Raw genomic sequence first — 576,716 nt, forward strand, 5'->3', positions numbered from 1 at the left:
TCAAACCTCAATCCCCATCCCAGTGGAAGAAATAAATGAAAACATTGCTGATTAACCTTTTATGGCCCCAAAGGAAAGCGCATACATCTACAAAATAACAAACAAGGTTTTAAAAAGACAATAAGAAAAGGTTAAGAAGTGAAAAATGTCCTCGGGTCCATTAAAAATGACATCTGTGGTTAAGCGCAGCAGTTCGAGCCCGTCTATTGAATTACAGGAAAGAATGGATGAAGTAGGAGGCTTAGAAAGCCTTTCTCTGGAGGCCTAATTTATGAGCATGCTGATCAATGGTTAATTAGGCAGAGAGACTGAGAGGCGTGAACATGGGAAGAGAGGTGAAAGAGCAAAGAAAAGCTGCAAAAATGAGGGTGGTCATGGGAAATGTAGTCTTCTGTAATTACAATGTTGTTTACATTGGCGATGTACTAGCATTGAAATTAATATTAAAACTGCTGACATTTCATTTGATGGGCTTCAGGAAAGGCTTACAAATGATTCATTATGTCTGTAAGCTCTGGAGATTGCTGCCTCTGTACTTCCTTTTTGATGCATGAACCTACTCTGTTTGATTAACTAACAAGGAATTTATAAGGCAAGGTTTCAATAATTCAAATCAACATAAAGCTGTGTGGGAGAGAAAGAAAATCTTCCTCCAAAAACAGAGATCAATACAAAGACGTTTCCATCATGATGTTATAAACCTTTCCATCTTCACCTTTAACTTGCCACAATCATCTCTGACACTTCTAACTCAATTAAAAGAGTTCCAAATTGATTTTATTCATAAGTAGTTCCAGTAAATGAGGTCAAAACTCTACAATGTAACTTTGGCACCACTATGATTTAAAATAATTTAAGGAGCCAATTAAAATGGGCTGACTTTTTGTGGCAGGAGGTAGACTATCAAGAGCTCATGATTCCACTTTTCACATATGAGAGGCATGATTTTGAAATAATCAGCCTGTTCCTGAAAACATGTTAAGTTCCCTCAAAAAAAAAGAAAATTCTGCTGACTGTATTTATTTTCACCCTCCCCGGCTCAAACCTAATTTCTCTTCCCACTTCCAAAATCTCCTACCCATCTTGTATCTTCCCCCTGTCTCTGGTGTTTTAGCCAGCAGTGGGTTTGCATAAGTGACATCCAACTTCATTGGGTTAAGCCATTTCATGTGCTGTGAACAAAAAAAGCTGCAACATATTATGTGCCATTCCCAAGAGTCTGTCAGTGAGTGACATTAACATCCTTCGCTGTCCAGCAGAGTGTTAACGTGTCTGTGTCTCTGATGCTGCACACTTTGTCCCAAATGACTGTCGCTCTGAAATTGGTGGTGCTGGCAGAACAAACTGCAATATCTGATGCACCACAACCAACTGCCAGGTGCCCATTATTCTTAGTGCAGGTAAATGGCTTTTTTGGGGAGGAAAGGCTTTTTTGCCCTTTTTAAGAGTGGTTCTTCCTAATGATAATGTGCTTTTATTTTGTAAGCAATCACCTCACCTGGCAGACAATAACATTGTTGAAAAAATCCATCCACCTACGCAACACAGCTTTGTGTGTCCACGCAAATGCACAAACAGCGAAAGAGACAAATATTTTCTGAATTCAGTAACCAGCCTATTGATATTGCAATTAACACACTATACTTACAACTGAACAACTGGGAGTGAAGTGACTTTGGACCTCTAACATGATGCCAAGTCATCTGCACTAACCGTATACGCCTATATTTTTCCACTTTCTTTTCTTTTACTGAATTGATTTGGCCTTAAAGGAAAAAAAAGAGCCTCCTGATTAATGAATCTTGAAAAAGCCACTGTTTCACGTGAAAAATGGCAGAGCACCAAACACAACGCCCAGCGCTTAAAGAGAAGGAAGAGACGAACAACTCAACAAGCTGAATCGGCCAAGAAAACCGTGTCATGCTTTTTTATTGGAGACTTGAGCTCACTTAATTTCCTCCTCCTATTTTCTCTCTGAATCCTTCCCTCGGTCTCTTTTGCTCAGTCTTGGCTCAGTGTGGATTTTTTTCACCCCTGATTGTGACAGTAACAAGGATGAACAAAAACACAAAACAAACTGGCAAACCTTCACCATTCTTAGCTCTCATTTCTATGTCCAGGAAATACAACAACCCTAAATCAATAGAAAAAAGTAATTTCTTTCTAAAATATATTCACAATTGTTAGTAATATTATAATCATATTTAAGTTATTTTATATTAAGTCTAAATAGTAATTTTACAGTAAGTACTTTTTAAAACTTACAAATGTTTCACAGTATTCAGTGTGCAATGCGCAATGAAATCCTTGTTTTGTCAATTTAAATGCTTTGTGTATTTATTACTATACTGCACATACTAACTTCTAATCTTAAACCTTGTTTTTGCAATTGCAAAAATTCTTAATAGCAGAAAAAGCCCTTTGCATTATGCAAAATGTATTTTCTTTTCTCTTTGAAGTTAGGGTGAAATATGACAGATTATGTTTTTGACAAGACTTTCATCTGTAAAGAATAGCTGCATACTGTACTAGAGTCTGAAACAGAGAACTAAAGTAAGATAGACACAGAGAGAAAGAGAGACAGAGAGAGAGAGAGAGAGAGAGAGAGAGAGAGAGAGAGAGAGAGAGAGAGAGAGAGGAGGGAGAGGAGAGGGAGGAGAAAGAGAGAGACAGAGAAGGAAAAAGAAATGGGGGTTAAAAGTGTACTTTCAGAAAGAGTACATAGTGCATCAGGGAGTGAGTGCTGATCCTAGATTAGCTGCTCCATTCTCCAGCCTCTCTTCTTTCACTTCAGGTTCAACCAATGCACCTGCTGCACTGATCTAGGACCAGCTGCTGTGCTCTAATATTGACACAGGTCAAGTGGCCAACCCTGCACTGCAGAGGAGTATTTGGTCCAGCAGGGCTCTAAGGAAGAAAAAAAGAAAGAGAGAGCGAGAGAGACAAAGAATAAGAGAGAGAGGCTCTAGCCATCACATCATCCTCCCAAAGAGCAGCACTGCAGCGCTCAGTCCTCAGTGCCTCCGTCACCCTCCTTAACCTACATAACCAGCCAGCCAGAGACACACAGTCATGTCCTCAGCGTGGAAATGCCTCTAGACACAGAGGAAGAGTGGGGGTAAAGACAGCGGGTGAAAGAAGCTAAAAGAAAGAAGCAGAGTCTGAGAAAGTACATCGCCAATTACCTCAAGATACAATACACATCATAATACTATACTTAAGCAACATGCAGTTATTTAGACAAACTGTTTGCTAAATAACTAAACTATTGAATATTAGTGGTTAAACAATAAAAAATGTTTGATAGCTGATGCTAATATTTTAGAGAGCCGATATGTATCACTATATTTAAAATAAGATTCTCCTTTTTTTTTTTTTTATTAAAATTCTAAATAAAAAATAAATCAATAAAAATTGATAAATTAAACAATAATTTGAACTGAATAAAAGAGAAAAAGGAAATTTTTGGTTCTTATAAAGCTATTATAGTATTTTTAATAGAGAAACTGTTACAAACATTAACATAACAGAAATAACAGTAACCATTCCTTTTGTGTTTTGTTTATTTATTTATTTCAAAAACACAGTGTAGTGTTATTTCCTCATAATTAAATTAAATATTTATTAGGAGTTAACAGACATATTGGACTTTATAAAGACCACCTTCTAACACATCCTCCAAGCAGGATTATTGGCCAAAGATGATAAACTAAAAGGTTGAGGTGGGTTGACCACTATTGAGAATGAGACTATATAATCAAAGTAAGTGTAAAATTCAATTAAATAAATTATCTGAAATGTAAAATTTGCTTTTTGTGTCATATAACCTTTTTTAATCCTTGCCCTCCAGATTGTTTTCACAATCCAATCAGGTCCTTGACTGCATCTAATTTTTTTTCCTTTTTCTTAATCCTTTTTGACTCAGAAATGTGCCACATTATGGTAGTAAAGTGCAAATGCCATTTCATGTTGACTTTAGGAAGAGAGAGAAAAAGCTGGGGAAAGAGGCAATAGAAAATGTTCAGTGCTTCGTTATTGTCCTCGCAACCTGCCTGTGACAGTCGGTTGTCATATCACTGCCCGTTATGATGGTGGCACTTACTGTGTGCTGTCTAACGCCTATTATACATTAACATTCAGACAAGGGCACAGACAGACCCAGGCATCCACAGCAGACAGTCAAAATACACACACACACTCGCATATCTAAACAAACACCCTGATCAGACAGAGAAGCAAAGACAGAAATATCAAGAAAAGTGCTTGTCGGATCAATTAAATGGTTAGATCTTCATCTTATTGTGTCTATCAGACCAGATTAACATCAATCTTCAAACTATATCTGTTTCCCAGAATTCACAGTGTTGAGTAGCCAGGGCCCACTTGTCACAAGAGAAACCATTTGGCTTAATAGTCCCATTCTGTGTGTGTTAGTGTGTGTGTGTGCATATGTTAACAGAACAGGAAGGAAATGGGGTAATAGCCCACTGATGCATTTCAACCCACCGCTCTGATGGTGAATGCATTGCTTCAATTCCATTTGAGGACAGACTAGCAACTAATGCTTCTATTTATATCCGCCCGAAATTTGACGGAATATGATTACAGATATAAGTGCAAGTGTCTGTGTGTGTATGCGCGTGTCTTACATAATAAATATACTAATCTAGCTGAGCGTCATCGTGCAATGCGGATTTACTCAAATCCCCTCAACAGCAGGAAGAGGAAATCAGGCCATAGACGAGCAGTGACCTTGCTGCGTTGGTCACGTGACGCGCGGGCAGTGACTAAACTGAATATCAATGCGGATCGATGCAATCAAGGCATGTCCCTATTGATGCTTCAGCGACACCTGTTTTTTCAACCTGCACCGATTTCCATTTGATAGACAGACAGAACGAACGAAGAGCAGATGATGAATTAAACACTGCATTTTAAACAGATTTCTAAACACAAACAAGAAAAAAAGTCACCTAACACCATCCCCACCTGAGTGTTTTTATTTTTAGACGGCTCTTATTAGCACTGAATGAATTTCACAGCGTCCATGCTCCTGGAAACTCGCGCGCTGCTTCGTATTGTAATGTGGGTTTATTCGTCCCGTCAAACACACTCTGGGAGCTGACAAATCTGCCATAATAAACTTTGTGTTAAAAGTGAAGTGTGTATTTTTTTTTCGATGTTAAAATTTTTCTATCCCAATGCAGAGACAGCTAAAGGTAAGCAGTTTCTGAGACAATGTGGGAGGTAGAACTGCCTGGGAAACCTATTATACATATATATATATATATATATATATATATATATATATATATATATATATATATATATATATATATATATATATATATATGTTAGGGGTGGAGATGATTAACAGGTAAAATTTGTCAACTGATTGAGATTTTGGACTATTTTCTTTATCTTATTTGTCACGGAAACCTGACATTTGCATGCATTTCATCATTGCTGTTTAAAACAAGTGATTTTAAGCCAGTGAGACACAGCGAATCAATCAAATATCTCAGCCAATCAGAAGCGTGTGTGGATAGGCACTCTCTAATACTCTCACAAAAAAAGTATGTTTATAAATCAAATTTTACATATTAAAAAGCTTTTTAACATTAACATACAAACCGAGTGACTGACAACATCTCTGTTATACACTTCTTGGTTCACAAGGAGTTTACAGTTATAACGGATATCTTTGCTATAATTTATCTGAGGTAATTTGCCTGTTGTTGCTTTCAGTATATCTATAAAATAGAAAGTTATTTTTAATTGTAATAATATTTCACAATGTTACTGGTTTTACTTTTTTATCAGACAAATGCAGCCTTGGGGAGAGATTTCAAAAACATAAAAATTCTTACCAACCCAAACCTTTGCAGCATATGGAATACATATAACAAAATTCTGTTTAGGAACATCGAATTTCTGCAGAGCTGCTACACTTCACACATCACCTTTAAGTCTTACAACCCAACAGGTGCCTCACACACTAAGGGGTTTCAATGCAAGTGAGTGTGAGGTATGTGTGTGTCCAGTGGTTTCATTCATGTCTTTAATCCACTTGGTCCTCTTCACTGGTCGGTTTTATAACACCGATGTGTGAGTATACTTCACACACTATGGTAGCCTGTGTGTGTAAAAAGTTTTTTTTAAGCATTTGACCTTCCTCTAACCTTAAAATGATAGCCTATGAGAAAAAGATAAGTGAGGTGCTGTGAACAAAAAGAATAGAACAATCTATCGAAGGGGAAGGGAGGGAAACACAAACCAGAGGAGACAGGAGGACCATCACACCCTAGTGAGAACACAGATCTCATTAAAATGGCTGCCGAGTGGTGACATGATGGCCAGCATTGACTTAAAGCTCTGGGATGCATGACCAGAGAGAATCCAGGATGTGTATGTGTGTACAATCCTGCTTTTATCTCGTTCACCTTCCCCCTCAATCTATCCCTTACATCTGAACATCACACAGGCTCTGATCCAAGACCACTAAACACCTGGATAGGTTCTGTAGACGAAAGCCCCCACACATACAACAAAAGCGGATAGAAATGACATAAACCAGGAGAAACCATCAAATCTGACCTTTTGACAGCACCACCTTTTATCCCCCGGCTTAATTCATCCATGACAATACCACACACACATATCTCACAGCCCCATCTGAGCATAAATGAATCCGATGAGCTGTTCTGAATGAACAGTTTCCGGGCAAAGTGAAGGAACAGTAAGGTAAATATGGCGTGCACAGTCCTAGTATTAGACCACAGAGAAATCAGTAACTATCAGATGAACACATGGAGATTCAAGAGCCTGGTGTCCAACTCCCTATCTGGCTCAGTTCAGCCCATCTGTTACAGGGTACGAGACTAGCACACACACACACTCACTCACTGTGTGCATCTACACCCATATGTTTGGGCTCTCCATCTTGTGAGATCACAGAGTCTATACTCCAGCAAGGCATCAAACACATAAAACACATGCACACATGCTCATATATCCTCCAACGATGTGGCCTCCTGCCTTCCTGTCTTTAATCAGTTCATTGAAATCAATTAGAGCTCATTGATCCGATGCTTCTGCATGAATAAACAAGACATGCTGTCTGGTGCTGCTGCTAACACGGAAGCAAACACACACACACACAGCAAAAAGCTGAAATGACACATCCACATATTGCACTACTGTACACAAATATGCTCTTGAAGATGGCCAAAAGCATGTTGAAACTGCATAAAGTGAAGATGAAACTTATTGTTGTAGAATACAATGCTTTCCAAGAACATTTATGTTTCAGATTGACAATGAAGCTCATAAATGAATATGGTCAAAGGCCCAATATGTGTCACTCGTATAGTTTTGAATGGTGAAAAATGCAACACTTAAAATGGTCGATCAATCACACGGCTTCCCCGCCTTCTAAATAAAATAGCCAATGTGAAGTCAGCGCATCACCGCATCTGTCGTTAGAAGTTCTGGTTGCTATAGAAACAGTCAGCTTTCTGAGATGTGCGCCTAGGACTGTGTATGCACACTAGCTGATCTCACCTGAGAAATAAGCTTTTATAATGCTATTTCAGCAAAAGAAACACTTATTGCACAGTTGTGCACAGATTTCATTGGTGATTTCAAATACGAAATTTAATTGTAAGCTTTGTGAACAGTTTATGAGAATTTGATGTTTCCCAAATACAAAGAGATAGGAACGTTTTAAAGGTGGCTGCAAAGTGGCATGACTTGTCTTTAAGAAACTTTGATATGGTTCACTGAGTCTGGCATGACTGGCCTGATGTATTCATAATCAGCAAAACCTATGTTAAAATTGACAGAAGTTAAAAAAAGAGGAAAAATACTACTTTAAAAAAACAATATATGTGATAAAGTTATAATGCAGATTGTCCACAAATCTCCACAAAATGGCGCAAAAGTACAAATACAATACAGATAAGTGTCACATTGTGTCAGTTTGTTAAAAACACTCTAAATACTGCTGTTAAATATTAATATCTCAAATATGGTCAAATTAATATAGAATTTTTAATTAATTGATTTTATTTTCAACATTAACAAAGGAAAGAAAGTAAATGTGCATGACAATAATTAAAACATACAATTGACAAAATATGACAAAAAAGAAAACAATAATTTATATCTTGCACTCTTTGTTAAGCTAAATGTTACTTTTGTTGACTTAAAATATTGACTAGCAATATTGTACTAAAATATAAACATTTTTTTCGTAACATCAAAAAAAAAAAAAAATGCAGTAAATAAATAAATAACATCGCTGGCCTTCACAGTTACCAAATCTGAAACTCTACTGAAGACCTGCTCAACAACAGCACCTTGCTGAGCCTGAATGGGAGAAAATCCCACAGCCCTGTTATAACACCTAGCAGAAAGCCTTACGAAAAGAGTGGAACATGTTATAGCAGCAACCAGCAGTAAAGGGATTGCATTGAAACATTCAGTAAGCAAATACGAGTGGTGTCTGTGTACAGTCTATAAGCTACAGTCCAAAACACACACACATGCACACGCAATTTAAAGTCTACAGTTTTGCAGAGAGTAGAAAAATGAACATCTACAGTAACAAATCAGTCCAACACAAGGACAGTCACACAGTTGCTTTCATCCATTACCCTGCTCCCAAATGACACAGTGAGCTCCATATCTGCTATTTGGGCCAGAGAGAAAGAGGGAGAGAAAGAGAGAGAGAGAGAGAGAGAGAGAGAGAGAGAGAGAGAGAGAGAGAGAGAGAGAGTGCGCTCAGCATTCCCTGCTCTCAGAACAGAGCGCTTCTGTGTCTTCTCAATTCTGCTATCCACTAGGTTTGGAATGGCCATACTAGGATAGCATATAAATGTGGCCCATTCTTTCAGACTGTGTGTGTGTGTGTGTGTGTGTGCATGTGTGTAACTGCTGCTCTTGCTTCGACCTCTCCTCCCATCAGATGTTCGGCACATCAGTGAACCAGCGATTACTTGTCTTTGATATACGGTGATAGGTTTATGTTCCACTGTGTGTGTAAGTGTGTGTGTTGCGGGAGGACAGAGAGGGATGCTGGGGACCGGAGTGATTCTTTGATAATCTAATTTCCGTGCTTTGTGACGTCAAAGCATTTTCAAATACACCAAGAAAAAAAGGGGGAAGACAGAGCAGTGTTGTAACGCCAGTTTAACAAATTGTACATTGTCTGCATGGGGGTGAAATCACTACCATACATGAAGAAACATGTAACAGAAAGGATGTATGCTTTTTTGTGCAAATATAAAGGATTTATAAGGGGACAAAAAATTATTTCTGGATTATGAAATGTGATCATTCTAATGAATAATAGATAGTATATGTGATATGATACATAGCATAGGGTATCCATACATATAGTATCCATATTTAGCCTACATTAACAAAAAAACATATGAGATTGATCAGTTTATGCATTTCGGTCCAATTCTATTTGCTGTTTTGTATTTGAATTAAAATGTTGGGGTGGGTGATGGGATGGCATGTACAATAATTCAATCAGAAAGAGTGTATTCAACCACAATACATTCCTGGAAAGAATTTAAAAGTCCACGTTTCCAACTGGTGTTACAACTCAGTGACGGTACTTTGCACAGGACATTCATTTACACAGTTTACTTTGTTGAGTAGTCTAAGTAGTCAAAGTTCATTGAAATAAATAAAGGTTTGTCCGTAACATCAGTTGACAAAATGTGTGAAAACGGTGCTTTGGAATCGGACAGAATCTGTATAGACACATATATGAATCTGTCCTGGCCAAAAAGGAAAGACAAAGACAAAGTATTTTTATGCTTAGTATTAAAATGGGTCAATATGCACGTTTAATATCCCGACACACACAATCATGCACGCTACAGCACCATCCGCGCGTGCCCGTTATGCCCCAATTGAAACGCGCGCGGATGAAGCGCCTGTCGCTCTGCATTTCGGAAAAGGCTCCTGAACAGGTTGCAGCACCACACAGTTTAAACGGCAAAAAGCGCTCTTATTTCCTCTTATCCCAACATCGTTGTACGTACTTTCCAAACGGAAACTCTGCTTACTATACAACAGCCTAGCAAACAGTCGGAGCAGAAAGAGTTGCATCTATAATACATATTCCACAGAAGTGCCTTTACCTGGGAATGAGCCGCAGGCAGAAATCAGAGGTCTGTAAACTGGAGCTCTGTGGGTATTTCCTCGTTTTCTCAAGCGTTGCTCAGCGCAATTCCATCAGCCTTAGCTCGGAATAAACCAAAGGACTCTCCGTTGTCCGAGATCTGCGGGAAATGTTTCACGGTTTCTCCCGACAACACCCAGACATTGGACCGGTTCAGAGGAAACGAAAAGTGCAGAATTGTTCACGCGCGCAGCTCGACGAACACAACGTCTAAATGAGTCTAGTTGGACGTGTCCGTTGAAAAGCTTGTTTGGAAACGACCGCCGGCTTCTCCCATTATAGCGCATACGGGGAAAACGGAACAACACACGGATTCACTTCTATGACCCGTTTTTCACCCTCTGAGAGTCTAATCGACACCCTCTTTCCGTTCAAACGTGTTTGAGTTGATTTATTTCGGTTTTCCGGAAACAAACGCCGACGTAACGCGCTGACTTTAGCAGTGAAGTCTCGTGTTTAATCTATCGGCATCTCGAGCGTACTGAAGGCGGTTGAGGTGCTCACCGGCTTCGCTGTCGTTTCCCCGTGATTCCGGGAGCCTTTGCGATGGGAGAGATGCTGTGAGGTTTTTGATTGCCCATCTCGCTCTCTCTCTCTCTCAAGCGCGTTCACGCGTTCTGTGACGTTCTGTATCCAAGCTGCTCTGTCGCTGTGACAACGCGCGCATTCCACGCGCCGGCCTCTCAGCATCCCTGCATTCCTGTGTAATACGGCTCTGCCGGACACGCCACTAACAGACCCCGGCGTATAACGGCGTGCTGACGGCCCTACTGCCAGAAACGCCAAGGCTGAATTTTATACGATATGATACGTTTGATTTCTCTCCCTCCTCGCGCGCACGAGGTCATCCTCACTCCTGCATCAGAATGACGTCAAGGCATATTAAAGTGGCAGAAGCCCCTTCTTGTTCACCATCACACGATCTCGAGCGCGCTGGATGATGGGGAATCTTCTTTACATCCATGCTGTGCGAAGGTCTTTGGTGCCCAAAACACCGCACTCGTCATTCTCAGGAAATCGGTCCCTAAAAAGTCAGGAATTCAGAATATCCATAAGTAAACATAAAATATTCTATAAGGCTATAATAGCATACTATATTAATGAATAAGATTAGGCTAGGCTATACATTTTATAAAATAAAATACAATGTGCAGTTTCAAGTATAATAAATAATAATAATAATAATAATAATAATAATAATAATATATATATATATATATATATATATATATATATATATATATATATATATATATATATATATATATACATTTTATATAAATACATTTTCAGTGATGTTTTTCCATTTTTGTAAACAAAACATTTTCTCAGAATATACACTGAAAGAAAACTGAAAATAATAATTTTCACTTAGACATTATACGTCACAACTAATTACAAAGAAACAGCAAGCAACATTGAATTAATGGTGAAAATATGAAGTTGGAAGACTGAGAAGTATATTCTTGTAAAAAGTACTCTCATAGTATTTGTTTTATTTTACAATAGTGTTTGTCTTTTTTTACAGTAGACTATACATGCCTATAAAGGATTTCAATAAAAGCAATCCGTGGGCACATGCAAACTGGCTGATATTATGATTAAGAATAAACCATTGAAGTAAAGCACATTTTCTTAAAAGAAAAAAACACATCAGTCAAGTAATGTCAGTAAACTCAGTGATAATTATATCAGGTATCATGGCTCATGGGGACGCAAATGGCACCTGACAAAGACCTGACTGTCAGATGTTTGGTTACATAAAACAGAAAGGAAACACAATCCATTATTACTTAATCATTAAATTTATGCAGAACTAAAATTAACACAGTAGACTCTAATTGTAAACTACATGACATGCAATTATTTCACAATCCACCATTACTTAACATCAGTCTATTATAATGAGAAAGAAGCAGTTTGATAAATAATGATCTAATAACTATAATCTTTGATTTTGCTCAAGTTGCACAAACCGTAGTGCTATTATCTCTACACTCATGAAACAAGGAAATTTAGACACGGCACTAAGCAAAACCTCAGCACTCTTATGGGAATATCTATTTTCTAATTCTGCTCTACAGAATGATGTGATGAGCGTCACCATGGGCGTCAGTGAGACCCAGCTGAAACCCATCCAGTTAGATACACAGAAATAGATCACCTTCTAACTAGTCTCCAGACAACATGGAGGAACTTCAGGAGATCTTAAACTCACGCAGGCCGCTCTCACCTTAATTTGAACTGAAAGCTGAAGGCAGCAGGTGTGTTTAAATCTGTTAAAGCAGCGAAAACATCTGCTCTGGGCAGAAGAGGGATTCATTTCTCCTGCCTTTCACAGCAGGAGGGAGACACTTACTGGCCTGCCTTGCCACAGTATCCCACCTTACAAGACCATACACACTAGAAAACAACAGAGGCACTTTCCCAAATGTTCCACAGACAATTATTTATCTACAGTGTGGGGAGCCAGAGTCAGCATGCACTGTAAGAAAAAGGTGCTGTTGTTCTTTAAAAAAAACTAAACCGACAGCTCTGGTTCAAAGAATCATTGTGTAAAAATACAGTGCAAATGTTAACAACTTTAAAAGAGCAACCTGTACATTTTATAGTATAAAACTGTAAAAAAATAAAATTCACAATTTGCATAAGAATTTCGGCTGTTTTGTACCTTGATGTCCAACATAATAACACTGGTGGTAAAAAGAAAAACACAATGAATCAAAATTCCTTACAAGCAGTAAGGTAAAATGACACTAAAATAATAAGGTAAACAATATAAGATGTAACATGAAGACCTAAAAATGATCAAAGGCAAAGAGGCAACTCTGGGAATGCCTTTTCATCATATATAGCAAGACACTTACAATTAACCAATTCACTGTTTTTTTATAGCATTTTTGTGGTCATAATTAAAATTACAATCATGTTTCATAATGTGGCTTTACTGAAATTACTTATATAAAAGTATAATACTGACAAGGTATTTAAAGCATTTAAAGCGCTAGCGTGGAAAAGTTGATTGGAATAACAACAAAAACATTTAAATAATTAAACAATTTTTTTCCCTAAAATTTCCAGTTTAAACAACACACATTTTAATACTGTCTTCCGACAAAGTTATGAGCTCTACATTTCTGCTTTTAGATCCTCAAAAGATCATTCCCATTTACCTGCAATTGTAAATTTTCACTAATCTCCAGCCTCAATTTTTTTTTAAAGAATGAAAAAAGAATGTACAAAAAACAAAACCTGAACATTAACGTCCAAAGCCCTTTCATCCAAAAATGACTATATTTGGAGAAATAATTTTTCAGGAGCTTGATATGTTCCAGAATAACTTGGAGAAATGGCATTTTAACAGAGCTAAAAAAAAACCCATCAGTCTCTTGCATTCCCTTTTTCGGTCACATTTTTATAATGACTGATATGGCTTTTTGCCAAAGTATCTTTTAACAGTTATGCTGGCAGATTATCAGTGATGAAGAAAAACATGGAAGACAATGGATGAGAAAAAGGGAGGACGGTGTAAGATGGATGTTTGGGGGTGAACAGAAAGGAGCAATTAGGTTGGGGAGGGGGAGGAGGACTATGATTGACGACACCACTCAAGATCGTGACAAGCAAGATACTGTCCAAGACAGAAACAACGCTGCCTGATGTCCCTGAGACATATTACCTTTATTTCACATGTCCACTGCACTGAACCAAAGACTGAGAGTTCAGAGCGGAGGACACATGGCAATTCTCAATGGATAAGAATCAGTCATCAAAGGTAATGGACCACACCAGAAAGACTAACATATGTGCAGAGCTAGAGCTGATGTAGCCACATGACCTCTTTGATATTGGCAACACACACATTTCGCGCACACATACACAGTGTTTGCCCGACGGGGGTCATCTACAACAGGAGAGAAAACCCCTGGGGATTTGCACATAGCTACTATAAAGAAATATTCTGTCATGCTCTCTCTCTCTCGTTCTCATTACGTTTGATCTGTCTCATTCTCAGTAAGTGACCAGTGAGAAGAATCTTTGAAGTGTCTTAAAAGATCCTCTCTGCTGTCAACCCTCCAGAGGCTGAGGGGGCTTTGTTTCACAAAGATGCTTCAAGCATGCACGCATTCTTACAGATTGTACTCTCTCAACAATTCATCCACCCTCATGCTCGCATTGTAATCTAATAGCATTTTTTGTATACAATCATCATTGCTCTTACACTATGGTAATGTAATAAGCTAAACTGAATTCATAGACTCGGCAGAGGTTGGATGCTTTAAGTCATCACAATGTTCCATCTGTGTTTTGACAGATGTCATTTTGCAACCTGCAGAGGCAGTTACCAAACTTACTGACAGCAAAAAGACAAAAAGTATATACATTGTTTACCACATACAGGAAATCTTCACATACAAATTATCCTTGCCATCTTTTATCCCAAAACCAAAAGAAATTGTGCCATTAAGATTCTTATGTTGTTGTTGCCATTTTGGCATAATTTCCTTTCAATGCAAATAAAATGCAACACACAAAAAAAATCAAGAAGAAGAAGAAAGAAGAAAGAAAAGAATGCCAACTATTATTATAATTATAGTTTAATTATGTAATATATTATTATATATATATATTTTTATGATTAGTAATAGTATAGTAGTAGAAGTATTAATAAACAGTTTAATTATCAAAAGGAAATTTTGTATAGTAACCATAATAACAATTATATAATCCTAAAAATATTAGTACAAAAATGTAAATATTTTAGCATCATTATTAGCAGTATTAAGATATAACAGTATAATCATGAAATTAAAGTTTTGATATATATATATATATATATATATATATATATATATATATATATATATATATATATATATATATATATATATATATTTGAAATAAAAATATCATTCTAGTAATTTTTGTAAATATCATATTTACGTACAGATAAATTAACTTCACTGAAATGAAAATCATGTAAAATAATAAATGGAAAATGTTTACATTTTAACTGCAAAGTGAATTACTGTATGCATGTATTTATTTTGTTTGTAAAATTCACCCAATTTTTTAATTTTTTGCACTTTTTTTAAAGAATAAAATACCATTTCCATTCAGATCAGACAACATTCTCAACAGTATAAATCACTGATGTTATTATCATGCTGCTGGGGGACAGAGTACAGGGTCAGCTACAGTTCAGCGACCCTTGGAGATGAGGTCAAGAAGCATCAATTGCAAAATGAGTTCAGAGTTTAAGAAGATTAAATGCTAGCCCCATTCGGGACCAGTCTGGGACCAGTCTTCCAACGACATAATCACCGCCTTCAACCTTCAACGTTATCTACCATCCGACATATTTACCAAAACCAAAATATGTACCGGTGAAATGGTGAGATCCTGTGAAAGCAGTCTGTTCTCCTACACACGGGGGAATTGTTGTTCTTTCTTTCAGTTTCAACAAGCAATGGCTCCTGGAACAACACTCTCACCCCGTGTCTATGTTCAGCAGTCACGCTTCGAATGCCTCACAAATGCGATTGAGTCAAAGCGTATGCAAGGAGGTGCTGCGTTATCACACACACACACACACACAAACACTCTGGCAAAAGAACATGAACAGGCATATAAAGATCACACACCCAGGCCTGCATGTGTTCGAATGTGTGAGCCTCACACTTTCCCATCAACACGTGGGACTAAATTCCTCTTTACACCCGTTGGTGATGACGCATCACAGAAAGGTGGCAGTGGAAAATGTAATCTATCTTTAAACATTAACTTCATGAGGCTTTCATTACCTTGCTGATGGAAAATTTGTTTTAGACAGACAATCTGACAGGTCTCTTCTCACACAGGTTTCTTTGAACGGTGAGGTGACACCTGTCAAAACTCAGAGCATCTGATAAGTATAGCAGCATCTGTCAAGAAGCATTTGGAGCTGCTTGTGACGTACTCAATGGAATTGCGTGCTTAATGAATGTAAATTGTCCAGCTACTGATAAAATTAGGAAGATGGCATGGCGTTAATATGACATAAATAAGGTAGCTTCTGTCAGAGCACTTTAATGAAGACTCATACTGAGAGTAAGACTGTGTGTGATGAAATGCTATAATTAACCACAATGTTAAACAAATGTAGCACCTTTGTCAATGTTTAATTGTGTCTGAAACCGTGATGCTCCTATGATTTAATTGGGGGTGTAGTAATTACATTACAGGTATGTTCGTATTACTTGAGCTAGATTTTAAATAAGGCTTGCCTTTGAATGCATCATTCCTTTTGTAAATCTGCTTATACACGTTTACATGTACCTAAAGGTCAATTTTTGTACCTTAAAGGTACATATTGGTACTTAAAGTGTACATATTTGAATCTAATAGGTACAAAAGCGGACCTTTTGAAAAGGTGCCTGTCTCCATAGTTAAGTTTGCATAACTGATTCTGATGTTGTTTAAAAGGAAACTTAAATTTATTGATTTAAAAGTAGTTCACCTAAAAAGTCAAATTCTGTCATCACTTACTCAGTCTCAAGTTGTTCCAAACCTGTACACTCTTAAAATTAATAGTGCTTAAAAGGTTCTTAACCGCAACGCCATAGAAGAACCATTTTGATTCCACAAAGCATTTAGTCAAAGAAAGGTTTTTCAGGGGTTAGACGTTCTTTATGGAAGCATTTATACAAAATGTTCTTCCATGGTATCCGGAAGCACCTATATTTTTAGGGGGGAATGAATTTCTATCTTCTGTTGAATGCAACAGAACATATTTTGAAGAATGTTGGCAACCAAACAGTTTGTCATATCCATTAACTTTCGTAGTATGTTTTATCCTGTATGTTTGGTTAGCATTCTACAAAATATCTATGTCAATTTGAACCTTGTTTTGTCAACAAAAATAGCACCATCAAAAAAGTTCAGTAAAATTGTTACTCCCACTCGTCAACTGCAGCCGTCACAGTTCCCAAGTGACAAGCAATTCTCAATCGGTTAGACATCAATAACATTTGAACTTCACATAAAGGATGCAGCCCCTGAATTGGCACACAGCTATTTCAGCTAACTATAGCATCCACACTAAGCCTTGTTAATGCTCTGTTTATTATAAGCATGTGTGCGGTTATGGCATAGCTCCCACTTTAAATGTTTGCTCTTATATCAGAATGGATTCTGACTGGCTGATTTTTTGAACATTAATCAGCTGGAAAAACATTGTTCTGAAAGTGATTCCATGTGGGCTACACTATTCCCATAAAATTAGAACCATATATATTGTTATCGTTATAGTTATTGCCCTTAGTGCAAATGTGCCTTTATTCATGACTCTAGATTGCAAAATGGTAAAAGCGGTATCGGTTTAAGCAGAGATAAAAACTTACAATAAAGTTTGCAGTAGCCTTCAAGGCAGTTGGATGGGTTTCTCTTCAAGAGCCTGGATGAATTAGCACTCAATTTTTTATTGCTGGAAATACACAACTTTCATTACATTTGAGGCCAGTTGGATTGACAAAACTAGAGTGGAGACACTTTACTGTGGGATCTTGATGTGATTCTGCCGAGTATAGGACATGTTCCTTGACCAGTATCCTTGATTTTTGTATCAACTGGAATGAGTTTAGGACCTACAGTATCATTTTCTTGTGATTTTGAGTGCTTGTTGATGGGCAACACTGGGTTAGTTTCGCTGCTAAGATTTCTGGACAGACAAAATGTCCAGGAACACATTGTTCTTGGCAACACTGTGGTCTTCAATCTCTAGCCGCGTGACCACATGTCTCCTCTCTGTCCTTCTTAAATCTTAGTTACTACTTGTCTGAGTTCTGCCAGTCTGAGGCCAGTTCCACTAGCTTCAAACAAGCAGCCATCAGGTGTCCATGAGTCAGTACCACCTGGCAGGGTCACAGGGCAGTCACCACAGGCAAGAAAACTGGCATCCCACTGTACCCCTCTCTCTCCTGCCATTGTCTCTTTGTTCCTCTTTCTCAGCTTGCATGACAAGAAACAGATTAATATAGCAGCTCTAACAGGACGAGGTGGGACACGCTTCTACAGCGCATGTGTGCATGTGTCTCACACTTTCCTGGCATCTGTTCATAATTGAAGCCCATATGAGATCTGGCATGAGGAAAATAGACTGAGTTAGTTGAGGAGAAATGGATACCAGATATATCCACCTGCCCTCAATATACACTCACAGGGAAAACGTAGGGGATGGAATGGGAATGAGAAGAGAAGGGGATACAGAGAAAATGAAGAAGTGTAGAGAGCCACAGAAGAGAGAAGAGAGGAAAAACAAATAGAACGGAATCCTTTTTCATGGTCATTTTTCATACCAAATATGCATTTATGCGAAACAGCAGGGTATACAGCAGTAGTGACTTGTGTATGCATTGTACATACAGTATGAGCAATACTTTGGTTTCTTTATGGGTTCTTGTGGGGGTTCTGAATAAACCGTTTTAAGAAAATGAGACTCTTACTATAAGTGTCTTAACTATGGAAGCTATTCCACCTCAAGTAAAAATAAATACAGCAGGTAATTGTAAGATTAAAAAAGGAAAAAGTAAATAGCATACCAGGCAACATTCTGTTACAAAAACATGGCAGCTTGTCATAAAACTAACCTAAATGCTAATGGGCAGGGCTCGAATTAAGGTGGGATACGGGTGATGGCATCCCCTGGTCAAAAAAATGACAAAAGCATGCCCTCTGTAAAACCACCATCCCCCTTACCATTCCCTTTGGATTATAAATTGTGTGCATAACGTAAAACTTATCATGCGCATGAAATTTTAAAATTGTCTAGTTATGCTAATTCACAAATTAAACAGCAGCGATTGGCCAATCAGAACATCAGATCATTTTTCGTGCAAAATGGTTTTGAAGTTCTTTAAAAGACAGAAGGTATTTTGTATGATTTTCTCAATACTGATATCACATATGTAACCCTATAGAAAATAAATCATTTCACTGATAGGGTTTAAGTAGGTATTTTATTCAGTTTGTTTTAATTTGTATTTGTAATGTTTACTCTTTCCTTTTCTTTTTTAAAGTTACCTTTTTGCATATTACGTTATGTAGCGTAAAGTTAGGTAGAAATGCACAGGGGAAAACGTGGTGCATACAATCTAACTTGTTTGGTTTTTATTGATTGGATATCCTGTAATTTAAACCCGCCCAAAGTAGGGGAGAGGAATCCGATTGGTTAATAGAAGAGAAGGAAAAAGGAGAGTCGTGAGTCGAACGAACTTGCGAGAGATTAGGGAAAATTGGGCTTTTCGTTCAATTGTCGTTACCCGTGTTTTTTTCCTTTCGTATTGATTATTAACATACAGTTAATATTAACGCCGAGTTTATCAGCGTTTTCTCAAGAACGTTTACGGACATCGCGCTGCGACCATCAGCTGTACTATAGTGTTCGTGTGTCAAAACGTTCACACGATCGCTGTCGTCGTGTACCGTGGATAGACGTTTCTTTGTTGGATTTCAAGATCGCAGGACTTTTTCTTTTATTCCTCCGGATAGCGCACTCCAGCTACCGGAAACGTTGGTGTTCCTCCGCATCGTGGGGCGATCAACGATTCGGTGGAATATTTAGAGATCGCGATCCGGGAACGGGAAGAAGCGGTACTTTGTGTTTGTTTGTTCGTTTGCTCATTCGGAGTGAAGCGCCAGTTTCAGTTTCAAGGCCTCAACGCACACTAGCCACGACACAGGCCTGCAACGGGAGGTGTGTGTGTGTGTGTGTGTGTGTTTTGTGGGCCCACTGTTGTTGCTGTTTGTTACGTTGATTTGATTTATTTATTCATTACATTGTCTGTTTTCCTATAACCTAAAGAGGGAGGGAGATACGTGGTTTTGAGAAAATTAGGAGTTAGGAAGTATTTTTCTTAATTGAAGTATCTTGCTTTTCTTTTCTATTTCATTAAATTATATTTTTTCTATCCGTGAGACATCTTGTTTGTTTTCAAGGGTATCGTCACAGGAAATAACGTATATAAAAGGTAAGATCAGGAGAGAGGGCCTTAATCCAACAACACAAGGCATTTATTTATGAACCAAGAGCAATCCCTTATAAATTTCTACATCAGAAAGAGAGGGGTGCTACACAAAGTGGGGCTCGTCCGGGATCACTCCTCTCTCATAAGTCAAACCTTTAAGGAAAAAAAGAGCACCGTTAAGCACAAACTAACAGGCCTTCTAAGTGACAGTGGTTAAATACACCTCAACATGGCTTTGGGAAAACATCCTTCTTTAAAAGCAGAGTTAACCAGTTGGTGTGAAGAAGTGGGCATCTGCGAGACACATGCTGTGATGTTGTTGAATGTACCCACACGCACAGAAGTGGCAGTTATTGAAGATGTAATGCAAGGGGTAAAATCACTAGGAAGAGTTCGTGTAAGAGACACCAGAGAAGGACCTACCTCACATTCTATGCTAGTATTGTGTGAATGCAAACAAACTGTTGATGTCACGCGTATACCACCAGAATTGACGCCTGATGAAACAGGTGAACCCTGGACAGTTGTAGTAGTCTCTACAAAAGACACCTTACCTGACACTCCATCAGATGGATTTACTGAAAAGCTTACAAAGTTTCTGACGGGAGAAGGAAAGTCATTAGCGGATGTACAAGCTTTGTTTTCTCCCCGCAGTTCAGCCGATGGGTCCCCAGAATCCATCATACGGGCCGTGGGTGAGATTTTGGAAAAGACTGTGAAACCCTCTGGAGAAAGCAGTGCTTACAGACGTCTACGTACCTTTTCTGCCATAATGCCAACACCCATGGGAGAGGAAAGTATGGAGAACTGGATGGAACAGGCCCGCTTAATGATAACAGAGTGTGAATGCACCGAAAAAGAAAAACGACGAAGAATTATTGAAAGTGTTAAAGGACCGGCATTGGAAATAATAAGAGCAGTTCGTTTCTCCAATCCTGAGGCAAGTGCATTGCAGTATTTGGAGGCATTAGAGAGCACATTTGGGTCATCTGAGTCTGGGGAGGACTTGTACTTTAAGTTTCGTTTGATGCGTCAAAATTCAGGTGAGGCTCTGTCTGAGTTTCTAAGACGTATTGATAAAACCCTGCACAAAGTAGTGGAACGTGATGGACTGTCTCCTAGATTGGTGGATAAGGTTCGTGTGGAACAGCTGATAAGAGGTGCTGTGCATTCCGACATGATGTTACTTCAGTTAGGACTTCGTGAACGAAGGGAACGCCCGCCCTCATTTCTAAGTCTGTTGAAAGAGATATACGAGAGGCTGAGGAAAATGAAGCAGCCCGACACAGGATGACTGCTAAAGCCAAAGCGATACGCCTTCATGACGATGGGGGAATTAGCCCTCAGTCATTCATGAACTCAAGTCAGAGATTCAGGAGCTGAGAACACACATATGTGGAAGTGAGTTTAAAGCCGTGACCACGTCTTCCATGGCGCTGAAAGGAAGAGAAGAAACATGCAAGCGTACTGATAAGACTGACGATTCCGAAGTGCGGGAGCTGAAAAGGCAAGTTCAACAGCTGCAACACGAATTGGCAGTTATGAGTGTTCGCAACAATCAGCAGACGCCCTCAGTCCCTGAACTGCAACCAAATCCTTCCAGTCCCCGACCGTTTCTGCCTCATCTAGATTCAAGACAAGTAGGAACAAAGATGATTATTTCTGCTACCGCTGTGGCGAAGATGGCCATATTGCCACCAAGTGTCAAGCTCCGCCAAATGCTGATCAGGTGATTCAGAAGCTGGTTCGCTCTCTCGAAGGGCCAAGAGTGGAAAGCATGATGAAGTATTCAATCAGAAAAAGATTTTAATCAAGTATGTTTCTAAAAGAGGCCAAACAGAGGTGCGCTGGTCAGGTGATTTGCCTAAAGGATTGGTTGGTCCAGCATCAACTGTAGAAGTGAAGCTCAATGGCTGTTTATGTCGCGCTCTTTTAGACAGTGGGTCACAAGTAACCATAGTATTTGAAAGCTGGTATTCCAAGAACCTGAGTGATGTGCCTATTCACCCTTTAACTAGCCTATCCATATGGGGCCTCAGTTCTTCTAGCTATCCTTACAGAGGTTACATTGTAGTAGATGTCACTTTCCTGCCTCTGTCACTGGGATTGAAGAGCCACTGTCCATCTTGGCACTGGTATGCCCAGACCCTCAAGGTCCCTCACAGCTGCCTGTCCTAATTGGTACCAACGCAAGTTTCTTTAAACGTCTTGCTACCCTGAGTCGAGAGCTAGAAGGATCCAGTGTGGCACATTCCCTGAGAATCCAGACTCAGCCCTTAGAGACCCACCTTCCTCGAATGTCCGAGACTGATCACCTCGCTGACAAACCTGAAGGAAATCTTAAGTGGATGGGGCCTGGACACTGTATTGTTCCATCTAAGGGAAAGATATGCACGGTGTGTAAAATGGAGACTGACCAACCAATGAAGAGAGAGATCTTTGTTGTGGACGGACCGGTGCAGGATAGTTTGCCATCTGGACTGTTCATAACTCCAGTGATTCTGCCTCCTTCTGTTGCTGAAGATATGAATGTCAAGGTACTGGTACACAATGAAACCTCCAAAGATATCTCCATTCCAGCTGGAACTGTGATTGCCAATGTTTATTCCACCGACACAATCACTACCACCTCAAAGAGCCAGAGCTCAACGGTAATTGACCCTCAGCTGTTTGACTTCGGTGAGTCAGCACTACCTAAGGCCTGGGAACAGAGATTGAGACAGAAGCTGTCGGCCAGGGGAGAGGTGTTTTCCAAACAAGAATGGGATGTAGGATTAGCTCAGGGGGTTGAACATCGTATTCGTTTACAGGACGCCAGACCATTTAGAGAACGCTCCAGACGAATCGCTCCTGCGGATATCGATGATGTGAGGCGCCACATCAAAGAACTGCCGGCTGCTGGAATCATAAAAGAGTCAAGGAGTCCATATGCTTCGCCCATTGTAATTGTAACGGAAGAAGAGTGGGGCCATCAGAATGTGCATTGACTACCGAACTCTTAATGCAAGGACTACCCCAGATCAGTACACCACACCCAGAATCGAGGATGCCTTGGACTGTTTAGCAGGTAGTAGGTGGTTTACAGTATTGGATCTTCGTAGTGGGTATTATCAAATACCCATGGCTGAGGAAGATAAAGAGAAGACAGCCTTCATCTGCCCTCTGGGTTTTACCAATTTGAACGGATGCCACAAGGTGTTACTGGAGCTCCAGCCACGTTTCAGCGGCTGATGGAGAAAGCTGTTGGCGATATGCACCTTTTTGCAAGTCATAGTTTACCTTGATGACATCATAGTGTTTGGACGTACACTTGAAGAACATGAGGAGAGATTGATGAAAGTGTTGGATCGTCTCAAAGAATGTGGTCTCAAAGTGTCGATTGACAAATGTCAGTTCTGTCAGCCTAAAGTGCAGTACGTAGGTCACATAGTGTCTGCGGCTGGAGTGTCCCCTGATCCCAAAAAGATTGAAGCTGTAACGAGTTGGAAAATGCCAACTGATCTAAAGTCTTTGAGATCTTTCCTCGGATTCTGTGGATTTTACAGACGTTTCATAAAGGGTTACTCTGCCATAGTGAGGCCTTTGACGGAACTTACGAAAGGTTACCCTCCAACATCTGGAAGAACTAAGGAACTTGGAAATGGCCGGTGCTATTTTAAAGAATCAGAACCCTTTGGAGAGCGTTGAGGTGACACCTGTACAACAGCTTTTAATCAAGTCATTCACTGCCTCACAAATGCTCCTGTGCTTGCTTTTGCAGACCCCACGAAGCCATACGTACTACACGTGGATGCCAGCATGAATGGTCTAGGCGCTGTCCTGAGTCAGGGACATCCTGAAGGGCTCAGGCCAGTAGCCTATGCAAGCAGGAAGCTGAGCGACTCAGAGGGCGTTACCCAGTTCATCAGCTGGAGTTTTTGGCGCTGAAGTGGGCGGTGGTGGACAAGTTCCATGACTACCTATATGGTGCCCAGTTCACAGTAATGACAGACAACAACCCACTTACGTATGTGTTGTCCAGTGCCAAGCTGAACGCCACAGGTCATCGTTGGTTAGCTGCATTGGCTACTTATAATTTTAATGTAAAGTATAAACCTGGGCGTCATAACATTGATGCAGACATCCTTTCTCGTTATCCCTGGGAACCCAACAAGTCCTCAGATTGGAAGGAAATACCCAATTCAGGTGTAAGAGCTATCTGTCAGTTAGCTGTCGCTTCTGAGACTGAGGAGTCATCAAGACTGGCAGATCAACTGGGTCTTCCTCCCCAGAGTATTCCTGAGGCCTATGCTTGTCCAACCACGCTGAGTCTAAGTCTAATGGAACAGCTGACTAGTTCAGAGCTAAAGACTGCACAAGAGGAGGATCTTATAATTGGTGACATCAAGCGAGTGTTAGAGTCAGGAAAATAATTACCTCTCTATTAAGAGTTCCAACCCTTATGTTACACTGTTACAGAGACAGGGTTCTAAGCTAAAAATTCAGAATGGACTTTTGTACAGAGTTACCCAGAGTTCCTCTGGAAAAGAAAAGTTGCAGCTTGTCCTTCCCGAAAGTACTGGACTCAGGTACTGCGGTCTTTGCAACGACGAATCAGGACATTTGGGAGTGGAGAAAACAGCTGAACTCCTAAAAGATCGTTTCTATTGGCCACGGATGTTTCAGCATGTGGAGCAGTATATCAAGAACTGTGGACGTTGCATTGCAAGAAAGACTTTGTCAAAGAAGGTTGCTCCATTGAACCACATAACCAGCAGTGGGCCACTTGACCTTGTGTGCATAGATTTTCTGTCACTTGAGCCTGACTCCAAAGGATTTGGTAACATTCTTGTGGTAACAGACCATTTTACCCGTTATGCACAAGCATTCACCTGTAAAGATCAAAAGCTCTGACTGTCGCCAAAACCCTGTGTGACAAGTTCTTCATTCATTATGGTTTACCCTCTCGTATACATTCTGACCAGGGTCGAGATTTTGAGAGTGGTCTTATAAAGGAGCTATTGAAGATGCTTGGAATTCGAAAATCCAGAACATCACCGTATCATCCACAAGGGGACCCACAGCCAGAAAGATTTAACAGAACTCTCTTATCTATGCTTGGGACACTGCATCCAGCAGAGAAAAGCCGATGGAGTCAACACATCAATTGCTTGGTACATGCTTATAATTGTACTAAAATGAAGCAACCGGTTACTCACCATACTATCTTCTTTTTGGAAGAGAGGCTCGTTTGCCAGTGGATGTATGTTTTGGAACAGTACCAGATGGAAAGGAGTCAACAACCATCATCAGTATGTGCAAAGGATGAAAGTGGACTTGCAAAGAGCCTATCAGCTAGCAACGGAAACTGCCCAAAAGTCTCAACAAAGAAATAAGCGGTTGTATGACAGGAAAGTGAAACACCAGATCTTGGCTGTCGGAGACCGAGTGTTGATTAGGAACCTTGCTATGGTGGGGAGGAATAAGCTTGGTGACAAGTGGAGTTCCATTCCTTACCTGGTAGTTGAACAGCTCACAAATTTACCAGTGTATCGTCTGAAACCTGAAAGTGGTATGGGAAGTGTACGAACTTTGCATCGAGATCATATCTTACCAATTGGGGATGATGTGAGACTGACTGCTCCTCCAGCATCAGTGGATCGTCTGGCACAACCTGAAACAAGAGCACGATCTGTAAAGAGAAAACAGGGAACTGGATCAGGAGGGACCAATGTGACCCTGGAAGTAAACAACCAGGAGAGTGACTCGGGAAGTGAAGAGGAGTTGTGCTACTTTTACCCAGACCGGGTGGAAAACCAGCCACAAACAAAGAGCAGTGACCCTTTTACGCCTTCTGTGGAAAAGGACGCTACCTACGGTGAAAATTACTTACCTGAACCTTCTACTGATGATACTGTACCTTTGCTCCAAGACGAATTCCTAGAAGAATCAAACCTAGCTGAAGCAGGGGAACCAAATCTAGAAGGGGAGTGAGTCGGAATAGGAGTGTCCAAAGAGATCCAGTAGAGCCAGTCCAGTTACGCCCCAGAAGAGAAATAAGGCCTGTGATCAAACTGAGCTACGACAGATTAGGCCAGCCCACTAACCGTTCTCTAAATTCGGTTCAAAGAGGGATGGTAATAACTTGTGGGGGTAATATAGGGCTGAGGAAACCATTCTGTAATACAGTTTGGTGTCACCCATTAGCTCAGTGTTCTTCGTGTGCTCTATTAAATAATTCCCTAATACCCAGAGTAGTAGTCCCAGTTTAGAGAATAATCTCATGGGGGCATGAGATGTTTTAGAAGGGGGAGAGTGTAACCCTATAGAAAATAAATCATTTCACTGATAGGGTTTAAGTAGGTATTTTATTCAGTTTGTTTTAATTTGTATTTGTAATGTTTACTCTTTCCTTTTTCTTTTTTAAAGTTACCTTTTTGCATATTACGTTATGTAGCGTAAAGTTAGGTAGAAATGCACAGGGGAAAACGTGGTGCATACAATCTAACTTGTTTGGTTTTTATTGATTGGATATCCTGTAATTTAAACCCGCCCAAAGTAGGGAGGAATCCGATTGGTTAATAGAAGAGAAGGAAAAAAGGAGAGTCGTGAGTCGAACGAACTTGCGAGAGATTAGGGGAAAATTGGGCTTTTCGTTCAATTGTCGTTACCCGTGTGTTTTTTTTCCTTTTGTATTGATTATTAACATACAGTTAATATTAACGTCGAGTTTATCAGCGTTTTCTCAAGAACGTTTACGGACATCGCCGCTGCGACCATCAGCTGTACTATAGTGTTCGTGTGTGTCAAAACGTTCACACGATCGCTGTCGCCGTGTACCGTGGATAGACGTTTCTTTGTTGGATCTCAAGATCGCAGGACTTTTTTTCTTTTATTCCTCCGGATAGCGCACCCAGCTACCGGAAACGTTGGGTGTTCCTCCGGCATCGTGGGACGATCGACGCTTCGGTGGAATATTTAGAGATCGCGATCCGGGAACGGGAAGAAGCGGTACTTTGTGTTTGTTTGTTCGTTTGCTCATTCGAGTGAAGCGGCCAGTTTCAGTTTCAAGGCCTCAACGCACACTAGCCACGACACAGGCCTGCAACGGGGAGGTGTGTGTGTGTGTGTGTGTGTGTTTTGTGGGCCCACTGTTGTTGCTGTTTGTTACGTTGATTTGATTTATTTATTCATTACATTGTCTGTTTTCCTATAACCTAAAGAGGGAGGGAGATACGTGGTTTTGAGAAAATTAGGAGTTAGGAAGTATTTTTCTTAATTGAAGTATCTTGCTTTTCTTTTCTATTTCATTAAATTATATTTTTCTATCCGTGAGACATCTTGTTTGTTTTCAAGGGTATCGTCACAGGAAATAACGTATATAAAAGGTAAGATCAGGGAGAGGGGGGCCTTAATCCAACAACACAAGGCATTTATTTATGAACCAAGAGCAATCCCTTATAAATTTCTACATCAGAAAGAGAGGGGGTGCTACACATAGAATTTAAGATGGCTAGTATGCACATTGGGACGCGGGCACTTGTTTAATTTCATATTGAATCAACAGTTTTAAATGAAAAAAATTATAATTCGCCAATACCTATGGGGGGTTAACACATATCTTTGGAATCAGATTGATGGGTTTTTGTAACAAAAAATGTTATTTTTTAAAAAATGATAACAAATCAGTGAGTTCCAACAACAGCTGTATGAGCGTGAGTTCTGGTTTCTTGCCTGACCTCTGAATGGACGTATGTCGTAAGCTACATTCGTTCTTATAGTGAAATCCTCTGTGACTTTTAATTCTTTACGGGCATTTAGGATTGCTTTATCCTCATTCATCTATTCTCTTCTGAGCTTACGTTACAAATGTGGCTTATGTCAAACATCGAGAGAATAGTTGTAAGAAATAGAAATAGGTCACCCAAAATTTTTAATTACCTATAATTTACTAACCTCCAAGCCATTCTAGGTGTATATGGCTTTCTTCTTTCAGATGAACACTGTCAGAGTTTCTTTTTAAATGTATCCTGGTACATAGTGATTTTGATATAAATGTAGAATTATGAGATATGAAGTTTCAGATGTGCGATATATTTTGTCTTGTTTTGCAGATGGTAACATGTTTCCTAAAAACCACAACAAAAATATACTACTAAAGATGAAATCCGATTGTTTGCAGGGTGTTGTACAGTGCGCATTCCCATGTACTGTACATTCACCTTCTGCATGAACGAAAACCCGCGTGTGTGTTTGTACATGTGGGTGTGAATATTGCGCGTCTATGTGTGTGTACAAGCACCTATGTTAGCGCATGTTCACACTCTCATGCGTACTCTCCCCTTCTGGGGAAGAATCCCTGGGTTTATGAATTATTCATCATACATATCTTGTTAAAGAAAAAAAAATCAAGGCAGGAGGGGATGTGGTTGTTTGATATTTCCATGAAGGGAATTCTATCCATACCAGTCCTCTGAAGAAACAGGAAGCAAGAGTTTGAACGCACCAGCAGTTTGAATGTAGGCCACCGTGATGTTCTAACATACTGACTGATGCTAATCATTATGACTGGTCTCGTCTCCTGCTTTCGTTCCAATTTATGACGGAGTAAACGGATGCTGTACATTGTTTTAGCATTTCTGGCTTTGGGTGTATGCGTTTGTTCGCGCAGCTCCACTTTAAATAGAGCACAATTTCACAGGTTATTAAGTCAGCTCATCCTGCTCTTTACATAGTGCTGATTCCCATAATTAACCATAATCATTTATTTATTTGTTTATATAGTTAGTTATTTCATCCAGTGCATTTGTAAGTCAGAAGCATTCAGGAATAGTAAAGAGGCAAATGAGAATTTAGAGTAGGCTAAATAATGAAGCAATGGCCTAAAATGGATCACGACAAACTCTGATGATTTCAACGCTGCGTTCATTTAAATAGACAAAAAAGCAGAGGGATCCGTGCATAAATGGATGAAAGGAAATGAGGATGATCTAAGAGAAAGGGAGATAAAAATATACAGGACAAACTAAAGACAGATGAGGTAAGATTAGTTCAAACTGAGATATCATTGGGCGCAATAAACAATAATCTGCCATAAGCACTTGGAGAAGTCTTTACCATCACGCTTATCGCTGTGTCCTCTAAGATGTCAATATTTCTTTAGACGGAGCCTCAATCCCTCTGACTTTGCCCAGCAGTTTCAGATAGGCTATTTATCTATCTGCAGATATTACGGTTATCTCTGAATGTAGTCTGCTGTGAATACCAAATAGGAAAACCTGCATGTTGCATGACAGGATAATGTTATCACACATTGCAATATGTAATGTTATTTAAAGATAGAAACGTTAAACTCGTTGAAACGTGTATTGAGTCACTATAAGCAGTAAATACAACTCTCCATTACCCAAACTTAAGCCAGAACTGTACACTATAGCCTTCTCAAACCAACGGGTAAATCATCCTACAGTAAAAGTCTTTTTTAATAACCACAATCTTTCAGTATAAATGGTGTTATCTGTGCTGGTATAGCACTACGGCAAGCATCGTCATTCTTTTAGCTCATATTCTTTCTATGTAAATTACGCTCATTATAGATTAATTAATAAAAACTCTCATTAATAAAAGTCAGCACTATATCTGTCTGGTGCAATTAACATTATTAGTATTTATAAAGGCAATGGGACTTCTTTATAAGAGATTAATATTTTCTATTGACCATGACAGCTTTTATTTATCAAAAATGATCAGATGACATACTTCCAACTTTATTTAGTTAATCATTTGATTAATAAATTAGAATTATGATTTTATGTATATACACACACCCACACACACACACACATATGTGTGTGTGTATAAATGTTTGACACTCTCAAAATCTATAAAATTGCTCTGAGCTATTTTAACTTTTCAATACATTCCACAAATTACAAAGAAACTGATGCTTATTAATAGGTAATGGGTAGCTGATCACTTTAGGTCTGGGATTGGATTAAGGAATCTAGAATAAAACAATGGTAAGGTATTATATATGTGCTTTATAAGTACTAATACACAGATAATATGGTGGTAATATGCATGCTACTAAGCAGCTAGTAATAAATGTATCCAAATCCAACACAATTTCATGTCAGTTTTTTACACCTTGGTGAACTGGTGGTTTTTGCACAATTCATATTTTAGGAATTCATACAAAATTGCCACCTTGTAAAATTGTTACATTTTCCTGTAAAACTGGATTATCAGAATCATGATTCTAGATTATTAGCCAAATTGTACTTACAAGAAAAATATGACTACAGGGTTTGCTCCAAAGGGCCAAAGGTGCCTTACCAAAGGATGGCTTAACCACACATAAAATATACAATATAAATTCAGAACGCACAAAAATAAAATATATGATATGCAATACAACGTTCTGTACTGCACACCTCCAGGGTGAAGAATGCAACTCATGTGAACAGAATAAATAAAGCAGATAGAGTCTAGCAGCGGGATCCAGTGCAACAAAACAAGCATCAGTGATGCTGAAGGTGCAAAATATGCTCTCAAATATCATTTTTTGAGGATGTGAATGTATCCAGATGGATGTTTTTACTGAAGCAGAAGTTCTGTTTGAGTTTTGTGGTGTACTCATGGTTCCAGCTTAACAAGGCAGGGATGAACAGCAGTGGGAATCTGCCCTGAAGGGGGCTCAGTGAAAATCAGCGGAACTTGTTCTTCTCCCTTTTTCGTCTTTTTTTATCAGAATAAACAAGGTGTTGATTGTTGCCCAGCAGTGCTGCTAAAGTCTGTCTCCAAATCCATGACTGCCTCTTTGGGTGTTTGTGTGTTTTGATACTGTATAGCAGGATGTATGTTGTCCACGAAATGCCTACATTCATATACATGTACATTCATATATATATATATATATATATATATATATATATATATATATATATATATATATATATATATATATATATATATATATATATATGCATGTATGGATGTGCATTTGTGTGAATGTAGACATTTCATGAACAACATACATCCTCATGACCAAAATCTGCCCACTGCCCCAGGAAACAATACAGCCTCTTTCTTCTCCTTTAATTAACCTTGTTAATGGGAGTCACTACTTGGATGAAAGGGATTGAGAGGCGCCTCTCATTTTTATTATTTTTTCTAAACGATGATAACGTCTTACTTAAGAGGCTGCGTCTGAACTTGAAGAGGTTCTCTTAAGACCCTCGTAGCCCATCAATCATCTCAGAAAAATCAATTCAGATTCTGCTGGAATTTATCTTAGAGATGGTGAGAACTCAACAGGGACGTCATTATTTCTGTGTGCAGCACGGGCGGAGGCTGGTCAGATGATGTAAATGACGGCCTCCTGCAAACAGCCTCTTAAAAATAAGATGAATCGGTCAGTTTTTCTGAGTCCAGCCCTGAGATGTGTCACTCAGTACGAGGAGAAAGTCACCTGGAAACCTTCCAGATATCCTTAGATGCACAAGAAGGTTTGCATAGCAATATGAATTTGTCACTACAGAGACAACAGCTGGCTGACTGCTGTATCACCAACCTAATAAAAAGGCGCCCTTGAAGTGTGTCTATATATTTTTTTTTTCACGCTTATTCACAAAGAGTGGTGTCATGCGACCAAAAGACATATATTTTTAGACTTAAAAAAGCTTTCTATTTCAAATAAATGCTTTTCTTTTGAACTTGCTATTCATCAAACTATCTGAAAAAAGTAGCATGGTTTGCATGAAATTGTTAAGCAGGGCAAATTTTTTAAAACCCTGATCATTTGTGATGTTGCTTAAGCACAGAAGTAGCATATTTGATTTTTTAAAGGGATACAACATCCTAAAATAAAAATGTCTTCGCTCCTTCTTCTCTGTCTTCTCTGCGTCTCGCTGCCTCACTGTAGCACCATTTTGGAGAATATCCACAGGATGCAAACTACGTATACTCTTCTGTCAGCGAAAACAGAGCATCCTTGAGGCCGGGCTGACACAGAATAGCGTATGTAGTGCGTTCAGTGGATATTCTCCAAAATGGAACTACAGTGATTGCAGAGAGACACAAAGGACACAAAATATTAAATAAAGCCATTATAAAGTCGTTTCATAACATTCAGATTGAACCATGGATGGCAGATAGACTATTCTGACAATGTTTTTTAGTGGACCCTTGACAGTGTAATTTACGGTATTCATCTTAAATAGCTTAAATTGTGTTCCGGAAACAAACAAAGCTTTTACTGGTTTGGAACGACATTGGGGTAGTCGATTAATGACAACATTTTCATTTTGGGTTGGAGTATGCATTTTTGTGTATCACTTAGTAATTGTTACTGAAAATTCAGCTTTCTCATCATGGCAACAATAATGCATAGTAAGTATAAGAGAATTCTTTCAATAACATAAAAAAAAAATCAGCTCAATCAGCTCAAAGAAGATTGAGCAAAATGTTTAATTACAAACATTCCTACGGCATTCTAAGCAGGTAAGCGCCACAGGTCTCTTCACCACTGAACTTTTCAAAATGGAGCTGGTGGTTAAATCCTGTCAATTTGCATGAGTTGCCTTTGAAGCAGGATGGAGATGAGACTAATGAGCTTTGCTAATTACTGTTCTGATCACTGTCCCTATCTTTTTCTTGCTGTCTCTAACATCTTCCTATTTCACACTTTGACTACTGCTAGCATATAGGCACTTTGTGCAAACGGTGCATTTCAGTACTTAGATCAGAGTGCATTACCGGAATCTCCAATGCACTCAGTGCGCGTGCCTTAATCTCCAGCATAATTTAAATGCTTGTGAAGGCCAAATTTTACAGGGAAGGCTCTGAAGATTTAAATTTTTAAAAACAAATTTCCATAAACCGTCTAAATCTTCATAACCCATCTTTGTACAAAGCCTCGGAGCAAAGGTTAAGGTTGCTCTCATCCGTAATAAGATATCAAGTTTATAAGGCTTCCATAATTACATTACTGTAAACATGATTTTCCTTTGTTTCTACAGGATGAAGGACAAGTCAAAATGATTTTCTGTAGTAATCAAGCGGTCAAGGTTCGGCTGGTGCACATAGCCCAATTATTCCCTGCTGGTAAACAATTTATGTCTTCACACATCCAAGAAAAGTAGCACATTGTTTTTGCAAAGATGTACGTTTTACAATGTCAGCATGAACACTGATCCTGATTTAATGTAATGTTTAATGTTTGATGCAATGTTTTTATTTTGCGCCAGTATATACACACATTACAATCAGATGACACACAACAGAATAGTTTGTATTTATCCATTATCATTGCAAAGCCATCACACAATTATATGGATTTATGCTGATACCGTTCAAAACAGTTGCAGCATCATGAAATCAATGCAGCTCCAGATTGAAAAATCACATGACATTTAAAAACTGGGATGGATTGGCTCAAAAACTTCTACCATCTATGCTCATGGGAAACACAGATTTCAAATCCTGTACCATCTAAGCAATTGTCATTAAAACGAATGGGAATGACAATGGATTGGTCTCCTGGGATTTTGGTAAATTGACAGCATGACACAATTGATCTTACTTCACCCAAAATGAAAACTGTCACACAAAAGTGAAGCACAAAAGAAGAAATTTTGCAATTACATTTATGCATTTACTGTCTCCCAAATTGATTTACCATAGAGAAATAATGGCAAATCTCCACAGAGCTAACTATATTTATAATTTGTTGCTGTTTTGAACCCCATTATTTTTACGTAAAAAACGAAATTTAAGACCTTTTAAGAGCTATTTTTGTTGTATGTACAACATTAAATATTTTTCTAAATATCTTTCTTGAGGTCATTGCACACTGATTTCGAAATTCTCGTCAATCAGACCAGGTTCGATTTTCTCAGTTTTCGCATCTGAAGCAAGCATTTTGATAGAAAAAAATGAGGAAAAAACATTTTGGACTTTTACAGTTTTGAAAAAACACAAGGATAAACTATAACCAAAAAAGTCATTCTGGTGTGACCCTTTGAGGTGCAAATGTTAGCGCTGAGGACATTAAACCACTATAACCAAAGAGGCTACTTCGGATTAATCAACTTTCGTTTCCCACCGCTAAAGTTTCAAGAGACAGACGTTTGTGTGGTATTAAGCTCAAAGCCCTGAGTCAGAAAGACAGCCAAGTATCTATCAACAACCTGATCCCTGCTGATAACCGGTATCTTCTCTTGCTCTGACACTCTCTGACTTGGCAAAAGTAAGAGTTAGAGAAACTTACAGTGTATCTTCAAGCCCTCAATTTCCACATAACAGTAAACCAAGAAAGCTGTTCTCAGACCAAAGCTATGCCAATCACACACCATGTGCTAAAACAATCCACTGATTCGGAATCAGCTATTGGCACCATGTTGTTTCTGCTGCAGAACTCATGTGGTTCTCTCTCTCAAACCTGCTGTTACTGGAGGTCAGGGTTGTCTCCTGAACTCTCACGAGGGCTCTTTATAATTTAACGGCATACAGGGGGCTGCATCCACACACCTGCCGCACTCGCACACAAAGAGAGAGTGAGCAAGAGAACCTCATTTTTGATCTATTATTGAAGCTCTGTATTTGAGAAAGCTGTCTGTGTTGAAGGATGAAGATTTATGCATGCATCGTGGAATTCACAATGCTGAGGATGTCTTTCAAAGGATGAATATACATTGAACATGTTGCACAATACAATAACCACTTGTTAAAATGGAATGCATGAGTGTGGTCGAACAATCAAAGCAGAAGAATAACATAGAATAGAATAGAATAGAATAGAATAGAATAGAATAGAATAGAATAGAATAGAATAGAATGCTGTAAAATATGTTTACTTTCACAGCATGAAAAAACGTCTTCTTTTGTATTCCACTTAAGGTTTAGAATAAGATGACAAATGTGGCCAGGAACCACAGTCATAAGGGTACATTTTCTGAAATTGAGATTTATACATAATCTCAATAAACAGACTTTCAGTTTATGTGTTTTTTTATGATGTAGGACAATATTGGCTGATGTACAACTGAAACAACTCAGAATATTGAGAAAATCACCTTTAAAGTCATCCATTTTAAGATATTTAAAATGTACTAAATATCTTAATTGAACATAATCTTCACATAATATCCTAATGACTTTTGGCTTGAAAGTATAATAATTTTATATAATATAACTATAATAGTTTATACTTTTGACCCAAACAAATACAGCCGTGCTACTTATGACAGATGTTAACACAGATGTTATTAAAGCATCTTGCCTTTTGATTAGAAGAGAGATTATTCACAGAACTGCATGACAAGCAAATGGACATCTTGTGGTTAGATCATTCATTTGGATTCGGATGGTTTGATTGCATTGGTCTTTTTTTGTGAGCATCCGAATAAGTTTTTAACAAACAGAAATGACCTTGACAGATAAGGATTCTGATGAAACTTGGCAAATTTGTGGGCAGGCAGCAGAGGGAACCGCTTTTATGTAAACTAGTGTTTGGTTTAGAAAGCCCTGACAGAGACAGCCCCAGTGCATCAAGTGCGTGTGGTTTAATGTTTCGTGGTTGTGCTGTTCTGCTTGTCATTTTGTCTTCTGTTAGTGGCTAAATAGCGCTAGTGAGAAAACAAAGCCATTTCGCTGGAACAGACTGTCAGGTGTAGTCTCTTTATGTACTCAGAAACACATACTGTACAGCTCTCTGTATCCGCCTGACTTCCACGCTCCCACACGCACAAAGAACATTATGCAGGCTATTAAGAGAACTGTACTTGACATTACAGAATTTGCTAAACAAGAGTATGCAAACTAGCAGACAGATAACGCAGAAACAAGCACACAAACATTATTTTACACACTACTACTGTCAAAAAGGTTCATCTACAAATGGGTCAGGCTTTTACTACATTTTGAGGACCATATCTCACCACTTGGACAGTAAAATATGAATGCCACCACATGGAAAGCGAGTGTAAACACAAAGGTCAGAGGAAAGAAAAATGGCATTTAGGCTACTGTAGGCTATTATAGGCCTAATAGACATATTTACAAACCTAAATCTAACCTTTGCTCAAAACTCCTGTGTACACTTGTATAAACAGAGTTATGGAAAGTACAGAAGGCATGGAAATGTTTTCATTGACTGGAGAATGTTTACATCCTACATTACATCAGCACTGTTGCGCTGATGCAAATGTAGGGCCAAAAACCTTTGATTTGTTTTGCAGGTTATTTTAACAGGTTAATTATTTTGTGTGCATCGCAAATTTGGACCAAAACCTTGTGTTTACTCAAGGACAGGATTTCTAAAAATGTAATTTTCTAGATATTAAGGGCTTATTTTGTACACCCACAGACGTTTCAGACAGCTTAGTCTTAGCAACAGTCAAAGTAAAACAGCGCCCCTCACTGGACGCTGAAAGCCCATGCCTGCTTTAGTATACTGAAAGAAATAGTAAACAAGCTCCAAAATGGCTTTATTCCCCCAACAGTTGAATAGAGAAATTAAATGCGTACATACTCTAAAAATACAGCAAATATTCATAAGAAAATGTTATTGGTTTCATATAATTTTTCTGAGTTTAGAATGTGCATTAATAAGTCTGCGTTTTGTCTAAAACTTATGAGATATGCACGAATCTATGAACCACGAGAATTAGACTTAATAACTTTTTTTTTAGTGAAATGGCGGATTATTAATAATTCATACGCACTACATTATGCGTGCTGCGGCTTTCGGTGGCCAAGGTAGAGAGCTTGTTTGATGAAATAGCGAATGAGGGTCACGGCAGTCGCATGTCGGGGTTTCAAAAGATAGGGCTGCAAGAGGGAAAATTATACATATAAAAATACTGTTAAGGCCTAAGTGTTTTTATGACCTTGAACGAAAAATCACCTTCGCGCAAAGTGTACTATTTTAAACAAATAACTCATTATAGGTCTATTTTATTAGTTTCAATTACTATATTGTGTAATTTGGTTGCTCTTAACTAGTAACATTTTCGCTTCACTGAAATGATTTATCTGAACGCTCACGTGATGTGAAACTGCGCCCTTGGACGCCATCTTGGCTCAGCGCTCGTAATTACAAGTAGATTGTGTCACTCTTCCTGTTAGATCCGTAATGACGTCAGTTTCCTGCATGTACTTACGGCTGTACTCTGGTTACTTCAGGAGTCATGAACGCCGCTTTGCTGGTCCAGAGGGTAGCAGGGATTTCTGGGGCTCTTGCTGTCGCAGCAGGTGCATATGGAGCTCACGGTAGGTATCCTTTCTGATCGATTGTGTTTTATTTGGGTCTCGTCAGGCAATTGCTGCGTCAAGACGTTAAGATTATTACCACTGGGCACTTGACAGATCGAACGTGACCGAACTCACGGGACTGAGCGTTTTCTGAAAGTTTTGTATGGCTTTTCTGCAACTCTTATTTTCTCTCCTGGGCAGGATTCAGGCACAGTGAAGCGAGTGAGTACCAGAGAGAGGTGAGGATACTTGGCTATCATGCTTTGCTGCTTTGTCACTCTTTTCATCTTACCTAAAATAGTAAATGAAAACTGCTTTGCTTTGTACGCAGGACCTTGTGGTGGAAGTCAGTTTTAGTCGAATTAGAAAAAAAATACTCTTTTATAAATAATAATATTGACATTAACTTTTAAAAGAATGCCTGTCATAATTGTGGCAACGCATTTTTAGATGACTACATATAGCCCCTTTATCTCCGTTATGACTTATTATTTTGATGTTTATGTAACAATTTAGACTTTGCATTTGGTAACACTTTACAATAAGGTTAATTAGTAAACTTTAGTTAACAACATTAGTTAATGTGAACTAAGAATGAACAATATTTCTACAGCATTTATTAATCTTAGTTAAGACTAATTTCAGCTTTTGCTAATGCATTATTGAAATCACAATTTAAAGCAAACATGAACTAACACTGAATAATTGTATTTTTTATTAACTAACGTTAACAAAGATACTGTAATACTGTAAATACTGTAATAAATGCATTGTTCATGTTTGTGTTAGTTAATACATTAACAAATGTTAATAAACGACACCTTATTTTAAAGTGTTATCTTGTATTTCATGATTATGACTTAATTTCTATCATAATTATGACTTGTTATCTCAGAAAGTCAACCTTTTATGTAATAATGATTTAGCAAAGCTTTTTTTTTTTTTTTGGTGGAAATAAGCTTTAGTAGTATTGGGGCATTTTTATTATTTTTATCCCAAAATATTGGCCCATGTTTTTCCTGTTCTTTTTGTTTCTTCAGTTGTATGATACAGCAAACAAGTACCACATCTACCACAGCCTGGCATTATTAGGAGCTGCTCGCTGTAGAAAACCTGCTCTGGTAATCACCTTTTATCATCGTTTTTACTTCAACATGAACATGTTTAGTGCTAAACTGACATTGGCGTAATGATAACTACAGTAGTAAGTGAAATCATTAAATATAAGCTGATTTCAATGACCTCACTGTCACAAAGTGTCCAAAATTTATCTGAATAAATTTTTTTACGTTATAGCTTTTATGTCTATACCTTTCAAATATATGGTTGTTCTGGATATTTTATTGTAGATGGTCAGTTGCAGTATTCTGTGACCGTAATATCGTCTTAATTATTTTAAATTGTACAAAGTGGCAGTTGTCCCAGGCAACCAATTTCCTAATAGCAGAGCTTTGGCTGTATTCTATCCCTCTGTGGTCTTTTGTTTCACATTATTAAATAGTAGATAACGTAGATCAATATATCAATTTGTATTACTTTATTTGTTAAGTAGCCTTTTACAAAAGAAGGATAATGTGCAGTCAGCTGCTCATTGTTATAAAATAAATCATATGATTATGACTGATTCATAAGTTTCTACTGATTGAACATCGCTGGTATCAAGCCTGATATCTGGCTCCCATTTGATTTGTTACCATGTCTGCATGTATCTTCGCTGTTTAAACGATATTCATTTCATGTTTAATAGGGTCATATGATATGTTGACATGCTTGAATGTTCAAAAAAACATTATTATAAAAACAATACGAAACATTATTTAAGTCCCTCTATCCCCGCCTCTCAAACTCCGCTGTGTCCATGTTTCTCTCACACACACACACACACGTGATTCTCTACACTGCTTAAAACAACGCAATTGAAATCAATAGCAAATACTTTTTAAATATTAACAAAACATAATACAGTAGCTGATGGAGAAGTGCCAGATTGTCAGAGCAAAGTCAAAATTGAACACATTTCTTTTTTAGAAATAGCCTTTGCACAGCCAGCCTTGTACTCTGCTAGGTTCACGAAACTGTCGTCCATAAAATGTTTTGCACCAATTCGATCATTTGGGTTGTGCTGCTCTGTTGTGTTGGGTAAGTTACTTAAAAAAAGTGATCTACTACAAATTATTAATTACCATCAGGAAAAGTAATTATAACGCTTTATATAATAGAAGTATGATGCTTATCATGCTGTACTTTGCTTGATGACAAAAAGTATGTTAGTTGAATTGAATAAAGCACCAAAGCTTGAGCAGAGTTTATATTGAGAACTGAATGACTTTGACAAGGAACAAACCAGTAGCAATCACATAAATTAACACACACTTCTGTTTTTTTTTTTCTTTCAAGGCGGGGGCGATCCTTCTTGCTGGCATGGGCTGCTTCTGTGGCCCACTCTACCACCAGGCCTTAACCAATGACCCCAGCTTCAGCAAGCTGGCGCCAATTGGAGGCTCATTGCTCATCGTTGGATGGGCTGCGATGGCTCTTTGAACTTTGACTCCATTTGGCAGACCTTAACCGTGTTGTTTTAACATTCTCAGTGATTCTGTTCTGTTTTGTCATTTGAACATGAAAAGAGGAGCTATAGGGTGACTGAAGAAGAAAGGGGTGGAGAATTTCACATCTTATCTAACCCCTTTTCAGTCATGTCTGGAAAGCGATGATAAGGCCTTGGGATCAAACATATTTCTTTTTTTTTCTCCACACTGTCACAGGAATTTTTATTTTGTCAGCATGGGGAACAAAAAACTTTTGAAAAGCTTTCCTTTGTGGCTTATTACAGAGAGCGAATGAGTCACACTATGGGTTTGTTCATGTCTTGAAAGTGTATGTACATACTTTTGCTTTGTTTGAAAAAATAAAGCGGTCTGCAAAGCTGATTGCCGGTTTGACCTTCTGATATTGGAGGAAATGTTTCTCTGAATGTTTCTCCCAGGTCAAGATCTCAATAGCCTTCGGGCTTTGATCCTGTAAGTATGACAGTACAAAGCAGTTCATTATCTGCGACCTTACTTTTAGCGCTTCTAGTGTCCAAACTTGTCTTTATTCAAATGAAAAGTGAAATCCAATGAGGTTCTAATTCTAGGGCCTGTGACTGTCGGCACATAGCTGGGTTGGGGACCTTTGAAAATTGCTTTATAAATCCTCAGGTCAATTTGCAAGGGCAGCCTCATAAGCCAACTCTATTGAGGCGAAAGGCTTCTATTGATGCCGCACGTCCCAATAAAGTGATCACACCACTCGTAAAACCCTCATTAACTTAGGCTATTAGCAGAGCCCTGCAAATCAGGGCAAGGCAATCAAACCACTTTAGTCTCCTCTTCACTATCCTGATGGAAGAATAAGAAATGTCTCTGTGCTTGTAAAAAGATAGACATGCTTGAAGGACGGAACAATATAAAGGCATTTTTTTGGTTATGTATAATTAGATCTGATTTTGGTGCCTCCAAGCTGGAGCCTATTTTGAAAAGTTTCTTCCTTGTTTCCTCTTCCTCCTAACTGACATTTCAATAGCGCTGGGAATTCCACCAGTCGCTCATTACTGAAGTCAGATCAGGGTCTCCTCGTTAAAATCCATAAAGGCGTATCGCGCTTTGCTTCATGAGGCTGTGTTAAGTGTCTCCTCCCTGGCTCTGTCTGGATAGATGCAGCCAGTAAAAATCGATGTTTAAAGCAACCAATACATTGCAGTGGCCCTGTGGTCATTCGGTCGTTAAATTCTCATCGTGCTTGAATGATCTTTCTGTGTTTGAACCAGCATCTAAGGGGCAGTGCTGTGGGCAAGCAACTTTTAACTCGGTTCGCTTCAATTGGGTAAGAAGCGGTCAGTGGCAGCGAGGTAGGTACTGTTAATTGCGACTCATGGGAGTTGAAGGCTCTCTTTGTCGGTATTCATGTGGCTTAACTTCCTCCCCTGAACACCAACTGACATTTCGCATTTACCCTCGCTTGTGTGGGCAGTGCCAATTCATTTCCCAGTGTGATGTAGTGCGACCCCCGGTTGTCGAACGCGTCGTTCTCTAAAGGTGTGGGAAGTTCGCTTTGAATGAAATGGCCACACGTGCTGATATGATTACCTAAACTCTCTCTTTCCCGCTCCTTTTTTTTTTTGAGACGTCAATCATAACGGCACATCCTGCAGAAGATTGCTAATACATTTTCAACATGTCAGTCTCCTTTTAACCCTGCACCAAAAAGATCGTCATTCTTTCAGATGCGCTCCTTCAAAAGCTGTCACTAAACATTCTTCTCTATTAAAACCTCACTTGAACTGCCGTCCAGCTTTTTTGTGCCATGAATATGGCCATGCGGTTTTGTGCGAGAGGCAAGTGGATTGCATTCGAACAAAAGCTTGATTAAAGAAACTGAATACAGAAGAGTTTTGTATTATAAATGAAGATATAATTATATGCGCATTAGATTACAGGGTTCAGTCGTTAATTAGAAGGTGTAAGGCTGTTGGGGATGGTGCAGAGAGAATGATGCTGCAGAAGCGAAGAATTAAAAAGCTCCTCGCTGTCTTTGGCCTCCTCCGTTTCTTGCACGGCATCAATTATCTGCGCTGTCAGCCTCTTAGATGCTGCTTCAAAGGGGAGGTATTTCAAGGTGACACCACAGCAGAGGGGGTCGGAACGGGACGGGGAGAGCTGGCGAGGGTTTTTGAAAATCTTTTGATCACTCTTCACCTCCTGGAAAAAAGTATTAGAGCCGAGGAGAGGAGGAGTTTAAAAGCTGTCAGGGGAGCATTTGACTGGAGTCCACGGTGTCTGTCTTTTAAAAGCTTGTTCCCTCACTCTAAAGGGCAGAGTTGCAGTTCTCAAACTTTTTCAGGTTGCACCTTGATCGCCAAAACAAACGTTTTAGTTCACCCAAAACCTCACATTTGGGGAAAGCGTTCAACCATTTCAGAGCAATCACATGGGCTACATTAGTGCAGAAGTTACACTTAGTTTATAGCCTTTTAATTTAATAATTACAGTTAATATCATGGTTTCTAAATGTTTGTGTATCTTTCTAGGGAGTATTTATTTATACATTTTTTTAAATTATTTTTGGTTGTACTTTATTTTACAGTATGTGAACTTACATGTAGTTACATGTACATTTACTTACTGTGTACCTACCTGAGAAATACCAGGAATATAAGGTTAGGTTTAGGGGTAGGTTCAAGGGTTAGTACCTAGCTATTAATTCTTACTATATTTTTTTAAGATTACCAACTATTAAAAAAAAAATACTGTAACAACATTGTGATTTTTTTATTTTTTTATTTTACAATTATTTATAGGAAAACAATGCAGAATTCTGAGTCTTCAGTCTCACATAGACCTAGTGCTGAAACTATTATTGTTATAATTAAAGTAAACAGCCTTTTTCCCAAAGGTTTTTGAAGAATAGAAAGCTCATTATAATTTATTTGATCCTTCCTAAGGTAAATGTCTTTCAAAAAAACTTTACATTTTCATGTAACTTAAATAATAAAATAAAATAAATGAATATATAAATTAAATAAAATATACAGCTGCTTTTTAGAGTATTTCCTTTTTTCTTTTGATCATTGATCAATTATCATTTCTATCCTTGCTTTAAAATTTAAACCATAATTTAATCTGATCTAATGTAATTTAAAGATATATAATATAATATAATATAATATAATATAATATAATATAATATAATATAATATTACTTCTAATAAAGTTATAATAGAAGAAGTTTTAACAGAAAATAATTTACCAAAAGCTTCAACTGAATGATTGTTGCGAGACATAATCAGTGCACATAGCTGACTCTTTTGTATAAAAGTTGCACCTGACGCTGATGGCCTGGATACATTTGCGTCCCGTTAAAACAGTACTACTAATCCCAAGATCCTCGGTAGAGGTCCGCGATTTCCGGGAGTAGTATCGCCAGTGGGAAGGTGCGCGCAGGGGGACCTGTTGGAAATGACGCGAGCTGAAATCCTGTTTGAGAAAAGAACTCACAACAAACAACCCGGGGTCTAAGGCAGAGCGCACCGAGCCAGCGGTAAACAGGGTGTGTGTAAACTACAAACAACATAGTCATTGGCGAATCTAGAGGTGTTTAGCTGGTTAGCACGTTAGCTCGCTCCACACCTGCTAGGCGGCTCATTTGGGCTGCTTGATTTTCACGCAGCTTATGCTCGTTTATTAAACGGAAACAATCTATTCCCTCTCAAACAGCACACGCCATAAGGAATTATTGTTTAGATGACATGTTTCAGAGTTGTCGCTATGTGTATAATAACGACCTGTCAAGTGGATCAGTAGTTTCGCTGGAGAGACATTAGCTGGCTAATTAGCTGATTAATCTGCCCACTGACCCACATTCTCTTCAGCCGCTATGAATAACTAACCCGCGTTTAACTATTTAGGCGGTATTAAATATTAATCTGAGTTTAAGTTGGGTAATTAGTAGTCCTGAGTAAATAGTGTCTTGTTCATGCATTAGCCGTTTAGTGTGTTTATCGTTTAGTGCCGAGAAGTGTTTAATAAACGGCAATTAAAATAACTTGATTGTCTATTATTCGCTTGAAATTGTAACTGCCATTATTAATTATGATTAATACAATTTGCGTAAATGTTTATGCCATTGTTTGAAGCAACGTCGTGTCATATTTTTATATGAGAATAAATAAGATGAAAAGCTGTCAACTTTTCATTGGACTGGTTTCTTCTTTAAATTACATGAAAAAGGGAAAACGTATGCTAAACTAAAACTTTAATTAAAACAATGGAAAAACCATTAGGATAACCTTTAGGGAAAAAAAAAAAAAAACACCTTAAGCATTCAGAATAACATGAGTGGACTTTGAATGATTACGTAATTGTGGCATCCATAATTGTAATTGTGATTTTGAAATTAGATTAATTGCACAGCCCTAATTAAAATGTAAAAAAAGAAAACTGGATCCTATTGCAAAATGGAAAAAAATCGCATATAGTACATCTTGTATAGTTAAAGTAAAAAGCCTTTATATTCGAAGACGTATAAGTATATTTAAGATTCTAAGAGTTGTTGATATACATAATTGTAAGTGAGATGATTTTGCTGATAGTTTGTTAATATTGATGTGGTTTCTCTCAGGTAATGCTCAATGGAGACGCTCATGAGTGCCGTGGCCCCACGTGCACCGGCTGCGACGGTGAAGCGGGTGTCCGAGGTAGACTTCCGCTCGGGCACGACTCTGGAGCAGCTGTCCGCTCAGGTGCAGGAGCTGGTGCAGCTGGAACAGGGAGAGTTCGGAGACCAGACCGCACTCGAGGTGCACACGGCCAAAGACTTCATCTTTAATATGCTGGGTGAGGATTACATGGTGAACACATAAACATACACATAAACCCGGAGTGTTTACCACTTTTTTTTGTTTATTCCGTCCTCTAAATCACTGCTGTAGCTGTCTGGTTAAAATCAGCTAAATAAAACCACCATGTTATACATTTAAGCATAGTGTACTTCAGGACAAGGGTATTTTTCAGACATTTTCAAATATTTATACAGATTGTGTCAAAGCAACGAAGCCCCACTGACACCAAGAAGATAACTATAAAGATGACAATATTAGCTTTCACACCAGTAAACAATATTGTCGGTTTATTTTCAATGCATACTCGCTTATTGCTTTAAATCCCAGAGATTTTTATAAAAGGACGGATTCTGATTGGGTGTCAGTGTTTTAGAGAACCAAAAAAAAACGTTCTGAAAGTGATTCCAGCGATATTATTTCTCTGTGCCTTTATTGTTCTAGCTGTGGTGTGGTCTTTGCTTTAATATAGAAAATTATTTTATTGTGTATATATTGTATATTTATTGTCTTTGGTGTGAATGAGTCTTAAAACTGGAAAATAGTGTGTAGATAATGCCAGAAATACTTAATTTTTCAATGAAAGTCAATGAATCATTGATTCATCTTTTTATCTATCTATCTATCTATCTATCTATCTATCTATCTATCTATCTATCTATCTGTATATAATGTTAATAGTGTTTGTTTTCTTAGATCGTTACTTTCAGGATGTTAGGATGTTCATAAGTATGAAGTGTATAAAACAAATGTGAAAGACTGAATATGTAATTTGGGGGAAGCTGTAAAAAAAAAAATTATCTTTTAAAAGACGTTTTGATTATAATGATGAGCTTTGTTTATCCAGGCCTCTGACTCAAGTGAAGCTGTTTGTCCAGCAGATGTCTCTAGTTCCCCTTATTTTTAATTTCCCCTTACATATCCCACCAGATCTCCCCCAACATCCTTTTCTAATCACTTGCTCTGCCCTGTCACAGTGCAAACACACGAAATGTCTTATTTTTTGGCCCTTTTTGTGTGACGCAAGTGAGGGAGAGGCAGATTTGTAGAACGGCATTGTTCGTTAAAAACATCACTGGAGCTGCTTCACATAATCCTGTCAAATGCTGGATTAGGTGACAGTTTCTCTTTTTCTCTATTATTCTGTTTTTTTTTTTTACCTTCCACTCTCCTCTGTAGAAAAAGTTTCAGCCTCTAGCTGTCTTCTGGTATTCTTTCGCATGTTGTATTGTTACTCGTGAATCTTCCAGCATCTGGGTTTACTTTTGGACCTTTGTTTACTGACGTGGTTGGATGATTTTTTTCCACCACCCTGCCATTGTAACTTTTATATTTCTTTTTGTCTGCCTCTTGTTGCTTTCATTTCCCTTTTTCACTTGGCTTTAACCCCTTGATGTTCAGCCGAAAGCCTACTTATTTTTCTTGCTCGTTGTTTCCGTCTCTCGCTCTCTAAAAATATTCAGACATTTTCAAAGCAACATCCATCACAGACCTACTGAGAGTGATGGGTAGACAGCTTTTTATTTTTATGCTAGGCAGCGTGCTCCTTAGCATTCATTTGGAATATTCTGTCTTGTTATATATGAATAAAAAAAAAAAGATTATCTACTTTTGATGACCCTTGCCTGTCCATCAGGATTTAGGTGTTAATTCATTTCAGAAGACCCGAATAGATTTATGTAAAACAAGTGCCTTGATTTAAATTGCCATTGATGTTTGCTTCCTTCAGCAATCATCGTGATTTCTGTTTTTCACACAAACATTAACATACCATCTGCATGCCTGCCTCCAGACTCACTCTAAACCTGCAACATATTTCTCCCAGAGGAACTAATTAAATTGGAACTGTGTTAAAAATGTGAAGGGCAAAAGGGATCATTGTTATTGTGGAAAAACAAAAAGCACTCAACTTGGTTGTCCTGAAGTGAAGGTCACTGTGACCCCGCTACATACACCAATTTTCAAATTGCGAAGACATGCGTTTTTTTTATATTTATTTTGTTTCTTTTTGTGTAGTCATGTTGGCTTTCACTAACTTTAAAAAAAAATATATATATCTTAAAGGTATCCCTTTTTAATGTTAATCCCTTTTAAAGGGATAGCTCTTTATTTACTAACATTTCACTTTTTTCCATTTAGCCATAGAGTATAGAGGGGTCCAATTAATCAAAAAATATATGCATCTATGTCCTGTATGCTTTAGACAGACAGATTATGTTGCGTTATTATAACTGCATCATGTCATTTAAATCATATCATTGTACTTATTTCACTTCAGTGTCTCAAACGTCCTGTAGAGGTGAATGAGTTTAAAGTCATGTAGGCCTATGTGTAAATCAGGCTTTGACAGCGGTGCATGTCGGCCACTGATATATGACTTGTAAGCGTGTATGCTAACCAGCTACCCATTGGCATCTGTCATGGAGAGTGATGTTTCTTATTGAAGGCATTATTTTGTTTTGTTTTTGTTTTCAAGTGGTCAATAATGGTGACCATATGAGGGAGTGATGAGTGAAATGCACCTGATGCTAATGGCTTTTGCCTTAGGGACCAATAAACATAATGAATTAATTTGCATAAACTGGTAATTAGTGAAGACATTGCTGCTTGTATTAGACAACGTGATTTTTAACACTCCCAGCAAGACAACAGTTCTTTTACTTATTTCCCTAGTGAATCATTGTCTTGCGATTATGGGTCATAAAAAGCACTATTAAGTATGGCAGCTTATGCTTACTGTATTCTGTAATTGTCAAAGGATTCTTTTAATTACAGTGGATTGAAATGAAATAAAATGTGGTAAATAATTCTAAAGATATTGGTTGTGTTGACCAATTTCTGCCTTCATAAAATATTGAAAGGCAAGACATTCATTTTCATTAAAAATGAATTAAGAATTTAAAGATCTGGGTTACATCTGAAAAAGAGCAACAGCTTCAATTGCAAAACAGAATTGAGTGAGACTATTAATTTATATCTTTTACTTTGAATCAGCTGCAATTATCTGACTTGGTCTGAGAAGAGGTTTAGGGAGATGTCGGTCGTCTTAGGAGAAGCTTTCTCTTTCTCTCCCTTCTTTTTATCTGATTTTATTCCGTACTCACTTCAGGAAAAAAATATAAAATATATATATATATATATATATATATATATATATATATATATATATATATATATATATATATATATATATATATATATATATGCAAAATGATCTCCCATGTTTGCTCTGAAGGCTTATATTCTTATAGATTTAAAAGTATTCTAGACAGCAGTAATTTTCTTTAAATTTAGTTCTGCATTCCAATCAGTTGTGTGCCATAGGGCTGCACATTATAATGTTTCTGCCCTTCGTCTGACCTCCGGCCATTTAGCAAGACTCAAACAGGAAGTTTGACCAGGTGATGCCTTTCCTCATTAGTGGGGTAAAGATTATTCTTAGTGCACTTTACTTGGGAGCAAAACTGTAAGGAAGCATTTCTTTATATTTTTTGCAGTTGGTATCAAAAAGAACCTACTAGACATAAACCAAAAATCAAATGGACTGTTTTATTTTTCAGAATTTCCCAGCATTTTGAGCTTTTAAAGGATTGTATACTAAAAAAATTACTCTCCCTCAAGTTGTTCCAAGCATTAATGAGATTCTTCTGTAAAAGATGCTTTGAAGAATGTTGATAGTAATTTCCTTCCATGAAAGTTGGAGGCAACTGTCAACTCTTTGGAAAGCAGCATTCTTCAAAATATCTTTTTCTTATTCGACAGAAGTTATAAAAAGTCATACAGGTTTGGAACAACATGAGGGTGAGTAATTGGTGACAACATGTTTGGGTTAACTATCCCTTTAAATTGTTTAGAATAGTGATGATGGATTCTCAGTCCTTCCCAGTCAATGTCTACCTGCCCTTCCATTTGTTATTGTAAAGTATGGTGAAATTACTTCTTTTTGTCATAAATATTCTTCATCTCCACAGGCCTGGTGCAGAAGGTAGACAAGCGATTGCCAGTTGCCAATGAATACCTGCTGCTATCAGGTGGAGCCAGGGAAGGAGTTCTTGACCTGAACCCAGAGGACCTAGGTGACTATGCCAAAGGTGTTGACTTTGATTTGGACTTTACTCTGCTGGTACCCGCTCTTAAACTGCATGACCGAAATCAGCCTGTAACTTTGGACATGCGGCACTCCCCACCATGTCATTCATGGTTGAGCCTGCGCCTCTGTGACCCTACAATGCTGACACGTTGGAGTATCTGCTGTCAAGATGAGAAAAATAGAGAAAATAAAGATCTGGAAGACGAGGATGAAGAAACTGAAGCAGTACGAGGCTCAATTCCATCCCTGCAGCCTCCTCAGTCATTAGATGGATGTTATTTCTCTCCATTGCTGGTCGCCGATTGGTTCTGGAGTGTAGTTGGGACGGCGGTAGAAGAGTTGCGGAGAAATCCTCAAAGAGGGATTCCTGTTCCTGATCGTGTGGAGCGGAATGGTCCCCTAACAACACTAATTCTGACTGCAGGAACTAGTCGTATCCTTTACGACTTGCTTCCAGTAGTGTCGTTTCGTGGCTGGCCAGCCGTCGCACAGGGCTGGCTCACGACCAATCATTTCTGGGATGGCAAAATAACAGAGGAGGAGGCCATCAGCGGGTTCTACTTGCTTCCTTGCTGTTCTCCATCTGCCAGCCCTTCAACCAGACCTGACCGTGAATGGAGACTCGCCTTCTCCCGCAGTGAGGTCCAGCTAAAGAAATGCGTGCCCTACCCAATGGCACAAGCCTTCCAAGCAGCTAAAGCTGTACTGTCAAGAATATTAGCTCGCCCTCGCACCGGCCTTAGCTTATACCACCTACGTACCTTGATGTTTTGGGCTTGTGATCGCTTGCCTACAACCTACTTAAGCTGTCCAGATCATGAGACTCCTGCACGGCTGTTCCTTGGTCTACTTGATGATTTGGCTCACTGTATTCTGGGCAAACATTGTCCTAATTACTTCCTCCCCCAATGCAACATGCTTGAGCACCTTACGGACAGCGCCGCCCTGTTAGTGGCACGAAAACTTGCACATTTACGCTCCGATCCCGCAGAGCACTTAAGAGCTGCTTTGGAGCAGGCACAACAGGCATGCCAGCTCAAACGTGAGGCCGCGGTAGCTGCGAGCAATGGCCATGGGTTATCATCACCTACCCATGGATATGGTGCGGGATCCCCACAGGACGACCGGCTAGCACAGCGACTACAACAGCTGGTGACAGAAAACCCTGGCAAGTCTATTTCAGTCTTCCTCAACCCTGATGATGTTACACGCCCGCATTTCCGCATTGACGACAAGTTCTACTGAATGGACTGAGCTGGTTTACACACTGCCCAGGGTACAGAAACCCTATATGACAGAACTTCTAGAAGACCTAGTCAAGTCACTGTGCTACTGTATTACCAAATAGTAAAAATGAGTCTTCACAGAGGGTTCTCTGTTTGGCTCAACAAGGCTGACTACAATCAAAGTTGCTTGACACTCTTAAGGGATTGTATGAGTTTCACAGGTGTCACTATGTCAGGGAGAACAAAAGTAACAGGAAGGATAAATTTTAACTATGCGACTCGTATAAAATCGAAATTCAGTCCCATCTTAAGGAAATCCCCATCGACAGACTGCACATCAAGTAGACTTGATTCAAAGATGCTATTCTGTTCGAAGAGTTTTTTTTTTTTAAAACTTGCTACTCAATACTACTGAGAAAGGAAACTAGTATTTTTCTGCTGTGTTCCACAGTAAATCCCGAGGGCAGTAGAACTGGAAAACTAACTAAGCCAAGGTACATTATGATGAAATCGAATGTAATTTTTTTTTTTTCCTTTTTTTTTTTTTTTCTTTTTTTTTCAGTGTATGTGTGGAGAAGTTTGTGACTATTGATCACATAATCTTCTCTTTCTTTAGTCTGTCAGTTACCCTGCTTGCTCCCTTTCTCAGGTACTTTTTTTCTTTTTAACTGGTGAGTCTTGAGCTGTTCTACAGTCAAAAACAACAAAAGCAGAAAGTGAGAAAAAGATGAGGAATAACTTGTAAATCTAGGCCTTGTCCTTTATGTATAAGAAGCTGTTGTACAGCCTGTAGAAACAGTCTTTTTGAAACAAATGTTGTTCGAAGCTATTTTCTGTTTACTTTTTTTTTTTTATATATATAGATTCTTATGTTAGATGCGGGTGATGGTCCATCAAGTTTCAGAGACCGTTTTAGATTAGTTAGTCTGACAACACTAATTGATTCAGATTTTGTATCGTTTTTGTTTCTGATTGGATTCTAATCTGCACATGAATAAGCAGTATATGTTAGTGCTATTCTAAGGGCTTTTCTTTGTCAATCATTGTTTCATATGTCGGGAGGAAACAAAATATGGAAGATACTTTGGAAAGTGGGATTTTGCAGTGATAAAGGTTAGCTGCCAGAACTATGTACCGAAACAATGAAAAGACAGATCCAGAGTGGGCAAAAGAGGTTTAGAGAAAGGATAGAAGGAATGTGTAAAGAGACAGAGCAATGCATCCTAGTGTTTTTTGTGTTTGTGAAAGGGTCCTACAGTATCTCGCTCTTGCAGATTTGCATTGGTAGCTGTGGGAGGCAGAGATGGATGAAGAAAGTCAAACACAACGTCCACTGGATAGATTAGGCTGAACCAATGGGACTCCTGGGACTGTAGACATCTGCTCTCCCTCACTCATTTTTGCTTTCTGTCGTCTTCCTAAATCCTTCCCTCTTCATCGGCCTCCATCTCTGGCTGTTCTTGATCCATCTCTACCTCTTTGACTGTGCTCAAGGATTAAAGAACAATGTTACACGTGTATTCAGCATAAATCGTATTAGCGCCCTGTGGGAGTTGGCAGACCATTCGTGTGTGCTGCTGACATGGCTGCTGCGCAAATACAGAGCAATCAGTAACACTGTTGCCTTTGAATGACAGCAAAATGGTGGGGAATAGGCTTTTTCTAGTGGATTTCTTATTTCAATATGTGAGACGGGAGACATGCTACTGAAAAGAGTTTGTGTAGTGTTGCACATGGGACAGGTGGGTACATAATGTCTGCTGTATGCCAAGGAAAAGACACCAAAGAAAGTTTAAAGGACTGATTGCTGAGATTAAATGTCATGAAGAAAAGCGGATGTATTTCTGTTGTATATTGTCAGGGTTTGACACTGTATACCTTAAAAGGCCTCTTTAGTGGGTTTAAATATCGTAAAATGCTTGAATCAATATTTGTAATGCTGATTTAAATGTTTGTAATGCTGATTTAAATGCATATATTGACCGTTGTTTAGCACAATGCCTGATATCAAATGAACAGTGGTACTATGCAAGATTTCAGAATCACCTTTATGAATGAGATATTAAGGCCTACCATGTCTGTGATCATTACAGAGAGTATTTTATACAATGAATTCATTGGGGAAAAAATTAATGTTCCTGCCTCAGGGCATAATAAAATGTTCCGGACGCATTTCAGGTGATATATCTGAAGGAAGCCAAAGCACAATTTTCCTTCCCAACTTTTTAATGATGTGGTCCCAGTGTTTCATTATCTGACAGCATAGTCCCTTGTGTCATGCTGTTGTGTACAAAAGGTTTTTTTTGCCCTCAAGCAGAAAAGAAAATGCGAATGTAAACAACTTATTGTACCTCTTGAATTAATCTTGTCATCAACTCAAATTCTCAGAACGGAAATGGAACAATGCGTATTTAAATGGTACCAAATATTTATATATTTAATATCAATTCTCTATCGTGCCTCAGAAGGCTTCTTTTTTTTTTTTTTTTGTGCTGGGGTGGGGAATTACCCTCTATGTAATCATGTGTGATGATGCTGGTCGTAGCATGAAATAAAACATTACATCTATGAGAAATTGTGGTTTTTATATTTAATATAAATGTGTGCTGGACTAAAACATGCTAGGAGCTCAAGTTGCAGGTATCGCACTTAAAATCAAAGCGAATTTAAAGACTTACTAAATACAATACGTTTTAAAGGTAGAATAATCCTCCAAAAAAGCCTTGACGTTTTGGTGCCCTCTGGATGTGAAATACAATGTTGGTCCAACAGAGGATGCTGTTTGATTACAAAGTGTTAGCTTGAACCTCAAGTGTTCTTATTCTAGATGTCACTGGAACTACCATGTTTCTGCTCAGTCTCATAACACATAATTTTGTATTTGAGCATAAATATATGCAAAGTGGAATCCAAAAGAGTCCACACTGAAGATCTGTTATTTTCATTTAAGCTTGAAAGATAAAGTTTTAGGATTTAACCATGTTAGGATTTGATATAAAATGCAGAAGAAAGATTCTGTCCAATTTTTACATCAGCAATCAAATGTGGTTTGGTGGTGTTTGCCATGTTAAGTCTGGAATAAAGCTAGGATAACATGGGTTTTTTTAGGATTTGCACAAACACATGAAGTTTGACCACTTTCAAGCAAAAGGCATTCAAACCTCCCCTTAAATTTCCCCACTAATATTATTTTTTGTAATATAAAATGAGAGAGAAGGCCATATATAAGTATTAATTTGTGTGATTACTAGACTGACCCTAACTATAATTATCTTGTTTCAACATTTTAGATGAATTAAGTATTTGTAATATAGTTTGGTCATATGTTGCTATCCTACTGGTTTTGTTTTGACGTTTTATACCCTCAAGATGGCAAAATCTCCTCACACTTTGTCTCATGTCAGTTGACTCGCACATTACCGTGATTGTTTTGTGAGGTTGACTAATAATTGCACATCATACTGAGATACACATTTATTTAGCGTAAATTAATTTGTTATTCTTATTACTTATATATCCTGTTTAATTTTTTACGGCCGTGTAGCTCGTAAGCACAGCAGCAGCTGAAGGGCACTTTGGCTGTGGTTGATGGATGGATGGATGCATGAATGAATGATGTTAAGCCGATGCTGAAGAGCTTCAGACACTTCTGAGAAAGATGATGAAGTTGCAGCCTCATATTTTCCCACATACTGGACACGCACACACACATAGTCTCACTGATACCTCAGCAGTCTGTCCTGTTTCATAAAGAGGATTACACATCAGGCACGAGGGGATTTCCTGGAATGGGACACTCGCATCCTGTCTGTTGCCTGTCTGTCAGTCATTCAGCTGTTGTCATGGTAACATTGCTATTGCCGGACATTTCTTCACTGTGACCGCCAACTTGACTCATCCCCCTCAAGGTCGAGCAGGGGACAGATTTCAGATGTGATCCCCCAGGGTCACTAAGAGGAGGGACGTCTTTCTGTTTTTGTCATCCAGCTAGTGTAATTTGTTTCAGTGTTCTCGGCGTGATGTGTTACTAGAGTGATCCTAATGGAATTAATATAAATGACAGTGATCTCTCTCCCCTCCTTCCCTTGATGTAGTGGAGTCATTAAACAGAAATTGAAGGCCCAGGAGCCAAATCAGTTCTAATTCCGATGATGAAAAAAATATGAACCTGACAAAAAATATTACTACTTTTTTTGGGGTTTTTTTGTATGATGAAAATGGTTGTGATGAATGTTCTGGGGTTTGCAATTCCCAAAAGCGTGAGATTATAGAGACCCCCCTAATTCGCTTTCAATGCGCTTGGAAAATGCTGCCAAGGGTTGTTTTGAACTGGTGAAACCACCTTCCAAACTCAACCAGAACCACTCTCAAATCCTTTAAAAAACAAAATACTGAAACTGAACCATTTCTCAGTTGCTTTGTAGTTGGATCTTCTTGTACCCTTCTTGCCAGTTTTGAATTGCAGCACTGCTTATGTTCCGTTTGATGAATAGTTTGTGTTTTATTATTCCTCAATTTGGAGAGAAGCATCTGCTAAATGAATAAATGCAAACTGAAATCGGAGTATTTAAAATCCAGGTCTTCAGATTCTTCGTTCTTAGAGATGGAGCATTACAGTACTTTTTTAAAAGCTTAACAAAAATCTCTAGATCAAATTCACAGTATTGAGTAAAATTGCTTTATTGGTTATTTAATTCAACATCACACACAATCTTTGATGGTTTATTTTGTCCATATACATTCACGTGTTGGCAGACGGTTTTATAATGCGTTCAAGGTATGCATTGTATCAGTTCATGCATTCATTGGGGATCAAACTAATGAAGAAACATCCACATGTACTGCCAATCAGGTAAACTTCATTCATTTGCAAATGTGTATAAAGTGCCCCTTTTTGAAAATTACCCTTTTTGCGGTATGTAACACAGCTGTAAGTGAAAGTGAACCATGTATAAATGTCTCTCAAATTCTGAATCATTTAAACAAGACATTTTTATAAAACAAATCCGAAGACGTTTCATGTCAACATGAAACATTAGCATATTGCCTATTAATGGGAAAACCGGATTTCCGCATTGGTCTGAAAAAAAAGTTTTTTTTTTTTTAGGTGCTGCTTTTGGAGTATTAAAAGCTCACAAACACTGCTTGAGTTGATGAGCAAATAAGGTCAAAATAAATGCATATTATAAAAGCTTCTTGGCTGACCTATGACTCGACATGTGAACACAGTTATCAGTCAGTTATTTACGTTATAGAAGTCTACAGAAGAGTCAAGTTTTAAAAAGGAAAAAATTTTAAACTATTTGGTCATTTTTGAGTGTGATGCAAATGGTCTATTAAGATTCAATGACCCAGAAATCGGCTGAATGGATAAAAAGAATGGTAAAACTCAAGCGTAGTTAGAAAATCAGCCTAAGTTTTTTTTTTTAATCTTTAATGTTCAGTAACTTCAAATATTGTTTCAAAACTACTAGCATTCAACAGCTGGGATATAAGTACAGATCTTGCAACATTATGAAAATATATTTTTTGTCTTTTGAGATATCACTCGCATTTAAGTATTTCACGTAGTTGCTAAAGTTATTTGTAACTAAAACTTTTGTTTGGTGTAATGCTACTCACAGATAAATGGCATTTCTTTTAATCAGCAATGTTTTCTTGTAACGCAGTGCAGAAATTTCTTGCCAACCTCATCCTAAACAGATTTCTTGGACTACATGCCTTATAACTCTGCAGCAAATTTCCAATCTTGCAATGCAGGTGCGTTGTTTAGGCTAGTCTTTACAACAGGCCATTAGCACGATCTGTTTTTTCTCAGCCAGAGAGTGTCAGCTTACCTGTTCCAGGTAAAAGGGACTGGCCCAGAACTGAGCCCTGGGCGTTCTGAGTAATTAGGCCACTGTGTAATTTCAACTCAAAATCAGTCAATCAAATTACTTGGCCAATAGTAATGTAGTTGATTTTATTTGTGCTCTATTTATATGTGAATAATTTGCCTCTATTACTGTACTGTACTGTACTGTATGTTTTTATTAAAACAGGAGGGACACAAAAGCGAAAATGAAACAAATGTTTCCCTAGGGATGTAATTAAAGGCGCAGTAGACACATGTAAGAGCTAGTGGCTGAAATGGGTACTACAAAAATATTTTAGAGTAGACTTACTGGCTATAGCATTATTTTTCTAAAAACAGCTATTTAAACATAGCATACCTATATCAACATAATAAAAAGGTGCCAGGGTTGTTTTAGGGCCACTCAGTGGAAATTTCTCCAACCAGCATGGATTACATTTAAATTTAAATTAGTTTTAAATACAATTTTAATAATGTCGTCATTTATTATCTATAATCTAGTATATTTATTGACCATAAGCTAGTGAATCAAAGTAAACTGATCAGGTCAAGAGTCACAGTTGTTGAAGAGCACATCTATTTCACATGCTGTTTTGTCATTTTTTTTCATCATGTTAGAGAGATATACTTGTGTTTTTCCACCTACACAGCGATGTTTCTCTCTTTCACTCCCTCAACAACTAATTCACTCCATCCATCTTTCATCCTTTTCTATTTCCACCCAGCCCCCCTTCATCTGTCTCTCTTCCCACTTGCTCTCTCTGTTTTACCCCCCTGCACTTTTACTGGTTTACATTTATCTCCATTAGAGATGCACATGTATTAATAGTGAGGGTCTGAGGGGAAGGGAAGATCGTTCATCGCTTTCCTTTTACTTTCTTCCACTCTGTTTAGTATGAAAACAAAAAGACACAACAAGGAATGGAGGCTTTCTTCCATGAGACTTGAACTTGTACTGTAATCTTGTCTTATTTTCCCCTTGTAACCTTATTTAGCTCTGACTTGCCTCTGTTACTCGGTGGTTCTCTGCTTTAGTTTTGGTATTATTTCACAGGTTTTCATTAGATTTTGTGGGATAGGTGGTTTAGTTTTTTCCTTTAAAGAAAGTTTGTAGGTGATATGAATCACTGTCCTTCAGCCTTTTTTGCTTGTATTACATTTAATGCATGCGTGTCTTGTTTCTAGATCTTCACATTTCTTACAATCAGACTTTTGCTTCAGAAGGAAGGCATCTTAATTACACTGCCTTCTAAAACTCAGCCAAAATCTATGGCTGTGTCATATGTATCTTTTATGGAGGAGACAATCCCATAATGCAGTCTGATGAGTTTGCCATTTATTCAAAGTCATTTGCATTTGTTTTGAGAAATACAGTACAATGTGATATATTTTAAAATGTATAAAATAATAATCTATAAACTATAGCATCCATAGGATGTAATAATGGAAAATCTTTAGTGCCACCTATGATGATCAGTTTAGTGCATTCTTGCTGAATATAAGCATAATTTAATTTTACAAAAATTGATACTATTTACAGTAGTCAACATTTGAAGTTAATTAAAAGTTTCCTAAAATAAGTTTATAGGTAAACTTTGATAAAAGTTTTGATCCACGCAAAAATCTTTTCATATAAGAATGTATTTCTTGTAAGGATACATGGAGTGACAGCCTATGTTAAGAGTTTTAACATTTATAAAATAGTAATTTATAAATAAAAAAATAATAAAAAAAATGTGTATTTGTGTGTACAATCAGAAAAACACTTGCCTATCTTGTATTATCCAGTTACATTTACCCAGCTGCTGTGGGCCCTGATTGGTGGTCAGGGGTCATGTGATTGAGATAAGATAAGAAAAGGATAGAAGGCATTAGTGATGAGCATAGTGATGTGGATCATTTCTTCCACTGAATGCAATTAAAGTTTATTGATCACAATGTTGCCCATTTCTCCCTGTCCTGAGATGTGATTCTGTAGGTTACTCTCACACAGTCTTAGTCTCTCTCTCTCTCTCTCTCTCTCTCTCTCTCTCTCTCTCTCTCTCTCTCTCTCTCTCTCTCTGTGATTGCTTGCTTTTGGCAGTCTCATCTCTCCCCATTGTTTTCCTAGGGGACAAAATGGGACTTATTTGAATTACATTTCCTCTGTTTTTCTACTGCCTGGCCATTTCGATCATTATCACTGTCAGCCCATCTGTAGTTGCTAAGTTCATTTACTCAGTTGCTGGATAAACTCATACCTTGTCTTATCTGTATCTCGCCAGCACTGACTGATGCAACTCTCTAGCATTTCCTCCAGGACTTTTCATGATAGTCAATGTGCGAGTCACCATTAATATAGCTTTGTCATTTCATAGGGCTTCATTTATTCAGGCTATTCCTATAATAATTAAATGTACTCCGAGTTATTTTTGTTTAAGCTGGGTTTATTTTGCCAGTAAAGTGGAACTACCCACTTTTTGACGTGTTCGCAACTTAGTAACTTCTACTTAAATTGACTTCTACAGAGTAGGGTCTAAAAAAGTACTAGGAACTGTCAGTCATGTAAGTGTACACTGATAAGGCCAAAAAGGTATGAAAACGCCCTCACCTGCCGTGATTTAAAACGCAGTGTAAACATATACTGTGTATCAACTTATTTCTTTTATAAACACAGTTTACTTGAATACTTTATCTACAGCATTTTCTGCTTCTATCATCCTCAATGACATTTAGCACTGCCAGTTGACATGACATTTTTTTTTTTCAGTCATCCTTTCTGTTCTTTCAATTGTTTGACCTGTCCATTATTGACCTGTGAAACCTGTGAGACACAACTAAAACAGCATGATAAAATGATTTCTGAAGGATTACATGAGACAGAGTAATTGCTGCTGATAGTTCAGCTTTGCATCACAGGAATAAATGACATTTTAAAATAAATTAAAATAGAAAATAAATATTTTAAACTGTAACAACGTCAATAATATTACATATAGCAAAACATAGCAATACACCCTAGCATAGTGGCACGAATAAGCAAGCTGCCTTTCTGAAGATTTTCTTCAGAAAGTGAAAAAAATAAATAAAAAATTACAACGTGATGGAAAATAGCTGTTTTTATTCAACATAACATGAATTATGCTAATAAAATTATGAATTGCAGGGTTTTGTTAAGATATTTTGTGCGCAAAACGAGTTTAACCAAGGCTTCTGATCATCAGAGGATCTTCTCATTTATTTACAGATGTTCTGGTGAGATTTGGGTAGTGTGGTATGAATGTAAAGTTTGAAGCTGAGGAGCCCTGTGTGTCTGTACTGCTCATTAGTTCCTGCTTGCTTGGGTGTGAGTTTAAAACTTCATTATCCTCCCGAGGAGAGGGTGCTGAGACATGAAGCGTCAGCCTCTGCCTTCTGTTGCTCCCATCGCCTGAGTCACAGCAGACGTACCGCAGAGAATACTCTCGCACACGCACCATTTGCCTTCTGCTGTCGAGATGAAGGCGAGGGAATGCGACCTAAACACATGCACGCATTCACACCTTTTACTTTTATTAAGTTCTGAGAAACTCCGGTGAATATTCTGACAGACACTTCAGTGATTACGGCCTCATCTTGTCTCTATTGGTGTTAATTAAGTTGAAGTTTTAATTACTGATTCTGAGACTACAAGATCTTTAATGCAAAATTGCTTGTGAAGCGTATGAGCTGTGGACTGATTGAGCTGCGGCACTCATGCGGGTGACAGGGTTGAGTCTGTGCTGTCAGTATGTGTGTTCATTGATAACCTCCAGAACTTCTTTAATCTTTCGTTTACATTCTTTTACATTTAACCTCATTTCTTTATTGCGGCTTATCTATTTCCAGAATTGCGTACACTGACGTGTTCATATAGCCATGGCTAATCAGATGCTTGAAAGGGTTAAAGTTTTAAATAGGAAAAATATCTGAAACTCATTTCGGTCATTTTTAAACCAGATGTTTCTGGTCTAATCGGATTCAATGATCTATGCATAAGTGCAACCTGGAGATTGTAACTTTTATGGTTATTATCAACTATGAAAACAGTTGTGCTGCTCAATATTTAACAGTATGTATTTTTTCAGAAGCCATTTTTTTAAAGTAAAAAAATACATAAAAGTATTTACTGTTGCTAATGCATCCCTGCTGAATAAACATTAAAGGCAGTTTATCAGCAAGTTCCAGAGAGAATTGAAAAGTGTTTTATTGTATTATTATGCCTTTTGTACTGTAATGTTTTTTCACTGGTGAATGATAAACACTAGAAAATTTGACACCGTTGCATTCAATCCTCCACCGGTGCAGTCTCTCATCGTGACACAAGTTAGTCTCCTGAGCACGTTCATGTGTTTAAGGAAGTGTGGCTTTGCAAAGTAATTATGCAAGGAGGGTGTGGATCTAGCTTTCAAAGTTAGCTTGCCTTACCAAAACCACCCACTCTACCTTTAAATGATTCAAATTATTATCCATACTGCATTTATGTTCATTTATACAACATGAATTGTAAAAATAAATCTGTACTGTATGTAGAAATTAACTTTAAACTAGGTTAATAAAATATATTGATCATTATAGTTCATAATACTAAATGTTAACTAATGTTTGCAAATTGAACCTTACAGTAAAAAGTTACCACTGCCAATCATAAGTCTTTTCCAATTAAATAGTTTTTATTTTTGGAGGCATGTGAAATAAAGGAGCATTTGGCAGAGGGGTAAACCCAGCCGTCTTTCCTTACCTGTGAGTGAACACAACTTGTCTGTTACTGTTAAAATGACTTGTTTGATAAACCCTGACACGCTTTCTGGCCCCCTTTCTCCTTCCTTTCATTTTCTGTAGGGTGAGCAGATTTTCATTTCTTTCCTGTCAACATGACTTGCTCTCCTTGTGAACTCTTGTCTGTTCAGTTACAGAATGCACAGCGAAGCAGAGGATCAGCCTTTTTTTTTTTCTTTTAGTTCGTAATTGGAGAAAATGAAAAGCCCACCTGCACTACATACATAATGGTATTTGTGGTAATATATTTTTTTTTTATTGTGACATAAAACACATACGCCTAATATCATATCATTAATCCTACTGTAACTGTTGTGGATCTCTATAGCACGGTTCCCACTACTCTTTTGTTTCGCTAAGGTCCTATGTTTGTGTGCTTGTCATATACATGCCCATGGGCTGATGAGCCCAATCTTTCTGAGCGCTCGTGCACACTGGTTAATGCCCTGTGAGACCGGCCAAGTCCAGCCGCACCAGCAGTGGCTAATGGACTAAATGTGATAATGTTACAATCAATACGCTTACGTTAATGCTAACCACACTAGCTCCCTACGGGCATCAAATACACTTGCTGTGTTTACAAATAAGAGCTTCATGCTGCATTAGCTGGTAAACCACAGCGCTGCATTTTCCCAACATTCAATCTTAGATTGTTAGAGACCTCAGACCGCGTTGGTTGACTGTGCGGAGAAGCAGACACGGGTATCTAAATGAATTTTACTTAGTATTCACAAAACATTCAGCTGCTTTGATCCATACGACTTTCTCTACTCTCTAAGATATGCACCAGTTTGTTGTTTATAGAAGACGTATAGTTCAACACTTTTAATAGCGTAATGGTATGTTTATTTACAAATATGTCCCAGATACCTGTCTGTGAACTGGTCAGCGTGCTGATTATTCACCGTTATCGGTGTGGGAGTAATTATCATTGCTGCCATTATTGATTGCAGTGATTAGCCTGCAGGCAAACAGGCAGTTTTACAAGCTTCAGACCTTTCAGATGTGAAAAAATACTTATCTGCAATAATTGCAATTATACCTGAAGAAGCTGTTTGGCTGGCAGATTGAGCATATTGTTTTTTTATTATTGATACAAGAATTTAATTCAGATATTTGAATAGTTTTGTTTGACAGGTAATCCCATAAAATGGTTTGAAGCCTTACAGTTAGATCGGCCATTTTTATATTCGAAAAATATAAATATTCGATAAATATTTTTATATTTTACATGGTATTTTTATTTGCAGTATGTTTCAGGTGATCTGTGAATGGAGGTACTTTTTTTTTTTTTTTAAGTATAAAAGTGTTCTATGTGTGATGTACTGGTGAAAAGTCAAAGAAATGTTTGGGTTCTTTTGCTCTAGTGATGGGGTTCTGTGTTTAGTACAGGAATGCTCAGTGTTGCTACAATGCTATAAATAACCCACCACCACAATCCAGCCTTTTTTACAATGTAGCTGCTGCTTCTGTGTCTGTAATATATAAGGTATTTTCACATTTCAACTGTAAACATTTCATTTGACAGCAAAATTACATCACATGTAATAATGAATTTCCTTCATTTTGTAATTTTCAACTGCTGAATCCAGACCAGCATCCTTGACTTTACTCATACTTTGAACTCATACTGTATTAGTTTTTCTTGAATATTCTGTTCTTATTGCATGTTAAATGAACATAATTGAGAGGTAAACATGGTTTTTACATTTTATTAAAGACTGATTAGCACTATTGATATTATTATTTTTTTGTAATAAATCCCAAAATTCAAATCAAGCATATAAAACAGCTCTTAAACGTTGATATTTTTCCTTGTTTATTGACAGACAAATGTTTTAGACACTGACTGAAAAGGAACTAGACGTATTAACACTACGTTTATGTTTTTTATTGATGTAACATGCCATCTTCTTTATTTTTGGACTCCACTGGCATTGTTTGCGCTTTCACTCTTCCTCTTTTTTCTGTCCTTTAGGCTTTTTGTTGGGTTTTTTTTGCACTCTCTTTGTTCTCTCTCTGTGAGGTTGGAAGGGAACATGACTAATTCTGGATCATTGCTGTATTTATTATTGCACTTAGGATAATGGGGCTGCGTTTCAGAGCCAGAGAAAGAGAGTGAGAGAGATGATGGGATATTACTTATTTTAGTCCAACCCTCCTTCCTGTTTTCGATCCCTCTTGTCTAAACGAGTGAGCATGCTCCGCCCACCAATCGCATTGCTTTCCCTCCCACCTCACTCCTACTGGAAGAATTGATTCTGCAGAGGGAAAGTCATTGAGAAGAAATGAAATAGCACTAAATTTATGTGCATACGTACACATGCACACGAAATGGATACGCATTATTTTGTGCCACACATTTGTGCACAAAAACACACACAACGGTTCATTAGGGCACACAAAAACACTGTGTGCACTCGCATGCACCAAAACAAACGTGTGCTGAAATTGAAATGAGATTCTTGTCTGTAGAAAATGGATTCTGTAATGGGGCGGCCAAACCCTGTGCCATGTTACGGAAGACAGAGCCATCACCGGTGGACCTGCCGTCACTGACATTGAACAGGGGAGAGAGGACAAGGAGAGAGGGATAGAAAGAAAGAAGGAAGGAGGAATGGTGATGTGGAATTTTATTCTATTGGAATTTTAACGACATACCGGAAAAAAGACCTGAGGAAAAACACACAGAAATATCTATCTATCTATCTATCTATCTATCTATCTATCTATCTATCTATCTATCTATCTATCTATCTATCTATCTATCTATCTATCTATCTATCTATCTATCTATCTATCTATCTATCTATCTATCTATCTATCTATCTATCTATCTTTCTATCTATCGTTCTATCTATCGTTCTATCTATCTATCTATCTATCTATCTATCTATCTATCTATCTATCTATCTATCTATCTATCGTTCTATCGTTCTATCTATCGTCTATCTATTTATCTATCTATCTATCTATCTATCTATCTATCTATCTATCTATCTATCTATCTATCTATCTATCTATCTATCGTTCTATCTATCTATCTATCTATCTATCTATCTATCTATCTATCTATCGTTCTATCGTTCTATCGTTCTATCTATCGTTCTATTGTTCTGTCATTCTACCTCTTTGTCAGTCTCTCTATTTATAGTCTGTTTATCTATCGTTAGTTTGTCTCTATCTGTTGTTCGTTATGATTAGTTTATGTTCATATAGTTCATATGCTCTGATATTCTTTCTATTATATTGTTTATTTTGTTATATCCAGTGTTTGTTCTATTGTTATATTTCTCATATAATTCAGTTGTTTGCTCTGTTGTTTGCTCCATTGTTAGGAAATTCATTCTGTCGTTAAAATTGATTGTTCTAACATTCTCTTATATTTTTTGTTTCTTCTATAGTTTGTTATATTGTTCTGGTGAACGTGTCACTTGCATTGATGGAGGGTCATAGACTCAAATTTTTGTGAAATTGTACAAAGAGAGCGAAAGATGAAAGAATGTAGTTTCTGCTACTCTGTCCACTACTGTAATCACAACAGAGAATGCATATCATATGTGTTTGTGAAAACAGTACATAAACTTACACTTTCAATCTGTAGACACGCATGAGTGCACAAATATTTTAAGATGTTAACATGTCAGCTAAAAGTAATAGAAAACACACATGACTGACAGGCACAAGTCACAGTCAAAGATCGTGCTTATTTAACATCGTACCAGAGCAGATATTGCAGGCTGCATGCTGGTTTGCAAGAGACAGAAGGAGAGGGAGGAGGGGATGTACAAGCTGCTGTTTGTTGTATTTCTCGTATTTTGCACGGTACAATGACTCATCTTACTCATTACTACAAAGAGAGTGGTTGGTGGGGGAGCCCAGGGACAGGTCTGTGAAATCAGGGAGCTCTAGCTGCTTGAAACAGTAGTTAAAGTTATAGAGTATGTGTGTGGGCACCAGCAGGAGAGAGCGCACCAGTTCTGCCTGTCATCCCCATTCTGATATACATACATCTCGCACTGTATTCAAGGCCGGAGCAGGCACTTCAAACACACACACACACACACACACACACAGGCTCTACAGAGCGTAGTCGCACCTTAAATGCCACAGAGGCAGAAACAGCAGACCCCCGCCCTTCCTGGACATGGCGTGCTAATATATGGAAGAGGACACAGACACACATACGCATACACGCATACACATACACATGTCCGTAGAGCCCAGTGGCTAAAATCACTTTAGCACTCAGGCGTTCAAACAATCAATAGGTCCTTCAAACAGATGTGTCCATAAAAGCTCTTGTTTCGGTGATTAAGGACACAACAAAATAACATATCTATTTATCTATCAAGCGTTCTATCTAATGTTCTGTCATTCTACCTTTCTGTTGTTATATCAGTTGTTCTAACATTCTATCTACCTTTCTATCATTCTATCTATTTATCTGAGTCTATTTATCTATCACCTGTTTGTCTTTGTCATTGTCATTATATGTAGCATTTTATCTTTTATATCAGTCTATCATATCTGTTGTTTGTTCTATATGTCTAGTATTCATTCTATTTTTAAATTGTTTTTATAATTTTTATCTATCTATCTATCTATCTATCTATCTATCTATCTATCTATCTATCTATCTATCTATCTATCTATCTATCTATCTATCTATCTATCGTTCTGTTCTTCTATCTCTATCATTCTAGCTAACTTTCTATCATTCTATTTTTACTTCTATCTATTGTTCTATCTATCATTCTGTCCTTCTATCTATCTTTCTAGCTACCTTTCTATCATTATCTACCTATTCTTCCCTTTATTTCTTCTATGTTCTGTCATTTGTTTGTACTTTGTATCGTTCTACGTGTTTTGCAGTCTTTATGTCTATTTGTCTTATATCAATCATTTTATATCAGTCATTTGCCTGAAACTCTTCTCTTTAATTGATCTGTAAGAGATCTAATGATTCTCTATACAAAATTGAAAAGTACAGTTTGCCACGCAGTCGTATGCACTTGTTCCATGGTAAAATCCAATATAAAATTTGACTGCACGTTTTGCCAGAATAGACTATCATTCTAAATAAAAATAAAAAATCAACAACAACTTTCTTTTAGGGGAAGGTTTCAATATAGTGCTTTAGTAATTATAATTTAGCAATAGGCACATATTCTATGTATTTTGTTCTTCCTTGTATACATTTATTTTTCTGTGTCCAGGTAGTTCGACTATATGGTGAAGTTAGTTGAACTGATGAAGATTTAACAGCTATACAGCTGTGTTAGTGAGTGTGTGTGTGTGTGTGTGTGTGTGTGTGTGTGTGTGTGTGTGTGTGTGTGTGTGTGTGTGTGTAAGTGAGTGTGAATTGGGGTGTGGGGGTGGAAGATGTCAGAATCACAACTTATGAAGTTATCTGCTGCTGTAGGGTGCTACTAGGGTGACCTTGAGAAGTGGTGTGTATGTGGGTCAGGTTTTACTATGTTGTGAGGACAATACATCCTCACAAGGATATTAAAACCTTGTTTTATTATCCTTGTACCACCTTGGTACCTTGTTGTTTTATCCTTGTTGTGGTAACAAGCTAAGGGGGCATCCTAAATACTTCATAAAATGGCAAAACAGTTAGTGTGAGGGTTTCTATTGGAGGCAGGTGATAGAAAACGCCTTTATTTCTAATATAAAAAAATAGAACTGAAAAATAATAAAATGCATTGACAGAATACAAATTTGCGAGTGGAGGCAGGGGAGTAAATATTGAATATTTTAGAGTATCCTGTAGTATTGATATATCTAAAAAGAAAGTGCCTTGTAAGCTGTTGTCGTCCAGTCTTTGTTTGTGTACCAAAAAAAACCCTAAAACTGAGTGTGATATACTGTATACACACATGAATCACCTAAGGAGAAACCTAGACAGAAGGAAGGAGAGTCTCTTTAAAGGTCACTTGAACACTGTCCTCTACTAAAGCTACATAAATCACTTCAGAACACACACTTACACTTAAATAAAACAAACTAGATATATCACTTGAAACCAGTAAAGAGTGTGGCATACTCTTGCACTACCAGTAAAGAGTATGACATACTCTTATCATATTTCCTTGCTTGCTTGCTGTGCATGTATGTGTTTGATCGTTTTTATTAGTTCTTACCTCAGAGAAGGAGGGGTTACCCCTGAGTTTTATCGTTAGTGGAAAATAATGAGAATCATTTTTCACTATCAAGGCTTCCCTTTCTCCCCTACACAACACACACATACTCTCCAGTGGCCAGATGCTTGCAATTTCAAGTCTGTCGACTTATTTACATCTCTGCAATCACAGAGTTATATGAATATTCATATAATCAAATCAGCACAAAAAGGCACCTCCATTGGCTGGTATGTGTGTGTGTGTGTGTGTGTGTGTGTTTGTGTTTGTGTGTGTGTGTGTGTGTGTGTTAAGTGACATAATCATGCAATAATAAAAGAAAGAGCTTAGTGGGTGTAACAACATTTGTTAGCAAACATGTATACAGTAAGGGCATCTATCTATGTGTGTGTGTGTGTGTGTGTCTGAAGCATGTGTTGGTACAAGATCTGTAGTCTCAGCTCCACTTGGCATGCCCATGAACCATTTACTAATAGTCTGATGCATATTGCTTTCGAAAGTTTTCCCAAAAGGCATGTTCCATTCGTATTGGCTGTCTTTATGTAATTCCACAAGTCAGGGTGTACTGCTTTGATCGATCTGCTATGATACAAAGCCCTGGTTATAAGTTCCCAGGCTGCTACAATGAGCATTTCCAAGGTGAAATTAATCACTAGAGTGTCCAGTTTTAGTGGGTTGCTATGCAGTTTCTATGGTGTTCTAGTTGTGTTCCTTTCTCCATAGAAATGCTTCTGTTGAAGCCATCAGTTAGATGACATAGTATCAAACAGCCTGAATCCCAGTCTGTACACATTTTACGAGGTAACTAATTGGTACAAATTCGTATGTCCTCACTCATACAAATTCATGATTTTTACCTAAACCTACCCATCACTGGTTTAGATAAATCATACAAAATTTGTACGAAACAGACACCTCATAAAATATGCACAAATTGGCCATGAGACTGTTTAATTAAATTATTATATATTTGTATACAATGTAATATAAATATCATTCAGTACATTTAAAATATATTGCTTTTATACTACAAATGAATACAAATTGATTTGGCTTATGATATGAGGCATTTATTTCCTCATGAAAGCTGCCTTCTGTTTTTATCAACTTTTAACTTCAATTTTTGGTATGTCAATCGTTTGCAGCAATTACGTCTTTCTAGCACGGTGTCAGTATATTTCCTAAGAAATTCAACCTCAATGGTATCCCATGCCTTCTGCAACACAAGCAAAAGGCTTTCTTTTGAATATACAATAGATCTATCCAGTTTATTTTCCAACTCGCCACAAATCTGTTCGATGGGACTGAGGTCCGGACTTTGAGGGGGGCGGTCCATCATTTTCAATGTTCCAGCAGATTCCTTCCATCCCAGGTAGTTCTGGGAGTAGTTTGTTTTATGGTTATTTTAATGGCCAATTCAACAACTGAAACCTCTTAAATATGCCAAGTGTTCTAATCATTTTGGCCACCAGGGTACTTTTCATTCTGTTCAAGGTTTGTAATCTTGCTCATGTCATAACTGCCTGGTTTGGTCATGAATAAGAATTCCTTATTGAGAAATTTTGAAGTCTCCATGAAGACTATAATTATAGAACCAGCATGACAGTGTGGAATAAATACCCTCTTGCTACTTCAATTTTATAGCAACTTAAATGCCCAGATAATATTTTGCTTTATTTTGTGAATCTTTGATTTTACCTTACTTCCTTCAGACACTGACACTTGACTGTTTGTTGGTTTTGGACTTTTGCACACCTAAAGTTGCATTAAAGTACAAAATGTATAATACTTTAGCCAATCAGAAACTTGTGGAGTCTGAGCATTGGTGACATTTGCCTTTACATAGAGTGTAAGTGAATCAGGCTCCTGGTGTCATGTTATATTATTCAAAGCAAGATGGATAACTACACAAACCTATCAGCAGTGACATTGATGACAAAAGCACTCAAGAGAGACCCTGAGCGCTCTCATACATCTGCTTATGCTAAGCATGCCCGCCCACACTCAGACACAAACTCGTCCAGAGATGACAACAGGGATTGGATGATGGAAGATAAAAGTCTGACCTCTCTGATCAGTCCCCGTCAGTCTAAGATGTGCCGATTGCTTTTTACATGAAAGCCAGCATGCTCTGATGCGCCGATGGTAAACCCAAGTGCAGGGCCTTGTCAATATTACACCTGACAACACAAACTCTGTGACCTTCACACAAATCGGATCCACTTAAACCCTCTCAGCATCAACCCATGTCATGATTATTTTAATTCTGTGACTTAACGTGACACGTACTGTCTGCAAACACGATAGTCACACTTTTCTGTGTGCATTCAACATTGTCTGTTGACTTGATTTTCTCATCATCAAGCTGATTTTGTTTGGCCTTCCATTAGGAGAGTATTTGAGCCTTTGCTTTCAGAGTGATTGCAGCAGTTGGTCATTAAACCGTTTCCGATGTTTGTTGAAGTGGTCATTGACAGTGAACATGAGTGTGCATAATAAGCATGTTGGCTAGCTCTGTCAAAACTTGTCAAGTCACACCATCTGTTATGAGATAGTCTTGTCTCAGCCATGAGAAAACACATACTGTTTACTAGCTTGCATAACAAAGAGCTGCTGATTATGTGTGGCTTTATTTGAAATAATTGCATGTGATACTTTTGTATCATGGACTGTATTAAAATTCTCAGTTCAATCAGATTCTCCAGACTGATTAAAAGAGGTAACTTGTGATTTCTTGATTCATTTAAAGAGCTAGTATCATAAATATAGTAGTGACATGAAAACTGAGGATACACAAAAAAATGTATGTAGATACTTTTGTGGGGGTTTTTTATATAAAAAGTTTATTAATCTATAATTGGCTGAAAAAGCAACAATGGCAATAAGTGAAGTAATCTTTTAAAAAAGTAGTAAATATTTTTTATCTGTACATCAGTGAAATAAATGATGGAAATACACTTTTTTTTACTGCTAAAATTGACTGCAAAGCGCCTGTAGTTAACATTAGTTCATATTTTATTTAGTTATTTACAATATTTTATTTTAAAAATTCACAAAAACTTACCATCAAGTCATCCTAGATGTCTATGGCTTTCGTCTTTCAGACAAATCCAATCAGAGTTATATTTATAATGGCAGTGAATGGGTGTTGAGATTTCAAGGTCCAGTAAACTGCATCTATCCATCATAAAAAGTACTCCACATGACTCCAGTGAGTCTGGGTGGTTAATAAAGGCTTTCTGAAGTGAATCAATGCATTTGTGTTAGAAAAATATCTATATCTTAAACTTTATAAACCATAGCTTCTAGCTTTTGCTGGCTGAACGGCTTGAGGGCATATGGCAACTTTGATTTTTTGATTGAACTGCCCCTCATTATATTTTTATTTAGTTAATACCTTATATATTATGCATTTGTTTTTTGCTGGTGGTGTTGTTTTTATATGATATTTTATCTTAATTGCACATCTCATTTGTACACTACATTTAGAATTGCAGTTAAAGTGTCACTAAACTGCAAAAATACCATTTTGCTTCTGTGACTGACAGAAAACGAAGCTTCTGGGTCTGTTTTCAGCGTTAGACTGCTGTCGACCTGATTGACTGAAAAAAGGATATTAGAGAGAAAGACTCGGATGAGGTCTGGAAAAGAGTCGCTGGCACCATATCTGTGAACAGCTCTCAGTGGGACCAGGCTCTCCGTCTTCATTGAAGTCTGTACCAATAGTAAATCCTTCTATAAAAAAAAAAAAAAATTGGCAGGATGCCTCTCTCCCTGTCTCTCTCCTTTTGCCTCACTTTCTGGAGCATAAGCAACTAATCTCTATCTGTTTCGCTGTGATATGACAAGCGAGCTATTGTCGCTGTAAAGCCATCTGATTGGCTGAGCAGCTATGTCTCATTCAGCACGTCTCTATGTCCTGGGTCTCTTAATTGCTTTAGGGGTTTTCACCCCTCCAAAGCTTTCCCTCAGTTTGACTCTGATCTGCTTTCTGTTTCCTCCCCACATTCTCATTCTCTATTCTTTGCTTTTATCTACATCTCACCCTTTTTTTATGCTCTCACTCATCTCGGTCTCAATCTTTCCAGCTTTTCTCTTCTCACTTCATGAAGCACGATGATGCTAGAACCAAGAGGATGTACTTTCGTCTCAGAAGTCAGTGTGAAGTCTGAAATGCTGTACTGATGTGTACTTTGTGTTTTTCTAATAGCTAATAACTCTAAACTGAAACTTCATGCAAACCTTTCTACATGTTTACATTTTCTAATAAAGGGGGTGGTAACACTTGTTCAGCTTGAATGCCTGAAAAATTTATATTACGATGTTACAAAAAATGTCCCTTTCAAATAAATTCTGTTCTTTTGAACTTTCAATTCATCAAAGAATCCTCGAAAAACAGATATATTACCAAACCAAACAAAATAAAATAAATCAAATATGAATTGTCTGTGATCATTTTCACACCTAAATAACAATGCAAACATCTATGTCTTTATCTTTCCTTAAGAACTCCAAAGAAGCTTTTTTGAAGCAACACACAATGGAATATTGTCTATATTAAAATGGACATTTTGAAGAACCCAATACAATGAATTTTTGTCTATACAATGAAAGTCAGTTGGGTCTAAATTAACTTTAGACATCGATTTTTTTTTAAAAAAAGAAGAGCATACATTTAGTATGCTTCTTAAGCCATTTTCCTTGAGGACCATTGGTTGCTTCCCACAAAGTAGGTGATTTCATGTTTTACTGTCCATGCGAGAACATTTGGTCCCTAAAATACCTGAGCCACACATGCACACACAGCTGAGCTGGCTGCTTTTTTATGCAATAACAAGACATGATTTGCTCCTCAGTGGACTGGAAGAGGCAATTACATTATCGGACCTTAGATGGATTTTAGAAATCGCCTGAATAACACTTCTGCTAAGCCTTTAATCCAAATCGTGATAATGGGATGGTCGACTCCCTCAGCATGTACTTTTATGAGACTTGACCTTCCTGTAACAGGGCTGGACTGCAAGAAACTTCTGGTCAGCCATGACTGAAGCCGCATAGATGCGCATAGATACACAAATTAGCTTGTTCAATTGGCAAAGTTCAACTAGGGTTATCCTTGGGTCACTATGTTCTCCATTTCTGTCATATTATCCATCTCTCCCACCTCCCTCTCCAACATTTCTGTCTCCTTCTATGTAATCTATTTATGTCTGCACTCCTCATCACGATCCTTTCATCTCATGGTTAGAAAATGTTTCAATAACAGCAGGCCTTTTTAATCATACAAAAAATAGCCTCTGCTTGTTAATCCTCTGACCAAATTAAGCATTTATGTAACTCTCTCAAACACTTCAATTAAAAATAAAGAAATAAATCAAAATTTTAAACGGCTCTTATTGAGGCTGGAAATTTGGCAACGGGATGAAAAATGCTCAAAGCGAACAAGGGAGAGAAAAACAATCTCTCTCTCTCTCTCTCTCTCTCTCTCTCTCTCTCTCTCTCTCTCTCTCTCTCTCTTTCTGTCCCTCATTCACATTGCAGAGAAGGACAACTTTCATAAGCGCTTTGATCTACTGGGAAAAAACTAGTCAAAACTAATTCGCAGACCAACTGTGGTTCTCTCCATTTTAGTGGCACAAATCATGTACACAAACAGATGAGGGAGAAAACCCCATCTGAACCTCACTCTGTGCTGATTGCACACACACATACACACATTGTTTGGCTAAAATGAAACTTCACACACACACACACACACACACACACACTGTGGCTAATAGGCCTGGCATGACACATGTATCCATACCGAACCGTCACCGTACGAACATCTCGGTTCGGTGCATACAGCCTTACAATGTAAACAGGAAATCAACTACCAAATGTGCTTTCTCAAGTTATCAATGCTAGAACTGATATGTTTCTGTTTGTGTATAACAGCAGAATCAACTTTAAACACTTATTGTTTTAATAATAATGCATACATGTATAAAGATTTTTTTTGATACATTGATACATTGTACTTTTTATAAAACAAAGAATACAGATAGGATGTCGCTTTCTGCCATTTGAGTTTCCTTTCTGTAAACAAATTAAGCATATCACAAAACTGAACAGAACTGAAACTCAGAATATATAGGCTACATTACCTGTCACACCATTTCCCCCTGGTTTATCTGTTAACTAAAAGAAATATATTTTAAAAATGCATTCCTTGTATGTATATGTACTGCAGATTATATATAACATAATGTAACGTCTTGTGCTAAATGTGGCATTTATTGGATCAAAAATGCAATAAAAACAATTGTATTATAATTATAAAATTGTATTATAATTTTCAATCATTTATTTCTATTATATAATGATCTTCTTTTTTTGCTGCTTATATATGATGCAATCTGGAATTTGTAAAAGTTCAAAAGAACAGAATTTATTTGAAATGTTGTTTTGTAAAAATTACAATTCTGTATTGTCTCTTTAAATCTAATGCATTCAAGCTGAATAAAAATATTAAATTTGTCTCTCTCAAAAAAGCAAGAAAACAATTTTTTGAAATAATAATATTTACAGTATCAAAATGCATTAAAGCCGTTTTTTAATACTTTGACCAGAACAAACAGAATACATATAATATATTTTCATACTTTTAATATAGGCAATTGTCACTGTAATTTATTTGCAATCTTACCACTTAAAAACTTTGTGGTATGTAATGAAGATATACACTTTTATGCCATCCTCATTTTATTTTCTTATTTCTTATTTTCTTATCTATAACGAAACATTTCTATCAGCATCCTCCTGTCTTGTTTCCTCTCTTTGATCACCCATATCTTCTCTCTGTCTGTCTTAACAGAGCTCTGTTTAGCCCTTATACTTAAATCAGTGTTCTTTTGATTGACAGCTCAACAGATGGGCCCTGTATTATCCCATTAAGTAGATACTGAAACAGCTGGAGTCATCTCTTTAAAACACACAAACACGCACGCAGCTGGACACAGGGAGAGGACGGTACTCTATGATCCACTTATGATCCCCCTGCCGTTTGTCATCAGGCTGCAAAGGCGGACATTTCTCTTCTTTCCACCCCACGGCTGAGTGCCGGATTGAGCGATGTACTGCTCACAGAGCTGTAATACATTGCACAATGACTCTCATCAGTTCATTTACTGGGTGAACAGAGATTGAGATGTTATATTATGTAGCAGCGCTGCTATCTGCCAGCTAATAACTAGCCGCGGGCTAGACAGACTGGACACACAAAAAATAATAGAATTACACACTTGCTCATGGTCACATTCAATGACTTCTTTTCTAAATGTATTTATTTTGTTTTTGTTTTGTTTGAGTCCAATTTGAGACGCGCAATATTGATATGTGTGGCACGTGTGTTTTTGGTAGATATGGAATTTGGTAGATATTGGTTAGAGCTTATTTATTATTATATTTAATATATATATATATATATATATATATATATATATATATATATATATATATATATATATATATATATTGTTTTTATTGGTTTGGGGTTTGATTCTACCACTTACAGCAGGAACATGGGTAGAGAAATCACTCAACCTGGGCAAAAGTGTGGAGTAGTGGACTGATGATTGCTCGCTTTGAGTCTCGTGAGGAACACACCATGAACTACTGCCACTGTGCCCTTGACCAAAGCACTTAACCCCAAAATCACTCTTGCAATAAATGTACTGTAAAAGGCTTGGGATATAAGCATCTGCTAAAATGGGGGTAAAAATATTAATAATAATATATATAATTGTATATATATATATATATATATATATATATATATATATTGCATGTGTGTGTGTGTGTGTGTGTGTGTGTGTGTGTATGTATATATATATATATATATATATATATATATATATATATATATATATATATATATATATATATATATATATATAACAATGGAACAATTTTTTGCACTTTTATACAGAATAAGAAAAGAAAATCTATATTGAGGTTTGAATGTGTGTTTTTGTTGAGCTCTAGTCTTTTATGGCTTATATGGTGTGGGAATATGAAGCACGCATTCAAGGAGTAAAAATGTGCTATTTGTTGCAATTGCATTTTATATATTTACATGAACAAAAATCAAGATGACAATTTAATAGGTTATGATATAATACAAAATTCTTATAATACACTCTTTGACCAATCCGTCTAGCGTTTAGCGCAATTTAGTGTATTGTACCAGTTCTGCTTTATTTTGAACAGGGTATAGCTTTAAGATCTGGGCAAAGTTTGACTTTACAATACACAACTCTAAATGATTCTCTATAATAAAACAAAAGTTTATTTGAGCTATTCTATACTAAATACATGACTAATTTACCAAATGCACACACACATGGTTCTGAGGGTGAGAGGCATTTGGTTTTCAAGTTCGCAACCTCAGTGAATCCTCCAAAGCAGAGATTTAGCTTATCGTTAACTTCTTATGCTTTGTGTAGCGCAACGCAACGAGTTCTTTTTGTCACTCGCTTTTAGCAGCAAACTTGGGTGCGTCCCACGAGATGAGCTTCCATTCGCACGGTGCTGCAGGGTGGGTCCACGCCCAGCACAGATCCTCTTTTGTGCATAAATTAGCCTACAATCACACGGGGGTCCAGCAACCCATGAGGGAAAAACATCTCTGCAAGTTTATAAACTTTTATAAAGTTTCCTACCATGCATATAATACCAAATAACACTCATTCATACCATGAAATGTCAAATGTCACAAGCTTTCATTCGACACCAAACTCAAATGTCTTGCACACATTTCAAACACTATCTAATATTGAAATAATACCATTTCATAAACACATCAAACATATAGGAGGCCTATAGAAAATTATTTGTAAACCTATATATTTTTCAGGTCAGAAAGTTTAGCCCTGTGGAGGTCTGGGGACCCTCCCAGTGTCCAACTGAGTTTGTAAATCAAACGCTTGTGTTTATTTGATTATCGATTTATACTGGCTAGGTTAAAGTTGCACTGCACATCTACTCCGTTAATGGTCTCAGACAAAAGTTGTGTTTGGTGTTGGTGAAGTTATTTTTATTTAGCAGACAAGGACCAGACCCCCGGCAGGAGGCCATCCAGACACTTCAAAGGACTCACAAACAGTTCAGGAGGAGGAAACTTGAGATTCCTCTGGAATGTGATTCTTTTGCAGCTTGTCTGTTCACCGAGGTCCCACACTAATTAACTCCTATTTAGAAGCTGGAGCTCTTTAAGCATGACTTTTAGAGGTAATCATAAGCGGCTGGCGTGTATGGCTTGATGAAAGGATATAATGTGGATGAGGCCATTTGCAGGTGTTAAACCGATTTCCAGCAGGGACCAGCAGCCAGTGAAGCCATCTCAGCACAACTCTTGAGTAGCAGGCAGAGAGCTAAAAGCAAAAGGAGGCAAGCACGTGGCAGTGAGCATGGATCTTCCTCTAGTTAGTCCGTGCTGTACTGACATGCATGACACAGGTTCAGCAAAAACACACCGGAGATTCAGCAGAACACGCATGTGAATTTGCGTCTAAAAACCACACGCATAGACATTCACATCTCATCCCGACCCTGAGCACAAACATATAAACATGCAGCACCTCCAGTGTGCCTGCAGCGCTTTGAGACTGTGTTCCTGTGGAGTGCTGAAGTTGCTCTCTTTTCGTCTGTGTGTGTGCAGATACCTCAGTCAGGAACTGAACGGAAATTGAGGACTAGCACATCCTTGTGAATCTTTAATGCAGTTTTCGTCTTTGTTCAGCGAATTCAGTGTTTTGTAGTGTGAAACAATGAGAGAGAAATAGAAGCTTCTGTACCGGCTGAGATAACTTCACAAAATAAAAGTCACTCCTAGACTTGTTCCCCCCGGTGCAATTTAATATGTGAAACAGAAGAAGGGTTAGAAACTAGATACTATATTGTTGTGTATGTACTGAAGCTCTCATATGAACTCTAAATGACAGTGCTATGCTGCTTATTTTGAAGTCTTTTTCAGCTTGACACAGTTTCCTGTAGATTCTGTGTAATGAGAAAAGATGTTTCTTGTATCTGTGTTGGGGAGATACATTATAAGTAAGTAAAAGTTGTACATTTATAGTAGTTCAGCTTTCTGAACACATTTATTTACATCGCCTGATTGAACCAGTTCACTAAAATGAATCTTTCAAGCGCTATGTATGAGTCAGTGATTTGTTTTTTGAACAGCTTAAATTCATTACGTGTTTTTGCTTTGGAAATGGAAGTGGAAGCCTTTAAACGATTCGTTCAGACGGCTGATTCATTCAGGAATAAAGCAAGTGGCTATCCTTATGAATGAACCACTGAATCGTTGACTCAAATGATTCTAACTTCAAAAACTTCATCATTTATTAACAAAACACTGCTGCTCTGTGTTTCATCTGCGTGACTTTTCTGCTGTGATCAAAAACTGAGCTAAAATGTATATTAACTAGTCTACTCATTTTAACTCTAGTAGCCAATATAATGTGAAATTTGCAATCGTGTTTTTCAGCAAACTTCCCTCTCATGGTCGTGTCATGTTGCTTAGGCTGCATGCTATAAATATGAAAATGCACTTACATTATTTTTCTTCTGTGTGCAGCTGCGTTCATTTGTTTTGATTTCTTTGCGAGATTCTCTCACATAAGCTGCGTGAGCTTCAATGGACTTATCTTATAAATCGCCGTTTATATGAACCGAATGTAATAAAATCAGAACCATTCAAAATTTCGGTGCAGTTAAATGTTTTCATCAGATTAGTTGTCCGGTCAGATTGGCAGATTTTAATGTAAAGCCCTTACTGGCAACAGTTGTGCTGCCAAACATATTTTTTTGGAAACTGCGATATTTTTTTCAAGATTCACTGATGAATAAAAAGTTTAAAAGAACAGCATATCTTCAAATTCTAAACTTTTCTAACAATATAAATCTTTGCTGTCGATTTTCTTTCAATTTAACACATCCTTGCTAAACATGAAGTTTTAATTAGTTTATTAAAAAAAAAAAAGAATCAAAATTTACTGACCCCAAATCTTTCAATGGTGCTGTATATTGTTAGAATTTGATTTGAAAATAAATGTTCTCTTTTTATAAATCAAAGAATCCTGAAAAAAGTAGCACAGGTTCCAAAAAATAAGCAGCACATCAGTTTATTTAGTGTATGTATCAATGTTTTTGTGGTAATATTTCTAAAAACCACATAACTTTGCACAGACATTCTGTTAACATTAGTGCAAAAACCATTCTTCGGAAAATTGAAAGAAAATCGCCAGAACACTGGCCAAAGTTCTGAGAACATTCCCTGCTGAGTAGCTACTTCCCAACACTGCTGTCTGTGTGCCTACTGTATAGTTTAGTGTCTTTTTGCCTGTAGCTCATTGCTCGTGTAGGAAAACGTATTGCGTTTTATGAGTTTTTCTTTCTCAGAAGCTGCTGCTGAGCCATCACTCCATCTGAAATATAACTCACCAGGGCTCCTTCCTCCTACAGAACAATCAGAGCAGTGTTCCCACTGAGTTATACCATTATCTACAATTTGCTGTATCTCCTCTTTATACCGGAAGGATTGTGACTAGAGTGAGGTAACCAGCTGCTTCTGGTTTTGTGATTTAGATGAACATCTCTCTTTCAGACATTCATTTAGAACTGCATACATATTTATGCAATTCATGCAAAACAAACACTCTAAAATGTCACAAGCAAAGTTTACAGACTTCAGTATCTACACTGCCATTTAAAGTCTTATAACACCTGTATTTATTTGACAAATAAGTTACTTTAAAAAGTAGAAACTGTATATTATTTAAAATAAGTTATTTAAAATGTAATTTATTTTTGGTATGGCAGAGCCGTATTTTCAGCAGCTATATATACTCCAGCACTACATTGTACGCTGATGTGATGCTCAAGAATGTTGAAAGCAGTTACTGCTAAATATTTTTTCATTGACTAGTTTCAGGATTCTTCAGTTCAAATAAACAGCATTGACTTGTAAAAGTTAAGATCAGTTTAATGCATCCTTTGCTAAATAAAAGCATGCATTTTTATTGACCCCCAAACTTTTTAAATGTTGTATATTCATCTTAAGGCCTTCTTGCTTCCTTTTCTCTTTCTTTCTCTCACCTTTCCCCTCAATTTTCTCCACCTTCCTAATGTGTGTCATCCATTTAGAATAAACTGCAGACTTCAGTGGCTCAGCACTTTCTCGCTCCTTCTCATTCTACCTTGCTCTCTGTCTTTCTACACTCCATAGATGTTTACAGATTAAGCATTATGCTAATTACCTCTACCCGGCACTGTCTTCCTTCTTCTTCTTTCAACGTTTCCGTTCAGTGTTTTTTTTTCTCCTCCAATCTTTCCTTCCCTAAGTCCCTAAGGAGCAGATTACAGTTGATGCTCTTCCCATAGAGAGCAGCCTAGTGATGTCTGGAATGGATTTGGACGCGGCAGTTAGTAAAAGTATTTGGACTTTCCTGAACGAAATTTCTGCCTTAATACCATCTTCTTGAAGCTACATTTAGTCAGGGAAGATAGTGTGAGTGTGTTTCTCTGTGTATATATGTGTGGTTTGTGACCTGTTCGGAAGTGTCCCTGAGCTAAGGACACACTTATAAAGTCTTAATCAGAAGAGTCTCTCCCTAGGCGCAATGATCGCCGTCTCAAGGGAGTGTGTGCTCAGTGAACACATTTGAGGAGAAATTAACCTGGATGCGGTCTTTGGCGTGTTCCACCGAGACGTCCCAGAGAAGTATTCACTCCCTAATCTCTCTGACAGACACAGTCTGCGTCTAAAGTAGATCTTTAAACCTTTAAATCTGTTCCAGTCGTTACATGAAATACAGATTACTTTTAGTGTGTTTGAGCAAGCAAGAAAGAGGAGAGACTTTCTTCGTAACATACGTATGCTGCGTAATTTATTTTGTTCGGTTTACGTTTTATTTTATTTCTGTGCAATTTTAGTACTTATTCATAATTAAAGTTCCAGCACACATTTGATTAAATATTTTTAACAACGTGTATTATTTAGAATGCAAGTGAAGTAATCTCGGTGTTCACATTTTTGAAAAGTTCATTTGTACAACTTACTATAGGTAAAAAAAGCCCTCGCAATCAATTTGTTTATTACAAACACATAGCTTTTTGCTTTACAGGACTTAGTTTGATTGACTGGAGTTATGTGAATTACTTTTATTATGAGGATTTTTTTTTATTTATGTTTGAACATTCTGACCTCACCCATTCACTGCCAAGCATCCATTGATGAACAACTGATGTAATGCTAATTTGTTAAATCTGTTCCAAACTGTATATCTTGGATGCAAGTCATGTAAGAGTAAGTGAATTTTCAGAAAGTATTCCTTTAAAATGTATTGGTATATTTCATGAGAAAGGAATGGAATTGCGATAGGAGCTCATAAAATTTGAAATAAAGATTATTTTGTTTCCAAAGCTACATGAATACCTTTAAGTTTTAGATTCTGTCAATATGCTGAAATGCGTAAACATTATACATACAAATACTAATTAGATCATTCTAATTTCATACCAGCACTATTTCATGCTAAATATTAAAAATATGTATTTGAATGCAGTATTTCTAGTTTGACATCTTGATAGGAAATTATTACTTGTCACAGTGCACTGTGAAAGATACATGCAAAGCTGAAGTTTCATGCATATTATCTCTAAAATTGCTCTCTATATAGGAATGTCTGTTTTGACACAGAAAATGATCTGTTTAAATGATCTGATTATGACTGAATTAGAGGCTTGAAAAAATGTGTACGAATGTTTGTGCGTTACTGCTTTATAATGCCTTTTGCAATCTATATATTGTAGTCATGAAGTGAAGTCCATATAACAGCAGGGGTTTAGTGCTGTGTTTTAACAGACTGATTAAAATGGAAGAGGTCTGTCCTCTCTGCCAGTGCAGTCTCCATCCTTCACTGGACATGCACTATTAAAATTAAAGCATTCACATTTGCCAAAAAAACGAAATACGCTTGGTTATGTCCTACCCTTGAGTAAGACCCAAGATTTCCTCAAAGACATCACAAAGACTGCAGCAGTAACTTTTTGGTGTACAGACCCACACATACACAAAAACACTTTTGCTTTGCTTTCTATTGATTTCTATTGTTTTTGTACAGAACCTTTCTCTCCCTAAACTTAATCCCTCGCATAAACTTTTATGTAATTTCTAATTTAATGTAATTAATTTTTGTTCTAAGGATATTATACAATCACAAATCTGGCTGAGATATTTAATTCTATTATGGTAATGATACAAAGTAAAAACTCACCTCAGGTTCTCTGGGGTCTCAGTTGAGTATAATCTACTCTGTCAGATTGGACAACCTGGTACATCACGTTAGTGGTTTTGACAATGAAGAAATGGCTACGTGTAAGTGTTTACGTCACGGTCATCTCTCAGTCCTCTGTGTATCTTTGTCCTTTCCCAGATGTTTTGCTTGTCTTAGTCGACTCGTGTCTGTTCAGGATCACCAGTGGATGTCATAGTCATAACTCTGCTGATTAAAATGGCTTTGACTCTGTGCCTAGAAAGAAAATCCTCCACTGCATCAATAAGTGTGCTGGCGGCAGAGCAACACGCAAATAGAGGCGTCACAGGCCATGACTAATTCAAACTTGCTGTGGGTTATAAAACCTTATTATAACACTCATTTGAATTAGGCTGCTGGTGAAGGGATCAGAGCCCCATTCAACCTGTGTGCATACTGCTGCTGCTCAGCCAGCTAAATGTTTCCCCACTGAACTGAGGCACAGAAAGAGAAAAGGAAGAGAGGTATTAAAATCAGTATTCACAGCGTGTGTTTTAAAGGGTGTTTTTAGAGCATTCCTGTCCTTTAAAAGCGGTAAAAAGCTGCTGACGCAAGTCAATTTCCCGGTTTTCTGTCTAAGTTGAATGAAATTTGTTTTTATCAGCTCAGACATGAATATGAGGGGAAATGTGATGAATTGAGTGTGAAAAAGGGAGAGTAATAGAGGTGGGGCGTAAAATAAAGTGAGTAATTTATTTTGTATTCCAGGTAACATTTGAGAGACAGATGTGGGACGGTTTAAGACTGATAGGGGCAAGCAGAATTTCTTTTTAATATACATTTCCCTTGCTTAATGCTATTCATCCAAAAAGCATCTATCTATCTATCTATCTATCTATCTATCTATCTATCTATCTATCTATCTATCTATCTATCTATCTATCTATCTATCTATCTATCTATCTATCTATCTGTCTGTCTTTCTGTCTGTCTGTCTAATAGTCATTCTATTATTCTTTTTTGCTTTTCTAGGAACATTTAAAGTACAGTTCTGCATCCAGTTTGCTTCCTCAATTCAAATTCAAGAACTGAATTGGCATTTTCAATTAAAATTTGGCACCAACCCCTGCTGTAGAAATGTATAAAAATCGATTCATATTATCTTATGAACTGTGAGACTTTTCGGTTGTGCCATATGTAAGTCCACAATACTGTAATCAGTATTTTATTGTGTTCATATCTGTTACTTTAAGTGGCAAGTGTTTATGTTTGGGGTATAGAGTGTAAATAAGGACTTTCTCACCCTGCCTCTGTGTCTCTCTTTCTCTTTCTCTCTCTCTCTCTCTCTCTCTCTCTCTCTCTCTCTCTCTCTCTCCTCGCTCTCTCTCTGTCTCATCTGTCGCTTTAAGGAAGCATGAGGCAGGTTTAATTTTTTAACGCTCCAGACCACAACAGCAGCCAGCGAGAAAGAGAGAGAGAGAGAACAGAAGAGGGGGAGGGAATAGAGGAATGAGAGGGGTGTGTGTGAGGACATGAAGAGAAGGAGGGATTTTGAGTGATCGGAAAGAAGGAGGGTTCTGAGTGACAGAGAGGGAGGGCAGAAAAAAGGTAAGGGGAGGGTTTACAAAGAGATGGAAAGAGAGAACGAGGGAGTAAAGCAAAGCATGTTGCCAGTGTTGGCTCCGTAACTCACTGTGAGCGGGGACGGGAGGGAGAGCAAAAAAGAGAGACGGAGAGTCACACATTCACACACTCTCTCAATCACTCTCATACACACACACACATACACACACACACATAAACTCTCACATTCTCGCACAGATTCAGAGGTGCCTTGCTGAAGAGACCTTGTTACGCATGCCTGCAGGGGTGAGAACACTTTAAGCAGTGAAAACTGGGATAAAACTGAAGACAGGAGCGCTGGGACAGACCCGACAGCTCCTGAGGACCTTCTTCACACAGGACCTTTACAGCACGTGAAGCCGGACAGACAGATATGTGCACCATCCATCCTTAACATTCCTTCGTTTCATCCCTCCATCCGTGCCTCCCTCCCACCTCTCCTCTCCTCTCAAGTGGTGTGAAGGACACGGAGCTACGAGTTCCTCAGTGCTCTGCCTGGTTGCCTTACGGAGTCTGGGGAGGCTTGGAGCTCCCCTCCGCTCTCCTGCGCTCTCACTCGTTCATGAATGTCACCTCTATCTGCGGAAGCCCTTGGAATTTACAAACACTCTCTCGGGAGCTTGGGGAGAGAGAGCAAAGGGGAATGTCAGAAGGGCTGAGAAGGGAAAGAACTTCCGATACCTTACATCCTCATCCATCTGATCATCCACAGACATGAAGTCCAGGGTTGACGACACCACTTCTTGACTTTTTGTGTCTGTCTTTGTTTTCGGTGTTTTTTGCAGTCCCAGTGTCATGGATGCGATACTTCGGAATCAGGTAACAGAGTTTCTCTAAGATTGTCTCAGGATATTGTTCCTTTTCTCAGTAGGATCTGTATTTCAGTTAGTTTTATGCATCCCTCGATCTTCTTCGTTTTACAAGGATCTCACTGATATGTGGAGCCGTACGGATAAAGCGTTTGGACAATTTAGGCTTATTTTTCTGAACTTGTAGAATGATTTCTGATCCGATTTCTGAAGATCGATCCAACACTAAACCTTGGAAGGGAAGTGAGAGACCAGGGCTTTTGGGAGCTCAGAGCTTCGGGGATAGATAGAGAGGTAATGGTGGTGCCGTGATGGTTCACTTCTCTTCCAGTATTCCAGTACGGCTCCATGGATCATCAGCTGCCACTTTTCCAGTCCGTATGCTGTGCAACGAGACCTAATATACAACAGACAATTCCAACAACGACAGCTGCCGTTCATCAAAATCCCACCACCAGGAATTCTGCATTCCAGGGACTATTTTATAACCAAAGAAACAAATAAAGTTTATTGTGAACTTCGCAACTGTTTTGCCCCACCCCCTTTACCCTTCTAAAACCAAGCCCCTTCTTGTTCCCTACCAAGTTGTGACGCATTCTCCCCTTGGTTATTGTGGGAGACCCTGCTGTTCTTCAAACATCTGCTGTCTCCTGCTCCTGTCCTCCGTGGCCCTGGGTGATCGGACAGGTGGGCGGCCCACTGACGCCCTGACGGTGAGCGGGGCACAGCAAAATGGCTGCCCTCGCCAGCTCGCTGATCCGGCAGCGCAGGGAAGTCAAGGACCCCCAAGCCAACCGCCAGATCTCCACCAAACGCAAACCTTGCCCCAAGAGCAACAAGTCGCTCTGCCAGAAACAGATCCTCATCCTCATCTCCAAAGTCCGGCTTTGTGGCAGTCGAGGAAGAAAACTAGAAAAAAGACCCGGTGAGTTGCCCAAAACACTTTCAAACCAAACTTCAAACCTTCTATCTTGCTTCAAGTATGTTGAGTTCTGCTGTAATCTACATCTGTCGACTTCCGTTGAGTTCAAATAGTGAGGGTGGCATTAGCAAATAGGACTGACATGGACATAGCAAGTAATCTCTTTGAGGTATGATGTTTGCTGATGAAAGGTTGGTTTTGGAAGACTTCTGGGATCATGAGTTCAAAAATAAGGCTGTTTAGGTAACATTTAAAATATAGTATCATGACAAACAACAAATCCTTAACTCAACCTCATGTCATTTCCAAATCTTGCTTTCTTCTGTGGAAAACAATAGAAGGTATTTTTCAAGTTATTTTGACATTTCATATTCTTCCTTTTTTCATCCATACAGTAAAAGTCAGTTCAAGTTCAGCTTACACTGTATGGATAAAAACCATTGAAAAATTGTTCAAAATATCTCCCTTTCCCGTCAGAGGAAGAAATAAAGTAAAGATAAAGATTTGGAAAAAACATGACTATGAGCAAACCATTATTTCTGGGGTGAACTATTTCATTAAGAATGGACATTTCCACTGTTTATCACAGTGTATATGAGTGAATGTGATCCTTGAGACTTTGAAGGTTGTCTATCGTCTAGTCTGTACTGAAGAGCGTGTGTCGATATAGTGAGTTTATGTTGTCTGGGACCCAGAGCTGCCCGTCGCTTTGTAATCGTCCCGATCATTTCGCTGCATGTCTCTGTACCGCTTTTGACAACACCTGTTAATTTACGATCACCAACGAACATGATACACCGTGATCCTTCACACACACATAAAAATGTCACAGTCTCATTTACGATGAGCGGTTCCAGTCTTTCCCTCCCTTCTGTCCCCCCACCCAACACTAGAAACCATGTGTTTGTGCGGGGGTCATATATTTACATAATTAACCCCAATGAGACATTTACCCTGTCTGAATAAATCATTCAACCGAAGAGGCAGGTAACATGTTGGATTTCTTGATTATAATTTGACATATCATGGTATAACAAAATCAACACTTCAAACTGTTTTTATGTCTTAGTCTTTCCCGTGGGATCATTATGCATTTGGGGATTTTTTTTCTTTGAGCAGAGTCGAGCTAGAAAAACTGGATTTCATATAAATGTGTTTTTATACATGAAACAAAAGCTAAATTTTGCCTCCCATATTAACATTTTGGAAATTTTGCATGGAAACCGTTTTTGTCCTTGACAGCACAAAGGACTGAAGAGTTTGATAAAGTGACAAATTACTACATTTATGTTTACATTTTCTATTTATCTGATGCTTGCTTTTGCCTATACAATGCATTTTATCCTTATGAGTCACAATATTAAATATAAGCTACATGAGTGTGCAATCTAAAGTAAAAGTGATATCCAAAAAGAGGAGAAAAAGTCAGGGAGTAAAGTCATTATGATATTTATGTACTTTTGTTTGTGGTTGTATAAATGTGATTTTGCAGTTCTTGCATTTGACTTGGGAGACCCCTCTGGCTTTCTGGTTAAAAGATGGAAAGGGATTACCCAGTAAATGGGTAATTAAAAAAAAAAAGAAGAAACTCTATTTTTTAATGCAAAGTACAATACTTTGCATGGCCTGAAGGAACACTGAATGCAAATTTTTAAAATAGAACAGTGAGCTCCCCATGGCACATTTCAAACAGAGATAATAACGGTCTGAAGAACTGCATGTGAATATTTGCATTTGTGCTTATGTTGCTTATGTAGAAGTACAGGTGAGACCTGGGTTTTTCCCACTAGGACCAGATTATTGACCACTTAGTGCCCTATATAAGAGTTATTTTAGATACTTAAGTGGGTTGGGGGAAATACTTAGGAAATAGCAGGATTTCTTGTAGTTGTTAAAATCTTTAGAATATATGCTGGAAATTTTTAATTCATATTTATACATTTTATGATACGATTTTTATATAGTGGTTTTTAATAATATGAATGATGATCCTGATGTAGGGGTTGATAAGCCTTTCTGATGGTACTAACCTAAGAAAAGAAAGGTTGTGAAATACTGAACTACATCCAGTCATTCACAAATCCACTCTCCTGAGGGTCCCATCCTTTCTTAGGGCCCAGCTGTGCACGTGTCACTAGGGCGGGATATTTATGACATGTGCATCCCAAGTAAATCACAGTAATCACCATGGAAACCATAGTCCCGTAACGTGGCATCTGCTGCCGCAAAGTGCCTCACGCCAAGTGGTAATTAGGTCTACGAAAAATGGTGTCGGTTGGTGGTATTTGGCGCAGTAAAGTAAGAAATGTTTTCTGTCAGTTTGGGGTGTATGTATAGTTTGGGCTGCTGCAGTAAAGCTCACATCCTGTGCTTTTGTTATGCTAACGTTGACTGGATGATTTTGCTTACCTTTTGATGGAGAGGATCAGAGAGAGAGCACTTATATAGTGTTGGCTCCTCAAAAGCACACTTTTGCCTGTCAGCACAAAACTAGAGAGAGAGCTGCTTAGTACGTACTTCGTGGAGTTCTGTAGTTCCCTTTCCTTCTCTGATTCTGAATGAGAGTATGTTACAAACCCTTCTAATTATTGTACATTTTATTTCTACTGTCTATTTCTGTCCTATTCAGTCTTATGTGAATACATGTTGCTAATTAATATTATTAAGTACTTAAATGTATAATTAACTATAACAAGGAACCTGAAAATTAAGTGTAACTTCATGTAATATATAATACTTAGTAATAATTATATTATACAAAACAGCACAGATATAATAACATAATATTACTACTGAGTATTAAATCTTTATTTTAGGGTCTCTTAGCTGGTTGCTTATTTAGCATCCATATTAGAATATTAGCCATTTATTAGTAGTAATTAAGCACATATTAATGCCTTATACTACATGACCTTATTCTACGTCCCTTATCTCACCCAATACCTAAATTTAACCTGACTGACTATTAGCAAGCAGCAAATTAGGAACTTATTGAGGGAAAGCAGTGAATAAGTGTTCCCTATTCTAAAGTGTTACCACATTTTGAGTAGCTCTTTGTGGGATCTGCCAGCCTGAATATCTTTTTTAAATGCCATCAACACAGAAAAGTGGTAACATTTTAGCACACTCCATGATCTTTTCACTTAGGCCTTTTCAATTTGAGTGGCACATTTCAACCTGGATTGCATTGTGATTCAGTCACAAAGTAATACAGGCTTGCAAAAGAGGTTGTTAATTTAAAATGAATGGGGTGAAACCTTTTTATATTATATTATATTATATTATATTATATTATATTATATTATATTATATTATATTATATTATATTATATTATATTTAATTACATTGCACATTTTTGAGATGCACATCTTGACTAAAGTCACATGATGTTGACTGTATGACAGATTAAATCAGCATCAATGCTCCTGAAGTGTTGTGTCAGGTGAGATTAACAGACATTAATGACCACCGATCACCAATCACAAAAGCCTGCTCAGCATTTAACAAGGTCATCCGCATCCCCAGCACAACGCTGCACCAAAAACACACACACACACACACACACATAGCCTGAGGTATGAGTTAATTTGTCACTTTTAAATAGCGGATGGGATTTTAATCAGGAAACTTGAAGCAAACTGTAGTGATTTGTGAAAAGTGTTCTAACCAGAGACTGAACACACATATATACATTCTTCACCCATTGGACAAGCTAAACATGATGTTTGTGCAAAGGTTATCCTTTCAGCTCAAGAATGTGTGTGTGCGTGTTAGGTGACAAGGGGACAACTAGCAATTGATAACGGATATTTGTATGCGTTGCGGTGTTTGCAGATCGTTGGAGCACTTCATTGTTACCGGGTGATTCATTCGTCCATACAGTCTGCCTCTTATTAACACCCTCTGATTCATCAATAACACTCTCCTGTCCTGTTCTCCTCTTTTCATTCATCTCTTTTTCCAACACTCTCCATTACGATTCCTAATCTCACTCAGAACCGTCCCCACACTGTCCCTCTGTCTCATTATCTTAGAGCCTAGCATCTCTTCTTATTGTGTGAGCCTGTCCTCTTGTTCATGCTCTCCTGTGTTTTCTCTCTCCGCTTTCTTTCTTTAAGTCTAAAGTTGTAATGATGTCGGCTGGGTAAGGCCGTTTGTCTCGTGTTGACAGTGGCATGGACAGTCATTGTGAGTGTATAATGGGGAAGTTGCCTGCACTGTTTCTGGGCTATTGTCCTGCTGTTATGGGGCAACTGTAGACTACTGCCTTCAAGCTCATTAAACTGTGTTTGTATGTGGATATAATTCTTTCTCCTTGGCTGTTAGTAGCCCAGGTGACAACATGCATTCACCTATTGTCTTTCTCTTTTCTGTACTCAATTGTGCGCTCGCAGATTAACAGCTTTACTATAATGAAGTGTTTCGTTTAACTGTGTTTGGCTAAAGAAGCACTTAAGACCTCTTCACACCAAGAACTGCAGGATAATTATAACGGTAACTATATAAACGTCCCCGCGATGTGTAGCTTTAAATGCCATTGTTTTTATCATTCATCAGCTCTGAAAGTAATTCCAAGAATGTAACGGGGAATGTAATGATTCTGAAAACCATATCTTCATCTTTAATGTTGTAGTTATCCTTAGTGTGAATGGGCCTTCATTCGTCACATTTTTTACCTGGTTTATATTAATAATACATTGAGTTCTGTGCATTTACAGAGTGTCACAAATCTAAAATCTCCCATGAGGTATGTGAAAGAAGAATATTAAATGACAGTCCTTCGTAAAAGGACTCTAATATTCCATAATGTGGAGCCTATAGTGTAAGTTTATGGGATTCTGTGGTGTTTTATTGAATAGTGCTGTTAAATCTGTTATTGGAGCATGTATAAATGTTAATGCTGGCCTGAAACTCTACAGCATCCATCATAAGCTCTGCTGTTTGATAGATAGTGCTTCCTCCTCCTCTTTATTTCTTTCTGTCACTGTTTTCTCCATCCCAGGATAGTGGTAGGTCACTGCCTCACGCTTTATTTTATATTGATTGAGTGCTGGATGTTTTATTTTTATTTTTTTATCAGGCACGTGTAAATTATACTGGGAAATCAGTCTGGGTGCCTCTTATCGTTGGAGAGCTTCTCATAAAAATGTGTGTGCTGTGGTTATTTGTTGTTGTAAATTTAGTTTATTACAAATCAAATTAGCTCATAAGAAAGAGCATCCAAAATATAAACTTTAAAGAAGTTTAATAAGTAGGCAGGTGCGCATATTAGACATTTATCTATTATATCCACAATTTTTCCTTTTCTTATTACACAATTGTGTTAATAAAAAGTATGATTCAAACTAATTCTGTCATCATTTACTCACCTGTGTCCCTTGTATTTTGAAAAATGTTTAAACTCTTTAACTGCATAACAATGAGTGTCAACGAGGTACAATAATCATTGTACTCCAGCTCGCTGACTTTCATTATGTATAGAACAAAGAGAGAGATATAGTTCTCATTATATCTTAAGGTATTTCATGTTCTGCTGAAGAAAGTAAGTCATAAAAGGTTTGTAACTAAATAAGAATAAATGACAGAATTGAAAATTTTGGAAACAATATCCTTTTTCCATAATAATAATAATAAATTATTTTTAGACATAGATCAGCTAGCTAGACAAATGCAAACTGGTCAACGACAGCAACCAAGAGCCTCATCAATTAAAAAGTGACAAATGCTGGAAATATTACAATGTGCAATCACTAAAGTCAGCATAGCAGCTCTGCACCATATGGTGTGTATAATTTCTTTATACTGTATAGAAAAAAAATGTATAATAGAGAATTTAAAAACAGTGATGTCATTATGTCAACCAAAATATTTTAGATCAATTATTAAAAGCAATTTTTTACTATTAATATAATAGCAGATTTAATTGATAAATGTATGTTTTGGTAAATTTATGCTTGAAAACCAATGTACCCGGTGATGTAGTTTGTCAGTTAATCTAGAATTCTAAATGTTGTTCATTTATCATTTACCAGTTGCAGATTGATAGTCTATATGCCACAAAACACATGAATAACATTCTGATGCAAATGTTTCTATTTTCCATGTAAGGGAGGGTAAAGATTACGGTGGTTTTTATAGCTGTTATGAGAGTGGGTTAAATGTATGCCTTGAGATCTCTGGCTGGGTAAAAGCATTATTGTGCTGGCGATAACCACATAATGTATGCAGCCAATGAGAGATGTATATTCCTGCAGCTCTGAGAAAGCCTCTCATGTACCGCAAGCATTATATTCCTGTGGGTTAAAACGAAACGGCCCTTTTGGCTGAATTATGTTGGCATTTGTGTCAGTTTTTTTTATGTTTTTAGAAGCAGTAGACATGCAGAGATTAACAACAATGGAGACTGATCTGAATGACTGAGGTGGGAGCAGGGTTTTGTGGTTGTAAACATGATCCAGTGTTCTTTCCCTTGTTTCTGGGACAGAGACATGCTGGTAGAATACTGCTGTTGTTACGTATGTGTGTTTTATTTGGATCGGTTCTTCCGCTCTTAATGTGACCTCGACGCTTTCCTGCCAAACTCGCAGAGAGACCTTAGCAGAGGTCACACTCGCAAACGGAAACACACTCAGAGCTTCCTCTTTCTTTGGTAGTGTAACCCAACACAAGATGACCAACTTAACAAGAGAAGAGGCATCAACAATTTAAACGCTTCGAGTAGTCTTCTTTTTAAGGTGAGGTAACCCAACATACTGTAAGACAAAACAAGGCTTAAGTGTCGTGTATATATAATATAAGAATTAAGTATGGAATGGTGGGGGGTGATTGGGGGGCCCGAGTGGACAGGCTTCCAAGGTACCCAGAAACCATAGCGGCGACCCTGCTAGCTACTGTCAATTAATTGCAGGACATTTTGATTAAAGTTTTGGTAACACTATTAACTTGTTGCTTATTAGCATGCCAATTATTAACATATTGGCTTTTTATTAGTACTTGTAAAGCTTATATTGCATTTATTGAGGCAAAAGTCATAGTTCATGGTTTGTTAATAGACAGAATTAAAATAAAATGATTGCATTTATATTTGCATTTAATATTAGAAAAACTTATCTTTTTGTGGACTCGATAAGTAGCTCACATTCATATTAGTTTTTAAAGTTAAATGGTTTAAGGCTATCAGTTTCCTCAAAGTGCAACATTTTAATTCAAGCTTGAATTTAAGAAAGTAAAATAATAAAAAAGTAAACTAAATAAAGCCTTGGACGGATAAACAAAAGGAGGCATAAGTAAATTTTAATTTTAGTTTATGTAGTTGCTCATATTCAGTTAATATATCTTTGTGTACTAGTAAACTCCTCTCTTTTTTAAATACTACAATTGGATATACATGCATACTAAGATATGTAACATATGCAGCACCTGCCATCAGTGGCACTGTGTGCATGCTTATGTTTATCCACTGTTATTCTACTGAAGTCTCGCTAAGCAACCATACATTTTCGCAGCTGATGGCGTTCAGCTGGAATTTTAGTTCAGTAAGTGTTGGGTAACCGGAATGTTTTTTGAAGGCGAGCATATAAGTGTAATTGCCAAATTCGAATTTCTATCTTAAAGTATAAAATTCTGTCATCATATGCTCCTTATGTCTCGCAAACATCGTAAGCGATTTCTTACACTGAACAGAAAGGTGTTATCAAGAAAATATCAAAGCTGCTCTTTTCATGTCAAGTTCAGGTATAGGTTCACTTGTTTTACCAAGAAAAAACATTTGAATCATGCTAAATTGAAATCTAGACTAACACTTTATCGTACATGATATAAAGTAGTCTCTTGTAGTTGTATGTGTTGTATTGACAGGCTTTAACACAAATCATTCCCCATTTAACACACACATACACACACACATCACTACATAGCCACACAGACACTTTGATGCATTTAGAGCACAGTGTCCTAAAACAGAAATGTCATTGTGTTCCAGAGAGGTGTTAGGTTGTTTGGATTTGAGTCTCAGGTTAAAGCCCTCTGAGGATCAAAATACAAGCGTAGACAGAAAGACACGCACAAGCGCATACAAACACTCCCAGCACCTCATACAAGGAAACTAGCATGTAGTACATTTCAGAGAAGTTCACACCTGCTGGAGCGATTAATCCCTGCGCCTTTGTGCGTGAGCACTTATTTGCATGTGTGTGTTTACCTCTGCACACGTCTCAAGCTTGAGGCAGGTTTGATAACAGGTGTGTTGGAGAGGGGGGAAAGAATTCTCTTGATCTTATGTAACGCGCACACACTGCTTTTAACACACTCATAGCTAGCATACATGTGTATGAGTCAGTCGCTCAACAGTCCGTGACTTTGCTAAGGTCTTCGCTCTTCACTGCGACCACAGTGTACTCTTGTGTCTCTCAGATCAAAAATAAATAAGCAGATCACCATAACATCGGCTTTCTATTATCCTTTATGGTGTGTTAAGGCCTGGGTGTAATTCTTTTTTTCATGCTCAAACTCAGCCGGTTGTATGAGGACTCTGTTGATGTCGAAGTACCTCTTTTTGGGTGAACTATCCCTTTAACCTCAGCTGATTTTCTTTAAATGTCTTGTTCTTCATATGGCTTTGCTGTCTTTATATGGGATATATTGTTTTTTTTATTTCATTTTAAATATATAAGTGGAAGCAATGCTATAATTACTAATAGTTTGTCTTAAACTATATATAAAAGATCTAACTATAGAATAAATTAGATTTGAAAGAAAGAAAGAAGAAAAGGATATTATAGCTGTACTTTCTATTTGAGTGCTGTCTGTCAGTAAAACATGTTCTGTTGAAAGTGTTTATATTTATAGAGATACAGAGACCGTAATGGGGAGCATGGGACTGTCTGTACACCAGTATGGTAGTTATGCCCACTGTGTGGACTGATTCAGGCATGTTAGAGTTTGGGCTTGAGCATGCATGTATGTGTCTCATGGGTGATGTATGTGCGTGCAAAGCCGTGAGTACAGTTGCATGTAGATGCTGATTGTTGTGTGTATGTTTGTTGATTGCATGGATGCATTCTGTGGAGTCTAAAAGTATAAGACAACATATTTCAATTATACAGAAGTCTTATATCTTTATAGCGATATAAAATGAATAAGAAATATTTAAACACCCTACAAGCTCTCGCGCACAAACAGGTTCCCTTCATGCACATAAAACTGTCACAGTTGAACATATTTATACTGACAGATTGCCCATGGGGTTTCCATTCTTTCTGCAGGAAAACATTTATCGATATCTATCCTGAAAAAATAAGGGATGAGTGGAGAATGGCAAAATATGAACTGCCCATCCACGCACAAAAAGAAATAAAGATGCGTGTATTGATCGCAGGGAAATGAGCAGCTCTTGGCATAACAGTAGATAGTGTGCAATAAACAGCTTTTAGATTTTATGGATACAGGCGGATATGTTCCATGTGAAGACAAGTGACAGTGAGATTTTACTGAGATTACAAATTGCTAAAAACTGAAATGATGATATTTATTGAGGACTTAAATTTGAGACTATTTATTTATTTCATTTTGTAAGTTTGTCATGTGGGATAAATGGGCCATTTTGCTGTTGTTCCTTTATGATTTTTACATATGTCAAAATATACTAAACAATGTTGTCATGTCTAGTATCCAGTTATCACTATTTTTCAATAACAGATTTGTTGCAGAGCCTACATTACATTGTGGTGAGATCACAAAGGAATCTGTGCTGAAATGTTCCATGGAGTCTTTCAAGGTTGGACTGACGTGATTAGGGACCTCATTAAAAAATTAGCATCCCCACTTCCAGAAACAGCACATCATTTGGAAGCAATCTACAAATGTTTAATTATAAAACTGCTAATAAGTTTTTACTTTAAAATCACAATGCCTTTACTTAGAGTAATACATCAGACGCATTTATTTAAAAAAAGCATTATTTAAAATTTTCTTGATATGTTCGTTTTAAATGATATCTGACCAAGCACAGTTTAGCCTTAGAGGCAGGGTAGATGTAGTTCCAGTTCATTACAGCTAGTCTTAATTAATTCAGGAGCTCCAAATGACGTCTGAAAATTCAATTAAAGGTTGATCTAAACACTAGTTTACCCTTTGGGTAAATCTATAGAAGCTAAAGGGTCGACAGGTACATGTTTCTGTCCCTAATAGAAGGGCTCACTATATAGAGAAATGGTAGAGTTGAAGAAGGAGAGTGTTCTGGAAGGAAAAGATGACTGTTTAAATGCATTTAGCATTGTAATGTATTCGCTAGATGTATGTTGGACTCCATTAAAAGTTTAAGTGGCGTAACTTTACTTGCCTCAGTAGTCTAAAAGATAGCTAGCTATCAATCACATGGCCATTAAATGAAACATTAACAAAAGTTTCCAAACAATAACCTAAACTTCTAACCAGTGTGTTAAAGCAGTCTGTGTGTTTGTAAAAGCTGCATTAATGGCTATTTTCTCTTCAAACGCTCTCTTGAAGAATTCAACCTCATTTCGATTCACATCCTGCCAAAAGTTAACATGGTCATTAGCGTTCTGTCATTCAGCTTATCCTCTGTCCCTGCCTGTATTATTCCCATCAATTCATCTCAATGTCTCGAGGTGTTAGCTAGCAGATTGCAGCTCCATTAACTTGAATCTCTCTCTTTCTCTATTTCTCTTCGTCCCCTTCCAGATTTCATCTATTCGCGCTCGCTCGTCATTAATCCATTTTCCCATCTTCATATTTGGTTTGATGGAGGAGTGAGAAAGTGTGCGTGGACCCCCTGAGTTCTGTTTGTGCTGACTCAACACACATTCACTTATAATTCCGAACTCCTGTCACAGACTGATTCGCAGAGGTTGGGATTTCGTCTAATTGCATTGTGGGGCCCCCTGCGACGGTTCTGCGGATGGGCAGGGCCGATCTGTGCTTTCAGGGACTCCCTCGTCAGCAGAAAAAGTGATGGGCGGTACGAGGGGAAGGGAGGGGGAGGCGTGGTGCGGTCGGGACCGAAGTGTCTCTGTGGGAGAACAAAGTGTAATTAAAAGACTCTTAATGGATCTATTAATGAATGAAACATCCAGGAGCCCGTCTGATTGCGTCTGTGTGTGTGCACTCAGCATCTGCTAACACCACTTCAATTTCATATGGTTTCTGCATGGATGAATACGCAAGAGTACATTTTCCAACACTATTACAGCTTCCTTCATTTTTGCTTTACGCTAACAGTTAAAATCCAATTAAAGCATAGCACGCCTCACTATTCAGGAACAAGATTTGTGAAGCTTTGTGGGAGTTTAAAAATCTTAAGTCACCCCTTTTCACATCTGTTTGGTTTTATCTTACAGACGTAAAGAGTGTTGCGGTAAGCAATATAGTTTCAGATGTCTATGTCAGTTTTCTGATCCTTCTAATTATAATTAAGTTACTGGTCACACTTTAGTTTGGAAACCAATTCTCACTGTTGACTACACCTTTTACCTCAATAAACCACTAATGAATTGTTAGTAAGGTAGTTGTTAGGTATAGGTATGGGGTAGGATTAAGGGATCTAAAATATAGTCATGCCGAATAAGCCATTGATATGTGCTTTATAAGTATTAATAAACAGCCAGCATGCTAGTAATATGCAAGCCACTAGTTAATTGCTCCATAAAACTGAAGTGTTACCAAAAAACTGACATTAAATGCTGCTAAATAGCATCAAACAGCATTGGCATACTTCTTTATGTACTTACAGTGAGTCTAGTCATCCTCTTTAGCCATGATTATTTACACTTATACATATTCATGTGCTTGTTTATATTCAGGCCCTGCTGAACTCTAGAATAGCTTAGAGTTTGTCAGCTTTGAATGGGAACCCTATCCCAGCCTCCACTTGTCCTCTCATTCACCATTAGCTCTTTTCAAGGTCACTGGCTGTATGGTAAACACAGCGTCTGAAATATAAATGACTTTTTTACTGCAGGTCACACTGCCATTGTTCCTAATATGTTCTTAAGCTTTGATTTGCCATATAAATGTTAAATGGCAGTCAAGGGAGGAAGCGGAAGATGTATTAGTGTGTGCTTGTGGAAGGGTTAGCATAGCGTGTCACTGCCCTGTGTAGGGCAACAATGTTGGTGTTGGCAGTCAAGTGGAAAAATGAAAGAATGAAGCTTTGGGTCAAATAAATGGTGATGGGGAGAGAAAAGTGTCCTTTACATTCTTAGATGTTTAAACCACTTAATTGTATTTGGTTAAATTGAGAAGAAAATGTAATTTAGATTATATCTCGAAATATTTGTTTGTATTATCCCTTTGGCAAGTAGTTTTATGAAAGGAAGTGGAAATTAAATTAAATAGAAAGCTGTTTAATGCATCCTTGCTAAACCAAATAAATTTAAATTAAAAATGTAAAAGACAATTTTAAAAATCACACTTTTATTTTGGATTTCATTGGACAGGGAGCATTTAGAGTTATTGAAAAATGTTCAGGACACCATCACAAGTAAAATACAGAATATTGATTAGTAGAAATAATTCTTAATCTATTTTAATGACTTTGTATAGGAAGGTTTACAGTGAATAACAGAGATGAACAACAAGGGTCTGTTTATTCCTATGCTACCAGCTGAAAAATACTTTATGAACTAAAGCTACATAAAATTCTCCACTCCTAAATTATCTTGAAGAGCTAGGGCATGTTGTTAATAATATTGAAAATCTACCTTTTTCTTTCACTGAAAAAGCACTTTTTTTGCCCACTCTAACTAAATCCTCTGGGATAGAGTCAGGCAATTAGTTGTGTTTTGTCCAGAATTCCAAGACTGTAATTATTTCATTGATAAGCCTCATTATCATTACATACAGTCAGGAGCCAGCCTTTAAGAAGCTGCCAGGCATTTTCTAAGGGGGTTTCAGATCCCTCAAGGATACACTTAAGGAAAGCCCTTCCCCGTGTAGTCTGGAGAGATTTGTGTGTGGAATACCTGGCAACCCAGATTCCGATTACCGCAGTGAATCAATGCAAACGTGGCAGCAATGAATGAATCACCTTTGAGGAGAGTGTGAATGAGAGCGAGAGAGATAGAGGATGGTGGTCACAGGGGGAAGCCTCTGTAAGTGTGTGTGTGTGTGTTTGTGTGTCTGCAGTCTCTGCAGGGTGTGTTCTCATCATGTCTAAATGAGAACAAGTAGTGTACATAAAAGCAATGCCGACGCATCACAATGTTAAACATGAATCACATCTTCATGTGATAACAGATTCATCAAGAGTGATCCAATTAAGTAATGATGTCCTTACCTTCTCACACATCACACATACATATATTACTGTATGTCATCTATAGCAATGCAGCTTGTCCTGAAGATTGATTTTATTCAGAGATAGATTTGAGTGTGTCAGTTTTTGTTGATTTCCCTCCATTGCATCAGCATGTTAATTTTTATAAGACTTAATTGATAACTTTGTCTACATTTTATGTATTAAATTATGTAATATGTCATATCAATGACTTGTTTGCGTTGTTGTACATCACAATTGCGGTAATTGCAATAAATTAACTTGTGGCTGAACAAACGAGTGAAAGGAGGATAACGTGTGTTGTATTCAGGCCGGGACCAAGGAGAAGAATAAGGAACAGATTAGATTAATTAAGGACTATTGACTCGTGAGATTAGGCTGAGGGAGTATGGTGTGTAAGATATGATTACAGACTGACCTGCAGTGAGAAAGCAAAGGTCAAGATGAGCAGATGACCTCAGGGGAAAAAGGACAAGGAGTGTGAAGGGTAAAAGATATTAAAGGTCAGGAGACTGGTTTTGTTGTGTTTTTTGTTATAATTTCCTTTAAAAATATATAAAATTTCTTGTATAAAAAAATTGTACATTTCTAAAGAAAAAAGTTAAAAAAAGTGACACAACTTTTCTATTTTACTACATTTTAAAATATTATTACATTTAATTTACTGTAATATACTGTAAAGTCTTTACTTTCACTTTTCATCAATTTAATGCATTTTAGTAGCGCAAGTAATAAAATATGCTGACTCTAAACCTGTGAATGGTACACTATAGAATGTCATAATATCTTTTTTTTAAGGATATAAACAACAGCACATAAACCTCTACCCTGACTTATATTCAATACATAGTCTTTTATATCATTATTTTTTCTTCCTAAATGTTTAAGGATAATTAAAAAGGCTACCTTATGGTGGTGTGGTAAATCCCTGGCATACTTTCTTGTACAAACTTTACGAACCGCTGCATGTATTTTTTGAGGTTTGTGAGTTGTGATTGAGTGTATGTGCTGAGGTTCTTCTTCAGTGATGGTTGTCCAGTGCCGGTGAAGTAGCAGAAGGGGGCCAGACCGCTTTGGGTCTCCTGTCGACGTGGTGATGCTGGCTGCTTGGGATGATGTCGTCGCATTCTGACATCTCCGGCTGCCTGCCCAGCATGTCGTGAGCAAGTCCTAATTTGGAGCGTCAGAATTAATCCATACGCAAAATCATTAGAGCGGAACATTTTGCACAACTAAACTCTAAAGCAACAACACGCATGCACATTTCCTGCTGAGCACACCTGAAGAATACGTCAAATTGTGCCGCTTATTAAAACGAATCTGTTTAACTTAAATTGTAGCTGGAGGGTTTGAGATGTGCTTTCCCGTGCTTTACCATGGCTCAGGAAACAACCACCCTAGAAACTCCCCCAGAACTCCAAAATCATGCACAAAACACAAAATCACATTGTGGCGGGACATTTTGCACAGGCAGGTTCTTTAGATTTTTAAATCGATCTTTACACTAAAAAAAGGATCGATTCTTTTAAGAATTGATCAAGATAGATCGAAAGCTTCTTTGTAACCTTTATTTTTAAGAGTGTTGTAACTCTAACAGTGTTCAGAATACATTTAAAAGTGATATTTTTATAATCTTTGCAAATGTGTATAATGGAATGCTCCCTTAAAGGGTTACTTCACCACAAAATTCAAATTTGGTAACACTTTTTATAATAGATAACACTTTAAACTACAACTTTCCCCTCGATAATTTTTTAATTTGCTGCTTATTAATAATTAGTAAAGTAGTTGTTAACTTTATGTATTTGGTAGGATTAGGGATGTAGAATAAGGTCATTAATATGTGCTTAATTAGCACTAATAAATGGCTAATATTGACTGATATATGACTGTCCCATTGACTGCCAAGTAAATACCACCGTCAAGTGAAATGTATGAAAGTCTTGATCAGAATAGTCCATCTGCCATCACTGGTTGTCAAGCCCCCCTAAATATCTTATATTGTTTTCCAAAGACAAACAAAGTGATTAATGACAAAATATGAATTTTAGAGTGGAGTAAACTTTAACACACAACAATTAAAATGAACGCTATTTAACAGTTCAGTATAACGTCAGGGTATATACAGAAATATATGAACACTAGTAAACATTATTAAAACGTACTTTTGTTAACTGGGTGCGAACATTCAGAAAATGTGAAATCTAGTCTAAAAACTGGCGTTTTTAAGTGTTTATCCCTGGATTACAGGCAAGACATGTTAGTCAACCTGAAATAGTATTGCTGCATGTGAATGAAGGCCTGAGTAAATGAAAGTGAAGGGAGGAACAAATACGCAGGCTGGCTGTTTTCTTGCTTTTATGACTTCTGACATCACCGACAGCGAGAGAGAGAGAGAGAGAGAGAGAGAGAGAGAGAGAGAGAGAGAGAGAGCGAGAGCGGGAGTGGCAGAGACGAAGAAGAACACCTGATTAGCATTGTGTTCATGTCCCACTGCCGTGACTCTGAATGGCTGCGTGAGAGCAAAAGAACATGGGCGAGAAGGGAGGAGAAGGACAGAGCGAGGGAAAGAGCAAGCTCAGCACTTTCCAGAGGCCAGGGCAGAGGAAAGAAGAGAGGCTGGTGGACCTGGGCAGAGAAAGAAAGCAGACACAGGGACACATACACACACTTCTCACAGGCTAATTGCTTCCTTCTCTTTTCATCTCTCTCTCTGTTTTCCGACTCTTTGGGTGAGGTTAATACAGTAGGATGGTAGTGTCAGGAACAACTGTCCTTCTATAGGTAAACTCGGTCTCGGTCTCTATGTCTGTGTCTCAGAGGTTAACAATAGAACAATACCTCATGACAGAATAGAGCAAGACTCCTTACAACACACTCTCTGGGGCACACTATTTTTTAAAGGGTAAAACAAGTGATATATGATGTGTGTGTGTGTGTGTGTGTGTGTGTGTGTGTGTGTGTGTGTGTGTGTGTGTGTGTGTGTGTGTGTGTGTGTATATATATATATATATATATATATATATATAATCCTGTGGTAATTAAATTTAATTTGTACAAAGCATTTACATTATTTATGTTTAATATCTATTCATCTTTCTATATCTATTAATAAATGTAGAATTTTAGTCTAGGTCATTGATAATTATTAATTAAGAAATACTTAATATAGGTCATATATCATTCCAAAATAATGTTTATAAACTGTAGTAGGGTTCAGTGTCAGTAATCATTTTAATTAGCAAGCACGTTAAATTGACCTTTTGATCAAAAGTGAAGATTGTTACAAAAGATTTAAGCTTTACCAACTGAATACGTTTCAAATCATTTTATTTGGAAGCTACATTCAAGCTAAAAAACTGAGGGCATTTGAAATGCCCTTTTCCGTCTAAATTATCTAACATTAGAGGAAAAAGTGGAAAGTAATGCACATGCACACACAGCAGACTGTCTCAGACGTGAGATGTGTGTGCATGCAGCGGTAATGGTCATTAACTAATGCATGGTGGGAGTGTGTAAGGCAAAGAGAGCTCTGGGTCAGAAGGCACTGACGCAAATACTCACACCAGACCAGCCCTCTATCATCACATCATCTGTCTCTGTCACGCTGCGTGCCAGCATGACCACACACACATACACAAAAAGCCATTGCAGTTACACAAGCAACAGAGTGCTGGTTTGGAAACCTTCCGTAGCATCTACAGTAATGTATAAAGCACAAGTGGCGCAAGGAAACATGGAGATATCTGGGTTGTTGTGTCCTGAGGTGAATGTTCAGCCTTTTGCCTAAGGATATAGCGAAAGAGAGATGAAAAGATTCCTGGATTAGTTTTGTTATGCCCGGTTCACACTGGCAGTGATTTTATCGTTGGAGGTCGCCAAGTCGCTGTTGGTCACTAGTTTGTTTTTGTAGATTTGGATGGATGCCCAAACATGATTGGTGGGCTGTGTAACGAAAGTGTTGAGAATCCGATGGCTAAGAAGCACAAAGTTGTATTTTGGAATAGCTAAAAATGCGATCGAGGCATATATAAATACAGAATTGCATAATGCATGAATATAACTAGAATATCAACAATCTCTGACACAGTTTTCCACACATTTTTAAATCTACTGCTCTGTATAGACAGAGGCAAATCATTAAGAATGAAATCATGAAGTAAATGTTAGTTTTAAAACGGCAACATTTGTTTTCCTGCTTAAAATATTAACAGTATCATTCATCATCTTTTTTCTTTCATTCTTTTTTAGTGATGTCTTCTCTTTTTCTCTCATCTCCTTCTTGTGTTATTCTCACTTTGTTCTCTGGTGGCAACTGTTCTTCTTCTCCGTCTCTCCCTCTTCCCTGCATTCTCCCCCCCCCGCTATCAGCAGGCCTCAGACATGTCCCAGCTCATTTAGACACAAATCATTAAGCTTTACAGAGGAAAAAAGGCCCATTAGTCTGACTTTAATTAATCCCAAACTGCATATTCCTGTCTGTTGTGACCTCTGTGTGTGTATGAAAGTGTGTGGCTGTTTTTCTTGACATTGCCCTGCGTTGACATCTATTGACAGAAAGACTGATAGATAGAATGAATGAACAATTAAATCTCACAATGAATGGAAGGATATATGGAGATGGATATGGATGAATGATGGATAGAGATGGATGAATGGGGGGAAAAAAACAGTACAATGGTCAGTGATGGATGGATAGATAGTTGACAGATAGGTTTTAATAAATAGATAGATAGATAGATAGATAGATAGATAGATAGATAGATAGATAGATAGATAGATAGATAGATAGATAGATAGATAGATAGATAGATAGGTAGGTAGGTAGGTAGGTAGGTCTGTGTTTAGGTCAGTTGTTTGGTGAGAAATGTAAGAGTTGTCCCAGGGCAAGTGATTGATTGTCCAGCTAAATATTGTCATTACAGCCTTGGCTAGCACTGCCCCGCCCCTCTTCATTACTCACAGTCACATTAGGCCGCAGGGAGCGTCCACTGTAATTTTATGCACTTTAGCCCAATACGTCCTCTGAATATGAAGCATGCACTTGTACACTTTCACTCATGTTAGCTCGGCACAGACAATATTGTGCTTGACAAGTATGTTTTCGTAATATTATGCAAAACAAGAAGTAGTCTGTAGGTTGTTAATATGAAGAGGCAGTTCAGAGGAATCAGAATTATGTTTATATGATGATCTGATTTATGTGCTTTCAGTTTTGTTGAGTGGGACTGTTTTGTTGAATTTGAACTGTTTGTTGTATATAGATTCTGACCATTATACAGTGGAGTTGTTCATCTATTAGTAGTTCTGCTTTGCACATTTTTACTTTTAACAGTGCGCAACTTATTTGGTTGTTCCTGTCCTCATTGGTCATTATTAGTTAACTAGTTCCCACTTGTGTCAGTTCACCTGTTTTAATTTTCGCATGTCTTTATATGCATTCAGTTTTCCCTTATTCTGGGCAGAGGGTTAATGTTATGTAATGGTACATGTGTGTTGATGCTGTGTAATTTGGAATTAAAGGATATTTATGTTTGCTCATGCGTCGAGCACTCTTACTACAACCAGACCCCATGACTCAATGGACATTTGAACTCTTAATAGGATTTCTTACATTATTCTTCTTCCAGCTTTGCAATAACTACCATTCAGAAGTTTTTGGAAAGAGGTCTCTTGCTCACCAAGGCTGCATTTATTTGCTAAAAATACATATTGTGAAATATTGTTACACTGCAAAATGTTTTCTATTTCAGTTTATTTTAAAATATTGCTTATTTCTGTGATTGGTAGTATTCCTATGAATTTTCAGCATTTACTTACAGACTTCAGACACATTATCCTAAACCATTCTAATATGCTGATTTGGTGCTCAAGAAATATGGTTTATTTTTATTAGTCTTGAAAAACTGTGATAATTGTGTGTGTGTGTGTGTGTGTGTATCCATGCATGTGTGTGAGTTTACTTTACTTTTAATCCTTACTGATATTATTTGATTTTTTAAATAGTAACTTCAAAATGAAACTGTACTGATGAAATGGCATTTCTTTAAAAAAACAAAACAGACCTTTTATTTCTAAGGAACAGAGAAAGTAAATGACCATCAAAAACTATAAAACATGTGGCATTGAGTGGATTTCAAGAAAAGCAATTTTTAAAAACCCATGTTATGACCCCTTAAATGCGCTCACATGCTGGATAATAAATGCAGTTTTATTTTTCTTTGTATCTCTCTTCGTCTCTCTCCTCCCCCCTCTCCCTTTCTTTCCCAGAATGAAATATGGCAGTGCAAGAGCCAGACTTTTGTTAGGATCTGTTGTGCCTGAAAGCTTTATCGATGCTTTGCGTGAAGTATGAGAGTCTTCCTCTTTTATTTAGCGCGTGAATGTCTTCCAATAAAATAACCGTGTCATAACTTCTGCCCACTCTCTTGTTCCCCCCCCGTAACACTCGTTCACTTTCCTCTCCCCCTCGGGAAGGCGACGACTCCATCTTCAGCTGATTGGTTGATGTATGGTGTTATTCAGAGAGATGCAAAACCACATAACTCACCCTGACGGGGCTTATAGGAGAGATAGCGAGGCATAGGGGGGGGAAGGAGATCTCTAACCAGGTGATGTCCCCGGTGGGCCAAATGTGTCCGTGTAACTTGTGTTGAAGCCTGGGCTCTTGGCAGCCTGGCATCCCTGAGCGCACGCACTCAAACGCACATCAATATCACCCATCAGGAGTGCCCTTCACACCCTCTGTCCCCGGAGATGGGTTTTATGGTTATGCAGTGCAGACTGAAGACAGAGAGGGCTTGTGTATCAGCGCCGCTCTGTGTGTGGCTTTCAAAGCGTGTCACGGCAGCGCTACTAAAGAGGCTGACAAAGACGGATCTGCAGGGAATTTCCTACACAACCCGAATCAACCGAGTCAGAGGAGATGAAGGAAATGTGCCTTATCGCGTAGAATATGTGGGTTTAATCTGTGAATATCGTTACTTGCCTCTTTGCTTTGTGTGGAGCCTTTAATGCGAAAAGCGCACATATTTTCTTTCTCGGCTTCTGTGAGCAGTGATTTGTCTGTGGACTGTGGCGGTGGCAGCCAGACGCTGTGCCATGTAGCTGAATGTTAAAACTGTAGTTTGGCCCCTCAGGGCCTCACCTTCAGAACTGATCAATGGACACTAGCAAATAGAGGCCTGCGGAGAGAAAGACCAAACTATTTCTGCAGTGTTTTACATAGAGGGAGCGTTGAGAGGAAATGGGACAGTAAGTGAGCATTTAGGAAAAAGAGTGACAAAAAGAAAAAGATATCAATACGATATTGGGGTCGGTAAGATTTTTCTTAAATTAATAGTTCGCCCAAAAAATGAAAATTCTGTCATCATTTACTCACGTTCGATTAGTTCCAAATCTGTATGAATTTATTTGTTCTGGTGAACATTTTTTGGAAGAAAGTTTTGTAACCCGGCAGTTTTGGGTCACCGACTTCTGTAGTATTTTTCAGTGGTGACCCATAACAGCCTGGTTACAAACTTTTACTTTAAGCTCACTATAAGGCTGTGTTTATTTTATCAAAAATACAGTAAAAAGGGTAATATTTTTTCTATTTGAATACATTCTAAAATGTAATAAGTTTTTATTTTATTATATCTATTTTTGTGAATAGTTTTCTATCATATTGTCATTTAGAATATATATTATTTATAATTTTACTTTCTGTAGACTCTAGGCTGCTGCAACAATAGACATGTTACCTGTCATCTGTGCTTTTAATAGGGTTGCTTAATATTTAAAGAGCAGCCTGTGTTTACGCTTAAAATCCACCGCAAAAAGCTGTGTGTTATTTTTGTAGAAGTTTTGTTGAAGGTAGTTAGATAACACCATTTGCTCACATTTAAAATGCCTTTGCTTTTTACTTTATTCACATCAGATTTTCCGACACAGTGCGCTTTAAAGTTAATATTATTAATAATATTACAAATAAGATTTCTGTGCAAGTTTAGTTAGTCATTAAAGCAACTGTATGCACACCCATAGTGGTTGGTTTCCTATTGTAAAGCATGCGATTTTAATAAACATGCTTTAGCACAGTGACACCTCCTAATCTTCCATTAACAGTGTCCCACTTGTGTTGTTTTACACAGATCTCTAGCAGACTGCTTGGCACATCCCTTACCAGCTGTTATAGTTCATTTGATTATCTATCACCTCCCTTCTCCTTCAAAAACCCATAAAACCAGAATATATTTTATTTGTTCTTTTTAATTTGTCGTAACCTTTTTAAAGTGGAGCAGAGAGCACTCTATTAGCTGATGGCCCAAAATGTCCCTTAAAAAATAACTAGGGAAGTATCATGATACAGTGGTATCAGGTAGGCTACTCTTTGATATATAGTGCACCGTGCTACTGAATGATTATAACTATATTGTAATATAACATTTAAAAGGATAGTTCACGCACACAAATTTACTTTTTTGGACTTCCCTGCTTCTGCAGAAAACAAAGTATGTTCATTTGATTTGCTCCGACTTTGATGTATATTGTCAAAAAATATAATGTAAGTCGATGGAAATCTAAACAGCTTTTCTTCGAAATATCTTCTTTTGTGAACAATGATAAAAAAAATCATTTATTTTGGTGTGAACTATCACTTTAAGGTACTTCTCAATTGTATGCAGTTTTATGCAGTACATTTAAACAATTTTTCTGTTGTGCATCTCTTTCTACAATAAGTTTAGATAATGTTACGGCAGCTCACTGAACTCTTTTGTGTAGTTTGTTTTTTTGTTGCTGTAAAAAGGAGATAAAAGACAGAAGCCCTGAATGTTTTGTTCACTGCAGTCCATTGTCCAGTATAGACAGAAACAACGTCTTATCTTCCTTTTATTTGCTTTGTAAACATGGATACTTGTATTTGAGTTTGTTACAGTACAAGTCTTTTGAGGTAAACTGTAAAATTAAAAATATATTGACTGGTTTGTGCTTGTTAGTGTGTGTGTGTGTGTCTTCAGTCGTGCTGATATAACCTACACTGCTGTACCACCAGCATGTCTTCATGAAGCGCTGAGATTTTCTTTTCTAGCATAGGTACATGTCTGATGAAATGTTATCTCTCTTTTTCTCAGAGCCTCAGCTGAAAGGTATCGTCACACGTCTCTATTGTCGGCATGGCTTCTACCTGCAAATGTTACCCGATGGCACCTTGGACGGCACAAAGGACGAAAACAGCTCCTTCTGTAAGTGTGTTCTCAGAGATGTGTGTGTGCCTGTGCATGCGCTCAAATCTTTTTTGAACACGTTTTAAGAGCTTTAAAAAATCCTGTTAACCTTACCTGAACTCGCTATCACATTACAACCCACAGATTATAATGGGAAACAAACATCAAAGTGTGGCAGGTCTCTCTCTCTGCCTGTGTCTGTTCCTGTGGTGTATAATGCCTTGCCCTCCTCACAGCAGTATAAAGCAGCATCCGCCAGATATGTGCAATGTCCTTTTCACAGCATGTTCAGGAGATGTTTTTGTTCTGAGGTTGTTCTATCATACAGGAGAACATGGCTTGGGCTATCTATCTATCTATCTATCTATCTATCTATCTATCTATCTATCTATCTTACCTTCAAATATGAATTTAAGTTGTAGATTTAAAATCATTTAGGAACATCACTGACATTTGATTGCAGTTTTGGCATTTCGAAAATCTGAGCATAGTTAAAGATATTTTTGAGATGTCTTCTGAAACTCCAAAAGAAGCACATGTGAGATGACTCGGCTCTTTTTCTCCTAAGAAAACGCGTGAAGTGAGGGGCATCAGCAAAAGGTCTCAGTTTGCTCTTTGTTTAATTTCATTGCTGCAGAAGAGAATAATATATTAATGATATCTCATCTGCTGCTTTTCATTTTCTAATGTACCTAATGTTCCGGTCCTAATGTACAGTATGGGCTCTCCTAAAATACGCAGCACTCTCCTCATAAATTACATGTTCCCCTTGTGAGACGCATTTCTGAGCACAGCCAAACAGATGCCCTGTAATGTCTTTTTAATATGTGAACATAATAAACAAAACAAAACAGTCAAATCCCACAAGGTTTTTCCACTTTTTACTGCAGACGTCTTGAAATCCTTCCAGAGGCAAAACTGTTATGTCAGTGGATAAAAGGATTTTCGTAAGTGTTTCTATCCATAAATCTTGCATAAAAGTCATTTAACAGTGCCTTGTCGGCTAATTCAGTGCAGGTGAGGTGTGTGTCAGATATTGCGACTTTAACTGAGCAACGCACTTAAGTACATTTTCCTTCATTCTCTTACACATCTTCACTTCCTCTTTCTACCTCTATCATGTGTCTCCAACTCATTCCGGTTGTCTCTCGTCCTCGCCCTAACAACACACGCAGACGACAATGCACTCCTACTAACCTACGCTCTGTCCCTACATCCTCTACTACACCCCTATCTTTCTCTGTTGGTCTGTGGAATTGCCAGTCAGCGGTCAACAAAGCTGACTTCATTTCTGCTTTTTCTTTACATTCTTCACTCCACATTCTGGGATTGACGGAGACCTGGATTCGTCCAGAAGACTCAGCAACCCCAGCAGCTCTAGCCAACAATCACTCTTTCTCACACACCTCGTCAGGTTGGCCGGGTGGTGGCACTGGTCTGCTCATCCCAAACAATTGGAAATATTCAACCAACTCACTTGTATGTCATTACATCTCTTTTGAATTTCATGCTATCACAGTTACTACTCCGACAAAATTCCACATAGTGGTAATCTACCGCCCCTGGACATATTCTAGACACCTTCCTAGAGGAGCTGGATGGATTATTGTCATCTTTTACAGACGAAGGCACTCCACTCCTACTCTTCGGGGACTTCAACATTCATCTTGACAAACCTTACGCTACGCACTTCCATTCCCTTCTAGCTTCATTTGAGCTCAAACGCTCATCACGACAAGCACCCACAAATCAGGCAACCAGCTTGATTTAATTTACACACGCAGTTGTACTGCAGACACCATTTCAGTACAACCGCTTCACGTCTCTGACCATTTCCTTCTTACATTTCAACTGCATTTTCCTATCTCTGTGCAACCAACCCCTATACCGGTTACTTTCCGACGTAACCTTCGTTCCTTTCTCCCTCCCATCTCTCCTCTGCTGTGTCCTCCTCCCTTCCCTCACCTACCCATTTCTCTTCTTTGGATGTGAATACAGCTACAGATACCTTGTTCAGTGCTCTAACCTCCTGTCTAGACGACATCTGCCCTCTCTCCTCCAGGCCAGCACGGACTGCCACCTCTAGCCCCTGGTTGTCTGATGTTCTCCGTGAGCATCGGGTCAAACTCAGGGCAGCGGAGAGAAAGTGGCGCAAATCTAAAGATCTGACAGACCTGAGCAGGTATCAGACTTTGCTTTCTTCCTTCTCTGCCAAATCCGCACTGCCAAATCATCATATTTCCAAAACAAGATCAACAACACTTCAGACACACGTAAGCTCTTCAGATCATTTAACTCCCTGCTCTATCCCCTCCACCACCTCCCACCACCTCAATATCACCTGACGATTTTGCCACATTTTTACAAACAAAACAAAAGCGATCAGCAGCCAGTTCTCAGCCCCCAACGCACAACCCTCAACCAACCGCATCGACTACCGATTCCTCCACTTTCTCCTTCTGCTCCCTCACTGAGACAGAAGTATCCAAACTTCTCCTCTCCAGCCATCCAACAACATGTCCGCTAGACCCCATACCCTCTCATCTCCTGCAAGCAATCTCCCCCACTGTCTTGCCGGCACTCACGCACATCATCAACACATCTCTCCTCACAGGTACCTTCCCACAGCATTTAAGCAGGCTCGGGTAACCCCACTGCTCAAAAAGCCCACTTTAAACACTTCTCTTATTGATAACTACAGGCCAGTCTCTCTTCTTCCATTCATAGCGAAAACACTTGAAAGAGTGGTTTTCAACCAGGTATCACTGTTTCTTTTGAAAAACAACAAACTGGACCATAACCAATCAGGTTTCAGGTGCGGCCATTCAACTGAGACTGCGCTGCTCTCAGTCACGGAAGCCCTGCGGACTGCAAGAGCTCAATCCAAATCATCAGTTCTCATTCTGCTGGATCTATCCGCTGCTTTTGACACTGTGAATCATCAGATCCTGCTGTCTACCCTCTCATCACTGGGCATCTCTGGGATCCCACTTCGTTGGTTCGAATCCTATCTCACTGGTAGGTTTTTAGGGTGGCCTGGGGAGGAGATGTATCCACAGCACATCAACTGGTCACTGGGGTTCCTCAGGATCGGTTCTTGGTCCCCTCCTCTTCTCCATTTACACTACATCACTAGGCCCCATCATACAGGCTCACGGCTTCTCCTACCACTGCTACGCCCGATGACACACAGCTCTACCTCTCTTTTCATCCAGACGATCCAACGGTAGCTACTCGGATCTCGGGTTGCCTGGCGGACATCTCGACATGGATGCAAGAGTACCATCTACAGCTCAACCTGACAAAGACTGAGCTGCTTGTATTCCCTGCCACTCCAACTACACAGCATGACTTCACCATCCAGCTAGGTTCTTCGTCAATTACCCCATCATCCTCAGTCAGAAATCTTGGTGTAATCCTCGATGACCAACTTACCTTCAAAGATCACATTGCAAAGACTGCTCGATCCTGCAGGTTTGCACTACACAACATCAGAAAGATCAGGCCCTTTCTAACAGAGAAAGCTGCACAGCTACTTGTCCAGGCCCTTGTCATTTCTAGACTGGACTACTGCAATGCTCTTCTGGCTGGACTTCCATCGAACACAATAAAACCTCTACAAATGATTCAGAATGCAGCGGCACGGCTGGTATTCAATGAGCCCAAGAGAACCCATGTTACACCTCTCTTTATCTCCTTACATTGGCTACCGATTGCAGCTCGCATCAAGTTCAAGGCACTGATGCTTGCATATAGAACAACCACAGACTCGGCACCGGTCTACTTCCACTCACTATTACAAATCTACACACCCTCTAGAAGTCTGAGATCTGCTAGCGAGCGACGCCCTCATGGTACCATCTCAAAGAGGCTCAAAATCACTCTCCAGAACTTTCTCGTTCTCTGTTCCTGGCTGGTGGAACGATCTTCCGTACATATCCGGAATGCTGGATCTCTGTCAATCTTTAAGAAACTGCTGAAAACTCACATCTTTCAGCAATACCTGACCTCATCATAAAAAAAAAAAAAAAAAAAAAAAAAAAAATACTCTCACTCTCACTGTCTCTGTCTCTCTTCTTATCCCCTTGTTTATTCCTTCCCTTCTGGCATGTACTAATTTTGAACACTCCCTGTGACTGGGTGTTATAAGCACTTACACTGTCTGTTTGTCTCTCTAAAAAAATGAATCGCTGTTGTACTCTCAATTGTAAGTCGCTTTGGATAAAAGCGTCTGCAAAATGACTAAATGTAAATGTAAATGTAAATGTTGTGTAGGTGTGTGTTCGCTGTAGTGGGTTTGACAGAAGGGGACCATCTGGGAACAGCTGTGTGGTTTGTGTTGGAGACAGTACGAAAGTTAAAGAACTTTTTTATAGAGCTACTTAAAAGGTGAAAGAAAAAGAAAGCAAGTGGCAGAGCTGTATGATTGCTGTCTGGACTTTATGGTTGTTATATACGGATTGTGCACTGAGGTGAAAGAAAGGTGAAATTGCTGTTAACTGACGTACAGCTTGCTTTGCCTTCTGAAATTAGGACTGACCCCGTTGTGGAGAAAGGCTGTGCGTGGGTCAGGGTCTGTCAACATTAAGTCATCGCTAGACCTTATTTAGAGAGGCTACATCCCTGCTCTTTATATTCATACCTAAGAGATTCACAAATTACATTTCTGTCATCATTTACCTCACGTCGTTTCCTGTATGACTTTATCTATGTAAAAATAAAGGAAGATATGTTTCAGCATTTTTTTGGTCCACTGAGTAAAAGTTACTGGGTGCAAATTACTGTTTGACATTATTGTATGGAAAAAAATTTAAACATTCTTTACTGTTTTACAAATGCTAAGACGCATTCCTCAATACTCACTTTAATTTAGTTACTTTTTGTTTTTTTACTTTTGTGTTATAGAGGAATGACTTGATTTGAAACATGTAGAAGTATTTTAGTACAGTGTTCATTTTTGAAATTTCGAACCAAGCAGAGTTTTGATATTGAGAAATGTGGGGTTTTATGTTCAATTTCAATTTCCACAGAAGTATGAGTGTGAGTAAACAATGACAAAATTTCTTCAAAGTATAATGTATCATCTTGGTTATTAGTTGTTATTAAAGTTTTTTTTTTTTTTTTTTTTTTATAGAACACTCATAAATAAAGGTTCCAAAAGGGGATTGTATCAGCGGTGCCTTAGAAGAGCAATTCTGGGTTCTCTAAATAACTTTTTCATGAACTTTTATAAACCCTTTTTCTTAGTGTGAAGAACATTTTAATAATCTAAAGAACATTCAAGCAATTGAAAGTTTTAATGTTGTTTTTAAAAGTTAAACATTTAATTGTTCATGGTCATATTTTGCAGTGGGCAATCACAATTGCTGTGTAACAGGATCAAGAAAGAGTAGAGAATATTGCACACATCCATCTCTCTCTCTCTCTCTCTCTCTCTCTGTCTTTCTTTTTTTCTCTGTCTGTCTCTTTGACTGAGGTCAGATGTTAGAGGTGTGCCCTCTCATTAGCAGTGAGGGGGTCTTGGTGAAGCTGCTCTTTATGCACCACACTGCGGCGTATGCTAATTAGTCCCAAAAACTGCCAAATCAGCACGGAGAGAGAATAAATAATTAACATGCTCTGATTCATATCTGGAACCCCTCTGTTATAATGATATACAACTCCATCGTTAAACAGACAAACAACTTTCACGCTCTGATCCACCCTGATAGACTCCTTTGGAAACGTCCACGGTTGGTTATCATGTACAGCAACAGTCTACTAAGTTACAATACGGTGCAGGAAATCTCTAGTTATGTCTTGCACATTCCCATCATTCACCTCTCTGATCTTTATACTGACCTGACTGAAAGCCTTAGTAAAAGCTTCCGCAAACGTGCTCAGTAATTGCGAACAAGGTGAGCAAAGTTTGTAATCTCTGTGATCCTTACTCTCTTTGGGATAGGGGTTCACTTTCATGGTCTCCAATTCACCTGCTTTGAAATACAGCATTTTTCTTTAATTTATTCAAGCCAACTTTTAGTTCTACACAGATTAGCACCAGGTCCCCAGATGGCACAGTGCTTGTACCGGCAGTTCCCAGCAAAGCCAAAAGAACAGCTGCTATGGCAGTGATAGGTGTTCCATCACAGAGCGTCTGCCCCCTCGGAGGGAAGGGTACGCAGCCTGATGGACTGGCACTCCTGCTTTCATTTCCATCTTCACTTGAACCACAAGTTGATTATGTAATGTCTTAATGAGCAGAATGGGAGAGGAACGATGAGACGCTTGATGTATGTGTGTGTGTGTCTGTGTGTGTGTGCGCGCTCTCCTCACCTTCAGCCAATGAACATCTTGAGCTGATCATGCATTTCACCCCTGCTCAAGTACTTACACTTTAAAAGATAAGAGAGAGAGTCAGGTGGAGTTGGTTTCTTTGCAACCATATTTGATTCCTTCCTTATAACAGCATTTTTCTACTTTTTGCCTCACCTTCTCCTGGCCTCAGAGGCCACATAGACATTTTTAAGTATTAGGAGGAATAACAGCATTGGAATATAGGAGTGATGCCTCTACATTATTGTTTTTTGTGTAGGCGGAATGCTATGAAAAACGGTTTCCATCTCAAAGTGAGTAAAATAAAAGAAGGTAATTGTGACTGCCTATGTACCCAACTTTATTTCTTGGAATTGTAAAGGCCCTTTCACACCAAGCATGATAACTTTAAAGATAATGATAAAGATATAGCTCTAAAAATAGTTCTCAGTATTAAAGAATAGCAGAGTCCAGACCACAGCTATGACGATGAAGGCAGAGAGAAACAATATCGTTGGAATCATTTTCAGAATGATATATCCATAGTTATTGTTCTTGGTGCTCTGAGGCGGAAAAATACTTCTTAGACCAGTTTGACGATAACAAATATGGATGGCATCTAAATGTATACATTTGTACATCTTTTGTTTGTTTGTTTTGTTTTTAAAGAAAAGAGTACCTTTATCTAGCAAAGATGCATTAGACCGACAAAATAATTTTGTATGTATTAAATATATATACATACAGCGCCTAGTGAAAGTATTCACACCCCTCATTTATTTATTTATTTTATCCCACGTTTTGTGTTGTTGCTGCCTTATGTTAAACTGCTTTAAATTACTTTTCTCCACATCAATCTACAGCCCATACATCATAACTGTACAGCAAAAACAGGTTCTTAACATCTTTGCAAATGTATTAAAAATAAAAAAAACTAACATGATTTCATTGCACAAGTATTCATATCCTTATCTGGGACAGTTGAAATTTAGCTCAGGAGCTTTCATATTGCTTGTAAATGTTTCTACACTGGCAAATTTAATTGAATGGGTATGATTTGGAAAGGCCTCCTAATAAAAGGTCTAACAGCTGATCATTTTATATCAGAGCAAAAACTATGCATTGAGGTTAAAAGAAACTTCCTGAAGAGCTGAGAAACAGGTTTGTGTCAAGCCACACATCTGTAGAAGATTTGTGATGGGTCACAGAAGCAAGTAGTTAAACTTAATGGAAGAAGTCTGAAACAACTAGAATCTAAATATGAATCTATAGTCTGAAACTAGATCTAGCCTCTCGGCCAAAGTGAGCAACTGATGGAGAAAGTCTTTGGTTAGTGTTGTGACCAAGATCCTCGTGGTCACTCTAGTTGAGCTTCCTGATCATATGTTGAAATAGAAGAAATCCACAGAAGGACAAACATCACTGCAACACTTCATCAATTCGGGCTTTTTGATGGTGTGGCAAGACTCGATCCTCTTCTCAGTTAAGACACATGAAAACACTTGGAATTTGCAAAAAAAGCACCTAAAGGACTATTGGACTCAGAAAAACAAGATTCTTTGGTCTGATGAATCTCAATTCTAAGCATCATGTTTGAAGGAAACCAGCTCTGCTCATCCCAAAAGTAAAGTGTGCTGGTGTCAGCCTCATGCTGTGGGGCTGTTTTTCAGCAGCAGGGACTGAGGGACTCATCAGAGTAGAAGGAACACTCAGTGCAGCAAAATATAGAGATAGCCTTAAAGAAAACACAGTCCAGAGCATTCAGAAACTCAGACTGGGCAGAAGGTTCACATTCCAACAGGACATTGACCCTAAGCACACAGCAAGAATGGCCACAGCCTGGGATTGAACCCAATCATACTTTTCTGGAGAAACCTGAACATGTGCATCTGGCCCCATCCTGACTTAAAGAGGTGAGGAGAAGAATGGCAGATAATTGACAAATTTCTGATGAGCAAAGCTTGTGGCATCAAAAAAAAAAAAAAAAAAAAAAAAAAGGGTTAAGGGTATTTGCAATAGAATGATTAAAGTTGTTTATTTGTAATAAATTTGCAAAGATGTTTAAAACCCATTTTAGCTGTATAGTTATGGTGTATAGAGTGTATATTGATATGGGGAAAAAAGTCATTTAAAGCAGTTACAAAATACTACATTGGATATGCAATAATATTTCCCAATTTTTCTGCATTTGACCAAATAAAAGTATAAAGTATAATACAAATATATTTAAATTATATGTGCTTTTATATACTATATTTAAATGGAATATACTTTACAATTTAGTATTATAATCATATGGAGCATATAGATCTCAGAACAGGACTGACAACTGTATTTATGTGCGGTGTGTATATGGCCAGAGGGAGATAAAGAGAGCGCGATTCGAAAAGAGCAAGATTCTGCATCTTTTTTGGCACAGAGAAAAGGTTAACCAAAGAGAACAAGACAGCAGTGAGAAAGAAAAGATGGTGTGAGGCCAGTGTCTAGACATAACTGAAAGAAAAGTTAAACAAAGACAAAGGACAAACCTGTTAGTGAGGTAATGCAACTGTGGAATTGGTTTTATCCTGTAAATGTCCATCTGGTGATAGGCATTTTTCAGAAGCATCTGGCAGATACGGTCAACTAGAGATGAAACATACAGCAGATATCATTTCCTCAGCATAGCACCCTCAAGAACACTTAAACAGCCAGAAAGTTTTGCTAATGTCGTACTAAGATTTAATGACGTCCCTTAACCCGCCAGGAAGGGAGGGAGAAGAATGGAGTACAAAGAAAAAAGGGAGAAACTCTGAAGGTCTTTAACAGACAGCGAGATGTCAGAGCTGTTGACAGTGTACTAACACAATGTGCTGAGGCATATTGGGAAAAAAAAGAAAGAAAAGATTCTACATAATACAGAGAGAGGATAAACGACAGGCAAGTTTTATGCCCTGACCCTTATCCCGTAATGCCAAGCACAGATGGACTTTGACAGAGGCAGACCTAAGGTTGTCATGCATTTCTTTGTGTCTCCCAAAGTCGCCAAGGCAGTAAATAAAGATTGACAGTCAGTCTTTGCAGTGATGCTTCAGGGTGACAAGACACAACATGTAAACACACAGCCACTCATACACACTGAGGCAAGCATAACTTGATTGAAAGTTGTTGTTTTTTATTTTATTTCTAACTTATTTCATTTTGGTGACAAACAAATGCGGTTTAATGGTTTAAGGGGTTTAATTATCTTTGGATGATCGTTAATTGATACCGAGAGCCACAGTTAAAAGCTTGGTAAAGTTAGTTCTGCTGTCACATTTGAGACTAATTTAAAAGATCCCATCTAATCAAAATTAGTTTTACTACTTGTGATCTGATTTGTAATTTGATGCTAGCAAATAAAATAGTTATTTTATTTTATTGTCTCATTTTTATTTTATTTTATTTGATTTTATTTTAGCATGATCGCAATGTGAGGTGTTTTAATTGTATTATATTTTACTTTATTTCATTTTATGTTATTGCTGATTTTATTGCTTTATTTTATTGTTATTTAAAAATATAATAAGTATATTAAGTATAAGTATTACATTGTCTTGTCTGAATTGCTGCATGGCAGTGGAATAATATATGTATTTTATTTTATTATGCTGCAAGTCATTTTTATTTTATTTTAGCATTAATGTGATGCAAGTGCAGAATGCGAATTTTGCTAAATATTATAAATATTACATTGTCTTGTGCGGCTTGCTTCAATACAGTGGAATAATATATGCATTCTATTTTATTTTATCATTACATTATTAATTTTTATTTTATTTAAGCACTAATATGATGCAAGTTATTTTCATTTACATGCTTTGCTATTTTGCCAAATATTGTAAGTATTACAATATATTACTAATAGCTTCGCAGCAATTTTATTTATCACAGCCAGAAAGTTCATTAAAACTTCATGAAAAGAATATGTGAAAGAATATTTCATCTTCAAAGTACTATGTTTCCAAGTTTTCTGTCTTTGTCACATCAGCTCTAGACTTCATTTTTAACTACTTATGCAGTCATTAATCTGCTCTCCAGTGATCTTTATTTTATTGATGCTTTTCTTGGAGGCTGTAAGGTTTGGGGTTCAGATGAGGTCTGCGTTATCATGCCCGCGGTTGTCACGACACTAGGAGGGTGCAACTCAAATCTGCATCGCTCCTGTGGAGACACTTTGCCACGAGGCATTTGTCAATACTGCTAAAGTCAACATGTCGCTCAAGACGTTTCTCACCAAAGGTCTCGTCGGTCAACACTCCACACCAAAATAGACACACTCTCATCTGCAGCTCAAAAGGCTTATGAATGAGCACACACAAGCGTCCCGGTGTCGCACAGAACGCACACGCCTCGAGCGAACATCCCAGTTTTGGAAACAGTGGAAATCCTGTTGGCTACGGCTGGCAGAAGCGATGGCAGAACAAAGAGCGAGGTGTAAGGAGATTTCTCTGTTTCTCTTTAATGTGCCTCACCGAATCTGAAAGCTCATTTCACTGGGGTCTGTAATTTCTGGAGGTTTCTGCTGAAACTGTCAGTTTTGGGGGTGTGTGTCACCTTAGGTGCGCCGGAGAGAAATTCTCATCCTTCATAACACGCTGAAAAAAGCAGTATTGAGAATCGTTCATCATTTATTTCATATCGAGCAAAATTCTCCACGCCGATGTTTAAGATCTCTCTCTCTCTCTCTTGCATTGCAGTGCTGTTCAACTTGATTCCTGTGGGTCTGAGGATAGTGGCCATCCAGAGCACCAAGACAGGACTCTACATAGGCATGAACAGCGAGGGCTACCTTTACACATCAGTAAGTCTACAGCACTCGTCACACTCATCAATAGGTTACAAAAATTCCCAGACCTGTCCTGACACATCTTATCGTGTTAAAAAATATCAGCGACATGCACGCAGTGGAGGAAAAATATCTGAGACCGCCAGTAAAATTTTATTAAAATTTTTATATAAAAATTGTTGACATGAAAGTTGATTTAATGACAGCAGAATTACATGTTCAGCAATGTTGCATTTTATCATATTCTCTATTAACTAATTTATTAGAAACTTGCATACAGCGGTCAAAAGTTTGAAATTAATTGTTTTTGTTAGTTTTTTTTTTTTTTTTGTCTTATTATGCTCTCCTTAATCGCATCCGACATAAAAGTTTTTGTTTACATAATATATGCGTGTGGACTGTGTATGTTTATGTATATAGAAATACTAACACATGCATGTATATTTTTAGGAAATTAAATGAAATAATTCATTTAAATATAATTATGTGTAATATAAAATATTATAATATGAATATATAAATGTAAAACTTTAAATATTTAAAGAAAATATACTGTATGTGTGTGTTTATATATACATAATATATACATATATAATGTAAACGAACAAAAACTTTTATTTTGGATGCAACTGATTTAAAAATACAATATTATAATTAAAATATTATTACTGTCACGTCTCTGGACTCTTTGTTTATTGTTTTTGTCTCATGCCATGTGCTCTCTGTGCCCTACCTTCCCTTCATGTTAATTGTATTATTGTCTTCAGCTGTGTCTTGTTAATTTAGTCAATTACCTTGTGTATTTAAGTCCTGTGTGTTTTTACTCCGTTTGTCCGAACGTCAAGGTTACATACGTGGTTTATGTTCTGCTCCTTTCTCACGAAACCATGCACGTGACATTTTAAATTTAATTAACATTTTAATTAACAGTTTTTTCCTGAGATGGCATAGTTTCAGTTACTTTTTGTTATCATGCATTATTCGAAATAATTCAAACATGCTGATTTGTTTTTCAAGAACAATTTCCTATTGTTAGCATACTTTTTACTGCTTAATATTTTGTGGACACATTGATAAACTACTACTCAAAAGTTTGGGGTAGATAAAATAAAAAAAATAAAAATAACATTTAAATCACTACTTTTATTCAACAAGGATGCCTTAAATTGATCAAAAGTTACAGTAAACACATTTATTACAAATGATTCCAATTTCAACTAAGAACCTTAAAACATATTCACATTTTGAAGTTTCATGTGATAAATTCTTGTCATGCTGATGAAAATTCAGCTTTGCCATCACAGGAATACATTCAATACACAAAAATATTTAGTTTTGTTTTACAGTTTAAATTTGTAATAATATTTCTGTATTTTTATCAAATAAATGCAGCTTTTGTGAGTATGAGACCTTTTTCAAATACATTAAAAAACCTAATTCCACTTTTGATTGGTATGGTATGTATATAAACATTATAAATCTTATTTTTTATTTAACTAGAGACTTGGAAATAGCCCTAAATATAAAAAATCATTTTATTTATTATTATTTGTTTTATTTAAGAATATGCCTTCGTATAAACGTTTTTAAATCCTAAAAGTGAAGATTTTAAATCTCAGATTTTAATGACGTCTCAGACACCTTACGCATTATTTCACGCTCTTTGATTATGTATCAGGTGCTGCTAATGAAGTTAACTGTTGTGTGTGCGTTCGTCCTCAGACAGTGAGTGTGTGAGTGTGAGTACTGTTGGCCTCAGTTCCCTGTGACACACTCCATTAGTCTGGCCTATTTCTCTCTACCAGTTAAACTTATGTGAGTAAGACATGCTTCTGCCAAGAGATGCATTGCCTTGCAGTGTAGAACAGCCTTTCTTCTCTCTTCTCTCTCTATTGTCTGATCCACTCTCTCTTATTTTGGGAAGAAAAGAGTATTCTTTCATTCATAACACTCTTTAAAGTAAAGCGATGAGTCTAAGAGAGATGTATAGGACTACATGATGTACTGTGCCCCATAGAGCGGACTTAAAATGCATGAATCGTTACACTGCATGGATATCAGAATATCAAACCAAATTCTATATGCACACAAATACAATAGTGCTGGAGTTTAAAAGAGACCTCCGCTTTTCTTAGCTATACGTCCTCTAGACTATTGGTCCCAAAGTTATTTTTTATGATCTACAAAGTCTTGCAGCCAGAAAGTGTTCAAATATTTTTCATGTTTAAATTACGAACTGTATATCAGTTCTTTTGTGCTTTAAATCTAATAGCATTTGTATATTTAAAATGCTAGGGTATCCTTAAAAGGTGTGACAGAAACAAAAAAATGTATTTATATCAGTCATAACACAAATTACAACTGTCCCTATGTTGTGAACTTAATAAACTCGTTTACTTCTCTTTCGTGTATCCACCTCTCACACAAAAGAGCACAAATGCTTTTTCCATCTCTCTTTTTCTCTGCTCTTGTAAGGAGAGCATCTGTAGAGAATGTGTTCTCCTCCTCATGGGAAGAAAGTCGACCCATTTTCCACAGAGGGAAATGACCATACCTGAAAAAAGAGAGAAAATCCCTATCCTAGAAAACCTCATGCAGAGCGACCTCTTTTTCTCTCTTTTCTCTCTTCTCTGTCTGAAGCGCTGAAACCGCTCTACCTGTGTCCTAACTTTCATTCCTAACTTTCATCTTTTTTTAGCACGATATTTTAAACCAAAGAGACTAGTGTGAAGCCAGTGAAGCATGCCACAAAACGCAGTGCAAACACAAACCAGGAGACAGCTTGCTCCTGAGCTTTAAAATATTCTGAAACAATAGAACCAAAACACACATTGTTGACTTTTGAAACGTTACGTGAGGAATGACTCATTGCTTGCTGTATACTATGCCATGAAAAGAATCCACAAAGCTAAACAAGTTATTTTCCCTGAATTTAATCAAAGTGCATCTGAAATTGTCTTCCATTACAAAAGTATGTTTTATTCTGTATAGTATGAATGTGTGTAGTGCGAATGGAATCCATAATACATCCACCATGTTACGTGACCTTTCGCAACTCCTCTCCCGTGGCCTCATGGGAGTCTATCTCGTGCACACTGCAGAATCTCTGTGGAAGCAGTCGATTTTCTGCCTACTTTCTTCCTATGTTTTATGAAGGCTACAAACAGTACAGTTCATGTATTGTTTTACCCTATAGGGAAGTAAAGATATTTGAACACATGTTTAGTCTTCATAATCACTTTAAGAATATGGTGGCAAATCTACAAAACAAAAGACAAAAGACATCCATCTCTTATGAAAATGATCTGTAGTTTTATTACAGTATAAGTTTAATTATGTTGTACTGTGTATTTACACAAATCTGTATAACGCCAGATTTATTACAGTACAAATACCATGGTTAAACTATGGTTAGTGTAGTAAAACCATGGTTCATCAGGGTTTAACTATACTAACCATGGTTTTTTGTTAATAAAAGTGAAAATTTCCAAATCTGTATGAATATACACTCTCAGAAATAAAGGTACAAAAGCTGTCACTGGGGCAGTACCTTTTCAACCTAAATGGACCATTTTTGTACCTTTAAATGTACATATTAGTACATACAGTGTACATATTTACAGTTAATAGGTACGAAAGTGTACCTTTTGAAAAATAGCTGCCCCAGTGACAGCTTTTGTACCTTTATTTCTGAGAGTGTATGGAAGTAAAATTTACATGCTTTTCCAAGTTGAAGTAATGGCAAAAGAAGTTTATTTGGGTGAACTAATGCTTTGAAATTGAGTTTTAAAGTGCAGGCTTTGACAGATCTCTCAGATTTTTCTCTCACACAGCAGTTAATGGTCTTGTAGACACTTAAGTGAGTAAGTGAGTGTTACCTTATTTTCCACTAAAGCCCTCAGAGCCGGAATAAGAAGGTGCAAGTCTTTCTGTATGTGTTGCATAACGGGATTCGTTCACACTATGCCACAAACACACCTCCGTGCATGTGTGTTGTAGAATCAGATGGCCCTGAACACATGGCCTCTCTCTGTCACACATACCTGCCCTAAACTCTGAGCCTATCAATAATTCATGTTTTCCAGTGGCTGACACACTCGGACACGGCCCTCCACAGGGACTAAATCATTCACACACACCTACAGCCTCTTCTTCATACTCGCTCAACTTCTACTACCTCAGTCATGCTCTCGCCCCGTATTCCTGCAAGTCTTCTCTTCTTACCATCTTTATTTACTGCCACACAACTATGTTGATGCCAAGCTGATTTTAGCGATGTTGTAAACGATTTTGTTCTACTGTTGCTATGTGGTTCTTAAACTAGTGGTTCCTATCCTTTTTGATTCACCCCCATTGTCCACAACAATATAAAGGCCCAGCTGTTTATAATTTACTCAGTTTTTATTCACAATTTCTGCCTGATACAATATTTTAGAGTCTATGAATCTTTATCCATAATGCAATTCCCAAGATTTTTTTTTTTTTCTTTTTAGAATGTTGTGCATAATTTTTTTCAGAATTTTAGTTTGAGCTTCATTTATATTTTAGTTTACGGTTTAGATCATTGATAGGGCCATCTTGTTTGTTCCAGCACTCTACCAGTGTTCACACTTTTGGTTTTTTTGCAAATGGCACTTTTCAACCCCTGATAAAGCCTCGAAATGAAACAACCAATCTCACCTGTTTAAACGTGTTGAATCTGTCTCATTAATGTGCCCCTCAGAGGTCTTTCCCATGATCCTCTGCACAGCTGTCTCGTAAGCGTGCTTTTGGTGAAGAATGATGATATACTGTAGTAATCTGGCCGTCATCTCCTCGCCTGACAGAACGATGACGTTTAAGATGAATATGAAGAAGCTGAAGGGTTCATGAGGGATAGGGATGGAGGAGTACGTGCAGACCAGCAGGGTGTCTCACAGCAGGAACAAAGGGCTCTATCATCCATAGAAAGGAATATAGTGAGAGATAGATTGACAAGAAAAGGCATGCAGAGCACAGCCCACGGGGTTGCGTTCATCATTCGATTTCATTTTCATTTTAGCATTTATCGCGATCATTTGTTCTTTCTTTTTCGCCTTTGTCTCATGTCTGTTCTGTCATTGTCCTGTGAGTCCCTGTTTACTTGTCTCTCTTTGTTCATTCCTGTCTGAGGTTAGATCTTGCGAGAGTTGTATGTAAAGGTTAAGGTGTTTGGAAAACTCTGTGTCATTGCTGTGTGCTGTGTTACCTGTAGGGGACCACTGGAAATTGCTTTCCGATAAAAATAGTGCTTTGTCTCTATAACCTGACCCATTTTTTAAACTCAACACTCAGTGGAAGCCCTCCTGGGCCAGGAACACAAAAAGAGAGGGAGAAAGAAGGTGGGAATAAAACAGCATGCATGCGCACACACAGAGAGATGCATATTTGCACTGATAGAGGTGACCTGACAGAATTGGGGCAGATTTTGTTGAACTGACCAGCTTTTTATGACAAAGTTTTAAAAGGTACTTGGTTTAAGCCATTTAATACGGTAGCCATGACATAACACACGTTCGAGCCATACATTCTCTTTTCAGTTTCCCTTCCTTTTCTTTTCCTTCTCTTATCCCTTTTAACATTTTATTTCCTGTTTTCCCATTGCACTGCAAATAGGACAGGTCACTTTAGGTCACATGAAAAGCCCAGACAAAGGACGGAGAGACGAATTCTAGAATTAAGTATTCTTTATTTAGCTCAGATGTAAAACACTGCAAATCAAGATGAGTTCAGACTTCAGCTAGTTTTATCATGCCTCTTATTCCTGTATTTAAAAGGGTTAGTTCACCCAAAAATAAATATTCTGTAATTAATTTACTCTCCCTCAATGTCATTCCAAATCAGTAAGATCTTCGTTCATCTTCAGAAAAGAAATGTATATTTTTTTGATGAAATCCGAGAGCTTTCTGAGTCTCCAGAAATGTAGCAAGGAATAATAGTAAAATAGTCCATGTGACATCAGGGTTCGACTGTGATTTTCTGAATATACAAGAATACTTTTGTGTCAACCTGTCCTCCAACCAATACTCCTGTATAGGTCGTTTATACAAATACCTGAAATACAACCTATCAGAGATATACTACAATTGCGCCTCAGTATCGGCAACAGAACATTTTACACCGCTAGAGGTCGCTTAACTTAAAAAGTAAATATAGGTTGTAATAAGGTAAGATACTTAGGCATAAATGACCTATAGGGTCATTGGAATAATGTAACTTATTTAACAATTATTCTCCCAAAGTTATCGCTGTCAACCATTTTAGAGTGTACCCCAACTGTTAACTTAAACAATGATGATTATGTTTATTACATTCTGGGGTACTCTCAGGTTGACCACCTGGTGTCACATGGACTATTTTAAAGATGTCCTTGTTACATTTCTGTGCATTGATCATGGTAATATCCTTGCTGTATATGGAGGGTCAGAGAGCTCTCAGATTCCATCAAAAATATCTTATGGATTTGGAACAACATGAGATTGAGTAATTAAGGACATAATTTTTGGGTGAACTATCCCTTTAACGTGTAACATTTTCTGCTGAATTCAAATAAGCTGTATATATAATGGTAATAATGGTTTTAAGTTCCACAGTGTATTGGTGCTGTTATGTGCACACTGTTCTGACAAGCTTTGTATAAGGATAATAGTGTTCTCTTCTGTATAATTGTGTGGATCTTTGATGCATCAACTGCTGCGCCACACGCATGCAGTTGGAAATGGTTTCGTAAGCATGACTGGACACCAATAATAAGCCTAAGACTTGGAGTGGATGAGCTGCAGACTCAAGGAGCATATGTCAGGATGTGTGTGTGTGTGTGCGTAAGTGTTTTGCTGTGCCCTGTAGTTCTGGCAGGATTATTACTCATTTCAAGTAGAGGGTGTTTCTGCTTCTGGCCCTCAGCACCCTGGCGTTGACACTCACACACCTTGATCCAAGCCCCAGGTCCCCACATACCCACACTGATGAAATAATTAGTCTAACTGCTGATCCCGAATGATTCTAGCTGACCTTAGACCACCTAGTCCACACAATCATGTCCACACACACACACACACACTTCTTTTTCTTTTTCCTTTTTGTACACACCTGCACCCTCTCCATCTCTTCACGCACACACTTGTGACCTTGCCCTCCCTGTTTAAAATGGGCTTGATTGGTCCTCACTGAGTCAGCGGTCTTTTCAAGTCAAACAACTTAAAGGAATAGATCACCTAAAAATGTTAATTTGCCGAAGATTTACTCTTAAGCCTTTTTCGATGTAAATGAGTTTGAGAAAATGCATTAAGCATAACATCACTTGCTCACCAATGGATCCTCTGCAGTGAATGGGTGCCGTTAGAATGAGTCCACACAACTGAAAATAACATCGCGATAATTCACACGACTCCAGTCTATCAATTAATAACTTGTGAAGTAAAATGCGAGTGTTTGTAATAAAGAGATTCATCATTAAAATATTTTCATCTTCGAACTATTGCTTCCAGCTGTCCATGATATTGCTTTTTCCAAGTCATCCCGTTTAAATCAGAAGAAAAATATACACAAATTCAGCACTGTTTGCGACCAAAAACAGTCTAAAATAGCTTTAAACAAATATGTCAGTGCATTTTAATGTGAGAGGACAAACAACGATGGACATTTTCACTGGAGGAAGCGTTATTATGGATTATAGACTCAGACATTGGCCAGAAGCAACAGTTTGAATTTAAAAATGTTTGACAACACCAATTCACTGCAGACAATCCATTGATGATGTGACACAAAATTTCTCCAAATGAACAAGTTCATCTACATCTTGGATGGATTGAGGGCAAGTAACTCTCAGCAGATTTTCATTACAGAGTGAACTGTCCCTGTAACATCTGTGTGTGTTTACCACCGGTAATGTGGCGAAGGAGAAAAGAGCGAGGGAGTGTGTCTTGAAGGGGCTTGTTGTGTTATTTTGTCTTGGAAATTCCCCAAACGCTCAGCTGGGTCTAGCCAAGGAGAGAGGCAAAGGACGAGCGCGCCGCTACAGCTGTTGTGAGGTCAGCAGTGCGGGACGAGCAGGTGTTCTGCCAAGAAACCCACCTCTCGTGCTGACCCGGGGTCAGTCTGCTGTCAGTCTGGTAATGGCCTCCGTGAGAACAGTAGTCTGCGGGGCTGTTCTCAGACCTGCGCTTGAGGACGTTTCGTGAAGTGTCTCAAGTCTGTTTAAAGGAAGAAAGCACGGCTGCTTGCTTTATTTTTAGCGCTGTCAAATACAAGGTGTTATTGCTGGCCTCTGCAATTACAATCTCATTAGATCTCATTACAACACAACAGCATGTTTTTGCTCTTTGAAATGAATCGCAATTCATTTGACTAATCATTATGCAGTGAAATACTGCAAGAAAACGTTCTGTTTATTTATCCCCTATTTATTAGTTACCAAATCACTCGTTTCATTTTCTCCCACCTTGAACTTCATCGGATGTCTTCCTTGTGCCCCCAACATTCTGCAAGCTTGTCAGTGCTCACCGGTGTGTTAAACTCCACTCTTAGTAAGCACTTTTTGGATTGCTTCATACCTGTGCACACATCTATCCAGCTACATCAAAGTCTTATACTGGCTTTTTAGAGGAAATTCTCATTGACGCTTTTGCTGCGGTCTTACGTGAAATCAATTCACCCCTACCAGTTACAGATTTTACAGCCACAGCAGTGTAAAGTTAATGTGAAAGCAAGCACTTTTCACCGTATGTGTGTCTGAGTGTGTATGTGTGGTGCTCTGAAGAGGATTTTATGGTTCTGACATGATTGCCACAGTCTCAGTCTTTCTTCTTAGCCCTCTATTGTTTCTTCTCTCATCCATTTTTTTTTTTTTTTTTTTTTCATCTTTCTTTACACTCAAGTTCCAAAATGAACACTCAATCCCCTGTTTCACAGACAAGGATTAACCCAAGACTAGATTAAAATGTAAATCTAAGCTGTTTCAACTGAAAGAAACTTGCACTGACTGATCTTAATACATGTCAGTGCTTTTGTTTTGTCTTAAAATGCTTTTTTGTTCATAAATGCATGTTTATAAAATGACTAAATGTCCTAAGTGAACTATGGCCTAGTTCTGGTTTAGGCTAAATCCTAAATGCCAAAATAGTGAGTAAATATTGGCTGTAGTGAATAAATGTTAATAAACTGTCACCATTTATATAATTTGCAACATAATACATTGCTGAAATTGTTTTATTTGAATTTTGAAAATAATGGCCTGGCCTTTAATGATGCAAATTATAGTATGGGAAAATATACTATGAATAGAGTAAATGCAAAATGCAGTAAGGTCACATAGATAGATAGTTAAAAGTAAGAATAATAGTCTTTCCTTTACTGGTGAAAGCTAAAAAAAAATAGGAACAAAATTTCTATATTTTGCATACATTTCATTCCAAAAAAGTTTAAGTATAATATTTGTATATGACATTTATTTGTTTGTTCTGTTGTCTATTACACTCACTCATTCATTCATTCCTTTCAATTTGATTTTAATTAATCCTTTAAATTTTAAAATAAATCCTTTAAAACTCTGTTCTCATTCCGTGTTTTAAATTATTACAGAATTTTCTGAAATCTTCTGTCAATATTTAGTGTGTTGTTTTAAACCCATATGCTGTTATGAAACACAAGAGCAGATTTTTTTTTAAGGATCTTTATGTAGATGGTTTCTATTCAACCATAGTTCATAGCGTTCTCATCCGTCATGCTCCAAAAGGGACAACAAAAGAGCAGTCCATATGTCACTGTATTCAAAGTCTGAAGAAGCATTCTCTGTGTTCCCCTGAAAAGCAAAGGTGTGCAGCTTTGGAATGACATGACTAAGTAAATAACGAGGAGAGATATATTTGTGAGTGAGCTATCCCTTTAAATGTTGGTGGAAATGTTGTGCTGAAACTAAGAGGCTGATGAGGCAGCTCTCCTGTCAAAATGCCAGTCCTCCCTCCTGATTGCTAGGGGATTCAGAGGATTCAGCAGACTCTCAAGCATCCGGCATCTTCATTAACTTCATGCAACAGAACATGTCAAAAATCCTTCTGTAATAATCAGATTTCCTAAATCGCAAAATGCTAGATTAAAAAGGCTGGGGAGAGGGGAAAAAAGAAAGCGGGAGAGGCTGCGCTATGATGTGTAAAACTTGTGGGGGTTTTTAAGCCAGTGAAAGTGGCTGATCAGTGAAGCAATGAAGAATGAAGACAAGTTCTGGGCGCACTCGCTGAGCCTTGTGTGCTGCTCTGACACCTGCTGGAGCTTCAGAGCACTGCAGGATGGGGATCAAAAACACAGCAGAGGTGGAATACAGACTGCTGGAGGTCAACCTAATCCCTCTTCTCCTTTGTGGAGAACAGATTTTGCTTGCTGTTCAATAAGAAATAGTTATTTTTATGGTTTAATGCCACGCCCAAAGGGCCCTGGATAACAGCGTCCCCGTCCTGAAGATGGCTCTGCTTATGCAGGGGCTCCTAATTATTGTCGAATTGAGAGGAAGTCAGCAGGTATTACGCAGGACTGTTTCTCATGTGTTTTAGAAATTCCCAGCATCTAATTGTATTGCACAGGCACACATGCACACTCCATCATCTTCTGTCAGCTGGAAACACCAGTTCAATTAAATCTGACAATTAATTAATTAAAGTCGGCAGAGCTCTTTACACTGAATGGTGTTTAATGTCCAGTGTAAGCCTAGATGAAAGTTGGGGGGAAAAAACGTGTCTACTAAAAATGATTATAATCCTTATTATTCTTAATTACATCTATTATATTAATGCATTTAATTCATTATTTAAAGTTAGTATTTAAAAACATCCCTATATTATATGAATAATTATGTAATTGTTATAATTAAAGATGATGATGATAAAAAAATATTAGATGATTTATTTCACGCTTTAAGAAATATCAGAAACATCTTAAAGATCAAAAGCATAAATTACAAAGATTTAATCTGAGATACCATATAAAATTATGAAAATCGTGTTTTATGAAGAAGACTTAATTTTAACTGAGCTCTTTTAAGGACACAGAAAAGGCACAACTAAAATAAATATTATTTTGTTATTATAATAACACATTTATTTATAGATTTAAAACATTTTAAAAATGTATTATTATTATTATTATTATTATTATTATTCATGACATGCTTATCTTTACTAAGTGGCTTTTTAAGATAGGAGCAAGATTACCAAAAGCATCAAGAAGTTCAAATGCCCAAATGGCCACAGTTTAATTACAGATATGCAATTAAACCAGGTAAATTATGAATCTGTTTTATGAAGAAGGCTTAATTTTTCTTTGGTGACAGAGGGGAGTGTTTCAAAACAAACACATTAGAGCAAGAGAGAGAGGAAGAGGAGTAAACCCTTTATTCAGCTCCTCTGCTCACCAGTCACACCAAGGATCCCAATCAATCCTGAAATTGGTTTGTTCCTGACAAGGTTAGGAAATGACAGGGTGGTAGAGAGAGAAAAAGAGAGAGAGACAGATGGGATGGGAGGAGAGGAGAGGAGAGGAGAGGAGAGGAGAGGAGAGGAGAGGAGAGGAGAGGAGAGGAGAGAAGAGAGAGAGAGAGAGAGAGAGAGAGAGAGAGAGAGAGAGAAAGAATAAAAGAGAGATTTTGGTGTTTGCTTACTGACAGGCTGCTATCTCCAGCAGGGAGTTTAGCGGTGTTTGGGCTTATGAAGAGATTACTCTGCAACACTTATGTTCACCTGAACAGAACACATGTGTTCCTTAAATATGTAATTAGAAAGTGTAACGTAATGGGATTTCCTTTCCTCATCGCCGGTACACTACTCCTGTAATTGCAATAGGAGGCCCATTTTCCTCCCGTCGCAGCTGAACTCAGTATACGGATACATATAAACCTACAATAACAGCCAGTGGCTGCAGTCTGTTATTTAGGTTAACTCATCGTCTGGGTATATGTGTGTATCTCTGTTACAGGAACATTTCACACCGGAGTGCAAGTTTAAGGAGTGTGTGTTTGAGAACTATTATGTCACATACTCCTCGATCCTGTACCACAAACGCAGTCGGGTCGGGCCTGGTACATTGGCATCAACCGAGACGGACAGGTTATGAAAGGAAATCGGGTCAAAAAGACTAAAGGAGCAGCCCACTTCCTTCCCAAGCTTATAGAGGGTATGTTTTTATTCATAATAATAGTATTTTTTTTGTCTTATGTTGAAAGTACAATGCAAAAGTTATATATATATATATATATATATATATATATATATATATATATATATATATATATATATATATATATATATGTGTGTGTGTGTGTGTGTGTGTGTGTGTGTGTACAGCAGAAACAGTAATAATTGTTAAATATGATTACAAATAAAAATTATTGTTTTTTTGTTAATATAATTAAAGCAAGTCAAAATTGTAATGAAATCTCTAGTACGTTATATTGATGTATGAAAAAAATTCATATTTAATATTTTTGTGGAAAACATGATACATTTAATTTACATAATATTTTAAACTCTCTAGTCATTAGTCAACATACATTTTAAAATAATAGCATGTATATGCAGTTTAAATGTTTTGTAACATTAAAAAAATGTCATTACTGTCACTTTTGATTAATTTAATGTATCCCTTCTGAATGAATGTATTAATTTCTGGCCAAAAAAAGAGAGGTTTTATCACCATTGATCATGTTGTGCCAGACCTGTATGATTTTCATTCCTCTGTGTTACATGAAGATAGTAGTTAAGATCCAAGTAGTTAAGTTCCAAAGTTTTGTCCATACGGTGAAAGACAAAGACAAAAAGAATGCAGAGACACTTTCAAAAATCTTGTGACGGTAATTGTGACAGAATTGTCTTTTTGGGGGTGAGCTGTGCCTTTAAGCCTCTTTCTTTTTCTCTCGTCCCTCCAGTTGCCATGTACAGGGAACCATCGCTACATGATGTTGCCGAGCAAAGCCCGCCTAGGAAAACGGCCAAAACATCAGACTCCCCCGTCCATAAAAACGGCAAGAAAGACCAAGTGCTTCCCGCCCCACAGCCTCCTAGCGGCAGTAGAAGAAAGTCTTCGTTTGCACGGACTTGCCATGAACGCCAGCAGTGGCACAGGAGGTCTGGTACAAACAATGTTTGTAGTCCCTCCAACCGACCCTCAGAACTTTGACATTTCCAACAACGAATCAGGGCTCAAAAGACCCTTGCCGACCGGTCTAATGCCCACCGCACTTCCTTTTGGTCTCTCCTGCTCCTTAATCAAGGAATACCGAGCAATAATAACCGCACTGGTCTGGGGTCAGAATGTGACGGCGTCGCTTTTGTGAGAACAGCAACTCCTAAAAGAAAGGATCTTTGTCTTCCTCTTCTTTTTAGTATTTCAAGAAGAAACACTTCCTTGTTGAAGCGATTCGTGCTTGACATTTAAACCCTCCGGTTCCTTTGTTCAAGCATTGATAGATTCCCCAAAATCTGTTCTATTTTTTTAACAGAGATCCCCTTCATCTCTAAGCCTTGTTTGTAATCTCCTCTCCCTTCTCTACCTCTTCTGCACTTTGATTAGCTTGACACACAGAGGCCATTTTCCACTTCACAACACAGGAAAAGCCCCCGCACACTCTCCTGGGGACCATTAAGGATGCCATACACGCGCACACACACACACACACACACACACACCAAATAACTAAATAAATAAAACTTCCCCTCCTCTTAGGATGAGGATGTTTAGAGTCATTCGACCTTAGGCAGTGCAAACCTTTCTCTGCTCATCGGCTCCTGCTCTGATGAGTCTGCGGGAGGCTGGACGTGAGAGTGTGTGTGTGTGTGTGTGTGTGTGTGTGTGTGTGTGTGTGTGTGCATGCAGTGAACAGTAATACAATATCATTTGTAAGATGACTCATAACAGAGGCAGTAGGGCGGCATTATTGTTTCTTTTTGTTATGATAAGTCGTTGTTTTTTCTCATTGCAATATGCCCAGAGAGCAATATCGGTACAGCTGCACTCTTTCTCCTCTCTTTTTAGCATGTGTGCTGCTTTAGAGCAGGGTTTCTCAAAGTAGATATGCTGACTACTGAGGCTGCAAGTTTCCCAAAGTTCATGTCCCTACATTCAATTTTATTCTATTACATTTGCCTGAGAGCAAAGGCACTTCACCCAGCCAAATGAAACAACACAGGTGCTGAAAAGGTCCAATTGGGCTTCATTTTCTTTGATAAAATTGAGGAATTAGACCCGGAGGAGCTCAAAGAGAATCGTTTTTTTGGAAACCTTGCACGGAGAGTCCAAACAGACCTGTAACTTCTCACCTCCAGAGGTGTTGAGAATATCAGTATGTAAATGTAAATGTACCTACCAGGTACCTGATGACACATCACACTTATGCCTTTGCAGTAATATTTCTGATAATGTTTTCATGCATATCACCTACATTATGGAAATATGATTTAATACTACACTACCAGTCAAAAGTTTAGGTTGGTAAGAATTTTTAAATGTTTTTGAAAGAGTCTCTTACTCTTACCAATGCATTTATCTTGTGAAATATGCAGTGTTTCTTAATATTTTGCTGCTTATTATCATGTTACATTGCTTCAGAAGGCTTTGATCTGATCAGTGGAAAATTCTGATTTTTTTTTTTTCGAGATTTTTCTTTTCTCACTTAGGATTAATTTAATGCATACATTTTTTTTTTTGCATAAATACATATATTACTGATATTACTGACCCCAAATAATATATCTAATATTATTTTGGAAGTAGAAAAAGTAGAAAATGCTCCATATTTAAATACTTAATTATTAGGTTCCCTTATAGTATATTATAGTATTTTGCTAGCTTTTGATTTTTATTCTAATGGTTTTTTCCAGTATTATATCAGAGTATATTCCCTTGCTGGTTATATTTTCACTGTGATATGAAGTGCAAAGCTTAAACAAAGTGCTAAAAATCAAACTTTTCTCCTGCTGAGTTGAATCATTTCTCATACTGCACCTGGTGCTGAGGAAATTATATCTGTGATAATTATAGATTCAGTCCCCTGCAGCAATACATTATTAGGGGAAACAAAGTTATTAAGACCAAAGCGGAAATAGCTAAAGAAATTTTAGACTTTTTGAATATTTACTAAATTCTTCCACATTTAGATCAGGATGTCAATCTTTCCATAGTTTCCTTACCGCAAATCACAGCAGCACCCGCAGGTAATTCAATCCTCCATTACAGGAGTTGGTGTTTGCAGTTAACGCCCCGAGCAGATTGTTTTTCAGAGGGGCTGAATCAAAATGCTCTGCATCTCATAGCTTCTGGGTACACATCAATAAGACTACATCTTGATTTTCTTCATAAACCATAATTTGTTTTGCGAGCAGCGATGCTCGTCTCAGACTCTGATAGCTTTTCTTAAGTCTTGCATTGTCCACATCATTTAAGTTTGAGCTTCTATATTATCTGAAGGGCTATTTACGTAACGTTTTGCAGGTCCACAATGCTGTAATGCTGAAAAAAAGTTACCAGAGGTTCTATAAGACAAAGACTTTCGAATTTGCGACTGGATGCCATGCTGACAAAAAAATCCGCAGGCCAGACCACAAAGGTTAAATAAATGATAAAGGCAATGCCGTATGAAGCCAAAACTGTGCTTTGATTAGAATCCCATGGTTTATTCATTCAGTTTAATCACAATTAGACCATGAAATTGATAGTTACTCACTTCTGGCCTTTCAAACTTCTAAATGTCATGGAAAGACTTGTGCTAGCTTACTCAATAAAAAGGCTCTTGTATTTGTAAGGGCTTTCTAATTCAATATAAAAGGAGAAATCTCTAGTGCTCATTACTTCAAATATGTCTAACTTCATCCTAGGCTTGTTGGGATTACGTGACTCTATACATTTCTGCAAAACTGTGGATGTACCTGTACATACAAATCGCTGCAGTTTCCAGTTGAAATGAACACTAGAGGCAGTAAAACTCTTAAAACTCTTTAAAAGTAAAACTTTTATTCCTTTTCACGCAAAAAGTATGCTTAACAGGTCCGTTTTTGATTAACGATGTCGTCACACGTACAGCTTCATATCCATGAGTGTCCTGTTTAGTAGGTTTACGTGGTAGCTCACGTGATACGGAGTTGCACTCACACGGCGAAAAGCTGTGTAAAACTGTTCAAATCAGCGTAAGGAGCTTAAAAAGCGTGGCTGCATCAGCGAATGCCTTACTTTACTTTTGCATTACTTTCGCATTTGTTAACACTATCGGGTAGGCTTAGGTTTTAGTTTGGTGTAAGGATATTCCCAACATGATAGAGCATTAATCTTTAGCTACACTCACCGTTAAACGTACTTCAAGCAGCATTCTAAACACGCGCAGTACGCATTACCCAACAAACGCGTCAGCGTTAACGCATTGAACGTGTGTTTGAAACCGCGGCGAAACGTGCAGTAAGATACGTAATTACTGGGTTGCAGAAATGTATGCAGAGGCAATTATTTCCAATTAGCCTGGGTTGTCTAATTGACGTTTAACTTTCTAATGGTTTGCTGTGGGTCAGTTTGAAATGATTGCAGAATGTGTTTGTAAAACATAGTGTTAGAGAAAAGAAAAGAAAATTGGTCACTTTCTTTGCTTTGATATATTTGGCATGCACATAAGGGCCAGATCGGGTGATTTAACAATTATTTTAATGAAACCACTCTCTGCGCAGCTAAGTGCTTCTCTCTCAATTTCACTGCTATTTTTCAGCCATAAACACGGAGGCCAGAAGATGAAAGCTAAGGGCTAATGCTTCAGAAGAGCCAAGCCATTTAAACACTATACATGTATACGTAGATAGAGATGACCTTGTAAACAGCAGTTTTCTAAATTTAAACTTACATTTTTGTGCATCATATTTCTTGTTTTCTTATTCTTTTTCTTTTAAAAGTCCTGCTCTTGTTGTCCTTGTTTGTGTTGGCCATCAGTCTCACCGTCTGTCGCTGAATTGCATTGATGAATCTATTTGCTTATTGTAGTTTGCATATTTACCAGTCTCTCTCGAATCATATAGTCAGCTGATGAGCATTTGGGGTGCAAGGCCATAAAGGCGTTAAATGATGTAGTTATGTTGAGTTATGGGATGGGGATAGTCTAATTATAATCAGCTTTTAGTTTTACAGACAATTAACAGACTGGTCTTTCTTTACACTGATATTGGCTGGCAACTTCAGTGTTTATGTTACACATATTACACATTAAATTAATTACTAAAGCAGTAATATTAACAATGCGCAATTAGAAAGCTTTCTGCGAGTGATAGTATGCACTGCTCATCGGTATTAGTGCTTAATTAAATAATTTAATGTAACAGCAACACAATGAGGTCCTCCCACTTTCACCTCCAATAAAAGTGAGTCATCCATGTTCCATCTTCACTCCTTTTATTGACCCATTGTCGATAAATGCTTTAAAAACAGATGTTACTTACTTTCCCTCTGGTTTATTCCAGATTGATTAAACAATACAGACTTATTGGTTTTGTTCAGACAAGCAGCAAAAAATTTGCTTTGTTCTGTTGTTTTGATTGTTGTTTATTAGTTTTTGCCATTTCTGAACCGAATTTAGTCTCAATAGCGAAAATGTAAACAAACACGCGCTTTGAATTTAGACTAGATGTCTGGAGCTTTGTGTTTAGATTTATTCCCACTCACTCTGTCCTCTTATAGCAAACCACGTGACATTCACATTGTACGGAATAGTGAATGAGTCAGCATTTCTGACAAGCCATATGCATAAAGATCTGCTTATGTTCTCTCACATGCTCACGAGTTGAGCGCTGTGATGTAATGTCATGAGAAACGTGAGCTGAGACTCAATTCCCAGTTTCCATCCTCCTTCCACAATGACAGTGACTCAGTGACACTTCCCTCACCGATGTTAAATTTACTGGATAGTCACCAAACTGTCTGAACAAATGAATCAGACTGCATCATTTTCAACTGAATAATCTTAAAAATCAGATTCGAAAACCAAATTAGATTTGTAAAAGTGTGTGAACAAAGACACTATCATTTTTGTGAGCTGCTTATATAATCATTGTTTTTGTATGTGTGCGTCAGTCATTTTTTTATTAGTATCTAAGCCTCTAAGTTTGCATTGTTTGCTGTTAGTGGTGTTTTAAAATCAGACTTTTTTAATAACAATCTTACACAAGATAAATAAAAACCATTAAATAAAAATAAATAAGGTAATTGTAATTTTTTATTGGACAATCCCGACTTTTTACTTGCAATTGCGAGTTTATATTTCACAATTCTTTTTCTCGGAATTTCGAGATGTAAACTTATGTGAGAATTGCATGAATAATATCCTTCCAATTCTGAATTCCACAATAAATATCACAAAATTCTGCGAAACGTCAATGACGCAACCCCGCAAAGTTAAAAATCTGAATTTAGAATTTAAATGAAAAGTCTCAATTAACCTTTTTTTATTTTTTATTAATGGAAATGGGTTTTCATAGAGTCTATAATGCAGCACATTTTAGAAAATGTTTACATTTTAGGTTTGTATTGTTTTTCAGAGTGTTTTTTTGTGGTTTTTGTCATACATGCATATTTTATGTTGCTATCCGGGCTTTTAAAAGACAATCAGACTTCAGCCCAACAGCGTCTGAACCAGCAGTGCAAGTAAACAACACCATTTTTCCAGACTTTAAAAGTACATACATACCTGTTTAGTGTAATTTCCTGCCAGTAATAGGAGGATTCTGAAGGGTCAATCTCTGTAAACTGAGAACAGAAATATTTTCTAGATCAGTGGTGTGATTATATTACATAAGAGAATTGTTAAGCTGCAGAAACCTTGTATTTACCGATCGTCAGTGTCTGTAATTGCTTTGTGTGTGTGTGTGTGTGATTTCATGTGTGCGTGACTTTGAGGAGTAGCCCCAACCCGGTATCTGCAATGCAGCAGAAAAGACAAAACTCAACCCTCCTCCCATGTTTCGACCAAAGTCTCGTCCCCAGGATACGCTCTCTTAGCCCTCACAACAGCACTGTGCAAATGTACCACGCTTTTCCTCAGCTGAATGTCATTGCCTCTGTATGTGTGTGTGACCACGAGAGAGAGAAACTCTGCTGCATTTTAAACACAGAGACTCTCGCCACATCTGCATTGCATACACAGCAGTGGGGTATTAGTCTCTCAGCAGATGTGTGTTGAGAGGGTGACCTTTAAAAATCTGAGTTCCTCAGCTCCATCCCAGCTTTAGGATAATCACAGTGTTCTCCCATGCTCCCTAGGAGGTAACCTTTAGTTTAGAGTTTAACCGCTGTTTATGTGGCTGTGTAGAGATGATGTTTGTAGAGAATGTGTCTCCCCTGGGTCAGTTTTATGAAATGATCTGAGCGCAGTCACAAATGCAGTTTTTGTTTTGTTTTGTTTGTTTGTTTGTTTTTAAATAAACTTAGTGTATTCACTTATTTTATTATTTTAAATCGAACATTAACTATTTGAATACAATTATAATAATACAAAAGTAAAGTTATTATTTCGAATGGCCATAGTTTAAAGAGAAATGATTCCAGTCACTCCTTATTCATGTGACATGAACCAGCTTTAATTAGTTTTACTCTCAATAGAACCCTACATTTTTATCTTCCCAGAGAATTAAGGCTTTTTTTGTTTTATAAAATGAGTATTATTGGTTATTATCATATGAAACATGAACAAATTGTAGCTATTTTTTTAACCAGTTTTACAGTCTAAAATGTAAAACTCAACAGAATCACTCAAACTTTGGCTTCCCCATCTCACAGGATATAACATAACACTTTTTTCCTTTTTTTCTAAAATCGAAGTTTAAATAGAAGTGAGTCTCTCTTTGTTCCATCTTTTCAGATGTTCGTGCTCATAATCACGTGACACTTTTGAACCAGTGTAAATCTTTGTCTAAAATGTTTGTGGCTTCAGTTTTTGTGTCCCTTAAAAAAGGTCATATGTCTGTCGTTGTTCAATTCTTTGCTTTTTTGGTGTAAAATGGTAAAACAGTGTGGATATGAGTTGCCATTTAACGTTGCTGGGCAAACAGTCACAGTTTTGCTTACATTGGGAAGATCAAAACTCAACTAGTAACCAAGAGTAATAAACCAGAACTTGGTCCGCATCATGAACATTGATCCCTGCTCTACCAGACTACAGAGGTCATGATCTTTTATCCATAGTGGACACTGGTTGGAATCCACTGCAGCAAAACTGACTGCTGGTTTGAAGCAACACACAAAAGTACACACTAAACTGTGTGCATACTAAGACGCTCACATCTTATATCAGTACAAAGTGGGCAATTTGTTTATGGACAATGAGAGTCTGCTTTATATCAGAGGAATCCCATAATTTTTGTAAGTTCTGCATGGATTATCCAAGTTATTGTAATTGAGTCTTCCAAAAGAAAGGAAACTAAACCATATTACGTTTTTCTTGTCTTCCAATCCAAGACAAAGCAAAAGTCTTCCAGTCAAAGCCACGATGACACTATTTTTAATTTTTATAGCTACAGAAACCAATAACCACCGGGACAGTCTCAACAGTATCGCTCAAGCTTCGCTTCCCCATGTCAAAGGATGAAAAGACGTAAAAGGTGGACAGCTTGGATGGAAATGGCACATCTGTGGTGTTTTGCAACATTGGAAGGAACAACCCAATACAGTCATGCATGAACCAATATTTACTGGACACATTAAAACTTAAAATGAAAAAAAAAAAAATGACGAGGAGGATGATTCCTGTTTAGTATTTATTAACTCACTGTTACTCTTAATACTCTATTCTGCATACACTCTCAGCCCTGCATTTGCAATAGAATCTATATCTATTTCTATAAGTCTATGGGAGACATATTATTGAACATTATTGAATAAAACTAATATATTTGTATGATTGTAAAACCAAAGTGTGATTTGTTTTATTGTCTGCCGTAAGTCTGTGACCAAAGCCATTCACATGTATCATTCAATGCACTTATTTAAAGTAAAGCATTTTAATTGGCACCTAGGTAAGTGCCAGAGTTTGCCGTCTCAATAGAATTTTACAGGCGAGTCAGCATTAGTTATGGGTTGTTAAGTTGACTTCTATAATGATTAAATTGGCAGAGGACCAAACAGTGAACGTGGTGGGCCAGCGCCATTACTTAAATACAGCACGGCTCGACAGGAGTGCTCAAGTGAGGATGAACAGAGACAGATGGCATGTGTTCCAAGTGTCTTTCGCTTTGTTCCCACGCAAAAGCAAGCTTTGCTAAAAAGCGATTTCCATCTTTTATCCTGCTAACTGTGTAGAAAAAAACTTCAGCAATTCCCTGACCTCTGATTTCAAAAGGCCCATCAAAGTGTCAACACTCTAGAGCAGCAGAATAAATCTCATCCTTTAATCTAATTGGTGGGATAAAGCTGCATAATTCATTTTAACAGCTCTGATGAATTACATAAAAGTACAGCGCATTAATACTACTCCTCTTGAGCCAAAAGCACCCCAGAACTGTATAAATATGCTGGAATGGATTCAAACACATCAAAACACTTTGCCTTATTTAAAAAGCACATTGGGGGAAGACTCTCAGTGACAAGCTCAATGTGGGTCGACACGAGCGCTCTGCCTCTTTTGTGGGATGCAGGAAATCATTTGAAATGTTCATGATTTTTAATGTGTCAGTGGGTGCTTTTGGAAAGTCAAATGTCATATGGGATCACATTTACATTTAAATGTACCATGCATGTGCTTTTTTTAATCTCTTGAAAGGGATTTGTGTTAGAAAAACTAACTCCATTCGTGAATCCAGGCCCTTTGTTTCCTTATGTCACGTTTACGCTGCACAAACATCACAGTAGCTGCATTTTAAGCGGTTATTATACTAAAAAGATGCGTTTAAAGTCTGTAATTACACACATTCTGCATCAAAATTGACATAAATGCATTTACATTTTCAGAAATCCCATGCAGCTGCAGAAATAATGTAGAGCCTTGATAATGTTTTTGACAGAAAAGTATGGAGTGGATAAAAAAAAGAGAAATTAAGTTGCAAATATAGACTGCAAGTATAACTTTTTATAATGTTGATAAAATAAGTCTCACCAAGGCTGCATTTATTTGATAAAAAGTAATATGGTTAAGTATTATAGCATTTTTGTTGTTTTTATATTGAAATTAATATATTAATGTAATGTATTACTGCGGTGGCAAACTGCATCTTGCGTTTAATAAATGCATCCATAATTATTTCAAAAACATGAAACACGAAACAACTTATTAAGAAATGTGATGGAATAATTATCATATTGTCATTCCCTTATTTTTATAACAGATATTTTTTCTTCTCTGAAGTAGGCTACTATTTTGTTGGGTAATGCTGAGTGTGGGCGCACAAGCGCGTGCGGCGTGTCTGTAACCCGAGCTCGGTGACAGAGCTCCGTCTTCTCGACAACTGTGTGTGTGTGTGTGTGTGTTACTGGAAAATACACGGATGGACCCGCACGATAACTTTCTATGAAGTACCATCGTGATTTCATTTGGTGAATCGCCATGAAGGCCCAGGACTGGTTTATTGTCACCTGTTGCCTCTGTGGCCTAAGCTCGACGGCAGGTACGTTGAAGTTTCCGACGCGAATTTTTGGGTAGCGCGCACATGTGAACGCCAAGTAAACGTTAAAGTAACGTCACGCGTGATATGATTACCTGAGAGAAAAACCTGCTTCTGACGTCCTACGACACGAACGGGGATTAACTTTACTTTCTTGTAGTCACCTTTGTTTGTTGAAATGTTGACATGGGTACTGTTTTACATGTCAAAGGTCCGTTTTATGTATAGCTTTCCAAACAATGCATCGAAAATGTTCTTTTAAGCATTGTTCCACCACATTTCAAAGAGTAATGCATGAAGCCTGTGATTTTCATATCTTTAATATATAATCCCAATGCTTAATTTTCCAGTGTAATAAACAGAGTTCTTACCATGACAAAGGCCGAGTTACTGTAACTCACCACAGTGTGATAAGGTCATTTGCGGTATCATGTCAGTCATACTTTGAAAATATTTAGTCATGAATGTGGGCTGTAGTGAACAGTAAATTACATAACTGTTCTGCTTTGAAAATAATAATAATACAAATGAAAAAAATATTACTTGATCACAGGTTCGGATAGTTATTACTGTCATTAAAGTAAGTGTACTTATTATGATGTCTGTTTTTAATTCGGAAACCCCAACAGTGATTCAAAACGCGTGTCTGCCATCGTTTTATATTTGGCTGACTGATACATAAATGAGAGTTTTGGTGTGTAAAGCAAATATTCCCGTGGTATGTCACATTAAAGGTGTGTTTTAAAACAATGACTGTGTGAAATAAAGCATAAAACAGAAAGTATGATCGAATGATATTTTTCCACCAGTAAAAATGGTACCAAAGCGATTTAACATAAAAGGGACATTTTCTAAAGTGTAGTTTTTACGGATACCCGTGGGAAAACTGTAAATTAACCTCAAGTCAGACTGTCATCAGGAACTATTTATATTAAAAAGTTGATTTAAAGGTGCTCGGAGAGGTTAATTGTTGTAATTATTTTAGGAAGCTTTCAGTGGGACTGTAGAGCAGCAGATGGCATATTCTTTCGTTAGGCCTCATTTATTTTATACGTAATATAAATGCTCACACAGAAAAAATAACAGTTCTCATGTATGTAATACAAGACTGGATTTTCTTTTCTCAATTAAAACCACTTAAAGTTACTGCTCACAAGAAAAGTCGGTCAAAACAGTGAAAGTGCTGTAAATGTGTACATATGCTGAAAGCAGCAGCCGTTGGTAGTGGCGGTTGGTAATGAAGGTGGCGCGCGGGACGCGCGTGTCGCTTTGTAACTGTCAGTTTGTATTCTGGAGGGCTCGAGCTGGCGAGACTTGATGAATGTGGCGCCCTAGAAGGCCCGCTTATAGATGCGGCTAACCTTCAAAGCTGTGGAAAAAAGCGGCAGACGTGATGCATAAAAACATCAGCGCAGTAAACAGTCGCCCTCAAATCTGTGCATGATGCAGGTCTGAGAACACCCAAGGCTGTGCGCTTGGCTGAGCCTCTTATCTGTTCAGCTTTATGTTCAGATTTTTAGATCTATCCATCCATCCATCCATCATTACACACAGCTGTATTCAGCGATTAGGCAGTAAACTGCCCCGTACGCAAGACATTCTGAGCTTTAACTCAGACTCCTAAGTTTAAGTGCTAAAGGTGGGAGAGAGTGGTGCTGCTACATTTATCTGCTTTCTAACACAAAAAACATCTTTTCCAGATGCAACAGAAGCAGAAGACCGGCTGATGAAGAAACTGTTTTCTTCGTACAATGTTAAAGCAGATGCCCTCGCGAGGAGCCCAGAGGAAAGGGTCGTTGTGAGGATAGGCATGACTCTCTCGTCATTCGTCAGCCTGGTATGAAGAAACATACATAGTTATGTAGTTTAATAGGCACGTAGCATTAATATCAAAGTGCCCATATGGATTTTTGAAACACAATTTTTAGAACGAGTCCCGAGCCGTTTCATGTTGACATTGTTTTCTGCCTACTTGTTGATCTTTAAGCGCTGGTCTGAATGAAAATGCAAATTCGTTCATTGCCACTAGGTGTCGCTTTTGGAGTGTTAAAAGCTCACATAGACCGCTTTAAATGAAATTGACCATCACAGCTCAAAGGAGGGGTTTGGAAAATGAATCGTTTGAGAGTCGCTGAACAAATAAGGTGAAATAAATGGATATTATGAGGAAATTAAAGTGTTTTTTGACGTTGTAGGCATGTCATCCTGTTGTGTGGTACTCCCAAAATATGAACCTTACATAGCCCATAATAGGGACATTTTAATATAAAATTATTAGTAATGTTTGATATATTAAATATGGTATTTGTTATTAGTACATTACTTTAAAAAGAATATTAATATTGCTATTATTATTTTTATTTTTATGAAGCAAAATGCTACAATGGCCTGACTGCCAAAAGCCGATCATTTATTAGATTACATTTATTACAAGATGTGTTTAGTTACTTGTTTATTTAAACAGATACTATGCTGCATATTGTTACTCATTGTGTCAGAGTGTGTAAAGCTGTGATTTTCAGAGAGGGAGTCAAGAAACCTGGGAGTCATTTTATGATGAATTTTATTTTCCTTGGTATTCCTCAAGAGTTTTTGCTCATGTCATATGCCATGGAGTATGGGGCGGAATACTAAAATATGACTGGTTATGATCCTTGTAAAAAATGAAATCATATAAAATACAGTATAAGTTATGGTAATTTGCTAAAGAAAACTGCATCAGTTTTTATAGGCCTATAATAGTTTGAACCAAGTCTGACGTTGACGTTCAGCTGTTCAGTTTGTGTGAATCAGGTCGTGGCTCCTAAAAGAAGGATTTAATAACCAGGTCTCGGGTAACAGTCCACATTTCTGCATTTTTGCAGATGTCTGAGAGTTAAAGTTTATAATCAAGGTATTTTCATTGCTCTGAACATAAAGGAACAGGACCTTCTCTACAGGCTTGAACAGTGGTTTCACATGAATCCTGCTTATGCAGCAAAATGTGTGTCCAAAACAAGATACATATTGAGATAGCATTAATGTATCATTCCAAATATATGTATTCAGCCTGGAGCCATCTACGCACTGAAGTCATTACATGTATATTAATAATATAAAGTGTATATACAATGTCTATATGAGCGGTACTGTGTGTGTTGTCCCATCCCCCAACTGTTTGTGCTCTGTAATGAGACTAGGACAGCTGGCATTCCTGCACTAGTTTTAAATAGCATTCAGGACTGTGTAGTGATCTGACCATTGAGTCTCAGGTCTTTCCCTTGTCTTCTAACCACATCCCATCACCCCCTTCTCCCATTGCAGCCAGGGTTCCCATTATTTGTCTCTAAACAAATATCAGAGGCAGAAAATCCTTCTTTATAGATATGCTCTTGTTTTTCTTCCTAATCTTCCATTTATTTTAGAAATAATAAGATACAATGCTAGTATAATATAGTGTTTGGTGGTTACAGTGTTGTTTACATTCATTACGGCTTATTAATATTACACAGATTCCTTTAAAATATTGAATATGATCAAACTTTATATGATACAAAAAAAAGATTTTGCATCCTAAAGTTAATTTTATAGTACTGTAAGTTCTAGATTGCTGATATTTCTTTGAAACAGTTCTTATTGGTTGAGTAAATATAAACTATATATGTATCCATACTGTCTAATATATATATATATAGCATAATATATATATAATATATAACTTTTTGTTTATTGAACTTTATAAAATCAACGTCAAATTTGCAATCATGCTGTTAATACTATATAAATATGTAATAATTAATAGTAAAACAGCTGAGTGCTGTCTAAAGACATGTGCATGCACTAGTTGAATTAATGGATTATTTTTATTTGTTTTACTCCATGTTTTTGTGTTTTAGAACATGAAAGATGAGGAGATGAACACTATAGTTATTATGAACTTGGTAAGTCAGCACAATTTCTTGTGGCTCCCGTGTGTCATTTTGAGAAATAACATCTTGAGTGCAATTCAAATGTATAAAGCTTTATTTGCATTGAGGAAAAGTTATCTGTCATCTATCTTCATAATTTTCTGCACTAAAATTACCACACAAGACAATCTCTGACAATAAGAACTAGATTCAATATACAGTAACTTTAAATGCAAAATGAAAAATTATGCAAATGCTGTTGATAATATGTACAGACAATGTGTGCGGAGATATTGCATTTGGTATAATTAATGACACAAGCAGATCATTTAAAAGCATTTGATTAAATGATGAACCAGTTGTAGTTATAATTTCTACGATGACCCTTATTTATCTGCACATGAACACACACACACACACACACACCTTTTGTGCTCTTGCAGGAGTGGAATGATTATCAGCTCTCCTGGAACCCGAAAGATTATGGGGAATTGATGTGTTGCGTATCCCGGCTGGAAAAGTGTGGCTTCCTGATATTGTTCTCATCAATAAGTAAGTTGTGTGTGTGTGTTGTGCTTCGCATATTATCTCAAAGAACCTCTGAGTGTGGGGCACATTATCTTAGAGAGCCTTTGCTGAGTTTCTGCTAGAACAGCAGAAATAACAGAAATTATCAAAGCTTTTGTGAAGCGTGTCAAGAGAAGTGTACTTTCTCTATCTGTTTCTTTCTCACACACTCACTGTAATGTCCAGGTAGACCCCCATCACTGCTGGTGTAAATATCCTCCCTCCTTCATTTATCTCTGCTTTATAGCCAATTAAACAACACTGCTGTCCGCTAGCAGCCTTGCTGGTACTGCATTCACTCTTACACACACACACACACAGACTGCATCCCACACACTGTTCAATGTGGGACATCTTCAAGTCCCACAGCACCATTAACGTAATAGATGGGAAGTTTTAAAGGCCTGGTTTGTGTCCTATGAGGATTATATACCAGTTCTCTATAGTTTGGGGCTCAATTGGTCAATTTATCTGAATTGTAGGTATTACTCTGACCTATTATGAAACAACCATACAAAATGTGAAAAAATAACATAATTTGACAGTGTCATGTCAGTAACAGTAAGTTTACAATGATCAAAGGCTGTCAAAGGACATAATAAAGTAGTAGTCCATACACTTTTTGTACACTGTGTCCCGAGTCATATTATAGCTTTGTGTCAGAAACGGGTGGAAAATTAGGCCATTATTCATTGTAAATCATACACTTAGGGTTACAAGATAATACAGAGCCAGTGGCATTTTCCAGCACCTGGCACAAAGTGTTCTGCGTATAAATATGTGCATGGACGATGACATATTTATTTTTGGTAAGCTATCCTTTTAAGTACTCTGGTCCGCTCAAAAATGTTAAAATTTAAGGCAAGTACAGCAGAGAAACCTCCAATGCATTCGGCACATTACAAGCTTCTTCTAAGTATTCTTAGCATCAGTGTGTTTAACTAGAGCCAGATGACCCATGCTGATGTGTGTTCAATATCTAATAATGGTTCAGCGATGATGATGCAGCTAAAATCTGTGTTTCCAAGCGATTTGACTTTCAGGGGGAAAAAGCAATAGTCTAACCATCTAAATTGCCTTAATTTATTGTTTAAAGTTTATCTGCATTAAAAAAATGATTTTGTGTGTGCAGCAATGATGGCGTGTTTGGTGTAGCTCTACAGGTCCATGTGCAGGCCTACAGTAACGGTCGGGTGACGTGGACGCCACCAGCTCTTTACAAGAGTTCCTGTGGGGTAAAGGTAAATTCTGCAATGCAATTGCAAATTACTTGGTATTACGTTAAGAAATGTGTAGATCATGATGCAGTAATAAAAATCAAGTGCTCCATAACGTTTTAATTTCTTAAATCAGTGCTGCGAAAAATTAACAACATGCCATAAATAAATCTAGATGTGTATTAATATCATAGGTTCCACTATCATCAGTTCTGTAATGTTATCTTTTGAGCACTAATTTTTCCGGTATTGTTCTTGATGATGAATGTTCAGCACCTTTCGGTAAATACTGTAGTAATAAAGGGTAAGTTATGGATGGGACCTTTAAGCACTGTAATGAAGTGGAAAATCATAAGAAGTTTAATGACGATTAAATCAGTAGTGTTTATAGCACAACTGCACTATATATATATATATATATATATATATATATATATATATATATATATATATATATATATATATATATATATATATATATTACAGTAGGACACTGCTGGGAAGAAGAACTTGTTGAAAAAGCACTGCTTTACCTCGTATAAGTGAGGATCTCTTTCGTTCCATGTGATTCTTTTGTACTTGTTTTGTGAACTTTTTTTCTCCTCCTCATTTGTATTGCTGCTTTTGTTTGGCCTCGCTCTAGTTTGGCTGCGTTTGATGTTCCGTCTGGTCTCTGCATGTGTGAAAAGTAGAAAGAGAGATGATTAAAGGAAGATCTGAGAGGGAAGATGCTCATCAGGCAAGCACACACACTAACATGCACAAACTCTTTGTCTGTACCTTTTTCTCCATCTGCAGGTGACATACTTTCCCTTCGACTGGCAAAATTGCACCATGGTTTTCCGCTCGTACACGTATGATTCCTCAGAAGTGGATCTGCAGCATGGCCTTGATAAGAGAGGAAATGAAATCCAAGAGATCGTCTACGATACAGGCTTTAGTGGTAATGGCACCCTTACCCTACCCCTTGACATTCATGAACATTAAGGTCATTCAAAGAGTACAACATCAGACACCCTAGAAATGCACTATAAACTTTCCTTGACACCTTAACAACAGCTTAAAAATGCTTAAATTAATCTATTATGCTTAAAAATATATAATGGCATCCATCCTTAAAACAATCTTGCAATTATTAAGAAACAGGGATCTACAGGGATGTCCAAGCTGTCCTGCAGAGGTCAAATTAAACACACCTAAATCAGCTAATCAAGATCTTCAGACTAAAAGCTGCCAGGCAAGCTAATTTCTGCATGATATTTGACCCTTGATGCCCTGACCTAGGATGACCTAGCAACACCCTAGACACCATCCAGCAATGCTCAGCAATCTTTTAAATGTCCAGACAAAGTGTTGTAAAGCATTTGTACATTATTTCTGCCTCACACACACACACACACACATATATATATATATATATATATATATATATATGTAATATTTTACAATAAACTTTTACATTTCAAAAATTGCCTGCTTAAATTCACTCAAAATGATAAGGTATGATGTCATAGTAATGTTTTCCCAATTATTCAACTATACATGAAAACAGCAAAAGTTTTGTTTTTTCTAATCTCTCATCCCAGAGAGTGGAGAATGGCACATTCGTCACAAGGTTTCTAGGAAGAATGTGCGAGAGGACCTGTATGAAGACATCACCTTTTACCTGATCATCGAGAGAAAGCCCATGTATTATGTGTTTAACATCATCCTGCCCTGTATCCTCATCACCATCATTGCCATTTTTAACTTCTACTTGCCACCTGACGCAGGTAAAAACCGATGCCAGGATTTGTTGCAAATGGTAAAATCAATCAAATCCACTTACCTGTATGCACAGAAAATGAAAGAACGTCAATGCAAATGGCCTTTTTATTAGATTCAAATTTTATTGACCTTAAACTAATGAATGTGCTGTTATTGTCCATTAAAAGTAGAGTTTATACCTGCACAGTTAAACAGTCTTTCAGTCTTGAAATTCTACCAGCAACAAATCATGAAGGGATCATTAGTATAATCTAATTCCACAGCTTATACAGTCTGGTCTATTAATTCTGTTATATACTGTACAATTAACCTAATCACAAAAAAAACATTCTGACTCTGTGTAAGTGTATGCATGAGTAGATCAAGAGGAGCTCTCTTTTCTTTTCAGGGGAGAAGATGGGCCTTTCCATCAATGTACTGCTGACTTTAACTGTCTTCCTGCTTCTGCTCGCCAACAAAGTCCCAGAAACATCTCTGGGTGTTCCCATTATCGTCAACTACTTGATGTTCACCATGATCCTGGTCACCTGTTCTGTCATCCTCAGTGTTGTGGTGCTCAACCTTCACCATCGCTCGCCCAACACACACCAAATGCCCCTATGGGTGCGCAAGGTCAGTACAGAAGAGTCCAGTCAAAGTGTCAGAGAAGATACAGCACACGTACTTGCTTCCTACAAACTGGAATATTGCTTGATAAAGTTACAGTAATTCTTTATTGTCTGAATATTTTTGCATTTTTTGCTTGAGAACGAATTAGCATTAGGAAAACACAAAGTCACTGTGCTTTTTGTGAGGAGATACACGTCCTTTTGTGAAAATTATGCGGAGTCAGCTGCTTTCAACAAATTGACAGCTGCATTGTTAAAATGACAGATGCAGAACATGTTTCCATTTTGCATCTTCTTTTATTCCCGGACACTCCAAATAAACCCAATGTGCCAATTACAAATGTATGAAAAACAGACAAAAATACCTAATGGTTCAAAATGGACAACAATTTTGCTCAGCAAAGAGAGCACACAGTTATATCACACAGTACTATTAAGCTTTATCAATGGATATGGGCTCTGCATTATTTAAACTTATTAGAGCTGCGGCCTCTTCATCGCACCAAAGTGACCCATGTATGCCTTCTATTAACACCCGTTTCAAGCTACCCAATCACAAGTGGACAACATTTCTAAAGATTATAATAAAAAAGCAGCATTGCTTTATTCACGTTTGGTACAGTTTTGCAGGACATTCACCAATGACAGCAAGGCCATGTGAAAATAGACATGTGATGCAAGGCTGAAAGATTATTTGCTGGCCAAGTGCAATCTGTCTCTTTCTTTTAGAGCCTTTGTGAAGTCATGCAGATGAAGCGAGGACTCAGCCATCTCTAGGGCGGCTGTTGTTCCACAACACTCAGTTTTAAGATGCGCTGTAGTGCTATTAATAACGTACACTAGAAATGATAATTTTGCTTACATAGGTATTATTTTGCTGTGAATAGAGCAAGGGCAAATGACAAACATGTACAGTTTGAAAAATCAACACTCATTCTGAGTTAATCAGCATTGGTTATTACAGTATGTGAATATTAATATAGGAACTGTTGAAATTGTAATTCTTCTAGATCTTCATCCACATGTTGCCTCCTTACCTGGGCATGCTGCGACCGAAAGAGGAGACCCCTCTTTTTCTTGAGAAAACTGCCAAAAAGGAGAACACTCAAGCCATCCGCAGAGTGGCCGATGAGTACTTCATCCGCAAACCCAATAACACCAACTTCCTCTTTCCCAAACCCCACAGGTGAGTTCCTGAGGTTATCAGAATCAAAATCAACTTTACTGCCAGGTATGTTTACACATACGAGGAATTTGTTTTAGTGACAGAAGCTCTACAGTACAACCTGATGACAAGACAGATAATAAAAAGAGTAATATACAAAATATGAAATGCAAAAAATAGCAAAACTACAATATATACTATAGACATCCAAGTAGATTATCTGAAGGTCACAGATCAGTAGGGTCAGAGAAAACGAAGAGAACTGATTTCTTAAGATAATAGTGTTGCCACTTGAGCTTGTGTACAAAATAAGAAGTATTGGTAACGTTATTATGATAACTTTGGAGACATATTCAAAGACCTCAGTCATGTCAGAGACCACACTGAAAATCTGGGATTCAAAATCTAAACTTTAGAGAACTTTGTAAAAAGGATTGTTGGATGTAACACTTAACTGTTTTTAGGTTGCTAATCACATAACTAATTATGTATCATCGATCATGTGACATACTGTTTTTGTACGAAGGGTAGGCTAAAATGTTTTATTTCATTTTAGTTCTGCTGCTTTAAAGCAAAAGGGGGACAAACCGAATATAAAGATATTCTGAAATTCATGTTAATTTTTTAATTAAAATTTTAACTGGAATTGTTTTGCTGATAATATATTTTGTAATGAAAAACTGTAGCCTGTTTAATTAGAAAAATGCAAAATAGAGACATTTTCACTGCTGGTCTCAAATTCGTGGTCCCCACTGTATGTGTGTGAGCACAGTTAAACGCCTTAGGGTTTGATTAATCCTTACTCTCTCTTTTATACACTTTAAATCTCCTCTACCAGGGAATTTCACTCCTGGCGAGCTGTGTGCGTCTGGGGGTATATATGCGTGTATGTGTGTGTGGGGAGTGAGAAAAAAAGAAGAAATCATCACTAAAATAAAAACAATCAGCACAAATCGGCTCTGACACATTAGACCTGCCCTGCATCAGGCTCGAGAGAGACGTGAGGAGATGTAGAGACAGGAGAGGGTGTGAGAGAGAAAGGGAAGATGAGAAAGAAATTCGATGAGGCAGCAGTATCTTGCTTTTTAATTGGTTTTATAGTGTGTTTTGGCACCATTGCCACCATGTTTTAGTCAAATTAGTCTTTCCTGTTTAGTCATCTGTGTCTGCTGACTTACAGAGTTAGGAGGGAGAGGGAAGGAAAAAGCGAAGGGATGGAGAAAAAAAAAAACCTTGACCTTTTCTTTCATTCATTTAAATCATGGCTAGTCTTGTCTTGACTATTGCCATCTAACTTATTTTGCCCAAGATAAGTAAAACATAACTTGCAACATAACCGAGTTTGCTTTTTAAATGTGATTATTTACCAACCCCACACCTTTCAAGGAAGACAGCTCCTATGCTTGTCGAGGCTGCATTTATTTAAAGACTGCATTGTGAAATATCACTACAATTTAAAACTCTTTTCCATTTTAATGTTTGAAAATTTATTCCTGATGGCAAAATTTTTATTTCAGCATCATTATTCCAGTCTTTAGTGTCACATGATCCTTCAGAAATCACTCTTGATATGCTGATTCGGTGCCCAAGAAATAGGTATTATTAATATAATAATTAATATATAAGTGTTGAAAAAGCAAAAAAAAAATCTGAATTCTTTGATGAATAGAAAATTCAAACAAACACCATTTATTTGAAATTGAACCCATTAAGGGTTTCTATAATGTTAATAATTTTAACATTATAAATATATTAGCCGTCACTTTTAATCAGTTTAGTGCAAATTCATCAAAAATGTATGTAGACGTTGTCCATAAGTTTTCAAATTATTCCAGAGACAAACTCTGGGAAACAAATGATTTATGCAGGATTGCCTGAACCTTTGAATACCGTAAACTCTGGATATCTTTGAACCTTGCTTCACTTTGTAAAATCCAGTGTTTATTTCTTCCTTGGAAGTTCTCGTTTTAGCAGCCTCTGATGTTTTTCCCTGGAGGACTGATAAAATACTGTGTTCACTGACTCCAGAAACCTGTAAAACAGATTGGAGCTTTGCCATTCTGAATATGCATCTAATTGTAAATTATGGCTCTAATTGTGGAAAAGAACTTATAATGAGTGCTTAAATGAATTTTGAACAGTATGTTTGACAGTTTGATTTGATCTATCATCTGCTGTGATGATGTTAGCGCTATTTCAAATCCTAGATGTAGGCGCCTGTTTTAACACGCACTCCTCAGCTGGGCTAAAGCTTGCCTCTGCCCTGTTCTCCCAATCCGCTGTGCTTTCAGCCCGGCATTAACGTATGTCTCAGTCTAATGGGGTTCCACTCAGGTCACCGAAGCTCACTGGGGAACCACAGACTACCTGCAATGAGCTCCTGTACCCGCACCTGAATACATAAGTAGACGCGAGAGCCGTGAGGAGTGAAGAGTCGCACTGACCCCTTGTGGTAGGATATGGAGGCGTCGCATCTGGAAAATGGAAGGAGAGAAAGAGAGGGGGCAATAGGAGAGTAAGAAAGAGAGGGGACTCATAATGAAACAGATGTTAGCGAACAGATTCACAAAAGAGGAATGCAACACATCAGCGGTGATAAGCATTTCATCAGCACATTGGAAGGATTTCATGGGTGGGTGGTGATACCATCAGCATAAAACAGGGATTTTAGAAAAAAGAGAAAGAGAGAGAGAGAGAGAATGACAGTGAGTGGGTGACTGACTGATTGAGTGAGTGAGGGAGGGAGGGAGGTAGTTAATGAAAGAGTGAATGATAAAATAAGTGAGTGAGTGAGTGAATATGATCTGCAGTACACATTAGCATGGGTCACCTTGACACAGGAGTTTTGGGAAGCTGTCTTTTTTCTGATTTGGGATTATGTGGGTGCACACACACACACACACACACACACACGCGCACAGCAGGAAGGACGCACAGCCCAATGCATTCTAAGGCTTTAAACACTTGCACCCTTTTCTCAAGGACAAAGTAATGTGATCCTCCACGGATTTAGACTTGCTGTTTGAGGTTTCGGCCTGTGTTCATGACTTCCTGATAAAGTCCATGAAATTTATTGAGGTTAACTCTTAAACTGTTTGTATGGATTAATGCAGTGGTTATTATAAAGAAATTGTTTGTGCACACCATTAATTAATGAGCCCTCATAATCTTTATCCTTTTAACAATCGCTGCAAAAATAGCCGGCGGCCTCAAATTATTGTTTCACTTTCACAGCATATTGAAACATCACACTCTTACATGAAATGAACAAACTGTGCATCATTAGAAATATTAAAGGATCTAGCTTTAATGTTTGACTACTGTTTTGATAAAACTCTGTTGTAGTGATAGAAAGCTATTCATTTATGTGAAATCTTGGTCATTCCCAATGGACCAAATTGAATCCCACCATTTTGGTTCGTTCATTGTTTATTTTTATTTTTTTTTTTTTTTTTTTTGTCTGTTCATATAATAAAAATCACTAAGAACTCAGAATTAAACACAACAGTTAAACTCATACTGGTTTGAAAATACATGAAGGTGAGTAAATAATGAGAGAATTTTTATATATATATATATATATATATATATATATATATATATATATATATATATATATATATATATATATATATATATAATATAAAATTTATTTATTTATGTTACACTTATAAGCATTGTTTTATTTGCAACGTCCAAAACAAAATGTGTACTAGTATGAGGACATGGAGTTTTACTACAAATAATAATGTTATATTTTCTGTATTTGGCCGATGCTTTATCCAAAGCAGCCTTCATTGCATTCAAGGTTTATGTTTATTCAATTGATGCATTTCTAGGGAATCAAACCCAATACCTTGGTGTTTCTAATGACATAAGAATATGTTTCATATGCAACAGAGCATTTCTGGTTTATTTGTACAAATATTTGAAGGTAACTAACACTACCATTATAGGTATAGTTCTCAATCAATTGATGCGTAATGCGGACCAGTAACTGAATGTGAACTAATGCCAAGCATGTTCTGAATTTAATAAAGGTGTTGTAATGTACAGTGATATTCCTCCTCTATTCCCTGTGGTGCAGGTACCAGTCTGATGGTCCATGCACCGACTTGAGGAAGTTCATTGATGGCCCCAGTCATTACCTCACCCTTCCTCCAGATCTCAAGGCAGCTGTGGAAGCCATCACTTACATCGCAGAGCAGCTGCAGGCAGAGAAAGATTACGAGGCTGTAAGTGATTTATAAAGATAACTATAGCCAGTTGTACCAGAATTATAGGTGACTTTTCGTGCTTCTGTCTGTGTGTCAGAGCTCTGTAAATCTTTATTTTCCCAAGATTGCCATCACCTTCACTTTTTCATTTTCTCTTTTTTTCTTTCTCTACTTTCTTTACTTGGGTTTCCTCTTTCTATCTTCCTCAGTTAAAGGAGGACTGGCAGTATGTTGCCATGGTGGTTGATCGACTCTTCCTCTGGATCTTTGTGATTTTTACCACCCTTGGGACACTGGGCATTTTTGCTGATGCCAGCTTCAATGCCACGCCTACTGACCCCTTTCCCTAAATCTGACGCTCTTTCTCTCTAGGCCTGAACTTTTCACCTCAGAAACACTGGCATGAGATGTGTTAGACACTGCTATGTATTTAATGCACAATAATGGTCTTTTACTTTAACACAAAGAGTTTATTTATGTTGGATAGATGCGTAAAGTTCAATGGGATTTGTTATTATAACACATTTTTAATTTGCTGAAATTTACTTTTGCCATTTTGAACTTATGCAGTTCCTCTTTTAAAGAAAGAAATGTTTTCATTATCAGTCCAACCATGACTTTTTTATTACTTTGTGTTTTACTCATTAGTAATTGAATTATTGTGTGTGTATAGACGTATCACCTAATATTAATGTAATATATTACATACTGTATTTAATGTGCTGGTAAATCAATTTTTGCACATACGCTTTAGTTTTATAAATGTATAACTCAGTTTGGCTCACTTGGACGCTGATTTAAACCACCGTTCGAAAGATTGGGGTTAGTAGTGTTCTATTAAATAAACTAATTAAAGAATCCTTAATAAAAGGTTTCATGATTTTAAGGTGTGAGAAATGTTTCTTGAGCACCAAATCAGCATATTAGAATAATTCCTGAATGATCATGTGACACTAAGACTGGAGAGTTTTTTTTTTTATTATAATGATACTACTTAGCATGTTTGTGCTGCATTTTTAATCAAATAAATGTAGCCTTGGTAAGTATAAGTGACGTCTTAAAAAAAGAAAATTGGTAACGCTTTAGAATAGGTAGCACTTGTTCGATATTAACTACGACTTTCCCCTCTATAAATTCTTAATTTATTGTTAATTAATAGTTAGTAAGGTATTGTTAAATTTAGGTATTGGGTGGGATTAGGGATGTAGAATATGTTCATGTAGAATAAGGCATTAATATATGCTTAATTACTACTTATGGCTAATATTCTATTAATATGCATACTTATATGCAGCTATGTGTAACCGTAAAATAAAGTGTTACTAAACAAAGGCTGTTCTATTCACTACCTAATGAATATTTTAAGGTAACTTTGGTGTACTGAATAAAGAGCTAAGGATGTGTTCTGAAAATTGATTTTTTTTTTTTTTTTTTTGGAGAGTGAGAGAGGCAGGTGGAAAACATATTGGGGAGGTCACTTTTGACAGACCAGCTGACCTGCTGCACTTTCTTCTCATTACTCCACATATCTTCATAGGACACCAATGTCCTCTTACTTATATTGGCTCTATCAGAGAGAACAATTGATTAGATGCAGGACAACACATTTGTTGAGTTTTTTTTTCTGTTTTTACAACAGAGAGGTATGGCTTATTATTATTCTACAAAAGAACTGAAATTAGAAACTTTCCAGCCTGAAGTCTGATCAGTGATCAATGCCACCCTGCCCTTTAAAATAAAAACACTTTGAGTTTGCTGTTGATAATTGACTAATGTGAACTGTGCCCTATACAAAAGAGATCTCAGAAGATCCAGAATGACTTACACAAGGCTTAAAAGATTTACAAAAGTATCTCTCTGACAACCTTGAGATTTATCGACCCACTTTAAAACTAACTGTGTATAAATTACACGGCGAGCAAGCTGAATAAACTCAGCTAGCACAGTAGTTACTCTGCGCTCTAACTCTGTGGGGCTTTGTGTTTGGGGATGTTTTGAATGGGATTCTGACCAGAGGAGACTTGTGTGGGGCTTGCGTTGCGCTCGTTTGAGGCTTATTTACAGCCTGCTTTTGCTTACCGTCAGCGTCTTGGCTTGCTTGCATCTAAAGCATGTTGAATGGGGCGTAAATCAATAAACAGCAGTTACTGCAATGATCGTTATTACAAATATCACGCTGCTCTCTACAGTTACTTATGGAAAGAACATTGCGTATTATAGAGTGTAACAATGCCCACCCCCTTATCCAGCAGCGCTGGCTCCTGAATTATTTTTTTTTTTTTACAAGGTACAAGAGTGAGAATTTAAAGGAATAGTTTTAATAAATTAATAGAATAAATGTAAATTCTGTCATCATTTACTCACCCTCAAGTATTTCAAACCTGTATCTGTTTTGGTCACTATTGACTTTCATAGTAGGAAAAAAAAAATACTATAGAAGCCAATGGTGACCCAAAACAGCCTGGTTACAAACTTTCATGACATGGATATGACATAGGCTTTACAAGGAGAAGGTGACTTATCAGGACATTACTTCATGTCCCCACTTTTCAAAACGAGAAGGCCTTTTGAAAAACTAAAAATAGTTTAGCGTTAAAGATCAATTTCCCTATAAAAAAAAATAAATGGCATTTTTACTTCCAGAGTCTGACTCTATTATTCTTCGTAATATTCAGTTGGAATGGTTGATAATTTCTGAGCTAGACTATGCAATGCTAAGACTGTGTGTGGATATTTAAGAGAGCCCTTGCTGCAAAAGCAAATACCTTTACCACAAGACAGACAGAACAAATTGAACAGAGACAGAGAGACGGGTATGTTGAGAGAGTGAAATCTTCACACCTTCACGTTAGCCACTTTGTTGCGTGCGTGTGTGTGTGTGTGTGTGCGCGTATGAGGACACCATTACCGACAATGTTCTCGGTTGAATGGCAGTAAGCCAATTCAGATGGATCGGATGAATACCACAAGGCAAAAAAGTACACTTGAATTCAAATCTAATAATGGCAAGATTAGCATTTCAAGCTGGTCTATATTAATTATAATTGGGTTATATTAAGAACAAGTGTGAAAGGGAAGTCCCCACACTGATTGTGTGTGTGTGTATGTGAGTATGTTCACTCCTGTCCTTTCTCACCGTCCGGAAAGGAACAGTCGTGCCCACCTCTTCCCTTTGTTCTCTCACAAAAATATCCAAACACACACACACACACTTACACAAACCATCAACAGGTGCCTGCCAGGGCTGCCACAGAGTCCATGCATTCCTTTCTCCCTCCCATAATTCTCTTTCCTCCCAACCAATCACAGACCTGCTTTTCACAAGTCAGGTTGCAGGGAGGAGAAAAGTGATGAGCTGACCATGTCAGGGTTTGGTAGGAAAGGTTTGGCACAATCACTCTGGGCTGTTGGTTAGAGAGAGGACACAGTCTGTGGGATATGCGAGTTAGTTTGAGTGCATGTGAGAGCTTGTTAAGGTGTGTTTTTACGTGGTGCCGGCTGGTGCCAAACTCTGGATATACAGACCGTGCTTAAAATGAAGACTCTGTTTGGGGTACTGTGGTGCTGCTGGCTTGTAACTTTCACAGGTAATGCAGATCTGGAAGTTTAGTCTTGAAAAGAGTGTTTGGGTTTGACATATTTGACAAAAAGCATTCAAACGTTTGGGGTTGGTAGGATTATTTGATTTTCAAATGCGGTAGAAAAAATAAATTTTTATTAAATTAAATAAATGTAATTAATTTTTTTAATTTAAAATTAAAGTTTTCTATTTTAAAATATAATTAATAAAGCTGAATGTTCAGCAGCCATTACTCCACATGATTCTTCAGAAATCATTCAAATATGCTGATCCGTTGCTCAAGAAACATTTCTTATTGTTATCAATGTTGTGCTGTTTAATATTTTTGTGGAAAACGTGATCATTTTTGTCAGGATTCGATTGATTGAATAAAATATATATTGTTTGGTTTAGCAGATGAATACATTTTTTTAAGGACAACTTAAAAGGAAATATTTAACTGTAACTTTTGATGGCTTTACTGCATATTTGCTAAAAAAAAATTACAGTGATGAACAGACAGAACACATGGGGAATGCAAACAAACACAAAACAGCTCAGGGCGTGACAGTTATATATATAAGCACATTTATCATATAAAATTTTACATTTATACATTTTGTTTATGGATTGCAAAAGTTCTGTATATATGAATGGATATATTTATATACATATATGAACAACCAGTTAGTTGTCTGTGTTTGTGTGTTATACTATATAGCTATTAATTATGATATATATGAGATATATATATTGCAATATTAAAAATATATATATTATTTTGGAATTTGGTATATGGTAAGGTTTATCTGAACAGACTTGATCGCAGATAGTAGCAGGTGTATATGTCACCAGTGTGTCAGTTATGTGCTTTCATGAACTGCATGTGACAGACTGCATCTCTTTGACATACAATCCATATAATGTTTAGAATGCTACAGCGTATTTGACCTTGTAATAAGGAGACAAAGAAAGCACCGCTGAGGTCATTAACTCCTCTACATGTTGATCTGGGTCAGCCCATTCTTAGAAAACCCTTTTTATGACTTCAAGCCAGAAGAAACACAGAGAGAGGGAGACAGACAACTCTGTGCTGGAACCATTATGATTAAGAAACGATGAGAGGAAAGGAGTTCATAAAACTGCTGAAACAAAACAAGAATTTGCGCGTGTGTTTTTCAGTGGCATCCGAGGCTGAACGCAGGCTACTGGAGGATTTGTTTCAGGATTACAACCTGAAGGTGCGTCCAGCGCGTACCTGGAATGAGCGAGTGATGGTCCGAGTGGGAATGACTTTAGTGCAGCTCATCAGCTTGGTATGATACACTCGCGCATAAACACATCCACACGCACATTTTCCTATGCGGAATTGCTTACTGATCCCCTTTTTATTTATTGTTTATTTCCGAAGCATTTCTCTCTCTGTGATCACTCACACAGTTTGTGTTCGTGACATTCCCAGCAGGCTGTTGGAGATCAGAGGCCCAGCTGCCTCTATTGTAACCCGCTAGACCAGCGCTTCAGCAACATTTTCCTAACATTAGAGAAACATTAGCGGTTCCCTATCAATGCGTAGAACATTAGCTTTAATACAGAAGGACCGACTGTGACAGCATGCCACACTCGATACGCGTTAGTGCCACACTAATGTCACTACCTCTTTTCTCTTACAGAATGAGAAGAATGGAGAGATGACAACAAACGTGTTCATGAATATGGTGAGAGGCTGCTCATTTATCTCAGCCTTACTAAACGCTGTTTATTTTCTACTTAAATTGACTTGTCACTTTTTATAACTGTAAGTCATTTTTGGCTTTTCTTATTTAAAATTGTATTATGCAAGCAAACGAGTGTGCTCAGTAGGATAATGCTGTGTGTGTGTGTGTGTGTGTGTTTCAGAGAAAGAACTGGCTTGCTTAGCTAAGGAGAATAAGGTTAGGGGATACATTAGATTTAAATAGATTTTAAAGAAAAGCACTAAATCAGCATTTTAGAATAATTTCTGAAGTATCATGTGACACTGATGTCTGTAATAACTGCTGATCGTGCCATCATAATTATTTTTAAAATAAATATTTCAAAATTGTACTAATGTATCACAATATTACTGTTTTTACTGTATTTAATAAATACAAGTAGCACTGGTGCTTAATGTATATATTAATGCTTTCAAATGATTAATCACATCTAAAATAAGTTTTTTGTTTACATAATAAATATACACAGTACATATATTATGTGTATATTTAAATACACACATACAGTATTTTTTATATTTACATGTATATACATTTATATATTCTTGTTTTATATTATATCTAAATATGTTTTATAAACATTTTTCTTAATACATGTAATACATGTACATGTAGTATACACTTTATTTTTGGATAATCATTTGAAAGCACTACTTTTTTACATATATATTTCACAGTACTTATAATAATAATAATTTCTAAAGGAATATGTGAGACTGAAAGTCTTTTAATAATCGCTGAAAGTTCAGCTTTGTCCTGACAGGAATAAAGTACATTTTAAAAGGTCATTTAAATTGTACTAATGTATCACAATATTACTGTTTTTACTGTATGTTTTAAAAACATCATGTAGCATGGGTGTTTGTAATCTCGGTAGGTGACAGGGTTAGTTGTTATTAAATTACGACGACCAGCCAAAGGTTCAAAAATAGCTTAATAAACAGAAGAATGTCTAAATAAAGTGTGAGTATAAAATTCTGCTGGAAATTCCATTCCTCCCTCCACTCTTTTTCTCTGTCTCTCATTTCAAGGAATGGACAGATTACAGGTTATCTTGGAATCCTGAGGACTATGATAATATCGATGTTGTGCGGATTCCTCCATTAAAAGTGTGGCGTCCGGACATCTACCTAATCAACAAGTGAGATCATCCTGCTACAATACCACACTGCCAAAAACCTGAAAGATTTTTTTAGATGAAGTGCATGATCAGCACTTCCTCGTGGCCACAGGGCACCTCCCGCAGTATCATACTTAAATCATCCTAAACCATTTAATCTCTTTACACTGTAAAAAATGGCTGTTAGAAAATAAAACCTGCAAATGACGCTGAATTTAGGATTTGACTGAGATGTTCTCTTTCTGTTTAATAGTAACGATGGTCAGTTTGATGTTGCCCTGTATGTAAACGTGCTAGTGAGAAACGATGGAACCGTCTCCTGGTATCCACCAGCCATCTACCGCAGCTCCTGCTCCATAGAGGTACATGTTAACTTATAGTATACTAACATACTAAAGCACTGTTATGGGATCAGTAGAAATAGACTTCTGTTCTAAATTCATTGAATGTGCGTGTGTTAGAATTGCAGAAACTATTGTTGTAGCTTAGCTTGTGTTGAACCTTGAATATTGTTCATATACTACTGGCATGTTACTGATTTAAAATTGCATGATTAATTTTGCATCAAACTAAAATCTACAGGGTCTTCTCCATCCCTGTAGGTGGCATACTTTCCATTTGACTGGCAAAACTGCACAATGGTGTTTCGTTCCTACACATATGATTCCTCAGAAGTGGACCTTCAGTACAGTCTGGATGAAGAAGGCAGTGAGCTCCATGAGATAGTGATTGATGAGAATGCATTCACTGGTTAGTGTATACTTTCTAAAAGTGACAGCTTCTTGTTCAAGGTCAGGAACTGTGGTATAATACAGTAATGTCAGTGAATAGTTAAATTATTTTATGAAAATAATATTTGCACAACATGATTATGTTCTGCATAGTAATATAGTTAATTTACCTGTAGTCTGTTTATGGTCGCCAGGCAACGTAGCAACTTGGCCAATGGCACACTCTCTTCTTCCTTCTATCTCTCTTTCTCTCATCAGTCCTCTCTCTTCCCTAAGAGAATGGTGAGTGGCAGATTTGTCACAAGCCCAGCAGAAAGAACATTCACGATGACTTGTACGAGGACATCACCTTCTACCTGATCATTGAGAGGAAGCCTTTGTTCTACATCATTAACATCATCGTGCCCTGCATCCTCACCAGCGTGCTGGCCATATTTGTCTTCTATCTGCCACCTGGCGCAGGTGGCCATCTTTAATCATAAAATCAATACGATGAATGTAAATCGTGCAAACTTGGATGTTTTATAAACACTGCTATTCAAAAGTCAATACTCTTTTGCTCACCAGTTTATTTGATGCAGAAAACCAGTAATACTGTAAAATATTATTACAATTTAAAATAGCTGTATTCTATTTTTTTATTTTAAAATGTGATTTATTTCTGTAATGACAAAGCTAAAATCTTAGCAGGCATTACTCTAGTCTTCTAGTCAATCTAATATGCTGATTTGCTAAACAAAAAACATTTCTTATTGCAAACAGTTTTGAAATCAGCTGTGCCCCTTAATATTTGTGTGGAAACTTTTTTTTATGAATTATTTGATGGATAGAAGGAAAAGAAAAAGAAGACTTGCTGACACCAAACCTTTGAACAGTAGTGGGGGTTTTTTGTTCAAAACAACAGAAGAAATATTTTAGTTAAATGAAACTATGGAACTTTGCCTTGAGCAATTTTAAATTAGCTTATTTAATCATTTGTCATTTTATTTATACAAAAGATAATTGGAATAGTGTTTTCTGATCTCTCCTTTAGGTGAGAAGATGACTCTGTCCATCTCAGTCCTCATTGCTCTCACTGTTTTCATGCTGTTGTTGGCTGACAAAGTCCCAGAAACATCACTTGGCATTCCTATCATCGTTAACTACGTCATGTTCACCATGATCCTGGTGACGTTCTCTGTCATCCTTAGTGTGGTGGTCCTGAACCTTCACCACAGGACTCCCAGCACACACCACATGCCCTCATGGGTGCGAAAGGTGAATCTTAGCAAGATTCACATTTAGGAACATCTTATATACAAAAACCAGTTTATTCATATTATTCTGTAAACTTCCTTAAACCTGAAGGCATTTACTGTCATCTAACATTCTACAGGTTTTCATCAACTTACTGCCCCGTTACTTGGGTGTGCTGAGGCCCCAAATTGAGGAACCAGTGGAGGACGAGCCGAAAGAAAGCATCCCACTGGGTTGTCTGGACAAAGGTCTAAAACCTGGAGGTGAATATTTTATCCGAAAGATCAACCCAGAGCTGGTATTGCCTTGGAGAGGAAGGTAGGTATTGTCTACTATAAAGCTCTGTCACTCAGTCTCAGTCAATCACAAAATAACCCTGCTTTTATTTATAACAATTTGTGTGTCTTCTAAAACTGTTTAAGATTAAATGTGATATAAATTGCATGTATATGAGATAACAGCGTGCAAAAGTTCTGTCATTAAACTCTGGATGGTGCAGGTTGATGGGTTGTTAATGTAAACTGATGATATTCACAGCGTTATATGGCACAAATGAATTGATTCATGTTGCATACACAGCCGATGAGCTTGCTGCTTTGCATTTGAATGGCTGGTTAGCATATACTAGAACATTTTGCAGTTTCTCTGAAACCCTCCACCTGTATAGATCTGCTACAAGTTATTACATTTGCTATTACAAATACTATTTGTGCAGCAGCAGAGTGTCCTAAATACTCAGCTGTATCTGCTCTTGTATTGGCAGTAGCAAGTTACTGTACTTGCTTTGCAGCAGCAACCATCTAAAAAAACAGCAATAACAAACAACAGCAGCAAAGCAAATCTGGCAGTACATTAATATCGGCATATTCATTACCATGCTAAAATCTTCAAAGAGTTGTCATAATAGAACTATATGTATGTAATAGATGTTATATACATCTGATTTGGTTGTGGTTAAAGTTTAAAAGTAAAGATTAATATAGCTTGCCTTTTGCTTTTTTTTTTTTTTTTTTTATGTCTTTTTGTTTTTGTTAAATCTGTTTGACTGCAAATGCTAAGTACAACTCTTGTTAGACACAATTAATGAACACTCACGCTGACAAAAACACACATAGATGCCAAATCAATATGCCTTCACTTTAATGTGCTTGTACCATAATCTGCTGGTCTTGGCAGTATTGTTAGTTTTTAAACAACTCTCATAAACGCGGATCAGGCTGGGCGAATGATGAAAGTATCTGTGCTGGCTGTTCCTCCTCTCAATCCAAGGGCATTTGATCTCAGCCCAGTTAAGCCCAGTCACCCCTCCAAAGTCGCCAGAATCTAAGCCCTTGTTGAGCTGAGGCATTAGAGTGCAATGCACACAAGAACAGCAGGGGAGGGCCAAAGGTGGAGGATGCACATACATGGACAAATGGACATTTGGATGGACAGATGGGTGTTTTTTTTCTAAAAACGTGTGCATGACAGAGACACGTCTCCATCTGTTCGTAATAGTAGTAATGAACTCTGTCGAGGGCCTGGGGTGCCTGTTCCCGTCCTCTTCATCTGTTTGAGAACGGCTCGTGACCTGTGCCCTGTCACTCTCGCTCATGTAATCTGGTGCCACAGAGTGTGCCGCTCTTTAGCCAGTCTAACAGGTGGTCTTAAGATGGCTGCATGCCGCAAGAGCTTTATTAAAGTGCTAAACTCACAAGTCCTTCAAGACATGGCGCCGGTCTTGAGGGCTACAGGATAAGAGAAGTGATTTCAGAGGAGGTTCATAAAAATGTGTTCCATTTTTATTAGCAGGTGGTACTTACTATTCAAACTTTGGAACGCCCCAAAGGTCTTAAATTTCTTGCCGAATGGTGTTTGGACAGCAAGATGGGTTTTTCCAAGCGTGTTTGATGTCAGAGTTTGATGGCTGGTGTGAAACATGCGTAATGCACTCAGGTCTTGCTTGAAAACAGGTGTCAGGATACCAATTCACAATTGGCATAAGCCTCATTTTAGGAAGTGAACTGCTATTTAAAGTTTGCATTGTGGTATTTTGCAGGCAAATTGCGTTTGTCATTGATTCCGGTCAGAAATTTTAGAAGAATTGGCCATTTTCATTTTAGTTTGTTGTAATTTAAAAAAAAAAAAAAAATTGGTTTAGTTTAGTTTTATTTTGTAATTTCCAGAGCTAGATGTGAACTAAAAGCTGTAACATGGGTTGAGTAACAATGGTTTTCGCTTTGTTTAGTTTGTTTGTTTTGGTTTAAATAGCAGTGCTGATAACATTACAAATTTTTGCACTCTCTGAGACCATTATGTTTTAGAATGTTTAAACATTAAAAATACATGTCAGAGTCAATTGAGTTTAAAACCAATAGCCTACAGTGTTTACTCAATATCTACCAACTGACTACGATGTTGTAGTTGGCATGTTAATCTAACGTCTTAGCATCCACTGATATGTGTATTTAGGTGAAAGAGTATGAAGCACGATATGGAGTTATAATTTTTGTATTTATGTCTGTGTGCATGTGTTGTGTCTGTGAAGATAATTTAAAATTGGGTTTTTATACATCAAGTGTGTATATGAAACACGTGCATGGAAAAGTAAGCGCGTACATCACACATACAGTATGTAGAAACAAGCGTTTGTATGAGTTTTTGGAGTTCCTCTCAATACCGGTATGCATCTCACTGACCGTGCATATCATGTGCCGGACGCGTGGTGCTCTCTGTATAATCCCTGTTGGAAAAAACTCACCCTTGAAAGAACGGGAATGTGAGAGAGGAGAGGTCAGTCCCAGACACAGCACTGCTCTCATTCATTCTACACTGTATGACAGACTCATTCCCACTATAGCACAGAGAAACACAATATTGACCTCTACAATGAACTCGGCTACTGTACAACAGAGCATGCAAAACTACTGCACAATGCAATATATTATTAGTGATGGTACATAATGCTGATGCATAACTCATCCTGCAGTGTTAAATTGTCAAGTCCGCTGTCACTTGTAGTAGATGGAAAAGATTTTCTCCTCATGCTATGCATGAATAACTCGGTGTTGTCCTATAAATGTAAACATGCAACAGGTGCAATAAATCATTATAAGTAAGTGCATGTTGTTTAAATGTTGCCCTGAGTTTTCAAAGTGTGCAGCTCACTATGACCAGTCAGGTTATAGGACAGGTTTTACTTTTCCAGGATAAAAGATAAAGACGAGGACAAGCAGCTCATTTAACCATCATGCAGTACGATACAGTATCTTTTTAGGCCAATTACCACCTAGTCTCCAATATTCTTTTTTTTTTTTTCTTTTTTTCTGCTCTCTGTATGTGAATAGTTAATGGCAATATAATGGCATTTCTTAAATAATATCAAAGGACCAAAATTGCTGCTCATACTTCTAAGCAATTTTTAAAGGAATTCATTTGTTGAAAATATACTAACCCCTCGGTTCATCCAAGATGTAGATGAGTTCGTTTGTTCACCAGAACAGATTTAGAGAAATGTAGCATTACATCACTTGCTCACCTATAGATCCTCTGCGGTGAATGGGTGCCGTCGAGGTCCAAGCATCTGAGAAAAACAGCACAATAATCCATAAGTAACTGCCACCACTCGATCAATTAACCTCTTACGGTGCTAAAACATGAGCCCTTATCCATAAAATTGCTTTTTTCAGTTAAAAAATTCTCCTGTCTGAATCAGGAGAGTAATATCCACAGATAATGCATAATTTACATGCTAAACAGATATTTTAGTGGATTTTGACGGGAAAGGGCAACACAGGATGGACTTTTTCACTGGAGCAAATATATTCGAAGTATATATATGCCTTGATGGATTTGTTTCGCACACAGTTTTTTACTTCACAGGACATTAATTGGTGGTAGTAGAGTGGATTTTTGTGATTTTGAAAGCTGTTTGAACTCTCATTTTGGCGGCACCTGTTCACTGCAGAGAATCTGTTGGTTAGCAGGAGAGTGAGTACATTTTTTGCATTTTCTAATTTTATGGCGACCTACTCCTTTAAAGATAATTGTCAGAATTGTATAGAGTGTTAATAATCCACTTACAGTGAGTGGACATGGAAACATTGCAGCAAAGCAATGTGTTACGTTCCCATTCCCCAAGTCTAGGGGTGGGAGTGGGAGTAACACAGAAACTTAAAACTTAAGGAAAAATGAAAGAAAAACGTGTAAAGATAACTCCAGTCCTCTGCCCCAGAAATGAACTGACAACTGTTTTAGGGAAAAAGAAGGCTTAAACAGTTTATTTGCGAAACAAAAGCGTGGAAGCAACAAAAAGTCTTCAGGGGAAGGCCAGGCCAAAATAACAAAACAGCATCTAACTAACAGGGGGGAGTTCTGAATAACTTAACCAGGTAAAATAAAAGAAATAAATAACAAAAGCTTTCCTCGACTCTCTCACTAACCGTAAACAAAGACAAAGGTAAGTTCAAAAATTAAATGGCACCCTCCCCCTATAGCTTCCCATTTATCGTCACATAGGTCAATATAAATATATATACATCCTATGGTGTTTTTTGTAAGTAAACTTATACATCTTTGTTTATGGTTAATCATGGTTTTATTTATGTGTGTTTGCGTTTCGCAGTCATAACGAGAGCACCGTGAAGTTGCAGAGGTTTTCAAACAGTGACAACTATTGTCTGATTCTGCCTCCGAATCTCAAATCTGCAATCGCCGCCATCACGTACATGTCTGAACAATTGAAGAAGCAGGACGTGGACGATACTGTAAGTCTATAAACACGTACTCACAAACCACACACATTCTCAATCGCTTTCCGTGTCTGGCTTTTCCACACATACTCACAGATGCACAAAGAAGCCTTTATCTAAGCGTCTTCCTCTCTGTCCCTGATCCTCATGATTATTCATAAATTGACAATACACATCCTCCTGTGTCAGTGAGATCAACGTATCCCATTGTTTCTGCGTTTGATGTGTGCCCCGTGTAGATGACAGATGACTGGCAGTACATTGCTGTGGTTTTGGATCGGCTCTTCCTTTGGCTCTTTGTCATCATTACCACCCTGGGCACACTGGCCATGTTTCTGGATGCCAGTTTCAACTACACTCCTGACCAACCTTTTCCATGAGCACATCCCTTAAACGACAAGCTGACAGCTCCTGAACACAAGATATAGCAAGACTGTAGTTTGTGTGGACTGACTCTAGGGGGCACCAAAATCATATTTATTTGCCTTTCTTTCTTTCTTTCTTTCTTTCTTTCTATTTCTAAATCAATGTTTCCATTAAAATATATTGTTGATATGTTACCATAACAATATATTTGTTATTTTCAAGTTCTTTTAATTCATCCACCATGCTTATACCCGTACATTTACTCTTTGTCACTTACTACATACTGTATTAAGTCAATATGTGTAATAAAATAATCATTTTACTTCTGCCGTTGCCATAGATCTGACAAAACAGAGAAAGCATGTAAATTGTTGCCTTCGTTTAATTGTTTGTTTGTTAAATGATTATTTTCTTTGACAAACCGAGCATCTGTAATGCCTTAGGTAGTATATCATAACAAGTATAATGCACATGGATTCAGCATAATCTAAACAGTCATGCAGTATTTCTCTCCTTGTGTGCAGCTCTTTTCTGTCTGCCAGCAGTGGTTTGTTAAATCCTTCCTGGATCTGACTCTTCACTGAACCATTAGGATATAAATTCTGACAAGCATGCCGTAACTCCATGCTTAGCCAATCTAGTTACAGTAAAGTTAATGAACTGATGCACAGTCAATTCTAAACAATGGCTGACTCGCCATTTTTCAGCCAGTAATTTAAATATTATTGTACTTTATGTTGTCCAAGATTTAAAAGTCTGAATGAAGTCAGATTTGTTTTTAGCATTCGCTCATGAGTGATAGAAATCGGCACTACAAATTGAAAGTTAATATTTTTTTTCTTAGTGTGCATTTGTGATCCTGGCGCACTTTATTCTCAAGATAAATCGTGAAGTATTTTTGATCTAATAAGTGCTGAGGGAATTCCTATATTACATCGGTTTGGCCTGTGTGCCTGCATTGCTGTGAAGGCACCTAGTTGCATAAGAAGTAAAAGAAAGAGGTAAGAAATAATGAAATAAGAAAAGCTCATTAGCCGAGTCACTGCTATTGAGGGGAAACCAGAGGCCTGTGTGTTTTATTGCTAATGGTTCAGTGGGCTTCTAAGGAGGCTTACACCAGTTTAATCACTGTCTGTAAACTTCAAAAAAAAAGTTCTGGAGCCAGCCAGAAGAAAAGCCATGAAGGGAGTTTCTGTTCTTCTTGGGGCTGATTTAACACTGTCTGCTCCCCCTTGACTGAGTGTTATCTGTTTACTGGAACTAGGTGGGGACAGAAGCTTCGAAAAAATGTCAAAGTTTCTTTTGTGTGTCAAGGCTACTTGGCCCAGTGCTCAGGATCCAGCCAATAGGGTGACAGATAAATCACGTTACCAGGGGCGACCAGGGTAGTGTGTGCTAATTTCACGATGTTACTGAAGCAGAGAGGTTCCTTCTGCTGTATCTGCCAACTGTTATTCCACATAGCCTTCTCTTCTCGGAGAATTCCGAGAACAAAACTGTGACTTCGACTTGATCGTTTAAGTCCTGTTTGTTACCTTTGAACCCCTTTTTAAAAGAAACCATCAGCCGAAAACATCAGGGTGTCAGACTGGAGTGAAAATCATTTCCTCTTCGAATATCATTATTGCTTCCGCCCTGTTTTCTCAGGTTATACAGATTTCCTTTTTACCTTTGTGAGATCTTTGCGATATTGGCGCCAGCTCTGCACCGCAGACAATAGTTGATAGTGTTCCAGTTTTTTTTTTTCCCCTTTCCCTGGAAGTGCAGAGGTCACCTGATGGAATGGTCAGACGTGACAAACGTGTCCTCATAAACTGGACGAGACGTCAGGCGAGATGAATATGCAATAGCGCTGAATCTGCAACCTTTTTAGGCTTTTTAAATGTGTCGATGTAAATCAAAGCTGTGAAAAAATAATTATAGTCTTAATAAAATTGCTATATAAGAATAATAGCCAAACTATAGTGTTTTATTTGATGGAAGCCAACTTAAAAAATGAAATCATAATTCTTTTTTATTTCATAATTGAGACGTAGTATCTCATCATTTACACTCCCATAACTTTGGATTTATACACAAAATGTTTTTTGGTGGAAGCGGTTTTCCTAATTAAAGACTGTTATAGAGAACAAACTTAATCTAGTTTGCATATATATATATATATATATATATATATATATATATATATATATATATATATATATATATATATATATATTATTATATTATATATATTTATTATAATTAATTATTATATATATTAATTATAATTAATTATAATTTATATATATATATATATATATATATATATATATATATATATATATATATATATATATATATATATATATATATAAAATATTAAAAATTTACGTGAAGATGATGCGAGTGATTCTTTGTGGCGTGACGTCACAGCCCCGGGCATGGCACAACGGGCATCGCGCGCCAGCCCGCCGTTACCTTCTCATTCGCTCGAGACCGTTCTTCGGCGTCTGTATTTTACGCAACGCTTACACGACCGTAACTGACATCCGCGTCGAGACACAAACACCGCCAGCCTGCCGACAGACTGACAGACTGCCGTTTTTTTCCCTCGGAGAGTCGGTCGCTTTCTCGACTTCATCGTTCTTCGGAGAGTAACAGGTGCGGGGCCAGGAGCTTTTCTCAAGTTGGTTGCCGGCTGTTGCTCAGCTTGCCGTTAAGTGTCAAAAATAATATGGCAAACTCGGGCGTTCAGTTGCTTGGATTCGGTCTCTCTCTGGTTGGCATCATTGGGCTGATCGTGGGCACCATCCTGCCTCAGTGGAAGATGTCCGCGTACGTGGGGGACAGTATTATCACGGCAGTGGCCACTTACCAGGGGCTGTGGATGTCCTGCGCGTTTCAGAGCACCGGCCAGCTTCAGTGCAAGATCTACGACTCCATTCTACAACTAGACAGTGAGTCTCAAACATCTATCCATCTGTCTAGTTCACAAAATACTGCAATTATTAATTGTGCTTAAATATTCCGTATTTTAGTATACGATTATTCATATTTGCCTGTAATACGTGAAGTTCCACGTGTGAAGGAGCCGGAGGATGGATTCGAGCTAATCTAAAAATAATACATATAAAATATACCTGTATTGATCTAAAACGTGCGATGTCGTATCACACTTGGGTTCCAATATGTATATAAATGCATCTAACAGATGAAGTGTCTGCCCTGTAATATACTGTAAATATATACAGTAGGTGTTTATTGGAATTCTCTGGCATCCGAAGCCGTGGTTTCTAACTCTTCACACACACACTCAAATAAACACTGATGCAATTTCCAGTTTGATGAATGGAAGTTGGCCTCAGCTCTGGATCTGCTGTATGACTGTAATGTAACCAGGCAGGACAGGTAGCCATGGTGCCCGTGCTTCTCCGGGAAGAACGTAACCCATTGTTTCTATAGCTGCCTAAGTATTTTTATCAACACACCCAACTACCAGAAATGAATTGCGAGTTTGTTCATTGAATGGAGTGCTTGAGTTTAGGCGCTGTTACAGAAACATTCCCGATTCCTCAGTTCCCAAAGGACTGGGATTGGAAACCACAACCTCACGTTCCATCTCAGAGTTTGCAGAAACACTTTCTACAGATCAGCGTGGACGGTTTTAAAATTTGATTTTGTTCACCCTTTGACTTGATGTATTTACCGAGGTGCTCTGAGCAGACCCTCGTGGGTAATTTCTGAGAAAACAACAGGACACTTCCAGTTGAAACCAGCTGGAACTGCACCTGACAGCAGGTTGAAATAGGATGGAGGGAGGAGCAAAAGACGAGAGAAAACTGAAGGATGACCGCCTGAATTCCACCACTGGCTGTTTTCTGTGCCTGGCAAGAGATGCCTCATTGTGTTGTAAAGAATAAAGGAGAGGAATAATTCTTCCGCTTCGCTACAGCTTGCACCCCTGCCCCTTGCATGTTCCCTTTTTTTTTAACCTCCTGTTGTGTGTGCACATGTACAGGATTGCACTGGAACAGACTGGTTTTGGTTAGAAAGGCTTCTTGAACTCTGTTCATCTGTATTATAACTGATTTTATATAAACGTTTTTAACAGTGTATGGACAGTGCGTAATGTGAAAATCACTGCTGTCAAAATTCTTCTGTGAACACTTAAGCAACTGCAGACCGGGAAATTAATTTTGTTATAATTAAATTGTAATATTAATTAAAAAAATAATAATAATTTTAACTAAATATAAAACAAAAGTATTCTAATTATTAATATTATTTGTTTAATAGCTATTATTTATTTGCATGATGTTTTCAGAATCTAGTTTGCAATTTGTATACAATATACTTGTTATAATTTAATATAAATATTAAATAATAATATAACTTGTGTAACCATTTTCTTTATAATGGTTAAGATTTTAACATATAGAGTTAGAGTGGAAAATTCAATTTTGTAAAATATAATAATTCTATATGACTTGTGCAACATTAAATTATGTTCTCTATTATTTATAATATGGTTGTTAATATTTCAACATCTAGTTTTAGACTTCTAAAATTAGTTTTAATGTTAATTCCAATTATTATCTTTATTATTATTTATAACATGGTTGCTGAGATCACAATGTCTAGTTTTAGAGTAGAATCTCCATTTGTAAAATTTTTTATAGTGTTTTAATATTATAAATAATAATTTAATTGAAATATAATATTAAATTATCATTATTATCCTTATTATTATTTATAGCATGTTTGCTGTGATTACAATGTCTAGTTTTAGGATAGAAACTCACTTTTGGACAATTTAATTTATAGTTAATATTGAATTGTAACAATGTCAAACAGCTATTTGCAGGACTGACGGTTTTACTGGAGAAATTCACAGTAAGAGCCCAATCGGATGTAAGATGAATCCACATCTCTCTGATGTTTCTCTGACCTTCTCTATCTGTGTCCCGCAGGTGATCTTCAAGCTACCCGTGCTCTGATGATTGTGGGTATCATTGTGTCCATTTGCGGCCTTGGTGTGGCCTGCATGGGCATGAAGTGCACCACTTGTGGAGCCGATGACAAAGTTCGCAAGGCTCGCACAGCCATGACGGGAGGCATCATACTGCTAGTGGGAGGTGAGCGTATGTGCGAGCGAGATACTGAGACAGCCTGTTCCTGCAAGTTTACAGTAAACTGTGTTTGAACCGCTCTTACATAACAGTTTCTCGCTCAGTCTGTGAACATCAAAGAAAACCGGGGAGCTAATGCTAAACAAGCCAATGCTTTGAAGGTATTGGCTAAGAAAGATCCTCTTTCTTTTCTTTTTTTTTAAAACCGTTTCTGTATTTTGTTTTTGTAGCCCTCTGCGCGATTGTTGCCTGTTCGTGGTTTGCCCACAATGTGATTCGAGCTTTCTACAACCCCTTCACTCCAGTCAACACCAAGTGAGCTCGAGGAATTCTTCTTTGCACAATTTCTGAAGCAGAATGTCCCAACTCTGTTCCTGGAGATCTCCCAAAAAGACACATTTTTTTGTGTCTTCCTCATCTAACACACCCATTTCTGTTCTTGGAGCACTTCTGCTAGTGCAGATGAGTTAAATTGGGTGGGTTCGATTATGAAAAGTGTTGGGAAGCAACCAGGAACAGGGTTAAGAAACACTCTGGAATTTTGAGCAAATACTATATAGTAAAACTAAATGACTTTTTTTTGTTCTTTAGGTTTGAGTTCGGAGCAGCCATTTTCATAGCTTGGGGTGGGTCATTTCTCGATGTTCTCGGTGGAGCCATGTTGGCTGCTTCATGCCCTCGAAGTAAACAAGTGTCAAAATATCCTAAAAGTAACTCTGCACGGTCTGCAAGCGGCAGCAACAAAGAGTATGTGTGACCAGACCTCCCTCTACTGGACAGACGCTGAAGCAACTTCAGAAGGTGAAGGGTTTCTTCAACAAAATAATGAACCGAATAATCAAGGTTAAACAGCTGTCGCTGAGAAAGAAAAGAGTTTACGAACTGTATGTAATGTCCCGTTATAAAAAGGGCAATCGGTTGTCCAAAAGGTCAAATATAAAATGTATTTACAAACACTCTGGGAGCTTTTCAAATGAAGGACTGTAGAAATCTAGTGTCAGTACAAATACTCACAGGTTGCTTTGAGCCCCCGGTGTTTCACTGAAGTAAAGAGCTAGGTTGTTTTCTGTGTGAGATTTGGACAGTGGGTCATGTGTTGGTGTTTTAAAAGCGCCCACTAGGGAGCACTCTAACCAACAAGCAGGTGTTGCCCAAAATGGAGGGATTTTTTTGTTTGTTTGTTTGTTTGTTTTTGAGTATTCATCCTACAGAAATGCTAACATTTTTAATACTTGAGTCAAGTAATTTTACGTAATCGCAGATGTTCGAGGAAGACCCTGAACGTGATTTTTTTTTCATTTGCATAACACATTTCAGTATTAACTCACCACCTCACATTCATTTTTATTGTCCATCGGCCTATCTGAACATCTTTTACTTATAAAAGCTCATTGTTAAATGCAGTGTTAGTTATTGTTTATATACATTTTGTTTTAAATGCTGATTTTCAATAAATTGTATCTTCCTGCTTATTAATCTGGTGGCTTAAAAGTAGAGTTGGTTCATATTGAAATCTGAGATTCACAATATAACTTAAACCTGAAAAACAGATTTAAATTATATTTTTAAAAAAGAAACATCACTAACCACATTCTTCAATATTTTCAGCAATGTCCTGAAATGTGTATTTTTTTTGATTGCCAAAAACTTATATATACCCTGTATCCAAACATTAACAAATGCAAATACGTTACTCATGCATACTTTATTACTCCCACCCCACTGCACTCCCCAAAACAATTTACAAAAATCCATTAATTTCCATGCAAACATTTAGAAGTTAAAAACATTAAGAGCAATGTACTTCAACCAACATCTGAGATCACTTAGAAGATCTGATTGTTCGTCTCAGCCGGTATGCATTCAAGATTGTAATTCAAACCAAAATCAACAGGCACGTACAAACAGTGACTGATTTAAAGATCCTTACAATTAACAAGTAATCGATGTCATTCAGAGAAATGTCAAGGTAGACCCCGGTTACCAAGGTAACCAAAGGTCTTACCAAATGGCGCGTTACACGTTAACAGAGATTCACAGGAAAATGTTCTCTTTGGGAGATGAGTAATCCAACCTGCTGAGGTTAGCTTTCTTATTCTGCAGTAAAGTGCAAATTTAATAAATATAGCCCTGTTGCATTAGAGATCATCGAGATCTTCACTTCAAGACAAAAAAAAAAAAAAACTTCCAAAACCAAGAACAACGGACAGGATCGTTTAGTGCTACAGAAGCACGACATCAGTGAAGTGATGGGCAAGCATTACGTGGACAGGGAGCAAAGTCCACAGTTCCTCTTGTTTGACCTTGAAGTGGTGAAAGCCTTTAAAGCTGTACAGTGAAGAGTGACGACGACGACATGTGAGAGGGAGATTTTAGTTCAATTCTCTAGGCCTGCTTTGGTGTGTTGGCCTTTTTTAACAGCTTTGGCACAGTCAGTCATGCATCAGGCAACAGGTGATACTCTCTGAGAAACCGGAAAGCTTCTGTTATTGTTAATGATATCATCCAAGTCCTCATCATCAATGACCACTGTAAAAACAAGAGATGAAATGAGTGGACACAAGTGAACACCACGAGTAATCTCGTTACCTGTCTAAATGTTGGTGCTGGCATTGGTTTTACTTCATTTTAATTGTTATATATCGTTTTGCAATTGTACAATACTATGATGTTTCGTACTTGCAACTTTGATTTTTTTTTACATGTAAATGGGAAAATTGTAACAAATATATCGGAAATACAGATGTTGCATCTATTGTGCATTTATTCCAGTGTTTCCCAATTTAATCACGAGGTTGTGAAGTGCACGGGAGTAATATAAGTGCATCATTAGCCACGACCAATACTTCCCTTCAAAGTTGTTTTTAATAATAGTGTGTTCAGAGACGAACTACTTGGACCTGGTTGGCATTTTAAAATAGTTTCATAAGTTGTTTGCGTATTCAGGTAGGTGCTACGGCTTCGGAGTATTTACTAGGGGACATTAATAATAATCTAATTCAAGTTTAGTGAAAGCAGCGGAAAGATTTTTAGAATATGTTACATTCGAAAATGATTTTTATTTTCCTGGAGCTTCCCCAGCGCTGCATGTTTTGGATTCTCCCTTTATTGGACGCGCCCAGTTGATGAGTTGATTCAAAGGATTAAATGAGAGAAATGTGTCAAATGTGCAGTTGCGGGAAGGCTTTTAAAAACAAACTGTAATTTAGAATTTTGGTCTCGAGTCGACTATTTCGAAAGGAAAAAAATAACATAATAATAACAGGGCTTAACATCACCCACCTCTCGTAGACCGGCCGATCTGTCCGAGTTTGGGGGCTCGCTGCATTCTTCGCGGGGCAGACAGGAGGTCTGGTCTGTTTCTCCCCGCCTGTCCGTGGTCGTACGGGATTACTGGACTTGGTTGTAAAGCACCTGCCGGTGGTATGAGGTCGGGCATTTCTGCCATGCCGTACATGTCCTCCTGCCGCTGTACTTCGCTAGGTGTATTCATAAAAAACAACCGTAAGTCGCTGGTTGGCAACGCACTTCCGCGACGCCGACAAAATGTTTGCCAATCCACCTAAACTGATCCGAAAGCAGTGTTTACAACACCTGGGGAGGGTAAAACACGGGCAAATTAAGCCGTCAACCTTTCACGCTCTAAATAATGAAACCCAGTCATCAATATTTGTAATAAATCGCACAATAAACAATCGGATTAAACATATACACCTTGTATACACATAAGTAGCTACAACTGATCGCGTGCACCGGATGAGCTCGAGCGTGTTCACGCCTGTCAACAACAAAGCTCGCGCTTACATTACGTTACGTTGTAGTCGAAATATCTCGCACATACAAGCGTAAAACAACGAAACGTATCCCTACCGTGTATTCGTCCGGAACGTGGACACGGTTCGCTCGTATTTGTCTTCTCCGTCGAGCTGTACGCGGTGTTCAGCGCGAGTCGGAAGTTGCCCACTATCTACGGTGGTGAGAGTCTGTCGTAACTCTCACTTGGGGATTTCCTTGGTCGTTTCTGTATGCGTCACTGCGAGGGAGGGCCCGATCTCTGCAATACTCAGGTTGTGAGCCCGTGGGTAGGCGGTTATTGACGGCTCGCCCACCGCGTGTGGGCTCTCCGACTGTAACTTACATGTGCGAGAGCCCACGCTGGACGTTACTGCGTGTTTCGCTCGTACTTTATCACTGACTCGGTTTGTTTGAAAAGAATTGAAATTGCTTTATCAGCACGATATCTACATGGCGTACGGCTTGCCGAAGCTGTACAGGAAGTGGGGTGGGGGGTGTGATGCGAAATTGTAAATTATGCCTAGGTAATAAAAAAAAAATATATATTCTATCACTATTTTATCAAGCGTGTAAAAATGTGCCTATAGCTTATTTGTGGAAGCTGTACTTTTTTTTTTCTCATGTTTACTTTTAATAGTTATAATAAAGTTAATAATTAAAACGGTGTAACAGTAGACCATATTGTATATCCCAATTGTTTCTAAATCATAAATTTGTTCATAAATTTACAATCTAAACATTTAGTTTGGTGTAAAAAAAAAAATGGATGTGTCCAAAATTACACACTGTTTCGAGCAATTACTTTAAGACTGCAAAGCGTGTTCCATGACCCTGTCCCAAATTGCAAAATATATCGCTTCATATCAGAAAAAAATAATGGCTGCCATATTGAAGGGGCGTTCCAAACCGGTGCGATCAAATCGTGATCATTTGCACTGATTCTTACCATGTTGACGTCCCCTCCATGTGAGTTGTTTGGTTCCCTACACCCTTCAACCCTTCAAAGCTCTCACTCCAGAGGGTAAACCCTTTGAAGGGATTAGGGCATAGGGATCCAGCTGATCAAGTCATTAAGGTTTATTTGAAAACTATATGGTATGTGTGTTGGAGCATGGTTGGACCTAAACTGTGGCCCTTCAGGAACTGAGTTTGACACCCCTGCCTTAGGGTCATTTTAGCTTTTAGAAGGGTGCTTCTCTGCACCCCTTTGCAGTCACTATGGCATTAATGTCATGAAAGTGAGGACTCAGAAGAAGACTGCAAGGGTTTATAGTTGCAATTTGGGCCAGAGCATCATGTTGTCATTGACATGTGACCTACATCTGTTCTGACAGACTTGACTTGAGCTGAATCATTTAACTGATTCGTTCAAGAACAGGTTCCTTTTTGACCGAGTGAATAATTCACTGAATTGTTCAAAAATGAAACACCACTGTGCTGCTATTAGAATATTAAAAGAAAATTAAGTGCAACATTGCATCTAAAATATCTAAGTCTAAGTCACTAAATATGAATTCTTTTTTTTATATTAAAATATTGAGTAAGAAATATCGCACAGCCCTGTTGCCTTATTGTTTATTCATCTTCACAGAAAAAGTCCAAGCCATCTAGTTCTAACGTGACAGTCTCTCACACTCTAACAAAGTTGTTTGTGTGACGCTTTAAAAGGATGTATTGGATCAACCATGAAACCTACTTGTACCATGATATTTACACAAAGATTCAAAATACCACGGCAGTGTTTTGTTGATATTCCTTTCATTAATTTTTTTATTTACTTTTGGATTTGTCTCTATAGTTTATATTTTCACAGCCCCTGGTAGTAGTTAGATTTTTGGGAAAAAAGCATGCTAATAAGCGGGGCATTCAGGTGTTTAACAACATTCTTCTCGACTTGCAAACCATAGCAGGTTTGGTTTCAGTTCATTGTATGTTTACTTCATCCAGCACCCTCTTTGTTCTCTGTCTTGTGATGGATCAACTTACTTTTTTACGAAATACCTAATAACTCACACAATATGTGGTTTGTTTAGTCAGAAACATGTCAGCTGATCCCTCAACAAAGTTTGTCTTATTTGTAATTCTATTTTACATTTGTATTTAGATGTGTATTTATCTATTTTGTACTTTCCATCTTGATGAGTTTGTATGGTTTTATCAGATGGAGTTACAAATGCTGGCGCAAGCGAAACAAAAATCCGCGCTCTTGGCTGCTCGCATACAAGGGAGAAATGCTAAAATAATGCAATAGTCCGATAGCGGGTTGACCGTACATCCTCTTGTTTCCTGGACATGTCCAGGCCAGGATGAGGTTGAGTAATAGCATACAGACTGTACATGACTGATCACGGCATGCAAGAAAGTGGGAGCTACAGAAAACTGTCGAAGCAATGCAAATGCGCATACGTATAATATATGAAGGCCGCATGACAATAGGAGAACAGAGCCAAGACATTTTATGTAAAGACAGTACATGTCTAGTCACACTAATAATGTATATGTATAGGTTAGTTTAATGTTTAATTAGAAGTTTTATGGCAGATAAGAAATATTTCAAACCGTGGTTGTTAATGTATGCCGTAGCGGATAAATAAACTGTGCTGTATTCTTTTGTGACGCTTCCATCTAATGATTCATAACGGATGCTCTGAATCTAATACATTGCTGTTATTCAGTCCCACACACTGTGATCTGACAAGATCGGCGTTTATCAGATTTAACATGTTTTCTCACGAGTGCTGTTGTTTAGAATGGGGTAAACAAGCAATATCTCTTTTCTCATTCAGGTAAATTTGCGGTATGCACCGCGAACATGTTGAGACTCATTTATTGCCGTTAAACTTAAAACCTCGCGAACAGTTCAGGGTATAAAAGGCGGTGAAGTGAGAAAGCAGCAGGGGAGATAATCATTACACAAGGGATAGGAAGGCAGAAATCCAAACTTTTCAATAAGCCGCAGCAGCACCAGCATCACGATGTCCAAACCAATTTGTCTCCTGCTTGCCCTGCTGATTCTAAACACAATTCTGTGCAACAACTCAGGTAACGTCTGCGCACATCATTTACTCTGTGGTTTACGCACGAATATGGGTTTTTTTTTTCCAGCATTGTTACTAATGTCACCTACATCTCCTTACAGTCTGTTCACAGAGGAAATCCTTGAAACACTTTGCCGCTTGTGGCTGCAGATGTAAGGAATAAATATTTTTGCCAAAACATTGTGTGGCATTAATACGGATCACAAAATGATTTAATTGTATTTATATAATGAATCTCTCTCTTTAGTGCATCCTAGGAAGGGGCTGCAGTGTAAACAGGATCCCAAAAGAGAGTACAGCAAAATTGTCCGGTGCATTTGCAGTCACCCAGGTATATGTAAGTTCAAAGATATTACATGTTACGGAAACAATGTTGTCATCAATCATTATAATAAATCTGTTTTCCCTTTTTTCTGCACAGATTTTACACAGAAGACTAAAGTCTCAGATGATTTTTTTTTACGTATGTGCAGACCAGGACCAAATTCTCCTTCTATCCCTTTGTGATCTGATGGAATCATGCTGCTTTATGGAGCCTCAGTATGCTATCACTTATCTACCAGGGCCAATGTTTAACGTTTCTATGATGAATTTATTTGAAGGCAGTCGTGAAAATGTTACAATTGAGGTAATTTTGTTTGTATCTTAAAGCAACATGTTAAGAGTATATAAAGCATAAACTGTAGAGATGTGTTTTTCTGTCATCATGTTTTCTCTTGTGTGTTGTTGTTTAGACATGTCCTGTCTCACTGAGGTAAAATAACGTTATACACTGTGAACATGTGAGACTCATTTACGCCAAATGAAAAAGTATAAAAAAGAATAAAAAGAGATGAAGCAGGATTTATACAGAGCTTCAATATGATCTATCGCATATCTATTCCTGACATACATGATGAATTTACTGTAATATAATTACAAAAATGCTCTGACTTCGACAATGTTACAACACAATAAAAGTATGTCAAACATAAATTGTAATGTCGTCATATTTGTGTTTTTATTTGGTATCTTCACTGGTCATCTTTGTTTATAGCAGCCTTTATGCCACTGTAAGTTTCTTTGGCCAGATTTAGACTATTTGAAGAACTACGCATGTTGCAACAAGCCACTTGCCCTTCTCTGGTTTGACTGCTATGTTTGGACCCAAAACCTTTTTTTTTTACTCCTGTATCTGTAAAGCAGATCTCTCGAGGTCTGAGATCTTTCTCCCATGTGAGGCTTAAATCTGTTGCTCAGCATTTTAACCCCTTAGCATAGCAAAATCTCATAATATGGTATCAGTTTTCCTAGAATTTCCTTTCAATTAAATGATTTTTATGTTCATTCGGTGGTTCATTCTTTTGCTTGTTTATAATTTACATTAATATTACAGTTTTTTTGCTCAAAAGTGTGCTTAACAATGAAATGCCTGCAGAACTACCATTATTTATTAACATTTTTAACTTAGATTAGAATGGAAATGATTAAATTACTCATTTGACTTAATGTAACTGCATTCAAATTACATATAGTTGTCTATTTATTTGTATTTTGTGCTCCTAAAACACAGTGATGACCTTGAGCCATTCAATGAATTATATTCATGCGCATGTGCAATTTTGTTTATTAGTCATCAACTTCTAGTCAAACTTTTGAGAACAAAAGAATTGCAAGAATACTAAGATATAGCTTGTTTACAGTCAACAGTTTAGGTTATCAGTACTGCCTGGTTACAAAAGGTGCTGGAAGAAAATAAAATCCTCCTAATAGATTAGGTCCTCAGTGAACAGTTATCTGACAATTTATTCTATGACTTCAACAGGTAAGAATTAATTTTGTTCATATTCTTTTCAGCAACACAACCGATAAAGACATTTTGTGTGTCGATTTTGTTAGTGCATAAACCTTTATAGGATGTAAGCATGCAGCTTTTGTGGAATTATGAAACTGTTGAGATCATTAAACTGACAATATGCTGCTCAATAATGTTAACTTATGATCTGTAAATGCATTAAAGAAAAGGAATCCACAAGTACAAATTTAATGTTCGCATTGTAAAAAAAAATAGTTGTTTCAACTTACCTCACTGCCTAAAATATTTTTGGTTAATCAGTTTTAAGTTACTTAATGTTAATGGTACTTAATGTAATTTAAGTGACAACTGGAATATTTAAAAAAAAAAAAAAAAAAAAAAAAGGGGCAAAAATTATTTATTTCAAGTCAAAACAAAAATCTTCAAGTGTGAAGATTTTACATTGTTTAAGTCTGTCTAACAACAGAATACAACAAATGTTTATATTACTACAAATAAACATTAAAATGGCACAGGTATTGATGTCGTTACGGAGAGAGTCAGCATCCCCCTGCAGCTGAGAGTGGTACAGTCCCAACCCTGCAAAGAGGATGGCAAGTGGAGCACTGGACTTTGTGAATGCCGGGGGGATATAGATGACTGTGAGTGTATCTTCACTTCACTAACGGCACGTTAGTCGCAATGCAAAATATATCATCGAAAACATACGCGTGCATAATTCGTCAGTGTTTGAAGTGACATCCGTGTGTGTTTTCAGGTTGCTGTGCTTTTTGGTGCTTGCCTTTGTTTGTTTTTAAGACGAACAGGGCGGCAGGGGATGCCTGTGTCTGCCCCTGCTGGACTGTGTCGGATGTGGAACGCCAGCTTCACTGGCCATGCGTGCAGCTATAAGAGAACGTTACGGCATTGAGGTGAAATCAAATCACTCGTGTAATGACGCTGGTCTGCAACTACGTCTTCAAATACCGTAACAAGAAACAAAAATGCAATCGTTAAGACATTTAGCCATTTGATTAGCCATGTTAGCATTATATGTATATGATATTGTACCAGATATCTTTTTGGAAGTGATTTGCAACCATTATGCAAGCTTGAATACTCTTACACAAAAAGGAACCCACACAGGCACACACACACACACAAACATCCACGCACATGACCCCATGCCCACACATACACTTACATTCCACCCATATGACCCTCTTCCAAAACCGAGCGAATTGGCTGCGATAAGCATCTTTTCTCAACACCAAACTAACTGAAAGTTCTTCTGAAAGCAAACACCCACAACACAAAGCAGTGCACCGTGACTGCATGTTGTATATAACAGAGTACACCAGACATGAAAAATACATTTTGTTGCAGAAAGAAAGAGCTCGGCTATATCAGAGCGCAGCCGCGAGCTGATATTTTATGACAAACTGAACGTATTGAAATTCATCTTAAATCGTTTTTGTCATTAAATTGGATTTAGTATTGAAATAATCTCATCATAGAAATTGCAGACAGGCCTAGAGAATTTCAGGTCTAGTAAATGAATAATTTGAACAAAAAGTTTTAAGAAATGTTGACATTTTTAATCCACATGACCCCACTCTATCAATTAATATCTTGTTATGGAGGAAAGCAGTGTGTTTATAATACTTAATCCATAATAACACTTCATCCAGTGAAAATGCCTATTCCCTGTTGCACTCTTGCCATTAAACATATTTGTGTAGAATGGATCTGAACCATTTCATAAGGTTCTGAATAGTTGTATATTTCACTCTTAAAAATAAAGGTGCTTCGCGATGCCATACCTTTTTTTGTCTAAATGGTTCCATAAAGAATCTTGAACATCTGAAGAACCTTTCTGATTCATAAAAGGTTCGTTATGGTGAAAGAAGGTTTTTCAGATTATAAAGAGGTAAGAAAGAGATGGTTCTTTAAAGAACCTTTGACTGTATAATTGTGGAATTAAACATGTTTTTTCAATCTACATAATTTTGTTTAACATTTAAAACATCTTAATCATGGATTTGTTTAATATCATGCAGCTTTGGACTTCACAAGACGTATTTAGGATTATTCTGATGTTTATATCAACCGTTTCGCCTTTCATTCTGCTGGCGCTCATTCAGTGCAGTATGTAATGATGCTAATTTTCTCCCAAATTTTCCATTGAAGAAACATTAACACTATATTTTGCAAGGACTGAGGATGAGTAAATGTTCAGCATCTACTCTAAGTACCTCTAACTAAGACCTCAAATCTATTGTGCTTTAAAAGTACAAATTAAATGTATAGTTTACCAAAAAATAATAATTATGTCACAATGTTGATTGAAACTTGTGTAAGGTTGTAAAAATAGATTTTGAGAAATGATTTATTTTATTTTTTATTTTCCTTTTCTTTGTTTGGGTGGATTACCCCTGTAGGATGAGACAAACATGAGAAAAAATGAAGGGCTTTTGATATGTGTACTTCATTCTACCACTAGATGGAGATGAATTACATTTTTGGGATTTGAGGTAATGTTTCACAAAAATATCCAAAACAAAATTTGAGAGTGGGGTCATTCGTTCAGTCTGCAAGTGATTTATATTAAAACAGTATTTGCTTTCAAGATGTTAATATGACTCTTCACATTATTTCAACTCCCTCTCTCTCTCCCTCTCTCTCTCTCTCCCTCTCTCCCTCTCTCTCTCTCTCTCTCTCTCCTCTCTCTCTCTCTCTCTCTCTCTCTCTCTCTCTCTCTCTCCCTCTCTCTCTCTCTCTCCTCTCTCTCTCTCTCTCTCTCTCTCTCTCTCTCTCTCTCTCTCTCTCTCTCTCTCTCTCTCTCTCTCTCTCTCTCTCTCTCTCTCTCTCTCTCTCTCTCTCTCTCTCTCTCTCTCTCTCTCTCTCCTCTCTCTCTCCTCTCTCTCTCTCTCTCTCTCTCTCTCTCTCTCTCTCTCTCTCTCTCTCTCTCTCTCTCTCTCTCTCTCTCTCTCTCTCTCTCTCTCTCTCTCTCTCTCTCTCTCTCTCTCTCTCTCTCTCTCTCTCTCTCTCTCTCTCTCTCTCTCTCTCTCTCTCTCTCTCTCTCTCTCTCTCTCTCTCTCTCTCTCTCTCTCTCTCTCTCTCTCTCTCTCTCTCTCTCTCTCTCTCTCTCTCTCTCTCTCTCTCTCTCTCTCTCTCTCTCTCTCTCTCTCTCTCTCTCTCTCTCTCTCTCTCTCTCTCTCTCTCTCTCTCTCTCTCTCTCTCTCTCTCTCTCTCTCTCTCTCTCTCTCTCTCCTGTCTTATTCCCAGGGTGATGTGTGCACCGACTGTTTTTATGGCTGTTGTTGCTATCCGCTGTCCTGGTGTCAGATCTCCCGTGAGATTAAGAGACGGGCAGCTGTGTGGGCCAATGCCAGCTCTTTATCATCCTCGAAAACCTATTACACACCACTGCTGGATCTACACGATGTGCATCTCATCTAGAGATCACAACAGATTGATCTTAGTTTAGAGCATGAAAATAGCTATAAAACCAGTTCACAGATGTGTGTTTCAAACGTAAATACTTTTATTTCAGGAAAAAGCTGGATGGGATTGGCATGGGTGGAAAAACCGTAGACAACTAGCTATTGAATGAGAAGCTTAGCTGGTAGTATTATAACAAGTCTGACGAGTTTAGATTAAAAGCAATTACGGTATACTTGAATGAAACCGTACATTTCGCTGTTATTTTATATAATCCTCATAAAAAATAAATTACTAAATGAAAAATCTAAATTAAAACAAATATTAAGAATTATTGTATAAAATAACAAAAAGTTATACATTTTTTAAATGCAATTATTTTACATTGTATCAAAACTATATCCTGTAAAAAATATATTAATACAGATGGACAAATTAAATGAATTCTAGTGTTTTTAGAGTAGTTGTTTTCAGTATCAGCAGGGTCAATCATTACTAATTTTAATCACTAACATCATCTTTATTGTTTCTATTTTTTGTGTAGTTCACCATATCGGTTAATATGGTTAATATTTTTTTATTATTTTAGACTTAAAAGTTCCACTTTCTTTTAAATGAACAAACAACACGGGGACAGGAAAGACTGAACACGCATTAAAGGTAAAACAACACATGACCTTCTTAACTAGTAGCTGTTGATGCACATTTGACATTTGTCCAGCTTGGAAAAATCTGCCAGTTTCAGAGACCACAAACACTGGAAGATAGTCTTATCTGGATCATCCAGCGGTGTTCAGCAGTTTAAAGACAGATTGTTGGTCATGAATTTGACATCTTTTAGTGTCCACGTTCATCTGGCAATATTGTCCTTAAAAAGATTTGCTGTTACCATGACTAAAATTCCATTAATAGGAATCTATAGCATGTGAGCAAACCACCTTTGTTCAAATTTCAGCTGTGTTTGACATGTTTTGACAACTGATGTGAACAATAATCATACCGCACCAAAATATATATTCACTACTACCTTGACTTTGAAATGTTTGTTTTCCCTTCAATTCCGCTGCTGTTTTGCAGCTCTTAAGCTATATGTGTAAAGAAAGTCTTAATAACTGGTCTGTCCAGTTCCATGAATAATGAATAAAAAAAATCTCTCTCCTTCCCTTATCTCTTCGCACGAGAAATGTTGTTTTAGCATTTTTTTTTGCCTTTTATATTCATTTATGCCTCCAGGAAACTAGAGGTAGTTTGTCATGCATATGGTTACAGACAAAAAAGAAAGAGTCTTCGTTCAAGCGAAACTGTGCTTCTGTTAAAACTACATGATGATGGATATTCGGGTGGAGGGCGACCGTGGGCGGTATCAGCAGTGACACAACACCAACCTAACCAGTCACTTTGAGGAAGTACTTTAATTAAAATGCACACCTACATGTGTCTATTTATGGGACTGTCTTAACAACTTATCTCCATCCTTTCTCTGTCTGAGTGTGAATGAACAAATCTGCCAGTCCTCTCTAGTCTCACACACAGGTAAGGCAAGTTTTCGTGATTATTCAGTTTGCATTAGTGTAACGTGTTCCTTAAATTTGTGCATACTTTAAGATTTTTATTTTATTTTTTTAAATATAGTGGATTTCTTTATTGGAGTATATATATATATATTTAAAATGTTTGTCTTGATTTCTAAATTACACCAACTGTTTTTCAGTGCAGTTACATTTTAAAAGTAATGTAGTAGTAAATGTGCTCCGCAATAAAGATGGCCTGAGATCCAGGTCTTCTTGACTTCAGCTTGCGTTTGTTGATCATGTTTTTTTTTTAAATAAGCATTTAGTGTGTTATAATGAACATTATAGCGACTATGCACCGATTTAAGCGTCTAGTTAGGTTTTTGTCGACATTTAAGGAATAACTATAGTCAGATTTTATGCCGATGGTAATGAAAAATAGGCACTGTGCTGCGGGATAAATAGATTTTTGTTGTTGGTCCCTAACTACTGTTTTATGTTCTGTGTTTACATAAATTAAAAATGATTTTCAGAGTCTATTTTTTTAATCTTCCTGTAACTGTGTGTGCTCGTGTCTGTTGAAGGATTTCATAATAAACAGGATGACTTCTCATCAGCCCAAACCCTTTGTCATGGCACACACATCCAACCAGTGGAGCTCTGGAATCTGTGACTGCTGTCAAGACGTAGCAGAATGTGAGACTCTCTCTTTCTTTCTTTCTTTTTTGTTTATTTTGGTGTGTCTTTCGGGGGTGTATTTCCTCAAAGAATGTCACTTTGCAACTATAGAACAATATTGTTAAATAGCTGTGAATGATTGTACATCACTAAAATGTGTGTATAAAGGCTACTTCAGAGGAGTGCCAGAACCAGGAGTGCTATGAAAGTCATTTTACTATGGGCTTTTTGAGAATTATGGTGCACTATATGTGCCAAATATTGTTCTGTCCTAACCATACATCAATGGAAAGCTTATGTTTTTAGCTTTCAGATGATGTACGAACCACAATTTTGAAAAATTGTGACTGGTTTTGGTCCAGGGTCACATATGATCCTTTTTACTAAACAACAACTCACACAGTGACACTAAATATTGCTTCGAATATAAACCTTACATAACCACGGTGCTTCTGTGCTATATATACACAGATATTGTCTGTGTAAAAGTAGTAATTCAATCAAAATACAGCCATTTGACATATAGTGCCGTAGTATGGTACGGATAAACAGAGCTAAAGAAAGATTCAGGGAAAATATTTCTCTCCCCTCATTTACATCTAAAAACAGGAGAGTACAGAGATCACCAAACCACTTTTCTTAATCAGTATGCAACGGTTCATGTTGTTCAAAAGGTCTCTGTGTGTCTGGTAAAAAGTCTCATTCTCTTAACAGCAGGAAAGACTAGAAAATGGTAATACTGATACTAAGAGTTTAGAGATACATTGATTGCTGTAGAGGGTGTGTCTTTTTCCAGTGTTTCATGCAAATTACCTTCTGTCCCAAAATGTCTTATCTCAACTTGATCACAGGGTTGGGTATAGAAACCCGCTTCCATTGTAAAACCGGCTCCAAACGTCCAAGAACCGGATATTGGATAAGACACGCCCATTTCGATTCTACTTAGCGGTTCCTGCGTTCCTCATTCCTCATTTTAATGTGATATAAAACGATTTAAATGCACGAATGGAAAGAAAGTTCTTTCCATTCGTGCAAAAAATCCCGGCTTCCCAATGCGCATGCTATCCACCCTAAATTCTATGTGATGTTAGTCATTTTCAATAGTGCTATTTAGGCCCCGTTTTACACTAGTGCGTTTTCGAGTGAAAACGATCCTCGTTTACACTGGCGATTCGCAGCGTTTCAGGAGCGACCCCCGTTTACGATACCCTTAATGCACGTACAACCATAAACATGCATATGGTCTCCTACCATTTAAATAGCGGACATGGTGTTATTGTTTACACGGTCTTCAAGAATATAGAGAGAATGTGGGCACCCACGCAATCGTTTTCCAAAGTCTCTATTTTACTCCGTTTACACTGAAACGCAAACCCTGCGTTTTGAAATGTTAGTGTAACCTATAGGCGTAAACGTAGCAAAAGTTACGCGTTTTAAAATGAAAATGCACTAGTGAAAACGGGGCCTTGGGGGCAGTTAGGGTGTAAAGTATGCACACTAGGACGTGTTTATCTCTCATACTTATCGACCGCTGTGCAACTACGTTAGTATATCATCATTAACACAGATGCGAAAGTAAAAGCACGTGTTGTTGTTGTTGTTTTTTTTTTTGTTAGATCTGTGTGAGTTCAGATTTGAAGAGAATCTGAACGCACGCCTAATAATCGAGCTGCCTGTAATTTATTCAAAGAACAAAAGAAAATCATTCACTGATCTTGACTGAATATATTTAATAACTTGAATTAATCTGTATTTAATTTATAAAAAATAAACTTATGCAGTGTATTTACTTGTGTTATACTATATGTGCCTCACAGGACAATATGGTGCTAAATATATAAACATATACAAATTTAGCATACATAAAAAAAAAAGAATTGACATGTCACATGTTTAATGTATATACATGACTTTTAATGTAAATATATGACTTTTAATGCATTTAAACAAAGGTGAGATGTCAGTGTGTCTTATAACTCTTTAACACGTTGATTCATTCTCATCACTAACAGTAGTTTCATTTGTAGGTTGTTTCTCGTTTTGGTGCTTTCCCTGTTTTGCCTGTTCGGTGGCTCGTAAGCATGGCGAGTGTCTGTGTCTGCCTGTGCTCGACTCATTTGGATGCATTCCTCCAATAACAATGGCCATGAGGGTATCAGTGCGCAGTCGCTATGGAATCCAGGTTTGGACGAATACCATATGTGTTTCAAACCCCGTTCTAGTCAAGTCAAGTCACCTTTATAGGGCACTTTTAACAATACAGATTGTGTCAAAGCGCTTAATAGTGTCAAATAGGAAAATAAGAGTGTCAGTAATATAAAATGACACGATCAAACGCTTGCTTTACTTTAACTTTTCGGTTAAAGGCATTTCATTACTGTATTCGAAGGCTTCGTTGTCCAGCTCAGTTCAGTTTAAGTAGTATCTGTGCGATCAAATCGACAGGAAATTAAGTTCTATCCAAGTTCTATCTCATATATAAATGTGGAGAACTAATGGCTTGTGTCTATCTCTCTACTAGGGTACTATCTGTAATGACTGCGTTTATTCCACCTTCTGTGGCGTCTGCGCCTGGTGTCAGATGTCCCGAGAAATGAATGTCCGTGAACACAACATCACTCTTGTCCACAGTCGACCAAAATAAAGGCAACTGGGCAGTCAACAACTTCCTTGCTGATCCTCAATATTCTGCGCATGCAAAAAAGGCTGTCACCTGAAAGGATCCTCGTTGTTCTCAGTGACATTAGAAATGCGAGATTGTATTTGTTTCATTTAATAAAACAGTTTGATATAGATTCATGCGTCTTTCTGCTTTGTACTACTATGTAACGTGTTAAAATACAAAGGCCTTTGTACAGATTTCCTGCAACTCTGTTTGACAGGGGTCCCTTTTCACTGTCGCACAGCTAAGTATTGCTAAGCGTGGAAATTCAGAAACTGAAGCCGTAGAACGTGATGACACAGAAGAACGTCTCCACAATATCCAAACTGACTGCCACAAATATACACCGTCCCCCGCTATCAGCTTCTACGTCTCACACAAACAAGCATGACATTCAGGCTCTTTTAGCACCTATTGTCCAATAGACAAAAGGTATATATACATAATGTGTATATATATATACATATACAATATATACATAATGACAAACCTAGGACATTTTTTGAGATAAACTTAGCTATGGTTCATTTAGAAGACCCTCCCTATGCAGTGTCAGAGGTGTAAAGTAAATGAGTGAACTTGAGTAAATGTAACTCATTACTGTACTTAAGTATATTTACAGGTAGTTTTAGATAAACTTTTACCCTCTACTTTAGTTCATTTCTGAACGAGTATCCGTACTCTTTACTCCACTACATTTAAAATGGTTGTTGGCTGTTCTGCAGCAGTGTATTTGTGCTACAAAAGATGTGAAAGTACTGTATATTGTGCATTTTACTCTCACCCAGACCTGTAGCTGTGAATCACAGGTGTTTTATATATGAGACGAGGACTGCAGCTGGCAATGAGGCCCAAACCAGCACATCCAGTGCAAGAAGGCTTTGATTTAAGACTTTGACTTTACATTGTTTTATTTATCCGTTAAAGTGAAGATACCTTTTTGAATGATATTGGGGGTTTTTTGTTCATTTTGTTTTTGCGATTTTGAGATGTTCAGTGTTATTTTGTTTTTAGAAAGTAAGCGTGGCAGCTTTTTTTAGGAGCGTGGTGGTGGCAGAATTGCGACATATAAAGTCAGAATTGCTGATAACATTCAGTCATGCACAAAAAAAAATATGGTCGGTGAAGTTACCCTTTAATTTAATTTAACATGGTAAGCTAAAGTATTTAAGTGGAGGATGTTAGTGTCCACTTCAATTATTTCTTAAACATATGTAGTGCTTTTTAAGGCACTCAAAGGGCGAGCATCCCCCTACTGGACTCACTCTCTAGCAACAATCTAGTTTTCGAGAAGGTCTTCCATCCAGGTGGCCATGTTCATCCCTGCTTAGCTTCAGTGAGTAACCAGTCTCAGGCTGCAGGAAGATATGGTTATCAGAGGCGCTGGGTAAGTTACTTTCAAAAAAAATATTATAATTAATAATCACTCTCCCTTACCTGGACCCTCCCCCCTGGAACACTACCCGACCTGCACTCCCCCTGCAGCACGATGAGGACACCAGTTCCCCTCTTTATTTTAGACACTTTTTCACCTGGACACTTTATTTTGTTGATAAAAGGCCTCTCTGAGCCATGACTCCAAACCCACTGTGTCTGTCGTCAGCTCCTCCCGCCACACTATATAAATATCTCTGTGGTAAATTTTATACCACATAACGCATAGGTCTTCTTTCGGTTGCGCGGAGGTGACTGCATATAACGAGCTCGGGAAAGACACTAAGTAATTTCATTACACAAAGTACCACCTTACTCCCAGCACCGCTTCAGTGTTTGCCATTCCGTCTAGCTGTATTCCTTGTTGCCATTAAAGACTGGTACTTTTGAGTTACTCATGCATCTCCTTGCTACCCACTCCATTGAGACACAGGAAAAGGAAAGGCTTATGTACTAGAACCAAACGAGGTAATTAATCAAACAAATAAATAGCACTTAACAGGAACAAGAACAGGGCATGAACACAGGAACACCTGACGGACAGTTAGGGTATCATGTATTTTGTCACTGTTATTCTGAAATAGAACACCATCTTTATCATAAAAGATTAACTCCCATCCTGTTTGTTTTCTCAAACTTCTCATTCTCAATGTATTTATCGAAGAAATGCAGCTGGTTATCAGTAAACTTGGGCTAGTTCTGGGTTTCAGATGCAAGTCCTGTCACATAGAAAAATCTCTGCAATGCCCTTGATTGCATGTCAAAGACATACTTCAACCGGTTGGCATGAGTTCTAAAATGTAGACAATTAAATAGTTTCTCAGGAACTGGCAAAGGTAAGCTTTTCCACAGAAAGCAGATTAGTGCCCTGTGGAATCTACAGTATCAGTTTTAGACCTATTTAAAGCGCGATGTGTGTGCATCTCTTAACAGTTCGTTTTCATCACTTTCACTGAACACAAGCCCGTCTGTTTTCGCTACCTTCTCGCTCAGGTACGTTTTTTTGTGATTGAAAATGGAAAAACTTGAAATTTTAAGTTACTTAATGTTAAGTGTTAATTGTTAATTAAATGTTAATTAAAGTGACAGCTGAAATATTTTAGTTGACTAAATTAAAAAAAAAAATGAGGCAGCAAATTGAAACTTGAAAATTGAAATTTTTTTACAGTATTGATATGCATGTTGCTGATTTATACCGGCACAGATAAAAGAGTAGTTATATGTTGTCTTTGTTACTCATTTTTGTAATAAACAGTCAGACAATATCAATACCACACAACCTGGAAATGGAAGCTATCTAAACAAATTAGGGTGGGGAAAATAACATGTTTATTTCTGCATTTAAAAAATACATTGTAATACGTATAAAATGCATTCAAAAAAAGAATTTGAAAAATTTAAGCCATGATTACAAAATTCTATGTTTACGGATTATTTACAGTTAATTGCATAAATATGTGCAATTAATTTGTTGCTTTTAATTATTTATGTTAACTTCTTAAAAGCAATACACAGGATGTCATGTCAGCGGCCCAAAGCCTCCAATCACTGGACCACTGGAGTCTGTGACTGTTTGAGCTTTGACAATAAAGTAGAATGTAAGTCTCTTCTGATTATCAGCATTTAATTATCCTTCTTATGTTTTTGCATCACTAACAGTAAAATTGCATTTATAGGTTGCGTTTCGTTCTGCTGCTTTCCTTTTTTTGCGTGTAAAACGGCTCAGAGGTATGGCGAGTGTTTTTTCCTTCCCCTGATTGATCAGTTTGGTTTGATGAGGGTGTCCATGCGCCATCACTACAACATCGAGGTTCGGACACATGTTCATCTTTGTGAAGTCTCTCTATATTAATGCTGTGTAAAACGTCTTACAAAATGTCTTAGTTTGTATCTGTTACACAAAACACACAAAAAACAACTATTTTGCCTTAGAAATGTTAATTAATCACTCTCTATCTCTACTAGGGTACTATAGCGAGGGACTGCTGTCTTACCTTCTTTTGTTGTCCCTGTGTATGGTGTCAGATGTCTCGAGAAATGGACGCCCGTGAACCTGCCACAAATCAACCTAGATAAGCACAACTGCCATGATATTTTGGTACTATATATATATATATATATATATATATATATATATATATATATATATATATATATATATATATACTACCCAATATTACCCCAAATATTACTATATATTGTGTCCCAGTTGGTAGAAGCAATTTCCAAGCAGTTTCTCAATATCATTATATCTGGACCTGCATACTGTACATTTATAGGAGATTGTCATGTTGCCTTGTGCTGACTGCATATTTATGCCTAAAATTGTGCAGTTTTGTGTAAATAAAACATTGCAATTTACTAGTTGAAAATACTACTAACAGAAATACTAAAGTGGAATAAAAAGTGAGGGGAAAAACAAACATATTGTAGACCTATGTATCAACAGCAGTAAAAAAAAAATGCGTAATCATGATTAATAGTCAGACGATTCAAAAAATGAAAATAAAAAGTGTAATTTAACAGCAAACGTGTAATCATTTCGTTTCACCAGTAGGTGGCACGATTCTACAAGTAATCAATAAAAACCAAAACATGGACAGACTAGATGTCTCGAGTCTAAGAGGTAACTCGCTGTAATGATTATGTTTTAGTAACTTTGCATAAAAGTGTCTGCCAGATACTACAGGCCTACTTTAGTTACGCCGATACTCAAACATTGTGAATATATATATATATATATATATATATATATATATATATATATATATATATATATATATATATATATATATATATATATATATATATATATATATGAGTTTAAGCGGAGAAGTTCTACAATAGCCACCTGATCCGATTTTATTCAGGGTAATCTTGACAAACATGAAGTGTGATGGAATCTGATTTGCGAGCTTGAAGCACGGTACTAATGTTTCTGAGGCAATTAGTGGGCTGCTCAGACACGTAACGAGTTCCAGCGTCTTTCAGTGGAGACACGCATTGTTAGCCAGGAGGAATGCGGTCTTTAACACGAGAGGTGGTGTGCGCGACAGAAGTGAGAGATGGGTCAAACATGATAGCGAGATGTCCGGTGCGGAGAGAGGGCTTCTCATACACAGTAATGTGTCGCTTGCTTGCGGTAGATCCAGATAGCACGTTTGTCACCTGGTTTTAGTTTTACAAACCTGGAATTTATTAATTGACGCGCATGTGCACGCGCTTTCATAGTGTGGATTAAATATTGCTATAGTCAACCACTAGAGGGAGCCTGGGGGTCAAGAAAAAAAACACAATAGAACCCTGCCCAAAACACAATAGAAAAAGGGAATTGTGTTGGTTTTAATGGAATGGTGTCTACTGGTATGTAATGGATTCTGTTGGTGGGACATTAAATCCGATTGAAAAAAGTGCCCAAAACACAATTTTGTAATGGTTTATCTGGAAAAAGATTTTTCTATATGTTGTTGTTGTTTTTTATCACGGTGGTCCTGGAGTGCTGGTGTCCTGCAGAGTTTAGCTCCAACTCTCATCAAATATACCTGAAGCTAATCGAGGTTTTGCTAGGACCGGTATACTTGAAACGTCCAGGCAGGTTTGTTAAGGCAAGTTGGAGCTAAACTGTGCAGGACCCCGGCTCTCCAGGACTAAACCTGGTGACCCAAGTCTTTTTTAATGAAATGAACTAATTGCATTAATACCATTTATGGAAGGTGTACAAAAAAGTTTTGGGGACAACATTAGTAACACCCTCAAGAACGTAATGTTCACTAAACGTTGTCTGCTGTGAGGAATGTCAGAAATAAGCCTGATGATCATAGGCCTACACAATTGCATAATTGTCATTTTTGAGTGAACTGTTCCTTTAAACAATGCATATCAACAAGTGATCTGACAAGGATTTGTTGTGCCTTCTCTCCAACACGTCCTCTACAGGTTCTCACGGATAATGATCGTCGTATATTGGTATATTAAACGTTCTGAAAATGCTACAGCTTAGGAAGCCATTTGTAAATCAGCCATAATAATGGTATAATTCCTTATGGAATTACAGTTTGCATTCCACCTAATGTAAGAAAAATAAGCCAACATCACTCAAATGGCATCATTATCATGAAGAAAGGCTCACACCTGTTTGTCGCCTGTTTGTCCAACTCTTGAGTGATATCTTTGCTTGCATATTTTTTGAAAATACTGACAAATTCACTTAAGTGACACATTCAAAAATCAAATAAAACAAACCAGTGAAACTTTAATTAACAGTGAGAGTGAACACAGAAACTAGCCTCATCATGAAGCCTCTTATTAAATGGATTTTTGCTCTGATTTTCCATAGATTTACAGTCTGGAGAAGTTGAAATTAACCTGACAATATTTTAATATTAAAAAAGTTAAATATATGCTTATGATGTATTTACGTAGATGTTCAATGTAGAAGAGCTTAAAGAGAGCACACTGAACAGCCATTTTTTTAAATTAATTTAATCTAATATTTATTAAAATGACAAGATTTTGCTTAATAAATAGTACAGGTAATTTATTAAGTTCATACATATTTTAATATGAACAGCTATTATTAACAATATATGGAACTATACATTTTCCTATTGATGTCGCACTGAAGCTGTATGATTTTTTTTTCGTAGTAGCTCACCATGCAATAATATAAAAAATATAAAATTACTGTAAAATGACAGACCAGCAATAAACTGTCAATTTATAATATTGTGAATGTAAAAGTACAAGCTAGTAATGCCTGTGAAGTAATATACAAGCATAGCACACAATTTTACAAGCTAGTCAGCTAACTGAGCTGCTAACTGAGCTAGCTAAGCTGTAGCATCTGCCCTCCATTATCATAATTATTACCCACATCCAAGTTCCAGGTTATAATACGCAAAAGTCTGAACATTAATCTCGTAATTTTACAATAAGCAGTGAAGCTTATTCAAAACAAAGGCTTGAACATCTAAAAAACTACATTTAAGGGGCTCCTCTTTCAGTGGAAGTTTTCAGACAGCTTACAAAATGGCTGCCAGGCAGTGTGCACACATGGAGACCCTTATCTCAGTCTGCAATGATCTGATGACTTGAAATTATGACTTGAGGTATGTAGTAACAAACATATCAATTGGGTAAGTCTTCAATAAACCAATATAATAAAATAATGTTTTTTGTGTTTTTCTTATAATCTTATCTCAGAAATGAAACTGTGCTTAATGGGTACATGAGCTTAATAAATAGATAAAATAATATGATTTGTATTTTAGTCATGGTAAAGATGTGATGACAAAGTTGTATTTTTAATATCATTACTCTGCTTTTCAGTGTCTTGTGATCCTTATAAAATCTTTCTAATATGCAGGCTGGGTGCATTTTCTTAATGTTATAAATGAAAACAGTGCTGCTAAATATGTTTGTGTATTTTATTTTTTAAAATTTTTTGGGTAAATAACCGCATATATTTGAAAGCATTTAGTATCTCTTTTGATCAATTTAATGCATTTTTGCTGGGTCCATTTTTTAAACATTCTATGACCATCATTTTGACTGGTATTACATGTTTTATTTTAAGCTACATATTACGGTAAAAAGTACTTTTATGAACATCCCGTAATGCATACTACAGGCACTTAGTTAGATATTTTGTGTGAAGTCTGCTAATTTGACAAATGGCAAAAATGCTTGATATGTGGCACTATTGCAAAATTTGCCGTCCAGAAATCTAACTTACTGCGGTTGCATTCTTGTGAAAAAAAAATGCAATTAAAATGTCAAATTTTTGGCTAGATGTTCTTGGTGAGTGTGGTGCATTTTTCTAGTTTTCTTCCTTTTCTTTCTCATAGCTAGTTCTCAGTATCAGTGTGCGGTCTCATTAACATGAGTCACAATGTCTCACGTCAGCAAAACTGGTAATCACCCAAAATCTATCGATAAAAAGAAAAGCATGTACCCGACTAACCTGCTCTGACTCTGTGGAGACATGGTGTGATACTAATCTTTTGTCTCTACACGTGTGTACGTGTGTTTGGTCACTGATGGTGCTATAAAGTCTCACACAGATTGTCACAAAGAGTCAGTCCTAGTCTCCATCGTCTCTCCTTTCCAACGGTAAGAACATACTACCGTGTATTAACTACATGAATGCATTTGTTGATGAATAGAGCAAATACAGAGTTGACCTTTTAAACGCATTCTTCGGTTTTCTTAATTGGTTTTGTCTTTCAGAGCAGAAGTCATCATGGCAACTAAAATAGTCATCCAGCAGCCCAAGCCGCTTGTCCTGGCTCCTGGTGCTGACCAATGGTCCAGTGGCATCTGCGAATGTGACAACCTCAATGACTGTGAGTGTTTTTTTTTTGTGTGTGTGTGTCTTTGTATAATGCTTAGAGCATCCGAATCCAGTATATCTGTGCGTTTCGTCTCTTTTTCACACGGTGACTGATTTTTCCCTTCTTGTTCGGCAGGTTGCTTTGCGTTCTGGTGCTGCCCATGTTTCGCCTGCATCACAGCCAGAGATCACGGAGAGTGTCTGTGCCTGCCTCTGCTGGACAGTTTTGGCCTCTTCCCACCCATCACTATGGCCATGAGAGTGTCTGTCCGACGCACCTATGGGATTGAGGTGATGACTTTTGACTTCACTGCAAAAATAAATAAATAAAAAACTAAAATAAAAAAAAATTAATTATATTTATTTATTTATTTATAAATGTTACTTGGTTTAAATATATATATATATATATATATATATATATATATATATATATATATATATATATATATATATATATATATATATATATATATTATTATTATTTAGGGGATGGAAATTCAGCTTTTTTAGGCATAATAAAATATGTGCATGAAGTTAAATCAGCTGGCCTTTATTAAATGAAGAATCCTATTGGTGTGATATATTCTCTGATGCAAGCCTCATATCAGAAATCAGCTTCATGTTCAGTGGCCGACTGATGTCTTTTTCTCATTCTAACAGGACTCGATCTGCAATGATTGCGTGATGTCCTTCTGCTGCGGACCGTGCTCCTACTGTCAGATAAGACGTGAGCTGATTGCTCGCAACCAACCTGTCACCCTCTTCCGCAACCGATTGAAGTAATGAACTTCAGTCACCCTCGGCCCTGAAAAGAAATAAGCTTTAAGCGTGTTGGAGAAATGTAATGTTCTCTGTTTGGAATTCAGTTCTGATCCAAGGAATGATGTGGATTTCAGTTGTAGTCTGCTCAGGAATGAAGTCTGAAAACCCTTCTCTAGAAATACATGATTCTTTAGGATGACAGACCATACCCATGTTTTTATGTATTGTAGATTTGGAGCACATTGACGTTCTGTTTGTATCAGTGGTTCAAAGCTTTTGCTTTTAGTTATGTTGTCCTAATGTGATAAATATTTGTTAATATATTATGTCATTGTACATGTGTTGAAATAAAAAAAGTGTTACAAAACGGAACTCATTTTGTATGATTTCTCATTGTTTTTATTATCTGTATGTTTCGCCTTCCTAAAAACGGAATATTTTTTGATAAATTGCCCAAAATGATTTATTATAGCAGTATTTCCAATTATTATGTTTCTATCAAACAGATTAGGGTTTTGATTTATTCCTCACACTTTAACAGTTGTTCCATGCTGCTGTTACATTGTTTGCAGCATACATGCTTTATATCTTTATTTTGCTATTCTTTGTCATACAAATAATTCCAGTGAATTACTTCCTGGTTATGATTTCAAACTGTTTGCAAAATAAACTTTCTTAATAAACAGTTACTTTTAAGCTCAGAATTTCAAAATACCTTTTAAAATAATGTTTAAGACTAGTTTTGTCATGCATGGTGCTCTATTTCAATTAGTTTAGTCTAAAGTTTTATTTTATTTTATTTAATAATAAAAAGCATTCAATTTCTTATTTTAGTTTTGAATGACTTTACATTCTTTGTATTTATGTTTTTTTTCAAATATCACACAAGGCACAGGCTTAATAAACATATTAAAGTACCATAACAGAGAATTCAGTACTGTAACATGATTGAGTTCAAAAATATATTTAATTTTCACACAAAGTTTTACACCTGAATATTATTTGATGTTATTAGTCATTTGCAAGTTAGTTGATAAAGTAGCAAGTAGATGATTTTTATCCAAATATTCACTAATATCTGTTGTATCCTTGAAGCACCTGCCAGCAGACAGAGCTGTGTAAACACCAAGACACGATGTACTGGCAGTTAATAATATCTCTACGTCAAGAACTATCAAATGATTATAAAATGTTCCTCATGATTATGCTATTGTTAACTCTGCACTGATTTTGGAGTACTCTGTGAGTTTCACTACAACAGATAAAGCCCTGCATCTTGTACAGACAAAGACTGTGACATTCATTTCACCTCATTGTACATTTTTTAGGTGCTTTCTTAAGTCCAAAAGACACAGCACTTTAACACGTTTACATGAAACTGTAGTCCTTTACATTAGGTATTTCTTGTCAATTTTTCAAAATCTATTGATCTGGCATATTTGTAATTTTTACCATGCTCTCGTCTGATGAGAACACAGGTAGTAAGCTGTTCCTTGATAAGCATCCTTTACTATGTGCGTATGTGTGCACGTGTATGAGTGTGGATCTGCGTCTAGACATTCCCGACTTCTTCCCTCCCCCTCCAAATAAAAGACAGCATCCTGCTCTCAAGTGTCAGTCACTTGCTCAACTTGCCTCTCTCTCCCAGGTAAGACAAAATCAGCCTAAAAATTATTTTATTTTGTATTATATTCTGTTTTATATATAATTTTAATATTCTATTATGCAATGTTGTTATTATTTTTTGACGTAGTGTACTGTGAAGTTACCTGTTAATTAAGTCAATTAGAATCTCAATTGTCATTTTTTTTATTTATGATTTCAGAGTTCTTGAATCTGAAAAAATTCATCATGGCAGCCAAGATGGTGATTCAACAGCCCAAGCCTTTGGTAGTGGCTGCTGCATCAGACCAGTGGACCACCAGCATCTGCGAATGCGACAACGTCAACGAATGTGAGTTTGCGTGTGGATGTGTGTTTTTTGCGTGGATGTTTGAGCGCAAGTCAGAACTTCCGTAAAACTATCAAAATGAAAAAAACCAATTGAACCGTTGCTTTACTTTGACGGATACTTAATGAGTGGTTCTTCTGCAGGTTGTTTCTCTGTGTGGTGTTTCCCGTGCTTTGCCTGCATTACAGCCAGAGACCACGGAGAATGTCTCTGTCTCCCTCTCCTGGACAGCTGCGGGTGTATTCCCCCAATCACTCTCTCCATGAGGGTGTCCACGCGCAGACGTTACGGCATCACGGTAAGAAGCCCCAACTAATCAAGCCTTATAGACGTTATTAGAAAGAGCAAAACAAACACATTACAACAATACAGTGAATTCATTAAATACAGAACAGTGAGAGGTCATAAGAGTCAAGGAGCTTATTTTCCGGTTCGTTATGTTTTAACATTTCCTCTTTTTCTCGTTCAGGACTCTATCTGCAATGACTGTGTGTACTCTTTCTTCTGCGGCCCGTGCTCATGGTGTCAGATCAGACGAGAGATGAAGGCAAGACTCCATCCTGTCACTCTGTTTAACAACAGGCCTACCTAAAGATCGCCATCGCACCTTCATTATCCTTAGCACACTTTGTCCTTATCGGATCACGTCCAAAAAAAACAAAGACTTGCTTGTTCTGCGGTTGTAATCACAGTTTTCGATCTTCCTCCCACACACACTGACCTGAGATCAGCCCCTCGGCATCGCACTGTAGAGGAATGTGTTTTACATATTAATGGTGTTCAGCTTTAATCCAGGAAGTGAAGAATGGATCCTCCTGAGAAATACTCAGATTTGGGATTTTAATGTTGAAACGTGGTTAGTCTAACTAATTTTATTATAGATTGTTTTAATTTGCTTTAGTTTTCAGAGACAGCATATTCTTTCCCATGTATCTCACATTCTGTATCTTATATATAAAATGTTAAGCATAATATGATTGCAGTTAGAAAGTTGTTATATTGAGCCATTGATATGTGAGACTGGAGGTTTGATATTACTAAAAAATGTTTCAGTGTGTGTTTTTGCAGGCCTGTAAATGATTGAATGTAGAAAATATACAAATACGTTGGGACTCTCAATAAAGCTGATCAAAAACATACGCATTTGCCTTTCGTGTTTTTCCATTGTTACATGTTTGTTAGTTTTTTGACATTTTTACAAAATGAAACTTGAACGACCCTGGGACTGAAAAGCGCATAAAAACAGCAATATAAGTAGCGAGTGCCTGAGTAAGGACCAATATTAGTAGCGGAAATGTAGGTTATTGTAATATTCACCGAGACAAAACCGTTGTGGGTTTTCCATTGTGGGCACATCTTATCACAGAGCCTATGCAGCGGCGCTCATAACTCACATGGTTTGCTAGGAAGATCAGATAAGAGACTGCAAAAATCAAAGCTGATATTTACTTTACCGGAAATGGCGTGGACCTAATTCCAAAAGCCAAATCATAAATGGTTTTGTCTTGTAAATAACATATAATGTTTGCATATGTAAACATTTATGTAAAGCTTTAAAGCTTTAAAGACAATATCTTTACATCGCGACGTCCACAGAGAGTGGAGAATACAGAAACATGTAATTCCAAGCATGTTTATTTCTTCAGTAAAAATGAATGAGGCCTATGGCTGACAAGCTACAGCTACTTTAAAATAACAATGTAACATTTTCATACTGTAGCATAATTATCTTTTAGATCCCGAACGGAACCTATATGCAAACATATACGTAATAAGGAAATTTTGTTCCTTGTATTCAAATAAATCTGGGCTTCTTTCTTTTTAGAATGTGAAACTGTAATACAGAGGACATTTCTGTGGGAGAGGAACAAGGTGAGCTCATATTAATGCTTTATCAATATCGAATCAGTTCGAATTCTAGGTTTGTTCATCATACAGATGCAAAATAATATTTTACCGTTTGGAACCACATGAAAATATAGATATAGCATATTCAAATGTATTGAAATGTTGCCTGTTTTCTGCATTTACTCTGCAGCGACTGTGTTGCGACAGACATGATAATTCAGCAGCCTCAGTTCAGTCCTCTGATAGCAGTGAGCTCAAACCAGTGGAGCACTGGGATCTGTGGATGCTTTGACGACTGCGATGTCTGTGAGTTTGAAGCGACTTGCCTTTCTTATCATGTTAAAGTTTTTGTCGCAAGCTGTGATTCGTTAAATAATTGATCTGTATTTGTATTTACTTTTCTCCAGGCTGCTTCGCCTTCTGGTGCCCATTCTGCTTTATTTGTTCCACAGCGTCAGATTTTGGGGAGTTTTGTTGTCTGCCCATGATTGATAATTGTGCCTGCTACTCTCCAGCCTGCACCCCTCCGATATCTTTGGCACTGCGGGCTTCTGTGAGAAATCGATACAGCATACAGGTATGTGTTGCGCGAAAAAGTGTCAAAAACTTCCATGACTCCGTCATTGGTTTGTGGACATACATCCCATCAATGCCATTGTGGACATGGTATTCTTTTTATATACTATGATATATAAATGCCCAAGGCTCTCAAGTTATATCAATTAGATTACACCTGTTAGGGGAGCCATTCAATTATTTGCAGCAGTGGACCTAAGCTGCACCCAGTTCTTTTTTTTTCTAGTATTCAAAATTGACCGGCACAAATAAAAATGATAACAATTGGTAAATCTGATAAAAGACAGACAAATTCATCAAATGTTTTGGATATTTCAAACAAACAAATGTAAATACAAATGAAATTTGGCTCCAAGCCAGCTGAACAGCAATGCTCAGTGTACATACTGTAAGGGAGTGCGGGGCACAAAGTAACACCGGTTGGTTGTAACACACATAGCCCAACTTACTAGTTACCATATTAACCATATTTGAAACAAATAATAACTTTATTTTTAATGACAAAATATTTTAATTTGTCTCCCATATTTTTCTGTGAGATCAGATAACATTTTAAACTGTCATATGGTCATGTTATAATGTGTCACCTACGGGGCATGTTGTCACATTTCACTTTAAATTTTGGTAGGCAAATAGGGAAACATGTATACACTGTAATTATGAAACAAAGCGACATATTTGTGGAGAATCCACTGTGCTTTATGTGGGAGCCTTCTACCACGTCACCAATGGATCAAATTGAGTGCAACACACTCTTACAACAGAAAAAAAATTCATAAGCTAAAATGTATACTCTCTCTCTCCCTTACACACTGTCAGGGAGTCAACCACCACCCGCTACCACAATCACTAGATCCCAAATGCCAGATTACTGATCACTTCCAACTGTCAACATACATCAGCGGAACTATATCCCTGCACTCCACCTGTTCACTCGCTGTCTGGTCTCAAACATTGCATGCTTGTCATACCTGACCAACCTGTACTTACTTACCTGTTACTTATCTCCAAGGAATCTCTCCTTAAACTACACGGCACATGTGCTCCACAATCTCCTCGTTCCATTGTTCCCCCGGACCCCTGGAAAAGGAAAAGGAAAGGGAAAAGAACGATTACCACCAGATAAGACCATAGCAACTTCTCCACTCTCTACTCAATCACCTGAATTTACTGCTCCCTTGGTTCCACTCCTCAACTGTGCAATAAACCTGCTGTTTCATTTGATCTTACCAAGTTGTTCTGTTTTAGTATCTGCCCTTGTGGTTTCTGCGTCCTCCAGCAATTTCATCTCCCAGGACCTCCTCCGTCAGCTCAACTCTGAAGAATTAAAGATCAAATCCATCCAAGAAAGACTGCTGGGACATAGGTACATCAAGTTTCAATCTCTCCTGATCATGTTGGAGGTGGGCTGCCTTTTTCAGGAGGTTCTATCTTTTCTGGTATCGGTTACTCCATCAATTTTTCCTGATCTACATAGATGGCATCCTGATTTAGCCCTAAAACCTGCCCAAACATCGCCATGTTAGACAGGTCCTCCAATAACTCAGGAAACACCATCTCTACTTGATGCTCGAGAAGTGTGAGTTTCACTCTGAAGGTATCCAGATGGACCAGGGGAAGGTCCAGACCCAGGCCCATCTACACCCTTGCACATATTACTCCCAGAAGTTGTCCTCAGCAGAGCAGACCTATGACATTGGTAACCGAGACCTGCTCGCCATAAAGCACTTCATTTCCAGCGCTTTGACACCATTTGTATTGTTAAAAGCACTTCATTAATAAAGCGACCTGCCTTGCCTTTAAGGCTTATGTCTGGAAGGCTTTCTTCAAGCTCCTCAGTGTTTCTGTCAGTCTGTCCTGTGGTTATAACCTCCAGACAAAACGGCAGACTGAATGGAAGATTCAGAAGATCAGGAGATATCTCTGGACCTACTGTCACAACAACCAGCAGGCAATGCGGAGACATAAACTCCATGCAGATCCTCCACCCTGACCTGTCATCCCAGAGATAAGATCTGGCTCTCCAGATCCAACTCCAACTCCCAGCCCAGTATCGTATACATCAATGTCTCTCTCTGAAGCCTTTCTCTCCCACCATCACATATCCAGATGAACCAGCAGTACCTCCTCTGGTCTACAAGATACATGACATCTTAGACTGGTTAACATGGTGGTCAGCTGGAATACTTTTTGATCGGGATGGCTTTGGGCTGGAGGAGAGATCCTGGGTGGCACAAGACGATGTACTGGATCCATACCTCCTAGCCGATTTCCATCAAAGCCACAACTAAAATATTGTCATTAATCACTTACTCCCATGTCCGAACCCTTGAAATTTTGTTCATTCTCAGAAACCATTTATAGATATTTTGGATGAAAACCCATTGACTGCCAAGTAAAATACACTGTCTGGGTCTAGAAAAGTATGAATGACAACGACAAAATAGTCCCTCTGCCATCAGTGGTTCAATTTGAATGTTATAAAGTGATTAGAACACTTTTTGTACACTATGAAATTAAAAATAATGCATTTTTTTAAACAATTCATCTCCTCTGGAACTTGACAGTGTTATATAGCTACTTATCAGACAATGGGACACAAGTCATGCTGAAGACTGATGGCTGAAGGTCTGGAAAACATTGGCCAAGACCCTTGAGAGTGATTGAGCGAACAACCAATGTCAGGCAAGCAATCACAGTTCATTAAGGTCACGGTCACGTTTTGGGCCATGGAAAATCGCCATAATAACAGACCTGTGTGTAAAACTCTGAGAATTTTCATTTTGGGGAGGAGTAACAATTTAAACCTTCTGGTTGCAGTTGGAGAGCATCAATAATAATTCAGCACAAATTTGAATACATACTATTCCCCAATATCAGCTCTCACAATCTTTGTTCACCGACATTATTCACTTGCGACATACTTTGATCTCACCACCACACATTCACATGGTTCTTGAAGCTCTCTGCACAATTACGTTTTACCCTACTAGAATTGATGCCAGACAATTATATCCATAAGAGTAACAAATCATTTACATTTCAGACAAAACCTTTGGGCTGGCTGACTAATGTGCATGTTACCTCTCGTTATGAAATGTATTCATGGGTCTGATATAAACTTCCACATTGTCATCACTCATGGCCAGTGCACTCTTAAACAGTTATTAGCAGCAGGTTAGGTAATATGAGTAAACTCTAGCCATTTGACTTATAGGAGTGTCCAGTGTTTCTTAAAAATTGATTTATTTGTTGCGGCTCATCACAAGATCAAGATTTTCCAGAAGGCTTACCTCCTTGAATAAACACAAGCACTGCAAGTTTCAAAATGAAAATGCTCTTAAAATATTACTACTTTGTACTCTACAATAAACATATACTCAATTTTTATTATCATTACGCAACCACCATGCAGTACTATAATAAAATCTCTCATTCTTTCAGTATGTCCCTGAGTAAAATGTTCAATATATGCATGTCAAAAATTAACTGCCCAAATTTTTACGCAATATGTTTTGGCTTACAGTGATGAAGTAAAGAGATTCTTTCAGTTTGTAGTCCAATTACATAAGGTGTTTTTAAGTAAAGTTAATTAAACATTTCTGAACAACTAATTCTAATTTGCTTCTTTACAGGGGGGGCTGACATCAGACTGCATGTATGTGACCTTTTGCAACATTTGCTCCTGGTGCCAAATAGCAAGGGAACTAAAAAGACGACGTACAGTTCATGTTGTGGTTAATGCTCAGCCTGCGGTCTTAGCCATCCCCCCAGTGGTGGTTTCTCCCCCACAATCTATTATAACAACACAGGTGACAGCAACAGTGGGTTAACTGCTGATCTCATCAGATTAATCCACTGTGGGAGTTGGCTGAGATTGACTATTGGTGGATGTTTCTTTATATACTGTTACCATATATCACCATTTACATAAATATTGATCGACTATATTCATTTCATTTTAAGAAAATTTGCTGTTTGGTCTGAACAAGGCGGCACCCACACAAGTTTGCAAAATATGAGAAATCGTTAAGATGCAATTCTCAGTGAGCTCCAAATATAACATTAGTATTCCCAGTGGCAGAATGTTTTTGTACCAGGTAATATGAACTATAGAAAGTAACAGAGGAAAGAGGAAGCTGTGGCTTTGTGATAAAGTCCATGAAGTGAGTCATAGCCTGGAGCCATATTCACCAATTACACCTGCCTTTGTTGCTTTTGGCAATCTGCCTCCTCTTTTAAAATTCTCACTGCAGCAAACAACCCTGAATGCTTGAGATCTTTCCAAAGTAAGTTGTCTACAAATTGTGTGTATTGTGTTGTAATTAGATGACTGGATTAGATGATTAGATGACTGCAGCATGTTTATTTGTTGAACTGTTTGAGACTTCTTCATGTGTCTGTGATGAAGAAATTTGAATTTCTTCTTGCTCACTCGATTCTGAAAATATGTTTGATGATAAAATCTTAAGAATAATCACAATTAAAGTTATTTTAAACATTAAATAAAATAAAATAAAATAAAATAATAGAATTCTGTTGACCTCTCTAAATAACACTGGACATTTGAACTTTGAACAGTTAGCCAAAAGCCAACAGTGAAACCAAAGCAGGATAACAAATTGTTCTGATCAGCTTAACACTGCAAAGTTTCAGCTTTCGGCACAAAAATATATGTTTTTAATTAAAAATATGTTTTTAATATGTTGATTCATTACTTTTTTTTAAAAAAAAAAAAAGCTTCCTTATAGCAATGCACAGCACAGAATTCTTTGAAAAAGCTTACTTCAAGATTTTTAGAATGGATATATATATATATATATTGTTTAATGCTGTTATTGTCAAATGCAAAAAAAAAAAAGAAATTAAATAAAAATCTGTGAAAATTACAACTTTAAATTGAGAGATTGACAATGAATTTCTTAAGTTTTGTTTTTCTGGGTTTAAGCATGAATCTAACAATTTTAGCATGTGGTAATACTAAAAATAAGAAAAGAAAATTGATGAAGAAGTTAAAAAAGCAATTGTCATAATGTGCATATGAAGAATGTGTGTTTTACAATGTGGATTTATCTTGTTTTAAGGATGTTTAGTTATTGTTGGAAACTATAACTATAAACTATTTTTGAAAATTATATTTTGCAGTGGTAAGTCATTTAATTTTTCTGCAGAATTCAGCATGTTCACAATTCTGATTGGCCTTATTTAGTTATAATAATATAATGATACTTCATGTTTTATTTATATAGCACCTTTCCCAAGCTCAAGGACACTGTACAAGGTACACCAATACGCACATACTCATTACAAGATCAACAATTTCAGTGGACATTGGACATTGACTATTGAATATAACACAGACACATATTACAGTAAAGATCATAGAAATAGAAAACAAATGGGACTATTACACATTGCAAATGCGATAGTATTGATTAAGCAAATATGTTTTAAGCTTTGATTTGAATTCACTGAAAAAGGTGACTGTTCTGAGTGCCAGGGGAAGTGAGGCTTCCAGTCCACTTGGAAGCTAGTTTGGACATGGTAACAGTTCTTTTTAATGTTACATCAAGTTCTACATACCTCTGAATGTTTTTAGTGGGTTTTTCCTTTAAAAAAAGAGAATGCAGGATTAGAAGAATTTGTTTGGTAGTAGTTTATCCAAATTTCCAAATCAGTACTGCAAGATTGCGTGGCTGACACCAGTTGTGTTATTATAATGATCGTAGTGTACATCAAAGTGATCATTTTAAATGAAATTAATTGAACGTAATAAATGCATGAAATGAATCTGAAGTACAAACTAAACAGCAACCTTTAGAATGTCTGTAAATGAACAAATAAATGCAGAGTAACTAATCCAAGCTGTTTTCTGGCAAACAAAGCATTGTGTGAGCTGAGTGTTGATAGCCCTCCTTTGACACTTTCTCTTACTGTGCCCCAGTTTTGCCTCGCGATTTACTTCAGATCCTAAAAATTCACATTGACTCAAAGTTGGGACAACTGGGAGTCAATGAAGAAGTTTCGTCTTCTTCTCTCCCCGATTGAAAGCTTATCCAAATCTTTGATCACTTTAGATCTCAGGTTACAAACTACGTGAAGCTGGTTTAGTGAAGGCAGTCTTATTTCTATTTTGGCATGTCTTATGCGCCGTGGCTGGATATGATCATATCTGCGTTGAATGCATCTGTATAAATTTTAGAAATCCAAAGCTTGTTTTGGCAGTGTTCGCATCAGAGAGCCGGAGCATCCACAGACTCTAACATAAGGTAAAGTAAACGTCTTAATGTTTTAGTTCATCACATATATTGTTAATGCTTTAAAGATAAGGAGATACTAATGCGCAAAAAAATCTGATGATTTCATCAAGTGTTATCATAATATTTAAAATGTTCATTGCTTCATGGGCACATGGCAGAATACAGCTTGTTGAAAAGCCTCCTGAAGGCATGTGGGTTTTTTTTAAGGATTAATAGGGTGTTTAAGGTCATCTGTTCTGCTAAACGTGGATGTTTGTGCTGCAAATTCACAGTGACAGGGCAGATAGATGAAGAGAGAAAGCCAATGGGAGGAGCTGGATGGGATGTGGGATTTGGGAAAGAGAGAATGGGACAAGTTCTTAACAGTTAGAACTTTAAGGATGAGACAGATATTTTGCACTAAACACTTAAGGACTCCAGAGCATTTTTTCTTACAAACTCAAGAACTGGAGATTAGCACACTGTATCCGGTATCATTTGTTCCAGCTCACAAATGGATTAATATATAAAAGCACAAACAGGTAATTCTAGTAAGGATGTAGATGCAGGACGAGTTCAATACAAAAACAAAAATACTTTAGTTCTAGTTTGAAATAAGATATTTTAAAAGGTTGCATTTATATGATCAAATTAAATGTACAGCTGTTCCAGTAAGCCCTTGATATTTATGTATCTTATTTTTGTTGATTCATACTGAGTTTTTTTTAGATTTTATTTATACTTTTTTATTATTGTAATGTAAAACTATATTAAACCATATTAAACCTCAATCTCCCACAAGAATTTCCTGTTTATATTTTCATTTTGGACATAGCTGTTATTACCATGCCGTCATAACAATGTCTTTTGTATACCTGAAATGTCTATGTATTTATTTTGGAAAAAATTACCCTTTCTGTTTTTATAGCAAAAGATGAAGCCCAAACAGCTACCTTCACTTACTTGCCTTCTCTTTATGATCTGCTGCTGTCTTGGTGGAAATATCCTGGTGTTGCCTGAGGATTGCAGCCACTGGGTGAACATGAAAGTCATTTTGAGAAAACTCCACAGCCACAATCATAGCATTACAGTTGTGCGTTCTTCTAAAAGTTGGTATATCCAAGAGAATCCCTCCATCTACAGCACCATCACAGTCAACCCAATAGAGACAGAAGATGTAGGCGCTGACTACTTCAAGATGTTGATAGAGAGGTCCCTTGAGCTACAAAAAATGTCGCCTTTCTTTCGTTTCATTGAACAGCAGAAAGATATCGCCAAAGTGCTAAATGTATTTCACACTGGAGCGCTTCAAATGGTTTCTGTCATTTTGGAAGATGCGGCGCTGGTCAAACTCTTGCGAGAAGCTAAGTTTGACCTGCTGCTAACAGACCCTGCGTTCTCAGCCGGTGTCCTGTTAGCCAAATTTCTCCACCTCCCCATGGTTTACAATGTACGTTGGCTAAACACAGGGGATGCTCACATGAAAATTGCACCCTCACCTCCGTCCTACGTTCCGATGTACAATTCATTGCTCCATGACCAAATGAACTTCCTACAACGGACAGAAAATTTCATGCGGTACCTGTTTAGCATTCTCCAGGAGAGATACGTCATCTTGCCTATTTACAGTGAACTGCTTAAGCGGCATTTCCCGCCCGGCGCTGATCTTTTGAAAATGCTGCAATCTGCTGACATTTGGTTGATGAGAGTGGACTTTGTTTTTGAGTTTCCACGGCCCTCCATGCCTAACGTAGTCTACATAGGAGGCTTTCAATGTCAGCCAGCTCAAGGGCTTCCCACAGAGCTGGAAGAGTTCATGCAGAGCTCTGGAGAGCATGGAGTAGTTATAATGTCCTTGGGAACAGTAGTTGGTGCTCTTCCATCAGCGATCACAGATGCAATTGCTGCAGCATTTGCTAAGATCCCTCAGAAAGTCTTGTGGCGCTTCCACGGGGAGCGACCCTCGACTTTGGGAAACAACACTTTACTTCTAGAGTGGTTTCCTCAGAATGATCTTCTGGGCCATCCAAAGGCCCGTGCTTTGGTAACTCATGGGGGCTCCAATGGTATGTACGAAGCTATTTACCATGGACTCCCCGTCTTAGCTTTGCCGCTCCTGTTTGACCAGTTTGATAACGTTCTGCGGATGCAGGTTCGAGGTGCTGCTCGAGTTCTTCAAGTCGCAACACTTACCTCACAAGAATTCCTCGAAGCCCTCAAAGACATTCTCGAGAACCCGCTGTACCGAAGCAGTATCCGCAAACTATCAGCGCTGCACCGCGATCAACCCTTGGCTCCTCTTGAAAAAGCCACTTTTTGGATCGAGTACGTTATTAGACACAAAGGAGCAGCTCACCTTTGCCCAGAGGGGATTAACTTGCCTTGGTACTCTTATCATAGCCTAGATGTGTTGGCTTTTCTACTGACGCTCACTGTGATTGCTCTTTTGACCTCGATATATGTCTGCAAGCTTTTGTGTTGCAGGACGTCAATCAAAAAGAGGAAGGTGGAATGAATTGAGCTTGAGCTCTTTTTGAAAAGCTGATGAAACACTGAATAGCGACAGCCAAATATTAGATTTGTTACAAAACATGTACTTCTAAAGTCATGCCTGTAGCTTGGTACTAGCAACACCAAGGTCATGGATTCTATTTTAAGCTTGCACTGATCGGATGTAGTATACCTTTAATGCAACGTGATTTTACTTGGAAATAATGAATGTAATAATATGTAAATGGAAAATTACTATGACAACAAGTCTTTACAAAAACAAATGTTGAATGGGCAAAACATCTAATCTGACCACACTTGTAAATTCAATGCCAGAAAATTGTTTAACAATATCAGTACCAGATGATATTTCAACAAGTATATTTGAAGAGTACAAATGCAAAAGACTCTGAAAGTCATTTTGGTTAAAAATATAAAAAGATTATAATACTGAGTGATTGCTTTCCTTCACTTCAAATGTGCTTAATCACATCCTTAACCCATTCAGAAGTACCAGTACTTACATAAAAACCTATACAAAGTTGCCAGAAACAAATGTCAGATGTACTTAGAGGCTTTTGCATCTGAAGTCTTCATTTCTTATAACCAATCAAACTCATGTAAATTGAATAATTTAATAAGTATAGCAATCTTTGTACTTTTTGTGCATTTATTTCTTTAAAACTGTATGCTGTTCTTTTTGTGATTATGGCTAAATCTTCAACACTTTATATTTTCTTTCATAAACATAATCAAGTACATTTATAGAAGCCAGCGCCATGTATTTCGGTGTCAACCTTGATATTGTTCCCTCTCCCACTGCGAATGTGTTTTAAATCATCATTAAAAGTTAAATCTGCAACTTCTTTGCTTGTTTCTGTTCTAATTCCCTTCCTGGTATTTTTTATCTCAGGTCATGTATTCCTTTCCGCTTTCATTCATTTACCACATGTTCGCATCTGCAGGCCATAAAAAGATGCAATCCCACACACTATAAACACACTATATATTCAAGTTTATTATCGCAAGCAACATTTCGGTCGACTAACCTGCTTTAATCTGCAGAAATAAAGCCCCTCCACTCTTGGTAATCGGCAGTATTCCTAAAACATGTAGGTTTAAAAATGAATCATGTTCTAATCAAATTATTTAAGCACGCAAGGTATGCATCACAAAACTAAAATGTCCCTAGCAATACTGTGTTTATAAATGTACTCTGGCATTTAAAATGTCTATTGTTAGGGAGCTTTGCTTTTACATTGTTTAGATATATCATTCAAAATTCCAGCACAGGCCAGTAAGCTAGAGCAGGGGGTAGAGGGGTGTCACAGGGGACATGGAAACGACTAGAAGGGTGTTACAGCTTGTCTCTCAGTGGCCTTTCCGTCTAAAAGAACAGCCTGGACTCTCTCATATCTATGCCTCACATAATAGCCAGCAAGGAGGAGGGTGTTTTTGTTCTGAAGGAGAAAGGCTTCAGGATGTTGCTGCTCAAAAGCAGTAGAAGTGGCTTCCTGCTGGGGGAAATGATCAAAAAGCCAGACAAGCCCCTGGTTGGACACGGCAGAACTTTTCGCTCTAATGCATACACAGGTTTGTGCACATGTGGTGGAGCTGGACATGCAGACGACGCTCTCCAGAACTATACGAGGTGAGAATAGCTAGCATTATAAGCGTAGGTTTTTAATGACATGGTATTGTGTGACATTTCTGTGTTCTGCTCAGGTTGCTTAACCCTTGTCTAAATGGAAAACCTATAAGGAGTGGTTTGATTCAACATGTATAATGAACATTTCGAAGATTCAGATTTCATGGACAATTCGCAACCATAGAAACCATGCTTCTGAGTAAGTCACAACTCATCTGCATAAAAAACAACTGGAGATGAACATGAACGTTTGACTAGACTAGAATTAGATATTTATATTTAGTATGGTTTTGTCTGAATAAAAAATAAGAAGAAGAAATAAATGAAATCTCTAAAAAACTAAAAGCATTAATGTTGTGATTTTAAACATTGCAGCATTAAAAAACTGAAAAGACAGGTGTAGTAAAATTTTTCAGTCACTTTGATTGCATTTATTTGATTAAAATACATAAATTTATTCCTGACATTTTTTTATGATAAAATTATGAATGTTACAAATAGCTGTTGCTTAATAATTTTGGGGAACATTTTTTTTTTATTATTCTTGTATAAAATGTCCAAAAGGCAAATGAGCATGAACATAACAAAATGAAACATCCAGTATAAACCAAATGCCCAATACTGATTCATACTAAAATAAAAAAAGAAGTGTTTAATATATCCTGGTTCCAATATGGAACCAATATTGTGCATTCCTACTGGAAAACGTATTTGAACTATTCTTAAAATTCTAATTTTCCACAGACCTGACCAATGGGAGCTGCCAAATCCCTCTGGCAAATGACAGAGTAGGTCTGACCTACATCTACAGCTTTGCCTTTTCTATTGGACTCCCGGCTAACCTGCTCTCCCTCTGGGGTCTGTACCAGCTAGGCCGGTCAGGAGGAGGAGGCTGCCAGCTGGTCTATATCCTAAATTTACTGCTTTCAGATCTTCTCCAGCTACTCACCTTGCCCCTGTGGATCCTCTACCTGCAGGGAGACCACCGCTGGCCTTACGGGTCTGTGACCTGCCAGCTAGTGGGCTACGTTTTCTACGTTAACCTCTATGCCAGTGTTATTTTTCTGTGCCTCATCGCCCTGGACCGCTGTCTAGCGATCGTCTACCCTCTCAGCAGCCGTGGGGTACGGAAAATGCGTGTGGCAGCATTTTCTGGTGTAGTAGTGTGGACTTTGATATTTCTCTTCTGTCTGACTGGCCTCTATCCATCCGTGTTCGAGCCCCAGAGAGAGCTGTGTCTGGAGCAGTACCCTGTGAGCACCAGATATGCTTACTTTAAAATCGCCACAGTCGCTTTAGGGTTTCTGATGCCCTGCTCTATTCTAGGGTAAGCAAAATGCATTTTTGTTCACGTTTGGGTGTGCCTGGGTCAATAAAACAATGCTTTGTTTAGTTCAAAGCTAACGACTTATTAAAATAGACAGTTCACGTCCGCGTAGTGGTTTTAATTTTCTTAATATGGTTTTTAAAACCGTCCGAAAGCAGCATGAATGCTGAGAGTGTGTGTTCATTTGTAAGAATTTGACACGCGTGATTTAAAATCTTCATTACCGCAGACGCTCTTGTTTATCATTGACTCCACCTGCATTGTCACCTTACAAAAACTTTTACCAACCCGTATTTATTGGCACGTTAGAAACATGTTGTCTCAGCACACAGGCCTAGGAATGAAGCATGCCATCACAAATGCCGCTGCACAGATGACAAGCGAAGATACAGCGTCTGTCTCTTTCAAGGAATGTTACTGTAAACACAATCGTAACTATATCATTTATAACCTTTCGGCCTTTCTTTCCTCTTATTGACATTCAGGTACACCTCTGCTCGAATCGGGCTGACTCTGCGAAACTCCCCGTCTGTCACGGATCACGAAAGCAGAAGGATTGTCGCAACCCTGGTTGTCATCACTGTCATCTTCATTGTCATTTTCGGTCCCTATCATCTGGTGGTCGGCTACAGATTTGTCACCCTGCTTCTCACGGAAAGTGAAAAAGACCAGTGTTCGGTGGAAGTTTCTCTCTACCTTTACTATCGAATCTGCTACGGGCTCACCAGCCTCAACACCCTTCTAGACCCTCTTTTTTACATCTTTCTCTGTAACGATGCCCGTCAAGAGCTTCGCAGATCTCTTCTCTGCCCGTGCCGGGGTCATGGGGTGCACCAGGGGTCACGAGTGACATCTTTTCCCAAAAGTCGCCTCAGCCGCAGTGCAGATGTGTAGCTGTTTCATACAGATGCTAATCAGTGTTGGAGTTTTTGTAACAATGTTTTCGCACATGTGAAAATGTTTTATCAGATTGAGATTTGACAAATTACCTGTCGCCACTATGACAACGCCAGTGATGTCATTAAGACACGGCTGGTATGAGGCGGTGGCACGTCCTCTGGATCACTGTCAGTAGGAGCCACACGTGTCAGAGCTACTTCTTCAGCATCTTCAGCCTGAGGAGATTCTAATGCATTCTCTGTATTGCTTTAAATACTTCATTACTAAGTTACTCTAGCATTCAAACATTTGGGGTTGTTATGAAAGCTTTTGAAAGAAGTGCTCATTTACTCGATAAAAATACGATAATGATGTCAAATAATGCTAAAAGTGTAAAGTATCATTGTATATTTGAATTTATTACTATGATGGCAAAGCTGAATTTTCAGCAGCCATTACTCCATGGTCCTTTAGAAGTCATCCTAATACTGACTTGGTGCTCAATAATCCTTTCTTCTTGTTGTCAATATATATATATATATATATATATATATATATATATATATATATATATATATATATATATATATATATAAAACAAACAAAAGTAACTTCAAAATATAAACTGGATATAAATATAAAATGGAATTGCAAGAAAGTAAGACTTGCATCTTGCATTTCAATTTTTTTTTTTTTGCTTGTGAAATCGAAAAAAAAAGTCTGAATTGTAAGATAAAAAGTTGCAATTGCCTTTATTTATTTAATCCATAGTGAAAAACAGCTTCCATACTTTAATGTAACAATCGATATGTTCTTGAATAATAAAAGTATACAATTGGTAAATTAAAAATAAATTATAATAAATGCAATTAAATTAAAATGACCCCAAACTTTTGAATGGTACTTTAATTTCCGACTGTAAAATCTGCTATGCCCTGTTGTTTTAACAGAAGCACGAGACAATGATAAAAGTGAGAAATAAGCCTATACAATTGGTTTAGGATTATTTAAATAAAGAAGCTGCTTAAAAGCCAAAGATCCTGTTCTATAGCAAAGTCAGAAACCAGCGAAAAGGTCAAGCTCTTCTGTTATGGATTTAAAAATTTCCAAAACAGGTCTGACACCTAATGGAGGATGTAAGCAAAGGCGGGCCAGTACATGTGTTTTCAGATCAGATTCTGCACTGCCAGTATGAATGTAACTACATGCCCAGAGTCAGACTGCATGTGCTTGCTATAGATGCATTTATGCTAGAGGGCTGAAATGTATACGTTCCAGCATACTGTAGCTATCATACCTTCACCTCCGCAAGAAACTGGCTATATTCAGAATAGAAGAATAATGTACTGCTTAGCGTGCAGTATATGCCACCTACTCTTTTCTTGAAATAGAATGTGAAACAGTATGAGAATGCCACAATAAACACTTACAAACTTAGTTTGCTGCATTGTTTTCATATTCACTTCACTACAAAGAAGATAAGATACAACTTCTGGTTCAAATGTCCTTACATTAAAAATGCACATTATAAGGGATTGAGACTATGTGCATTCTCATGGTAGTCTCAGCTTTAGACACTGACTGTTGGATAAACATCAACGCTGAACAAAACGAACTGTGATTGGTTGTTTGACGTGTCGATCAAATGGCCTCATGAGCGGGCCATGGCCAATGAATGCTACCATGTATACCAGACCTTCAGCTGGCTACACATGACTATGGTGCTAACAATCCAAGAATTATACTGTTCTTCCGTGCCTCCAGAATAAATTGTCCCATGGCAATTACAGCCCCAAAAATTGGGTCAGAATATAAACATAAAAAAAGATGGCAGATTTCCACATCAGTGCCTGCATTTAAATGAGCATTGAAACAAAATAAATAAATGAGAATAATAACACTGATTATGCGTATAAAAAAGGATATACAGCCATGGCCAAAAATATCGGCACCCTTGCAATTCTGTAAAATGCAACACTTCTCTCAAAAAAAATGTATGCAGTTTAAAATGTTTTGGTATTCACATGCTTTTGTTTGCAGTGCGACCACACAAAAAAACTGAAATGAAAAGTCAACTTGATAAGATTTTACACACAACTCAGAAATGGACTGTACAAAATTATTGGCACCTTGTCAAAATTGTAAGAAATAATCGCTTTTCAAGCATGTCATGCTCCTGTAATTTGTATTTGGACACACCTGTGGCGAGTAACAGGTGTGGGCAGTATAGTAATCACACTGGCAACCAGTTAAAATGGAAAAAAAGTTGACTTAACCTTTGTGTCATGTGTCACACTGAGCATGAAGAAAAGAAAGAAGTGTAAAGAATTAGCTGTGGAAAAACATGGACCATCTCAAGGCTACAAGTCCATCTCCGGATATTTTAATGTTCTTGTGTCCACTCAAGATGTGCGCGATACCATCAAGACGTTTACAGCCCATAGCTAACCTTCCTGGACGTGGACACAAGAGCAAAATTAATGAAACACGAGGTGGAGGTGGAGGTGGTGAAGGTTTTTTGAGTTTGTTCCAATGCAAGCAAAATAAATAAATATGCAAATACCTCCGCAGTTTTCTTAGAAAAGGGTTGCGTTTTCTGGCAGAATTGCAAAGACACGGTTTATTTGGCTACAACAATTTCAATTTTGTCACAGCTGGTTTTAATATATGGCTATTGAATGTCCGTCAATAAAAAAAAAGATGATTTTTAGGTCCAGATGGTGTAGTTACGCAATCTACCAGAATATGACTTGCTAAAAAGGGGCCCCCTTAAATTGTTGTGCATTGTACATTGTCGCTTTCCTTTCAGTGGTTTCTAATTATGTGTATCTCATGATTATGTATTCTGAACAAATAACCTATTAAATCGTTAAACGCACTATTTTTAACAAGTATGGAACTACTCGGCCTACTGAATCCATTAACAGATTTGAGAGAAAACAATACAGCTGAAAAAGAGCGTTTAACGTTCTGCTAGACCACTTGACCATAACAACAACTGTTGCGTTAAAAATTCAGCTTCTTTATTTATAGATGTACCCAATGCTGATGCTCTTTGGGAAGAAAAGGATGTCATTTAATTGAATTATTCCACTTCGGCTGAAGATATTTTCTCTAGGCTCTACTACCATCACAATCCAAAACCTTGTGAGAACAGACGCATCGTGGACATTGTGGCGCTACATTACCCTCTGTTGGTGGCTAAATGTCACTACATAGTGTGTTTACTACAGAAAGTTTTGTTGTTTTCTTTGGCTAAGTATCACAGCTTATGTGCGACTCTGTTTTCCTTGCACCTGTTGGGCAGACTGACTGCGGCGTCATGCAGAATGATAGATCTGCCCAAGTGGGAAAGTTGTGTCATCAACCTTTTGTGTACAAACCCTTTTTGCTTGACTAATGGTTTGGGTTGTTTTTTTTTTTCCTTAAAAAATTGACGTGCAGTCTTTTATGCTTAAGAGGTTGCGTTCATCTGATCCAAAAAAGTAAAACTGTAATATATTGGAATAATTTTAAATGTATTTTAAAGTTCTAATTCATCACATTTTAAATATTGTGTAACTACAAATATAATGTAGTGTTAAAAATGATGGCGTTTAATGTTTGTGTGGAAACACTGATTAACCGTTTCCAGCATTATTTGATTGACAAAGCTCAAAAGAACAGAATTTAGTCAAAATAGAAAACTGTGATGTTTTTGTAAAAAACATGTTTTGAAATAATTCTGCTCTTGCTTTTGTTCGATTTAATGAATCAACAATAAATAAAACTCTTTTTTTCTCCCCCTGTTTTCAACATCAGTAAGAAATGTTTTTTGAGCATACATTCAGTATATTAGACAATGTGACAAATATATATATATTATAAAACAGTAATTTCCAAACTAATTTTATGTCACACCCTTCACAGATGTCACATCCTCTGATGTTTGACACATGTCCTCCAGCATCTGCTGTCTTCAGCTGTTACAATTCTTTAACCCCCTGCTGAGTTCCTCACCCTCTCATTTGGTCAAACTGTTTGGGGTGTCATTCCTCACCCATCAGTAAGTCATATCAAATCAACCAACATCCTGAAGTTCGCACCTTCCACACCTGTTGTTGAGAATCCCAACATCCTGTGGGCATTTATTTATTTAGGCATTTATTTGTGCTAGGTATCCTTAATGGCACCTTTGTTTCCTTTTGTAGATATCTGTTCTGTGAAAATGTGAAAACATGTGCAACATTAAAAAAGTAAAATTCGTGTGCCAGTCATTTGAGATTCAACATCTGTTACACAAAAGTATTTTGTGGTTATTCCATGGTTTGCTTACATATTGCATGGTTTTCAAATGTTGCCACATGGTACTTCAAACGGAGACTTGTAAGGGTTATAGTTCTTGAGACCGATTTTAAAAGAAATATGCAGGATATCTGACATACACCGGATAATTGGCATAGAAAATCAATCAATCATACACCAAAGCATTTAAAAGTGTTTCAAATTCAGTACATTTCATGATTATTTATTATGCGGTTGCACAGCCTGTTTGGTTTTAAATGAAAGGCCCCAAAGCATCTGTTCCAAGATAAATATTACACCATGTTTATAACAAACCTTATAAATTTCTCCCTAAGGTATATCAGTATGCACAAAAAAAGAGAGCGTTTGGGAAACGTCTTTCTTTACATGACATGCATCAGAGTTTTTGTGAATCAGTGGGTCTCGTCAAAAACCAGAGCCACCCAAATATAGCAACTACACAACTGGCGCTAATAGGACAAACCCGGCGAACCAAGAGCCGCGAGCACTGGGTCCCCGTCGACCGGCCCCCGGTGGTTACGCCAATCACAGCGCGCAGCTGTATGTGAGTGGCAGCGCGCCGGACCAATCACAGTCGCAAACACTAAGAGGGGCGGGGCGTAAAGTGAAGAGGGGTGGGGAAATCGGGGTCATTCACAGTCTTGCTGCTCCACTCTGACGGCGTGTGTTGGAGGGGAAGGGTGAAGTAGCACAGCACTACAGTCTTATTAAAGAACAAACGTCCTAATCAACAGCGTTTTCAGACATAGCATAGAGGATTCTCACGAAAACACCCCGACATATGCAGGAACTGTGAGTTCAAGGGCTAGAAGGTGTCGGTGACCGTTGATTAGCGGCTGCGCTAGCTGTTGTGCTAACTCCTCGTTTACATCCACCGTCATCAGACAACATCACTCCGGCTCCAGACTCGCCGCAAACGGCGCTCCTGCGAGCTTCTCTCACGCTGTAGGCAGCCGTTATTGAGTTATTGACTTGTCCCGCTGGAAAGGGCGTCGGAGCTGAACCCCTCCCTGTGGCTCCTGTGCTCCCCCGTCACCTTTGCCCCCTCTCCCACCCGAAACACTGGACACACACAAGCGGCCGGAGAACGGCGAGAGGCCCGTGAAGCTGGGGGTGGTACCGGACTCGCACGCTGTCGGAGCGCCTAAAGAGAGGCACAGTCGTGGGGACGCCCCGACGAACATGGACGGGTTGGCGGTGGAGGTGCGCGGCTCCAACGGGGCCTTCTACAAGGTAACTTCGTTTTAAAAATAAAGCAATATTTGACCGCGAAGGTCTGGTGTACGCATGCACGAACGCATCAAGGCAGCCGAGGTGTGATGCAGCGATGTGTATCACTTTCAAAGAGGCCTGAGACGTAAGGGAGCCGTGTTGTTTTGGACCCGCTCGCTCGTCGTCGGCCTTTTTGGATAGATTTTTTTGTTTTGCTTTTTAGCTGGTGGACAGGAGAACCGCCGAGTTCTGTTAGCAGGTTAGATAATGAATCTGTTGACGAGAAACCAGCGGCTGTATCTCAAAATCTCGTGAGCTCCCCTACCTAGGCAGCAATTCTGCGCTTTCATTAGAAGATGGGATAAGCTCACTTTGTTTTGAGACGCATGATGGGACACTCTATCACTGTTCGAAGGTAAAAGGTAAAAAATTACGTTTCTGTAATTTATCGTCCTCATGTTGCAAATCCCTTTTTGTGTTTTTCTGTGCGCCACAAAAGGAGATGTTAGAGACAAACAGTTATGTTTACTTTACTGCATCCTTTCGAGACAATGAAAGTCAATGATGTCTGACATTGTCATTCTTCCTAAATGATGACTCAATTATTTTCACGTAAACTAGCCCTTCCAGACTAAGCCTGTGAGCCTGTTTTTAAGCATATCAAAGTGTCGTATGGGAGTTGTGGTGCAAGATTCGCAAGATTGTCCCCTTTGTTTGGTCAGCTTGAGTTTAGGTTTAGACTGTGGGAAATTACTCAGTCCGGCTTTTGTGGTGAGAAAACATGATGGTGTTTGTGAAGGGAGTGTTGCATCAACTGAATGGGCTGTTTGGACCAAATACTCATTCTTGAACCGCTGTTGCTTATGATGGTGGATACATTCAGATTCAGTTCGGTCCCAGGTAATGGATTAACCACATGATGTTTAGATATTGTAGTGTGACCCTCCAGCTTTATCAAACTACAGCCACAAGTGCAGAAAATATTTTTTTTCTCTGCAGAAAAATTCAACACGTCCCAACACACTTTTTTTTGTTTGAGAGCTTCCTTATGTACTAAGGGGAATATTATAAGTTAAGTTTTTTTTTTATTTAGGGATGTACTATTTTGCGGTAAGGTGACAGTGACGTCAGTTTCAGGCTGTAAAACTCTGAGGGACCAAAACAGGTGGGAGAGGAACAGGTGATCTCCTTGCTGACATCTAACACTACACTACAACCCCCACCAATACTACTACTACCACTCTCCTCTCTGATTTTATCCTTTGCTCTCTTTGCTTTTCCCTTCTGTGACTCCTCATTATGTAAAAGAGGAATTCTTGCCAATTTAATCTCTCCTCTGTTTTGTTTATACACACCTCCAGCATTTTTTTGCTGTTAATATTATCAGTTGTGTTCTTCCAAGTCTGAGCTGGGTGTTTAACACACAGTCCCGACCAGAAGTGTCAGCACTTTCTCCTTTATAAAAAAAACTGGTGCCCTTCAGAATTGCAACATGTTTCTAAAGCCTTAGTTTTGTAACCAGGTTATGAGTGGATAAAAACTTTTTAGCAAATTTACAGTCTTTGGACAACAAGTGGTATTGAAAGGGAAAGTCTGCCCTGTTATATAGTAATTAGTGCATCTGATATATGCTGAAATTATTTTATTTGATCCTGTTTTAAACTGTGGTCCTTTTTTTCAGATTAATAAATGGAAGCTTTAAGCTCATACATAATTCTGAAATCTTCGCTCTCTAATTAACTGCAAGGTTTCTACAAGGTTTCCCCTCATATGGGGCAATGAATGGAGCACGCACATGGCCGTGAGTCTCCGTCATAGATTAGTTATTTGCCACTCATCCCATTGGGTCCTGCACGTCTGTAGCGTCACATTCCCAAAATTGTCACCTTAACGTAAGACTCTGTGCCTCTTCTGGTCATGACCGTTAGCAAATGGTGGAATATGTGGCTTTACAATCTAGTTTGTTGGAATGGTTTCAATACAGGACCGTCTGTATTAAAAGCCTGCCCAGTTGCTTTCATGCTCTTTTGCTGACTTGTTAATAGGCTTTTTAAATCACAAACAAGCACTTTTTTTTAATAGCTGATCTCTTTCTTTGGCACTTTTTTTTTTTTACATTTTATTTTTTTATTGATTCAGTGCCGTGCCCTATAGACATACAGGAGAAAAAAATCATTAAAATCCTCTCTCAGTTGGATGATGTGTCAACCATGATAGTGCAGATTCATGCATTAGATAATCGTATGTGAATTAATTTGTCTTGTGAGGCCTGCCGTTTTCCTGAGACCAGTCTGTCTCTTTCCAGCAGGTTAACTACTGGCACTCGTTCGGTCTAATTTTCTCTCTTTCTCTCGTCTCAGTCTCTCCGTCCCATATTAGGCATTGTCTGTAGCTAAGCTATGATGGGGGTGGCGACTGGAGTAATCGTTTTATGGCAGCTCTGATAGATTTGTAGAGGAAGGAGGAGTGATGGATGAGGAACAGATTTTAAGGAGGGGACTTTGAGTGCCTCCCCCCAACTGCCCAATTACATTCACAAGCTAGCACATACTACACCTGTGACGTGCTTGTGCCCATATTTGTGGCACACAATACTTTAATATAGTTGAGATATACATATATACACACATACATATGTATATGTGTGCGTATATGTATGTAGTGTGTGTGTGTGTGTGTGTGTGTGTGTGTGTGTGTGTGTGTGTGTGTGTGTGTAAAAGCACACACTTCTCTGTCACCTTGCATTTCACACAGATTTTGTAAGCAACGTTACTCCCTCAACAACAGATGCTAACTTAGTTACATGTATGCTGAACATGTTTTCTCTTCTTTTTTTTTTTTTTTTTAGGGTTTCATCAAGGATGTACAAGAAGACTCCCTCACAATAGTCTTTGAAAACAAGTAAGTTGGCCAAATGTTTCCTGTACATGCTCTTTCCTAAAGCCTCTGCCTGTTCGACAATGTTTTGCTTGTGATGAGTGTTCACACTCTTCCACCTACACAACAAACAAAAATATAAGGTTAGCCAAGGCGAGAAGTTTTAGCCTGTTAAAATGCAATATATATGTCTCTAGGGTTTTTACCAGGGTATTTTAGCAATTGTGCTGCAGTCAGTCCTTCAGTTATATTGATTTAATCTAAAGTCATTATTGTGTGTGTGTGTTTAATTAAATAATGATTTTATATAAAATCAATATAACTGATAACCGACTGTGTAATCCAAAAAGGTCTATACTTTATCTAAGGTACAAGAAACAAATACATGGAACATTCTCCTTCTCCTTCAAAGGTGATTTTAGTTTTGGAAAAACACAAAGTCATTGGATGCCAAGTTTTGATTTGGGTGATTCGATGTTTTGGCAAAACACCCATAAGATGTAATGCATGGGAGGGCGCATTGTCATGATGAAGCTGCCAATCACCAGTTGCCCACAGCTGAGGCTGTTTTCATCACTGCAGTGCTTTTCTTATCTCATATTTTTCAAATTATATGGCTGTATATTTTCCTTACGGGCCTTGTATAAACCTTATATTAAATGTAAAATATATTTAGTTTTTATGTCTATAAAACACAAAATATGTTCAATAGTTTGGGCTCAGTAAAACTATAAAATACTTTTATTCAGCAAGGATGCCTTGAATGCATCAAAAGTGAGAGTAAAACATTTGTTACAAACGATCTACATCATATAAACGCTGATTAATCTAGTTACACTGAAGGCTGGATTAATGAAAATTCAGCCCTTGCAGTCACAGAAATAAATGTCATTTTAAAATGCGTTGTAATAAGCATTTTTAAAAAAAATTGTAGTAATATTTTGCAAATTAATCTTGATGTTTTTACTGTATCTGATGTATTTGTGAAAAACCACATTACTCCAAACTTTATGGCATATGTGTATCTATAAAATGAAATGTGAATGTATTCATTATTTTGTTAAATGCATACGCGTAGTTGAATACATTGTTACTATACAGATATTATAGGTCACACTTAAAATGCAGCACTTTTTCAGTAAGGGCTTATCTGATTGTGCTCATCTCACGATCAGCTTGTTTTCTTCAGAGCTTAACGCATAGATCACTTCCACTTTTCCTTTAGCCATGTGCTCCAAGCCGTCTCTCTCAGCACCTGTGCTAACTCTCTTGGGCAGCTGTCAGGCAGCTCTTTATAGTTCTCCTGTCCCCCTCCTTCCCTCTTTTTCCCCCCTCCATGTCTCCCTACGCCTCCCATCTTTATCTCTCTCACTCTCCGTAAGACCCATAAATAGTCTGGTGAGGTATGCAGGCAGGGGAGTACAGGACAGTGGCCCTGCCATTCTTGGAATGGTTCTGCTGACCCATGGACAACCAGGAGCACTATCATCTCTCTGAGACCATGTGCTTACAATTTTGTTAGATTTTTATACGATAGTGAAGACGGTGTGTAAGAGATTTCAGTCTGAGGTTTCTAGCTAAACGACTAATGCTTGTGGAACCTTTTAGAGAGATTTGAATAAAAGTTGTGATTTTTACACGTTTATCAGAGAGCATATAATTTACTAATTTCAGTAGATCCACAGTGACCCCTCATATCTCATTATTGACAACCTCCTTTTTAATAAATGAACACTGATTTATACCTTTTAGTGTTGATTTATACCTATCCTGTCGTTAGAAAGCTGACTGACAACTGTGTCTATGTGTGTGGCTTCTTTCCACAAGCTGGCAACCAGAGAGACAGCTGCCGTTCAGTGACGTGAGGTTGCCACCCCCAGCTGATTACCACAAGGACATTTGTGAGGGAGATGAGGTGGAGGTAGGTGCATTCACTCTAAAGCACCCGGAGCACTCCTCAAATCATCACCCTGAAAAAGGCCCCCTCATATGAATCATCACCGGACAAATAGCCCTTTGAAATGCTCGGCTTTCAAAACATATATCAGACTCTCAACTTACACCATTTTCAATACCGTCATACTTTAAAGACAACATGAAAGTCTTTACAAAACAATAACACTTCTGGTAAATTTGTCACATTGTAGAGCAAAATCTGGTAATGAGATTTGATTGGTTCCAGAAATATAAACTGTGATTGTTATTTTCCCACTGCCCTCTTGGCCTTTATTGTGCAACAAGTCATGTCAGAGATGAATAAAAAAAAACTAATACAAGAATATGAGAGACAATACAGAATTGTGTGTACTAAAGAGTCCATATTTGAATATATATTCCATATTTGAAGATCAATTTCAGTTTGTTCATTCTAGATTTGTACTGTATTTTATGCATAGCATCTTGCCAGCACATATATAACTTAAATTGCATAATTAGATTCAAGAGTCAAATGCAATATGTCTGTTAATGGGCTATATTAGTAATTGCGACTCGAAATCAAACAGACTTGTCAATTAATAATACAGCAACGTTGATCAATTATGCTTTATTAATGCATATTTTGTTTTCAAGTGAATTAACTAAATATTGTGAATACACATGTGAAGAGCAAGTCTTAATTGCCTTTATTAAACATGTAAAGTTTATGCATTATAATCAGTATCAGCATTTTCTAGGCAATCGCTAGACACAAACATATCTGGCACATTCTTCATTATTTTATTAATTTTTTTCCCTTTCTGTTAAACACACCGACACCGTTTCTTTCAGTGTTTCCCTACATGCACTCACCTGACCTGATCTTTCTCCTGCAGGTTTACTCCAGAGCCAATGAGCAGGAGCCCTGCGGCTGGTGGTTAGCGAGGGTGAGGATGATGAAGGGAGAGGTAAGTCGGGTCCAGGTGTGCAAGCGACCACTGCGCACATGTTTGATCAGATGTGGGTTACGGGGTCTGCATTTCAAGGGTTCCGTCGCTCGTTATTCACTCAGTTGGCCTCTGAAGTTGAGTCCAAAGTGAATATATGAATATTGATCGAGGGTGTTTCAGGTCTTTTTGGGACTCGTTGCTCCAGTAGGCCTTTAACACATGCATCTGCAGCACTGACCCAGTTACCCATAAACACTAGAGTGATCTCATTTATTGAGTCAGACCGAACCCCCTGGTGATCTAATAGCGGATCGCCTTAAGCTTTAGAATATGCATTGAGTATGCATGAGCAAGATAAACAACCATAAAAAGTAGGTCCGTTTAAAGACATCTGGATCCTCTATATGGGCCCCTCTTAAGGCATCATCAGGTTTAAGAAATGTTTTGGGTTCAGTCCTAGTTGTATAATGTAACAGTACTGATGCTATAATGGCTGCATCAGTTTTATGTTGTCATTATCAGAATTTTTTTTTATTGATCAATATTTTCATTACTCTTATGTAATTATTAGAAATAATTCTTTATGCTTGAGAATTTTTTTTAGTTCTATAGTTTTTGAGTTCTATTCTAGGTGGTTAAACTTCTTGTAGTAATCAACATCATATCATAGAGCTTTACTTGTATTGGACCTGGAACATTACTGTAAGGTTATAGTAAAATGCATTTACAGTAGCGTTGTCTTTTTTACTTATTTTTTAAAATAAAGTCCTCTTTATTTTTATACAAATGGCTTCATACTGCTTAAAGATCTCAGATCTTTTGTCTGCTGTGCAATGTTTCCTGGCATAAGGTCCCATTTAAAACTGCCTTCACACACATTTTGGCTAATTAGGTTAAGGTAGCACATGAGATGGCAGGCAGACCTCTCATAGCATTACATGGAGCACTGGGGAACTGTCTTCTCCCTCTTGCACACATTCATTCTGATACTGGGGCAGTCGAATAATAGGACAAATTTAGACTTGACTTTTGACTGCATTCTAGGTCACTGAGTGCAAGTCGTGTGTTACCGCTGATATGAGATGTGGCTGCTCTGTGTTGTTACAGGGTTTGTGTTCTCAGATTATCTTCAATCGATTTTCTTCTCCGCTGCTTTTACTGTGTTACAGGCAGCAGATACGTAATGTTGGCTTAATGCTTCTGTCTGCAAGATGGCTTCTGTCACACTCTGAGCATGTGCTGCGCTAACGCGTCTCATCATAGTGACTAATTACTGGCATTTTAAGCTAGTGGTCTAGCACAACAAAACCGTCTTTGAGCAGCTTCAGTCTGTTTGCTGTGTCTTTAAAGTGGTGAGACTGTGAAAGAGGCTATTGTGACTGGTGTAATAAACAGTCAGCTGGTCATTACTGCAAAATAAACCCAACAGGAGTCCAATTCAGAGCTGACTGTACATGCGTCCCGCTTGTTTCGTGGATAATTTCCAAATAAGTGGACATGAAAAATTGGTCAGAGGTTAAATGGCTTTATTAAATGGTCAGGTGTACATCTTAACAGCCGGTATACAAGAATGCAAGAATGCCATGTGTATAATAATCCAGTTTAACTACCTAAACGATTAACCTTCTTTTGTTTTGTTTTTTTCCCCTTAAGTTCTATGTGATCGAATATGCAGCTTGCGACGCCACATACAATGAAATTGTCACATCAGAACGAATCCGGCCAGTCAATCCCAACAGCCCTTCTTCTGAAAACTCCTTTTACAAAGTCCCCATCGCTGTACCCGAGGATCTCAGAGAAATGTAAGTCACCCATGCAGTGCTCTGATGTCACTTATTAGTCAGAGACTGTGTCCCCACTCAGACCAAAGAGTATTTCCGAGTCGGTGTGTCTGTTATTTTAGCTAACAAAATTAGACCAATGTTAACCATAACAAATGTTTGCTAAGGGCTAGGCAATAAGCAAAATGTTTCTCAATAATGATGATGATGATGATAATAATAGTAATAGTAATAATTTTAATTTCGAAAGTTATGTTTTGCTAAATCATATTTGAAGAAAAAAAACATTAAAAAAGCAAATAATTTGATTTACATTTTAAACGATTGATTCCATTGGTAACTTTTGATGTTAAAAGAAAAAAATGTATTGATTTCATGGGCCCCTAAAAGGGAGCTTACTCTGTAGAGCTTAATTGTGAACAAATGTAGTTTAATTAAAATTTTTTGTTGTTTTTGTTTTTTTATTTTGGAAGAATTAAATGTATTCTATTCTCTTTTTTTTTATGATGCAGCTGTTTGACTGAGAACATTCACAAAGACTTCAGGAAAGCAATCGGAGCCAACTGCATCTTCTACAACACCTTTACACACCAACTTATTGTTTTGGTCAGTGTTTAAATCTGTTTACTCTGTCGTTATGATGCTGGAACGTACAATGTGTCCAAACATATCTGTCCATTTCTCCACAGTCAACAAACGAGTGCACGGTGAAACGAGCAGCCCTACTGAGTGACATGCACTTCCGGAGTATTCGCACCAAACTCATGCTGATGTCCCGTAACGAGGAGGCCACTAAACACTTAGAGGTACACACTGTGGTGATTTTTAATGTTTAATCTATTACACATTTTACCTGCATAATAGTTTAGCTAGTCCTAACGGAGAGAGTCATAATAAAAAGATATAGCCATTTAATTTGAGCAACTTAGACGACAATATTTTCCTGCAGATACAAATTCACTCACTCTCATATAAACAAACACTGATAGACCATCTGTGCTGCTTTTTTTTTTTTTTTGCCTTCAAGCTCCACATTCATAGAATGAATTCCTCTGACGTTCAGGTTTCTTGTAATACGGTTGATTGTTAGTGCAATTCTGTTCCTGAGGTTTTTTTTTTTTTGCTTGTCATTATATGCATGCTCCTGTAAAAGTGATTCTGGTCCTGCTGTATTCCCCCTGTGGTTTAATTAAACAAGCAACCAGCTCAACATTTGGGGGGTTTTTTTGTGCCGCAGACGAGTAAACAACTAGCGTCTGCGTATCAGGAGGAAGTGAGGGTGCGTGAGGATCTAATGGGTCTGGCTATTGGTTCTCATGGCGCCAACATCCAGCAGGCCCGCAAAGTTCCCGGCGTCACTGCCATTGAGCTGGAAGAAGAAAGCTGCACTTTCAGGATCTATGGAGAGGTGTTCATCTTTTGTGCGATTTACAAAGATGCATATAAAGATGAGTGACAGCACTGATTTTGATGGGTTGTTGTTTTTGACCCTAGACCCCAGAGGCTGTCAAGCAGGCCAGGACATATCTGGAGTTTAAGGAGGATTCTTTCCAAGTTCCAAGGAACCTTGTAGGCGAGTTGGTTTTCTGCTTGTTAGACACATTCGTTTGGACTTCTGGATGCAGTTCATTTGTGGACAGACATGAGCTAAGCATAAATTCAGAAAATCTGCCAAAGCCCAAGTGTTCTTACCCAATGATTTTCTTTCACAACAGGCAAAGTCATTGGCAAAAACGGCAAAATTATCCAGGAAATAGTTGACAAATCAGGCGTGGTTCGAGTCCGGATCGAAGGGGACAATGATAAAAAACTGCCCAGGGAGGAGGTAGGCAGGCAGGGGGCTGGCAGAGACAACACTGTCAGCAGCCAAGAGGTGAATGAGCCGCCCACCCGATACAACAGACCTCTCACTGTTACAGCTAAATAAATCCTCACTGAGGAAAACAACACAATACTACTAACAAGCAGTTTATTTTCATGCAAGTTTATACACATTTTGAGTGTTTTTTTTTTTATTGTTTAGTATCTGAAATGGCTACCGATTTTACTAACATCAGAAATGTTATTCCTCTTTGTCTTTTGTTATTCAGGGAATGGTTCCCTTTATCTTTGTTGGAACCAAAGAGAACATCAGTAACGCCCAGGCCTTGCTCGAATACCACGTGGCCTACCTTCAGGTTAGTCACCAGACATGAAGGGTATTGTTCAGTCTTTAAACTGATTGCTGAAGAATGTTTGTTCTGTTATTGTTCAAGACTCAGAAGTGTACAAATGTTGCAACCTTATTTTGAATTCATTGTGCCATGCTAAAAATGAGCTTTTGAATTGAACTGATCTCTTGACTGGTCAGCTGATCTCCTCCTTCATGGAAAGCTGCTGGTCCTAACTTAACTGCTAACTGATGCTAAAAATACCCCCATTGGGGGTAGATTTGATGGGGGAAGGGGCAAAGTGTGGATTACATGCTATCTACCCAGGCGCCTCTCAAAATAGCCATTTCCCCTGACCATCCCACCCCAGCTCTAGCACATTGCCCTCCTCTGTCAGCGTTCAGCTGCTGTTTCAAACCGCCAGCTGTCACATTTTGATTTGACACATTGCCAGACACATTGCTCCTAGTGAAAACCCACTGCAATAAATGCTGCCTGTGCAAATAATTCAGAGATTTCATGAAGAAACACAGCTCATTTCATCAGCCTCCTCAGTAATAGTAGTAAAAATGCAGTAATTGTTTTTGGGTTTTTTTGCTCTTAAAGGAGCTAAATATTTTGTACTGATGTAGATTTTATGTCCTCATATTTTGTATGTGTATATGTGTGTATATATGTATGTGTATATGTGTGTATGTGTGTGTGTGTGTGTGTGTGTGTATATATATATATATATATGTATATATATATATATATATATATATATATATATATATATATATATATATATATATATATATATATATATATATGTATATATATATATATATATATATATATATATGTATGTGTGTGTGTGTGTATATATATATATTAGTCTTATTATATATTGTATGATGTCTTGCATTTATTATTTCATATGATCTTATAGATTTTGTGCTTTCCCTCTCTGTGTGATTGACAGGAGGTGGAGCAGTTGCGTCTCGAGCGCCTGCAAATTGATGAACAGCTTCGTCAGATTGGGGTGGGATATCGAGCACCCCCCAGCCGCTCTGGATCAGGGGTCGCCGGTGAGCGTGAACGGGGTTACCTCACGGACGAGAGCACCAACTCCCTGCAGACCACACGCACCTATGGAGGAAGAGGACGCGGACGGAAATCAAACAATACATACTCTGGCTATGGTGAGATGCAACTCCCACAATGCTCCTGTGTCTTGGACAGTCTCTTTACGCGTTTAATGTACATTTCTGGTGCAACAGGGTTAAGGCACCAGTGAGTGAAAGGCACGTTTGCTTTTATTTTCTTCAACCACTAGATGGCACAAGAACCCACCACAGCACTTTTCTAAACATAAACTGAAAATAGTTTTTAAAATTAACAAGATCTTTTTGGGCCTCCCTGCTGCCTAACACTTTTTTTGTTTTGTTTTTAAATCCTTGTCTGCAGGAACAAACTCTGAAATGTCAAATGCATCAGAGACCGAAGAGGTAGGAGAGCGAGAGTCCAGGCCCAAAGGTGTTGGAGGAGAAGACAGGGGCTCCAAGCGTGGCCGAGGCCGTGGCTCCAGCACTGGCAGGGGCCGGGGAGCACCAGGGCCACGAAACACTAACACTATCAGCTCAGGTATGAACTGATTGTAATTTAATTTCTAGAGTCAATGTGTTTTTTCTAGTTTTCATGTAAAATACTGCTGTGGAGATTTCTCTTTCCATTTAAAAAAAAAAAAACGTATAAATTGTCGTTCAGTAAAGCTACTTTGCATGCAAACCCTTGTTTTATCATTGTTTGTTTCCTGGGACCAGTCCTTCGTACATCGCTAAATCGGTTAGCTGGATTTGATCGTTGACTATTTCACATGATCTTGGATCATTTGGTTCTTCGAAGCTTATCCTAGACTTTCTGTCATGGCAACAGGTCTGTAAACTTAAACCTGCTTGGGAGCAGACTTTTTTCATGTAAACAGAATTAGATTCCATCTTTTTAAACAGCGCTGACACTAAAAATCTGTCCCAGCCACCACTTATTAAAAGAGTACCCTACTAAGCTTAATAATAAAAAGCTAACCGTAGCATCTATATAAAAATAATTTGTGAATATTAATATCGAATTTAATATTCAATATGCCCATTTCATTTGTAATTGTTAAAAATATTGTGTACAGAAACCAATAATTTAATAATTCTTTCAAATGCGCCAACTAAAATGTATACACCAGCATGAATACTGAATGATAAACATTAACTGCATGCATTAATTTCAGACAGTTTTTATTAGGTAATATTGCGTTGTATTGTATTTATAAATGAGAACATTCATAAATGTCCTGTTTATAGAGGTTTTCAAAGCTTTGATTAGCTTAACACATTTATTACACACATTTAACATTTCTGCACTGAAAATTGAGTAAGTTTTTTTTCTTTGCTTTTTTACACAACATCGGTTGCGTTTTGATACGAGAAAACCAAGCTCTGCCTTAAAAGGAAGTGCAAAAATTCTAAATAAAGATTCTTCAGTTGGAAAGGAAGGCTTTCAGAAATCAAAGCAGCAAGATGACTCTCTGAAATTCAGTGACAAATGGTTTGATTTCCTCATAAGGAAATGAATTGCAATTAGTTTGACAAACATGCGATTTAAATTTTTTTGTTGTTGTTGTTGATTTGTGCAGTAATTTGAGTGATGAGATATAATGGGAATTTCTTGATGGATCGTGAAGATGCAGATAACTTGATTTTTAAGTAATGTTAATATTGTCACATAAGAAATTGCTTCACTGATAAAATTAAATGAATTTCTAGCTACAGCATTGAAAAAATGTAAAGCATGTACAAATACTAAAAGTGTAAATAATTGGGAATCATGTAAAAAAAAAAAAAAAAAATTACAATTTAATTAAAAACAGCACGTTTTATTTATCTGTTATAACATAACATTTAAGTAGTTTTGTACGATTGTGTTTAAGTATCAATTCACCTATCCTTTTCAGGGAACACTAAAACGTGCAGTAATCTTAGACAACTTAATCCAGATACGTTAATGTACTACACAAATTCACAAAACAACTGCCAGAGATCATTTATAAGGATTTGAAGATTTGAAATCTTTCATCTGTGTGTTTGTGTGTATTCCAGTGCTCCGAGATCCAGACAGTAACCCATACTCTCTGCTGGAGGGAGAAGGAGAATTGGGCGGTGATACAGATGCCAGTGAAAGCATGGGCGGCACTGACCGCAGGAGACGTTCACGCCGTCGGCGTAATGACCAGGAACCCAGCCTTATGGATGCAGCCGCTAATGAATCCGACAGCCAGGCAGCCGCCAGTGAGAACGGACTGGGTAAGAGGCCATTTCCGTTTGTTTTGATGCAAACGGATTCATCAAAAAGAACATCTGAGTTTACTTAAATTGTACACTGCATTTGTCATTTTGTGACTTCCTCTTCATGTACAAAACAAGTGTCAGCCTAATCACATCAAATCCAACATCGTGAAAGCGGCTTATGTGCATCTAACTTCGTTTGTTATCTGGTGGTTACTCACTGGTAGGTTTTGTATCTGCAGCTGACTGTTTGGAAGGAAAATGTGGTCGGATGACCTAGTTTTGCTTGGTTTGGGGTTGTTGATTTCTTTCAAATGTTTTTGCTAATGTCTTTTGCACACCAAGGCCACGTTTATTTGATCAAGTAACAGTAATGTTCTGAAAAAAAATTATATATATTACATTTTTCTTTTTATGTAGAAGTTATTCTAATTTGGTGCTCAATAAATATTTTGTTCATTACTATTTTGAAGAAAATACCACAAAAATATAGTTTTTTTTTTTTTTTTTTTTTTTTTTTTTTTTTTACTTTTTAACCTTGACTTTTGATCATAAATCATTTATTTAAAAAAACCTTCCAAACTTTTGAACAGTAGTATGCATCCTTCTCTTTTTGGTAGATTTATGTAGATTTATTTGGTAGTTTAGTAACTCGGTGAACTAAACATTGTCTCCGGAATATAGAGAATATCACATTTATTTCTAAAAGGTAATGGCAACTGAAAGCTGCTCTTGTGCAACAGAAGCTTTCATCAGATTTTAAACAAAATGTTACATCTGTACAACTGGGGTCTGTGTACTCAGAAAAGATTAGGAAAACTTTGAGGTCATGGAGAATCAAAGAAAATTTATTGGGAATTTCATAGAACTGCCTCAAAAGATAAACGGAAAATTAATTGGTCCCATTGCATCTCATGCTCTCTTTGTCTTCCCTCATTTCTCTCAGAAGAGGAAGGCAGGCCCCAGCGCCGTAATAGAAGCCGCCGCCGTCGTAACAGAGGCAATCGTCCTGAGGGAGGCTCTACCAGCCGCGACAGACAGCCAAGTGAGAGAGAGGGAAGGGTCAAAACTGATAGGACGGGACTACACAGACAAAAGTTGAACATTTACAACTTTTAAGGCTGTTTTTTTCTTTAGTTTTTCAGTTTCAGTAGAACGTGACAGGAAGGTATTGGAGAGAGAGAGCGAGAGAGAGAGAGAGAGATAGAGAGAGCGAGAGAAGGGACTGGGTGGGGTTCAAACTAGCAAAATTCAAAATTGTAAATGGCACTGTTAATTTCACAGCACTAGGCTGGTGATACACTGGACAACTTTTTGAGCAGTGTTGCTGGCCAACTTTGGGAAAAGTTGCCATCAATAGACAACCGGGTGAGACACAGGGCCCAAGACTGATTTAAATTACCCAGACTGAAATGGGAATTTTCAATGGAAAAGTGCCCAAGCAACATTGCTCAAAACAAAATCTGCCCATCAAAATGTTGCCCTGTGTATCATCATCCTCACAGTCATGGCCTACAGAAGGTGAAAGATATAAATGCAATCCAAAGAGTTGTTTTCTTGCTATAGGTTATAGGACTTTTCCTCTTGTTTGACGCTCCCCCCTCATCTTGACTGCTGTTTCTCTCTCTGTTGATATAGTTACTGTTGCTGACTTCATCTCTCGTGCCGATTCCCAGAGCAGACAGAATCTCCCAGGGAAGAAGGAGGTGACCCAGCACACATCCCATCCCAAGGTCTGCAAATACTACAGCACAGAACACACCACTCAGAAATTTAACCTTTCATTTTATTTAGTGTTTTTAAGTGTATGGAAATACTGTTATAGTACCACTACATATTAAGCGGCCTTAAAGACTATGTACTTGCATTTAAACTAATCATTTAGTACAATGCACTTAATGTATACATGCATATTTATACACTGTATTTGTTTTAAGGATACCTGCATGTAATTACATCTGTAATTAATTTCTGTAGTTGTAATGTTCATAATTACACTGTTGACGTCCCTTACACCTTTACGCACTCTTAAACCTACCCATACCAGCAACACTATCCTTACCCTAACCTTACCTCTATCTCACCTCAACTCAGCAAGTGTTTTGCAGTACAATATTAACATAAATGCATTGTACTTTTTTTTTTTTTTTTTTTTTTTTAATGCAAGTACATGATTGTTATGGTCACTGAATATGTAGTAGTTGTAGTAATAGGCTTGAAGAGCTGCACAATCTGGGCAGAACTTGTCATTTATACAAAGACTAGGAAATCAATACTAATAATATTTTTAGCGCCTGTGTGGCCACTGTATCACCTTTTTTTTTTTTTTTTTAAGACGGATAATTGTTTTTCTGACGAAAGAAGAGTTGCATGAATCACAGAACAAACTTTTAAAGTGCATTTTATTCTCTTCTTCAGGAAAACGGGACTAGTGTGAGTAAGGAAGAGCACACTCCTAAGCGCTCCCCTAGCAATGGCGTGGCATCGCCCGGGGAGGCTCTGGCCCTGGTGAATGGCGTCTCGTAAAAAGTCATCTTGCCCCCTCAAGACCCACGTCTAAAGCAAGACACCATGGCGAACTCTGTCCCTGCTTGCATTCACGTAAACCTTTAAACTGACGAATGAAAATCGACTAAAGTCTATGAGAAGAAAATGATACAAAAAAAAAAAGACGAACGCATCTACTTTAAACCACACGTAACGGTGTATGTTTATCCTATCTATCAGTACTTAGTGCTTATTTAAGACAAGCTTGCCAAAAATGAGCTGATGGATATGACTCAAATTTCTGACATAACACAGAAAACAGGACGTGACTTTTTGGGTTTTATTTTAATTTTTTTTTCCTTTTCTTTTTCGCTGTTGTCGTTGTTGTCATTGTTTCGTTTTTGATTGTTTGTACTCACTGGTGTGGGATTGTGAAACACTCCCAAACAGACGCATCTCTTAAACAGTGTTAGCTAAATGAGGGCGGAGCTAGCAGAGAGGCGATGGGTTGAAGGCGGAGCCTCTCGTGAGCGATCGACAGTTAAGTCTGTGGTACTCTGAATTTAAGGTCAAAAAGGGGAAACGGAGAGACATTGTGCCTTGAATTTGAAAAAACTTGAGTATTTTTTTTTTTTCCTTTAATATTTGCGTTGTTCATGGGATGAAGTAGATGGTTCCTGTTTATTGGTGTTTTTATTTTGTCTAAGGATTAAGAGGGGTTAGGATTGGGGGTGGGTGGGGAAGGGAGACGGATAATTAATGCCAAACATGAAATTAGGACATTTGTCCAAGGTCAAGTCATTATGTGAAAGGTGTTTAATCTGTGTGTGTACGAGTGTGTGTCCGTTTGTACACGTTTTGTTGGTGAGACATGCAGTAAGAGCGTATAAATTGGGAGGAACGTTACATGAGACAACCCAGAACGAATTCTGTCTCTTCAGGACGGAAAGCGGCACGAGTGTCGGCAGGCGGAGCTAGAGAGAGAGAGAGAGAGAGAGAGAGAGACGTTAAGGAAATGACAGGCTCAGAGTGTTGATAATCTTCAGTATTTCAGCATCTCAGGAAGGCGGAATAAATACGAGCTTGGAAAGCGACGCACACCCTCGATAGCTTCCGGCCCGCAATTAAAAGAAAGTCAGGAGGGGATTTTTGACCCTCCGGTGTGGATGATTTGGTCTTGATGGATTAAAAGGCACAGTGAAACCTTAAGATGAAGCCAGAAACACTGAGACAGATGCACACACACACACACACACACACACATGTACATGTACATCCGAGAGCATTGTAATACACTCCAGTTTGGTCAGATGGAGTCTTGGCCTCTTCTGTCTCTGCTGGGAGATCTAACGCTGTTGCAGAGGAAGGTGATGGAGCGTTTGTCGCGTCCCTGGTTGTCATGAGTAAAGGGGAGGGAGCGTTCCCTCCCTTTATCTTGGTTCCGGCTCTCCAATTTTTTTTTTTTTTTTTTTTTTTTTTTTGGTTATTTTCACATCATAGAAAAACAAAAAAGATTCAAATGGAAGTGAAATAAATTATTTCTGGAATGACACCTGTGTGCGGTTTGCTTTTTTTCCTCTTCAGTCTGGTTTCAGTTTGCGCACGTTATGTGAATTGGGTGCAGTATTAACAAAGAAAGAAAAGTCAATCTCCAAAGGTAACTGCATATTACAGTAAAGGGATGGTCCACCCAAAAATAAAAACGTTCTCAATGTTTACTTGCCTTCATACAATTCCCAATGTATTTTACTGACTGACAAATTTGGGTTTTGTAAAAAAAAAAAAAAAAAAAAGCCTATCTCTGAGGCATTGAATCATTAATTGGAATTGTAGGGATTATTATTTCTGTGTGGTTTGGTATTAACGTTTTAGAATTACAGTCACTTCAATTAACTCAGAGATCGAAAACCTTTTTCACAGAAGAAATCCATCTGACAGGATGAGGGTTGGTTAATGAGAATTTTCCTTTTTGGTTGAAATGTTTTTGTGTAACTTCTCTTTTATATTAGATTAAACATTAATTATTAACAGGATTATGCGCTAAAAGTATAGAGTTTAAGGTTGTTTCAAACAACTACCTGATTTTTTTTTTTTTTTTTTTTTTTGTACTTACCACAAACAAAACATTGAAGTCAAGCTCCTATGCATTTGCTCCTTTATGAAAATCATAGGGAAATCCTTTATTGCTTATGTCTGCAAAATAAAAATAGCTATTTCATCAGTGTGATCGAGACGAACTACGAAGCTTGTGTGGGAGTATAAACTCATCATTTTCGTGTTGCTTGGCTATATAAAAACACTGACTGCAGAATTTATTTTACAGGATTGATCGGTCAACACTGCACTGTAATGGTGTTAGTGCTGTCTTTTGTTTATGAACTTTAAAAGGCATAATGGAGGTTTAGAACCTGATCCCAGGTTCAGATGTCATGGCAAATAAGTCCATCAAATGAAAATGCATTTTGTTACCAGAGCTTAACCTACGTATGTTTACTGATTAATCACACTGCAGTGTTTACTTTTTGCATCAAGCGCACCATTCTTCAAGCAAAGCTTTATTCTGTTCACTCCATACAGACCGGTTTTACTCCAGGATGTCACATCATAAGGTTTACTACACAAATATTAGTATATTAATATTTTTATAGCACCTTTTATATGTAGTTTATAACAGGGTTATATAGTGAGCTAAAATTTTAACTAAGATCATTGAAAAAGCTTTTTTGTTACTTGAAATAAAATATTTAAAGATATTTATTTAAGCTAGTTTTCTCATTTTCATTTAGTTTTCAATGACAAAACTAGCTAAATGTGTAGAAATTGAAAAAATTATATATATATATATATATATATATATATATATATATATATATATATATATATATATATATATATATATATATATTTTTTTTTTTTTTTTTTTTTCATTTAAGGACATGAAAAGACAACTATATCATTGACAACAGTGCAGGGTTGGGGTTGTGTGACGTCTGCTGTACCAAGCTGTAGTCACTCATAATGGTGCTCCACCTAGAACTTTGGTTCTTCTTTCATTTCCTCCCCCTCTTGAACAACAGTGCATCACACACGACTCCACACCCTCAGAAGAGCAGGCTTCGGGCAAGTACACTGCTTTACAAACTCGTGTAAGCAATATGCATCAGTTGCTTTCTACAGTATTTCATTTCTGTGGTAGTCCAAGATGTAAATGACTTTTATTATTTTCATCATTAGTGGTGCTTGCCTTTTAAGGCGAAGCACACTATTACTATTCCTCATACTTATTCTTATTATTGTTATACTAGATTCCGGACAGATTTCGGCGCGTAACTAGTCCCGCAGTTTTTGCCACACACCCATGAAACGGGCGTCAAATCGTGCGGGGTATTGTGGAAAGATGTGCTATGACTTTTATAAGCGATCGGGCGTACGATTTTCGTACACCGGGAGAAAAAAACCATAGACGTAACATTGCGACCGACTTTGACGGATCGTAGCGCAGAGCGAGAATATCGCACAAACTTGTAAATCACCAGATTTGAAGACTTTATCAAGCTGAGCGAGAACATACCACACAGTGGGGTATAAGTTTTACCCCTGGGGGGCAAGAGAGCCCCAAACTTTTTACTATGGTGAGGGAAAAATGCACAGTGACTAATGTTTCAGCACATCTGATCTCTTCAGGAAGCTGGTTCCAGATGCGAGCAGCATAATAACTAAAAGCAGATTCTCCTTGTTTGCTGTGAACCTTTGGTATTTCTAACTGACTTGATCCTAGTGATCTGAGTGGTCTGTTAGGTGTATAAATAGTGATCATATCTGCAATGTATTTAGGTCCTAGTCCATTGAGTGATTTATAAACGAGTAAAAGTGCTTTAAAATCAATTCTAAATGTCACTGGAAGCCAGTGTAAGGACCTGAGGACTGGTGTGATGTGCTCTGATTTTCTGGTTCGAGTCAGGATCCTGGCAGCAGCGTTCTGGATGAGCTGCAGCTGTCTGATGGTCTTTTTGGGAAGGCCAGTGAGGAGACCATTACAATAGTGGTGCTGGTGATGAAGGCATGGACTAGTTTCTCCAGGTCTTGCCTGGGCACAAAGCACATGTGTTTTTCCTACTATGGTAATTTACATAGGAATTTTGCAAATCTAAATAACTTTGCATTAAAATGTCATAGAGACGTGGGGGTGGGCTCGTTTTACTCAGCTAACCAATCAAAGTCTCTGAATCACTATGAAGGTGTCAAGCCACGCCCTAGCAACCATTTAGAGCACCCTAGCAACAGATCCCATAGACTGCCATTATAATGGTTCAGATGGGTATCTTTGGATCAGAGCGTCATAGAGACATGGGGGTGGGCTCGTTTGAGTCGGGGCAGCAAACGGCCAATCATGAAGTACTTCAGCTGTTCGTAGCCACGCCCTAGCAACCATTATCGATTACCTTAGCAACCAAAATCCAAACTTACATATCTTTAAAACAGAACGTCTCGATTGACTCGAGACAGTAAACTGCCAATCCTGAGTCACCATAGACATCTCCTATCCACGCCTTAGCAACCATTATCAAACACCCTAGCAACCCCAACTCAAACGGGCATATCTTTAAATCGGAAAGTCATAGAGACATGGGTGTTGGTTTATATCATTCATAGTGACAAGTGTATCATCATTGTCAGCTACCAAGCTGCATCCTAGCAACCAACCTATTTACCCTAGCAACCGAGGGCGAGTTTTGCCACGGGAAGCAGGACCAACCACATTTTCTTCAGGAAATGTACTTTCTAGTTATTATTATTATTATTATTATTATATTCTATTTCATATATTTTAGGGTTGTTGATTTTTTTAAAATAGTGGTGGAACAGTGACAAATTTGTCTGTAAAAGTAAATCTGTGTTTTGCTTCTCAAATTCTTACGCATGTCGGGACAGGGCCTATGTTTGATTCTAATTGATAAGAGCACCTTTTTTATATTTGAAAAATAATTGATCTATTGTAAGCCAACCTTTTACCACTATTACCACAATGTCAAATGCACTTTTTCCATTCATGAAACAAGACGCCAGAGCCAATTTCCAAGTAAAATGAGGGTGAAAATATGAAAAACCAGCTCTCTGACATCACTTATATGCTTTCCGTTCCTATTGTTCTGGAGTCACTGGCAACCATACCTCTCTGTTTAACCGTCTCTTTTTCCATTTCCTCTGTTTATGATCTGATAATCTCTAGTGCATTAAAGGTGTGAAAATTGTGGTTCTCTGGGGAGTAGGAAGGAGTCTTCATTTTCAGTGCATATCAGGTTTCACTGCAATCTCTGACTGTAATTGAGATCGTGACACACTCTTGTAGCTGTATTTTTTTGCTGTCTTTTTCCACAGTGATGCAGTGTTAAACCAGAAAGTTCACAGACCCCAATTTAGATGTTTGCTTGCGAATCAAACTCAGAAAGGCTCGAAGGGTAAAAAAAATGATCGTAGTAGACGCTTCATTTTAGACGAGATGAGCTATATGCATAAATGGGAGAATCACAGATAAAAGCTTTTTACTCTCAAATATCCAACGTAATCTCTGTGTGTTTTGTCACATGACTTGATTTTATGTTTGTAGCCCAACTACAATGTAAAATGATTCAAAACCAGCTCAATTAACCGTTGCATGACAGGGTTTATGCCGTGATGGCTCAAATAATGAATCCGATTTAAACAGTGCATAATTTTATCTAACGCCCTTCACAACTCATTCAGTGCAATTGTACTTAATTATTAGCAGTAGTAGTAAATAATGCATGTAGCCTATACGAAGGGCACCTTCTTCTGTGAATAAATACAAATCTTTTCATCTATTTGAAGTGGTGTTTAAGATTTAGCATTCTGATTTCTGAATGCGTTTTCCCAGGTCAGTTGAGGATGGCACATTCAACTGTAAGCGTCCAGCCAGCCGTGGTGTTGAGCTCTAACATGGCCACCCAGTGGAGCAGCGGAGTGTGTGACTGCTGTGAGGACATGGGCATCTGTAAGTGCGTGGCGGGAGAGGAAAAACAGGAAATATAATCTATGTTTGCACGTTTGAGGACTGATAAGAACAGACAGCGTTTGAAGATGTGAGCTGATGCAAGTTGTCTGTTTTGCTGTGGTAGGTTGCTGTGGTTTATGGTGCCCCTTCTGCCTCATGTGTAAGACCAGTGAGGAATTTGGAGAGTGTCTCTGTCTCCCCCTGCTGGAGATGTGCTTTGGCGGCTTGTTGCATCCTATTACACTCTCCATGAGGAGCAGCATGAGAGAGAGATTTCACATTAAGGTAAATACAGCATCGCTATACAATTATTGCAATTCAAAATAACTTTGAGATCGTCGTTTTTATTTGAGTTATTTGATTTTTTATTATATATGGAATTCTAGAGGTACAGTTTTTTTAATTTATGTATTTTTTGTCTTTGATGAAGGGCTCGATACAGGATGACTGCTGTACGGTGTTCTGCTGCCATGTGTGTGTCTGGTGTCAGATGGCGAGAGAGCTGAAGGCTCGACGTCAGTCCCACGTGATCATCAACACTGCCATTAACACGGTTCACCATCAGCCCCAAGCTTACAACCAGCCAACTCAAGCCATCAATACGTCCTACCAGCCTCTCCAACAAGTCAATCCTGCCTACTGATGACCTTGGTGCATAAGAAGAGCACACCTGCCTGCATTTAACCTCAAGCTTCCCGAAGAGCGAATTCTGCTGTTTTTTTTAAACTACATAGTATAATCGCTCCAGATGTCATTTCAATATTTATATCTAGCCTACCTGTTTAAAGATGCCAATATTTTTACTAATCAAATTTTATAAATTCTATAGCACTTTTCTCTACAGACAAATTGCCAAATGAACATACGTAAAGCATACATAGAAAGCAAAGATTGGGTGTACACATGTTTAAGTAAATGAATGATATATATCCTCATAAGACTGTTGATTTCTTTTGTATGCATCAGCATTGCTCTTCTCAATATAACTTGTGGATCTCCAGGGTTAACATGTCAGCATCAGAGAATCACAACTCACAACTCTCTCTGTGTGTGTGTGTGTGTGTGTGTGTGTAATTGGACTGTTGTAGCTTGTCAACACAGAACTCATGTGGAGAGTTGAACGAGACACTGAAATTAGTCATAGGGGAATCTGGAAGGGAGGACTGAGATTCAGAACACAGCTGATGTGTAGCCAACCTAATTGCAGTAACAAGCAAACCCTCCCAGATGCACATGGTGTTAAACAATAATAACGCTCTCACTTATTTCTATTAAAACTCTGCAAATGACAAGGTGATCCTTTTTGAAATGGCTTTTTACTAATTACTGTGAATTCATCTGACAAAGAGCTCGGATCTGAAACCATCGAAGAGCGAATGTTTTAAATTAAAGCCATTAAGTTCTCTTTTTGGGTGAACTGTACCTTTAAGGTAATATTGAATATCTCCACTAGGGAGCGGTCATGTTATACCAAGAAATTACTTCTATCATGGCAATTTAATTTACGTTGTTTACTTGACTTCAACATTACTATAAAAATAACGGTATCATTTAACATGTTTAATAAATGTTTAAAATTATAATAATGAGAATAGTAATTGAATGTCGTTTCAAAAATTTGAGAAAAAAAAAAAAAAAACACGAAATACGCGTTGACCGCCGCTAGGATTATTTCTAATTCGTCGCGATTTTAAGAAAAATTCATCATTTATTTGAAAAAAGCACTTTCGTCCCTGGGTGGGCTCGAACCACCAACCTTTCGGTTAACAGCCGAACGCGCTAACCGATTGCGCCACAGAGACAGTTGAGAGCTATGTTTATGAATACAGTAGTAGGACCTTTATGAAAAATAATTTTCATATACTTTTTTGCCGATTGATTTTGGCATTCATCTCAGCATTTTCGTCAAAGAATACGCAACAAACGCACGGAGGTTTTTTCCTGTTAACTACTTAAGTCTGCATACGTAGCCTGCGTAATTTACGTCTAATTACTTTCGCGTCTTTAATTTGTTCTTTAATTCAAACATGTCACGTTCTCGAGTAACTTCGCGGTGGCGCAAATACACCAGATTTAGTGTTAAATCCACGTTTTTACATATATAAATAGGTTGTAGTTACTAAATTATATTGCAAATTATATGTTCTCACGTTTAAAAAGCAATTAGCATAAACAGATTAGCATGTAGCCCGGCTAGCTCAGTCGGTAGAGCATGAGACTCTTAATCTCAGGGTCGTGGGTTCGAGCCCCACGTTGGGCGAAACACTTTCTTTTCAAAAACCAGGTGAGAGATTTATGGATTAAAACAATATATACACTTTTATATGTAGAGAGCAGTTTAGTATATGCATGCCTATTTTTGATGCTAATGTTTTAATGCCATTGTAAAGTTGTGGTAATGTTTGTTATCATGTCAATGTCCAAACACAATTTAGCTTATGGATGCTAGCCAACACACATTAGTCTATAAAGTATTTATATTTAAAGGAAGTTCTAGTTTTTCCACGGAAACGGCATACATAAATGGTCACGAGCTTTCAGTACTATGTTAGAAGTGGCTAAAATATGCAATTATCAGTACATTAGAATTTTAGGATGGTGACTGCCTGTAGTGTGGAGGCTTTTTAAAGATATTTTATTTATAGAACGAGCCTTTACGGCGGCCTCCTGCAGTATTTGTGCCTGATGTCAAACGGCGCGAGAATGGTGCACTATTTGAACCAAGGCTATATGTGTCAAATATCAGAAATCCCCAAAAAACCTTACCAGCATGAAGCATTTTAGCTGTAAGTCTTTACAATCAGTGTTACAACCAAAACTATTCAATCTATTCACTTTCATATTTGCAGTAGTTTATTGAATACATTTAATGTATTTTAACATGCAACATGAATAAGGTCTAGTGCTTTTCTCTTGAGTTCGTCGGTCTATTATTTTCAACATTTCTCAGCAGACTGTGAATGTCTAATCTTTTCACGTAACTGTTTACTGATGACTGAAGAATGCATTCTTTCAGATAGCTCTCTGATTTCATGTCAATTCCACGTTCTGCAGTTCCGCATAGTTCCGCTTCTCACCTCATTTTATTTCTTTGGTTCAATGATTCATGTTGACCCGTTGTACCAAATGTCTGTTCGGAAATCTCTGCATGCACCCACCGAACCTCCCAGTAACTAAAATGAATCAAAAGTCAGCAAATGAACCGATCTCTATGTGCTAACTATGCAAACAACAATCTGGGTGTGATAATGGCGAGACATCTGTGTCAATCAATGTTGTTCTAGGAAATCAGTAAAGCATTCTATAAGATTTTTTACATTCTAAAATAATCGCTGTTAAAATAAACATGTATAATTACATAGTCTAATGTGGAAGGAACGTTTGCTCAACAAGCAATGGCTGAAGTTATGTTTTATTAATAGTACATAAAGATATAAAGATTAATACTGCCACTCCTGGTGAGAGTTACATCAGAGTTTCACCACTGGCATCATTTACTGTAACTCTGCTATCTGCCATGTAACTGATGCTTATCAGTGCTGCTGTTGTTCATGAGAACAAGGCCCAGAGGTCAGTTTACAGAGTTTATAGATATTGTACAAAACGTTCCCGGGTCACCTGGGATTAACCTTTCTTAAAATCCTTAAACATACCAAAGAAATGAATTAAATAAATAAAAAACGTGGTGATAATAGACCTGCTTGACATAACTTCTGTTTGCCAAACCAGACATTTACAACTGCTTTCTGGAGATCAGTAACGGATCATATAATCATAAAATAAAAATGCGTAAAATTGTTGAAATTACAAACACAAATCTACTTTTCAGACCTATTTGTATTGTAAATAAAAACAGAAATAAACAGTATTTTTTAATTTTCCAAACTTTTTCATGTCAAGGATGCTCAAATTTTAAGGCGTTTTGTGGGACGCTTTTTCTAAAATACACAGGCATATACAGAAACTCATTTATACTGTGTGAGAAAAAATATCAAGCGTGAACACATTCATCCATCTGACCTGACTCAGTGTTTCAAGCGGGGAAAACACCCAGACACCCAGAACAGATGGCCAGTAGACCACAGAAAGACAACACCTTGTTTCTTAAATTAAACTTTTCTTAAATTAGCTTTTTTATAGTCATTGTACGCAAATAAAAAAAAAATGCACTAAGCACTATTAAAATGTATTTAGATTTTTTGGTTTGTACCGCATAAACTTGAAAACGAACATTTTCAAATTGTTCTTGATTGTAAAAAAGCAATCTGGACAGTGTACGTAAATATGAACATTTTATTTTATTATATGAGATAACATGACAGTAGAACGAATAACCCTTCAATCACAGTCATTTCACATTTTTCAAAAGCTTATGATTCGTGTTCTGTCAAGTAACAGTCGATATAAAATAATACAATGCAATAAAAATATTATTTATAAAAACAACGGCCAAAGGCACTTATGCAAGGAACACACACAATGATTAAGAGAAAGCACGTGTGTGACGATAATCCCAGTAAAATATGTAATAAAATATCTGTACAAAAGAAGGAACACAAAGACACGGTATAGGCAACAAAACTGGTTCAGTGACATTCCAGAAGAAATGTTAGTAGGTCACTTAGTAGGGTCACTTCTGAGGTTTAAACGTTAAAGACATGCTGAGTGCTTTCATAACACACAGTATCGACAACAACAGTAATTAAACACAGATTCTGATCAGTCTGATTCCTCGCAGAGCAATGTCCAAAAAAATATCTACACTAAAACAACTGTCTCATCTGACTCCAGCGGCTCTTGGCTTACTGGCGCTCCATTCTCAAAGTTTCTCCACGGCATGTTGGTATCCATAACAGGAGGTTTGCATGGCACATCTGTGCCCGATTCCTGCGAAGGAGGTGCATTGCATGTTTCAAACAGGACCTCAAACTTATTCTCGCAATCTCCTGGTTCCTGCCAAATCAGCAGCTCGTATCTTCCAAAGCGGCAGAGCACCTTATCGTCAAGCTCAGCCTTTTCGAGGTACCTCAGTTCGGACCCGCCAACCATTAGCTTGACCTTCTGGCTCATGTTCTGGATCGTGAAGCTCAAGCACGGGCTGCCAGCTTTCTTATGAGCCTGTACGGAGAGCTGTTTTCTGGAAACAGAGGTGTCGTTCAGGGCGAAGATGCAGGTCTGTCCGTCGCGGCCGAGCCTTAGTGGGTCTTCAGCCTCCATTTTGTACGGCTGATTTAGGGGCAGGTTGTGGAAGAGTGGACGGCTGGCTTGGTTAGGGTGGAAGAGATGGACATGAAGGCAAGTAAGCAGTTCTTCGGTCTCGAGTTTGCTATTGTCGTTCATTCTGCGAAATATAACGCAACTTCCGTGGTGCTGAATCAACTTGTTTACAGTTAAACCTAAGAAAAATCGATAAGAACTCAAGTGTTAGTACAAATGTATGCAAAACGTATTTTTCTGACTTAAAGTGAGAATGCACTGAAAGCACGGGTCTAGCGAAAAACGCTAAGGTATAAATACAAGCGTTAAATAAGTGTCGTGCTAGTTTACCAAAACTAAGCAGTAGCTTACCTTCAAAAGTTGTTTGCAACGATCATGAACTAACGGACTGCTGTCCTGAAGCCGGGATCGCTATACTATGAGCTCAACAAAGGGAATTGCATCAGAAGCACCGAAATCCCCCTCCAGCTGGGAACATGTGACTCTCAAAAACTCCAGAGTTGCGCAACCGACTTCCACACTTTCGCTATTTGTTTCGTATTATAGTCTTATTTCAAAAATGTAATTCGTTCTATATTTGACCCGGAGACGACGGGCGCGCTTTATTCTCGTTTTGACGAAAAAGAAATGCCCTTTGTTGAGCGGTTGAACGTTAGCTGAAAACGTAAAGCACTCGCCAGGTCGTCTTGTGATGTTACCTCTCTTCAATGACCAGATATAAACATGACTGAGAGCACGTTTATGGTCTTCATTTACAATGCCTTATCAGATAGTCACTCCCGAAAACGTCCAGACTGTATAACAACAGAGAAGCGGATGAGAAATCCATTGCATGTCGGTTTCGTCATCATATAGCAAAATAACAATCATTTCACGTAATGAATCTATATAATCTTTTCGGGAAGCAGACACAAAGGAATGGGGTCGTGTTTATCTTTAATCAGATTCCAATGTCCGGAAAGGCGTGTTTTATCTAAGACATTAAACTATTGAAGTTATGTAGAAATTATTATAACCTGACGTTTAAACGCGCGTGATAACAAATCTAAACAGGCTAAATAATTAAAGGCTTTTAACCCTTGTTTTTCTCTTATCTTGTGCGGTGCGTTACCACAACCTACTGGTAGACTGAACCATGGACAGCTCATGCTAAAACATTTTTTTTAAATTCCATTTTAAACTGTAGTATCAATCTAAATCGTCATAAATTCACTTTTCATCCATCCAGAATAGTGTCAGTTTTATTATTAATTAATGCCACGGTATAAAAAATTGAAGCACAGAAAATATTAAGAACAGTTATTATTATTATTATTGTTGTTGTTATATATTATTATATATTATCATTAAATACATTTACAAAGACAAGTAAGAACAAAAGACAATTATGGGTTACGAACAAAAACCAAAGCTCAGTTTGTTAACTTATAAGATTTAAACCAGTCTAACATGCAATAGAATTATTAGAGTTTCTTAACCAGTTTGCGTACACATCAAAATATTTCCTGGAAATTAAATAGCAAAGTGTTTCTTTGAAAAATATTCCTCTGAAAACTTGTTAATTATGGGTAATTTTGGTGGATACTTTTAACAACTTTATTAGAACTCTGACTCTGAGATCGGAGCAGTTTCTTGTCACGTTCTCACATGGTTGTATTTGATTGGCTCATTCAACCCTGTGGGCGGGACCGAGAAAGTATATTATTGAATGACCCACCCTCTTCCTCATTGTGGTGAGAAACAGGCGGTGAGTATTGGTTCGTAATACTTTGACCTTTATAACGTCAGTATTAAAATGAAAGGTTTAGCAAGCGACACTAATGCACCTGTGATATAAGCAGGTTTCCTAAGGTATGCACAAATCAGTTAATCGGCGACATTTAAAAGTAGTACACACATCGTGTTTATCTCGGCGCGCAACGACTGTTCGGCTACTAAGCTAACGTTGTTAGCTTATTCAAACCTAGCAACAGAAGCTGAGTTTCCTTTCAAGGCGAGGAGTACGTGAAGTGATTACTTGCTACAGTATTGCTCTCTTGTATTTACGGACACAAACACTTTAACGAATACGCCTTGAGTAAACTGAATGTTTGTGTAGGTTTTCCAGTCCGCTACAAATGAGTAACCACACGAGGCCGTGGCGTATATAAGAACGTGTGAGGAGAAATTGTATTTTTTTTTTGCTACGAAACTTTACGCTAAGCAGAACTCAAGCAATAATAGGATCTTATTTTGTTGGGTTGTCGTGTAGGTAGGGGGGAAATAAAATGCAAAATATTTGCATAAACTGGTTTGACTTGATAGGCTTCAGGAAGTTTACAGAGCAAGCTTTCGATTTCAGTTTAGTTCCAGACGTGGTTTCGTCTGTTCATTCTTGATTTGCAAAAGACCATTACAATGACCATGATCAATTATTTTGCATTGGTGGCAACTCATTGTAGTATATCTCGTCACAGTTTGTTTTAGGGTCTTGCATAACGCATTCGCAAAGATGGTGAAGATCTTCATTGGGAACCTGCCTCCGCAGGCAGAAGCAGAAGAAATAAAGTCTCTGTTTACTCAATACGGAACAGTCACAGAGTGTGCCATTATCAAGAACTTTGCCTTCGTCCACATGGATGACCGCAAAAGTGCGACAAAGGCGATCCGAAACCTTCATTTATACAAGCTGCATGGAACGCCAATCAATGTCGAAGCGAGTCGTGGCAAAAACCAGGGCCCGGTGAAGCTTCATGTTGCCAATGTGGAGAAAGGAGCAGACGAAGAGCTCAGAGCGCTGTTTGAAGAGTACGGCACAGTTACCGAATGTGCCATCGTTAAGAACTTCGCCTTTGTACACATGAACAATTCCGACGAGGCCATGGATGCCATTAAGGGGTTGGACAACGCTGAATTTCAAGGTAAAACCTCCAGCCGTGTCGCTCCCTTGCGCATCCTTTTGCACGTTTCTCAATTGCTAATGTGAACCTTTTCGCACTTGCAGGTAAACGAATTCATGTACAGATTTCAAAGAGTCGACCAAGAGGTGAGGAGGAAGGCTACGGCCCCCCAGACAGTGGATACTGGGCACCTCGTTTCCCTGGTGACCAGCCAGAGCCCCCTGGTTATCCTAGGGGTCGTTTCGGGTATCCCCCTGGTCCCCCTCCTCCGCCGCCACCCATGCCCCCCAGACGCCCTCCTTACCCAGAGCGTGCGGCGCCGGCATTCGAGCGCGAACACGGTGTGGTCGACTATTACGAGAAGTACCGCGCTCGCCCTTACGGTGCCGCCTCATATGAGGACCGGCGTCCAGGCGCCATCCCCCCTCCCCCTCCGCCCCCGTCTTCCGGCGTTATGAGAGAGCGATTGGCTGGCAACGGCCTTGACCCCTATGAGCGACGCCCCATTCCACCCCCGCCGTCCTCGTACTACGCACGAGACCGCAGTCCCATCAGGCGTGCACCTCCCACCCCTCAGACACCCGCCGGGAATGGTTACTCGTTCGAACGATCTCGTCTGTCCCCGATGTACAACGTGCCTCGGGCCAGAGACCCCTATGCTGACAGGGCGGCGCCGCCTCCACCACCTGCGCACTACTCGTATTAAAGTGCAACGCTGCGCTTTTGTAATCCAAGGTGAGAATAGGTCCCGCAAGCCAAATAATATAGCTCGTACTTGCGCTGTTTGCGTGTGTAATTGAGGCGCAAGTAGCAGAACCGTAAACTTTGTATCAAAGTGCCTGGGTCGTACATTTTTAATGGCCTTATATGGTCTTTTAAAAAGCTCTGCTCGACGAACGCTGAACTTCGTATCGAAGTTATTAGATGGTAAATTCTCCTAGTAAAGTAACGTTTTACTTCGCAGAACTCAAACAGACTTCCTTCAACTCTATTTTAACTTAGCTTGACGATTCAGTAATCCCAGATGGCACTGCTGCCGTTTGACTCATGTGGTTTGCTCTCTTTCCAGGTGTAAATTATTCAACAAGATCGTCGTCGTTGTCTCCTGATGCACGTGCCGCGATACGTCTTTGTCTGCCAGAACGCGTTTCGTTCGCCTGCGCACCATAGTGGAAGAGTTCTGTTGCGGACTGCACATTCTATAAAACTACCGCTTTTACACGCATAAAATCGTCCTCATGCTAAATTGTCAACTCTGCTTTATTATTTTTTGCCTTGTTTTTATTGTTTAACATTTGATAGATGAGAGAGCACTCTAAGCCAGAGCACGTCAATTAGATTAACTTGGTGGTTTGGTAAAAAAAAAAAGCGCATATAAAAACTCTTCTTTCAAAGAATACTTCAATGTATCACGCTGTACGTTTTTTACCTTTAAAAATCTGGAATGAGCTTATCGTTTATTAAACTATTGTAACGAGCGCAATTCCATAAATTTGATTTTGAATCAAATTCATTTGTGTAAAGCTATTTCGTTTTTTTTTTTTTTTCGCTCGCCTCTCTGAGCTGTCTGTTAAAGTGCGGCATGCAAGTAAGAATACAATCTCCGCAGCAATAAAACCTTTCCGTCTGCTGGCTTTATTGAAATTGTGCTGTAGTGTGGATTTTAATAGCAGAGTATCGAAGTTTAAAGGACTTTGTATCGTTTTTCTTTCATAGGAACACTTGAAAGTTTTAATAAAAAGACTGGAACATGGTCCGTCGTTTTGCTTTTCTTGCTAACCTTTTAAATTCAACATGCCTAAGTAGGCATAAAAGTAGCAATTTATTCTAGACCTATTCGAATTAACGAATCGTAACCTCATGCTTCCTAGTTTAAGAATATCACGGAAAATGGGACTGCTTTTGCGGCGAAATTAAAGCGATTACCATCACTTCGTCTTCAAAGCTATTTTGCCCTAAACCATTGGCGTCTCAGTGTTCTTGTCTGTCCAAATAATCCTGTCATCTTGATTCATTAAGTGGGTAGACTGCCCAACGTTGTAAACGGTGGTCCTTTAAGATTTAATTATGCCAGGTAAGTCATTTGATGCATTTTAGTTTCTTTATCACTCAGCATGCCTTTCATTACTTTAATTGTTTCATGGTATAGCTTCAGTACACAGACTGTATACGTGTCTCAGTGACATGTATTTGGTCCAAATGTTTAACTCATGTAAGTGATTTTTAGGATGAGCTCATGCCTGAGGGTAAGTTTTAGATTAATTTATGCATTTTTCTTCCCTATTAATTCTGTCTCATTTTTATATCTTTTGCAAGAAAATGTTTAGTTATGGCTGTTTGTTTACCTGTTGGACACTAAATGCATGTGCCTCTACTGGCAGTGTTCACAGTATAACATTTTCTTATTTTCCAGTTAAGGTGAATGCACTTTCAATATACCAATAAAGCCTTTTGCCCCTTGTCCGAGCTGTCTTGGTGGTTATTTGTAAAAATATGACAGTTATGTATTAAGGTGTGTGTGTGTGTGTGTGTGTACAAGTGAAATGTTTGTAATTATAAATAAAACATAAAACATTGCAAAATCTTCATAGTACAAGAAAAAACTGTCAAATCCATCAGCTGAAAACGTTTGGTATGAGATAATACAACTAACATAAACATTTTTAAGTAAAAAAAATAAACATTAAAAATGAAATTTAATGTAATTAAGTTTTGTTTATAACAAAATATTCAATTTTGTGAGGACAAACAGAAACCACAATAACTAAGTTAAAATTAAAGGGTATCGTAGACGATTTGAACTCACTTCACAGAAATACGGTTCTTGGGGCTTTTGGTCTGAAACAAAAGGAAACCTTAAATTAAAGGGTGTTAGAAAAAGCTTTATTATTATTATTGAGATGGGCCTACTCCTACAGTTGTTTCGTTATGTACGTTGTACTGTTATTAGTATAATCAAAGAATATAAATACAATCACAGAAAGGGACTTTTGTAGAATTCATTACAGTACATAATTATTTGTAAGTAATTACATAATTTGTGCCTCAATAATAAAAATTGGGAGTGATTTTTTCGATTTTATTTGAAATACGCTAATTATTTAAACACTCTAAATGACCAGTAAAAGCATGTAGGGTTGGTTGTTTATTTGTGGACAGGAAGTGCTGTCGGTGACGGCGGGCGACTCCATTTTAGGCTTCATTCATCTTCGCAGCAAGTGATATTACGTGCTAGCTACGGTAAGGCAGTGCTGCTCCTGCGTAACTCTTTTTAGTACTTTACACGAGTGCTACTGTTTAGATTTTACGTGAAGGTAATGCAGTGTGGCGTAATACTGTAATATAGTAGCTCGCTTCTTAACGAAGCGACGTTTACTTCGGTAACTTTGTGTAGTCGTGCTAACTACGCTTAGCATTACACAGTCGAATCCATTGGCATACAGCCCTGAAAACGCCATCGATGCTCACCAGTCGTGCTTAATCGTGTGTCGGGGTAGTAAAAACGCGCACTTGAATGGTGACAAACAAAGCTTAAAGAACTTAATACGTTGGGTGTGATCGTCGCGCGGATACGTGGCCTAGCAACGCGAAATAATTCAGCTGCGCCATAAAGTCCAAGAACCGAACCCGGTCGTCTACTTTGCGTACTCGATGCGGTTTCATCCGATCAGTGAGTGACACACACAGCATATTTAATGCTGAGTTGTCCCTAAATCGTTCTGGCCCGAAGCCACAAAATCGAAACTAATAGGATTAAGGTATCTATGGTTTTGTAAGCCAACGCGGCAGTAATGTAGGGGATCGTCTGTTGATGTAACGTGCATTTCGCAACTATGCTCCCTCTGTCCAGGAAAAAACGGCAATAAAGATGGTTAAGATCTTTGTTGGCAACCTATCCTCAAGCACGACCGCGGAAGATCTGCGCTCTCTTTTTTCTGAATATGGCAAAGTAAAAGAGTGTGACGTCCTGAAAAATTATGGCTTTGTGCACATGGAAGGTAAGCAGGAGGCCGAGGAGGCCATCCGCAAACTCCACCATCACGAGCTGAACGGTCAAGCCATCAATGTGGAGATGAGCAAGGGGAAGCCCAGGGGCTCCACCAAACTGCATGTGAGCAACATATGCAGTGGCTGCACCAATCAGGAGCTCCGGGCCAAGTTTGAAGAGTATGGCCCTGTGGTAGAGTGTGACATAGTGAAGGACTATGCCTTTGTTCACATGGAGCGAATGGAAGATGCCATGGAGGCCATCAGTGGTCTGGAAAACACGACCTTCCAAGGTGAACATTAACCTCGAACCGACGAAATCCGTGGTTACCAAGGGTTGCGTTGTTTAAGTGAATTAATGTTACACAATTGGGAGTAGACGGATACATTAATATAAGGGATAGCTCATCCAAAAATCTCCTGTGTTCACAGTCATGTTTTTCCAAGCTCACAAGATTTTTGTTTGTCTTGGAAACACGAGTTAAATTTTACATTTAGTTAGTTAGCAGACAAGTGATGACAACATAAGCATTCAAAACCAAACAAAAAGAGAATCCTAACACAATACACGTAGCAAGGTGTGTGTGTCTAAAAAAAATTATATATATATATATATATATATATATATATATATATATATATATATATATATATATATAGAGAGCGAGGTGTGTGTATATATAGATATATCTCAGATATTAAACTAGCACTTTTTGTTTAAAATATTCAATTTTCATAATAATCAAAATTCAATTTATTTAATAAGTGAGTATACATGAATACATTTTCCAAACCGTGCTTTTGGCTTGTCCTGAATTTGGGCTAAGTGAACTGATTCGGGTAGGTACTGCTGCGGAGTAGTCCAGTACCTGCATGATTCATCTGGCTACAATGTTCTTCCGCAAGACGCATGCAGTCCTTTTTATTAACCTCTAATGGGCCAAAAGTTACGGACTGCAGCTTCAAATTTTAAGAGATTTCTGTCCCTTCATTGAAAGTTTGAAGATGAACAAAGGTTTTATGGGTTTGAAACGACATGACGGCAACTAAACATTGGCAGAATTTTTTCGGGCAACCTGACCCTTTTGAGTGCTCTGTGGCTATCGTGATGCAATAATTAAATGACGGTTAACGTGAGCGGAAGAAAGTTTTACATTGTCTTGCGTGTGTTCTCTTCCTCCCACAAGGCAAGCTGATCAAAGTACAACTGTCCACAAGTCGCCTGCGTACAGCGCCCGGCATGGGAGACCAAACTGGCTGTTACATCTGTGGAGAACAGGGCCATTGGTCCAAAGATTGCGGACGTGGTCAAAATGGTAGCTATGGCGGAGGCATGGGGGGATTCGCCGGCGGTAGAGGCCCCCCTAGGAGCGCTCCGAATTACGGCATGGGCGGCCCTGGGGGTCTTCCTAATAGAGGTTACCCAGCAGGGCCGCTCCCCCCTCCCCCGCCCATGAACCGGCATCCAGGCTACGGCGAGTACAGCGCGGATGCTCGAGAGCGGTACCCAAACGCTTTTCCCGAGAGGCCGCCCGCATACGAGCGAGAGCACTACGGAAGCGTTGACTATTACGAGAAGTTTCGGGCTCATCCGGCTGGCACTAGCTTCTTCGAGAATAGCAGGCCTCTCTCTATTCCTCCTCCTCCTCCTCCCCCCCCTCCCTCTTCTTCTTCTCTCTCAAGGATGCGGTTGGCTGCTCCCAGCCTCGATCCCTATGAGCACCACCCTCTGGCGCCTCCGCCTCCCACGGCATCGGCGTACTTCTCGCGGGACCGTAGTCCAATCAGACGTGTGGGCGCCGATTCGGAAGGCTACTCGTACGAGCGTTCGCGACTTTCTCCGGTCTCAAGGGGCGAAAGAGAGAACTACACCGAGCGGGTTCGATACGCATACTAAGCCCAAACACATGCTAAGGTGAGCGATAGCGGGTCGTTGACTTTGATGACTCAGATGAGATGTCAGCGTGATCTGTTCTAAAGCGTAAGCCGTTTCGAGTGCAGTAGTAAGCGGAGCCACTTTGCTCGGGTTAAAAAGCACATAAGTCAGAAGGTTATGCCTGTCAAATGTTTCATCTCACAGAATTTTTTCCTTTTTTTTAGGTGTTGGTCAAGTGAAGAGACTTCTCCACCTAAATGACTTTGCCTCAATCTATCAGATGCTCCATCGGATTTCAAAGACGCAGGATTGGATAGGCGCATTGATCAATGCTTATTAGATCTGCGTGTTAATGTTTTACCCATAATGCAAAAAGTGCTGTTTAATTTCTCTTTTCAGTGGAAACATCTGTGTTTGATTGCAAGAAGTGGTTGTGATTTTTTTTTTTTTTTTTTTTGGTTTTTGCTTTGCTTTTCGCTTACACTGAGAGGTAAGGTGGGGTGTCTCACGTCAGCGTAATTTTAACTATTAACGGCAATTAAACAGACACTCTTGAAATTTTGAATTGTATTTTTGTCTAATTTCCCCCTGTCAAGTTGTGATCCACTATTATTTACTCATATTTTTTTTTAATGTTCCAAGACTTTTCTGGAGCTATCGGGTTGACTTGCCACTTAATTTCTTTGATTTAAGTTTTGTGAGGACAATCTGGTTATGTTTCTTCTGGCGATTTTTTTTTTTTTTTTTTTTTTTTTTTTAATAATGCCGGCATTTTGTTTTTAGGGGAAGTGGCAATCTGTAATTAATCCTGCAGCTACAAAAAGCTTTATGGGAAAATAAACTCAAATTCAACATTCCAACATTCTTTTTAATTATTCGCTACGGGCGATTGGTGTATACACACTTTTTCAGTTTTGAGTCGTGTTTGCTTGTTGAATTGTGTTGTATCAAACTGGTACATTCAACAGGATGATCATCTTGTGTCTCTTGCCAATGTCTGAATTTTGTAGTTTGGGAGCTTGGACATACATTTTGAATTTGTTTTGATTTGTTCATCCCCTCTAACTGATGTGTTAGTCTTTTAAAAGTATGATTTGATATACAACCTAAATAGTTGGGCAGCTTTTAGTGGGATGCAAACCGTTTTGTGTTCTGTACACACAAATGACTGTTTATGGCAGGAGATCTTTACATTGTAAGAAGATTCACCTGGATGGAAAGGTGTACATGTGAGTGAATTGGAAATTTGCATTAGGTGTGCTGACCAACTCTCACTCAGGGCTCTATTCACCTTTCGAGACTGCTAGCGATTTACTGGCGATTCTTCTTTATGGGTGCCTTGGGAAGCTCTGTGAAAATGTTTATAAATGTGATTTTCTGTAGTTTGTATATTTCCTACAGAAGTCAGGAGTGTGTTTTATGAATTATCTTTTGTAATAAACCAGTATTTTGGTGACAAAAAAAAACCCGTCTGTCTTTTATACGTCATCATCGTTTCATTAAATGTGTCTTCTGGGTTGTTCTTGGGACATAAATGCTTTATTACGTAACTGATCATTACACGATCTATCAGGCCACGTGGTGGGTTGAAATCTCCGAGAGCTCCAGTTGCAAGCTATTACAGCAGGCTTTGAGAGTGGAGAAAATAAAAGGGGATGGGCAGTTTTAACGCCATGCAGCGCTATTCTCCAGCAAGCCTCGCTTTATGCGACGCAAGAGTGACGCCATTTCATCTCTCGCCGGCTCCTGCAAGCATCGCGAAAAGGTATGAAAAACATCCTTCGTGCTGGATCAGCGTAGCCAAGTGTTCTCTTAAATGAACGGCTAATCGCTAATCTTACATTTCCCGTATTTTGCCGTGATGTTTAATTCGCGCGCCACAGTGTTTCTGCCTTTATTCCCGGCTAGCTAGCTGTAGCAGGGCTAGATAGACCGTAAGCTAACTTGATTAGTATAATGTAGGCGGTATGAATGCATCGGATTTAGTCACGAATGCGAGGCTTGTCTTGTATTGATATTTTAGGTGTAGAGGTTTTGCTGGCACGCTGCTCATAAATCGGAGAATAGCAAGTGTAGCTTTTTTGCCCATTGTCCTCTACTGGTGATGGAAGCCCGCCTTGTTTCGTGAGTCGATTCTTTCGAACAATTCAGGTTCGCTGACGTTTCGATGTGGCATGATTCTACATGTTCCTAACATTTAAATAAAGTGTTTTTCTGCCTGATATACAATCCCTGCGTCCCAATGTGCATGCTATCAGCTCTAAACAGTATTGAAAATTACTACATTTTATTCAATTTAGGACGGGTAGTATGCACTTTGGGACACGGGCGTTCAGTTGCTTATCTTGTTACTTTTTGCTCTAAATGATTTTTTTTTCACCTCAGAATCGGATATGTCCAAAATTTCCGATATGTTCAACGAGGCATTTGTTGATTGGATGGACTATATTAAATTTCGATTCATTTAAAACGTCCATTCAGAAGAGTTGCCATTGTTGTCCTGTTTTGTGATACAATGCACACGTTTATAAAGTTTTTCTTTGTGTGATTACTGTAATATAAGCAGTAGGATATTTTGTACATGTATTATTTAAGTTTGCCTTGTTTCTGGTAGCATATAATTATTTGTAGCTTATCTGCCTTTGACCATATTTTGCAGTGTGCTAATATGTTTTTTTCCTCACAACAGGGCCTGAACGTTGACTTTACATTACTAAAATGGTAAAAATCTTTGTCGGTAACCTCTCGCCGAACACTACGGCGGAGGAGATCCGCTCCCTCTTCTCTCAGTATGGCAAAATATCTGAGTGTGACATTGTGAAAAACTTTGGCTTTGTGCACATGGATGACAAAGCCGAGGCAGATGAAGCCATTAGAAATCTTCACCACTACGTGTTGAACGGTTTGGCGATGAATGTGGAGATGAGCAAAGGGAAGCCCAAGACCTCTACAAAACTTCACGTCGGAAACATCAGCAGTAGTTGCACCAACCAAGAGCTGAGGGCCAAGTTTGAGGAGTATGGACCTGTGGTTGAGTGTGACATAGTTAAAGACTATGCGTTTGTTCATATGGAGCGAGTGGAAGATGCTATGGAGGCCATCAGTGGCTTGGACAACACGGCCTTTCAAGGTGAACCAGCACGGTCCTTTTAGCTCAGTCGTATCTTGTCATGTTTGTTCCAAAAGCGAGCCTTATTACATACAGGTTGGTAAGTAGAAAAATTGGTAAGTGATAAGTGGAGGAAAACAATTCCATTTTCTATTTTTTTTGTTTATTGTATGGAGGTCAATGGAGGACGTCCACTGGGCTGATCAATTCTTTGAAATTCCTTTCATCCTAAAAAGAAGCTGCTTCATAATAGCATAGTAATTATTCAAAGTCTATTGGCAATTCTTTAAGATCTCCTGTATTATTAGGATGACTTCATTTTTCATTCTTATTCAAACCACATACTTTATATGTATCCATATTTCTTTCAAACTTTACATTATAACGTGCAAAAATGTTTGCGTTCCTAAGAAATGAAGTAGAATGCAACAGCCACCTTTTTATCAGTTATATATACATGTACGTCTTTAAATCCTGCTTTGCTCCGAAATGCGCCAGATTCCAGGGTTGCGAACAGCGTTTAACGTGGCGATTTTATTAGAAAAATTCTGTCCCGTGTATTTGTCGATAACTGTTGAGACGTAGCGTGAAGTCAAAGCTTAGGCCTGCTTTGACCTTCTGAACGTTTGATCCGTGTGCATGCTAAAAACTAAAATAGAAATATCATGGCAAATTCTTTCTTTTCCTTAAGGCAAACTGATGAGCGTGAAGCTTTCGACTAGCCGCCTGCGTACCGCGCCGGGAATGGGAGAGAGAACGGGTTGTTATCGGTGCGGGCAGGAAGGCCACTGGTCCAAAGAATGCCCAATGGACCAGAACGGCTCCTACAGAGAGGGCCCAGGCTCGGCAGGATATGGGCCCCTCAGGTTCGGTACGGGTGGCGAACGTGGTGGCCGGGGGTTTCACCGCGGCTACAGTGGCGAGCCGGCCTTTGGTGGCAACTTTTCACACGGCTTCTCCAGGGGAACAGGGTACGCCGTCCCAGGGTATGGAAGGGGCGCGGGTTTCGAGAGCGCAGTGAGTTACGGTATGCCCGCGGGCTACGGCATTGGCGCGGATAATAGCATGGCCCCCGCGTACGGCAGTGAGGCTGCGTATGGGAGCAGTGGCGTGGCCTATGGCGGTGCGATGCCTGCGTACCCAATGCGGCGACCGCCCTTTGAGGAAAGAGATCCGTACGGTGTGGTGGACTTCTACGAGAAATATCGGGCACGTCCGTACGGAGCAAGTTATTTCGAAGATAGACGCGCGGTTCCACCTCCTGTCCCTCCTCCCCCATCCTCCTCGGCGGTCGCGAGAGAGCGCCTGTCCTCCTCTAACCATGACCCATATGAGCACCATCCCCTTCCCCCTCCTCCGGCTCCCACTTCTTCATACTACGTCCGCGAGCGGAGCCCGATCCGGCGAGCTCCCATAGAGGCGGAGGGATACGCGTACGAACGGTCGCGCCTCTCTCCCGTCTCTTCGGTTCCCAGGAGCACTGCGTATGACGTACCGCGGGATCCATATGCCGCTACGCGCTATGCTTACTAGCCTAATACCTGTGTGCACTCAGGTGAGATCTTTCTAGGATTACAAAAGGTTAGAGCTAAGTTTGGTCAAACGGAAAGCAGGGCGATTATTATTAAAGGGATATTGGTTCCTCTCCAATAACTGAAAATTCTGGCATCATTTGCTCAACTTCTTTTGTGGTTCATAGGGTAAAAAGTCAGAGGTTTGGAACAGCATGAGGGTGAGTTAATGATGACAGACTTCTCATTTTTGGGTGAACTATGCCTTATAGTTCTGTCTTTTACACGGCAGTGAAGTGTTGTTAACAATGTTTGATTTCATGTCGTTGTTACTTCCTATTACCTAAAAAAGAAAAAAAAGTGTCTTATCACAATTCATGTTGTCTGTTTTGGGCACATAAAAACTGAATGACTGCCTGATTTTATTAAAATCTTTTCTTTTTTGCAGGTGTTTCTTGGTTGGTCATGGATCATTTTAGAGGTTGTGATGCATCCTGTTTTGCCTGGGTCAAGGACAGTACAGATGACCCACTTCCTGGCACTAAACTCCTTTTGTTGTCTTAACAAACTTGATGTAGCTGTTTTTTTTTATTATTATTATTATTATTTGATTGTCAATACAAATGTGTACATATTTTCTTCTCGTTAATAAAAGTTTAAACAAAATCTATTTCCGTGTAAATCATAGCAATTTTATTTGTACACAGTTTCTCTGGATGTACAGTAACATTTTCTGTCTCTTAGTTCAGTTATTATGGCGGGGAGGGCTCTTGGCAAAAAGAGTAGCTGTTCAGCATATGTGCACAATATTTCCTTTTTTTTTTTTTTTTTTTTTTTTTTTTTTTTTTTAACCTTTTCTAAACATCTGTTAACCCTGTTTTCTGAAATGTAGCACTATCAGCATTTCCTTACTCCTATTCAACATATTTTCCAGTTTTATACAATGCTGAATCAGCATAGGACATATATCTTTGTGTATGCAATATTTAAAAATATAATTAACTATGATCATGAAAATAATTTATTGAAAGAATTTATTGCACACACTATTACAGGTAACTTTAACTTTCAAAGACAATGCTTTAAATTGCTCCTTGTACTGCTTTTTTTTATTAAAAGCCTCTCTATAAAGATGTTTACCAATAAAATGGCTCTAGAAAACCAGTTATGATGCACAGGCTACAAATGCTTGTGTACTGTTTAGATAAGTTTGTAAGTTTAAATTCTCAAAATTATGATTCTTCTACTTTTAAATCTAAAGGAAATTAACATACATATTTACATGCAGTTTATTGATTTAAATATCCATAGTCATAGAACATGATTACAATTTATAAAAACTACTAGTATTTTACATTATTATTATATTATTATTTTTCACATAAATATATTTTCCGAGTACATTATTCGTTAGAAAATAAATTGTACCACTGTTGGTTGCAGCGCTGATTAAGAGCATTTACAAAAACCAACCTACCATGCTAGGAGGCTGAGCCGTTTGCTGAGTGAGCACAAGCACGACCAATGAGAGAGCATTAAAATGCTCCGTCGGAAATACGACAGACCCTAAATGATCCAATGACTGTAAGCCACTCTTAGATTGACATAATGTCCGACCAATCGGATAGTTCCAAATTGACGTCAAATCTCCTTTGTCGATCTCGGCGGACGCCATCTTAGTCAGCGGGTGACAGAAGAAGGTTGCATGTTAGGAGACATACGTTGTTATTATTTAGAAAGGAAAAAGCTAAATTTTTGCTTATACTAAACCACGGAGAAGTCCCTGACGCCCAAAAATGGCAACGGGAGCCAACGCAACCCCGCTGGGGAAGTTGCACCCGAGTATTGGCGCTAAGCGAGGCTTTGACTCTGGCCCCGGCGCGGGTTTAATGGCACCGCCCGGGCCTGCCGTGACTTTCCCGCTGCAGAATTTACAACAACCGCAATTACCAAACCCAGGTTTCTCCCAGTTCCCCGGAGCCGTGAGTTCTGCGCTCTCAAGCCCAGTCGGAGTTGGACTGCCGTCGCAGGCGGGGAGTGGAGGTAAACAGCGTGGACGGGCCTGAGACTCGGGACAAACGGCCTGACCCTTTATAGTTGGGGCTGCATTAATCGCGCTCACTTGGATCTATTGTTTTGTAGGATTAAAAACTTGTAATATTACAAACTTGTAACATTTGCATGCGTTCGTAAAAACGGTTAACAAATATCATACATAATTTATCTTTTTTTGTACATGGGTAAGATTATTGAACTTTATACTATTTTAAATGTGTTCCTGTTAATCAAATACTTCAAGTATAATTAGTGCGTTTTTTTCGCACTCAAGGAGAGGAAAAAAGTATCTTATTTTTCGTTACAAACTAAACGCAAAAAATACGCAGTTGATGTTACTTGAATAGCCAAAAGGTGAAATAAATCCTGATAGTTTGCAGTATAATCAGTTTGAGGTTTTCTAACATACTAGCATAAAATGCATGTACGCATTTTTTTTTAAAAATCTAATAATCCTAAATTGTTTAAATCCAGTAATTGCTTGTGAAATATTGCTAACAATATAAGTTTATAAAAGTTTTTCTTGATACTACTTATACACTGAACAGCAGCACATTTCACACACACACACACACACACACACACATATATATATATATATATATATATATATATATATATATATATATATATATATATATATATTATTTATTTATTTTATTTATTTTTAGTGTGAGCAAAAGCCTTAGACTTTGCATGTAATCACATCTCATTAATACCATTCCCTGTTAGATTTTGGCCAAAAGAAGCGGAAAAGGAGTCGCTGGAGCAGCGAGACCCCTGATCAGAAGACTGTTATCCCGGGCATGCCCACCGTGATCCCTCCCGGTCTTACTCGGGACCAGGAACGAGCTTATATAGGTGAATATCTGAATTTACTCATTATAATGTGTGTTTAAGTCATATAGTTTAAGTTGCAGAACATTGTGTTTGTGAATGAGGGTTATTCTTTCTACGCCCAGACAGCTCACTTTTTTTGTCCCCAAACCTGTCGGTTTTTTTATTTCCTCACAGTTTGCACATCACATGCAGGATGTAATTGCTGAATTTCATTAGTCTGACTTCTTTGGTGATGATACTTAGGTCAATTAATGGGACATCTGGTTTTTGCTAACCGTCAATTTTAAAGTCTCAAAGAAAATGGTCATATAGGGATGTTTTTTTTTTCTCTCTCTCAGAGAAGTCAATCAACCGAAATTCAGCACTTTGCCCCCGTGTTCACTAGAATGTACTAACTCCATCGATGTGCAAAGTGAGGATGTTTTCTTTGTCTAGGAAGCACTGAGGTATTAGTAGCACTGTTTGCGTACCATCTGATGTCCATTAGCAAGAACCCACAGTGTTTTTCTGATGTTGCCGCTTGCTGTGAACTGTCTCCAGCTGCAGGACTCCATCACTGCTCATGTTTACTATGCAAAATGTCTTAAGTCTAATTTGCCTGCAAAGCAATGCAGGTCCAACATTGAATTGCGAAAGTCATCTCCATCCCCCAGTGTCTGAAAGCAGTGTGTAGTAAATTGCTTTCTCATTGCTGTCAGGCACTTGTTTTGCTATGGCATGTGGTGTAGTGTTTGCTCAACTATAATGGTACCTAGACCTACATCTCCTTAACTAGTCCTTTTATTGACACCTCATGTCTCTTACCTATCATCAACCTGCACCATTCAACTTGTGACCTGTGGGGTCTGATTCTCTTAAGCATGTCATAGAGAAATGCATGTGAAAACCCATTAAATGCTTCCATGAGTGATGCAAAACTTTGATTACAGGTCAGTTTTTGGTGTGGCTTGAGGCATAATTAAATCTAGTCTTTTGCATGAAAAAGAAAACAGTCCACTAAAGGCTGATCTGTTTGTCTGATTTCTAAATATTGCATCTCAGTTGTTCTAACTGATTTAGTATTGGTAACATCTGGTAAGTGGCTGTCATGACTTGATGAGTGTTGAATAATACTGAGGGTTGTTAGTGCTGCTAAAAGTTAGTCTTTTCACACTGGCGTTATCCTCCAAATAACTTCATCTCAAATCTCATTGAGGATGCAGTTGCTCAAGCCACTTAGCCAATATGATTTTATTTATTTTGAACCCGGCTTTTTGTCCCCCCTGGCAGGCCTTCATGTTTTGCCACCTTTTTAGACTTGACTATAGCTTGTGAAGTAATATATATATATATATATATATATATATATATATATATATATATATATATATATATATATATATATATATATATATATATATATATATATATATATATATATATATATATTTTTTTTTAAAATGTATGCTTGAAATGTGGATTTTAGTAGTTTCACTTATTGAAGTTGGTGGCATAAAATTGAAAGCCTGTTACAATAAACCTTTTTCTGAAATAGTTGTTTACTGAAACTCCTCCAGCTCTCTGGATTTTAAATTGGCCAAACCTTCAAATTTTCTAGATGTTTGGGGAAATCTGTGTGGGCTTATAAGAATGCTTTCAAGCTCAAACGTTAATGTGTTTTCCAGAAATCTGGTGGGATTTCAGTATTTCAGAAAATTTGGATCAAAAGTCTTCAGTTGACCTTGATTCTTAGTGAACTGACAATTACCATGGTAATTGTATTTATTGTTTAACTTTAGTCACATGAGTTTTACAGTGTACTGTCTGCTTTTGTGGGTTTTTGTTGTTGTTAACCACAATTCTCTCCATCCTTGTTTTTTTTTCTTCCTAACCTGATTTCTTCCAGTCCAACTGCAGATCGAAGACCTGACACGTAAACTGCGTACAGGAGACCTGGGAATCCCTGTTAACCCTGAGGACAGGTCGGAATAACGATTTAAACCCACCAACAGTAACATTTCCTTTACCTTTTTAATGCGCCATTTTATGTGAGGCCAGTTCGTAAGTGTACTAATGTGTATTTAGGGGTAAGTGATTGTAAAAAGAAAGTCTAAATGCCATGCTCTGAAATGACCTCATATCTTTGCCTTTCTTTAGTTAGAGAACAAACAAAATGTCTTTATTTATCAAACTGGCTTTGTTACATGCCTAATAAGATTTTGAAATGCTTAGTTGAATTTTAGAGAAGCATTTGGTGAGGCAAGTGAGGCAAAGATATGACTGAAGGCCATTATGATAGGATATTTTCATATCAAAGATTAGACTTTCATGTTATTCAGTTAGAGCTGCTAGGTAACTAGTCAATGCTACATACTCTGAATTTAGCTGTTTTGCAGACCATATCATATGACAGTAAAGTTTAATTACACGGCATAGAACCTTACTTTACCAAAGCAATGGAAATCTTGATCGTCTTAAGTAAATGTAATTTTATTCTGTGGTTTATTCTTTTTTTGCATGCATGACTATTTTCTATGAAAAAACTGTACTATGAAGGCTGGTGTAGAATTGTATTTTCATTGATTCCAGTGTAGTTCTTGTAGTCTAAGGTAGCAGTTCGGTTTAGTCATTTAAATGCATATTGAATTTTATTAGATTATACAATGCATTTTTAATGCCCCTTCTTTCTAACTTCCAAAATGCAGTGTTGATGAGAACAATCGAGTCCTTAATCCTAAAATCTGAATGGTTGGTTAATTGGATGGTCATTAATGGTTTTCCATAATGGGGCTACCACCATTTTGTTCAGGAACTTCCACAGAATTCCAGATTTCCGCACTGGAAGACTGCTCGGAGGAGAGTCCTCTGACCTTTTCTTTCTGGAATAACCATAACCTTAACACTGATCACTTTGGCCGCTCATAGACTTCATAAGAATCCAACATAGCAGGAAATGTCATGTTTCTGACGTGAGAGTGTCTTTCTAGTAGCCACACCCCTTGCTCTCCGAACAGCCTTAGGTTCTCCGGCAGAATCTTAATCTGACGTTTTTACACCGCCAACTCTAAAAAGGTTCTTCTCAAAGGTCTATCCACTCCAGGATTTAGGAACGATCGCTCATCAACTTCCAGCTCGCAAAACAAAGCTGGGGGGTGCTTCAGGTTGTCAGCGCTGGAGATAACAGTCCAAAAGAAAACCAGCAGAAAATTCTTCCCTCTTTTTTTCCCCCCACTTTTCTCCTCTTCGGGTTGCCTCATGAATTTGTCACGCTTGTGTGGCTGTCTTGTTTGAGAGCTGTTGAAGGTTAATATTTAATCCAAATTTATTTCTCTAACCCAAATTCCCCCTCTCGTAACTTTTTTCAAGCACAGAGCCTCATTGTGCAGGTTAACAGGTTTTCAGCACCATCCAAGGGGAAGGTAACAGTTGGAGTGCTCTCTGAGAACGCATAAAGGTTTAGATCAGAATTCAAGATCAGACGCTTTTCAAGTGTGTTGGTTGCCCCGTTTGTCTCAGATGTCATTTTTCCATCTTCCACATAATATAGAGACTATAAAGGCCCATTTTATTACCGTTTCAAAATTCGGTGGACTCTTTGGCACCAAGTTTCGAAGTCATTTTTAGAAGCTGTTCTTAATCTAAGCTTCAAGCTTTTTGATCTGTAGAGTGTTTTCCGCTCCTTTTTCCCCCCAGTATAATACTTTTTCATTAGTGAGCTTCCCTCCCTTTTCACATCTTTCCCATCAGAACGTGAGCACTCTGGGGCATCCCATGCACTTTTTGAATGACCACAGAACAAGTCAAAACAATGCCAGTCAAGAGTAGGCAAGCAGTTGAATTTTAAACTGTTGAGGGTGTTAGTATTGCTTTAAAATTTTGACTTTGTGCTGCATCTTCCTGTTGTTCATTCTTTTTCACAGATCTCCATCTCCTGAACCCATATACAACAGCGAGGGGAAGAGACTTAATACACGTGAATATCGGACACGTAAGAAACTGGAGGAAGAGAGGCATTCTCTCATTACAGAAATGGTGGGACTGAACCCTGAATTCAAACCCCCTGCTGACTACAAGTATGTGTTCTACAAATGATCCATCTTTGCCTTTTTATCGTCTCTCTGGTTGTGGAATCAGATATTTATTTGTCAAATGGTTTTCTTTCTCAGACCACCAGCTACTCGGGTCAGTGACAAGGTAATGATTCCTCAGGATGAGTATCCAGAGATCAACTTTGTTGGGCTTTTGATTGGGCCACGGTGAGTTGAGCTCTTATTTATTTATATTTATTTATTTATTGGCAGATTTGAGTCTCTACAATCAAAGTAACTTCCCTTTGGTCTTTTGTATGTTTTGTTTGTTTTTTCCAGTGGAAACACTCTGAAAAACATTGAGAAGGAGTGCTGTGCTAAGATCATGATCCGTGGTAAAGGCTCAGTAAAGGAGGGAAAGGTGGGTCGTAAAGATGGACAGATGCTTCCAGGAGAAGATGAACCTCTTCATGCACTGGTCACTGCTAACACTATGGAGAATGTCAAGAAGGCTGTAGAGCAGGTCAGTCCATTTCAGACATGCTTGGAAGTTAAAAAAAAAAAAGAATATCTTTCATCTTTTTTTTGTTGTCCACAGATTCGTAATATCCTCAAGCAGGGCATTGAGACCCCTGAAGACCAGAATGACCTGAGAAAGATGCAGCTGAGGGAGCTGGCACGACTCAATGGCACACTGAGAGAAGATGATAACAGGTGAGGGATTAGATGCAGATTTCTTGTGCAGCATGTGGGTAAATGTTGTAGATGTTAGATACTTATCAGTGTCTATTTTTTATTTTTATTTTTTTTCGTCCTTCCCCTTCTCAGAATTTTACGCCCATGGCAGAGCACTGAGCCTCGCAGCATCACAAACACAACTGTATGTACGAAGTGTGGTGGAGCAGGTCACATCTCATCAGACTGCAAGTTTACCAGGTAACCCCAGCCAGTCATTTTTTTCCCCTGCCAAGTAATTTTCCACTACCTGGTTACTGTCAAATATAGTTCAGACAGCACAGTTAAGGTTAATTGTTTTTCTACTCTTCAGTTCCTTTGCACAACGACCTGGTGAACCACCCCAGTCTGCTCAGGATAAGGCTCGAATGGATAAAGAGTACTTGTCTCTTATGGCAGAGCTAGGAGAGGCTCCGGTCCCTTCCTCCAGTGGGGGCCACAGTAATCCCCCCCCTAGTGGACCTCGTCCTTCAGGACCCAGTAATAACCAGCCTCCACCAGTAAGCCCAAAGACTTCTATTTTTCTTCTTGTAGGCCAATTCCATCATAATTAGCATGCATACGCTACTATTAAAATATTGTGGGTTAAGAAAAGTTTTTACATGTTTTTGGAAAAAAAACTTGTTCTTTATGGTTTATTTTATTTAAAATTCAGTTCTCAGCAGCCAGTCTATAGTGTCAAATGTTTGTTTAGTAATCACGCTAATATGCTGATTTCCTTGAAAAACACTTTTTGTAGTGTGTAACTCATTTGATGTGTGCTCGTCTTGACTGTCAATTGATTAATGCATCCTTAAAAGAATAAAAGTTTTACTAGCGTTTGAAGAGAAACCCAAGATCTCTCTCTCTCTCTCTCTCTCTCACTCTCTCAAACACCTTTCAGAATCGTCCTCCTTGGATGAATTCAGGTCCTACTGATAACAGGAATTTCCATGGCATGCACCAGGGTCCTGGTGGCCCTCACAACTTTCCTCCACCAATGCCAAACATGGGCGGCCCTCCTATGCCACCAAACCCCAATGGAATGCCTCCACCCTGGATGCAGCCACCCCCTCCTCCAATGAATCAAGGCCCAGCACCTCCCGGACACCCTATGGGTAAGTATAACCTGTGATTTGTTCAGTAATTCCTGCTTAATAGAGCATATAACTTTGAACTGAAAGGATAGGTATATTTATATTATATTTAAAGGGTTACACCCCAAAATAAAAATTGTCATTATCCACTGGACTGGGGGTCCATTATGTTGTCATAAAGCTTTGTCTTCAGAACGCAATTTAAGATATTTTGGATGAAAACCGGGAAGCTTAGGACTTTCCCATTGACTGCCCATTACCACTCTCAAGTTTCAGTATGAAAGACATCAACAGCATATTGGTGTTATGGAGAGTATAAACTAAGTGGAAACAGTGTACTATCAGTTGCAACAAAACATGTATTTTTACATGTATTTACAATTGGATTTGAATAGAAACCGCACATCTGTGGCGTGGCTGTAACAACTGTATGCTATTTGCGTCTAGTGGATATTCAAAAAATAAAATAAAACAGAGCTACGTTGATAGTGTTACTATAAATGAGAAGGTCACAAGCCTGGTTTTCATCCAAAATCTTCTGTTCTCAAAACAAAGTAAGCTTTTATAGGTTTGGATTGACATGGGGGTAAGTGATTTGATTGACACAGATTTAATTTTGGGGTGGAGTATCCCTTTAAATTGACTTGCATCTTTATTTAGAAATATTTATTAGCTGCCAAACTTGGATACTCAAGTGTTCCAGAAAACTAAAGGCATTTCCTTCTCTTGTGCGGTGGTCAGGTTTATTGCCGCCACCCATGGGTATGATGCCCCCACCTCCACCTCCTCCCAACAACCAACCTCCCCCTCCACCCTCAGGACCTCTGCCACCATGGCAACAGCAGGCCCCTCCCCCACCACCCACCAGCAGCATGGCAACCAGCGCTCCATTGCCTTGGCAGCAGAGTAAGTATATATTACAGTAGTAAACAGCGGATGTCATTTAAAAGGTTTACTTTTGCCTCAGACTGATTTGTTTTTGTTTTTCCAGATACAACCACCACATCCACCCCTGCCACTGGAAACCTGCCACCCTGGCAACAGCCTCAGCAGACGGCTACTTCAGCTGCTCAGCCCCCTCCCATGGGCACCCCCTCTATGGTGCCGCCTCCACCTGGGGTCCAACCCCACTTCCCCTGGTGCCCCCTCCCCTCCACCACCACCTCCACCTGGCTCAGCAGGCATGATGTATGCACCTCCTCCCCACCCCCACCCATGGACCCTAACTTTGTCACCATGATGGGGATTCCTGGAATGCCACCTTACGGGATGCCACCTGCACCTCCACCGCCTCCGCCCCAGAGTTAAAGGCTCCATTTAGTCTCTATGGCCCTGTGACTATACAGTAATGCCTAAAATATACATCACAGGACTGTACCTAGTTCTGTTCATTTAACAGCTTGATGTGATTAGTTGCTAAAGGTTTATTTTTTTTCCCTTTGATCTTGGTTCAGATTTGTTTCCCATGTTTGGACACAGAAATCGAGCTAGTGTGAGAGAGACGGGAGCGTGGTTAATTTGTAAATTTGCTTCAATTGTAATGATTTTTAACTGTAGTATTTGATCTGTTGGTTGAATATTTGTTCAAAATGTTGATGTGCAGGGAATGTGTGTTTTTTGATTTCGTTTCTGCCAGCCTGCTTTCATGTTTTCTTTCTGAACCCTCTCCAGTGAGTAAAAATGGCATCTGCTTGAGATTCAGTTAGCAACATTCCAACAGGTGTATAAACAACCATTTACACTCTTAACCAACTGTGCATTTGTTGCTGCATAGTACCAAAAGACATTTGTCTTCAAGATGTTGTAGATGATTGGCTTATTCTGTTAGGTGCTCTGTATAATTTGTGCTCACTTTGCATCCCATCCCTCCCAAAATAGTTTTTATTTAAAAGTAACTTTTCATTAATTGCCTTCCACCAAATGTATTTCAATATTTTTGTAATGAAGCATTCAACTAAATAAAAGTTGGCATGGTGTTGAATTGTCATGTTTGTTGCACTAACATCAGGTCTCTACTTGGCGTTAACCAGTAGCATTAATCAATATCAATTTCTTTTTAGTAGTGTTCTTTTTTTTTTTTTTTACTAGATATGCACCTTCTTTGCATTTTCTTTGCTCAACAACACAGGGCCTGTTTCATAAGTTTACCAAATAAACCAGTCTTATTACAGTCCTGTCTTATTTTGAACCAAATCAACTGGCAAGTCAGACTAACTCAAATAAACCTGGCTTATTTGGTTAACTTGTTTTATGAAATGGCCCCTAGTTCTTAAAAACACTAGTTTGTGTCATTTAATTGGTCTTGCTGTAAAACACAAACACGTTGTGAACAAGATTCGACACACCTGTTGAAGTTAAAGATAAAAGTACAATCTGAAAATGTAGATTCCAGCTGAACAAGCAAACATAAGGCCACAATAACAAAAGCCTCAAGTTACAAGGCAGCAGAAGGCTCTTAAGATAGCCATTAGGTTTTTGAGGTAAGTTAACATCAAACTGGTTGCAGGAGTTAATTGCAGTGCAAATATATATAAAAAATCTGGTGATACTGGTACCCTCAGACTTTCCCATTATTCTCTCTACTGTAATCTCAGTTAGGCTAGCAGTGTGCGAATTACTCGGTGACCCCCAGAATGAAAATTATGTGAACATTTTCAGAAGCGTTCTTTTGCGCACGCGGTCTCGCAATTGGCTTATCGGGACCCCAACTGAATTACCCACGATCAACTTAACCAATAACTAACCAGCGTTTAATAAACGATGGCCCGCCCAGACTGTAAATACATAGTGGCCGTGTATATATATAGAGGGGAGCGCGCTCCGCCAATGAGCGCGCTTGACCCTGAAGCATCTGCTGGAGATCACGGTGACGCGCGTCGCAACACACGCAGGAGGCATCACGTAGACTATATCCCTGGTGCGCCAGACCTCCTATTATATAACAAACTACAAGATGTCCAAGCCACTGACGGACCAAGAGAAGAGGAAGCAAATTTCCGTGCGAGGTCTCGCCGGGGTTGAAAACGTCGCAGACCTCAAGACCAATTTTAATCGCCATCTGCACTTCACTTTGGTTAAGGACCGTAATGTTGCAACGAAGCGCGACTACTACTTCGCCCTGGCGCACACCGTCCGAGACCATTTGGTGGGAAGATGGATCCGGACGCAGCAGCATTACTACGAGAAGGACCCTAAAGTAAGAAAGACTCGAATGCCGCAGTTTCATCCTTCATTCCGGGTCCGCACGTACACCACCGACAGGCGGGAGGAGGGTCGAATCACACAACCGACACAATGTTGCGCAGCAGAGCCGCAACACTGCAAAAGGAAACATGTTTGTCTTTCTTGCCAGTTTAATAGCGTAGTCTTTATATCGCATCAGGAAATGCCGCTTAATGCTAATGGCTCGGCAGATGGCAATGTCTTTTTTCAACAATTGCGTAATCTTTTCGTGACTGATGTCAGTGGCGAATGCATTCAGTGTCCCGTAGATCAAATGACACGAATGTACTGTGCGTCCTTCACAACTGTATCAACAGGTCAAATTGTTATTTTACACACACACATATATATTATATGTACATATTACACCAAATAGCTTTCTCTTATGCTCATCTGCAAATATCTATCAAATTACTGCATTGAACCGCTGAATTTACAAAAAAACCCAACTTAATTTAATTTAACATAACGTGATGCGTTCATATTTAAGTTAAAAAATATTCAGTTAATCACGTCATGAGAATTTCTGCATGCATTGTCGTGATTGGTTTTCCTACTTGTGTTTATTTGCATACAGAATTGTGATTGGTTCGGTCCTAAAACCGCAAAAAAGGTCTGCAGTTGTCACATGAAGTTAATTTACATCCTTGATATGTTACATCATAGATATAGCCTCATAGATCAAATTTTAAAAAATGCTATTTTAAAAAGAAAAGGCAAAAGTAACCCTAAAACTTGAGATTACCTACTTTGGAAGTACTTGTAATTCCTACAGAAAATGTAAGGTTCTATTTTCTTCTTTTTTTTTTGAAAAATTAAGAGCTAAAAGACTTGCAGTTGTACGATTAAAATGAGTTGCATGGTAGTCTATTGTTTCTGTGTATCTGGAATTTGTCTGGCATCCTGACCTTAAGTTTACCCTTAAATGCTGACAGCTAATGCTGCTATTTTTACATGAGCGGGGTGTCAGAGACACAGAACAAATGTTCTTCTGTCCTAACCTTTGTTATCATTTATAGACGAGAGACTAAATATTACAAGCTAGTTTTTTTGTGCGCTAGCAAATCCTCCATGATAGTTGTCGTCGTGCAGACCTCAGGTGATTGAATTCAGTGAAGTCTCAGACGTTCAGTACAGATTAGGCTTGCGTTGTGCACCTGTCACAATAATGCTCGTCACTAGAAAGGCTAGTCTGCTCAACAGCAGGGGCTTTTATGGCTCGTGCTTCATCGTTGCTCGAAATGGCTCTCAGCTGTTGGCGTTAAATATAAAAAATTATAAATAAAAATGCTCTTTTTGAAAGGTTATTATTTTTATTTTTCACCTTTCTCTTTCTTTGTCTCATCTCTAGCGCGTGTACTATCTCTCTCTGGAATTCTACATGGGACGGACCCTTCAAAACACCATGGTAAACTTAGCTTTGGAGAATGCCTGTGATGAGGCCATCTATCAGGTGAGGACATATTTACAAATATGTCAAGCATCAACAAACCCATGCAAAAAGCCCACTGAATTTAGGGTGATGGAAATGGAAGTGTTTAAATGATAACTTGTTTCCAGGTTATGGCCTACAAGAATGTAAACCTTGCAGTACTTTATAAGGATGTGAATGAATTGAAGTGTGACATTTCTGTACCACTAGTGGCACAAAAAAGAATTGCACTCTGTTTGAATGGTCCTACTGCAGTAGTGTCTGAACTTGTTCTTGTAAACGCTCTAGAGTTTAGCTCTAATCAGCTCCGACACACTCGCCTGGAAGAGTGAGTCTGAAGATCTGGATTAGCTGGTTCAAGTCTGTTTAATTATGATTGGAGCTAAATTCTGCAGGATGCAGGCTATCCAGGAACAGGTTTAGACACCCCTGTCCTACTGTGTTCTACATAATAACATTGGCCCAGCCAGTGGTGTGTGTGTGTGTGTGTGTGTGTGTGTGTGTGTGTGTGTTGGTGAGGGACTATTCATTTGTCCAAATAGAGGAGATCTATAACACAAGTGGAGAATTATCAGTTAGCATTCCATTAATTTCAGTTCTTTAACTTTTAAAAATAACATTTTGCATAAAGAGGTCATTTTCAGTCACCAGTGATAGCATAATAGTAAATAAGGAGCTATAAATAAAGAGCTTATGGATGAGATCTAGAGCATTATGCATTGTAATACTGCTTAAATCTTAGATCAGTTGCCTCTGGCTCTTTAATTCTAATTAAGAAATGAAAGGCAAGTCTCGATAGGCACTGCTATGCTGAAAATGCCTACAAATATGTGTGATGAAAGACGAAACCAGGCAACAAAGCATGCTTTGTGCTCTCAGAGGTTACAAACCTTCTTTGGTCCCTCTTGTTCTCATATTCTGTTTCTTCTCAGCTGGGTCTGGATATGGAGGAGTTGCAGGACATGGAGGAGGATGCTGGCCTGGGAAACGGAGGCCTTGGTCGACTGGCAGGTGACCTTACTCTCTTTTAAATGTGTTGATCTTAAGATTAATAGAGGGCTTGTAGTAATAGAGAGCTTCATTTGTCTTTTTCTGCAGCTTGCTTTCTGGACTCCATGGCGACCTTGGGCCTGGCAGCATATGGATATGGAATCCGCTATGAGTTTGGAATCTTCAATCAGAAAATCATGAATGGCTGGCAGGTAGAGCATTATTTCAACAATATATATCTCAGTGAAACGTATTTCAGCTCACCTCGATGGTGCGTTTGGGTTTTAGTAAATGATTGACATTACCCGACAGGTGGAGGAAGCAGATGATTGGCTGCGTTACGGCAATCCTTGGGAAAAAGCCCGGCCTGAATACATGCGCCCTGTGCATTTCTATGGTCGAGTGGAACACCACCCCGAAGGAGTGAAATGGGTGGACACACAGGTCAGAGCAAAGCAGCCATATATCGGCATTTAATTCAAATGAACATGCCATTAATTGCATTGCGAGATACAAACTCGTTTTTAGGGTGAGTTTGATTTTTTTGATAGACATTGATACTTTTAATTAACAAGGGCATCACAAAGTTCAGTAGAGCCTAAAGCATAACAGCTAATATGCAAGGCAAGACCCAGAATGTGACGTGTACATTACATTACCAATAAATCTGTACCTGTTGTCTCACCAGGTTGTCCTTGCCCTTCCCTATGACACACCTGTGCCAGGATACAGAAACAACATTGTTAATACAATGAGGCTCTGGTCTGCCAAAGCTCCATGTGAATTCCACCTCAAAGATTGTGAGTTCTCCTTAATCACTAGATGTTTAGAAGACTGTCCCTATGAGCTTTATTATTCATTATAAGCCCTAACATTCATTTATCATTCTGTATATATGTAGTATTAGGCCTACTTATAAATGTGACCCTGAACCACAAAAGCAGTACCATACAACATTGTCAAAATTTATAGTTTTTTCGTTAATGCCAAAAATCATTAGGGTATTAATTAAAGATTGTGTTCTATGAAGATTTTTGTAAAATTCCTACCATAAATATATTAAAACTTTATTTTTGAATAGTAATATGCATTGCTAGGTTTGGAGTACTTTAGAGGCAATTTTCTCAATAATTTGATTGTTTTGCAGATTTTTAAATAGTTGTATCTCAGCCAAATATCGTCCTGTCCTACAAACCAATTTTAAACCATTTTAAAACTTTTGACATGGTTTTGTCATCCAGCTTAACAAATGCATATGTAATTTATTTTAAAAAAGAAACCTTACTGACCCCAAACTGTTGAATGGAAGTGTGAACTGTATTTTTTTGAGCCTTTGAGGCTGAGATTTTCTCTCTCCCCAACCAGTTAATGTTGGTGGATACATCCAGGCCGTTCTGGACAAGAATCTCGCTGAGAACATCTCCCGTGTGCTTTACCCTAATGACAATGTGAGTGCAACTCAGGTCTACTAGCGATTTCATATTAAGAAACAAATCTCACGACTCTTAGAGCCTAAATGTAAACGGATTCCTCCTGTTTGTATATGTCAGTTCTTTGAGGGGAAAGAGTTGCGTCTGAAGCAGGAGTATTTTGTGGTGGCTGCAACTCTCCAGGACATTATCCGCAGGTTTAAAGCCTCCAAGTTTGGCTCAACTGAGGTGGTGCGCATGGATCTGACCACACTGCCGGATAAGGTAAGACAGCCAGGGAGCTCTTTGTTAACACACAGGACTGAGAATGTTCAACAGTTTGTGTCATATGTGCTGTGACTCATTAATTTGAATAAAACTGAATAATAAAACCAAATGCATTAAAAACTGCTAACAAAGTTAAGTCATTTGTCCTTTTTGTATAGGTTGCTATACAGTTGAATGACACTCATCCTGCAATGGCCATCCCAGAGCTGATGAGAATACTGATGGATGATGAGAAACTATCCTGGGACATGGTGAGCTAGAAATATTCCTTGTCATACTCAAAAAACCCCTATAAAATTTAGCCCACGTGGACCAACATCATGTTTAACTCCTCTTCTAATTTGTTTTTCTCTCGCGCTTTATTCTCAGGCTTGGGACATCACTGTGCGTACTTGCGCATATACCAACCACACTGTCTTACCAGAAGCTCTGGAACGCTGGCCCGTCGACCTGTTCCAAAACCTCCTGCCCCGTCACCTAGAGATCATCTACGAGATAAACAGACGTCATCTGGAGGTCTGGGAACATATGTTTTCTTCATGGCACACTGCATTTAAAATGACGTAAACATGAATCTGATGTTTTTAAAAGGGTTGGGAGATCAGTAACTGCATTAGGACTGTAGGACCGTGTCCACTCCAAATAAGGAGTAAACTGCACAGTGAGGTTATATAAACAACCTCTTCTGCTCTACATGACTCAGCATCAGTAAATCGCAGATGACTGCAAACTTCCCATGTACTTTCTTGCCTGTTGCACTCTGTTTTGACCTTACGTCTTCCGTCTTGTTTCTCAGCGGATCTCTGCGCTTTACCCTGGTGATTATGATCGTTTGAGACGCATGTCTCTTATTGAGGAGGGCGGACAGAAGAAGATCAACATGGCTCATCTCTGCATCGTTGGCTCTCATGCAGTTAATGGCGTGGCACAAATCCATTCAGACATTATTAAGGACACTGTGTATGTCTTTAAATGTTTTTATATTACAGCTCAGTGGCCCCAAAATGTATCAGGACACCTAAATCACATTTAAAAATATATTCTACTCTTTAAAGGTTTGAGTTGAAGAAGATTTAATGCTTTCAAAAGTTTCTCAAGGCTAGGCTGCATTTATTTTATGACAAATCCCGTAAAATGCACAAATACTATAAAATATTATTACAATTTAATACGTTTTCTTTTTTTATTTATTTTAAAATGTGATTAATTCCCTTGATAGCTAGTCATTACTCCAGTCTTCAGTGTCAAGAAACATTTATTATGATTATGATTGTTCAAAAGTCCACAAATTTGTTTTGAGGAAAGACAACGTAAGCATGCCACATATTATATATTTGCGTCTTAAATGTCCAAATATTTTTAAGGGCACTGTACTGATTATATCAATATTATTATAATTTCTTGTAGTGTTTAGCTCTATCTAATTTGACTGGGTTCATTTTATGTACAGTTTTAAGGACTTCTATGATGTGGACCCAGAGAAGTTTCAGAACAAGACCAATGGTATCACACCTCGTCGCTGGCTTGTCATGTGTAACCCTGGACTGGCTGAGGTTATCGCTGAGGTAAAGAACATTGCTGATTAAAAAATAGTTAGGGGGCACTACTGAGAAAACATACAAAAAGTACAATAACCGTACTTGATTTTAGCGTTTAGAAGCCAGTCAAAAGAAACACTGTGAAAATGAAGTCATAATGTCTTACAATAGAGAATCGGAGAAGACTACATCCGTGACCTGAGCCAGCTGAAGAACCTCTTGAAGTTTGTGGATGATGATGCTTTCATTCGAGACATTGCCAAAGTCAAACAAGTGAGACAAAATACATCCCACAATCAAAGTGAAATTTAGTGCATATTCACCATAAACACGATTGCCATCACATGATATATTGCTTTGGCTTTTTCAGGAGAATAAGATGAAATTTGCAGTGCATCTAGAAGAACAATACAAGGTGAAGATTAACCCAAACTCTATGTTTGATGTCCAAGTGAAGAGGATCCATGAATACAAAAGACAGCTGATGAACTGTCTGCACATCATCACCCTCTACAACCGTAAGTCGACAATAAACCAAGTCATGCAAATCTAGCATGTTACTGGAAAGTTCAAAACATTTATTTCATAACTATTGAAACATTACTATTTTGTGTAATCAGGCATCAAGAAGGAGCCTAACAAGACCTGGACTCCTAGGACCATTATGATTGGAGGAAAGGTGAGAGTGATCGCTTCACTGACCAATCAGATCTGTTCTACTTAAGTCCAAGTGCTAATTGCCTAAATCATGCATCTTCAAGGCGGCTCCTGGGTATCACACTGCTAAGATGATCATCAAACTGATCACAGCAATTGGAGATGTGGTGAATAATGACAGTGTGGTGGGAGATCGTCTGAAAGTCATCTTCCTTGAGAACTACAGAGTTACACTGGCTGAGAAAGGTAGGATGCAAACTTACAGTTAGATTTTATCATTGGATCAGCGTTTTGTCTTATCAATTCACTCACACGTCTCACTCCGCTTGCCTCTTTTTCTCTTTTTCAGTCATCCCTGCAGCTGACCTGTCCGAGCAGATCTCCACAGCGGGAACAGAAGCTTCTGGAACAGGCAACATGAAGTTCATGCTGAACGGAGCTCTGACCATCGGCACCATGGATGGGGCTAACGTGGAGATGGCAGAAGAGGCGGGAGAAGAGAACCTCTTCATCTTCGGCATGAGAGTGAAGGATGTGGAAGCTTTGGATAAGAAAGGGTGACAGCAAGCATTACATAACGATTTACTGCAAAGCATTAGATGTGATTTATTTATTTATTTCAGTTTTAGTGCACTGAACAAATGAGGGTGTCAGGTACAGTTCAGCTTGACTTAGTTGAAGTTGGTTTGTTTCCAGATATGATGCCATGGAGTATTATAACCGCATTCCAGAACTGAAGCAAGTCATGGATCAGATCTCTGGAGGATTCTTCAGCCCTGGAGAACCTGATCAGTTTAAAGACATTGTTAAGATGTTGATGCACCACGACAGGTAAGAAAAGTAAAAATCAGTGCTATGTCTTTTTTCTTGATATCTTAGTCCTATTCCATTCCTTTTCTCACATAGCCACGGTTCAAAAGTGATCATATAAATTGTGAATTATTTTGGTTGTCTGGTTGCAGGTTCAAGGTGTTCGCTGACTATGAAGACTACATCAAATGTCAGGACAAAGTCAGCGCCCTGTATAAGGTTTGTATTACAAAAAAAAAAACATGAAATGTTTCACTGTAGGTTTTCTAGCCCAAGCCTTTAGTTTAATCACAGCCTAGCCATATAGCCTAGTTTTATTTGCTACATACTTGATAAGAAGGACATTTTCATTCTAGAGACCATTTTATTACACAAAAATACATTTGAACATATAAATAAATTATAAATAAAAATATATTCGAACAGACAATTTCAAATGGTAGTAACATAGTAATATTACCAGTTGTATTTTTGATTAAATAAATGCAGCCTTGTAATGTATTCAAAAAAAAATCTAAATATTAAGAAAATCGCCTTTCCAAATAACATTCTTATAAATGCATATCAAAAATGTAGTTTTAATATATTTATGGTCGCAATTTTACTAAATATGTTTATGGAAAATAATTTTTACTTAATATCTTTGTGAATTTTGGGATCAAATAAAAATCATTTTGACCAAACAGTGTATTGTTAACTACTGCTACAAATATGCCCATAATTAATTTTGTGGTCCATGGTCACATATGTAAAAAAGAAAAAAACTACTTTTGGGACTTTGAATTCATCAGTGACACAACACTTATAATGAATTTCTAATTTATTATAATGCTTTAAAGAGTTTTAGCACACACCAGAAAAACAGTTGCAGGAACTGACTCGAAAAATGCTCCTTTTCCTTATTCTACATCAGAATACTAAAGAATGGACCAAGATGGTCATCCACAACATAGCCGGTTGTGGCAAATTCTCCAGCGACCGCACCATCGCCCAGTACGCCCGTGAGATCTGGGACATGGAGCCTAGTCTGGAGAAGATCGCAGCTCCAGACGACTCCCGCTAAGTCCTTCCACAGCATCAGAATCTTCCTGTTGTAGCTGTTCTCACATTTAAGTTTATTTACCATTGTGACGATGTAGAAAGGTGATTTTAACGTTGACATGTCATAGGAGATGTTTCTCCATCTTGCCGTCAGACAGCCAGAATACCTCACAACTTCCCTGCTCGAGCGACGAGCTGTCAACGCATCTAGCTTTGTGGCATGTTAATATACAGTATATGTTGGTGTAAGAATGTTAGTTTTTTCTGTGAAATATTATGAAAAGATATGAAGTATTTGTCTATCCATGCCAGCAGAACAGCACAGCCTCATCCCAGAGAACCGAACATACACTGTGAGGGCAAAAAGTATAGCAAAAATGTTCATTTAGCCACTTATCACAGCATGATGACTGTTATCAGAAACCACCTTTTTTTTTGTGCGTGTGTGTGTTGTTTAAGCTTTGAATCACTTATACTATTTCTATTTCCAACAGGCATTTATTACATAACCAGTTTGGGCTTTAATTAGTTTGAATATGGTGCAGTAACAGTCAAACCGATATAAAATACCTGTCCTGTCATATGTTCTGTCTTCTTAAAACGACCTGCCTTAACCATACAAGTGTTGTTTGTGTATGTTTAGGTCTGTATCTCTGCCTGTCTTACGCTGGCCTGGTAATGCTCCTGACTTGTTCTTTCGCCCACGGAGCTCCTCACTTTAGCACTTTAGGCATGATCTGTCACTTTTGTCCTCATGAAGTGCTGTACTGTAATTCTTTCCACACGTACTGTTGTAACTCCGGACTGGTTTTCACACCACATAAAATAAGACCTGCAGGAATGATCATGGGGCCCTGCTGAAAACTGTGCTTGAATCTAGTGAGGTAGCAAAACCAATATAACACTGAAGTGTGATTCTCCGTATCGGCCAGGCTGTGTTCAAGACCCTGATGTGTATTTACTCAAGATATATTGTAATAGACTTATATATTTAGAATAGGAAATGAATGTATGGTGCAGTGCAATTAAACTAGGCATAAATTGCCGGTTTAGTGATAACGGAAGGTGGTGTATTTATGTCATTCCTACATGGACTCGCAACCTAACCTGCAACTAGTTAGCAGCTCCAGCCGCCACCGTCCCCTCCGGTGATCTTGTCAGGTTTTTTTTGTTCTCTCTGAATGTTTTGCCCATATTGTGGGTAACAAGACACACCAAACAGTCCCGCGGATGCCCTTGAAGAGTAACAAAATGAAATAAAGTGATTAAGAGTGATTATTTGCCGTTTTGGATTCTTTACTTTTGAAAGAAGCTTCTTCATTTCTCTCTATTTAGGAATCATTCTAATAATTCGCTTATTCGATGATCAAGAAACATCGAGAACAGATTTAACCGTTAAAAGCTTTACTCCTACTTTTTTCAATCCACTGCCTCCTTGCTGAAAAAAAATACCTGTAGTCATTTAACGAACGTTTTAAATGTGCTGTACATTTTATCTTTTGCACATAAGTTCTGGAATTTTTTTTAATACTAATTTTCCATGTGCCCTTGCAATGAATGAGGTCAACAACTAAATGTTGTTTAATGATACAGTTCAAATGTACAATGATTAAGTTAACTAAATGTGTCAACTATTATACAAATAATGCTGGAAATCGTTTATCTGAAGGTCTACGTCGCCAATACTTCATATGAGTGCTGCTGGAGAAAAAATAAAAATAATTTGAGTAACGTTAACTCCCCTAGACGTTGGATGGCGCTATTGACCTCCAAACACGTCAAGTTCAGCCGTTCACGTTTTGAGGAAGAGAACAGTTATTGAATTAACCCCCAGAGATGAGTCGGTACACGGACGCCTTCCTCTTTCAACTTCATCACACGCTAAAGGTCCGTGCGCTCGGACCGAACACTTCCGCGCCGGAGAGGCTGTCAGATGCTTTTACCGGCTGAACCGTGACGCACAAGTTGACGGAACTGCCAGACAGCTGTGAAAGATTACGTCGGCATTGCTTCACCGAGGGACTTTAAAATCCAGATCACAAGACCTGGCGCCTCCGCAAAGTCAGGTACTAACTAATAGCGACCGCCACCTGAAGACCCACGGCGGTACGTATCAAACTTTTCTGCTCAGATCCAGCCAGCTGAGTCATTTGGACCGATCGAATCGTTCGAAAGAAAGAATTAGCATCGATTGAAGAGGCGCGTGACAGGTAGCTAGATCAACGACATCTGCGTTGTTTATATGATGTAAAAGGTTGAAGTGTTATCAGCTACTTCAAATAATCAAACAGAGGACATCAATAACTAGGTCAGTTTATTGCTGTAGCTCTGCAATAAGTGACAAACCGTTTGATAACTTTAAAAGGGGTCACTAAAATCATTGTTTAGTTTAGTGTTTAACACGACTTACTCGGAAGCCTTCATACTACGGTGTGTTTTTGGAAATTGTTTGTGTAATATTACTTTAGCTGGTTTTTAAAATCGAGGATCGAGGAAGCGGTGGAGTTTGACACCTGAGTGAGTTTTGTTATAGTTTCAGAGAAGCCTAGTCGAAAGGCGGGTGACTTATGAATTTCCTGCACTACTTGCTCCATTTATAGGTTAACGTGCTAATACACCGCCGTTGGCTCTGCAGCGTAGAGAGATTCACGAACAAATGATTCATCTGCTGGTTTTTAGGGAGTCGAAACGCACAGCGCGACTACCGCAGTCCGATTCCTGAACGAACGACTCGTATGAATCAGAAACAGCGCTGCCAGCGACTCCTGAACTCTAGACTCGTATAAATCTCTTCTTTCTTATCGCTCGCTTATAAACAGCATTCAGCACTACCAGCTCAGTCATTCAAAGTCTTGATAAACACACCACTTACTGGAACTGTATGATGCGTATTGGCGATTGCTCATATTTTCTCAGCTGGAACGATGTCACAATTTCGCAACAGGCTGCTGAGAACGATAGGGGACGAAGAATAACATGTTTTTTTTTGTTACCCTCCCCCTCAGTTCGCAATGACCTTATGTTCTCTCCGCTCTGACAAAGGTGAAGATGGACAACGGAGGGTTTTGCGACGATAATTATCAGAGTGGAAGCAGTGATGATGAGCTCGTGGATATTTCGGATGTTACCGTGGACTTCAGTGAGGATGTCCCGCCTCTGGACCGGGATTACAGCGCGGGTAAGACGCTCGCGCTGCAGCAGACGATAACCTCTTATGTTAGACACACTACTATCATTATTATTATTATTATTATTATTATTATTATTATTATTATTATTATTATTATTATTGTTGTTTTTTTTTAAATCAAAGACCTTAATGCTTTTGCAAGATTAACTGGTTTGTTGTGGTGTTTAGGTTTTGGTTCGCAAACCTTTTTTGACAGATAAAGCATAGATTACAGTTTGTTTCGTAAAAGATCTAGGTGCCAGTTTTGGTGGGATCAGATCACTCTGTTCTCTGCACGGATACCGATGATGCTGTGATGATGCATACCAGGAAGTTCCTTTTCGTGTCCGTTTCAGTCTACACCATCTTCCTCATTTCACTCTTGCTTGTCTGCTTTATCTTAGCCTTGTGATCCATGAAAATAGCCAGAAAGTCTAGCTGCATTAGCTGAAAAGAAATCTAAAAACGTTTTGCGTGAGTGTCACATTTGATACAGCTGGTATGATATGCGAGAAAACAAAATACTTTTCAGAGGCCCAAAATTAGCAAAAATATGCAATTTGTTGCAGGTTATGTGGCCGAAATGATGATCTTTAATAGCAGACCAGCATAAAATGCATATAATAGTGCAATTACAATGATGATCAAGGAATACACAAATAAAAAAATCTTTCATAACCTGTTGTATAATCCTCATGTTTTAACACTGTTTGTTTCATTAATAAATATAAGTTTAAAAAAATATAAAAATAAGATCATTTGACTTTATCTCACTATTTATTTATTTAGTTAGTTTGTGGCAATTACTATTTATTTAATTATTACTTTTTTATCCCATGGTGGAAACGTATGTAAATAAATGGTCAAATGTTATTTTATATGTTAGTATAGGTTTCACAGCAAAAAGACATGTATTGTAGCCTGAAGTGAAATATACTTGCATCTGCATTTAAGGACTTTTACATGCTAAAGAACAAAATTTTGCCATTGAAACCTCACTGGTGTATACTGTCTACTACATGTTTTCTGTTTCTTTTCCCTCTGGTAGTCTGGAGATCCAGCCTTGATGTATGGTGTTCCAAGGGACTTAAATGAGCACCATAGTATTACTATGGTTGTTTATGGTACTATTATGTTAGCGTTATGTTTTTTTGTGGGCGTTCTGAATAATTTGAATGAAGTACAGCATGAAAACTCTCTTTATTCTTCCTATGTTTGAGCAAACAATGGTAATATACTAATACATTGTGTGTGTGTGTGTGTGTGTGTGTGTGTGTGTGTGTGTGTGTGTGTGTGTGTGTGTGCCTAGGGCAACATTATGTTTCTGCTTTGTTTTCAGTGATGCACTGAGAAATAAAGGGAAAATAAAATGAGGGAGTAAGGTAAAGTTTAATGACAAGTGTTTTGCAGAGTGTAACACAAGTGCCCTCAATTCTGTCTTGAGGTTTGCAGCAAGCACGATTCGATTAGACTGAAAAATGTTTGAGACAGTCGTGAGTCACTTTCCCAGGCAGGAAATGTAGTTACAGCCGTAGTGTGCATTTTTTTTTTTTTTTTTTTTTTTTTTTTCCACTTGTTGAAATATATTTCTCAGAACAAGTCACATGATCCGTTCCTCAGAATTCATTGGAATAATGTGAGCGCTGTTATACTTTAAAGATATCGTTTCATTTATTAAGAATGATTTAAAGATGGAACTGAGAGGAAGTACAGTGAAAGTTCATTTTAGTTTGAGCTGCTGTTTTTCATAGTAAATCTCTGTATTCTCTTTACTGCTTAAATGAATGTTTTTTTTTGCCTTAACTGGAAGTGAACCGAACAAGACTATACTACAGAATAATAATAAAAGCACACCCATTCTTTTTTTTCTCCTCTGTTTTTCCACTGACTCAAAGTACACCAGATTCAAATAACGGTTTATGGTTAAAGTTCACACTGTTCCCTTAACCTTCTCATAGATCTTTTTTGACCGCTAACATTTCCTGTTAACCCTCTTTAGTCTGTTTGATTATGGTTTCAGACAACCAAACAGCAAAATGCAAGTGTAAGATTAAAAAAAACAAAAACAAAGCTTTGGTGAGGAATGGCAAATGTTTTTATTACAGCAAAACCTTTTTAGCACTTAATTACAATTTTGAGATGACTCTTGCATCTGTAATTAATCGCTGAGGATGATTCTGTTGTGAGTTTTTTTTTTTCGCTCCGTGCTGTCAGAGGCCTTGTTTCAAGTTGAACCTGAATATTTAAATTTGTATCGCATTGTTTAGATACCAATGAATGCCTGGTGTCTTTTTGTGTTAGACCAGCTAAACTCGTTTGATCTGAAACGCGTGTTTCACTTCACTCAATCATCAGTACAAATTCATTGTATGCATTAGGGCTTGGCGTTATATAGAGTTCGATAGTACATTATAATGTAGTGTTTTCCTCAGTAAATAACTTACATTTCACAGGAATATATATTCTATCTGTAAATTTTAAAGTCTTGGAAAGATTTTCATTTTGCTGTCGGCAGTGCCTTCTGCAAGTGATTCTCCAATAAACTTTACAGAGCAATAGAGCTGACTAAAATACACATGTGGCTAAAATATGTGTTGGGCAATAAATGTAGAAGTTTAAACCTACAAGTAACTGTAGCAAGTAACAAGGCACTAACTATCAATTGACTGTAATGAAACAAAATAGCACCGACAATTAATACAGTAAAGCTGTGCTTTTGGTTTTATTTTTTTCAAGTTTTAGTTTAACGAATTTAACTTCTGCTTTAAAAAGCATTATTTTGTTATTATTTCGATTATAGTTACAATGCTATAATGTAATATAATTTTTTTTTAATTAGTTTATTTTTAATTAATTTTTTTTAATACCTTTTTGCACCTAATATATGACATGACCTACATTTTTTTTTTAATAAATACAGACTTTTTTTTTGTTTCCAAATAGAAATCATACTGTATACATCTGTTGTTTATATCGCAATTCAGGAAAAAAAATAGCCCAGCCATCATCTGTAAACATATTCGCCAATAAAGGTCATTCTGTTATGACTGTGGCCAAAGCAACTTGTCTAGTTATCAATTCCTGTCTAGTCCAATCGAATAATATTGACTCCAGATGCGGCATTCACTTACTTAAATCATATTTCTTTGAATAAAGGATTTTGTGTTTTCTAGGTTAGTCATTTTTTCTGAGTTCTTCATTTATTGTGTAAACACATGTAACATTCACCGTGTATAATGTTCTAACTGGCTTGTATTTTGACTTATTTGTGGTTCAGCAACTCCTTTCTTTTTGTTGAGTCTGCTTGGCATCAGTTTTGATATCACACACGCTAACAGCTCTGACTTGCAATGCATTAGTGAACTGATTTGTTATCTGTAATTCCTCTCCCACCACAATGGGAATTGTCCGTGATTAACTGCCATTTTATTTGCATTCTGTTTGCACAATAGAATAATGGCATAGGCACGAACTGCTCCACGCAAATATGCAGAGTGTCTGCTGGATTCCCATGAGAATTTGTTGTGTTTTTTTTTACCCTGTAGGCCGCTGTAAAGCAGAATGGAGGCCGATCAACAACAGTCCCAAGCTTATGGATCTACTGGATGACGCTGTTCCTGGCATTGGCACCTACGAGGACTTCAACACCATCGATTGGGTTAGAGAGAAGTCTAAAGACAGAGATCGTCACAGGGAGGTGAGCAGGAATGAAAGCTCTTATGAAACCTTACCCTTGAGTTCCTGCTTTAACGCCTCTTCTTTTTCAGATCACCAATAAGAGTAAGCAGTCCACAGTAGCTTTGCTCTTCAGCATCAGTGATGCCTTTTCTGGCTGGCTTCTGATGCTTCTCATTGGACTCATGTCAGGTCAGCCCACTTTCTGTTTACTTCAATGATTCTTGTTTAGCTCTTGTTTGCTGACAGACTAAATATCCCCTGCCTAATGGCCCCTGCTGAATAATTTTGCAGCACTTGCTGTTTTCAGTCATTAAGGTATAGAAACCCATTTATGACCAAAGGTATTTGCCAACATTTTTTGTATTCAATTTATCTTATATTCATTTTGACTCTTTATATCATAATTATGACTGTCATAATGGATTTCTGAAAGCATGTTTTTCCCCTCATGTCATAAATAAGCTTTCATAGTACAGAAGCATATTTCAGTCATCTTAGGGTAAAGCATGCTTTGGTAAATGACAATAAAGCAACAAAAATGTATGTAAGAAATATTAAGTCATAATAATAGTTAATTTATGACTAGCATTGATTTAACGATATTGTTTATATATATTTTTCACATAATTATGACTTAGTATCTCAGAATTGTGACTTGTGTGTGTCATAATTATGATTATAAAAATGATTTACCAGAGCATGTGCGTGTGTGTGTCAGAAATTCTTCAATATAAATAAAATCGACAAATCTTTTTGTGACGATACCATAAATGATGACAAGAGTTTTTTTTCCCCGAAGATTTTAGCCTGATGGACAACATTTAAAAATAGGAAAAAGCTAAAAACAAACAAACAAAAAAATATAATCCTGCATTAAAGAGGCTACTAGGATTATATTGTAGAAATTGTTCATGTGACATGAATTGGAGGTCTTTTGTGTGCCATCTCTCTCAGGGGCCTTGGCTGGAGGTATAGACATTGCTGCCCATTGGATGACAGACCTTAAAGAGGGCGTTTGTCTGAACGGCTTTTGGTTTAATCACGAACACTGCTGCTGGGCTTCCAATGAGACCACCTTCCAGGAAAGGGACAAGTGTCCTCAGTGGAAAAGCTGGGCAGAACTCATGGTTGGAGTCAGTGAGGTGGGTTCTGCACATTGTGTGACAGCATGTTACAAGTACAACAGTACAATAGCAGGATGAGAATAGTACATCTGTAATCATTTCATCATCATGTTGTGGTCTACTGCTTTGAATCTAATTTTGCATTCATTTTTCCAGTGACATGCGAAACACTTGTGGTTATTGTTTTCATAAAATATCACTGTTGCTGACATGTTGACAGATGTATGTTTCCTTTTTCATTTTCTGTCTGATTGTTGTAATAAGTGTTTTCAAAACTTGGCAAAATCCAAGTTTTACAGCATGTTTTGTGCAAAGATTTACAAAAAATTAAATGAGTTCCAGGTGCCTTTTTTCACTGTGGTTAGAGTTCTTCAATTGGTATGTACTACCACTTGGACATTTGGGGCCAGTAACATTTAAAAATTTTTATTTTTTATTTTTTATAATAAACAATGATGAATTCATTTGAAGAAAAATATATAAAAAATATTGTGACTGATTGATTTTAAGGTTTTAAAATGTATCACTGATTTTAAACGTCACAAGATCCTTCAGAAATCATCTAATCTACTGATTTGGTGTTCAGTGGACAGTTAGTCTTTTGAACGTTAAATACAATTTTGTGGAAGTGTTTTTTTTTTTCAGAATTTATTTGAAATAAAAATTAATTCTAACATCCCCCTATTTCTGAGTGGTAGTGTATATCACCCCCTTGTGGTATGAAGACAAAGCTACAGTACAATATTGTTATTAAGAAATCACTTGTATATGTGAGTGTGAGTATGCATGTGTGTGTGTATATATATAAGTAACGTATGTTCTTTTAAATGTAAACATGTTTTCACATTCGAATTTAGAAACTTTTTTTTTTTAAGATGCTATCTCATTATTTTAAAGACTCTTAAACACCTCATTGATGAGGCAAGTATAAGTCTCAACAAGGATGTATGACTCCTCAGATCTATCAGTATTCGTTTCTTTATTATATTTAGACTCGATTATAAATAACAGACTTTAGAATGTGAGTAAATACTATGTAGCGTGTAATAATAGTTGTGGCCCAACTATGAATATGTCCTGTAGGGGGTGACGGTGTATAAGATGTTTTTTTTGTGTGTCCTGCAGGGGCCTGGTTTGTATGCGGTGAATTATTTCATGTATGTGTGCTGGGCTCTTCTCTTCGCCTTCCTCGCAGTGATTCTGGTGAGAGCCTTCGCCCCTTACGCCTGCGGTTCAGGAATACCAGAGGTGAGATGCTCATACACACTATATACGTATAGCTTTCCACTCATTCAAGCACTTGTCCCAACAATCCTCTTTTCACCAGCTTTTCTCCAGGTCTGCGATCACATGCTCTCTTCAGCGTCACTTTAATGTGATTTTTATATATTTTTTAAAATCCCCTCTGTTATGCGCACAGTAGTGAGTCAGACATTAATAGTCGTTTTATACCTTTTTTCAGCTTTTTATTCAGTAAAGTGCGATGAGTAAAAAAAAGACAAGCAGTTGGATACAGATTGTATCTGTTTATTATATTTTTTGACAGTTCTACAATTTTCTGTACTGTTTTCAGATGTTCAAAATGTTTTCAGATGTTCAACCACAATTGCTTCTGCTCTCTAACCTTGGCAGAAAGAACAATGAAGGGCTTTCTGACATAAGTCACACTGTCTGTCTGACAAAAACCCATGTTATATTATTGAAGTTGTACTACTGATTTAAATTCATGTGGAGGAGTTGTCAGAGGAGATTTAAGGACATTTTTAATGGCTGTTTTTAAAACGATCCATTAAGATATGTTCGTATGCCAAGAATAACTGCTTAAGTGAATAAAAACCGTTCTTCAACTCATGGTCTGGAAAATGGCCAGTTTTTGAATCATTTTCAATCCTGAATAACCAATCCTGAATTCTTGCAGATTAAGACCATCCTGAGTGGCTTTATAATTCGGGGTTACCTAGGAAAGTGGACTTTGATCATCAAGACCATCACACTTGTGCTGGCCGTCTCGTCCGGCCTCAGTCTGGGGAAGGAGGGTCCGCTGGTTCACGTAGCCTGCTGCTGCGAAAACATCCTATGCCATTTCTTCACCAAATACCGTCGAAATGAGGCCAAGAGACGAGAGGTGAGAGGAACTGGGGCGGGTGATAAGGAGTGGAGGAATGGAGTGATGGAGAGATAAGGGAGAGGGGAGTGTGGGATAGACTGACGGAAAAGTAACAAAGTATTTTGTGTCTTGGATCAAAACTTGTAATGTAATACATTGATATAAGCCTCTTGGCTTGGTCTCTGTTAACTGATGTGCTGGAAGTTGCCAGTGCCAATTTGGTAATAGAAATAGCGAACAGACGAGCCTTTTTCTAGACTGTCTAGGCTGATTGTATAATTTGTTGTTCATGAATTTAGTAGGGTGAACATGCTCCTTATTGTGCATTTAGTCAGAATATAATGGAATGTAAACATGTGTGTGTGTGTGTGTGTGTTTTATATATATATATATATATATATATATATATATATATATGTGTGTGTGTGTGTGTGTGTGTGTGTGTGTGTGTGTGTATCAGGTGTTGTCTGCTGCATCTGCAGTGGGAGTGTCTGTAGCATTTGGTGCTCCTATTGGAGGAGTGCTTTTCAGTCTGGAAGAGGTAAGCATTTTTGAGTAGTTTTTCCATAAACAAAGAGATGTGTATTTCTGACTTGGGTCCCACTTTATATTTGATGACGTGTGCATACATGTTTTTACTTATATTTTTTAAAATGCCACCTGTAATTAATTTCTGTAATTCCATTATAATTACACTGTTGACCCATTCCTTACACAACCCATCACTTAAACCTATCATTACATATTTTTGTAGAAACCTTGATGCTTCTTTTCATGCTTTCATTAATAGAAAATTCAGCAGGACAGCGTTATTTCTTCAACGTCACATTTGATTTAATTTGTTAAATAAACTAAAATAATGTATAATTTTACGTAATGTGTCCTTGATGAGTAAATATATAAAATTTTCTGACTTTTCAACCTACGTTTTTTTTTCACAGTAGTCTATGCTGAATCTTAAACTGTAAAAACATCTGCCGAATGTTGTTTTAACATCTGACATTGATCATATTTCTCACGCATGTCTTTTTCAGGTCAGCTACTACTTCCCTCTAAAGACTCTGTGGCGGTCATTCTTCGCTGCTCTGGTCGCAGCATTCACCCTTCGGTCCATTAATCCTTTCGGCAACAGCCGATTGGTCCTTTTCTACGTGGAGTTCCACACTCCCTGGCATCTTCTGGAACTCTTACCTTTTGTGCTTCTGGGCATCTTCGGTGGCCTTTGGGGGGCTTTCTTTATTCGGGCTAACATTGCCTGGTGCCGTCTCCGAAAAAATACCTGCCTTGGGCACTACCCTGTCCTGGAGGTTGTGGTGGTCGCACTGTTAACAGCGTTACTAGCGTTCCCTATCGAGTACACCCGGATGAGCAGCAGTGAGTTGATCTCGGAGCTGTTTAATGACTGTGGCCTGCTGGACTCATCGAAACTCTGCAGCTACACCAGCAACAGTGGAAGCACATCAGGAAACGTTAATGTCACAGCCTCTAATGGTCTGGGGGCTCGGCTGCTGGGGACCGGTCTCTATACAGCCATGTGGCAGCTAGCTCTTGCACTGGTCTTGAAGATGTTCTTCACTGTGATTACATTTGGCATGAAGGTAAAAGACCCAGATGTATTTTTTTGAAAGCAAAACATATTCAGTTTTGAGTATAATATTTTGTAATGTAATAGTAACTCTTTAATACCACAGATATACCGTGGTGCCATATAATTTTCTGATTCTTAGCTTTATCACATGACAAGTAGTTTTATTGTTATATAGATTGTTCATTTGTTTGGGTATCCATTTATTATTAATACGCAGCACCAGAGGTTGGCATCTTATGAAAGGTAACCATGTGGTAGTGATTCAGTCCAGTCACAATAAAACTTAAAAAGCATTTTGAGAAGTTGGCAAAGCATACCAAGTGGGCTCTGCCATCTCTCTTTTAATTCGGTTTTGCTATCTTTTCTCACTAGGTTCCATCTGGTTTATTCATACCCAGTATGGCAGTGGGGGCCATAGCAGGCCGACTTCTTGGTGTGTGCATGGAGCAGCTGGCCATACGCCACCACGAAAGAGACATTTTCAGAGGCTGGTGCTCTCCAGGGGCAGACTGCATCACGCCAGGACTGTATGCCATGGTGGGCGCAGCAGCCTGTTTGGGTGAGGGGTGATTCCTCTGCATATCTGTGAAAAGTTCCTCAACATTCATTTTCCAGATGATTTATTTTTCATTTCGCGACCAAATTGCCTCGCGCAGTCTTCCATGCAGAAGCATTTTATGGTGGCTTTCAGGAACATAGCTTGACCTTGTTTGTAATTGACTCTGTCGCATTTTTAATGAAGCTTTGTTAGTTTTATAATTTGAAATAAAGAGTATATGCTGCATTGTTCTCATCTATATGTGTTAAATTTCTTATTTCTACTGTAGGTGGTGTGACCCGCATGACTGTCTCTCTGGTGGTCATTATGTTCGAGCTGACTGGAGGGTTAGAGTACATCGTGCCCCTCATGGCTGCTGCCATGACCAGCAAATGGGTTGCGGACGCTCTGGGCCGTGAGAGCATCTACGAGGCCCACATTCGCCTCAACGGTTACCCTTTCCTGGAGGCCAAAGAAGAGTTCCGTCACAAGACTCTTGCCACAGATGTGATGCGGCCTTGGCGGGGCGACCCACCACTGTCTGTGCTGACGGAGAGCAGAATGACTGTAGAGGAAGTAGAGAGACTCATCTCAGACACCACCTACAGCGGCTTTCCTGTGGTGGTCTCTCAGCAGTCTCAGAGATTGGTGGGCTTTGTGCTGAGGAGGGATCTGGTCATATCTTTAGGTGAGAGTCTTTTTATTGGTTGCTCATATATATATATATATATATATATATATATATATATATATATATATATATATATATATATATATATATATATATATATATATTTTACAAGGTTTTCTCGGTCAAAGAAAGCAAGGTGTGTATGTGCATATGAAAAAAAAGTCGCAGATAAACTGGGTGTGAAGCAGTCGAGTTGATTTCTACTTGTATTAAAATAAATAGGGCCATCAAAAGATTCATTGCGATTAGGTTTCACAAGACTTCTTCCACCGTAATTGTATTACTGCTCAATAACTTCACCGTGTTAGCTCAAATGATAAGCTGTTGGCTTAAAACGTTTGTCTGCTTCCATTAAAAAAAAAAAGTAAAAGTAGCTCTGTTCAATATTTTTTTCATGAAAACTTTGATACAGTAAGTTTGGGTTAAGTATGATTAAAAAAAATAAAAATAAAACAAAAATTAGTCTTACTCTTATTTCTAGGCCATATATTGCTCTTTGTTTCTGTAGAAATTGCATGCAGGTCATCATGACATCAGCTTGGCTGTTAGCTGTCTCATAAACCAGCGAACCGACTGATGCAACTGACCACAGTCTCAAAGTAGTTTTATTTTTTCTGATATTTCGGGAGATCAAGTTGTGCCTGTGGGTATCTTATTTTCTTGCTACTAAATGTCTCAAACCAAACCCTTGATTATCAGTCAAAGAGTTGATACCACAGAGATTTTGTCAGCCTGGCGCCTTGTAAGTGCAACTTTGTTTCCTGGATGACTGATTAAAAACTGGTGTTCACTGAATCCAAGACGTTTCACAGCGGCCAGCCAATCAGATTGGAAGCAGTGATTTTCAGCCAGCTCTTGCCAGTTTTGTGTGCAATATGATGGTTTGTGAACGGTCCATGGGCTGCCACAGAAGTTTTGCTAATGAACCCTTGATGTAACGGATGTATTAGTATTGAGTTTATTCAACTAACTTTCCTGTTTCCCCCTCCACTCCATCATTTTAGAAAATGCCCGGCGGTATCAGGACGGAGTGGTCAGCATGTCTCCCGTCCTGTTCACTGAATGTGATCCTCCCATGTCACCCAATGCTCCTCCTGCAGTGAAACTGCGCAACATCTTGGACCTCAGCCCCTTTACGGTCACTGTGCACACACCCATGGAAATCGTAGTGGACATCTTCCGCAAACTCGGCCTGCGGCAGTGCCTCGTCATTCAGAACGGGTGAGTCTGTGCGCATAGCTGTGCGGGCTGTTTAATGCAGTAGATGAGATACAAGTGTAGCAGATACTTGTTTTCTCCCATGAGAAGCAGAATGAGGCTGTCATTTTTTTAGGTTTGACTGGGCCATGGAAAAATAACCAGCATTTTAGCGGTCACGTCTCAGTTATAGATGTATGAAAGCAGGCCAGATTGATAGATTTTAATCTCACTCCTAAAGTTACTTGCTAGCTCTGGTTCAAAATCTGGTGAGCTACCAAGCATTAAAGGCAACACATGTGGCAGTGACGCTACACAAGCTTACACAAGATAACCTAAATTTGACAAAAACATCATCACAATCTAATAAGGCCACCCAAGAATAGCTTGCAAAGAGCTAAGCTTTCTTTCAAAATGCTGGACAAGTTGTCCAGTAGTGAGAAATTATATTTTTTACAATATATTTGTGTTCTATATATCATTGCCACGGTCTCAGTAAGCTTCCAAGGGGACCTCAAAACAATATATAATTATTTTAAATGAGAAAAACAATGTCAACTTACATCTTTATTTTTAGCCATTTTAAAATAAATTTTAACCCTAATTTTTAACCAGGTTACCCATGAAAAACCTGGATATACTAGAAATAAGTGTGATTTTATTTATTTATTTTATTATGTCAAGCACTAAAATGTTTATTTGGTTAGAAGTGAATGAAAACCTTTCAGATGTGAGTAAAAAGTACAAATAAACTAGAAAAGCCTTTTTTTAATTTGAATTGATTAAAACAAAACAAAACTAAAAACGTTATTATTATTGAAACTTACTGGGAATTATTATTAATAATATGGTATTATTATAACTTGTTCAGTTTGTTCAGTACAGCAGAAGTATCAGAAATAACATGAGCCTTCAAATATTTTATGACACTGAGGGGCTCACTTTTTAACTTTTTTAAAAATTATTATTATTACAAAAAGTACAACAAAATAAGTTTACTTAGCAACATTTTCTGTTGGAATCAATTGTGAGTAACTCTCCCATGTTTGTATGAGGTTCTAGCTCAGTTCGAATGTTGCCTTGAAGTCTGTTCATGATTTACAGTGTCACTGGGTTTAAAAACAGAGCTGTTGTCTCCACTTTGCAGTTAGACTATGTTTGTTAAACTTTGTTTAAATATGCGCCAGTCCAAGCAGGAGGCATTTCTCATCTTTTTTTCCTCCCAAGATTTTGTCTGCATCCACAACTACGTAAATATCTTGAAGAGTTTTTCCTCTGTGCCTTTGCCATTGGTAACCTCACTAGCCAATTTAAAATGGTCTGCATTGTGAATAGCCCAATACATATAAATACACTGCAAATATCCAGTGCATCACTGATTAAATAAAACAAAATCTCAACACTTATGACATGAGGACATTTCTGCTTATAAAAATCCAATTTGAGTTTCTGGGGATTTTTGGTTTCCGCAAATGTCTTTTCTTCATAAAAGCGCTCCCTACCATATTAGTTCAAAACAGCTGAAGCTGGTTCTTGCTGGAGTTGTTTTGCCTTTTAAAGTGTGTGTTTTAATCAGGTCCTGATGTTGAGCGGATCAGCGTGGCTGTTGGTCTTGGATTCCTATGATCCACCCTTCAAGTCTATCTAGGACAATAAAAGGAAATGACATAATATAAAAAGCAAGAAGACTGGAAACACACGCACACTTTGAACATGCGGCCTTGAACTTTTATGCAAACATAGTCTCTCTCATGCATATGCTAACAAGGACCATCTGTTCAATAATTGTCTGTTTGATTTGTGTGACTTGACAGTTCAGTGATTTGTATTAATTAAAAACAAGAATCCCTTTTCTCCCTTCTTTTTTAGACGTTTACTGGGAATCATCACTAAAAAGGACATTCTTAAACACATGGCGCAGATGGCCAACAGAGACCCGGATTCAATCCTCTTCAACTGAAGACTGAACAGACACTCCTGCACACGCGCACACACACAGACGGGTTAAATCATCTTGGCATGATGATGATGTTGACGATGAAGATGGTGGTGGTAGGACTGTGTGTGTCGCTGAAGTACTGCTAATACACAGTGGTGTGAGAGTGGCCTGAGGCAGCTTTTCGCTCTTCCACCACTGGACCTGTTCAGACAGGAATTGTTTAGCCTGTCCGGAGGCTACAGAGACGATGTGAAAAATGCGGTCCTCTCACACCTGTCAACCTCTTATCAGCCCTCATCTGAATTGTTGCCATCAGGATTTCCTGCCTGCACACATTTAAATATGGGGATCAGTGACTTAATATATATATTTTTTTCATTTAAGGTGATTTACTCTACTTTAAAAGTAGCTTAATATGGTTGCTAGTCTCCCATGCTGATCTGGGTCGCTGGTTTTGGGCATTTATCTGAATGGGAGACTAACCGACTGAGACGGTTTTAGGCCAGCCAACAATCTAAAAGTAGTTTAAGCTACTTTTTAGCAAGGTTTCCATCCCTGGAGTTGACGTTTGACCTCGAAAGGAACTTCAGAAGGGTGAGAACATTCCTGAGATGATCTGGGAAACGTGCGTTAAGGGTGTCTTGTCGGAACCTGTGTGCGTCGAGCGATCCCTGTGGGAAGATGTGCCTTCTTTTGTAGAAGTGAAGTGAGATGTGGTGTATCATGTAGAAGTCACACCGATGCATTTACCATTTGTCATGTACACATACTAGCAAAACGATCCTTAGTTTCTCACTTTTTTAAGAAGGAGGCTTTGATAACATGCCACTCTTGGAAAATTTCACTTCAAAAGGACAGAAGCCAGTATAACAGAGTGCCTTAAAAGGAACGGTTAATCCAAAAATACTGTCATTTACTCACTCGTTCTGAACCTGTATGACTTGAGAATGAAAACCAATAGCAACTAAAACGGTTTGGCCACCGGCACTCTTCAAAATTAGTTCTTTTGTTTCTGCTGAAGAATTAAAGGTCATACAGTTTTGGATCAATTCAGGGGGGAGTAACCAGATGGCAGAATTTTGTTTATGTTTGAAGTAAGCCTTCGATAGTTATGTTGAAGTGCCCTGATTCTCCCTTTTGTCGTTCTGCTGTTGCAACAAGCTATTTGGTCTTACCAGTGGCATATGTTTTCCAAAAAGTTTCTAGTGGCTGCCAAACAGCCAATTTCCACTCAGCTTCCCAAAATGAAGTTCCTGTCGGGCACCACCAGGAGGCACCATCTCACAGACTGTTCATTTTGGACGCTGTGCGCCATCGGATTGATTTTTGGCCCGGTTCGCTTGCTGGGTGTGTTGCGGCATTCTCTCATGTCATTACCTTCGGGACTCTTTACATTCCCTCAGCATTTTTATGCTCTTATTGCGCACCTGGGCCCCTACATGCCGTCTCTGGAGATGCGAATCCATTCTTCCGTCCATCACCTTGCTGGTCGTCCTCAGACAACCTCAGCGAAGCATCTCCAGGCAACTCCCTTGTTTGTCCGTGAAGATCCGATCATGACATAACGAGATCCTCCCTGTAATGAAAGGGCTAAACTCATACTGTAGTCCCTTTCCTTGGCATACTTTGACTTTTTGTCTCTGCACGTTTTAAAAAACCTCCACCCTCCTTTTTTTTTGCATTAGCATTTGAGTTGTTTATGACCTATTAAAGGCATTTGATTCTTTTCATGCGCTCTCTTTCCCCGCTCGCCGTAATTCCCGGGAGTTGGATTCGGGGCAGGGAGGTCGTGTAGGGCTATTGTTCCCATTCGCTCCTGCTCGTCTGGGCTCCCGGTCGCCAGGATGTCCCCCGACCGCTTCCCTCAAGCACCGTCACGCAGCCCCGACCGCCTTCCACTCTTAGAAAGACCTTTTCCGGTCCAGTCTTTAAACAACGGGCGATTCTGAACTGTTATAATAGAGCGAGGAGGGAAAAAAGAAATTCTTGCGCTCTGATTACTAAAAGTGAAAGGTGTGAGTATTTGTGCGGGGGACCGTGGGTGTTGGAAGGAGAGATTATGCTTTTCTTTTTCGGCCTCCTTGGAAAACATGGGAATATGGGAGGAGGGAGAGGAGAAAAGGTTAATTAAACAGTGTTCACTGGTCAGTGGAGGGATCGTTTCACAAAGGTCCCTTCTGTGTCACACGGGGGGTTATTGGAGAGACTTGGCACGAAGGACTTCCACTCATTCCTGCAATCCGGGTGGGTGCTGAGCCTCTTTGCGCTGTAACCCAACACTCAATTGGTGCAGAAGGAGCCGGGCCAGGACCGGGACCGAATTAAATGTTGTAATGTAAAACAGGACACGCCACAGACCTCCTATGTTCTTATCTACAGAACGCCGGCTTCTTCTAACTTTTCAACTCAGGATGCAGCAAGTAAACAGCTGTTTAGTTGGCATCTGCTTGCTTTTTTCTATGCAAACAGCCTGTTTCGGGCCAAAGACAAATGTTAAGCCTGAGTAAACTGCTTTTACAGGCGTCGGTGAGCGTGTTTACGATGTATGTCCAAAGAAACCTGTGATTTTTCTCGTCCAAAAAGGCTATACAGTTATTACCAAATTGCTTGGAAGGAAAAGAAATGTGCATAATTTATTCCAAAGCGCTTCTTAGACATGAAGTACCTGTTGTCTGTTTTATTGATGAGAGATGTTAACTTTAATATGTATTTATTTGCACAAAAGTGTTTTCTATTGCAGTATTTGTACGTGACTGTGATTCATATCATGTTGTCAAATGAACTTTTTGTCCATTTGAATAAATCCTGAATGATGCACTTCAAGCAGACTACATTCATCTAGAGGTCAAAAAGTATGTGTTTTATGCTTCAGATATATAAAGAATCATTGGTTTTTGGTTTATCTTTCATAATCAGAGACGCCAGGACATTAAAATTCCAGAAATCTGAGCATTTTTATTCCCTTGAATCCCAAATTACTCTGGTGGTTGTAGAAACAGACCCACGCTGGTTCGCGTTAAATGTGGTATTTCAAGGAAATTGCTGAGGGTCTTTAAAACACCACAGGATTGTGGGGTGAGTCTAAAGTGATATTGCTTCTGAACTCACACTTTCTCACACCTTTTTGAAGGCCAGTGTTTTAATAACTATTACTTTGTTACTGTATAACCAGCAATATTGTATTTTGAAAAAGCACAAATGCTTCTTAAAGTAGCAACAGTGTGCAGTGATTTGTCTAAAGTGTCTTTTTGTTTTTTTTTGTTTTTTTTTTAATTTTACATGGATCTTTGAACAAAACAATCCCTTATAATTCTGCAGTTTAAGTTAATTTTTAGATTCATTTCATGCAACTGTTGTAACAGCTTACGTTTGCAACTACGTTATTTTTTTTTATTTTAAAGGTTTTCTTTTGATCTTATTTGAACCTTCATCTGAAATTTTTTATATCTTGGGTACAAGTGCCAAATATTTTAGGTTACACCTATTAGTTGCTTATTAGCATGCATATTACTAGAATATTAGCCATTTATTAGTGCTAATTAAGCCTATATTAATGCCTTATACTACATCCATAATAATACCCAATACCTACATTTAACTACCTTACTAACTATTAATAAGCAACAAATTGCGAATTTATTGAGGGAAAAGCCATTAGTTAATAGTCAACAAATGTTACCTATTTTAAAGTGTTCTCTCAAAAACCACATAAATGTATAATATTAGTTAAGGTAAAATATGGGGGCAAAATAAGGAAAAAAATCTGAATGTAAATACTGCTAAAAAAAGTTAAAGATTTGATTGGAAAAGGTCCAATTTGGACCAAAAATCCATTTAAAATATTAGTAAATACTATAGTAGCATAGAAATAATGCTCTTCTATAGGAGATCTCTTCACATACACAAAGTTCTTTTAGCTTGGGCCAGCAATCACCTAGAACTATTTAGCAACCACATGGCAACCATTTAGAACATCTTAACAACCATATAACAACACTGTGGGATTGTTCAACGTTGGAGTTTTGCTTGAGCAAGCACCTGTGTAAACTGCTGTTTAGTTGAGGTAAATGCCAATATACACCCTACTAAAACATGCGCTTGTTTTTATAAAATGTAAAAATCTAGTTTGGTTCTGTCTGAGTGATCACAAACTTGTCTAAGTCCTGCGTCTCAGACAGGAGAGGAGACCGATACGGGCTTGAGGGATGATTGCGGAAGTGATCCCGCCGCCGCTCTCCACCGTGCCAACTGTCCTGTTTGTTTATTTGTGTTTACTCTTTCCAGGCCCGGCACAAACGAATGAGATAAGTGGATTTTGTGTGTGTGTGTGTGTGTGTGTGTGTGTTGAGATGTTGAGCGATTCGGACAGCGCCTGGATGCGATTCCTGTGACATTCCGGAGTGTTCTGGTGGATTCTGGGAATTGGGGAGGACAAGGTTGGGTTTGTGAATAGGAATGCTTGGTGGTCTTAATGAATGGCAGAAAAGCTTTAACGATGACACATATGAGTGACGGATTGCTAGGGAGCGCTGGCGAGGGGAATGTGTGATGAACTGTTTGATTTCTTGTGAGTGAGGGTATATTTGTGCAGGCGGGAAACAAGGGCAGTCTGGGTGCTCAGTGTGTGTGTGTGTGGCCACATCTAAACGTGAATAGACTGGTGTGTGGTCAACGCTGAGTTAGTCAAATGGTGTGTAAGTGTGTGTGGCCTGTGAGTGTGCATGGTTTTTGTGATTGTGAGACATTGGGACCCCAAGCAGAAGTGAGAATGATGGTGACTCATGGCTGCTTGTCTGGAAGACTTATGAGAACAGAGAGCTGGGGAGTGATCTTAAGCTTGGATCTGAGCGTATGTGGGTTTTCTTCTGACAAAATATCCCTTTAGGGACGGTCCCAATGGTGAATAAGCTTCATAGGCAGGGGAGCAGTAGTCATTATATATTTGGCAGTGTAATCTAAGTGCTTTGTTTATCTTGGCTTTAGTGTAAAGAAAAATTGTGGCAGCCCATGTAAAATGACAGAAGCCTTCGGTTGCAGTGGTTACCTGGTAAACAGTCAGTTATGGAGATCCTAATACAGTTTGCATCTACATACCTGTTTTTAAGCAAATTAGTTATGACTGCTTGGTGAGCGTTAAGTAGGTAATATTCTTGAGACGTGCTGATGATGTGATCTCCGACTTTTCAGATCATGTCCTATTTATAAGTATTTGTTTTTATTATTATTTTTTTCAAAATGCTCACTAAGAATATAGATAGCGAATATATTCATAAAATAACAATATAAATATGCTTTCCACTTTAATATCAATTACAATGTAATGTATTCCTATGATCCTCCAGCCTTCAGTGTAGCTATCAGTATTAAAACTTTTAATTGAAATACATTTTTTGTAACATTATAATTCTTTACCGTCACATATATAAATACAAACACATGCAAGTATAAATTTAGGGCAAAAATTATATATATATATATATATATATATATATATATATATATATATATATATATATATATATATATATATATATATATATATAAGATAAAATAAAAGAATATAAATGTATGTACCTGTATATATTTCATAGTATATACTGTGTATGTATTTATATATACATAATAAATATACAATGTTAATCACGATTAATTGTTTTTATTAATTTGAAAGCACTAATTAAAATTGTAATCTTTTTTTTTTAAATGGAAATGTACTGTATATGTATCTGATATGTACTTATGTTTGTATGAATGTGTTTGTATATTCAGATTTAATTTTGTTTAAAAATGGAAAAGAAAAAAGAAAAACTTAAAAGATTACAAGACAATAGGAGTCAATGGGAAGTCCCCACCATGATAGAAAAACAAACATTTTTAGTGTGTGAAAACCTCTTTTGTGTACGAACACCATGTGTGTTCGAGTGGGTGGGTGAGCTGTTGTATTGTGTGTGCAAGTTTGGCAAAAGAAAAGGAAAACAAATGCCATATAATTCATGATGGAAGTTACTGGCCTGGGCAAATGCACAAGCTAGCAATTAAATGATCACACTACAACCCACGATTCATAAAAAGGCACTTTAATTGTTGAAAATGACACCTCGAACTTATGCTTTAAGGACACAGGTCAGACATTGTAAAATGATACAATAAAGAAGGAGAGAGTCTGAGAGATATCAGTACATTCTTACCAAGATGAAGACGCAACATTGGTAAACAGTGCATAACATCTTTTTTTAAAATGAGAAACAGTCCCACGGATTGGTGGTCAGAGAATTTAACAATCCCAAAGAAAAAAAGAAAAACACTCTCACTGGAAAAGGAAACACAATAGTCTTTTTGTTTCAACTGACAGTTCATGTTGCTCACTGGATTTCACTGTTCGGCCCCGCTCTATTTTTTCACAGCAGTCCCGTAAAATCTCTACAAAGCTCTGTGAGATTTAAAGTATGCAAACCATCACATCCACAGAAACCAGTCAAGCCTTTTAATTAAAAAACACACACACTCACGTAAATACGCACCTAACATACATTTGTCTTCTGTGTTCACATTGTGGTTCTTTGTGGTTCAGAGGGCAAGTCCTGCTGTAATCTGTCTAGATCTGCTGGAATTCAGCCATATTTCTCTTTCCAGGCCACCCCTCACCCCACTATGACCCCCACGTTTTACAGATAGGTACATATTTCAACTTGTATACACATGTGCACACTCACACAAGACCCTGGGCGGGCCGGAGCAGATTGACGGGGATAATGAGCTCGGTCAGTGCCAATTGGTGGGATTATCCAGACTCCTTTGGGGGAAAAGTTAACCCAAAATAAAAATTCTGTCATTTGCTCACCCTCGTTTCAGTATAAACCTGTATGACCTAGTATCTTTCGCAGAATGAGACTTTCCAGAGTCTGGTGGACCCCACTGACTTTCACTGTATGAACAAAAAAAAAAAAAACACTGAAGCATTTTTCAAAAAAGTTCTTTCGTGTTCCACAAAAGCCATACAGGTTTGGAGCGACATTAGGGTGAGAAAATGACAAAATGTTTTTGCTAAGCGGATGATGTACGAGTTCTCACTGGGCTGCAAAATGATGCGGTTAATGATGTGTAATTGATGAGGTCATGTATGACTTCAACACTGATCTAAAACATACTTTGAACCTCCCTTAACATGGTAAAAGATTGGTGCCGGTCTGCGATCAGTGCATAGCGACAACCCAAAGGCACTTTTACATACAAAAAAACTTAGTGGTATCTAACGTCACATTTCCTTATACATAAAAGAGTACCCTTTGTGAGGAAATTTTGGCATTGCGGCACATATACCAGTCAAGAGAAATGAGTTTGCCCCAAATGCATTAACCTGCTGAGGAATAACTTGTTCTCCCCTTCTGGATTAAATCAGCATCCAAGTTTCTTAATCCATACAAATTGCAGATAAGAGTCAGATGTTATGAAGTTTTGTAATATGTGGCATAACTAAGATTATGTCCATAGCTAAATGCCACAAAGAGTGTTGGTTCTTTCTGTATAATGTGATTTAAGGCACTGTCTTGGCAGGGAACCCTTTAGCTCCCTGACTTTATCAGTAAAAACCGGGGCAGAGTCCAAAGAAGAAAACATGCTCATGGTTTACAAAGAAACCCAAGCGAGTGATTGTGCTCGCTCTCAGAAACACCATTGTGACAGCACTCAATCATTTACAGTGGAAAGTAATCACCCCCACCCTCTCCTCCTTCAAAAAGTTTTCCCTCAGAAAATAAAAATACAGGCTTATATTGAGATTCACAGCGCCGCTTCCTTTGGAGAACGTCACAGCGTTTACGTTTACAGCGGGAGGCTCGTTTTGACGGATTTTCATGGGAGAACATTACATTCATTTCCAAACCTTGCGTTTCTGAATTAAATACAATTATATACACAGGTTGAACGACCAACCACACAGAGAAAGAGAGGCACTCGGACTGTTTTTGTATGTGTGTGCAGCAGAAACAAAGCATCATATAAATGCGACATTTCAACAAACCGTGTAGTGTTTATTTAACCTTTCATACGGCCGGCACCACGTGAGCCGGGAAGCACGTGTCTCTGCGCGTCCCTCCCTGATATCATTTCCTCCTGCAAACCTGGACCAGACAGCAGAGGGAGACTTGTAAAAGTGATTTGTATCTGAGACGAAACGTACGTGTTTTATCATATCGCTGTGTTTTGTATGTGTGGAAGCCATAAATACTCGAGAATGGGTGTTCTTAAATGCGATCTGTGCGACAAGCTGGATTCCTCTGTGTTTATGTGAACGTTTTTAGGTCCTTTTCTTGTCCGGGCATGTTGCTCCGCAGGTCCGACAGGACTGGGAGAATTCCACAGTCCTGCAACCTGCCAGGATGCTCCTTTGAGGCTGGTAGAGCTGCATACTTGCCCTCTCATCTTTCTTTCCTCCACATTCCCGCTGTCATCTCTTCTCATATCTCTGTTTTTAAAACTCTTTTAGATCCGCTGTACGCAGAAATATTCCCCTCCAGCGGACGAGCGTGAGTGGAGTTCACACGTCAAACCCTATTCGCCGTTGGCACTGATTCACTCTGCGTGAGTTTTTGTCTCTCCTGTTTTGCTACCGTTTTGAAGATTCACATCTTTGATGTGATCTGTAAAAAATATACATACATTCCTCTGTCTTTAAAAGAAACAACCTTGTCCGAAATGTCTCTCATTCACACATCCTTCACATATTCAGAGTCTTAAAGAAAGGAAAGCTGAACGATGAAGTCTTTGGGTCACAGCCCCAAAACGATCCACCCGATAGGTAACCTAGTCCCGGTTTAGCTCCTCTGATATGCTCTTACAGGTCCAGACGGAAAGCTCCGACGTAGCTAGAAGAGTCCTCGCCGTACACCATCGTGGGAGACGAGACAGACACAAAGACCTCGTCGCCCGCTCGCAGCTCAAACAGGCCACCCTGGTACACCGAGTGAAGGGCGTATTCTGCGTCTGGAGCCCAACATTTGGTCCCCACTCCTTTGAGGAGTTGAATCGGCCTCAGGTAGGAGGTTTTCTTATAGATGCACTGAACCAGCTGGTGGCTTACGCTGTTCTGATCGCCCTCGCTGGGAGAGGGGTAACGGAAGTACACCTGGGAGTACAGGTAGTAACGACCGTCCTGTGGCACGCGGAGGCGTCCGTTGGCCAGCGTCATGTTGTGCAGATGGGCGCCAAAGCTCTGGTTGGCCCAGGAACGTACAGGGTGGCGACAAGACTGGTGCAGGTCTGCTTGAGGAGAAAAGTATTGAGCGCTACCTGAGAAAACGGAAGAAGATGGACTTTAGGTTAGCATGAATCACCATTCGCAACCCATTTTACTTCTGCCAAGTATGTGTTTTTGAGTGAAACAATTTGATATACAACGCAACCAGTGATGTTATTGTTTACCAAAACTTAAACGAATAACTGAAATGAGTTGAAGTACTAAAATGACTAAAACTTAACTTGAAATAAACCACGAAAAAAACGAAATACAAACAAAAATTTAAAAATTTAAAATTACACATGTAACAATAAGTATTATAATGCATTAAGTGTGGTTAATATTAGTAATGAGGTGCATTGCAAGGCCTAATTAATGCACTAAAATTGCCAATAAATCATAACTGTATATCAATTTTGTAATTTGCTAAAGATTACAGTCAATGGTGCTAAAACATTATTTGTGTTTTAAAGATGGATCATTAAAGGCAACCCGAATGTGAAAATGTGTAAATAATTTATCACCCACCCAAAAAAGAAAAAGAAAATCAGTAGTAAAAAAAAAGAGTTTCAGACAAGAAGCAGGTGCTGATTAAGGCAAGGCACATAATTCACAAGGTAAAAGGGAGGAATGAAAGATTGGTGGGTTGTCTTTAGAGTACAGGAGAGATCAGAACAGGAAGGTATGGCTGTACAGGAGAGGAAGTCACGAACAGAGTGAAAAATCGAAAGACTGGAGAGGAAGGGAGGCGTAGAACACATGGAGGAGCAGGCGGCATGTTCCTCAAACACAATGAGCCACATTCCTCAAAGAAGATCAATAACACGCTAGACCTGCTCTTTGATTTACTGCTTCAGAAAGTTTTAAAAGGGCCGTTCTCCTGACAAAAGTTCATAAAGGGAGATACACACATGATGTACAGATGTGTAGGAAAGCCCACCGCTATCACAGCGGTTAATATAGATGTTCTCATGGATTAAACAGTTTCAGCTTTTTGAAGTTAATGACATGTGCAGTTTTCATAGTGTGTGTATGTGATCCATCATCAAGCAGTGTGCAGACAGGTTAGTGAATAATGCATGCACGTGTAAAAAATAAAAACACTCCCTTGCACTTTAGTGGTCAGACTTGCGACTTGTGCTCCAGAAACAAAGCTGGTTTGACTTGGTTTCATTTCCTTCTGGGATGCGTGACTAAATAAATCTAATTTTTTTCTGGCACGCACACAGTAAATAGGTCTTTGATCCGAGTAGCTATATTAAAACTTCAAAGCAACAGACAAGATTTTGGGACATTTAGTGATATTGTTTTACTGTAGCTAAATAACTAAACAATTTCAAGCTGTTATATAATAAATATGCAGCTGTTTGCCAGGCTTTTTTGACATAGCGAAGCTCTGCCTCTGCCTGGATGGATGGATGGATGGATGGATGGATAGGTCTTATACAAGAAAGGAACATGTGCATGTACGATACCGCTAAGAGTAATGGCTGGAATACACTACATGACTTTTAAAACCTGAACAGATTTTAAAACACTAGACATCATACATTTGGAACTTTGTAAATGGTTACAGAGAAAAACTGGGCATTGTCAACTAGTCTAGACTACAAATCAGGAAATAATTTGGGGAAAAGACATGTAGTGTTTTGCAGGCTAAAATGTGTTTATTACTACATTAAAGACTCTTTGTTTTAAATCTTTGATCTAAATACTTGGCAAGTAACTATAATAAAAAAATGTCTTATGCGTATAAAAATGGCTAAAATTTAAAAATGCTAAAAACTGTGAATTAAAACTGAAAATATAAAACGATATTTAATAGTTAATTCAAAATATGAATAAATACTATTATAGTAAATAGATAATAAAAGAGCACTGAACACAAGAAAAATGCAGGGAACGGCGTTCATAAATCTGAAAGTGGTTGGATTGTAAAAAGATGGGGTTTAAACATAAATCTTTTTAAAAAAGAGCATAAAAACTAAACTAAATAATTAAAAAGTAAGCTTTACGGTTACATACTCAAGTTGACAAACGTGACAAATTTTTCTATTATTTATTTATTTATTTATTCCTGCACTATTGATCAGTGTTTGTGACTCTAAAATGTGGACAACACACACACACACACACACACACCGACAGAAGCTCACCTTGCAGGCTGCTGAGGGTCAGGTGGGCTGATGGTCGCTGTGTCACTGTGGTCATAAACTTTGACCCTGATGTATTATATGAATGTGGCATGGCTCTTGCTTCTGATGGAGAGACAGACAGTAGACAATAAGCACATTGAAATATATCATAATATTTTTTCCTGGTGTTGCGCAAGACATTTTAATCTGAACTGCCCTGTATTCTGGTGCAGTCTATATTTGTTATTGTTCCTGGTGTTTCTGTATCACTATGCTTTAAGTTGTCATTGTGATTATGCCATTTAAAGAGAAATGACTGATCGTATACTCACCGTGTAAAGCCTGTTTGGAGATGATACTGTCAGTAACCTGTGGCAAAAAAAAAGTCCCATTAGTACAGTGACGTGATGACTCTTCAAATTCTAGATTGTTAACAGGAATGTGAAACTAGATGATTCAGTTTTATGAGTGTGAGTTTCCCCCTTTTTGGCTTTTGTTATTTTGTCTCGCAGGCAGATAACTGTGGTTAAAGTTTACCTCAAGTTACGAAACAGTAACATAAGTTAATTGTCCATTTTATTACAGAAACACATACAAGTTTTTATCCTTCGAAGAAGGCAGTTTCTAAGCACAGAAATGATCACGTTGTGTTGCGCTGGTGGGTGAAAACGGCTAAGAATAGTTTTTAAGGTGACCTTTCTCAAGGGCCGGTTTTCAGTAGTCTGTGACGGCCATATTTCAACCAGTCAAACCCCAGCATCCAGATCATTAGTCCCACCGGTCGGGTCTTGAACTAAAAACACTCTGATTACTGGCTCATTTCCATCGCCTCAGGCTAGCCTCAGCTCTGGGATTTTACTACGTTCCAAACACCGTCTGATTTACCTAAATGAAATTAACTGAAATCTCTTGATGATTTGTTAAAAATGCAGTCAGGGCCTGAATCGTCGTATTAAAACCATTCAGCGAAAAACCCCACATCAAAAAAAAACAGGGAATTTCATCACGTGACCCATAAAGTCGATCAGATTTCAGAAATCTACTACGTAACAAGCCAAAGTTTAACCCAACTCCCTCAAGCTGGTTTTGACCTCTCCGCACATTTTCCTTCCACTCTTCTTGAATAATTGTTGGATAATGGTTAAATGCCACTTAAACACCAGAGCTACAAGAAATATAAAGTCTGACATGTAAGATTTACAATATATGTTAGTGCATAGAATTTATGGTGTTTTGCCTGTCAGTACATTAAGTTGTGTTCCGTTGTTGTGTATTACTGTCTGTGTTAAAATGTAAACGGCTTTTTAAAGCAAACACACTAATTTTAGCTTTCTGACATGGCTGTGTTGATAAATCAACAAATGACTGATTTTTTCTTCGTAAGGAATAATAGCTTATTCCCTTCTCTCTCTCTCTCTCTCTCTCTCTCTCTCCCCAGCCCCCCTCTGTCTGGCATCATCCAAGAGTGAGTGTGTGATGGAGTCTCTGTTGTTCTTGGCGCTCTCTCTCTCCTCTCCATTCATCAGACAGCCGAGCGCCTGCAGCCTTTATAACGTGACATAATCTCACCCAGGCCACAGCAGAGATGGATTTCTGACCAAGGCTTGTACTTTTTCACCATAGTTTCTAGTAAATGATCCTGAAATCAATTCCACGTCTCACATATGGAGCAGATAAAGGGCTGTTTTACTAGCATGTTCTTGTACATGCAGCATGTCATACAAGAAAGGAAGGATGGACGGATAGATAGATAGATAGATAGCACAACATCCTATAGGACTGTACGAATAAATGAAGAATCCAAAACCTATAGGAATTTTGGTTTATCCAGTAAAATCTTTTGGGATTCTTAGTTGATCCCATAAGGATTCCCTCATATTGTTTCCCATTTATGACAGGAGTTCCTATAAGAATCCATCACACCGACTTTTTCTGGTTAATGACTCAGTGAGGCCTAGTTGAAGTGAGTGCGCAATCTGTTTTCTGAAAAACACAACATAGTTCAGAAGGTGGAGGGCAGAGAACAGGCCCATACAAAGACCTCAACAATAACAATAAACACACCCAGCGTTAAACCTTTGGCCCCTGCACACGCGGGCCAGAAAAGGCGAACGGCCAGGGAAGATTTTTCCTCCATTCAAGGAGCAGGAAGCTGGTGAGTGCATGCACACAGCGTGCAAAGAAAGCCATTAGCGTCCTCTCCAGCTGAGCTCAGTCGAGACGGCAATCCAATACTTTAAAACAGTCGTAAGTGCCAGAGTTTGCTCTGTCGTTGAGATTCTGAAGCACGGCGCGTTCCCTTCCTCCAGGAGGATTATTAATAAATAACTGTTGCTTTCCTTGGGGCGTAAAGCAGGGCGAACAATAAATCTCAGAGCGCTAGACTTTGCTCAGTGTGACTCAGGTACACGGCTAATAACCCACACAGCACTGATAGACACAAACACACACACACACACATTATAGTTAGTGTACACACACTCTCCATTGGATAAAATCAGTGCACGCCTGTTATGGGTCTTTAAATGAATGGGGTGTGTGTGTATGCTTACAAGTTGTTTCCTGCCATTCTTGGCTGCCGTCTGAGGTCGGCCCCATTCCTCTGTCCCCCGGCCCCCTTCACGTTCCACTATAGAGCACAACAGTCTGACCTTAAGCACTATGAGAATTCATCTCTCTCTTTTTCTCTTTCCCTCCCCCCGTAAGTCTGCATCTATTCACCTGGGGTGGCTGCTCCAGCTGTGCGTAAGTTACAACTCAGCTTAGTCGCAGCATTAATGAGAACTACATTACAACCATTACCATTATGACCATTACACTTAAATCAAAAATAAGACTTTGTATGAACTAAATATTTATGAAATCCTCTGACCAGGAGTATGTAATTCAGACGATCTGCCAGCAATATGACAGACTGATTGGATTATATCAGTGAGAGTGTAATTTGTGTGACATATATTTTGTTTTATAGTTTGGGGTCAGTAAGGATTTTGTAAAATGCTGTTTGAAAGATACCTCTAATGCTCACCGAGGCTTAATTTATTTGATTAAAAATACAGTGCAAAGAAATATTGTGAAATATTGCTACAATACGGAGTAAGTATATTGCGTTTTAATATATAATTTATTCCTGTGATTCAAAGCTGAAACCATTCTAAGATTTGATACATCAGAAACAGAGTTGATTATTATCAGAGTTGAAAACGGTCACGCTGCTTAATGTTTTTTGGAAACAGTGATGCTTTTCATGAATTTATTTCAATGCCAAAACCCTTTTGAACATTGCTCATCGCTTTGTATTTTATTTAATGCATACTTGCTGAATAAAATGATTACATTCTTAAAAAACAAGCATGTTAAGACAGTCATCTTGGTATGTCTTTCCAAAATAATAAATATATAGGTATACAATACTTTTTTTCATATATTAGTATGGATCTGTTTAATGATTTATGTATCATATTAATTATAAGTATTATGTAAAATTGAAAATTAAAATGAACTTTTTGGATTAATTTATGAGACTGCAAACTACTAATGGTGCGTTGAAATTTAATAGAGATTCAAGCTACTAGAGCCCTAGTGTGAACTTTATGGCTGTATTTAGGATTTAAGTGGCTGGTGCAACCCTACCCTGCTTTTTAAAAACAGCAGTCAGGATTAGTTGCGTTTGTGACCGTCTTCCTTCTCTTTCTCTCTCTCTTGTCAGGGCTCTGTGCCACAGTGACACTTAATGGGGTGTTAAAGATGTGACAGACTGTCTTCCGTCTCTCTTTTGGTGTGGAGAATGGGCTTGAAGTCTTTTGAGGCTTTAAACGCGACTTAATCTCTCTCTCTCTCTCACTCTCTTTTTTTTCTTTTTTTAGGCGGAAGGTCGTTGCGGAGCACTCGCTGAAATTTGACTCTAAGTAATACCAGCTTTGAGAGCTCAGCGCATATTTGGCAGGAGGCGAGCCATCGTGTAACTCCACGCAGAGCAACATGAGAACACCGACCGGACCGGCATTTATTACTTTATTAACGTTTTTTCTCTCTTCCTTTCATTTCACCCTTTTTCACCCCGACAAATCTCGTGTTTGCTTGTTATCGAACCCAATCCGCATCCACAAGCTTGCAGATTTCTGAAACAAACAATACATTAATCCAGAGAAACCGCATGTAGTAAAACCAACCGCACCATCGAATACACAGTCCTTGAGCTATGATCTTGCAGAAGATAAAGGTTAGAGGGCAGACAGAGATGGCCTTTGTGTTTGTTCTGTGGCTGGCGGAAAATCTTGCGGCTGGCGGAATGCCCCGAGTATGATCACTGCTTTCATCGTAAATCTGTTTCAGACGCCGGTGGTGATGCAGCGCTGCGGATGTGAGCCCCGTAGACGAGATGCTTCCTCATCTAATGAGTCATTAGGAGAATCCGAGACAAGCGGAGGACGGGGACAAAACGTCCCATTTAGCTTTGCGGGAAACTGAGGAGGGATTTAGGGATATTGAGAGGACTCAAGTGGCTGCTGCGGGGTCCTGTTCAGGTGCAGGTTGAGCATATAATATTCCTTGGAATGCTGATATCATTTCTGGGCTGGATCGTATCCATTCTGGCCGAGATGTTGTAGCGCTTTTTTGATTTGTTGAGTTGCATTAGGGTTGCTGCATGTGATTCTCTGCGGACGTGACCATCTGTTTGGTGAATTAACTGAACTCTTGCAGGGTTCGACTCTTGTTAGCCGTGCAGTCATTCTGCATTATTTGTTACACCAAGGCCCAAAAAGAGCCACGGAAAGTCAGGGAGCTGCAATGGTCAGCGGTTAGTGTACTGCACGTCTGTGAGCTCGAGTGTGTGTGTGTGTCGAGTCTGGCTAAAGTCGAGAATCTGGAGGACGTCAGATTTTTCTTTTTGCTTTTTTTGAGCCCTCCATAATAACTACCAGGTGTTCTGGCATTCTCTGGTTTCTGAAGGCCTTCGCATCAGAAACATGCATTTCCTTCATCTCTCTTCTCTCACACATTCGCTGCGAACGCTCTCTCGATCCTCCTTATCCTCTCGTTCTTTTTCTGTGTGCTTTACCTCTGTGCTGACATGAAGCTGGAAAAGAGCCCGAAGCCTTGGCCTGTTTCTTCCTCCGTGCGTAAATATCTTCTTTCTTTATCTAAATCTGAATCTCACACTCTTATTCGTATTGACGCGTGAACATAAATGCAAACAAATATGTTCATTTTGTGTTTTGAAACGCATATACTCATCGAACTCCTTACATTCTTTTTATTTGGCAAAACTCTCTATTATTTGTTTACTTTTTCCACTGACCAATCCTCTTAGCATGATCAGGGAATTCTTTAACACGCCATAATTGCATCTCTCAGAAGTGGCGCATGTGTTTTTAATTATGAGGCAAATGCCTCTGTCTCTGAGTGCCAATAAATTGTTTGCAGCCTCACTCAATTAGTAGTGAAAGATTTGACGGTACGCACGGGCTGTTGCGCATAGCGGCGGGAGGGAAAGGGGTAGGCATGCTTCATAAAATCTGATAACATATTCCCGGAGTTGAGGGACTTGAGTAAACAAAGGGGTGGCACGGAAAAAGAAGTCGTGACACTTTCACCATTTCGAAAATTCAAAATGAACCCTATTTACTTTCTAAACAAATGTTTCCTGGTTTTATTGTGACTGATTCATTGGTGTGGGTTGTTCCAAACAAAGCATTTATTTCTCCTTTTACTTTTCTGTCAATGCCATGTAGCCTACTGGGAAATGTTAACCAATAGCAAACTAGCTATTTATTCAGACTCCAATGGATAAAATCAAGTAGAGATGAACAATTTATCAGTAGCAAAACGTTCGAACGCAATGTTCTGATTATTTTTTAAATTATGTAATACTGTGAATATTTTAATTTTAGACAAAATAGAAAGTTTGCCTTATATAATAGTGTTTAAAATTTGGAGGTTAGTAAGTGTTTTTTTGTTTTGTTTTATTGTTTTTTTTAAATAAATGTTGTTCTTCTGAAGTTCATAAAATGTTGTTCTATTAAGAAGACTGATTTTCACACAAGTAGCATATTAGAAGGATTTCTGAAGAGTCGTGTGAGTTGCCATCACAGAAATGAATTAAAATAGAGTTAAAATAGAAAAGAGTTATTTTTAGATTAGATTTAACAATTGTAACTTTTTATCTCAGGCTTGGTGAGCATAAGAGATTTTTTTTTAATTTACCAACCCGAAACATATAAACGGTACTGTGATAATGTAAATAAGTGTTTGACTTTACTACTTGATACTCTACAAGTCTAATCACACCTTTAGAATGAGACTTATTTAAAAACCAAGCCCTAGGCTTTCAAACATGTCAGTTTTATTAATGTAACCACCACTGGAAGGCTGTGAGGGGAAAAAGCTCAACGCTGAAGGGATAACCAGCCACGCCAGGGGAAAACCAAGCCATTTCCTTCAAATCTGAGCTCTGACTGCTAGACTGGTTCATGATCGGGACAAGAGGGTGAGTCACCCTCTACAATGCTGCATATACAAGCATAAATGCTTGAAAAACTCTCCCATGACTCAACCATCCACTTTTCTTCCCTAAGGAGATTGTAATCACTTGCCAGGACACATTTATGGTAATAGCAAGTTGCTTCATGCTGTAAAGAACTTCACTTCAAACTGTTGTCTACAACTGTGCCCACGTATTGAAAAGGCAGATGATGTTCTCAATAGCTGTTATTAAGACACGGCTTGCCTCAACAGATGTCCCAACAACTGAATGCAGAATGTTGTGCAACCAGTAGAATTGTGCAGATATTGAGAAGTGAACTTACCTTGGAAATATAGGCTTTGATACCCTCGGCTAGCTTGATGCAAGGTTCTCCAAACAGTTGGGCCAGGTCTTCGGGAATATCCCGGTCTTTATCCAGGGCATTGAGTAAGCCCAAGCACCGCAGCTCTTCTGTAACCCCCTGATTTTTAACCTGCCGATAGAATAAATGTTAAATAACAAGCCAAAATAAGATGCAATTGGAAACAGTACATTTAAATATATGGTTTGAATGTAACGTCATCCCAAGGAACAATGAAAAGGGCACTTTGGTTTAGGAAGCAAACTGGGGAAAAAAATCAACAGGGAGCATGTTCAATGAGGAAACAATCTGCTCAAGGCCGGAGTGTAGGCTGAAGATCAAAATGAGGGCATGAATCCCTTTTGACCCTTTCCAGGAAAGTAGATGAGAACATCTGCAATGGGGTTTTCTATGGAAAGCCAATGGGGTAAAAGTTCTGCTCAAGACCTTGAGCCAGCTGGAGAGGTATGTCCTACATAATGAGGTACTTTCAAATGACCTTGCTCTGAAACCCTTGCTCTTATTTTCTGTCCCTTTCTCTCTCTTTCTCTGTTTAGAAACCCGGAGCCTCTCCAAGAAATATGTCGCCAGTTAAGGATCTTTGTGTGTAATTTTGAAGCCTTGAGTCATGGTCCGCCAAAGCTCTTAATGACTCTCCAGTCGCCGGCGGAGCGTGGCAGCAGAAGGTGTGTTTCGTTAATTCTCACCGCGTTACGGTTTTCAAAGCGAGCCAGGCAGGTAATGAGGGTCCCCCATGTTGAGCAGTGCTGCACTCACAGGAACAGATTAGAACTGATCTGAGACTACTTTAGCGATTACTTATTTGACGGCACAAATAAGGCTAGTCCCGGTCCTGGAAGGACTTACGGGATTGGGGCCAGGCTCCTTCATATGTGTTGACCGACAACCCGTTTGTGGTTTTGTCTCATGAGTACGCTTGGGCTGGTTCTGGATCAGAGAACATTAAAACGACTATAAGCATCAGCAGAAAAGTACATTAATAAGAAAGGCTAGTTTGGTTATAATTTAATTTGTTAACTTAATTAAATCCATTAGATTTCCATACAATATGTCAGAAGTTACTGTTATTATGATAACATGGATGAGGTTCAAAATTGCATATGATAGTTTTGAAAAACACTGTTAAAAATGCGTTAAAGCTACAAACCAATCAGTAATGTCTTTAATTCATGTTGCATATTTTCTTTTTGTAAAGAAGTAAAGGTTTAGTAAAAAAAATCCTTGAAGAGAAATATACACTACTGTTTAAAAGATGTAGAGGTAAGTTACAATATTTTTTGTAACAATGTAAAGTCACTTTTGATCAATTTAATGCTCCCTTCTTTTAAAAAATGTCTTGCTGAGAGCAAACCTTTGGTGAAAATAAAAATTATTTTGTGAAAAATAATTGTGAATAGTGAACTTTATTTTATAAATGAATAAATTCTCTAATAAGCACCGTTCATTTTAGTTCATAATGCAAGATTTTGAGCACTGTTGTATCTGATGAAAGTTATATTTACCAACTGAGCTATATCTGAGTTTCTATTTTCACAGTGAAAATAAAAAAACACCCACTGACGAGCAACGATTTGATCATGAAAACCCAGTTACCTGATGCGTCATATCTTGTGCTTGCATGTACATGTTCAAAACCTTCTTAACTGTAAACAGCTTGTCGCGTAAGTGCCTACTTCCGCGTATTTCCCACTTAGAAATAGGTCAGTCACACGTGCCCTTGATGGAATCTAAAGCAATGTCCAGGGTGTGGAGAAGTGTGAGCCAGAAATTGATCATTTGTCATCATGAGTTACACCAAATAAATTCAACAACTCTGGGTCAATGCTTCTACACCCTAATACATGTAAACTCCCAAAGTATTGCTATACGTAATGGTTCACAGATGAGTCGACTCTGAAAAATCATGTAGCTCAAAATGCGCTAAATTAAGTAAAGTCAACATAGATGGTGGTATTGAGTCAGGAGTGGCGCTCCGGAGGGTTTCTGATCCCAGAGAGGGCAGCAGGAAGTGGGGAACAATGCTTCAGTGTTAGCCCTCATTTCTGTAGCTGGGGAAAAGAAGCCACCACTGAACTTTCTGCTTCACTCCACATCCATTGCTTTTTTGGGAAAGGATTAAATAAGAGAAACCAGGCGTGTAACTTAAATCCATGCCAGGGGCTCTATGTCTCCTCATCTCACTATAACGTCTCACCCTTCCTTCTCACTTCTCTCTTTTTTCGGCTATTCCTCATCCATGTGTATGTTTTTTCTAGTTCCCCCCTGCGGTCTCAAAGAAAGGAAAGCAGCCTGAAAGTTGGTCGTGATCTAAATGATCTGCGAGGGCTGAAGCGCTGCAACTTCGGACGACTTCCCAGAGGGCAACAGGTTTGTCTAAGCAGGTCTTCAAAGGAAATTCCAGCCAAATATTCAATTCGTGCATTTGGCAAAGAACAGACTCTGAGGAGATTGTTCTCTTTTTCTTTCCTTCTCCAGAAGACCACACAGAAGTCAAAATCTGCATTGGCAATAGAAAGCAACGCTGTGGCCTTGAGTTGACTAGTCTTTAAAAGCAATAAATCATGTCACTTTAAGAAGGGAAACCCCTTCCTGAGCAGATTTAGTTTTTTATTTAGACTCAGACAATGAAAAGTATGCAAACACATTCAGTGGGTGCTTTCCTCGCAGTGAAGGCTTTCTTTAAAATTAGCGCATGACTACAAGTGAACCTTGATACAGGCGTGTGACACAAACAGAGTTAAGATCACTGACACAGTGCATACTCAGCATGCCATTGGGCCTCAAGCATGCACCTGTACGTACAAACATTTGACTTTACAATGACCGGTGCCATTATGTGTGGCAAAAGCCCCAGTTGTCAAGGGTAACAATCTTTTTTTCTTATAATCACCTTTGTCTTGGCTTCTCTCATTGGATCATAAATCTCTGGTAAATGGCCAATGAAGACAGGCCTTATTAAGAGTCCATTGTGATGCGTTTTAAAGCCCTCTGGGTGTTCTATGAAGTCTCGGGCCATCGCCGTCCCGTTCTGCTCTGTCTGACTGGATGTTACACTTCTAGAATACTAACTATGTGCCTGTCAGTGGACCCCGGCTTCTTTCCCGATCCAAATGGGGCCCCAACAGTCGTCTTGCCCTGCTAGATTATCTAAGTACTTCTGAGAAGCAGGATTTGTTTTTTTTTTTTTTTTTTTTTTTCCTCCAAACGTAATTAATACAGAAATTAAACATGACACGGACAGACTGGAGTAATTATGAACTTATTTTAACTCAAGTTACTTGACTTAATAGCGAGTTTTAGCCTCCTTTTGGGGCTAATCACATCAGAAAAGTACTTTTTACGTTAAATTTGATTATTGTCAAATAAAGGCTGATACTTTTCACTCTTCCGAGTTTAATGGTGCTAAATGAGGGAGTTGCATTGTTTATTAGCAGCCCTGTTGGTGTAAACCGAGGCTTTGTTTGTCCTTTCAAACTCTGATAATGGGGTAAAATGAAGGTGTTTACTCGTCTTTTAGGACAACACTGTGAGCATCCCATCTGGTCAGTGCACCAACAGTGAGCACAGGATATTTATGTTAGTGCTGAAGAATGTTCATTAGGCAACAGCTGTGTGTGTGTGTGTGTGTGTGTGTGTGAGAGAAAGAGAGAGAGAGAGAGAGAGAGAGAGAGAAAGCCACTGCATATGTGCCTTTATTTTCAGCACATTTTCACTCAATATCTCACTATTCCTTTTTTCCTTTCTTGCTTTTTCAGCATGTCAATGTGTTGAATTGATAACTGTCCTTTTGGAAAAAAAAAAGATCTTTAATCCTTCAGCAAACACCACGGTGTTGTTTAATCCTTAAAAATATTTTCCTAAGGCTTTTTGTTCATGTATGACTGAAACTTCATCATAACCAGGGCCTCCGGAATAAGCCACCAGATATTTCAAACCCTTCTTAGATTTATTAGAAAACTCTGCGTTGCACAAGATTTACACAGAGAAGTGAATCGTGGCTTTGCCTAGTTTAATTTATTGTGGAACGATGAAAATAAAAAGCTACTCCGTTCTCCCTAATCAATTTAATTGCAGGACAACAAATTATAAAAAGGCTTAAATATCTCAAAGTCACTTTATATTGGTGAAATTTATCCAGAGCTTTGTCTTCTGTCAGTTTTGTATTTAAGGTTGAACCAGTCTGTGTAACACTGGAAACTATCCATGCCTTCTTTGGGCCTGGCAAACATAACGTAACTTGAATCCGCAAAGAATTATCAGAGAAAAGCAGCCACAATTAGCTGTAATTATACGTTCTACATAAAAACCATAATATTACAGTGAAAACGAGAGGGAAAGACAGAAGAAAACTGAATAAGAATAAAGGCCGAACATGAAGGAGAGGGGAAAACAAGAGGGTGAGAGACTGAGACGTTGTGGATCTTGGCAATGGAAAATGTCACAGGGGGTTTGCCATGGGGAGCCGAGAGGAGACACACATTTGCTTGCAGGGTATTGCTTTACAATGAATTTCTGGTATTGTTGATGAGAGGCCTGTCTAGAACTGCATGTATACCAACGACGTTTGAGGGGAAAAGGAGATTGGAGCTGGTCTGAAGTGCAAACCTTTCCAAAAGCAGACACCATATGCTACGATGACCCAGCACCACCTTCCAGCTTCGTCCGACACCTAATCTAAATGGATTTTGTCAATAGTAGTTACTTATAAATAGGTCAACCGTAACTCTGTTTAATTTCGATGGTGACAACTTGCGTGGGAGCTTCTGCTGTTATCCTCCCTGTTGTGTTTATAGTCTCACATTGTGACCGTGAATTAACCTCACTTTCTTTTTTCCAGAGGTAGAGCGTTTATTTGAAACAATCCCTTTGCTCAAGTTGGTATCGTTTTACAGGCTTGCTGATCGAAGGGCAGCTTTATATTGAGAGCATTACAGCCCTGTTAGCAACTTCATATACGTACATACATATGTATTCACTTTATTTTTTTCACATTTGACTTTTTGATCATTTATTAATATTTAACCAGGTTTACAGAACCCAACGTCTCTTCCTAGGTTTTTCAACATGATTAGCTTTAATAGATATAGGTCAGAGTATAATTAAATGCATTCGTTCGGCGCAAAAAGGCAGCGCTTAAGATATATTAGTTGTTTTCAAAATTATACTTATCCATTAATCTTAACATTGTGAAGATTATATGTTGCATTTTATGGCGTTGGTGTGTTTCAAAACACACCTGTTGTTATCTATTTATTATGCTGAACTATGACATCTAGACAAGGCAATAAAACATGCATATGCACCTTTGAAATGTTTCCAACATTATACATTGTTGCAAAACATTAGGTCTTCCTTGTCTCTGTCTTTTGGGCAATGAGGTTTTTGTTGTGCGCAGTTTTGTTTGTTGTTATTTTTTTCTGATAATAATCTGATACTATTCACATTGTCTTTAGAAATATTTTACAAGTATGTTGCATTGGACTTTTAATAGGCATAATTATAGAAAATAGGCATAGTATTTTTTTTTTTTTTTTAATAAATTATCCACAAAAACACATTAAAGGTGATTTTGAATCTTCTAGCAGTTTGACTGAATCATGCTGATAGTCTTTGATAGCCTTTAACGCGTTAATCCGTACAAAACAACAAACTGTCAGATTAAATGACAAGAATTAAACCATTTCCCATCCCAGTCCATTGGAATATAAACTGTTATTGGATCTGCAACTTGGTAAAAGTTTTCCTCTGCTATAAACCGTGTCTAAAAACTTAATCGGCTGCCTAAATTGACAGCATTTTGCGGCACCGGGGTCACGGGAAACACTAGTAAACAAGCTGTCCATGCAGCGCGCTGTGTTTCGAAAGCGCAGTCGCCCCAAACGCGCCTGTGATGCCCAAAAAATACATGCACGAAGATCGCCAAAGTTTAAAGTCACGGGCTATGCCAGAATATAACCAGTTCAGCTTACCTGCGATAATGACATGTTTAAGTAGACAAAGAGTCCGGTGGTCGAAGCGATCTGCAGCACAACTACCACTATCACCACCATCGCGATCCATAACTTTGACGGCGACTCTCGACCGCGGCCGTTCGCCGGAACCATCATGTATGTGGTGGACTCGCTGCTGACCGACCTGAAGTAATCCTGGTTGTTCTGAGTAGCCATGGCATTCCTAAGACGTGAGTAGATACGCGGTTAGTGACAAACAAATAGAAATCAGCAACGGGACGGTGAATAAACTCCTTCTTGTTGGCGCAGAGCGGCCGTGGGAGGGTAGAGTCTGTCCCACACTCGCATGCAGTCACTAATGCTGGAGGACTGGGCTGTGTGTGTGTGTGTGTGTGTGTGTGTGTGTGTGTGTAAACGCCGAGGGGTTGAGTCTCTAGAGTGTTTCAAGGCACACTTAACTAATGACTTCATTAACGCCTTTCCTCGTAGTAGATATCACACTGAGAACATCTGCAATATGAACAAATAAATGTTTTTAATATTTAAAATATCATTTTAACGTGACATCATATAGCTACTAAATAACATTTGTCACAATCTCCCAACTTTTGACAGAGAAAAACCTAGAATGATCTCCTTCCATGCTAAAAAACTAAACAAAACAGTGGTTCCCATCATTTTTGAGTTGCCTATCACATTACTCAAGACCCCAGGACTTTGAGAAGTTGTTTAATGATTTAATGCGTGAGAATTAAAGATACATTTTTGTTTCGTTATTATGGGTCTACCAACTTTTCAAAACTGTAAAAATGCATATTCTTATGGAGCTGTAAGATTGTATTAATATACACAACATTTTGAGGTCTATAAATCGCGCTTTAAAAAAATGGCCTACCTCATAGTCCACTGTGTTTTTTTTTACCTCTAGATCTCAAGAAACAGTACAAAAACCTGATACTTTAAGAAGTTTTGAAGAATGTTCCTACAGTTCGATCAACTTACCTCAAACACAGCAGGTTACCGTAAAAACCACTGTAACAGAGAACACTATTTTCATCACGCCCGGTTTAACAGGAATTGAGCAGCTATTTATTGATTTATTTATTACGCTATGTAGGCCTATTGTGAGCGCTGCTAGTGAACGTGTCTTTCATATACTCCTAAACATAAAGTTATTGCATATGGTTCCGTGAAGTAAAAGCGTTCTTCATATTATTAATGAGTGAACAAATTATAGTATTTATGAACTGCAAACGCTTCTGCTTCGAAAATGAATAAATTATAAAAATAAAATAAAAGATAATAATATAACTAAAAATATGGGTAAATTACAATATGAAATCTTGATTTGTATCTTTTGTTATTACTTATTCTTTTTTACTTATTCTATTTTTTTTTTTGTTATCTTATTTTAAATCCTTTTAAGTAAACTTGAGGCCCCCTTGGAAGTTTGCTGGGGCCCCCTGGTGGACCCTTCTCCCTGGTTAAGAATGCTTGGTTTCAGTAAGCCTACGCTGGTTTGTTGTTCTTCCCGTTTTTAAGTAACCCCCCTATAACTATAAACTTTGATTTAAGATGTTATTGTGAAACAGGGTAAAACCTCTAGTCTATATTTATATAACACTTTAGCTGTATTATATAAATTTATAGTTAGTCTTAAAAATTAATGTTAAACCTGGGCTTTACATATATTAGCAAACTGGATTGCTTGTGGCCTGTGTGACTGAGATCAACAAGATGACAAATGCAGGGGATCTGCCTTCCTGACACTTTACCTTGTTTGTGTAAAGGTGAAATATATTAAGAAAAAAAGGAAATATGACCTAGTGTACATCTGACTAAAACCACTGAAGATGGAAGACTTTGAGTACGTCTAATAAATTACATTTATCACTGGCATTCTTCATTCGTTTTGAACATTCCAGTCGTCTTGAGATAAACGGTCCACAGTAAATCTGAAGGGACACGAAACATCACTCCTCTCAACACACTGTAAATATATCTGCAGCCTTTCTGTCTGTTTTATCCATAAACAGCAGGAGACGAGCATCGTGTGTGAGCCGGAGCGTGTTTGTCTATACTAGCATCATAGCGGAGATGGAAGACAGATGTCTGATGTCAGATGTTCGGTTGGTCGAGGCCTGTGGTCAGCTGGAGAAACCAACCAGACAGATGCTTGCACCAAACAGGAGATCATCGCGGAGCTCGGCTATGGAAGGGGTGAGCAATTAATAGATATATGTGAGACATCTCCTTAGGGCCGGATCTCTCACGTCTGCTACTGATTGTTTGTAAAAACAGTTAGCGGTGTCATTTAGTGTTGTCAACAGATTAACTTCCTAGAGTAGTTTTAAAATGTAGTCATCGCATTTATTTTCTCGAAGACTGGTCTTAACTCTGTAAAGTCTGAAAAGTAAGACACAGTGGTACACGCTGAGCTATACAGAATCACAATACATCAAGACAATTGTTTTGTGTTTTTGCAAGATTTCTGAAATGCTATGCTTAAGCAGGCATGCAAGACATTATCTAATTAAATATGCACTCATTTGCATACATTTCCCGAACACTGATTAAAGTCAGGTTCAAAATTCGTGTTTCTTTTTTGCTGACATACTACAGTTTCTTCACTCCCATCGGTTAGAAAATACTTTCAAAATCTAGAATAAAAACTTTGATAAAATGCTATATAATATATACAAATGATACACCTCTGTAAAAACATTATTAGTATAGATAGGAATAAAGCAAAGCGTTTGGTGTGCTACTGAAGTGCAAAAAAGCTCAGTGTGATTTATATTTATAGATGGAGATGGATTCACTAGTCTGAAAGAAAGATGACCAAAAGTGACAAAATGACCAAACGTGCTTTGTCCATGCAGCGAGAGTCATCTCAAAATGGACAAAAACACTTTTGAGCCAATTTTCAGAAAATTGTCCTGTTTTCCCCTCCTTTTTTCTTTTGCAGAAAGCAAGTAATTCAAACCAATTTGGATCTACAAGAGGGTGAGTAAATGACAAAGAGTTTTTGGTTTTTGACTGAACTATCCCTTTAATGTAGCGTGACATGCGTTGTATCACATTACAGACTGCAGATCACAGAGAAAATGTCGTGCTTTACACGTGATGACCTTATAGTCATAATAGATAGGGCCTACAAAGAGTGAAGCTGCATACGCGTCCCTATCCTCCAGAGCAAACACGTTAAATGTACGGTACTCTTTTTAATTTATTTAGTCTTTTATGCGGTCTCCCTTCTCCTCCGGCTCCTTCACAACCCGTTTGATCATACAAATACGAAGGATTGCACTCCATCCCTGTTGACTTAAGTCGCAGCGCTTCAGTGCTTCGCTAGGCTTGAGTGATACGAATAGAAAATATATGAGTACATTAAGTCTATGAGGCCTGTTTAGTGTAAGGAATTCCTGTACATGTGTCTGGCTCTCATTGTAGAGAATAAATCGATGCGTCATAGCTTGGGGAAAAGGGTGAGGGGGGGTGTTGGGAGATTTTCCAGAACCCCCATGATCCATTTGACTCTATATGTGTCAGCTCTGTTGCAATCGCTTCGCCCCTTCTCTCTCTTCCCCACTCCCTTTTCCTGCTATCTTTTTTCCTTATGCACGTTTTTTTCGCCGTCTCTCATTTTTGGCAGCGAAGGTTCCTCAGACATTGGAACAAACACTTCTCCAGATGCATATAACGGGGCCGGACTGAAAGCCATTGTGTCTTCACTGACACTGCAGCTGTGAAGTCAGTCCCCCTTGTGTATGAGAATATGCGTGTGTGAGTGTGTGTGTGTGTGCGGGGAGAGAGAGAGAGAGAGTGAAAGAAGGAGCGTGTCAGGGAGACTGATAGAACGAGGCAGAGGGTCAGAGAATGAGTATGTGTGATTTTGTGTGCGTGTCCCTGATTTTCAAGCCGTGGTCGCCAAGAGTGGGAGTGAGTGGGATGCAGGTTTTCGCTAAAGCGCATTCCTGCCATGTTAGGTATCAGTGCTTGGGGAGTATTAATGGGATGCAGTAAAATAGTCCTGCTTTTTACACACCCCGCAAAGCTCTGCACGGCTCCATCACAAAACAGCATTCACTTTATCATTTTCAGGCACTTTATTGATATATTTTAGAAAAATAACAACAGGGGGACATACAGCATAAAGGATCTTTGAATATGTCAAGAATGTGTAAGTCTGTTTTGGGTGGTAGTAACTTCCAAGGCTGATTTGTAGTCAGATTTAAGCTTACCTAATAATGGCTTTGGTTTGAGCGCTTGGACGGGGAGAACAGACAGCGTGCATGCAGCTGTTTCGTCTTTAAGGGCTCATTTTCTGTGGGTCAGAGTGAAATTGATTATGACTGCGTATGCTTTGTTATAAATTTGTCTCCTTTTATTAACGTTTGGGATGTGAAAGATTGCGTGGATGAAGATTAATGTGTGCCTTTTTCGTCTTTTTTTCACTGACCAGATCTGCAAAGGGTACAGATTCAAATTCAGTTCAAACGCACACTGTCAATCAGGTGCTGCAGATGCTCCAGGAGAGAATCGGAGCTCTTATAGAGCCCTCTGCTGGTCTCATGCTGCATGTCACAAAGCTCTTCGAGAGAAGTCATCAAAGCGCCCACCGTCCAGCCATTCAGACGGGCGCTCCGAGAGAGTCTGCAAAGCTACGGGAAAGTAATAAAAAGTAATACAATTATTTTATCATGAAAGTTATAGAATTCATTGTGAGGATTTTAATTATGATGATTGGCTCTACTAAAGCGTTTCAGCTTGTATGGGTAGTATACTTAATGCCATTAAACAATTATAGTGCTTCCTTATATTTTTGTAATAAGCTCAATGCTATTGTATAAGATGGCAACTAAGAAAGTTGTAAAATGTGGTAAGTCAGTTTAACAACTTAAAAATGATTAAAAATGATTTACAAAATCCTTTTCTGAAAGAAAAATCTATTCAGTTTACTTCTGGGTTTTTAACCTATTATTATTACTATTATTACTCACATGTTTTATTGTATTTATTTAATTGTGTCAAAATGTTTCATTTTTCTGAATTTAATTATTCTGCTAAAATATGATACAGAATACAGAAAGCCTGTATAAAATAATAACATTTGATTTCCAATACGAATTCAGACTAATGTTGATAAATTCAAAACTATTATCTCATATCTCAGCAACTGTATTATTTGCAAAATTGTATGAGTTGTAATATCGTCGGTTTTTCAGGATAAAATCCAAGGCAGCCTATATTTCAAAAACGGATTTGGGATGAAATGTTTTCTTTTGCTTACTATTTTGAAAGAAAATGCTTACAATTATTACAAAAAAAATATTAAAAAGCTTAAAATGATTAAGGGTCGCTATCAAAATAATATTTTCAGTATAAATGCATGTGTCTTATCAAGAATGATTATTTTAAAGTACACACCAATGGGTGCTAACATACTTTATAAGCAAACAGTATAGTTTTGTCATCTGATGCTTTAAATGCTCAAACTCTTTAAAGTCGGAAGAATTGGCTGTCAGTATTTTTATTGTTCACGAGTTGGAAAAAAATGATTGTGAAAGTGATTCCAAAGTAATTATTTTTCTGTTATTCATCATTATTGTTATAGCTGTGATGTGGACTTTCCTTTTCTCACAGAATTAGAATGATGTTTAAAACTTGGTAACCATTATAGTTCTTGTCCTTGGTGTAAATGGCTTTAAAGCAAACAGTGTTACATGCAGGGAACTTTTCCTTTATTAGGCTGTATAAAATCTGGAAAACTGTAATATTCTGTACCTTTTGTTGAAGGCTTTTGTCTGGAAACTCAAACTGAAGCGCTTTAGACCCTTTCTGAGAGGCTGCGGCCCAGAGTAGAGCACACTGCAGTTCCTGGACAGGACTTTCCCCAGCACACATCTTGATTACCCATGGTTTTAGCTCTTTCTCTGGGCCAAATTCTGCTGCCTGAGATTGCTTATAGTTAAACAGTAAGCTGGAAGCATCACGCACAGAATGCTGAAGCACGTCTTCTGCAAAGTCGTTGGCAAATGTGTCTACCGATGATTTCACTTTTATGGCGTCATCTGTAATAGGGTTCAGTTCTGATTTATCGTTGCAACATCTGAGGGGTTTGGCTTTGTGGGAGTTGATTGAGGCTTTACACGCTGTGTTTGAATATCTCTTTTCTTCCCATGGCTGCAGTTCTACAGCTTGGCCCAAAAGATGTGGCTGGTTTCCATGTTTAAACACACCCTCTCCTAGCTTAGCAAAAGCATGAACCACAGCATTAATGATTAGCTCACTAGCTAAAACTTTCACCCTGTCTGTTGCAGAGATCTTAGACCTTGTGTCCGGATCCACATCTACCTTATACGTTGAGTATGAAGTTGTTTGTTCTTCCAAAACTTTCCTTTCTCCCCTCACCATCACCTCGGCTAGAGACGTTGTGACAGTTTCACTTGCTAATTGGTCAGCAATGCTTTGCACACAACCTTGCTTTCCTCCTATCTCGTTTGTGGTGATAAAATCAAGGATATCTGCAGAAATTTGAGCTGCGTAGTCAGTTAGCCCGGGAACGTCATTTTGAAGTCCACCATTAGCAACTTCTCCGTTCTCATCTTCTTCCAGAGCTCCATTTCGACAGCACTCAATTGAAAGCGAGCGTATCAGTCTCACCATGAAGTCAACGGATGCTTCTATTACTTGGTTCTCCATTAATGGTTGCATGTGATCTTTGGGGGTCGGTGGAGGGGGTGAAGGAAGGAACTCTTTAGCCAGTCCTCCTTTAAGCTTCCTTGTGAAACTGGCTCGACTCCTGATCATCTCTGGAAGTAGAGGGGTGCTTGGAGGAGCATCGGGGTACTCGATAGAGCCCAGACTAGCCATGCTTTTCAACGAAGTAGCATATACTGTGGTAGACGAATCATCATATTCTTCCATCTTGTTGTCTGTTTTCATTTCAGATGTGTGTCTGTCACAGTTATTCCCTGCATTTCCATAAGTCCCCTCTTTATCATCCACATTTTTGGATGGTAGATCATCAGAATTATGATGCCTCTCCATCTCCTCCAATGCTTTGCAGCAGACTTGTAAAGTCAACTCTTCAGCCAGCATCTCAACATCGTCCCCTCTCAGTTTGATGGATTCTCTTGGGTCTCTGATTCTGATGGCTGAATCTATAATAGTTTTGGCAGTCTTCTGTGCAAAGTGTTGAATGGGCTCTAAGTTCTGTTCTAATGTTACATCCAGCAAATGGCTGTATGTTTCCAAAGTGTGTTGGATTGATGATGGGTTATAAGTAGGTTGTGGGTATGAATCACCATTGATTACTAACTGTGCAGATTCCTGGGAAGGTCATAACAGAAAAATTGAAAGACTTGACTTTCAGCAGGTTGATGGTACAATTTATATAGGGAACAATTTCTACTTTTACATTTTAGCTGTTTTTCTATGGTGCTAAATAGTTGTAAACTAAATTTAGAAGAGAATAAAATGTCTTACAAACTGTAAAGTATTTACATGAATGCTTTAATATACTTTTATACTAAATACTGTGCTAAAATTTCTTACTTACATCGGAGTGAGCAGATTGTGAAGCGGTGACTAGATCACATAGCTTTAATGAGCTGCACAGCCAATCCTCATTAATCATCTGAAAATGACATAGAACAAGATATAATTTAGTGTTGGTAATAATTGCACAAATCATCAAATTATTTTTGCCAAATAATTACTGGCTTATCACTGTGAGTCATTTTTTAAATCTTTGCTTACCTAATAATAATGTTTTTTTTTATTTAGTTTTTGATCATTTATTTTGTATTTCAGGACAACAGGCTAACAGAAGTTCATTGATATTCTACTGTTGGGTTGCCTAATAATGCTCCTGGATACATAACAACCTACATAATTTTGTTCCAACTCTTTTCCAACCCTCATTTTCGAGTGATACTGAAGGCCATGATTCTTTGGAGGTAAATCTTCAAGAGCATGATTGAGCAATCCTCTTGTGGTACATGATATTATTAAGTTATCGCTGAGGACAAAGGAAGCCTTGTTTTTTTTTTTTTTTTTTTGAAAAACAATCTGTAATGGTATGTATATAATGTATAGTCGCACCCTATAAACACCTTATGTCATCCATAGATAACGTTAACTTGTAAAGTGTTTGTCTAGAGAGCTGAACATTTAATAACGGTGAAATATGAGATCAGGAATAACAATAAGCAAAGTAAAGTACATTTGAAATCAAAACACTGATATTTGACCAACTAAATTAATCCAAGAACAACGAAAGAAAAGCGAGTCTCGAATGAGCGGAAAAAGAACTGAAAACCGCAAGTGATCAGAGAATTGCTCTTACAGGAACTAAGTCATGTGACTGACAGGAAAGTATGAAAGTAGATGGGGTAGATGTTTCAGTTTACATTTTTCTGCAGACTTTCTCTTAATAATTAAGACTGATATGAAAGTTCATTGTTCTAGATCATAAAGCATACCTTTACCCAATAAAACAAAGGTTGCCTTAAGAGTGTGAAGAGAAACAGAAAAGCGCCTTTGAGAGGATGTCTGTTTAAGCTCCGATAAACATCAACGCAGGCTAACACTTGTAAATCACTTTGAGTCAGCGGCAGCACCCACATATTTATTTAATTTGGCGATGAACGCTACAACACATGCATAACCTGTTAGCTGCAGTCGTCTCAAGTTAGATTTTGAGAAGTCATTTAAAAAGAATTGGAAATAAAAGGTCTTGTGGAGGACATCACCTTGAAAAGTCTTTGGGTTTCTAATCGATTGTTTATGTATTATAATACTTTGACATTTTCAAAAGAAACATGAAACACTCAAAGGAGATAAACCACAGATGATGGAAATTTTGTACGCAGCAATAAAATGTGCGATCGAACTCGTCCTTTGAAATGCAATGCTCTTTGACATCAAATGCCCCATTAAATAAATTGTAGAAGGTGGGATTCGTAATTTTTCCTGGTATTGCTAAAAGATATTGAGAAGTAGTATTGAAGTATTGAGAAACAACTTTTAAAATTACTTTTTGATTGTAGAAAGTAAAATGCTGATCAGAGTATGAAAGACATCAGTAATAGATGTCACTTAATATGAAATGTCGTATAACATGGCTTTTTTAATTGCCTGATATGATTTTCATCCCCGTATTTTATAGTACTGAGATAGAACTGAATCCGTCTTGTACAAAATAACTTGCAAAAGTAAGAAGCGAAAATCTATTTTCAAAAACAGATATATTTATGATAAATTATGAAAACATAAATTGATAAGATAATAATTAACTAAATCAATTCAGCACTTTATACACTGGTAAAAATACCTTTTTTTCCATACCTTGTGGAACATCAGTTAAACAAGATCGTCTTGATAGACCTTAGTATGTGAATGATGGGGCCACAGGCAGTTTGCAGACTATGCTGCTGATTTCCTGTGTGAAAGACGTGCACTTTGTGGACGGCTGGGAGGTGTGGCTTCATTGTGAAGGCAATAATATAACTTTTTTTGACAATAATATAACTAATGTTCACAATAAGCGATGCAGTTACGTAACGTTATTAAAATTATTTTATCCAATAAACAGAACCTCGGTTGGTGTCATTACCAAACATTCCTATCAACGTCCTCCTACTCAAAAGTCAAAGGAAGGCGAGCTCTATTCCTATTGGTTGCTAGGGTGTTTTTGAAAATTCTATTGTCCCGCCCCTTAACAACGGCATCCTAGCTCGACACACATTGGCCTACAGCGAGGTGCAGTGGGCCAATCAAATCGCTGCGTGTAGTTTTGGACGCACGCAGACAGTAGAGCGGTGTGTCTGTTTCATTCTGAAGAGCTTTTGTACTATTTGTGAATGTTTGCACATATTCTCTATTAAAAAAATATCCTGCATTAATTGGGGTCGTTCAGCGTATCGTGAAACGGTAAGATCGTTTTTGCGCAGTTTTGAAATTTGTCACAAAACTAAACGAAACAGTCGCTCGCGTTTTGTTGTTTAACGACGGACTTGATGCTACCTGTGGTCAAAACAATTCTATACCAAGCTTTGTTTGAAAGTTTAGTAACCTACACGTGCACAACGAGCGTGTGTGTTCGATTTAAATGTGCACTACATCGCTAGTGATCTTCAGTGTTTAATTCATAATTCGTATGCTTCACGATTTAAATAGGGTATAACTGAAGGATCAGAAGAACTGCAACATGCCGTTTTCTAGAGGAAAGAAGCCCACCACTAGTAAAATCCCCAAACTTTACCCCAAAGGACTGGAGAACCAGGTATACAACGAGAAAACGAATTAGAGCTTTGCTGATTTGATTGTTTTTGATCTGATCGATATTGTATTGATGTGTTTAAGCAGGATGGCCCTCAGACCAAGCGCTCATCTTCTCCTCCTCAAGGGGCCCCTAAGAAAAGAACTGCTTTTGTGGACATCACCAATGTAAGGGTGCTATTTGTTATTTTTATTTAAAAAAAAAATTGTTCATACATGCTTTTGTGTATATGCACCACAGTTTCATTGCTTTCGTGTTGCCTGATTAGGCTGTCTCTCAGTGTTTTTTGGCCCCTCGGTTTGATTCTGATGATGTCAAACCAGTAAGTGTTAAGTGTCTATCTTGTAACCCCACTAACACCAGGAGTTTGCTTGAATGGTGCAAATCAGCACAGATTTTGCATGTCTCGTGAGTTCATTGAAATCCCATTCATACCCGAGCAGTAAATTACTGACTGTACACGGGAGATCTCACTTTTTATTAAATGGGTACTCCTTTGGTGGGTCTGGTTTCCAGGTGAGGTGCTCTCATATGCAAATTATAATGATGGCTCTATTCACCATTTTCTAACACCTTCAATTCATTCTCGGAGTATCTCAGATCAAACCAGTTTGATTGATTTGGCTTATTTTAACAAAATGTCAGCAGATTGTTTTCTAATGAAAACACTTTCAAACTCTTAAAATGCATTTTTGTTAAAAGGCGCACAAGATTGAGCTGAGCAATCCCATCAAGAAAAAGGATCCCGTCAAGAAGCTGCAGAAGAAGGTCTCTGTACTTTCTAAGAATGATATCAACTTAAAGTAAGTCATGTTTCATCGCCTCTTTATCTTTACCCTACCTTACACCTGAGGCGTTTTGCAAGTACTTTGAGATGGTTGGCTCAGAATATGCAGATTGTTTATCGTTTCTTCTCCCAGATCTGTGATCAGTTCGGAGGAAAAGTTAGAGGAACTGAAGAATGTGGAATCCAATATTGAGAAGCTGAAAGAACCTCCATCCAAAGCCCCAGTTCCTCCACATCTGCTGCCTCCAGAGGTAAGATGGACTGATTCCATTAAGATCAGGATATTATTAAATCATGACAGAATTGACACAAATGTGATTATTTATGGGAATGTAAATGCCCATTTGTTCGGAGGTGTTTAAAAAATTGTAGCTGTTTACTGCCAAAAAGAAACCCCACAGACTTCTTGCATTAAACGTGGAAGCAGAAATGAAAAAATACATTCAAATGAATGCTAATGTAATTAAAGATCACTCATTAAATTCTTCCCGCTGGGCTTATTCTTTATTGTTTTCGGGGTTATCATGAGTTTAGATTTAGTTTTCTCGTTTAAAAACTTTGTATCTTCTGTCTTTCAGATCCCCCCTGAGTTTGACATTGATTCAGAGCATCTCAGTGACTCCACACATACAGTGGAGTATGCCAAAAATATTTTTGACTACCTCAAGAGCAGAGAGGTTGGTTTAGTAGTGAGTTCGTTAATGATCTAGCAAATCGAAGAACAGACAACAACAAGCTGAAGAGTTGTATTTCTTTTATTTGCAGGAAAAGTTTGTCTTGCACGACTACATGGCTGATCAGACAAATCTGAACAGCAATATGAGAGCTATTCTTGTGGACTGGCTGGTTGAGGTCCAGGTAAGTGTTTGGTCTGGTCTCGTAAGTCTTGTAAAACGTTGTTGGCTTTTGGCGGCTTAAGCAGTGATGTGGCTTTATTCTCGCTCTCTGTTCTGCAGGAGAATTTCGAGCTGAATCATGAGACTCTGTACCTTGCTGTGAAAATGACGGATCATTATCTGGCTGCGAGCCAGGCCAAACGGGAGTCTTTACAGCTCATTGGTTCCACTGCCATGCTCATTGCTTCTAAATTTGAGGTAAGACATATGCTTTCTTATGATAGCCGAAAGCCATTCCTTTAGACTTGCACTTTTCTGGGCTTAGTCGTAATTACTCAAGGACTTAGTCATTCAGGTATTATCTCACACACGCACACACAAAACCTAATAGAAATGTAGTTATTCATTAAAAGTGTGCACTTAAAGTCTAAAGCCAGGTTCTTTTATTACCTATAAAAAATATAATTTTAAAATCATTTTTCTGCTTTTTTTTATTCAAATTTACATAACCTACATAAGTGTACTGTTTGTATTATGTATACATAAATGCATGTGCAAGAAAGTTATGTATTGAAAATATTTATAATATAAATCCACATGGAAATATGGTGTATTTATACATCCATAATGTACACAGGACACATTCATATTGTCAACAAAAACTTTTATTTTGGGTGTACTGTATGTATATGTGAACCATAGTCGCATATTCCTCATCCATTTGTTTTTTTCAGAAATAATAAAATAATTTAATTGTAATTTAACTTCTTTTGTGCAATTCTGTACTATTTTGTGTAGAGATGCCTTTTGCCGGTATGATTGAATGGGTCTAAAAAGCAATACTGAAAATCACAACCCTCTCACTAGACAAAGAAAGTCAAGGATGAGCTTGTGTTGCGGGTTGCAGTAAATGCACAGTGTACTGTGTTTTTGCATACCATGCACAATATACCCATTGCATGCTTAAAAAAACTGTGTTATTTGTCAGTTGTTAGCCATCAGCTCTCTGGTGTATCCTCACAGGAGCGAGCTCCTCCTTGCGTGGATGATTTCTTATATATTTGTGATGATGCCTACAAGCGTTCTCAGCTCATCGCCATGGAAATCAGCATACTGCAGGCGCTGAACTTTGACATCAATATTCCGGTTCCATACCGCTTCCTCCGTCGCTACGCCAAGGTGAGAGACAACACACGCATATAGCCTTACTGAAGAGACAAGTGGAACTCCTTTGGAGTCAGTTGACACAACACAGGATTAACATCAAGTGTGTGTGTGTGTGTGTTTGTCAAAGTCAGAAAGACCACGCAGGGTAGCGTGCATTGAATGTCTTTGTGTTTGTCAGGTGTGACCTCTTTGTTTCCTCTCTATTCCCCGAGGAATCTGTGTGTGTGTGTGTGTATGACCAGCTGTCACGGATTGTTGCTGTTTGCCGCTGTCAGATCTATTCTCATTTTCAGCAGCTGAATTAATTGAGCTTTAGTTAAAGCTATGCGATTTAACAATGTTTTCTTTTGTGTGTTTTTGTTCGCTGGCAGAATGGCAGGTTTTCCTCATTGCTCTTTTTGCGAAGAAATTAGCTTCTTAAATACGCATTGACAAATAATGCCATTATATTCAATTATAAGAACTTTAATTAAGAGAATAACACAATAAAAATAAAATCCTTTTTAATTGGGGGCTTAGTTTTCTGAAGAAAAGCAATTACAGCATGCAGGCAAAACAGATCACTTACACTTATTCATGCCAAAGCTTTTATCTAGGGACTTTATACAAGTGTTGTTGTTTTTTTTTCCAAGCAGTTAGGGCATGGTAGACAAATTCAGACTTTTCTATAGTTCACTTAAATAAAAAATAAATTGTTGAAGAATATTTGTGTAGGTATTTTTTTTTTTCCAGAGACAGTTCATAGTAACCATTGCTGTTAAGCTCCACAATAACAGCAAGAGCATAATCTTTTGTTCTATATATTCTATTTATTAAATGTGTTATAATTATTTTATTTATCAATTTGTCTGGAGCTGAGTAGCAATATCCACCGTCAGTTGGTTTATGTAAAAAGAATACTGGAAAATTGTGTAAAAAAAAAAAATTATATGACATGAGGATGGGGGGAAAATGTCAAAGTTTGCATGAACTGTTCCTTTAAAGAATAGAACATTTAAGTCAAGTTGGTACAGTTTTACATGTAAGATGTTTGCATTTTAATCATTTCATGCTATGGCTCACTGAAGCACTTCCTTTAGTAATTGTGGTCTGAATTTGCCAAGAATGAAAACAGCAAAATCTTGGAAGGTTGGGTGAGCTTTGTGTATTTTTCTGCAAGGCCTGAAGGTATTGGCACTGCTACTGACTCTCTGTGTTTGTGTGTGTGTGTGTGTTTTGTATGTGAATAAAACTTTACTTCACCTCTCTGCAGTTTGTCAGTGTGTGGATGCTCATCGTGGCGTGTGTGTGTGTGATGATTAACCGCCTCTCGTCTCCCGGCAGTGTGTGAATGCAGGTATGGACACACTGACTCTGGCTCGCTTTTTTTGTGAGCTGAGTCTGCTGGAGATGGAGTTTGTGCCCGTGAGAGCCTCTTTGCTCGCCTCTGCCTGTCTGCTCATCGCTCTGGTTACTAAGGATCTTGGAGTATGGGTATGTATTTACCTATTTGCCTTTAAAATGTATGCACAAGCAAAGAGCTGATGAATCATACCATTTATATTCACAAGATGCCACCGTTCCTTGGTGATAGACACACTTTTACAGTAAGTTCGACATCCCAGTATGCTGGGATGGGTATTCTGTGCTCTTCTGATAGTACTAAATGAGCTAAAGCTGATGACAGCTCGGTGATGGTCTGGTAACTGCTCATTACGGATGTTACTTTCTGCCCTTGCGCGCACACACACACACACGTTCACGCTCTAAGTAGTGGGCTGGATTGTCCTTTTAAGACTGTGACAAAGGTATTTTGGTTAATGAGAGTGAAGCTGGACTTTGTTTACCAGCGTTTGAGTAATTGGTTTGCATCCCTTTTGGCTCTACGGAAAAGTCAGAGATGAAGAAGTTCAATTACCTTAAAAAAAAAACACAGTTTCACATTCATTTACATTCTCCAGATGTTGTTGCCATCATATGCTCAAATTATTGACAGCTCGAGGGCATTTTCTTCTCACATCATGAAGTATTTGGCAGGAGCCTTAAAGTCTCGCATCCCTTATGTAACAGTCATTAGACTCCTCTGATCTTCACAATTACGCTTCAGTGTTTGTGTGAGGGGTTCGACCTGATGTTTTACTTCCGGTTCCAGACACCGTGTTTGCAGTTCCACTCTGGGTACAGTGTGGAGGATCTGGTACCCGTGGTCAGAAAACTTCACGATATGCTCATCAGCCCACCGGACAGTAAACTCGCCGTCATCAGGAGCAAGTATGCACACAAGTAAGTCTTCAGTGCAGGTTAAATTGTGCGCTTGTAACCAGAACAGTAGGCTCTTTGTTTACTTTTTACTCCCTCCAGCTAAGGCCTAAACGTATAGATTTGTTTTTATAAATTTTCGAATATCTCTGAAATGAAATAGATCTTTGTAATCCAAATACACTACTATGGAGTTACTGGTGTTTGTTTATAATCTTTTGGGTTTTTTTGTTTTTGTTTGCTGTGTCTATAAAAATCGAATAGTTGGAGATGCCAGCAAAATGCTATACAGCAATGTTCAAAGACATCGCTTGTCTAAGACATTGAAATAACGCTTTGACTTAAAGGTTTCTTGCTGGGTCTGTTTATGTCTAAACAGACTTTGTCTTTTTTATTATATATATATATATATATATATATATATATATATATATGTGTGCTTTTAAAGTTTGTTGGCAAGCCTTGCAAAGAAAGCATTTGGGACAAATTATACTTAAGTTGAGAAGTTTAGATGGATGAAGTTTAGTCATAATTCATGTTTAGAAAATTTTTATTCTATTTGCTTATCTGAGTCTCAACATAACTGCCATGTTGTTTTGAAGCTCTTCCCAAACCCGATTGGCATTTTGACGTGTATTTTTTTAAAAGTTACGCCTGCTTACAGCAGATGTTGACTCCTTAAAAGCATTTGACTAATGAAGCATTTTGTTCATATTTAAATACTCCAGATTGTGGCATTTGATTATTCTGAGTTATTGATTGATTTTATTTAAATGTTTTTTTTTTTTCTACAGGGTTTTCTTTGAAGTTGCATTGATCCCCACAGTGAGTCTGGAAAAATTGGAGAGGTTTTTGAAATGATCCCGAAAAAATATATGTAATGTTTTGAACGTTGTAAATATTATTTAATGTTATATTTTAATCTTTTGAAATAAAGCGTTTATGTGTGTGCATTTACATGTATATGCATGTTTTCCATTGTGCATTTGGCTGTTCAGCTGTTTTTGCAAACCATGTTATCCTTGACCAGTACACAGTGGTGACCCTATCAGTGTTTCAAAAACTGATTAAGTACAGACGATATACTAGGGCATTACTTGCGTGTTGTTATTGAACGTTGTTACTAAAATGGCATTTAAATGCTTAATCTTGTACATATCATACTGCTTTGTATAGTTCGCCAAGCCTGTATGTTTTCTTATTGAGTTTAATAAGTGTTTTTTTTTTAAACACTGGTTGATTAAAAAAAAAAAGGATTTGCATATTTGTTTGATTCTTGCATTTACTTGTCCTTTTTAAAATTTATTATCTCGGTTAAACCAGTAGGAGGCAGCGTGAATCCAGATCCTTGGTCGCCACATCCATAATGTGTGTCCGCATTCAACTACATGCACTCCGTGTCTTCTTAACCACACTCAATCATTGCACCTATAGAAAACAAATAAATATCCTCAATCACACTCGGCCCCAGTGATTACTGAATGTAGGAAACCATTCCCGTTTATCAGAAGAGATTGTCTGGGGGTTGTGATGTCCAAACAGTCTCTGACGTCTATTGGTCGTTTTTGGATGCAGCTTGAGTCACAGCTGTGAGCCGGTCCAATCCATCATGGCCAAAAGCGAACAACAAACGTCTCGGAGCTGTTTCTGGCGTTTGCTCTTTTTCTCTTAGTTTCTCCTGCGTGGTTTAGATGTGGTCTGAAAGAGGAAAAGACAGGCTTTGATTAGCATAAGTCTTGTGGACCTGCTCATCGGGGTGGCAGAATTCTGATTGCTTGTCCTCCGGGCTTTAAAGGCTGTTGTTTCTAATCCTTGTTATTGTATTCAACTCATTGATGTTTGTGCGTTCCATCCCGGACGCCGTGTTTGTCGGACAGCACCCTTTGATCACTGACCGATTGGATCCTGGGCTTTGTTTTGTGTCTTTTGCATGTGTGCTGTGAATCCCTAAGTTTGACTGCAGAATTGACATGCAAATCTTGATTTCTCATTAGTAGTGGCATGGAATTTGTTTACTGCTAAAGGATGCCATTTATAATCGGGTTGCTTAAACATTTGTGGATAAATGTCTGTGGTGACTCCATTAATTGGGATAAGGAGGCCAGCACATCAATATCTGCCGGAGTAAAAATGGGAGAGCCATCTGTTGAATAATACATCAACTTTATGCCATATTCTGTCAGTGTAATGCCAGATCATAAACGTCTTAAACCACATCTCAGTTAAGAGACAAAGATGCGGAAGTTTGTTTCTGCCACAGGATAAAAAAATGGGGTAATTTGGAGGGGTTTTTTAAGTTCTTTTTTTTTTCCCTCAGAAATGTTCTCTTTAAAATGGCATGAACTGCACCAAGGTCCGAGATCGTATCAAAACTTTCAAAAATGTTTTATGGTGTTTTTCTTTTGCAAATGGTTTTATCAGCTGAACAATCCGCACGCTGTTAAATAACAGTATAGTCTATTGAACACACTGTACTTCTGTCCCTTACAGCCTTGTTTTCTATCAAAAATGAAGTATGGTGCTACCCTGCCGTAAAAAAAAAATTCTACCGAGTACACTTTTTATTCCCTGACAGAAAAAAAACAACTCAGAATCTATGCAAAAACAATTCTGAGAGGGAAAAGTACGAATTTGCGAGATATAAAATCGGAAATGTATCTATCACGCCGTTTTCTGACTTTTGCTAGGGGAAAATGTTTTAACTGTGAACTAAAAAGTCTTTATATTTATTTTTTATTCCAAGTCAAAAATAGGCATTTAGGTTTAGATTGTATCTGAGTTCTCCTTGAGGAGAATTAAAATCAGCCTCGTTACACCAAAAACAATTAACCGTGGTTAATTGCAGACATTTCTCTTTTATCCTAATGTATTCTGTGAGAATGACAGAGCAAGAGGCTACTTGTTAAAACAGTGCAATATCAAATAATTGTAATTTGAGTGACGCAAAATTATACATAACCCCCAGCTTTATAGCTTGTTTTGAACCAATTACTTTCGTATGGCACATCACTTTTCACCTCATCCATATTCTGTGCGCGACCTCTTCTTTTTTTATCTTTGCTAAAACAGACTTGCGTTGTTTGACTATCGTTTTCAAACAATTTTCCTGTCATTTTCTCAGAACCCCGAGGCAATTGGGTTGTATCCATGATCATTTCCACCCAAAAACAAATGCATGAGTGTGGAGCCAGATATGCTATTTGGGCCGCAGACGCTTCATGGAGCAAATTGCCTCAAAGACAGAAGCGTTTACCTTAGCCAGCTAACTACAATTGAAAATTCATTACGATCGAGTTATAAGAGGCTACGCTCAGCTGCGAACGCATGCAGCTCTGATGGGACACATAAACATGGCAGTTACATAATAGCAGGCAGCAGCTGTCTTAGTGAGGGGTGAAAAAGATCAAACTAAGAGCATGATGACATTGCGACTAGCTGTACCGCTTACTAATAGGTGTATTATACATGCATGATCTGTCTAATGGACATGTAAAATATGTGAAAGAGGTCAATGGTGTGTACCCAACATCATCTGGTCTGCACATCTGTCTCCATGACAATAATTACCAGAGTCAACGCTCGGGATATAGAAGATGCTACAGTAATGCATCTGTCGCAGGACTTATAGCCTAATAGATTCATTCATTGTTTCATTTTTCTTCAAAAAAAAGCATGTTTTATGTTAGCTCCTTTGATCCATTTGAAATAATTATCCTCAATTATGTGATCATTTTAGCATTGTTTTTGTGTTTTATTCAGTTTTAATTTTGAGGTTTTAAATAGTATCTTGTTCTAAACAAGTTAATTACCGTCTGTGTATTAATAAATTACATATGAAATTGGCGCTCTTGTAAGTAGGCCTGGGTCAGAATGCTTTTATAAGAACAGTAGTGTATCGTTGTTGTTGGTAATTAATGTGGGCTGTACTTGGGTTTACAGTTTTATTTAGTTTCACTTTGCATCAAATAATTTATTGCAAAATGAATATAAGAAATATAAGACCTGCAACAAAAAAGAAAAAATGAATAAAACGTAATATACGTCTACGTTGTATTGTAATTCAACGAACAACAATTGAACGTAACTGTAAGCGCTTTTATAGAATAACATGCAGACAATCCAGGCTGACTGAAATAGTTTAATTGTCCTGAGATATCATGCCAGTCGTATTCTCTGTAAACAGGAAAATAAACGGCGGTCGCAGACAGATTTTTTCCATAAAGCATTTTGCGAGGTCAAACCAAGCGTGCAGTCCATACAAGATAAGCCGGCGGCTGAGAGCGCGATGGATGAACGTGAACGTTTTCACAGTTTTGTTGCGAGCAACATTTCCACGCTGTCTTTCATTTGTCACCACCAGCAGCCAAAACACATAAAGGCACAAGAGAGAGGAACGATACTGTAAATGATAATGAACACTAAAGTGTCACCTCTGGAGGGAGCTGACAGCTTCAGCTCTTCTTTTCTTCCTTTCAGCTGATACCGATTTCAACACTTTCATAAAACCTTTAGTTATAGCTATAGTTTCAGTTGTAGTTAGATTTATCAGTCGTTATTGTTATCGCAACTCACCGAGTTTAGTTTCCTCTTTCTTTTCAGTAGTTTGGATGTCAGCGGCAACTCTTCTTTGAATGACCTTTTCTGTGCTTAGCTAAAGAGAAGAGGGCCGTATAGGTTTGGAACAACATGATGGTGAACATGATGGTTACTTTTCTTATAGTTTACTCAACCTCATGCTGACCCAAATGTTTATGACTGTCCTTCTTCAGATAAACTCAAGTGAAGTTTTTTAGAAAAAACACTCCATCTCTGGATTGTTTACTAATTAAAGTGGTTAGTAACCCAGAAGTTAATGCTTCGAAAACCTGTGTTAACTCATATGACCCCAGTGGAACTAATAAAGATTAATAAAGATAGTTGACCACGTGGTAGTTTATGATACAAATACTTGCCGTTTCACTTCAGAAGATACTGATCCATCTACTGGGATAGAAGTGTTGAGTAAAGTATGTCAGAAACTGAGGAAGTTCTAGAATGATTCCTGTAACTCACTTTTTTAAGTCTCTTCTTTCTTTCTTACTTTCTTTCAGTGTGAATCAGTCATACATACACCGAATATGGTGATAAGTGATTTCTGAGGAAGTGCAGCTGAAATATGAATTCTGCCGTAACAGATGCATAACTGTCAGATCCTGATCCTCCCCCGGTCTCAATGGCTGGCTCCGGCTCCCTCTCTGATTTTCTGAGTTTCCTTTAGAGAAGAGGGTGGTATGAACACTGACCTTGATGATTAAGGAGAGATGGAGTGGAATTGTGGAGTGTTTTGCTCTGCTCCAGGCTTTGGAGATTAAGAGGATTGAGATGAGAGCTGAGATTAACCTCTTCATTCATCTGCGACCGAAGCTTTAGCTCAACGAACACAGGACACATACACAGTTCATCTGAAACAAAACAAAGGTCGTATAAAAAGCTCCTCTATCTTTTTTTAATCGATCGTACGTATTAGAAGGACTAATAGACATTCAGAACCTAAGCATTTTGGGTTCATTATGCATTCAGAAGCTTGATAACGGCTGAGTTGGGTCTAATCTCAGGGCGATGTTTGCTTGCTGCAGGTGTCACGCTGTCATTCGTATGAAACTGATTACTTGGCAGACTGTGCGAACAGTGCATTCAGGGTGACTGTTAATCAGTACACGCTCACTGTCTCTCAGGAATGGGTGGCCAACTGAAAAATCAACAAAACAACCAAAAATATGTCATGCTGGAATGTAAACTGCTAGAGTTTCAGTTTCATAATCACTTCCTGCTGCTCTACATGGAAAAGAGCTGATGGGCAATTGTCTTTTAGATGAGTATACTTGAGTTTGTTTTGTTGAAAACTGGTGGCGCCAATTGAAGTGCATTATATATTGTTATTAAAAAAAATGCATGCTTAGTGCACTACAAAATTTATGCATAATTTCTCCTAAAGTAAAGGTTATTTATTTTCTTAAAACACCATGTAACCTTCTGAGACTCTATTCCTTGGAGATAAGGGATAATTATTTTCTGTACTGTCATCACTGGTGTTCTGTCTCTCTCCCACCCCTTCTCTTGGGAATTGGAAGACAAAATGACAAATAAACAAAGTTATAATTACTGTGCCAGTGCACAGTTCGATGCAACTAATAAGGCAGACTCACATACAAACACGCACGCATAGAAGTAAACCCGATTTTTGCCGTATTCCTGACAGACTTAACATTCTAGCCCGCCTCTGTCTTTCTTTCTGATAAAGAAGCAATTTTCTTCTTTTTTCTTACCCAAATCCTTCCATTTCTTCCTCTTTATCCCTCTCTCCTCACACACAGTGGGCTTGTCTCATGATTGCATCACTGCTCATTTGCTTCCCTCCACCGTAAAGGCTCAGAACTCCTCTGAGCTTGTCATCCACGTATGGATGCAATCTGTTATCACGACTGCGGGGGGAAGCCGCCGAACTACTAGCGTGACCGCCTACGGTCTGTCGCCAAACCACCAGCTGAGGATATTATGTGTTATGGGATAGTTCATCCAACAATGAACATTTACGCCCATTTGTGTCGTTCCAAACCAGTGCAGAGCACTAGTAGTCAAATGGCAGTAGTCAAAGTCTTCTGAAGTCATATGATAGATTTAAGAGAGGAACAGACCAAAAACTTGTTATTCTTTGAGAATTTTGATTGACAGACTGTTGTTGCTATTCACTTTCTTTGTATATACATGAAAGAAATAGAAGTGCAGACGTGCTTTTCTTATAGTTTTGGAACGAGATGGGAGTAAGTAAATGATGACAGAAATTCCACTTTTGGATGACTATCCATTAAAAGAGCATTGAAGTTTTAATGCACTCGTTGCTAAAGGCAGAATCAGTTTTACCTGAATCTAAAGAACTTTGTCACTTTATACCACTCAGACTGTATGACTCCTGTTTGAACTGATTTGGGACAGGCTGTCCATTTTTTAAGATTTCTCTGCGGGTAGTGTAAGCGACGAGACATCTTAGATCTGTGTAAAAGGATGACTTCTACTGGCACCATCGCAGACTGTTTTAGCATGCTGTCATTAATGGTGATGAAATCTCTGGTTTTGATGTTGTCTTGAAGCAACTTCAAGTCTTTCACCGTGTCCAAAAATTCCCAACAAATCTTAAGAACAACTTAGAACATCTTTCTATCTATCTATCTATCTATCTATCTATCTGTCTGTCTGTCTGTCTGTCTGTCTGTCTGTCTGTCTGTCTGTCTGTCTGTCTGTCTGTCTTTCTAGCTCAATTCCACTGTACTTCTAGTATTATGGACTTTCTGAATTCCCCTTTTGACGGTGGGTACTGTGTGACTGGAAAGTGTCTCTCTTTATTACAGACATTCACTCTTCATCAGTCCAAGACAGATGTGGAGGGATTTGCCACCTAGAGCGAGTGACCTCCCTCACATTTACAGGAAAGGAAGGAGCGAAAGGAGGATTACTGAGGTAAAATGGCATGTAAGCAAGAGTAAGTGATAAAGAGAGAGGATGAATGCAGGGTGGAATGCCGCTGAGAGAAAAAAGAAAGATGGAACTGATGACTGCAAGGGATAAAAAATAGAACTGGATCTGCCAAAGAAAGAAAAAAGGTACTTTTATGTTTAGTATTTAAGCTCTAGAGCATGACATCATATCCTGTCGTCCTTATTCAATACAGGGTTTGAAAAAGTGTTCATGATTACAATCTTTAGACTACCCCATCAAGTTTGTTTTAAATTTTGGGAGGATCATCATAGAAGTTGGTATTTTTGAAGCCCATTTGTTGTTTTACTTTTGTTAGCTTCCAAGTCATAGTTATGGATTGCACTTCAAAACTTAGAAACTGAGATGAACTTAAGATAAACTTAAAAGACTTGAGATAAACAGAGGCCTTTAAGAGATTAAGAGATTCTCCCTATACTTAAACGCACACACGCACCACATTTAAGGCTTTCCTTTTGGGACAGCAAAGGATGCGCATCAGCTCTCCTGTATAAATTGTGTCTCTCTAATAGGCTTTGAGAATGTTTGAACTCCCTGCCATTTCAACAGCAACAATCAATAGATCCTTATGGGCCAGAGCTCAAGTGTTCAACAGGAGCTTATTATGATCTCTAAAAGCAAGTTTAGACTTACACACACACACACACACAATTATATATATATATATATATATATATATATATATATATATATATATATATATAGTGTTAACTCTAAACTCGCATTTAGAAATAAAATATACACATTCTCCAAAATATTTGCTGCTTCTCTTTCCATGGAAAAAAATGGAAAAACATATATTTTTACTGCTTGTGTTCCAAAAGTACATTTACAGTTTTGTAATTACATGAGGGTGAGTAAATAATGACAAATTTTCCATTGAATTGTGAACTTTATTCTCTTTCACAGCTCCAACACAATGATTTATAATGATCTTACTGTGTTCTGAGACATTATGGCTAAGTACACTTTCACACTGATAGCACTACTTATTTGCATATACTGTCAGCTTTGTTTTAATGCCTGATTCGCTAATGTAATTATGCAAATAAGAAAGTGGGTGCACATGCAGTCCTAAAATTCGTATTGAATCTGTGCAGTTCCCCATTTTGTAACCTGTAGAACAAAAGGAACTGCATAGATTGCATAGTACATTGCCAAAGTAAAGGATGCACCAGACTACTGTGATCTGCCATACATAACTGGAACCATACAACAGAAATACAGGTAACCCACCTCTTTTCCACTGTACTTTTGGATACATGCCTGGATTTAATGCTCTGCTACATCCTCTGTTAAAAAAACTGCCAAGTGCAAGAGAAAATGACTATAATCTTTCCAATGAAATTCTAATTTTGTCTTCTACTGGCAGTAATTCCACAGTGATAATTTCCACAGACTCATTTTTTTAAAGCTAATTTACACTGAATGTGGTGCTAATTTAGCATCATTTATATACTATTATTTATGCATATTTTAAATTCGCCTTTTATTATAATTTTTTACATTTTGTTACATTGTTATTATTAGCATTATCATTTGAATATTTCTATTTAGCCTTTAATTTGTTTTTGTAATTTTATTAATTAGGCCTTTTTTTATTTAATTCACTTGCAAAAGTAAAAAAAGTTTTTCAACATTAATTTGTATTTTATTTGATTTCTTCTTAATTATTTTAATACTATGAGTTTTAGTTAAAAGCATAATGACAGCGATTAAACGTTGATGCCAAAGACTTTGACAACTGGATTTGCACATAAATGCCTTGCACAGAAACTGACGCAACTAACTCACAATTAATAAATCAGCATTTAATGTTGTGGCTTTTACCCCAATATAGGATTTCATATCACGTACATAGAAAACAATAGGGGGCTGTCAAATCTGTGGCAAAATCATTTCAGCGAAGACTGCTCTCAACCTTGAGCTGCTCTTAGCATCCTGTCAATTTTTGATGGCCTGTGGAGGCGAAGAGTGAGAAGAGAAAAAGCCAGATAAAGCTTTTGTTTTATTTCTGTGCAGAACTCGAGGACAAATAAGGTGAAGGAGAGAATGTGCAACTGCATCTCTGAATGCCCAATAGTCACTGAGGGCATGGTTTGCTTGGAATTTTCTCAGCTCTTATCACAGTTCACAAACAAAAGATAAGCCTAAAGATAATCTCTAAAGGTTGGAGTCATCTTTAGACCAGTCCCGTAATTCTTCGAAATTATTGTGACATAACTACTTGCCCACAGGTGGTGTGATGTATATGTGAGCGTTTGCCTCTAGGTCTTGCCACAGGCACGGACAGATGGACCAACCTGTCGGCCAGACTGCTTTCACAGACCATGAGAGGGGGGGAAAAAAAAGCGTTTCTTTATTTACTTACAGGCTACCTGAGGAAATGTCAGTTGGAAATGTTGTAACTGACTCTGCTAGCTTTCCAAAATACTTTGCGAATCCAAACCGCTGAACCTGAACTCAGTTTTTCTAAAAAGTGACTTTGGGTCACGTTATTCGTCTGTTTTTTTTCCAGCTCAGTATTTTGAGACACGTCTACTTTTAGGAATTTTATTGTTCCTTTTCCTTTTCTCTTCAGTGATTCGGCTCTGACTTTTGCAGCGTTCTGGCAGTTCTTGGGGCTGAGATGTCACTTTGTGTCTTGCTCTTTGCTTCCTTCCAGTAACCTCCCACACTTCAGGCTGTCCGGCATCCTTCGTCTCTCCGTTCACCATCCTTCCATCTGTCCGCTCCATCCACATCTCGTATCTCCATACTGATGAAAACCACAGCAAACATCCACCCCTCTGAAAACATCAAACAAGAAAATCGATCCTTGGATATCTGTGGTATGACCATGGGGGTCAATGGTTTCTATTAAAAAGTTTGTGTGTGTGTGTGTGTGTGTGTTGATAATTTCTTAGGAAGTCTTAAAACTGGGAATTGAGGCACCAGGGTGCAAAGTTCAGTTGAGCGTAATGGCTGCTTTTGTTAAAGATTGAAGAATGTTGCATCTGAGACAGGGTGTCAGAGTGTGTTAGACTCCCCTCATCTCTGTCTATGTATTATTCAGTGTGAGTGTGTGTGTGTGTGTGTGTGTGTGTGTGTGTGTGTGCACTGAGGCTGCAGTGAATTTGAAGGCTCATTACAGTGGGGTCAGAAAATTGTTTGGCCCCTGCAGGTCGTCAGAAATAGTGCTCACATCAATTTAACAAAACAGAATTGATATGAAATCACAAATCAATACTTTTGAGATGGGCTTCCTTCTCACTAAGATGAAATTTATGTCTCATTGCGGTAAGAAACGTCAACTTGTCCAACCATCACAGATTTTGTATTATTTTATAACATTTGTTCCAAACAATGCAAAATTATTTCTTTTATTTTCATTTCTGCACAAAAGAAGGCACTTTTTTTTTTTACCTTTGCTGGAAGCATTGTGTTCACTGACGTGTGGGAATGGAATGTACTGATTTAGCTAAGACACATCTGCCTGTTCGAAACATCTTGCCATTTCTCTGAGAAATCTGTGGCGTTGCATTACTCTTATAAATTAGTGCAAGAGCAAAGTAGACGGTGATAAGCAATACCAGCTGTTCCATTGGCATGCATACCCTTTCTCAAACCCCTTCTGAGACTAAATTTTGGATGAATAGAAATTAAATTGTAACACATTGAGCTGGAACAGGTGTATACAGAGGTCTTTATATACTATTTGAATATAAAAAAGTTATATTAAAACAGTACACTAATGCTGATTTTTCTTGCAACAATATAAAACCGATATTGTCACTTTTAATCAAATTAACACATCCTTAATGAGTAAACGTATTGATTGTGTTTTTTGAAGAAATTACTCTGGCCCCATACAGAAGTATATAACGTTATCCGTTTGTTCAACGATTCTGCACGTAACCACGAAAACTGTGAGCACTTTTGGTATCTTGTGAAATAACCTGGGTGATAAGGAGATTTGTTCTGTTTTCAGGAGGGATAATCAAATCATCAGAGAGTACAGATGTTCTCCACAGCTAGCCAGATGCCTAGAGGTAAAACCTAGACACTGAGTCATTTCTCTTTTAGCTCTATTATTCAAAAGAGATGGTCCCGTTCTATAATCAACAACCATTACAAAAAATCATAATGCAAATATACATCATATAAACCGGAAAGCTCTTCTCAGCAGCATCTCGCTTCTCTTTTCAGCAGTCTGTTTTTGCAGTGGGTACATTATAATTTTAGTGTTAATGTATAGTTTCACATATGTAGGGCAAACATGCAATTTGAATAAAGGATAAACAAACAAACAAATAAAATAACTTTTCAGATTTTCAATTCATGCTGAATGGCCATTGCAAGCTGTTCAGTTTATAGTACTGCAACCCAGGAGGGAATTATAATTTTTGAGCCATGGATATTCAAATTGTTTTAGTATAATGATTTTCCATTTATGAGTAAAGGAAGGCCTGTGGTTAACTTACTGGAAGAGACATAATATTTTCTTACACAACATAAATGCCACAATGTGAAATCTGAAAGCTGTGTGCTTTAAAAACTATTATAGAGCTGCTTTTAAGTGCAGTAACCTACCACAAGGATGTGCTGTACATAATGCATAGCAAGTAATGTAATTGCAAAATTTATGTTTGAGGTATCATTGTTTATTGCAGAAGTCACCTTCCACTGTTTTGAAAACCTATTAGAAATTCCAGAGGGAATGCATGGTGAATTAGCCTTCTGGGTCAGCCTGCAAATTGATGACATGACTGAACAGCTCTATTTTGTCAAAAGGCATCTCTCATTTAGACGTGTAGAACAACTAGCCACACCTATTGTAAGTGGCAAATATGTTTCTTGTTTAGTTGATACAAACTGCCTCTAACAAAATCCTAATATATTTCAAAGATTCAGTGCTATGAAGCATGCAAACTACTGACAGGTGCAGTAACTAGTTCTTCTCCTATGCTGGCAGTGATGCATGGTAGCAACAACACATACGGGAGTATGCTGTGCTGTTGCGAGTTTGACAAATATAACTTTGAACTTATAATTTAATGGTATTATTTTGAGTATTCTGCAGTTTCTGATAAATGATAGATTGTCACAAGCAGACTGAGCAAGTTATGATGCTGTGGGATGAAAATAAAAACTTAAATATATATATAAAACCCTGTTATCGCCACCAATCAGATTTTAGAGTTAGGTTTAGGGTTGGGTTTGGTGTTTCTTCTTATCAGTATTTTCTTATCAGCACTTATGCACATATTTTCTTCTATCTGCTTCCTTTCACAGCACACCATAGTCATTTGTGGCTTTGTGCGTTCTCATGGTGTCATCAGCCAATCAACATTGACATGCCGTCATTTCCCTCTGGTTCCAGAACGATCACTGCATGACATTTACGACTCAGGTGACTATCTCAGAAAAGAACTGTCAATTTGTGTCAAAGCAACTGCATTTGAGATGAATGGGAACGCTAATGATCACCTCTCTCCAAGAATTATTGATTGATTTGGTGGTTCAGCTGTGTTTGATTACGATCAGAAAGGGGAATTCTGCATAAAGCAATCTTTCTCATTTAAATGTCGGTCCTATAGCAAGCCGTGCCAAACCAATTTGCAGCTATTCAATATCTCAAATCCAATGCAAGCTCTGCTCTTAAGTGCCCACTCACATCCTGTCTCTGTCCAACATGTGTAGCAAGTCCTGAGTATAAACATTAGCATTAGCGCTATGGCTCAGTTACTCTTTATATTCCTATGAGCTTTTGGTGCCACTTGTGTTCCACATCTGATGCCCCCTTCCATTCCCCTGTTTGATATCAGATGACTGGCAGAGTGAGTTAAGCTGCTCTAATGGCATTTCAGAGCAGAGTGTCCAGCGAGTATCGTGATGGATTCCGCTCTCGCCCATCTGAACTCAATTTGGAGGCAATCCAAAAACACTGGGTTTGTTTTTATAGGTGATGATGTTCTATCGGACCTCTGCCTCTGCGTGCCGCTCGCTGAATTTGATAGCCCTAACGTGGAAAATGAGATTTCCACTCTGGTCATCTGCTTGTCAGCGGAGGCCATTCTGCGGCATTAATGGTCCTGATTAGATGCCCCTCGCTATCTCTGCCGCAGGCTGGCTACACCCGTCCGGTTTACCTGACAGAACGGGACGAAATCCACAAATGGATTCTCTTGTGAGAAATATCATTCATAAGTGTCGCTTATGCTGGGGATGAGGAGGAATTTGCGTCATAGATTCCCAGAGGTTTTCACCGCCACTGACTTGATTGCGTTTGATTGTCTCTGAGGGCTTCTCCTGGCACTCTGATTGAGGTGAAAGTTACCACTGATGTAAAGTATCATCTGACTTTTTACACTTTTTTGTGTCTGCACACCAAGGCAGGACAAATTTAGAAGCTGACTAATGCATTTAATTGTTTTAACCAATTGCTAGAACCCATTTTACAATTCTTAGGTCACTTTTTACAAACTCTTCACATGCTTCCCTTTCAGCTTGTTCAGCTTTACACAGTTCTCTACGGATAATTTCACATTCAAAATGCCCTAAAACTACTTAAACTCTTTATACATGTTTCAAATCAATAACATTAGGAAACATCCAACAAGCATTCTTTGTTAAAATTAATTGCTGTGAGAAGTTGAAAGTTGGGATGAATAAAGAGATCGAGTGGAGGAACCTATTAAGAAATGGGTCCTAGCAATTGTAAAATACTGGACGTTGTACAGTTTTCTATTTGACTGACTAATGAAAGACTAATGTATGTACAAATATTTCACAGTATTTATTACAAATGTTAAATATATTTAAATATGGTATTGTAGAACTGTATAAATGTAGCAAACTGCTGTTTTATATTAAGTTTGTTTTGAAATTTAGAGTTTTCAAAAAAGTATGTTAATGTGCAAACTGGCCTGTAAGTGCACATAGTTTTAGCAGTGTTTGTGTCTGAATGAGAAAAGATAGAGTAGTCTGGTGCCTGACGGGTGGCACTCAGCTCACTGTTGACAGAATTATTACTGGCGTGTACAAAGGGAATGAAGCGTCTCCACTCTGCTGCTCATGCATGTTAGGCTTTTTGACATCAGAATGTGCAAACAAAAAATATAACTGTGTCTTTATATTTAAATATTTTCACACACATACACAGAAACAATGTCTCGCTTTCTTTATGCAAGGACGGCATGGATCACTACTTTCCGGCATACACCGGACCTAAAGGTCCTGTTGGCAGTGGAAGCGTAGCTGGATCAAGATATACTGTCCCAAATCACACTCATTGGAAGTGAGGCCTAAAAAATTGGTTCTTCTCTTTCCTCCAAAAACCTATTTCATTATGCAATTATTAGTGTTTGCAATTTTTTGCCCCAGTGACAAGGAAAGGATGTTTCTGCACCAACACATGATCTACTGTCTCTGGAGCCATTGCTCGACTTATTTATTTTCCTGGTGTCAGGGCGAGAGCATCTCTAATGGTGATACATCGAAGCTTCTTTGAATGGCAATTTGTTTCCACCCCTCCCTCCGGCTTTTCAATTAACACATGTGATCAAATATGACAGATTCCGAGTGTGTTGATTTGCGCAGTTTATCTGTATTGTGAAACAAGCATCTTTATGTCCATATTGTGGGTGGGTGGTTATCAAAATCGAAGCACGTATAGAGCCAGCCCACAAATCCCTAAGGGTCATCGTAATGAGCCTTCATTTGAATAACACCCTTAAGAAAATGGGGAGATGCAATCGCTCCAACAAAGGCTTGTAATTAAGCACACCATTAAGTTGTGGATGTGGATTTAAACGAGGTCTTGGTAGAACACCTAACCTACTTATTTCATCCCTGATGGATTAGAAGAGTTTCTTTGGGAGCTTTTCTATCTCATGTTCCCACTTTGGTTTTGGACAAATAATATTTTTTAATGGTAACTGCATCATATTCTATATTCAGGTAACCGTTCTGGAGTCAGCTGGTGACACAGACAAGCAGAGGTCTTGCCAGAAAATGCCAAGTGTTGCAATTTAGGCATTTAGAAGGAAAGTTTTCTGCTCAATTTCCATAAAAGTCTTCTTTGTGCGACATAGGTGTCGTGTTCGTTAGTGAAGTTTTGTTCCCTAGTGTATTATTAGCATTCTTTGTCTGTAGTGCTGTCTTTGTGTGTGCATTATTCATCTCATGACTCTTTACAGACCTTCGACCCAATGACTTGAATGTTTGTGTAGCGGTCTTACCTTCCTTAATTGATTTCTCAGTTTGACAGCTCCGCTAAAGACCATTGCCTAATTGATGAACACATCATTTATGGGACGTTTGGTGCACTGCAGAGAAGAGTCTTGACACAGGGGTGGACAGGAGGGGATGATGGCTTTGGGAGGAACAGTCCCCCGTGGTACACGTTTAGCTGTCAATGTCAAGTCAGTGGCAGATTCACTAAAGGTGCAAATTTACTAACTGCTGCTCCGCTTCAGCGGAAAATCCCGCATACTATCCATAATTCAGTTTTTTACCCATTTTATAATTTGGTATAAGATTCGACTGTGTTTGGAAAAACATTTAAGTAACCATAAAAACCATACAAATCTGTGTTTAATTAAGTTATTAAATAACAATACAACAATAGTTTATTGAATCTGTTTGTGTTGGAACTGCATCAATTATTATCTGTTGGAAGTAACATAAATTGGGCTGCGGACTTCTAGTTCCCAACATGTTTTGTGTGGGACTGAACAAAGCAAATTTTATCTGTTTGCGAGCAAGAAAAGAGCTTGTTAGTGTTTAACCTAAACATGTAGCAACTGCTTTAACCCTGTTCTGGATCACGGTTTCCTAACCCAGGGTTAAAAGCAGTTAAAGTTTAAAACTACAACAGAAAAACATTGTAAAAATAGTACTAACCTTGGGACGAAACATTTTGTAAAATTTTTATAATTTATAATAAAATAACTTTCTTTTGTTATATGTATTTATGTGTGTGTGTGTGTAGGTTTTTTTTTTAGTTTTTTTTTAGTAATCATACTATCATACTCATTCAGTGTCACATGACTCTTTAGAAGTTATTCTGTATGTTGGTTTGGTGCTTTTTCTTTGTATCACTTAAAAAATAAATATTTTGCCATTCTAGTGTTTTTATAGAACATTTTAAGTTTAATATAAAAAGTTGTGTGTGTTTGTAATATTTTTTGCATAATTTATAATAAAATAACTTTTTTCTTTTCATTATTTTTTTTATATGTTGCAGATTTATTTATTTTTTGCCGGCCTGCTTGTGTTTGATGCTTAACACGGTGTGTGCAAACAAACAATGCTATCAGTGGTGGCAGATCTCATCCCCCCACCAATCCCTGTTCCTTGTCAGGATTCGTTGATCAAACTGTCTATCTGTGTTCGTCTCATCTGGACTGGTTCTCTTTTGAGCACCTTAAACATGGGAGTGCTGTTGTTGAGCAGCTGCTAACAGCTGAGGCCTGAATGACAGAAAGGACAAATGCTGATCCCTCCGGCTCAAACCCCACATGCTCTCTCTAACTGGCACAGTCAATTAGATGTATTTCAAAGTAGTACGCTGATCAGTCTCTCTCTTTTTGTCCACCTCTCCCCAGCAGCTTTAACAGTTTGTCTTTCCCAGAGGTACAAGTCTGTTCGGTAACTACAGTTCAGGCCTTAATTAAAAGTATATTAGAATTTGCTGGAAGGGCCAGTGCAGACAAATGGCACAGTGTGAAAATATTGCTTCAGAGAACATGTAGAGAACCCCACTCTAGACAGCTGTCACTAACTGTGCATTTGATTATATTCGGATCATTGGGAACTATATTTAATCATTAAAGTAACACACACTGAAGCAAATATATATAACTACACACATTGTGCATGCATAGTGACATTCACAATGTTCTTCCTCGGTTCTTCCTTGGCTTATGTCTTGGCTACAATTTATCGGATGTGACTATACAGGCATGTGATGGCTCTTGTTATGTATGTGTTCATATAAAACAAATGCTTGACTATATGAGAGATGACAAGTAGTGAATCATGCATACATACTTATGTACTGGGGCTGATGGTTTTTACCTCGTACTGACCTATATTTTGAGGTTTCAGAGACCAAAACCCCCCCCAAAAAATTGGGTAGTAGGACAACTATGTTGTAAAACCCTTGTTTTTGTGTTAAAAAGGTGGTGATAACATTGTATCCTACGCACTGATGTATTTTCAGAGCACTGCAAAGATGTTGTTTGCACATCTCTTTGCCACGTTTTAGCCTTGTCGTTACGAACAAACAACAAAATGTTTTGACCATGAACATCTTTCAAAGTGTTTGTCACTAGCATACAATGGTATACGTGTGATATAGAACATTTCTTTTTATGTTTGTTTTCTTTTTATATTTCTTAAGAATTATTATTATTATTATCATGTCATATTTGGACTCAAAAAGTGTTTTCCATTTTGAAAACAACATTAATAATCACAATTGTCTTTAAATGTTTGACATTATATCAGAAATGTTTTGGGGGTTTTTTACCATGTTTTAAATGTTTTTTTTAGATACACAGATTTTTTTTTACATGTGTTAAGAAATTGTCCCATATTTGGATTGTGTTGCATGGTATATTGATATTATACTTTATAAGTACATAGTATGAATATCTACAAGGTCAATATTTTGAGAGTGTTTCCAAAATGTCCTATTTTATTGAAAAAAATTTAAACAGTGTCTAGTTGTAATGTTTTAAAAAGGCCTGAAATCCAAATGCAACATTGTGAAATGTTGTAAAAGCATTTTGTACTACTTGGGAACCTCTTAATGTCGAGTTTGACAGGCTAAGCCATGGTCAAACATTAAATGTCTCACAGAAAATTACCAGCCTTTTAAGAGAGACAGGACATAAAATGTCAAATACAGTCTGAAGATTTGTGTTTTTATTAAAGGTCACCGCTATATCTGATATATAACTACTGCTGTGCTAGATACGATCTCAGGTTAAAACCTATGGAATAAGTAAATTAGAATGTCAGAAACAAGTTAAAAGGTTAAAACCTATAGGTTAAAACCTATTTCGTAGCACATATTTTTATGTCCACATTAACGAATACATTTGATTTTATAGTGTTGGAGAATATACAGATATATGGTTTTGGACCAATTATATTTCATTGTGAGTGGGTCTACAGTACAATGCAACAGAAATAGAAACTAAGATGCCATTAATATGTCAAAACGTCTGGTTTGACGGAAAGTCTTTAACACGGAAGAGTTATCTGTATCCAGTGCATGGGTCTGAGGGTGTAATTGAATGCAGTTCTGTCCAACTCACATCAGAATGATGTATTAATTCAATGTGCCACCACTAATTTTTAGGCTATAATGAGGAGGCAGACAAGTAAGGAGAGGTGGCAAAAGATAATTAGAGACATGAAGGAGAATATTGTTAAAAATGCGTAACTAACAAAAAGGAGATGCTTCTGAAAGGCCAAATAATAAATCAGACATGTTACATCAGTGCACAGGATACATTATGACTTAAAAGCAAAAAAGACGAATGAAAATCAATCAAGTTCTTTCAAGAACGGCACAAATGGTCAGTGATTTTCATTGATCATCAGTGAAGAAGTCACAAAAGGTTAAACTAATGAAGTCGCAGTTGATGTTTATATAGTCATATCTAAACTGAAATTTTGGCTGTTATTTATGATCTTGTACAGTGAGCCTGGCCATATTTCATAGTCTGTTGTTTCACCCGTTTCCTCTGACTGAGGTGAGACCGACGACCCACCAAATGTTTTTCCACCAGTGACGTGCTAATAAATTCATCCATGCATTGTGATCCTTTTTCTCAATCGCAGGAACACAAGCACTCCGCCTCATTCGCTTTGCAGAGAGGTGACTCAGTTGTGCCGATGTGTGAAGAGGATCTGTAATTGATGTTAACCACGCTGGGCGCTCAGCCAGAGCATTCCACCCAGATGTCCACAGGTGATTGGCCAGTGTGACTTGGCAGCTCGGATCCAACCAAAGGGGATGCTGTGAGTGACCTTGGCAGATGGTCAGAGCCCAAGCCGTATCAGCTGCCTCGAGGCGATTTTTAACGCATTTCCCCATTTATTCACTCCTTCATTTTCTGTGTCACTCCCTTCTTTTCTCTGTCATCTTCCATCTTTCTGTCCCTCTGTTAGGTGATTTATTTAAGGAGATGATATTGCTTCTGACTGTAATATCTTCTGAGGGAGAAAGTGTTTCATTTTTTTTGACACACATAAGGACTGCTCATATAGAAATGTTAACCCCAGTTTGACCCCTTCATAAAATAAAAAAAAAAAAAACCCAACTAATAATAAATTCAGGAAATGTGTTTTCATGCATGTGTGTGCTTGGTACAAAATGGCTATTTATTTTTTTAAATTTATTCATAATTATTTTCAAAAATGATTTTACTGCTTGTTCAATTAATTAAAATGGGCCAATGCAACAATGCTTGTTTGTCATTCACAATTCATTTACAATTACAAAAACAGATGTTTACTAAATTAATCTGTATTGGGACTACATAAATATTTTTGTTGCCATTACTTGATACTGACAAGGGATTTTTTTGTTCCCAGCATGCTTTGCATGGCAAATAAATGATGAAATTAAGTGTTATTTTATGTCTTTTTGAGCAATATGAGAATAGGGGGAGGCTTGTTAGTGTTTAATGTTCTGTCATGTTGGGATTTAGACTAATTTTGTTATGTTCTGTGGTTTGAGGGTTTCCGGTGTGGTGAGGAATGGAGCTTGTGCTCTGGTTGAGGAAGGGTTTATTATGTTGTTTTACTGAGAAGCAATTAATATGCAAATTCTATAGAGGAGGCCAGATTTTTCTTGCTTGCTTGCCAACACCATACATTGCATAATGTAAACAATCATTTCAGAATGCTAATATGTGCTGAATAGGGATTTAGTTGGGTTACTTTACATGTAATTTTAGCATTTTAGAGTTGAAAGAAAAAAAAAATTCACTTACCCTCAAGCAGTTCATAACTTGTATGAAATTCTTTGTTCTGCAAAGGAAGATATTTTTGAAGAAAGTATGTTTTGGTTTCACCATTGACTTCCATAGTAGGAAAAAAAAATACTATAAAAGTCAATGGTGACCCAAAAAACAAAGAAATTCTCAAACTACTCAAGGGTGAGTAAGTGATGACAGAATTTCATTTTTGGGTGAACTGTTCCTTTAAAAAAACTATTTACAACGTGTTAAACCGAATTAAGTTCAAGAATACTTATTATTATTATTAAATAGATATTTTTGTGAAAGTTCAAGGAACATGCAATCATTAATTTTTTTAATGATACGTTCTTCCATAACGCTAATGACCTTGAATTGAAAATCATTTTGGTCCCAAGTGGAACGTTTGTCATGACAACACATAATCATAACCATTTAGCTCAAAGAAACGATGTGTTAATTAAATTCATATCATATAATAAAAGCGGAGAGGAAAAAGAGAAAATCATACATAAATACCAAAAAAGACGCGCCATATAAAATGCTGATGAAAATCAGACGACAGACTAAATGCTAATTGACATTCATCAGTGTCATCTAGCAGTCCAAATGGCCATCCATTACCCACACGAATGTGAGTCCATGACGATAAGAGAGAGACAAATGGAGCCAGTACCCAGCGGAGCTTTGCTATTAAATTAAACAAAAGCTCCATCACAGCAGCCTCACACACAAATGGACGCACACACTGTAATTACTGTCCAGATAGAGGTGTGTTTGTTGTGATGCTGGAGGTGGAGTTTGTATGAGGTGAGCTGGAAAGCATCAAAGTGCTGAATGTAATTATTTTTGGCTTGCGGACTCGTGTCTCATCTGAGGAGTGAGAAGAGAGCGGCAGTTAAACCTGTGAAGCAACAATTACATGACTGACAGCAAAAGAAGCTGAGAGGTGCATCTGAGTGAATCTTAATCTGGAAACTGCTCTCTCATTGCCTTTCTCTCTGTTATTTAGCTCTTCCCTAATCAGAACGATTAATCCACATGCCCTCTCAACTTCTGCCCTTGTAGTTTTTCTGTCCTCTCCCTACACTTGAACTTTCTCTCTGCATCACTCTCACACAATGTTCTTGAGAGGCTGTTTTGGTCCTTGATAGGGAACATAAAAAAAAAATCGCAGCTGTGGTTGTCAGAATAATTTAGTAAAAACATGACTAAAATCTGTATATTTTACAGTATAAAACCAATTTACAAATAAGAAGATGCCAGTGCAAACCAGTAAATTTAACAATGCACACTGCTATTAAAATTTATTTTGTACCTTTAACATACTGACAACCAACATAATAATGAAACAAATCAAAGCTCATCACAAGTAGCTTCGCTACAAGCAGAAGTATATACTAATATATAGGGGTCATTCATCAGTTTACAGTTTTTGATTGTAAGTTATACATTGATTTGTTCTTATATTTCTAAAAACTATACAATTAACGGCATTTTACTGTAAAATTAGATTAAATGTCTGGTTAGATGTTTTATAGTTTTTCTCTGTATATACTATGGGAACGTACTGCTGTTTTTTTCTGTAGCATTTTCAAAAGATTTCACAGTTAAAAGTACACTTATCTTTTACCGTGCAGTAGAAAAGTTGGAAGGAAATTAAAAAAAAGATGAGTTGGTATTGTCAAAGAGATTTCTTAGGATTCAACATTGTTGTCATGATTATATCTGTAAAGATTGCATTTGAACAATGTAGGCCTTTACAAAGGCAATCTTGACAGATTTCACTCTTTTCCCATAGATGCAGATTACAGCAGTATTCCATATCAGAGGTCTTCAACCCTGCTCCAGGGGCCCCACCGTCCTGCAGACTTCAGCTCCAGCTGTAATCAAACACACCTGAACCAGCTAATTAAGCTTTTCAGAATCCCTGGCAAATACACAGGCAGGTGTGCTGAAGCAGGATTGAAATAATCTTTGCAGGACTGTGAGCGGGGTTTAAGACCTGTTTTATGACTACAGTAACACCTTCTGTATTCAGCTCTTCAGTGTGGTAACAGACCATTATTTAGTTAACATTTTCTCTCACAAAATCAACTGTGGCTAAAATGCTGACTTCGGAGGCGGAATTCCAAATTCGAAATCACGAGGTCCCGTAATGCAAAAAACACTGCCTGCAAACCGAACTGTTCTGCACGGTTAAATCGCCTATAGCTGGACACGAAGTTCCGCTCAAAAAGACAGAAAGGAATAATTTAAAATCATAAAGTTGTGCTACACATAATACTGACTTTATGAGTGGCAAATATTCCTAAATGCTCTATTTTCAGAGAATAACATAAGGCTGGGTAATTTCATGTGACATGGCATGATAAGAATATCTATGACAAAAGCCTCATTCAGTCATCACACTTTTTTCCCGTCCTGATTAGCCTATTTTTTCTCCTTTGTATTCCGCTGTAATTTAGGCTAAAAAAAAAGTGCTGCCATTTTATGGTCTGCCCTGCCGATTTAATTCGGATTTGTTTGTTTTACACGTACATTTCCTTTTAATGTTTCATGGTGGAAAGGCGGGTGGAATAACGTAACGACGCTGTTTTTGAAAACGCTTATTTTTGCGTCCATACGGCTAAACTTTCGCGGATTGAAGGCGATATAAGCAGAGGACACCCGCGCAAAGCGTCATGGGTTGTAGGAAAACGATGAATGGAAGTCGCCATAGAGCATTCAAAACGCACTATAATGCGCTTTCAAAACTGCTTGATGAGAAAAATGATTTTGCGATGTTGTGCTAAACCGGTCATCTGCAGTATTTTGACTGTCACTCGACAAACTTGGCTCGTCCCTGTAATAACTGGAGGACTCCGCTTGAGCTCAAGGTAACTGAAGGTAACTGAAGTGCAACAGGAGTGGAAGATTCCGGGAAGAGTAAGGTAAGCAGCCGCGTATTACTGGGAAGTGACTAACAGGATTAACTCCTCCCTGGTATAAAAGGTCTGCCTCCACGTTCTCCTCTCTCTCTCGGCGACTCGCTCGGTATGTGATGTGACTGTAATGACCGAATGGGATGTAACAGATTAAAAAAAAAGGAAACGTGTGCAAGTGAAAAACAAAGACGTACCAGAGGCGTCTTGCATATGTTTTCTTTGAGGAGGCACCAGAGGCGTTTCTGGCTCACTTGGTGCCATAGGCAGTATGAGACATAATAACCAAAGGAAGAAAACACTTTTAGCTACTTGGTAGTTCATTATTTAAGCCTAAAACATGCTTTATTTCTGTAAAACTGTTAAATAGTGCATAGCTAAATACATGTCTATATCTATTTTTATGTAATTATTTATTTATTTATTTATTTAAATTTTGTTACACTTTGCAATATATCAAACCAGATATCAGTGGTTCGTACTACAAAACGTCTGGTATTTTTAGCATTAACTATTTTGAAACAAACAAAAACTTTTAATTTAACATTCACTAAAGTAAAAGCCTGAACCATTAAAAACAAAATGGCGCTACTATTGAATGACTTCAGTGCCACCGTAACTAAGAACTTTTTAAAAATCTTTATTTAAATCTACAAGTTAAAAAAGTAATGAGTATAAACGCCCCATAGAGTGTTTTATGTAAAGGATCTGCAAAAGATGACTTGATTGGACTGACCATAGGATTGTATTCCGTGTTTCATCTTTAAATATAATCAGTGTTTTAAGATAAAATAATAATGCAACATGCTTATCAAAAGTGTTTTTTTTCCCTGCAAATTATGCTCAAAAATCTATTATTAGGGAGTTTGACGACACTGACAGACACCAAAGGAAGTCATGTCACATAGTTCACTTTTAGAAGCACTCCGCCTGACTCCCCTGACTTTGTTTTTGTCTTTGTCGTTTGACATTTGATGTAATTGATCTATAATTGTTTAGTAATGTCTGTACAGGGCCTAATAAAACAATGACAGGCTGCATGATTTAGAAAGATTACTGTAATTATACAACTAACCGTGGGAATGATTTTGAAAACACACAATTATGGTTCAGACAAATGATCATTATGAAAAATACAATTAGTCTGTTAATGAATGGAGAAAAGAATGGAAACCCCCCCAAAATCAGGCAGATATATGCTACTCCAATAACTGGATGATTGTTGTGCATTATTTAGAACATTATGCAAACTCACTCTCAGTGTGTCTATCTTTTTCTCCGTGCTTCCTTCACAATTTCCTTTTGCACATTTGTTGACAAGGGTGGCGAGGTCGTTCATTTACCTGGCAGTTTCAGTGGATCGCTGTCTTTCTGATACAAGTAAACATGACAGCAAACTTAGACCGTGTGTGTCGTCCTCAGAAGAGGAGACAGCGGTTTTGTTTCGAGCACTTAGCAGGTTTATTTTGCCGGATGGAGAATGATGCAAATATTAAATATTAAACATAATAAATATAAAATACTTATTTTCCAGAAGACTTGTTGCGTTGTACGTGGATGGTCCAGAGCCGATGAAGGCAGCCCGGAGAGGCTAATGCTGTTGTGGCTGTTTAAGAAGACATTTCTCCATCATTAAAAGCAACTTATAGTGTAGTAGATGTTTTACCCAGCTTAATTCTTTCTGACATGCCCTTCAAAACGCCAAATGCGCTTTAAATATTTTAACAGTATTTATGGAGCCAGATTCAAAACATCCATTTTGCTTTTGGATTAAACAAGATGTCAGCAAGTCAAAACTCAAATGGAAAGCTATACGAGGCAGAGACTTTGAATGACACTCGACTCAAGGTCAGATCTCTCGGCCTTAATTTGTCAGAGTGGAGTCATTGCCCTCTCCTATACGACGCACACACACACGCACACACACTCACATACACACTTACGCTCAAAGCAGGGTAGTCCTAATATGGCTCGATTAGCCCCGGTCTCCATTCCCCCTTTTCAAAACTCTTTCATTAATGCATGTCTCAGGTGGCCTTGAATAAAAGCGAGGGTTTCTAAGATCTTTCACCCTGGGGAACGAGAGCGTATGTAGGCAGAAGGAACGCTCTGGTAAAGTTTTACAACAGGACTGAAGGTAGGCCATGGGCTGGTGTTCTGCATTTTTCTTTTGTTAAAGGAAATGAATAGACAAAAATACCTTATTCTTTTCTTCATTCCCAAATGCTCTAGCTGCAGGGTTCAGTAAAGTTTTAGGATTAAAGTTATGAAAATGGAGACATTGATGCATTTTGAAGGAGAGCACAGGGTGATGATTTAGAACCTTAATCTTTACAAATATGAATGTCAAAAGCAACTGCATTATAATGAATTCTTTCAGAAATGTAAAACATTTTCTCATTTAGATATTAGATATTAGACTAATAATTGGTTTCTTACATGTACTGAATATTTGTAGCAGGATTCTTTTAAACTATGATTTTTTTATTTATTTAAAAATATATATTTTATATCGCTTATACACAGTATATATATTATATTATATTATATAAAAGCACATGCATGTGTATATTTAAGAAAAATGTCATGTTTTTATATGAAATATAAATGTAAATACTAGTGCTTCAGTTTTGTTTGCATAATACTGTATATGTTTGTGTTCTATGTAAATTCATTATGTATAAATACACATACATGCATGCATATATTTTGAAAATACATCTTTTCATGTCAGTATTCACATAATTTCTAAATAATAAATAATATAAATTAGAACAATACATAATTAATAGATATATTTAATATAATTTTTTCTGAAATATATACATGCAAGTGTGTATTTATATATGCATAATAAATATACACATTATGCAAACATTAATAATTTAAACAAAATCTTTTATTTTGGATGCGATCGATTGTGATTAATCGTTTAACATTACTAGTCTTTTAAAATGTTTTCCATTTATTTTTCCCCTGGTATTTTAATTTTAAAATGAATTTTAGAGAAATATTTTTTGCATCAATTCGGTGTCTGTATTGCTAAGAAGAACAATTAACCTTCGACTTCAAACTTCAAATAAATTAAGTCAGGGTGAAATTGCATATCCACGGATGCATGTCCTCACTTGATTTCTTCCTGTTAGTTCAAAGTCAAGCAAAGGGCTTCCACAGGAAATTCATCCACTCTCATCTGTAGGACTTTTGGTATGTCCTTTTAAATTATCACTACTACTCCTTTCCTCCTTCTTACGTTTATTCAATAAAAATCCCCAGTGGTAAAACTTGTTTCTGTATGATGTTCATCTATTCTGGCTGATGTGCTGAATGTTAACAAGCAGTATAAGAGGTTGCAGTATATTTGTTATACCAAACAGGCATTCAGATTATAGTATTCAGACAAAAATAATCCAAAGCTGTACTACTGCCAAGATGTTCTGTCCATTCTTTTGAGGAGTATTCAGACATTTTTACTATAAAAGTCTTTGTGGCTGTAACTTTGAAATAAAATAGTTAAGCTTGTATGAAAAGGTGAATCTAATATAATTTATTTTGCTTTCACCACAACACTCTCAGATTCTCTCTCAGTAGCAGAAAGTTTTGACATGGTATACCTCTTATTAATTTATAATGGAAAAATATAGATATTTTATGCTACAGGATTAAATTTATTCATTAATGATACAAATTTGGCAGATCACCATGAAAAAAATGTTCCAAGTTAAAACCTTTTACTTTTAAAACCACGTTGGCAGTATCTGTAGCCTTGGTTGATCACCAAAAATATTTTTTTTTCTGATCCCTCATTTTGTAAAACAATGGAAAATATTTATATTCTCTTATATTGAAAGCCTGCTAGCATGACATGCTCTTTTTGTGCAGTTTTTCTTAAAGCGCTTTCATTAATTTTGCAGTTTATTTCAGATGAATTTTAGTTATGTAACTCCTTTGGGTGGTACTTTAGCAATAGTTATGTCCTTGGTATCTTCCTGGAGAGATGAAGCAGTAAATCTGAATAATTTTTAGAGTAATTGAAAGGTCGAATGCTTCTCAATTTGCATGGTATCTAAATGTATTATTCAAGATTAGAAAATATAAGAATTTATATGTTCATAAATGTGTGCAGCTTCCATCACCCTTAAATCATAATTTTACAAAATGTTATGGTAATAATTTAACAATTTCATGTAACAGTTAGCAACTCCTTCAAATGGTGATTGAAACAGTTTGCTTTACAAATTTTGTGCATGACGTTAGGTCTATTTCTAAATATATATGTATATGTATATGTATATGTATGTGTGTGTATATATATATATATATATATATATATATATATATATATATATATATATATATATATATATATATAACATTTACTTTTAAATGCTTAACTTGGATACTTTTGTACTTACACACAAAGTAAAGTTCAAAAGTTTTGGTTAGATAATTTGACTTTAAACTGTGTAAAACTTAAGTACAGTTTCTCTGTAGTTTTCACACCCCCATTGCTTTTGTAACCGCTGAATTTATTCATCCTTTCCTCACAATATGTTTCTCAAGCATTTTTGGAGCGTTTGAATAAAGAACAGCATGAATGTTGAATCCATGCCTGCATGCATATGGCTCATTATCTCTACAGGTCTCTTACATTTGAGTTTTTTTCCCCCCAAAATACTCATGCACTAGTGCCAAAAGCAGCTTGGGACAATGTCTAATTTCATCATTGAAACATTTGCTCTTCCTCTATAAAGAGCTTGTGGAAGTTTACTCTAGCAATACGAGTTTTGCTTTATCTCCTCACATAACAGAAATGGTGTCCTCGTGGCTAGTGATACTGACCTGGTCTTAAAAAAAACATTTCTTCCTCTTATCATTTTATGATGAACTCTCTACAAAACCCCTCTTGCACAACGACTATGATTAATTAGTGACATTATGGCAGCTATAGGAATGAGGTCTTGTCTCTTTAAAAGAGTGTATTAGCTGGACCAATAATTTTAACTGTTCAGCTGATTTAAAAAATTCGCTATTGTAACAGAGATTTTCAATTTTCCTATATGTTTCTGTCATTCACCATTTAAAGAGATAGAAGCTCTACTTACATTGAGATACAGTTGCCCAGGGGTGTTATGAATATATACTGAGTGAATTGACTTGCCTTAAAGGGCATTACTAATAGCATATTTCAGTTTGATTTTACTTTAGTTGTTTGTGTTAACACTTTAAGAGCTTTAGATAGGAGAAATGTGTATGTCAATGAGTTTGTATGAAAGCATGAAGTCAAACCATTTACAGCAATTAGAAAGTGTTCAAATGACAGTCTTATTTTTTTGGAACAATGACCTTATAGTTAGGAAAAAACGAAATGATTTTCTATTAACTGCATTCACTTTTACTCTCATAGGAATAAACTAATGAGCAAATGCGCTCAACGAGAAAATGAAACCATCTCGAATTACAATTTTGAATATTCTGCTTTTTCCGCTGTAGATTAAAATAGAAAGTAAAGGTTACTTACTAAGACACGAACGCTCTCTGAGTAGCTCACATAAGCATACGCCTATAAAAGTGTCAGAAAAAGAGCAGCTATAATTTAAAGGGAAATTCCTGTTATTAAAATGGTGTATAGCAAAGCCACTAGGGACACTCAGATCAAACTATAACTATAATAAAATGGGCAGCCTTTATACATTAACCTACTAGATGCTGCAAATGGCTACTAATAGCAATCTGGCAGTGTCAACCCGGCATCTGTGTGTAAACAGACAAACACGCTACATGAACCGCCGTCACAGACAAACTGTAGTCAGGAGGAATTATCGAATGAATTTATCACTGTGACTCTAATCCAGAGCCACAATATTACAAGGAATTATTACCACTTTGTCTTCATCAGCACCAAAGTCGGCCATGAATGTCAAAGCCAGTTGCAAAGTAATTTCGGAAAGAATGATAGTGCACATTCCCTGTGGATATTTGCCTTGTCATGGTTAATAAGGACACTTTTTATTCACACTTCCTCACATATTAATAAGAATGACCTTGACCTCAATAAGAGCAAAGCTCAGTGATGCAGAACACTTGCAGGTGGCGTGACTTGGAAAAGAACTCTCTTTTTTCCATGTTAGCACATCAGCTTCATGTATAAACATCCCCCATCCTTCAAGTCATCCGCTGACCACACTTGGCCCTGCGGGTGTTGCTTGTGCAGATGGGGTATGACCAATATGAAGATGCTCCTCAGAATAGCACAGATCAGCGACAAACATCAGATCAGAAAGCGGTGTGTTTTATGCGTACCCCTGAGCCTGTGGAGCAGCAACCAGCAAACTGACCTCAGATCGGAGTTAAAGAATCACTTTCAGTGACATTGTACGGTCTGTCAATGATGCTGACCTTCTACGACCCATCTGATGCCTTGGGGGTTTACAGGGTCTGGCAATGGAAAGCATGGCCTTCTTGAATGTCAGCATTCACATCTTAACTTGGCTCTGATTGTGTATGTTTCATGGGTGGAAGACACTGGCCAGATGTAGCCATCATGGTTTAACATATTGTAGCCAAATCTGTGTGGAAAGATTGAGATTTGCATGTTTGCATAAAAATTGTTGCATTTAGTTAACTGGTTATTGTATCCACTTTTTATTATAGTAGGTGGCCTTAACTGCTATGTACTTAAATCAACAAACAATAATTAAAATGTACTTATTGTACATATTGCATTGTTCTGCTGCTGTTAAGGTGAGATATAGTTAGGGACAGGTTTGGTGGTTTGGGTAGGTTTATGGATGGGTTAACGTGTAAGGGAAGGGTCAACAGTGTAATTGTAAATGTAATTGCAGAAATTATTTACAGACATACAACCCCGCTTCCAGAGTGCAAAGAAACCAATAATCTGATTCTCTTGAACTTTTATTCAATAGAGCCTTTTCACAAGACTGTGATGACGTGTTTAACGGTCATCAGCATCGTAAATCCTTAAACGTTTTTTTTTTAAATGTATGTTTACGAGCGTCCTGAGTTGTCATCAGTGTTGCACTGAAAACACACAAGGAGCACCTGCATGCCCTCCTCACAGGCTGATCGGCCATAGCCATGGCCAGAGAAGCTGTGTGAGCCCCAACAGAGACTGAGACATTTCTCCATGAGGCAGAGAACCAACCTTTTACGAGCACGGCACAGATCCACAGCACCTGGACATAGACCCGCGAGAACGCACCTGAGCACCTACTTTTTCTTCTGTTGACCTGTTTGTTTGTTAATAAATCCACATTCTGGGGGGTTTATTTGAGCTCTTCTTGTCATGTGATTTTTCACCCTGTGACATTATGTAAATTTATAACATCATTAATATAAATTTGTATATATATGTATAAATAATTACAATTAATTATTAACTATAGCAGAATTACATTGCCATCAACTAATGTGTTTGTTCAGTGAACATTAAGTGTAAGTTCATATAAACTTTAAGATGGCCATGGAAAATACCTTCTTACAGTATTAGAGCATGTAGCAAGGGTCAAAATTGTAAAGGCACATTAATTTGCAAAGCAGAACCAGAAACTCACAAAAAATGTATTACATGGGGAATGTTCAGAAAAGGCTTTATGGTAAACCATCAGGAAAAGCAGAGAGTGAAGCTATGAAAAAGAGTCAGTTATGCACCTGTAAACCATCAGTGCCATTTATAACAGGTCTATAACTAATACCAAACCTTGGTTTCATTTAGTTAAAAGTATGATACTTGCATTGCCTCGAATGAAAGTCTTGATGGTTCCAATGTTTTGGACTTGCATTCATGTTCTTCTTGGTTTGAAGAGTGATGAATTCCAAAGATGTCTTGACTCTGATGATCGGGAGTTTCTTCCCAGGTAGAAAGTGAAAAGAGTTAAGAGAGAAATCTGCTGAGATCTGAGGATCTTTGGTTGAATGGAAAGTCAAGGCTGCAAGGCCTATCACAAAACTTAAGGGTTGCCTCATCTTCTCATTGTCTCTAAGAGCCCCAGACTGCTCTGTGCTGAGGCCCACCAGACACAGTTGTGTCGGCAGACGAGAGGGTGATGAGAGACCAGTGTCTTGACAAAAAGTTGTTGGGTAACTGAAGCGAGGCCTCACACCTCTTGAAGGTTAGAGAGCCAATAGTGTCTTGAAGGTTTTATGACTCTTTCTCTAAGCATGGTAATTTTCATGTGCACTGGATTGGAGGTTAATATACAAATTCTTAGAACACCAAGCCGACGACGTTGGCTCTCATTTGGGCCAACTGTGAGCAATGGCCAGGCTAGTCAGTCTATAAACAGTAAATATTCATCATTCAAACTGAGAAACCTGAACAAAGATATACAAGGGAAACACAGATATATGAAACGTAACAAACCAGCACTTGTGTACCATTTTAATATAACTAACTTTGGTAAATTTCTTTATTGCATGCGGCTCACGATGTTATGTCCACATATTGGAATGCTTGTGTGAGATTGATTAACATTAGAATAGTCTTCTGTTTGTGCCGCCTTCATTTACTTGTTTTCATCACTTTCGCTTTAATTCTCTGGCACTGACACATTTGCGAAACTAGGCATCCAATCAGAGTTCCCACTTTACCCCCGCCAGAACTCCAAGCTCAAATCAAAAGTTGGCAGCCCTGCTAATATGTTGCAAAGGTATCAACATATAATAATTAGAATGCGCCAAGATGCATTGATAGAGACTAAAAATGGTGCAAGTGAGGTGATATTAACTAGTGATGTGTACAACATAAAATACAATATACACAAACAGTAACAACATACACAATGACCTGGGGATATTCATTATAGAAAATAATTAATGGATTAATTGTCTAGGATTTAATCAAAGAAGTAATTTCCTTTTGCTGTATGTATCTGTTTTAGAGAAAATTACGTAGAAAGGAGATCCCCTCTACATACCTACATAACTATGACCTTAGGTCATAAAGTTTATCTGATCTGACAGAGGTGTCTTGGTTACCATGGTAACCCAGAGCTTAGGTTCATCCACAGACAAACTGGCACCAAGTTTGTGTATTGTGTAAGGGGTCTGTGATTGTTAGTTCATCTAATGAAAAACTGTGTGTATCTGGACAGTAAATTTGACATTGTTTGCTCTTCTGACTCCTGTTATCAGTCTATTTTTTTGTTTTTATTGGAAGTCATGGTGTTTCAGAGTTTCCTTTGCTATTGTAGCAAATGGGAATGCAAAAATATATATCTGTGGTACTCTCCCATTCATTGCTTTTCAAGTTTACCCAGCTATGATTACCTCCGCTGAGGAGGAACCTGGAAAAAAGGTGAAAAAGGTCCATTGACAAAAGTAAAAAGAAAAGGTTTCCAACAATTTCACTGACCAAGGTAAATGTATTTTGTAATTTTGATCAAATTTTGATGGCTGCAGCACACTCAAAAAAAAACTGGGATAGAGGCTGAATAAAAGTGAAAAGGTTATAGAATGTCCACTTTAAACAGCTCACAGCAAGCAGGTGAATTTGTAATAGGTCAGGGTATCGTGTTTGGGTATAAAAGAAGCATCTCAGTCTTTGCAAGCAAAGCTGGATCATGGCTCATGACTTTGTGCCAAATTTCATGGGAGAAGTGTCAAAAAAATCACAATCACTATGCAAAATTGCAGATTTTATATGTATGTAATGTTATGAAAAGATTCAGGGAGTCCAGAGAAATCACAGCAGATATGAGACAATACAGGAAACGTTGTACTTGACCTTTGAGTCCTCAGATGGCATTGCATAAAAAAAAGTCATGTGGTGTTAAATATAGCTACAAGGGCTCAGGAGTACTTTCGTTGTACTCCAACCACTGTCATTTACCACAGTTGCTCTAAAAGAAAACTATACATCAATTCTATGCAGCGATGCTGCTGGGTTATCTAGGCCAGCACTCATCCCAAATAGTCAAAAAGACGGTGGAAATGTGTGCTGTGCTCAGATGAGTCCACACTTCAAATTGTTTCTGGGAAAAATGGATTTTAAGTTCTCAGTCCCAAAGACCGGCATTCAGGCAGAAGCAAAAGTAAACATCTTTCATGGTTTGGGAGTGCAGCATAGCAAACAGCTTGGGTGACTGACATATGTGCGATCTTACTATTGACATGGAGGCATATATTGGAATTGTACAGAGTTATATGGGGTTTATATCGAGATTGTACAAGAAGCCTTTCAAGAGAGGTCTATGGTTATTAGATCAAGACAATTCCCTAGCAATAATAAATGAAAGGAAGGTGGATGTGACAGTGTTAAACATGCCCCTGTCCCAACTTTTTTTGCAGTGTTGCATCCATCAAAATCAACATTTGTTTATATTTACTTTTTTTTTTTTTTTTTTTTTTTTTTTTAGTCTAGTTAATGGCAGGTCAAATAGAAAATTTTACCCTACCAAAAAAGCTGGAAAGAAAATCTTTACTGTTGAGTCCTGGAGAATGAAATGTTTTTACCTATAGGGCACATTTTAAAGCAACTTCAATGATAGCCTTAGGCCTGTTTCCTTACCTTTGAACTGGGATTAAATTTCCCTCCTTGTAAGCCTAGTTCAGTCATAAAAAGCTATATTCCACTGCTTAAATTATTCATGACAGCCAGCTAGGGACTAGAAAACCATTTAGACTGCCTTCTCCTTCAAAATATAATTTTATCACATGTTGACATTTGGTTAAAGATTTAGTTTGGCCAACATGTATTAACCGTGGCAGTGGCTGTAGGGGTTAACAGGGCATGGTGACAGTATGGCCATTTTCAGCTTTGAGGCAGGTCTTGAAAATGAAGTGTGAGCAGCCGTATGCCCAGTGTCAAAATATCCATTACTGTTCTGTCTCCTTGCCACTGCAACGGTGATATATCGGACCCCTCATCCCATGGGTCATCAGACCGAGCCGTGACTGCAGTAGTAGAAGCTAATGGAGTGTGTCTATCTATTTTTCATCTAGCTCATGCTTCTGACTATATAGACTGTATTGTACATCGCTCTTGTCTGCCTTTACCCATAAGGCCTTTTGATTCGGTTTTAAAGTGCAGCCGTGCTCACTGATTCTTGTCTCATGTCAGGGTCAAATATTTTTGCATGCAGAAAGGCTCTAATCCATCAGCCATGTGCTTCAGAAAAATGAAAAATGGCTGATCAAGGATCTTTTTTGGTGAGATACAGATTGCGCACAGGTGGGTGGTTTTTACTAACCTTGACCATTTAAAGGCTAAACAAAAAAAGTAATCTCTCATTACATTGAAACTGAAAGTGTGAAACTTTCCCTGCACTCAGCTGGAACAGGGGCCCAAATTTGGACTTGCATCAGTTGTCCAGTGATGAGATGTGTTGTAAACACTGGCCTTGGTCCGAAAATGGGATTTTCAGTGATTAATGCAGTCTGACACACATTCATTTGGCTGAGAGCGATAGTTAAGCACTGCGTGTGTGTCGGGAACATGTTGCTGAAAGCCATTGAGCTGCCTCTGGTGACATGATAGCAAGCATCGCTCATATAGATGCACAAACACTAAGTGTGAGTAAATATAATTCTTTTTCAGTTTAATAATCACAGTTTCTTTCTTTGAATCTTAAACTCTAAGGATCCAACTTTGACTGCATTTTCTGCATCACTTTTTAGTGTTGCTGATGAATCTGTATTTAAGTATTATTTTATCTTTCCGAATTGAATATGACTAAATACAAAAAGGCCATGTATCACAAAATAACAGTAAGAGAGAATTAGTTTCTCTATTAAGTTTACCTTGCAGGCTGCATACATTAACGTTGTGTGTTGACTCCTTTAGGCTGGTTCTTAGTCAATCAAAAACATACAGCACGGACAGATACACAATACACTACCTTTCTTTGTTTTATTCTTAACAAGACAAAATATTTTATTATATAGCGTTCTTTATTATTGTTATTTAAAAGCTTAATTTTAAGCAGAAGTTACTGCAGTCTTCAGTGACACATGATCTTATAGAAGTGACTCTAATATGCTGATTTAGTGCTTAAAGGCATACTTCACCTCAAAATGGCAATTTTGTCATTAATCAGTTACCCTCCATCAGTTGTTCTAAACCCCTAAAAGCTTTGTTTGTCTTCAGAACACAATTTAAGATATTTTGAATTAAAAGGCTCACGACTGTCCCATTGACTGCCAAGTAAAATACACTGTCTAGGTCTAGTGTGAAAGACATTGTCTGAAAACTCTTAAATCAGTATCTTAATAAATCTTAATATCTTAAATTGTGTTCTCAGGATGAACAAAGCTTTTACAGGTTTGGAATAACATAGGGGTAAGTGATTAATGAGAAAATTTGGAGTCCATAATGCAGAGTAATTACCTAGTAAGTACTTGTTAAAACAAAATGTACTTACCATGTAAGGCAAGGCAAGGCAAGGCAAGTTTATTTATATAGCACATTTCATACACAATGGTAATTCAAAGTGCTTTACAAAAGAGGAAATAAAATAATTACAAGATTTAAATAACAATAAAAGAAATTAAAATAAAATAAAAACACTGATTTAAGATAAATTGGATTTAAAGCAAAAAGAGATTGATTTAAAACAGTTTAAAATAAAAGAAGCAAACAGTTCCGTAACTAAGTTATGGAACAATTTGTACTTACGGTTTGTTATTATGTTGATGTAATAGACTGCTGTTAGACATTTGTAACCGATCGAGTCTGTTACACAGCTACTTATGTAACCAAAATATTTTCGCATAGGTGTTGTTGTCAATTTAAATCCAAGTACACAGACGTAAGTTACTTAAAGCGTATCAAGTTTGTACTTGAGTGTACTTCATGTGTATCTATACTGTACACCTTATCTAGCTGCACCCTTCTAATTACATTAAAATTACAGAATATTACATAGGCATAAGCTACTTAAAATAAAGTATATCAAGATTGTACTTAAGTGTAAGTAGCTGTGTAACAGACTCAGTCTGTTAATATGTGTAAAAGCAACTGCCTATTTTATCTACATAATTACAAACTGTAATTACAGGCTGTTCCATAACTTAATGTTACGTGATAAGTACATTTTCCTTCATGTAAGTGCAATGGCTACTGTTAAGTGCCTAATTAAGTAAATACTCTGTATTATGACACCTTTAAATAAAATATTACCCACAATTTTCATTTTGGAGTGGAGTATAATGTAAGTTGTTATTCCAACAGTTCTTGCTGAATAAAAGATCTTAATGAAATCAATTACTTTATTATTATTAATTAATTTAATGTATTTATTTTTGAATCATAATCAAATCTGGAAATCTGTATCAATACCAAGCAGCCATGCATCAAAGGTCTTTGTTTTATCCGTGTCTTTGTGTTTTCTTCTCTCTTCTTTTTTTTACTCCCCTGCTGTCATGAAACAATGACACTAAGTGCTTTTAAAATATCATTAAAACTGAAGTTATCTCTTACTATGTGCTTAAGGGACTGCAAACACACATAGGGGGTATCGTTGTGGGATGCCTAAATGTATCTGTGTGCTGTCATGTTCCTCCACAGGGCTGTCCCTAACCACAACAATGCCGCAAATGTGCATTTATATGTGTGTGTTCATTTAAAATTCCAGAAAACAGCACATCAGGCTCTCTCTACACAAGTGCTCAATTTGAATCTGAAGCATTGTGACTGCAGATGTTTAACACTGACCACCGCACTAATCTCAAGACTAGTTGTTTCAACTGCAGGGCAAGCCAGAGATGTGAAACTAAAAATATAAATTACGTAAGTGTCACTCTTTTTCCCTTCTGTGCTTAATTTTAGACATTCTGTTCCTCCGACAGGACAGATGGTAAGGCATATTAACAAGAAGAGGAAGGTTTAAACACCCAAACATCACATTTATTTCATTTTTGTGACTCACTGCTTACAGCTCATCTGGAGACGGTGCCCTCTCAATGGAGGGAGAGGGAGAGAATGCGAGTCTGATGAAAATAAACGGCCTGAGAGGGATAGATTAGCTCCTTTATTTTCATTACGGACTTTTTAGTCTAAACCTGTTTAGCCGTGCAAAAGAAAGCAGATTCGGTTTGCGTGAGATGCCGAACTAGCCTACTCTTTGCAGTTGTGCATTCCTTCTTTGTGAGTTTTATCATTTTATAATCAGCTTTGCCCTTGAGCCACCCACATTCCCTCTACTAATAAACAGTGTTCTGGTGATAGCATATGCACCTCTGCAAATCTGACTCATGCGTCTATACCAGCAGAATTCACTTGCTTTTCTATGCTGTCATAAGAAAGTGCACTAAGATTTGAACATGTGCTCTGATTGTCCTCTCAATTCTCTAAATTTTAGTTAGTTAGTTTCATAATTGCTTCAAGCGTTTGGTCACGTTTAAAGGGATCATATGATGCGATTTCAAGTTTTCCTTTCTCTGTGGAGGTAAGTGATTTATAAGTACAATAAGTACAACTTTATAAAAGAAAAACATCTCCCTAAAATGGCTAGTTTAAACATCCCAATTTTTTGCTTCACGGAGAGAGTTTATTTTCATAACACCGTCCAAATGTTTACGCAGAGAAAGACAGCGGAACTATTATTCTCGCTGTACTGTTTCTGCCACTGCCATGTTATGGAGACGCTGTGTTTTCATTGTGAACATGAAACTACTCCAAAAGAGGACACGACTAGAAATCAGTGCTTGTATCAATCAAGTTGTATTTACAACATTGTTCCAAAACTGTGTGTTCCTGGCATTTACGCAGAGATGATTCCTTAAACCTGAAGAGCAGCCTGTGCTGGCTGTGCACAGAGACTATAAAGTGAGGCAATTTCACCTCTGCATGGACAGTCTGGCGCTTCTGACTCACAAATTTTTAAGTAAGTTACGCTTTTTCTTTTTAAAGAACCTGCTATTGCAAGTTTTGAGCAGTGAAGGGTCGTGCTTGTTGTTTGTCGTTTCTCAGATCACTAATGTTTATGTGATGCTATGCAATGCAAAATGTAAAAACATTGTACTAAGTAATGATGATAATCAGTAATTTTGTCCCAATGAGACGCAACAAATACCTAATTTGTAATGGCTTTTATTGTTTTTGTGTCACATAGCCAGGACAAGGCATCACGGTATGGTAAGGGGCGTAAGGTTTTGAGGTTTTGATCTTATCCTTGTGCCTTTTTGTTTTGTATATTTAGGTTCAGTGTTAAAAATGACAGTAGGAATGCTAAACAAACCAGGATTAAATGTGTTATCTTTTTTTGTCCAGACCCAAACTACTGAGAACTAAACTGTATAAACACATCCTAATCCTCACTTAAAAATGTTTGAGTTTCGTTGCATTAGATGAAAAATTTCAAGTGGCATCTGCAAACAACTAATGCTGGAGCTTTCGTAGATCTCTCTTTACTTTCTGAGGCATACTTTTAATTATGAATGTATAAAGTCTGTTCCCATTATGTTTATGTCATATTTTGAATCCTAACACACTTTTGGTAGAGAAGTGTCTTTAAAATATACAATATTAATATTTCTTATACGATACAAATATGTCAATATGTTTATATTTTTGACAGCTTTTGTTTTCAGAATATTAACATTTTTATAAACAGGCTGATGACGATTTTTAGGGATAGTTTTTATAATATTATGGCAGAGTATTAACAATGAGTGCAAATAGCCGGGAGCGATTGAGTGTTTTCATTCAGAGCTGAGAGAGAGGAATAAAGGCTTTCACTGTGAATCCCAGTAAGTATAACGGTTTTTAACCATCTGTGGGAAGTGTATGTGACAGAAGGAACACACTATGTCACGAGCGGTGAGATGCTCCACTGCAGGCTTTCTAAGAAACCCAAAGAGAGGACCACCCCTTAGGAGGAAAGCACACACACACACACACACACACACACACACACAGACATATTTGCTTTGGACAGAGAGAAAGGCTTCAATGCCTAAGGCTGCTCATCAGATCTGGATGAATGAAGAGAGTGAATTGAATTTAAAGTGACCCCAGAACAGTTCTATGGTAATATTAAGCAATATGTTAAAAATAGAAATAAGAGTTAAAACGCTAAGGCCCTCAAGGTTGGAGCAATGGTAGCTAAAGCATCCCAAATATCAGAATTCTATAAAGTTGGAAGTTAAATAAATACATGAAATTGTTTGTCAAACACAGTCTTCTTTGCTTTTTTGATAAATATCATATTGAAAGAGGAAGTGACATAGGCTAGTCAAACACAATGATCACACTTTTAGTCATTCATACTTTTTGGTCCAAATATCTTGTAGGAGTGCAGACTAAAACTAAAAGCTTTCATAAGGTCTTTAAACTTTGCTTGTTTACAACAGCTAAGTAGTATTTCTAAGAGCAATACAAGATCATTTAGTTTTACTTAGTTTATGCTGTGATGAACTGATATCATAAGCTGAAATCAATACTGGAAATTCAGACCATTTATTGATTTGATGCCTTTATTCATTCTTACAGAAGCCTTGAGCAAATTGAAGTTAGTGCGTTTCTCAAGGGCACAGTGGTGATGGGTCATGACTCTCTTCTTATAGAGAACAGCTTTCAACTTTTTTTAAAATAGAGAAACAAGCAAAATCTAACTAAAGATGAAAATAATGTTTTGGGATGTATAAAAATGACCCAATCAGTATTGGGCAGAGAGATTGCATCATTTGATCGTTTTTTTTTTGTAGGTTTTTTTTATTTCCATAATGCTTTTATACACTGTGTGTAGGCTGATTTTCATTTTCTGATTGTGGTGTGATTTGATTATTTAATTACCCAATTTGTGTATTATCTTATGCTCAGCTGTGCTGTCACTTTCGCCTCTCATTTGCTGCAGGTGTGCTGCTGCATCTATAAAAGGAAATCTCACAGTTCAGCAGAGTGTGGTCAATGTGTGGGTTTGAAGTGATGTGTTTTGTTGTATCTTTAATGGCAAAATTACACTAGACTCTTTGTAAGTGTGCGCATTGTTGTTGGTGCTACAATGGGCATTTTAAGGAATGGTGTGGGAACTGCTGTAATCACCATGCTGTCAATTTATGCTTTAATTCATTCATTGCAATTTCATATTTTTATGCTGTTGAACTTTGATGCTTTTAAAGGGAATTTATATAAATGTTATGTATGCATATTGTTGATTTATGATATATGCTGTAGTTTTAGCCTAACATGTTTGATGCTTTTATTCCCATACTTATGAAAGTGGCTACTTGTTTTTTTTTAATTTTTATATAGATTCACATTTTTAGAAAAGGCACATATACCCAATAACATCAACTTTTCCCTCAAACCCCTAATTGCCTGCTGATTAATAGTTAGTAAAGTAGTTGTTAAGTTTAGGTAATGGGTTGGATTAGGGATGTAGAGTAAGGCATTAATATGTGCTTAATTACTAAAAATAAATAGCTAATATACTAGTAATATGCATTCTAATAAGCAACTAGTTAAGAGACCATAAAATTAATTGTTACTGATTGTTTAATTTTGTTACTGCTCATCGGCATTACACAGCTACAATTGCTTTAAAATTAATATTTTTATTTTTTAAACATGACATAATTCTTTTCAGCTTCTTGTGGACCTGTATAAGTTATAGAATTATCTAATCCGAAAATGTTCAATATGGTAAAATCTGAATGCATTAGGTATCCCCAACTTGATTTATTGTACAGAATTTATTAAACTAGGCTGATGTTTATTACACACTAATTGTAATTTATACAAATTAATGTTAAGTGTTTTCTTTTAAGATGCGAAAGCTTGTTGCGAAATAACATAAATTATATAAATTTATATATATATATATATATATATATATATATATATATATATATATATATCTCTCTCTTACAATTCTATGTTTGTTTAACCTGCAGCCTCTGGATTTAAGGGTATAATAGCACTCAGCTATTTATTACATTTAACAAAAGCTAAGCAAGTACCTGTAAGCTTATTTGCCAGTTGCTCATCCACCGGATTGGCAGTAAAACATGAAATATTCAGCGTGAGCACTGTTGAACTGTCTTTCCAGCCGTTGAGATGGCAGTGGCATCATGTCTTTATTTTTACCTGCCTGTAGAAACTGTATTCCGTATAACTGAGTTAAGTGGCAACAACAGCACCTCTCTGCTGCTCAGATACTCACCATCATCCCATTCATGTAGGAAAATAGCTGTTGTGACATTTCTCCCCGGTACGTTTTAAATGCAATTTCCTGAATTAAAAGCACTCCATCACAGCTAACTCGAAGAAGCACTTTTCATTAATAGTCCGAGAGAGGAAGGACTGAATGTTTGCATCAGTGGGAGATGAGTAGGTGTTTGTTTGCATAAAAAGCTTTAGATTGCTATACTGAGAGTGATGACCTTTCCCTTGCCTCTATAATAACATGTGAGCACTGTTCCCTTTTTCAACACCTCTCTCCCTCTCTCTCCCTCTCTTTGTCTCTGTCTTTCAAATAATGGCAGCAGAAACTGTAATTTTGCCGCTGGCAGGTAAGTACCACTATTGGGCATCAGCGTAATGGCTCATGGGGAGCGTTTGAGGCTACTGAGATGCTTTTCAGTTCGTGTGAAGTTAAAAACTACTCACACGTTGGAAATGTCAATGAAGGAGAAACAGCGTCATGTTAAAGCGCTCTTTGGGTCTCTCTCTCCCCAGCCTTTAACTCCCACTCCTTTATAATTCTACTTAACAAGTGTGTTAAATTTCTTAAGCACATTTATCCATGTGATGATCCTGGAATCACAATTTCTTTAATATTGTGTGAACAAAACCGGCCCCTAGAGATAATTATAATTTAATGCAGATCCTGGCAAAGGCCTCAATCCAGTTTCTGAGCCATGCTGGCCGCTGCTAAATGGTTTAGAGGGTGGGAAGTTTAACGTCAGCTGAGCCAGAGACTTTAAAGAGCTCATTGAAATTTTCACAGCTTGACACATCCTGCTCAACAGAAATTGGGTTTGAGTTTCTCTTTCTCTCCCGCTGTTGTGATGGTTAAAAAGTACCGTCAGCTCAATGGGCAAGCTCTTTCTTATTTAGAGATTCTTAAAATTGCAGGTTTTTGAAAATAACATGAGTTTTTTCCTAAAAACAACTTTTTCCAAACAATTCCACTCTCCACCAGGTTTTTTAAAACATCAATTAAACTGTCAAATGTACACAATGTTGGCATTACATACATTTTATGAAGTCAACTTTTAGGCCATTTAGTATGAAAAACAATAAATGAATGGAAAATAGATCAAATTAAGAAAGTTCTATATCACTGTTGAGATATATAATTGATAAGCCTCACTCAAGTTTATTGAACTTGAATACATAAGTATAAATGTTGTTGTCTCAAAACAAGGGATTGTGTAAAAAAAAAAACACAAAATCTTTTTGAAAAATGTTCAAGATTCAAGTTGCAATGCATTAAATGATGTTTAGATTTGAAAGTCTAGGCTTTTTCTAGTCTTTACATTCATAAGCACCACAAAGACTCCTCTGAAACTGGGGTCATTTTTATTTTGAACTCGGACTGAAGCATGAAAGACGGTCAGTGCTTAGTTCAAGGCACCGTTTCGACGTCAGTGAAAGACACCTGAAAAGGATATTGCGCAAAAAAAGGTTTTCTGTACAGATGCCAACAAAAGCGCCAAGCGCCATGCAGATGCCTCTCACGAGAACACACGGGCCACGAGAGAACACAACAAGTTTTGTGAGAGGACACAAATATTTTTGCTAGAGAATGCAAAATGTTTGTGAGAGAATGTTTCTCAGGGGAATGCAAAGATTTGATTCTTCTACACTCCTTTTCATTGAAAAAGAACTGTACTGTATTATGGTTTCCACAAAAATATTAAACAATATTTTAAATAACAAATAAGAAATGTTTCTTGAGTGCAAAATCTGGATGTTAGAAGGTTCATGTGCCACTGTCATCTGTCATTACAAGAAAACAGTTATTTAAAATGTTAATAAAAATTTCATAATGCAATTTTTACTGTATTTGAATATAAGCAGCTTTGGCAAGACATGTTAAATTAATGATGTGGTACAAGTAACTCCAGTGTGCTTAACATTGTGTTGATAGTAGCTAACTTCTTTATTTACAAGAATACCTTGACTGTTGGGGTTTACTTTTACTTTGAAATAAGTATCTAGTAACTTGGAAAGCTGCGGTTTTAAAGCAGTTTCTCCAGCTCTGATGGCCATGACCTTGTTCTTGCAAAGGTTGTTTCAGAGCGGTACGTGGTGCAGCTCCGAAGAGAGGAACAGAGAAGACGGCAGATGCTAGGTAACGTGTAATTTACATGTGTGGGTGCATGTTTGTGAGAAGATGCACACTGACAGTTCAGTGATGGTGCTGAGTCACCTGTCTCTTGCACTCATTCACTTTGAATGGTAAATCTGCTCAACAGCCTAACATCTCTCTTTTCATTCTTTGAAACTGACTGCAGATCATATGTGCCCAAGCCCGCAGCATCTATTTCATCCTGCTTGCCTCTGAGCAGAAGTATATTTCAGGCTTCTCAGCAGGAGAAGACCAAATGGGATGAGCTTTTCCTAGACATCCAGTCACGTCGAGTTACCTTTGAAAAGAAAAAAAAATAAATAAACAAAACAGCTTTGAGGAAATTTTGTGTGCTCAAGCAATTTTTTTTATATTTTTTAACACAGAAAAAAGACTGGCTCTGTGTTAAAAAAATAGTTAAATATATTCATTTATATTTATTTATTTTTTTAGTCTGTTGTTCTGTTGAAAATATATTTTTTAATTATTACATGCAAACAAATTTTCATTTTTTTTTTTGCTCGTTTTCTGTAAAATGACATTTAATAGTTTTTTAGTGCATCTAAAAAGTGTGTTGACAAAGGGTTTCCAGTAAAGCACAGACTGCAAGCAGTGTTCTTGTAATTGGATAACTGCTCATTTTAGTGCATCTACTGCCGTGTTTACCAGTCTTGGCATCACACTGCGGTGCCTTTCAGCTTATTATAGCAGCAGTGCAGTGTTATCTCTCCCAGAGTTTTCCAATAAAAACAACTTTTTCAATTATATTTAGCTTTATGACCTTGCCTCAACCAAATAATTCAGCCATTAATCTGTCTATATAAAATATTGATGCCGGACCCCTGTTTAGAATTTGATTTTGTGCATTGAACAGCCAATACAGAAACAGAGCCGTCTCTATTTTGCCCTGAATACATTTTTAACTATTCTCTTGGTTTTATTTCAGAAAATATCTGTAAACAGTCTAAACCATCAGCTGAGTGAATTGAACATGTTTTTGTAGCACGTAAAAAGGTAATGTCCAGGGAGTGCATCCTAAATCATAATAAGTTTTAGACGTTCTTTAGCACCTAGTTGGTGATCAATTATTTTGGCTAGCCAAATAAGTTCTTAAAGGTCCTCTAAAACCATGTGATTAACTCTTTTTTTTTGGTTCTGCAGGGCAGTTCGCAGCATGCTGAGCAGTATAAGCAATGAACCTCTTAAATCCCTATTAGTTGTGTTTTAGAGAGGCTTTCTGTTTCCTCTTGACTTGTTATCATTGAGCGGGATATTCCCTCTTAATACCGTGGAAACACAGAATGGGTGGCTGCCTGTAGCCAGGCCAAGCTAATCAGACAGATCGATGACCTGTTAGCGTAACTCAGCATAGCCAGAGAAGTTTTCGGGTTGTTAGTGCAGGGTGCTGATAATGAAGGGGTTGTGTTTTGCTGGAGGGACCGTTTTAAATTAATACTATCAGCTCAGTGGCTAAACCTCTGTTATTTGTGTTCATAAATCGACAGAGCAAGGTCTCGCTCCAAGAAAATAAGCCAAATGTCAAAACCAATCTGTGCAAATTAGTGCATGTTTTAGTTGGAAATGAGGTTCAGTGGGAAAAGAGAAGTGTGCCGCCAGACCGAATGCTAGGTGTGCCGTTTAATATTGAAAGTTTCTTTACAAACTCCAGAAAGGTAAGCGATTTTTCAGCATCAGTGTGCAAGCTACCGTTAGAACAAAAAAGCAATGAGGTGAAAAGAAGAAAGGATTCACTTTCAGTAATGCAATTTTCCTCCCATCCCTTCCATTGTGATTATTCGCAATATACCAAGATATTTTCCCCTATTGCCAAAACAACATAATTCGGAATGTCTTTATAACCACTTTTATCCGCATGGGGTTGAAGACTCAGCTACAGCTGGTTTTAATTATGTTCATTAACAACCAATTACAACCTTTAAAGTGATAATGAGAATGAGGAATTCTGTGTGTGTGCCTGCAAGGGAAAACTAATGTATGAAAGTGTTGCTGAACAAACACACTCTCAAAACAGAACACTATCGTGCTGTTCACACTACTTTTACAGCATACACTATACTAGCCATAATAGATTGAAAATTCAGCCTTTTTGTATATGTGCATGGTATAAATCTAATTGGGGATGATTCATTCCTGCATTATACGTTTTTATTTTTTTGATCTTGTAATGTGTAATCAAAATGTCACAACTTGATCCGGTCATTATCTTTTCTAAGAAGAGAGATAATCACTCCTCTCTGGTAATCTATCTTAGGCTGGGTGTACACCACAAGTTAATTGGACTGATTTTGGGCCGATTTCTCCCCTTCTGACAATCCTAGGTAATGTCTCGATTATCTTGGTGGTTTTAAAGATTATCTTATGGTGTGATGTGTCTGTTAAGAGTGACTGAATCTGCTCGGAGGCCCAAATTTATTCTCAAGTCTCGGGAGATGTTCGCATTTGGGATTCTGGCTAAAAATTTGTTAAAACTGGTATGTTTTTGTCTTACTGTTCTGATTTTCAAGATCACATGAGATTTTACGAATCTTTTAGTGTGTGCGCTACCTAAGACTTTGTATGCGTTATACACTATTTCGAATGTTTTATAGTGGTCATGTGATTTACTGTGTTAAATGTTTCATCCAGAAAGTTGAATTTTGCTGCATAAAATGCAACTATTTTGCATTTTTAATTTCAATTTGTTTTGAAATGTCTTTACTCTGGATAAAATAATGTCATGAATTAGCCACCATTAGGTCATGTTGCCGTATTGCGTTGTTAGATGCTTCAGTTGTGTACTCCACATCTTTGTAAATGTTGTAGGTCATCAGGACGTACCGAAATTTAGCATTCCGCTAAATGAAGTCAGTGGTAGTAGCCAGAATCTAGATAATGCCTGATTAATGGATTGTTTTACTAAGTCACGATGTTTTTAATTGAATAAACTGATCACATTTAATTCTACCTTTTTCATTTCAGTTTTGAGTCTGTGGGTTCAGTGTTGGTGGTTTATGTTTTATATTGCATCACGAAATAGAAAAAGCAATAATTTCCTCCATTCTTTTACCAGGGTCTCAAGTGGCATAAAAGTTTCCATTTGTAGTCCTTTTATTTGTTTGTCAGGGAGGGAACTTGACAGGATCCGGGCACATAAATCCTCCTTTCATAATGCTTTCTTGAAATCAGTTTTTTCAAGTGTTGAGTGATGTTTTCTATCATACTAGTGGTGCTGGTATCAGCAGCCCACTGCTGATTAATTGTTTGCAGGACCCAGGTGGAGAAGAGGAAAGGAACAATTGTGCTCTTAATCTCCCTTACTCTCTCCCTCCCTTTTTCTCTTTCCCAGGTCTGACAATAGGGCCGACGGAGGTGCTCATCACATGAATATTCATGCCACCATGTTTCAACAAGATGCTCGCTAATCTTTTCTCTTTTCCCCCACCTCTCTCTCTCTGAAGTAAAGTCCTATCGCAGAGCTGTCATCTGCAGAGCAGGAGATGCCCTACAGTTTTATTTTTATATCGTTTTGATTAGTCTTCAGTGTTTTGAAAGGTGAGCGTGTTGTCTTTTTTCTTATTTGCTATCAACCCACTCTTTAGTATTTTTTTTTTCTTTGATACTTTCTATTCACTTTAGTTGGCCTCATGTCCCCTAGACTTCTGAAGTCATCTTTCCCCAAATCAAGTGTCGAACCTCAGAAGGCAGATCAAATTAGACAAAGTAAACTAGAAAAGAAAAAAAAGTAAAACAGTTTAACTGACTGGTGAGGTTATGACAGTGCTAACACTGCGAGTGTGCAGAAATGTGTCTTCTACAAAGAAACATTAGATTGCATCGCATGACTGTTGAATGGTGCATGTTAACACATTACTGACATAAAAGAAACTCTTTCATAGACATACAATGACATGATAGAATGCAAAAGGCGATTATAAAGACGTTGTAGAAAAAGTTGAAACAGCTGTTGGCGATCCAGCTTATTCCAGAGCAAACACTTGATGGGTGTCCAAACAGATGTCCTGAGCAAAAGAGCTCTGCAGTCCTAAACATCGAGCTCTCAAAGTGCATGAATCAACCTTAGATTTTACAGCATTGACATTTGAAATATTTTTTAGACTTCAGGAATGGTGAACCATTTGTTTGTGAACTGATGCAGATCTATATTAAGTAGCACATTTGTTAGTCTTTCTATTCATTAAAGTATCCTTCTCAGCAGTTATGGTTAATTGTTGTAATATCAGTGACACAAAGTTCTGTATGCCTGATGCATTGGCCTTTCTCATTTTGTTATTTCTGACATCCCGAGATGAAGCACATCATCTTTTCCTCCATGTTTTAACTCTGTGCCTGAACGTAAAATGCCTGTAGCTCTCACATATGCGCCATATGGTTAGAAAGGAAGAAATGCAATTATAGCATATACATGACAGAACAGTATGATTTAAATCCATTGTGCTCCAAATATTATGCTCCATAATGAGCATAATCACAGTATGAGCTCCAAATTTATCACAGTTACTGTCTTAATAAGGGTGCATGTATATGTAGCCAGTAAAAGGTAACACTGAAGCAGACGATTTTCAACTGGATTGCATTTAAAATACACCAGTTCTCCCGATCTTTCTCATAGACCAGTAATTATGTAATATTATATAATTAATTAATATATTCTACTTGTTATTCTGATGGTAGTTGATCAAATTGCAACACACAAGGCTTAGATTTAACCTTTATGACCAAGTCTTCCATATAATAAATATGCCACATTTTCAGTATATCTCGTAGCACTTTGGGTTCGACAGGGACATGGTCATTGAAATTCTAGTACAAGCTCATGGCACAATTGGGTCATTGCTTTTTAGTGCCACCCTTCAACCTCTGGGGCAGATTTTTTTTTGTTGTGGAAATAGCTGGTGGATTGTTTGGGTGAAGACGGTCTGGGCCTCTTCCTTTACTCTCCATGTGACTGTGCATTTTGATAGCAGCACTAAGGATTCATCTAACACACTGAGACTGTGCTATGAGCCTTTTATGTAAAAGGGGGTGACTAAGCATGAACGAGGAATTGTTTAGTTTCCCTGCCTTTTTGCACTTCCTCTTTTTTTTAGCCCCATCTTATTCTTTTCATTCTTTCAAGCATTTTCCACTTAATTCTTAGTCGACTCACGGGGTTGTTTAGAGTCGAATGAGACAAACGACTGGTTCTCTAGTATTGAGTGGGACACACAAAAACAAACAGTAATCAGGCAAATGAACAAACAATGCGTCCTCCTACATGATTCTCTACAGCTCTGAACAATCTGGCACAATAAAGTATGAATACACACACGCATATGCACGCACAATCGGCTGTGACACCAACTTCTGCTCAGCTCATGCCTCTTAGTCTTGTTACCCAAAAAAGAGTATGTGTAATGCACCACGGGCATTTACCCCATTATGATGTGACCTGCTGTTCCTCTTCAATTTCTAAAAACAAGGTGGTAGATTCAAATCATGATAAGCATGAGCAGATACATTCGGCCTGAAGCTCGCTGTGACTCATGAGAGCAGATTAATTGAGATGATTTTGGCAGCTTTCTTTGCCCTCTTGTATTTATTCTTAGCTGGCTTAACTCCCTGGTAACACCAGTGCTATCTTTTGGCATCAGAGCAGGTGCCAGATTAATGTCTCCAATAAATGTCATGGTGCGAAACATAACTCTCGTTCAACCCTTTAAAGTGAATTTATCCTTTTTCTACTTGTCTGTTTTGTCATTTTGGATACTTTATTTACAATACATTCTAACTCCTAACTAATTTCATTTGGGATAGTAGAAATTTCATGGATGTTTTTGAACACCTAAACCCTACTCCTACTACCTAACCACTTCTCAACAATATAAAACACATAACAGGCAAATAAATGGGCAGTAAAAGGTGCAAAACTGACAGACAGTATAAAACTTGTCTTGTATTCCAAGTCTCGTAAAGCCATATAATGGCTTTATGTGAGGAGTGGAATGAAACTTAATGTTTTAATTTATTGAATTTATTGAAAATGATCCAATGACGATATATATTTTTCAAAGAAATACTAAGATTAACATGATGCAATTTGTCACAAGAGCCCAAATGATTTCACAATTAAACACTTCTAGCGAATATGTTTGTGATTTGAGATTGACGGCTGTATATAGTGTTCGCTTTTTGGTGTGTTCCTCACTTGAATCACTCATTCAGTCCTGGAAGACTCTTACCCCCAGTCTAACAGACAAGGCTTAGCACTAGACTAAAATGTATGTCTGACCTGTTTCAACTGAAATAAACTCGCACTGACTCATCTTAAAATATATCTGTGCCTTTGTTTTGTCTCAAGATGCTCACCAGTAATGTTTTTTTCCAAAATTACTTAAATATACTAATTGAACTATGGCCTAATCCTGTCTTAGTCTAAACCCTGTCTGTGAAAACAGGTCTTAATTTTTGCATCTCACTTTTCTCTCAAAAACTGCAAACAGTAGCTTGATGGTATTCAAACCAGATGATTTATATAGCCAAGGCAAATGTTAAAGTTCGTCTTGACGCTCCAACTGTCTGGATTTTAAGAACATGACTCCATATTTTTTTTTCACTGGTGTCTGTGATTAAAGTTTTAGCAATCTCAGCTCTTTCATTGATGTTGTTCTCTGCAGCTGGTTTTTGTAGTAATACTCTCTACAAGGTGAATACTAAAGTTTGCTGCCAGTCTTCTGGAGTGGTGCTGGTTTGTTTTGCACACAATACTTCTTATTGATCGATGGCCCCTATCCTACACATTCGGGTTTGCACACGATTCCTCCTCTGTGATAAAGTCTTCCCATGCTTTGTGAACACAGTCATAATTGTAAAGACTATTGTTCTTAACACAACTTATACTACGCTGATGTACAGTCTAGAGGATATAGACAATTAAACAAAAGGTCATCGCAATGTTTGTTTTTAACTGTAGCCTAATTATGATATTAACCCCTATAATAATGGGTGTTCACATTATTTTGTCCGACCCCTAAATATGTCATAATTGCAGTTTTCTCATTGAAAGTACCCTGCATGTTGAAAATGCTAAAGTTGAACCCAGTGCATTACAAAGTGTGTTTTTTTTGCACATTTTGGGTGGTAGAGAGGAAACGGTGCATAAGCAAAACACTCTTTGATGTGCCTTTGCACTGCCAATGCTTTGCATTGATTTTTCTTGCTTAATACACCTCTATCAATCTGTCTCACTCAATCTCTGTCTGTCATCCTTGTTAAAATTAATATCTTACAGAAGTGCTTGTTTACCCTGCCGTTGTCCCATGCATGTTATTAATTTAGCTTCTATTTTCCGCTTTGTTTACAACCAACCCGCCCCTCATAACAAAGCCAGTGTCTCGTTCCCTTTCACCTTCTTTTCGCCCGTGGACACAATCGTGCAGATGACAACCATTTTCTCTACCTTAATTAGACAACTGATGCCTCCCGCAGACACCCCCTCTGTTCCACTGTCACAACCATTGCAGCTAACATATATCACCTCATACGCCTCCCTCCCAGCAAGCTACAAAAATTTTAAACTGATGCAAAAAAAAAGTGTTTACCCATTTGGGAACAGTTGGGAATTAGGTGCAAATCATAGCATATTTTGTTAAAATCTGTTTGTAGCTGTGTAATGCTAATTCATCAATGTGCTTTTGTTTTTTTATTTCTGTCAGGAGCCCCACTGAGCTAATGTATCCGACTCGCTCGCAGAAGAGTCTGCAATGAGGTAGTCAAGACATGGTTGTCACTTCCAACTCCTTCGATTCGCTGTCAACGGGTCAGAAATCTAAAGCTGCTGATTTCATACTCTGGGAAAAGCTCTGCGCAGCACGACGAGGGGAATAAAACTATCAGGAAGTTATCACAAGCATCTTAATTAAAGTCTTTCAGTGGCAGAAAGTGATAACAGCCGGGGTAACACGATCTTGAAATGCATAGGCACAGATTAATCAGACTTACCAGTCGTATATGTCTGATGCGTCATTTTAACAATGATCCCTAGAAGTCATTAAAAAGTAAATCTCGCCGTCTGAGTCTGGCAGCAAAACTTTGTATTTCTGTGCTTTGGCTCTCTGAACATGCATCTCACAATTATCAAAAATCCGCATTTGACCTGTATATGGTATCACAGCTGGTTTATTTGCCAATGTACATTTGATGTTTGGAGTCGAGCAGCTGCGCAATTATCCCTGTTTTAATCATCTGCGCCCGAAATATATTATCTCGTCTGTGCAAGGAAGCATTGACTAAAACATTAGTCATTACTCTGAAGCTGAAGCATGTTCAGAATCGTAATGTTAGTCACTGTGTCTTATAAAACACCTGCCAATTATGTCATCAAAAGCCATTAGCAATATGCACCTCTTTATTCTGTGAGGCTTTGTCCTTTGTGGCCTGTGAGATTAATAGGCTGTCCTAATAGGCCTTGTGCTATTGATTACGTCAAAATTTGCCGTTTGGGGTTTGATAGAAATGCCTTCAGAGGATCACACTTCTTGTAGTTGACAGGAACTTAAGACAGATTTGGAGGACAAAGCCAGTGTGGTGTCCTGTGTAGTCACCCTCAATCACATTTTCAGATGTGGTTATTATTTATGACGTTGGAACATATGGCAATCACAAACCATGAGCACTGAGCCGATAAGTGCTTTGAAACCGATCCAAGATTAGTCTGTTATTTCCAGCCTCTACCAAGAGCCGGTTAACTACAAATGCTGCCTACCTTCACCTCGATTTACTTCGCTGCTGTTTACTGTAGGGCATTAAATAGCATGGGTAAATATTTGATCTGATGGCTCTGATAACCTTGGCAGCATGACAAAGCTTTTTTCCTCTGGCCAACTAAATGATTAGATTGGTAAAACAAATATGCACCCTGTGGGTATTTTCTAAAAAAAAAATGAGAAAAGGTCACATTTCCTCAGGAGGGTGAGGAATGTCAACATAAGTTCTGATCAAAGATATTGACCAAAGAAATAACCAAATATCTTCCCCTTCACTACACTGCATATCGTTCCCCAGGCCTTACTGAGAACTCCTTTCCTTTCCTTTCCTTTCCTTTCCTTTCCTTTCCTTTCCTTTCCTTTCCTTTCCTTTCCTTTCCTTTCCTTTCCTTCTATTTATTTCATTTTCTCTGCGCTTTTTCTTTTTGCATTTTCCTTAATTCTCTGTGCCCTCTTTTCCTTTGTCTTTTCTGTTTTAGATTGTTTTTTCTTTTAGGTTCTCTGCCCTTTATTCTCTGTCCTTTTCTTTCTTTTTCTTTTATTTTTTAATTATCATACTTTTTACACCTCCTCATTGTTTTCATTTTTTTAAACTGCTTCTTTTAATTCTTTTAGAATTTAAGAAATTCTTTTAATTTCCTCCTTTATGTTCCTTTTAGCTTATTTTTCTATTCTGTCTTCCTTTTCTTTCTGTTTTATTTTCTTAATTCATTTACATTTCTTTTTTTTCTTTTCCTCTTGTTTTGTCCTCTTCCTCTTCTTGAAAGGCTAGAAAATCTTTCAGATGTAATTTTGATGCAAATTAAAAAAAAAGCAGTCTTCTGTACACAGAAAACATCTCACTCAAAGCAACAAAATGCTGCAACCAGTTCCTGGAATTTATCTGTGTATTTCAGAGATAGATCAAAGACTACCATCACAGCAATAATTCAAACTGTGCACTGAAAGGTACTTTAATTCAGTCTGTGGAATCAGTCTCACTAGTGGCTCTCATGCTGTTCGTAGAGGGTGGGCTGGGGAAGGAAGCCAGCCAGCTATATATTGTTCTTTTTGTATTGCCGCGACATTGAAAATCAGACATGCAATTACCTTATAGTGTGATCACTCATATATAGCAAGAGAGAAGCCACAGTGCTTCCTGTAAAATCAGGCTGTAGATTATATCTCTTCAAGACATTGACCTTAAATGGCCCAGACCCAAATAACATCCCTTGGATTCCAAAGACATCCTTTTAGTGTCCAGGCATGGCCTTTACTATACTGAAAAGCCTATTATGAAGCTTTGTTTATAGCTTTGCTCCATTTGTATCTTAAAATGAAAAAGGCTTGTGGAGATAATATTAAGTAGAAAAAAGGTCCAGAGTGAAGTCACCGGACCTGAGTTTTTTGCTACCCCGTCTCATGGCATAGACATACCTTGGTGCACTTTTTAGCGTATCAACATGTACATATTACTGCAGTTTCCAAAAGAAATGAACACTAGAGGCAGTAAAATTCAGTAAAGGTTTTTGATGCTTTTGATTGTTAGCACCACACATATCCAGCTTCATATCTATATGTTTTCATAGACGGTAGGTTTGTTCAGTATAGCTCACGGAGTACAGAGATGTACTTGAGAGGCGAGGAGCTTCGGTTCAAATCCTGTGTAACTACGGTTTTACGAAACAGTTCGAATCTGTGTAAAAGGAAGTTGAAATGGCACGGTTGCATCAACAAATGTGTTTTTGTATCAGTTTTGCATTTGTTAACACCATCTGGTAGGTTTATGGTTGAATTTGGTGTAGGGCGTATTTCCATGCCCTTTCATGGTAGAGCATTAACTTTTAGCGGCAGTCCACCGAAATTTCGATTCTGAACTGCTGCAACACATACCTATATCAGCGTAATAAAAATGTGTCAGGGTTCACATACAAACCTGTTCTAGCACCCATCTGTGGACATTTCTCTTTGAAACTGTGGCGAAACTTGCAGTAAAGCACGTAAAAATGACGCACAGAGGTATATACTTTTAGGAGGCACAACAGCTCAATCGCTTGTCAGTAAATTCAAGGAGGTTTTGGGACAGAGCTGAGTTTGTTGCCTCTTTCTCAGTGCTAAGTCTGAAGGCTTAGTGTCACAGAAAGCATTATCAAATATTGGTTTCTTGTGTTTTGGCAGCTAAGAGTGTGCAAACTGTCACATGAATATGCTAGCCAGTACATCACTCATTAGCTCTTGCTCTTTTTCTCTCTCATCTCACACACGCATTACAGCACTAGAATTATGATTTGAGCACTGCATGAGAAATGTGAGAAGCAAGTTGACTTGAAAAACTGGCCATTTATTCCACACATTGGTATTGTATTTAAGACATTTAAATACATAGCAGCATGTCCAAAGAAAGCCTGTTTTAAGTCGTTGAAAAAGAAGAGGAAGTTAAAAGCAGGGTTTATGGATTATTAATGATGATCATAACGAAGTCTCTCCAGCTTTCTACATTAATCAACTGTTTCTTGTAGAATTTACTGGACACAGGCTAATGTTTCCAAATATTGATTGTAGATGCAAATGACAGATGGATTTGTATTTTAGAACATCTTAGCGCTAACACCGTCAACTTCCCTAAACACAAAAACGTCATGCTGTCAGCAGCAAGATAAGAAATAGTTTTAGGAAACATAAAACTATATTACTGTGAATGCACAGGTTATATAGATAGAAGTGTAAGCCTATAAAACAACAACATAATTTAATTAATGAACCATATCTCTGGGCCTAAAGTCATTTTTAGCATAAAGTAAATTAAATAGTGTCAGTATCATTTATCAAATGCAGCATATGGTCCTTTTATGTTGGTTAAGAGTTTTTTAGTTGGCTAAATCAGGGGACAATCTGGGGAAATGTTTATTCTATTTGGCTGTTTGATTAGTTTTTCGTGTTGCATTATTTATTTTAAGAGTGTGGGATGAATTCTAGAAAGAAATTAGAAAGAAATTAGAACACTTTTTTTACACTTCAAAAGTGGTTTATCCTGTACACAGGTTTTTGACATGTAGTATTTCTATTATTTCAATTGTGTCTAAATCAGTACAATAAGGACTTTCCCCCCGTCTCATACATTCTGCCATTAGCTTCCTGGCCTCCATCTGAATTTTGCGTATCATGAGAATCACGTGATTACAAACTAATTCATTAACTCTTTATTCACTGGTGATCTGACCTATCATAACGGCAAATCTGACAAACAAACCAGACAGGAGATGATTGCTTCATGTGCCACATGAACTGAGGCCCTAAAGTGATCTGTCACGACATATTAAAGAGCCAAAAAAAATGTATTCATTGTTTGAATTTCTTCAAAAAATGTCAAAAAAAAGTTTGATAACAAAAGTAACATGCTCTGTCTTCTGGCGTGTTGTCAGCGCCCATTTTTGCTCCAAGATGCATTTTTTACTATGTGACAACATGATGTGTGACAACAGTAACAAAGGGGGGCGGATCTTTGTGAAGGGTCAGTGGTGTATTTTAGTTGCTGTCGTGGCCCCTAGCTCATCGTCTGCAAAGAGAAAATCCTGCTCGGTTACATCGAACTGTTAAGCTTAAAGGCATCATAATTGATTGGGAAGAAGCAGTGTTTCACGGTAGTTTTCATGGTATTTCAACTTAGTCTTCATTACATCATTTGTTTATTTTTTTTAATGTGATAACCCTATTATAGGCTACAATATATTAGAAGGATTATAGAAAGAGTGAAACAAAATGGCATTAATAATATAAATAAACTAATATAATAGGTCCCATATTGCACCTCATAACAATGCTTCTGTTTAGCACCAAATAAGAGTAAGCCTAAGAAAAACAATTTGGGCATTGTTTACCTTATAGGGTTTATCCTTCTTTAAAATATTTGTTATTACTTATTACATCATATTTAGCATTTTAAATGACATAGCTCACTGAAATGCGTCATTGAGCAACATTGTGTTAAAATATTGATCATGCCTTTAAGGGATCTTTTTTTAGAGTGTACAGGAAAGGCAGAGATGTTCTTTCTTTTCTTTTTTAAAATAATTACGTTTATTGGAGCAGCTCTGACTTCTATGTCCCATTGTGTCCTTAAACACTAACATCAGGACTTTTTCTTTCCTTTACAATGCTGCTCTCTGAAAGGCAAATTAATGGTCAGCATACATATCAAATGGGCTCCTATATGAGCTGGTCTGTGGTGTGGCTGCTAATGGACTCTAGGACAAACAAAATGTCCATTACAAGCTTGTGTGAAAACCTTCTGAGCTCTTGTTTGCTGTGAAATAGTTGACGAATCGCACAATAAAGGGTGATTTATTAAACCTCTGATGTTTTAGGCTAATGGAGGATGGCTTGAGGTTTTATGATGATGGCTGTGACACGCAGTCTTTTTATTTTACTGAAGAATTGTGCAGAAAGGTACGTATACGAGCACTGGTTATTTCCAGTGTAATGAAAGCCTCTTCATTAAAAAGTAGGAGGTATATAGTAGCCTATTTCCCAATTGATTCTCTCTCTCTGCTTCTTCCATCCCTTTTTTGTCTGTCCATCGGTGTCTCAAGGGCTTGACCATTTCTCTGAATTTCATCATTAGATAATTGCAGTTTAACCTCAGGTGAGAACATGAATATGATATTAAAAGGACAGGAAATATTCTCTGTCCTTTTATTCTTTTTATTCTTATTTTATTATTTTCTGCCGTTTATAACACTCCTCTTTTCATTTCAGCCTTGCTGTTATTACAAGAGCCATTTTGCAATCTTGTCCGCCTTCACCCCCGGTTAGTTGTACCCTAATGAGTGCCCTCAGGAATACAACAACTACAAATGAATCATTTTGATGATGTCTGTACTCAATACTTGGAAACTAACATCACAACCTTAGTCTGATAAGTATTATTGATCAGCTTATTAGGATATGGATATTTGTATTGAGTGGCGAGTGGCCTGTCGATTGAGCAGGAAATGTATGCAAATTTGTAACAGGATGTACTCTGTGTGTGTCATTTAAAGAGGAGTGACTCATTTAAGGAAGCATTTGGTATTCCTAAATCCACATTTTCTTTACTTCTCTCTTTTACAAAGGAAGAATATCATGTCTGTCAAGCTTCTGTCTGCATTCCCCAATAAAATTAACCTCTTTAGATCCTGCATATAATTGCTTTCCACAACCTATAGGAAGACCAGAACTGATCCTGGACTTTGGCAGTCCTGCATCCCTGGTTTACTTCTGCATTAGTATGCTGTCTGTAAAGCGCATAAGCGACAAGCCCCCCCCCCAGGCGGAGCGGTTTGTGATTGTTCTCAGCTGCGACAGGTATGCTTGGTTACTCTCTTATTCCTGAATGTGTGAAATGGTTTAAGTATTTAGCCTAGCTTCCCTCGTCCTATTTGTGCAGCTTTGCATTGATTCAAGTTGTATAAAATTATATGGAACATTTGCTTAAGGAGGAGTGTGGTTGAGAGCTTCTCAATTCAACTGCATGAAGTATTCAGCAGTGTGAAATGTTGCTGCGATTGTGAGGCACTTAAATCTGTGTGTGTGTGTGTGTGTGTGTGTGTGCGTGTGTGTGTTTAAATGGCACTTCTGAGGTTTTTCATAGCAAATAATTATTTTTATTAAATTAAAATTAAATCAGCATTACAGATCAGAATCTTTGTGGACCAGGAAGACATTGTAATATGAAGGTTTAAAGCTACAAACAAACTGTAAGCGAACTTGCATATGATCAATAATTAAAGCAGACTACCATTCAAGTATCTTATGCTGACCAAGGCCACATCTATTTGATCAGAAATAGTGAAAACATTAATATTGTACAATGTCGTTAAGATTTTATAATGACAGTTTTCTATTTTAATATATTTTGGAAAGTCTTTTATTCCTGTGTTGCTAAAGCTGAATCTTAGAAGAAATTTCTCCAGTCTTCAGTGTCACATGATTCTTTAGAAATCGTTGTAATATGCTGCTTTAGTGCTCAAGAAAAAATCCTAACAGCTTTTTACCCTCACTTTTGATAAATTTAATGCATCTGTATTGAACCATAGTTCGGCCTCGCAACGAGTAAGATCACACTGTGGATTTCAATTAGCCAAAGAGCAAAGCTAAAAATAATAGGTTTAAAATAACACCTTTAAAAAAAGGGTGTTTTTGCAGTAATGCAATTTTTGGTTCCTCAAAGAGGCTTTCAGTGAAATTTTTTTGTATGAAGAACATTTTACGAACCTTTTTTTACCTTTCCGGAAACCTTTATGGATCAAAAAGTTTAGACCTATGTTAAATGTCCTTAATGGAACTATAAAGAACATTTATTTTTAGGAGTGTGTGGGTTCTTTGAGAACAGAAGATTGACTCAACAGCACGGAATGACCTGAAATAATCTTTGGGCCCCATTGCCGCACAACATAGTAATCATCAGATCATTTATTCACAATCATTTCTGTGATTGTGAGGATTATTACGGTTGTTGAGTGATGTAACCTGTGTTACCTGTGGCCTCTGTTGCCCTGGAGCTCTCCAGCTTACTCTCAGTCACTGACCTTGAGATGTTTGACTCTTTAATAAGGCCCTGAGGCTCCACCAAAAGGCTTGAGTGTTCCTCTCTCTCTCTCTCTCTCTCTCTCTCTCTCTCTCTCTCTCTCTCTCTCTCTCTCTCTCCCTCCTTCCCCTCTTCATCCTCTCAGTACATTTCACTCTGACCTGTGTTTCAGAGCAGTGCTTCCATGCACATGAAATCTCTGTGGTCAGCTGCTAATAACATGTGAAATTTTCATTTCACGTACATCGTCGCATTCATGTAGATCAATGGCTGCCATAACATCAAAAGGAAACCGCTACTTTAAACACTAGTTAACTGTGAATGTATCGCTTAATGAACACTGCAACACTTCTAAGGCTCTGTGAGAAGGACAGGAATTAAGTATTTTTCAGAATATCATCTGTTGGAAACAGGCAATTGATGTCACTGATCAGGTTAAAAGAAGGGTTGGACAGTATGGCCAAAATTCGACAGTAAGGCCATATCATTTGTTGTCAATGTGTATCCTAATGTAACATATTACAATAGGGTTTCAGCACCATGTGTTTAAACCTTTAATAATACAAAAAAAAAAAAAAAAAAAAAATATATATATATATATATATATATATATATATATATATATATATATATATATATATATATATATATATATATGAACAAAATCACATTAAAGAATTGTTAATGCTATTATTTCCATTATTCATAATAATCATCCTATTGATTACAATAGGCTTTCAGAGCTACACATTTCATCCCCTAGTAATAGAATTAATTTAAATGTTACATTGATTAATTATTAATGGTAATATTTTATTATTATTGTTGCTGTTAGAAGTATGTTTTACTATTGAACAGTAATGTATTTCTATTTTATTTTCTGCAAGTTAAAGCAAACTTTTTATTTTGTTCTGTATTTTCAGTGTTTTTGCAGCGTTGCCAACTTTTTCACAGTGTTAGCAACTTTTCAGACTACCCTAGAAAACTTTTCTTCCAAAAGTGCTTAGCAACAACTTTAAGTATATTTAACATTAATTTGGAAACTTTTTTTTTTTAACAAAAGAGAAAAGTGCCTAGTAGTACACACATCATGTCAATTAAGGTAGTGGTTTCATTTAATAATAATAATAAAAAATTTAATTTAATAATAAATTTTGTAAATGTTGATCAGTTGGTATGTACACCTGTAAGAAAAATGAAAAAAGCACTAGTAATTTTCCAGGATGTTATCCGTTATCCAGTATCTATCGTACCCCCAAAACACACAATACTATGCATAAAAAATCGATACAGAAAATTCCTTCACATTAACATAGTTTATAGACTTTTTACATAGTGTGGTACAATAACTAATAATACTCTAACTATAACTGTTCCAAATTTGTAGTTTTACTTGTTTACTAGCTAATAAAAAAAGCTTAAACTGCAATGGCAAAAGTATTATTTACATTTTATTTACACATTATATTATTTTCTGAACAAATCCAAATGAGCATATATAATTATTTTAGTTTTTTTGAGATTTGATGCAGTCAGTGACAATATGTTGTGCCGTGATTAAGTAATGATGTCATCGAAACGTCATTTAGTGACTTTTTAGTGTTTTAAGTGTTCATTTTAGCAGTAAACATCAGTGATGTATCACCCAGCCCTGTCAAAAGAGGTGAATTACGGTCTTAACGCAATGTTGTAGCAGCAGAAGAACGGAAAGAGTCAGCAGGGTCAGAAAGTCAGGAGGAGAAGAGAAAGAGCGGAGGGATCCGTTAAAGAAAGAGGAAGAGAATGGAAAGAGCAGAGGCAAAAGGAAGAGGAGAGAATGGTGGTTATTTTGGCTGTAGGATTACGGTTCAGGTTTTTGGCCAAAACCTTTGTGTCCTGTGCAATTACAGGCAACCGTGTCAAGCTCTCGGTGCCCTGTGTGTGCGCATCTTTCCAGGGCATTTATGAGTGTGTGTGTCCACAGCGCGTTTCTGTGTGTAAATCTTGGCCACTAACTATAGACTTGTAAATCAGATTCCCATTATGTTAATGGCAGGCCTTATTCTGCTGTCCAGTAAGCATGTCAGTGCTTTTGGCTTCTTTCCTTTTGGCGGGAATCTGTTTTCCACCTCCTGTTTATTTACACTGATCCAGAAGAAACCTCGAGTCAATATAAGAACTGAAATTGCGAAAGCGCGAGAATCGCCTACCTCTCCCTCCGTGCGTGCTGAAATCAATGCAGAGACTCGCATTTGCCGGTTTGCGTGGAACCGCATAATTAATGAGTGATGGTCGGTAATCTCGAGACATTTCCTGGCACTTTGGAGTAGCAGCGCTCTGACACAGGTGGATCAAACGCCCTGCTGAAATCACTCTAATGTGTTAGATTAGAAGAGTCCAACACTCTGGATCGCTGCCGGTAGACACAGCTTTAATAGCTTCACTTTCACAGTGTTGTGAGGCGATATTGCTGAATTCTTGAGGGGATGTGTGGGCAGGAGTAGTTCCCGTAGCAAGATATTACTTATTGTATCTCAGCAGCAGTCTGGAATTGCCTGTTTAGGCACATAAACACTCCGTTAACGGTGTTTGGTGTGTTATTTATAAAAGTAACATGCTGCAATATTGAAATGCTTATTATTATATGCCGCATTCCGAAACATCTGATGAAGAATTTGCTTTGTGACTGTTAAAAAGTGTCTTTTATAAAGTATGCAAGTGTGTAATACGAATACATTAGTACATCATGACCTATTACATGATTCGTGTTACTGTTTCTGAATATTTACTGTAATTTTTTTACACACTGTTATTAGTGCTAAATTCAGACAGGCTATTTTAGGCATATTTGAGTTATTTTTATGTGAGCAATTATGTTCTGTTTTCATATATATATATATATATATATATATATATATATATATATATATATATATATATATATATATATATATATTAAAGTGTTATTCTTCCGATCTAAAAGCTGAATTTCCAGCACCATTACTCTAGTCTTTAGTATCACATGATCCTTCAGAAATCATTAATTTATCAATTGTCAATTTTCAAAGCATTTTCTTTCAAAGTTGTTAATAACGAGAAGTGAAATAAATAATATAAACAGTTTAGAAGTTGTGTTTTTGTGCTGATGAATATTTTTTGTGGACACTTTTTTCAGGATTATTTGATGTGTGAGTTGTTCAAAAGAACAGAACAGAATCCTTTCCTGTTGTTCTGTCATTGTTCTTGTTCTGTCACTCCAATTTAACGCATCCTTTCTAAATAAGTGTTAATTTGTTTTAAACAGTGAGTACATGCATTGAATACATTAAATGTAAATGTTTTTGTAATGGGAATTCATTCTCTAAATCTCTCTTTTTAAATAGCAGTAGTTAAACAAATAACTGAAAAATACTACGTTGGTTGTTTGAGTCCTGATCATGGCTGTAGTTTGGAGTTTTGTCCTTTTTGTTTGTACACCTGCCAGTGAGAGCTTTGTTTAAAGAGAGCTCTCATGGAGCATAGATCCTTCTCAGGTAGACCTGGGGCAGTTTTATGCTTTCAGCACAACAGTAAAAATTCCCATGAGCACCCGAGGGAACTCAGGCTGGAATTTTCTTCTTTTCTTTTCATTTCTTTCTTTTCTTTTCTTTTCTTTTCTTTGTATCTCCAATTTTTTCCCTGCCCTCTGTCGTCCCCTCACTTCTTCCTCCCGTCATACAGGCTGTTTGAAGAGCGAGCTTATGGGATGTCGTCCAGATGGACTGCAGTGTATACTTAGATGATGAGAATGTTGTTTGTAGCGGTTAAGTCTATTTTTGTGCTCCTCAGTTTGGCAGAAATCAATCAAAGAAGCAATTCTTGTTTTCATGTTCATTAACTATCATGAACCACATATTCAGACGTTTTTTATTTCATTTTTTTTTTACATTTTTGCGAAAAATATAAATGACAGTCGATGCTGCATTTCAATATTCAAATGAAAGTAGTGTAATTAACATGTTTTGTTTTCTCTTCATTATCATAGGTCCTTTCAGCAATAACGTTTTCATTAGTAATTTCCTAAATGTGATTATGGGAAGTCTCTCGTTTGGTTGTAACGTTTACTGGCTGACCTTTGAGTGTCCATTGGTGTTCACTGTCACAACACATTTGCTGCACTGTCTGAATGAAATGAATTAAGAATTAGCTGCATTCATGCTTAAACTCGGTAATGATATTCGGAAGCAGATTGACAGAGTCGGACTGTGAATTATAGAGATTTTCGTTACAATATTCATACAGGTCACTGGCAGCTTTCGTGGTGAAATGTCTTGTATGAATGTGTCCGTAAGTTTGGTTGTGGACAGACATAAAACTTTTAACTCCCTAGACCCGATTGCAAAAAAAAAAAAACTTTCATACATGAATAATATATATTAGGCTTGTGCCTAAACTTTTTTTTCCTAACAGAGTCTGACAATTAGGGTTCGAATCATTCAGCCGATACAACAAACCATCTGTGACTCTGTTGGGTTATTTGCACTGCTGCTTTGATTGCTATGCGAAAAAAGTATGCATGCTGCTTATATAACCTTGATTTGTAAATTATTACTAGGAGAAGTCGACTGGGTGTTGCCTGCAGAAGTTGCTTGGTTACAATTTAAATCTAAATGTAAATGAGTTGTGTGATTCACATCTACGGTAGACTTTGCCAATGAACTGAGTAGCAGCGAGAACCGAAATTCTGACAGAACTGTCAACAATACTGAAGTCTGTCTTGTTCTTGGAATGCTGATTATAGACTTATCTTGATTTAATTATTGACAGTTTGACTTGGTCTTGGATTGTTCCATTCTTCAGCTCGTCGTTGGCATCGCAGCACGCTGTGGTGTAGGTTTAACATGTTTTATAAGCTTCCTGTTGAGCTAGGTCTATTAAACAGCAATTAATATTGTAAAGATTATTAAAAATATATGATAATATTATATATAATAATAATATTAGACACAGCCTGTTTTGCTCATTGCAATGTTTTTGCTTTAGTTTTATTATAACCTGACCGTAGCTGTACATTTTGACGCTGTATGGTCTTGGATGAAGAGAGTTTAGAAAGAAATATAATAAAAATAATTTTATTATTATTTTATTACTGAATCCAGAACTTTCTGTGAGCTCTTTCTTCTTATTTCGGCTCCTTTAGTTTATTTGCTCTTACAATGTGTACATTTTACAATTTAATTTCAAAATCAACACAGGTTTCTGTTATAATATAAGACCCTGGACCACAAAACCAGTTTAAATTTTTCTAAATTAAAATGCATATATATGAAAACCTGAATAAATAAGCTTTTCATCAGTGTATGGTTTGTTAGGATAGAACGATATTTGGCAGAGATACAACAATTTGAAAATAAAAAAACTCAGTATATTAAGGATATTGCCTTTGAAGTTATCCATATTACGTTATTAGCAATGCACGTTACTAATCAAAAATGATGTTGTGTGGAAATTTACACACATATTTTTTATATATTTATATTTTAAAATAATTTATTCCGCCGTTACTAAAGTCTTTAGTGTCACATGATCCTTCAGTAATCATTCTAATATTCTGATTTGCTGCTCAAAAATATATATATTTCCTATTATAATCAGTGTTTCATATTTTGAGATTTTCTTTGATAAATAGAAAGTACAGATGAGCGTCTTTGGCCATAATTTAGGCTAATAATTTATTACTGGACCTTATAAGACAATTATTAATAAATTAACTGGACATTATAAGAGCAAAGAAGCTCCTATTTATAAGATGTCTGAGAATATGTTGATCATTATCAGTAAACATACAGTATATTCCCTGATCAGTGAACACAGGAACCCACAATTATATCAAAGAACACATATTCTGGCCAATTCCAAGAGCCAGATACGGCGGAGATAAGAGATTATCACATTTATAAGATCTCATATACCCCATCATATACAAAACCAGGCAAATACAGTTGGCGCTTACGCATAATCACTTGTGGATTGACAAAAATTCGTAATGTTTCACCAGTGTTGCGTGATTCCTTTCATAACCTCCTTTCCTGTGAAAACCTCCCATGTCTTGACAGTCTAACTTCCCTAGAACCAGGGATTCACCTCCTACACTTACAGTATGTGTGAAGCGAGTAGTTGGATCACAGCGTTCCAAGGGCATCAGTATCAAGCAATAGCCTTTGTTTCCACACAATACCCGCAAATCTAAGCCTGCACCGTTTCCTTTTGCACTTAGATGAATGTTTTTAAAAGCGTGTTTGTATAAGCTTGTAAGGACATGTTTTCAATCTCGTTTCAAGCTTTCATGATTCCGACGAATTGTTCCTCTGAGTGAGTCATACGTGCTACGTAGCATAAATGCTGAAAGTATATCTTAGATCAACAAATCCTACTTAAGCATGTACCACGGAAGCTTTACAAAAGCAGAATATCCAATTTGTGTAAACATGTTCTGGCTGTTGAGGCCTGATTTTAATCTCCAGTATCTCCAGAAAGGTTCTGCTATATCCTATTTATGAAAACATCAAAAAGTCACAGTCAATTAACATCTTTTAGAAGTAGGATGCTATCTGCGGGATTTCAGATTAATATATTTGAGACAAAGCAAAGCAACTTAATTTTCTCAGCAGCTCCCGGAGACCTGTCATGCCCCTGCTGGGAGCTGAAGGAAAAGGAGGGGAACAGATATGGAAATACAAAGACAGAGACGCGAGGAAAGCGACAAACGGATAAAGAACGGGAAGCATGTGGCAAGACGACACAACGTCGCCTGATTCAGATGTAGTCGGCAAGATAACATAACCTGACAAGCCGGTCAACAGCAAAACAATATAGCGGAACCATCTCATTGCGCTCCTGAAGAGCATCAGCATGTGTAAACTGATAAATATTACATGTCTGACATGTTAAACTCCTTCTTTATTTCGTTTATGCTGGTGAGAAACATGCTGGATCGTGTTGTCCCTCTGCAGGGCCCAGGTTTACTGGAGCTTGTCACAATTGTTATCTCCAGCCAGGCAGGAGGGTCTGGCTCTCACCCCGAGGGACGCTGGGATTCTGGGTTTCACTTCGAGAATGACAGCTGAAGCTGCTATTGTTTTAGTATGGGCTGGGTCATTGTTTTTCACTGCCATTATTCAGGTAGCGAGGATGGCTGTGGGGGCTGCGGCGGTCTTTGTGGTCCGTGTGACAGATAGCCTGTTTGGCCAATGGTAGCCGTGGTGCTCTGCTGATAAGGGATCATGCTTTCACACTGAGGCTGTCTGCCCTGTTAGCATGCTCAAAGATGGGATCTGGACAGTGATCAGCTGGACAAAAAACAACACCTGGAACCGGTTTATATTTTTTCACCAGTGAATGTCAGCTTGCCTGAGGAGAAAAGAAATGGACAGAATGAGAATTGATTAGTAAAGAGTAAAGAAAGTTGTCAGCAGTCAGGAGTAAAGAAGCTGTTTTACTGCGACATGCACACAAGAGACTGACACAATGCTGCAGTACAACACTGGAAAAAAAAGACAAAGAAAAAATGTAGTAAAAAATGTTGGAGTGGGTAAATAACCCTGAAATAATTTTGAAAAATCTAAACTAAAGTTGTAATTAATAGTTTAAATTTAAATTACAATGTGTGTGTGTATATATAAATTTTGTTATGCTTCTAAAGATATTATATCTTTTTATTTGTCTGTGTGTCTATCTGATTGAATGTACTATTGTTTTTGATTTTTGTCATGCTGAGTTATTGTATAGCAATATTTTCTTGCAATGTAACAAATTTTAATGAAATAAATAATTGTAATTTTTTTCTAAATATATAATATGTTTTGACTTTGCCTGTAGGCAAATTATGTAAATAAAGAGAATAATTAAATGTAAATTTAAAAAAAACACTCTACGTTGATCTAAAGAATACAGTATTGGCTGTTATGGTGCTTTATTTAAAATGTATTATAATTATGTACTTCACAAACCGTTTCTTTCTTTCTTTCTTTATTTATTTTTATAGTTTTGTCACCTCTATCTCTCCATTTCTCACTCTCTTATCCTTTCTGCACAACTGGAATTCATTTTTCTCACTGCTTAAGCAATTCTTCAGATTTCCAGAATGAGAGTGTTAGGCAAACACACCGTTATCGTGAACGTGTGTGTCTACGCACATGGATTCAGCTACCTGAAATCAGGTCAGACGACAAAGCAAACTCAATTCATGCTAGATAAACGTTTTTGCCCTTTCCTTTGAGTCCTGGATAGGAAAAGGGCGGCATTTGGTGTCTGCACTGAATAAGCCCCCGTGTAGTCAGATTTAATAGTACATGTTGTTTAATCTCATTTTCTCTTCTTGCACTAGTGAATCTGTCCTAGGGGAGCAAACCAAATTACACCACAGTGCGCCTGCAGAGGATTTCGCTATTTACAGGTCCTCTTCTTTCTCTTACTTCTCTTCTGTCTCTCTTTAAGCACTCTTCCATTCTACAAGAAGTGCAAATGGTCCTTAGTGGCAAGAAGAACTGGCGATTCATGGATGAACCGTCTGCCCCAGAAACCTGCGCGGAAGGTGCTTCCTCTTGCTCAGATACATTTAATGTGTTTGGCCCTCTCTCTCTTTATTCCATTATTTTTCCCTCAGACGAGAAACTAGGACAGTCTCTTCTATATGAATTCTGCTGTGGACGATTTGAGATAATGTAGTGACCCATTCAAACGTGAGAGCAGAAAAAACTGTGTTTACCTCACTGAGGCCAGAGTTCTTCCTGGGGCATTAGGCAAGCTAAACAGGGTGAGAGCAAATCAGGTATTTCTAATCTAATACGGGCATTGCAAATCTCATCCAAACACATAAATGGTGACATATGCAAGATTCCTTCCTTGGGCTGAGGACATTCAAATGTATTGCTCTATAGAGATTAAGTAGGATGGTTTACCCATAGGTGCCCCACATAATAAACAATAATCCACAGTCTGAGAGGATTACTTATACTGGATTGGTGGCTGAACTGGGAGAAGTGTGGAATCCTTGTTTTGAGCATATTAGGTCAAACAACGTTTTCATAGAAGACTTTGATTTAGTGTACCTGTTTTTATCAGATTTTTCAGTTGTCCTGTATGCATTTGGAGAAACAGTTACAGTGACAGTTTAAAGTTAAAACACCTTATTGATTTGTTTTTTTAAATGTTTTTTTTTATCCTGTTGATTACTTGTGAATTATTGTGATGTTTTCATCTGCTGTCTGGGCTCTCATTCTGACGGCACCCATTCACTGCCGAGGATCCATTTTGCTAAATTCCCCCAAATCTGTTCCCGAAACAAACTTAACTACAACTTTGAAGGCCTGAGGGTCAGTCAATTTTCAGAAAACTGACATTTTTAAATGAACTATTCTGTTAAATGAAATTTGAAGATTATGTGCAATAAATAATTCCATTCAAGTTCATCTTCTGTAAACCAGAGAAGCTGACTAGCCATCCAGCGCAATCCTTCACACGCACCCAAAAAGTCCTCACTGCGGCAGGGAGAGCAGATCGATCAGTCAAGCTCTCAGATGTTTGGCTTGAGGGAGCCTTGCTTTTAAACCACTTACCTCCAGACCTCTGGAGTCCAGCAGAGGCAATGTGCTCTGCTCTCCAGTCTACCTGAGTGCACCATCACAGTCAGGACTGGAGTTTAGGATCAGATGGCATGGTGTGATCAGTGTGATCGACGTAGGTAAAGGAAAATTAATACATTTTCATCTCTACTGAGGTGTTGGCAACTTTATCAACATTAGGTTTTTTGATTAAAACGTGATATTTTCAAAACATTGTCAGACAATAATTAAGCTTTGCTTGTAGAATATTTCCTGGTATAAGACTTTTTGTAATACTTGTTATCAAAAGTATATTCATTTGTTTGTAAAGTTTTTACATTTAAAACAAGTCAGCTTTAGTGTAACCAACTTCACAGGAACACTGGTGCACTAAATGTTGTGAAGTTTGTTATCTAAATGTCATGGCATGTCCAATTACATTTTGGTGAGAGTTTGTTATTTTTATTTATGGGCTTTAGAAAGTAGATTGAAAGGAAATCTGCAAAAAAAAGTGTTCTTTCGATGAAAATATGCTTCATAAATGTAGTCAATATTAAATTGAATTCAGATTAAAAACTGAATTAACAAAGTGCATTGCATTAGCTGTATTAATTCAATTTCATACAAAAAATATAATAATCTTGATAGACTCTCTTTAATGTTATAGGCTGTTCACTCATGTTTTGTGCCCTTATTTATTTTTTTCCAGTGCCAAGTGGAACTTGATTTAACATGCAAAAAAAGCATTCTTTGTGTTATGTGTGTTGCACATCTCTCAAGTGAAAGTATGTCTTTAGAGATTGTTAGGTGGTGGGAGCAGTGAAAGGAAAGAGTCTAAAGCAAGCTCTTATATGGACATGGTTTGGGTAGGTTTTGTACAAATTACTCACACTGAGTATGCTATTGCTCATTTGGAAAGGAGGAATAGTTCGGCCAAAAATGAAAATTCTGTCATCATTGTGTGAACTATACGCATGTGCTGTTTCTTTTTTCATGAGAAGTCCTTCTGTGCGAACAAATATAAAAGGAGAGATTTGTCAGAGACTTAAGAAGCTTCCCTTGTAGAATATTTCCTGCTCGACAACAAAAGATTTTTGTGTGAAGGGTTTTACCTGCTATTAAAAGTATAATCATTTGCCTGTGAAGTTTTTTTTTCTGATAAAAATAAAATTGGGTTTAAATGAGTTAATTAGCAAAGTGCATCAGTTTAGGAGTGGACTTGCTTTTATATTTAAAACAATATTCTTTAAGAACCTTTCTATTTTTTAAAATAACACATTGTTCTGAAAATGTGGAGATCAAATAACTTTTACAAAAAATTATATAAAAATAACATTTTGTAAAAGACACTAGACATATTTTAATATTTTGCATATTTAGAGGAGTTTATAAAGTTTTTTAAAGAGTTTTATAGTTATTGTCATCATGCAATGCAATTGTATGCAAATCTGTGTATTTTTTTCACATGCATGGAGGTTTTTTTTTTTTATATCTCTAGTGTGAGATATTTGCATGTGAGAAAACTTGTTGGTTATAGTGGAAGGAAGATAAGGTATTACATTTGCATTGTCACTAATAATATCACTCTTTTTCTCTCTTTTGCATATGAACACACTGATGCCTCTCTTTGCATTTTGCCTACCAATTACAAAACCTCAAGCTTGCCCCGTTGAAGCACAAGCCAAGAATCAGTGAGGAGACCCATTAAATGTGGTGTCGCTTGGGTCTGCAAGCTTCGCCCGTTGTGGTTTATTCAGTTGTGCGTGAAGAAGGGGTCAGTGGAACTTGTGCATATAAAGTTTTTCTGCAGAAAGGAGGATAAAACTTGACCCTTAGGGCTCAGTCTTGGCTGCCTGGCAAAGGCTGTTCCAGAATCAGCTTTTCTAACCTGACTCTGAACATTTAATCATTAGATGAACAACTGTAAAATTGAGCCATGATCTGCATTTAGAGAAGTTACATGAACAGTCAGCCCTGGTCTGATTCAGAGTCCAAATGCAATCCTCAATGCATGAGTGCTCTGCTCTCATGGCTGAGCATGAAACAAGTCCAGGGTTTTATACGGAATATACAGCACCATTAATAAAAAATTTGCAGGGCACTGAGACCACGAAAAACATGCCGATTAACTGAAGGCTGACGAATATACAGTACATGCTGTGTTCTCAGATGACATGCTTGGGTGTCTTTATGAGGTGCAGATCTAATTGAAACAGAGTAAATTGGTATGCTAAGATGATGCAAAAATACAGATAATGGTGCTCAATTGCTTATCACCTTTATTCTACACTGTAAAAATATTGTGTGATTTCACAGCACGCAACTGTTATATTTCACAGTAAATATTATTAATATCACTTTACAGACTTTTACTGTGATATTCACAATATAAGACTGTGTCGTCTGATTGAGCTCTCTTGTAATATTCTCATCCGAGTCCAACAGATTCAGCGGTAAGTGTTAAATTGTCAAATTAAATGCCTTTATAATATGATAGTGCATGTAATTTAAAAGTATTAACCAAGCAGAGCAGTTGAAGGTTCTGTTGCCACGTTATTAGCGGTTAGCTTACTCGTGTAAGCTTGTGTAGGTTTGAGGGCGGCAACTTTTTAAACTATTAAAAAAACGTTGGTTGTAATAATTGTTTCGTATTAAGTTAGTAGCTAACTGTGATACATTAGCTGTTTTTGGAACCTCATTTTGAAAAAGTCATTATCTCACCTTTAGCTTTTCTTAGTGCTAACAGCTAACTTATCTCTTTCCCTGTTTTCTCCACAGCGGTAATCGCTGGGGAATAACGTTGTAAGATAAGATGGCCTTATGATCGTTATTACTGACCAGAGAAACTATAGTGTTGTAGATTATGGCAAAGGTGGAGTAAAGTCATCTTAAAGTCATCGTAGAGTGAACTGGGCTTCTTCATAGTTTTCTCCCTCGCTGTGTGTGACACGGAGCAGCCTGTAGGATAGTTACAAAGTAGTTTTGTTTTATTTCTGTACTTAACTACATTTTTTTTGTACTTTACTGGAGTAGTTTTATTTTGAGTAACTTTTACTTCACTATTCCAAAACATTAGAGCATACTTTTTACTTCAATACGTTTCATAAAACATATCGTTACTATAATATATTACGTGCTCCGAGACGTAGTAGCGGTCTGATTCATGAACAAATCGATTTTTTAAAATTAACTCGTTAAACGGTTCGCAGGTCACACCAAACGATTCAACTGTAACGTTAGCAGTTTATTTAAAATGCTATGGATTTTAGCCCAATGTTATTTTTGATTTTATTTTGTGTATCAACAGTATACAGAGTATTTATTCATAACCAAACTGAAAATAAGTACATGTTGTCTGATGCTAACTGTATAGCTAACAAGCTTGCTGGTGCTAAATTGAGGAAATAACTGCAGTAATTATTAAAGTGGTAAGTGATGATCTCTGGGGGCATTTGGGCGAGGGGTGTTTTTTACACCACAGACAAGGTTTGAAAGGAGAAAATCATTATGAAAATATAATTATATTTTCCTTAAAATGTTACTTCAGGTCTTATTTTCATAACTGTGATGTTTTGCAAAACAACAAGCTTTAAAACATTTTTTCGCACTGAAAATTTGTTAATCAAATATGTTTTCTCAGGTACATCACAGTGTAAGCTTTACCATGAACATTAATACATCACTCTCGTCACTGTAGTCCATAGCAACAACAACAATATATCCTGACTCCATATAGTGCTCATTTTGAGAAAATCCCATGTATTTTGAGTAGTAGGATTATAAAAATGATAAATATAAATACAATATTAAATTAAGCAGCCTATATAAAATTGCTAAATAATATCAGTACTTTTTTACTTAAGTATATATATTTTTTTTACTTTTGTACTTTCACTCAAGCAAAATTGCAGGACTGTAATGGAAATGTTTTTAAGCTGCTGTTATTTAAATGGTTAGGGCTAATACACCTTTTGGTCTGTACTGCAACTGTAGTGACCCACTGGAGGTGTTCACTGGGAACTAACACTTTTTTCATCCCACTTGAAAGAAACTAATAGCTTTCCTCTCTGCCTTTTTGTTTATAGGTACTTCTTAAAGGCATCAATCCAGAGACAGGCCAAAACTCAAAGAGGCAGAGAGGTCTTATCAACCACCAAGTCTGTACACTGATCAGGAAAATCACTGACCTTGAATCGATGTCAATCTAGTGTGTAAGATGTCTTCCAACAGCAGAATGAACAAACCATTGTCTAGCTTTGTGTTAAGCTATGTGGTCATGCAGTAAGATGATCTCTGAATATGTTCTATAGTGTTTCCTGGTTCATATGAACCTCTTTTCTGGAAAGTTTAGCCCAACCTTCTGGGCAGTAACCCAACAGCTGGGTCAAATCAACCAAATCTCTGGGTTTGGCCATATTTAATTCAGCAATGGGTTATGTGTAACCTAGCATTTCTAGAGTGTCCTTTGGTACTTATGAAATATACGGTTATAAATTATGAAATACTATGAAGGCAAGTAATCAATGATAGAATTTTAATTTTAGAAAATTCCCACAGTGGCTTTCCAATATTTGGCACTGCTTTGGGGAGCTTTAGAATATAGCCTAAGGCAAGCCTCAACTGCATTGGGAGCAAAGCCATAATCACAGCATAAGGTAGCTTTTCAGTGGCTTTTCCGACCTCCATGTTTATTACAAGCCATTATTCCTCATCTTCTATGATACTAGGCGTCTTTACATTTCCTCAGGGTGAATGATTCGCTGCCACAATGTGTGAATTTTTGTTTCTATAACTGACTTCACCCACAAATTTCCCCCCACAGGGCTTAGCATGTTTTTTTTTCATTTTCTTTTTTTAAAGACAGGCTTAGAAAAGCTCTATACAGTGCCATATATATAGATGACAGGAAGATAGGGAACCCAGAGAAGAAAGGTTATGATCACTACCCTTGTTTCTCTTCTACTTTTTCTTCTACAAAGCCCTTAATGATAGGTGTGCGTGCAGCAGGGAATCAGCGGGACATATTTGGGGGTGTGGGAAGGCAGGAGTCATCATTTGACATTCTCCAAACGTACTTTTCCTGAAAGTGGAGGAAATGTGCCTCAAATATCCCTCGTCATTGTTGAGTAGTCTAATGATCCTGTCTGCTGGCAAAGTTGAAGAGGGCGGCCGGATTACCTTTCAGCTATTTTGATTATGCTTTTGTGTGTGTGTGTGTGTGTGTGTAGTGGGAGATGTTCCTGTGAGGCCCATTAGACTTACAGGCGGCCTGGGCGAGAGAAGAGAGAATTTCTTTCCTCTAGAGATCTGCGCTCATAACCTCACATAAAGGCCACTTAGACAGACACTAATGCACATAGGAGGCGCTGATGGAGGGCAGAACTTCTAAAGGTAGGAGTTGAGCTTTTATGCTCTTCTAATGTAGAGTTTCTTCCCCCCTAAATTTCCTGGACCATTATATGATCTATTTCAGTCATCTCTAACCCCAGTAGACCTAGTAATGAGTGTTGGCTTTTATGATTATACTTGAGACATTTGAGTTGGATCTGAATGACCTTTCAAATCCCATAATTTTCATTCATTTCATAAACCGGCTGTTTTATTGCCCTGTTCTTCTTGCCCTCCAACCCTCTTGAAGCTCCATTTGGCCTCTGTGAGTTCAGTCGATCTGTCCTAAGCCTGGATTTGGGGTGAAGCTCAGGTCCCCGCTGTTGTCACAAATGATATGTCAGAGGCACGACGAAGCTATTCGTAGGAGCCGTGCTGGGTCTGTATAATTTAACACATAGCACTCAGCACTGGGCTGGTGCCAAAATGCGCAACTGCACATCTCATCTAATCGTATTCTGCTCCACACAGCACCATGCAGTCCTTCATAATTGGCTCTTTGAAAAGGTGTTTTGTTAGGTACGATTAGTCATACCCCATAAGAGCAGACGCTCCTGTCCACAAGAGGCCTGACTGCATTTAAGTCACAAGAATTTTTGTTGATAGTCTTGCAGTATTTTATGACAATTTAGCACCCCCAAATATTGTATTAGTGTAATGAAAGTCATTATTGTGAGTAATGGAAGGTCCATAAATTGGTCATGGGAGTTCGGGGGGAAATCTGAAGAAAACAGTTAACCCTGTTTTTTTTCTTTTGTTCATCAAATAAGAAAAGAATTTTGGTAAGCAACAGTTGCTGGTAGCTATTGACTTTCATGGTATAGGGGAAAGTACTATGTTTGGGCCAAAGTACTTAATGATTGGGCTAAATCTTCTGTTGTTTTCAGATGAAAGAAATTCACAGTGTTTGGAATGACATCAGGGTGAGTTTATATATAATATATCTTTGGGAACTATCACTTTAAATGCTGTAAAAGTAATTTTACAGTAAAGGATGCGGTTTTAACTCGTGCTTGATTGACAGCTCTGCTTTAACAAACAAATACCATCTGTTTACCGGTAGATGTAAATCAGTTAAGGTGGTGGATTTAGTTGCATTTTATGTTATGAGTTCACTGGATCAGAGAGATGCGACATAGAGAGAAATGAAGTGTGCCTCTGTGAGCAGCTGTATGCGGGGTAGTGCTCTGTACAGAACACCGCCAGCGCGTGCCACTTATGAGTGAGTCTGCCGCTGACTAAAGGGAACAGTAATACTGAATGTAACCACTGTTAAAGTTTTTCAACATTAAATGACTAGTAAGTGTTGATACAACGTGGTATAACCACAGACAGCTCACTACAGCCGTCTGCTTTTAGCGAAGTGATGAGAGATCAGATAATCGCAGATATTTAAGGGTGTTGACAGCGTTAATCGCAGACTCTAGTAGGGGGTTGTGATGAAAGACATAAGTATTGTTATACATATGCTAGATGTTTATATATATATATATATATATATATATATATATATATATATAGTGTGTGTGTATTTATACACATATACACACACACATATATATATATATATATATATATATATATATATATATATATATATATATATATATATATATATATAGTGTGTGTGTGTGTGCATATTTATACACACGCAGCATTTTGAAGTATGATGCTTATTTCTAATATAGTACTTAAAGACGCCTGATATTCTGAAGTAGTCACATCTACGAAACCGGGCAATTAAACTTCTGATATGTTGACTCACTTCTGGCACCGCATTTCCAACGCATGCACAGTCGCTCCGTAGGACGACTTCTTATGAAACGATCTCTGTGACTTTCAATTTTCTGGATGGTGAGAAAAGTGCTCAGTCGTCCACTAATTGCACATTCAAAATAATTAAACCGGATCGTCGAGTCTTGAGAGATGCGTTACAGATAAACGTCGGCTGGCCACCACCCTTGCTCCCCGTGGCCGCGCGCCAGAGCGCAGCTGCATTAGCAGACAGCCGGTGGGTCCTTGCGTGTTGTTTGGTATGCGGCTGGTTGCAGGCATACTCTCTCTCTCTCTCTCTCTCTCTCTCTCTCTCTCTCTCTCTCTCTCTCTCTCCCTCTGTCTATGCGCTTCAGTGTGAATGAGCACGATCCTCGTCCTGCCACAGGCTCGCGTTCTTGAGGAATTCGTCATCAATGAAAGTGAAGGAAGACTAAACAGAAGAGGAAAAACGCGAGAATGCCGGCAGGTCAGATGAGACAGACGATTCCTTAATGGGTGAGTTAATCATAAATAACATATTCTTTTTTTTAATACCAAAAACGATACACTTGTAGCTATGTTTATTTATCTGATTCGTTTTAAAGGGATACATCTCTTTCTTCTCGTTGCGAATTATTACGTATTTCTTTAACAGCTGCATTTTCCCCAAGCGTTTACGCGTGGCTTATCTGTAAAAAGAAAAGTATATAAAAGTCTAATTTAAGTGTTTACAGTTACTTATTTTTTGAAAACGAGTGTGAGATGGAAAAGGGGATGAGTTCCTAAACCGTTGAAATACAGATTCAATCCATTGCAAGTAATTACTCTATTTGGCTTCTCTTTGTTTGGCAGTGATCCTTTGCGCGGTCAAGACAATGCGTTATAAATGCTATAAAATCGTATTTTAATGACAGCAGTGCTGGTGATTTTGCTATTATGTAGTTGGAGATGATTCTCAAAGATTGCACTGAAATGCGCCGTGATGTGTACTGTGAACTTTAGTGTTTCCTTTGCGCATCACTCCACATCCATTACGCATCTTATTAATCAAGTGAAAAAAACGCATTAAGTCAAACATTTGCCTGAAATAGAGTCATGACCTTACGCAAGTCCTTCCCCAATTACTAGCAAATAATTATTCGTCAGTGACAAAGAGTGTGAAGTGAATCCACGTCCAGTGGCATTTAGATGTGGCGTCTTTGCTCTAAGAGATCTAGTTTTTATTTGTCAGATTCAGTAATATGTAGAGACAGATTTATGAGCCCTGGTCACGTTCTTTATAGTTGCGGACGTATGTTTGCTTTGAGTTAATTAAAATTGATGATTAATTGATTATGTCAGTTTAATAAGTAGGACCACTCTGACCCTAGCTTTGAATTTATGACTGCTGGCTTCGTGTGGTGACATTTTGCGACGCGATGTGTCCAGATTCCTTTCAGCTTCCTTTCCGCTGCTTGAGGAACGTGTAAAGGGGACTTGGAGATGCGCGCGCCCGCGAGAAAGAGTGAGGACGCGGACAGGTTCGAAAAGTGGACGCTGTAATAAGATGAAATGACGCAATACGACTGACATCATCCGACATCAGAGTTGCATGCGTAATTGTGCCACAATTACTGCCGTTCAAAATTGCATCAAGCCTGCGTTTTGGGAACGAAAGTGAGATAAACAGTACGTTGTATCACAGAAAGGTGTGATGGTATCCGAGCTGATTCTGGCATGTTTGTGCCATGTTTGGCGTTGTGAGGATTAAAGGGAGTTCACCGGTATCCCACTTTTTATGGAGAAGAGTTTTGATACCGGTTTTAACACATTAAAATATGTAGTGCTGTGATGAGGCGATTCAGTTTAATCAATGGACAATTTTCACAAACCGTGATTACCCTTTTCTACAATATCAGTGCTTTGAACTTGTACTTTAAAAAAAAGTATAATTAGTTTTAACAGTATTGCTTTGGCATTGAAAAAAAGCACAAAATGAAATGTAATTTTCAAATCGATAGACTGAAATTACATTTTTATTATAAAACATACTCCAACAATCATCTTTTTGTCTTTTGATGACTATATTTTTCTGTTTTGAAAAATCATTGGACATTGGATAACCTGCTGTGGCTTGCTTTCTTTAATTTTTGGAACAAAAAGGGAACAGCGATCACATTTGCTTCCATCGTCTGCTCGCTATTGCAGTATATTTGCTTAACCGTATATATGATACAGTATATATGATGACTTCTGCTTAGAAATGATCTTAAGGTTATGTGTGTGAATAATATATATCTCTGGGTGTGGTTTTATTTTGATCATACATATTTTTAATAGTGATTCCAGATCATTTGTAATACATCTTAGCTGATCTGGAATCAGCCTTTATAATTTTCTTTCTGATCTCATTAGGTTATGTATTGAAGTGGACAACTGATCTGAGTCAACACCCTGGAGAGAAATTGATGATGTGAGGCTGTGCTGGAGTGTGTTCTGGGCTTTGGTTTTGTGTTTAATGTTCTGATTCTCTGTGGGGTTACTCTCATAAATATGAATTGGCTGCCTGGTGAAGGCATTAGGGCTTTGTCTGTGTGGCCCTGAACCGTGTTTAGTCAGTGTTCTGTCAGATCTGATTGTACCCAGTGGGAATGGCTCACCAGCATGAATGAATCGCAGTATAGTTCATAGTATTCAGATTGGGATTGTGGTTGCATTTAGTTTTTGTTGCATTTAGTTGTTTTTTGTAGCATTTGTTGGCACATCTGTGGCATGTGGGTTTTTACTAACAACCGGCATGCATAGACGGTGGGATAAAGACTGTCAATCTTAATCCGGTGGCCTGACCCGCTCCAGTTTAAACTCATTTGTTGGTTTGACAAACACCATGCGCATTAGAAGATCCTCCTCTTAATCATTTTGTGTCTTCCTTAACTGCTTTATTCAAAACAAGAAAAGCTGTCCAAACAGGCACCGAACACACATGGATAAAAACATGCGTGCAGTGCAGGGAAACCTTTGTGTGCGTTCACAGGGGAAAATTCCCTTTCTGCCTGTCTGCCCTTTTCTCTCTTTTCCTCTTTGTCAGTCTTTCGCAACCCCTCATCTCATCTGATCTTGTCTTGGTGTACTCCCGTGCCCATGTCCCCGGATTACAGCCCTGGAGACAAGCTGCAGAAACAACCCACCTGTCACAGTGTTCCACCCTGGGGACTAAAAACATCCCACGTTCAGTGCCACAGCATGGGGAGTTTCTCTGGCCCTTTCACCTGAGTCTTTCTTTTGCTGTGGAAATAGAAGAGATAGCCCATATGTCACTTATCTTCCCTGGGCAGCATCGGTGTTGGGATGAATCACAGGGGGCATTTTGATATTCAGAGAGATCACATTTGCCATGCTTTTACTGTATATATATATATATATATATATATATATATATATATATATATATATATATATATATATATATATATATATATATATATATATATATATATACATATAAGAATGATTTCGGAAAGTTTTGCTGGAAAGTTGAGCCTAATACACATAATTATAAAGTTGTGACTGATCAGAACGAGAAAAATCTAGTGCCAGTTTGTCTTCATTGTTCAGTATTCATGAGAGTGTAATGTTTTTGGCACTCTGGCTGCACCTCTCACTTTCTTTTCACATGACTTGGCAGGTGAGGTGTTCTTTTAAGTGACATGTCTGTGGTGACCCATGTTCATTCCAGCAGCCTGTTTCCAGTTGTTGCACCCCTTAACTGTGCAAGTGGTGTCAGCAGTGTAGATCAAGCTTCAGCAAGGATAGCAGAAGACAGTATTGGTATGATATACTATAGCTTACGCAGCAGTCAGTTTATTAGCAAAAGGAGGAATGGAACTAGAAGGTTGCTTTGAAAGTGAAAAAATACTATAGAAATGCGAATACTAGAAATGTTTGATGTTTTAAAAAAAGTGTTTTTTTTTCAAAACTGGATTCTCAGGATGTCCTTGGGGTGTTAGGAGGTCAGCAGAATTTTTAAAAAGAAATTTTTAGGGTTGCCAAAGTTGATGTCATATTTTGTTTATATGTTTAACGCAAAATATATTTTCAACTTGATGTATCAAATTTGGTATTATGGCTTTATTGTGCTTTTTAAAGACAAGTATTTTATTGATTCTGTTGGCAAAAATGGGGGTTACAGTATGTAAATGGTGTTATCTGCAAAACTGTTTTGTGGCAATATTTACAGTCTATTATAATAATGCATTTGTATTCATTTGAAAATGTTTCTCTTCAGATTCATCTGTCATTATGCTAATAGTCAACTGAAAACAAAGCAAATATTTGCTGGATCATGTTTTAATAATTTGCTTTGGTTTTTGTAAAATGACAGTAGTCACATCATTTTAAAAATTATGTAATGCTTAATTCTGTGACCTTTATTTATTCCAGACCAGTATGACTTTTTTTCTTCTGCAAACACAAACTAAAATATTTTAAAGAATGTTCATAACAAAACAGTACGTTTTAGTTACAATTTACTTCCTTTGTATGGATACAAGACGTCAAAACATGTCTCAAAATGGTTCCACAGAAGAAAGAAAGTTTAAGAATGCAGAAAAAAGTTTAAGAAATTAAGGTGCTTGCATATGTGAAAATATATAGCCTCTATAACGTAATATATGGCCATCCACGACATGAAAAAAATCCTATTCTAACGCATTTCGACTTTAATATGACATATATAAATGGGTTTTCCCTGGACTGTAGGGAGGCTGGTAGCAAGTACTTTATAGAAAGACAGACTGGTATGAAATATGCAAATAAGCAGAGACATGTGCCTCAGGTTCTGCGATTAGCTTGCACTGCACCTAGAGAACAGACACGCTGTCAGTGTCCACAATTAGAGCGGCATCACTGCCAGTAATGCTCGCTTCGGTTCTGAAGTTTTCGAGAATTTAATAATATAAATAATGCAAATGACGTTGTAATGACCTAAATGTTTCAGGAAACAGATCATGCGGTGGTCGGACCAGTAAATAAGCGAACTGTGTGTAGGCTACAGAATGAGGTAGGCACTCAAAAGAGTAATGACAACGTGTATGTGGAATACACTCAAGAACGTGATGGGATTTATGTTTTGTACAGTAGAAGTTCAGGTCGAAGTTGTTGAACTTATTAAAGAAAGTAATTCAGATGAAGCAGCAAGGCAAACACAATCCATGCAGAATAGTTAACTCTTTCCACTGAAAACAAAACAACATGATATAATCTTGTTGCGGAACCCGTTCTTCCAGCTACTAGGAATCATTAGGAATATACACAGGAACATAGACCATTTTCTTTGTGGTTTTCTGTATTTGCAAGTTTATACCAGCCCTGAACTTTATATCCCCACGCTACAACTATACACACGATAAGAGATATCAGCGAAACTGATCTTTAAGTTAAATTAAATAGCATTTTGTTTTGCAGTGTTACACTCCGAGCCTAACTGTATTTTATTAGTTCTCTGTATTTGAACTAATTTGCATTTACATTTTATGTAGTTGCAGACATTATGCATCATGCACAGCAACCGCTGCATTCAAGCTATACCAGGGGTCCTCGTCTGCTGTGGTACTGCAGGTGTCTGCCATTTATTGTTTGATCTCAAGCTATTTTTTTGCGAAAAAAATACAATTATGATATTATTATTAAACACAAAAATGCACAGTTAAAGAGATATTCCACAAAAATATTTAAAATCGTCAATATTTACTTTTTATATACCCAGTATTTACCCAGATGTCATCCTAAACCTATATGCATTTCTTTCTTCTGAGAAACATATGTTGTGTTAACAGGGTTTTTTGGTGATTACAGACAAAATCGTATCAGTTGTTTATTTTAAGAAGAGTAAGACTAGATTCATAATTTTGTGTTTGTAAAGTTTGAGTGGATAATTGGAAGTCTTTGTAGCTCAGCGGTACGTTTAGAAGTGCTACAGATGGCCTTTTTAACTCGATGTCTCTTTTGTTTAATTGTACAAAATCGTACACGACACGTTAAACTAAACAATAGCCATGTTTTTTTTTTTTTTTTTTGCTTTGTTCTGATGTTCTATTTTCATCATGTTCTAATTTTAAATCTGGACATTCTGTTTCCATAATACTTACTGGAAATACTTCAGCTGGTGTCAACAGCAATTCCTCATATGCATTCTGGCTGTCTCCGACTGTGAGCGTTGAAGTTCTGGCTGTGGAAAAACACACAGAGCTTCGCATGTGGCTTTGGACCCCGCGTCTGCGAAATGTGTGAGGCTTAAATTCTGAACGCTGTGAGTTTTGTTTAAATCGTTGTCTGTCACCCGGAACGCATATGAGCCGGACCATAATGCAGGTACTCGCGGTATCGCCTTTTACAAAACACACACACAGACACGCACACACAATAGAATCTGATTGATTTGTGTGTCAGTGCTGAATTGATCTGACAAAGAGAAAGCACATCTCATCAATAAACAGACAGAAGCTGGTAGGATTTTTTTGGTCTTTGGAATTGGCTGCAGGATTTAAAGCATGCAAAATGTATAGAGTAAATGAATAAATTAATATTTGTGTTCACATATATCATACAGCATATCGGTAACTGTCTTTAAAAAAAAGATGAACATCTCAGTTTGAGTCCAGATGGGAGACCAGCTAAAATCAGTTTAGGCTGTTTTATTTGTAAAATGTAAAATGTAAAATGTAAAATGACTTTCTGTTGACTAAAACATTCTGGGTCCTCTTCCTTCCCCTCAAAATACTTTTTCACGACAGACAAAAGTCATATTACGCACACTGCGAAGCCTTTGCGCTACAGCTACACCTGTGGAGTGTCCTGGTAGTCGTAAAAATGCAAGTATATTTAATTTACGAAGCAGAAAATGCTTAATACCCATAAAGTTGTGAAGCGTGGAACAGGGCCGGGTAGTGTCATTACTTTTATTGTGCGTGGCTTCAGACATCGGTGGTGTCCAGAGACTTTGTAAAAGTTTCCGAGAACAAATTCCTCCAAAAAAGGGCTCAGAATTGACAGTGTTTCTTAGACGATCTCCAGATCACATTAGAAAATGCATTCGAACCTTTTAAAGGCAATGTGGGTGGGGCTTACCGTTGCAAAAATGGCTCCCACAATGCGGGTGTTAGTATTAAAACAATAAAACATCTGCCAAATCTATAGATGCAAATTGTCTGTCATGTGCTAAAATTGAATACTCATTATGAGTGAAGTACTTAAAGTACAAGCATTGATAGCGATGGTTGTCTTACTAACGACAACTGAAATAATATTGACCACACCAGATATTTTGGAAATTTGAGGTCAGATGCCAGGTCATTGGCTTCTGCTGTGCTTGTGTGTTTTTGTGTGTCCGTGCGCGTGTATGTGCTCGCTGTGTTAAACACTAAAAGAGCTGAAGTGGCTCTCTGTTTACACCGAGTCCCGTCCTGTGACGCCGAGAAACCCTGTAGATCAGGGTATCAGAACGAGCCTTTAAAATATCTCTCCAACTATTACAGGAGGAGTGAGCCATTCAAACATCCATCCTCCCACAAAAGGCCTTATAGTTCAGTTCACTCCAGTCATTCTCCCCTGAAGCTGTCCTCTTTCTTCCTCTTTTCTGTTTTCACGCTCACATCCCCATACTATGCATTTACACGAATTTTACTCGGGATTTGTGCAACTAAACGCTAACAATATCAAAAGTACACATGACAGGTAGATCAAATTGCAATTATTTATAGACAAACTGCACTGATAACAGTCATAAAACTGCAGCCTATATCCATAAACTGTGGTTTGTGTTTATTTCACCTCCTACATTAACAGGTGAGCCACGTCGTGCTGCACCCCGAAAGCATCCCAGAACAATGCTGAACTCAGCAGAAAACATCAACACTGAAAATCAGCACAATCTAAAAGGCTTTTATGAAGCAACATGAAATCAAAGACTGAATTAGTCATCAACTGTTTTTTTTAGGTTTCACGCATACTTTCCATTCAGTAACTCAAACAAGTAGATTTAATTAGACTTAATCCAGATGATTTGCAGTTTACAGCTGCGGTTCAGGGTTTCGGGTTAGATGTAGATTAATTATCATTTGGATGTAAATTTGATCCCATTCTCATGTAAATTCAATTTCACCATGATTGAGTTTGTAATTATTCTGAATGGCTAACCTATTAATCATTTTATAATTTATAGCTGTTAAGGAACTAATCAATGTGGTAATGGAGAAATCACTTATTTATTTATTTATTTTTTAGAGTTTGCTACTTTATTCTGAAATACCCTGCCCAGCATATGCAGCTTCTTTTGTTTATATTACATGAATATCTTTTTTTTTTTTTTTTTAGTTTTTAACAAATTCATAATTAACATTTTAAGATATCTTACATTTGGTACAAAACAGGATATGACCTGATTTAATGGGTATAATAATGAACATTTTAAATGGGTATAATAATGTAATTAACATAAATGCCAAAATGACATACTGTTGCAAGTTTTACAAGTTCTAATGCAAACATATTTTGCATGTTTGCATTTGTATGTGTTTGTTTTTTTGCATTTTGGTCATGCAATAAACTGCATCTGTCATTTAATTCAAGGTGAACTCAGGTAGCTTCTCTCTAGGCTGCCCCGTCACAGAAACAAGACTAAGAACATTATGTAACACAATCAATGTATAGATTTGACTAGTTCGGGCACCGTAATCTTCTATTGCCTTTCTTTAATCTCTAAATTATCATGGCAGCAAAATCCCATATCTGTTGACCTCTCAATTTGTTTGTATTGATATACCCGTAATAAACCAATTTCAATTGCTCACAGGGCTCTTTTTCCTTTTTTTTTTTCAAAATCTCCTTTGGTGGTCCGAAAAAAAAGCGCATACGGCATTAGAACAACACATGTTGTTGGTGAAAAATCCCTTTAAGCTTTAAAATATTACAATTTTGTTTCCGTGTGGACAAGCTGTGTCCATTTTATTTGTCCGGGTCCTAAAAGGTTTTAAATTTGACTTTAAGAACTCCGCGGATACACTGATATCAGTGTTTAAGCCTCAGCCTTAAAGGTTCCTCTTTCTTTATAAATAAGCAGGCTTTACACGGCCACATCTCCTCTCTGTGTCTTCGCGGGGGACTGACATTCTCTCCGGGGTGGCATCAATAGATCCAGCATGTTCAGTTACTGTCCCGCTGTGTGCCCTCTTTGACATCACGACTCACTGCTCACCGTTATGTGCCAGGCAGTGCGCGCTTTCGCATCGGTTGGTGTGACTTTGAGATTCAAACAGTGTGGAGAACACGAATTAACATTGTCAAGGGCAGGAGTCTTTGCTTGTCTAAAGTTCAGGGCCTCCGAACAAGACACAAGAGTACGTCTGAGACTGAATTTATGCTGTGAAGTAGCGAGACAGACAGAGAGGGAGGGGGGCAGGATAGAGGACAGGAAGGCAGCCAGCCATCAAAGAAGATATTGAATAAAGAGGGTCATTCTGTATCCAGATCAGTCTCTGTCTCTTGTTGAAAGGCCATTTATCAAGACTTGTTTACCTCTTTCTATACCTGCATGTAATCAGATGTACCTAACTGTCCTCAGAATAGTGCCTGCTCTATTACTGAACTTCAGTGGCAGATCGGGTTATTGATAATATGTAGTGACACTGATATACCCTATTTTGTTTAAATTAATTAAAAATAAAGTAACTGCCAATGTGGACACTAATTAAAAATGGCTATTCATTTTGAGATTATTATTTAAGTATTTAAATGGATAGTTTCCCCAAAAGTTTACCCTCACATGGTTTGTTTTTTTTTACTGTGGATCACAACAGTGATCACTAGAAGCTTGCAGTTAATCAGCATCAGCAATATTTAGTTGTGATATATTGATAATAGTCACAATATATTATTGTTTTATTGATTTTAGGATTTCTATTTATGTTTGCTTTTTAAGATGTCACCTACTGTACCTGTATTGGCTGAGGGTACTATTACTCTTCATCACCATATAGTGAACTATATGTTTACTATCTCACGTCCTAAAATTTGTACCCAACCCAAATCACTTTTAAAAAGACAAAGAAAACCTGAACTGAGACAGACCTGATAAAAGTGAGTTATTTCGAACCCAAATAAGCTTGAATGTAAAATGCTTTTAAGCCACGTTGCCAGATAATGTAACCCAACTTGTGTATGTCAACGTGTATGAGTGTACATTAATTTGATTTTGATTAGTAACATTAACTGCATTCAGATGGTTTTCTGTAATCAATATCTGGCAACGGTGCATAGTTTTTATGCTCGGGTGAGCAATTCAAATGAGATCAATTGCTAATAGCTTTATGTTGTACCTCAAATGAGACAAAAAATTATATTTATGTTAATATTAATAAGCAAATCCCTGCACTCATTCTCTCAAATGGCTCGGGTATTGCAGTTATATGGAGCTTATGCACTGCAGTGCACAGCAGTTTCTCAGAAAGTTTGCTCATTTACACACAGGCACAGATTGACAGAGAACAGAGAAGTGGAGGGATAAGAAACGTTGTTCTAAATTTATTTAAAATGTATTTAAATAATTGCATGTTCTTACACGCATGAATCAAATAACGTAATTACGTTAATGTTTTACGTTAATGTCATTTATTAAAAATGAAGACCCTGACTAAACTCAGACCTGAGCTGTGCAAGGCACTTGTCCAAGTTTTGGCCCCAAATCTGCTCTGGTCTCAGGACAGGCCTTTGAATTTTTGGATCCAGGTGGACCCATGAAGGTTGTGAAAGGATATAGTTTGTCTCACAGGCTGTTTGCGAAAGTGTATTTCATGCAGTGGGAGTTTATGATAATGTGTGAAGAAAGCCTCACAAATCTTGTCCAGAATACACACACATACATATTTACAATTGATCCAAACCATGAGGCTGCCCTCTATTCTTATAATCCTCTTTGCTTTGTGATCTTTTTATCTGGGGTCTTACGGATGACAGAGCAGAGTGAGAAAGAAAGACCTCTGCACCACAGTCTCAGGGAGACTCTGAATCTTTGGGATTGCTGTATAACAGCTTGGAAGGAACCTGTTGTACAGCATATTGTGCAACAAACAACGTGCCCACAGAGAAACTTCCCTCTCACGCACAAATGCACATATTCTGGCATCATGCCCCTGAAGAAACAGGCACCTTGCTGGCTTGAGGAGCTTTCAGAAAGGGGGAAAATTATGAGACTTCCTGTAACAATTGCAGCACGTACCTGCTTTGTTCTCCATCCTCTAGCAGCTGACATTATTGCATGCCATGATTAAATGACATTGCTGCAGACCGGCTTACGTCACTTCAGGGTTCCTAATAACAGTGCAGATGCAACCATGAGAATGGTTGAACCTGAATGCACACTGACTTTGTGATGTCCCTTCTCCTCCTAATGTCACTCAACAGCTGCACCTCACACAGCAGCCCCGTTGAGGGTTATGGGACGTAAAGTTCTCTGGCGGTGTGTCATTTGCTTGTCGGCTTGCAGACAAGCAACACTGAGCTTATATACCGTAACTCCAGAGATAAGAACTAAGAGGCGGAAAAAGTAAGTGAAAACTGTGGATTAATGGGATGCTTCAGATGACATGTTCTTCTGCAGTAGGTTTTTGTGTTAGTGTCTGTGGGACACAGGTTGTCAGTACCGTGTTTGTTATTAATTTTGTGGGACAGGTGATGGATCACAAGTTTATTCGTCAAGTTCGTATTTAGAATTTGAGTCACTTGAGAATAAGGAAACAGGAAAAGTAAACATCTCAAATGATAGGTTGTGACCCAAAAATTGGCACACGCTTTTCTGGTGCAGGGAGTGGAGGAAATGATGTATTGTCTAAAAAAAACAATACAATACAATTTCAGTAAATCTAATAACTATATGGGCAAATGTTTAGTCAATAAAGTGCTGTTGCTAACTGTTGATGTTGGATGCTTCTCTTATTTAAGAAACTGATAGCAATGGCATGTGAAGTGATAGGACATAATTTATGAATCATAACCTGCCGAACTGCCTAGTAAGTTGCAGTAATGCATTATTGATTTTTATCTGTTGATTCCAAACCCTATATATAACTCATGCAATGTAGAACCTGTCTACTGAAATTGCATGTGAAGTATTGAATGTACACAGCTGAATGTACACAGTAGCCTGGTACATTGAGCAGATACATTGTATTTGTAACATATGATGAATCTATAAAAAGTGATTTTGATGCCAGTTATGCTCTTTGCCGAATTAATGTGATTGTCTGTTTCAGACAGTTATAGATGAGGTAAGGATGGCCTCTGTGGTCTCAGTGTGGTGTGTAGAAGATTGAATTTCTTTAATTGTCTCAGAAAGTCAATCCTCTGGGTCATGTTTTCTTTTACTGTAGAGTCGTTGATTGCCTCCCACTTGAGACACTGTGAAATTATGGGTCCTATCAACTTGAAGTTGTGTTAAAGGGAAGATGGTGTTAAAAGGTCATTGTAACGGCTCCAGTTACGACACCGTTTGACGGACCGCCTGTAGGGCAGTCAGCATTGTGTCTCTGAGGAAACGTATGGTGGTAGACAAGGTCTTTTCCAGTGTTATGGAACAATGGGTATTGGCAAGGTGAGGCAATATGGTAACGCATTTTCAATGGAAGTATATTTTTGGAAAAAATGTAAAAGTCGAAATGTAAACTTTGCTATTTTATTGAGCTGAAAAGCTGTTTCATTATCATGGCACTAAATTATGTTAACATGCATTATGTTTGTCTTGTGGTTATAAATGTGAAATACTGAGTATTTTCCCATTTACAAATTGGAGGAATGGAGGGAAATATATTATGTTTGAGGTAAATGTACCCAAAATGGAATATAATATAATATAATTCACCCCAAAATTTAATTTTAGCTTAATTTATTCTATATTTATACCCTCTTGTTGTTATAAATCTGTATAATGGATATCATTCAGTGGAACACAAAAGAAGATTAAGGTGTGTGTGTTTTGTGATGTTCTTACAATACAGGCCATACAAATGATACAAAATCTTTCTGCATACAGGTTTTTCTTTTTCATGTTTTATCTTAACTGTGTCTTTAACCTTTACTGAACATGGAAAAAGTCTTTAAAATTCTACTTTTTTCTTATATAATCTGCGTCTGTGCTGCCTTTGCTGTGAAGGATGGCGTTGAAAATTTGAAAGCAGTGCTAAAATCCACAGAAAAAAGTCCTGAAATAGATTCCGTGTGCACATTGCAGTAGGTCCTGTAGATGGTCTTTAATTGTATTGGGAATATCTTCTAGACTTGTTAATGGGTCCTTTGTGAACAAGTCCACTTAAAGATTTCTCTAATACACTGAAGTCCATAGCCATCTGTCTTCATGAGTTGGTGTTGAAATTTCTCTATTAAAACCTGCAGTCATCCTGTTTTCTCATTACTTTGTTTCAAGCTTTGACGCAAGAGGGCTTATTGATTGTAGATGAATACGTTTGTGTGAACAGCGCACAGACATTTTAGTAAATGTGGACAGAATGTCTCAGACATTGCAGAATCCCATTCAAGCGATCATTTGAGGGAAAAAAAAATACCTTGACACTGGAAACATACTCCCACATCTTATACATAGACTCCAGTGTGATTTCTCATCATGTGGCAGCACTAAATCTTGTTTTTGGAATTCCATTTCTGGTGGTCCCTTCTCAGTGGTCATCAAACCACAAATATTTCTGTAATGTGACCGAAAGGGATTAGACCTGTCAAACTGATGAATGACCCACTGCTCAGATGTGTAATGAAATGCATCCTGCACATGATTTGGACTTGATCTCATGTCTCACTGGGCTGTTTTACTGGATGCACGTTAATAAAGGGCTAGTTCAGGTAGAGTGAATTTTTATTTATTTATTTGTTTTGTGGGAAAACACAAAAAAATGATTCGGTATTCAGGTACTTGTTTCCTTGTCCTCCGTTTTGGAAGAGAATGGATGGAGCAAAGTGGTATTTGTAATGAAATCCCAGGTAAACAGCATTAAAATGGATGAAATCTTATGCATTAGGAATTTTAAACATGGCAAAAGGAAATAAAACTTTTGTGGAAGGGAAAAAAAGTGTCGTTACTGGAAAGTCCCCCCCACCCCTGTGATATCTTCGCAACTACTGCATGACTTTCCCATAAACTAGGAATGAGCTTACTGGTTGGTGTAACAAGATGGAAATGCAAATCCAAGATCCTTTCGTTCTGCTGCTTCTGGGCCAAACAATGCTTAATGCACAATGCCTGACAAGAGAAAATTAGTATACAGTGATGGATGGCTTGCATCGTAGACATTTGTTTTAAGACTGATGAGTTTGCTTAGGAAGCTGATATCTTGGATGATGCAAAAATCATGGATTGCAGGTGGATTGACCCATCAAAAAGCACAAAGAAGGAACAAGGCTGAGAAAAACGAACAAAATGAAACATATTAATCAAAAAATTTCTTTACTTTTGGGTTTTGTCATTGCCTGTTTTTCAGTTTCAGCTGTTGTTTTTGTACATTTCTGCTAGTAGGAGGGTTCCTGGCTTCAAAGAAGATCTTGTGACTGTGTAAGGCACCTGTCCGTGGTCATTACTCTTGAAATTTATGGCTTTTCTTTTTCTGAATTTGAAACGTTCACCCAGATTTCTTCAAAGATAAACTGCCTAGCTGGATCTAGATTAGTTACAACTTCAAAAGGATTTTTTACTAATTGACATTAAAGATTTCAAACTCAATACAAATCTGTAGCTAATAAGAAGTCCATATGACACACATTACATTACGTAGATATATATAGAGAGAAAAAATGTATTCTCTTAAAACGAGACAAAAATCTGAAACACAAAATGACTCTCACAAGCCAAGACGAAATCACATCAGTTTTATGGGGGGAAAAACTGGCATCATGTTACAAAATATGAGACAATTTAAAATGAACAGAAAGAGTAATAAAGACAGCAGCTTGCGTGAAGGCGGCAGTGTGGTTGGAGAGGTCACTGAAGCTTAGAGCATCTTGGTCTATTTTTCTCCTCACTGGGATTGATTCACTAAAGAGGCTATAAATGGGATATAAATATTTAAAGAGGTGCAAATGGTTACTCCAAACAAAATATTTAGCTTTTGGAAAGTCGCTGAGTAAATCCTTTCTTTCGTGTGTGCACACCAAATGTTCATTCAGTTTGACTAGTTCTGCGCTCTCTGTCTCTTCCAAATACATCCCTTTGATGTGAACTGCTTAATTTGGGTGACAACGCAGAACTAAGAAGAACTCGCCTCTAATCCAAGTAAGAAAGAAGAAGCCAGGGGCACCGGTGGAAATTAAATTAGCAGATCATTCATTTGGAAGGCCGACAATAACAATACGGATGGGTGAGATGTTGCATATCCCATGTCTCTGCCTCTTTTTGCTTCTTTATTTTATAGAGCTGGTTTTCATCTCCATCAGCAGTAGCTGTTATCTTGTTCAGTTGCTGAAAAGTTCCTGCTCACACTGCCAAATTTGATTTGTTCACATCCCTTTCATAGTGTCACACCTTATTCCCTTTAGCGGAGCTCCCACAGCCACCCAGAGATGCAGGCTAGTGTCAATGAAGTTTCAGATTAATACACATGACTTTTTTTCTGCAGTGTTTATTTTGTTAGTCAGAAATCCGTTTATTTTTTAGTCACTCGTTGTTTTCCAGAGAGCCAAATTTGAGGCGTCACATTCAGTGACACTAAAAAACAAGCACATGCTGCCTGTCAGCTAAACCGGGTCTGTCACTCTGATGTGTCACAACCAACCTTAACCCCCGACTGAGCTGCACCACTGCGAGGATTCAGACAGCCTATCACACATACTTTCATTCTCCGGCTCTCTGTCTGTCACAGAAGAGATGGATGACATCAATGACAAATCACTGATCTGTGCCGACCCGAGGAACATTCTCCTTCTGTGTGTGTGTGCGCGTGCAAGTGTGTTAAGTGCAAAATCAGATCTCTGGCCTTTTCGATCCCCAAGGACCAGGCTCATGTGTGTATGTATATTAGTGTGAGATACACCGCACTATTCTCAACAGTGTTACAGATGGAGAATTCAAGGATGTTCTGTCCTCTCCCTGTGTTAAATGCTTTTCATTGTCCTGAGTATGAATAGACCAGTTCAGTGGAGAGTAGAAGAGGATATAGATAGATAGATAGGTAGATAGATAGATAGGTAGATAGATAGATAGATAGATAGATTGCATTTCAAAGCGAAGTGTGCACTTCCTTCAGGCGATCAGCTAGCGATCCGTTATTTTCCGCTCCTCAGAACAGCTCTGTTTGCAGTTAACTCATTTATTGCAGGTGCTGTGAGTTTATCACGCATTTGGGAATGCAACGGCCACCAGTTATGCTTTATTTTCGCTGCAAATGATTACAGCGTTTCATTAGATTTGTAGTGACGCATTTTTGTAAGCCTGTTTTCAGTGAAGGTGGAAATGAAATGTAGAAATTAGGAAGGTTTGTTAATTTCCTTGCTGTAGTGTAAAATTAATTTATTTTACTGTGCAATTGTATAATTGCAAAATATATGACTACTGTATGTAGGCTTTAAAATGTGCAAAATGTTTTTACAAGCCTTCATTTGTCTTTTTAAATGCAATAAATATTGTTCCATGGATTTCACATCACAATATCATCATATTGTGAGATTTTGATATTGATACTGTCCATCTGTAGAAAACGAAAATTAGGAGAGAAATCAATTGTCTTTCTGTTGCAAATGTAGTTCTGGCTCTAAAATCATATTAAATGTGCGTTGAATATATATTTAGCCCCTGCAATCACACTGCTATGCCCCACCGCCCACTCCATCAGCCAACTGATGCACAAAGTCATTCAGGAGACATTTAAACCATCACACTCCAATGCCAAGAGTCACTCAACAGTCATTCAGAAACAACTCACACTAAATGAATCTGCTCTCTAATGCAAAGACTAATTCAGGAGTCTGCTAATTCAACATACTCCACACACATGCAGAGTCATTACATTAAGATCACTCGGAATCACTTGCTTCGAAAAACAGTACATCAATGAACTTTCAATCAGTCAATGAAGTATTCTCTGTAATGACTCAGTAATCGCTTAATGGATCCATTCTAATGTTTTGTGAGAATATAAAACCTTTTGTAGATTCCTTCACGTGAATGTACTGCATATATTTATTTGCAAAAACAGATTTTTTTTTTCATTTTCAAAAAACATGTTTTTTATCGTTATCGTCTTTTTATTGTTTTATTTTGTTAGTTAGCTGTTCTTTTTATTTTATTTAAGACAACAACTGCACTTTGATTTAATTTAATTGCAATGCGCACTGAAGAAACGTGGTTTTCAACCTGTTTTATTTGATCCAGCTTAAATCAAGATTTAATGGAAATACTCCAGGTATTTGTTAATAGTCAGTTTAGTTTGCTCCTTCTGCAAATTCCCCAGAGGTGGCTGGTGAGTGAAGCTTTAAAAGAATATTGTTTACACTTTTTTAAATTTATTCTCCCTCTGTGGTTTGGTAGGAAGGATGGCCAGCAATACCAGTAGAGAGACAGAAGCACTTGAAAGGGCAAAAAAGAAGAGCTGTTCATCTGTCTATCAGCTGCTCTTTGTTTCGTGTGGTGTGTGTGCCTGTGTGCGGATGCAAGCAGGAGAGGGAACTCTTTCAGAGAAAGGGGGAAAAAAGAGAAAGACAAGTGTATGTGAGTCTGTGCCTGTTAGATATATGTTTATGTCTTAAAGGTCGATCTCACCCCTTAATCAAAAGAACTACATAAGAAAATGTACTTTTAATAATTAAAGTAAAGCTTGCTTTAGAGTATTTTCATTGTGACATTGTTTCATGAATGTTAAGCATACTATCCCTCAAAATTGTTATTACTGTAATGGGTTGATTCTTTTTGTTTGTTTAAATTTTGGGTTTTGTCATTTCCATTATTGTCAGTGTGTGTGTATGCACATGTGTTTGTTTGTGTGTGTGTGTATAGCGTGTCCTGAGTTTGACGTGTTTGTTGACCTTGGAACAACATTTTAATCCAAAAATGTAGTGTTGACCATAACTCTACACCTAAACCTAACTTTAGTACTGCCTAAAATCAGATTTAAATATAGATGAATGACACTGCTGTACAAGCAGCAAACATTGATTGTAAGCCTAAACTTCACAAAAACTATAAACCGGTTCTTCAAATCTGATTGTCTAATCACAATTTTGTTCCAGGTTCAACAAAGATGTTGGAACAGGAACACGTCGATCCAGGAACACGTAGAATATTTGGAAACTGACACAATTTTCATAATTTCAGCTCTGTATGCTGCCAGAACAGAATTAAAAATAAATCAGTCATGATGAAATTAAAGTGCTGACTTTAAACTTGAATTCAAAGGGTTGAACAAAAATATAATATAAAATGGATTACAAATAGTTTTATACACAGTCCCCCAATTTTCAGGGGCTCAAATAAATAAAATCATAAATTAAATTATTAATATTGTGCTGAAAGGTCTGGTTTGAAAAACAGGACATCAATTAATTCTCAATCAGCCAATGAAGTATTCTCTGTAATGACTCAGACTGACTTGTTCATTACTTAATATTCCATTTTTACTTAAAAAAACATCTGGGTTGCTTTTGCTGTATGTTTGCATCATCGCTCTATTGTACAATGAAGCGCCACTCAATCAACTTTGCTCAGTTTGACTGAATCTGGGTAGACATTATATCACTATACACTTAAAAATTCAGTAACACTTTATTTTGATGGTCCCTTTTGAGCATTATTTTGACAATTAGTAATGTTGCACTTACAACTATCTGTCGTTAGAGTATTAATAGACTGTCTGATTAATATCTGCTGTGATAATCTCTCAACAAACATTCTACTGACTACAAGTAACTTTGCAAGCAGTTGTCATGTTATTCTAACCCAAATCCTACCAGTCTATTAATACTCTAATGAGAGTTAGTATATATGTAGGTGTAACGTTACTTATAGTCAACAGAATGTGTTAAATGGACCAACAAAATAAAGTGAAAATAAATTGTTCTAACTGCTTCTGCCTTCTGTCACATCATCAATAAAAACCAGTAACACACTCCCTTAAAAAAGGGAGGAGGTACATATTAAAGAGCTTTAATTCCGTAATCCTTCCTGCAATTAACCTCAAATTAAAGCCCAGAGTATGCACTTTAAACCTGTATTCATTATATAACTGGTCAACAGCTAAAGTAATAAAATTGTGCCTGTGTCTATTCACACACAAAAATGTATACATGAATGTAAAAATTGTACACACACACAAACACACACACACACACACACACACACACACACACACACACACACACATATATATATATATATATATATATATATATATATATATATATATATAAAATAAACTGTGTTTATGTGTGTAAGGGGATAAAATGGCAACAAATATCTTCATTTTATTTAACTAAAATAATTTCTAAACATTCCATAATAGCACGTTGGAGTACATTTAAAGGCCCAAAAACACAATGTACAATGGTAAAACATGACACATGTATGATAGAAAATGCATTATAAAGGACTTGTTTATAAAATATAAATGTTTTTATGCCTTTACAGCTCTGCATGCATGAATAACTTCACATTATAAATGCTGTCAGAACACCCATTTTGACATTTCACTGTACATCAGAACTACATGTGAAGGTTGTGTATGAAAGAATGCTAATGAGATCCAGCTGTACAGGCATGCTTTTGACAGGATTTTCCCACAAATGGAGTGTGTGCTATATGTGCACGCAGGTGTGAGATGATGGAATATGACCTAAAGTGCACATCCCCACTGTGAAGGTGCTGTGTCTATTAATGGAATGGGTGTGTTTAGGTCAGTAGAAACTGTCCAAGATAAAATGTTTGTTCTGTTCCACCTATAATCCTCTCTGTCTCTCACTCTCACTCTCTCTCTTTGTCCAAGAATAACCTCTTTAAAATTTCATCTTCATTTTCACATGGAACACGCCGAACAACCGCGCGATTTCCGAAAGGTCGTCTAAAGCGTTGTCTGTGAAACAGGACCCTTTCTGTGGAGTCCGTTCCATTAAAAAACTTTGCTGATAAGCGAAGGATGGCGGGTACGTTGAAACGCACTTCACACATGCGGGCTCTCGATGGCTTCTGGAGTGGAGCCACTAGAGAAGGTGGACTAACGCAATAAAATACAAAATCTCTCTGTGAAGTTGAACGCTCGTAAATGAAAACGAGCGATCCCTCAGATGGGTTCGCACACATCCAAACATCAGAAACACAATGGGGAGCGAGTGCAGTTGATGCCGCGGGCTTGAATCAGTGAGAGGTTTAGGAGCCTTTTGGTGTGTCTTTAGTTCTATCTATTCTTCTTTCTCTCTTTTCCTTCTTTATTTCATTGAAAGAATAATCTGTGTTGTATTTCTTCTGCAGTGCCTTCGATTCGACTCTCTTTCATCCTGCAGGCTCCCAAACAAAACAGATGAATCATTCTTGCATCCATCCATTTATTCTGCCTGCCCACAATTCCGCTCGGTGATTAAACGATTCGCTTAAAGGAGCGGGACAGACTCCACTATTAATGATTTTCTGTGCTTCCACGAGGAGATGAATGACTCTCGTCCTTACCGGTCACGTTGTGCTCAACGGTCTGGGGAATAGAAGGAATTGTTTGCTCTTTTCCTCTCTGTCCCCCATGCTTCATCTTTTCCCTAAACCGTGTCAACATCACTATTCATTAACATGATAAGTGATGGGCTAATCATTATCATTCGATGTGGGATTGTCGATAAGTAGTCGTAGCTCTCCTCTGTCATTCCAGTGACATTGTGAAGCAGGTCGAAGGCGGCCGAAGGAGGCGATTGCTTCTGTGACCTTCAGGACGTGCAATTTTATTGTAATGTATAGTAAAAAAATGGTGCTGTTCGATTGCGCATGGCATTTATGTGTAGATTCTGCAGGGCTGAGGTGCAATTGATATCCATGTCATGGGAGCTCATTGAAATGGGCACAGTGTGTGTGTGAAGTAGATCAGGTCATGACTGCTTTTTTTATAATCTTTAAACACTCAGACGAGACACTTTACTGTTGTTTACTGGGCTGTAGTTTGAGCACCATCTGCTCTGTGGTGTTGGTCACGCCATGATACATGCTTGCATAATGCAATTAATATTTACAGAGCGTGTGAGTGTTTGTATGTGATACCGACTCCACACTCATGATCCGCTGCAACATATGCGTTTGGTTGATAGCGGCAGCATTTGTGCTCCATACTGTGAGATTAATTAAAGTTATGCCGTGATCACGTGGAATTTAATGAGAATTGTTTTCTTCTGACAGAAGGAACGGCGAGGATTTCCTCTGAATATTCATCTTACTCATGCTGCTTTCTCTCCGTCTGGTCGCTTCTGTGGTGATTTGTCAGTATGTGGGAAAGGTTTTCAAAAACAGATTCCGAGTTCCTTTTAATGTTATTATAATTGACTTTTAACTCCGTGAGGAGTCAGCAGATTCTGCTGTAATGTATCTGGTGTTTTATGGGATTAGACGAGCATGGCTTTTTTTTAAAATTAAACTGGATAGACAAGAAATGCGTGCTGGTTAGCTGGTTGATAAGGTTCCTTGCTGGAGATCAGCCTCAACGTTTGCTGGTTATCAGCAACACAGGTTGCTTTGGTTGCAGAAAAAATGCAGTGAAACAAAAAAAATTTGTGTGATATACTTTTCTTGAGCAAGGAAGTAGTAAATTGATTTATAATGTTTCAAAAGATTTCTGTTTTAAATAGGGCTGGTAAGCGATTGCATTTTTAAAGTCTAATTAATTGCATGATGTGGCGATTAATTAATCTAATAATCAATCTAATTAATTAAATAATCAAAGCAATTGTCCTCTAAAGCATTGAACATGTATTACAACGGGTGCCCTCCGGTGGTGATCAAAGAGAGAGCCACAGAGGCCTGATTTATGACAAAGAGTAGCTTCAGCAAGAAATAAATAGTTTGATGAAATTTATTACATATACTCTTCTGGGCCTTGAGTGTGTGTAAATGTTGACACAATTGTTTTGGGTGTATGAATTATACCTTCAATAATTTACTATATATATTTTTTTTGTTTTGTTTTGTTTGTTTGTTTTCTTTTCTTTTTTAAATTGAAATAATATAATAAACAAAAACTGCCAGTAGGTGTTGGTAAATATTTTAATCAATAATTATTCTTTCTAAATTCTAAATATGTGATATTTGGAAATTTTAATATGATTTAGTGTAGATAAGGTGGATAGTATACACATCGGGAAAGTCTGCACATGGTAAGTCATTTATTCATTCATTTGATTCGTTCAAACAGCTGATTCATTCAGGAGTGGAGCAAATAGTAGAGAGCAGACATCTGCATGCTTCTGAATCGCTCTTGGGGGCCTTTTGTTGTCATAAACTGATCGCTTCAAAACCAACACGCCTGTGGCAAATGGTTCAACTCGCCAAATGATTTACTCAATACATTCAAAATGTGAATGAAGAAATTAAATACTGCTCGGAAACTAACTGTTCTGCTTGGCCTTTACATTTTCGTTTCACAAAACAGGCAACAATGTGTCTAAAATAGCACATTTTTTACATACTGAACTGTTGTATAACATTAGTTTCACGCATGCACTCATGTGATATTGCACTTAGCCTATTGCTTGTCTGATATTGCTTAACCATACTGTCTGACTTAAATATGAGACAAAAACTCTAACTTGCATTAATGCATTAATAATTGTAATAATTTTAAACTATTTTTCACTAAAATTAATTTAGTAAATGTGTTAAATTGCAAGCCCTAATTTTAGATAAATGCTGTTCTTTTAAATTCTGGTCCTAGAGGGCCAATGTCCTGCTGCATTAAGCCCCAACTTTTAGCTATCCTGAAGACCTTGATTAGTTGGTTCAGGTTTTTTTATTAGGGACTGAAGCTAAAATCCAGAAACAGGATCGGACACACCACTTTGAAATTGATAATAATAAAAAGGGTTTACTGTAACGTCTGGATCAGTGACTGATAAAAAATATCCACAAGACAATAACTGCATTTTAAAAATATATTAAAATAGATTTTTTTTTTAAATTGTACTTGCATTTCACAATGTTACTGTTTTTACTGCAAACAACCACGATTTGATGATCTCTTTGCAAAAGAACCCCCTACCCACAAGATAAACATAACTGATATTTAATGTATTTTTGTGTATAAAGGTCACTTATTCTGTGTGAGGAAAAACATCACATACGATATATTAAAGATCACATCACATTTGCTAAATTAAAGAATTGATCTTTACAACTGACTGTGTTGCTGTACTGAAGCCAAAGCATATACTAGAATCTTATTTAGAAAATATCAGGACATAAAAGTTGTATTTTGATTTATTTATTTTTTTACTGCTGCTATTTATGTTAAACCTAATGAGAAACATGACCTATTCAGTTTAAATTTACAGTACGCTACACATCGGTCTGTAGCGGTTTTGCTGTTATCTTTGACAGCTCTAAGAAAAAAAAAATTCCAACCCCCTGAAGGTTTTTGACCCCCAACTTGACGTTTTCAGATTCTGAAGTGCCTGTAGATTCTGTAGATTCTTTTATGGTCCTCAGGCACTAATAACTGTCTACTCCTTCAATCAGTGAAACCTCTCAAAAAGAGTTTTGATTGTGTTTTGGTGGACCCACACATACATACATACATACATACATACATTCAAATAAGTCTCCTGTGGACCTTCTCTTTACCTGTTAGGTTTGTACCCCCTTCGGCTGCTCAGTTATCAGCGAAGACAGCTAGCTGTTCTCTTTCATTAGTTGTTGTTTGAGTGTCAGTGTGAAGCTGCCCATGGACTGAGTAGGCGTTGGAGCTGTCTCCATTCTGAAGTGTTTGACAGCAGCTAAAAAAGAAATAGAAAAGCGCACAAGAAGGTGACTATGTGCCCAAAACTGAACCAAAGATCTTTTTCTGATTTTATGATGTACTGTTGACTTTCTCACATGTGAGCGTGTCAGACTGATTGGCTTGATTTCTGCATGAAAAACTGTAGAAGGTTCAGAAAGTTCCAGAAGGTCGTTAAAGGTGACTGGGTGGCATAAAAGGTTGAGGTGTTAGGACTGACTCACAGGAGTTTCAGCTCAATTACGCTTTTCCATGGGTCGTTATAGGTCAGCTTCGCTTCAGAGCATCTCAGTCAACTTTTATCAACACCTACACACACACACAAAACTAATAACTACAGGTTTCTGAAGCTATTTTTCTCATCTCTGTACTTTTTTAGTTGTGGTTAGAAAAAAGGTTGACTGTGTTTGCCGACTATACCAGGGAAAGTATAACCAATAAACTCTGACAGATATAAAATTCACCAAGTAATTGCTTTTTCTCACCTTTTTGTGCGAAGACTGATCAACTATGCTGACTTCTTTTCCTTTCACGTGCCGCTCGCAGGGAATAATTTACCGAAGTTTGGCAGAACATTTTTTTTAAAACTCATATATGCCCTTAATGTTGCCGTATGTGGACAAAACGTACTTGAAGAAATCAATAAGCTCTGTGTATCTGTGGTATTACGTGTTCACTCAGGGGGGAAAAGCCGCTGGGTTTATTTCTCAGAGTAATAACAGGTCAGTCAGGACTAGAGTGACACTGGCCTCCAATTAAAAACTAAAATTTCAATAATTGTCATGTCATGTCAAGCAACGCCCCGAGGTCATGAAAGAAAACAGGCTGTGAAATTAACTCTGTTTTGACTTGTGTCTGAGCAGGGGCACAATTTAAGAAAAACATTGCGAATAGACTCAATGTTTCTAAGTAATTGCAGACTACTATTTTCAGTGGCAGGATCTTTGAAGGTTGAGCGCAAAGATATCCATTACTGAATCGAATATTGATTCATTGACTATGAGCTTAATGGAACTCGGGGGTAAACGAGCATGTTATAATTAATTCACGGTCCATTTGAGCCTGGTGCACTGAACCATACTGCTGATCTGAGTAGAAGATTTCTCAGAAAATGACGGTTATCATTATTGTACCTTTGTGGTATTTCTTCCATTTACTGCTTCAGAAGGACCTTTATGTGAGTTTGTAGTTTATGTTGGTGGAAATTCATTAATAGACATTAAAAGCCAATCAAAGGTCTTGTGAAGGTCATCTGCGATGAATGTTTGAAACCATGATAATGTTATATGCTATAAGTAATGTTTGACATTTTTTCCCTCCATTAGACTTCAATTCTAAAAAGCCAATATTTAAATTCTAAAGTCAATACGGTCAAGGTTAATTTAAATAAGAAAATACTTTCATTTTAAAATATATAAATCTGTAAAATCCTCTTCACATCAAAATGATTGGAAAACAACGCAAGAAATAAATTCAAACCTAAAAACATTACACAATTAAGTTTCTGAAGTCTCTGTATTGACCAGACGTCCAATTTGGGGTTTTCTGGTCTCCTCATTGTGCATGCTGTGTGTCTTCAGTCTGGTCCTCACAGCGCCTGCAATGTGGAGGCCAGGGGACTCAGAGACATCAGATAAACAAGCACAAACACTACAGTGCCCATTATGTTGTACACTGGTCTTAATGTAGCCTGGGGAAGATAATTAGATTTAGGTAAACTCCTGCCCTCATTTATAGTTTTTTTTCATTCATACAAAATCTAAGAATCATTTTTATCTTTTATAAGATTGCTTTGTGTCAGTCAGTAACAGAGTTCACTTAGATAGCTTTGGATTGAAATTGGTTCGCAACTAATTATCAGTGTACAAAGAAATTGCGGTCTGTCTTTTTTTTCAGTTAAAGTGATGTTTTCAGACACCTATTTTCTCTTATTTCATTAAAATAGCTGAATGGAAGAAATTGTGTGCAATAATAAAACCTTTTCAAGTGTTACATCAGAGTCTGTTATCTGTTTAATCAAAGTCTGCACTCAATCTCAAAGCAAGAATGCATTTATTCATGATTCTTTTGAACAGTTTTCTAAAAATTTTAAATGAAAAAAGATTTTTTAAATGGCTAGAGAACAACCTTATTACTGTGTTTCCAAATTACAGTTCACAGTGACTCCAAGCCCTTTATTATTTACAATATCATATTTGAATTGATTTGTATGAATTGTACTTGTTATATTAAAAAACTTTTGAATTGAATGGAGCATGCTGACACAAACAAACTTTGACGTAAATACATGAACTGTATCTAAAATAAAATGTTCAGTGCAATCATTTTGTTGTTTTGAAGTGTCAAAACAGCTTGTTTTATCATAAGCATTTTTGTCTTTCTTTTCTTTTGAGACACTGTTGCTTTTTTTAAGTTAAGTAGGAGTCTATTAGTTATGTTATCATTGTTATCACACTCTACATAAGCCCTCATATTTATAAGACATAAAGATGTAAGGTCCACACATTAATAAAGAAAACGCTCCTTTACTCTAAAAAAATAACTATCCAATACCTTTTAACCGCCACTATTTCAACTGTAAAAACCTGACTCAACCTCCTGCCTTCTAGATACAATAAAAGAAATAACCCCCCATTCCTCCATGTTGCTTATTTTCGCAGGGCCCTCATACTCTTTATTGAGGGTCACATTGCTTTTAAAGGTAATAGAGCTCAAGCCTCAGCCTTGATTGGAAGCGAGATGTTCCCGGGTGGAATGATTAATTGGGGTAGTTTGTTTGAAGCACTAGTTCAAATATGTCCTTCCTTTATTTTCTGTCCCTTGAGAGGAAGTGCACGAGGACCAAAGTTACAAAGGTGTAAGGCGTATCTTTATTTGCTTTCATATAGTTCTATGCTCTTCTTTTCTGTGTGTACATCAACATAGTGAAAGTTAGCTTAACCTAATGTGTTAAGCAATTATCAATGGGGAAAAACTGTAATAAGTCTAAGGGGACATTTAATGTAATTTTACACTAGAACAATGTTAACATACAGTTGTTGTTTTTTATATCTGTTATAGATTAGAATTTAACCTAAATTTATATTCACAGAATCCATCAGTTGGTGTATTTTCACTGAAATAAGTGTGTTGTATAGTTTTTTTTTCTCATTTATGTACATCACGGGGTTATATGGCATCTTATGTTAATAAATCGGTGTTAATTGTGTTATATTAGTGTAGTGTGTGATGTAAATGAAAAGCTACTTATATGAATGCAGATTTATCATGCGACTATTTTATTCATCATCACCTTTTGTTTTTAAGGTGGATAGCAGCAAGTTAATAAACTTAAAATATCTCTTTTGTATTTTTATTTCAAATAAAATAAACCGCAGCTTTTTAACTGTGTGTGTGTGTAAATTCATGTAGTGCATGCATTTTTAGCAACGTCAAGGTCATTGGTTTGATAGGGAATAAAATATAAGGTTTAAATTCACCGTGCGTTGTTTTTGATAAAAGCATCTGCAATATGCATGCAAATCTGTATGTCATAGTTCTGAGGAATGTTCTGCAATTGAAAACACTGCAAAATAAGATAAATGTAATGCATATAAATTATATGAAAGCATCTGCCACGTGTAAATGAAAAGTAAGCGCTGATGTGGCCTTGTGGGCTGCAGTGAGATTGACACTGTCAGATAAACGGTGAGTCACAGGGACTCGGCTCCACACACCTGAAGAGAGTGACTGATAACTCTCCCGAGTCTGTGTCTGTTTCACTGCAGACAAATGTCAGCTGGGGTGACTGTGTTCTGACTCCCTTGGACCTGTTCTCTAAATTTCACACTGTCAAGCACTATCTACTAATCTTCACGCTAGCAGAGATCGGTACCCCCAGATCCGAGCCCTTTCACGGTTTGATTGTCATCCCAGTTTGGGTGACAGGTTGTACCTAGTCAGCAGGAAAGAGAATTTCCATTCCTCACCATTCCCATTAAAACACTTCAGTGATCCTGTTGAGTAGCACTAGAAGCCTGTTAATGCTGTGTTCTCTGAAGAAAACGTGAGTGGTGCTTGACCTTGCAAAACTCACTGGCACAGTGCTTGGGTGTTGTACTATATGTTGCTGCCAGGACGTCGCTTTGGAGTTGCTAGGATGTTCAGAGCGAGTGTAGTGCATTCACATGCGTTTACATTTACTTTTTTTTTCAAAGCAACTTACGAAAAAAGAATGCAATGAAAGCAATTAATCATAAAGATTCAATCATTTGAATGGCTGCAATCAAGCTTAGCTCACACAACATACTCTTTTCACAAAACGGTCTGTAATGTTGAGATGCCATTGCTTTGCGTTTGCTGGGGTGTTCTGGGTGGTTGACAGAGTCAGAATAGCCCGGCCCAACTCTCTGCTGTTTCTCTGCCAATTTAAAAGAAAAAAAAATGCAATTTTGCAGTTATTGGTCTTTAGAGTTGCGCGATCCTTCATTAGCATTTCTAATTATTGTTAGCGTTGAACACCATTGTGCTGCTTATTTTCTTTCTTTTCTCTGTAGCAATGTACCATGAACATATACTGTCATTTTCATCTGTCTAATTATTTCAATCTCCTCAGTCTACTGCACAGTAAGGTTCATTCTTGTCTGTGCGGAATGATTTCAATATTTAGTGTGTTAAAAATCCCCCGGTTTGAAATATAAGCAATAATGCTTGCCTTAGCAAGCACCACTAATTAAGCGGTTCTTATAAATTGCTTAATGCATTATGTAGTTCAAATACATCAACTGGGATTTTTTTTTTCAAAACTGTTTTTAATAACCTCTGGCCTCTGTGGTGGCTCTTTATTGTCGTTTTCATATTGTCAGAGAGACAGGCTTGGTTATTAACTACCCTTCTTCTGAGCCTCTGGAGCCATTCTCACACACACAGACAGACGTTGCTAAGAAAGTTAACCAGGAGCATCTGGAAGTCTGCCAACATAGGCAACCAGTTCCTCAACAAATAATTGATATATTGGAGCTGAAATACTAGCCTGCGTGAAAGCAATTGGTCTATAGTCATTCCATTACAAAATATCCACTTAATAGATTTTTGGACTTGGTTGTGTGTTCAGTCATCAGGACAAGAGCAGGATTAAAAACGATGTGTTTCTCTGCTATTCAGAACTCTTTGGTGATTTTCCAGGACAAAACAGTCTTAGGCTTGTGATCGCGTCTCCTGCTGTTGATACTCATGGGTGTCTGGTACAGATGTCTAGTGTTATGTCGATTTATCCAGTGAGGAGCTCAGCATGTTTTGACATTATTGTGAATTCACATTTAGTGCCATGTTCTTCAGCGGTTTTGTCCCTCAGCAGATGATGTTATTTGTTGTAGTAGAGCTGTCTTATATTTAGGGGTTTATTTAAGCGTATTCAACAGTTGTTAACCACCCACACATGTGGTTCTGGCATCAATAGATAACTAAGTGGTACTGGTCTGTGCAGAAAAATTCTTAGTTAATTATTTAAAACCAGCTGTCTGAGTAAAGGCTCAAGAACGATGATAGCAATTAAAAAATGTAAAAATCATCCTAAATATATAGCGATATATACATAGTTTTAAAAATCGATAAGGAGATTGCTCTGATTATAGAAGAGTATTAGTAATTTTATTTGAATCATATTTGAATCCCAGAATGCATCCTGATTTAAAGAGCTCAGGCATTTAAAGCGACATACAACGTAAATTTAAAGTGCTTATAATAAACAGAAACCATTGGTAACACCTTAATTGTTGAATATGGATAAAAACTTAATAGAAAAATTAGTAATGCTTTATTTTAAGGACCAATTATCATCGTTAAATAGTTACTTATTAAATGCCTGTTACTCGCATATTGGCTGTTTATTAGTTCTTACAAAGCACATGTTAATGCCTTGCATTAAAATTTTAGATCTCATTTTAGATCTATTAATCCTACTACATACCTAAACTAAACAACTACCTTACTAACTATTAACAATCACCAAATTATGAGTTTATTTATGGAAAAATTATAGTCCCCTATTCAGAGGTATTACCAACAAATCAATAGAAAAGCTGAACCAAAATAAGACCACCAAAGAATTGCAAATGCAAATGAGCTCATTCTACATTCTACATTTATTGAATGGGAAGTGTATGCTCCATGTTGACTTAAACATTTGTTGAACCGAAATCCATTCAATTGAGAAAAACTTCTTTAGGAAACATTCCAGTGAGGCTGAGCTACACAGGGCATGTAAGTCTTGATAAGTGATTATCATCCGCTGTCTTGTATGTGCAACACTGTTCAAAGGATGCTGAGCAAGATTAATTATTCACGTATCGAATATGCAATCCTTTCGGGATGGGGTGAGGTAGAGGGGGTATAGATTTGTAGATTTAGAGTAAAAAAAATAGATGTTTGTTAACAAGCATGTCAATTCCCAGGGGTATTTGGGTGAACTATCCCTTTAAGAAAAGAGAGACGTGGAGCCCTATGAAATACAGAGAGAGTTACATCAAGAAAATAAGTGAAGGATATTGCTGAGGTAATTTTATGATATTGCCGGCCAATTAAGAGCGTTCCTATGTTGCACAGTCGGTTGTGCCGAGGCGGCAGCACAGACATTTGCGACAGGCAGAAGAGAGGCAGAGGATAATTTGGAAATTTTATATGTATTCAAATGCAGTCATTGTGCAACTAAGCAAAACCACCCATCGACTAAGATACATGCAAATTATCTGGAAAAATGAGATAGTAAAAACAAGTCAGTGGTAAGCTGAACCAAATGGTAGTAATGAAGTGGTTAAATTAGTGTGTCGTTCATCCGGAAGAGTGTAATGTCAAGGCCTTCCTGTCAGACTAAGAGTCACTAATGACTATGTTTATGAAAATCACTTCAATATTGAATCCTATTGCTGTAATACAGCAGTTATCTGCATCCTTCTCCGTGGAAAAAGAGAGGGGAGAAGAAAGAGGTAGACAGAAAAAGAGAAAGACTGTAATTTTCTCTCTAGTCTTGGTTTGACAGGATCAATTCTTGTTTGTAATAATGGGTTCTGGGCGTGAGGCTGTCTGAAGACTCTCACTCAGAGTGCACACATTCGTATGACTCATAGCTTTACCTCTCGTTTGATACGAGAGGCTCAAAATGCTAGTCTGCGTGTGTGTTTGTCCGAGTGTGTGTGGGTTGCTGTATCTGTTGAAACTTTGGCTCAGGGCATTCGAAAAATCTTCCACTTCATGGTGAAGACAGTACATTTCATCCTATCGTGTCCCTAGAGGTAACACTTTGGATGTGACAACATAACATTCTTTCACTGGCTCTCTCTTACTTTTTTTTGCTCTTTTTTTCTTCCATGGTATATATATATATATATATATATTTGGATGGATCTTATATTATCTGTCAAGAACATGTTTGGACTGTGTTATATATATATATAAAAAAAAAGTTTCACATTTTTCATATAGAGATGTGTTACTTGTGCTTTATGTATGCTTCCCATTATTGCAGTTATGATTTGCTAATATTTATTGATAATGTTTTATAATATATAACATGATGATATTAATACATAGGCTTTATGTATAAAAATATATATATATAGCTAAAATATAGCTAAAATTTAATAAGTAAATGAAAGGCAAATGAAATATATATAGCTATATTTATATATATTCATGTATAAAACATAATATGATAAGTTGTTATTATTTGTTATTAATAAACAATAGCAGAAACTTTTCTTTTTTTTAAATTACTATTATTGTCAGTCCTGAATCTCACGGGGTATGTGATATTTAAAATGTATACATTTTTCATATTTTTTTCATATATAAAACATTATGATAACGAGAAGTAGACTTTATATATTCCATATTAAGAACTTAAATATCTTGAATATAAATATTTTAATTTCTTTTTGCCCCCCTTTTCATGCTCTTTTCATGACACCCATATAAATGCCTTTCCCCCAAAGCCAAAGAGAATACTCTAGGCACCATAGAGTCCTCTGTAAATGTTTATACAGTAAAGGACTTATTGGAGAGGTAGCGTTATGAGAAAAAGAGGTGACAGTAAGAGAGAGACAGAATAATGTGTATATAATAGAGCAGAAGCGTATGAAGTCCGGTCATGGATTAAACTGCATGGCCAGTGCTGATTCTCCATTGAGAGTTCTTTCTTTGTCTTGGACCTGGTTTAATCTTTGTCCAAGGAGCCATCGTGAACAGTGACAGATTTAGTCTATCATACCTGTTCAGCAGACTGCATCAGAATCTTTACACCAGAGAGTCAGCAAGCTGCAGACAGACTTCATTACCTGCACACAAAGAAATCCTCCACTTGCACTCCTCCACTCTCAATATGCTCTTTCTTTCGCACGATTCTCCAAGGTCTGGCCCTGCTCACGTCAAATCAGCTCACACTCTTTCCTCCATGTCTTCTCATGCTTTTTTCCCACACGCTCTCCAAGGACTTCACTTCACGAAAGTAAAAGCTTATATAAACCCTCAACAGATTATATATACGTGTATCATTTTTTTCTGAAAAGCTCAAAATGTCTGCATTTAGTTGAAGGTACACAAATTAAGACTATATATGTTGTCTGCTTTTAAGACGAAATATTTATTTATAATCATTCTTTAACAATTAACTGTTGTAAGTTGTGTTAATACATTTTTAAAAGCTTAGATTCAACTTATAGTACAATATATGTATATATGACTAATAAGGTTGTGTAGAATAAGGCATTAATATATGCTTAATTAACGCTAATAAATGGCTAATACTCTGGTAATAGGCCGGCTAATAAGCGAGTAACCGTAAAATAAAGTGCTACCAATTTTTCTAAATATTGCTTTTTTTTATTTATTTAATCCATTAAATGCATCCTTGGTGCGCATAAGAGACTTCTAATATGCTTCATTTCAGTGATGGACAGAGTATAATCTAATAGACTTTGTGATTTGAATGGCACTAAAGACAAAAAACAAGTGATGTCAGTTGGAACGGACGGTTAAATGGATAAGTTGGACTTGAGAGTGAAAGAAAAGCAGCCAGCCCAGCATATATGTGAACTCCTTCAGCATGCCAGGTGGCACCTCATGAAGCTGCTGGAGAGAATGCCAAGAGTGAGCAAAGCTCTTATCAGACAAAGTGGCAGCTACTTGAAGAATGTAAGCCTTTTGGTCTTGTAAGCTATAGATTTGTTTTTCTTATTCTGAGAACATTATGAAAAATGTGAATGAGAATGATTGACTGGTAGTGTGTGTATAGCATCCTTTTGCGTGAAAATAACACAGACACTGAGAAAGTGAGGATTTTGCATAACTATGTGGGTCTGTCGATATCTGATCACAGATTCTATTGGCCACCCTTCATGAACACTGCATTGAATCCCTGAGGTCTCTTATTGTTAAACGGGTTTCATTACAGCAGACTAATTTACAGCAATTACATGGCTGATTTTGAATGGAGATTGATTCTATGTGTGTGAGTCTGTGAGAAATTGAGAGAGGGAGAAAGAGAGAGAGGGATTTTAAATGGAGACAGGGGAATAATGGAGAAAAGATTGTAATTGTCGCATCTGCCTGTCTTAACACACCTCAATTACAAAGCGTGACACACCTCTCTCCTCTGAGACTGTGTGTGTGTGTGTGTGTGTGTGTGTTTACACATCAGTCTCAGTGAAGGCTCCATCACTTTCAGTGTATTGATCACACATCTGTAACTCTTTACACGTTGAAGAGCTATGATTCTCTCAAAACACATGGGAAACAAAGCTTTAGGGGCAAAACCCAGATTATCGTTCTTCTTTTTTAATTAAAATTTGTCAGAGTTTTTCCAGATGTCTCAGCAGTTCTGTTAAAGCAGATCGGTGAGTCACTACACTGATCTCATAGGTAGAAAATAGTAAGGCAGGAACATTTTCCCTAAAATGCACCAAAAAATATGCGAACATTTGGACTTTTTTTAATATTTACATTTCCATAAATTACACCATATACGGTATGTATACACACACACACCATTTATTTTAAATAGCGATCTTACATTATAACATTATTGATGTATTTAACAACATTTCAAAAAGTCTTTAATAACATTTCCAAATTATTTTAATATTCCTTTTTACAGCTGACAGTTTAAAATGCTTGTTTGAGCATGAAGACTGACTCCAAAAGTGCTAAAACTACGAATGCCGTGTCATCGTAATGTTGCTGAATACCTCTGTTACTGAGAACAGATTACATTTTGTACCCCATTTGCGCAACGCTGTTCACATGTGATTGAATCACTCAAGACGAATGGAAGACGTAAACGAATATCTGTAACTTTCTTTACCGCAACTATTTCTACTTATCCTGCTTTTCAACCCACTACAGAGGAGAGCGTTTTAAAGATGGGCTGCATACAGTACCCTCAGAGGGAGAGCGAGAGAAGAGGGAGCTGTCAAGGATCCCGGGCATATTGAGGGCTCTAGGGTGCTTTATGCCTGAGGACGGCTGGTGCCAGTATTCACTTTTCCTGGCATTCGTACGCAAACCACCAGTCTGAATAATTCATTGCAGGGACTCAGGGAGTGAACTGTTCTCTCTAGCACACAACAGCATTGTGTAACTGGAGCTCAGTAAATGTAAGCAGCCATTGGGGCTCTCTGTCATTACATGACCCTGACAACCGGAAGTCAACGCTGACTGCAGTGAGAGCCGACAGATGTTTGCACTGCATTTGCTTGACGGAGTGAGTTCAGGTCAGCGTATTAGGCCTAACAGAGTAAAAGATAGACATACAGTACTCTTTCTCGTGAAAAATCAAGTCGGCTTTGTACCCAGAAAGCGTTATAAAAGTGCAGTCAAATTAGTGAAATTTTGTTGACATTTTGCAGGCAAAAAAGCTCCATTGTCTGTTGTCAAATGTGTAGCGATGTGTGACGCATAGCTCACACAGAAGTCACTTTTATACCAAGCAGCTGTCTGTTGGTTAAATTGAACCCAATTGGAAATCTGCTTGGGGAAATCTTTCACCCTGATTGCTTGGGTTCTTATTGAAATGACTTTCACCCAGCAATATTTCACCCAAAGTACAGCAAATGTGACCGCAAAATGATGATGTTTTTTAAGATAACATCTTCTGGCCAAATTAGAGCAGCAGTGCAGGTAGTCTTCATGGATAAGGCAATCTCAAATGCATTAATTATATTTAAAGATCAGTGGGGAAAAATAGTTCACACCCCCCAAAAAATTATTCTGTCATTATATTTACCTTCATGTCATGCAAAATTCATAAAACCATTGTTCATCTTTGGAAAATGATGAAATCTGAAAGATTTCTGACCATGCATAGACAACAAGTTAACCACCAAATTCAAGGCACAAAAAGGTAGTAAGGACATAATTAAAATAGTCCATGTGACATGAAGCTACAAGAATATTTTGCATGCAAAGGAAACAAAAAAAATGTTTTCCAATTTTTGGATTTTATCCAAAAAAATCCTAATTTGTGTTCCGGAGATAAACAAAGATCTTACAGGTTTATTTTGAGTGGACTATCCCTTTAAGAGCTATGTTTTTCTTAAACTCATTAAGATGTTGTGATTCCATTAAGCTTAGGATGTTTCCTTAAACAGCAACTACTCACTAGATTTTGAAAAAGACTTGTTATTATTATCAGATAAAAAGCTTTGAAATCCACATGACATTATTAAATAGAGCACAATACTGTTTCGAAATTACAGTTATTTCCATCCCTGCAGGAATCGCAGGAGTAATCAAAATTATCTCCAAATTGCTCCTCATCACATGCTGTCTTCCTCAGAACCTGAAACAGACTGACCCTGTTGAAAGCAGATGTTGATCAGTATGGCAGAACAGTAAGGAGCAACAGACTTTAGCGATTAAACTGTCAGTCCAAAGGTTGGAGGTTCAGTCCCAGGCTGCTGTGCAGAGGGATTACGCTGGGAACTGTTGTAAGAGTCCTGTTCTGATAATGATTTGTTCTTAAAAGTGTGCATATCACTTTAACAAACCACCTAGCAATGGAACAGGAATTGAGATCATTTAGCAGCCACTCAAATGCTCTTTTTATAAATATTAATATGTATTTTACAATGCATGCAAGATACATTTCTCCTAGCGCCGAAATAATTATCAAGCTGTTTTTCCATATCTGCGTCAAACAGAGCAGACGACTGTGTCGCCAACAGAACCATATTCAAACTAGTCTCTTTAAATCAACACCTGTTAGTAACAAACCATGTCTAGATTTTGTTTGTAATATTGTTGTTGGCTCAGTGCCAGAAACCATAAAATAAATTTCTGGCACCTGAACTAAACGTCAAACAATATATTTTCAGCTGTTGGAAAAGTTTTGATGATAGTATCTTTTATTGCAATCTTAAAATGCCACTGCTAAGTTGCATTCTGGGATTGCATTCTGACATTAAACTCCAAAATGAGCCTAGAGAAATTCAGATTTGTAAAGTAGTAACTACATTTACATTCATTTACTCAACAAAGCCAGTTTTTCTTGCATTTAGTGTAAATGCAAGAAAAAGATGTCATGAGAGATGTCTTTGATTCATTAATTGTGACATACAATTATTATATTATTAACAATGACAAAGTACGGTGGTCATAAGACCAAGTAAACAAAATGAAAGCATAACATCATTTTTATAGGCTAGCAAACTACAAAACAAAATTACTGTGAGGTTACAGCAACAACCCGCCTCCAGTTATTTCTCAATTTCATATGCAGATGCACGAGCAAAATAAATACATGTTTGTTTTCATACTTATGATAAGAGGTTTGTTATTATTAGCCTAATTAGCAGTCCAAGAAGAATACAGCTCTGGAATAATGCCATTACACTCAACATTAGAGGTAATATGTGCAATTTTAAAGTTGAAATATTTCTCTTTTCACCATTTAATATTCATAGCCAAGTAAGCCATTCGTAATACTGCTCATTGCTCCGTTCTGTCAAACACTTAGCTTATTAACATTTGCTCAACCAATGGCGTGACTTTAGTGTGGGAATCTCTCTTTCTCAACCAATGGAAGGTAAAAGGAGTTTTCAGATCATTTGTTTGTAAATAGTTTTTCAATTTTGTGATGCTGGTAGTGCAGAATAGATACTGCACATTTAACATTCACCTCAGAAAGAATGCAACTTTCTCATTATTCCTCTATCGTGATTTAGTCTGCACAGGCCTTCTCTAACCAGCTGTGAGGGGTAAATTATTTATATCTTCAGAGGTGTCGTTGGTTAAAATGTCATCAATTATACATTGGCATGAACCCGCTGATACCTTCATATTTAAGTGGTGGAGTACGTTCTTAACCAAGGTGGGTGTTTTATTTTTTAATTTTTTTTCCTGTAGCTTACTGGCTGAAAAGATGTGATAGCACAGATCGATATCGGGTCCTATCTCACACAGCTGGGCCCCCGGCTGCTGATTTTCTTTACCGTGCACTCTGTGATTGCCGAAGCCTTGCTGTCTATTTGATTTTTTTTCTTTTTCATTTGTGTTTGCGATTTGTGTGATAGAGTGTGATATTTGTAAATATGACTGACTCTGATGGTGTATATGCTTTGGTATTGAGCGACGGTGTGGGTTTATTTAATGTGAATGTACGTGTGTGTCTGTGTAGGCTTTTGTAAGTTCTGGAGGAAAATAGTATTGAGCTAGAGTTGAGTCTCAGACACCTGGTAATTACATCAGCGTGCTGTGACTACTGAGATACTGTAGCTGTGAAGGACATGAAACCACACACACATGAACAAATGCACAAGGACACGTGTTCTTAAAGGCATACCAACATGTGCGTCAATCTCAAAAAGATGTTTTTACAGTGTGCTACATATAGATCGATAGATAAATAAAATTATGATTAAAGGTATCATTGGTGGTACCCACACTGTGAGGAAAACTGGAGTCATACACACTCACACTCATGGTCTGAGGCTGATTGCAAAGTTTAGGATTGCAGTTGATAGATGAGAAGTGGTGCTCTTCACCTTGAGAGATTGAGGAAGAGGAGAACCAAAGAAAGGATTGTTAACTGAGATCTTTGTCTGGCTCAAGATTGTTCTTAATAGACACAGTCATGGAAGAAGTGAAGAGGAGGAGAGCAGAGAGTGTTTGATTACACATGAAAAAAGTTGTAAGAGAAAAGTGTTTCATATTAGATGACAGCAGAAAGACAGACTGGAGAGAAAGATGGTGGTGGTGATAGCAATAACAGAGATAATAATAACTACTTTAGATTTGTGAATGAAAATGTTTAGCCCTAAGGCTTATATTTTGTATGTAATACCCAGCATTTTGTTATGTGCTAGGGTGTTCTGGGTGGTTGCTAGGTGCTTCCATGATAACGTCATAAGAGTTCATTGTGTCCTTAAAATATTCTGATCACCAGATACTGCATTTTCATCTGGTTTTATCATGCGCCAGATCAAAATTTTAAATCTGATAACTTTAAGAAGTTGTAGCGCTTATCTCCTAAGCTGCATTATTTTAAACTAGTATATTGCTTGCTCCAATTGTGTGGTGTCCTTCATGTCGAAAGCACAAAAGTTGCAGGATGACTTACATGCCAAATTTAATACTTAATCCCTTAAAAAAAAGGTTTGTTTTTGGAATCTATGGATCCATGAAGGACATTTTCCATTTTCCAAGTTCTTTTTCGATTTCGTAAAAGTTTGTTGTGCTAAGGAAAAAAAAACTTTTAGGAACTGTTCACTGAAAGGTTCTTTGAGGAGCGACAACGGTTCTTCTATGGCATCACTGTGAAAACTATTTTAAAAGTGTATGTTGAAGAGTTTCTTCAAATCTCTTACACTACTCACAGTAATAGACTAAACCAAGACTATTTCAACAAGTGACTGTTTAAAGGTAATATTTTCCTTTACTTGTGTGCACTTCTATTCTTGTGGAATTGGGATTCTTCCTTTTGGACCGTGTTCCTCAGTTTGCTCTTGCTGGTATCTATGAATTGCAGATTTCCATTTCAAAGAGCAATTTTACCCAAGGGGAAAAAAAGGCAGTTGTATTCTCCCCCCTGTTCATTCTGTAGCACACCACTCTAAATTTGATACCGACAGATCAGAAATCTTTTGGAGCTGAATGAAGGAATGGAAATTTCTATGAAAGCGAGGGTGATGGACAGAGGAATTCAGCACCTCTCTGTATGTGTCTCTCTGGGGGCTCTCCTTCCCAGCATTCCTCTGGAAATTACACCTGTCAACCTAGAGACACCACGAACCCCAACCTGACTCACAAGTGAAATATAATATTGAGACTGGATGGATAGATGGATGGATAGATGACAGGGAGGTTAAAGATTAAGAGAGTGCAGGATGGAAAGATGTCCAGGAGGATAAAAGGAAGTGTTTGGTGACAAAGAAAGAGATAAATAGATGTGAGAGAGGGAAGCAAGATAAAGGTTTTGCAGGCAGACATAGTGGGGGAGAGTAATGGAACAACAAATCAAATCACTTAGAACAACAAACCACTTAGAAAGAAAGAGTCGCTCCTGTCTGCATTAACACTCCAGAGGGGCCAGGAAATGGATGTGTCCAACAAAGACAACAGAAAAGTGAAGACAAATCACTTTACTAACAGTACAAAGTCAGGCATTAGAGAAGGAGGTAGTTTGGATACACTTTTTTCTGTTGGAGTAAATTAGAGTTTTGGCACTAACATATGAACTAATCAGGATTTGGGTCTGGGGGCCCAACATGTATTTATTTATGTATGTATGCATTGAAAGTTAACATCTATTCAACTGACACATTTTTTTTTTTCGTTTCTTTTCTAAAGACTATTTCTGAGATTAGGTTTTGCCTGAGACTGAGAGAGTGTTGCCATCTTTGTGTTCAGTTCCTTACTGATGGAAATAGCTCACAAAAGTGGTAAGCACTCTGTCGGTCTGAAAAACCTGAAGTGTTTACAAGGTATGGGGGTCATTACAACTATTTTAGATAAAGCCACTCTTAACTGAGAAAAAAATGTGACTGGTTGGTCACTTTACATGTCTGAGGAGTCTCAATAGTCAATCAAATCTGAAAGTGGACTAGACTTTATGCTAATTCGCATGAAAGTACACTGAAACATCAAACAAGAACAAAGAATCCTGTTTTCTGTTATAAGAACAAAGGGAGCCAAAGGTTTTCTATCGAAACAGCATTTAAAAAGTGAGAGAAAGATCAGAGAAAATTGGACAGAGTATGTCAGAAGACTGAAATCGTTCATTTGGGACTTCAGTAGAGTTCAGTAGAAGGGTTCATTTGGACCAGTTGGGTTAATTAGGAAAGCTCTTGTTAGTCTTCACAGACAGCTGCGCTTCCACAGGCTATACACGCCGACCTGAGCACTGCGCTGGTAATGATGCATGAACATACTGTACACACACATATTTGTATGTTGACATGTGCACATAAAATCGTTCATTCAGAGATAATCGCATTCTTGTACACCAAGATGACTTCCACAGTCAATCTACACACTCCGTTTACAAATTCACAAAGGCAGCCTGGGTACAGTTTTTTACAGCTATGACATAAACATATATTTATTTGTAAGATATATTTGAACAGACAATGTTAAATAATTACCTGCCAGAAATTTTTATTCATATTATATTCAGAAAAACACAGCTTCTTTCTTTAAAAACACTTTTTTTTGGTTCCCAAAAGATAAACTTGAGGAAACGTAAAAGAAAATAAGGCCACTTGAGTAAGACTTTTTTAAGTTATCTCAAAAAATTATTTTAGTTACTCTCAGTAAAGATACTTACTGTGAATTGGTTTATTCCTGAAATGCTGACTGTAGAAAAATTACACAACAAATACTGTTGTTAATGTATTTATTTTTCTTCTGTTACTTTTTTTTCTTCTGTAAACATTTCAAAAGGCACCACATTATCAGATTCATGTTTCCCTATGGAAGACAAATGGTAATTGATAGGTTAGTCTAATAAGTAGACAACATTCTTTGCCTTTAAAACTGTTTAAAAAAATTATAAATTATAAAAATAAAAAAATAAAATTAACAAATGATAAAAATAAGCTTTTTGCAACACAGAACAACAAATAACTAACAATAATGATAAAACAACAACAAAAAAGTTTAAATGAAGTCAGAAAAAAGCTAAACTGATGCTATAACAGTAACTGCATAATTTATTCATGCCGCAATGCATGCTGGGAATTCACAAAGCCTTAACATTTCAACAATTTGAAATTGTTTTTTCAGACAACTGTGTTTGACTAGTTGGGGCAACTAGTTGGGGTGATTTTGGTCTGACAAGGGTTTTTAAGAAAATATCATTTTTTAGTATTTGAGAATCATAAACTTGAGACTACATAAACTTGAAAATGCGCAGTTGTATTTTTTACAGTGTTCCAGCGGGAAAAAAAGAGATGCATACAGGTTTGGAAAAACATTGAGGCAGACATGCTAATGCAATCACAGAAAGAAATAATGAAATCAAGTAAAAAAGTAAAGAAGGATGTTTTATAAACCGCATAGATACCCATACAACAACGTACAGCACTTTATAAAAGCACAAGACTGATGGTAGTATTGTGCATTTGAAGATCCTAGTAAACTAAAGAAAGGGGTCAGGCAGGTGGATACAGTTAAGCACTGGTCTCTAGTCTGTGCACATGATTATTTACATAATGACTGTTGGGTCAGACAAAACACATCTGTCTGTCTGTATGTGTGTGTGTGTATGCTAGAGAGAGAGAGAGAGAGAGAGAGAGAGAGAGAGAGAGAGAGAGAACGAGAGGGCAATGCATGCAAAGTCACATCTGTGATTCACAGCAGGCTGCACTCACTCACAATCACAGTCTCGCAGTAGATTAACAGAGGACTCCTCTTGAAACACTCACACACATACACACACTTAACGGAGGGCTCAGCTTGAGATAAGAACACCACAGGTCACTGCCTTCTATCCTCCACCAGCGCTCAACTGAACCCAGAAACCCCAGCGAACGGAACACACGCAGGGTGATGGGGGATCTGAACCCAGGCGACACACGCAGGGCCCCATCACACACTCGGTGCAATGCAGCGCAAGTGCGTTTATTAGTTTCAGTCCGACGCAGTTCTTATTTTCCCGTCCAGCGCCATGTCATTTAACTAGCAAATGCATTTGCACCCATTTGAGCGTCCATGGGCGTGCTGGCCTAAAAAAGAGGTGTATTCAGGCGCATTGGTGGTGCGTTGCTATTTTGAGGAACTGAAAGACCAACTCAAACATTAGTAGAAATTAGTAGAAAATTCGCTTCTGTGCAGGTCTACATTGCAGGGATGCGCAGCAGCACACATGCCAAATATTAACTACAGCATTACAGTATAAAATAATATTATTGGATGGGCTACTTACATACAGTAATGTAATGATGGACAGTCATTGCCTGTATCTGAATTAGCCTCTCGCACATGCAGATCTTTTTTCTTTCCGGAGAAATGTTCAGTCCTTGCGTCTGCATATTCCACCACATAAAAAGCGATCCTCCACGGCACAAGTGCAAATCGCTCTTAAAGGGAATAGGAGATGAAGCTCTGATTGGTTTATTGTGCATTACGGCCAAAAACTCCCATTACTTATTAAAAGAATAGGGACTGTATACAGCCAAACAGCTCAAATAGGAAAAATACTTGAGAAATACTGGCAAGTACTGCTCTAACACTAGCAAAGCTACTGCTTATTGAACAAGGCTTAATGCCTTAGAGGAGTAGTATCCATAACCATAAGCTCTACTTTGGAAGCTTCAACATAACAGACACTCCTTCAAATGTAATAACGTAACATTAAACATTAATGTATGTTTCCCTTTACTCAAAACTACAGTCTCTTTACTGAAATATACACACAATTTTTAATTATCACCTTAACTTTTTAATGAAAGTTACAAGACCCATATTTTTTTTACAGATACATAGATAAATAGATAGATCTATACTCTATAACTACAATTAAGACAAATATTACTGTTGTAAATTAGAATTATATATATATATATATATATATATATATATATATATATATATATATATATATATATATACTGTATATACTGTATATATATATATATATATATATATATATATATATATATATATATATATATATATATATATTTCTTTTTTTTTTTTTTTTTTTTTTTTTTACACTACAAGCTATGACAAGCTTTATTATATTGTGGTGTCTATTTAATTTTTTTGATACATTTTGCAGTCCCATTTATTTATTTAAATTTTACCTTTGATTTAATTAATTATTAGCTTTTCATTAACTCACGAACCCCTGCAGTTTCTTCACAAAATCCCTGTTTGGGAAACGCTGTTGTAGACCTACATGACTGATGCTGCTGTCACACACGTTAAGAATTTAACAAGATTTCATGACTTCACATCCATCTAATCCTTAAAAAAGTCATAGAAGCAAAGAGATTTAGCTTGTTTTGTGTAAAGGAGGGGCATGAGCATTAAGCTCCCGCCTGAACTAATTAATGGATTAATGTTAGTTAATATTAAATAGAGATATTATAATCACAGATGGGGCTGTTGGGCATTGCGATAGATCTCATGCTGTTAAACCTAATGAATACTAAGGTGTTGTTTAACTGAAATTTATTTCAGATGCACTCCTGCAGCTTAAGAGGAGCACGTTGTTTTTAAATCATTCTTGCGTAGCTTTGGATTTGTGCTTGGGGTCGTTGTCTTGCTGGAAAACATGTTCTCCTAAATTGCTGGTGTCTTAGACTCCGGGAGGTTTTTCTCCAGTATTTCCCTGTTGTTCAGCAGCGTTGATTTCACAAGGCTTCCAGGTCTGCTGCAGGGATCCTCCTCACAGCATGAAGCATGATTCACAGTAGGCACGGCGTGTTTCTGTACTGATGCATAGCGTTTGGCTTGACACCATGCTTACAACAAACCGAATGCTTAGAAGTGATGCACCAATTTTATTATCATTTTATTTGTACAAAAACAACAGCAAAACTAAAATTAGGGTTTTGTTTAACTGGAAACGGAAAGCTAATTTTGGCAAATTAAGTTTGGGTAACTAGGCAGTGCTCTTTTTTTCTAGATTTTAGCCGAACAAATGTTACTTTAGCATCATTTTTGGTCACGGTGAAGTGCATTCACACTGCTGACATGTTTACTTCTTATAGCTTTTCACAGTTTGTGCATGAGATAGATGCTGGCAGAGGCTTTCTCTTACCGCTCTCTTGTTAATCTGTGATTTGTGAAGCACCTGGACAAGTGTCATTGTACTTTATGCACGGTTTCTTCAAACTCGGCCACTGCAGCTTTTAACTCCTGCAGAGTTAGTCTGTTCCTTCTGGCATGGTCAGGTTTTGAGGACAGTCTGCTATAGGTACATTTAAAGCTGCGCCGTACTCTTTCCATTCCTTAATTACTGACTCGACTGTACTCTAAGGGTTATTTAATGACTTGGAAATCTTCTTGTATTCTTATATGCCTTGTGCTTTTTAATTATTTTTCCACAGTGTTGCTCGGAGTGTTCTTTCTTCTTCGTGCTGTAAGTTCTGCAACTAAACAGCCTTCCAGACAGAACTGCATTTATATTATAATCAAATTAAATCTCTCAATGTCTCACAGGTGATCTCCATTTTAAAAAATTATGTGAGTACTGAAAGCCAGTTTTTATATTGCCAATGAATATTAATGTCCTATTCGTGCGGAGTCGGATGCACACAAATGACCGGGTGAAGTCATATTTAAGTGTGGGAAACTCTGTCATTTATTACATTTCAGTTAGTTTTCACTGTTGATCAGTGAAAAAAAAAATCTAATTCAATATCCTCTGATTCAGTGCTGCAAAATAGCAAAACATTACACAATAAACAAGACCAAGACTTCTTATAGGCACAGCATCATGGAAAAATCAATATTCTTTCCTCTACGAAATAAAAAGAGTTTGATGTACTATATAGACATTCATCATTTTATTTCAGAAGGATGGGGAATATAAAGTGGTTTAGTGAAATGGCTATTTGCAAGCAGCACAACTGAAATAGGAACAAGGTGTTCATCATCTGAAAGCATGGGGAGATTGGGGTGTAGACAGATTTGTTGACTATAATAGGAAAGATCTATTTTCTCCTTTTAATACGTCACTGCATGCTGTGACGAATGTAAAATTAAATTATGGCTGTTTTTGATGCAAGAAACCTTTACTAACATTATAAGTGGAATTCAGGAGAACGAATAATACAGTCTTTTTAACATTAACACAGTTGCAAATCAAAGACGTGTGTGTGTGTGTGTGTGTGGCGTTCTGATAGCTGGGTCAACCTTCATTGTGGGTATTTTTGGATTCACATTTAGTGGATGCTTTCTATTTCGCACTGTCTTGTGTTTGTCAGTTCTACAGTGCGCCATTCTCTCTCGATCTATCTATTTCTGTGTGTGTGTTTGTGTCTGCTGTAGGGGAAATCGATGTAGACTGAGAGAAAGGTCAAATCTGTCTCTGCAGTTAATTAGTTACTTCAAACACCCGCTACAAACCTACCAACCCCTCTGTCTCACACACATTTGCTTGTTTTATGTATATAAGATGATTCTCTCTTTATCGCTCATTACTAGGGATGTCGACTTCAGCAGAGAAGAGCGAGACACACTCTCACACTCAAAGTGTATTTTTACTACATGCGCCATTTCAGATTGAAGTAAACCATCTGTGACAACTGACCAGATTGTAAACAAAACCAAATGCTACAGAGGCAAAGGGTATGCCTCAAGCGATACAGTGCATGTACATAAATACGATAGCAAGAGCCAATGTTAATCTTCACTCAGTTCTCCTAGCTGTTTGGGTGTAAGACACTACCATAATGGACAAGTTTTTCCTATATGAATTTAATACAGACTCCAATCAACCAGTCCAGGTTGATATCTGATTAAAGGGGAAGGTTGGCAGCTCTACTCATTACAAGAATTTCCATGTTCATCTGTGATCTAGTCTTCCTACATTATGTCTTGATCCTCTCTCCCTCTCTTTCTGGCGTCTGTCAGTCCTGTTACACAGTATTTCATCATTTAGTTCTATTTCTCATATATGAATGCCATATCACCCGTGTGTCCGCAGTAAATCACAGGTGTTTAAGGATATTCTTTCGATTCGCTCAAGAGTGATTTTGGTTGAATTGGTTCAGCGAATCAGAGGATACTGGCCAATGTCTTCTGAGAGGCACAGGACAGAGCTAGATAATGAGAATACCTAATCTATCATTAAACGTCTGCTGTAGAAGAGATTTGAGAAATCCTCTGACCACTCACACTATTGCTTTTCAATTAAACTGGACTTTCAATAGGCTTCTATTGTTTTATTTTGAGCTGATGAAAATTCTATTCTCTGACCTTACACTTAGTCCTCACACAAACCTTTTTTTACTTTTAGATTAAACTGTTTTATGTTAATTAAGCCCTTTTTAAAAAAAAAAAAAAAAAAAAAAAAAAAAGGGGACTTTTTGCTGCTAAATGCAGTGCAAATTATTTCTGGTCTTTTTATGTTTGTGAGGAGAATATATAGTTCCCACTATATATATATATATATATATATATATATATATATATATATATATATATATATATATATATATATATATATATTTATTATCATAAAATATAATAACCATTTTATCCTTGGATACATCCCCACGTTGAGGTTTAGTCTCCAAAGTATAGCTTTGAAAAAATAGTCTTTCTTAAGTACAGAAACACAATTATGTTGCATTGTTTGAAGATTTCTTTACTCTTTCTTACATACATTCACGTCGAGAGCCTCTCTCCTGCAGAGCCTGGAGAATCTTGCGTAAGTTCTTTATGGATGTGTGTTAACAGGCCATGTTTCCTCCACCTGTTACATCAGAGCTGGGATTTTAATCAACTCGCTGTATTCACATGCGCTATAAAAACATCTGTGACCTGCAGCCGGCTTTAAGATCACATTTCTAGAAACCCTCAGAGCTGTGTTTGGGTTTGAGGTTAGAAAAGATTTGATGTTAAATGTGATGGCAGTTTATAGGATTTGTGGGCTTTTTTCTGTACTCTAAATAGCATTGCAGACAAAATGCAAACCCATTTATATTTAAGCTGTCCAAAGCATTTTATACTGTAAAGCACATATACACTCTATACATCTCATTTGTGTAGAATATCAATTTACCAATATGTAGATATTTGAACAATCTTCAGTTAATGTAAATTAATGCTGTTTTAGCTGTGTCCTTCAAAGTTTCTTTGACTGTAAAACATTAATATTTAAAAAGATAAGCATTTCAGCTGGTTTATGACTACATACTGATTGTAGCATTTTAGCACTGCATTGTTTCACTCTATATATCTTTATCACCACAATAAGGGGTTAAACTAAGGTATAGAAAACAAAACAAAAAAACAGGTTTTGTCTGGCATGTTAATAAGACATTAACCAGGGGTTAAATGTGAAAAGCTCTATAGACCAGTGTGATTTCCTATAACACAATAAATCACTTACAGTATAAGTGATTTTTTCATAACATAATACCTTAAAATGTCAGGTGGTAGGGACATTTTTTTGGCTGATAGCCTACTCCGGAATATAATATAGACTAGTCCTGATAAAGATAGCATGTGATCACCGTGGTTTTGCCAAGTGAGACATGATCCTGGATCAACATTACTGTCCAAACATATAAACCTATCCCAATCCCTATCTCTAAACCCAACCATATGTAAAATCAAAGGTGTAGAAGCACTTAATCCTGATCATAAGCCTAAAATGTATATTTCCTGAGAAATGATCCTTCAAATCTGATTGGTATGTTGTTCCGGGATCAACAAGAATGTGGATCTATTAACATCTCACACTCACCGAGGGCACGCAGTCATGATGTGATCACTTTTCTCAGAGATGTCGGCATCCTGTTCTTCAGACACCAACTATACACACTCAGCAAAACCTTACATATACACGTGTGTGCTCCAACGTGTGTGTATGTATGTTTTCTGTGATTATTACAAAAGCAAAGTAATTTTTTCCACCGTTGACCATGTGACAGTGAAAAAGGTGAGAGTTGTTTTTGCTCTGCATGAGCTGTGTATATAGATGAGCAAATAATAAAAAGAAAGAAAGAGAGACAGACTAAGGCATCCCCTGCTAAACTGTCTTCTTTAGACAGGCATGACATCAAAATACAAGTATTATTCACACTATGTTCTTTCCTGTAATTGTGTAAATTAATATAATTTTATTTTCTCTTTGAACCCCTCACGGTTAGTCGTTCCTTTTAAACTCCCAAAAGTGGGGCTCGTTGTCTCTGCAGACAAAAACTTAAAGCCAGTTTAATTGCTTTAAAACAAAACAGCTACTCTTGTCAACCGCTTCAAATAGTCATTCTAATTTACATAGCTATTCGAACGCTGTTGTCCCCCAAAGGCTTGTTAAAGCATCCTGAAAGATAAATGATCACAGCCTTTCAAAGAGGGAACTCCTTTTAATTTTTACAAATAATTTCTGGCCTTTAATGGCTCGCATTTCAAAAGGAAGTGGATCAGAAATGGGCTGACAAAGCAATTGGCTCCTGGGCGTTTAACGAGAGGGCAAAGGTGACACTAACTTTCCCGTTTTCTCTTAATTGCTTGTCTTTCATTATGTCCCCTTGACACTCGCTTTGCATCTAATTAAAATATCCGATGAATATTCATAGCAGGGCGGGGTTGTTTCATTATTTGGGTGCTTGGGATTGAAACAGGAGTAGGTGATGGTGGAAAAGAGCGGCGTCTGAGCGAGTGTGTCTCTTTCCCCACTGCGGTCGGCTCTGATTGACAGCTGACTGTGGATAAGCTCCGTGACGGTTCACCCTGCAGTCCTGCCCTCTGAAGGAGCTCTCAGGTGAACGCTGTAAAACTGCAGGTTGAAGGGCCCTCAGGGAGGAGCAGATGGTCCCTTCTGCATTAATTCCAATCACTAAAGCAGAATATTGACCACAGAATGAGATACTGTAGGATGAATCGATGTAGGGACAGTTCTTGTAACTTAGTAATTACTGGAATAAATGCAAGAATGAGGGAACCGAATGAATGAGAAAATCCATAAGAGAATGAGTTTGTTAATGGGTTAGTGAATGAAAAAGGTCATCTTTGAATGAATGAATGATTAAATGAGTGAGTGAGATAATAATAGAATGCATGACTTAATTAATAATACATTTATTCAGCGACATATCCATAGATTTATTCATTTATTAAGTAATTATTGCAATATATTAATGCACATTCATTCAGTGAGGAGTTCAGTTATTTAGACTCATGTCTTATTTATTTCTTGTTTGGATTTTTACTTTGTAAAGTGACCTTGAAATTTATGAAAGGCGCTATGTAAAAATAAATAAATGCATGTACTTAGTATTTTTTTCTAAATTAATGCGTAAATAATTCAGCGTTTAAATGAATTCAGTGATTAAATTAAGAGAGTAAACATGTAAACGGAGAGCGTTAGAAAAGATCTGTGAAATGAATAAATGTTGACAAATGTGAAAAAAATTAAAGAATGCGTAAATCATTTTTATTCATTAATTAAATGCTATTTAGTAAATCGTTGCATATATATTTCTTATTATAAATATTTGAATTAGAATTATTTTAATTATTATAAATTATGCATCCATCGTTATATAATTAATGCATGAGAGAATAAGAGAATGCATGAATGAACTGATATGTTAACGACTGAGTGATTCAGCCACTGAATGATTAAATGAGTGAAAAGGGTAAATAAGTCAGTGAATGAGAGAGCATGAAATTCAAGGAAAGAGTGAGAAAACAACTGACTGGATGGATTAATGACAGCAGAAATGAATCAGCAGTTTATTGAGTGAGTCAGTGAATAAGCAAGAGCATGCTTGAATTAATTAATATGCAAATGAATGGGGGAAAAAGTAAATGAGTAAGCATGTAAATGAGAGAGTGATGAATGAGTGAATGTACGGCCGATTGCCTGACTGAAGAAACAAACAAGTGGTTTACTGAGTGAGTGATGCTTTTGCGCACCACGACAATGTGACCAAATGACAGACATCAAATGAAATTATGCGCATGCTGCATGTTGAATAGTGATGAGCGGGAACAATGAAAAGGCTGTTGCACAAAGCCATCTTAATGTTCTTCATTCTTCCTTCCTTTTTTCATCCTAATGGCAGTACATTCAGCATTCCCTTGACAGCGTTCATGGAAACTATGAAGTTAGAATAACTCCAGGAGCTTCCTGAGAGCAAACGCTCAAGAGAAAAAGCCCAGAGGGAGGTTCAAAGAGGTGAAGAGGATGACAGAACGACACAAACCCTGTAAACAGTCTCAGGGACCCTGTTAGGATAAACCGTTACAGAAAGCTTTTTAAAAAGAGCACTTGCCACTCTTACTTACTTTCTTGTTTGTTTAGAGGGCAAAAAGACAATACCCGAAAGGAAGAAAGAAAGACTCTCGCCCTCCCTCAGTACTTCATTTCCACAAAGCCAAAATCCATACGCTACCTTGACACATAGGTGGATGTGTGACCGTGTAACCGAGAGCAGGATTACGGCTTAATCTCAGCTTCGAAGGGCCGCAGTTGCGAACAACGGTGTTGAATTCAGTGACATTTGGCTCGACTGTAAATTCAGGTGAAGAATTAGCGGCTTTTTCCGCTTCAGCCATAAGCTTCGGTTTTCTTCAGAGCCGAATGGTCAGTGCCAAGTCAAAAGCAGCAACCGCAGGTACAGAAACGACCTTGGTTACGTGTTCGAAATGAGGCAGAGCGCACAAACCGTGTCAAAGCCTTCGTGATGATAAATGATTATACGTGCTTTCAAGTGGCCGGTTTAATGAAAGGACTCAAAGAGATGTAGGAATTTCAGCACTAAAGCAGCCCACTTTTAGTGCCGTTTCTTATCCATTTATTTGTTCGCTCGTTTGTTCGTTTATTTATTTATTTGCCGGCTCTGTGTGTGGGCAATGAAAGCCATTGGATTTGTGTCAGCAAGTAAAGTTTCCGAACAAACAAACAAATCCTAATTAGCATAGTCTCTCACAACATTCCTCAGCAAACACACGCTCACACGTTTGCGACATAATTATGGATTTAGGCATCGTGAATTTAAAAATAAAAAAAGTACCAGGGATTTGTCTCATGATTCATGGGCGTTGTGATGCCGCGGTAATCAGAACAGACTGTGAGCGTCCTCCAAAAGTCTGTTCCTCATTTTTAAGATAAGTGCAGAAACAATCATTTATTTTAACTTACAGTGAAGTGTTATGTCATGGAAATATATTGAATTCTTTTTTATATATTTATTAAATGTGTTATAAATTATTTGGTCACGCTTTATTTTAAGGTATATTTCTCGGCATTACCAAACCACTAACTGAAAGACTTTTGCCTTAATAAATTACAAATTTGCTGCTTATTAATAGTTATAAGGTTTGGGTATAGGATTAGGGATGTGATATATGGTCATGCAGAATATGTGATATATAAACTAAATAAAATGCTAATCATATTGTATGATAGTAAGTATTAGATTTCATTAATCAAAAATGTTGCAGGTCAGTGTTTTAATACTAATTTTAATACTTTACCTTACTTTTTAATTAAGCTGAACAGAAGTTCTGTTTAAGTTATATTTTTTTTTTCTCATATGAGAGGCTATTAATGCTTATGGCGGGTCCGTGGCCCCTGTAAACACCCATCCACCCCCCACCCCTCAACGCCGGTGTGCGCTTGTATTGATGTGTGTTAGATAAGTCTTTCATTCCCTCTCTCATCCTCACATAAAGGCTTGAACCATTATCACAACAATTAATACCTGCCATAAATCACAGAGAGAGAGAGAGTCAAAGAGGGAGATGAAACTTGTCATCTACTGCACCATCTGTCTGTTTCACGCTGATCGATGGATTCCACTCCAGACGTTATTGTTTTTTCTGCCCTTCTTTACAAAGGGATTCATTTCATTTTTCTTCCCTCATTAATCACCCAATTCCGATGATATTGACATGCACTATTTAACTGCCACTGCTTTTAATAGAACATCACTGAGATACAAGTTACCACGTCCCAAAAGGGAAGAACGATTTTTTTCCTGAAATGTCTCTTTGTTTGTCATTTGCACTTTGATTCATTTTCCAACAGTACCACTATTATAAAATCAAATTAATTGTTATATTTGATATATACCCGTGGTACCGAATGATTACCATATTCATTTGTTTCATGGTATTGCTCTCTGATAACAATATTGCACCGCACTCGTTTTCCAATTTTTGTACAGAGAACACAATGTACATTTTTCCTCTGAGCGTTTCTGCAGTGTAAAACCAATCACTTTTTCATTTGATCCTGTAATATTAAGTGCATAAATAGCAATAGATGGCTAAAAATATCCATACAAATGAAATTAACTTCACATTTAGCAGGACAATCACTCGGTCATCTTTGGGTTTCTGAATGCCCCCCTTTGAGGCACGGCTACAGGTTGTATGCTTAATGAAATGCAAGGTGTCCTTGTCCTATTGCTGTTTTGTGATGCCAAGGGAGTGTGCAGGGGGCACTGGATGCCCTACGACAAGGGCTCTTTGCTAATGAGAATTCATAGTCTCTGTTCTTCTGCTGGCCGCATCAGAGGCTTCAGTAACAGGCTTTATTGTAGGAGCATCACTGGGGATTGACCGCAAGGACATCTTGAATGCTGCTCAGTCAACACAACCTTTGTTTTACTACTGAGCTGGAGAATGTAGTTTGATGGTTCTATCATTCTTTCTAACGTTCTATCATTCCAGTCCATTATTTTGTTTCCTCTATCTATCTATCTATCTATCTATCTATCTATCTATCTATCTATCTATCTATCTATCTATCTATCTATCTATCCATTCTTTTGTTTTATCTGTTCTATCTATCTATCTATCTATCTATCTATCTATCTATCTATCTATCTATCTATCTATCTATCTATCTATCTATCCATCTATCCATTCTTCTTTTGTTTTATCTGTTGTTCTATCTATCTATCTATCTATCTATCTATCTATCTATCTATCTATCTATCTATCTATCTATCTATCTATCTATCTATCTATCTATCCATTCTTTTGTTTTATCTGTTGTTCTATCTATCTATCTATCTATCTATCTATCTATCTATCTATCTATCTATCTATCTATCTATCTATCTATCTATCTATCTATCTATCTATCTATCTATCTATCTATCAGTCAGCCATCCGTCCATCCATCCATCCATCCATCCATTTTAACTGAGAAGTATCCTCTCCCCCAGGGGACTTCTTTTGCTGTATCTCAAGAGTGTCTTTGATCAGTGTTTGATAAAGGAATAAAGGAATAGGCTGGCCACAACATGCTGCAAGGTACTGCTTCTGAACGCAATCAGCCCCAAGACGTGCGTTCAAAGGCCAGCTCTGCCCAGATCATCATCATTCCCCCACATGACTCTGTATGTTTGTTCTAGTGAACACTTCTGGATGATTTAATGGGTCAATCAGGACGACAAAGGCATTCTAAGCTTTCTTACATTCCTGAAGACCACTGATACGTCAATCTATGCAGCTTTAACATTAACCCGGGCCACTCCTCTGGTTAAACCTTGCTGTAGAGGCCAGTGTAGTGCTCAGGGTGATGGTGTCTCACTGATTGCCCTTGAATATCCAAGCAGCTCAAGTGTCATTGAATCAGCTTTACAGAAAAAAGAATGAGGGATAGACGAATGCATGGTTTCATCAGTGAACAGTGGGGTCACGGGAGGAAGTGAAGAAATTGAAGTGGTCATTAATTGGACTAGGGGAATTAGTTATTTATCTCTGACAGTGTTTTATAATTGTGAATAACTAAAAACAGATTACGGATCACGCAGAGCAAAATACTTCAGCATCACAGTGATTTTTCATCTGAATGTTACTATAGCAAACGAGCGGCAATTATCATGAGTGTTTATTCAGTGAGGAAAGAAAGACTGATGCAGTGGGTCGGGAAGGGTATGTAATATAAAGACTAACTCAGATATGATTATAGGATGAAGAGGTGCTAATGAAACTCTTAGAGGAACAGTCCGCCACATGGTGCAAAAGACGCTTTCAAGCAGGAGTCTGTTTGTGAGTGTGTTCGGATACAAAAAAAAAAAAAAAAAAAAACAGGTGTTATATAAACAGGCTGGCTCATACATTGAGTAAAATCATGAAAAGGTTATAAAAAAAAGAGAAAAAAGCAAGCACCCTTCCCTTCCCACAGAAGAAGCAAGAGGTGTTGCTCTGTTTGATGGAAAAAGAAAAGAGAAAAGGAAAGGGAGGGGAAGATACTTAGAGAGAGAAAGAGAGCAAAAGGGGTGAAATTGCAGCCGATGGTGCTCAGTCAAGGGCATAGAGCACCTCAACGGGCTCTTCACCAACTGCTCCTGAAATGTGCCAGAAAGACAGAGATTGAGAATTGAAAAGCTTGAAAGAAGTGAAAGAAAGATGGAAATCAATAGACTGTCTCCCTGGATGCCAATATAACCCTCCCATTCCCCAAGGCCTGCAAAAATTAAAAGAAAAAAATTTAATATTGCGAGTAGATAGAAAATAATAAAAGCTAAACTGAAAAAATCTAGAGGAAGAGAGCAATATTGAAGATATCCGCACTTTAATTGCTGAAATTCTACTGAATGCAAAGAGATGTCATTCAAGCATTTCTGAAGTTCATATATAGCTTCATTCACGAAATTAAAAAGAGGCTTTATACTTGTGTATGCATGTACAAGATCCAGTTTTTTCAAGCATTTTTATCTCATCACTGGATATTCTGTACACCGAAAACAGGCATGGAATTTATTATATGTGATTTGTTTATGCTGTATCTGTTTGGTTTTCAAATTAACAAATACCAATTTAGCCTTATAATGAATTATTACAGTCCCTGTTGTACAAGCTTCATTTGTGGATCAGGACAACATCCAAGAGATCTCCAAATTTTGCCACCTCATGATCATGAGTGGTTGATTGACATCTTTCCTGACCTCATGCATAAATTTACACAAGGCTTATTTTACTTTTTTTTTTATTGCTAAATAGGAGACGGGCAGATGTGCTGCTCAGAGGCATACCAATGGGTATTGTTACAAAAGAAATGGAAAAAATGCAGTTTCAAATGGAATGCAAAAGGACAAAGAAGAAATCCCAGAATGCCATGCGTTGATCTGTTCTTTGGAATTTGTTGCCTGAACCCTACTTTTTCTTCCTCATATTAGATGCATTTTGCTGTAGGCACAAGCATACATGAGCTGTTAACCCTCGAATGGCATATGAAAAAAAACTTCCATCAATCACGCCAGTCTAGTCACAGGTGCATTTTAAAAAGTTTTTGTTGTTGTTGTTGTCACTTGTTTCTCAGGTAAAGCTGTCCGCATATTCACTCACCCAGGAAATCATCTAATGAATGAGATTTGTGTTCCTATCACACATTAAGACTGTCTGAAAGCTTCGTTTCACAAATGTGTCAGAGTGACTTATGCTAATCCAAGCAAGTAAAGCACCGTTTCATGGTTCAGAGAGGTTTCTTAAACTCTCAGGTACTTAGTTCGTGTGTGTGTGTCTGTGTTTGCAAGTATTTGTGTTTTCTTCTCATTATTATCTCTTTATGAAACAGTATCGATTAGTTATTAATTTCTGCCTGTTAAATACACATTAGCAGTCTGGATAGCATGTGACTAGCATCTGATTCGAAGAAAAACAGGTGGATGAGCAAAAAGACATGTCAAATGGTCCTGTAACCAGCTTACTGTGAGTCTAAACCTTTGTCACAGAGGATCTGTTAAGGAATATGTGGTATAAAGTGGGAAAAACATTCTGCATGCTAATTTTTGAATGTTGATTTTTGTATTGTAAAGATAAAATTGAGCATAGAAAATCTCAAAAAATAAAGGTTTCTATAATTGCCAGACTCCTATGCCTGATTTAGTGACTCCTGTAACAGCCCTCCCATGTTAGTTGAGTTATTATCTGACTGACCTTCTCCAGAAATGTGAAGAGCAGGGCGAAATAGGCATATATGAATACATTTCAAATCAGTAGTCTGGGTTATCATACAAAAGCAGATTGTAGAGACGGGTAATGGTCATGTACTGCTTGCAGATGAATAAGTGTATCACAGAAACATGGCTGTGTATAAAAAGACAAAATATTTGTTGTCGTGTTAAAGATATCTGGCGATTTTATTTGAAAAGCTCGCCTGAAGTATTTCACTCTGCTAACTGCAACATAAAGTGAAAAGAAAAGGCCAAGGGCGACAGTTAGCAGAGCAGTTCGTGTTTAGCTGTTTATTGTTTGGTTTAGTTTTATTTTCTTTTCAAGTGCTGTTTATAACGTGGCACACTTGAAAAATGAATCCAGAAACGGCTGCCATTCCGCAGAAACAAGTTTTTGCTTCTTATGTCACGTTTTTCCCTACCAGGATAAATTGAGACTGGAATTTATTTTCTTTTGCATTAAAGTGCTGAGCTGAATGGCACCGAGCAAATGGCTTTTCAAGCCTGCTGGTTACTTTCTTAATCTATATACCACTATTCAGCCCATACGGACGAAAATGATGGTCTCGGCTATGAAAAGCAATGCTGAGTAAAACAACAATAAATTAGGAGATGTGAGAGTCTTCTCTGTGGGATAACAATTGGGGTCCATTTCGCAACCACATGCAGAGAAGAAATCTGGATATGCATATGTTTAGCGCTTGCCCATTGTGTTATTAGGGTCCTCGGGGATCCGTGTAAGTCTGTTTGTTTATTTGTGCCAGACCCCACGCACACATGTGGCTACTCTCACTCGCCTGATTTTACGTTTCATTTATATCACCAAACAAAGCGTCTGGGGTCATAATATTAGATTAGTAATTCCACAGACACACACATACAGATTCCTGCACTTAGCGGTGCTGTCAGAGTCACTCAATCTAATCTTAGTCTCGCAATGCCTTGCTCTATTCTTCGTTTGTCTCTGTTGATCTCGGTCGACAGCACCAGGACTAATTAACTACTCAGCATTCATTTCTTATCCTTATTTCACACATACCCACACACATGCACACCATTCAGATTTAGCTTAGGAGAATATTTAACCTTCCTGTCAGGAAGTAAAAGGGTTTTTAAACTTTTCTTAGTGGGTGGAAATTTTAGTCCCCTCAGGCAGGTTCGTCTGCCCACGATTCCCATCATGCAAAAATAATTCCGCATTTCATTTTTCAATTCAAATATGAAATGAGACAACCAGTTCTAAGAACACTTTCATGTAGGTCAGTGTCAGAAACGCTCTGAGGCTGAATCATATTTTGTACCCATTTTCTATTGTCTTTTTGTCTATTCAGAAAAGAAACTGTGAATGTTTATTTGTGGTTTTGGTGGCTCATAAGAGAATCTCGGAATGTTTTGGAAACATTTCCCCACAATGAAAGCATTCCAAATGAACCCAAATACTAATCCAGAGCTGATCGTCACCAGATTAAAGATTTGAATCGCTGGAAGGTATTTGAGCATTGTCCTTGTTTCGTGTAGTCATTCCATTTCATGCCAATTTATCCCAATTCACAGTTACTTGATTGGCTTCTGCTGAGGAGGCTAATTACCCATTGTTGGAATGCAGAATCTCACTTAGTTTGTGAGTGCACTCTCATCCACTTCATTAATGGATGATGAAGAGGTGTCTGAAGGGAAAAGAGAGCGTTTGAGATAGAGCAATAGAGAGAGAATGAGACTAAGATTAGGATTCTCATCAGGTGAGCCAGCTTTGTTAACTCAGAGTTCATATTGCAGCATTCTTTTCATTAAAACTGAGGTTTAGGCTTGTTTTTGCAGTATTCCAACATACATTTGATCCCATAGTAATTGAACACCTCAGCGGTGGTAAGGTTTTTAAAGAAGTTATGCTCACCTAGAATGCATGTATTTTTCTTTTTTATTATAAAAAGCTATTTTATTATATTACAAAAAAAGGTAATTAATTCATGTGATGGCAAAGCTGATTAAATAAATTGCTCTAATATGCTGATTGGGGTCAATACTTTTGATGAATAAAGGTTCAAAAGAGCAGCAGTTAATTATTTATAATCTTTTTGAAGATTCTAAATGTCTTAACCATCTTTTTTAATATCAATTTAATGCATCCTTGCTGAATAAATGTCTAATCCCAAACTTTTAAACTGTAGTGTGAATATTGCTACCTGGTCTCGTAGTATTAATGTACCTTGGTGCCCTTTGTAGCGAGCCAAATACGTACCAATTGGTACATCAGTGCAGTTTCCAAAATAAATTAAGGAAAACTCTGACACCTTATATTCATTTTCACATATATTTACAGAGTTTTGATTAATAAAATGTAATATGCTCAAAATTACTTGAAGAATATCATGTTACGACTTCAAAATTAATATGCTGGGAGATTTGAAAACCTGTCCTATTGAACATTAGTAAACCAGTTCAACTAAACAGTTCAAATCTGCATAAAAGGCAGTTGAAATGGCACGGTTGCATCAACAAATGCATGATATCAGTGTTTGCAGTTGTTATTGCAGTTTTAGCATTATCGGGTAGGTTTAGGGCTGGATTCGATGTAGGACATATTTACAACATGATAGAGCATTGATTCTTAGTGCACGGATATTTGAATTCTGAACCGTTGCAATATGTAACTGAAGCAACGGAATTAAAATGTGCCAGGATCTTGAATTGAACCTGTGTTTTTACCTTTGAAACTGCGGCAAAACGTGCAGTAGGGTACATAAACTGGTATACATACTTTTTATGAGACCAGGTTGGTATATTTCTGTGTAAGTGGTGTCAAAATAGTTTTTGGGCTCATGGTGTGGTAAAAAAAACTTCTAACAGACTACTAATTTTTAGACTATGTCAGAACCCCTTGCTGATATTGTTTCTTAGCCTGCTGCAGCCCACGGTGTTGATTTTTTTATGCCAACCATCATGTTTCCCAAAGGAGATGTTCTATTCTTTTATAATGGGATGTGAAGTCTCATTTTAAGATTAAGGCAAACTGTAACTTCGAAGTCTTGTGGCTTTTCCTTGAACCTGTATATGACTGTATTTAAGGTGCTCCTGTGTTTATGTGTATATGTGAGGTGGACACACAGGAAGTGATTATCCGGTGATTTATTTATTGTAGGGCCCTTTTACTTTTTTGCTGCTGTTTGCTTTATCTGCAGTCTCCAGAGAAGAGGTGAACTACCGCGGACTCTGCTGCATCTGAGGAGCATTGCAATTTTGCTCTCTATTTAGAAGCGGGAAAACATGTCGGTATATAAGAAAACTGCTGTCTCCTGCAGTGAATGAACCTATTTCTTAGCATTGTAAAAGGAAACCAGGACAGGTTGTGTCATATTTTTCTGTGTGACTCGCATTTTCTATCTATAGGGGACAATCTCTGCAGTTTAGAGAGGAATGGCTTTGTTTCACCTTGATTTACCGAATCATATACTTTGGTTCTTCTTCTCACCTTGCTTTTTTGGTTGAGGGAACCAATCAATATTTCATTTAATGAAAATAAAGCCGATAATCCTAATTTATAAAGATGTATATTGTAACAATCGTGTTATTGATTGGTAGTTTTGATAAATTACAGTCTTTGGAGGTCTGGAGAAAGTCCTCAACTTACTTAGAGATAGTGGCAAGATTCATCATGCACTGTAGTTTGTTTTCGGCTTTCTCCTAATTAAAGCATATGTGGTTAGTTGTTGGGCCGCAGAGCATTGTGGGTACTTGTTACTCCCACGCACGTAACGTGCCATCAGTCTACACCTACTATAATGCACAACCTAACCGATGGGGTGAAAACTGCAATTACCGAGGCTTATCAGACATCGTCTGGTTCAAGCGCAAAGTGACTGGCTGTATGAAGTGACAATTACCCACTTGTCCATCACAATAATAATGACATTACACATTACCTTTGACAGGTGTCTTGTGTTATTAATACCAGCTAATTTAATGACGAGTAACCTCAGATTTGATGAATTATTGCTCTCGGTAGGGCAATGCAGCATGTTCGCGGGGCCCTGGATTGTAGCATATCATTTTAACTTGTGAACTCAATTACCCTCTATTTCTACGGGGAGAAGGGCACCATTGGTTGCCCGAAATGGATGGATATTTCCGTAACTGATCATCTGCACTTCCTCTGATATTACGGTGGAGATATTCTCACTGTGACAGCACGGTTGAGTCAATTCAATTCAACAGTACTGTCATTCATTCTTTAGACATTGTACTGCAAAAAATGATCACAACCTTCAATTCTGTGACTTTGATTCCTGTTATTATTTTATCTGAGTACCTCTGTGATATTCTGTCAGAGTTCTTTTATAGCACCTTTTATCTACCGCACGAGTTGATATTTTTTGGTATTCATTGCTCTATTGTGTGTGTGTCTCTCATTGTGTTTTACAGATTCGGCTTCCATGAATAAGATCCGGCGCTAGAAACTTGCAACAAGGAATGCTATGGATATCCTCAGCGCTGTAGATTTCTCCTTCACATAGCATTTTGAGTGGATCTCTTCAAAGTTTTTGAACTTCCAAACTCTTCTACCCATAAGTGGCTGTCAGCGGCCATGAGTGGAAGGAGCTCAGATTGATACAGGGTGACAGGAAAAGACATCAGATGATGGGGGCACCTGGCGGGCCAGTTCTGGGCGGGTTTGGCTCTACGACATCCTCTCTAGACCTCGTTGGCTGGATGGTCTGGCCTGGGAATACCACCGTGAGCCTGAACCAGAGCCTCTTCTCGACCGACTACAGCATTAATCTCTCGTCCTCTTCTTCATCCTCTCCTCATGGGGTCGAAAAGGAGTCAATGAAGGAGAAGAACTGGCCGGCCCTGCTGATTCTTGTGATTATTTTTCTGACGATAGGAGGAAATATTTTGGTCATTTTGGCTGTATCGCTGGAGAAAAAGCTGCAAAACGCAACAAACTTCTTCCTGCGATCACTTGCGGTGGCAGATATGCTGGTCGGCATTTTGGTTATGCCTATCTCTCTCATTAACATACTGTATGGTGAGTATCCTTCCTAAAATATAAAAATGGCAACGCTTTATTTTAAGGTCTCTTAACTAATTGCTTATTAGCATGCATATTAGAATGTTAGCCATTTATTATTAGTAATTAAGCAGATATTAATGCTTTATTCCCCATTCCTAATCCTACCCAATACATTTTACTTAATTTTTAGAATCGCAGATTTTTTTAAACATTTAAAGTGTATGAATATGCAAATTAAATTTCATCTTTAAAATAGTCTATTGCATCAGTATTGCCTTCTTGGAATATAAAGAATATATAAATATAAAAATATAAAAAACATAATCTATATATTTCCATATAAAAAATGTCCACAGTTTCACCAAGTGCTGAATTTAAGCTGTCTAAATATGCTCACCTTGGTCCATTCAATTATACAATAAGCATGAATCATCTATAAAAACACATCCCAGTAAGATGTAAGTGTAATCCAGTAGATTCTCTCAAATAGTCCTGTCATCATCATTGCGCAATGAATCTTGGGATAACCTGGGCCGTGAAGAATCCATCAGTTGTATCCTTCATTGGCTGGGAAATGAAGGATGCATTTCGGGGCCGTGTTTGAAGGAGCCTTCGAATTGAGACCTTCGTTGCATCGTGCTGGCGCAGTCTGTCTTCAAATTTAGTCTTCGAATGACGCAGCGTCTGAATTGGGACACAACCTTTATCATCAGGTTTAGCATTTTGGAGAGGTGCATTGTGGGTAAAGTATCCCAGGGTGACCTATAGGCCAGTGTGCATTGACTTTTAGGGTGTATAAAAATGCAAATGGGTTGCAAACTTTAAAATGATGCATATAGCATCACTAGAAGCCACACATCCTGTAATATAACTTCAGTGGCATTTCCCTTTAAGACCCTGGGGCTTTTTCACTGGTGCGAGGCAGTCCTTTTCCTCCAAATAACACGGCTCATTATACAAATGACACCATAGAATATACCCTGGTTAAATAACACATTTAATTGGTCTCTTTCCACCAAAACTCAAGAGATGATAACTTCCATTTTGAAAAAAAAAAAGTTAGGTTTTAGGTTGATTTAGTTGGGAGATTGTACATGACTTTAATTATGTATGGTACAGAACACTGACAAAGTTAGGAAGGAAAGAGCCAGAGGTGGCAAGATTTAATAGCTTTATAACACTGTATAGCGTGAAATCTCCTTTCACGAAGCGAGAGAAAGAGAGAGGCAGGCGGTGGGGGGCACATTGAGAGAGACAGGAGCTTGTTTGGCATTGCTTTGCTCAGAAGCCCACAGAAATATAGCCTGTGGCAGAATTCAGATCGTTTTCCAGTCCAGCTGCCTCTGAGCAACTGAGCTGTCTGCTTTAGAGTATTTCTGGCTCTTGCTCTCCATACAGGGGGCCACACTGTCCATCTCTCCTCAGCCATGGGGGAGCTCTTTCAGGATGCGTCGCCACGACAATCTCTGGACATGAGTGGGTTAGCTGAACTCTCTCAGACTCCCTTCGTATTGATTACGGAAGATGTCCTACCTTTAAATGATCTTAGTTGCTTGTCAGCTGTAGATAGTGCACATGATGAGCTTGCATTTGTCAGTTTGAGAGGAAAGGACGTTATTGATCATGAAGAGATATTGATCAGTACAGCAGCCAGCAGACCTTCAGAGCAAACAGAGCGAAAAAAAGACAGTTTAGTGGCGAGAGCGACCAAATGGTTATGTATGCAATGCATGCACATTGATTGATTTGATTTCCTATTATTATTATATGTTTTTATTATATACCTTTTATTTGATTATTTATAGTTTATAGTTTTTAGTTTTTGGGTTTGTTCTTTTAGTATTTCACCTTAAACTTCATGGAAGCTCTCTATGTAATTTAAAACAAATGAATTAAAAAAGCATAATTGGCTCTTTTTCACAACACTTTTTTCTAACAAATCTAAATTTGTATCTTACAGTTAAAACGTATTTATTATAAGTTGATGTCAACTCACAATTTGCAAGATACTCACAATTCTGAGAAAAACGTAGAATGTACAGTTCTATCTTGCAATTCAAACCTTTTTCTCATATTTGCAAGTAATAAGGTCTGAAATAAAATGGAATTTAACATTTTAATACATTTATTTAGTTTCTAAATTCTGGTGGAAACAGAATTGAACTATATTCATAAACTAAATGAAAACGAGAAATGTCTTGACAACAAGCAAAAAAAAAGTTTTACATTTATTAATAATGATTTATTGTATTTATTGTATTTGTTTTTTAATTTCAGTTGATATTTACTTTTATTTAAAGTAGAAAAAAACTTTTTTTTTCTAGAAACCGGCCTGACTGTATTATGTATGCCAGTAGTTGGTGATGTTACTTACATTTTTAAGTGGTTATGAAAGGTTCATATTTTAGTTTTGGTCTTCAGTGTTTTATAATACACATTAATTTTATCCTGTTTGCTTAAGGACTCAATTCCAACAATTCACTTTCCAGACCCTTCCTTTTGTAGGACATTAATCCAGTGATTGATCCGATTGGTCAATTTTATTTTATCATGTCTGTAATGCCGGATAAAGCAGGTTTTGTGAGCTCAGTGCTGCTTTGTGTACAGAGTTACCAAGGAAACAGCTATTTTACTGCTCCAAAAGCAGAACTTAGTGGAAATAATGAATTTGCATTGTATTCAGACCAACTTCAAAATGTAGCACAATTATATAATTCCCACCTATGTTGAACAACTTGACCCCACCCACAAACACATCATTTTATTGATGACTGCTGTACGGGTTAAACCAATCACAGCAGACTTAGCCATCTGACCAATCAGAGCAGAGTAGACTCAAGGAAAGCAGAGGGTTAGAGAGACAAAATCTTAGAACTGTTTCAAATTAATTGCTTGAGAATCACTGATAAATAAGATGATATTAAACACATATTTTGAGAAAATAAAAGTGTTTTTTCACCTTGCATGCATGTAAACCTGTTGTAGGAGACTCCCAAGACAATATTACAAGCCTTAAAAATGGCATTATAGGAGCACTTTTTTCAAGTTGTTCAGAGTTGATTCTTTCTATTGAGAGACAATAACTTCAGAACTTTGAAGGATATTTTCATTCACTTAAAGCTCTGGTACACACTGCATGAAAGGTAATTTTCAAAAATCCATAATAGGGCACAGTACAATTTTCCACACCGCCAAAATGCTGTTGTTATGTTTGAATGGCAAAACTGCATAAAATGTTTCCTGTTTTTAGCTGAAAACTGTATAAACGCTCCCTTAGTTAATGACAATAACCCTACTCTGGCATGCACAAAAACACAGTCCACACAGAAGCGTGTTTATAACTCATGTACACAACTGAGACAAAATAACACCAACCTTTGGTGTCGAACCCATATATCTTTTGGGTTTTGGGGCGTCTTGCAGCCAGACAGGGAATGGTGCTCCCACCCAGCCTCCCCACACACACTCACGTAACCACACAGATTGAACAGATAAAGATAGAGTGGAGGGATTCGGCGGCATGTTGTCATAAACAGTGAGCTTGTGATGGCCATTACCAGCAAGCTGTCAGAGCAAAATATCATCAACTGTTAGAATGTGTGAACGTGTGCTCTCCACACCCACATACGAATGCTTTCACGCTCATAAACTCAGACATGCCTATGCCTACACACTCACACACACATAGAGAGACATAAAAATAGTTTTCCACTGCAGTAGATGCGACAATGATGGATTTCACACTCCTCATTTCATTTACGGTGTCTAATAGTGTGTGTGATTGTGTGTGTTTGGCTGGGGGTGTACCATGTATGTGATTGAGCTGGTGTGTGACTTTCATAAGATACAGCAGACTGACCTTGATTTAGTCTGTTTAGTCTGTGTTAAGTTCCAGATCATCATTTAAAAAAACAATGAAAAAGAGGGTGAGATATGGGTTTTTAATGGGGTGATGTGGCCTGCTCACATGTATTAAAGTCTGGAGGAAGCATAGAAACCATATCGCTGAGGATCAGACAAAGACAGACAGTGCGGTAGGAATGAAATCAGAGAGAGGCATTAGAGTGATTACCTCTGGGAACTTATAGTGGCAGGATATGTTTAAAATGAGCTATATACTGATACTCAGCAGCTCAGATGGTGCTGAACTGATAGACATCTCACAAACCAATTTTGTCCTGCGTCAAAAGAGCTGTTCTAGGCCTCTTAAGGTTAAGTTTCTATTTTTGCTGCTACTCTATTCGACTCTAAATCTTGTCTGTTTTTGTACATTTTACTTGTTACTTATTATGTTTAAGTATTATTTCATTAATGTTCGAGCAAAGCCATTTGCTGATTGTTATTGCTTTGTATATTAAAATATCATTAGACACATTTTTGCATTTGACATAGCAACTTAAAGTTCTTTCAAGCTACATATTTTTGTGTGCATGCATTTTCCCTTCAAATTGAACTATTAATCTTAGTGCTGCTAGCTCCATTGTCTTGCAGCTGAGGTACAGCAGCAATATTACTTATTACACTTATTAGAGATTCCATATTTATCATTGAGTCAAGACACATGTGTGAAAGCCAAGAGGTAAGTTGTTCATCATGTCATGAAAACTGCTGAAACAGCCTAAGATATTATATATCAGTGATATATAGAAAGCAACAGATGATTTTTCATGTCTCTGTTCCAACACTCCCATATCTGTCTGCACTGAGAGAGAACTTAATCTATTATACATGTAAATCAGGGCTGAGTTATCAGTTGTTCCAGTTAATCAAAGCGAGATCCAAAGGGCTGTAGGCAGCTGGACCAATCAAGGGATGAAAGACAGTTAAATTGGAGTGTATATGTGTGTGTTTTCTATAATCAACATGCAGATGAAGTTGGATGTTGACATGCGAGGAAATGTTGCCTTGACATGCCATGTTAATTATGTTTCAACCTTGCAGTCCGCCTCATAAAACCAGACCAATACCGGGGTCGTGGGTTTGATTGCAACACACATGCTGGCAAAATGTTTGCCTTGAATGCAATGTAAGTTGCTTTGGGTAAAATTGTCTGTCCACAATTAGATGGGAATCTAATTAACTATTAGATCGATTATTTATTTATTAGATCATTAACACAGGTGTCAAAAGGAGGTCTTCACAGCAATACCATAGAAAAACCATAGCGCTGCCCGATTTGCGATTTATTATCAAATTGCAAATTTGGAAATAATAAAAAAAAAATGGGCAGTCGGTCAAACTGGGGATTCACCCAGTTCTCCTGTGCTTGGTGCTGTATCAACGATGCATTGTGATGACTACTCTTACTTACTCCACAACACTGGCTGCCTTTCTTTCTGCCTGAAGGAATTAAACCTTCATTTGAGGCGTTCAATCTGACCTAAATCCTTCACTTTCCGCTTTATCTCTTTCTCTCGCCCCTTATTTAACCCCATAATCTCTAACCTCGTAGATCTGCTGCTGTCATTTTTTCTCATTTAGGAAAGGTGTAATTGCATGTGCTGTGGGCTATTTCCGTGGACAGCAGAACATGAATGGGACCACCGCAGAGATGTGGACAAATAAACGAGGAGAGGAAAACCCCTCGTTCACCATCTGTGTCTGAACACTTGCTGGTCCCATACTGGCAGAGAACTCTGTTATCATTAATTTGGCTAACTTGGCAACAGACATTCCCCTCATCTCCAGCCCAGGTGTTCTGAGCTCCACAATGCTGTCTGAATTTGGACCAGTCTCCTTCAGCCCATGATTGGAATGCCTGCACTTGCCCTGGGCTTCAATAAAACATTAAATTGACAGTGACTCACACCTCGTGTGGCGGTAATGTCGTCCGAAGCTTCAGACATGCCCCTCTAGACCTGTAGACCTTTCTGTAAGAGTATCTGACCCTGTATTAGAGCGTGTCCTCTCTGAGGGACGTTTTCATTTTGCCACTTCTGTCACCTAAAAGCCTATCAATTGAAGCTTGAAATTTTGTATTACAGGTATTATTACCTGTTCCCAACTCTTGTTTAGTTCGAGGCTTGTGGAACTAAAACTAGCAAGAAGTTGGCCTTCAGAAACTTTTTAGAAAGCAAACATCACTATGGTTATGATAAGTTGCACAGACGTAAATGCCAGCTCAAAATATAATGCCAGTGTCCAAATAGTTTAATATCTATCCAATTTAATCCATTTTGAAACCATCTAGAAAATACCCTGGCAACAATCTTACATTGTACCATCTTTTGCACATCAAATAACTCAAAGAAAGGTTTTAGTATGTATTAAAGACACATTTTTATTAAAACAGTGTCTTGGTTTAAACAGATATTGTGGTGAACTATCTGTTTTATAATGCTGGTATTATCTCTAAGACCCAATGTGACTTTATATCTCTCGCTCTCATCTATGAGCCTACACAACTCTAAATGACTTACTTTTTACATAACCTGACTGTTTCTTAATGTTGGTTATTTTAAGCCTGCTGACATAACAGCCTTTTTTTAGTTCTTGGTCTGAAGACAGTCGTCTGGCCTTTTATAATGTGATCTGAAAGACCACTTTGCCTTGTGTTTCTCTTAAATATCCTTCCTTCCTTTCTTTCTTTCTTTCTTTCTTTCTTTCTTTCTTTCTCAGCGTCATTCTTCATGTGTATGACTGTCTCATTAAGGGTTTTCACAAAGCAATCTCTTTCTCCCTGTTTTCCAGATTATGCCTGGCCACTGCCTAGCGCTCTTTGTCCTATTTGGATATATCTGGATGTGCTTTTCTCCACTGCTTCCATCATGCACCTGTGTGCCATTTCCCTCGACCGCTACGTGGCCATACGCAATCCAATCGAGCACAGCCGGTTCAACTCCCGCACGAAGGCCATGCTGAAGATCGCTGCAGTTTGGACTATTTCAATAGGTCAGAGTAACAATGATGTGATGAAACTGAATGAAATGCATTATGCACGTTACAACATGTTAAAAAATGTCTTGAACTGTGCATCAATCCCCAATAACCAGTAGATGAAATGCCAGAAAAACCTCCATAAAAAAGAACGAACTCAATTATTTTTCAATGTCAGTAGAGGTCTTTAGATTAGGCAGTTATACCATTTGTACTCAATGCCATTCCACTGCAATCCTCTTGAATCTATTACTGGAATGTGTTTGTATCTCATAGGACCCCTCAGAATGGCAGAATGTGTTGTGAGGTTTTCTCTTGGCTCCAGCTGGGTCTAAGAGGCCTCTCAGATCAGCAGCAATAAAAGTGATTTGAAAAGACATTGTATAAATGAGCACCAGTTTTGGTGATTGTGGTGATTTTCTCCATCACCCAGAGCGGCGCCTTAAAATTCAGAGAAGCTTGGATTCATTGAATGTTTGTGACTGGTTTGGTATTCAGATAGTTCTAGTGAAGATCACCACCTGCTGTTCGACAAAGTAAACTACAGTCTGTTACTGTATGAGGAATGCTGGAGGATTGGCACTGTACTGCATTAGCGCCATCTAGAGTCTCGTGACATACAGGCCCCTTTTCACAGACAGGGTTTACCCTAATCCAGGATTAGGCCGTAGTTCAATTAGGACAGTAATTTCAAGTAATTTTTGTAAACGTGTCTTAGAAAAAAAGCATTACTGGTAGGAATCTTAAGACAAAACAAAGGCACTGACATGTTTTAAGATCACTCAGCACAGATTTACTGTTTAGACTAGGACTATGCTTAAGACTGTCTGCGAAACCAGGGGATCATGACTGGTTTGTTACAACTACAGAGAGTTAAAAAAAAAAAAAAACTTGTCTGCAGTGATATCACTTATGGTTGTGGTTATGTATAGAAAAACGTTAGCTTTTACTCCTCTCGCTAAACTTTCTAGAAAAAAACCTCTTAAACTCTTCTCACCCTGCTTTTTACTAATGCAATCCTACACACTCTCTCTTGGACATGGTGTCTCTCTTTCTCTCACCCACACAGGCTTTCCTTTCCTTTTTATTGTTGAGTGTGCTTTTCACTGTTCATTTACATTTTGGTATATGTTTTAGTAACTTTATAGTGCTTTTATCTTTTTTTATATAATGACGAAAAAACACTGTTCTATGTATCTCCCTATTATCTCTCTGTTTGTCTCCTGTTCATCGCTTTTCTCCACAGAGGTTTCATGTCTCATTTGCGAATATTAGTTAAACTTAGTAACGTCAGTGCAGATGACAGAAGGTTCACACATCTAACCCCTCTCCCGTTTGAACGTGAGCCCAATGTTTATTTGATTCTTATCTGGATCCAAATAGCATTAAGGCTCTATCTGCCTTGACACTCTCATTCATCTGCTCTAATTAAATAAAAGATCCTCTCTCTCAACCATCAGGAATACTGATCTAGCAGGATAAGAGAAAGGATTTGTCTTGAGGATATATCTCGCTGAAACCATTGGTCTTTTGTCTTCGGCATCTTGCCTTTCTCATTTGTTATTCTGACTGTTTCTTTGATGTTTCTTTACATATATGTTGTTTGATCTTCTCTTACTTCTTTCAACCACAGGTATCTCAATGCCTATCCCAGTGATCGGACTCCATAACAGAGAAAAGGTCTTGAAAAATGGCAACTGTGCTTTGAATGAGGAACACTTCATACTGGTTGGCTCTTTTGTTGCCTTCTTCATTCCTCTGGTCATCATGGTGGTCACGTATTCCCTCACCGTCCAAGCGCTTCAGCGTCAGGCCACAGTCTTCCTCTACGAGGGCAAAGCCTCTTCTCAGCAGCCTTTGCAACCTCCGGCTCCACCTACTTCCCAGTTGGCCCCGCCCCCAGCTTCTCGTCGCAGCAGTCTGAACTGTCTACGGATCAGCAACAGCGATGGAAACATGCTCGGGCTCACCGTGCCCCCAGACACCATCTCAATAATCCCAAGTTCAGAAGCCCCATCTCAAATGAATTCGCCCGCTGGACGGGACCCGGCCGGAAGCCACGGACGGCGAGGCATGATGCAGGCCATCAAGAACGAGCGGCGAGCATCCAAAGTGTTGGGTGTAGTGTTCTTCCTCTTCCTCGTCATGTGGTGTCCCTTTTTCATCACTAACGTCCTGTATGTCCTCTGCCATAAAGCCTGTAATAAGCCTGTGCTAACAGAACTGCTCAATGTTTTCGTGTGGGTGGGCTACATCTCATCAGGGGTCAATCCTTTAGTGTACACTTTGTTTAACAAGACCTACCGAAGGGCATTTTCGAGTTACATGCACTGCCAGTATAGACGGGTGGGTCTTAAACCCATCACTATAAACCCTCCTTGTCCGTCCAATGCAGTAGTCACACCCATTGTGATCTACGAAAAAGTTTCCATTGACAGGAACAGTAACTGTCGCAATGGGGACGGCAATGGAATCCGAAATCTGGAGCCCCACGACATGGACACTGACCCCGGGCTGGAGCTGAAACCGGGAATATCAGAGCTGTCTATCAGCAGCGGTCACAGCCACACAGAACACACCAGCAGTGTCTGAAAACGAGCTTTTAGCGTGCCGTGGAAAACAGGACCGAGATACATGTGATGTTTAGGAGACGTCGGCTGTCTACGCAACCTCAGCTGTATCACAGCATAGAATGTATGTCGAGTTAGCTACAGAAACAATAATAGGACTGAAGTCAGAAAAGGGAGAGGGGATGCAACGCGTGCGCGTGTGTGTGTGTGTGTGAGTGTGTTTGTGTTAACAGGTTCAGATTTTTGAACGCCATTAAGTCCTGCATGAGCACCCAGTCTCTTAGTAAAGCAGCATTGGACATACGAGACTGCAGTTCACGCAAATATTCGACAGATAGAGTCATAGCATCCTCTTGTGGTCAGTTGAATAATGTGAAGCCAAAAAAAGAGTTTCCGTGTCATCCAAGCTAGTTGCATTACAATATGGATGAAGCTATGCTGTCTAAATACACTTGCAAGTCAGATCATCGTTTGTGTAACTTGTAAACATCTCCAATATAATATGATGAATTCTTTGAGTTGCAGTAACCCAGTAACAAAGTTAGAGGTTGTATCTTATTTGCTGGAGGAAATGTCTCTTATAGTGACAAAAAAAACTAGATCAAACTGAATAATAAAGGTGAAAGTCATACTTAACATAAATTTTATGCTGACATAACAAATGCAGTTTGAGTTCTGATCTAGTCCAAACTGCTTCTCAAGTTTTTTTGGTTTTTTTTCAACAGGTATTGAAGGAAATAACCTCTAACTCAGAGGAACATCCTGTGAATGTAAGATTGGGAATCGGGTGGGCATGACAGAGTGAGAGAAAAAGCAAAATTGCACAACAAACAAGAGTACTAAAACTATTTACTTTATATGGACGGACTGTCCATGGCAACAAATGTTGGTCTGTAAGACCAAAAATGTTTATTTGGGGATGTTTAGGAACCTATGATGTATAAAGCTGTAAATTCTTGCTGTTTTTCTGTGTAGAATCCTTAGAATTTCTCCTGTATCACTTTCCCTTGTTCGAACTCCCATTTTTATACCATAGCCTGTGAATGTTTTACCAAATCCCTTTTTTGTTAAAAAAAACAAACAAACAAACAAACCATCACCCTCACAATGGTATCATTTTGTGAAGCTGCTATTTATTTAATAAAAGACAATTATCATTCTGCAGTACACCTTACTGTGTTTGTAAACTTTTATAAAGCGTATTCTGAAGAGTTTGGTCATATCTACCTGCAATGGTATAAAATTGATTCCAGGACCATGGACAGTGCCAAATCTGTCAGTGCGGAAATCCTGACATTGTATTTTTAACTTTTCTTCTGTTTTTAGACAAAACAGTTTCTTAATGCAGCCTGTTAAGCACAATCGTTTCTTTTTAAAATGGAGGTAAATACATCTATTTTGCTATCTTAATTTTACCTCAGTCTTGAAAAAATATATCAATAGAAAATACAACTTTAAGTACTATCGACATACTATAGCATGACATTAATAGGCCAGATAATAATATCATGTAAATATATCCTAGATTAACAACCTAATAATAATAATAATAATAATATAAAATAAATAAAAAATAATTGTGCAAACCGCAGATAAACAGGCCACATGATGACTTAAAGTTCATTTACAAGCTGCGCTTGTAACAGATGTATTAATTTATTAATTTATATATAAATGTAACATTTAAAAATGTATTTTATTCTTGTAGAATTATATGACACACACACACACACACACACACACACATACATATATATATATATAATGTATATGGTTATGGTATAAGGTGCCTATACCAACTAAGTAACATGCTTTTATTTAGGACTTTTACATTACTGTTTAAAAAGTGCATTTTTACATAAAGTGAACAAAGTGCATTTTATGTGTTTTAGGTAGGTCTATCACCATCCAGGATGCTGCCATCTACTGATGAAATACGAATGCACAGAATAGGACGCAAATCATGCATAATATCAAGTCTAATCTTCAAAACGTGAATTTAGACAATCTATTACTAGCATTTGCGCAGTATGGAAATTTCGGTTTAGAAAAGCTCAGACATTTGTCTTTACTTCGCGTTTTTAATGTGTACATTTGCTTGCTAGTACACTGGTATTTATCTGAAGACAGCGCTTTCTGAAACTACCCGCTACAACCTCACTGGACCGTCTTCACTGACTTTCTCTTGGAGATTTCAGAGGTAAAGCGTTCTGCTCCAGTCTGTGCTTATTTTGGTGGGAGGTGGTCAAGGCCTCGGTCTGCGCACGCGCGCAGGGCAGCGTTTGTCGCGCTCCGGCAGAAGACTCGACGCTGTCAAGGAAACGCGCACGCTGTGCGCATCGTTCAGAGATTTACAAACAACTGAACCTGCATCGCGCACCGTTATCCACATCGGTCGTTGCAGAAAATAGCAGTTAAGCGATGCGTGCGATGTAACGATACAGAGGGAGGGCAAAATACGGACCGAAATCGTAGAGACGCCGCGCCAGCGCTTGATAAATACAGGTAAACGGGCTTTTAATCGGGTTTGCATCTCTTGTGGGCTTGGACAAAGCTGAGCTGCTAACGCTAACGTCGCGCGCAAGTGCTGTGTTTTGATCACATGAAAAGGCTGTGGTGTGCTGTGTGTGTTATGGCTGTGACGAGGATTAATGTTGTATCGTGGAAATACGGGGTGTGCGTTATGTCGTTTGTGGTACAAACAAATAAAATGTCGAGTCGGTTAAGGCTGCTAACTTTATTAGGAACTGCGACATAATACGTGCGTGTTTTTATGTTTACATAATTTATCGTTCGTCGATTCAGTATGCCTGAAGGGCTTGTTGTCTCCACAGTTCCATGTGGCTGATCATATGTGAATATTTAACCATAATCGGTCGTAATGTTTTGTTGTTGTTTTGAAAGCCTTTCTACCTTTTCAAATATGTATCCGCTCGGTTTTGAGGTTTCTATTACGCGCCTGTGAGTAAATGTACATCTTGGACTCTGAGCTATTTAACAACATTTGTATTAACTACACGTCAAGTGCATTTCATATGAACCTCGATGTTTGACTGGCATCGCTTCTACATGACAAGTATAAATAATTACATTAACTGCTAGTTACATTTTAATGCTGTTTTATAACCATCACATAGGCATATCCAGGGCCTAAAACAATGCCTGTGACACCAGAGGGCTAAGGTCAAGATGATCGTGTTAGCCAGAGTGTTGCATGGCCAGTGTGCTTACCAACCTCACATTTGTTTATGATGCTCTCAGCGTTTTGTAGCACCTGACCGCAAGCCCAAATGGATCTCTGTGTCAGTTCCGTACTGTATTTAATGAACGTTGTTCATATTTAAGTCCTTAACATAAGTGAAGTCTCTTGTATCTTCCTTTTATATTTTTCAAAATATAAAACCACTAAAAAGGTTGTTCTCTGCAAGCCTTTTTCATTTTCTAAATGCCTGCTTTTTTATATATATATATATTTTCTGTTCAAAGCAAATGACGCTTTTAATCTAAACTGTCTTATTATTCATTGCTGGTGTTGTTTAAATGCGCTTACAACTGGAAAGGTGTCTTTTAATTTGTAGATAGGGGATAAACTAATGTTCTCACAGAATTATACAGTTATTAGTTAAGTGCTAGTAAGACCAGTTCGTTTATTTGTGAGTGATGCAGAGAAATCGAGTGGTATGGTGTAATGACGTTCTTGCACAGGTCTTAGGGTGAGTAAACGATGACAGAAGTTATCAAATGGCCTTAAACGTCCACAATTAGTTTAATTTATAGTGTTAAGTATACTGTTGTTGTGTCATGTTGTTACCTAGCGGTGTGTTGAATGCCATGCTGCGCCACATTGTCTAGTTTTGAGCACACTTTACTAACGAGTTTTCCAGAGCTGTATCAGTGTTTGTGTGTTTTCAGAGCTGGTGCCCCTCACTGTCCGGTCCTGTGTTAGCTGGTTAGGCAACACTCAGGCAATAGCAGTGCATTTGTATGTTTTTCTCCTGAAAGGTAAGAGTATCTAGGAGCAGGGTTTTCCCTGACATTATTTTGGGCCCGCCCCCCCCACCATTTCTTCAATTTCTTTAATTGTAACATTAAATCCCATTTAATTTCCCTCAAAAATTTAATTCTAATTAGTTATAGTTAGTTTAATAATTTGCATTATTAATAGAATAAATTAAAAGAATGTTTTGTGCATTAAAATTGTAAATACCCAACACAGAATTTCTCAGGGGGGAAAAAAAATTGTAGGGCTTTTGTTAAGATAAATTAAACTTGTTTAAAAAATTAATGTAATCATTAACGCCCAAAGCTGAAAACCTAGGGGAAACTATGAGGAGTCTCAGTAGAAGTCAGAGATTTCTGTTCCAGCCAACGTTTTCTTTTTGAAAGTCAGTTTAGCATATTATCTGTCGTCATACGGTGGTCTACCTCTCCCCTCTGTTGTGTTTGTGAGCAGATGAAAAGCAATGGCTGTGTAAAAGTGCTGTTTGATGCTATTTTGCCTTTGCCTTTTGTTACCCGCCACCAAAAAAAAGAAAATGCAAGCATGGCCTGTCTATTGAGCCCATCAAAAAGGTCTTTCCAGTACACAGTACATGTCAGTTTATGAGACAACTGCATCAAACAAGTGTCTCTTTCATTTTTAGTTATTTTTTTTATTAATTCGTCGACAGCTGTAGGTGCTTTGAGTCTGATTCTGTGAACACTTAGCCTGTTTTACCAGCATGCTTACTCAGCAATATCGGGCAGCAGTGGAGCACGATCGATGATGTGTTGTTGTTGCAGTTACTTTACATGGATGTCACAATGGTCGCCATCGATGTTGTAAATCAATCCAGTGCTGTACCATGTCATCAGTCTCAGCCCAGTGTGTCAGGATGGTGCCAGGAACCTTGAGAGTTCATAGAGTTCATATGAAATTTGTTTAACGGGTTCTCTGTCAGATTTTATGATCAAAATCATGGTTTCAGAACAGCACAGAAGTGGTGCTTCTATGTCCGTGGATTTTCTTTTTTAAATATAAACCCAGTACAAATTAGTTATCCTTTAGTTTAAGACTAGGAAACTGTTAGCCAGCATGGTAAGTTTGTTTAAACGAAACTACTGTTAGCACACAGTAGCTCTGCTGAAACACTTCATCTGTGCATTTATGCATCTGATTGCATGGGTCTTCCTCTCTTTTATGCAGTTTTTGTTCAATGAACTTCGGTCTAATTATACAGGATGCCTGGGACTTGAAAATGTTTAGTTTTGCAGATCTCTAAATCCGATCTTTTCTCCTATATTGTGACGGACATCTGAATAAAACGGATTATCAAAGAAAATATACATGTATTTTCTTCTATTTGTTGATTGCTACTAAATGATTGGAGAAGTCCGGCATGCATAGAGTGAAATGCCAAAGAAAAGTATGTCATATCACCTGAAGATGGAGTTTTGATACTGTAATCAAAGATTGCAAGCTCGAGAAAAAAAAAAAAATGAAATGGGGAAAAAATGAGGTAATCATTCATTTAGGTCTTCTCTGGGCTGAAGGTTTCATCTCCATTTAGCCCACAACCATATTTCACTCTCTAGTTACTCTGTCTCTCCAAACACCCCAGTTTTTTCCCCTGTTAGCCTGTCCCATTTACACAGATGAAGGACCCATCTATATCCTAAAAAAACGAATGGAATTCCAGATACAATGCAGGTCTCAGATCAGAGCGGCCCTCAAAGCATTCGCTCCAGGGAGTGACCCCCTTTGCTTCAGGCCTTATCCAGCCAGGGGGTTCGTGCACTGGGGCATGGGGACTCCAGGTCACATGTCCGCCCGGCTGATTTGTCCCAATTGTGCTGAATGCAGCACATTTAATTGTGTGTGACGGAGTGAGAAGAGTTCATGGGAGAGAGACAGAAAGAGTGTTACTAACCCTGCATGGAGCCCATTCCAGTTTAACAACTGTGCTCTCATTAAATGCTAAACCTTGGGCTTTTCTTAAACCAGAGGAACTCGTATCTAACAAATTTGATCACGTCACGTTAAAGCCGTATCATTCATAGCAAGACAGAATCTTTTTGGTTTGCAGAAGGCAAATCTGATGCATTTAAAATCAGATCTGCAAGAGCTGGTCCACATGATGATGAAACTTTGATTAATTGACATTTAGTATAACGAGATCTTTAGTCTGTTTAAACTCAATTAATGATGAAATGAGTGAAATTAAGCTGAAACAACAATAACATAATATTTACTCAGCCATTCTTCTCCCTAGAGTTATGTCTTCTGCAAATACATTTTTAAGTACTCTCAAAAATGGATACGCAAGACATAACTCAAGGAAAGAAAAATTTGAAAAAAGTATTCTCGTAGCATTGCAAAACTGAAGTTTGGCCTCCGATGTCACATGTATTCTTTTACCGATGTATTTACTACTTTTTTGGAGCTGGGACCATTTCAGCTCTCCGATTTCATCAAAAATATCTTCGTTTTTATTCTGTAGATGAACAAAAATCTTACGAGATTGGAACGATATTTCCATTTTGGGGTGAACAAACCCGTTAAGAAACGGTTAAACTAAATGAAAATGAGAAAAGTTTAGTAGCATTAGAAACTGGAAATAAATAAAAAAGTAAAATATAAAAAATATGTAAATATAGAGATATTAAGTAAAACTGAAAATATAATAACAAACATAATGCTGAAACTATAATGGTACATAAATAACTAAAGCAGCACTGGTCTGGAGTCATTGCCCTTGAGAGGGTTAATGTAGTGTTCGCTCCGTCTAGCTGTTTGTCTGACTATCTTGTCTATCGAAGTGTTTGGCTTCTGCTCTTCCTTCTTTTTTGATCAAGCAACAATCAGGGGGCATGAAAGGAAACCATGGCAACACTTCCTCTCAGTCTGCACTAATGACACACTTGTTCTGTATTCTGAACAGCTCTGAATGTGTGATATAAGAGGAGAGAATATAATCATAATTCATTCTGTTTAGTTTGTTTGTTAGGTCGCTTTGCTTGGGGGGGTTGATCAGCACGACTCTCTGAGAACCTGAGCGTTGATCCTGACATTAAAGAGGTGAAGGGGGCAGAGAGGGATCCGGGCTCTGGAATCTGAGCAGCACAAACAAATGTCTTCTCATCAGATTAACCTGCGACTGCATCTCTGCTGTTAGTGCAGCTCTTGACTTGACATTTAAATCATGATTTCCTTCGGTAAACTGTTGCTAGGAAGAGAAAGGAGGTGAGTGGTGGTTGAGGATATTTGTCAGTTTTGTATGTATGTTTACAAATATACAGCGATATGAAGTAATGATTGTGTACAGCATGTTTCTCAAACATGTAATATTTGAATCAAAATTTGAAGATGTAATAACGTCTGTATGTGTTTAGGGAAATAACAGTAGGTATAGTCATTGTTGTCCTTCATATACATTTTATGCATTATTGCTCCTATTTTGTGGTCAAGACATTTATTTGAAAGATTGTAGTTTTATTCAGCAAGCATGTATTGAATTAATCCAAAGTGACAGTGAAGGCATTTATGTCACAAACACATTCTGTTTTGAATGAATGCTGTTTCTATTCATCCAAACACACAGAAAATCGCAGTTTCCACAAAAAATTTTTCAACATTATTAATAATATTAGGAAATATTTCTTGAGCACCAAATCAGCATATTAGTTTCTAATGGATCACATGACACAGGTCTGGAGTAATGGCTGCTGAAAATGTGACTTTACCATCACAGGAATAAATTACATTTTAAACTACATTGCAATAGAACTCGTGTTCTATTACTCGTGTGGTCGCATTCCGGAGCCTTGTCCTAATATTGTTTTGGAATGGTTTATAGGCATGCACGGTGAAAAAACAAATTTTTTCAAAATGTGCGTTTAATATCACCTCATTTTCTACTGACTCTTAAACAATTCGTTCAAAGCAGTTTTAAGATTCAGTCTCTTTAAACCCCTCCTTTCCGTGAGCCTACTCTGCTCTGATTGGTCAAATGACCCAGTCTGTTGTGATTGGTCTACCTTGATTATATAAGCATTTGTGCTTTTAAATTAATCGCATTTAATTGCATCCAGTTTTTTTTACCTAATATATGTGTGTGTATACTGTGTATATTTATCATGTATAAATAAATGCAAACGCATGCATTTATATTTTTAAGAAAAATGTTTGTATATTTATATTTTATGTAATATATTTATATTTAATGTAAAATATAAGAATGGGAAAATGTAAATGTATAAATGTAAACATTTTTCAAAATATATGCTGTATGTGTGTATATTAATATATACATAATAAATATACATAGTACATATAAATAAATGATGTAAACAAAAACTTTTATTTTGAATAAAGCATCTATTATTGATCATACTTACTGGTCCAAATAAAATGAGTCATCTTTCAGGATATAACATTTTGTGTGTCCCATGCTGAACTTCCTGATATTAGAGAAGCAGTCGTTGGTACAATTAAGTGTTAAAAATTAATTATCCTTGATGTATAGCCATCACAGGTTTCAAATTAATAACGACTCTCTTTACACTGTAGCAAGTCAATTCTTTATATTGGGAGACAATAACTTTATTTATAAATAATAGGGGCAGTTTAAACATGATTAAATGTTTTAAAATGTTTTTCTTAAATTTTCTGGTAATCAAATTAAAGCATAAAACATGAATTTAATTTATCCTAATTGAATGAAAATTTTATCTTTTTTTTTTTTTTTTTAAGATTTTTTTTTTAACCAGCTTTTAAGAATCATTATCTAATGAATATCATATAAAAATACAAATTAAATAAAATATTTATATATTGCCCAACCGTCATGTTACTTTTTGACCAGTTAAATTCAGCCTTCTTGTAACTTGTGTAGACTTTTTATCAACTGGATTAATTGAATTGGATCAAAAGCTATTGAGAAAATGAACGGTGTTCATGGTTAATGATATAGTGTGTGATATTTTGGAAGCAGACCGCAGGCACTTGGTTCACAGTGGGAGATGAGTGTTTGATAGCGTTCCATTGACTTTTAAACACATGCCTGTAGAGAGGGAGAGTCGGGCCTTTAACTCCATTATTATAAATGCTGTCTGTTTCACACAGAGCAGATGCTTTTGCACACATACGACAATAATAAATGACACTGTCTCGCATTAAAAACAACCCTTAGACCTATCTACAAAACTGGGTAGTTTTGACGTGCAGTGTCATGCAAACAGAAAGCACACACTCACAGACCCCTGCTGCTGTACAATGCTTGCTCCTAATCAGATGCCATGGATGAGTGTTTATTGTTGGTTAATGAGGTGGACCTCATACGCTTTTCCCTCTTGATATTCAGTTCACATATTATTGCTTTACATTACCCCACACACGTTACAGAATCTCATGAATGCATGAGATGGGGTCTGTGGCCCCCCTCCTGCTATCAGAGAGAGATTGGGACATTCAGATTTGTTCAGGAAGTCATTAACCAAAAAGGTGTTTTATCAGAGGGAGGGGTCCATGAGAGTCAGTGCGGCTTTGCTGCATTGTTGACATCGTGTTGAGATATATAGCGGGGGATTCTCTCTGCACCATTTTTCACTTCTCTCGCTTATTCTCTCACTCTCTCTAAATCCTTTCTCAGAAGCCGTTTCAGTGTTGTTTCCATGGCAACAACACCAAGGCCCCTCCTGGCAAGGTGGCACACTTTTGGCTCTCTCTGTCTGTCTCTCTCTCTCTCTCCCTTTCATTCACTGCTTTTTCTCTGTGTGTTTCCCATAATTCTAACCATCACTTTTTTTGCGATGGTGAAAAATTGTGCTTTGGCAATTTTCTGAAGTTAAAAAAAAACTCTAAATAGCATGAAAAGAGACAAAATAATTATTTTTGAGTAGGTTATTTTAAGTATGGGGATTTTTTTTTTTTTGTATAGAGACCAGCTATCGCTATTAGGCTAACTAGTTACTTAGCATGTCTGCTAATAACATATTAGCTGTTTATTAGTGCTTATAAAGCACATATTCTGCATGACTATATTCTATATACCTAATCCTACCCAATACCTAAACTAACAACTACCTCACTAACAATACATGTTAGTATCTTTTGCCTACGTCTCAAATCTCAGATGTACCTGCCTGAACAGCATATTTGAGAATCCTAGAGATGTCCTGAGTCAGCAGCAAACAAAACCGTCTAGGTAGGTAGCATTCCCAGCTCTAGCAACGCCAAGGTCATGAGTTTGATTCTCAGGGACATTTTGATAAAATGCATATCACGAATTCTCTGAATGTCACTTTGGAAAAAAAAGTGTCTGTCGAATGCATGAATGCAAATGTGGGCAGGCAGTTCACAGGGTTTTGAGAGAGTCCTTTCATTCCCTCAAAAAAACACAGACAGATACACTCTCCCTCTCCCTCTCCCCATTAACCCGTCCTTTTATTACTTACACTTCACACAGTCCAGCCGAGCGCTCGAGGGAGTGAGGATTACAGCCCTGTGCCTCTACAGTCTCACTCAGCTATGCTGCTTTATTCATGAGCAGACCGAGAGATTCAGAGAAGACAGATTTAAAAAGAGTGCCAACGTTTTAGTGCAAAGTGATCTGTTATTGAACTGCCGTGTAATTGTTATGATGGTGTGTATGCCAGCACTTGATGAAAAGCTAGGAGAATGTCCCATAATATTCATATTTTAAAAACATTTACTGATATTTAAAATATGCAGTGTCTGGTCTATTGCATTTTATTACCACAATAAAAGAGTCCCACGCAGTAAAAAAATGCTAATAATAAAAGAATTGGGGAGAAAGTAGTTTTAAAGTGTCCCTGTGCAGAAAAGATTCACATGATGTTTTTCATTAAACTGGACGCCGTGTCTGCCTCACATTTTGAGAGCAGAATTAAATGAAACAATTCATAAGCTTTTCAATATGTTTGCGAAAACCATGATTTGACTTTTGACCTTTTTTTGGATTATTCGGTGAACTGAACATACAAAATATAAATCTAACATTTAAAATGTCTTTAATGTCGCTTGTGATCAGTCGGTTCTAGCTGTATAAAAGTATTCATCTCTTTAAAAAAATAAATAAATGCTCCCCCCAAACTTTCGAATAGTCATACCATTTAATAGGTTTGTTAACCTTTACCGTCTGGTTTTCCAATCACTTTCAAGCCAAAATAATAACTGGACGCACAAAGAAAGCAGGGGAACACACACACGTCTGCTGTCCCGCCGGGCTATAACAGTGCTCTTTTCATGTCTCATTAGTAGCATACTCATCCGCTTTAGTTGCCAGGCGATGTTGTCTGTGTGCCCAGGTCACTGAACCATTGCGCCTGCATCAGTGTGTGTGATGCCAGTGACTGTCTTTATTAGTGCTTGTCTGGGGTCATTGGTGGTCTGTAAACAGGTCCTTTTTCAGTAACAAGGGCCCACTTATGTCAGACGTCTGTATTAAATACAGGCAAATGATTATTTGCACAAAATGCTGAAGGCATGCTGGCTCAACTGAAAAGATCCTATTACATTGTTTTGATTTTATAGTACTGACTTCAAATTTCATACCAACTATTTATTTTTTACCTTTTAGATTTCATTTTTATACTTCGTAAACAAAGACTAAACAAGGACGCGACAGTGAGGATGTCCGAGGGCTGTGTGGCAGAGTTTTGGGTCAGTTGATTACCCGGTCACTCGCTCTGTCTGACCAGTGCTGCTTGGACACTGAATCGGATGCGTTGCAAACCTAAATGTTTGTTTTATGTGACATATTAAACATTGTTATCTAGATGATCAACAAGATTTTTTGTTAGATTACATTTTTAAATATTGCGAGCATCAAACTAATCACGTTTTGCAATGTATGGCAGTGTTTTTATTTGTTGTTTCAGTGTGTGTATAAGCTTTTATTGAGTTATAAATTTCTAGTATATTATAATTACTTTGTTAATTCTAACTATAACCAATTTTAAGTAAAAAATATAGTTTATGTTGTAAGTGCATCAATGAAATTGGGTTAGTTCACCCCAAAATGAAAATTCTATCATTAATTACTCGCCCTCATAAGACCTTTGTTCATCTTCAGAGCACAAATTAAGATATTCTTGGTGAAGTCGCAGAGCCATCTGACCCTCCATAGACGGCAACACAACTGAAATGTTCCCAGCTCCAGAAACATACAATAGGTAATACATAGGTAGAACAGTCCATGTTACATAAGCGACTCAACTACATATTTGCAATGCTATGAGAATACATTTTTATCATGAAAAAAAAATGGTGGAAGATGTAACTTAGGGAAGAACGGTTGAAGTTAAGCCACTGACATCACTTGGACTGTTATACTGATGTAATTACCAACATTATGTTTCGGGACCTGGGAACATTTTAGTTGTGTTGCTGTCTGTGGAAGGTCAGATAGCTCTCCGAGTTCATCAAAAGTGAACAAAGGTCTTAGGGGTTTGGAACGACATGAGGGTGAGTAATTAATGACAGAATTTTCATTTTGAGATAAACTAACTCTTTAATAAATATTAATAAAAAAAAAAAGAAAAGGAAAAACCCCAAAAATGTATAGTCAAATTTTCATTTGAAGTCAGTTCAAGAAAATTCTACTATACTTTTACAAACTATTAAATGTTTTTTCTCCTATCTGCGTTTGTGTGTGTTCTCCGTTTAAATGAATATTTCATTTCTAACTCTGGAAATGCATCTCCTCATTTGGTGTTTGAGTTGATTAAGTGTTTTAATGGGTCTTCTCAGCAGTAGTCAGTCATGCCGCTGGTGAAGAGGAGTATCGAGCCCAAGCACCTGTGTCGAGGAGCTCTGCCTGATGGAGTGCCCAGTGAACTGGAGTGTGTCACCAACAGCACCCTGGCAGCCATCATCAAACAACTGGGCAGCCTGAGTGAGTGACACCCTGCTTTTCTCTCTTTTTTGCAGTTGTATTGAATTGATTGTTCTTTATGTAATCTTTAAAATAAGTCACACTCAGAAAGTACCATTCTGTTCCACCAGCTTGACCAAGATATATTAATGAATCGCATTACTCTGCTAGTCCTCTAGTTTGTCCAACACCCAACTTAGCATGGAAATTCCATTGTCTTTTCACCACGCCGTTCTCTTGTCTTGCAGGTCGTCACGCAGAGGACATCTTTGGAGAGCTGTTTAATGAAGCCAACAGTTTCTATATGCGTATGAATAACCTGCAAGAGAGAGTGGACCTGCTGGCTATCAAAGTCACCCAGCTGGACTCCACGGTGGAAGAGGGTAACATCACGCGTTAAGCTTAATCTCTGCATCATCTCCAGATCTTATCAAGCTTTCAGCTGTAGCAGCTGGAGAGAAGCTGAGAGAGCGCGTTTGCCTTCGAGTGCTGTCCTCTATAATGGTCTTCTTTTAGCCTGTAGTTAGAGGGATGACCCAGCTTTCTCTGCCATGAAAGAGAGAGACATCAAACTGTATCACTTTACTCCTCCCTCTACTCCTCTCATCTCTTTCTTTTGTTCTTCTCTCTGCGGATTAGAAAAATCCAGTGCCTGGTGGCACCGTCGCTTGTCTCAATAAATGAAGCAGATAGCAGAGCACAGCACGTCTCTGATGTCAGGCTATGTGTTTGATGGACACGAGAAGAGATTTATATCTGTAAACACCCTGTCTGTGTGCACAATCAAGATTAGGGCCACGTTACATGATCTAATGATGTCCTCGTCTATTTAAAACATTCCGCCCAGCTGTGATCAATAACTGGAGAGCCGATAAAGAGGGTTTTATATGTTCCAGCTCCCCCGTGACCCCTCACTTAAGTAGAAGACACATCGTCGTTTCTTTTAAAGCGTTCCATTATCACCTGATTCACCGTGAGCGATGACCTCTCAACCACACCCGTGCCGATAGCAAAACCTGCTGGGAATGTGCAGCGTGTCGTTTCTGGGCCGTTTGTGTGTGTGTGTGCGCTTAACACTCTAATGTGTGTGTCTGTCTGACCTGGTGGTTATCTGGGGTTTATGTGTGCTGCATGTAGAATGCTGGGTTGGGAAGGAGGAAGGAGATGGGGAGTGGGAGGAGGAGGAGAAGGAGAATGTCTGAATATTGAGTGTGTGTGTGTGTGTGTGTGTGTGTGTGTGTGTGTGTGTGTGTGTTACCAGAAAGGGTGATGGGGTTTGCTGGCATTCATGGTTGTGTCTGATCCAAAAATGTCACCCCATCCCCCTCTTAACGTCCGTTCTAATTATTAATTTATAACCAGCCATCCAGACTTAAAACTGAGCTTCTTTTGCATTTGAACAGACTGCACAAGGACAAAAGAGATATTTAGAGAGGCAACTAAAAAGATAATAAAAAGTAATGGAGTAAGAAAACTGAAATGAAATAAAAATGAGGAATTAAAAAAAAAAATTACTAAAATGTTAACTTAAAATCTAAAACTTTATTAATGAAAAATATAATAGTATCTTGGTAATAAAATATTTTTTTGGATCAGTAAAGTTTTGATTACATATAAATCTGACTGGAATTTCTTGATGAATTAAAAAAAATACAAAATAACATTTAAATAGTGAAGACAGAGATTGGGTGTTTATATTGTTATGTTGTTGAGCACCGTCACAGCTGTTTTAGACCAGTTGTGTGTTGGTATTTGAAAAAGTGGGCAATTCTGTTACAACAGCATTGCACTGTGGCTCATAGTACATGTTTTGAAAAGCAGAACCACCTTGTTTTATAAGTTGTCCCAGGTTTGACCTCATATTCCCCATTCCTGCCATCAGATCAGCCAGTATTCTCAGTCTTGAATTATTAATGTTCAATAAAGCAGTACAGTGGCCCCTGAGGCGCAGCCGGTGCTTTAATATTGCGAGTGTTCTCCTGTGGCATACGTAATTATAGGGCGATTGAGGCGCTCCATCACTCTTTACATCAAAACAAGCCCCACCCCCTCAGTAACAGACAACCCCTACACTAATGTAAAAGAACATATCAAATAATTTAGCGTAGTCCACAGCTAGGACAAAAATGTTTCCACACACATATCAATGCATGACTGATGATACAAAAATCTAAACAGATCTTTTCCACTTTTGCACGACTTTCTATCAGTTAATTTTAATATTTTTAGTCATAGTTTTATCCTTTTGATGGAATTTATATTTAAATTAGTGCAGTCAAGCAATTTAATTACATACAAAAAAGTTATATTTACATAATGTGTGTATACTGTGTATATTTATTATGTATGTATAAATATAAATATATCAATATATATATATATATATTTGTTTATTAAATGTATTTGTATGTAATAAAAATATATATAAATGTAAATATTTTCTAAATATATACTGGATGTGTGAATATTTATATATACATAATAAATATACACAGTACACATATAATGTAAACAAACTTTTATTTTGGATGTGTTTGTCACGTGTCGTTTGACTGACTGTGGTGTCCCTGATTTTATAAGGATTTGAAATGAATCACTTTTTTAAGCGTCTCATGTTTTTGATTTGTGCAAGCAAAACATCCAAAGTCACTGCCAGACAGCTCAGTCTTATCGAAGGAAAAAAACAAACAAACGTGGGTTTGTGAGGCAGAGCTGCACATGCTCTAGGGCAGGCAAAGCAGTGATGTTGCTCTTAAATGCGCAGCTGATCTATCATATGTTTGTGCCATTCCTGATTAGGGTGAGAAGCAGAGCGTGTGAATAAGAGAATGACCATCTGCTGTCTCACGGACAGCTTCATCCTTTCTTTAACGAACACATAACAGACTTAAGCAGGGATTTCACACAGCTTTACTTTAAGGCCATTTAACACTTTATGCTGATCAAGGGACAGCCTCTATAAGTCAAAGCGTACCTTTAATCGCCATACCGTAAACGTTGAACTTTTGCAATCTCAATAATGAAATGATTGCATAAATCTGAACTCTTTCTCTGTTCCCCATCTTCAGTCTCTCTGCAAGATATCAACATGAGGAAGGCCTTCAAGAGCTCCACCATTCAGGACCAACAGGTGGTTTCCAGAAACTCCATCCCTAATCCTGTGCTGGAGCTCTACCACCGTGGAGACAAACCTCCCCCTCTTAATATTCTCAGCCCTTACAGGTGAGACCGTCATCACTTCACTCTCTGTGCATTATGAACTCATGTCAAATAACAGTCCACCATTTTTTATTGTGTAACAGTGTAACAGTAGCAAAGTTGCGTCCTATACTTTTCTTCTGTAGCATGACATCAACAGGTTTAACTTTTAATGTAATGATGTAGTGCTCCCAAATGATGTAGGGTTCAATTGCATTTCTTATTTTTGCCTTCTCTGGTTTGTGCATCACGGCTGTAGTGTGACAAAATGATAAATTATTGCTGCATATCAAGTGAATATTCTCACTTTGTATGCCCGGAAGCCCTATTCATTTCAGCAAGTTGGTTTGTTTGCTTGAAGAGTTACGGCTCAACACTGAGCAAATTCTTTTATAGCAACCTCATTTCTCACGGGATCATCCAAAAGGCAAGAGTCAGAAATCTCCTTCTCTTTGCCTCGTCTACCAAACACTACCGAACGGACGCTTTCGATCTGTGTGTGCTTTCCTCTCCAGGTCATTTTCTGCGTACTAGTCTACCAAAAATGTAAATATTATGCGTCCCTTTCTTTTTCTTTCTTTCTGTAGAGATGATAAGAAGGATGCGCTGAAGTTCTACACAGACCCCTCCTACTTCTTTAACCTCTGGAGGGAGAAAATGCTGCAAGCCACAGAGGACAAGAGAAAAGAAAAGAGGAGACAGAAGGTGTGTTTCTGCTGCATGAATATGTTTTGTGTGCACTTTGTGTTCCTGTTTCACACTGTCTGTTCTTTCCACAATCGCATACTGCTTTAAGGATGTCAAAGATGCCGGAAGGTGAAACTAAAATAAGTGTTGTTATACATGGTACATGGGTTAAGATTGACTTTTCAACAATACTAAAGGCATCAGACAACCTCCCTTTGCTTCCGTAGCACTACTGGGTCCCCTGTACACTGTTTCTCAGATTGATTTCCTCTCATCAAACCAGAAGCTTATGTGTTTATATGCAAAGAAGAGAGCAGAAGAAAACCCATCAGTGGATGTGTCTTTATGTGTGCATGAATGAGAGCTCTAACTCCCCCAGACTTTGCCCCTTCTCTCCAGACCAGCGGCTCATGCCAGACTCAAACAGACCAGACTAAGTCCCACTCCAGGCAGGCTCACCTCAGAAGCCCCCACCTATCCTCCGTAAGAGACCTGCATTTCTGTCAGTCCTTGTATTCATCCGTCAGTCCCTCACTTTGCTGACTCCAGTTTGTGCATTCACTTTCTTTCCCTACAGTCTCTTCACTAGCTTTTCGACTGAGTGTGTGTTTAATGCATTCCCTGAATTATGTAGAAAACTTTCTTCACAGCACTTTTCAGTGAAAGATGTGGACACTACAGTCTGTGTGTGTGCGACTTTGCTCTTTTAGCTTGACAGTCTAAAAATCTTTCACCAAATATGATTTGTGATGAAACCCTCGGCTTTCTGCAACACTAGACTTTCATTTTCTCACTCATTCTCTCTCTCTCTCTCTCTCTCTCTCTCTCTCTCTCTCTCTCTCTCTCTCTCTCTCTCTCTCTCTCTCTCTCAGGAGCAGCAGAAGCAGGTGGAGGACCCCAGTCGTGAGGTGAAAAAGGTTCGTAAGGCTCGGAATCGTAGGCAGGAGTGGAACGTAATGGCGTATGATAAGGAGTTCCGCCCAGATGCCCGCTTCACGCCTTCTCCGTACCACGGCATGTCCTCTGAGGGCTCACTTTCCCCAGACAACAGGTTGGTGGTGACTTTTTTTTTCAGTGGCGATACAAGTGGGTTGCAGTTTAGAATAGCTCACTACTGCCATCTGTTGTAACCTTGAGCTGCCAACACTTACGGTGTCATGCTATTGCAATCATTATATTTTTATTAGCTTAAACAATTAGATGACTGGGGTAGGTGATATATTGGCTAATTATTACCATTGTTCGTATTGTAATGACTTCAATGTGCTTTTTATTTGGTTAAAAATTTTCCTAATAGAAAATACATGGTTTTTCTTTGTCAAACATTTAAGCAAATAAAGCAGTTCATATCAGAGTCATGGGCTAAAAAACATATAAGCATAAGTTTAAAAATCGGTTAGTAAGTGTGATTTTTATTTGTTTTGTTTTCTTCACTGCATAAACACGTTTCCTGCTGTATATTAAAAATGTTAGATCTAGAGTTTTCGATATATCTTGAAAAGTAGTTTTTGGTGTGGAAATGAAAGGGAAAAATGTTTACATTAATTTTAATATTGGAATGAACAAACCGTGTTTTAGAATGTTTATTATTAGAATAATTTCTGAAGGATTATGTGACACTGAAGACTGGCTGCTGAACATTTAGCTTTCCCATCCAAAGAATAAATTACATTTTAAAATATCTTAGAAAATGGTTACTTTAAATTGTGTTTATTTTCCCTAGACTCTGATTTTCACAGACTTTTATCATCACTTTATCAAATACTGTCTTTTAATATTAATTCTGGTGACTATAGAAGACCACAGAGGGGCAAATTTTGGCAGTGAAAGCTCAAGAAGATATTTCATTTAATATTTCTCTTTTCATTTCATTTCTTTTCTTTTCGTTTTTTTCTGCTATCATCAGGTCGGTTGCCTCAGACATGGGTGAGCACTCTTACCCAGGCAGCCCCAGTCACCCGGCTCAGCAGATGGCCGTGACCAGCGCCTACTCGGCTGCCGATGGCAAAGAGCACCTCATGGCCCCCTCTCATGTCCAGACCCAGTCCCTGGACCGCGGGTATCGGCCGGCCGCTTCCTCTTCCGCTCCACCTGGGAGACAGACCATTGGCAGGGTTCAGACCCATGGACAAGCGGTCACAGACCCCGCTCTCAACGGGCCACGTCCCCTGCAGGCTAAAGACTACAGGTCTGTTATTCTTCCGCTTTTCTTAATTCAGTACGTCTCTATAATATAAAGGCTGTAAAGCAGGATTTTGTGATCAGCTAAATTATTTACATTACTTAAATACCCACTATAAAATTGAAATAAACATTCAAAGTAAATATAATGGATAATAAATTGATTGACTGAACGATTTTGTACGTAAGATTAGAATTTTTAAGATTTTAAATTTTTTTACGTGCTTTTAATTTTATTTTTGTGTATATTGTATTTTATTCAGTTTGTGTTTGCATATCATTTACTCTCATGAAGTCTCTTGCAGTTTCGCAATGAACCCCTAGGGGTTGCAAAGCCCTAGTCTAAATGCTCAGTTTTTTGTTGTGAGGACCCTCTTGGAATTGCTGTTTATCATTCATGTTTTTCTTCAGTCTAAATATCCTTAAAAACACATTTGATCATCTGTAAAAATTTAGGTAGCATAATTTCTATAGCCGAACAGGACAAAAGTCTCACTGACTTTACACAGTGAATCAGACTAGTTGTGTCAACTACAAATTAATTTTTAACAGTCTGTAGCTATCACATTTTATACCAGCTATCTGTTAACACACAAACTCACATAATTCTATATTATTTATATCCTATTATAGTATCTATTGATATTTTGAATTAGCTTTCTATATTTCTCTTCATTTTAATGTTTGTTTAAATATTAATAATTTTGTTACAGCTTTTTTTCAATTATTAATTAGCTTTTTTGTGTTATTTTATATATTTATGCTGTTTTGTTTTGGCAATTTAAGTACTTGAATTTGTTTGTCCTTTAGTTTTTTTTCTTCTAATTTGTCTTATTAATTCAGCTTTATTTCAACTAAAAAGAACCGTTTTTAATAGTTAAAATCTTTAGTCAACAATAAAAGTAACTCTTAGAGAGTAAATGTTGGTCATGTGCTGAAATTGAATTTAAAACGAAATTAAAAGTTGCCTCTTGCAGTGAGCTCTAGGCTTATATCTCATCTCCTGAGTGCATTTGATGTGTTTTGATTAAGTTCTTTTCTCTGTTTGTACCTCAGTGGTCAGCAGTCTCAGCACCGAGAGTATTTCGTACCTCCTGCTCCTCCTCCACCTCCTCCTCTCATTCCCTCTGCCCAGACTGCCTTTGACAGTCCCACTGGCCCTTCCTCTGCCCCGGCCAGCACCATGCCATCTCTTTCCCAGACTTACAACCCTTCTCCTCCGACCCCTGCCCTCCCTGCTTCCTACACCCCTTCCCCAACCCATCCTCCTCCCGCAGCCCCCCCTCCACCTCCACCCGGGCCACCCACACACCCCCACCCGCACCCTCACTCACACGCCATGCCCCCTGCCCCTGCGGAAGCTCCGGTTGTCCCGAGAAAGGGCCAGGTACCTCTCATCCCAATGAGCGATGCACGCAGCGACCTGCTGGCGGCCATCAGACGAGGTCAGAGGTCACGCATAAAGTGGGCTTTGGGTGTTTTGGTGTCAAATGGCGACTACAATGCATCATTCTAAAATGTTACAGTGTAAAAACATATTAATTGCATAGTATAATGCAACAATCAAAAGTTTGAGTCTTTTTATGAAATATAAGCTTTTATTCAGCAAGTTTGCATTAAATTAACCAAAATGACAGTAAGATTTTTATAATTAAAGATTAAAAAGATTTCAATTTGAAGTAAAATTTGTTCTTTTAAACTTTGTTTTATCAAAGAATGTTATAGAAATGTGTCATAATTGCACAAAAGTTTTCAACGTTCATAATAACACATTTTTCTTGAGCGTGTGATTTCTGAAGGGTCATGTGACACTGAAAACTGAAACAATGGCTGATGAAAATTCATGACTGGAATAAATGTTTAAAGTGTATTAAAATAAGAGATTTTAAATCACAATAATATTACATGATATTAAAATTTTGATCAAACAAATGTAACCTTCCTTTCTTATTAAAAGAATAGTCGTCCTTTTAATATTACATGAATGAATGTTCATACGGCTTTGCATCTCTGGTTCTCACTTTTTGTTTTTTTTTTGTCGTAGGGATCCAGCTGCGTAAGGTGCAAGAACAGCGGGAGCAGGAAGCAAAGAAGGAGCCTGTCGGAAATGACGTGGCCACTATATTATCCCGTCGCATAGCCGTGGAGTACAGCGAATCTGACGAAGACTCTGAGCTGGACGAAAACGAGTGGTCAGACTGAGACAGGAAAACAATAGAAGAATAAAAAAACACGAAGTAAGCGATAGAGCGTAGGTTTCAGAGAACAGAATTATCACAACTAATGTAGCATGCCGATGTCTGTCTGCACTAATACAACACAGCTCCTGTGTTTAAAAAAAAAAACAAAAAGAGAAAAAAAGGGCTGCGTATCTACAAAGTCTCAAAGAGACGTACCAGAAACTTTTGAATTTTAGATTGTACATCTTAAATTGAAGTATTGGCAGTGAAGTTTAATGAGAGTTTTGACTCCGTAGAACAGTGTCCGTTCGAGATCAGCTCCTCTGTGCAGCGGGCTCGAGTCCACTGCCTGACACCATTCATCACATACTCTGAATGTGGTGGTCCCACCATCTGTCCTCTCCCCTGCACTCTTTCTCTCTCGCTAACCTTAGAATATGACCTCATAATTACCAGAACAGCCAGCTGGATGATCATGCAACGTTCATTTTAGTCCTGCTCGCCCAGGACTACAACTTCAAGGACAGAGAATATAGAAGTAAATGTATTTAAAGCTAATATACTAAGCGTTTACGTAAAGACAGTAGTTTCAAGCCCGAAGAAACGGCTGCGTTTTAACCTCTTGAATGCATGTTGACCAAGTATCGAGCACATAGCAAAACAGCTGATATTACCATAGCAAGTCTAAAAAGCGATACTCTTGAGCTGTTTGCTCCGATAGAGCACAACCACACAATAGATGTTTAGTTCGATTTTTATTTGTTGATAAAGACATTCATGTTTGCATTCCAAATATCCCAACTAATTGAATAGCATGGACAGACGATCTGATTCGGAAAACTGTATCAAGGGTGTGTAAGATGTACTCAAATTCTGTCGGGAATATAACCCATTTTCTGTATCTAAACATGCTGAGAGGCTCGGTGGTGATGCTTTACGTATGTCATTGGTGATGCTGTTTCCCCAGATGTTACTAGTTTAAATGATTTAACCCATTTTGATGGATTACAATGATTTATCATTTGCTTTCTTGGCTTCAAGTAGACATCGACTTGTGGTGCGACTACAAAAGACAACCGGGCTCTTATTCATCTGTAGCCTCACAAAACACAACATTTTAATGTTTTGAGGTACAAGTGGTGCTGTGTTAGTAATTATGGATTGTATCTTTAATTGTGGAATCAGTTTCTTTATGTTGTTTTTTTTTTATTTATTTTTTTCCTCCTGGTCTCTTCAGGGATGGGGAAAAAAAAGTCCTAGTTTTCTGTGTCTTTTCAAATGGATACAGTGCGTGGCCATCGGTCTCCTAAAGGATCAAACTGTTGGCTTGTCAGTCATCTCGCTAGAACCACAGTAGATGTCGCTGCATTGTTACCAAGGCAACGAGCACAGCATAATTAAGCAGGCAACAATGAAGACAGCTGTGCTCTTACCTGTTTGACCTGGTAATGTGTGCCCATAAACATAAATATAAAATAACAATGTGCTTCGTAAGAACAGCTGGTTTGAAGTTTAGTTTTGATTGCTAGTATTTTAATTTTGAATCATCTTGCCCTCGGAGGCATTTGAAATGCTATATATGCTCATTTGTACAGAATAAGAGCACTTCAGTATTTCAGCCTTTATTTTCTATTTATTTGCTTAAATGTGTCTGTCACTCACTGCACAAATAGAGAGGCTTTAACTGTAACCTCTCCCAAGGTAACAGCTACGATGAGCTGTGTGTTTAGCCTGTGTTTTGTATGTAAAGAATGAAGTCCTTTGTGTTTTAAACAATGTGATGTATAGAACTTTGTTAAAATGGCAGAACTTTGATTTATATAGTTAAAAAAAAACAGTATGAAAATTAATGTATCAAAAAAACAAACAATATTACGTAGGCAAGTGCTGCATGCATGTATGGACTGCCATTAAAGTGCTTCTTAAAACATTTCTGAGTGTGGTTTGTGGCAAAATGTGGTATTTATATTTCAATATATTTTAAATGATTTAAATGACCTTGTCTTTTTATGATTTAATCATTTGTTGCTTTTGATTGCCTAATTAAAACATTTCCAGGCTTTCTGTGTTCGAGGAAACCCACTTTGTGCTCATGGAAAGCTTCGAATTTCTGATTTCTGTGTTAATATTTTGTTAGTTATGCGCTGATCTAAAATATGCAATCTGTTTCCACCGTTCATCACATTCAAATCGCAGGGTATTTACTTCATTTATTTCTCTATTTATTCGTGGATTGGTGCCCGTGCTGAAATAGACATCTACTCCAGCAATGAATCTTTAAAATGTAAATTTAAACTCATTTTGAGGAAATGAGGATCGACTAGCAAAGCTGTGAAAATCAATTGGAAACATGTTTTAATACAGCTAGCATCAAGTGCCTTGTCCTGTATTACATAACCATTATCCTGGCTTTAATCTCACTGCCCATCCATCCCGTCCTTAAACTTTGTCTCTATTGAATTATGGATTGCACATTTCAGTTTAGCCCTATCTCTTTACACACGCTGGATCGCATTACTTCAGAGGCAGGCAATGCTTGAGGAGCCTTCTTTGCCGCTACACGGTCCTCGGCATTTACCGCACCTTCTCCCTCACTTTCCCTCGTTCCAGTTTCTTGCTAACAAGTTTTCTCCTTAAATTGTCAGGGAACTCGGGGTCTTGCTCACCTGATCTTAACTTCGAGGAAGGTCGGTCGTGACTTACAGCAGGAATGATCAGCTGTGTGACTCTGTGACGCATCTCCCTCCCGTTTCACTGCCCTCGTCGTCTCCTTCAGCTTTCTTTCCGCAGAGCCGCCAAACTGGGTTTCAAAAGCGAGTCTGTTTTGCTGGAAAATGCTTTAAATCTCCGCGGGGGGCGCGGGGTATGATTGCTAGCGTTTTCTTCGCCGTTTAAGTTTGTTTTGTGCGCGTCTGACAGAGAGAAAGAGACCGTTTAGAAGGAGCAAAGGGAGGCTCGCTGTGATTCAGGATGGATCACGGGGCGAAAACAGTAACAGATGAGCTTGTAGTCAGGCGCCAGATGCACTAGCTCTCAGTCAAGAGTGTCCTTCATCTGTTCTGTTTGGCGGCTCGTTAAAGTCTTGCCGTCTTTATTGTCTTAGTTACAGTTTTTTTTTTTGGTAGTGTACGGATAGCGATGCAGCTATAAGAAGAGGTTATGTTGTGTGATGTGTTCTGACCGTCTCAGTAGTGCTGTAGTGTGACTCAGTGCTGTTGAGGCGGTGATACTGTCACTTCTCACTTTCTGTCCGCATGCGTGGGCGCGCGCGCCCGGTGACTCATCCCTGCTTTTCACCGTGTGCGTGTTCGCGAGCGAACGAGTAGGCAGGTTATGTGGGTAAACCTCACTGTCCCGCCTCTACGTGCATTCATTAGTTGTGATTTATCCAAATTACCAGCAGGATGCGCAATTTCTCACTTATTAGTCTACCGTTGAAGAGTGGGTGAGTTCGCTGTTTTCGGTACGTCAATTTCAGCGTTTTCCTTCTGTCTGATAACCAGATGAACTCCGTTAACCACTGTCCACCGACCTTTTATTTCTCTCCCTTGCGTGCTTGAATCAGCTGAGGCGGCATTGACGGTGTTAGTGAGGGGAAGCGTCGAGTGTTTGATCGTGTTTAACCCTTCGACTCTCGATGGACGGCACTTTTCTTTGGTGCCTTTTCACGGCTTTGTCGTTATTGCCATTCAATTCGCAACGGTTATTTGATTCTGACAAAAAAAATAATGAAAAAACTATAATAATTGTTAATTATGTTAGAATAATATTAGTAGTATAGTTGTATAGGCCTAGTAGATGGATTACATAATCAGTACTTTAAAAAAAAAAAAAAACTTTAACCTTTTATGGATTAGCTTACATGATTACATGTTATTTACACAATAGTAATAAATTAAAATAGAATATATTTATTCTCCCTGAATTGTCTTTTTTATCATTGAATTTTTCCTTTTTAAAATCCACTTCCATGCACTCCGAAAGTCTTCCAGTTTTGTTGACATTCACACAGAGATCGGTCATTTGACCACCGGATTTACAAAAATCATTTCAGACTAACGTTGCATGAACTACTGATGGACACACTAGTTGTTATTTGAATGATCACTCAGTATGTTATTGGCTTTATCTTGCAAACACATAAAATGCACAAATTCTGATCTGATCTGATCCTCTTTCACCAAAATGTAATTATGTGAAGAAGCATTCAAAAATTCAATATCACATTCATGGTTGATTGACTACATATAAACATATGAAATCCAGGTAAACATTTATGTGTATATATGCAGTATATTCGCTTTTCGGTTCCTTCGCATTACTGTTTGAATGGACAGGTCTTGCTTGTTTGTTTTTAAAAAGTAACATTTTTGAATGTAAAAACCCTTTCACACCAAAATGTAAAAGAAAATCTGTAAAATAGAATGTAGAAGGAAGTCCAACACACAATCTATCTATCTATATACAGTATATATATATATATATATATATATATATATATATATATATATATATATATATATATATATATATATATATATTATATTTATTTATTTATTTATTCTAGAACTACAGTAACATCTTAATATTGCCTAATACATAATACATTTTTCATTCCAGTCAATTTTGAACTCCAGCTATTAACATGCAATGCATATAATTCATTTTAAAGCATATCAGTAAATATATGTGTATGCGGATATTGTTGTGAGAAATTATCTATACATTCTAAACTTAAAGAAACTAAATTTCATTTATGATAATTGAATGTTTCATTTAGAAAATGGTTTATAATGTAACAAAGATCAGTGAAGGCAGGCTACACATTAATTCAGAGAAAACATTGTTTACACTTCGTTCTTGTTACCTTTATACATAAAGGACTAAATAACAGGTTATTAATTAAATAGGCCTACATTTGCTTACTATATAGTTAGGGTGTTACGATTAGGGTTTGGCATAGGGTGTAATTACGCATAATATATTATTATACAAGTAGCCTACATGTAATGTTTAAGGACAATTTAAAATAAAGTGTCATAAAAAGTAGCCTACAAATTATTTATTGAAAATGTGAAAAATATATATTTTTGTTGTACTACGTGTAGTCATCACTTAAATCTCCCCCCAAAAAAATAATAATTTGATGGAGATTTTAAGTGTTTAGAAGAGTCCCCCTATTAGTCGATTATGATTTTATATTCGTGAACATAACGTTAGAAACTGAATTCTGCTAAAACGATAATACATTTTCAACAGCAGGCGCTTCGATCACCTCTTCAAAAAGGCGCGAATTACCCGTCACCTCACAGCGTGGGCTCGTCGAGATCTCTGGCGTTCAGATCCCACACTCACCGTGATTCTGACAGCGCGCGTTACGTAAAATGGAACGGCTCAATAATTCATACCCAAGCCTTTTAAAGCTGAGCCGCCTTCAAACGATGACCTGTACCGGTTTGAGTCTGTCCTTCCCCACACACACACACACACACACACACACACACGCACGATAAAGACACCAAACAGCCATAGACCGTGACTGAGTTTGCTGAATTTTATTTGACAAATTATTCTCCTCGTGTTGTTGTAGTTTTTTTCTTCACTCGCTCTCTTTTTGTTTCGGTATTGTCATATTTACAGTAATAAAAAATAAATCATTTTTTTTAGGAAGGATTACATTCCACACTTACATTGCAACGTGTAGCATGTTCCTTTCATAAAGTGCATCGTACTTGTCAGATTTCAGTTCACAATACAAAGAGAAACAAACAAAGCAAGAAAATGATCGACGACGATTACATCACAGTATCAGAGCACCCATCCACATCTCTGACCGCTTGCTAATAAGGGCCACGTAATTGTGCTGACAGTTTACCTACAAGAAAACGTTCCTTTAGCTCTATAGATGATTGCGAAAGTGATTGTAGATCGTAGTGAGACTTCATCGGTAACACAGAGATTTGGATTTCGGAGAATGGGCTACATTTGGGTGCAGTGGTTACATAACCCCAGAGGCTCTTCTAAAGGCTTGTCTCTCTCCCCTCCCTTATTTTAGGAAGGCGCCTTCTCGCTCTAATGTAGCTGTTGATGGGAAACACAGAGCTCTGCTTAATGGCCCAGAAAACGGATTTCAAGTACCCTAGATAAATGTAACATTTCATGCTCTTCAAGGTTATTTTTAGCAGGGCCAGATTTAGTAATAGAGCTTCCATGCGGTTAGGTGCCGTCATTCAGACGACCTCTTTCCATTTTCATACGCCAGAGCTGACGTCACGACAGAAGACCAAGGTACACTGCTAGACTTTTCGTCTTTGTAACTCTTCAAATGAAGCCTCCATCGCCTGTACTGTAGCTCCAGAGAAATGCAGTCATCTTATATTTTGTCCTCTACCGACTGAAGATACGTGAAATTTTAGATGGCTCGCTGCCTGGCATACTTCAATTCTGTGATGATATCTGTGGTGTTAGTAATTAGATAGGTCACTTTTGAGCATGAGGCTGGGGGTGGACCATCTGTCTGTAGTCTGGCACACAAAAGGGCTGTCCCAATCCAACAGAATGCTAAAGAGAGGACTGCATTGCTCTGCCGGTAGCCATAGTGGGCTCCAATGTCCAAGAGAGAGGGTGGAATCCAGCCGTTCCCTTGGCAAAGAATGCGCGCTCCGTCTGATTCTTTGGGTCTATTTTGGAGCTTTAACTTTAAAACCCAACTGTTCAAACTAGCTGCTGCTAAACCATTTCTATCCCATCTGCTTTCAGCAGTCAAACTGCCTAGATGTCGACTATCAGGACACCAAGCTGTGCTTCGACCGCCGCAAATTTGAAGGTGAAAGTTACCGTCGACACAGTCAGGTGATGTTACAAACCATAATCCTTGTTTTTACTCATCTTATAAATGCATGAAACTAATAAGACACTAGTAAGTGAAATTATGGCACTTTCTGCCTTTCCAACAATTTTTTGATAATTCTTTTTTTTTTTTTTTTACCGTTTTTTTCCTTTTCTAGGAAACCATCAATAAAGATACAGGTAAAGAACACACACACACGCACACACATATACACGCACACACACCAAAACGACATCATAAAACTCATGCCCTGATGTGTATAAAAATATACGTTTCCATACAGCATTGCATAAGAAAAATAACCGCTGCACCCCTGAACGAACTGAATCTATGGCATCCCATTGAGTACATTGTAGTGAAGATACATTACATAACGGTAGAGATTTGCTGAAAAAACACTGATATTTGCCAAGTGTTGTGTATTATGTGGGGTGGGTTATTTTTTATAAGTGGGCACAGTGTGACAGGTCACTGAACCCCACTCCTGACGTAAGTGAGTGGTATATAAACAAATGGTTCTCTCGCTTTCACGCACACGACCACAAACAGTCAGGCGTATCACACAAACGTGCAAAAAACAAAAACAAAAAAACTGGAGAATTGTTCCACGGTGTCCAGACTGTGAAATAACTCCAGGTTAAAGTCCATCAGGTTTCGTACAGGTCACTAAGAGTATTGAGGTTAGTCAGAGGGCACCTGGATGGGCTCTCAAGGCCAACTTTGAATACTTGTACTACGATGTGAAAGCACATCTTAGAAAACAGTACAATTGATTTAAAGAGTTGTAACACCCTGGTCTCGCTAACCTATTCTCAGTCTGTTTTTAATCGTGTTCAAGTCAGGAAGTAAAATTAGCTCTGTTGATGGCCTCATTGTGATTGTAGCTCTATCAATGAACGGTACACATTAATTTATTATTGCAGAAGAGAAAAGGTAAGGCCTAAATTAAGATATTTTGCCGCAAATGAGGGGTTGTCAAAGAACAGCTGTGACATTCAAATCCCCCTCAAAAACACAAGGCTTTGTTACGGTCATATTTCAAGCTCAACAAATATCTATGCATATAAAATATCACAACAACTAATCCTTTAGCTTTAAACAATGCTTCTTTTTGCGCCATTTGGAAAGGCATAGTGTTTCTCCATTTTGTCCTTTGAGTTTCTTATTTCTTTTTTTTAGTTTGTTTTTTTTTTTTAGGTTTTTTTTTGGTTGTGTAGCATGGTGTAAATCCAATTCGGCAGATTTTATGATGCGTTTTTAAATCCCGCATGCTATTTCAAGGTCTTTTTGGCTGAATCTGAAGTCCCTTCTGTCCCATTTTGGCCTAGTTATCTGATCTTTTAATAGGCCTTCATGCAGATCTATTTACACACAAGCCTTCCCCTAACATTGATCCCTGATCTGTCGGACTAATTGTACATTCTAAACACTCAATTATATCTGCTAATCACAGGGATCATTTTTCTGTACAAACCGAGAAGCACTTATTTGAGCATTCATGTCTCAGTTGGCCTTACGCAAAATTGCCTTGAAAGATGTTGCCTGATGTCGAAATTAAAGCGTTGTGGCTGACACCTCATTTCGCGCTCAGACCTTCATTAACCCTGCCATTTCGCACCAACACCAAGACATGTGCTCAATGGATTCCTGAAACCGAAAATGTGTGAAAATATGATTTGCCTTATAACTTCGTGGCAGAAGATATTTCAGTGTCATTGGGGACGTAAGACAATGAACCAGTTCAGCGTGTCTAAACAAATTGGCTTTTCCCAGGGATTTGTACATTTATGAAATTTCACTGCCAATGATGTGTAGGAACAATAATCACATTAAAACAAAAAGAGGTCATTTTTTTCTTGCACCATAATTTTAGTTTCTAAAAGAAAACGCGATTTGATCAAATTGGCTGTAAAGCGACAAATGCCAGAAGTGCTATAATTTTCGCTCACGGGACAATGTTTTCTTTCTGTCGTTCATACATTTTTAAGTGAACACAGATTTAAGTGTTAGAAGCGGGGAATAGGGAATAGCTTCGTTGTACCTGCCGCTGTCCGTGGTGCTGAACTCCACGTAGCATGAACATACACAAAAGCTGTCCACAGTAGACAGCTTTCTTTACACGTATCGGGTCAGTTTTGTAATCATTTTCACTCTTAAGTGTGTTGTTTTTAGATAAATAGTATATGGATTTGTCACTGGGCCTGTACTACGTGCCTCAGAGTATCCAGATTATTCTTATCACGTTCAATTTGAACGGTCTCACCTCTGGTATAATTTGAAATTTTGTGCATAGAGGTCTACTATGCAATAAATACATCTAATTATACATTGCAGGTTGACCTCTTGGATCGCAACACCTACTGCACAACCAGCAACGTTTGACTGGGATCCCACCGAGGAAGGACATCATATCATTAACACTGACACAGTACAAACTAATTACATGAGTCCGACTTATACATCACTCGATGTCCTTGGCCGCAAGGAGAAGTTGGACGGCACGCATCCGCAGCAGGCTAGCCACAGGGATTTCTGGATGTCCGGGTTTCTGTAAGCGTATATGATTGGGTTTATGACCGAGTTGCATGTCGCCGGCAGCACCGTTGCATACGTGTAGATCATCGGGTAGCTTGAGTCTGCCACGATCGAATACATGGCGAAGGGCATCCAACATGCGGCAAAGGTGCAGAGGATGACGGAGAGCGTGGATACACCTTTTGTGGTGGAGATGGCCATGAACTGGTGCTGGACAGCGATTTGCTGCGCGTGGCGGAAGGCAATCTTACAGATCTGTAGGTAAAGCTGCATCATGAGGGCAAACACCAGCAAGAACGTCACAGCGAGCACCACAGCATTGTTCTTGGTGACCGGCCGGCAGATACTGCAGCTGGCCTCGTCTCGGAGGCAGTTCCAGCCGAGCACTGGCAGTAAGCCCAGGATGATGCACACCAGCCAAATGAGAACCACCATGACATAGGTGAATGTCACCGTGCGCTCCGTGTGGTAGGTCAGAGCGTTGTAGAGCGACAAGTAGCGATCCACCGTGATGGCCAGGATGTTGAGCACAGATGCGGAGAAGGCGGCGATTAGCAAGCCGACGGAGATGAGAGTCACAAACTCTGTGTTCAGCATGTAGATGAAGACGAAGTTGAGAATGAGGCCGAGTCCCGCGAGCAGGTCCGCGAATGCGAGGCTCCCTATCAGAATAAACATGGGGGCTCTCAAGGTGGGCGTGTAGAACAGGATGGCGATCACGATTGCATTCTCGCAAGAGATGAGCGTGCCCGTCACGCACAGCGCAATGTCCCACGGGCTAACGGGAAGCGGCCTCAGCTCTGCCGTTCGCACCGGTGACGAGTTCCTCACATCCAGGAGATTCCACGTGCCCGCCGTGGAGAGGGAAGAGGTGTTTTGAAGTTGGTTGCTCATTGCTGCTGCAAGAGAGTGAATCATAGCTGATGGTGGGGGGAGGAGGGGAGGTGAGAGAGAGAGAGAGAGAGAGAGAGAGAGAGAGAGAGAGAGAGAGAGAGAGGTGCGGTAGTGAAGATAAGAGAGAATGTGTATGTCAGTGGAAAGGCAGTGGGAATAGCATCTCTGTCAAAAGAAATATGCCTGAAGCCCCCAAACCTGATGAAACAGTCTCTTATTCTTAGGCAGCCAAGAATGAAATTATTAAGTTGGCTAAGTTGGATATGTGTTTACAAATGTTCTCCTCAGCTAAAATGTTCAGATTTCATCACTGCAGCTGGCACGAGTGTTGATTTGTGATTAATTAGTATCTGAATAGTCCTGGAGCACTTAATAATCACGTTCGAAAGCACCAAAACAACGTAGCTAATTGCATCCAGTCGAGCTGTAAATGTAACACTATTTCGCTTAGTTTGCTGCTGCATGTGCATTTCATCGCGAAAAGGCTATTAATCAAGCAGCCGTCCCGACAAAACGCACGCACTTCACTTTGTTACTATTTTTAGTAATTGTCTAAAAATAAGACGCGCCACCTCGGTGCACGGGTCTCTTATGAAGGCATCGTGTATATGCTTCCAGAATCCACAATGATGCGCTTTCGCCTGACGCCATAGACGCAGACACATTTTTAACTCGTTCATTCATAAATTTCCACCTTACAGACCTGGCTATATTTAAACCGACCAAGAAAAGACCGCAAAGGACTCGGAGAGGTCAACCCTCCGGCTTTTCGTTTAAATTTACTGGCGCCCGTTAAAAAAACAATCGCCGCGATTTTAACGACACGTTTAACTAAGGCATGTTCTCACAAAAGAAAGCGCAAGTGCGCATCAGCAGACGGTACCTCAGTGCCATGAAGCTGCAATGCCTTTTTCTCCCCCGAGCTTGCGCGCAGTCCGTGCCTGTCATACGAGAGGAGACGGAGGACCCAGAAAGAGACGGAGAACAACATAAAAGAAGAACTAAATTGCCCTTTGTTTCACGCAGCTGAGTAAAGCCGTCATCTTTGGCGGGTTAAGTCCTGTGGAAAGGCGAGGTGTTCGTCGGTTAGCATGGCTAATACTGTTGGTAGGACGATAGCTCTGCCTCGCTTGATATTCCCCCCATTGGACCTCACCGATGATTCTCCCCTCTGACGTCAAGAGTCCTCACAACAGTCATGATCGAGTCTGTGAATCACAGATGCTGTGGACGGAATATTAATAATAAAACACGTTCAGACAACACGAATCCAACTATAAGGTACAAGAGACAAGCGCGTCTGACTCTGTCGTTCCCCCCGGTACCGGACCCAAGGTCGCCGGCAGCTGCTGCCGCTTTGCGCAAAACAGCACGATTCTTTCTTCTTCTTTTTTTTCTCCAAGATCACCGACCACACCAAACTGTCCTGCTCGCGCGAAGCTAGACCAGCTCTGCCACTTGTTTTAGGCGTCCAAATAAATCTCCGTTGTTGCATCCCGCGTCTCCCTCATTGTGACTTTCACGTGTCTTTTACGTGATATTACGCAACATATTTACACCCGAAATTCTAGGAAAAACGGAATCGTGATAATTACACAATAGCTCAAAGCAGACGCGTTGTTTTAGTTTTTGGGACGGATTGTGGCGGCGGAAGGTGTGCGTGCGTTTCATTCAAGAGCTGGATGAGTGTTCGGTGGCGCGTGCGGCTCCCACTATGAGGACACTGTCAAATACTCTAACAGCAGATGTCTTTACAAGGCTGTTTATTTTTAGAAAGTCACATTTCCTTGAATTGTGCATCTGCTGGCAAATGCTGGCAGACGATCGTGAGAATCAGATTCGCAGCAGTAAACGGCATGCGGGTTTTCCCTTACGTGACACTTGGGGCTGTTCTGATACCGCTCACAAAAAAACTGGACGGGGAACCGTACAGGTTCAGCGAACAATGCATTGAAATTGGGTTTTGTTTGTGTGCTGAAAATAGAGAGAAGGGAGGGCACTGAACTGTTCAAAGGAATGCTGTTTTCCCTGACAGACAATCTTATGAATAAGTAGCCGTGATCAGAATTACAATAAGTCTTAACATCGGTTGAGCGTTGGCCCTGCAATGGCTATTCATTGATGGGAGCTCCCACCAATCGCCTTCACTCTCACTCCCCCATTCATCTTCTCCGCGCAGCATTGTGGGAATGCTATTACATCATCACTCTCTTATACCTTTCTCGCAAGTATGCTCGCGCTGTTACAACAATAATCTACAACGCGTTCCAGCACTATCCCATCCATGTGTCTGGACATCTTTAAGTCTTTGGTGCACAAAGTCGATCGCAAATGCATTTGCCAATAATCAAGCGAGTCCCCGTTGTGAGCTAAACATGCAGGCACCTATTGGTTAAAATTCAACTTATTACCCCACAGTTGCGTTCTATGTTTCCTAGCTCCCTTGATCTTTGTGTTTATTATGTGTAAGCAACTATAGCCAATCTCTATAACCAATATTCTGTTAGACCGTCTAGATGAACAAGTGCACGTCAATCTGGAGCTTAAGTTGTCTTGATATGCTGTATTGATGATTAAATAAATGCATTGCAATTCCTCCATTCAGCTGAGAAGACTATTACTGAACTCACGTCGACCGCTCAAAAACCTGCTGACGCTTCCCAAATGCTGGAACTCGCTCGTCAGCAGATGCTGTAGCATTGTGTGCGTGAGTGTGTGTGCATGTGACTGCCTCATCAAATGTATTTATCCGCTGTGAGCAAGCCGGCGTGCTTCTATTCACTGTCTGTTTGACAGCAGCGGCTTAAACACTCTCAGTATGAAGTTTTTATTTGCTGTGATTTTCTCAGTCGCAGCCCACTCCAATTTAAAACTGTTTTTCGGTCTCCAGCGAGAGCGGCTCTTTAATGCTGCACTCTGCTTCTTTCGGGTTTCTTTCTGCCGCCTGTCTTAATGACACCGCTGTGTGTCTTTTGAGTCGGTGGAGCAAACTACACCACAAAGTAAAAAAAAAAAAAGAAGAACCGTGCAATTGTTTAGGTTTACGCATTTCGAGGCAAATGCGCAGTAACTCATGGTCTAGGATTTAATGCTCAAAATTAGTGCAAGTGAGAATCATTTTAGCATAGTCAGAGGCTTCTTTGTGTGAAGTGCTATAATAAATGTGGCCTATTATGACCTTTAGTGGTCTCCGACGAATCTGTGATTCACCCACAGTGTAAAAAAAAATGGCAGTTGTGGTTACCAGAATAAAAAACAAACAAACCAAAAAAAAGATAACCTGTAAACCCATCAAGACCAAGAACTGTAAATTTTACAGTATAAAACTGTAATTTGCAAACAAGAAAATATAAGTGTAAACTAGGGCTGGGTAAAAAATATTGATATCGCCATATTTTTCAATTCTCATATTTATGGAATGATATTGATTCTTAAATTCTCTGTTATCAGTTAACTGCCAGAGCATAGCTAACAAAATAGAGGCGGATTTGAATACACCGATAGTCCCACCGGTGACCGGAAGAGAGAGAGGAGGGGAGGTTCACGTTTTTCATTAGAGATTACGAGGGCACATGAATTAAAAAAAAATAATAATGATGAAGTGCACAGAGAAGCTATTTATAAAAAACAATCTTTCATTACAAAATAAGATTTGCCCCCCAATAATTCAAAATCTGTTTCTTCTGTCCCTTCAAACAGTAAAGCTAGCAATTTAGTTACTTTGAAAACACGTGGTGGCTTAGACATAATGTAGCGATTCAGTATGGAAACTTTTATTTTATTTGCATGATTTTTTTTTAAAACAAGAAGTTAATTAGTAACTTAGGACTTACGATTTAGCCATTGAGTTTCCAGTTTTTCCACTGTTTAGACAAAAAAACACACGCACACAACCAAAGCATTATTTTGTGTTTTGTTCCTGAATGAATCATCACTTTAAATCTGTGGTTCAATCGCAATGACTCATTTATTTACATTGAATTACTGCCACTTACTGGAATTCAGAGCGGTTAAAACTTATTGGAAAATATGAATTTCTATCAGTGTGAGCTGACCACCAGACGGAATATGAAAAGTATCTAGGCAAAACAGTGTTTAATGACATTGGTAATGACATTATCAATACAATCCCAGAAAAAAACCCTAATATATTTATTTATATTTTTTTAAATAAAATGTTGGAGACATGGTTACGGCCTTGGCTCAATCAGTGTTTCAGCCGCTCAAAGACGTCAATGTAACATCCTGTAAACAATATGCATGTCACATTCAGGCTACATCAAAAACATATTTTGTGACCCTAAACTCATTAGTCAAATAGAAAAATGAACTGTAGAGAGGGCCATTTTGCTAACATAACATACATTTTACTGTTCTTCAATGTTTAATTTGTTTGAATAAATCTATCAAGTTTTAATGACAGCCACCATTGTTTATGTTTATAATAAGATATATATAAAAAAACAACTGAAGTAGAAATACTGTTATGCAGTTGCAACAATTGTATTATTTAAAAGAAAAATATTTAACCTTCTCTTATATTTTTTACAGCATTAGTTGAAAGATTTTTTTTCTCTGAGGAAATATGTAGATTTGCAAAATCGAACACTTTTGATGTAGCTAGTATTTTCATCAGATTATAATGTCATAGTATTATAGTTTTATAGCAAAGCTCCTAAAGGCCGATTAGAAAGTTCAGTTATCTAAGAATTGACAGTGGCGTAAATTAAATTAGTTGCTACAGAACGCTGCAACTTAGAGGTTTGTAATGGTGTATTGAGTCAATAATAGCAGTTAATTGTAGTGCATATTGATTTATGGATGAGTTATGGACTACGTCTGGGTGAAATTTGTCTAAAACGTCACATGCATAGAAAGCTGTTTCCACTTAAGCTTTTCACCAGCCATCATCTTCAGAAGGTGACAGTCCGCTAGATATAGGCTTGACCTTCTTTTTGCCTCCTAATTTCTCCTCTTTTGTATCCCTTAACTTCATTTTGTCTCCATCTCCAAGTGTCAAACTATAATCGTTTCCTGTTTCAGAGAAAAGTGAGAGCGTGGCACACAGGCCGAGAGCATGGATGTGTATTTAATTTAATTTCACATTATGAGGAAAACCCTTCAACCTCAAGGACGATTTGCATGCCTGACCTCAAATAAGTTTTTAAAGTTACGATAAAACAGAAGCGGTGACGGGTCATTTTTCTGTACTGTGGCGTGACTTGGTTCAAAGGATTGGCTTGGATTTTGAGATGTGCAGGCAGATGAACACGAGCCAAGCTTGTAGGATGGGGCTTATGTAGACAAAATGATTGGAGAAGTCCTGCATATCTCATAGAGAGAAATCTGTCATTTTTACCAGAAGGTCCACTTTATGACATTTTGAGGTCAACGGATACAGGCTTTATGGGGTCCAAGAAGAAAAAAAGAAACATGCATGGATAAATTGTTCACCAAAAGATCTATAATATACATTGTAGTGCGCACACATATCAATATCTGCCTTACGCTGGAGCTGGTGATACCAAGGATCTCACTGGGTCAGTTTTCATAATGGCAGTATCGTACCTATAGACACAGATTGCTGTTTATCACTCTGCTTCTCTCTCTCTCTCACGCTATTGTCAAGATCTCTTCTTCACTCGATGGGGGATTAACTTGTGCCCAGTGGGGGTCTGGCTGGCTTGCGTGAGCAGCAGGTGCCCATGTGTGAAGAGTAATCCCAAAGGGGGTCGGAGACAAGTGCTAGCATCCACTCAGGAAAGAGTTTTCTGGAGTTTTTACCCTCAGCCTCTCTGACTGATGAGAACGTGTCATTTCATATTAGCCCTAAGAGAGAGACAGCAGGGGTTCGGGCATTTGTGTATTTATGGAACGTGTGAAGACGAGAGAGGGAAGCAGGAGCTGTGTGAAGATACCAGGTCAGATGAGGCAAAGGCCAGACAGAAAAAAAGAAAGTAGGGAGCAGCCATTTAAAAATGAATTTTGGGGGTTGGTATTTACAGAAATGTGCATTTTTGAAGTAGTTCACTGATTATTTGTTTCTTTTTTATTTATTAATAGGCAAAGATTTTTTTAATGTTAATTTTCCATAAAAGTAATACAAATATTTCAGAATTTTTATCCATTTAACATGATCTATTGTGATAAAGCTGTCTGCATTTTTGGAGCTGATTCTAGACAAGTAATCTGGTTTGCTATAACTAGAACATTTCAGGAACATTCTGGTGTTCATTTTATTGTTGTTCCATTTATCTCTTTAATACCCAAAGAATTTAGAATTTTCACCTAAATAACGAATAATATGTTTCTAAACAGAAACTTTGCATTAGCTACCGATAGGGCAGTCTGTATGTTTGAGCCGATATTGGCAGAATGACTGTTATTCAATATCGCATTCACAACAACGTCCATCAGAACGCTGCTATTAATTCTGTAAAACATCTCCAGCCACTGCCACTGGAATGAGCACCCTTGGCCTCATCTTTATCCTACAATTACTGAAGAAATGATCTCTAGTCAATGCAAAAGGGCAATGGCTGTTGTTCGCTCTTTTGAGGAGTCCGCTGGGATTGTTCTAAATGATTCACTGATCTTTAGATAATATTCCTCAACTGTTGAACCAATTAGCGGTTTCTGCTTGCACACTTCCCCTGTGCGCCGCTGTTAAAATTATAATCCTGTTCCAGTTGTGCTCTTTTGCATGATTAGTATTCAGTTCCTTTGAGACAAAAATTCACACATTTTAAATATTTATTTACACCCACCTTGTGGAGACTATACAGAAAAAGAAGAAGAGTAGAGATGCATATATCTGCATGGTAAAAACGTGTGTGCGTCAGTAATTGGAGGCTACATGTGTAAACACATTTGAATCAAGGATGAGCGCAGTCAGACAAGAACACACAAACAAACCTGCTTCATTCACTGAACATCAAAGACAGGCTCCCAGCGTTTCATCATGGTTTAAATGAGAATGACGTGCATGGCAGTGAATAGGAATGGATTCAATTAGTATCTATCTATCTATCTATCTATCTATCTATCTATCTATCTATCTATCTATCTATCTATCTATCTATCTATCTATCTATCTGTCTGTCTATCATCTATCTATCAATCTATCTATCTGTCTATCTATCTATCATCTCTCTATCTATCTGTCTGTCTGTCTATCTATCTAACTATCTATCTGTCTGTCTGTCTGTCTATCTATCTGTCAATCTATCTATCATCTCTCTATCTCTATCTATCTATCTATCTATCTATCTATCTATCTATCTATTTGTCTGTCTGTCTGTCTGCCTGTCTATCTATCTATCTATCTATCTATCTATCTATCTATCTATCTATCTATCTATCTGTCTGTCTGTCTGTCTATCTATCTATCTATCTATCTGTCTATCTATCTATCTATCTATCTGTCTATCTGTCTGTCTGTCTGTCTATCTATCTATCTATCTATCTATCTATCTATCTGTCTGTCTGTCTGTCTGTCTGTCTGCCTGTCTATCTATCTATCTGTCTATCTATCAATCTATCTATCTGTCTATCTATCTATCATCTCTCTATCTATCTGTCTGTCTGTCTATCTATCTAACTATCTATCTGTCTGTCTGTCTGTCTATCTATCTGTCAATCTATCTATCATCTCTCTCTATCTATCTATCTATCTATCTATCTATCTATCTATCTATCTATCTATCTATCTGTCTGTCTGTCTGCCTGTCTGTCTATCTATCTATCTATCTATCTATCTGTCTATCTGTCTGTCTGTCTGTCTGTCTATCTATCTATCTATCTATCTATCTATCTATCTATCTATCTATCTATCTATCTATCTATCTATCTGTCTGTCTGTCTGTCGTTCTATCGTTCCATCCATCCGTTTCTCATCTCACTGAGGCAAACTTCATCTCACTAGACGCGTTCTCATGGCAACGGACAAACGAAGCAACAATTCTTTTGCATGAGCCACAAACAGGACAAAGCTACTGTACATTTTTAATGTTATATATATAAATGTTATATATATATATATATATATATATATATATATATATATATATATATATATATATATATATATATATATATATATATATATATAAATGGGTTAAAAATTAAAAATGATAGTGAAAGTTCTTCGCCAGTGTGCGTTTTAATCCCTCAGCACGTGACTCACCGAACCCCGCACGCCGCGGCTCTGCTTGCTCGAGGCAGGTAGGCAGCGCTCCTCTGCAGTGGTTTAAATGCACGTGGGTACGCGAAGGATGGCGCGAAAGCTTCCCGGGCTTTCTCCCGCGAGCTCCGGGTTTCGAGGCTTTCTGAAACGTCGTGCCTGATGCATCTCTTTAAACTCATAGCAGTTCTTGAGTGTTCACTGGACGAGTGTATAAAACAACAGCTAGCTTTAGGATCGAATTAAATAAGTCGAATTAAGATCGAATTAAATAATAATTATATTCTGCTAAGAAGCAGAATATAATTATTCGTTGACCTTGATGATTTTTAATTGGGACCCGAGCATCCGACAGACGGTGTGATTTAATATGCACCGCTGGGTGGCGGCAGAAAGCTATATCCAAAATAATGACTTTGCCGATAGTCTGTGGGCTGGGGGTGTCCCTTATTAGCTTCCTCATAAATTACTTTATGCACCTAATAAGAAATAGAGAACCTGACTTATAATTAAAGGTTTTGAGGTTAATTGGGAATGTGAAATTAATCAGAAGTTAAATTGTTATTGATAATTACTTTTTCTAGAAATTCGTAGCTTTGACAAGAATATTCACATTTTTAAGCCTCAACAACAGCATAAATATCTCGGTAAACAAAAATAGTAGCAACAATTTAATTATTTTTAAATTACTGGACACGAATAGTCTACTGTTATCAGCCATCCAGTTGATCTGTGGAAAATAGTTTGATAAAAGCCATAGTAAATGAAGATGCATGGTCAGATTTAAGAAAACAGTTATTGCAACTAGATATTTTTATTTTTATACCTGAGTCTTATTGAAAATAATATAATGAAGTCCATAGTTATGTAGAATAAAGTGCACCAGGTGAATGTAAATGGACTCAGGTGGCAGTTACAGTAGCTCTGGTGTTTATTAAACATGAAAGCGCTTCAATTTGTTGCAATTTCACATCAATCTAATGACAAAAGATTAGCATTAACCTGCAGTATTTTGGATGTACAATGCTCAGGCGCTAAAAACCATTAGAGCTCGTTATTGTGAATGTGGATGCAAAACGAGAATCACAATACAAAAGGAACATAAATTAATTTAATGACAATGCATAAAATCATCAGCGAAAATGACAGTTCAGTAAACCAATTTCATGACTAAAACTGGACTCAGAACAACATGTGTCAGTGTAAATATATCCCGTATCGGTCTAAGCTTTTTATATCATTCTTTCAAGTTGTATATATTTTTAAAAACAAGATGAGAAAATGTAGATTCAGTTATTCAGTGATCAGCTGCACTTTGTGATTTAGATGACTTCTGGTGCTGTATTGAGGGTTTTGATTGGTAAAGAGTCAAACCTGTGACTGAGGACAGATAGCTACGGGACATGAGTTGTAGTCTATATTTTTGCATTTGGTCTCCTCCATTTTGTACTTCCTGCTACAGCAAATAAATAGTTTATGTATTACGGTGTGCTAGTTAACAGCTCTACTTTGACTCACCGGTTGTTTTAGTGCTAGTAAAGTCGATCACGTTTCCACTGCGGTGTAAAGAAAACTCACTGTGAACCAATATCCAATTGATTAAAAAAAAGTCTTTATTATCATAAAAAGGCATGGGTATGTTGTTTTTAGCACCTTTTTGTCAAGTGGTGCTGTGACTACTTAATCTATCAATGGTCCGAACATCGTCGAGCAGCTCAACGTGTAGCAACAAGTCGAAGGATTCCCTTCATACTAACACCCTGCAGTCAGAAGTTTCAAAGCGAAGCGTCGCGTATCTGCACAGAAACCCGCAGTAAAACGACGACAGGCGATGGAGTAATCCCTCAAACATTTCTTAGATATCCGCTGTCGAGCCATCCAGATGTGCTGACACACAGGCGCTCACCCCTCCCATTCGATTCAAATCTTATCCGATGCTATGCGTACACGCGCGCGCGTATGTGCGCGACAGGAGCAGATTTGACAGTATCTCACCGCGCTGCGCGAGAGCCCACCGAGAGCAACAAGAACACGCGAGCGAGGGTCAACGGGAGCCGACAACGCACCGCGGAGGTAAAAACACCACATCCGCGTCCACCTTTTCGTTTAGTCGGAACCACCGCGGCAGGCGGAATCGTGCGCGAGAGTGACAGCTGAGTCTGTTTGTCAATTCAGAAAGTGATGGCCGAACGCCGCGAGCGTTCAGTGAATCAAACCGCTAACGGTTCGTTTCAACTGTCGAAGCCGGAGGACGCCGCTCTCGTGATTTCGCCGAATTGTGTATGCGCTGCCCGCAACACGGTTGTTTTTGGTTTGAAAGACACGAGAACACAGCTGGTGTGTTAATGAGTCAGAGATATCCGTGTCAGTGTAATCTCCTCAAATCCATTAGACGCTTGGGTTTAAATATTAGTAATGGCATTATTCACTCTAACGTCTCTTTATTGCTCCGCGAAGCGACTGGCTCGTTTTCGCGCGTAGACAGCCGACGCGCGGCATCATAACAGGTAGTTATTGCATGTTTAGAGGAGATGCGTGTGTGCGTGCGATAAACTGAAGTCCGATGCAGAAAGCGTCGCGTTTCGTCTGCGGAGACACGTTGAGGCGATGTTTTGGGGCAGGGGGCGACTTAATTACATTAACCGCGAGAAAGGTGATAACGGAGTGTCGCCGAAACAAATGATAGCGAGCGCAACGAATGCGCAGCTGTGAACACACGCGCAACAGTCAGCGAGTTCATGTATCTCTCAAAGCCCTGACAGCGAGCGTCTGTGGATTATGTCAGATGGGTTTGTATCGATTCTGAGCTCTAATGGGCTTCACCGTCTGCATAAGGGTCAATGGCGTGTCGCTCATTATTTTGTCTGGATCTATTGTTATGCAAAAAAGCAATTCATGAAAATGACCTGGACGCAATTTGTGCAATTAGCCTAATATATTTTCATTTTATGAATGAAAATGCATTTGGATATGTGATTCTGTAAAAAGTCTGATTATACTGATGGTAACTCTCTCTCTTTTTTTTCTCCATATAGAAATAAATGAGGGGGTAGTTTAGTGTAATGTTTTGGTTATTATTTTTTGGTTTTAAAATCAAACTATTAAGTTTAAAACTTTTGTTAATTTGTCAAATCAATTTGTAATTTGTTGCCATGTAACTGAATGTATTTCTACATTTTAGTACTTTAGTACCACTTTTTGCATGAAAGCAACATTAACGCAAAGATCTTGTGTTTTAGAAGATTCTTCTTTTTCTCACCTCAGATATCCTTTTTTTAGCGACCCTTAATACTGTTGTGCAATAGACTAAATAATCCCCTGTTGTAGCGAACCGTCTTTCGGTTTGTGCTGTGGTTTCTTTTGTTGGCTTTAACGCTCAGCACAATCAAAACAGAGGAACTGAATTTGCAATGAACGCTGTAGTTCACAGAGCAGTAAAATGAAAGAAGAAGTCTCTTTGGGAATCAATACCGTTGGCCGCCGTTGAGCAATGCTTTTTTTCCGTTTCAGAGCTGACTTGGCACGAAGGAGGAGACGCGTGCTGTGAAAATCGTGTCCCCTGCACAGTCATGGCCTCGAAGCTCAATCCAAATGTCCTTTATGTCCGGGAGCCCCGGGAGTCCCTGACCTCTCCGGACCCTCAAGCCGAGGCGGGCGACGAATCATCGGACAGTGACGGGGAGCCCGAGGAGACCTCGCACAAACTCATCCGAAAAGTGTCCACTTCTGGTCAGATTCGAGCCAAGGTAGGATAAAATAAAAAAAAAAAATAAAAAAAACAATGAGATGTTGTCCACACCAGTCATGCTTAGTACATATTTATTTATTTATTTATTTTCTGTGTGAGAAAAGTTGCTGAAGTCACACTCGGATGCTCCAAAAGATGAAGTATTCGATACCCAAGTGTGCACACGCAGAGAGAGACGCTGTATAGTCGTAGCTGCAGTGAATATTGATCCAGGGAACAGTCACTGATGGCTCAGAATCAGTCAATACTTGGCATGCTATGACTAGTACAGTGTATGCACAATATCAATGTCGGATTGGACTAATGTTTATTCCTGATGGGCAAAAGGATATGAGACAGCCATTAGTAAGCTTATGCTACGCAGAAAACACCCAGTCTACGGAGTGGATGCACGCGTCTTTTGTGAAGCAAAAAACCAAATGCTGCTCCAAATTTAATTGAGCTCATTTTAAAATTAGTTTGAAACTCCATGATTGTGTTTGCTGACAAAGAGGAGAATTTGGTGTAGAGGCGAACATACTGAGGGCTACCCTGACCCTTGACCCCTCGCACGTCCCTGTTTATTGTGTCAGCTTTGTGTCGTGTTTTGATAAGATGAGAACAGCAGAATTGTTGGAATTTTTGAGCAGACAGAGTGTAAAATTCCCTATAGCTAGCTAAAAATGAATGTTATTGTATAATTTGTACGTTGTGTAATCAATGTAGAACTGAGAGATATGAACAGATCATTTACATAATAGTTTACCAATATCTAAGTTTTCTTTGCTTCCAACAAAAAAATTAATACATTTTTTTTAAATATCATAGTTTCTTGCGTTTGTGAATTTACACATAGTTCTAACCTAATCCCAGAAATGCAGATGTATATATTTTTACATGAATCAAATATAAAGATCAGACGTTAACTTGCAATTGTGACTTTTTATATGTCGCCGCTTTGAGAAAAAACGGCTAAATTGTGAGATGAAAATCACAATTAACTTTTTATTTGTATCCTGTGGTAGAAAGCTTCAACAAAAGATATACAGACTCTGCAGAATTTAGTGCCTCACCTGTGCTTCCCACCCCCCACAATTCAGTGCTCATGTGTCAGGTGACCTTTCTCCTTTGACCCACGTGAGATCCTGGGTGTTAAAAGTAAGTGCAACAGTGAAGCCACTTGTTTTTGCAGCCTGAGAGTTTGCGTCATTATAACAAAACAATGTAAGGTTATAGATCTCTCTTTCTTCTACAGTTAGGCTCATCGGTCACTTAGTAACTAGCTATTTATTCCTCTGACACTGTTTGGCCTTGGTCCATTGAACAACTTTTTACATTTAACACTCTGTAATGCTCCTCACAGAGTGCAAAGGTTTATTGCACTGCCACCATAACAAATCGTATCAGCTTTGTTGGATAATTTCTAGGAGCTTCCTTTTAAACAGATCTCAGATCAGGCCTTGAACGGCACGCTTCACCCTTGCGTCCTCTCTGTTAAACTTCCGAAAACTGACCTCAGATCAGTTAAAGCATCTGATCTGCTTAGTGTAAGCAGATCTCAAATAAGCAATGGCTTTGTGTACATGAAAATTTTGATCGTATGTGTAATAAGACGAAGCTGATCCCAGATCAGCACATGTCAGTCATATTTATCTTGACAGCTCAGTTGATGAAATTAGCCGAATATTAGTCAGTATCAGCAAGCCAATGAAGCTGAACTAATCGAATCTGGCAATTACACAGATGCCAATTAGGTTAACATTTTCATTTAGTCAAATAGTGTCTAACACGTTGCTCGTAAACGTTCTTTGATCAGTCTTTCGACCAGAAACATTTGAAATTATTTTGATGTACACAACTGTTCAAATGTTACGGATCAGTAATGTAACCATTTGTGCAGAATGATAATTTTTTTGGAGGAAACCTTGATTCTTTTTCAGGGTTCTTGAAATACAAAAAATGGTGACAGTGCCAAAAAACTAACCTACTGATGCCAAACTTTTTAATGATTGTGTAATTTTCAGATTTAAAAGCCATTCTTAATAATATCACAAATAGCACTTTAGAGAAATCTATAGCGAATTTTATCTTTTATTTAAATTTTTCTGCATGCACATAAACCTTGACAGAAAATAAGAGAGAGGCATATACTTGAGAGAGGCATATAGCTTCAGGTCAATTTTGCAGATACTCTTTCACTCCATATTTTACATTATCTGGACCTAAAGATTTGTACACAGCATGTAATGATCTGAATCGTTGTACGCTGTGTCGAAAGCTAGCCTTGTGTTGCCAGACTTATGATTTGTGACATGACCTATGATCCACATTGCAACACAATCTGACCGAAACACGAGAAAGAAACCATCTGATCAACCACAGTTGATTTTTGATTTATGTGCTATTTAGGGGTACATTTGCGCATTTAGTAGATTATACTACAATAATTAATTATTCTCTGCATTTGTGCGGACTTGTATCCTGAGGTCATGTAGGGCCAGTCAATCAAACTGGAAATGGTGAGTCAATAAGTGGTCAGCGGACGGTCTGTTGGAGGGTCATCAGATGTTAAGGGCAGCTAATGACAGGCTAATGCTGCTTAGCAGAATGCGACATTCAGTACATTGCGTGCCTGATGAAAATTAATTGTGTGTTTGTGTGTGTGCTTAGATTGGTGTCAGCAAACACTGCATTCTTCTTCCTCTTGCTCATTAGTGATTTCCCCTTCATTAGCATACTTGTTAAACCCCGCTAAGCGTTATGGAGGGTGACATGTCATTTCAGGCTGACTGAGTTCATTTGTTACCTGTTGATGCTGTGCGCACCCTGACACTTAAATGTGTAGAATCACAGTTAACGTGTTGTGAGTTTTGTAAATGCCTTAGACAGTTACCCCATATGAGTGTTTTGATTGTAACCTTTAAATAGAAAAGTGAGCATTGATTAAAATGTATTATGAATAAGTTTTTTAATACTACAATATGTTTGACACGCTGGATGTTAATAATATTTAGAATCTGTATTTTTTATGTAGCAAGGGCGCATTAAATTGATCAAAAGTGAAGTAATAGCATTATATAATATTTTAAATAATCTCTATAATCAAATGTAATCTCTTTCTTTCAAAATTGCTGTTTATCAGACAATCAAGAATACCTGAAGAAACACTCGTTTTCAACACTGTTTCAACATTTCAGATTTAAGAGATGTTTATTGAGCTCTAAAACAATATATTAGAATCATGGGGTTATTTTGTTTTAAGCTAGGTTCAATAAAATTGCTTAAAAACGGCTAACAATACAAACAAAATAAATGCATAATAACATAAAAATAAAAAATAAAATCTTCATATGTAAACGTCATTTGGTTCCACATTGTTCCACCATATGTACAATATACATATTGCATTACAAAACAGTAGTTAATATGCCATTCCAAACATGCTCTGTGTGTTTCTGACTAATGGTTATTTTGATTCTGACAGGTTTAGCGTATAGGAGGAGATCTGAGAAATAAGTGTGTTGAGGGCTCAGCAAACAACATTTTGTGAATTCTTCTCGATTGTGCTGGCGTATGTCACCAAGCTTACATTACCTAGCATTGGAAACATAGACGATGATGATTTTTATGATAGAACTTATGAGAGAGAAAAAATGAGAAATATGGCAAACAGAGGAGGAAGTCTGCAGGGTCTTATATCTGTGTTTGTGTATTAGGAAAAGAAGAGAGTAACAGTGATGCGTGTATCCTGTAACAGGGTCTCGTTTATCAGTGCACACTGTCAATACTCTCTGTGTGTTAGATGGCCCTGTTCTTCTTCTTCCTCTCCAAGGGGTAAAGAATTACATAAGACTCTATCTCTCTCTGCCCTTTTTGTTAGTGCCCTCATTAATTTTGTGCGCAGAAACTAAAAGCAGGCAAGGAGGAAAAGTATGTGTGTTGTTAAGAAACACAGAGTGTGTCCATTCAGTCCATTTGCTGTGAGGCAGAATGACACAAGACAAATTCAGCAGAAGTTTAAAGGAAGAATCGGGGCAGAATCACATGACAACTAATTAACAATTTCTCCTTAAGGTAGTGGACCAAATGATGCTGTGACCCCACCAGATCAGTTTCCTGCATTATTACAGTTTTCACTGCAAGACTCAAAAACGTCTGACAAAAGACTACAGAACGCTGCTACCTGTTAACTGTTTCAGCTTCTGAAGAATGAGGTTTTAATACAAAACCAGCACTTTTTCCCATTCACTATTCAATCTTTACATGTGTGAGCTTATGTTTCTTATCGACGAGCCGGAAATTCAAAGTACCTGTTTAAAGGCCAGTAGCAAGGCTGGATAGGACTAGAACACTGAAGGTGTATTCACTTCAGGAAAGTCCTCTAGTTCACTTGCTTTATAACTGTATAACCGAAAAGGCACAGTGCTTTATGCAATTGGGTCGGATCAAGGTCAGATTATATTCACACCTTAAACGAACAGTACTAGAGTTCATTCCTCTTCAGCCGGGTCTCGATTCAGTTGTTTGGTGTACACCAGAGTGAGATTGCTGTATTAAAACCTGCCCAAAAGGTCCGCACTAAGGGGGAAATAAAGTTGAGTTTGTTTCAGTCGGACCATACAAGACATGTGTGAATACACCTTTAATCAAAGGCCAAGCAAAATAACCTTCTAGGGAAAAAAATGAGAAAGCATAGTTAAGAGTTAAAAAAAAAGAGAAGTGAAGTGTGCACTTACCATGAAGAAGGGTGTAACACTGAGGAAATATAAATATAACTTGTTGATTTTTTTAGGTTGATGTTTTCTATGATGGTTAAGGGTCAATTTATAGTATATAGTATTTTTATTTTTTCCTCCTCACTTCCTCTATGTTTACATGAAGATTAGATTTACATTTGGCAGTGTCTAACACTTCTTAAATGAATATTCAAATGAACACTGAACACTAGTAACGTGATAACATCTCAAAATGTTATTTTTTCACATTGTACGTTATAATGTTTTAATGCCTGTTTTCACTACTGATTTTTTTCAAGTAACTGAATTTTACTAATTTTATTAGTATATCCCTAGTCACATCAGCATGTTTTACAGTTTTTAGTGATTCTGTATTAGAAAACCTTTTTTCTAAGAACACTTGTAGCTGTTGTCTTCTGTCTTTTAAGAAGACTAGAAAATGCAGTCCGTGTGGATATTGGTGTTGAAGGGTACTGTCAATGTTTCTTGGACTCCTGGGTGTTTCTGTTTGAACATTTTTGTGGATGATACTGAAGACCAACTGTATTCAGTGGGAGGAAAAGGTCAAGGGTTGCAGTGTGTGTACAAAACCCCTGTAGAATTACATTGGGAAATGGGTAATCTTATGTCTAGAAAGACCCAGTGTTATTTCCCTTTGTTGCGTTTCCCAGAAGGTGATCTTATGCTGTGACTGAGAGTAACCCACAGTGAGTTTAGTCTCAGCCCATCACTAATGGATGTTTAATGGTTTGGGTAACATGAGAGTTCATAGTTAATTATGGACACCCAAGGTTGCCTGTTTTCTGGTTTCACCTGCTAAGCTCTGTCAAATATGTCCAAAACTGAAAGAATACAGCTGTGACTGAATTCCCAGCCAGATGAACTTTCAAGAAACTTTCTGTCCAGCATCTTTACTCCACTTACTTTGCCTAAACTTGGTTTTAGCTTTAGCTTAATGTCATAATCACATTAGAACAATCACAGAACCTTGTTTTCTAATTAACATCACATTGTGTTTTATGGGCTGTCCGTTACGTTGATTGTCTTTAATAAGCTAAAAGTAATTAGAAGCAATGACAGCCTATACGTATAAGCTTTAAACTCCTTTTGTATTGATGTTCTGTCCCAGTGGGTTCCGTGGGTCCCCATAGAGAACGACAGCCTCAAATACATTATTGCAAAGGAAAAAAGAGAGCAGGATGCAGACAAACGAAGGGAACTAGAAGTAACAGAAGGAGACTGTAATGCATATAAATATTTGTTCATAACCTCATACTTAAATCTCCAAACGTTATTTGCTCACGCTCATGTTGTTGAAATCTGTATGTTATTTGATGGTTTGTTTCTCACATAAAACTTCCGAAGATGTTTTCCCAAACTGTCTTTAAACAGTAACAGTCCTTTATAAACGTGTTTTGCAGAAATAATAACAGCATATGGATTTGAAATGACACAAAAATGAGTAAATAATGAGTATAAATTAACTGAGTGAGCAAATTTTCATTTTTGGATGAACTGCACTCTGCCTCCAAAGCCATTGAAGCTTTTGATCATTTATCATTTGTTTTACTTTTGCGTTCACAGTACCTGTCTCATCTCTCTTTTTATTCTTTCTTTCTCTTTTCATCCCTTTCTTTTTCTCTCCCTCACTCTCTTTCTAGGTTAAACTTGAAAACCTAATTAGAAAAGCATCGTCCATCATTGCCTTGACAGTCCATTAAGGCAATGGAGCGGAGAGAGGGAGAAAAGATGGTGAGACAGAGTGAGAAAGATAGAGAGAAAGAGAGGCTGACAGGGGCCTAAAGGATCTCTGGTTTGTCCAGAAGGTTCAGAGGGGACAGAAAGACTGCAGAACATTTAAATAACAGGACTAGCTGTCAGAACGTGTCTGTGTATCAGAGAGAGGCGAGATGTTTGTGTATGTCTGAAACAGGAGCTGCTTACGAATGTAAAGCTTTATAACTAAAAAATGAAGAGCACCAGGAATAAGAGATGAAAATCGTAACGAATTTAATGATTGCAGTCTGATTTCCTAACGGTTCCATTAAAGATTCTTTTTAGTACTTTTGAGAGGAAAAAACTAAAAATGCTACTGCATTGCCGAATGATGATATAATTATTGTGAAATGTTTACATAAACTTTTCATTGCTTTTCATGTCTAAAATATTTAAAAACTTCTAAAATATTTTCAAAACATAATTGCAGTCTCAAAATTCACCACAGCTATACATTAAATAACAGTATTTAAACCAAAATGTTAATGTTTCATTCATTCATTCATTCATTCATTCTCCTAATAGTGCTTCATTTTGGGAGTCTTTTTTAGACTGCATGTTTTTGTCTTTTACTCAAAGAACAGTACTTTGTTCAGTTAACAATTATTTGTTCCTGAATTTGAAGATGCTTTTCATTGAGCCGACTCATAAGAGTCGTTCTTTCTGAAAATCTGGCTAAACTTGTCACGGTATGTTATTGATTCACTAAAAAGAACCATGACTCATATGAGTCATTTATGAATCATTAAACAATTGTCACATTAGCAGCGTCTCATTTTGACTCCCAGACATTTGTCTTTCTTTTGTTTTCTTTCTTGCCAGTATTTTCTTGTAGTGAGAGCTAAGCTTTGTAACATAGGAAAAGAAACACATGCATTTCTTCCTCATCTGCCGTTCATATTGTTTTCATTCTTCTGGGCCCATAAGTGATCCACACACACACACACACACACACACACTAGCAACCCTTCATCCTCTTAATAAAGGTGAGGGGACATGTATGAGAGAGACAGGTGGTAGAGAGGCACGGATGCAGCAGGTAGCATTTAGTTCTGTTCCACTCATCACAGCTGCCCAGGCCATCCCAGCACATGCTGAGCTTCTGTGTTACACACTAACCAGGTGCGACGAACTGACAAGTGATCCATCAAATCTCTACAATCTTCCTTTTTGTGAAGTTTGGTTTCTATTTCTCGTGTCTAACCCAGAGTGAAGTTTTCATTGGTTCAAACACAGCTGTATGTGAAATGTGAATTATGTTTTGACTGGCTGTCACTTTATACAGCCTTTATTCTTTGCTTTCAAGAAATTAAAAGCTAGAAACTTCACTGGACACAAGTCAAATGAATGAGTTTGGTCATAAAGTTTAATGTGTGCCTTTGAAAAAGAGGAAAAATGAGCTACTGGGTTGTTAGTTTGATTGATGGTAGAGTGTATGTGTCAGCTTCCATCTCTCTTCTTTGCTAGTGAAGACAGATAGCACATGTCATAACACAGCATCAGTCATGATGAGCACACGAACATGCGCGTAGCAGCAATAGCAAACCCCTAGTCAGGACAAAATGGAAGCCATCAGGCCATGTTGACTCCCACTCACATTCTCTCATCTATTCTTTTCATCGTTTCAATGAAGAAAACCAAAGCAGGAAGGAAGTCTACTTCTGTGTTTCCTCTTTTGACACTCTCTGCATTTCAGAGCATGTTTTTGCTGCTAAAAATAGCAGCAGCGGGTTTTGATTCACGCTACACACTCCACAAAACAGGAAGCATCCAGGGGTTTACTTGAGTCAGGACAGTGAAGCACAACTTGGTGTAGACAGAGTTTAGTCAGATGTTTTGTTTGTTTGTTTTTTTGGTGATCAGTCACCTTTTTTAGCAAAACTGAATGCCTTTTTACTTTCTTTCTTTCTTTCTCTTTCCCCTCAGATCTATCGATGATCACAGATGGTTTTCCCAGTATGAGTAATGCTCTTGCAGGAGACTGTTCTTAGGTCAGATATGACTGTAGCTCAATCATTATTCTTAAAATATTTGGATATGTTTATAGCACTGGTTCCATACAGTACTGTATGCATTAGTGTTATTGTATGCTGCAGTAGTTTAGCACTGCCCACCCCTCAAAATACCAGCTGTGCCATATTTTTTTACAGTTTATTTACTATTCAGCAATTAGTTGCAAAAGAATTTAGCATATAACATGTACTGCATATAGCATGTACTGTAATACAAACAGTAGTGCAGTGATTCTTGGTAATACATTTTTAAAAGATATAAAGCTGTCACGTGGGGAGGAAAATCTAAAAGCTATATCTTGTATGTTAGTTACCTCTAAATGAAACATATCAGTACCTCAGAGGGTACCTTTTGAAAGGGTTCCACTCCAGCAACAGCCTTTTTTCTGATTGTAATACTACTTTATATCATTATACTTTTGCTGATATAGTACAACAGTGGCACAGATAAACAGATTGTCTTCTAAGTATCCAGTTATGAAAAAAGACATCCGAGATCAAAGATCTACTGTTGCTCTGAACAAGAGACACAGAGGGTCTGAAATGGGGATGAATGACCTTAAACAATCTACACATTCATGCAGGCCAAAAGCTGAGAGTGATGGAGAGAGAGAGAGAGAGAGGGCACAACAGGGAAGAATGAGTCATTCTTTTTTTTACAACGTCACTCTGGTCCACTTGAGGAGTTTTAGAGGAGAGAGAGACAGACCTCTTCTCTAATCAAAGGCCATTGTTCTGTGCCCGGCTCTTGTCAAATCTGGAGCGGTCCACTATAAAAGCTCTCAGCAGCAATCACATGCATCAGCACTGCACCAAACAACACTGCAGTGTAAACAGAGGACACACACACACACACACACACATAAACTTAACTTCAACTGGTGTGAAAGCCGAAAATTCACACTAAATGCACACATTTGAGTGCAGATGCATGCACGCTTAATCTGTGATCCGGAGGAGCTGGATTGAAAAAGAAGCGCATCGGTTTCTTGATTGATGTTTAGAGCAGTCTGCTTTGAAAACATGCAGCAATGCCAACTGGTTTAGCAATGTTAGGTCACCCATTACTACAGCAGTGGCACGTTGTTTAAATAGAACTATTTGGATTGTGAGGTGGAGAGCAGCATTTCTATTTATGGGCCATTGTCATCAGTACATCAAGGAAGTGGTTTTTGGTTTCATTTGAAAAGACGTTTCATGTTGTAGGTCTTTCTCTCTTTCTCTTTTTTCTCTCTCTTCCAGTAAGCATTGCTAGCAGGTCAGTCATTTTTACGCTGGTGCAGGTCTATTTGTAGCTGTGGTCAGGTCTGCAGGAAGATGGTTTTAGTGCGCTTGTTATTTCCTGTGACGTTCCAACAGAATCAAGTCCAAAAGTGATCATACTGAGAGACGCATAGAAAGATAGAGAAAACGGTTTGGCTAGATGAGAGAAACAGACTGAAAGCAAGCGGGTGCCATGACTTTGCGGTCAGATTTCCCAGAATGCCACTGTTGATGGGAGGTGTGAAGTAGCAGAGGGTTTGCTCATCATGTCTAATGCATAGAGTGAATGCAATTATATGACATGCTTGAAAGTTAATGCAGATGTTTAGTAATAGGTACACATTAAGCTCAAGTGCCTTTGACCTACTTTACCTGTATTGACCTTGACGGTGAAACTGATGCTTTCTTCCAGGTCATGGTTACTGCATGAGCTAGAAGAAATGATGGAAAAGGAAAGATTAGGAAGAAATGAGAAAAAGACGATAAACGTGACCGAAATAAATGTCACTTTAAATGTGACCTAGAAATAGAACATGTGGTGTTGGCCTAGATTTTAAAGGTGACATATCATGAAAATCCGCATTTGTGTGCTATCATCGGGTACCTGGTTCATGTACCAACCCTGAAAATGTGAATTTTTTATTTTATATGGTTAGCTTTTCTCTGCAAGCTTGTGAAAAATTAAATAAGCTTCTCAGATTTAGCTGTTTTTGTGACGTACTGTGATCTTATTATCATTTTGATGGCAGATTGCAATCCAGAAAGGATTACGTGTTTATAAAACACATGTGAATAAAATTTAATTATATTCAAGTTTTAAATATTTTCTAAATAGCTTCTGATTACAGATACCCAATACAATGTAATCTACTAGAGTTAATAATAACAGAGTAAAACAGAATAAAATCAAATGTACCAATTAGTGCTGGGCGGTATGACCAAAAATTTATATCACTGTGTTTTTCAAAATGTTGCCGGTTTCACAGTCCACAATGTATTTTTTATGCCAGGTGTTAACCACATTTTCTACTGACTGAGAGAGGAAATGCTGCAGTAGATGTGAATATTGTAGAACATTTTCACACTAAATAGTGACTAAACACTACTTAAACGTGGCGTTAATACATGTTAACATTTTTAATCAGCATGCATCTTTTTTTGTCTCATGCAGCACACTGTCTGCGTCTGAGTAACAAAAAAACAACAAACAAAAAAAAAAGCACAATACTAACAAACCATGCTCATATGTCCATAATTTTAAACAGTCAATAAGCGGCATTTGCTTGGCAGCGCTGCTTTGTACAAATTTTTTGTTGAATCTGCGGTAGTATGTTTGCTTCTCTGACGTTCGTTGCACAAAACAGATGCAGAGAGAGACATCCATGTTGCCGGCAGAGTCAGGCTGTGTTCACACTATCATACTACTCATACTGCAGTATCCAGTATGTATGCTGGGCATAGTATGCACATTTTCTGTCAAGCTGTGTTTGAAATAGCATACTACCATACAACTCCTACTATACTGCAGTATGCTGTGTGTATACTTTGAATACTATGTGAATTTCCTGTATGCACAAAATGCTCAGATTACCTGCTGTATTGGCGGAAATTTGATATATGCATCTGAAGACACTGCATGGTATACTGTTTCCCATAATGCAATGTGCTCCATGCGACTTTCATCTTCAAACGCATTGAGTGAATTGGAGGCGGGGGATAGTCATTCTAAATGTAACACATTGCATACTATGTATATGTGTGAAGTACAACTTCCTCTGTGTGTATCTAAAAACAATATCATTGGTAGGACATAGATTGTACTTTAATCCATAAAACATTTCCGATCGAGACAAGTGACGTCAACTTTATCTGTATAGCACTTTATATAGTATTGATTGTTTCAAAGATATTAAATAATAATAATCCTAAAATTGCAGTAATGTAATATAGAAATAAAATATGGAAATAAAACAATATTTTAAATATGCAAACAAAATTCAATTCTGCTAAAAAAGAAACAGACTGTATTTACTCTAAGGACAAATTTAGAACAATTTACATAAACTCTGCACACCAATGCCTGATAAACAGCACTGGAACAAAAAAATCTGCACTATCAGTGGCAATAGCAAGTAAAATTTGTATTTTTATTTTCAATAAAATATTATTAAATTATTATAATACATATTAATAATACAGTTTTTTTTTAAAAAAGGTGTGCTTAGATGTATGTTTTTGTCCCAATAAATGGGCATTTATCTAATAAAATTGATATGATAATTTACACTCAATATATTATTGCATACTGTTTCATAATGTACTACAGTACTAAAGTATAAATATATAAATAAAATGCTGCTATTTTGGTTTAAACAGAATTTAGCATTTAGTACAACTAGAATATATCACTTTTTCCAATTAGTGTAACTGCAAAACTGTAATTGTTCCGTTAAAGACAGCTCAGTGTTGATTCAGTTTGTCAATTATGTAATGAGTTCAATTGGGCAATATTGCCTTTTTGCTACTATAAGCCTTATTAAAAATGAAAAAAAAGAATGGTGAGCACATTTGTTTGTAACAGCCTCGGCAGCTGTGCGAAATTAATTTTTGTGTTTGTCATGTGATGATTAAGCATACTACTCTAAAACATTTGTTGCTTATTGTATACTGTTTCACAAACTATTCTTTAAAAAATAGTAGGAAGTATACACTGTGTACTGGGCAGTTGGCAGTATTTTGGCCATTTTGTACACAGATGAAAATGAAGACAGGAACCTTTAATTTAGATTAACACCTATTGGGACAGATGATCATTTGCGTGGAATGACACACCCTCTATAATAATCGAAATATCTCTTTAGTCTTAAGATCTGTATTATCTTTTGATCTAGACTACGACCATTGTACCTCTCGCCCTGACATTATTCAAATACCAAATATGGTTGTTAATATCACTTGCATTTATGTAGAACATTACATTTTGACCATTCTGAGTAAACTGAGTAAAAGGAACATCTGTATTTTAATACACTGCGTGTGTATTGTCCATCTCAGAAGATTGAAGTGTCTTAGGTTCTGTAATTCTTACATATGTTTTTAATATAAACTTATATGTGTTTGACAGGTTCGGTGCAATAAGACGTGAAAGAGAACTTGCTGTGTGACGGTAGCTTTCTGTGCACATGCTTTGGATGCATGCTCAGAAAACCTCTACGACAAATTTGAACTAATACGGTTTAAAATGCATCATTGTAGCACAACATGGTAATCCACACCAAACAGATGTTTTTTATATCCGAGGTAATGGCAGTAAAGGTACAGCCCTTTTCTGAGAAAGGATGTGGGCAGCAGTAGCTTATTTGCATTTAAAGAGACATGCACAAATCAGCGTGTTTCTGCTTCTACTTCAACTAGTAAAAAAATATACAAAATGTCATGCAGGGGACAGACGTTGCAGACTACATTCAAATCTCTATCATCTGCAGCAGCACCACTGCTCACTGTGTCGGGAGCATGTCTTCCCAGAAGAATCCAAAACTGTTTAATCTTTTATCAGGAGGAAACACATTATTTGAATTATTGAAGAATATTTTCAGTTTTTCTGGTATCACGCACTCAATGAAGCACCATCTGCGAGGTTAAGCACTGTTTGTAATCATTAGTTTAAATGTGGACAGAGCAGCTAAGTTGATGCTCTTGTCTTTAGGGCAGCCTGGAATGGGAATGTCGCCAGGATGAAACTAATCCCATCTCAACATCTAATCTTATTAGAACAGGATACACATACTCACTATCTCTCTCTCTCTCTCTCTCTGTGGAACCTGCTGTCAGGTTTGATGCCAGTACGGTGGAGTTTAGAAAGATGTCTCATATTTCACTTTTAATCACAGAGCTGTTTTCTACAAGTCCCCCCATCCTGTTCGTTTCACGTTATTCCACATGTAGCACTCAAGAGAGCGTCTCTCATCCATATTTCACTCTCTTCGGGCTGTGTTTCGTGGCTGTAACTCTAGAAGGTCTGTAGCGATCAGTTCCTTGAGGTTTCTCTGTTGTGAATGGAGCAACGTCTCTCATTGTTTAGAGGGCTGGACTGAAGCCGAGCAAAGTAGGACGGTGTTGCTTTCTGTTCTCAGGGTCAAATTTGTGTGCACACTGTTATTTAAAACAGGAATCAGTTTAGGTATTGGTTAGATTCAGAACTGTGCTATATAAATTTAGTGTGGAAAAAAAGCATTTTGTCGAGTGCTGTTATGATTATAGCTTCAGGAAGGAGAACTTCAGTTTCTCTGTTTCTCATATACATAAACACCCACTCACCCACACACCACACACCTACATAGACTGGACCAAAGTGTCTTAAAGGTGCTTTCTCCTTATCTCACACACTCGCACATAATGTTGCGAAGAGGTCATCAACTAATAATATTTGTGAAAAAATTATCAAAAATATTAAAGCGTTGCCCTACAGTGTATGTGTTTGCTTGGGTATAATGTTGTATGTTGAATACCGAGGTCTTTTTAGAGCTGAGAAGGATGGATTGAGGAAAAAAAGGTTTCAGATAACCTGAAACAAAAAGGAAAGCAGCAGCGAGAATGAGGAAGGAAAGAAACTCAAAGAGAGAGAGAACACAGGGTTAAGGTTAGGGTTGGGCTATCAAGGTTTAAGGCTAAACACTTATGGTCGTGCATGTGTGAATGTGTAGATATTTTGAAAAAAGCCTGCAGCTCTGAGGTCTAAGGTTAGAGCACATCCTGTCTGTGAACACTTGAGCAGCATGTATCAGTTACATGACACACTGTAACACGCAGCTCTTCAGAAGAGTCAGGACTAAATCAAACCTTGGTGCTTCAGTTACACCCCGATCACAAAACTAATTCTTCTATTCATAATATGTGACAGGACCTGAGCACTCTTCATTCCTCTGCTGTTTAATCGTAAAAGTCCTCTTGAAAATGTTTTACTTCAGATTCGAAGTTACAGCAGACAAGAGAACAAAATATACGCATTCAGGTATTTCACATTTCAACACATTTAACTGTATGGTCTCAAAACAGCTTTACAGAAAATTGTCGCTGTTGAAAGATATCTCCAACTTATTGTCAGCGCATTAAAAGACAGTGTCACAGTGTTTCTTTGTTTAAAATAAAAATAATAATTATGCAGATTGTTGTATCATTTATTTGACATACAAAATATGTCAAATAAATGAGAGCGGTTTCTAAATGGATGGAGGCAGATAAATGTATGTTCTGATAAAATGAGGCACTCTTATTCTGAATAGTGGAAAAAGATATCTGTTTCAAAATGTATGTGCACGGTGATGCCTGATTCTTGTCACCCTACCAGCCTAATGTCCAACTTGATTTTGTGGTACATTTCCTCAACTTATTTCAACTATTTTGGTATTTCACCCCAAAATTAAATTTCTGTCATTTATTTATTTACAATTTTTATTTGATTTTATTATTGGAATTCAAAGCGGTCCAATGTTGTTAGGATCCCACCATTCTTTATCTTTTTTTATTTTCCACAGAGGAGATAAAAGTCATACAAGTCTGAAACAACAGAACAGAGAGCAAAAAATGACAACCTTTTTATTTTTGAGTGAGATATCCCTTGTACTATGGTTTAAGCACAATATACAGAAGTACAGTATCATTTTAGCTACACTGTTACTGTAATTCCGGTAAAGCTTTGTTGATTCATATTCTGTGGTGAAGGAATGGGGGGTGTCTTCCTCGTGTTTTACCATCTTAGAATATTGTCAGCGTCAAGAGTTTACATTAAGGAGGCAGGTGTGGTTGCCCCTGTGCACACACACACACACACACACACACAGGCAAACACTCACTGAGTGCAGGTGCAGATGATATAATACTGGGGAGGGATTCTGTGTCACCCTGAGATGAAAGCATTGAAGCACCCTCTCCACCCACCCACACACACACCTCCTCAATCAAGTGCGTTTTGAGGGTTTGGGAAAGGAAGCAGCATGCCTGAGTACAGAAACAGAATAAAAAAAAGATGAAGGAAAAGAAGACACCACTGCACATATGTGTATCTGTATACATGCATGTGTGAGAAAAAAACATAAGTACCACATATGTCTTTTTTTGTCCTGTTCTACAAACTACATTCATGCTTCCTTTCCTCAAAATGTCACAAATTAGAATTTTTATTAACCAAAAAGAAAAATTCCGTCATCATTTTGTTCATCCATGTTACAAACCTGGCAGCCTGTTTTAACCTCTGTTTAAACAAAAATGAAAAACACTGTTTATTTCTCATCATTGTATCTTGATGAGACTGTGTATCTGTGACTTAATTTAAAACGATTTTCCTTTTTTCTGAAACTGCTTTCTTGTCTTGTTGAAAACACATTTTGCAATAACTGAACCCCCATTGCCCACTAGGATGACCCAGCACAGTTATGTCTTGACCTATTTCACTTATTTTGTAACTCTTAGAAACTTGCCTAAGAGTGCGACGTAAGAGCTGGGTGCACTGGTGGCCTGTTGCAATGTACAGATTTCACCACAGCTCTCTGCTGGGCTGAACAAAAGTCAGTGGGATCTGTCTTTGGTGCTTCTCTCTCATTCCCATGCTGATCAGTTTTAACTATCGAGTTCAGTGGAATAAATTTAGATCAGCTACATTTATTCTCAGTCTGGTCCCCGTCTGTGGCCTCTGTCTCTTTTGCAGCAACACTGTGACACCGACGCCTGAAATTCTGCGTGTGTTTGTGTGAAATTGGTGAAGAAATAATATTGAGAAATGACTGTGTGTGGCAAAGAAAGTGTTTACTCTAGCAGCCTTTCTCTGTCTTCATCATTCTCTCTATCTCTTGTTCTCTTCACGTTGTTTATCACCTGCTGTTGGATATTGGAAAGATGTCACTGGTAAATAGACAGAGTGCCATTTATCCAGCCCCTTCCCACTTTCTCTCTCTGTACTGTTTTAACCTGTCTCCCACTGGGTTTCTAATTGTGTCAAGCTGTGTGTGTTGCACAGTGCCCTCGGGGACCAGAGTGTGTGTTCATGTGGTTAGATTATTTTCTCCTCTCAGTCTTTACCACTTGTCCACGATTGCTTGACAAAACAAGGAACAATGGGAAATGTTCTTCTAACACTTGTTGAAGCTTTAGCAGAAGATTCAGGCCAGGCTCCACACACCTGCTGTGAGCGTAACCGATCTATCTTTTCTATTTTTATCTGCAGATTTTAGCCCACTTTCTCTGTGGTGTCGTCTCTGGGATGAATTTAGCATTGTAGCTTTTAGCATACACTAAAAAAATAAGACATCAAAAAGAAAGGGAACCCAAAAGAACCTTGTAATGAACAGTTCTTGAAAGAATAGTTTTTCTCTTCTCATGAAGAGCAGTTAAAAATCGAAAGGACCTTTTTTCCATAAAAACTTTTGTGCACGAAAAGGTTTCATGGATGTTAATAAAAGTTCTTCATGGAAATATAGATGGCAATAATGAAGAAATTTATGAGTGTATAGGAATTTTCAAATTTCACAAAAACATACATCCTGCACTATGGCTCAGGATCTTTGATAACTAAACATCTGAAGTATGAATGAATACCTAATTAGTATAACTTTTTTTAGTTTTATTTGCTTTTTTACATCCTTTATTACCATGTGCATTCACCTTCTGCATCACATCTTGTACTTTTGTTAAAAGTCCTACAATGAGCGTTAGGGTGTTTTTAGATGCATTTTTAGGTAAAAAGAACATCTCTGCAATGGCCCCACTGCTTTAACCCTAAACATAAATATCACAGAATCTGTTTTGAATATTGAGTGGTCCTTACTAAGCAATATGATTTCAGGTTTTACTGTCACTATGAGGGTATTTGGTCTCTACAGTATGGGTAAAACTTGACCCACACACTTAGTTACGCATGAAGACACTTGTGTTATCCCACATATATGCCACTTCAGTCATTATGTATTTGTGTGTGCGACTGCAATGCGGTGGTTACACAACAGCAGGGCCTGAGGGGGCGGCCAGAGAGAGCACACTACACACCAGCGCTCTTCACACTGACCCTAACAAACTGCGGAGGAGAATACACACACACGCGGTTTTGCTTCCTCTCACTCACTATAGCTCCAAGCAACGTCTATTTTTATTCACTTTCTAGAAATGTGTTCACATTGAGCATGCCCTCTCTTAGAAAATCAACATCGTGTAGAATTCTTCTTGGAATATTTTGATCATCAGTGACTTTGCTAAATAGTTTCTGATTATTTTGTTTAATATATCTTTGTCAAGCAAGAGTGATTAAATAAATGTATATTTTCTGAAGGTAATCTGAGTGGTGTTTGCCCATGCAGAAGTCGCCTCCACAACGCTAGGGTGTTGTGGGTGTTTGCCAGGGCCTTGCCGTGTGTGTGGTTGCTGAGAGGTTCTGAGTGTTTTTGATCCATGAATATGTAGTTGATTTATTTTTTTGTTTATCTATCCATTTATTTTTCTTCTGTCTAATTGTTCAGAAAAACACATCACTCCTGCACACAGTTTGAAGTATCTTTCAGGTCTGTATGCTACAAAGACTCTGAAAGCTGATTACAATCATAAATACAATCAATGAATTTAAAACGTTTAGTACTTGGTGTTAAGGATTTTAGCAAACACCTAAATGTATACTACCATAAAAAAATCTGTGGTCTGAAAGAGTATTAAATGTTTTATAAGAAGTATACATACCAATGCTGTATTTGTTTGATAGCAAATACAGTAAAACAGTAATATTGTGAAATATTATTACAATTTACAATAACTACTTTCTATTTTAATATATATTTTGAAAGATCATTCTAATTTATTATGATTTCATTTCAGTGTCACTTGATCATTTCAGAAATCATTCTAATATGCAGATTTGATTATTATCACTGTTGGAAGTAGTGGATGTGCTTTATAGTATTTTCTTTTTTTTTATGAATAAAACTAATAATTTCTTAGAAAGAAGCCAACCCTAAACTTTTAAATGGCATCATAATCAATATTATTATAGCAACCATTACTAATGATCAAATAATGCTTAGGTTAAAAGACACAAATTAATATTTGTTCATATGTACTTCTGTTTTGTCTCTGGCATGGCGTCATACAATTGAAATTTGACTTGTAAATCTGTCCATTTTGCATGTCAAGGTGAACGGGAGTAGGCCCAGAAACAATTCAGCCCTTGACATGTTATATCATGCGTACTGATGAGGGCTATTTTTAGATGCCTATTTTTATTCACAAACTGTGAATGTTTTGAATACGATTTGAATGGCATTTCTATTTTCAATGGGATCCATGTTGCCTTTTCAAAACACACAAGATGCAAAGAAGAGCGGAGTAAATGGGACTTGGGTCGATTATTTGAGAGATGTTGTGAAATCATCTCTGCCTGCAAAAACATGATCATATGCATAGGAAGACACATGCTGAGAGATAGTTGGCAGCGCTTTTGTTTTCTTCTTCGATTCCCTATTTGGCTTGTTGAGCATTTGCGTGAGGGAGAGATGGTGAGAGAGGCGTGGATGCAACCTCCAATACCTTCAAGAAGGCCAAAGGAATTTCCCTCGTTCTTTCTACATCTCTCTATCAGTGGCCATAGGTTATGTAAATTAGGGCCTCGCTCTGATAAATAAAGCACACTCAAGAAAACACGAAGGCATAAACAGACAAAGAAATATAAAAGGGGTGGGGGGGGGTTTAAAGAAAAGAATGACTTGCACAGACCTGAAATAGACAGAAAAGATGGAGTGACAGTAGAGAGGACGGGGAGAGTGGGAGGACGGTGAGGTGAGAGTCGGGTTGTGTGTTGAGTGTTATTGAGAGCTGTGTATAGGGCTCATTTGCATGGTGGATGGAGCGAGAGAAGGAGCCTTTCACGCCCCACTGAAGGACTACCACACTGGACACACATACTCACTGCAACACTCTCACATGGACTGGCACACACATATGCACTCTCAGCTTTCAGTTTAGTGTTTTACTGGCGTGAGCGAAAAACTTTAGTACAAACAAAGTGTTTTAAGTATGTTTGCATACACACTTTAAGTATGTTTGCATAGACGTTGTGCTAATAGAGTGAAATAGGAAGATAAACAAATAAGTAAAATATAGTAAATCTCAATAAAGCAAATAACCAACAGACTATTCTTTTTTACAGCTATGTTAAACCCACACGCACTTAATCACAAACTCACACACACAGATGGAGTTCTTTCTTCAAGAGCCTCTGAATGCTCTCCAGCACATATGTACTGTAATCTGTACACAGACACACACAGATTTGGCTCCGCGTCGAATCTCTTGTACTAACACTGTTTCTTATTAACATCTATTAGCAACAGCGTGACTGTTTGACCTGAGACTATATGCAAATTGGTATGCAAACGAGCTGTTTGAGTATGCAAAGTTTGACGCTTACAGTGTGCTGTCACAGGCTGTTTACCACGTAAAATACTGTCTCTGCATTCTCACTGAAATGACAGAGGAACTCCTGCTTTTTCAAAGCAAATTATATCATCAGCATAACAATTTTCAGGAAAAATTGAAAAATGCACATGAATTTCAGAATCTCTTAGTTCTTTATTTGTTCCACTTTTGCTTGAATGACAGCAGCACTTAAGCGCCACATGTTTAGAAACAAGAAAATGTTATCATTTGAACATTTGTCACTTTTTGGATCAGTTAGCTAGACATATAGCAGAATATGATTGTTTTTGTTCATTTTTAGTAATATTTTAATTTAATCAAAATCTTAAAGCCTCAGTGTGTTTAAATGGTTAAATTCAGGACAGGTGAAATACAGGTCAGATAATACTGTAAAATATTACTACATTTTAAAATAACAGTTTTATGTTTTAATATATATTTTAATGTCATTCATTTATGTGATCGCAAAGCTGAAATTTCAGGTTGAAATTCAGTTTGATCCTTCAGAAAGCATTCTAATGGTTTTATTCAGATTCTTTGATGAAAATTTAGAAGAGCATTTATTTGAAATAGAAATACTGTGTAACATTATAAATGTCATTACTGTCAGTTTTGGTCAATTGCATCTTTGTCAAATAAAAGAAGTAAAACAAACATCTTTTTTTGCATTGGAATAACAATGCGTGTATTTATTCATATTTCATTGTTTTTCAACATTATTTTTCATTCTTTGCTAAGCACAGCAAGGTCACCATGGTGAGTGGCTTGTCCTCCTTATTATGGGCTGCTTTAGGGCTTTGTGGGATCCACTCACATACCCGTTCCCTTTATATAGAGACAGAGAAATTGATGGTAAGACATCACATGGAGAGAAGGCTGAGATACCATGATGATCTGATGTATTGCAGTACTCTATATCTGCTATATTCATGTACTTTGAAATGGTGCATGTTCAAAATTCTTTGTACTTTTGGGTACTTTTTGTTGAGTGGAGGGAGCGAGAGAAAGTCATAGATGGAGAAACGATGATGTAGCTGAAGTAGAGGAGGAGAAGGTTCTTTTCCGGTGCTCACACACGTATACTAACTGGACGACTCACACATGTATACTAACTAGCTGTGTTATTGCTGGAGGCAGCTGATTGGAGTGGTTTACTGTAATTGAACTGGAACAGGTTATATGACCCTGTCTGATTATCCTGTGGAAGATGATATGGACACACATCCTACTTCTGAAACTAGAGAGATGGAAGATCCGATCTGACGTAAGGCTGGGTAAATAGGTAGTTTGAATGGCAACGCACGTATTCATCACACACTCATATGGCAGTGTATTGGGTGTCAAAAGAAAAGGACAGGGAGAGTGAGTCATAGTTAGCTTGTTGATCAGTGGAAGGCCTGATCCGTTAACGAGCCGCAGGGACTGTCTGCTGGTCACACTGGGCAACATGGTATCATAGAGAGAGAGAGAGATCACAGGGTGTTGTGGAATCTCAATATCTGGACACACACCATTTGTATGTATAGGCCAAAAATGTAAATATATTACGATTTAGAAGATTGGAGTCAGTTTTTTTTTTTTTTTTTTTTTAGTTAATCATTTTATTCAGTGGACACCTGATCAAACTTGACAGCAAAGATATTGTTACAGAACTAAATAAATAAAATAAATAATTAATTAAATACTGTTCATTTAATTAAATACTGTTTATACTGTTCAAATACTGTTCACAACTTTTCATTTGTTAAAGAATCCTAGGGGGAGGCATAACATTTTTCAGAAAATATTAAACAGCTATACTGAATTAAACATTGATATCAATGAAAAATGTTTGTGAAAAATAATTTACCTGAATGTTTGGTAACATATTAAGAGAATTCCGAACTTGAGAATTCAGAAACATTTTAAAGAAAACTTCAAAAAAGACTTAACATTATAAAATAACATTATAAAGGCACCTCAGAGAACAATGCAAAATCATAAAAAAAGGCTGTTCAGGACCCTTTTTAAAATATGGCCAATCTGTTAGCTAGATACAGTAATTACAGCAATCCACATCAGTAGCAGGCAAAGATGGTCATCTTAAGTGGAGTTGTTGTTTGTCGTCTATAACAGCTCTGTGAGCTGTGTAGGGATGCTAAATTAAATTACTTTGGATCTTAATTTATTGTATGTTTTCAAAACTACAGTCAGTGAAGGTTAAGACTGATCTGAGGCAGGTCCCCAAATCCCCAGCCAAAATAAAGTGTGTGTGTGTGTGTGTGTGTGTGTGTGTGTGTGTGTGTGTGTGTGTGTGTGTGTGTGTGTGTGTGTGTGTGTGAGTATAAGATCAGGCAATGTGACCAGCCTACAGTACAGCCTCATGAGAAACCTATTATTATTATCATTAAAAAGCTTACTCATAATGTGAACTGACATTACGAGGATGTTATTTGAATGTTTGGAAACTTTCTGTTCTCTTCATTTATTTAGATTCATCTGCATAGAGATCATGCTCTGTGATTGATTAATTCAGCAGAAAATATTTCTCTGCCCGAGGAGGTCGAGTGCTGCCAGTAAAGAGAAGAACTGCTGACAAGACACACACACACACACACAGAGCACACTCACACAATGAAATATAATAACATTCAATTATGAACACAGTCAGGAAAGGATGACACAGGTGTACAGCTGCGACCTGCACACACAGAACAGGTGCTGGGTCAGGTGTGTGTGTCTCTCACTGGAAAGGTTAAGTGGAACAGCTCTCTATTTCTCTCTGCACTCACATGTACAAAAGCTGTATGTGGTTTGTCATCTATTTTTCCCACTGGACTCACTGAGCTCAGTGTGTTTATGTGTTTGTGGTGTAGGGATTTATTAAGACTTGATTTAGCTTGTTGTGTTTTATAGTTTTGCTTTTGAGGCAATTTGTAACTGTGAATGTAGCAACCCTCCCAACTACATATATACACACAGTGGGACTGTTACAAAGATACACTATATTGGCAAAAGTATTCGCTCACTTGCCTTGACTCGCATATGAACTTAAGTGACATCCCATTCCTAATCCATAGGGTTCAATATGACGTTGGCCCACCCTTTGCAGCTTCAACTCTCCTAGGAAGGCTGTCCACAAGGTTTAGGACTGTGTTTTACCATTCTTCTAGAAGCGCATTTGTGAGGTCACGCACTAATGTTAAACGAGAAGGCCTGGATCTCAGTCTCCACTCTAATTCATCCCAAAGGTGTTACATCGGGTTGAGGTCAAGACTCTGTAGACCAGTCAAGTTCATCCACACCAGACTCTGTCATCCTTGTCTTTATGGACTGGTGCACAGTCATGTTGGAAGAGGAAGGGACCAGTTCTAAACTGTCCGCACAAAATTGGGAGCATGGAATTGTCAAAAATGTCTTGGTATGCTGAAGCATTCAGAGTTCCTTTCACTAATTCAGAGTTTAAGTCACATGTTCAAAATCAGTCACATGGCACTTGCAACTCAAGTAATTGTCTCAAAAACTGGGTTTAGAGCTAAATAATAAATTTAACAAATGGTAATGCTGATGGGAAACTCTTCAGGTATATTAGAACTCAATCAAATCAAATTGAAAGTCTTGACATTTCCATGGTACATTTTCTTTTTCTTCTTTATGTATACTTCATGCACTTATGTTGTGCGGCTGACATATTCTACTCATATGTGTGATGAGGTGGTCAGGAGCTTGTGTGTGAAGGGGTATGTGAAGGGACAATAGGCTCTTTAGCAGAACGCCACTCATCCTGTTGCCGCAGAAATGGCTGGGGATTGTTCCTGTGGAGATGACACAAGCAGCAGAGCACTCAGGGTTAAGGTGGATGTCGTGACCGAGGCCAGTGTTAGTGTGTGTGTGTGTGTGTGTGTCAAAAGGGAGCAGCAGTGACAGGACTTCAGTCACAAAGCCTTTGTTCATGACACAAGCAGCAGGTGTTCACTCCATAGGTGTTCCTACCTCTGTGGGACTTCTCATTCTTCTTCTCTGCCTCCATCAACACTGCTTATCTGCATTGCATGCCATCTTTTTCTGGTCATAATCTCTTCTCTTTCTTTTTAGCATTTTTATTCTTGACTATTAATCTAGAATATTCCTTGTGTCCCTTAATGTCTTTTTTTTTTTTTTTACACATTACTGCCACCACCTTTCAATTAAAATTGTTTTTATTTAATTTGAATATTTTTATAGTAATATTAGTATTCATTTCTAACCTGGGATTATTCGCTATATTTGTATTTTTATGTTAAATATATGTTACCCATGTTTTTATTTGCTAATTTTGCTTATATCTTAATATTGAATTATTATTAAATAACAAAATATATAATATTTTATTTATTACTTTCTTTGTCGGTCAGTGTCAGAGACATGTAAGAGACATGCACATAAATTATATTTCTGTTCATTATTTTTATCATACTATTACCAAAATATAAATTGTTAATCTCTGACTCTTCCTTACTTTTAATCCTATTTTATTTTGTTTACGCATTGTTTTTATTTTATCTTATTAACATAATATGCTAGAATTACCAGCACCTTATTATCATAGTATTACAATATTTTTAAATGTTAATTTGGGATTATTTTATTTAACTTACATAATATTATGTATTATTGTTACTGCCATCTTATTTTATTTTTGACATTACTTTTCTATTTGTTTAACAGCCATATCAAAGCATTTATTGTTAATCTGTGACGCTTATCATAAGACTCTCATTCTCAATTTTAGATTGTAACAAAAGAAATGAAGAAGGCAAAGAACCCCAGTCTCTCTCTCTCTCTCTCTCTCTCTCTCTCTCTCACTCAAGAGATTATGGTGTATGCTGGAAGCAGTCTTCAGTAGTTCTGCAATGAGATTAGAGCGATCTCCCACAGCAGCGGCGTGTTTGTGCATGTTCATATGTTCATCAAATTTCCCAAAGTGTCATTTCAACTTCCTCTTCTAATTTTCATCATAATAGCACAGGAAGATAATCTACGTTTGGATCCAGTCATGTTTAATCAGGCTAAATACGGAGGAGAATTTCCGCTCTACATCCACCGAGGGAATCATGTTGACTCTGATGCAGACACTAAATCTGACGCCCGGGTTCATTAGGTTTAATGTTGGCACTGGGCTCTCTCTCCATACGCAGATTAGCTGGCTCAGCCCCATATGTTGTGTGCCTCTGCCAATCCCCTGCGTTCGCTTCGCCTCTCGCAGGAAGTGACAAAGCATTTCATTTCCTCTCCAGCAGCAGGTCGCCTTCAACCCAGCATGTTGATGTGGGAATTTGTGTTGATTTACAGTGTGTTTGTGTGTGTGTGTGGCCTGGTGGCCCTTTAGATAGTCCGTCTCCTCGGCCAGTGTAGTTTCTATGACAACCCAGCATGCCATCTTAATATCATGGGCCGCCATATAACGTCAGCTGTGTAAATGCGTGTTTCACATGTGAAATTGAGCCAGTGTGAATGTTGTGTTTTTGGTATGGTAATGTGTGTGTGTGTGTGTGTGTGTGTGTGTGTGTGTGTGTGTTCAGCATCAGTGTATCCGAGATAGCAACAGACAGTTACAAATAACTGCAGTGCTGGTTTAGCTCCAGCAACTACCGCCCCCTAGTGTCCTCACGATGAACCGCAGCCCACAAATGCGCTTGTTCATCCTATTCTCATAAACAGAGCCATAAGGAATGATATCTTCTTTCAGTCAGCCTTGCCCTGTAGCAAGGAGATGTTTTATCTCATTACCGAGCTGTAAAACCACAGACACATTGAGACTGGGAGGTTTATAGCGACAGTAATATGTGAAGAGGAGATAAAGAGTCTGGGGTGGAGGTTTGCACATAGACATGACAGAGAAACACTTCTCGCTCTGTGTTTGCTGTCAATTACAGTTTTGCTCATTACAGCGCCTGCTTCTCATGCACAAAAAAATGCAAAATCAGATCAGAGCCCACCCTTCATTCTTCACTATGCATTTCGGTCTGTATTTCCATCTTTTTCCACCTCTCACCAGATGCATCTCGCTCATCTCTTCCACATCCCACCTGTTTCTGTAACAGACACTTCTAGGTATGTTCCACAGTCAAGATGTGTACTAGATATTTCTGAATGTACCGTATGTAGGTTTGTTTTGGAACAGACCTGTGCCCTTTCAGATGACAAACAGGAAATATTTATCCCTCAGTCACTGCTCTTTCATGGCTCAAAGCATTTCATGGAATTCAAAAAAGATCAACTTTATTTTAGCCGCCCTTTAACGTAGGGTAGGTTTTCAAGCTTGGGTCTGCAGAAAAATGTTAGTACACTATACTAACAATATATTAATGATTAATAATCACTAATTATTTTTTCTTGGCAGTGCAAATTAGATAATTAGTGATTCATTTTATAGTTTCTAATCCAAAATATATACATCATAGTGTGGAATGTATTTATTTTCCAGATGTTATCTGACACATGCATATACTGTTTTTGTTTTTAATTTGAACTATAAATGGGTCTACATGTACATATAAATATAGAAGCATAAATATACCATATGATTGAGTTCTTTCAAAGAGATCCTTATTTTAAAAAAATTTAAATATTGAAAAAATATTGGAGTACAAGAAATTGCTGTTTTTGTTTTCGTTTAGTTTTTCATTTAAAGATGTGTGTTACTTGCTGTGTGTTTCTTTATAATTGTTTGTACATTTCTAATAAATTGTAAATTGTTTGTTATTTCTTAGCAACTGATTTAGTGATTAGCTGAGTGTTAATTGTATTTACACATTTTTTCAGTGTGGGTTTATAAAACGGATGTCGCATAAAGCGTTGACATTTCTTTTAAAACCTTCAAAGACATTTTTGTGTGATTATTATTCATCTGAAAAACAACTGTCAAGTTTCCTTTCACTCTTCATTCTCCAATTAATCTTATTTCTTTTAGGAGAAGCAGATTTTTGCTTTCTACAGTATGGTTCATTAGCCTAAGGCTTCATTGTCTTTTTTCAATCCTAATCCAATAAGAACATCTGCCTTGGACTATAGCTGCTTGGGATTTCCTGTGGTTCTGTGAATACTGATGCTTACCAAACAAGTTTATCTAGTTCTAAATATAGACCTTTATACGCCTCTGTGTGTTTTCATTCTCAAACGGTAGGTCCTGGTGTAATAGGATGGGCGGTCTTATCACTTCACTTGTAAGAGGAAGTTCTTTTCAAAAAGAAGGTGTGTCTTTCAGGTGCAGCCAAAAGGAAGTCGGCATGTTCCTGTGTGTCAGTTAGTGTGTGTGTGTACATGTCGATGGCTGAAGGGACCCATCATGCCCAGGCTGTGTCCAGGCAGTGTGTGTTGCCTTGCCCCGCTCTTGTTTGGCTGTGATGGAGGTGGGAAGGGAGATGCCAGCCGCTTAAGAGAAGAAGACTTTTTGGAAACCTCCTCCAGCAGTTCAGTAAGAACAACAGAAGGACAGACAATCAGCAATAGTGCCTTCTCACAGGTTTGGATAGGCTACTCCTGTAATTCCACTTGACTTTGTTTAGTTCGCTAGAATGAGCACTGCAGACTGTGTTTATGTGATGGTTATATTAGTGATAATCAGATTTATTTTTAATTGTGAGGCTGAGTGTCTCATCCCGGACTCATCCGTTTGGTGATCACTTCCCGTCAGCAGATGATTCATGATTGGATTTGGGACGTATGTGTATTGGCTTAGATTTATTGTATGTGAGAGATAATGCAGAGGGTGTTTGTGTATTTGTGTGTGTGTTTGTGTGTGTGTTTGTGTGTTTGTGTGTTTGTGTGTGTGTGTGTGTGTGTGTGTGTGTGTGTGTGCATGTCATAAGGTTTATCTGGGTTAGCAGGACATGCTTGTTTGTGCTGATCTGATTACCACAGCATTAATGTAAAGCCTGTAATAAATAACAGAACTGGATGGTCTGGATAGTTAAAGACACATAGACACTGTTATTATCAAATTCGTGTATACAGTGTGTATAGCAATGATTGCATGGGAAAATGCAATTTTCCACTTTATATTTACAGTTATATATTTACGAGATGCTTTTGTCCAAAACAACTTTGTCACAGTCGGTATTCAGAGTGTATATAGTTTTTATTCAAATAAGATCTTTTTATTATCTCAGTGTTTCTCCTATATGGACATGAGATTAAATGAAGGGCTTCTGCTTCTCAGGTTTATTCTCTTCAGACAAAAGCCCTGTTCAGTTGGAGCTTGTCAGGTAAATTCAAACATGTCTCAGCTTTTTCACATAACCTCTGGAAAAATTACAGCCCAGACAAGAATTTCTTTGATTGCAATATGTAATTTGTTTGCAGTGCTTCTCATTTATTTTGCCCTCTGTTGAATACAGAACACATCCGTTATCTTTGTTCAACTTTCTCAGTGAAATAACAGCTTGCTGTTCACGTCCCACTCAAATATATAAAAAAAAACAATCCATAAGGAATATGTAGTCACAGACGGGGTCATACCTGACTTCACAGTGCTTAGTATGATCCTAGCATTAATTAATACCTTCCTTAATAATATACATAATGTACAGGGAGACCTACAGGTTAATAATGGTAACAGAAACAATTGTTAGACAGACTAATCTCAATTTAAGTGTGCTAAAGTAATTTCATATCCGTATTCTCTATGGAAGAGATCTCAGCAGTATTAAAATGTGATTTTTTTTTTTTCTCTTTTTTTTTGGTATGCTTTTGCCGCTTATTTTAGAAGAAGCTTCTAAATTGACTCTTAAATTAAATCTTAGAAAACATGATGCGTGAGCAAGCTGATTAAAATTAATCAAACTAAAACTTATACAAAATGCAATTAAAAAACAGCTTGTAACAAACTGATTACAGCTTAAAGTCAAATTAAAATAAACAAATAAAAAAATGGTTAGTTAATTAAAAACGGAGTAAAATTACACTTTTATTAGACCTGTAAAAAGGAACATATTTGCCTCTTGACTACTCGGTTGGGGGGTTTTTTGTCACAAGATAATGAGGAGACATCTTTGAAAGCCCGTTGATGGAGGGATCAGCACGAACAGTGATGTTCTGTGACCATGTGTTACGTAGGATTAGCATTTATCAGTTCTGTCATCTCTGCTGATCCAGTCTCCTCATATCTTCGACCGCTGAGTGTCCTGGCGGTCTGTAGATTGGATCACATGTGTGTCTAAATGCACATATCACTCAAACATCACTTCCTATTGAGGTCTGCAACACACCCTGTGCTCAAAATGCATTAATTTTTAACATCAAATAAACACTAATATCCAAAACAGCAGACTAACATGGTTAGATGCTCTCTGGGGCGAATGGGGAGTATTTCTATCACTTGACCATTTTGGCGCTCAAAGAACTCTCCGTCTTTAATGTTCATCAGTCTCTGGTGGCCAGCTTCCTTCCGTTTAGGACTTGAAAGTGTTTTTCCCACCCTGTGATGTTGCCCTAATTTTAAGTACAGCTTTTTAATTCAGCTAAAGTTTGAATTAAAGCAACAGTTCACTCAAAAAAGAAAACTTTACTCACCCTCAGGCCATCCAAGATGTAGATTAGTTTATTTTAAGCACATTCAAAATTCAGATGAGGCCAAACTATAATTGCCCATTGTAAAGCCCTTATAAATGAATTTAAGGGCTATCCATATCTTACAGCCCTTTATAACGTATACGCATTCATTATAGCGATTTAGTGTATCACATGATGTGTTTATTAATCATTCAATAAAACTAATATGCTAAATGGTGTGAGATTTGCACAGTATGTGTGGAGCAGTTCTCATTAGCACATTGCTTGTGTAGAATCTGACACCGTTACTGAATGAGTCTTGGCTTCTTCAGGGTGACACCTCAGAGGTAGTAAATTCTCAGGCTGTGTGATTTAGTCTGTAATTAGCTGCACATGCACACACACACACACACACACACACTCATAGGCTGTACTGCAGGGGCTGTAATCAGTTCATTAGGTTAATTACTAGCTGTGAAAGGGACTCATAGTCTCTGTGGGCGCTTTGGGTAATTGGTCTGGCTCTAACTCAACTTTAACCAGACTGTGCTATCTAACTCAGACTGTCTCATACATACTGTTGACACTGCACATTAATCCCATCTGATCTTTAGAAGTGTCATTTTGTACGGTAAGTGATGCAATCTGATCCGTTTGCTCAGATTGTGTAGTCAATATCCGGTATATCTGCATCAGTTGCTATAGTAGTGATTTTCTTACATGACAACTGAGAGCTGCTGTCAGGAGAAAGGAAAAAAAACGGAAATTGTGCCTCTGCATATGTGATCTCACGTGCACGAGAGAGAACATAATTGGCAGCTATTGCTGTATTTATAATTTCATGCATAAGATTCCATATCAGAAAACGTGCGAGTGAATATGATTGTATTTGAATTGAGCAGTTTGCACACTATAACAAAAAAGGTCACAAAAGCTTTGTGATGAGAGTAAAATGAATTTTAAGTCATTATTCACGAAACAAATATTACTTGAAATATGATCTGACCTTTCAGAGACGTATTATAAAAATAGATTTCAATCAGATTTCTAACTAGATATGGCTGTGAATAAGATGTTTTACTGTTTATAAAAATCTGATTTGGTTTGATTCTTTGCTTACAGACAGATGAGTCAGATTTTTCCTGCCTGTCTGAACAAAGCTTCAGAGAGCTCAGTTCTGTTTGTGTGTAATTATTTATGAAATGTCTAGAAGGAGGAAAAGAGATGTTTTATATCTGAATCAACAAGGGATTTCTTAAGGGAAAAACCAGTCTGTTGTTGTGATGATTAAGATCTGTGTATAACCAGTCTTTGCTAAACAGAGAAAGTGTCTTAATTATTTTGTATAAAAAAATATAGCAAGAGTGTTGACCTGTGCTTATGAGTAGTGCAGCTTATGGCCCTGCATGCTGTTAGTGCCGCACAGTGTTTGGCCACGCCTTTGGAACACTGATTGTTTGAATGACAGCTGTGTTTGCTGACAGCTCATTGGTGTTTCCATGGCAACTGATAGATAAGGGTGATTGGCTGAAATTGGGCTATTGCTCTGATTGTGTTCAGCCATTGTAAAATATACAAACAGTGTTATTTTTTACATTAAGGTTTGTACTGTTACTGTTACATGCTGCGTTTGGCAGCTGGTCATGTGCCTCACTTGCTCTGGTTGATTTCTTCTAAATGGACACTTAATTAAGATTCATTGCATTTGAATTTGTATATGTGGGATGATACTTCCTGAATAGGCAAGCGATATGCTGGAGTTGTATGATTTGTTAATGACGTTTCATTGCTTGTGGAATCAATATTTTGAAGATCATGCTATGCTTTCTTTTCCCTATTGTTCCTTTGCATATTTAGTGGAATAATCTTTATGTCCTCTCTCTTTCAGTATCAGAAATTGCATAGAGTCATATTATGAGTATAATGACACATGATTGTCCTAATAGCCGTACTGCTTTGACTTAAAAAGCTGCTCAGGTCCACTTTAACAGCAATTCAAGGGTCAGAAGATGATATAGTCCTCCCAATAGTTTTTAAAAACAAAATTAAGTCTTTGAGTAATATTTCAAGGCTTTTTACAAAGGTTGCAAGGAAATTCAAAAACACAAGCCATATTTTACAAAAAGGTAGATTAATCAGAGCAGAGGATAGACTCAGCAACCATAAATAAAAATGGCAGAATCCAAGTTGTTTTTCTCCGAGGCTGCATACAGTATCTTAGCAATTCCTATTGACATAAATAGGAATGCTGACGGATATCTCTATCCAGCTTTTATAGCTACTTGGATCTAATCAGCTTTGCTGAAAGGAATCATGGGATTTGTAGTTGTAGCTCTATGTAGGGCATTGCAGAGGCACTGTGCCCTTCAAATGAGAGGACAATAGAGGAGGATAAAACGGAGAAAGGAGAGGGTGACAGAAAACAGGGAAAGGAATAAACAGGGTGAGTTGGAATGACGCAAGAAAGAAGAGAGAAAGGAGGAAGAGAACAGCAGGGCGAATACAGAAGCTGAGGATTTGAGAGGAACTAAAGAGAGAGAGAGGGGAGGATTAGAAGAGGAAGAGGAGATTAAACAAAAATAGCAATCATTGTGTGAGGATGTCTGTCCTTAGAGTTCCTCTGAGTCACCAGCTGACATCACTCTGTGTGTGTGTGTGTGTGTGTGTGTGTGTGTGTGTGAAAGAGAAAGAGTTTGCTTGCACACTGTGACAGATCAAAGATGTCCTCATCTTTTATGAATGTGGAACCAGCTCTGTTCTGAAAGGATGAAGTGAGTGATGTCTGGCTCTGATGCTTGTCTTGGTGTAGAGGGAAGCTTCACTGGCAGACATCCAAAAGACTCTCACACCTAAACTTGCACACACTTATTTGTTTCATTTTATACACACACATATACCTTTATTTTTCTTTTTTTTTTTTTTTTTAACCTTGTTGTTTTCTAAGCTAATTATATTTTTCTAGAATACAAATAGGTTTGTATAAATGTGTCCATAATTTAATTGATTTTAGTTGTATTCAAGAAAAACTGAAATACCTGACCCACACACACATTTACCTGCTAAAGTACGATATACATACAACAGATTTCTGCTATTTTTGCATGAATCTAAATATGACTACAGATAAACAATTCCTAAATCTGCTCCAAGAAACCATTATTTAACTCTTAAGTAAATGTTTTTTTCAATTGAAAATGACCCCCAGATGTCCTCAAAGGAAGGATTTTGACAGATTTAACAACCTTCTGATGGCAGTTATGTCCCCACACACATTTATGAGCTCTTCTGGGAGTCATGGTGGAGAAAATGAGACACCTGTTGAAAGGCATGTGGAGAATATAATCACCTGCAAAACTGACTCAGAGGTTACACTGACATTACTCCTGAAAGTGGCTCAAATCTGATTTTATCCCCCCTTCACATGTGACATAAGCCTCAATTTTATTTTTATGCTTGTATGTGATATACAGTACATGCAATTTAGTATATTTAAAATATGCTTATTAAATGAGATTTTGAATGGCACACTGAAGTTTAAATTAAAATAGATACCTTACAGTTTGTTGGATTTACTGTTTACTGTAAAAATGCTGCATTGTATTTCTTAAATTGTTAAAATTATTTCTAGTGTGCTTTAAAGTAAAACTTTTGATTTGACATTATTACAGATCACACATTTTAAAAGTATGTTTGCTAAGAAATGCTGTGTTAAGTAAACATCTCTGGCTTCTGTGTCATTAAAATTATATTTGGATTTTTTTTTTTTTAATGCACTTTTAAGATTTGAAGTACACTATAAATGCGCATTCAAGACAATTAAACAAACTTATTTTTCTCAAGGGTAGGAGTGTGTAAAATGAGAATCAGGCTCTTTGACCTTTATTTTGAATATAGACAGAACACACACACTCTTTCTTTCTCACCAGACCATGCAGCTCTGTTAATGAATCTACTCCCTTCATATGTACGTCATTACTCTTGGAAGTTTGCCTGGCTAGGTTACTCATATTGATTCCTTAATGTTTAGCAACAACACTCTCCCTCTCCTTGTTTTCAGTGTGACAGACCTGTGAAAGACAGAGACGCTGTCATTTCTGTACCATCAGCCTATCTCACTGCTGACTAAGCTACTGGCATTGTTCTGCCACAATCCACTATGAAATCCACATCTCACGTCACGAGAGGGCACAGAATATGCCCCTGCATGTTTAGACAAGGACAGACTCTGGTGTAATTTCAATTTTACTGTGCCACAGAGTACAGCTGTATTTGATGACTTGTTGAAAGACTTTATAGCTTTTATTTTTTTCTCTGCCCTTCAGGAGAGATTGAAGCATCAAGGTTTATGATGAAAGTTAGAGATGAATTGATGACATGACAGTGTTTTAAAGGTCCACGGTGAACTTTATGGAAATATGGCAGTTCATCTCAGCGTTATATAGCACTTGAGTCAGGAATGTTGCTAGGCGACAAACCAGGTTTTACTGTAAGCTTACCATTGTTTGTTTTTTGTGGACAATTGAACGAGAGCGATGCAAAGGAAAAGGAAGCATTAGAAAGTGATCTAACTGGTCTTTCAGTGTTGTTATGGTAAATCTGATAGATACTCTTATATGGTTTTAATATACCAGTTCCCATTAGTCTTTTCCTAGGAATTAAATACCTTTCATTCACGAAGATCTACCTATTACCCATTAAAAATGTATATATTGACTAATTACTTCCAGCTACTGTAAAAAGAGCTAATTTTCTCATGTTTATAACCAGCAACAACAGCATAAATACTATTGAAAAAAAGCATAGAAAATGTGTAAAAAATTTCAATTCCATCTGGTCCTGGTGATAAGCCACTGTGATTGAACTACAGGATTCTTAATGGAAGTTGAAGCCTCGGGGGTTTGTGTGCGTTGATTTATTATTATGCTTCAGCATAACAAGCAAAAGACTGAATTTCATGCATGTGCAAAAGAAGCAATTTATGAACACCAGTAAATCCAATGGGCTGTGAAGCAGTTTCTAAAATAGCCAGTTCTAGCACGGCAGGAAAATGTTTCATTATGAAAAATGTGGCAGTGAAACGTGTTTGCACACACAGACACATGGATGCTACTATGAAAATAAATCAAGTTGTGTTTGCATTAGCTGTCTTTTATGCTAATTTAATCTCTTTTCTTTTTCTTTGCATTTGTTTTGCAGAAGAGTGTGAAGGAGGGTCTTCTGCTCAAACAGACCAGCTCTTTTCAGAGATGGAAGAGGAGGTATTTCAAACTGCGAGGCAGGACTCTCTACTATGCCAAAGATTCAAAGGTCAGAGCAGGGGACTGTGTTCCTCTGGAGTAGACTGAAGCTCAGGTGGTGCTGTATAGGTGCTTGTTTCAGTGTTTGTTGGTGACAGAAACATACCACTGTCTTGCAGTCTCTCATATTTGACGAGGTTGACCTCTCAGATGCCAGTGTGGCTGAGACCAGCACTAAGAACATCAACAACAGTTTCACAGTAAGTAAAACCTCTTCTCAGTAGGTTTCTCGAGACCCAGTGAATGATTTTTAACGTATCTACAGCAGATAGTGATCTCACTGGATTTTGAGACAACCCCATTAATTAGTTTGCTGTCATTTGTTCATTCATTATTTAATAGCTCACACCTGCTGAATGTCTTTTGGCTCTCTATCCTAGGTTATCACTCCATTTCGTAAGCTGATGTTGTGTGCAGAGAGCAGGAAGGAGATGGAAGACTGGATCAGTGCTTTGAAATCTGTACAGAAATGGGAGACTTATGAGGTTGGTGTCTAAAACGTCACCTTTAACCCTCTCCATAATCATTTGAAACTTTCAGTTAATTTGCATTGATGCCCTTGGTGGCTGCACATTAAACAGTTCGATGTTCCATCACATGGATTTCTTAGTTAAGTGATCAATAAAGCAACAAAAGTAATTACTATAATTGTAATTGTGTTTAGGTGAAATATTGATGCAAACAAGTTAGGTGCTTTAGCCCATTTGAGCTTAAAAGCTTACAAAATTATTAAAACTATGTAGACATTTTTTTAAAGAAATGATTTTAACATTTAAGTTAAAAAAAAAACAATCAACAAAGATTTAAAAACATAAAAATGTCAAAAAAAAACACAATTGTAAAAATGAAAATGAAAACATAAAATATACACAAACAAATTCAAAATATTCGTAAAAACTATAATAGTTTTCTGCTTATACTAAAATAACACTATCTTGAAGCCCCATTGGTAGTTGAGCCCCAGCCCCTGGTTGAAAATCACTCTCTAGATATATGTATATATGTATTTATAGTGTCATGACACTGATATGATTTTATTGATCTCAGGCCAGTCAGTTTAACATGGAGCACTTCTCTGGGATGCACAACTGGTATGCCTGCTCTCATGCCCGCCCACCTTCTGCAATGTGTGTGTCGAGAGGCTTTGCCGGGGTCACCTCTCATGGTCTTTCCTGTGAAGGTAAACATTAACATTAAGATTTATTATTTTCTGTCTTGTTTATTTTTCTCTGTCATTTTGTTTGAATTTCCTTTTCTTTGCCATTTATGCCTTCACACATTGTTTATTCTGGTTGTAGAACTAACAATGGCATTGTATCTTTACAGCATAATCAATGAGTCATGAATAGGAACATTGCCCTCAGCCTGTTATCACTTTCTAGTGACGATCTGTTTATTCTCATCTTTTCTCTGCGCGTGATAGTGTGCAAGTTCAAAGCCCACAAGCGCTGTGCTGTAATGCATCCACAAATAACTGTAAGTGGACTACTCTGGCATCAATAGGAAATGACATCATAGAAGATGAAGATGGAGTAAGTGAATCTTTGAATTTTTGGTCTCAGTGATAGTCTATACTGTACCTAAATCAGTGCGTTTGTGTATACAGGTGTCAATGCCACACCAGTGGTTGGAGGGGAACCTGCCGGTCAGCGCAAAGTGTGTGGTGTGCGATCGAAACTGTGGTAGCGTACGTCGACTACAGGACTGGCGGTGCCTCTGGTGTAAAGCTATCGTACGTCAACTTCCTACCCAATTTTTAAACACAGTGCTATGTATATCACTCACACCCACTATGTAGCATCACACCCATAACAACTAGATGTCACATAAACACCTAGAGCTTACTGGAAAGACTATGACTTCATATTTATACAGGTGTGTAGCTAATGTGTCTCCACTGATAGGTATGAGTAGCTAGTGATCTATCTGCCTGTGTGTAGGTGCATAACAGCTGTAAGGAGCAGTTGGGAAAGGTTTGTCCTCTGGGTCAGTGTAAGGTCTCCATCATTCCGCCCACTGCACTTAACAGCATCGACTCTGACGGTAAGGGTTTCCCTGGCAACTGCATCAGCTCAGCTGTATCTATAACGCTCATATACATTGTCATATGCTTTTGTGTATGGACTTGCAAATTACATTATTTAGTTGAAGTATAATCATCAGTATGACAGTTAAATATACCATATATCTGCTTTGAACTCTATATATACAAAAATGTGTCATGATTTCTTTGTTTTCCACTTTGATAAGATGTCATCATATTAGAATGATTTCTTAAGGACTATGTGACACTGGAGTAATGTCTTCATTTTATATTTTAATAAAACAGACAAACAGTTATATTAAAAGTGTTATATCTACAACTAAACTTATTTCTACTTTTTTTTTATTCTACATTAATCAACAAAATTATTATTCTTTATGTTAGATGTAACCAAAAATGTAACCTAACATATATAGATATAATGGCATATTATGTTTATTATATATATTAAACGGTATTAAATTGTTTTAAATTATTGTAATGAATACAATTTCTCTGAGTTAGACTGATCTCACCAATTCAGTACAGCCATGATTCATTTTTACAACTTTTTTACAAATTTTTACAAGTTTTCTGCTACATTTACAACAGAGACATTGTTAAAGAGATGGTCTTTTAAAGCTGGTTACATTTCCAAACGTGACATCCCTCCCAAGTTCTTCTCCTCTCTCTCCTCTTCTCTCATTGCCACTCTCTCTCCTCCCTCTCCAATCCCTCCACTGTCCCTCTTCATCATCCCTTGCTCCTGCAGGCTTTCTGGAAAGCCACCAGTCCATCCTGTTCGAGTCCTCTGCTGGTGCTGGTGAACAGTAAGAGGGAGACAACCAGGCGTGAAGTTCCTGCGCAGGTTTACAGCTATTAAACCCAGCACAGGTCTTTGACCTCATGAATGGCGGACCACAGCTGGGGTGAGGTTAACGCCCGCTTATCACACACTGCAATAGTAACTAAAAGGCTATGTAAGGCAAATAAAAGAGTCAGGAATCAGTCACAGTAGCTTAGCTTTACAACAACCAAACATTTTTACTTGATAACTGTAATATTCTCAGTCAAGATGTCCTTTTAAACTTTTAATAGCATCCTGACTTGTTTTATCATACACCTTTGTTGGCAAAGTAAATTTGCTCTCTGAACCATATTTGTTTTTTTCATTTTGTTTGTGCATTCAGGCTTCTGCTCTTCCAGAAGTTTGAGACCTTTCGTATCCTGGGTGTGTGGTGGAGATGGGAGCGTGGGCTGGGTTCTTTCTGAACTGGACAAACTCAGTCTGTACAAACAGGTCAAAATAACCAGAAAAGAAGTTTTTACATTTTAATAAAAGATTATGAAAACAATCACTGTTTTAGAATAGCATGCACAGGTGTAAAAATAGACCACTACCATTCAGAATGTTATTTTTAAAGAAATGCATTTAATTAGCCAAAAGAGAGTAAATTCACTTTATAATATTGCAAAAGATTTCTATTACAAATAAATGTTTTATTTATCAAAGAAGACAAAATGATAATCATTTTCAGCAATCAAATCAGCATATTAGGATGTTAAAGTGTTGTGTGACTGAAATAATGCCTGTCGTGAAATTCAGCTTTGCCTTCACAGGAATAAATTTCTTTTAAAACATTTTGATCAAACAAATGCTTGGTCAGCATAGACGTTTGTCAAAATCTTACAGACCTGAAAATGCTTGGAGTGGTAGTAGACTGTACATACAGTAGAGTCACATCTTCTCGTTATGTTGTGTGTGTGCACAGTGCCAGCTGGGTGTGTTGCTCGCTGGGCACAGGAAATGACCTGGCCTGGTTCTGGGCTGGGGAGGACTTCTGTGATGATGATGCTCAGCTGCTACAGATACTAGAAAAACTGGAGAGAGCTACAACCAAGATGCTGGACACAGGTGAGACAGAGGAAAAGAGAGAGACATGAATGACTCCTCATCAAACTAATTTTTCTGTTCCTGAATGTGTGTGTGTGTCACAGATGGAGTGTGATGACTTATGAAGTGCCCACCAAACAGACTCCAGCCATTGTAAAGGAGGAGGATTCATCAGACTCTCCCTTACAGGTAATCTTGTGATAATATTTCACAGCATTCCGTTTTTTACCATAATTTGATCAAATAAATTCAGTCTTGGTAGAACTTCTTTCAAAAATATTAAGTGTCACTAACTCAAAGTTACCTATGTTACTAAGTGTCTAAATTATGCTTTGAAATACAGATTACACAATATGCTGATTCTGTTGCCACTCATTTGACTAAAATCCTAGACTCTGACAAGCACAGCGACGTTATATCATCTACAAGTGGAGTATAAAATGGTTTATTAGTGCGTGTAGATGTGTTTTGTGGAGGGTTATGTTTATTTTATTTAAAAATATATTGTCTTCCTGTCTCTCTCTGTGACAGGTTTCTGTGTGGAACAGTTAATGATTTTGTGGCTGAAGTTGTGTGCTTTATGAAAGGGCCACGGAGAATAAAGAGGAGGCTGATGCTATGGCAAAAAGGTAAATCTGGAGCCATTTTTAGCAATTAAAGTATGAGCCCAAATAACGTGAAAATCGTTAAACCAATTATGAGTTTAATAGGTAGTCAAACTGAATGAACATTCATTAGATGAGCAATTAACAGTAAATAGATTACTGAAATGAACAGATACATAGACAGTCAAATAAACGCTTAAATGAAGAGTCCTGTTCTTTATAAACCCCCAAAATTTGTAATTTTAGATTTTTACTGGTGTGTCTCCTCGCAGTGTGCACGTTGAACGAGAAGCTGGACTCTTTGGTTAAGGCTCTTAGTGAAGACGCCAATGCCCAGCTGGTACCTCCGGATCTATCTCTCCAGACGAGAGCGACACTGACTCAGACCAGACCCTTCAGATCAAGAGAGCAGCTGATGCTGAGAGCCAACAGCCTGAAGAAAGCACTTCGACAAATCATAGATCAGGCAGAAAAAGGTAATCCTTCACTGTATATGACTGGAAAATAAACTGATTTTAAGCCAGTTTTAAATTACATGGAATTAACTTCAAGTCAAAACAAATAATTTATATATTGTAGAGTATTGTTATAGAGATAATTGTTAAAAACAGCTTGTTCAGGACATGTCCAAAGAGAAAAACATGAAAAGGCTATAATAAAAACATTTTAGTTTGTATTTTTTTCTGTGTGTGTCTTGTATTGAAATAAGTTAAAATCTAAAACTGAAATCTATTGATTGCAAATGTCCAGTACAAGAATGACACAGCATGTTACAGTGGCTATTTGACCACTTCAGTCAATATTTAATTAGACTGTTTTTTCTCAGTGGTGGATGAGCAGAACAGACATACCCAGGTGCAGAGAATGTCAGTCCTCATCATCAATCAAAAGAGGAAGCAGTGAGGACCTTAAGGAAGCGGAGCCACGTGAGTAATAAACTCAGCTTTATGAATATCAATAGATGATGCCTGGCAATTAGATCCTTAGTTTTAACAATTCATTTGTTCAATGAAAAGTTTTTTTTCTGTAGCTCTAAATTTGATTCAAACATTTGCATTTGAATAAAAGTAAATGTATAAATTGGGGAATACAAAAAATAACAATATATGTGCAGAATGTCCTGGTGGGCGCCCTTTCTTCAGTTAAATTGAAGCAGCAAGTACATCATGCAACCCAGACACTGTCTAGAAAAGGTCAGTCCTCAGAACTGTCTGTATGAGCAGGAGACAGGAAAAAAGGAAAAGGCCAAGGATCACTTGAAGGAGCAACAGAGTTAATTAACATCAACTATATCAGCATGCATAACACTGCATTAGCTCACATAAAGGGCAGCACCAAAGAATCCATTTTCCTTCATAAAGAACTTGTGTTTTATTGAATTTGTTATATTTTCACTGACATTATCAAAATAATTTTCTAATATATTTTTATATCATATTTATTAATATAAATCAGTCACATAAAACTGATTTGAGTGTTTCTGAGTCCTTTGAAAAATGAAAATTGAACTAAACATCAGCTTTTACTAAAATTCTCTCTTGTCCATATTACTCAAATGTAATCAAAGAAAATAACCTTACTAGAAAAGTGTTTTTTTTCTGTCATTTAGAAACCGAATAACAAATTTAGCATACATAGAATACAAGGGAGTACATTTCTGTTGTTTTATGTGTTTTTGCACAGTGAGATCTTTTGGTGTTTCATATCCTGTTATGCTGGGAGTTTTGTGAGAGGTTACCACTGCACTGTGGACTAGAGCGCATGGGAATTGGTGGAGGATAAAGAAAATTAAGTCTATATTTGCGTGAGTGTGTTGCTTTATTTCAAAGCGATAACTGCATAAGCAGTTTGCCAGTGCAGTGATTTGTGTGAGTTAATTTCTTCAACTGGGTTTACCTTAATTCACTTGTGTTTCAGGTACTTGGTTAGAGAAAGTAGATTTTACATGGAGTTCGTTTAGTTTTAATAAATGCATTTTCTAAAATCAGTCAAATAACTCATTGTTTTTTATGCTGTATAAATTCTCGCTTTTTTAACCACTAAAAACAATTTAGCGGCCCTTTTTAAGACTACTGCGATACCCATTATTATTATTTTTTCGTACTATTTTCCTTTCTATGCTATTTGTCATAGCTGCATGTCTCTCTTTGCCGCTTCATTTTATTGACAGGTCAAAACACAATGAGTCCAACCACTACGGCCCCTATTTTGCTGGAGAAATCAGAAAGCTTCAGCACTGTGCTTTTCTCTGAAGACTCTGTGTAAGACCATGCAAACACGCATGCACACACGGACATTAAAGAGCTCTTATCTTCCTCCACAGAAGTGCAGTAATGACATTTGTGGTTCCTTTAGCTCTAAAACCATGCTGGCGGTGTAATATCCCATGGTGTGTTTGCATATTCCTCTCACCAATGCTCTAGTTCAGCACAGTCTCATTGGACATAAATCTGTTTTCATATTGAGTCCTTCATTTGACTCTTTTCTCTGACTTTCAGAGATTATCTTTAGGTAATGCATACTCCATGGCTGTACCTTGAAACCTATTGTGAGCTATATGTCTAGACAGTGTTTGTTGGCCTCATCGTGTGCTTTTGGAAGTTATATATTGCCCACAAATGCAGCACAATGCATTTTTACCCCAACATACTATATATGTTTCAAGAGCTCATGGTTACAATGTTAGCATTATTTTCTTAATTATAGAGATCAGTTTTAGATTAGCTGTAAATGAGTAAAGAGTGCTGTATGGCATTGCAACACTATGAAATCTATACATTTTAGATTCTGTAAGTGGATTAGCAATAGATCCCGGACATTCTCAAAATATATATTGTGATAATAGTATTGCGTGCATTGTTCAGATCATAAAGCTAATGGGACCTCATCTTGCCATCTCAGCATATAGGTGGCTCTTCTTTTATGAAAAGATATCATCATACATTAAAAATCCAATATTTTCATATGTAATATGTAAATTGAACACATTAATTAATTAATTAATTATATATGTATATGTGTGTATGTGTGTGTATGTATATATTATATTTATTTATTTTTATATAAAAGTTCTTACTTACCCCAAACGTTTTGTATTATATATAAGGCAACTTAGCCCTTCTCATAGTCATTATTAAAAGATACTTTGTCTGACAAACCCAAAATAGTTTACCTTTGTGACATTGCTACCCACAATTTAATCTATAAATAAATGAATACAGTTTTCACTGTGTATTTTGACCAATGTCAGTATGATGTATACAACTCCCTGTGCTTTTCATTTAGCTTCTCAAAAATATTTTTGATTCATAAGTGACTCAGCTTACATGCTTTCTTCCTGCTTGTTTCTTTGTTCCGCAGGCAGTGCACAGAAAAGTGTGATGAATAACTATTTTGGCATTGGGCTAGACGCCAAAATTTCTCCTAGAGTTCAACAATAAGAGAGACGAGCACCCAAAAAGTGCAGGTATAAAGAAATAGAAAATGTTTGATAATTGCTAAATACAGTTCACTTAATCCATATGAATTCATTACTAGTTGTAAATGTGTATTAGTCCTTTGTTGTCGTCAGATTTTTTCAGTTATGCTGTTTTTATATAATGTGTGACTGAAACTGTGCAATCTATGTTTTTAACAGTAGCCGCACTAAAAACATGATGTGGGTAATGGAGTTAGCTAGGGACCAAAGAGCTGGTGCAGAAAACCTATAAGAACTTGGAACAGAGAAGTCAGTTGGAGGTACAAGGAGCATGAAAGATGCTAATCGAGCATACGTAAAACTCATGTCTCTTCTGACCTTTAATGGAAAGAGAAAGTACTCCTTGTGCCATTTATTTGACTTCAGTTCACATACTATACTAATGAAGTTCTGGATATGTACTGTTCATTCATGTAAGAAGCTCATGGTTTCATGTTTCAGACATTTTTCTGAGACCCTATACATAACGTAACTACTCCTTTTTATTTCTCTTTGTGACAGTGACGTGAGTGCCCATGTCCTTTGCCAAGTCTTCAGGCCTTGCTGTTTTGAACATCCCCACCCAGTTATGCAGGGGCATTAATTTTCTGGGGTGGCACCAAAGAGGACAATGAGTCTCATCAGTGAAACCAAATTTCAGTACACAGCACTTTACTTTCTAGAGGGCAGTTTAGTTCCAGCAAAGTGAAAATCATCTCAGTGTTGAACAGATGAATCTTGCTGTGCCCTGCATTTATCTTCAGTGCATCTTTTAATGTTCTGAGCTGTCAATAAACAATGGCTCCTGTTGAGAGTTTCTTCCTGCAGATATGACTTTCAGAATGCATCAACCACATTTACAGCCACCATCAATCCGTGACTTTCCTTTCATCGCCATTTTTCTAGAAACAATCTGTCAGTGCGAGTAAAGTGCATTTGTAGTGTATAAACAAGAACAATATGAAACCTGTATGGAGAGCAAATGATGTAAAATGGAAAAGATGAAAGAATATTAAACAGCACTGAACAATAAGTGTAGTAATGTATAGTAGTACACTGAAGACTAGTAAATAGATGTATTTTATGCTCTTGCTCATGCAATATTTTCTAAATATACATATATAGATATATATATATATATATATATATATATATATATATATATATATATATATATATATATATATATTAGAGAAAACCATACTGACTGGAGTGACTCTGTTATTGATCTTTCAGCCTGTAACACATTTCCCAGCAAGAGTCATGTGCATAAGACATCTGTTCCTTCTTGGGTTTCATGTGATTTTATTTTAGTTTTCTTATATTAAATCATGCATTTAAAATAGATTAATTAAATGGATTTATGAGTTGTGTAAATCAAATATAAGTTAATATGTGGTTGACATGAAAATTTTGTCTGCTGTTGTATTTGTGTAGAATTTTGGGGCTCCATCTTTTGATGATAAGAAGTTGGAGGTGGTGGCTGTGTTCGGCAGCATGCAGATGGCTAAGGTGTCCTGAGTCATCAACCTGCAGCATCACTGCATCGCACAGGTCTGAACTCAAGAACACAATTCACTATTTAAAAATGATCTTTCTTGAATACGTGTTTTGGAATTAGAAACGAATTTAAACCACACCTCAATAGGACTAGAATCAGAATGCTATGACTCCGCTATTGCAATTTAAAGAAATGCAACAGTTTATTGACAACACAATATATAATAATTGCACTGTACTTAGTTTACTTAGTTGAAAGATTAGGGTAATTAAGAACATTCAGAGAAACATATTTTCTCACCATGTAACCTAAAGTTGTTTTGTTTCTGAAAAATTTGTCATATATGGTGCATAATTTAATATTACAATCAGTAGGAATATGATTTAACGAAGGCCGTCTCCTCAGTGTCGGCAGGTGAAGATCACGATCCTGGGTGATGGGCTGTGCCTGCAGCAGGTGGGACGGTGAGGCTTGGATTCAACCTCCTGGCATTGTCCAAATCGTCACAAGAACCGAGCCCAGATGCTCACCAGAGACCGGCCAGTGTTCGCACGCCTGTTGCCTTTAATATGTGCAAGCATTGCAAGTCACCTCTATGCAATGTGCATGATCATTTTCACTTGTTCAGGTCAATCTCTGGCTTAGTTTGGTTTTAGTTTCAAGCTTAGTTTAGTTTAATAACAGTTAAAATAGCAAGTTGTGAAATTAGTTCAGTTTAAGGGCTAAACAGCTCTACAGACAAGGCAAAAAGAGACAATATTCAGCTGGAGTTCAGGGTTAGTCAGTTAAGTTCAGTCACAGTGTTGTTGTAAATCTATCGAATTATAAAACAGAGACAATTAAAAAAATAAAGCAGTTCTACAAGAAAATGGTAGTATCATCTTTTTCTAACTCAACTTGAACTCACATAATTAACTAGAAATCATTGTAATATTTACATTGCTCAGCGAGTAGCTAATATTGTCATTATCAGTGTCGGATCACAATGAGTGTCAGATGGCACTCCAAAAAATCTCTGATCCTCTCTCAAATCTCGAGCGCGAAAGAGTGGAGCATTGTGTGTTGCTGTGACATCAGGCGTTGAGCACGCTGAAATGCGTGGGAAGACAAGCGGAAAGGTGACTGGCGCGTAGCCGCCCGCCTCTCGCACTGAATTTCCCAGCAGTCCGCGGAGTATCTGACAGAGAAGGAGATATGCGCGGATGGTGCAGCAGCTTGGTTTAGTGGTCACACACCCATCAACAGGTGCTCAGTGTGTGTGTGTGTGTGTGTGTGTGTGTGTGATAATATTTCATAACTATTTGGGGGCTACTGTTTTTACTGAAACCTTACGCGCCATTACTGTAACTTCTAAATCTCAGAAATGCGACACTTCCTTGTGTTAATTTCGCTGTGTATTAAAGGCTTAGGTGAAGGAAAGGCATGTGTTTTTCTGCTGCTGAATGTGTCGTGATGGTGTTTTGTAGGATTCGGAGGTGGCCAAGACTCATAAGAAAAGTGGTGGAGCAGGAATTAGCTCACTCTGTCAACGCCAAAGGTGCAGTCTCCAATTTGAAGCCTTCCTCCAAACCCTCCAGTCCTGGGAGGTGACAGTTTTAACAACCACAGTTAACACATGCATAGCGTTCCAGCTGTACTTCGCTCGGCTGATTAAGCTACCTGGATGTGGAGATCAAGGAAGTTACTGTCACAAATATTCTTTTCAAAGATTTGAAATGTCATGTTTTGAGTGAAAACCCATGGCAGCATGCACCTCAGTAGCTCATAGCAGGAAGGGATGAGTGACCAGCTCAGTCCAATCCCTCTGTTTTAAAGGTTATCGGTAGCGCACCTTTCAGGAACTTCAGTAGGAAAAAATAATGGGTCCTTTTCTTCCTGCTGAGACTTTCCAGCCAAGTTCTTACTTGAGCTGCTCACGTTATTTCTCTCACAGGAACTCCATTGACCAGCCAATAGAAGAATAACTGAAGAGACTAAATAGCACCGTGTGTTAAAGAGTCTGCCAGGAAGTCAAACCAAACCTGAACTGTGTGTGTTTGTCTCTTAAGGGGTTTGAGTCACCAGTACAGCTTGCAGACATTTCGTCAACAACAGTAAAGTTCTCAACAAAGAGACTAAGATGCTGCTGAGAGGAAAATCGCTGGTAGAAGCTGACATCAATGTTTGTCTCTGTTCTTATACAGAAGTAATGCAGAGCGGAAATATGGATAAAGATATTTTCTGTGTGTGTGTGTGTGTGTGTGTGTGTAGTGCTGGAACCTTTCTCAAAAAGAGGAGCTTCTCATTACAGTGGACAGCCTCAGCGCTGAGTTATACAAGCTTGAGGACATTCACTGGATTCGTCCCAGCATGCACTGCTCTGAAGAGGTTTGTCTCCTACACAGCATTTATTTTTTTAAGTGTGACCATTTTAGACTTAGATTTTAGTAACATTTTATTTATATAGCACATTAGTTTTATTCTGAAATTAAAAAGTACATCAATTTACTTCTAAATAAAAGTTATGTGTGGTAAGATTTATTTTTTTGTCACGTTTTTTTGAAAGAGCATTCATATCCTCATGAAGAAGACTGCATTTATTTGATCTGAAGTGAATATTACAAAATCCCACTTGTATCATTCTAATAAAAAATAATTTGTTGCTCAAGAAACATTATTAATATCAAGTATAACAAATATTTAAAACAGTTCTTGTGCTTATTTTTGCGGAAAAACTTTTTTTTTTTTTTTTGATTAACAAAAAGTTAAAAATAAATATAAAATATAAATCTTTTGTAATATTTTAATGCCTGTACAGTAACTTTTGATCAATTTAATGCATCTTTGGTTAAATAAGTATTTTAAATAAATACTTTGTTTTATTAATATATTCATTTCAATTAAAAAACGGTTTTAATATTTGTATGGTAGTTCTGCAAATTGTCATACAGCATCGCCATATCGATATCATTCAAATTCTTTTTTTATTATTTCTGAGTCAGTGTTTATAATGTTGCATTTAATCTTGAATCACTCTGCAACATAGCATGAAGCTAATCATGTGACAAAAAGAACATGCACCACATGCATTAACAGATTCCAGATTATTAGGACTGCATTTCATTCTCTTTCTGTCTTCCTGTTGTTGGTTTAATTCCAGACCCGGGCCCCGTAAGTCCGTGAAAGCAGTATGAAGCTGAAATCATGCCCAAGGGAAGAAGGAGGAGAGAGAGGTTACACAAGCAGCGTCCAGCCGGCTCTCTCTGTCAGGTAACATTCAGTAACCTCTTAATCTCACCATTATTCGAGAACATAAATGCAGCATTAGTAAGCATAGGGTTCATTAAGAACATTCAAAAAAAAAAAAAAAAAAAAAAAAACCCTAATTAAATCACAGCAAATGAATCATACTTAAACATACAACCTCACACTTTTGTTTGCACAGCTCCCGGGATCTTGGGATATCAAAGGGCAGGATGTGTGATGTGGATCACTGCAGGCAACTGAAAAGCTTGTGGGTGGTTTGTCAGGACCCCCACGGGACTGCTTTCCAGCCAGTGAGGGAGGACAGGAGACACATGTCCACATGGCTGGCACTGCATTACTGAGCTTCTGTTGTGTTTCTTCATGCACCAGCGGACGCCGTCACGAAATGCTCGTCGCAGAGGCAGGAAATTGTCTGTCATATCTCCGTTTCCGTGCGACCTAATCCGTAACTTATTTTACGATCTTCACTTTTTCTTTGTTTCTTAGTATTCAAGCCGTCAGACACAAGCTTTCTCTCAAATCTTCTTCTTTTCAAGTGGAAAAAGCAGAACATTTCTTCGACCGCCACCTGAACAACAAGAAAGGAACAAACTAAATCATATAAAGTAACTGTATTAAATGAAGACAGTTAAACACCGCGTGCAAAAAAAAAAAAAAAAAATATCTGATAAATGAATGTATGGTGGACCTGTATTATTAAGGTCAAACTGGCTGGATAGTTAACCTGCATCAGTCTCTGTATCGCTCTATCGAAGACCGTCTAGTTTCTGCATGCCTTTCATGCCCTTATGCGAAAAAAAAAGGTCTACTTTTCTTTTACTCTCGGATGCGTCCCAGCCAAGTCGTGATGATTGTGTCACTAGTGTGTGTCAATTGAGCCGTCGTTCTAGAAGCTTCAGTGCCGTATCTCTTGTGCCAAGTGAGTAAATGAGCATGATGTGGTTTAAAGTGAGCTGTTTCTTTACTTTTTTTCTGCAGAAATCTCTGCGTGAAAAAGTGATGCTGTATGTCGTACATTTCAAGATGTATTTTATCTGCTTCCTTGCACTTTAATATAGAAAACAAATGTTTAAAAAAGCTAGCAAAGGTTGTGCATTTTGTTTCATCATATGAAAAGCTGGTATCTGGATTCACGAAGGGAAACCTGCGCGATGAGATGTTACATATAAGACAGTATATAATCCAATTTCTGAATGTTATTCAACCGTCGGCCCTTTCGGGGTCAGTCTGGTAGCCCTGAGGGAAAGCAAAACTTGAACTTCGCCTGATATTGTGGATCACAAACAGTATTTATCAACAGAGTACAGTGTAACATTTCTCCATTGAAAGAAATAACATACACAATACTGGACACCTTAATTGTTTCTTGATCGTTTGTGAGCCAAGTCTGCTGTGTGCTCTGTAAAACAAAAGATAATTGCGAATCACGGTCTCGATATGAACGTTTATGGAGTCTAGGTGCTGATTTTTGCCCCTCAAAAAAAGTTGGACTGTATTTTTTCTTATCATTTGCATGTGTTTTGTTTCAAGCTTTCTCATCTGTGATGAATTGTTGCTGCGTGCCGTTTAGTTTGGATTGGCGTTACTTTCAGCATCTCTGCGTATCAACACATCAGAGTTATGACTGTGGTCATCAGGTGGGAGGAAGAGCAATGATTTTTATGAATGTATTTTTTAATTTTTTCTTTGAACAGAGAAAAAGAACCAAAACGAGTACTGATCCTCTTCATACGTCAAGACTACTGTTTACTTTTAAGCTGTATTATTTATCCTTTTTATTTAAAGTATTTTGCCATATGGGTTGCAGTCAGCTTCCATGGCCTTGGATAACAATACGACGTCATCTGCTTCCAGGATTGTTGCTGTTGGCGCAAAATAAGTGTGGCCATTGCTGTTTGTTCTGTTGCACTTCATTACCGTGGTTTGGCAGAATAAACACAGTATGAGAGTTTAGGCGGTTCGATTTTATTAACAAGTGGTACAATGCTGAAAAATCTGCCAGTAAAAAGTTGGAGGTAAGATGTTTGCGATTACAAATTCAAGAGAATCCTGAAAAAGAAATTAAATATCAAATAGCACAACATGAATCAGCACACTAGAACGATTTTGAAATGATTGTGTGACTCTAAAGACTGGAAGTAATGATGCTGAAAATTCAGCTTCCAATGCGATAGATAAATTACCTTTTCAAATATAACACACAGTTATTTAAGAATGTTTTAAAGTGATATTTTCAAAAAATTCCTGTGACGATTGTGCAAAACTGGATGACAAGTTTAAGACTTCTCTAACCTTTAAGCACACAATAAAATCCTTAGTAAAATATATTTTAGCAGAAAAACAGTGAAACTTAAAAAAAAAAAAAAAAAAAAGGGCCAACTACTTGAAAGCAGCAGTCCATGTTTTATAAATCCCATGTGATCTTGTAAAGCAAATCCATAAGCTCAGAATAAAATGTTCATTTTCTGGGGACAGCAGCAGGCTCTTCTAGCTCAGGGGGGTCCATCGTCTGCCTGTTTTTCTTCTTTTTCTCCTCCTTTCTCTTTCTGTTCTCCTCTTCGTCTTCCCAGTCCGGTTTCACTGATGTCATCATCTGAGATGTACCAGTCGGGTTTGACGTCTTCCTGTTCGGTGTTCATCTGGTCGGTGACCTCTGGCTCGGGTTTGTGTTTGAGGTCTTCAAGCTTCACAGGCTACAGCATCAGCCTTCACATGGTCACTTCAACTTTAGAGGAGCACCATGTTCACAAAACTGCTCTTCCGTCAATCACCTCTGAAAACAACACACAGAAGTCTGACTTATAGAAAGTAATTATTCAGAATTTATTCAACGTTTAGTTTAAAAAAGGTGATCTCCAATAGGAATAGTGGTTTTACTAATATATATATATATAATGTATATGTATATGTGTGTGTGTATATATATATATATATATATATATATATATTTATAAATGTTTTTACATATATATATATGTATATATACAAAAACCTGCTTAAAAATGCTTCAAGTGTATAGTAAACCAACAATTTGGTA

The 576,716-nt window shown here is 37.8% G+C and overlaps 29 protein-coding genes, 3 long non-coding RNA genes, 2 other non-coding genes and 3 pseudogenes across 60 annotated transcripts; 30 read left to right on the plus strand and 7 right to left on the minus strand.

Moving 5' to 3' along the window:
- The first annotated feature begins 20,434 nt into the window (after positions 1-20,434).
- LOC122348800 (paraneoplastic antigen Ma1 homolog) lies at positions 20,435-21,499 on the plus strand. The gene has a single exon (XM_043244669.1). It carries the CDS (start codon positions 20,435-20,437, stop codon positions 21,497-21,499), a length of 1,065 nt encoding a protein of 354 aa, XP_043100604.1.
- A 15,803-nt stretch (positions 21,500-37,302) lies between these two features.
- Positions 37,303-40,367, plus strand: LOC122349607 (transmembrane protein 256). Its single transcript, XM_043245717.1, has 4 exons — positions 37,303-37,455; positions 37,639-37,676; positions 38,478-38,558; positions 39,835-40,367. The coding sequence occupies exons 1-4, from the start codon at positions 37,374-37,376 to the stop codon at positions 39,976-39,978; spliced, it is 345 nt and encodes a 114-aa protein (XP_043101652.1). The 5' UTR covers positions 37,303-37,373; the 3' UTR covers positions 39,979-40,367.
- A 2,996-nt stretch (positions 40,368-43,363) lies between these two features.
- On the plus strand, positions 43,364-52,672 carry LOC122349405 (protein MB21D2-like). 2 transcript variants are annotated; one of them, XM_043245438.1, is made up of 3 exons: positions 43,364-43,524; positions 44,596-44,810; positions 48,784-52,672. In XM_043245438.1, exons 2-3 carry the CDS (start codon positions 44,606-44,608, stop codon positions 50,145-50,147), a joined length of 1,569 nt encoding a protein of 522 aa, XP_043101373.1. In that variant the 5' UTR covers positions 43,364-43,524; positions 44,596-44,605; the 3' UTR covers positions 50,148-52,672. The 2 variants fall into 2 exon arrangements, with proteins under 2 accessions (XP_043101373.1, XP_043101374.1); XM_043245439.1 differs by having other exon boundaries at positions 43,364-43,515.
- A 30,683-nt stretch (positions 52,673-83,355) lies between these two features.
- LOC122348806 (fibroblast growth factor 11-like) lies at positions 83,356-131,339 on the plus strand. Its single transcript, XM_043244676.1, is given in 6 exon segments — positions 83,356-84,561; positions 106,967-107,077; positions 118,072-118,175; positions 130,140-130,224; positions 130,227-130,337; positions 131,089-131,339. Coding segments are annotated over 6 exon segments (855 nt in total). The 5' UTR covers positions 83,356-84,368.
- A 9,228-nt stretch (positions 131,340-140,567) lies between these two features.
- LOC122348023 (acetylcholine receptor subunit beta-like) lies at positions 140,568-155,090 on the plus strand. Its single transcript, XM_043243260.1, is given in 12 exon segments — positions 140,568-140,779; positions 142,477-142,613; positions 144,652-144,696; positions 145,107-145,146; positions 145,149-145,215; positions 146,363-146,471; positions 147,246-147,390; positions 148,034-148,219; positions 148,603-148,826; positions 149,833-150,008; positions 154,075-154,222; positions 154,414-155,090. Coding segments are annotated over 12 exon segments (1,479 nt in total). The 5' UTR covers positions 140,568-140,718; the 3' UTR covers positions 154,555-155,090.
- A 119-nt stretch (positions 155,091-155,209) lies between these two features.
- On the plus strand, positions 155,210-168,000 carry chrnb1l (cholinergic receptor, nicotinic, beta 1 (muscle) like). Its single transcript, XM_043243261.1, has 11 exons — positions 155,210-157,791; positions 158,946-159,079; positions 159,437-159,481; positions 160,552-160,661; positions 160,894-161,002; positions 161,243-161,390; positions 161,648-161,833; positions 162,405-162,628; positions 162,747-162,925; positions 167,211-167,352; positions 167,577-168,000. Exons 1-11 carry the CDS (start codon positions 157,740-157,742, stop codon positions 167,715-167,717), a joined length of 1,470 nt encoding a protein of 489 aa, XP_043099196.1. The 5' UTR covers positions 155,210-157,739; the 3' UTR covers positions 167,718-168,000.
- Positions 168,001-170,134: 2,134 nt separating this feature from the next.
- cldn7a (claudin 7a) lies at positions 170,135-174,290 on the plus strand. Its single transcript, XM_043244837.1, has 4 exons — positions 170,135-170,642; positions 172,656-172,820; positions 173,045-173,129; positions 173,406-174,290. The coding sequence occupies exons 1-4, from the start codon at positions 170,420-170,422 to the stop codon at positions 173,569-173,571; spliced, it is 639 nt and encodes a 212-aa protein (XP_043100772.1). The 5' UTR covers positions 170,135-170,419; the 3' UTR covers positions 173,572-174,290.
- Positions 174,291-174,500: 210 nt separating this feature from the next.
- Positions 174,501-176,845, minus strand: si:dkey-112a7.4 (calcium/calmodulin-dependent protein kinase II inhibitor 2). 2 transcript variants are annotated; one of them, XM_043244840.1, is made up of 3 exons: positions 176,685-176,845; positions 176,097-176,293; positions 174,501-175,343 (listed from the first exon to the last, which is right to left on the minus strand). In XM_043244840.1, the coding sequence occupies exons 2-3, from the start codon at positions 176,269-176,271 to the stop codon at positions 175,258-175,260; spliced, it is 261 nt and encodes an 86-aa protein (XP_043100775.1). In that variant the 5' UTR covers positions 176,272-176,293; positions 176,685-176,845; the 3' UTR covers positions 174,501-175,257. The 2 variants fall into 2 exon arrangements, with proteins under 2 accessions (XP_043100775.1, XP_043100773.1); XM_043244838.1 differs by having other exon boundaries at positions 176,097-176,408; positions 176,685-176,843.
- A 4,528-nt stretch (positions 176,846-181,373) lies between these two features.
- On the plus strand, positions 181,374-186,073 carry LOC122348089 (annotated as a pseudogene).
- Positions 186,074-186,263: 190 nt separating this feature from the next.
- On the plus strand, positions 186,264-189,849 carry LOC122348090 (cornifelin homolog B-like). The gene is made up of 4 exons (XM_043243354.1): positions 186,264-186,398; positions 186,961-187,072; positions 189,082-189,236; positions 189,576-189,849. Exons 2-4 carry the CDS (start codon positions 186,979-186,981, stop codon positions 189,696-189,698), a joined length of 372 nt encoding a protein of 123 aa, XP_043099289.1. The 5' UTR covers positions 186,264-186,398; positions 186,961-186,978; the 3' UTR covers positions 189,699-189,849.
- A 2,238-nt stretch (positions 189,850-192,087) lies between these two features.
- Positions 192,088-193,316, plus strand: LOC122349762. The gene is made up of 4 exons (XR_006251493.1): positions 192,088-192,143; positions 192,656-192,748; positions 192,827-192,960; positions 193,116-193,316. It is a non-coding gene; the product is annotated as an uncharacterized LOC122349762 (long non-coding RNA).
- A 3,808-nt stretch (positions 193,317-197,124) lies between these two features.
- LOC122348511 (cornifelin homolog B-like) lies at positions 197,125-198,618 on the plus strand. Of its 2 annotated transcripts, none has more exons than XM_043244038.1 (4): positions 197,125-197,261; positions 197,379-197,494; positions 197,618-197,772; positions 198,145-198,618. In XM_043244038.1, the coding sequence occupies exons 2-4, from the start codon at positions 197,392-197,394 to the stop codon at positions 198,265-198,267; spliced, it is 381 nt and encodes a 126-aa protein (XP_043099973.1). In that variant the 5' UTR covers positions 197,125-197,261; positions 197,379-197,391; the 3' UTR covers positions 198,268-198,618. The 2 variants fall into 2 exon arrangements, with proteins under 2 accessions (XP_043099973.1, XP_043099974.1); XM_043244039.1 differs by having other exon boundaries at positions 197,128-197,261; positions 197,384-197,494.
- Positions 198,619-199,773: 1,155 nt separating this feature from the next.
- LOC122348509 (cornifelin homolog B-like) lies at positions 199,774-201,336 on the plus strand. Its single transcript, XM_043244037.1, has 4 exons — positions 199,774-199,894; positions 200,072-200,200; positions 200,341-200,495; positions 200,667-201,336. Exons 2-4 carry the CDS (start codon positions 200,098-200,100, stop codon positions 200,787-200,789), a joined length of 381 nt encoding a protein of 126 aa, XP_043099972.1. The 5' UTR covers positions 199,774-199,894; positions 200,072-200,097; the 3' UTR covers positions 200,790-201,336.
- Positions 201,337-202,007: 671 nt separating this feature from the next.
- On the plus strand, positions 202,008-207,342 carry LOC122348508 (placenta-specific gene 8 protein-like). The gene is made up of 4 exons (XM_043244036.1): positions 202,008-202,069; positions 202,236-202,351; positions 202,453-202,622; positions 206,257-207,342. The coding sequence occupies exons 2-4, from the start codon at positions 202,255-202,257 to the stop codon at positions 206,452-206,454; spliced, it is 465 nt and encodes a 154-aa protein (XP_043099971.1). The 5' UTR covers positions 202,008-202,069; positions 202,236-202,254; the 3' UTR covers positions 206,455-207,342.
- ugt5g1 (UDP glucuronosyltransferase 5 family, polypeptide G1) lies at positions 206,564-212,216 on the plus strand. Of its 3 annotated transcripts, XM_043244033.1 has the most exons (5): positions 206,564-206,910; positions 207,871-207,902; positions 208,102-208,165; positions 208,824-208,890; positions 209,789-212,216. In XM_043244033.1, the coding sequence occupies exon 5, from the start codon at positions 209,795-209,797 to the stop codon at positions 211,373-211,375; it is 1,581 nt and encodes a 526-aa protein (XP_043099968.1). In that variant the 5' UTR covers positions 206,564-206,910; positions 207,871-207,902; positions 208,102-208,165; positions 208,824-208,890; positions 209,789-209,794; the 3' UTR covers positions 211,376-212,216. The 3 variants fall into 3 exon arrangements, with proteins under 3 accessions (XP_043099968.1, XP_043099966.1, XP_043099967.1); XM_043244031.1 differs by lacking the exon at positions 208,102-208,165; XM_043244032.1 differs by lacking the exons at positions 207,871-207,902; positions 208,102-208,165.
- Positions 212,217-212,342: 126 nt separating this feature from the next.
- si:dkey-165a24.9 (probable G-protein coupled receptor 132) lies at positions 212,343-216,641 on the plus strand. Of its 2 annotated transcripts, XM_043244035.1 has the most exons (4): positions 212,343-213,001; positions 213,076-213,197; positions 213,743-214,325; positions 214,811-216,641. In XM_043244035.1, the coding sequence occupies exons 2-4, from the start codon at positions 213,188-213,190 to the stop codon at positions 215,217-215,219; spliced, it is 1,002 nt and encodes a 333-aa protein (XP_043099970.1). In that variant the 5' UTR covers positions 212,343-213,001; positions 213,076-213,187; the 3' UTR covers positions 215,220-216,641. The 2 variants fall into 2 exon arrangements, with proteins under 2 accessions (XP_043099970.1, XP_043099969.1); XM_043244034.1 differs by lacking the exon at positions 213,076-213,197.
- Positions 216,642-220,143: 3,502 nt separating this feature from the next.
- fxr2 (fragile X mental retardation, autosomal homolog 2) lies at positions 220,144-237,690 on the plus strand. Of its 4 annotated transcripts, none has more exons than XM_043244979.1 (17): positions 220,144-220,742; positions 223,570-223,622; positions 225,426-225,519; positions 226,412-226,483; positions 228,119-228,267; positions 228,759-228,852; positions 228,936-229,052; positions 229,484-229,654; positions 229,741-229,819; positions 229,962-230,071; positions 230,337-230,423; positions 231,361-231,580; positions 231,846-232,022; positions 233,528-233,731; positions 234,660-234,758; positions 235,352-235,446; positions 236,132-237,690. In XM_043244979.1, the coding sequence occupies exons 1-17, from the start codon at positions 220,692-220,694 to the stop codon at positions 236,237-236,239; spliced, it is 1,980 nt and encodes a 659-aa protein (XP_043100914.1). In that variant the 5' UTR covers positions 220,144-220,691; the 3' UTR covers positions 236,240-237,690. The 4 variants fall into 4 exon arrangements, with proteins under 4 accessions (XP_043100914.1, XP_043100915.1, XP_043100916.1 ...); XM_043244978.1 differs by having other exon boundaries at positions 220,145-220,742; positions 229,962-230,119; XM_043244980.1 differs by lacking the exon at positions 234,660-234,758 and having other exon boundaries at positions 229,962-230,119.
- Positions 237,691-239,212: 1,522 nt separating this feature from the next.
- ponzr6 (plac8 onzin related protein 6) lies at positions 239,213-243,148 on the plus strand. Of its 3 annotated transcripts, none has more exons than XM_043245931.1 (4): positions 239,213-239,346; positions 242,097-242,213; positions 242,338-242,498; positions 242,644-243,148. In XM_043245931.1, exons 2-4 carry the CDS (start codon positions 242,108-242,110, stop codon positions 242,854-242,856), a joined length of 480 nt encoding a protein of 159 aa, XP_043101866.1. In that variant the 5' UTR covers positions 239,213-239,346; positions 242,097-242,107; the 3' UTR covers positions 242,857-243,148. The 3 variants fall into 3 exon arrangements, with proteins under 3 accessions (XP_043101866.1, XP_043101867.1, XP_043101868.1); XM_043245932.1 differs by having other exon boundaries at positions 239,226-239,346; positions 242,102-242,213; XM_043245933.1 differs by having other exon boundaries at positions 239,226-239,320.
- Positions 243,149-243,941: 793 nt separating this feature from the next.
- On the minus strand, positions 243,942-244,015 carry trnan-guu. Its single transcript has one exon. It is a non-coding gene; the product is annotated as a tRNA-Asn (tRNA).
- A 385-nt stretch (positions 244,016-244,400) lies between these two features.
- Positions 244,401-244,473, plus strand: trnak-cuu. The gene has a single exon. It is a non-coding gene; the product is annotated as a tRNA-Lys (tRNA).
- Positions 244,474-246,492: 2,019 nt separating this feature from the next.
- tifa (TRAF interacting protein with forkhead associated domain) lies at positions 246,493-248,160 on the minus strand. The gene is made up of 2 exons (XM_043245958.1): positions 247,782-248,160; positions 246,493-247,609 (listed from the first exon to the last, which is right to left on the minus strand). Exon 2 carries the CDS (start codon positions 247,551-247,553, stop codon positions 246,972-246,974), a length of 582 nt encoding a protein of 193 aa, XP_043101893.1. The 5' UTR covers positions 247,554-247,609; positions 247,782-248,160; the 3' UTR covers positions 246,493-246,971.
- A 953-nt stretch (positions 248,161-249,113) lies between these two features.
- Positions 249,114-252,062, plus strand: rbm4.3 (RNA binding motif protein 4.3). Its single transcript, XM_043245166.1, has 4 exons — positions 249,114-249,177; positions 249,887-250,330; positions 250,414-251,044; positions 251,379-252,062. The coding sequence occupies exons 2-3, from the start codon at positions 249,922-249,924 to the stop codon at positions 251,013-251,015; spliced, it is 1,011 nt and encodes a 336-aa protein (XP_043101101.1). The 5' UTR covers positions 249,114-249,177; positions 249,887-249,921; the 3' UTR covers positions 251,016-251,044; positions 251,379-252,062.
- A 1,406-nt stretch (positions 252,063-253,468) lies between these two features.
- On the plus strand, positions 253,469-257,638 carry rbm4.2 (RNA binding motif protein 4.2). Of its 3 annotated transcripts, none has more exons than XM_043243848.1 (4): positions 253,469-253,549; positions 254,160-254,589; positions 255,484-256,211; positions 256,397-257,638. In XM_043243848.1, the coding sequence occupies exons 2-3, from the start codon at positions 254,178-254,180 to the stop codon at positions 256,191-256,193; spliced, it is 1,122 nt and encodes a 373-aa protein (XP_043099783.1). In that variant the 5' UTR covers positions 253,469-253,549; positions 254,160-254,177; the 3' UTR covers positions 256,194-256,211; positions 256,397-257,638. The 3 variants fall into 3 exon arrangements, with proteins under 3 accessions (XP_043099783.1, XP_043099784.1, XP_043099782.1); XM_043243849.1 differs by lacking the exon at positions 253,469-253,549 and adding an exon at positions 253,556-254,067; XM_043243847.1 differs by lacking the exon at positions 253,469-253,549 and having other exon boundaries at positions 253,556-254,589.
- Positions 257,639-257,736: 98 nt separating this feature from the next.
- Positions 257,737-261,462, plus strand: rbm4.1 (RNA binding motif protein 4.1). Of its 3 annotated transcripts, XM_043243844.1 has the most exons (4): positions 257,744-257,937; positions 258,862-259,302; positions 259,973-260,836; positions 261,241-261,462. In XM_043243844.1, exons 2-3 carry the CDS (start codon positions 258,891-258,893, stop codon positions 260,812-260,814), a joined length of 1,254 nt encoding a protein of 417 aa, XP_043099779.1. In that variant the 5' UTR covers positions 257,744-257,937; positions 258,862-258,890; the 3' UTR covers positions 260,815-260,836; positions 261,241-261,462. The 3 variants fall into 3 exon arrangements, with proteins under 3 accessions (XP_043099780.1, XP_043099779.1, XP_043099778.1); XM_043243845.1 differs by lacking the exon at positions 259,973-260,836 and having other exon boundaries at positions 257,737-257,937; XM_043243843.1 differs by having other exon boundaries at positions 259,973-261,462.
- A 987-nt stretch (positions 261,463-262,449) lies between these two features.
- Positions 262,450-271,486, plus strand: sf1 (splicing factor 1). Its single transcript, XM_043244261.1, is given in 14 exon segments — positions 262,450-262,835; positions 263,580-263,708; positions 265,573-265,648; positions 267,587-267,739; positions 267,833-267,922; positions 268,034-268,217; positions 268,293-268,408; positions 268,523-268,630; positions 268,743-268,929; positions 269,313-269,526; positions 270,247-270,411; positions 270,497-270,629; positions 270,631-270,704; positions 270,707-271,486. Coding segments are annotated over 14 exon segments (1,983 nt in total). The 5' UTR covers positions 262,450-262,588; the 3' UTR covers positions 270,814-271,486.
- An 863-nt stretch (positions 271,487-272,349) lies between these two features.
- On the plus strand, positions 272,350-282,167 carry pygmb (phosphorylase, glycogen, muscle b). Its single transcript, XM_043245217.1, has 20 exons — positions 272,350-272,701; positions 274,079-274,180; positions 275,092-275,170; positions 275,258-275,361; positions 275,462-275,593; positions 275,838-275,949; positions 276,515-276,597; positions 276,700-276,843; positions 277,005-277,097; positions 277,216-277,362; positions 277,643-277,806; positions 278,297-278,411; positions 278,556-278,657; positions 278,755-278,902; positions 279,005-279,063; positions 279,146-279,287; positions 279,391-279,598; positions 279,738-279,872; positions 280,004-280,070; positions 280,765-282,167. The coding sequence occupies exons 1-20, from the start codon at positions 272,459-272,461 to the stop codon at positions 280,912-280,914; spliced, it is 2,529 nt and encodes an 842-aa protein (XP_043101152.1). The 5' UTR covers positions 272,350-272,458; the 3' UTR covers positions 280,915-282,167.
- A 543-nt stretch (positions 282,168-282,710) lies between these two features.
- On the plus strand, positions 282,711-299,746 carry clcn5b (chloride channel, voltage-sensitive 5b). Of its 6 annotated transcripts, none has more exons than XM_043243838.1 (13): positions 282,711-283,102; positions 283,935-284,070; positions 287,607-287,758; positions 287,829-287,928; positions 288,694-288,881; positions 289,989-290,111; positions 290,782-290,988; positions 291,431-291,511; positions 292,005-292,568; positions 292,931-293,117; positions 293,386-293,784; positions 294,792-295,008; positions 296,854-299,746. In XM_043243838.1, the coding sequence occupies exons 2-13, from the start codon at positions 283,941-283,943 to the stop codon at positions 296,942-296,944; spliced, it is 2,439 nt and encodes an 812-aa protein (XP_043099773.1). In that variant the 5' UTR covers positions 282,711-283,102; positions 283,935-283,940; the 3' UTR covers positions 296,945-299,746. The 6 variants fall into 6 exon arrangements, with proteins under 6 accessions (XP_043099773.1, XP_043099770.1, XP_043099769.1 ...); XM_043243835.1 differs by having other exon boundaries at positions 282,711-282,998; positions 283,898-284,070; XM_043243834.1 differs by having other exon boundaries at positions 282,712-282,998.
- A 3,238-nt stretch (positions 299,747-302,984) lies between these two features.
- tnfsf10l (TNF superfamily member 10, like) lies at positions 302,985-321,492 on the minus strand. The gene is made up of 5 exons (XM_043244534.1): positions 321,111-321,492; positions 315,103-315,252; positions 308,626-308,662; positions 308,315-308,416; positions 302,985-306,211 (listed from the first exon to the last, which is right to left on the minus strand). Exons 1-5 carry the CDS (start codon positions 321,306-321,308, stop codon positions 305,757-305,759), a joined length of 942 nt encoding a protein of 313 aa, XP_043100469.1. The 5' UTR covers positions 321,309-321,492; the 3' UTR covers positions 302,985-305,756.
- LOC122348726 lies at positions 315,259-318,712 on the plus strand. Of its 2 annotated transcripts, XR_006251365.1 has the most exons (4): positions 315,259-315,585; positions 315,678-315,806; positions 317,397-317,508; positions 317,617-318,712. It is a non-coding gene; the product is annotated as an uncharacterized LOC122348726 (long non-coding RNA). The 2 variants fall into 2 exon arrangements; XR_006251364.1 differs by having other exon boundaries at positions 315,259-315,806.
- Positions 321,493-325,182: 3,690 nt separating the features above from the next.
- On the minus strand, positions 325,183-330,555 carry si:dkey-171c9.3. Of its 3 annotated transcripts, XM_043245930.1 has the most exons (5): positions 330,447-330,555; positions 328,657-328,734; positions 326,880-328,427; positions 325,555-325,756; positions 325,183-325,419 (listed from the first exon to the last, which is right to left on the minus strand). In XM_043245930.1, exons 1-4 carry the CDS (start codon positions 330,456-330,458, stop codon positions 325,583-325,585), a joined length of 1,812 nt encoding a protein of 603 aa, XP_043101865.1. In that variant the 5' UTR covers positions 330,459-330,555; the 3' UTR covers positions 325,183-325,419; positions 325,555-325,582. The 3 variants fall into 3 exon arrangements, with proteins under 3 accessions (XP_043101865.1, XP_043101862.1, XP_043101863.1); XM_043245927.1 differs by having other exon boundaries at positions 325,183-325,756; XM_043245928.1 differs by having other exon boundaries at positions 325,183-325,756; positions 330,433-330,532.
- A 319-nt stretch (positions 330,556-330,874) lies between these two features.
- On the plus strand, positions 330,875-337,359 carry ccnb3 (cyclin B3). 2 transcript variants are annotated; one of them, XM_043243482.1, is made up of 13 exons: positions 330,875-331,031; positions 331,278-331,383; positions 331,467-331,547; positions 331,649-331,702; positions 332,083-332,183; positions 332,301-332,418; positions 332,746-332,844; positions 332,933-333,025; positions 333,124-333,261; positions 334,027-334,182; positions 335,494-335,643; positions 336,302-336,432; positions 337,203-337,359. In XM_043243482.1, exons 2-13 carry the CDS (start codon positions 331,309-331,311, stop codon positions 337,267-337,269), a joined length of 1,263 nt encoding a protein of 420 aa, XP_043099417.1. In that variant the 5' UTR covers positions 330,875-331,031; positions 331,278-331,308; the 3' UTR covers positions 337,270-337,359. The 2 variants fall into 2 exon arrangements, with proteins under 2 accessions (XP_043099417.1, XP_043099418.1); XM_043243483.1 differs by lacking the exon at positions 331,649-331,702.
- Positions 337,360-341,637: 4,278 nt separating this feature from the next.
- On the plus strand, positions 341,638-356,310 carry LOC122349430. Its single transcript, XR_006251452.1, has 6 exons — positions 341,638-341,865; positions 343,794-343,902; positions 346,604-346,769; positions 347,909-347,969; positions 349,213-349,330; positions 355,777-356,310. It is a non-coding gene; the product is annotated as an uncharacterized LOC122349430 (long non-coding RNA).
- A 56,142-nt stretch (positions 356,311-412,452) lies between these two features.
- htr2cl1 (5-hydroxytryptamine (serotonin) receptor 2C, G protein-coupled-like 1) lies at positions 412,453-483,759 on the plus strand. The gene is made up of 4 exons (XM_043245496.1): positions 412,453-412,622; positions 472,564-473,170; positions 479,846-480,046; positions 481,665-483,759. Exons 2-4 carry the CDS (start codon positions 472,777-472,779, stop codon positions 482,621-482,623), a joined length of 1,554 nt encoding a protein of 517 aa, XP_043101431.1. The 5' UTR covers positions 412,453-412,622; positions 472,564-472,776; the 3' UTR covers positions 482,624-483,759.
- A 1,094-nt stretch (positions 483,760-484,853) lies between these two features.
- zgc:109889 (uncharacterized protein LOC553542 homolog) lies at positions 484,854-505,652 on the plus strand. 3 transcript variants are annotated; one of them, XM_043245494.1, is made up of 10 exons: positions 484,854-485,106; positions 495,353-495,497; positions 495,725-495,859; positions 498,545-498,698; positions 499,262-499,379; positions 499,761-499,844; positions 500,234-500,412; positions 501,268-501,549; positions 502,599-502,987; positions 503,587-505,652. In XM_043245494.1, exons 2-10 carry the CDS (start codon positions 495,365-495,367, stop codon positions 503,742-503,744), a joined length of 1,632 nt encoding a protein of 543 aa, XP_043101429.1. In that variant the 5' UTR covers positions 484,854-485,106; positions 495,353-495,364; the 3' UTR covers positions 503,745-505,652. The 3 variants fall into 3 exon arrangements, with proteins under 3 accessions (XP_043101429.1, XP_043101428.1, XP_043101430.1); XM_043245493.1 differs by having other exon boundaries at positions 495,356-495,497; XM_043245495.1 differs by lacking the exon at positions 499,761-499,844 and having other exon boundaries at positions 484,855-485,106; positions 495,356-495,497.
- Positions 505,653-509,262: 3,610 nt separating this feature from the next.
- Positions 509,263-516,554, minus strand: gpr185b (G protein-coupled receptor 185 b). Its single transcript, XM_043243146.1, has 2 exons — positions 514,885-516,554; positions 509,263-514,027 (listed from the first exon to the last, which is right to left on the minus strand). The coding sequence occupies exon 2, from the start codon at positions 514,023-514,025 to the stop codon at positions 513,027-513,029; it is 999 nt and encodes a 332-aa protein (XP_043099081.1). The 5' UTR covers positions 514,026-514,027; positions 514,885-516,554; the 3' UTR covers positions 509,263-513,026.
- Positions 516,555-523,826: 7,272 nt separating this feature from the next.
- Positions 523,827-568,855, plus strand: LOC122348395 (annotated as a pseudogene).
- Positions 568,856-576,137: 7,282 nt separating this feature from the next.
- Positions 576,138-576,716, minus strand: part of LOC122348807 — a 17,798-nt pseudogene continuing 17,219 nt past the window's right edge.

The sequence above is a fragment of the Puntigrus tetrazona genome, chromosome 7 (genome assembly GCF_018831695.1).
Source record: "Puntigrus tetrazona isolate hp1 chromosome 7, ASM1883169v1, whole genome shotgun sequence".
In the NCBI taxonomy this organism is placed as follows: domain Eukaryota; kingdom Metazoa; phylum Chordata; class Actinopteri; order Cypriniformes; family Cyprinidae; genus Puntigrus; species Puntigrus tetrazona.

Coding starts and splice junctions, on each gene's coding strand:
- LOC122348800 (XM_043244669.1), top strand. CDS start 20,435: ATGGCTTTGGGAAAACATCCTTCTTTAAAAGCAGAGTTAACCAGTTGG.
- LOC122349607 (XM_043245717.1), top strand. CDS start 37,374: ATGAACGCCGCTTTGCTGGTCCAGAGGGTAGCAGGGATTTCTGGGGCT. Junction 37,456..37,638: donor AGGTGCATATGGAGCTCACG/GTAGGTATCCTT, acceptor TCTCCTGGGCAG/GATTCAGGCACAGTGAAGCG. Junction 38,559..39,834: donor GCTGTAGAAAACCTGCTCTG/GTAATCACCTTT, acceptor TTTTCTTTCAAG/GCGGGGGCGATCCTTCTTGC.
- LOC122349405 (XM_043245438.1), top strand. CDS start 44,606: ATGGAGACGCTCATGAGTGCCGTGGCCCCACGTGCACCGGCTGCGACG. Junction 44,811..48,783: donor CTTCATCTTTAATATGCTGG/GTGAGGATTACA, acceptor TCATCTCCACAG/GCCTGGTGCAGAAGGTAGAC.
- chrnb1l (XM_043243261.1), top strand. CDS start 157,740: ATGAAGACTCTGTTTGGGGTACTGTGGTGCTGCTGGCTTGTAACTTTC. Junction 157,792..158,945: donor CTGGCTTGTAACTTTCACAG/GTAATGCAGATC, acceptor TGTGTTTTTCAG/TGGCATCCGAGGCTGAACGC. Junction 161,391..161,647: donor TGATGAGAATGCATTCACTG/GTTAGTGTATAC, acceptor CTCTTCCCTAAG/AGAATGGTGAGTGGCAGATT.
- cldn7a (XM_043244837.1), top strand. CDS start 170,420: ATGGCAAACTCGGGCGTTCAGTTGCTTGGATTCGGTCTCTCTCTGGTT. Junction 172,821..173,044: donor CATCATACTGCTAGTGGGAG/GTGAGCGTATGT, acceptor TTGTTTTTGTAG/CCCTCTGCGCGATTGTTGCC. Junction 173,130..173,405: donor TTCACTCCAGTCAACACCAA/GTGAGCTCGAGG, acceptor TTTGTTCTTTAG/GTTTGAGTTCGGAGCAGCCA.
- si:dkey-112a7.4 (XM_043244838.1), bottom strand. CDS start 176,307: ATGAATACACCTAGCGAAGTACAGCGGCAGGAGGACATGTACGGCATG. Junction 175,344..176,096: donor GATCGGCCGGTCTACGAGAG/GTGGGTGATGTT, acceptor TTGTTTTTACAG/TGGTCATTGATGATGAGGAC.
- LOC122348090 (XM_043243354.1), top strand. CDS start 186,979: ATGACTTCTCATCAGCCCAAACCCTTTGTCATGGCACACACATCCAAC. Junction 187,073..189,081: donor CTGTCAAGACGTAGCAGAAT/GTGAGACTCTCT, acceptor TTTCATTTGTAG/GTTGTTTCTCGTTTTGGTGC. Junction 189,237..189,575: donor GCAGTCGCTATGGAATCCAG/GTTTGGACGAAT, acceptor TCTCTCTACTAG/GGTACTATCTGTAATGACTG.
- LOC122348511 (XM_043244038.1), top strand. CDS start 197,392: ATGGCAACTAAAATAGTCATCCAGCAGCCCAAGCCGCTTGTCCTGGCT. Junction 197,495..197,617: donor ATGTGACAACCTCAATGACT/GTGAGTGTTTTT, acceptor CTTGTTCGGCAG/GTTGCTTTGCGTTCTGGTGC. Junction 197,773..198,144: donor GACGCACCTATGGGATTGAG/GTGATGACTTTT, acceptor TCATTCTAACAG/GACTCGATCTGCAATGATTG.
- LOC122348509 (XM_043244037.1), top strand. CDS start 200,098: ATGGCAGCCAAGATGGTGATTCAACAGCCCAAGCCTTTGGTAGTGGCT. Junction 200,201..200,340: donor ATGCGACAACGTCAACGAAT/GTGAGTTTGCGT, acceptor GTTCTTCTGCAG/GTTGTTTCTCTGTGTGGTGT. Junction 200,496..200,666: donor GCAGACGTTACGGCATCACG/GTAAGAAGCCCC, acceptor TTTCTCGTTCAG/GACTCTATCTGCAATGACTG.
- LOC122348508 (XM_043244036.1), top strand. CDS start 202,255: ATGATAATTCAGCAGCCTCAGTTCAGTCCTCTGATAGCAGTGAGCTCA. Junction 202,352..202,452: donor CTTTGACGACTGCGATGTCT/GTGAGTTTGAAG, acceptor ACTTTTCTCCAG/GCTGCTTCGCCTTCTGGTGC. Junction 202,623..206,256: donor GAAATCGATACAGCATACAG/GTATGTGTTGCG, acceptor GCTTCTTTACAG/GGGGGGCTGACATCAGACTG.
- ugt5g1 (XM_043244033.1), top strand. CDS start 209,795: ATGAAGCCCAAACAGCTACCTTCACTTACTTGCCTTCTCTTTATGATC.
- si:dkey-165a24.9 (XM_043244034.1), top strand. CDS start 212,932: ATGCATACACAGGTTTGTGCACATGTGGTGGAGCTGGACATGCAGACG. Junction 213,002..213,742: donor GCTCTCCAGAACTATACGAG/GTGAGAATAGCT, acceptor AATTTTCCACAG/ACCTGACCAATGGGAGCTGC. Junction 214,326..214,810: donor ATGCCCTGCTCTATTCTAGG/GTAAGCAAAATG, acceptor ATTGACATTCAG/GTACACCTCTGCTCGAATCG.
- fxr2 (XM_043244978.1), top strand. CDS start 220,692: ATGGACGGGTTGGCGGTGGAGGTGCGCGGCTCCAACGGGGCCTTCTAC. Junction 234,759..235,351: donor CAGCCGCGACAGACAGCCAA/GTGAGAGAGAGG, acceptor CTGTTGATATAG/TTACTGTTGCTGACTTCATC. Junction 235,447..236,131: donor AGCACACATCCCATCCCAAG/GTCTGCAAATAC, acceptor TCTCTTCTTCAG/GAAAACGGGACTAGTGTGAG.
- ponzr6 (XM_043245931.1), top strand. CDS start 242,108: ATGGCACATTCAACTGTAAGCGTCCAGCCAGCCGTGGTGTTGAGCTCT. Junction 242,214..242,337: donor CTGTGAGGACATGGGCATCT/GTAAGTGCGTGG, acceptor TTGCTGTGGTAG/GTTGCTGTGGTTTATGGTGC. Junction 242,499..242,643: donor GAGAGAGATTTCACATTAAG/GTAAATACAGCA, acceptor TCTTTGATGAAG/GGCTCGATACAGGATGACTG.
- tifa (XM_043245958.1), bottom strand. CDS start 247,553: ATGAACGACAATAGCAAACTCGAGACCGAAGAACTGCTTACTTGCCTT.
- rbm4.3 (XM_043245166.1), top strand. CDS start 249,922: ATGGTGAAGATCTTCATTGGGAACCTGCCTCCGCAGGCAGAAGCAGAA. Junction 250,331..250,413: donor GGACAACGCTGAATTTCAAG/GTAAAACCTCCA, acceptor TCGCACTTGCAG/GTAAACGAATTCATGTACAG.
- rbm4.2 (XM_043243848.1), top strand. CDS start 254,178: ATGGTTAAGATCTTTGTTGGCAACCTATCCTCAAGCACGACCGCGGAA. Junction 254,590..255,483: donor GGAAAACACGACCTTCCAAG/GTGAACATTAAC, acceptor TCCTCCCACAAG/GCAAGCTGATCAAAGTACAA.
- rbm4.1 (XM_043243843.1), top strand. CDS start 258,891: ATGGTAAAAATCTTTGTCGGTAACCTCTCGCCGAACACTACGGCGGAG. Junction 259,303..259,972: donor GGACAACACGGCCTTTCAAG/GTGAACCAGCAC, acceptor CTTTTCCTTAAG/GCAAACTGATGAGCGTGAAG.
- pygmb (XM_043245217.1), top strand. CDS start 272,459: ATGTCCAAGCCACTGACGGACCAAGAGAAGAGGAAGCAAATTTCCGTG. Junction 275,171..275,257: donor AGGCCTTGGTCGACTGGCAG/GTGACCTTACTC, acceptor CTTTTTCTGCAG/CTTGCTTTCTGGACTCCATG. Junction 277,807..278,296: donor GACATTATTAAGGACACTGT/GTATGTCTTTAA, acceptor TTTTATGTACAG/TTTTAAGGACTTCTATGATG.
- clcn5b (XM_043243833.1), top strand. CDS start 283,990: ATGATGAGCTCGTGGATATTTCGGATGTTACCGTGGACTTCAGTGAGG. Junction 288,882..289,988: donor TCATGGTTGGAGTCAGTGAG/GTGGGTTCTGCA, acceptor TGTGTCCTGCAG/GGGCCTGGTTTGTATGCGGT. Junction 293,785..294,791: donor GGATCTGGTCATATCTTTAG/GTGAGAGTCTTT, acceptor CCATCATTTTAG/AAAATGCCCGGCGGTATCAG.
- tnfsf10l (XM_043244534.1), bottom strand. CDS start 321,308: ATGGCTACTCAGAACAACCAGGATTACTTCAGGTCGGTCAGCAGCGAG. Junction 308,663..315,102: donor TCAAAGCCTATATTTCCAAG/GTAAGTTCACTT, acceptor TTTTTGCCACAG/GTTACTGACAGTATCATCTC. Junction 306,212..308,314: donor GACCCTCAGCAGCCTGCAAG/GTGAGCTTCTGT, acceptor CCGTTTTCTCAG/GTAGCGCTCAATACTTTTCT.
- si:dkey-171c9.3 (XM_043245930.1), bottom strand. Junction 328,428..328,656: donor CACAATCTGCTCACTCCGAT/GTAAGTAAGAAA, acceptor TGACCTTCCCAG/GAATCTGCACAGTTAGTAAT. Junction 325,757..326,879: donor ACAAAAGCCTTCAACAAAAG/GTACAGAATATT, acceptor ACTTTCCCGTAG/CTTTGCAGACTCTCTCGGAG.
- ccnb3 (XM_043243482.1), top strand. CDS start 331,309: ATGCCGTTTTCTAGAGGAAAGAAGCCCACCACTAGTAAAATCCCCAAA. Junction 331,703..332,082: donor ATTCTGATGATGTCAAACCA/GTAAGTGTTAAG, acceptor TTTTGTTAAAAG/GCGCACAAGATTGAGCTGAG. Junction 333,262..334,026: donor TCATTGCTTCTAAATTTGAG/GTAAGACATATG, acceptor GTATCCTCACAG/GAGCGAGCTCCTCCTTGCGT.
- htr2cl1 (XM_043245496.1), top strand. CDS start 472,777: ATGATGGGGGCACCTGGCGGGCCAGTTCTGGGCGGGTTTGGCTCTACG. Junction 473,171..479,845: donor TCTCATTAACATACTGTATG/GTGAGTATCCTT, acceptor CCTGTTTTCCAG/ATTATGCCTGGCCACTGCCT. Junction 480,047..481,664: donor AGTTTGGACTATTTCAATAG/GTCAGAGTAACA, acceptor TTTCAACCACAG/GTATCTCAATGCCTATCCCA.
- zgc:109889 (XM_043245494.1), top strand. CDS start 495,365: ATGCCGCTGGTGAAGAGGAGTATCGAGCCCAAGCACCTGTGTCGAGGA. Junction 495,860..498,544: donor GGACTCCACGGTGGAAGAGG/GTAACATCACGC, acceptor CCCCATCTTCAG/TCTCTCTGCAAGATATCAAC. Junction 502,988..503,586: donor GCTGGCGGCCATCAGACGAG/GTCAGAGGTCAC, acceptor TTTTTGTCGTAG/GGATCCAGCTGCGTAAGGTG.
- gpr185b (XM_043243146.1), bottom strand. CDS start 514,025: ATGATTCACTCTCTTGCAGCAGCAATGAGCAACCAACTTCAAAACACC.